At 42.9% G+C, this 525,853-nt stretch overlaps 2 protein-coding genes and 1 long non-coding RNA gene across 11 annotated transcripts; 2 read left to right on the top strand and 1 right to left on the bottom strand.

Moving 5' to 3' along the window:
- Nucleotides 1–188,329: 188,329 nt before the first annotated feature.
- On the top strand, nt 188,330–256,878 carry ADTRP (androgen dependent TFPI regulating protein). Of its 5 annotated transcripts, none has more exons than XM_055570587.1 (7): nt 188,330–188,507; nt 189,167–189,472; nt 202,424–202,558; nt 204,195–204,296; nt 231,507–231,622; nt 244,393–244,544; nt 255,789–256,878. In XM_055570587.1, exons 2-7 carry the CDS (start codon nt 189,320–189,322, stop codon nt 255,821–255,823), a joined length of 693 nt encoding a protein of 230 aa, XP_055426562.1. In that variant the 5' UTR covers nt 188,330–188,507; nt 189,167–189,319; the 3' UTR covers nt 255,824–256,878. The 5 variants fall into 5 exon arrangements, with proteins under 5 accessions (XP_055426562.1, XP_055426561.1, XP_055426564.1 ...); XM_055570586.1 differs by having other exon boundaries at nt 189,162–189,472; XM_055570589.1 differs by lacking the exon at nt 255,789–256,878 and adding an exon at nt 244,765–244,894 and having other exon boundaries at nt 189,162–189,472.
- TMEM170B (transmembrane protein 170B) lies at nt 204,025–412,334 on the bottom strand. 5 transcript variants are annotated; one of them, XR_008711315.1, is made up of 5 exons: nt 411,710–412,334; nt 393,736–393,906; nt 327,214–327,322; nt 284,319–284,427; nt 204,025–204,600 (listed from the first exon to the last, which is right to left on the bottom strand). XR_008711315.1 is itself a non-coding variant. In XM_055570594.1 (3 exons), the coding sequence occupies exons 1-3, from the start codon at nt 411,804–411,806 to the stop codon at nt 327,264–327,266; spliced, it is 327 nt and encodes a 108-aa protein (XP_055426569.1). In that variant the 5' UTR covers nt 411,807–412,334; the 3' UTR covers nt 327,160–327,263. The 5 variants fall into 5 exon arrangements, 3 of the variants coding, with proteins under 3 accessions (XP_055426569.1, XP_055426566.1, XP_055426568.1); XR_008711314.1 differs by lacking the exons at nt 204,025–204,600; nt 284,319–284,427; nt 327,214–327,322 and adding exons at nt 372,016–376,674; nt 378,395–380,213; XM_055570594.1 differs by lacking the exons at nt 204,025–204,600; nt 284,319–284,427 and having other exon boundaries at nt 327,160–327,322.
- A 347-nt stretch (nt 412,335–412,681) lies between these two features.
- Nucleotides 412,682–472,411, top strand: LOC129645427 (uncharacterized). Its single transcript, XR_008711316.1, has 5 exons — nt 412,682–412,795; nt 419,414–419,462; nt 437,350–437,410; nt 467,833–467,951; nt 472,177–472,411. It is a non-coding gene; the product is annotated as an uncharacterized LOC129645427 (long non-coding RNA).
- The last annotated feature ends 53,442 nt before the right edge of the window (nt 472,412–525,853 follow it).

Here is a 525,853-nt window from a genome sequence, read left to right as displayed (position 1 = left end):
AACTGAATGCATTTTTACATTAGGTTAGCAGTCTCAGGACCATCACAAACAGAGCACTGACAAAGGATGCTTTTTTTTTTTTTTTTAACAGATTAGCAATCGAATATTGCACAGTCTGCCACTCAGCTGACTATTCATCCACTTTATGCCAACACCGACCTTGTTCAGGCCTTGCCCTCTGGGAGTTTACAAATTAATGGAGACAGAATAAACACATGGAAAAAATACCTAGAGGGAAAAAAAGATACAAGAAGAAGCTTATAAACAGAGCCAATTAAAGCTATACAGTTACATGATTGCTGAGAGCTTTCTGGACTGCATGGAGAGCAGGATTATCAGAGAAAGTTTCATCTTGAGGGTGAGTTCTGAGTAGGATTTTGAAGGAGAGAAGGTTCATGCTTTGGCAATAGGATGAGAATAGCATTCCAGACAAGGGAAATAGCTTGAAGGTGAGAGCAAATGAACATGTGTGATGGATTTTCTAGCTAGAGCCGCAGGTCAAAGTAAATGTGGAAAAAAGAAGGGTGGCCATATAAATGCAGCCTCCCAACTAGGGTACTTTTGAGAGGGAGCAAGAGGCCATGAATGCCCCCAGTGAGAGGCATTCGCCTGTCACTCCCAGCCAAATGGGAAGAATGTGTTCTCTCCTAGTGAGATGTGAACTTTGAAGACTGAATGCCCTGGGGAAAGCCTTCTTGGGCATTCTTAGGAAGCAATTAAGTCATGATGCTACATGTTCTTTGGAGACATTTTGGACTCAGAATGATCTTTTAAAGGAAAATTATTATTACTGCTGGATTTAGAATCTTCATGGTAGTATTTTTAACGGCAGTAGTAATAGTAGTACTTCTGTAGCAACAGAGATAGTGGTAGCACAGATCTTCCTTGATTTACAGTGGTGTGGTGCCCAGTAAACCCATCGTAAATTGAAAATATCATAAGTCAAAAATGCATTTAATACACCCAATCTACTGAACATCAGTGCTTAGCTTTGTGTGGGTACTCAGTCGTGTCCAACTCTTTGCAACCCCATGGACTGTAGCCCACCAGGCTCCTCTGTCCATGGGATTTTCCCAGGCAAGAATACTGGAGTGGATATCCATTCCCTTCTTCAGAGGATCTTCCCAACCCAGGGATCAAACCCAGGTCTCCCACAATGCAGGCAGATTCTTCACAATCTGAGCCACCAGGCAAGCCCAAGAAAACTGGAGTGGGTACCCTATCCCTCCCCCAGGGGATCTTCCCAACCCAGGGATCAAATCTGAACCCACATCTCCTGCATTGCAGGCGAGTCTTTACTACTGAGACTCCAGGAAGCCTAGAGTGTAGCCTAGCCTACTTTATACGTGCTCAGAACGCTTACATCAGCCTACAGTTGGGCAAAATCATCTAACACAAAGCCTATTTGATAATAAAGTTTTGGATATCTCATGTAACTTATTGAATACTGTACTGAAAGTGAAAACCTGAGTGGCTGTATGTATTTGCTTTTTTACCCTCTTGATGATGTCGCTGACTGAGAACTGTGCCACTGCCCAGCACTATAGTAGTGTGAATTGCTAACCTGGGAAAAGATCAAACTGAAAAAGTATGATTCTGATTGAATCTTGCTTTTGCACTATTTTTTAGTTTAAAAAAAAGTAAGTCAAACCATCCTAAGTCCAGGACAGTCTGTGTATCTGTATCACCAAAAAATAGTGTTAGTAGCATTTGTATTAGAGAAGGCGATGGCACCCCACTCCAGTACGCTTGCCTGGAAAATCCCATGGGCGGAGGAGCCTGGTAGACTGCAGTCCATGGGGTCGCTAGGAGTCGGACATGACTGAGTGACTTCACTTTTACTTTTCACTTTCATGCACTGGAGAAGGAAATTGCAACCCACTCCAGTGTTCTTGCCTGGAGAATCCCAGGGATGGGGGAGCCTGGTGGGCTGCCGTCTCTGGGGTCACAAAGAGTCAGACACGACTGAAGCGACTTAGCATCAGCAACAGCAGCATTTGTATGGGCAGTAATAGTTAGAGTAGTATTTGTGTGGGCCATCACAGCAGATAGTGGGGTCTCCCAGATGGTGCTAGTGGTAAAGAACCTGCCAATGCAGGAGACATAAGAGATACAGGTTCAGTCCCTGGGTTGGGAAGATCCCCTGGAGGAGGGCATGGCAACCCACTCCAGTATTCTTGCCTGGAGATTCCCCACGGACTAGGAGCCTGGCAGGCTATGGTCTGTAGGGTCGCACAGAGTCCGAGAGGACTGAAACGACTGAGCACACGTGCACGTAGATAGTGTTCGTGTCCCAGAAGTTGTTACAGTTCTCTTTGTATCAGTAGCAGTAGAAAGAATAGCCGCAGTGGTGGTGGAGGTAATTGACAATTACTGAGAGTGTATAACTTACCAGGCTTTCCTGTACAAACTCACTTACTCTCCACCATAAACCCATACCACAAATGAAGAAACAGAGGCTTAGAAATGTTAAATAATACACCTGTAGCCACAGAGCTGGTAAGGGGGTGGATCTGTGATTGGAACCCAGAGGAAAACAAGATGTTAAAGTTCACAGATTACAGTTTCTGAAAAACATCACAGTAATTCTATAACATTGTACCTCCATGAAACAAAGAAGAAAAAGGAGTGTCAAAAAGGTCCATCATTTCAAGTTTTGAGAACTTGGTAGATTGTGTGATGAAAATGGCAAAGTTGGGATGGTGCAATGCTTAAGGAATAGAAGAGAAAATGATTTTAAATGTAACCATATTGAGGTTTTGGGGCTTCCTAGGTTGTACTAGTCGTAAAGAATCTGCCTGCCGATGCAGGAGACACAAAAGATGTGAGCTCACTCCCTGGGTGAAGAAGATACCCTGAAGTAGGAAATGGCACCCCATTGTAATATTCTTGCCTGGAAAATTCCATGGGCAGAGGAGCCTGGCAAGTCCATGGGGCTACAAAGAGTTGGACACGACTGAGCGACTGAGGAGATAACATGTCCAGGTTTAGGGTTTTCCCAGGTGGCACAGTGGTAAAGAATCCACCTGCCAATGCAAGAGACACAAGAGATGTGGGTTCAATCCCTGGGTTAGAGGGAAATCCCTTGGAGTAAGAAATGGCAACCCACTCCAGTATTCTTGCCTGGAAAATTCCATGGACAGAGAAACTTGACAGGCTACAGTCCATAGCGTTGTGAACAGTCAGACATGACTGAGTGCACGCACACACACATGTCCAGGTTTAAGAACAATGGCTTAATTCACACTTATGCCCATATTGATACCACTAACCTTTGTGTGTGTGCTAAGGCACAACAGTTGTGTCCAACTCTTTGCAATCCCACAGACAGAGGAGCCTGGCAGGCTACGTTCGTGGGATTCCCCAGGCAAGAATACCGGAGCGGGTTGCCATGCCCTCCTCCAGGGGGTCTTCCCAACCCAGGGATCAAACCCACATCTCTTATGTCTCCTGCATTGACAGACAGATTATTTACCACCTGGGAAGCCACGAATCTCAGTTTACTCATCTGTAAAGTGGATATAACTGGAGTCTTCACAGATATATTATGTGGATTGGATGAGTTGGTATTTCTAAAGTGTTTAAAATATCCTCTAAACTTATAGTTATAAATATATACTTTTATATATATATATGTCATATATATATGACAAATTCCTTATTGCTTGTCCAGCTCTCCACTAAGTGTGCTTTAACCTTAATTACCTTTTGAATATCGAGGAGAGTCTCTGGAGACTGAGGAGGCCTGATAACTAAATGGAACACGGTGCTCTGGACGGGATCCTGGCATAGAGAGGACATTAATGGAAAAACTTGGTCACATCCAAATAAAGGCTGGAGTTCAGTCAATAGTAATGTACTCATGGCATCTTCTTGTTTTTGATCAAATGTGATATAAAAATGTCAACAATGAAGGAACTGGATGAAGGTACGCAGGAGTTCTCTGTACGATCTTGATAAGTTTTCTGTAAATATAAAGTTGACTTTAAAAATAATGACTCATAGCTACAGAAAGTGTTGTTATCCAGGCCTTTCTGATGAAGGAACTCAGGCTGAGAGGTTAAGTAACATGTCCAGATTCAATCACATCTGGCCTTACAGAGACCCTCACCATCTGCAGTGGAGCCCAGCCACTGAACCCCTGGTCCTGCTGTCTCCTAGGGGGTCTGAGTTCTTCTTTTCACTCCCCTCATCCCTGGAGCCATCCAGGCTAGGAGAACAGGTGTGGCCTACACAGAGTTCTGTAGAAGATAATGTTTTTTATTTGAGTTCCCTTTCTCCTCTTTGAGATCAAATTCCCACCATGATGGCCTCTCTAGTAGAACCAGATTTCAGGTTTATGTATATATATATATATTTTTAGGTTTAAAAATATTTTATATGTTATATCTTAAGTTCAAAATACACCAGGTTATTAGGTTATCCCTGGCATATTTTCATTTTAGTGGGGGGTTATATCTATAATTGGGCTTCCCAGGTAGGGCAGAGGTAAGGAATTCACCCGCCAATGTGGGAGACTTAAGAGACACAGGTTTGATCCCTGGGTCTGGAAGATCTCCTAGAATAGGAAATGGCAACCCTCTCCAATATTCTTGCCTGAAAAGTCCCATGGACAGAAGGGCCTGGAAGGTACAGTCCACGGGGTCTCAAAGAGTTGGACATGACTGAGTGACTGAGCATGCATGCCTGTCTATAATTATGGGATTTCAGCCTCAGCCTAGGGGTCCACTAGGTGTATGGACCAGGCTATGGGATTCAACACAACATTAAAGCATTTCAAGTTTCCTGTTGATAACATGCTAATACTATGCTAAGTCACTTCATTCGTGTCCGACTCTGTGCGACCCCATAGACGGCAGCCCACTAGGCTCCCCTGTCCCTGGGATTCTCCAGGCAAGAACACTGGAGTGGGTTGCCATTTCCTTCTCCAATGCATGAAAGTGAAAAGTGAAAGTGAAGTCACTCAGTCGTGTCTGACTCTTAGCGACCCCATGGGTTGCAGCCTAACAGGCTCCTACGTCCATGGGATTTTCCAAGCAAGAGTACTGGAGTGGGGTGCCATTGCCTTCTCCGGTTGATCACATGGGTTATAAGTAAACTTTTCTTCCTGTAAATAAAATACCAGCCCCACGACTCCACTCCCACAAGCTCTAAGGTACCCTCTTTCTCCAAGCACACCCCATGTATGCCTACTTCCAACACGACCGTCTCTGCCACCCCAAACCTTACTGGCTCCCAAACTCATCAGCCTCTGGCTTTCTACATGTTTTGGGGGCTCTAAAAAGTTGTCTCTAGATGCCTGCTCACTGGATGAAATTTTGCAACTGAAATGCTTCTGGTAAATAACTCAAACTTATCCTTTTTTCCCCTTCCCCAAACTCGATGCTGCCCCACTCTGTGTTATTTCATTTCCTTTTGTTTGTATACACCCATGGTTTAGTCTATGATTTTGAGTTTATAGGTATCTTCTTTTCATAGTAGTTCCTATTGTGAAAAATATCTATGGTATCAATAAACAGCGGATCCCGGGCATGGAGAGTCCAAGTCCAAATTGGGAAAAGTTAGAGAAAGGGTGATAGACAGCATGGACTGTATAAAAGCAAAAATCATATCAATACACAAGTAAGTGCTCAGCAAGGAAATAAAAGACAAGAGTTAGCCACTAAGAAGAGGACAATAACAGCTTGTAGTAAGCTTTAACAGGCTTTGAGTACTTTTTACATTTCAGCTATTTTAATTCTGCAAGAGGAGTTGGAGCTTAATCTATAGTAGAAGGTAGGAAATGGAACAAGGATTATAGTAAGTCATCTATATAAGGGTGTGTGTGAGTGTGTGTGTGTGTGTGTGTGTGTGTACAGAGTGAATGTCTGCCAGTCAGGCGTCTACCTAAGGAAGGTGGGGTTATCATTTCTAAGATTTTTGGCTCCCGATGGATTATGCACACACGAGGTTCGGTAATTATAAAAAATGCTGATGCAAGCAGAAACTCCTGGCACAGTCATGGTATGTAGTCTCCGGGCCGGAGTAACAGGACACGCATTTGTCTTCTGCTTGCACCTCTTAGAACTCTCACTCCCAACTGTTGTGGAACCTTCTGGTTGCAAAATTCCACCCATCACATAGTAACAAGGGAGTCAAAACAGTTCCGCCCCCCTGAGCGCTGTGCACACAGCGGTTTCGTAAGCCTCTTCTCTCAGAAAGTTCCATAGTCCACCCCTGTGGGACAAAATAAAATGACTTATGGAAAGGTAAATCAGACATTTCCCTAACAGTAGCTCTTCTAAAACCACCCTAAAGTGTGTTTGGGAGAAAGAAGGTGGTAGCTTCTGAATTTTTTTCCAAAATATTTTTTTGCTTTTTACTTCTCCCATAATCATTCCGTACAAGTACCTGTCCTGAGTGCCTGACGATCTTATATCTGTTTTGGTTCCGTTAAAGCAAATTCACACATGTTTTTCCACTCAAATGTCTAATGAGATTAAGAAACTTTTCATTTCATTATTTAGAAAAAGGTCTTGTCCCAAGCAATTATTACTCAGAAAAGTTTCCAAACACAAGTTACTTTATGACAGTGGTCTGTGATTCATTTTCTCAAAAGGCCAAGCTGCCACCCTGCAACAAGTCACAAGAAAATATTTTATTGTGTTCGTTTTCACAAATTCAAAGAGAGCCAGAATAAATTTGGGCAGTATTTATGAAAGAAATTCGGGGATGCTGCAGAAATATTAGCAGATAATCATAAGAGCATGGATTTCTTGCTACTAAGATAACCTTGAAGCTTGCTTGATTTTTCTGCTAATCTAAAATATATGGCCGTATTGAGAGGTCATCATGAGACACTGACCAGTCATGTAGCAGATAAATCAAAAGAACCATTCTTCTAGGTTAAAAAGATCCCAGAAAAGAAAGAAATATTAATGTTTCTTATCATGGTCAAATTACAACTTAGACACATCAGTAATTAGCAACCTAAGATTAATGCACTAAAGTTCAGTTCAGTTCAGTCACTGAGTTGTGTCCAATTCTTGGCGACCCCATGGACTGCAGCACTCCAGGCTTCCCTGTCCTTCACCAAATCCCAAAGCTTGCTCAAACTCACGTCCATTGAGTCAGTGATGCCATCCAATCATCTCGTTCTCTATCGTCCCCTTCTCCTCCTGTCTTCAATCTTTCTCAGCATCAGGATCTTTTCTAATGAGTCAGCCTTTCGCATCAGGTGGCCAAAGGATTGGAACTTTAGCTTCAGCATCAGTCCTTCCAATGGAGATTCAGGATTGATTTCCTTTAGGATTGCAAGCTCTTAAGAGGCATTTTACAGTGTCCTCATCTTCCCTGGTGACTCAGATGGTAAACAGTCTGCCCAAAGTGTGGGAGACCTGGGCTTGATCTCTGGCTCAGGAAGATCCCCTGAAGAAGGAAATGGCAACCCACTCCAGCATTCTTGCCTGGAAAATCCCATGGATGGAGGAGCCTGGTGGGATACAGTCCATGGGGTTGCAAAGAGTCGGACACGACTGAGCGACTTCACTTTCTTCTCTTTCTTTCATCTGTAAAATGGGATGATAATCATAATTTATATCCCAGGGATGCTTTATGAAAGAGCAGTGAGTGCTTATTAAGTCATCTGGAAGTATCTGCTTCTAGAAAAGTATATAAATAAACATTATAGTTCCTCCTCTTTATCCTCCACTGTGTGTGATGTCTTTTATGTTCTCCCTGTATCTATTATATCCTCCTTTCTTTCTCCATTTACATAGTATTGATACATGATTGGATTCCTTTTTAAGTAAGCATTTATCTCTGTATCTTGTAAATACTTGCCGTTTTGCTGCTCTGTTTTCTTTCTTGTCTGTGCTTCTGAATTTGAAGTGAATAGCTTATTCTTAAACCTAGGACAATATTATTTTTTGGTTCTATAAAGTCTGTGAGTTGGACATTTGCCCTCTAAAATTAAATTAGAATTACTACTTCTAATAATATTTACAAGCAGATTGAATTCTTTAGATGGAGATTGTGCACAATCTCTGTTTTCCTTCTAATTTGTATTGGCCTGACATCTGACTTCTGGAATATAGATTCTCTGACTAATTAAAATCAGAATTATCTCTACAACCATTCATAACCCACAATTCTGACATTTCTAACCGAATTTTTAATTCCCTCAATTTTCTATTAACCAACACTCTCCTGCCTGTTTTCCCGACGCCAACTCCCTGCTTTTTTCCCCCATATTTAGAAGATTCGGGATTTAATTATTATCATCCTAAGACATAGAAGCCCACTGTGATACATTAAAATTTGTTTTTTCCTCACTCTTTTCTTGAAAAGATTGCTAAAGATGAAAAGCAAGTGCAGCCTACACTACATTTAATAAAAAGCTTCTCAATAGTAGATTTAATTCAGCAGTACTCAGAGTTGCCAATATGAACTTTGGAGGGTGTCTGGAGAGAGAACACAGTTGTCCATCGTGAAAACAACTTGGGAAAGATAGGGCTAGAGTCCAAACATTCCAAGCTTCCCTTAATCAGCCACTAATTATCTCCTAAAAATAACGCTCTGATCATGTAACTGAAGAAACCCAGTGGCTCCCAACTACGAGATGAAGCCCATATTCCCAGGCCGGCTTTCAAACCGCCGTGTGACCTGAACGTGTATTTCCAGTGTCATCATACAGTCTTCATTTCAGCTACGTGGTTCCACTTGCTGTTTCTGCAGTAAGTTTGAAGCGTCCTTTCCTCCGTATTTCTAATCACCGTCACCACAAGGAATGCCTGCCTTCCTCCTCTTTGGTTCATCGAAACCCTACCCATTCTCTAACATCCGGATCAACTGTCCCCTTCCCGTGACCACTCCGTGAGACGGTCCAACGGACTCATATAAAATTGACATACCCTCGACTAGGCAGGCAATCGTGTCTGCAATGCCAAGTGCCATTGGGTGACTTTTTCTGTCTTCTGGTCTCAATTGCTTAGAATAGACAGCTCTTATTATTTCATATACCCCCCCTTTAATCTTCCTTATTAATTAATTAATAACCAACTCTGGTTGGCTATTAAGGATGCAACCAAAGCATCCTTGCAGGGAAATAAGACCCATAAGCTGTTACTTTTTGCGTCTAATACTGTGTGTGTGTCTGTGTGTGTGTAAAACATAGATAAGTGGTAACTGTCATCGTTAAAACCACATAGTAGTTCAATACAGACAAGCTTTCAGCAATCTTCAGTTATAGCATTTAGACTTCACATTCTAGACTCTTTCCAATCCAAGATAACATGCTAGGCCTAATTTGCATTCACTGTAAAATATAGATTTAAAAACAAAATTCATCTGCACATTTTGCCCCTTTCTTTAGTACTCGCAAATCTTCCTAAACTCAGGGTGTTAAACACACCTTTGTTTCCTCCAATTTGACTGTGATTCAATTATGAGTAACTTAACACTAAGCACCACAGTTTTCAACATCTCCTGTCCTCAAGATGTGATTGACCATGGAAGCACTGCAATGTAGGAAAGATGACAGTAAGATTTCTGTGCAAGCATGACATCCTAAATATATTTAGTACCCGATGGGTCTTAGTATGGTCTCTTTCAAAACAATTGTTTTTTCTATCCAATTGTTAGAAGTTTGTGTTCATTCATTGCAAACACATACATTGTATAATACTAACCCCTCAAACATCTGGGGCAATCCTGACTTTATTTCAGCTTTGTGAAGCTTTCAACTTCTGTGCTAACCAAGAAACTATCCAAGTAAGAACACCTATTTAATAAATAGAATGATTTTTTTCTTACTAATGACCAAATATGATTGTTAAAATGCTTTGAATGTGATACAAACCTACTTGCATGTGTCATCTTGGGCAAGTTATGTTTTTTCCTCAGCTTCAATTTTCTTACTTTGTATATAGTGGTAGTATACGGAGGAGCCTAGTGAGATAATACAATTAAAAAAAAAATAAAACAACTGTTCAAAAAGCATAAGATGTTATATAAACTATAGCTGCAGTGCATGCATACTTCAGAGCTGAGAGTTGAGGTACAGACCACAGCAATTTGAATTTTTGGTTTCCCTGTGCATCAGAAAGCTATGTTTACTCTGTTACGTGCAGTAATAGCATTGTCTAAAGAGAAGTACGTACCTTCATTTTCAAATGTTTTATTGCTAAAAAGTGCCAAAGCAATTATAATAGTAACATCAAAGATCACTGATTGTGGATCACCATAACAAATAATGAAAATGAAAAAGGTTGAAATAAGGCGAGAATTAAGAAAATGTGACGCAGAGACACAAGTGAGAGAATACCGTTGGGAAAACAGCGCCGATGGATGTGATCCACGCAGGGCTGCCACAAACCTTCCATTTGTGAGAAACTCGGTGGGCTGCCGTCTATGGGGTCGCACAGAGTCGGACACGACTAAAGTGACTTAGCAGCAGCAGCAGCAGTGTCTGTGAAACACAGTGAAATGAGGGATGTGCCCATGTGCTAAGTTGCTCAGTCACGTCCCACTCTTTGAGACCCTGTGGACCAGAGCCCACCAGGCTCTTCGGTCCATGGGATTCTCTGGGCAAGAACACTGGAGTGGGTTGTCATGCCCTTCTTCAGGGGATTTTCCCCACCCAGGGATCAAACCTGCGTCTCTTAGGTTTCCTGCATTGGTAGGTGGCTTCTTTACACTAACGCCACCTGGGAAGCCCCACAACGAGGTATGCCTGAATATTAATATGTTTCTTTGGTCTCAGCCAGCCTGGTTAAATCATGCTTGACAGTGCTTCCCACAGCTGGCTCTACATCCTGCCTCTGAGGACTGGAAACTTGCCTGTTCTCTCCAACTCCTAACTCCTAATCTAACCCATCCATTTATCTTGCTTTTTACAGAAGCCCTTGACTAGCTCGGTGGAGAAAGTTAAGACCATTCAAGTGGGAAGTCCCTGAGCCCCTGATACACCACGGTTGTTTAGTGACCCACCTTTATCTCTGTCATCACCACTCCCTCCGTTACAATGCCCACCCGCCCTGGGCCCCACAGAGATGATCATTTTGCTTGGCCTGGCAATGTTTACAGATACATTATCACTGTAACCACGTGTGTTATTATGAACACTACTGACGGCTAAACCATACCACTGACTACAATGCTTTTTCTTTATTTCCCTGGTGAAAATAAGTGCCTAACCTGTGTATGTGCTATGTCATCCAATCTAAGATGGGCAAATGCCATCTTGATACATTCAAACTCACTCCATATAGTATTAATTTGGTCTTAGTGGCTAGTTCAGTCCTGGAGCTTCTTGACCTGGGAAGAGTAACCCTAGGCTGTCCATGCCACTGTTTCCATGGGCCATGCCCTCCAACCATCCTAGAGATTGTCTCTCCTGGTTTCTCAAGGAGGGCACATCTCCTGGATCCTGTGCCTTCCTCGTAGTTTGCTCCCTTATTTGGGTGGTGCCCATTCTCCAGGGGCTTCCTAAGAAAGGATTTATAGAAAACAAAACTTTTTGAGACTTGGAACATCTGAGAATGAATATTCTACCTTCACACTTTATTTCTAATTTGTCTGAATAAGAATTCTAGGATGGAAGCAATTTTTCCTCAGAATTTTGAAGGCATTAATTCATTGTCTTCTAGCTTTGAGCATTACTTAAATTGAGAAATATCCTGCCATTCTGAATCTCGATTCTTCTTAAGACATCACTTCTTTCTAGAAGCTCTCGGTATATCTGTTATCGCCAGGGCTTCTGCAATTCCACCATGGTGTATCTTAGTAAAAGTAAATGTTGCTCAGGCGTGTCTGACTCTCTGGGACCCCATGGACTATAGCCTACCAGATTCCTCCGTCCATGGGATTTTCCAGGCAAGAATACTGGAGTGGGTTGCCATTTCCTTCTCCAATGATGTATCTTAGTGAAGGTTTAATATTATCTCTGGTGCTGGGTTTATTTTGATCTAAAATCACATGTCCTTGTGTTTGGGGAACTGCCAAGTTATTTCACTGGGAATCATCTCATTTCTATTTGCTCAGTTGTCTCTGTGGAGCTCCTATCAGATAGGTGCTCAACCTCCTGGACACGCCCTCTAGTTTTAAACTTCTATCCTCTATTTCCCATGTTAGTTTAACTTCTGAAAGATCTCCTCTAATTTATCTTCCACCTCTTCTACTGAATTTTTTATTTCCACCTTTCCGTTTTTAATTTATACTGTCTCTTTACCACCACACACCCCTCCCCCAAGTATTCTTTTTCTAAAATAGAATCCTTGTCTTATACATTGCACAGCTTATCTCTGAATGTATTAACAATCATTTTTCAGTTTTATTTCTCCCCTCAGTCTCTGTTTTCTCCCATGGCTGATTATTCGTTTCTGTCTCTCTCATAGGAGAAGCAGATCCTGCTGATCCTTGCCTGGATGTTCTCTAGGAATGGAAACTAAAAGCTCATTGGATGAGTGGGTGACTAGCGGTTATTCACCAGGGACTTCACTGGTGAGCTGGCTTCGCTCTTCCTGGTAGAGCGCTCGGAGTCAGTATTTCTGTGTGGTTTCTCTTAGGCTGGTCTGGCGCTCTAGAGAAGACTTTAATCACCTGTGTGGATGTGTGTGCGTGTGAGTGCACATGTGTCCCCACCAGTGTTTCAGACCAGAAAAGGGCAAGAAATACTGGACGGCTTCTCTGGTGGCTCAGTAGTAAAGAATCTGCCTCCCAATGCAGAAGATAGGGGTTCGATCCCTGATATGGGAAGATCTCACATGCCCTGGAGCAAGCAACTAAGGCCGAGCGTCTCAACTACTGAGTCTGTGCTCCAGAGTCCAGGAACCACAGCTACTGAAGCCAGAGTGCCCTTGAGCCTGAGCGTCCCAGCAAGAGGACCCACTGCAGGAAGGCCTCGCACCGCAACTAGAGAGTAGCCCCCACTCACCACAACTAGAGAAAACCCTCGCAGCAAAGAAGACCCAGCACAGCCAAAAAAGTAATAATTTTTTTTAAAAAAGAACCTGTAAAAAAAAAGAAAAGAAAAGAAAAGCTGGGCATCCTAGCACTCAGTAGGTAAGCTCAATCCTCTTGTTTTTAAGACTGTCCCCACTGCCTGTCTGTCTCCAGGACATCATTTGCTCCAGTCATCTGCTGGGGTTGACAGTTGACCTGTGGCATGGAACAGGAGAGGGGTCTGGTGGTCTAGGTCCCTCTTAACTTCACTTCCAACAGAACTTCCGGAGTCCTAATGATACCCATTCCTGGATCTTTTTTTTTTTTTTTTTCAAAAAATTTCCCCTTGAATCAGGCTACTTCTCAACTTTTCCTGCAGCTGACTTAGAATTTAGCTTTCTCAGATCTGCTCCCAGCTTCCAAATTCTTGTTGCTGTTGTCTTCATTCTTGTTTATTTTGCCTTCATAGGTTTGTACCTTTCAAAAAAAAACAAAAGTCATTGTCATTTGAGTGAAGCAAATGAGCTAAGTGCTAATAATTAATCAGGGAGAGGGGTAAGCTAAAGGTATAGGATTATCTACAAGGCTTAAAATAAATGAACAATAAGGATGTACTGCATAGCATGGGGAAATATAGCAATTATTTTGTAATAACTTTAAATGGAGTATAATCTGTAAAAATATTGAATCTCTACATTGTACACTCAAAACTAAAGTAATATTATGAATCACCTATACTGCAATAAAAATAGATAAAATAAAATGCCATAGGGTATCTATTCACAATGCAAAAAAGATCCAGGTTATATTTTAATAATGAATTATTTTTAACACGAGCTTTCATACCAACAGAACTTAAAGAAACATTTTGTCGTTTTTGCTCAGTCGTTAAGTAATGTCAGACTCTTTGGGACCCCATAGACTGCAGCATGTGAGGCTCTTCTGTGCTCTACTGCTGCTACTGCTGCTGCTAAGTTGCTTCAGTCGTGTCCGACTCTGTGCGACCCCATAGACGGCAGCCCAGCAGGCTCCCCCGTCCCTGAGATTCTCCAGGCAAGAACACTGTTTCCTTCTCCAATGCATGAAAGTGAAAAGTGAAAGTGAAATCGCTCAGTCGTGTCCAATCCTCAGCGATCCCATGGACTGCAGCCCACCAGGCTCCTCCGTACATGGGATTTTCCAGGCAAGAGTACTGGAGTGGGGTGCCATTGCCTTCTCCATGTGCTCTACTATCTCCTGGAATTTGCTAAAATTCAAATCCATTGAGTCGGTGATGCTAACCATCCCATCCTCTGTCTCCTCCTGCCCTCAATCTTTCCCAGCATCAGGGCTTTTTCCAATGAGTGGGCTCTTCCAATCAGGTGGCCAAAGTATTGGAGCTTCAGTTTCAACAACAGTTTCATTCATTCTTCTGATGCATATCTGTAATTCCCTATGGTGATGTGCGGAGGGGAACTGCTATGCAGTTAGCATAAAGGAGTAAAACTTCAGGAAAAATAAACAAATTTAAACCCTTTTTTAAAACCAACAACATATTTTTTTAAAAAATCTTTAATTTTTGATAATGGTTTAAAAATATGTCCTGATTCTTGTTTTAGTTAATTTGTTCCTGGTTAAACTGGGCCTTCTGGGTCTGCGGCCTTTCAGCTGGCTGGCATTCCAATTCTAAAATATACCTGTGCCTACGAGCTTCCTGCAGGTTAGTTTCCACTGCTGCGGAAACTGCCATTACCCGCACTGCATTTCAATGACTTCCTGCAGGCGAACACCTGGAGGCAATCACCTGTGCTTGTCTGCCAGCAGACACAAATATGCTTTAGAACAGAAAAACTATACGTCTGACTTAAGAAAAAAAAGACCAGCTCCTTGTGTAATGTTTTACTTCTGTCTGAATGAAATGCTAGGTTATTCAGTCTAGGAATTTGATCCTCTAACCTAGTACTTGTTGATCCATTTGTTTTTTTCAGCACGGAATTGCCAAACAGAGATTTTTCTATTATCTTTACCCTCTGTCTGATGGATCAGTTCTTCTGCTCTTATAGGATATAGGTCAGAGACAATGAGTAAAGAAGGATGAAAAATTAAGAACCTACTTTTTAATGGGAGATGGCAAGAATTTTAACTTGAGATGCTTTAAGTAACAAATTTACAAGTCTATTCAAAGCAGGTCAGGGTTCAAGAAGGAGTTCAGGAACATGTAAACTTGAGTTCTACTTTATTTTAATACACATGTGGACTCAGTAACATTTTATATACCTGAGGATGGTCCCTAGAGACAATCTGGATGATGACGGCTACTTTAGCTAAGTCATTAACGTTTTGCACTTGAAGGTAAATGGAGATTTAAATGACACCTTTAGAGGTATCAAAATACCATCAAAATACTTTTTAAAAGATTTAAAATTAAAAGTACTGAAAATAAGGTTGTAATCTAGTTTTATAGTTTTATAGACTACTACTTAATGGTTTTGCTGCTGCTGCTGCTAAGTCACTTCAGTCGTGTCCGCCTCTGTGTGACCCCATAGACGGCAGCCCACCAGGCTCTCTTGTCCCTGGGATTCTCCAGGCAAAAACACTGGAGTGGGTTGCCATTTCCTTCTCCAATTCATGAAAGTGAAAAGTGAAAGTGAAGTCGCTCAGTCGTGTCCGACTCTTAGCCACCCCATGAACTGCAGCCTACCAGGCTCCTCTGTCCATGGGGTTTTCCAGGCAAGAGTACTGGAGTGGGGTGCCATTGCCCTCTCCAACTTAATGGTTTTACAGACCATTAAATCATTATGCATGCAAGTGTATTTTAGTTCTTAATCAGTGTTACTAAAGAGTTTCGCTTCTTTTTCCTTTTATTCTCATTCAGACAAAACTACAGATGATTAACAAGCTCTGAAGCTTCCTTTATAACACAATCAAATTTCAATAAAAATTTCATTTCCTTCTCTAATTCCTCTTTCTATAATCAGCCTTATTTTTAGACTTACAGTATCATTTTATTTATTTTTAATCTTTTTTTCTTCCTAGAGCCTTTAATCCTTATTTTATAGATATGTGCTCTGCTGTTCAGTCGTGTCTAACTCTTTGCGACCCCATGGACTGTAGCCCATCAGGCTCCTGTGCCCATGGGATTTTTCAGGCAAGAATACTGCGGTGGGTTGCCATTTCCTCCTTCAGGGGATCTTCCTGGCCTAGGGATCAAACCTGCATCTCCTGCATTGCAGGCAGATCCTTTTACCACTGAGCCATCAGGGAAGCCCCACTTTATAGATATATCTAACAATTCAGTTCCCCCTAGCACATTTTCCAATTTCTATGGTACATGTTACCAATGCACAAAGTTTGTGTTTTACCATAAGGCCTCACGTGTAAGGCCCACCATGAGTTTTTGATCACCAGGCACCACACAGTCTCATCAAAACGCCCATCTGCACAACTACCTCCTTACCGGACAGATTGCTAGACTTCTAAGCCTCCAAAGTAAAACATGAGAAAATCCAAACTTTTTTCCCTCTCCTTTCTTCTGAGTCTAAAACCTTTGAATAGGGATTTGTATCAGTTAGCTTTTGTTGCATAACAAACCACCCCCAAACTTAGTAACTTAAGATATTCATTTAGCCCATAGTTCTGCAGGCTGGAGCCTGGTGGGTATTTCTGTGTGGGTATCCTGGTCTTAGCTGGATTTGCTTGTGAGTGTGGTCAGCTGCTGGGCTGGTGGAGGCTGGCTTATGTAGGAAGGTCTCAGTTGTGATGACTCGTGGTCCTCTCATGGTCTCTCCTCTTCCAGCAGACTATCTGGATCTTTACTTAGTGGTTCTGCCACGTTCAAGAGAAAGAACCAAAATGCACAAAGCCTTTTGAAGCTTTGGCTTGGAGTTGGAATTGGTTCATGAGCGTGCCATATTCTGTTTATCAAAGCAAGTCAAAGGCTAGCCCAAACTAAGAAGTAGGGGAACAGACTCCAAATCTCAGTAGAAGTTGAAATGTCATATAGCAAAAGGGTGTGCATTCAGTGAAAGAAATGCTTCATTGCTCAGTGGTGTTTGACTCTTTGCAACCCAGTGGACGGTAGCCTGCCAGGCTCCTCTGTTCATGGGATTTTTTTAGGCAAGAATACTGGAGTGGATTGCCATTTCTTCTTCCAGGAGATCTTCCCACCCCAGGGATTGAACACAGGTCTCCTGTGTCTCCAGCATTGTAGGCAGATTCTTTATCCGCTGAGCCATTGGGGAAGTCCCCAGTGAAAAAAACAGTTGCTTTCAGTTATTATACAATCTACCAAAGCAACCGTCAGGGCTGCCAATAAAACCCATAGAGACTACCAATACAGGATGAATACTTCCCTCCATACGGAAAAGCTAAAAAGAAACAGCAACAAATCACCAGATATATGAAAAGAAAAGATTTGGAGGCTAAGAAAAAGGGAGGAATTTGAGAGAAGTAAAATCTCTTTTCCTCCTTACCAACTTTTAAAATTCACTGCAAGAAACAAAAGGCTATTTTGAAAATCTCTGATCTGTATTCTCCACATGATCTGAGAGTACATCACATCTATCAAAATAAGATCAAGTGTAATAAAAAAAGAAGAATCTGGGAACAGGACAAATAAAATGAAAGTGTTATTTTCTTGCATTTTCCTAAAAAAGAATAAAAGTTATAAATTGGTATTAGACTTTGAAAAGTCAAAAAAATGATTGCTCTAACCTCTAGGCTACTCCCTAAAAGAATAATCAATGAGTGTATTGCTTCCAAACTAATAGCAGGAAACCCTGAACCCTGTGAGCCCTGTTAGCAGCCCCCCAGAGGGTGGTTATCCAGGGCTGGTGGTATGCAGTCACTCAGTTATGTCTGACTCTGTGACCCCATGGGCTATAGCCCGCCAGGCTCCTCTGTGCATGGGATTCTCCAGGCAAGGATACTGGAGTGGGCTGCCATGTCCTTCTCCAGGGGATTTTTCCAACCCAGGGATTGAACCCACATCTCCGGTGTCTCCTGCATTGTAGGCAAATTCTTTATCCTCTGAGTCATTGGGGAAGCGTAGTATGGGAAAACCAAAAGATGAGTATAATTAGTCCAAAAGGTATTAAAAATGGAGAATGAAAAAGGAACATAAAGTAGATGGGACTACTAATAAAGCATTCAATAAGATGCCCTCCCCAAGCCTCTAGGAAGGGAGATGCACTCAAGAAATGAGCTCACACCAAAGAGGCCCCATGCCGGGTGGGCCCAGGGGAAGAAAGTGGAGGATACTCGGCAAGCAGCCTGCTGCATGACCCCTGGCTCCATGGGCCGCGCATGGTTCCCTCGAAGGGGTTCTTGAGCCTCCCTGTCCTTCCCTTGTCAACGCCACTCTTTCAATCCATCCCCAGAGCCTCTCCCCAGAATTTCCAGGATAACTGAATTTTTAAAATGTACTATTTATTCTTTAAAACACATACTAAAAAGAAGCTCCAGAAATCCAAAAGTTAGTTCTTTGAACAAGAATAATAGAAAGAAGACAGAAATAACAACTTCAAGAGTAAAATAAAAACAGATAATTTTTTTTTTAACCCTGAATAGTGATACTGATTCTGAAAACATTACAAAAACACATTATTCCGATACTTTTAAAGACATAGATGAAGTGGACAAATCCCTAAAGAAAATATAAAGTAGATAAGAAGAAATAGAACATTTTTGTAGTCCTTTTTCTATTAAGGATATTGAATCCATAATTAAAAGCCTTCCCAAAAAGAAACCTATCAGTTATTTAGGGGGAAAATGACATTCATTTTACCAAACTTTAAAAAAGAATAGACAAAGAATATTCTTCATTTCATAAGACCAAAACAACCTTGATCCAAAAATCTCCCTCAGATATAAACAAAACATTATAGGCTGATCTCACTCATGAACATAGAAAAATATAAATTCATCTTTAAGGAAACTACACATAAAGCAAGTTATATCTTTTCCAGATGTTTAGCATGGGGAAAAAGCAAAAATTTTTAAAAAGAAAAAATTTATTAAGAATAGTCTGGAAAAAGAAATATGGAAGATATCAAATGTAAAGCAGAAAACATAAAACAAGATGACAAAAGCAAGTGAAATTCTGTTAGTTTCAAAATTAAAATGTGAATGGATTCAACTATTTTGTTAAAAAGAAAAAAAATGAAGATTTTCAAATTTGATAAAAAGATAAAAATCTAATCTCTTACTGTTTACAAGACACCTAAAACTGAAGGATTTTACTGGGAGTGATTTTACTGGGGGTAAAAATAAAATGGTAAATGTATGCTAGGCAAAGATCAGTATAAGTACTACTATTTGACAATGAAAAAGGTATGAAGTACTGATAAAAACTACAATATGGATAACCTTTAAAAACATCACATTCAATCAAAAAAGCCATACAAATGGTATGATACTGTTCATATAAAATGTTCAAAAAAGGGCAAACAATTTGAGACAGAAACTGCATTAGTTGTTGCTCAAGGCTGGGGATGGGAAAGGGGAATGATGGCATGAGGTTACTTTTTAGGACGATGGCAATGTTTTAAATCAAATTTTAGTGATGGTTGTGCAACTTGGTAAATATACTAAAATTCATTAAATCACGTATTAAAATTGTATGAATTTTATGATATGTAATTATGTCAATAAAACGATTCAAAAATATCAGTTCAAGATAATAAGCATAAAGTGAGATCCAAATAAATTATGTTATACTTACATGGCAAAACTTTTCAAGTCATAAACTTTTTTACACTTCTTATTTTGTATTGGGGTATAGTAGATTAACAATGTTGTGATAGTTTCAGGAGAACAGTGAAGGGACTCAGCCATACACATACGTGACTCCATTCTCCTCCGCACGCCCCTCTCACCCACGCTGCCACATGACTTTGAGCAGAGTTCCATGTACAGTGTGTCCTTGTTGGTTATCCATTTTAAATATAGCCGTGTGTATGGCAACTATGAGTTTGTTCTCTAAGTCTGTGAATCTCTTTCTGTTTTGTAAATTCTTTCGTATTACTTCTTTTTAGATTCCACATATAAGGGATGCCATACAGTATTTCTCCTTCTCTGCCTGACTTACTTCTAAAGTCAAACTTTTATATACTAAATCGCATTGCATATTACATGTGCAAAGAATATTAGGAAAATTTAACTTTAAAGAAAATTGTGGAAATCAGATCTACAGCCTGATTCCACTTCAGAAAACTGAACATTTGTATGTATTTGTTAGAAGAGAAATGTAGAAACGCTCACCCCCAAATTTCTAACACAGAATTAATACTTAAAGAGGATAGGACTGGAGGGGGCTGGAGTAAAGATGTCACATTTTCTAAGATCGCTTCTTTAGCTTTTGCAATGAGCTTTCTAACTACGGTAATTAAAATTTTCAACCCAGGCTTTGAGTTGAGGAAAGCAATAATATCAAGTGGGCGATAATGTAAGAATTAGTATGAAGAACCTAGGAACATGATTAGTGTGTACCAAGTCACTTCAGTCGTGTCTGGCTCTTTGTGACCCCATGGACTGTATCCCGCCAGGCTCCTCTGTCCATGGGATTCTCCAGGCAAGAATACTGGGGCGGGTTGCCATGCCCTCCTCCAGGGACCTTCCTGAACCAGGGACGGAACCTGTGTCTCTTGGGTCTCTTGCAATGGCAAGCGGGTTCTTGACCGCTAGTGCCACCATCGGTAATGAAGGTTTAATGGATATAAATAAAACCCATCCCTCAGAAAGAGAGTGTCCCTGTTTTTCTGGTGCCCGCAGAATGGCAGGACTGTTCCATCAGTTATGGAGAATCAGGTCCCCGAAGTGATCTGATTGGAGAGAAACCTTGGATTTGCTGAGTCAATGCTTTTTCCTTCAGGTTGCTGCTGCTGCTGCTGCTGCTAAGTAGCTTCAGTCGTGTCCAACTCTGTGCGACCCCATAGACGGCAGCCCACCAGGCTCCCACTTCAGATTGGATGTTAATTAAACAAGGATGGCTCCTCTGTCCATGGATTTTCCAGGCAAGAGTACTGGAGTGGGGTGCCATTGCCTTCTCCAGAAAAATAAATAAATAAATAAATAAAGATTTCATTACCTCCTTATTGCTAGTACAAAACACCATTAAAAAAAATAAAGGTTTCTTTTGTAGCAAGTTCATAAAATTTTTGAGCAGGTGTTTTTGGAGAGTTTGCAATTTTGTTTCCTTTAGTGAAGCTGATTTGAGAATATTCATATCCTTTGTTCTTGCCTGGAGAATCCCAGGGACGGGGGAGCCTGGTGGGCTGCCGTCTATGGGGTCGCACAGAGTTGGACACGACTGAAGCGACTTAGCATAGCATGTCCTTTGTAGGCTGTACTGCCTCCCAGGCCAGGCCGCTCTGATGCCAGTCACAGCTAGGAAGGTGCTGTCCACAGGTGGTGAGAAGGCTGAACTGGTGCAGTCAGTTCTGTGGTACAGTCATCAATTCTTCACCCCATCCCTCCCGCCTTGGGCTCCAAGGGAAAACCAAACAGCCTGGCCGGCACAGGGAGGATGTCCATGCGGCTGCTTTTCTTGGCCAATTGCCAGAGTGATGATTCCAAGGAAATCAGGGGTTGTCCTGTCCTCTTCCAAGAAGCAGAAGAGCCCATTTACCATTGCTGATCGTGTTTTCTTTGGGAATGGAAGTTTTCTTTGAGGGTGATCGCAAGAAATTATAGTGAGGCTCATTGATATTGGTCAGGAATTTTTCTGGCTAAGAATTATGCCCTTGCTAGACCTAAGAATTATGCCCTTGCTAGACCTAGTGAGAAAGGACTAGAGATTAAATAAAAAATTCAGGACCTTTCTCATCAAACCTACCACAACCTAGTCCCCAAATTAATAACTGAAAACAGTAAAACTTCCCAAAGCAGAAGTGGTACAATTTTTTTTTTATCATAGTGCTATAAATGCAACCAAAGATTTAAAATGGAAAACAAAAAGCCAAAATCCTCCTTCTTCCTCTAAGTCGAACGAACTGAAAATGTTAAAACATCTATGTAAATAACATTTGAGTCAAAAAAGAAATTAAACGTGATTACAGATTTAAATATTATGAATATACATAGACAGTGACCTTAAGGAAAACATTTATTATACCAATACAATGAAAGCTGAACTCTGAGGGAAAATATACTCATCTTAAATATTTCCTCCTTGGATTTATTGGGGGTATAATTGACCAATAAAATTTTTATTTATTTAAGGGTTCCAATGTGGTGATGTGATATGCGCATACATTGTGAAATGATTACCCACTCAGGCTCGTTAACGCTGCCACCACCCAGCATAGTGTCCATGTTTCTTCATGTGGGTGGTGAGAACATGTAAGGGCTTCTCTCTCAGGAAATTTCAAGTGTAGAGAACAGTTAGAGTCTCAGAACTCATTCATCTTATTACTGAAGTCCCAAATACATTTTTATCACTAAACTAGGGGGAAAAAAAACCTAAAAAAGTATTTAACTCAAGAAGCTAATATCACAGCAAAATAAACTTAGGAAAAAGATAAGACATAAGTATTAAATAAATGCAAAAGTATAAAAATAAATCAAAAAAGAAAACTGATCAATACAAAAGACCACTTCCAAAATAGTCCAATAGAATTGATAAAACCTGAGCAAGTCAGGAGATACACATTTACATACATACATATATTTTAACTGATGATAAAATCATCATATTGAATCTACACAATTTTAATAGTGATCACTTTTAGTAAACTGTATTACAAAATGTGTTCTAAAACATAAATAACATTCCTTGAAATAAATTTTAATATATTGCTTTGAATTGAAAAACGCAGTGTTTTCCTGATGCAAGGTAACTCTGGTTTAGTTGATAGATTCGAAAATGAGAAATGGCTTAGCTAATTAGATTTCATAGCAGACATTTTCCATAAGTTGAATGTCCTAAATCCACAGCTCTACAGACATTAATAAAATACATATTTAAAGCTTGTGGTAAATTTTAAAAGATCCTTATAAAATCTTGCACTGAAAAAGATTTCAAAATGAAAAAGAATGTGTTTTTCTTAACTCCCTCTTTAAAAATAAGCTTTTATCTGAAGCACAACATACTTACAAAAAATGTCCACAGATCATGAATGTACAGTTCAGTGAATTATCACTAAGCAAAGTCACCTGTGTATCTACAACCTAAATTTAAAAAATAGAGCATTACCAACATCTCACACCTATCTTATTAATCTACCAGTGCTTTTTAATGTAGTGCTTCGAACAAGTTACCACGAAGCAAAAATTAAACCCGAAACAAAAACAAACAGCAATAAAGAAATAGCTAAGAGAGTATCTAAGGTAGATTGGATTATTGGTTAGCAAGCATTCACTCCTCTACCCCTCGCATCCATGATAATAATATTCTTGGGCACCTGACTTTATTTGGCCAATGGAATGTGGTCAAAAGCAGTGCTGCGCCAGATCTGAGCCTAGGGTTTAAGATGCTCCACACGCTTTTTACCGTGACCTGAGGAGAGACATGGGAAACGCTGGGCAAGCTGGAATCAAGATTGCTGGGAGAAGTATCAATAATCTCAGATATGCAGATGACACCACCCTTATGGCAGAAAGTGAAGAAGTAAAGAGCCTCTTGATGAAAATGAAAGAGGAGAATGAAAAAGTTGGCTTAAAACTCAACATTCAGAAAACTAAGATCATGGCATCCGGCCCCATCACTTCATGGCAAAATAGATGGGGAAACAGTGGAAACAGTGTCAGACTTTATTTTGGGGGGGGGCTCCAAAATCATTGCAGACGGTGACCGCAGCCATGAAATTAAAAGACGCTTACTCCTTGGAAGAAAATTTATGACCAACCTAGACAGCATATTAAAAAGCGGAGACATTACTTTGCCAACAAAGGTCCGTCTAGTCAAGGCTATGGTTTTCCCTGTGGTCATGTATGGATGTGAGAGTTGGACTGCGAAGAAGGCTGAGTGCCGAAGAATTGATGCTTTTGAACTGTGATGTTGGAGAAGACTCTTGAGAGTCCCTTGGACTGTTAGGAGATCCAACCAGTCCATCCTAAAGGAAATCAGTTCTAAATATTCATTGGAAGGACTGATGTTGAAGCTGAAACTCCAATCCTTTGGCCACCTGATGCGAAGAACTGACTCATTTGAAAAGACCCTGATGCTGGGAAAGATTGAAGGTGGGAGGAGAAGGGGATGACAGAGGATGAGATGGTTGGATGGCATCACCGACTCAATGGACATGAGTTTGAGTAAGCTCTGGGAGTTGGTGATGGACAGGGAGGCCCGGTGTGCTGCAGTCCATGGTGTCACAAAGACTCGGACACGACTGAGCGACTGAACTGAACTGAGGAGAGCATGCCCACTATGCCTTCATACTGGATTCCAGAAGGAGACACAGAAAATGGACCAGAATTGACCCACGGCTTAAACCTGAGTTGTCCCTACTCACCTACATACTTGCCAGGGAGAGAAATAACTGCTTTTCGCTATATATGCCTCTGAGATTTTGTTGGTTACACAGCAAAGGCCCACACTATAATCATTATTTGGTAGATCTCAGTAACGTTTAAGTGAATTAATTCTAATGACTGGGTAGCATATCCATTCTTTGCTTTCAAGAAAATTGAAGAATAAATTAGTTTCATCAAAAGATAGATTATTAAAAGTAATTTCATCGGTAGGTGATTTTTTGGCATATGATCCAGATGTGGTTAAATATATTGAGCAGCACTGCTGCTAACAAAACCTCCATTCCTGTCCATTTATATGAACAAAGTCTCTCAGGGATCACATCCAGATACATGAAATACATGAATAGAATTGATGTGAGCCCTGTCATTCAAGCCATGACCAATATTTATCCATGGATACACAAAAATAACCCAATCTTATTCATGTCATTAAGAGTTTTTTCCCAGTAATTAAAAAAAAATTGTCTAATGATTATGGAAATTCGTAATATAGGTAAGTTGTTTTGACCAATTATGTACTACTAACAATTCTAATGATAGCTCTATCCAAGAGGCAATTAACACTCAGAACCTTATGTTCACAGGTAATTGCAAAATTAAACATTCAATTTGTATGTATATTCTTTGTTGTAGAAAATAATGGTGATTAACAGAGTTTCAAAAATAAACATATATTAAAACAAATGCTCTGGGGGAGGAGGTAGTAGAAGGAAGATGCAAATATAGGGAGAAAAATATGAAGAACAATTTTTCATTGTTAAGATCTGATCCATATTTTTTTTAATTGAAGTATAGCTGATTTATGATACTGTGTTAGTTCTTAGGTGTACAGCAAAGTGATTCACGTGTCTGTGTGTATGTATATTTTCCATTATACATTGTTGCTGCTGCTGCTGCTAAGTCGCTTCAGTCGTGTCCAACTCTGTGTGATCCCAGAGGCAGCAGCCCAGCAGGTTCCCCCTTCCCTGGGATTCTCCAGGCAAGAACACTGGAGTGGGTTGCCATTGCCTTCTCCAATTCATGAAAGTGAAAAGGGAAAGTGAAGTCGCTCAGTCGTGTCCAACTCTTCGCGACCCCATGGACTACAGCCTACCAGGCTCTCCTGTCCATGAGATTTTCCAGGCAAGAGTACTGGAGTGGGTTGCCATTGCCTTCTCCAATTCATGAAAGTGAAAAGGGAAAGTGAAATCACTCAGTCATGTCTGACTTTTTGCAACCCCATGGACTGCAGCCTACCAGGCTCCTCCGCCCATGGGATCTTCCAGGCAAGAGTACTGGAGTGGGGTGCCATTGCCTTCTCCAATTATACATTGTTAGAAGATATTGAATATAGTTCCCTACTGCTAAACAGTGAACCCTTGTTGCTCATCTATTTTCTGTGTAGTAGTTTATATCTGTAAACCCTGTGCTCCTAATTTATCCCTCCCCCTTCCCTTTCCCCTTTGGTGACCTTTGTTTTCTATGTCTGTGAGCCAGTTTCTGTTTTGTGTATAGATTCATTTGTATTGTTTTTAGATTCCACATATAAGTGGTATCATATGTCCATTTTTCTTTGTCTGACTTCCTTCACTTAGTATGTTGATCTCTAGGTCCATCCACGTTGCCGTCATGTGGTACTATTTCTTTCTTTTTAATGGCTAAGTAATATTCCTGTAAACCAATCTTCTGTCGATGTGCACCTGGGCTGTTTCCATGTTTTGGCTGTTGTAAATACTGCTGCTATGAACACTGGGATGCATGTAACTTTTCAAATTAGGTATTCTTTTTTTATGACTCTATGTCCTGAATGGGATTGGGGATCATATGGTAGCCCTAATTTTAGTTTTTTAGGGACCTCTGTACTGTTTTCCATGATGGCTGCACCAATTTCCATTGCCATCAACAGTGTAGGAGGGTTCCCTTCTCTCCACACTCTCTCCAGCTTTTGTTATTTGTAGAGTTTTTGATGACACCTGTCCTGATCTGGAGAAGGCAATGGCACCCCACTCCAGTACTCTTGCCTGGAGAGTCCCATGGATGGAGGAGCCTGGTGGGCTGCAGTCCATGGGGTAGCGAAGAGTCAGACACAACTGAGCGACTTCACTTTCACTTTTCACTTTCATGTGTTGGAGAAGGAAATGGCAACCCACTCCAGTGTTCTTGCCTGGAGAATCCCAGGGATGGGGGAGCCTGGTGGGCTGCCATCTATGGGGTCCCACAGAGTCGGACACGACTGAAGCGACTTAGCAGTAGCAGCAGCAGTCCTGATCAGTGTAAGGTGATACTTCATTGTTGGTGTGATTTGCATTTCTCCAGTAATTAGCCATGTGGAGCACATTATGTAATTCTGTTGCTAAAAAGAGAATTTGTCACTTTTAATATTTCTTACATCTGCATAGTCTCAAAACCTGGACACAAAAAACAACCTAACCTGCTTTTAAAATATTCAAAATATATAGTTCCAGTGGTTTGTAAGTTCATTTGTTAAAAATATTAAAATTTAACAACTTCTGATTATTTTAAAAGAACGACTGATTAGAGAGGTAAACATTTCTTAATATTTTAGCTATTATCTATGTAATTGAGTATAATGAATTCAAAAAGATGAATTCAATGACTTAGTAAGCTTGGCAATGATGCACTTATATTTTCCAGTTTGGACCTATGTGTTTCTGAGAGGTATCTCATGGGTTTCTGCTAGGGCAACTTAAAAAAAATAAATATCAAAATAAATTGAATTCTGAATAAAGAAATTTTTAACAAAGCATTAAACCAAAATTTTTTTAAAAAGCTAATTTCATGACATAACTTGTACTAAAATATTAAGCCTATTTTTTTGCTGGGGGCTGGGGGTGGGAAAGGAAATGGGGAGATGCTGGTCTAAAAATACAGACTTCCAGTCATAAGATGAGTAAGTCCTAGGGATCTAATGTACAGCATTGTGGGTACAGCAAATAGTACTGCATCCCATACTTGAAAGTTGTTAAGTGAGAAAATCTTAAATATTCTCACCACAAACAAGAAATAGGTTTCTGTGATGGGATGGAGATGTCACGCAATCATTTTGCAATATATGTGTGTCAAATCAACACATTGTACACATTAAACTTACACAATATTACTTGTCAATTATATCTCAGCAAACCTGGGGGGAAAAACTACTTCAGAGGAGCAAAAAATTTTTTTTCTTTTAAAACTATATTACAGAGCTAATTTTCACCAAAAAGTGAAAATTAAAATAATTTATTTCACCTTTATCTTATCCTTTAAATTTTCTGTTATCAAGTTTGTTTTATAATGAATGCAATTCATGAGTAAAGTAGTCAATATATAAGATTCTTAAACAGGTGAATTGTGGTGCTTACTCAAACATTTTTAGAGCTCCTTGGTGGCGCAGTGGATAGGAATCCACCTGCCAACTCAGGGGACATGGGTTTGACCCCTGATCCAGGAAGATCCCACACAGAGCTCCCACATGCCGCTGAGCGCCTAAGCTGACTTGCCACAACTGCAGAAGCCCATGCACCCTCAGGCCTGTGCTCCGCAGCTAGAGAAGCCTCACAACGAGAGGTCGGCACTCTGCAACCAAGAGTAGCCCCCCTCTGCCTGCTGCAACTGGAGACAGCCCGAGCAAAGCAGCAAAGATCCAGCACAGCCAAAAAATAAATACATAAAATTAGTAAAAATTGTTCTAATTGATAGCATGCATGGACAAAACACTTCTCCATAAAACGATGCAAGTGCGTTAGAATAGCATGATGAAATAGATTGTCAGCGTGGAATGTATAAATAACCAAAATTGGCTCAATGTGTAGGAGATCCACCATGAATAAAATTGAAAAAGATGATAATTATCCCCCAAATTTGCCAAAACCAGATGATTTTATAGATGTTATTTTAGACTCTGAAATTATAGAGTTCTTTTGCAATTTAAAATATCCCAGAGAATAAAGAAAGATGGAAATCTTCCCAGTTTATTTTAACCTTATACCCAAACCTGATAAAATTATCACAATGAAAGAAAACTACAGCTAAATTTCACTTATGATTATAGAGGGGAAAAAATTCTAAATAAAATATCATCAATCCAGATGTATTAAAAGAACAACAAATTACTACCATAGTAGGGTTTATTTTTGGAATTAAGATGGTTTAGCAAGAAATCTATTAATGTAATAGGTATAAATGATAAAAACAATATTATTTCAAAAGATAGCAAGTGTTCAATTTAGTTCAACATCCATGTTTGATAAAGTATTTAAGGAAACTAGAAAAAACGTTCCTTGAACATATCATATATTTGTATCCTGCTGCTGCTACGTCACTTCAGTCATGTCCGACTCTGTGCGACCCCATAGACGGCAGCCCACCAGGCTCCCCCGTCCCTGGGATTCAGATAGAGAGATAATCTAAGAATCTGTGTATTTGTGTGTATGTTTGTATATGAGTATATACATACACACAAATACACAGATTCTAAACATACACACAAATACACAGATTCTTAGATTATCTCTCTATCTCTCTCAATCTCTATATTTCTTTGTTTCAGAGCATTCCTATAGATGTCATAAATACTTGATGAAAACAGTTAATTACTACTCTTTGATACTGGAATATTAGCCAGTATAATATAAAAGCTAAGTAAATTGTAACATATTCAGATAAAAAAGAGCATCATTGATACCAATGTTTGCAGCTAGAAAGTTCTTTAAATAAAAGAATTTTCAGTAAAATGGCCACCTGCAACACACACACACAGACATATTAATTACAAAACAGTTTTCCAATTATAACCAGCAATGACCAAGCAGAGAGCCCTTCTCTTCAGCAACAAATGACAGTAAATCATCTAGACATAAACTCAATTAGAAATACCTACGACCCATAGGAAAACACTTACAACATTTTCCAAGGGACATGGGCAACTACAAAAAATACAGCTCCCAGATAAGAAGACTCAATATTAAGATTTTTTTTGCCAAAATAATGGCAAATTTATCAGAATCCTAACGAATTTCTTTTATAACACATGACTGATTTAAAAACTCAACTAGAAAAATAAACTGTAACAACCAAGAAAGTTTTGAAAGCTAAGAAAGAGATGAGGTTTTCTCTTATATTTTCAAAACAAATTATCAAAATATAATAATTAAAACAGTGGTATTGGAATGAAAGGACAAAGAACAGAATAAGAATCCTAGTATCTCAAGCATACTTAAGAATTTAATGCATGCTAAAGTGACATTTGTTAGCAATAGGAAAGAAATACACACTATTTTAAAATGATGTAGAAACAATTGGCTAATCATTTCAAAAAAAGACAAATATCCCATACCATATTAAAAGTAAATTCCTGACAGATTAAAGATATTGAATATGTGAAACCATGTTTATAGTCAAGAGGAATTCTCCAAGCATGATACAGGGTACAGGGGTTGTATCCCAGTTTCGTGAGGCTTCAAGTTTAATCAATTTCAGAGTTTTCATTAAACAAAATAATGTAAAAATGTGAATGCAAAATTCATTTTTGAAACAAAACTGAATATCTGTTATGAACAAGAAAACAAAGTTGATAAATATCATAAACATGACAAAATCTGGAAAAAATAACTAATTTTATTAATTAACTGTTTAACTCACTATGTAACACTTGTCTTTCTACATTTTTTTTTTTTTTGGCCTGTATTCCCTCTTCATATGCCAGTAACTTTTTAAATATCATTTTCTAAAGAAAGAAGAAAAAGATGATCTAGTCTTTTCTATCGTGATCAATTTAAATGGATAGATTAGAAAAATTTCTTACAGCTTCACAACTCATAATGGATAATATCACGTAAATTTTAAGTATTGTTGAGTTTCGAAAAAACTTTCACATGTTTCTTTCATATATAAATTGAAAGACATTGGCATATCTCAAGTTATTTCTGTAGGGTATAAAACAATTTTGAAATGGTTGTGCTCATTTAAGCAGTTGTACTTAATGGCATTGTGGTGTTGTGTTATGTTATTTTCTTAATGTTAGTGTTTATTAACAGCAAAAAAAAAAAAAAAAAAAAAAAAAAAAAAAAAAACACCACCCAAAACCATCCTTTTTCCAATTTGTTAATATTATTCACTTCTCTTCCTTAGCTGGAAAATCAGATAATCCTAGGGGTTATTCACTACTTCTATTTCTTTTAGTGAATTATGTTTATAATATTAACTGAGCTTTCAAAATTTCAATTTGCTTCTTAATGTCAGAATAATTTCTGTTGATATCATATAGAAATACCATATAATTTTATTTTCTGGACACTTAAAATTATATTTACTCTGTTGTTGATCAGTCACTCAGTCGTGTCCAACTCTTTGTGACCCCATGGACGGCAGCATACCAGGCTTCCCTGCCCTTCACTACCTCCAGGAGTTTGCTCAAGCTCATCTCCATTGAGCTGATGATGCCATCCAACTATTTCATCCTCTTAATTATTTATACACCTTGTCAGGAGAAATTTTGTTATGACAGGCATTGCAGAAGACCAAACTCTGTGCTTATCATTTTACACGGAAGGATTCTCCATAGACTTGTTCCTGGCTCTGTACATTTCAAACATATTACACCTATTCCTGGAAGCCATTCCTACAGAGGTACAGCAGCAATAATGAAACTATATTCAGAAATGAGAGCTAACTGCATAAACACATCCAGCTGAACTCACTGTATCCTGAACTCAACGGTCCTTGGTTGGATTCCTAAATGCACCTCTTCTCTCAACTGCCTTTGACAAGAAGTTTAGTGTATGTAATGGAGAGGAAAGGATAATGAAAAGAGACAGAATATGATTAAAGCATTTGATTTTTGAAAAAATGTATGATCATGTCAACACATTATTAGGCGCCTTTCCAGAACTCTGAAAGGGACCCATATACCAGAGAGGAGCCGAAGCGTAAAGCTTCACAGCAAAGTTTTCTCTATGACATAAAGGCAAGCCAGTAAAGAATACTTTCATCAGTTAAATAGCACAAGCATTATAAATAAGTAAGCATGCCTCTCACACCCACTCCAGTATTCTTGGGCTTCCCTGGTGGCTCAGACAGTAAAGAATCCGCCTGCAATGCAGGAAACCTGGGTTCGATACCTGGGTTGGGAAGATCCCCTGGAGGAGGACATGGCAACCAACTCCAGTATTCTTGCCTGGAGAATCCCATGACAGAGGAGCTTAACAGGCTATACAGTTCATGGGGTTACAAAGATTTGGACATGACTGAGTGACTAAGCACAGCACAGCTTGCCTCTCATAGTGATAAGGTAAGTTTCAGACGGGGAAAATTTTTGCCACCTATATGACAAGTTATAATTCATAACATAATATTGACTATATAGATATATAGCATAATATTGACTATATAGATCATTTAATTCAGAAAAAACACATCAATTAAAAAAATGGACTATTTCATAGAGATTTTTCAAAGTATCATACTTGTCCTCTAGTTCGATCATTTGATCATATCTATATTCATCTATCTGTGTAACTAATGACAAACATAAAAAATTTTAAAGATCTTAATAGTGCGTTAAATCTATTTGCTGTATCATAATAGATTATGATTATTTCTTAAGCAAATAAAGAAGTGCTAAGGTATGAATTCATTAAAATTTTAAATTACTTGAGAAGTTAATTTATTAACTTAGATTATTTTTCCCCAGCTGATCGGCAAAATTGTATACAGAAGACGCTGAGTTGTCCAATTAGTCAATTTGCAATAAAGAAAGCCCATTAACATATGGAAAACAACACATCAAAATTAAAGAGGAAATGGACAAAGTCAGTGAGAGTGGATGACAGAAAGTGCAATTCAGGAACATGCAGAGAAAGACGATCAGAGACAGAGAATTGAAGCAGGAAGAACAGGTGTACACCAACCAGACTCGTTCCTGTGCTGTCCAGGCTCGACCAAGTGGGGTGGGTCTGATGAAGGGAGGGCCTGGCTTGACCAAGAGTTGCCCTGTGATGTGCATAAGAAAGGTCCTCAAACAAAAACTAAAGGGCAAACTTTGGAAAAAGACAGGACTGGAGTTGGGATAATGGTGTGTGTGTGTGTGTGTGTGTGTGTGTACGTTTAGTCACTCAGTTGTGTCTGACTCTTTGCGACCCTTTGGACTGTAACCCACCAGTCTCCGTCCATGGGATTCTCCAGGCAAGAATACTGGGCGGGTTGCCGTTTCCTCCTCCAGAGGATCTTCCTAACCCAGGGATCGAACCCTAGTCTCCTATGTCTTCAGCATTGCAGGCAGATGCTTCACCTGCTGAGCCATCAGGGAAGCCCCTCAGGGTAATAGTAGCATGCCAGTAATTAATTTCTTTTTCCTTTCACCTATGCTTATTTCTTTTCCTGATATATGCTTTGGGTAAATCACTGATTCCTGTCTTTCATTTTCCCTTTTTACTGTATATTCTTGGGTGTGTTGCAGGGAGTGCAACCAATGAAGTGTAGGGAGCTGGAGGATGCCTCTCGGATTCACTGGTCTGACCATGCTGGTGATAGCACTTTTCCCCACAGAGGGTTGATATGTTTGAAGAAAGAAAAATGCCAGTCAAGTTATCCTTACTTAATTCAATTAGTCCCATCCCTTTCCAAAATGATATTGAGTCTATGAAGCGTCAGAGCTAGTTTTGGGGGATACACAGAACAGGTCTCCCTGTCCGTGTGATGGACAATAACCACAATTACCACAAATAACACAATAACCACAATTCTGTATAGTAAGAACTGTAACCGAGACGTTTTGCTAATGATAGGACAGTTCAGATGAGGGAAGGGAGAATGCTTTCTAAAGGGCCATAGTTGAGCTGAGTGGCAAAAGAACAAAGTATCACAAGCCCACTAGGAGGGAGAAAGGCACACAGAAAGTGGAAAAGTGTAAGTGGGTGATCACAGTGCTCCCAGGGAATGTTCCAGTGTAGATGAAATCAGAAACGACATGAGCTAGTCTTGCAGTTACCTGGGGTGGTTGTCCTCTTGCCTCCTACAGAAACCAAAGGCACAGTGAAGCTACTTTCAGAGAGTCAGTGGAGACCAGAGAACAGCATTTCCTTTTCAGGGTGAAATTGTTTAAATCTGCTTCTTGAATATTAGGGTTTTCCAGGTGGTTCAGTGGTAAAGAGTCCACCTGCTGATGCAAGAGCCACAGGAGACACAGGTTTGATCTTCTGGAGAAAGGAATGGTAATCCGCTCCAGTATTTTTGCCTGGAGGATCCCATGGACAGGGGAGCCTGGCGGGCTATAGTCCATGAGGTCGCAAAGAGTCAGACACGACTGAGCAACTGAGCGCACACACACGTGTATCTTGGGGCCAGAGGAACAAGGGAAAGAGGAGGACTCTGTCGTTTTCTATCCAAAACCTCCCAGGCCTTTGCTTTCAGAGTACAATTCAGCCTCCTGAACATCGCTTGCAAGTCCTTTCGTAATGTGAAACTAAGGTAGTATCTATTTGCTATTTTTTCCAGATTTATTATGGCATGAAAATCCTCATTTCAAAGAACTTCTTGGCAGAAACAAAGGTAAAAAATAACTTTTCTATCTGAACATGCTTGCCTTTAGTTAAAAAAACATCAAATTCAGAAATAACATGTAACAAAAGTATGGTTTTCAGAAGTTGCGGCACTTGAAAACTTCAAACTTTGGAAGTGACTGAAATTGGGAGCTGTCAGGACAGAATCCCTGTCCCATTGTCCCTGGAGGCAAAAGCCAGTGATGGACTACTCATAGTCTGCAACTCACTGCGCAGAGGAGAGCCCCACTGCTGTGGGGGTAGCCTGGAGCACCGTGGTTGATGGTGATGTTGAGAAAAACCCATTTGTATTGGCTCATGCATTAGCTTGGAGGCCAAGAAACATTAAAGGTTTGGCAAGAAACAGGCCAAGAAAAAAATGACTCAGTAGAGAGCTGAAGAGATAAGTGGTTACTGTAGCGCGGGCAGCAACTTAAATGTGGTCGGAGGAGCAGATAGACTCTGACCATAGAGGAGATGACAACCGCTGATGAAGACACAGAAGCTAGAAGGGCTGCTTCATACTCAGGGGACAAAGAGCAACCTGCCCTGAACTACAGATATAATGTCTTTTGGACACGTGTGTGTGTGTGTGTGCGGTGTTTGAATGATTTCATCTTATAACAATAAAGCCAAATGCCAAAAATGCATGCTAACATCCGTGACTTTTTCAATTTTAGGGCCACTCTCAGGGCCGTATGTCCCCCATTATCTTCATTTTCATCAACCGCAATTCACAGATAAGCTCATTATCATCCCCTAAGTCCTTGTTCCTGGTGGGGTGTTTCCAGTCCCATCTCAGCAAATGGCTCCACAATCTACACAAAAAGACTAGAAACCCAGGAGTCATTCTGGATCTTTCTCTCCTTTGTACTGCTAACATCCAGACTATTTTTAACTTGTTTTCTATATACAGTTATCTACTATTTTCCATTTAAAAAAAAAACACAAAAAACAGATACTACATCTTCTCCATTGGCTTGTAGGATCACTGAAAAAAAAATGTCTAATACTCATTTTTGTAGGTCCAACGCTTCGTGCATTGCCTTAATCACAAAACAAAATATTTTATGAGCTGAAATAATATTTGCAGACCTTTAAAAGAGTTCATTATGTACTACATAATATATTTAAGCATGCAAACACTTTCACATTATGTTTTTTATAAAGGTCAAGGATTTAAAATGTAAACACTCAAAGATCAACAAAACTGGTCTCTGTGTACAGATCGTTCCCTAACAGCCGTGCAGAGTAAAGTTCTACAGGAGTTTTTGGGGCTCTGTGAGCCCTCCTCTGCTACACCATAGGTCAGATATCCATATTCACTGGCAGGTAACACCCTCTAATGTTATCCAAGCCTGCAGATGGTGTCCCCTCAAGTTGGGATCTGTTCAGACCATCAGCATTCCCAAACACATTTATTCCAATAACTACTCAGTGCTATGTATGAGGGCAAAAGTTAATCAATAACTCTAGTTTTAGTGCAAAGAGAATTGCTTCTAGATTTACACAACAAATTTCTCTGATAACATAAGTGCATTATAATCCTTGTGCTCAAGAATCTTCTAAAAATAGATCAGACAGACGCACCTAGAGACAGTTAAGAGCGTAGACAAACAAAATGAGTATTTCTGACTTTATTCCAGTGGAAACATTCCAAACTAAATTAAGAAACTCCTAACTCTCTTCTTTCTCAAAGTTTTGTTTTTATTGTTTATTTTCGTGGAAGGAAAGAGAATTATTTGTTTTTCTTTTTTCATTCATATCATTCTTCCTCTGTCATTCTCTTTCATAATTGTCATGGCAGGAAGAGATGAAATGAAATTTCTCAGTGCAAATGAGGCTGTGGTAATTTTCCATCTAATTTTGACTCTTTTTTTTTCCTTTGTAACTTTCATTGTCACTTGGAACCATCCCCTACTTTTAATTTTTATTGTCTTTGTTCCATTGCTCATATTTCCCCCTTGAAACAAACTTACTTTGAGAAAATGAAAGCACTAAATATCATTCTAGAATCACTTTATTGTATATGGTTTGAGTAGCTGAGTTGCTTGTGAGTTTCTTGAGCCAAACTTCATGTGTTTAGAGTGAATTATATACAGGATTCATGAAACAAGCAAGCATTGTCCCTCTCATCCTGTGTTACATTTTGGATACCACATTTCTGTCGGGTGAATTCCATATGACTGCTTGTTAAAGATAAATGTGGAACAGGGTATTTGCTTGATTGCTTATGATTAACTTCTAATTAATCATTTAGACTAGAACCAGCTTTTTAGGGCTGTGACAAAATAATGTTTTCATGATTTTCTGATGGGTTCATTGTGGCTTGATGAACCGAATGTTCCTTTAATGAAATCATTTTGAATATGCATTTACTGTTTGACTTCCCCTCGAGGGCTTGGTCTAGCTCAGTGTAGCACACTTGGGAAAGACACTGGAACCGCTTATGGTACTCTTAGTATCAGTGAACAGAAACCTACAGTGGCTTCCTCGGAAAGAGAAGAAATGAGTTGCCCTTTAGATTTGCTCAGCTTGCATTTCATTTATTCTGTAAAGAGCCAACAATGACACATTCGCTTTGGTTCCAATTTAATTATGCTGTTTGTGGTTTTAAATTTCATAGTGTCTGTTCTGTTTATTGTAGGAGGGCTTATTGTAGGAGGCTGGCCAGTTCCTTTTCGATTCCCGGACGTCCATACTCTGGTGAATTATCCCGGAGTCGCATTTGCCCAATGACCCATTGTCAAGGCTGTTCATCCCTCAGTACTCCAACAAACATCTGGTACGAGGATATGATTCGGTTAAAAACAAGAACAGCAGAAACCATAAACTAGGTAGCAGCTGGCTTGCAATTCCGCTTTCATGTTTGTTAAGTGTCTTGGTTTGATTTCCCCAGCACAGATGAGATAAAGACATTGGGGGTTATTTACTGAGTCATCCCAGAAGGTACAAATGAGGGCAAGGTGAGAGGGAGGGATGGTAGTAAGGAAGGGGGAGGAGTGATTTACCCCCTTACTCCCACCCCTGACTGCCTGGGCTTCCCCTGGGGGTGTTGCTGCTGCTGCTGCTAAGTCACTTCAGTCGTATCCAGCTCTGTGCGACCCCATAGACGGCAGCCCACCAGGCTCCCCCGTCCCTGGGTTTCTCCGGGCAAGAACACTGGAGTGGGTTGCCATTTCCTTCTCCAATGCATGAAAGTGAAAATGAAAGTCGCACAGTCGTGTCTGACTCTTTGCGACCCCGTGGACTGCAGCCCACCAGGCTCCTCCATCCATGGGATTTTCCAGGCAAGAGTACTGGAGTGGGGTGCCATTGCCTTCTCCGCCTGGGGGTGTTACATCCCCAATATTCCCAGCTGCCTTGCATGCTGGCTGGACAAGCTGGCATGGTTTGGGCAACTGAGAAAGTCTCAGGCAGAGCTGCTGAGAGAAGCGGTCAGGAGCCCATGAGCTCGGATACATGGAGGATTACCTTCCTTGTAAAAATCTTGGTGTTAATGATGACTGCTTGGAAGTCATTGCAAAATTGGACGTTAGTTTAACAAGGGTACTCATCTAAGAAATGTCCACCCTGTCTGGAAGGAAAAAGACAGAGACTGGCAGAGAAGACCACTATAACCTTGCAAGTTACAGACTTTAGGAAGAAGTGTGGTCCAGGGATGAAGCTCGGAGCTCTGATTGCTTGGCTGTGAATGCTGACTTGAACACTTGCTCCCTGTATGACACCGAGCCAGTTGCCTTGCCTCTCCAGTCTGTGTCTTCATCTATATAGTATATAATGTTAGTCACTCAATTGTTTCCAACTCTTTGGACTCCATGGACTGTAGCCCACCAGGCTCCTCTGCCCATGGAATTCTCCAGGCAAGAAGACTGGAATGAATTGTCATTTCCTTCTACAGAAGATCTTCCCAACCAGGGATCGAACCCTGGTCTTCCGCATTGCAGGCAGATTCTTTACCATCTGAGCTCCCAGGGAAGCCCCTTATCTAGAAACCATGTCCCTCAAAATGCCACTTCATTTTGGACACCCAAGGAGAGACCCCAGCCAGTAAGAGAGTTTCACTCCCTGACAAAGGCCAAAGTGCAATGGTTTCTAATATAAACACTGCCTCTAAACAGCAGGCTTCCAATATGCACACTAAGACAGAAGAAAAACATAATTCAGAGGCTTTGCCAATCAACACAGATAACTGATTTTGGCTCCATGGGGATAGATTCAATTTTCTGATTGCAAATTCAGGAATGGGGAAATCCAATTCTCCAAGAAAAAAGACCACTGTAAAAAAGATGTCAGATAAAATCAACCTGCATGAAGTCCAAGTTGTGTTCTTTGTAGTTTCCAAGCCGATACTACAGTGTCCTCATGATACTCTAGAACACTAAAGTGGCTAAGAGAGAAGTAAATTTCAGTCATGGCCTATTTACTAGCATGCCCACTCTCAAAGAATGTTCTCTTAGGGCTTTTTGCAATTGGCAAAGTCACAGTGATATTGGAGAGAGGGGCTGGACAATCTCTCAAAAGATGGTAACACTGGACATTGTCCCCTTTCCCCAGGTTCTGGTTCTTAGCTTCAAAATCTAATTTACCATTTCAGATCAAGCCCTGGGATATGACTATGCCTAGATTTTACCAACTTGTAGGATTTTTCCCAAGTTGGTCATTCAACTTCCTTGAAACTGACTTGTGTTACTCAAATTTACAAATGATAAAGATATAAAGGAGACTTCCAATTTAATCAATTGTCTAGAATCCAGACCGCAATTTCTGATACCAAAGTCAAAATATTAATCAAACACTGCTGAGGTGTATGGAATTAGAAATTTATAAAGTAGTATAATTTCAAGAGAGACTTCATATGGAACAGGAAAAAAATCATCTTTATCTCTCAGTGGTTGATCTCTCTTCAAATGACTTGAATCTCTGCTTCAGTTGGCTGTATTGGATTAGCATGAACAAATTGGTCTCTATTATAATATCCTGTTGTTAAGCTCTAGGCAGACCATCTTCTCTTTTAATGCCTTTGCCCAAACAGGATATATGGATACATTTCCAGCTTTCATAGTTACAATCATTTTCTTTCCCTGATTTCTTCATATGACTCTCACAGAGTTTTTTTTGAACTTGGATATTACCCAAGGGCTTCCCTAGTGGTCCAGATGGTAAAGAATCTGCCTGCAATGCAGGAGACCCAGGTTCAATCCCTGGGTTAGGATGATCCCCTGGAGAAGGGAATGGCCACCCACTCCAGTATTCTTGCCTGGAGGATTCCATGGACAGAGGAGCCTGGTATGCTACATTTCTTGAGGTCACAAAGAGTTAGACATGTCTAACACTTTCATCACCTTTTATTGCCCAAACTCTCTAGTTGTATTTACTGGAAACCACTTGGTTTATTTTCACTGATCCCATTCAGGCCACTTGGTCTACTTTCACATTTAAAGGGGAACAAGTCCTTAGGATGCCTCCCTTAAAGATTTTGAGACCATTTAAGACCGTGCTCAAGTTTGTAAAGGCTGGCCCTCAGAGCAAGACAGTTGAAACTTCAGCAAAGTCATAAACCAACAGGACTGTTCTGCTGCCTTTAGTATTTCTAGTATTTAGCACAGTGCCTGAAACACAGAGGGCTTTCAGCACACTGGATGTATCTTTATCACTGCTACCATCTTCACAGAACCCACAAAATTCCTTGCTCGCCATTAGTCCCTCCTCTATAGTGAGTGCCCACTAGACTCCAGAAGCTCTGGGTAGCGATCGGCTTCCAAGTTCATTCTTGGTGTTGACAGAATTCATTTCTTGTGGTTGTACCATCAAGGTCTCCATTTCCTTGCTGGCTGTCAGCTGTGGGGTCACAAACAGCTCCTAGTAGCCGCCTGCAGTTCTGAGACATGGACCCCTCCACCTTTGAGTCAGCAACAGCTTGTCCAAAAACCCTTCTTTGTGTTTTGATTCTCTGACTTTTCTGAGACCAACTGGGAAAAACCATCTGCTTTTAAAGGGTCAGTACTACCTTGATAGTCACCCTTTGTGAAGTCAACTGTGCCTCAGAGCATGACCTCATCATGGGAGTCAATTCCATCATCGTCACCATTTCAGGGGTTACCAGGGGATACCTACACTAGGAGGGAAAGAGCATCTTGGAATTCCACCTACCGCCACATCCTGTGTGATTTGTTTCAGCAATAAGATGCTTTCAGCTGTTATTGATTAATGAGCTGGGCTATATTATGCTATATTTCTGGATTTATCAGTGGTGGTAATGTACTTGGCTATCCTGAATTTGCATTTTACCACCAAATTCCAGCTATCACTGAATGTATCTGTTTCCTTCTGAGGGCAATGGAGGAGATTCAGGCCAGTACATCAGCCAATAAAGCCAGAGTCAGGGGCTGGGCCTGAAAGAGCTAGAAACAGCGCAGGTCATGCAACTCTCGGCAGCTAGTTGCCATGGAGAAGAGACCATGCAAAGTGAGTGGGGGGTACTGACATCCAACCAGGAAACCAGGATCCAAGTGCCAATTCTGCAGGGTCAAAAAAAAGACCAAAATTTGAGATGAAGACTACAGACAGGAGCTTGGTAGATGGAAATGAATGGAATAATGAAATGGATGAAATGGAATAGAAATAGGATAGAAACCAAACACAGAGAGGGTCCCAGATGATTGCTTCAAATAACCCCATGGTGTCTGTCCATCTGGGAGACTCGAGGTGAAAACACATGTGCCCTTTGCCTTCTCATGAGGGAAAAGGTCACCTATAGACCAGACCTCTGAACACATCAACAGAGGAGGACAAATTCCACAAAGACATTGACTTCTGCCCACTCTGGTCCTGTAAAGGCAGCCAGCTTTCTACAGCATCACATCGTGTCACAGACAGCACATTTCTGCATTATGTTACTGCCCTTCACCATAGGGGATCTGGCCAAACTCCTCTGTAGAGACTCCTGGTCTTCTCCTGCACTAAGCCCCATCCCCTTTGATTTTACTCCAGCAAGCCTCTGTTCTCGCTGCCATCATCATCCCCACCTTCTGCTGGGTTACTCTGCTGTAATGTCTCCTGCTTGACAAAAGTCCCCTCTTCACCTCCTCTCTTATCTACAGTCCTATCTGCTCCCTTTTGCAGCCAAACGCTGAGTTACTACTGCTTGCCGTCTTCCATTCCTCTCCTCCAGTTCCCTTCTTATCCATCCACTTAGGCTTTCACACCACAACCCCAGTAGAACTCCTCCTGTCAAGGTCAGCAGGGGCCTCCACGTTGCTAAATACAATGGTCAGTTCCCAGGTGTCTTTCGACTTGATGAATCAGCAGCATTTGATGTTGCAGATCATTCCATCCTGACAGGCTTTCCTCACTTGCTTTCCAGGACTTCACACTGTCCTGTTTATTCCTTCCATGCTCCTAATTGGTCTGTCTGTCTTCTCCTTTGCTGGTTCCTCCTCTTCTCCAGACCTCTTCCTGTTCGGGTGACCCAGGGCTTAGTCTTTGCCTCTGTTTCCTATTCACACTTTTGTTGATCTCATTGAGTGTTGTGGCTTCACTTTCCACATGCTGATGGCTCCCACAAGCATATTTCCAGAGATGTGATGCAACAATGGTTATTTGATGTCACTATTTGGATGTCTAATAAAGATTTTAAAATCAGCATATGCAAACATGAACTCCTGATTTTAACCACAAAACCAGTTCCCTCTCAGTCTTCCCATCCTATCAGATAATAGACTCCATTCTTCTTTCATTTCCTACAGCTGATTGTTTTTGAAAGTGAAAGTGAAAGTCACTCAGTCGTGTCCGACTCTTTGCGACCCCATAGACTATCCAGTCCATGGAATTCTCCAGGCCAGAATATTGGAGTGGGTAGCCTTTCCCTTCTCCAGGGGATCTTCCCAACCCACAGATAGAATCCCACATTGCAGGTGGATTCTTCACCAGCTGAGCCACAAAGGAAGCCCAATTGTTGGCAAATCTGATTGTTCCAGCAAATATTTTTGGCTCTTTGCAAAAGATATTCAGATTCTAAATACCTCTCACCACCTTCAAGTGTCTCCTGGGGCAAACTTGCCCCAGAGGAGAATCACTGATTTAGGTACAGACAAATGAATAAAAAGGGTGATTACAGACAGTGATCAAGGAGATAAGCAAGTGATACATTGTTGAAAGTGAAAGTGAAAGTCGCTCAGTCCTGTCCAACTCTTTGTGAGCCCATGGACTGTATAGTCCATTGAATTCTCCAGGCCAGAATACTGGAGTGGGTAGCCTTTCCTTTCTGCAGGGGATCTTCCCAACCCAGGGATCATACCCAGGTCTCCCACATTATGGGCAGATTCTTTACCAGCTGAGTCACAAGGGAAGCTCAAGAATACTGGAGTGGGTAGTCTATCCCTTCTCCAGGTTATTTTCCTGACCCAGGGATCAAATTGGGATTTCCTGCATTGCAGGTGGATTCTTTACCAAGTGAGCTATGAGGGAAGCCCAAATGATATGTAGGGTGGTCAAAGAAGGTTTCATTCAGAAGAGACCTGAATTCTAGAGTGAATGAGCCACAGAGGGGGCAGGTGAAGGAAGACTAGGACTCTGAGACAGGAGAAAGGCTGGTGTGACGGAGGTGCTGAAAGGACAGAGTGACTGTAGAATGCTGACAAATAGGGCTGCAGGAGACCAGGCCAGAGAGAGAGGCCCGAATCATACTCAGCTGGGGCTGTCCATCACGGTAGAGGACTGGGAATTTAAGCTGAGGGTGGAGCAAGCCTAGGGCAATTTTAAGTTGAGGAAATATATTATCTTATTTTAAAAATGAGGAGCTGAAGTTGAAACCTTGGTGTGCAGATCAATTTTGTGTCTGTGGCCAGGCTGTTGTGCCCAGTGGTCAGGCCAGTCACTGGTCTGGATGTTGCTGTGAAGATATTCTGTAGATGTGATTAACATGCACAAGGAGCCTGGTGGGCTACAGTCCACGGGGTCAGACATGACTGAGCATAGCACAGCAGCAGGCCTTCCTGCAGATTTATGACTCGCCAGTCCCCACATCTGCTGAAGTTACATCACTTTACATATACATCTTTGTATCTCTACGTCTCTGTCTCTACTCTTTCTGTCTGTGTCATCTCTACCTCTGTCCTCATCCCCACTCCAATCCTTGTCCCTATCCCCACCCTTATCTCTCCTGTTGGTTACTGTTTATCTGATGGTGGTGGTTTAGCTAAGTCATGTCTGACTCTTGCAACCTCATGGACTGTAGCCTGCCAGGCTCCTCTGTCCATAGAGTTCTCCAGGCAAGAATACTGGAGTGGTATGCCATTTCCTTCTCCAGGGGATCTTCCCAACCAGGGATCGAATCTTGGTCTCCTGAACTGCTGGCCGATTCTTTACTGACTGAGCTACCAGGGAAGCCAGTTTTCTGATAAATCCTCAATAGGTAGGACTACAGTGAAATTGTGGCTGATTATTCAATCTGATGACACCTTTGAGGACAAGCTGGTGGTTTGTTAAGTCATCAAATTCCACTTGTCCCAGCAACTTGACAAGATGCAGTTGACCCTGTGGGTTGGATTCTGGGAAGGCCTGGGGGACTGAATATTTGACAGCTAGAGGCAAGTAACTCAGATGTTCAGGGTTCATAGACTTTGTGAGACAGCCATGCCCCCTTGGGCCATATCCCTCCTTCAGCCACTGTGCTGAAGTAGGATATTCCATATCAAGGCAGGTCTAACAAAAACCAACTTCCAGCCCCCAAAATGGTCCATGAGACAGACTGGCAAACTTGCAGCATCACAGACTCATGTGATGTCTAATTATTTTAGAGGGTGGCTAGGCATAGTTTGGGGCTTCCCCCATCTGACCACAGCTTAGTGGTAAAGAATCTGCCTGCTAAGCAGGAAATGCAGTTCCATCCCTGGGTCAGGAAGACCTTCTGGAGGAGGAAATGACAACCCACTCCAGTATTCTTGTCTAGGAAATCCCATGGACAGAGGAGCCTGGTGGGCTATAGTCCCTGGGATCACGTCAGACATGTCTTAGTGACTAAACAGCGGCAGCAGCAGCATACACAGTTGTTTCTTACACTGGGTCTGCATTCACTTTAGGTGTGTGATCAGTTATTCACCCATGCAACATCTTCTTTAGTATCTGGTGTTTCAGGGATTTTATTCTAGGTCCTCAAGGAGCAGAAAAAACAGGAGAGAAAGAGCCTCTGTCTTCATAGAGCTTCATCCTTGTGAAGGTGACGGTAGAAAAGAAACTAAAAGGACAGGCAAAATGATAGCAAGTTGTGGTAAGTGCTGTAAGGGGATCAAAAGAGAGTCTGGGACAGGGGTGTGTATGAAGAGTGATTTGGGAGGGTGTCTTCAATACATAAGCAGAGATCTGGAAAATAGGAAGGGCCTGACTGTCCACGTGAAGGGTTGAGGAAGCATTCCAGGCAGAGGAAGCAGGTATTGGAAAGTGTCCGAGGGAGGAAGCAGCTTGTCACAGTGAAGGGTCTTGTGGAAATAAACAAAGACCAACCAAAAGACAATAAGCAAAGGCCATTTATTCAGAGCTGGCCCTGGCAAGGAAGTCAGCCATGGTCACTTACATTTTGGCAGAGGCACAAAGGCTATCAGTTATCCACGTGCCTTGGTTGCCTGGGTCTGACTACTGCTGGATTATTGTTTATTTTCCTGGATCAGTTGTAAGAGAGAGTGGTTTGACTTCCCACCAGTCTGACTTAGATAGCAGGCTGGCTTCTGGGGCTGGTTATTGCAGGCTGTGGGTCAGAGCTCTATTTTTATACACGGTCTGGCTGTGGACCATTTGTGTGTTAGGTCTCTCTGTCTGCAAGCATGAGTGCACTGGGACATCCAGGATGTAAGAGAGGGGCTGTGGATGAGACTGGAGAGGTGGCAGGACCCAGATCACACAGAACCTTGTAAACCCCCAGAAGGGGCTGGATTTCCTTCTAATGTGATGGAGAACCTCTGAAGGGTTTTGAAGAGAGCAGTGAGGTGACCAGATGGCTGTTTTTAATGGAACATTTTTGCTGCTATATGCTTAATAGATTTGAGAGGTGGGTGTACAGAGAATGGTTAGGAGGCTATTGTAGGAATTCAGGCCTAAGACTATGGTGATGGTACCTCTGCAGCACAAGTAATTTGTGGCCAGGAATCTTTTCTGAGCTTCGGTTATCATTTGGATATAATTTAGCTACCTGGCTCTCTCCTATGGAGAGTGATGGATGGAATTAAACAAAGATTGAGACTCAGGTTAGCTTGATGGCTAAACTTTTTATTGTAAATGAATGCGTTAGCTTTGTAATGTACACATAAATCTGACACGAGTTTATTCAGTCTGAGTCACTTGTGAATCACCGTGGATGCAATGACAAAATTATTTCTCAACCCAATGAGTGAGAAGCAGACATGGCGGCTGCACTGAATTCCTAACACACTTGTCTGGGCAGCCATTTGAATTCTCTAGAGGGTGCTGTGTCTATTCCTGTATCATTTCTAACTTTAAATCACAAGAATAATAGTTATTTCTACCAAGCTTCCCCCTGGAGGAGGGCACGGCAACCCACTCCACTATTCTTGCCTGGAGAATCCCATGGACAGAGGAGCCTGGAGGGCTGCAGTCCGTGGGGTCGCAAAGAGTCAGACACGACTAAAGTGACTGACCATGCACACACTACCAATCTTACGCTAACTTGTTTACCTATTCATTTATTGAATACCTACTGCATGCCAGGTACTAGATGAGGCACTGGGAATACAGAAGTGAATGAAGTACACATAGTTCCTGCCCTCTTTGGATCTATACGGTGGGGGAGATATACATTAAAGAGGCATATGTTTGAATGAACATATAATTACACACTTCTATAAGCACTGTGAAGAAAAAGATCAGAGGCCAAATGGTGGAGGTGAGGGTTATTTTAGATTGTGTAGTCAGGGAAACATCCGTTGGTAAATATCATCTAGGTTGAGACTTGACTGATGAGAAAGAGTCAATCAGGCAAAAATCGGGGGAAGAAGAGCATGATGGTCCTGTGGAGGGACACAAGGAGAGAAAGGAAGCAAGGCTGGCTTGGAGAATGAGGAGAGAGACTTGCAATGAAGATGGACAGGTAGGGGAGGGGAGCTTGGCAGGTATCTGCAGTCTTGAAGGTCATAGCAGGGCAGCCCTGGTAGGTAAGCAGTTTTAAGCAGAAGGGACAGGACTATTTAAGTTTTTAAAGGATTACCCTAGTTGCTATGTGTTGGGAGGACAGGAGGGCAGGCTAAGAGAAGGGTTAAAAGGTCATTGAGGTTGTCCTGGTAAGACTGAGCAGTGGTGATACCAGGGTGGTGGTACTGGAGGTAAGACACAGTGGGGAGATTTGAAAGCTATTTTGGTTGTTGAATTGATGGAATTATTTTCCTTGTAGTAATGAATTAGATTTGGCAGTGAGAGACGGGAAATATCAAAAATGACCTCTAGGTTCTGCTTTGAACAACTGGCTGATGGCTGGCAAGTTTTGTTTCTATATTTCCTCCAGAGGTTTACTTACACCATCAGAACTGAAACAATGCATTTAAAATGAAGTGACTCAATTCATCATTCGTCCATGACTTCTTATCTCTCCTAACTTTGTTTTGGTTTTATAGTCTTACTCTCTAATTTTCATATTACCCAACAGTTTCTTTTTAATACGTGGCTTTGCAGACCTTATATCTTTTTTTCTTGTTTTATTCATCCTAACTTTTATTTTCATTAGTACAAGACATGTATTTAAATGAGTAAGCTTGTTTTGCTGTTACCATTCTAATTTAGTGAAGTTTACAAGTGAGACTATTTTGGTCGCCAGAACACATGGTGTGAACAGCCAGGCTATTAACTAGAGCTGGGGAGATTCCTGACATCTCCCTCCCCAGCTCATCCTCTGAAATAATATTGCAAAAATATTCCCTCCAACAATCTACCTGAGCTATAGCCCAGTGAGTTGTCTGGAGGAGGAAATCATTCATGTTTCCAACATTTACGAAGAAAAACTATTGCTTAAGTTAATCTCAGGAATACACATTTTTGGTTGAATATTTTACTTTTGGCCCATTTTTTATCTTTTAAGTGTGACCTTAAAAGTTGGACAAAATAACTATATTTACATAGAGCTGCTCTAAATTATATGGGAGCTTATTTTTTTTACTGTATATTTTTAGCTACATATGTCATAAATGAATATATTCCCAATGTAGAAATTCAAATCGAGAATTATGTGAGACAGTTACCGGTAAAATATGTAAATTCTCTTTAATTTATCTACCTATCCATCCCCTATTATACTCATCGACTGCTATGCAACCTGCTTGTTACCCATAAAATGTTTTGAAGATCTTTTCATGTTTATACATCAACTCTACCTCATTCCTTTTTAATAATTGGAAAACATTTCGATGTCTGCATGTGCTCTAATTTTTAACCATTCTTCCTTTTAAAGGATATTAAGATCATGTCCAATATTCTGCTGTTATAAATAATTCATATGTTCTTTTCTATACATGTTTCTTGTGTACACATGTATTTTTGGTAAGATTCATAAAAATTAAATTGTTGAGTCAAAAGATATGGGCATTTCATTTCACTAACAGTCTATGTGAGTTCTCAACCTCACATTTATCTACCCGTCAACACTGGATATTAATAGTCTTCAAAAATACTTGCCTGTTTTGTGAAAGTAAATATCTCATTGGGAGACACTTGAAGGCTGTGTAAATATTCATCTTAGAGTCTCATTGTGCTTTTGTCTACTCATTTCAGCATTCTTCCATGGCTCTTAAACTTGCCTAAGTTGGTTGTTTTCTATCTACCTCATTTCTTTCATACTGATTAATTGGAATTGATGGTGCCGGTGGTAAAGAATCTGCCTGCCATTGCAGGAGATGTAGGTTCCATCCCTGGGTTGGGAAGATCCTCTGGAGTAGGAAATGGCAACCTACTCCAGTATTCTTGCCTGCAAAATTCCATGGACAGAAGAGCTTGGTGGGCTACAGTCCATGGGGTCGCAAAGAGTCAGACATGACTGAGTATATGCATGCCTCATGACTATAAAGAAGAGTAGACTCTTCTCCTTTACTGATTGATTGGTTGATAGAAGTATGGACTTGCGGATATTTCTTTGCAACTTTCTCTTATGGTACTTGTTGACTGTCAGTATCATGCTGGTATTCAGCCTTAGATGGAGTTTACCACCTGCTTTGGGCTGCGTTCCCAAGCAACCTGACTCTGGAAGACCCTGGCCTGGCACGCCGGGGGGCCACTACCAGCCTCACACCATCCACAGGCTGGGGGCCTCGATCAGAAGGACTGGGCCCCCCAAGGCGGCCAGATATGGGCCTGACCCTTCAGAGCTACCCATTTTCACCACTCGTTGATTTGACAGGTGAGTTGTTACACACTCTTTAGTGGATTCTAACTCCCATGGCTACCGTCCTGCAGTCAATATCAGCCATCCACCTGTGGATATTTATTTTAGTCTATAGGTTATAATTTGATACTATCGTTATTTATTTTGTTGCTCAAATTATTCCAGCTTTGGCCATTGGGGGCTCCTCCAGGTTGACTCCTGAGTTCCTTTGACATGGCCCCATCATTTCTTAAATGCATCTTTACTATCCTGGCACCACAAGATATTCTGGGCGTGTATTTTACGTTCCCTGCCACAGGCCTGGAATCAATACTTTCTCCAAAGCAACATGGTTCCTTTTAGAAAATGGAATTTAGAACCAATATCTGGGCTCTAGGTATGCTAATCGCTGCTGGGTTCTCATTGCTTCTAGGCCCTCTCAGCAGACAGAGCTGGGAAATATGTCTGGACACCAACTTGTCCATGTGAACATACCTGTATTTCTTTATCTAACCAGGAATCCACACTAAAACCTTTGGTTCAATCCAACACAACCGAGTTTATTCTATTCTTTATTTTCCTTATTTGAAACTTTTTCTCCAAAAGTGAAAAACCTGGCTCTCATTATCCACAATGTATTTATGTATTTTTTCAATCTTAGTATAAACACAAGTAGTATTATGGACTTATTCGGTTAGAAAAACTCTTGGATATTATTTGGTATAATTCCTCATTTTACAGATGAGAAAACCCAGGCCTCTGGTGATTAAGTTGCCAAAGGAAAGAAGCAAATTACTAGAAGGAAAGAATTATAAATGTTAGGATTTATAATTTTAATATTGTGTATATTTCACAGGAGAGTTTAGAAAGAACAGGAAACGTAATGTCAGGTAACTGCTAAGAAGAAGAATTAATTCACTTTTTCTCCCACTATTGATATACAAGTAAATCCATTCTGGCTAAAAAAGGGAGACATTTGGTCAGCATAGCTTGTGTATATAGAATGGCCAAAGGCCAGAAGAATAAGACACAATACTCATGTGGTGTTAGGACAGCCTCTAGAAAATGGAAAAACGGAGTGATCCATCATCATATCTAGTTTCTATAATTATGGATGCATTGATGTCCTCTGAGCTTATTGAAATTTATAGATCTTATTACATGAAGTTGATGTAAAGGAAGAATTTTGTTTCTCTCTGTCACAAATATCATCAACATCTTGTCTTTTGTGACTATATTTCAGTCACAGAGGCTGAAATTTCTAAAGTTGAGTTGAGCAGACTATTAAGCCTCCTGGAAAACCACTTATTTGTAAGCCTGAAAATTGACTGCTACATGCCATTTGTTGGAACCCGATCATCAAACCCCTTAAGTGTTCTGTCTCCTCTCTGTTATGCAGACTTAGGATCTCTGTGTTAACGATGCCTCAGGATCTTCATTTTTCTTTGAGCAGCTCAGTGCTAGACTGGAGAAGAGGAAGAGCTGGCCCTCGTTGTCAAGGGCAATGGGAAAGACGTGCCACCTTGGGAACGGAAGCTTGGGGCTTCTTTTTCTGTAAAACAATGTCACATGTGACAGTCAGGGTCTCAGATTTGTTAGTAGTACAACATATGTACTAAACTTAAATCCACATATGTTATTTCTGTAGGCAAATATTTCCAAGAAATTAACTTGGAACTCAACTCACAGGCTGGTGACACTCTGTTGAGTTCTTGTGTCCTTAGTAGGATATAATTGCTAAGAATTGTATTTGATAGTTCCTAAATCTTTATTCAGACTCTGGACACATTTTATCCTTGCCTTGACAAGAGCAAACCCTTGTTGTCATTGTTGTTGCTGTTTAGTCACTAAATCATATCCAACTCTTTGCGATCCCATGGACTATACTCTGCCAGGCTCCTCTGTCCATGGGATTTACAGGCAAGAATATTGGAGTGGGTTGTCATTTCCTTCTCCAGGGGGTCTTCCCAACTCAGGGATCGAACCCATGACTCCTGCATTGCAGGTAAATTCTTTACCACGGAGCCATCTGAGAAACAGAACAAGCTCTAGGAAATGGCACATTGAGCCACTGCCTTGGGCTTTGATGACCAAAGTGAAGCTGGTAAGTAGGATTCTTCATGGATGGGAAGAACATAGGAACCCAAGTGAAGTTAAAAAAATCTTCATGCATCTATCGTAAATCTCACAAATTATCTTCAAAGCAACCACTCTTATTTCAGACCTCTATATTTGCCCTTCTAAATTTTTTTCTCCTTCCATTTGTACTTTCTATATATTTTATCTTCATTTATAATCAAATATTTAAATAGAGATTAGTGTACAGAATGGTTGTAAGTAACACAGTCTGGGGACATGAATTAGTCACGTTCTTTTACCTTGACTCAAAGTATTTTATCGATATTAAATTAAGAGACTTGGGAAGTATGTGCTTGAGTGATTTAAGGGACTAGAAATTATTTCTGAATTGCTTGATTGAAAAAGAGATCTATAAAAATTGTCATTTCATAAAACATTGACAGGGTTATTACTTAAACAGTCATGAGACAAAATTTCTTACACGGAAGAAGTAGTGGCCTTCTCAAAGAGAATCTTCACATTGCAGAAGACATTACCATAAAATCTTTTAAGAAAATGTATGAATTTTTCATGTTTGAAATTTTGCTGAACTCTTTTTCTTAGTTATCAAGGGCAAAAATGTTTCTCAGAAGACATCTTTACTTTCAATCCAACAAAATCAAAATACTTATAACAAAATAAATAAGTTTAAGGCAAAATGCAGATACTTTATTTGTAGGAACTCACCAAGAAGAATTGTAGGGGGTGAAGAAGAGCTGCAATAATAATGGAATGAACTGAAAATGGTCCTGCAAATAGATTTTCTCTTTTCATATCTGTGAAAATGAGAATGTTTCTTTTTAAACTTACAAGTATTCAGACTGCTTAAATTGTCCCCATAACTAACATCAAATGGCCTCATGGTGAAAAGAGTGCCCAGAGTATGTCTAAATGACATGCTGAAATGACCCTATAAATTTTGCTGCATTACTAAACTTCTCATTTTTGATACACTTCACATTTGAAATGAGAAATTAAGTTAAATAAAAACATTTGTAAAAACAGTTTACCTGTGGATGGAGTATAGATCCTTAGAAGAGTCAGAGCTGATAGGCCAAAATTAATTGAAAATATTCAGGAAGAGAATTTTTTAAGACCTGAAAGGAGAGAAAATAAAAACAAAAACTTGACCTAAGAATTAAAATCCTGAGGATGAGAAATCATGTGACCATCCAATTTCTTTTTTTTAATCATATGAACTAGTTTAGAATGTTTCTTACAAATTTCCTTTTCAATAGACCTAAGTGAGTGAACCTTAATTTATATGAAAATGGGTTTGCCAAGATTCTAGGATTTTAAAATAAAATCTAATTCACTATTATAATTTTTCCATATTTTAAAATGGTATTCTCTGCGATTATGAATAAATGCGCAGTATTAAAGTGATCTACGAGAAATCACTCCCAAATCTGGACAATATTCTTGGTGGCTCAAGAGATTCTTTATGAATATTACATTTTTATATGTGTTTATTTTAATGATAGTCTAAAAAAGTGACTATTCAATAACATTTGGATGACTTTTTAATAACCAAACATCCTATGTTAACCTCATATTTCTATTTATGTTTAGGACCACATTAAAGCCAAGTAGTTCTGCTTTGATTGTTAAGAGCAACTGAACAGAGGTCATAGATGATGCATTCAGGGCAAAGGAAGTCCAAGTTGTACACAGAAAGGTTTCTTGAGAAGTGGGTTGAGTCAGAGTCGTCAAAAACCTACGCTGTAAAACTCAAAAGGAATCTAGCACCTTCTGGTTCAAGATGGTGATTAGAGCACACTTGAGAGCCTATTAAAATAGCAAGTATTGGAGTTTGGATAAACCACTGTTCTCAACCTTCAAAAATAGAAAGAATAAAGGGGCAACACTGAAGCTAAGTTATTTCAACAAAATTTTAAAAATTGTATGAAGAGTGTTGACTGATGATGGAAGGCAAAAGAAGCTACAACCCAAAACACAGGCAGCTTGAGGTATGAAGAAGGTAAGGGGCAGGGAAGGGATAAGGCTGAAAGTAGGGAGAACAACTGTCCCATTTGCTTGGGACTATCATTACTTTGCCAGCAAAGGTCCATCTAGTCAAGGCTATGGTTTTTCCATTGGTCATGTATGGATGTGAGAGTTGGACTGTGAAGAAGGCTGAGCGCTGAAGAATTGATGCTTTTGAAATGTGGTGATGGAGAAGACTCTTGAGAGTTCCTTGGACTGCAAGGAGATCCAACCAGTCCATTCTAGAAATCAGCCGTGGGTGTTCTTTGGAAGGAATGATGCTAAAGCTGAAACTCTAGTACTTTGGCCACCTCATTCGAAGAGTTGACTCATTGGAAAAGACTCTGATGCTGGGAGGAATTAGGGGCAGGAGGAGAAGGGGACGACAGAGGATGAGATGGCTGGATGGCGTCACCGACTAGATGGATGTGAGTTTGAGTGAACTCCAGGAGTTGGTGATGGACAGGGAGGCCTGGTGTGCCGCGATTCACGGGGTCACAAAGCGTTGGACACAACTAAGCGACTGAACTGAACTGAACTGACTGATCTTGATTCTAGAACTGAAAGTCCTATATCCCAGGAAACCCCTCAATTCCAGGCAAACTGGGACAGGTCACTCTAACTGAAAGCATAGGGAGTTACGTAAAATTCCCATATAGACTGACCTGCTTTCCTACTTCCTCTCTCCAGAATTGTGCATTGAAAGAGAAAAAAGAAATACACTAAACAGGGTTGGGGTTGGTCTCTGAGTTTTAGATGTTTGGATAATTTTAACTGGCTTTATATCCTGTGGTATTTTATTGTTTTTTAAAAAACTAGTTGTAAGATATAGATCTTATGATATAAATTGTACTTTAGTTTTTATAATATATAAATATGCATAATTTTATTATCTATGAAATACATATATTTATTATATAAATTCAATAAAAAATTTATAAATATGCAATTATAAAATATAAAGCCATCAAAACCTTCAAAATCAGGGAAAAAAACAATTTTGTGTTATAGCCATTAGTAATCATGTTAAAGCAGTGATTTAACAACAGCATGTGAAGCTTAGCAAAAGTATTTCAATTTTAATTTCATTTATGTATTTTTCATTTGTGCTTAATTACTACATTTTTCTAATTTTATAGATGGATTCAAAATATATCTTAGGGACTTATATGTACTTTTATGTACATTTTTGGTTGGTTGTTTAGTTGCTCAGTTGTGTCTGACTCTTTGCAACCCCACGGACTGTAGCCCGCCAGGCTCCTCTGTCCATGGGATTCTCCAGGCAAGAATACTGGAGTGGGTTGTCATTTCCTTCTCCAAGGGATCTTCCCAACCCAGGGAGTGAACCTGCGTCTCCTGCACTGAAGGCAGATTCTTTACCATCTGAGCCACCACATATGTATACGTAAATATATACTGTAAACATTTAAATAATGTTAGAAAAGAATTTAAGTATATACTGAAATGTGTGAGTTTTTTTTTAAGGGAGCTTGTATACTGCCTACTTTTTTCCTCTCTTTGTTTAGGTAGCCTGACAACTTGACTCCACTAAACTTGATCTCATCTAGTTTTCTAGCATTTTTGTCTCACGTTAAGCTGAACTTCAGCACCCACCTGTGTAACAGAATAGCAGTTTTCTTCTTGCACGGAACTGTACGGCAGGTCACATCACAAGTCCTTATTAAATAGGTCAGATTTGAAGTTTCTTAGTCCATACTATGCAATGTTAGGCCATTAATCACCAAATGTACCCAAGAGATAACACAAGAGTGAGACAAGCAGCATCTAATTTTATCACCTAATGAGGATGGACATCCCATAGTTTATGTTGGTTCAAAAACCTATTCAACCCTGGACCAGAGGTCACAAGCATGCACACGTCCTTAAATATGAGTTTTCCTAGAGTCTCAACAGACGCTCCAGGCCAGGAAACCAACCAAGCAGTCTGTGTGCTACATTTTATCCCACGTATTCAGGGCAAGGTTGATGGAACGAGGGCAGGAAAATCGCTCTCATCCCCCCTGGGGGTTTCTTGTGTCCCCGTAACGATACAACAGTGTGAAGCAAACGAAAAACGCAGTGTGATGTTTTCGAATCCATCAATCGTGGCAACGAAAACTTCATCAAAGAACATTTTTGAAGTTAAAAAAAAAAACAATAAAATCTATTGATATACTGCCTGTGATCTTGAGAATACAAGGCATATTTTTAGGTTCGGGATTTCAATGAATTAGGGTAAGTGGGTGGCTGCTCAGTAAAATCTGTGTGGCTGGGAGCTTATACCACTTGGTGTTATTTTGACTGCTAGGTACTATTTAAGTAGTCACACATTCGTTCTCCTGCAAAACAGAAGCTATTTTTAAAAAATTAAGAGTAATGTAGTTACAGAAACAAAATTATGGACAAGAATTATACAACCTGCCATGGACTGAATTTCTCCTAAAATTCTTATGTTGAAGATCTACTCCCAGTGTGACAGGATCTGGAGAGAGGGCTTTAAGGAGGTGCTTAATGCTAAATTAGAACATAATGTGGGGTCCTAATTCGATGTCACTGGTGGCCTTAAGGAAGAGGAACATCTCTCTTCTCTCTCCCTCAGCCGTGTGACGACTCACGGGGCCGGTGGCCACTTGCAAGCCAGGAAGGGAGTTCTCACCAGAAACCATGCTTCATCTTGGACTCCTAGCCTATAGAGCTGTGAGACATACATCTCTGCTGTTTAAGTCAGCTAGTCTATGGAGTTTTGGTATTGTAGGCTGAGCAGAGTAACACATTTGCAATAAGCGTCTAAGTACTAGATTTAAAATACTTCAGCCTCAGCTTCTGCACATCCATGTGCAATTCATAGATCCTTCCATTGTGTCTCATTCCCATGTCCCATGAAAACAAGCAGGGCTCTGCTACTAACAATTTCCACTTGAGTACAAGCAGCTTCCTAACACTGAGTTTTCTTTAAGTCTCTTAACTCCAAATTTATAATGAAAGGCTTGTCCAATATATAATAATATTAGGATAACAAAATGGTGGGTGCAAAAGATTTTTTTTTCCACAAGCTGGGTTGCTTTACTATTTGTTATCCTTGAAATATCACTCTTATTTACAGGGAGGACTTAGGATTAATCCATGGGCTGGATTTACAGTGATACTGGGGTGTTGGAAGAAACGGTGCTTATTTTCATAAGCAGCTCTGCCTTTGCTACCCCAAGGAGAGTAATCTTGGGTCTGGTCCACCTGGATTTACTGAAAACCTATTAACAGGGACGACTGGAATATAGAGGTGCCACTTGATGTTTCATCTATTTTCTAGTCCCAGCCTCAGGTTTCAGAGACTATGCTGATGGCAGTCACTTACACATCTACTAATCTCGAAGCACAGTATCATTAATGTAAGTTAGCAATTTTCTTTTAATTGATAGAACACTAGGTTAAATTCAGGGATATGTGATTTTTACTATGGATCACATAAGTAACATAGTTTTGTGCCATAAATTTAAAAATCTATATGAATAAAACTGTTGATAAATTTCACTTATCACAATGCCTGACATCTAATAACTCTAATTGCTTATTGTTAAAGTTGTAGGTAATTGTGCAGAAATCTTCAACAGAGGAATTTTAGTATCAATGAACTAATTACATGTTCTTTTACATCCCTAACAAAATCACTTTGGAAACATTTATATTAGAATAGATACATTTTGCAGTAAGATTTATATTTTTGTGTTCTTCCTGTTGATAATAAATCCATATGAGTATTTGTACATATACATTTTCAAAAGACAAAGCTTGATGATCAGCCTACAGCAGAAGTTTATTTTGATTATTGCCAACAGTGGTCTAAAAAGGGTGGAGATTTTAGAAATACTCAACTGCATATTTTTGCAGTGTGTGTGATATTTGTTGGTCTTTTCAATTTAAATCAGAAAGCAAATATTATCAAAAGCCTGTTAAATGAAAGGTGCATATATTCAGATAATTCCTGTGCTTATCTGGGTAAAGAGACTTAAATACATTAAAATAATAATATGTGAAGGGCTGGAGGTTCAGATTGGAGAGCTGGACCTAGGTCAAATCTGAATCACAGCAGTGGAAGGTCCACACTAAGCTTAGAAGAATAGAGAACAGCCGGCATGGATGGCCGGACCAGCGCTGAGAGCAGGAAGTGAAGCTTACAGGCACGGCACCGAATCACAGGACTTATATCCTTACCATCTGCCTCCTTTCTCTGAGCAGACGAGCTTCCTTGTACTCTGTGCCACAAAGAACAATTATTATATGGAAGTACCTTCACCATCTTGGTGGCTCTGGTAGTAAAGAATCTGCCTGCAATGTGGGAGACCTGGTTTCAATCCCTGGGTTGGGAAGATCCCCTGGAGAAGGGAACGGCTAGCCACTCCAGTATTCTTGCCTGGAGAATTTCATGGACAGAGGAACCTGATGGACATGACTTAGCAACTTTCACTTTCACCTTCTTTCCGTTAGGGTCACTTTGTGTTCCAAACAATGACTGAAGAAGACTCATACTGAGATGTATAATGATAACATTTTTTAAATTTCACAGAAAAAAAAATCAGACAGATGCTATCAGTATGGAAATACAAGAAAAAATTCCAGGTAACATATCATGTTAATTAGCAGTCTTCAGAGAAGCTGAACCAATAGAATGCATATATATATATATAGAGAGAGAGAGAGGGGGAGAGAGAGAGAGAGAGAGAGAGAAACTCACTAAGGAAGCTCACATGATTAGGGTGGTGGCGAGTCTCTGGGATGGCTGATGTTTCACTTTTAAGGCAGTCAGGCAGAAGAATCCTCTCTTACTCAGGAAAAAGTCTGCCTTTTTGTTCTATTCAGAACTGCATGAGAATGGGGTCCATATACATGAGGGTGCTTTATCCAGTCTACTGATTTAAATGTTAGTCTAACCCAAGAGTTGGAGAAGGCAATGGCACCCCACTCCAGTACTCTTGCCTGGAAAATCCCATGGACAGGGGAGCCTGGTGGGCTGCAGTCCATTTTCACTTTCATGCATTGGAGAAGGAAATGGCAGCCCACTCCAGTGTTCTTGCCTGGAAAATCCCAGGGACGGGGGAGCCTGGTGGGCTGCCGTCTATGGGGTCGCACAGAGTCGGACACGACTGAAGTGACTTAGCAGTAGCAGCAACCCAAGAGTATCCTCACAAAAACACCTGGAATGATGTTTGACAAGATATCTGGGTGCTCCACCACCAATTCAGTTGACATATAAAATTAACCATCATATACACAAAGGCCAACTTCGTGCTTTTTCTCCACTACACTACACACGAGAATACAATAACTAGATTTGTGAGGGAAAAAGTTGTGACCCAAGAATTCTATATCCTAATAAGATGTCACTCACATGTGATAGAAACAGAAAGGACATTTTAGTTATGCAAAGGCTCAGAAAGTAAGTGTCCTGATAAATCTACTCAAATCTACTCATTCCAGCCAAGAAAGTTACAAATAAAATCCCAGCCTCATCAATATGAAATACAGGGGAAAAAAAGAGAACTATATGAAAAGACACTGCAGATAAATGATTAATGTTCTTAAAAGTACAGGAAAAGACTTTGAACATCCATAAGAATGGCATCAAATCCTAAAAATAAGAAAAAAACATTTCCCATAAAGACTAAAATGATATTTAATGCTATAAATAATCAAAGAAAGCCAAATTAAAATAAAAAACGTCTTTACTTGTCAGATAGGGACAATTAAAATGTTGATAACCCTCAAATATTGTGAAGCAAGACCTCTCATTCATTAATGATGGGGATATCTTTTTTTGAAAGAAACTGCCAAATGAATTAAAAATCATTAAAAAATGTTCCAATCATTTTACTCAACATTTCCATTTTTAGCGACTGGTCTCAATAAAATAATTCAAGGTATGCACAGAGATGTACATATAAGGATACTATGGGGGGATGAAAGATTAGAACCGACCTAACATCCAATACAAGCATGATGATTTATAAGGGCCCATTCATATAAGGGAATATTATGCAGGTCTTGCAAGTCAAGCCTAATTAATGATCTTCTATACCACTTGCTTTACAGTATAAAATGAAAGAGACAAAATATTAAGTCCAAATAATGAAGATCTCAACTTTATTAAATATACTTAGAGGGAGAGAAAATTTAAGGAACTGGAAAGCTACATACCAAGATGTTACTGTCTTCAATTATAGGAAATCGAATTAAAATTATATACCATTTCTTCTTTGCATTTTTCTATACTTTCCAACATTTCTTCAGTGAACTTTCATTAAAAAAATCAAAGTTTAGTTATGAAAAATCATTTATAAACAGTCTATTAAAATTTTATTTTATTAAAAAATCTAGCAAATATTGTTTATAAAAGCAAATAACTTGTCCCACGGATAAACCTATAAAGAAGCAGAAATTATTTTACACCACTACTGAATAAGGGATGAGAGTATAAATTAGCAAAAATTTTGTGGAAATTAAACTAGAAATGTGTAAAAACATAGCTTCAAAAGAATTTATCTTTTTTGATCTAGCAGTTCAATGTACTGGAAACCATAAAAAAATGCACTGAAATATTTATATGCCTGGATGTTAATTGCGAATTATTTGAGACAACGCAACTGGTAACAGTAAAGGAATGGTGAGATAAATAACAATGGATTCATTTCTTGTTATATTGGTCACTCATTAGAGATCATGTTGTAATATTATTCAGTGATCCTGGAAGATAATCACGGTGTAATAGTAAGTAAAAACTATAGGCTATGAAATTAAAATAGGATTAAAATATTTAAATATGTATTAATAAATAAAAGAAGAAAACACTCCATAATATAGTTAGTAGTCCTTTCTGGATAATGAAATTATAGATCATTTTTAAAAAGTCTTATATAATACTGTCTATTTTTAAAAGCAATACTTCGGCCACCTAATTCAAAGAGCTGAATCATTGGAAAAGACCCCGATGCTGGGAAAGATTTAGAGCAAGAGGAGAAGGGGGTGACAGAGGATGAAATGGTTGGATGGCTTTGCCAACTCAATGGATATGACTTTGAGCAAACTCCAGGAGATAGTGAAGGACAGGGAAGCCTGGCGTGCTGCAGTCCATGGGATCGCAAAGGGTGGACACAACTTAGTGACTGTACAACAACAAATATAAACATAAGAGCAAGACCAAAATCTTTAAAGAAATTTTCAATGGCTTAAATGATATCTCCAAATTCCTTAACACATTACACAGGTTCCGAATAACCTCCACGTGAGGTACCCACCACTGTCCAATGGTACTTAGTTCTATAATTTTGCTGATAAATCTGCAGTTCTCTGAGCAAGTTGGGTTCTCCTGATTCATGCCTTTGTGTTAGGCTGTTTTGCCTCCAAGAATAACTTCCACTCTTTCAATCTTCTCGTTAATGGTTAAATAAACACATTAAACATCAGAATAAGTATCACCTTCTCGGAAAGCTTTCTGGATTCTTTCAGATAGACAAATGCCCTTAGTCTTGGCTGTAATATTACAGTCTTTCCTCTTCTTTTACAGCACTAATCATGTTGTCTGAAGATTACCTATTTCTCTGCTTTTTTCACTAGTATGTAAAAGATTTGAAGAAGTACGATGAGGGTCTTCCAAACGTCTACAGCAGCTTGAAGGTTCTGAAGGTGCTCTGTTATAGAAACTTAATTAAGCAGATCTGAATTAATGGATTACTGATCACACATGCTTTACATTTCTAAAAACATAATCTCCTGTCAAATGCATCATCAACAAAAACAATTCACAAAGATTAATTGTTTGACTAGAATTGCCTACAATATACCATGTAAATGTGTTGTCAGGTTCTTCTCATTTTCTTTTGGCCTCTGTCTCCTGGCAGCTGTTTGGGGCCCCTCCAAGGTCAGCACCAGGAGAGGATGGGGTGTAAAAGTCGTACTGGCTTAGCACTCTGATCATCTTCGTTAGTGACTTCTGGGTCTAACAGATCCTGAAGGGTGACTTTTTCACGTAAATGTTGTTCTTTGGGGTTTGCTGGAGACCTCTCCTTCCCTCCCTGCCAATCCCCACCTGTCTGAAGATCCCTCATCACGCTCTTAAAAATAGACAGCATGATCCTTCACCAGGTTGTCAGCCTGGAGATGGCTTTTCTAACTAACCACTTGCGCCCAGGCCCCCAAATATGATGACTTTTCTGTGGCAAGACATGTTCTTAGGCAGAGTCCTTTTAAAGATAACCCATGGCTTGACCCTCCGTAGGCTCCACTTCTGTCTACGAGAGTCACACAGACAGCTTTCTCTCAACAGCAACCCCTCCTGTGGCCGTTCTCTTTACCCTGAGAGCCCGGTGCTCTCCTCTTTAGCCACAGCCTCTTTTCTAGGGAATGAGCCAAGTCAGTTTCTGAAGAGTCAGATGTTAGTCTCTGACTCTACCAAACTCTGGGCTTACCTGGTAACTCAGATTGTAAAGATCCACCTGCCAATGAGGGAGACCCAGGTTCAATTCCTGGGTCAGGAAGATCCCCTGGGGAAGGAAATGGCAACCCACCCTAGTATTCTTGCCTGGGAAATCACATGGACAGAGAAACCTGACAGGCTATAGTCCATGGGGTCGCAAAGTCAGACACAACTGAGCAAAATGTGTCTTTTTTGTGTGTCAAAACACACACATACACCAAGACACACACACACAAACTACCAAACTCCAGGGTAACTGAGCTCTTCATGTGCTTCTCTTTCAAGAGTCGGGGAAGACAGCTAGCAGATATTAACATCCTGCTTTTGTCCATAAATCTGTAGTTCAGAATGATTGTGAAAGGAAAGTTCTTTGTTATGGTTTTGGTTGAGAACACATGAGATATCCTGGAGGTTAGCTAGTAGAAACACGTGGAAAGAAATAGATTCAATTTAGGCAAATCACCAAAGGCAAAATCAGAACAGAAACTCATAGACAACAATCTATTTTTGAAATAGAAGGAAAAATGGTAATATAGTAGAGATAGTGAAGTGAAGTGAAGTTGCTCAGTCGTGTCTAACTCTTTGCGACCTCGTGGACTATAGCCTACCAGGCTCCTTGGTTCATCGGACTTTCCAGCAAAAGTACTGGAGTGGGTTGCTATTTATTCTCTAGGGGATCTTCCCAACCCAGGGATCGAATCCGGGTCTCCCACATTGTAGGCTGATGCTTTACCCTCTGAGCTACCAGAGAAGCACAGAGATAGTAATACTTATCATACATTGGGCTTCCCTGGGCTTCTCTGCTGTTTCACTCTCTCTTGCAATTGTGCTGGGGCTGTGTGACTGGTTCCGGCAAATGGACTGAAGACAGTTAAGTGTGGTGGAAACTGTCTTGGTTCTTTCTCACTCATGCAGCTCCATGGTGAGACAGCAGCATCTCATTATTCTTCATCTGAATGAATCTGGGGGACAGAGTTCCCTTTCAGTTAGCCCTGGATGTGTAATATGAACAAGAAATGCGTCTACTGCACTAAGGAAGCTACTGAAGTATAAGGGTTTGTATATAACTGTGGATATCTTAGTCTATCTTGACTTATTTGAGTAGAACTAGTGAATTGGTCTTCATTCCGATAGTACTTAGCTAGAATTTGACCTGTTTTCCTTCCTTGTGTTTACATTAGCTGCCTGCTGGTTTTTTCTCTTCCTTCCTTCCTTTTGGGATTGCATTGACTCATCTTTGCTTCCTTCGTGCTTTTCTCTCAGAACTCTAGTCATCAAGGTCTTACGTACCACTCTTGGTGACCCTGCCACAGTGCTTACCATCTTTTTCATAATGCCTAGACGCTCCCAGTGGAGAAGGAAATGGCAACCCACTCCAGTACTCTTGCCTGGAAAATCCCATTGATGGAGCAGCCTGGAAGGCTGCAGTCCATGAGGTCGCTGAGGGTTGGACACGACTGAGCGACTTCACTTTCACTTTTCACTTTCATGCATTGGAGAAGGAAATGGCAACCCACTCCAGTGTTCTTGCCTGGAGAATCCCAGGGACGGGGAAGCCTGGTGGGCTGCCATCTATGGGGTCGCACAGAGTCAGGCACGACTGAAGCGACTTAGCAGCAGCAGCAGCAGCAGCAGATGCTCCCAGATAATGCCGAGCTAATTCCTCATCGACCCATGGCCTTGTTTGTCTTGTGGACCACACCACACAGCTTCGACTATTGGCTCAGAAAGCTGTTGTTCTCAGAGACCTGTTACTCATGAATGTAATCTGAACTCTCCTTAGGCTGACATTCAGGGTCTGTTATATCAGTATTGGTGACTCTTTGCACTTACAACTATTGTTATTTCCCCTATATGTCCCTGCTGCCTCATGTCAGGCTGAACCTCCCTCATAAGCTATGTAATTTTATGCCTTTGCTCATAGTAGATGCTCCCCATCCAGTCGATGCAAACCCCCATTCTCCAGAGGGCATCCCCTTACTAGGCCTTGAGGGTCCCTTGAACCCGTTCTAGGGACATCTAAAGCACTTACCTGATTATTAACTGTGTGCTGCTTTTTTTGCATTTTAGGGTTCCCAAACTTGCCAAGAAAATAGTGGTTTTTGTCTTTAATCATTCCCTATAGATGTCTGTATTCAGATTCTAAAGAATAATCATTTCATCAATCCTGTGCTTTAATAACAGTCTCAAGAAATAAGGTATGTAAATCAAATCTAATTTTCTCATCTTAAGCATCAGTCAGTGTTTTGGAGAAGGTAGGTGCCTATAAAAAAGTACTGAATTATAAATGTTCATTGCAACATTTTATTTATTATTTTAATTAGCAGCATGGTTTTTCTTTTAATTGTTCTGTTAGGTACCTAAAATTTCAAACTTATCAAAATAGTTCATGAATTGGTATCTCTGAGCAAAGTCAAGACGTATAAACTTATTTCAAACTCACTTGCATCACTGTCAAGTGATACACTTGATGCATTGTCAAGGGATGCTCTGTCAACTATGCACCAAATCCTGGCCCTTTTCTGTTTTTATAAATAAAGATTTATTGAAACACACAGCGATGCACATCACACTTGGTCATGGCTGCTTGTGTGCTCCAAAGGCAGAGCTGAGTAGCTGTGGAGAGACTTTCTCCCAAAGCTTAAAATATTTACTGCTTGGTCCTTTACAGAAAACATTTGCCAGTTCTTGCGTTTTCCTACTAAGTCTTCAATTAAAAGATTGCACACGTGTAAGAGTCTAGCTCTAGATTTTTATTTAACCCTCAAGACTGAAATCCATTCTTATTCTCTGTATTAGTCAGGGCATGCTCTGCTGCAGCAACAAGCGTCTCCCGAACCCCATCATTTTAACACGGTAAAGGTTCATCTTTCACTCAAATAATCTCCACTTGGGTCTTGGAGATGGCTCAGTGCAGCAATTCAGAGTGTGTGTGCTTTAGTTGCTAAGTCGTTGCCCGACTCTTTGTACTGTAAGCCCACCAGACTCCTCTGTCCATGGGATTCTCCAGGCAAGAATACTGGAGTGGGTTGCTATTCCCTTCTCCAGGGATCAAGCCCAGGTCTCCTGCATTGCAGGCGGTCTCCTTACCGACTGAGCCACCAGGGAAGCCCCAATTCACAGTGTTGGCCACTTCAGTGTCAAGTTTTCACCACCTGACACTCTTGCGTCAACCCTGCAGATTTAGGGAAGCTGGAGAATTGCTCAAGATCTTTTCATGCCTCTGGCTGGAAGCGACACATTCATTACATGGCCCTGTCTAACTAGAAATGTAGAACAAATAGAATATTTATACACACTACTGTCTCCATCATGCTAATACTTTGATAGTGTATTAATTGCATAATATTAGCACTCAGTGACTCCTGGAACCAAAAATATATTCTCTCCTTAACAGATGAGTTCTACTTATAATAAGGTAATTCCTTAGGAATCACTAGGTACCATTCATAAACTTGTGATCTTTCAAAATGGTAGGACTGAGAGTTTATCAAACATAAATAATGTCTTTTGTTTTTCTTTTGCTCTTGTCAGAGAAATACCTTGTGCAATTTCCAGTGCATTAAAATTAACAACTCAGTGAAGAAACAGACATCTGAATATATGCAGCCTGGACACCCGGCTCCACCTGTGTTTAGGTGCTTTTAGTCATCTCTGCCTTCTTCATTCATGTGAAAGGAACTTGCTCACACTTTGCTGTGTATCTAGAAAGAGAAACTATGCATGTAGTTATGTAGTTTTTTTCCCCATATGGGTGTGTAGGGTTTTCGTTGGACACCAGCAAGTAGATTAAAGAAAATAAAACATCACTAAAAGATAAATCTGTCTAATCCCAGCCGTTCCCCCCTCACTGGAGCAGCATCAGGGAGTGACGTGAGGGGTCAGGAGAGTGCTAATCCATCTACCCCTTGCCCTGTAGAAAGTCATCAAGAGAAGACGGCAGCAGGTGCTTGGAAGGGAAGTGTCTTGAACGGAGTTGACGCCCTTGGTGTTCCGACACCGAGACTGCTGAGCTTGTTGCCTTGTGGTGGCAGGGTCTATCCAGGGGTTCTGGGGACTAGGTGATTCCTTTGGTCCTCCCAGGCTGGTAACCAGCCCTTCATGCCCTGTCCCAGACTGTGCCTCTACCAGGCTGGGACTACGCTCTCGTTCTCCTCGAGGGCCAGCCTGCATGGCAGATCTGGAAAAGACACCGTGGTACCAACATCCCTTTGCTGTGTAGCCCAGGGGGATGGATGGACTGCCTTGTGATCTCTTCCTTCAAGTAAGAGGTTTGTTTTTGTTTATCCACTGGGGCCCGATTATTTTCTTCCAGTCACCTTGGTGACATCTTAGCCCTGAGGTTTATCTGAAATGTGATTGTTGCTGATTGATTACTTCTAGACAAGTCAATGGGGCTATTTAAAACGTTAGTAAGAGTCAGGGTTTTTGTTTCATCTTGTTTTGAAGATAGTCAAGTCAATTCACTTAAAAACTTCAGTTGATACTTCAATTTTTCTCATAAAGGCCTCGAAAACATGGTAGAACCACTTGAATTATTAAATGATGTAAATATGCTTATCATGGCAAAATGTAAATAAAGCCAAGAAAAAAATGTTCTAGAAAAAACAAGCAGAACTTCATCACATGTAGGATGATCCTGTATGATGATACCATATAAGTAAGTATTAAGTCTATAGCTACTTACTGTGTATTCATGATTTTCACATAAAGAGGGCTTTTAAAACATAAAATCAAATCCTGTAATCAGTACTGCAATATAGATTTGAACCACTGAACTCAACAGCTTTTTAAAAAAATTGCATACATTTATGGAGCAAAAAAAATAATAACTATTTTCAGCGGATAAAATTAGTTACACTTACAGGAATCTGACTAATCGCATTTGCACCATTATAAGAAATCAACCATTTCGCAACTCACAAATTAACTCATGTCAGTCTTGGACTCTATAGGACCAAAATTTCATTTCTACAATTTGTAGCTTCCCTGGTGGCTTAGTGGTAAAGAATCTGCCTGATAATGCAGGAGATGTGGGTTCGATCCCTGGGTTGGGAAGATCCCCTGGAGAAGGAAATGACAACCCACTCCAGTATTCTTGCCTGGGAAATCCCATGCACAGAAGAGCCTGGTGGGCTGCCGTCCATGGGGTCACAAAAGAGTCGGACACAGCAGCGACTAAACAACAACAACACGGTTTGCAGTCTGTTCACATACAGAATCTCATCTATTTGCACTGATTCCTACAATAGTCTCAGGAGGGAGGTATTACGATCTCCGTTTTGCAGGATAGGAAACTGAGGCTTCATAGAGTTAGTGGTCCCCTGGAAGCACAGGACAGTGCGTGATCCTGGCTCTGACTCTAAGTGCTCAAGAGACTCAAAGAATAGGAAGAACAATGGGACTGTCTGTTCTTATTTAGCAATCAGAGCTCTCAGTTCATCGAAATGTTTAGGTTATTTTCCCCATCAGAGCCTTCATAAATGGCTCTCTCTACTCAGGAATGACTCTACATGACTGCTTGCTGAAGACGCCGCCTACCTGATGCCCATTTTACTCTAGGCACTTGTCCACCTGACTGCTCCAAGTATCCTGATCTGGACTTAGGTTGGTTTCACTGGAACAGAATAGGGTAGGCTTTTGATTTACTTTGGGCACACTTTATGTGTAAACTTCTTCGTCTCAAAAATAGTGAAGCAACTCATCTGATCACTTCTAGTGAAAAAGGCTATGGAAGTTTCATTTTGTTTTCCATTTTTTCAAGTACCTTGTATGCTGCTGCTGCTAAGTTGCTTCAGTCGTGTCCGACCCTGTGCGACCCCATAGACGGCAGCCCACCAGGCTCCCCCATCCCTGGGATTCTCAAGGCAAGAACACTGGAGTGGGTTGCCATTTCCTTCTCCAATGCATGAAAATGAAAAGTGAAAGTGAAGTCACTTAGTCATGTCCAACTCTTAGCAACCCCACGGACTGTAGCCTACCAGACTCCTCCATCCGTGGGATTTTCCAGGTAAGAGTACTGGAGTGGGTTGCCATTTCCTTCTCTGAGTACCTTGTATATGTAAAAACAAAAAAAGTAATTTTTCTATGGAATCAATATTACTCAAGATAAATGTGTAATTATAATCGGAAATTTTCAGAAACGTAATAAAATAATAATAAAATGTTATTAGCATCTAAAATATATAAAAATCTAGAACTCAACATCTTTGAATCTATAATCCTTATTTTTGATGTATCTTGGGAAATTTTTCCTTAACCTTGGCTGTCAAGAGGCTTGCTTCCCTGGTGGCTCAGCAGTCAAGAATCTGCCTGTCAATGCAGGAGACATGGGTTCAATTCCTGGTCTGGGAAGATTCCCTAGAGGAGGAAATGGCAACCCACTCCAGTATTCTTGCCTGGAAAATCCCATGGACAGAGAAGCCTGGAGGGCTTCAGTCTGTGGGGTCGCAACAGAGTGAGACATGACTTAGCAACTAAACAACAACAAACACATCAGGAAGCTTAGAGTCTAATTTAAGGCCTAATTTGCATCAGCTATAGGTTAATACTCTTCTCCATTTCTTCTACAAGATTTTGCTGATATTTTGAGCTTTATGTTGATAAGATACATGCTTTAATTACAATTTGCCTCAAGTCCATTATGGAAGGTGATGTGATTTGTTTAACATGATTTTAATGTTTATTGAGCACTTACTGTCTATTGAGATCTGTGGGTACAAAGATAAGTAAAACATAGCTTCTACCCTCAAGTAAATTATGATCTCACAATCAGACAAGTAAGTAAATATGCACACAAATAGCACATGCATAGATACACACATAAGGTCCAGAATCCTGCGTGTGTCAAATACATACTGGTTGTAAAAAACAATTAACAGATTCCCCATCTCTTAACAGGGTATGTACTCAATAGATATTTATTTGCTGAGTGAGTGAATAAGTTAATGCCTGGCTAGAAAAATAATAAAATACAAATAAATTAAAATTTCAGAGAAGAGCTCTTAGACGTTTGAAATCTGGGAGATGTAGCTAACTGGAAGGGTGATCTCAAGAGACAGAACATAGAGTTCTCACATGCTCCTTGCCCTACCGTGTCTGTGTGAATGAACCCTTGGAGTGCAGATCAGTTCATGGTGCCCCAGGATCCCCCCCTACCTCCCTGCAGTAGACATGGCCCAGGGTCCCTGTGGACCTCACTCACCTTGTGCATGCAATGTGAAATCTGGAGAGAACTCTCTAAATAACCGCAAAGATCTCATTTTCAGGTCACATTCAACTAGGGCACAACACAGGGCATTGGTACACAATCGTTTATCTGCTATTCTATGAGGACCTACCCTACGAAAGATCCTTTGAGGTGGGGGGGCGGGGAAAGATAAGAACAGATAAAAAGCAATTCAGCCTCAAGTGGGTACTGATGGTTCTGACCACCTGGATCAGCAGTCTTGCATACGTTTACAAAAGTGGTGATGTCTTCCAGATACGTGAAGCCAAGCTAAGGATTGATTTGGAAAGAAAAAGATGAGTGTTTATGGATGCTCTGAACGCTTTCAGAGCATCGACTGCTGAAAGCACAGAGGAGGTTATTTATTAAACAGAACTGATGTCATAGAAAGCATTTCCTATCTTCTGGAAATGAGCAAGGGAGTTCTTTCTCAGCAGCAAGCCAATGAAGAAGGAATTGTGCATTTCATTAGGCATTCTATAAGCCTGCAGTCTGTCTTCTGAAAGGCCTGTATGAGGTTAAGTTTTTTCTTTCTTTGGCTATCTTATCTTGAGAATGGGGAAAGTTGAGGCAAATAAAGCAAAGAGCTTTGCAAAGGCACTACAGAGTGGGCTAAACTGAACTCCTCCTACCCCTGCTTGTTATCAATGCTGCCAGTGGTAGGAGTGCTCTTTGCCACACAGATTTCAACTTGCGAATGTGTTGCAAAACTTGGGTAGGACTTGGTAGAACAGTCCAATCTTGTTTGCACAATAAAAATAAGTGAAGGTTGAAAATATCTGGGCAACCAAAAATCATCCCAATAAACCCAACTTTACCCTATTCACCATCTCTCCCAAATTCTCTAGGCCTTTTGTTGTTGCTGTTCAATCATTAAGTCATGTCCAACTCTTTGCTACCCCATAGACAGTAGCACACCAGGCTTCCCTGTCCTTCACTATTGCCTGGAGTTTGCTCAAATTCATATCCATTAAGTTGGTGATGCTATCTAACCATCTCATCCTCTGTGGCCCCCTTCTCCTTTTGCCTTCCGTCTTTCCCAGCATCGGGGTCTTTTCCAATGAGTTAGCACTTCACATTAGGTGATTAAAGTATTCGAGCTTCAGCATCAGTCTTTCTAATGAATATTCAGGGTTGATTTCCTTTAGGACTAACTGGTTTGATCTCCTTGCTGTCCAAGGGACTCTCAACAGTCTTCTCCAGCTGCACTGCAGGCAGATTCTTTACCTTCTGAGTCACCAGGGAAGCCCCAGTAGGCCTTTGCTGAAATGCAATAGTTTCTTTTGAAAACTATCAATATGTGAATGGCCTAATGTGTTCATAGGGCACGGAGGTACAGACTGAACCAAGGAAAGAGGTGGCACGTTGAACACTTCTTTGAAAGGAACTCGAATTGGGGACAATAGAAAAGATCACAGAGGGTTAGGATTTAGCCCCTAGCTATACCTCAAACTACTGTGCACTGAAGCTTCACTGACTCTTATCTGAGGCACTAAAGAACAGCCCAGAAAAGATAAATAAAAGCCATAAATTCTCTTGGGTTGTTTCCGAATGGGTTTTTTACAATGTGCCCAGCAAAGGGGGATGGTAAACAGCCAGGCCGAGCCTCTTTCTCCTCTGCCTCCTGCTTCCTAAGCCCCGGGGCTGGAGGAAGATGCAGACACAGGCTTTCTGCCCTCAAACACCCTCTGTAGGTGAAAAAGCTCTCTCTTAGATCTGGGTGTTTTTCCATGCCCACTTTAGTGCATATTGGCCTGATTTTTTTAGGTTTTATTTATGTGATCATTCTTTCTGGCTTTTTGAAATTCTCTCTGTTTATATTTTCTGAGTCTTCATCAGAACCAGACATTGGGGAACTTATCAAGTCTGTATTGGCTCTTAACTACACCAACGCTCTAAGCAAAATTTTAGGTGGAAAAGGATAATTTGGCACTCTTGGGTCCTCATTTCTGGAACCTCCTTTTTCTTGCCATGATATTTCCCCTTCTTGATTTCCCTTTCTTTCTCTCTTCCATCAGTCACCATTCAGAACCCAAATACCCACCACAAGGCCCTGTGATACCCAGCTTTCCTCTCCTTGACGGCCTCCTGGTGCCTGGGTACCCTACCCTGGCCTGACTTCATGGAAGAAGTTAGGAGCTGCTCCCATTAGAGACTTCTTTGTATCTCAGTCCATCCTAAAGGAAATCAGCACCCTGAATATTCTTTGGAAGGACTCATGCTGAAGCTGAAACTCCAATACTTTGGCCATCTGATGTGAAGAACTGACTCATTAGAAAAGACCCTGATGCTGGGAAAGACTGAGGGCAGGAGGAGAAGGGGACGACAGAGGATGAGATGGCTGGATGGCATCACTGACTCAATGGACATGAGTCTGAGCAAACCCAGGGAGATGGTGAAGGACAGGGAAGCCTGGCATGCTGCGGTTCAAGGGGTTGTAAAGAGTTGGACACGAATGAGCAACTGAGCAGTAACAACAAGGCCCATGATGCCTGCTTTGCGCTCCTGTGTGGAGGGACATGCCCTCATCAGGGACTCTCCTTTCTTTCCTGGGTTACCTGCACCTCGACAGTGGCCTCCTGGAGACTGTAGACTAAGGGTCATGGAGAGAGATTATCAAAGAGAATGACACGTTCCTCTCAGCCCTAAGCTTTGGTTTCTTAGGTTCTGGATGGGAGGCTGGAACCTTTACAATGAAAATGCGTCCCAGTCATTCTTATGCAATCAGAAATCAAATATGTATTTCATATGGCTGCTTGTACTCGCAGGAGAGCTCAAGCAGGATGGGGTTTAGCCAGGCAGGCTGAGAAGGTGAAACCCCTCTGGTGGTATTTGCTTAAATAGCTAAAGCTTTCAGGAGGCCCAGGACCCGGAGCAAACAAATCTCTTCCAGGAATAACTTGTTGTGGGGCCTGAAGGCCCCCATTCCCCTTCTGCTTTGTTTACCTAAAGGGAGCTCTAGAGGATGGTAGAGATAAGGCCTGGTGGAAACTAGCCCAGGTGCAGCCTGCTGATAGCCAATCAAGAGGCCTCTACATGGAAAACTCCTCTCTGAGTCACTGAACACATCTTTTTGAAACATTGTTTTGAAAAACGTTTTTTTTTTTTAGGGGAAAAAGTGTTTCCAAGCTGACAGTAAGGTACCCACCTATTTGTGTAGTTCAGCCCTTCTCAAGCTTTTTGGTCTCAGAAAATCTATGCTCAGTGACCTGAAAATGACCAGTGACCTCAAAGAGCTTTATACAGGGCAGGTTGTATCTACCAATATTTCCTGTATTAAAAATTAAAATGGAGAAAATTTTTCAATATTTGTAAATTCATTTAAGACAATAATAAACCATTTCATCAACATAAGTAATATATTTTATGGAAAATAACTGTATTTTCCAAAACAAAACAACATGAGAGAAGAATAGCGATGTTTTATGTTTTCACAAATCTCTTTCGTGTCTGGCCTAAGAGCAGAGAGCTGGATGCTTATATCTGCTCTGCATTCAGTCAGATGAGATGACTGGGATATTGCAGGTCACATAGGCTTTGGGGAATATCACCACATACCATGGAACGGTGAAATTTAAAAGTAAATAACATCTTGTGGCCCCTTGAAAGGTTGCAAGGATGCTTGGCACACACTTTGAGAACCACTGGATAGTCAGTCCTTCTCTTTCCATCTTGATTCTTGAGTCTCCTATGGACAGGGTTTTATGTAGCGATACACTGGAATTTGGCCACCTGATGCAAAGCGCTGACTCATTGGAAAAGAACCAGATGCTGGGAAAGATGGAAGGCAAAAGAATGTGGGCAGCAGAGGATGAGATGGTTATATAGCATCACTGACTCAATGGACTTGAATCTGAACAAACTCTGAAAGATAGTGAAGGACAGAGGAGCCTGGCATGCTGCAGTCCATGGGCTCACAAAGGGTCTGACGTGACTTAGTGACTGAACAACAACAATGCTGGAATATTATTCTTTGTGAACAAAATGTACCAAAGTGGTTCTTAATACAGCTTTTGAGAATGTTTTGAAGGAAATGTGTTGTTGAAGCTGCATGTGAATAGTCTTCTTTTGCAAAAGTTCATGCGTTAATTTTCATCAACTGAATTTAGTCTCTTGTTTTTTCTTTCAAGGCAACATTTTATTTCAGAAAGCCTGCACCTTGTGGGGATAAGAAAAGGAATCTGGAAATTGGTAAGCGTGGTGGTAGCAGAATGTGTGACACGTTGACTACCTGGGGACATGATTCGATTTGGGAAATGAGCAGTTTTGATCAGTCATTCACTGGGGCTGGTGTGTTGTCGTGGAAGAGCAGCTGGATTTAGTTTGTCAAGTAAAGGTCAGATATTGATGAATGTCCCTTATGGAGTGTGCATTGAAGATGAAGTATATAAAGGTAAAGGAAGCCTGTCATTGACCTTGTGAGTAATACAAAGATTGTGTGGGAACACACGTGTGTGTGTGTGTGTGTGTGTGTTGAAGGGTGGTGATGCAGTGGTACACAGTACTATGAGATATTCACAGACAAGACCTTCCCGAGCGGGACATACAAGTCACATCTCCGTGTAGCCTTCCTTTCATACTTATGTCTGTCGCACTGTAGCCCATAAATGTCCAGAAAGGATTAAACAACCTAAGCTCCAGGTTCCCTTACTGAAAGTGGGGGAATATATTAATCAGATGATATCATCCTAAAGCAACATAAAGGGAGTCCAGTGGTCTTTGTCAAGCTGGGGAGGTTATTTTTTTAATTACAATAAACACTTTATACAGCAACCACTGCAGGATAACCAAGCTCCGTAAATCCCATCTTGCCATAGATTTGTATAGTGCAACTATACAAATTTCTAATCTGCAATCTAAAATTCTAATCTAATCTGCAACGATTAGAAATTGCACTACATGCAGCTCCAGAAAACCGAGCACAATGCTCAAAGTGTGCCCGATGAGTTAACTGTGTGAAAAGTCTCTGTGTCCACTGAGCTAACTGCCCAAGGAAATGACGGCTTCAGTGAAGAGGAGTGTGGAGGGTAGACCAAAGGAGGGAGAGTGGTTGGTGGGGAGAGAATCCCAGGAGATAAAATGACAACAGAAAGTGAGGATGAGGTGAGGACCCAGCTGGAGGCTTAAATCGTCCTTGTTTGCCAATGGCATAGGTCAATATACTTTTAGTTTAACGGTTTGTACTAAATGTGGGTTAGCAGTCGTGACTCGTTTCCTTTCAGCTTACCGCCTACACGCTACCTGGCTCCAGCAGTTCATTAGACATGGGGGATGAAGGTGCATCAGACGTCCCTCCTGCCCTCGGGATGTGCGGGTGCAGTAGAGAGGTGGGGCCCCAGGCAGCACAGGGCTGCAGTGGGAAGGGCTCAGGGGGCCCGAAGGTAAAGGAGGCCCCGGGTTCAACTTGGATTAGGCTGGCAGACCGATGAGGAGAACTGGAAGAAGGGTGGCCAGACCGAGGGACCATCGGTGCCGTCAACCAGGGTGTGCTGGGGCTTTTACTGCGGTAAGTGAGCGCTGATGGTGCCTAAGGTAGGAGGCAGTGGACGGAGTGGAGGGTGGGAGCAAGATGGGCAGGATAACTGTGCCAGGGGGCTGGAGGGCAGGTGGCAGGGGCTGGGGGGCTGGGGACTCTAGCTTGTGCACCCGGGTGAATCGTGATGATGTGACTGGATGAGGCAGGGAAAAGGGAAGAGAAACAGGGGAGTGTGATCATTATTTTTGGTGTATTTACTAAAATTTGTGATAAATCTTTTTATTCCTTACATAAGGGTTACCAAAAACGAGATCTGAAAATCAAATATGATAAAGTCAAACCAGAGGCTCCTCTGTTAATAAGGTAGCTTTATTCCCAGAGGATTAAATTTCTAAAAAATATTTAATACTACTTCCTTTTGAGATGCAGTGCTTGATAATATATTTCCAAGCTATCATTCTTATTCTATTTTTCTCTTTCACAGCAGAATGCAGTCAGTCAAGGTTAAAATCTAGGGAATAAAGAATCAGATTTTTAGCAAGTTTGGCAATCTTCATCCTCACCTCTATTGTATTAAGTATATGAGAGCTAGCTGTTATGTGTTGCTATCAATGCTATCTATTTTCATCTGATTTTATTTAAAATTTTATTTATTATTCTTTCATTTGCAGTAAGGTGACTACTTAATTTTTTTCTTTCTGAACATTGTCTTGCTTAGGTATTCTTTTAAAAAACCAAATTATGTATTGCATATTAATATGTATATTTATATACAAATAGGTAACATCCTCTATGTACCTAATCTCATTTCCCTCCTTTTTCTTCCTGAGATAACCACTAGCCTTAAGTTCATGTTTTTGTTTGTCTTATATATTTTACTTTAACAGCAAGTCCTTGTGTGCACAATTTTTTTTTTTTTTTTTTTTTTTGCTTTATATAACTCCTATGGCATTGGGCTCACCTTCAGCAAGTTGCTTTTCCTTCTCAAACGTATTTCTGATATTGGTCAGTGTTAACCCATGTAGCTCATTCATGTTTACTGCTGTATAATATTCCACAATGCCATTATGTGGCTATGCTAAAATGTCTTTAGACATCTAATTTCAGTACTCATTCCAGTTTTTACTATTTTAAATGTTACAAAATTGTAAATAGCTTTAATGAGCATTGTGCTACATTGCTTTGCACACGTGGGCTATTGTTTCTCTAGGGCATTATTATACCAGAAGCATTATTGCTGAGCTTAGGATACGAGCACCCTCAAGCTGATTCAGTATAATCACATTATCTCTAACATGGTTGCTCTAGTTATACTCCCACCAGAAATGTATGAGAGTCCTCTTACATTTAGGATGGTCATCTATGAACCTTTTACCAGTCTGATGGGCAGGAAAGCATACAGATTCTTCACCTATTCTTTCCTGCTCCTGTAAGCAGCTTTCATACTTTCCAAAAAAGATTTTTACATCTGGAAGGAAAAAAAAAACGCACATAACAAAAACTCTAGGCTAGTACGTTTTTAAGATTGATATTTTCTCTTACTGCTAAATACAGTGTTCATTTTAGTGTTCAAATTGCTATACAATCCATTCTTTTTATGACCAATTATGGAAAATAATATGTCTTTGTGGGTGCAAATAGCTACCTTCCAATGAGGCCTTTGCATACTTTCAAAAGATGGGAAAATGTAATCTGCAACTCCTGCCTTCAGCTAAATATGTGTATGAGTCTTTCTTGAGGCATCATTTACTGCAACTAACTAAAGCCAGGATATATTGTGCGAGGACTTCCCTGGTGGCTCAGCAGTAAAGAATCTATTTGCAGTGCAGGAGACTGGGATTTGATCCCTGGATTGGGAAGATCTCCTAGGAAATGGCAACCCACTCCAGTATTCTTGCCTGGGAAATCCCATGGACAGGGGAGCCTGTGGGTTAGTCCATGGGGTCACAAGAGTCGAACATGACTGAGCAACTAAACCACCACCACCACATTGTGCAAAGTTGGAAAACAATGAAATATTCAGGAATGTTTTATAGTAAGTTGAATGACTGTAATTAAGAAAAAATTTGAAAATATAATGACCTCAAAGCACAAAAAATGGCTAATGAACAATAACTTAAAAAACCTAAGGCAGCTATATTGAGAGTAAAAACAGATATAAGTATAAACAGCAGCGTAGAAGTAAATATTCCTGAAAGAAGAGGGGGCTATTTTTGGTAATTTTGAGCTGTAAAAAAATCTTTAAGTCAGACAATAAGGAAAAGGACCTTTGCTGAGGCAGTATTTGCTGTTCGCTTTCCCCAAACTAAAGTTGTGTATGTGAGTAACAATTTATCAGCAGTTACATGTTTAATTCCAGGGGGAAAAAAATCTCAAGCATTAAATGTACATGCAGAAGATACCTGCATAATTATCTGTCAGGAAATAAACTGATTTAAAGCAAAAAGAAAAAGTAAAAACCTTAAAGTAGTAAAAATACCTACTGGGCATTTAATTAATTGCCTTTTCAAAAAGACAGGCAGAATTTAAAGATTAAACAGTAAGGGAATTCTAGTCTTTGTTAAATATTTCAGTGAAAGAAAGCCTTAGTGATTCTTAACTATAATTATAATTTATAAAATAAAAAGCAAGAGGAACATACTGAAGTAGTCACAGCACTTATGCGTTATTCACCACCAGCCCTCTGCCATCATAATTCACACATATGCAAATACATAATCTAATAAACCAACAACATTGCTACACAAGCATGTGCGCATGCGCACACACACACACACACACACACACAGCAATGTGCTATAATATTTTGGAGGGAAAATGCAAGGAAATAGCTGCACAAATTCTGACATTACAAGACTGAAGCAGCTAGAATGGCAAGTAGTTTATTCACTTTCTATTGCGTATTCATGAATACATTACACAACTTTGTTCAGATGATTTTCCAAATATTGCTAATTAAGTTTCATTTCTTGATATTTCATCCACATTTCAATCTGCTTATCTTGCTCTCCACTCTTCATCCTCTCTCCTGCTTGTATCATCCATCTTAAATTATTTTTAAAAAAATAATCATTATACTTTTATAATACTATACTTTCAATTTTCTATCATACTACATTTAAGTCATTTCTAGCCCTATTAGGAAGAGATTTAGTATTTTGAAGGTCAAAAATATTGCCTGGTATGCTAATATGAAATCTATGCAATAATGCTCAAAAACACCTTCCTTCAATTGAAAACGTTGAAACTAGTTGTTTAAATTCAAAATGAAAAAGAAATGTCTTCCATGGACTGTTTACATATGATATTTTGAATATACATATATTTATCCACAGAGAATTTTTATATATGGTTATTTAACTTATATGCAGAGTACATCATGAGAAACGGTGGACTGGAAGAAACACAAGCTGGAATCAAGATTGCCAGGAGAAATATCAATAACATCAGATGTGCAGATGACACCACCCTTATGGCAAAAAGTGAAGAGGAACTAAAAAGCCTCTTGATGAAGGTGAAAGTGGAGAGTGAAAAAGTTGGCTTAAAGCTCAACATTCAGAAAACGAAGATCATGGCATCCGGTCCCATCCCTTCATGGGAAATAGATGCGGAAACAGTGGAAACAGTGTCAGACTTTATTTTTGGGGGCTCCAAAATCACTGCAGATGGTGACTGCAGCCATGAGATTAAAAGACGCTTACTCCTTGGAAGGAAAGTTATGACCAACCTAGATAGCATATTCAAAAGCAGAGACATTACTTTGCCAACAAAGGTTCGTCTAGTCAAGGCTATGGTTTTCCCTGTGGTCATGTATGGATGTGAGAGTTGGGCTGTGAAGAAGGCTGACTGCCGAAGAATTGATGCTTCTGAACTGTGGTGTTGGAGAAGACTCTTGAGAGTCCCTTGGACTGCAAGGAGATCCAACCAGTCCATTCTGAAGGAGATCAGTCCTGGGTGTTCTTTGGAAGGAATGATGCTAAAGCTGACACTCCAGTACTTTGGCCACCTCATGCGAAGAGTTGACTCATTGGAAAAGACTCTGATGCTGGGAGGGATTGGGGTCAGGAGGAGAAGGGGACGACAGAGGATGAGATGGCTGGATGGCATCACAACTCGATGGACGTGAGTTTGAATGAACTCCGGGAGTTGGTGATGGACAGGGAGGCCTGGTGTGCTGCGATTCATGGGGTCACAAAGAGTCGGACACAACTGAGCGACTGAACTGAACTGAACTGATGACAATTTTGTCTAATGTAACCAACATCCCACTGGTCAATCACATTGGCATAATTAGATGTGCTTTAGAATAATTCCGTGTGGCATCAGAAATATATTAAATATACACATATACAATTTATATATGTACATATTTTTATAAATTATCAGGCTACGGCCAAAATAAAATGTTACCTATAAGAGTTCCTTATGTAGAAGAAAATTATATTATTCCTTGTTTCTTTTTTAGACTTCATACAATATACAAAATAAAAAGGTATCAAAGTTTTGCATATCATTAAAATAATGATAATAATTCTAAAATAATTCTAATTTGAAAAACTTACACTGTTTTATAAACTCTAACATCTGTTCTTACATTAAATAGAGGAGCTAAAAAACTGACCCCTAGAAGAGGAAAAGAAAACTAAAAACTAAAGGGTAAAGAGACAGAGTTCCAAAAATACCCAACTGTGTAATTTGAGAGACTGCCATGAAAATCAAGTGAAACCAGGAAAATAAACAGAGAAAATTTTAAAAAGATGTAAACATCTCTGCAGATTTCAACTGACTGCAGTATTAATAAAGCTTAAGCTTGAGAGCCTCCACTTGCTGGGATCTCTGTGAGTTCCAGAGTTGCATGGTGTTTCCATTGCCTAAATGGGTCTCTGAAAGGGGGAGTCAAGTCTCCAAGTCTCTGGTAACTTGCTGTGATTTGTGATTCTAGTAAATCTCCACATTTTTCTTAATTCTGTACCCATAATTCTGTGTCCTTTTACTTAGTGGTGCTTGCCAAATGCAGTTGCTAGATGTATTAGACTGCTAGAGAACTGTGGACTGAAAAATAAAATCACACATCACAGAACCTGAAAATTGAGAGTTTCATTTCGGGACCATACTGAGGACTGCAGCTGGGGAGACAGCCTCTCAAACAGCTCTGAGGAACTGCTCCCAAGAGATAAAGGAGCAGCCAGGATACACAGGAGTTTTTTCTGGGGGAAAAAAATAAAAACAACACTTAGTCGAGCATAAAAAGATTACTGCTAATCACAAAAATCAGACATCTCAAGTTAATGACTTCAGTGCTTTCCTATGAATGGGAAGATGCAAGAGTCTGGGCTCACGGACATTATTCCTTTGATATGAATCTTAACTACCTGGGGCCAGTATCCTGGTTTTCTCCATCCTAAATTCCCCGCAGGCCGAAACGTAGCGGGTGGCTGCAGCAGCTGATGGCTTGATGGCGGGCAACACTGTTTACTGAAATGGCAGACAACATTCTTTGTCCACAGATGCCATAACAAACACCATAGACCTGGTGGCTTAAACAGCGAAGATTTGTTTCTCTATAGTTCTGGAGGCCGGAAGTCTGAGACCAACATATTGCAGCATTAGCTGTCCTCGGCTTGTACGTGGCCGTCTTCTCCCAGGTCTTCACACGGTCGGTCTTCCCTCTGTACTTGGCTGTGTTCACATGTCCTCTTCTTAAAAGGACCAGTCATTTGGATCAGGGCCCATCCCAATGACCTCATTGGAACTTAATTAGCTCTTCAAAGACCCTGCCTTCATTTTGAGGTCACATCTGAGGTACTAGGGGTTAAGACTTCAATATATGAATTTGCATGGAGGGGTACACAATTCAGCCCATAGCACTAGATTTAGCAAATAAGACTCTCATTTAAATGTGGATTTCAGGTGAATAGTGAATTTTTTTTTTTTTTTTTTTTTTTTTAGTATTTGTATGTCCCATGCAGTATTTGGGACATATAAAATAAAACTATTCATTATTTTTCTGAAATTCACATTTGGTTAGGAGTCCTGTGTTTTACTTTGGCAACTCTATCCAAACTACATAGGCTTCTGCAGGGAGAGAAATTCGTAGGTGGCTCAGTGGTAAAGAATCGGCCTTCCCAATACCGGAGATGCGAGTTAGGTCCCTGGGTCAGGAAGGTCCCCTGGAGAAGGGAACGGCTACCCACTCCAGTATTCTTGCCTAGGAAATTCCAGGGACAGAGGAGCCTGGAGGGCTAGAGTCCATGGGGTCACAAAGAATTGGACATGACTGAGCATTTATATACACACACACAGACACACACAGGGAAGAGTATTCCATGAAGAAGAAATACTTAATGAGGAAAATCTAAGGAATCATTAGAATGGTTTTATTTAAAAAGAAGGAAACTTAAAGGAATCTTGAGTGTAATCCCTTCATCTGGAACTCAGCATCCCTGAGGCCCAGGGTTCCAGCAAGGCTGGGAGTCCTTGAGGCTTCATTCTCACCCCGGGCCAAGCCCTTCCAAGGCTGAGAAGGTTACTGGAACCTGTATCTGTGTACTCCCTGCAAGGCAGCTTCCAGGAGCAGCCGAGGCAACAGGGGTGGGTTGGGTTCTCACCCTGTGCGCCCTCACACTGCTCATGGAGCACTCCCGGCCCTGTCTGATGATCCACCCTCTCCCTCCAGGATCTCTCCAGGCCCCTGCAAATCCACTAGACTTGAAAGAAGCTGTGGAGGGCTGGTTCCGGGCTGCTGTTTCCACTCCAGCAGTTCTTCAGTTATAGAGCCCTTGGAGAAGCCAGTGAAAGCTCTGGATCTTCCAGCCCCCAAACTCACAAATGCAGCAAGACAATTGTGCAGCTAACTTGGGTGAATCATAGCGCCTCTAAAGCCTGTTTTGGACACACAGGTTAAGCCCCTTTGCATTACGCTGTGCTGACGCACCTGTATCTACAGGGAAGTCACTGCCCTACCAATTCAGGGACATATTTGTGTCCCCAGGGTGGGGTACGCCTTGGCACACAACACATTCTCAGGGGTGGGGAAGCACGACAAGGCACTTCTGGAGTTGCCCGGTTACATTTTTAATAAAGGGCAATCCTTAAGAAACCAGAGAAGCTCTCTAATAAGGAATTGCAGGCATCAAGAAGGGCTGACCGGGAAGAATCTCTGCGTGTGGAGGAATTTCCCAGTATGGCTAAAAGCACACCACGTGCTTGTTAGTGGGGACAAGAAGCATTCAGTGCGCGCTCCACAGGCCATGCGCAACGTACTCCGACCTCACCTCTGCGAGGCAGGCGCCGCTGTCAGCCTCTTTATTCACGTGGGGCAGTGGAGGCTGAGAGTTTAAACAACTTGCTCAAAGTCCAGCAGGCTGTTTCTTGGGAGGGAATAGAAGTCGTCTCACTATGCGCCCACTTCCACGAGCCACTGCCTGTCATTCTCGGAGGTTTGGTTCCAGCTGACTGCGTTTTTGGACAGCAGGCTGCCATGTCCGCTCTGCCCACTCACGTCCTCTCTGCAAACATCCGACAGGGGGAAACTCCAGAGGCTGCTTTAGAGCTTAGCTCTCAGAGCATCCAGGGGGAGCTTTAGGGAGACGCCCCAAAGCCTGGTCACAGCAGAAGAGTTTGAGGCTACTTTTTAAAAGTTATGTGGAATTTACAGTGTCTTTTTCTCCATAACTTGCTTTAAATTAAAAAAGAGAGAGAGAGAGAGAGTTGTGGGTGACCGTCTCAGTGACAGATGTGAACAAACATGCCCTAACATTTCAGGACTTAAAAAAAAAATCACATATATCCCATCCTTTGAAGCAGTGACCTAAGGCAGCTGTTTAGCAGATAGAAAATTGTAAATAAACTGTGACTTGGCTTGATGATGTGGATGAGAATGTGATCCAGCAGTAAGGCCCTTCCAATCCAACCTCACCGAGCTAACCCAGTTCTCATCTTTCACCTCCCAAGCAACACCCTCACGTAATTTGCTCCTCCCCTACCAGGGTCCTCTGCAAGGATTCCTGCCTTGTGTAAGCAATAGAAAAACCCAACCTCTACATGGGGGAGCTCACATTTAAAAAAACAACAACAAAAAAAAACACATTTTAATCCTCCTCTGTCGTTTGGGGAATTCTCTGGTTAAAACCCTTTGCTTATAATCACTCCAGTGTACACTGTGTGAATTGAAACCTATTGTGAGTTTAATGTAGTCTAATGAGCTTTGCTTAGGAAAAAACGGTTCTTGGGTCACAGAACCACATTCTCTGCTGTCACCAGCCAGCTTTTAATTACATGCTTTTGATTACCAGGGCAACGAGGGGAGAGACTGGGTCCTCTGGGTGACCTCATCGCCACCAATGGAAAAACAAGGAAAATAACAGGCATTCCATCTTAGATGGAGTATTACTTTTATCCAGGAGGACAGCACATTTAGAGAATGGCTTTCTTAATACTGTTGCCGGATGGAGACTGTTTCCTAAATGGCTCCTGTCGCTTTTCAGACTTTGAACTACTTGAGAAAAGATGAAATTCTCCTCCCTGGAATTCTTTGCTCTGCTAACACGAACTCACACAACACACAAACACACATACACACACATGCACACACTCAGATTTCACATTACCTAATACACTGTGCTGAATAAGGATTTCTTCTTCCTTGAACCCACTGACATAGAAATTGCAAATGCTTCAGGAAAGAAACAGACAACTTAGAAGCTTCCATAGATCAGGTGTGGGTTTTAATCTCTAGGGAGGCAAGGATGTGGCTTGAAACGCTGAGATCACAGTTGGCCAGTTGAAGGGAAGGGCTAAGTTTTGACCACGAAAGCAGTAGAGAGCTCTGCCTTCAGAGGAAAGGGAAAAGCCTCTGTTGATCACACGGTCTCTGATGTCCGGTGAGTGGGAGTCCCCGGGGCAGGTTGCCCATGCCCCGCCCCCAGCCCCTGCCCTGGCCTCCACAGCTTTCACTGGCCCGACATCCACAGGCCCAAGGGAACTTGCCTCTCTTTTTGTGAAATGACCTCTAAGGAGGTGAAGCCTGCTTTGCCCACCCATGAGACAGGCCAGAAGTGCCAAGAAATGAACACCTCCGAGAGCCACTCTCAGCCAGCGGCTGAGCAGAGTTGGTGCATGTATCAGGTAGCCAAGTTTCCTTACAAATAGTCCCCAGACACTTTGTAGACCCACAGTGCTTATTATTATTTCTCATGACTCTGCGGGTGAGAAACCGGGGTGGAGCCCCTCTGGGCAGCCTTCACGTTTCAATGGCCTTAGGGCCCAGCCGGAGGGCTGCAGGCCAAGGCCTCCTTCATGGGTCTGGCACTTAGAGACTCCTTAAGTGGCTTCTTTCTCTCCACACACACCTCTCGTTATTTAGTAGATTTTTCACAGGATGGCAGCTGCCTTCCTCAGAGACCAGGAGAACCGAGGTTTCTGGGTCTCTTACTGGCGCAGAACTTGCCCAGCCTCACTTCCACCACCTTTCATTCATAAGAGTGAGTCATCAGCCAGCCCGTCTGGGGGGAGAAAAAAGAGACAGCACTTTTCCTTGTGAGGGAAGGGGAGGCCTGCAGGCCTGGGAGGCCATCTTCCCGGGTCTGAGTGTCTGAGCCTCAGGTCCCCAGGTTGGGTCGTCGGCAGGGGATTCCACAGGCTGAGCAGGAGTGCGGGAACTTACACCGCTTCCCTTGACCGTGTTTCCTGGGATCACCTCCCAAATAAACCGCTCAAAGGCAATGCCTTGTCTCAGGGTCTGCTTCTGGGGAAACTCAAACTAGGCACTGGGGATGGAAAAGCATAAACACCAAGGACTCCTATTTCGAGTTGGAAACTGAGCTGGAAGGGGAGGCAGATAAGAGAAACTTCGAACAATGTCCTCTTTCCCCCAGTTTTACAGCCCTCAGGATAAACCCAGCGGATAAGGGTGAGGAATTTAAGAGAAGAAACATTACCACTGTCTCCTTGCCTCCCTGTGACGGTGCCCTGGGCCCTGGAACGCTGGCAGCGTCCTGTCCACAACCAGCTTGGAAAACAGCTCCGTGAGTCACTCTAAGAGGCTGTGCAGATTCACTACAAGCCCTGCCCTGCTCCATCGTGGGGTTCAAAAATGTGTCTTCCGTCCAGAGCATGATGACTAACAACTTGGATGTGTGATGCTTATGACAGGGGCTTGGTTTTACTGTGGTTAATCTCTGAATTGGGAAATGTAAATAAAACCCGGTTGTACTATGCTTAAGAAGTTGGTGCATTTTTCCATACTTGAACAAACTTTTTTTACAAGACATGAACCTCAATGTTGAGAAAACTAGCTTTGAGTGAATTTGGATGTTAGCTCTCGGGGACTTTGTTCAGTCCCCAGCTGTGTTGTCTGCGCTACCAACCAGGTTCCAGTATGTAGAGGCACTCAGTGAGAACTTGTTAGGTGAAAGAATCCCTTTATTTCAGGGAGGAGTGACGCATGGCACAGATAACACTTCTGTAGTTCCTTATCACTCCCCTCATCATTTTCCAGATAATATAACAGGGAATACAGGTATGCTAAATAGGAATAATTGCTTTCTGGCATTGATGGATGACTTAAAGTATAGTAAAAACTGACATCTATGTTATTGAGATACAGAAAATAAACTATTAAATATTTAATGCAGAAATTTGAAGGTAAAAATTAGAAAAGACAGGATGAGGGATATTTTCAAAAATTATACATAGTTAACACATTGGAAAAGACTCTGATGCTGGGAAAGATTGAAGGCAAAAGGAGAAGAGGGCGGCAGAGGATGAGATGGTTGGATGGCATCCCCAAGTCAATGGACATGAGTTTGAGCAAACTCTTGGAGATGATGAAGGACAGGGGAGCCTGGTGTGCTGCAGTCTATGGGGTCGCAGAGTTGGACATGACTTAGCGACTGAACAACAACGACAAACACAAATCTAAAAGGAAAGTTAAGAACCACCGCTGTGGAACAGATTCATGCTTTCTTTGCCCTTGATAGCTTAGAATTCGACTCTGTAAGCTTCATTCTTTTTTTTTTTTTTTTTTTGGTAGGAGAAAGGTAATTATGCTGAAGTTGCATAACAGGAAAAACTAGAAGTAATACAGCAAGCAAAAGTGACAGTGATCTTTAAAAAATCACAATGATATATATTCCTCTCAAGAAGCTTGGGCTTCCCAGGTGGCGCAGTGATAAAGAATCTGCCTGTCAATGCAGGAGATACAAGAGACGTGAGTTCGATCCCTGGGTCAGGAAGAGCATCTGAAGTAGGAAATGGCAACCTGCTCCAATATTCTTACCTGGGAAATCCCAAGGACAGAGGGCTACAGGCCACGAGATCACAAAGAGTCAGACATGACTGAGTGACTGAGCACAGAAAAACAGTTCATGTAAAGTTTAAAAAATAAAATTAAATTAAAAAAAAAAAGAAAAACAGTTCAAACCCAAGACAGTTTGCAAAGTAGGTTATTCCAATTTGAGGCCTCTCTTTTCACCCAGTTCTTTCTGTTGACTCTTCTTACTCCTTGAGTATTTAGCCTTTGTCGAGGGTTCATTTATTCTATTCTGATTCATTAAATGCTACTGAACACTTGCTGTGCCAGGCAGTGGGCCAGGGGCTGCTGGGAGTATGAGGTGAGCCAAATAGAAGCAATCTAACCATCATGGAACTTACAAACAGGAAGGGAAGAATAATCACAACTATGCAAATAAATACTTATGAACAGCAATAAATATTGTGCCTAGTTAGGAGTTGCAAAAGTCATGTGCCTAGTTTCAAAATTTGAATAAGCTTGTATTATACATATATACCAGCAAATTTGGAAAACTCAGCAGTGGCCACAGGACTGGAAAAGGTCAGTTTTCATTCCAATCCCAAAGCAAGACAATGCCAAAGAATGCTCAAACTACCGCACAATTGCATTCATCTCACATGCTAGTAAAGTAATGCTCAAAATTCTCCAAGCCAGGCTTCAGCAATACGTGAACCGTGAACTTCCTGATGTTCAAGCTGGTTTTAGAAAAGGCAGAGGAACCAGAGATCAATTTGCCAACATCCGCTGGATCATCGAAAAAGCAAGAGAGTTCCAGAAAAACATCTACTTCTGCTTTATTGACTATGCCAAAGCCTTTGACTGTGTGGATCACAGTAAACTGTGGAAAATTCTGAAAGAGATGGGAATACCAGACCACCTGACCGGCCTCTTGAGAAACCTATATGCAGGTCAGGAAGCAACAGTTAGAACTAGACATGCAACAACAGACTGGTTCCGAATAGGCAAAGGAGTATGTCAAGGCTGTATATTGTCACCCTGCTTATTTAACTTCTATGCAGAGTACATCATGAGATACTTCCAGCCCAGCTGGAAGAAGCACAAGCCGGAATCAAGAATGCCGGGAGAAATATCAATAACCTCAGGTATGCAGATGACACCACTCTTATGGCAGAAAGTGAACAGGAACTAAAAAGCCTCTTGATGAAAGTGAAAGAGGAGAGTGGAAAATGTTGGCTTAAAGCTCAACATTTAGAAAACTAAGATCATGGCACCTGGTCCCATCACTTCATGGGAAATAGATGGGGAAACAGTGGAAACAGTGTCAGACTTTATTTTGGGGGGCTCCAAAATCACTGCAGATGGTGACTGCAGCCATGAAATTAAAAGGCGCTTACTCCTTGGAAGGAAAGTTATGACAAACCTAGACAGCATACTGAAAAGCAGAGACATTACTTTGCCAACAAAGGTCCGTTTAGTCAAGGTTATGGTTTTTCTAGTAGTTATGTATGGATGTGAGAGTTGGACTGTGAAGAAAGCTGAGTGCCGAAGAATTGATGCTTTTGAACTGTGGTGTTGGAGAAGACTCTTGAGGGTCCCTTGGACTGCAAGGAGATTCAACCAGTCCATTCTAAAGGAGATCAGTCCTGGGTGTTCATTGGAAGGAATGATGCTAAAGCTGAAACTCCAGTACTTTGGCCACCTCATGCGAAGAGTTGACTCATTGGAAAAGACTCTGATGCTGGGAGGGATTGGGGGCAAGAGGAGAAGGGAACGACAAAGAATGAGATGGCTGGATGGCATCACGACTTGATGGACGTGAGTTTGAGTGAACTCCAGGAGTTGGTGATGGACAGGGAGGCCTGGCGTGCTGTGATTCATGGGGTCGCAAAGAGTCGGATACGACTGAGCGACTGAACTGAACTGATATATATATATATATACAACCTAAATTAAAAACTATGCTTTATTATTAAAGCATTATATATATATATATATTTTAAGTCCTGGCTGTACCTCCCTATGTGCCATTATAGTTCCCAGACAGGCCTAGCCAGGTAGCACCCAAAAGATTGGATAGTCTCATTCAACTCCCTCAAAATATCTTTACTACATCCCAGTCCCTGGGTCTTCTATACTATGATGATGGAAACTATGATGTTACTACCAGCTGATGAAGAGCTATTTTGTGGACCCTTGTCCAGAAAAGCAATGACATCAACAAAAAGAAGTAAATATTTAAAGGAATTTCGGGCTCTAGCTGAGGACCAGCCAGAGGTTATTTTGGGAAGAAAAGAACTGTCTCACACCCTTGAAATAACATCCCCTGAGTTGACATGGACTCAAGCCTACCTGTAAGGCTTACATGGTAACAGAAAACATTTAGTGCTTCTGCTGTGCATTCAGTAATATCTTTGCGGTCTGAAAAGAGACAACACAGGCTTCCCAAAGGATTTGAGGACGTGATTTTTCTGAGGGTGAACTTGCTCCGCAGTAGTTTCTGTACAATGAACCTGCCAAGGCATCTTGAAGGAAGCATGCCTGCCTGACAGAGCTTGGCTGCAGACTTTGGCAGCATCCATGGGCTAGAGAGACATTTCACGTTTATTCTTTGGAAATCCCGAGGCAAAAATATTCCTCTCCCTTCCTTTAGGCTCTATGAAATATCCTATTTGACTTCCTCTCCTGCAAGCTGTCTAAGTCACACTTTTAAACTCACCTCTCAGATCCATTTCCTCCAGAAAGCTTTTCTGAGGCCAAGATAAACTCTCCTGAATTGTGTTAAACCATGCTCATTACTCTAAGAGTTCTCAGATGTCATGTGTTATTTTCCCCACAAAATGGCCTTCATCTCCCCACTACGATCTGCTCACAGGTGTTTTTGTGCTTGTATATTTAATTTCAGTTTCTAGTTCACTTATTACTATTGTTTCTTATGGCGCTGAATGCATATTGCTACTGTCAATAAATTGTAAATTAATGTTTTTGCTATCATAAATGATTATTATGCAACTCACCCATCATCATTATCATCATCTCTGAATGGAGGTGTAATCAGAAGAACCCTTTGAAATTCCTCAGCCTCATTTGTGCTCACTTACAGTATTTTTTCATATTCTTTGCTTTTTGAAAGGTTTATTGTTTTTGTAAAACTGCTGAACGTGCATTGTTAAAATGCAAGCAACATGGAAACATACAAGGAAAGTAAAAATCACCCTGGATTCCACCATTCAGAGGAAACTGTGATTAAGATTTTGATAAACATACTTTTAGACATTTCTCTATTTTACATACACCTGTCAATGTATGCATATCATTTTATATCAACAGAGCATAATAATTCACACTCTTTACAAATTGTATTTGCAGTCAGTATTGAACATCTTTCCCTGTCAATACATTTATATTCATCATTTCTAATGTCGTCATAGATCCTTATACACATGTCCTCTATATAACCTTTTGCTGTAATTTTGCTATTCTAAATTTCCATAATTTTGCAATTTTTTCTAATCTCAATGATGCTATAGTGAAGAATGCTGTGTGTGTAACTTTCTGCGCTTGTGCTATATCTCCTTGGGGTAAATTCCGAGACATGAAAGTTACTGGGGAGAAAGAGTGTGCACAGTAATCCAGTAATTACTGTATCTTGATAAGCCAGTAATCTTGATACATATTTTGATACTCATTGACAAATGGGTCTAATCAATTCATAGCCACAGCACGTGACTGCTTTCTACCTTGTCTTTTCTCGTAATATCATCACCGTGCCTGAGAATATTTTGGGAGAGCTGCTGATTGCTGAGCTTAGTGAACAAGAAATTAGCAGCAGCCTTTAGACATTGCCAGTCTAGTCAGCAGTGTGGAGGTGATCACCTTCACTTCTCTTGTCACTGTTCTGCTCTGTGTTTTCATCTTCTGAATGAGATGATTTCACTGAATTGTCACACACAAGGATTTTATGACAGTCAATTTATGTGAGCACCTGAACCCATTATACAGCATAATTCATACTTGATAGAAAGTGACAGATGCCAGCAGATTGCACCGGCATTCCTTTAGAGAAGACAATTGCTCAACAGAAGTCATTCTGAATCAATTAATCGAGTCACAGCTCAGCTGTTATGCCATGACATTCCATCACCAGGAAAAGGGATCTATTTGAATATTCTGTGCCACACCTTGGACCATGTGGTCTTACACTGCTGAGCTCATTAAGGCCAGTAGGGCCTGGACAGGAATCTTATTCACCTAACACCCTTGGCCTCTTGTGGTGGATTTGGGAAAAGCTGGCTCTTTCCTTTGATTTTTATCTGCTAGAGTGGGTGTTCAGTTCCGTCGCTCAGTTGTGTCTGACTCTTTGCAACCCCATGGACTGCCGCACACCAGGCTTCTCTGTTCATCACCAACTCCTGGAGTTTACCCAAACTTATGTCCATCATGTCAGTGATGCCATTCAACCGTCTCATCCTCTGTCATCCCCTTCTCCCGACTTCAATCTTTCCCAGCATCAGGGTCTTTTCAAATGAGTCATTTCTTCACATCTGGTGGCCAAAGTATTGGAATTTCAGCTTCAGCATCAGTCCCTCCAATGAATATTCAGGAGTGATTTCCTTTAGGATGGACTGGTTGGATCTCCTTGCAGTCCAAGGGACTCTCAAGAGTCTTCGCCAACACCACAGTTCAAAAGCATCAGTTCTTCAGCGCTCAGTTTTCTTTATGGTCCAACTCTCACATCCATACGTGACCACTGGCAAAACCATAGCTTTGAGTAGACAGATCTTTGTTGGCAAAGTAATGTTTCTGCTTTTTAATGTGCTGTCTAGGTTGGCAATAGCTTTTCTTCCAAAGAGCAAGCATCTTTTAATTTCATGGCTATAGTCACTATACACAGATACACATATAGGGGCTCCCCAGGTGGCCCAGCGGGTAAAGAATCTGCCTTTACCCACAGTGGGTAAGGAAACACAGGAGAGGTGAGTTTGATTCCTGGGTCAGGAAGATCCCCTGGAAGAGAGTATGGCAACCCACTCCAGTATTCTTGCCTGGAGAGTTTCATGGACAGAGGAGACTGGTGGGCTACAGTCCATGTGGTCACAAAGAGTTGAACACAACTGAAGTGACTGAGTACACAGACACACACACATATATATTTCTGTGATAAAAAGATAATTGAATGAGGGTAATAGTAATGCATGAAAAAAAAATCTCTTTCTGGTGTTAATTAATAATGACCTCAGAAAATTAGGTATGTTAATAAGCTATGAAATCTGCCATAGAAGTCTCAGATAAAATGAGTAAAGAGGTATGTTTTTAGAAATGATGGTAGGGATTACCGTAAAAGACATAGTCCAGGGTCTCACAATTCAATGGATTTTTCTTCCCTTTTTTTTGTCAGATCCAGTGTCCTCTTACATTGGCTTTGCCTACACAACCTTGAAACTAATCTTTATGATCTTAGTCTAGCCAACTTATGCCTATGGACCATTCCCAGTCCCAGTGCTTATACCTGGGTGCCTTCCTCAGAGACTCTAAATTCCCTGTTCTGGAGTGAGGCCTAGGCAGCAGCATTTTTAAAAGGTGACAACATTAAAATTAAGAAAAATTGATTTAGATGAAGAAAGACGCTCAATATGAATGATTAGATGAAAAGTATTTTTGAAATTCCTTCAGTTTTTTTCTGTATTTCATTCAGTCCAACCAGTTAAAAATCCTCCTATTACTCAAAGTACTTCCATACTTTTTATGTTTAAAAACAGCTGCATTACCCATAAATTAAGAGAACAGAACTCACAGTGATATGAAGCTATTCCATAGGTAATGTCAGCAATTCCTGTTACAACTGCTGACAGGATAAATCCAGGGTATGAGTTCTCAAATGTCATATGCATATGGATCACCTGGGGAGTTTGTTATCAATAAAACTGAGATTACCAAATCAAGTTCCTAAAAGTTAGGATTTGAGGCTGGGAGGGAGACTGGTAATCTGTTTTTGTAGTCTGTACCCCCAGCGATTCTGAATTCAAAGGATCCTGAACCACACTTTGCAAACACTAAAATGTAGGGTTTAGACCTGCTAGAGTGGGTGTGGTGAATTTAAATATATGTATATATGCACATGAGGGCTTCCCAGGTGGCTCGCCTGGGAAAGAATCTGCCTGCAATGCAGGAGACCTGGGTTCGATCCCTGGGTTGGGAAGATCCCCTGGAGAAGGGCATGGCAACCTACTCCAGTATTCTTGCCTGGAGAATCCCATAGGCAGAGGAGCTACAGCCCATAGGGTCACAAAGAGTCAGACACAACTGAAGCGAGTTTGCATGCACATATATACACATGAACATATAGGGGCTCTTCAGGTGGCTCAGTTGATGAAGAATGATGAGGTGAGGCACAGGGAAGCCTGGCATGCTGCAGTCCGTGGAGTTGCGAAGAGTCGGACGCGACTTGGCAACTGAACAACGACGACAAAGATCTGTCACAAACTGGATCATGGTTCCCCATTTTGCAGACTTCCTGTAGACTCAGGAGAGCAATATAAGGAATGTGGAAACGTGGAACGGACTTCAGTATGCTTCCTTTCGCTTCCAGCAAACAAGCTCCTATATACATTCTCACCTATTTTTAATAGCCTTCAGATAGCTGCTCAAGTTCACACAAAGACGGGGAAAAAAATCATAGGTAGCACAAAGTTTAAAAGGGTAGAAAATATGAGAACGAAGAAAATAGTGCAAATAAATATGGGGCATGTAAATTGATTAGAAGGGATACAGAAAAAAGAAAACAAATGTTTTTGTTCTATTTGCCAATGGCAGCCAGGAAGATAATATTAAATATAGTTCATGATGCTTCAGGGAGCACAAAATTGATGAAACTGGCTTATGCAAAACTAAGTATATTGACTCAATTTGAAAGGTTAATGGGCAAACGTCACCTCGGGCATTACCTGCTTCAGGCTTTAAGGATGCTACTTTGCTCCCTCCCATGGGCTTACCTGGTGGCTCAGCTGATAAAGAATCTAACTGTAATGTGGGAGACCTGGGTTCCATCCCTGGGTTGGGAAGATCCCCTGGAGAAGGGAATGGCTACGCACTCCAGTATTCTGGGCTGGAGAATTCCATGGACTGTGTAGTCCATAGGGTCCCGAAGAGTTGGACACGACTGAGCGACTTTCACTTTCACTTTCATGGTGCTCTCATCTTTGAATTAGTCCTAACTCAGGCAGTGTGTGCAGCTCTCAGCAGACCCAGGCTTTCTCCAGATGGTTGAAACAGCTACAAGCATTAAATCTTCATGTCATTAAACCTAGTGGAAAAGAGAGTTTGGCTTTCTGTCTTTCCCAGTAGACTCATCAAAATGTACTACTGGCTGTGATTATGAACCCATCAGTATGACCAGGTATGGGATTTACTTATCTGCCCTAAAGGCCAGTGAGATTCCATTGCTGGAGCTGGCAGAGGACTCAACTCCACTTGGAAGTACATGAATTTACAGGGAAGGAGAGTGATTTGTCTACATGACAGTTTGTTTAGCAAACAGAAGGCAAGGTATGTGGTCTACTCAGTGACCAAAAGCCTGGACCATCCATTGGACGTAATGTTCACTGGAGATCATTTCCCACAGGGCAGTTGGTGTACTTTAGAACACATTGAACCATCTCTGAGAATTTAAGGAACAGGAACCACCACAAGCTTTTTCCTGTGCAATAAGGGGTGAGTTCTGAAGTAAAGGACCATGGACTGACAGTCTACCACTGAGCAAATGTGGGACTAATTTAAATTCAACAAAAGATAGAACTTACAATAACTAAAAGTTTCCTGTTTCTCAAAACCCAGAAAATATAAATTGGCATTTGTGTTGACATTTTGAGGCATGACGTGTGCACAGAAGAGTGAGAAGTGATAATTGTCTCAGAGCAGTTTACAGAAGTCCCATACATTTCCTGCTCCCTCAACCTCCCAACTTCCAAAGTATTTCCAGAAGACAATTCAAAACAATGCATCTTCCTAATTTATTTTCAATGAATCACTTTACATAGCGGTTACAGCTCAAATCACATTTTTATGGATTTCTTCATCTACTCTGGCTGTCATTTCAGGTCCTTTATCTTCATCTTGTCTGAGTTACTTCTGGTTGGTTTTTAAATTTTCCTTTTGCTGACAACCTCTACAGTTAGCAACTATTTGTTGAATTCTATTATTACTGGTTCTAAAAATGATTTATAGAGACTTACAGAATATGTAATTATTTATATTCATTAATACATTAAGACACAACAAGATAAAAAATAAATGAGAGTGATCTAGTAAAATAGGAATAAGCAAGCATCAGGAAAGCAAAACAAATAAAGGAGAGGTCGGTCTACAGTAGGGGGCCACTCCCACTCCAGGATTCTTGGGCTTCCCTTGTGGCTCAGCTGGTAAAGAATTCACCTGCAATGTGGGAGACCTGGGTTCAATCCCTGGGTTGAGAAGATCCCCTGGAGAAGGGAAAGGCTACCTATTCCAGTATTCTGGCCTGGAGAATTCCATGGACTGTATGGTCCATGGGGTTGCAAAGAGTTAGACACGACTGGGTGACTTTCACTTTCCAGATTGGTAAAGTTTTTGGAAGACCATAGATACAACTGAACTTTCCAGTAGTCATCAGAAGGAGAGAAGGTGTGATTATATACCTGCTTCATAAAATACTTAAAATATCAAGACACAACTTTTCCTGCTAGTGTGTCCTGAAAGGATTTCCTCCCAAGGGTCTTCACTGAGATCTTGTGTGATGATTCAGTGACTGGAGCCCTCAGTAAGATCAAGAAAGCACATCCAACAGCAGATTTCACAGGTTTGTTTCTCACAATGCACATACGAGTGGGTTGATGCCATAATCCCCCAAAAACAATCTATTAAAAGAAGTTCTATGATGCTAAATAGGAAAAGTAACAAGAGTAGAGTTCAACCTTCTGATGATCCAGCTTAATCCTGGAGAAAGGTTAAGTTACTTATAGGACTGAACAAACTGCAGGCAAACCCCAGTAAATATTTCTCTTCTGGAACTTTTTAAATTCATTCTTTAAAAAAATTTATTGGAAGATATTTGCTGGTTTCTGCCATTTATCAACATGAATCAGCCACAGGTATACATATGGCACATGGAAACATATACATTACCACATGTAAAAAGGAGGGAAATCTAGGTTTTCAACTTAGCCCTTGCTGGTGTGGGTGGGATGTGGCTACAGATTTTTCTCTGCCTCGTGATGTTTGTCTCTATTCGTTTTTTGTTTTTTTCTTGCTAGATTGTCCCTTTTCTGGTCCTTTGGCTCAAGAGATTAGGCTTTTGTAAGGGCTTTAAAAAATCTGTGTTTGTTGACATCTCTGGGTTGTTAATTTCTATAGCACCCAGTTTGGGAACTATAGGGGAAGGTAGGGAATTTAATGCAACATCATCCTTGAGTGTGAGGTTCCTAGTTGGACTGCCCTTTTCTCTCACCTTTTAGACCTCTTAAGTTTGTTTCATATATAAGGTACAGGGATTTTAGTTGTACTTAGGGAGGAATAGGGAAATATATGTCTACTCCATCTTCCTGTGAGTAGAAGTGTCCATATCAAGTCCTTTTGATTCTACCACCTAATTAGAAGAAATCCTTGATTTTCATGAACATTGGACTCCCATGTAAGAAGTCTTTAATTCTTGAACACGTAATTAAAAAATAGTGTACTACAAAATATATCCAATGTTTTCAACATATTTTATATTATTATGTATTATATATACAAAATATGGGCTTCCCTCATAGCTCAGTTAGTAAAGAATCCGCCGGCAATGCAGGAGACCCTGGTTTAAGGATTCCTGGGTTCGGAAGATCTGCTGGAGAAGGGATAGGCTACCCACTCCAGTATTCTTGGGCTTCCCTGGTGGATCAGCTGGTAAAGAATCCACCTGCAATGTGAGAGACCTGAGTTTGATCCCTGGATTGGGAAGATCCCTTGGAGAAGAGAAAGGCTAGCCACTCCAGTATTCTAGCCTGGAGAATTCCATGGACTCTATAGTCCACAGGGTTGCAAAGAGTTGGACACGCCTGAGAGACTTAAAAAAAAAAAAAATATATATATATATATATACACACACACACACACACAAAATACTATAGAGTATATTTTACCACGCACACACACACACACACAGCAATACAAAACACACTACTGTGGCAGGCAGGGGGTGCTGCTGAGGTCTCTTGCCGTGGGGAGCAGAACGTGGGATGGCTCCAGCTGCCGCCCTCCGGATCCACCACCACAATTCACACCAAGTTCATGCTTCCTGTGGGTCACTCCCAGCCAATGACTGAGCACAAGGTGGATTTAATGCAGGCCCATCCCTGAGATCCTCGGGAACCCTTTGATTGGTGACATTGATTCAGACTCTTCAACAGTCCAAACTGAATCTTTCTTGGAAATTTGCTGCATCCCAAGACTCTTCCTTCTCCACCTGCCTTCCTGCCTTCGTCCTCTTAGAAGCACCAAACCTGCTCTGCGGCCTGAAGGCGTTGTCTGCCCACTCTGGTTCTGTCCTTTCTTCCTCAGAGGTAGTCTCCTCATGCACAGCTAGTCTCACCTTAACATATACTTTTTGGAGGGCCCATGCTAACACAATTATCAAGTGTTTTATATATCTAGATCTAAATCTATAATCTAGATCTAGATGCTCTATTGATATATAATCCATAATTCTGTATAATAGATAAAACTATGTATGTGAGTGCCTGTCTGTGTTATGCAGAACAATTTGATAACTACCAATTTCACTGATAGGGAAATTCTGGAGAAGACGGAGGGATAATGTAGCCGGTGTGCACGCGTGCTAAGTCACTCAGTCATGTCTGACTCTTTGCGACCCCATGGACTATAGTCCACCAGCCTCCTTTGTCCATGGGATTTTCCAGGCAAGAATACTGGAGTGGGTTGCCATGCCCTTCTCCAGGGGATCTTCCACACCCAGGGATCAAACCTGCATCTCTTATATTTACCACTAGGGTCACCTGGGAAGTCCCAAGGATTTAGGGCCATGTGTCAAGGTACTGAAAGAGTATTTTAGGAAGGCAATCTAAACAATTGTCTACTCCCAACTCCTCAACCTCCACTCCTAAATACACAATCTGTGTGAGACTTATTACATGCTGTTGCGTAGACCGTTTCCAAGCATCCTTCCCAGGGAATTACCGACACAGTGGTCAGGGGAAGAAATGCATTTCTGCATCTCTCTCAGAAATGACCCTTTGTGAAACATCACCATGGATAAATGCTAAGGAGATAAGATTCACAAGAAGGGAAAATCACATTTGCAAAACATTTGACACCATTTTTCAGCCCAGGTAATCATTTCACTAATAAAGCTTTTATTTCCCTTATTAAACATTCCCCCCTTCTTCACAAGGCAAAACATGATTCAAAGGAACATTGTCAGTAGCAACGCTTGTTTAATTTAAATGTGATCTTTGCCAAAAAACATAAAAAATATTTTGAGTATTAGCTGTATCTATATGTCTCAGGGACAAGTACATGTACAACCAGCCTTAACGTCTGAGTAGGGAAGGTCCTCAGATGAGCACATGGTTTTATCCTCTCCTCCACCCCTCCAACATCTTGCTGTTTTTCTCCTCCTCCCCTCCAGCATCTTCCTGTTTTCATTCCATCAGTGGGTCTTCCCACCAAACAACATCACCTCCCTCCAATCACAGTCTTCTCTATGGGGGATTTACTTGGTTCTCAGTTCAGTGAACTCTCCTGTTTCAGGGAGGAATATCTAATTGCAGGGTTTCACGTTTTCAAAGAAAATGTTTAGACTGGGAGGGATCAGCCATATTAGAGAAATGTGGCTTGCTCAAAAACCAGTGGCATAAATCCCCTGCCTTTCACTGGCAGGGATCTCAAGAAGAAACTCTTTGGCTGTTATTGAAATAATCCGTATTTGATTACTTTTTAAACAAGTGCATGATTTTCTTGGAAGGCTTGATGCATGGTCAAATAAGTCAGCAACTGTATATGTGGTTCACATGTGTGTGACTCGAGAATCCCATAACACTAGCTGTAAAGTCGGCTCCTAAGTATTTTTGCACATCAATAACATTTAATTATTTTGTAACTTGCAATTATGACTCTAACTATTCTAAATCCTTTGCCTCGCATTATCATTAGTGACAAAGTTGTACTGTTTTAATTCAGCTCAGGCATGAGCAATGATTTTATTGTTATTATTACTATTATTATCCTCTCCTTGACTGGAGGCTACGGAAGTCACTTGCCTAGTAAAGCGAACTACAAATGGCAGGAAGCAAAATATGACCTGCAGGGGCCTGTTTATTGGGAACACACCAAGGCAAAGCAGGAGGAAACAGTACTGTCTGCAAGTAGACATCAAGCTCTCATTTTCTATCCCGGCACATCAACATTCAACCAAGAAGTCCCACTTTCTTGTGCATTTCACCAGCTTTATGCTTCAGTTCAGAACTCAGAATTCCCCAACTTGACCTCCCACCCTCCTCCAACTTTTTGTTGTAGCTTCATAGCAAAGCTCGTATTATCCTCCTTCTTTAAAAAGGCCCAGTGGAAGTTCCTTTCCCCATCTGTTAGAAACCGGATGTGCTCACTGGCAGGCTAAAGCATATAACACAGCCATGTATACATTTATTTCCGACGTGAGTATTTTTACTTGACACATTTTGAGGAGAGCAAACTGTTGCACTGAGGCAGATTGATGATTTCCTTGTCAATGGGACGGCAGTGTAAAAGGCTGCAATGACATATTTGTAAAATCTCTGCATATTTGAAAAAAGCCAGATATAAAAGAATATATACTCTCTGTTTCCTGTTGTACAGAGTTGAAAACAAGCAAAAAACAAAACAAAACCCAACAACAATAACAACAACAACAAAAACCTACCAACCCCCTCCCCCCCAAACAAACCCAGTAGTAGAAGTCAGAGTAGTGGTTACTCCTAGGGTCTAGACTGGGAGAGGGCATGAGAGGGGCTTTTGGTGTTGAGAACGTCCTGTTTCTTGATCTGAATTTATGGTTACACGGGTGCGGTCACTCTGAAGATGCATTGAGCTGTACACTTAGATTATGTGCACTTTCTGTTTCTATGATACATTTCAACCAGAGGCTGACATTTACATTAAACCACACTGAAAATCTGCTAAAAATCTTCTTCATACAGGTCATCAGAACAGTAAGTGTTACTACTTGAGCGTTTGGATCTAAGAGGACTTACCTTTAGAACACAGATGGTTCTTGCTGTTTTTCCTCTTTACCGTGTCTCATGACTGTTAAACACCAAAACGAGACACTCAAAGTGACCAGCCACACTTGTTTTTCTGAAAACACAAGCCTCACGTGGTACATATACATGAATAAAACACAATGAATTTTCTATGGCTCAGAAAGCTCTGGGAATAAACACCAGGGCCTCGGCCCACCCCGAGAGCCATTTTAAAGATTACTGCCAGCCACCCCCAGCCCAACTGCTACCCAACGGTTGTGCTGAAGGGGAAAAACCCACGCACAGTGCAAAACCCGAGAGCAGGAAGTCAGAACGCATGGGTAATGATATTTACTCAGAGCTGGATTCATACCCTACTTAACTCCATGGGAATTCGCAACAGTTGGTCTTGACAACTCCAGGATTTCTGAGCTTCATTAACCTATTTGCAGGTGCTCTGCTTTCCGAGCTGCCTGTGCTCAGAAAAAAAAAAAAAACAACAACACTTTCAAAATTCTCTGACGCAGCCTGCCGCCTCAGTTCAGAGGTAATTATGACTTTTTTTTTTTTCAGGGCTTTTAGATAGGAAATGAAAGCTTTAGGTGATTCTGAAGTGGTGAGTTTTAAAATTAGTAATCCAATCAAACGTTTAATGTGAAAAGCGTTGTAACTGGAGAGAGACACAGTAGGTAGTCTTCTTGAACGGTTGGGCAAACCTGCCTAGGCTGCTATTTATGAAATTAAGCTATTGCTAAAACCCCCCAAATATCTAAACCATTGAAGACAGACGAGAGAACCAGAGCGTTTCCTCATGCCCTTCCTTTATTTCTTAGGATTTGTGTCTCTATGTTTTTCTGCTGAATCGCAAAGTGTAATTCCTGAGTTAAATTGTTCTGTCCAGTCCAGCTAAGCCCTAGGGAGCAGGGCAACTCTTGTTCAGTGAATTCTATTATGGGCTGCCTTAGAGAATCCCATTATTTCTAAAATGCAAGAACTGCAAAATATTTTGCTGGGCACACTCCTTTTTGAGGCATTTCAGGATTGGCAAATTTCTCAAAACTCCTTTCCTTGTAAAAGAAGCCTTGAATTCACCCTTCCTAGTGGGTCTGCTGTATCATAACTTTGTTGTAACAAGGTCTTTCTCAGGATTCATGGGAATGAGCTTCCTGGACACAAGCCAAGACCAGCCTGCCTTACGCTAACCTCTATGCTGCCCAGAGAGGGGTTGGAGAGTCTCTTGGCTATTAATCACCACTCTGCTCTAGTTTCCATATATGTCCTTACGAAGAAGCACCTTACAAATAACCTCTCCCTCAGGAATGTTTCAGAGCCAACTCTTGCCCTGGGAGTGCATGGTTAGAAGCTTAGATTGTGCTGTGCTGTGCTTTGCCACTCCGTTGTGTCTGACTCTTTGTGACCCCATGAACTGCAGCCCACCAGGCTCCTCTGTCCTTGGGGGGATTCTCCAGGCAAGAATACTGGAGTGGGTTGCCAGGCTCTCTTCCAGGGGATATTCCCAACCCAAGCATCAGACCCAGGTCTCCCACACTGCAGGCAGATTCTTTACCATCTGAGCCACCGGGGAAGCCCAATGATAATGGAGTGGGTAGCCTATCCTTTCTCCAGGGGGATCTTCCCTACCCAGGGGTCAAACCAGGGTCTCCTGAATTGCAGGCAGATTCTTTACCAGCTGAGCTACCAGGGAAGCCCAGAAGCTTAGACTATCCAGGGCAAATGACTGGACCATATTTTTGAGGACTTGGAGGGGGTGTGGTCAATCATACTCTCTTTCCTTGGAGGAAGATGGATTCTATTTCTTAGCAGAGTGGAGGTTGGGGCACAGGTCTGCAGATTCTTATTCCAGAGATGCTGCCACCAGATCATACCCCATCTTGTCATATATGTATTTATTGTTGCAAAACCAACCTATATTGATCTTCTGAAAGCTGGAGTAAGTGATCTCCAATCCTGAGCACTCACAGGATTACGGGTTACCTGTAGTGACAGGTATAAAGGTAAGATTGAATGGAGACTTGACATTTTTCAGCCAACACCCTGCAAAGATTCCTTGTTGGATTAAAAGAAGCATTGAAAAAGCTAGGAGGCTATTCTTTTCTGCTATGCCTTCATATTGCTTTCTTAGTACTATTTTATTAGTTTAACACTGACCCTACATCCTGTACAGACAAATTTTAATATATTTAGTACTGAGTAAAGTAAAACTAGATTGAGAAGTGTTTACCTCACCAAGAGAGACGGCTTTTGTTTTCTTCTAGAGGACAGTCTGAAATAGATTTCATCAGCTGTGCATCTGAAGGAGTATAATTTGACTCTGATGGTTTAGACACAGCTTCCATTAAGAAGAGTAAAGTTCAAGGTCCATGCTGAGGGGAAAATAACTGTGTCTATCTGGGGCAGCTTTGCCTAGAAAGATGAGAGAAATGAATTGTGCTTCCCAAGTGGTTCAGTGGTAAAGAAGCCGCCTGCCAATGCAGGAGACATGAGTTCAATCTCTGGATCGGTAGGAAGGCCTGACAACCCACTCCAGTATTCTGGCCTGGTGAATCCCATGGACAGAGGAGGCTAGCAAGCTACAGTCCATGGGGTCACATAGAGTTGGACACAATTGAGCAACTGAGCAAATGAGAACGTACCCATGCACGCACAAGGGAACTACGATCCCACATGTTGCCAAAAACTGGGCCTGTGAGCTGCAACTTCCGAGGCTGCACACTCGGGAGTCTGCATGCCATAGCTAGAGTCTAAGGGCTGCAATGAAGATCCCATATGCCATACCAAGACTGGATGTGGTCAAATAAATAAAGGAAAAAGTCAAAGTGGGGTCTCTGAGGATGTGAGATATCTAACTTATCTAAGGATAAGTGAGATTAGAGACTGATGTTTCTAGTAATAAACCATATTACTATTTGAGTGTGTATATATTGCGGTTTTTCAGTTGCTAGCTGTGTCTGACTCTTTGAGACCCCATGGACTGTAGCACACCTGGCATCCCTGTCCATCACCATCTCCCGGAGTTTGCTCAAACTCATGTCCACTGAGTCAGTGATACCATCAACCATCTTTACTCTGTTGCCCGCTTCTCCTCTTGCCCTCAGTCTTTCCCAGCATCAGGCTCTTGGCGTCAGGTGGCCAAAGTTTTGGAGCTTCAGCATCAGTCTTTCCAATGAATATTCAGGGTTTATTTCCTTTAGGATTGACTCATTTGATCTCTTTGCTGTCCAAGAGACTCTCAAGAATCTTCTCCAGCACCACAGTTCGAAAGCGTCAATTCTTCCAAGCTCAGCCTTCTATATGGTCCAACTCTCGCATCCATACATGACTACTAGAAAAACCATAGCTTTGACTGTATGGACATTTGTCAGCAAAGTCATATCTCTGCCTTTTAATATGCTGTCTAGGTTTGTCATAGCATTTCTTCCAGTATTCTTGGGCTTCCCTGGTGGCTTAGTTAGTAAAGAATCTGCCCACAATGCAGGAGACCTGGGTTCAATCCCCGGGTTGGGAAGATCTCCTGGAGGAGGGCATGGCAACCCACTCCAGTATTCTTGCCTGGAGAGTCCCATGGACAGAGGAGTGTGGCAGGCTATAGTCCATGGGGTTTACAAAGAGTCAATTCCAAGGAGCAAGTGTCTTTTAATTTCATGGCTGCAGTCATCGTCTGCAGATAAAAATAAAATATTATAAAAAAGAAGCATTTCACATAAGCACCTTTTCCAGAAAGTACTACATTTCTCTCTCTACATTTTTTTAAACCATTCTCTCTGAAGAATACTTTCAGGTAATTATTTATGCTTATTCTATGAACTATACAATTAGAAATCATGAAGTACTAAAATTACTAGATTATTAAAATCTTAAATTGTTTTAAGTACATTTCAGATAGAATGGCTAAATATTTTCAATGTTGACTGGACGTTCCAATATTTAAAATAATGTGTTTCAATTTTCTATTATTAGAGATGCAGCTTAACATCCCCAAAAGGGGGGAAGTACATTGAATAAAAACAAAAAAACAAGTTCAGAAAACATAAAGATTGTCTTTGGGCTGGGAGTTACAATGTGATTTAGGCCAATGACTCATTTGGGATATACCTTTATACCTCATGACTGAACATTATCTAAAATAAAAAAATAGCAGCAATAAAATAAAGCAGGGCTTCCCTGATGACTCAGATGGCAAAGAATCAGCCTGCCAATATAAGAGATGTGGGTTCGATCCCTGGGTCGGGAAGATCCACTGGAGGAGGAAATGGCAATCCACTCCAGAATCCTTGCCTGGAGGATTCCATGGACGGAGGAGCCTGGTGGGCTACAGTCCATGGCAAAAGAGTCGGACAGGACTGAGCAACTAACACTCTCACAATTCAAACAACACACGTATATAAAAATATAAATAAACTATATATGTATATACAATTTTTTCTGATTGATCACAAACACAGAAGACTTAAGACTCATATTTCATCATCCAGAATATTTCTCCATATATCATGAAAAGACTTTGAGAGAGTCATCTGGAGTGTGTGACCACTCGCAAGTGCACTGTGGGTGTGCTCATAGAATCGTGAGCCATTTACCATCAAATGAACCATTTAAATGATTTCTGAGGCCATGGTAATGGCCCTCAAAGAAATACGTTATATATTTACCTATTTATAATAATCTGTCTATACATGTATTGAGATAGTTTGATCCCTTTTGAAGTATTACAGTAAATACACACATGTGTACATAGATAATGTGGACGTGATTATATAAAATTAGGACACACATGTATATAGAGATCAGTGTACGTGAGTGTCTTACTTTTAGTTGTTACCTAGCAACACTTTGGCATGTGATACAACACTTTTAATTCAATCAGCCTATGAACATAATTCATAGAGGTACATAACACAGAATGTAAATTATTTAAGACAGTAAATTATTTATGGTGATTTCAATAGGTAGTTATACTTTATTGTGTTATAAAATTGACATATTTACTTTTTACCTTGAAAGGTATGATGGGGTCTTTGAAAATCTAGCTACATGCTGACTCCTAGCTCAGCAGTCATGGCCCAATATGACTGACAGCTTTCTCAGGGCCTGACTCATCGCTATCATTCAATTTGTTCAAAAAAGGAAGGGAGTGAAGAAGAGAGAGAGAAGGAAAGAAAGGAGAAAAGAAAGAAATGAGAGTCCCAGAGTGAGCAATTTGGGTGTCTTGTTTAACAAAAGATGAGTCATATGGCTAATACAAAACAGAAAGCCATTGCCTTGCTCTGCTTCTTTTGAGCAGCACACTTTCCAGGCTGCGTTGTTTGTCGAAAACCCACACTATGCTCTTCTGGAGATTCATTGACCTGTACATCAAGCAGAGGGTGCACAGAGAATCAAATTAGAATGAACCAAAGAAAGCCACGGAAACACTGTCTAAGAGGATGATATAAGAGTTCCGAAGAAACAGCCCAGAGCATGACTTCAGTTCAATGGGACAGCAAGCTGGTGAGCACCGTGGTGTCAGACAAACACATCTCGTACAAGACGGGCGTCGCCCGCTGAAAAGGGGTTGTGAGCCCCCCACAGGGTTTTCAGCTACACCTTTGCATGGCTGGTTCTTACTTGACATATTATTGACCGGGGGATTTTTGCAGAAGCGAATGCCTATGGCCAGCGATTTGCTATGTAAGTGAGTATTGAGATACTCCATCAATAATGTTTGGGTAACAAATGACGGATTCATAAGTCTCTGGGTCAATAAGTTGTTTACATTACTGTTTTGCGCCAAATGATTGGATGGGATAAAGCAGGAGTGACTCGGTCCGGCCCTTCACATACACAGGGTGGGTTCACTCGAAAGGAGATGAGTAAGTCCTCTGGACTCTCATGAGGTGTTGGGTTGATACAGGTAGCTTTCAGAGACCAAGGGAGCATACCCTGGGGCCCAAAGATCAGTATGGCAGAGATGGTGAACTCAAAGTCTGAGATACACGGAGTCAGGAACCTGGCAGGCGGTCTGTGTGAGGGTAGAGGGAAGCAACAAGACCCCACTGTGAGCCAGGACTGAAGGCTCCCGGTATCCCCAGGAATCTTCCCATGGTCTTGAGAGGGCGTGATGGACCCATGCTCTGAAGGCAAAGAGGCCCACGTGGCCAGTGAGCTGAGAGTGCCCGGAAGAAGCTCTTCTGAGGACTGTATTGCTGGGATCACCTTTCAGGGTAAAGGTGAGGGAGCTATGGAAACAAGGGGGAAATTAAGCTGCTTCTAAACTTGCAAACTTTTTTCAGTGTGATTTTAACCCAGAACTAGTCAGATGCAGATCTTTCCATAGTCACAGAGAAGCTGGACCAGATGTAGCTCCAGGCCTATAATACCGATGCGTATGTATTAGTCCCTCAGTCGTGGCTGACTCTTTGCTACCCTGTGGACTGCAGTCCTTCCAGCTCCTGTCCATGGAATTCTCCAGGCAAGAATACTAGAGTAGGTTGCCATTCCCTTCTCCAGGGGAATCTTCCCAACTCAGGGATCGAACCCAGGTCTCCTGCATTGTGGGCAGACGCTTTACCATCTGAGCCACCAGGGAAGCCCCGTAATACCAATTCTTCATGACAGTTTTCTTGCTTTACACTTAGTCCAGCAATCAGACTTGTGGAAAATAGGCCAGGTAGTTTTCCCTCCTAATAATAGCAGGTCCTCTCTTCTATTGCACACCTTCAACTCTTTAAGATCTTTAAGATGTATGGGGCACCCTGATAGAGTATAGCCCAAATCCCACTGCAGCAAATTCTCAGAGTCCTAAAATTTGGTTGCATCAAATATTGCTTGCAATAAGAGGGCTGAAGTTCAAGAATCCTCTTATGATGACCACAGTGCATCTATCTTAACATTATTTGAACTGTGTTAATATTGGTGATTAGGCAGAGAAAACCTTAAAGATGATTTTTTATGGCATCCTTTATTGAACCTGGCTAGATTTAGCTTTATTCTTTCTGCATTTGGGGCTGGCACTTTGACTTGGGATCCAATTTTCTTCCCAGTTATTCAAGTACGAACTCTTGCTATAGTGTTTGGGTTGCAAATATTGCAAGGAAGGCTAAACACAAACAAAATGTCTCACCAGCTAAATGTCAGAGTACGGTTTGCTTTTTGAAACTCAGCAAGAGGATCCAGAGACCAGGGCTCTGTGCCCAACTCCTTTGGTGACATTCAAGGTGACCTTGCAGGGAAATGATTTAACTGTTTCCTGCCCAGTGGGCTGTGATGCATGGAAGTGCTATAAACATATCCCTGAAGTTTGTGGGTTCCTTGCAGATTTTTGGTCGGTGCTTGAATGGAGTTCCATGGGATTCTTCTTCCTTTGCTCTGTCTACTTGTCTGTATGAGCACATGCAGTCCTCTGGGAAAATGGGTGCTAGATAAGAAGTGTGTATGTGCCTGCACAGTTGCTCAGTTGTGTCCAACTCTTTGTGACCCCATGGACTGCAGCCCGCCAGGCTCCTCTGTCCATGGGATTTCTCAGGCAAGAGTACTGGAGTGGGTTGCAATGCCTTCCTCCAGGGGATCTTCCTGACCCAAGGATCCAACCTGCATCTCTCCTGTGTCTCCTGCATTGGCAAGCAGATGCTTTACCTCTGAGCCACCTGGGAAGCTCCTAAGATTAGTAGTTCTGGTATTAATGGCATCAGTGAAAGCATCATCTCCAGAAGTAAAAGCAATGTGTGAACACACACAGTGCTTTATCTTGTATATATCATTTTCAACCAATTGGCAAGAATACCTATGTTTCCTGTGAAATAAGCCAAACATGCCCATGGCATATAAAAAGCACCATTTCTCCGTCTCCTGTAGTTTCACACAGCAAACTGGAGAAGAACTTGAACTAGAGTCAGACTGCCTGTGTGACCTACTTTGGCAGGTTGCTCAGCATCGCGGGCCTCCATTTCTTCTTTGGTAAATGTGTTGGAGAAAACGGTATCCATCTTGTAGCCTTGCTGTGAGGACAAATGCGTTCACGTGTTTCAAGTGCTCAGAAACACGCCTGACACTTAGTAAGCATTTGATAAATGCAGCCCTCATTGTGGCCACTAACATGACTAGTCCTAGAAGAGAGCACTTGCTGCTAAAATTAGAAAACAGAGAGGAATTGGTTGTCCAAGATGGAATGAGTAAGAAAGTCAGTTACAAAAAAAAGAAAAGTGTTGCTTTAAGCCAGAAAAAGGTCAGAAGAGGCAATGGATTCTTGGTCAGTCAATGGAACAGGATCCAATCTGCAGTTTGATGCCCTCCAAGAATCATATGGACAATACGGAGCACCTCATGATACGAACTACTTAACTCTGTGTTGAAGGCAGCAAGTGTCTTCTGCTTTGCTGAAAGCAGGAAGCTCAGCCTCAAGCAGGAGGAAAGGGTTAATTCAGCCCAGGGCTGGAGCCTAATCAGGCAGGCACCTTAGAGGCAGGGAGCCAGGTCCACCGCCATCAGATGTCCATGCAGCTGTGTTCAGACCTTGACTGAACGTATGCTCCAGGTGGAGTAGGGATACTGGTGGGGACTTGGCCCTGCAGGACAGCTGCTCTCCCCTTCGGATCTTCCACAGCTTGACGCAGAACCCTAAAACTCCCCTTTTCGTGACTGACATGGCTCGTGGCTCAGGGAAGTGCTTTCCAAAGCTCTGTCCCACGTCCTTGAAACAGGACGTGAGTGTAACTGAGTGGTACAGCGATGTGGGGGCTGTGTCCCTGCTGCCAGAGACACTGCTTCAAGTGTAGGGAGAGTTTAAGTGGTGGACTCATTTGGGGGAGAGAAAAGACAAATTAATGAACTTGTCAAATTCTGGATATTATGTTGGCAACTTAGATGGATTTGTTTTTAAACTATTTTTTTGAAATATGGGTTTCCCCGGTGGCTCAAATGGTAAACAGTCTGCCTGCAATGCAGGAGACCCAGGTTCAATCCCTGGGTTGGGAAAATCCCCTGGAGAAGGAATTGGCAACCCACTCCAGTAGTCTTGCCTGGAGAAGTCCATGGACAGAGGCTGTAACCCGTGGGATTGCAAAGAGTTGGAAGTACTCAATACATTTAAAAGGTCAGTTTTACTTAAATACTTTTTATTTAAAAAATGTATATCGATTGCTAATGATTTCTATTTAAATAATTTTTATTTTGCATGTTGGTTTTATAAATCATAACTTCTTTTAACTCTGACAGCTAATTTTAACTATTTTAGAAGAAAAATAACAAAATATATGAAAATAATTTAATTTTTCAGTTTAAATAATTATTTTAATTTGCTTTTAGATAAAATATATTGATAGTTTGCACATATTGCACATATTTAATTTTTGATACATTTAAATCAATTTTTAACCTTTTGGCTTATTCCTGACCATAGAACAAATTATATAAAAATTGTTGTTGTAACAACAATATTGGGCTTCCTTGAAATTAAGTTAAAGAATAGAATGCATATATAATACCTTAACTATATATGCTTTTATTGCTCATCCAAACATTACCAACCTATCTAAATAATACCAAGACATCCACAACAATATGAACTTCATTTTCTTTGATATTTCTTTTGATATTTTAGTTGATAATGTTCAGACGTCTAAACGGAGAAGGAAATGGCAACCCACTCCAGTATTCTTGCCTGGAGAATCCCAGGGACAGAGGAGCCTAGTGGGCTGCCATCCATGGGGTTGCACAGAGTCGGACACGACTGAAGTGACTTAGCAGTAGCAGACGTCTAAAAGCCATCGCTTTCCACATCTTCTACTTTGTCATTATTTGTTAGGGTGGAAGCCTAGACCTCTCCGTTCTCATTAGGTCCAGTGTGCCTTCAGAGGTGAGGATTATACAAGGCGTGAGGACAACTGGGAACCATTTTAACAACACCTACCACACCAGCTTTTTACACAGATGTGTTTTATTTGGGCTTACATTTCTATTTGATCACTAGAGGAGGAAAAAGATTTGTCAGAGATAAGCGGAGAAGCAGAAATGGAATCAAAGGTATGTCCGTGGAAATGGGCTATAGACCCAACGAATGTTGAGAAGGGAGAGCTTGTGGGATTCAAGAGTAACTGGAATTCTAGCCACTGAAAAAAGTGGTTCCAAGGAGAAAGCTTCCCAAGGCCTAGAGAAGAGACATGTTGTTGGAAAGGATGTATTAGTGGTTTTTAAATATCTCTAATGATATCATAAGGAAGAGAAATTAATGTTTTCTGATTCCTGGAAATAAAACCAGGACCAATGGATGGAAATTACTGAGGCGAATTTCCAGACTTCGTAAGGAAGTCCTTTCTGGTCAGCGGAGCTGTTGATAAGTGGAATGGGTACCCCCAAAATGGGGTGCCTGCCTACCACAGAATTGTTCAGGTGGGGGCTGGGTAGCTGCAGATAGAGTTGGGGGCAGAGGTGAAATTTGGAACCCTACGCCTACTGTGAGGCTCCGGCCCTCAGCTTCCCTGCAGGGGAGCTACCCACATAAGATAAAATAACCAGAAAAAAGGAGGGGTTAATTTGCTAATGGCTGAGCAAGGACCCCATCCTGCTACAGGCGAAGTTGCTTTGACAAGTGATCTTGGAGCATGAAGCAGACATAAAATGAAGCCGTCAGCTTTCCCTTCCTTTCTCCAGGTAGATGACTGAGACTGCAGAACAGGTGCAGAGCATTTAACTGACCGGAAAGACCAGAACTGAGAACACTTCTCTGGAGGCCAGAACCCGTGAGTCTATATACTGAAATGAGGATCTACCCTAGATCTGTATAGATCTACCATATTCTTAACCATTGCTGCTTAGTATTCTGGTGTGTGGACTTTTAATCAATCTACTATTAATGAAGGTGCTTTTATAATATTGAAACAGAATGAAGTAATATTTGCATATAGAAAGAAACCAAATTATGAAAGTGACCCAAGGGGAAATTCCCAGGTCTTTCATATGAATTTGTTTATTGGTCTTATTAGGTAATTCAATAATATATTTACATAGTTCAAAAGTAGTATTGCTCTTACCCCTGCAGTTTTTACCCTGGCTCCATAGATAGCTTTTTTTTTTTATTGTGATAAATACACATAGCATAAATTTATCATTTTTAAGTATGCAGGCCTGTGGAATTAAGTACATTCACATAGCTTTACATCTATCACCACCATCCATCTCTAGAACTCTTTCATCACCTCAAACTGAAAGCTATTCATTAAACAGCGAGTCTTCACTTTCCAGTCGCCCTCAGCTCCCAGCAACTTTGTGTATCAGTCCCTATTCCGCTTTCTGTCTCAATGAATTTCTGACTATTCTAAGAATCTCATCAAATTGGACATGGTATCACCTCCCTTTGTGTCTGGCTTATTTCACTTAGTATAAAACTCTCAAGGTTCATTCAGGCTGTAGCTGTGTCAGAATTTCGTTCCTGACCCAAAGACTGAATGATAGTCTACTGTGAGTATATACATCTTATTTACCCATGTATCTATCAGGGGACATTTGGCTTGTCTCCTCCCTTTGCCTCTTGTGAATAAGGTTGCTGTGAACATTGGTGTACAAATATCTTTTCAAATTCCTGCTTTTAATTTTTTAAGGTAGCACCCAGAAACTGAATTGCTAGATCATATGGTAATTTTATGTTTAATTTATACTTCTCACCAGCAATAGAAATGGTTCCTATTTCTTCACATAGTTATCATGGATTTCAGATTTTGCTAATCTGCTAGGTGAAACCTGATAGCTCACAACTGTTATAATCCGCATTTCTCTTATTACTAGTGAGGCTAAGCAATGTTTCACATTTAAAGACTTTTTTATTTTTCTGCAAACTTTCTACTGATAGATATCCTTTGGCCATTTTCCTATTAATCACTGGCTATTTCCTTACAATCATCTAGGAACTCCTTATGTACTTGAGATTAGCTCTTTGTCTGTGAAATGATTAAGAAATATTTGTCCCAGTTTGTCATGTGTCTTTCGACTTTGCTTACAATGTTTTACACTGAAAAATGCTGACTTTTTATAGTCCAAATGATTTATCTTTTTTATTGGTGCCTATATTTTGAGTCATAGTTAGAGAAGGCTTCTGAGTTCCAAGGTTATAAAGGATACTATCTATATTTTCTTTTAGTACTTTAATGGATGATTCTTCTTTTTAACATTTCATTTCCAGACCGTTTTGGAGTTCTCTGGAATACAGTGAAAGATACAGGTTCTCTATTTCATTTCAGATAGCTACTTGGTTGTCCCCAAAACATTCATGAAGAAGTTTCCCGTTCCTCACTCATCTGAAATCACATACTAATATCAGGATGCGTTTTGGACGATGTATGAATCTCTGTTCTTTGCATTTTGTCATTTCAGATTCACACCAGACCACCACACCATTTTAATTATTGAAGCTTTATACTGTATTTTAAAGCTTAGCATGAACAATGACAATTCTTCTCAGAATTTTTCTGGCTAGATAGTGTTTTTTTTGTATCATTTTATATCTGTAAATTAACTTTGGCAGAATTGACATATTCATGATATTGAGTCTCCTAACTCAATACCTTCAGTCTTTATTTTCACTTGTGTATCCATCAGGAATTATTTAAAAATTTCATTGTAAAGATTACACATATATCTAGTTGAGTTTCTTGGTAATTTGACTTCTGTTATTTTTTTTAAGTACTGTCATTTTTATACTTTATTAAGGCTATTGATTTCTGATATTTTCTACTAACTTACTGAGCTACTTTGTTCTTGGTGATTTTTTTTAGAAGATTCTCTAAGGTTTTGCAATGACATAAGCATGAAATCTACAAATAGTGATAGTTCTTTCACCTGCCTTCCAATTCACACCTCGCATATATTTGTCTTATGAAATTATATTGTTTGATACCTCTGGGAAGATAGTAACAATAAAAGTTAAAAGGGATCTATATCAAGTTCTTTAATTATGTATTTCTTGAATTACCTATTTTAGACAGTTTCCATTGATTTCTATTACGAAAAATTAAGACTTTTGCTTAAGCACACTATCTTGCTTAAATATGTTGTTTCCTGACTATCTTTTGATTAGTAATGTGTCTTTTATTGCCAAAGTTTATAACATTTCAATTCAATTAGTGATTAAGCCTTAAGCTTTTAATTAACTCTTATATGCTTTATTAGATATTCTAAAAGAGCAAATATTATGTTTATATAAATGCTATTCGTGAAGGGATCAGTAAAAGAGTAATATGATCCTGTGCCACTAATTTTTGCTGCTCCAAAGAGCATGTCCAGTTAACAACTATTTGATTTTTTTCTGAATTTGCTTCCAGTCTTGCTCAACCTCTTCTAGGTCACATTTCATTGTTATTCAGTCTGTGTATCATGTTATTTTCTTTTGAAAATTTCTCAATTTCTGAAGTAATCCCTCAGCTAATATTTCCATATGGGATGTATGAGTAGTGTATGTTTTGTTTCATTGCATAACAGGAAATGTTTTTATTTTATTCTTGTGCTTTACTGGTTATTTAGCCGTGTACAGAGCAATTTCTGTCAGACTTTGCTTCTGCCACCTTGCCTTTTAGAGTCTACTGCTGCTGATGGAAAGTCTGATACTGATTTGATTTTCATCCTTGGCCTGTAGTCAGTTTTTCGTCCTCTCTTGGGAAGTTTTTAGACTTTTCTATGAGTTCTTTGGAATTCTGACATTGTACATCAATTTGGATCCAGGGATGGGTTTGTTTTTTTTTTTTTTTTCCATCGTTGCTGTTCATCCACTTGCTTAACTCTCCAAAGATTGTTTTAATATGAAGACTTCTAACCTTTTTCAACTCAAAACAATTTTGTAAAGTATGATTATTATTCTCAATTTACAAATAAGATTTAGAAAGATAAACCAATCTGCTCTAGATCACTGCCTGATTTCTCCACTGTGTCAAACTTGTAGTGACTTAAAATATACCTGAAGGCCATACTTGAGATTACTTTTGGTGCAAAGGATAAAACACTTAGGTTTCAGATTTAGAAACTTGAATAGTTATTACCTTGAAATTTTGGTGTTCATGACAACAAATAATTAATAAATTGATAAGTTTATATTTGCAAGTTCTATTTACTATTTTTAAAAACAAGAAGTATTTGATTAGTTATATCCCTATGGGGCCCTTCCCTAATTATATATCAAGAAAATCACTTCTTTTGTAGGGACTTAAGGTTAAGAAGTAAGTAGAAATAGTGGAGGAGAAGGCAATGGCAGCCCACTCCAGTACTCTTGCCTGGAAAATCCCATGGACAGAGGAGCCTGGTAGGCTGCAGTCCATGGGGTCACGAAGAGTCACACACAACTGAGTGACTTCACTTTCATTTTTCATTTTCATGCATTGGAGAAGGAAATGGCAACCCACTCCAGTGTTCTTGCCTGGAGAATCCCAGGGATGGGGGAGCCTGGTGGGCTGCCGTCTTGGGGTCGCACAGACTCGGACACGACTGAAGCGACTTAGTAGCAGCAGCAGCAGCAGAAATAGTGGAAATAGATTTGCTGCGAAAAGCAACAGTAGAATTTGCTTTCTACTATACTTATATATATATATATATATAATATTATATATATATATAAATAATTCATACCAAATTTTTATAAAATGAGTTAGAAGAATAAAGTGATGGAGGCAGGACCATATGCTCTCAGCATGTGACAGACACCAAGAATTTATGAGTCACAATGGTTTTCAGCCAGGGAGTTCCCCAAGGTCATGTTGCAAACCAGTGGTAGAATAAATAATAAGTATTTTTTTAAATATCAAATTCCTTTCCCATCATATCAACTGAAGACATTTCCTTACCTCATTTCTCCATAGGCAGTCAGGAGAGTTGCCATGACTAACAGGGGAAGCACCAAATTCCCTTTCATCACACTGAGCTTTTTGAGCCATTTGTAAAAGAAGCTAGAGTCTCCCGCTCCAACTGGTGGTCAGCTCCCTGACTAGACACACGCAGAAAGGGGGGGTGTTGTGTCCTCAGCGTGAAAGGATCATAAATCCAAAGACCATTGGTAGTTGTGCTGGTTTATCATGGGTGGAATTCTCTACTGGACGGAATAAAACATGATATCATGACACACAGCCAAGATATTGTCTACCAGGGTTTCGTAGCCTTGGTACCATTGAAATTTGGGACCAGGTGACTCTGTTCTGTGGGAGGCTGTCCTGGCCATTGTAGAATGTTTTGCAACACCCCTGGTGTCTACTCACTACATGCCAGTTATGAGAATGACAAATGTCTTTTCAGTTCAGTTCAGTTCAGTTCAGTCGCTCAGTCGTGTCCGACTCTTTGCGGCCCCATGAATCACAGCACGTCAGGCCTCCCTGTCTATCACCAGCTCCCGGAGTTCACTCAAACTCATGTCCATCGAGTCCGTGATGCCATCCAGCTATCTCATCCTCTGTCGTCCCCTTCTCCTCCTGCCCCCAATCCCTCCCAGCATCAGGGTCTTTTCCAATGAGTCAACTCTTCACATGAGGTGGCCAAAGTATTGGAGTTTCAGCTTCAGCATCAGTCCTTCCAATAAATATTCAGGACTGATTTCCTTTAGAATGGACTGGTTGGATCTCCTTGCAGTCCAAGGGACTCTCAAGAGTCTTCTCCAACACCACAGTTCAAAAGCAGCAATTCTTCGGCGCTCAGCTTTCTTCACAGTCCAACTCTCACATCCATACATGACCACTGGAAAAACCATAGCCTTGACTAGAGGGACCTTTGTTGGCAAAGTAATGTCTCTGCTTTTCAATATGCTTTCTAGGTTGGTCATAACTTTCCTTCCAAGGAGTAAGTGTCTTTTAATTTCATGGCTGCAATCACCATCTGCAGTGATTTTGAGCCCCCAAAAATGAAGTCTGACACCGTTTCCACTGTTTCCCCATCTATCTTTCAGATGTTGCCAAATATCACCCAGGTGGAGAAAACTGCCTCTGATTGAGGACCACTCGTAAACAGAGATTCAAGGCAACATATTTTAGTAAATAACTCTGGAAAATACATAAAAAGTTTTCGAAAATACGTTCTACCTTTCACATGGAAGTCTTTGAAGAGTATGTGTTACAACCGAAACATTTCAGGCTCTGAAAAGAGGCAAAGACTCTATATATAAATATAATGAACCACTGGGACCATCAGATAGCCATACTGAAAGACACAAAATAGAATTCTGCGTGTGGCAGGAGAAATAATTTTCTAAGCAGATTATCAATCTCAGCCAGTGTTATTAATAACACAAACATGGCGGTTAATCTTTCTGTTGAAGCTTTTACGCTACATAATGTCTAAACATGATTTGAAAAAAACATATTCATACTTTGAAAATAGAACAACTATTTTGTAAAGATGATTCAGTCAGCAGGATGCTCTGACTGGCACTCCCTAAATTCTATTTTTGTTGAGCGGAATGATTGCCTTAAAAAAGAGACACTGAACTTTAGAAAGTGTTACACCACGTTTGCTGCACATTTTTGCTTGGATAAGTTTGCTAATGGTCATAACTTATGCCCTGTATGATAATCTTGTGCCAGATGTTTGGAAAGTGAATGAAAGAATTACTCAGTCTAACTAGGAGGCTAAAATAGATAATCTCCAGAGAAGAATTTGAATTTTTGAGTGTTCCCTAATAATATTGATATTTCTTACTTCTGTTTACTGTATTGACAATGGAATGTTGCCTACGATGCCTATAAAAAGAATTTTCTGTTATTTTAACATTGACCCAATCTATCTTTCTAGAAGGGAGTGTGGGGGTGGTGAGGAAGTAATAACACGTTAAAAGTTTCTAGTGAGAGAAAAGGAATCTTTAAGTGAAAATGTCTATTTGTAAGTTCAAAGTGTTATTCTACATTAAGCTTTCTAAGAGCATGAGGTCCTTACATATAATTAAGTGGATGCACATAAAAAGATACACATATTGAACATACATATGCACATGTGGATGTATGGGCTTCCCAGGTCATGCTAGCTGTAAAAACCCACCTGCCAATGCAGAAGGCATAAGAGACACGGGTTCAGTCCCTGGCTGGGGAAGATCCCCTGGAGGAGGGCTTGGCAACTCACTCCAGTATTCTTGCCTGGAGAATCCCAGGGACAGAAGAGCCTGGGGGGCTACAGTCCATCGAGTTGCAGAGTTGGAATGACTGAAGTGACTGAGCACATGCAGTGTATGTATGTATCTGATCACCTTCACAATAACTAGGCCTGAGAAACCACCCTTACAGAGCACCATGGACGATGGACATTGTTTGGTTTGTGGGGTGAAGGGATTGTGAGTAAAACTGCTTTATCTGTTAATTAATATTTCAGTAACACTTCCACAATGCTATCTGCTAAGGCAGTGAATCAAGAAATTCATCCATCAGTCACCCTCAAAGGGCCTGTGGGTCTGCAGAAGGATAAGCCTCCTGAACTTTCTGAAGGAATATGTGTCCAAAGCTTATTTGGAAAAAAACCCCACCAACCCAGGAATCAGGATTCAAAGTCTCTTCTTTGGTCAGCATTTATGAATATTTAGAGACTCATGTTAGAGGAGGGATAAGCAAAGAATGTGTGTGTTCCCCAAGAGAGTGGAGAAACACCGAAAGCATCTTTCTAAAGCAGGACAAAGAAGATGAGAAGCAAAGTTAGGAAAAAGCCAGTGCAAAAGAAAAGGGCCAGGGGTGCCTGGCAGAAGAAGCCCATGGCTTTGATAAACTCTGAAGAGCTCATTTTCAGGCCTCTGCCCTGCCTAACCTGTTAGAAAGGGAAAGGGCTTCTGGCTCAGAAGATAGAAAATTCAAAAGGAAACATGAAACGAAGAAGCAGCAAAGGTCATATTTCTTCTTTCATAGCACAGTAGCTTCAAATGAAGCTTTGTGAAGAAAATCTAGAAATGTTCCTAAAAATAAATAAATAACATTTCCTGGAGATGTTACCACACCAAGGAAAGCAGACAAAGGAAAGAGAGTGCTTGATATTGGTCTTTCAAGCCCGAGCTATGTGAGAAGCCTTCAAGCTGTCTTCTTCAAGCCACAAGGGGAGAGCACCTTACTTCCCACCCAGGGAGGCGGGGGAGCTGGGAGGGGGATTCACCTTCATCGTTTAACCCTGCTCCCTCTTGTCCTTCACACCCACTCCGCACTGCTGCAGTGAAAGAGCAGGACCTTGACTGTCCCTGGAAACCCCAGCTAAAATGCATCTGTTTTACACACCTCTCACATTCTAGCTGTGAAACACTAACTAGAAATATATAATGAATGCAAAGTGCTTTTTAAACTAGAATATGCTTTGCAAAGTGGAGTTATTAATAACAGGAATAACCCACCTAAAAACCTGATAAATGAGAGTTTAAATCTGCCTCTTATTGTTCATGGGCCATGCTTCTGAAAGACACCCAAAGACACAACACATTTTCTGTGTGTTTATGTCTTTGGTGATTGTTTTTAGTCATGCAGTCATTAGGATATTCAACCATATAATTGATTATTCATGTCTGTAAATAACTTAAAAAAGAATTTTTAGGTCAGCAGAATTCTTGCTGGTCTTCCCATATTTCCCACCGCTTCTACGCCAACTCAACCCATCCCTTTCTCCATACAACAGGTTATGAGTAGATTCCATCTTCGACTGAAAAAAGAACAATGTTCAGATTCCCTCTCGAAAAGACTTTGTGAACCAAACAAACATTTCAGGAAGAGTCATGTATAGCCTATCATCTCAGTTTCTTTAATGTGTAATAAATCCTCCCAAAACGTAGGGGTTTAAAACAGCAATAATTTATCAGCTGATGATGTTGATACAGCAACATGAACTGGGCTCAGCAAAGAGCAGTTCCACTGGTCTTATCTGGGCTCTTTTTCCTTTGGTCAGTGGGCAGGTGGTCAAGGGGCAGCTTGGTCTAGAATGGTCTACTCTCGTGTTGCTTATTGGTGAGAAGCTCACTGGGTCAAGTGTCTCCAAAAGATAGCCTGGGCTCGTGGCAATTTCAGGATTCCCAGGGCCACAACAGAGAAAGTCCTGACAGGCAAGTACTTTTCAAGCCTCTACTTTGATCAAAGGAAGTTCTGTAGCCAAGTCCAGGTTCAAGAGGTCAGGAAACAAACTCTTCATGGGAGATGATGCCAAGTCATATTGCAGAAGTATGTGCACAAAGGAATGGGAAAAGTTTTTTGGCCATTTTCTGCAATTTATTATATATGGCTACTGCGTATTTTTTTAAATGGAGGTTAGAAGGCACATTAGAAGTTCTTTCAGGCCAATCTCCCATCAAAAGATGGAATCAATAGCATATCCTATGTGGGTTTCCAATCATTGCTGTGATTATTATAAATCCCTTACTTAAAATGTGATTGCATCCATGTAATGTCCATCTATTTGTCTCAGCTCTACTATGAGACCAGACCACAGACCAAGCAAGGTCCTACGTTCATACGATATCCCTTCTGATGTGTAAGATGGCTGCCTTGGCCAGTGGGCCTTCCCTTTTACAGGCTGCTCATCTCAGATCCTTCCACTGTTTTCCTTTGGGTGTGGTTGCTGTTGTGTTGTGTACAGATGCTCAGTCATATCCGACTCTATGTGACCCCATGGACTACAGCCCACCAGGCTCCTCTGTCCATGGGATTTCCCAGGCACGAATACTGGAGTGGGGTGTCATTTCCTACTCCAGGATACCTTCCTGACCCAGAGATTGAAAGCTGGGTCTCTTGCGTCTCCTGCGTTGGCAGGTGGATTCTTTACCATTAACCTGGGTTGCAGCACCTTCAGCATTCTACTTGCTCCAGCTCAATGGCCAACCTAAGCCAGAAGCAAAGGCCAGGTGTGATGCACAAGCACACAGAAAAGGGGACTATCCTTTTCCTCAACCCACATTCTTTACTTCTAGGAAGCCTTGCATCACTCTGTTAACTCCGACTGTATGGGCAGCCGCAAGTCTCCCCAGCCTGTGCACAGGCACTGTTGTGGAAAAAGATACAGGTCCTTATATTCTTGTCAAATTTCATTTTACGGTATTGGACCCCCTGCCCTTTTTTGATTGCAGAGTCCTTTTGTTAGTTCAGTTCAGTCGCTCAGTCGTGTCTGACTCTTTGTGACCCCATGAATCGCAGCACTCCAGGCCTCCCTGTCCATCACCAACTCCCAGAGTTTACCCAAACTCATGACTATCGAGTCAGTAATGCCATCCAGCCATCTCATCCTCTGTTGTCCCCTTCTCCTCCTGCCCCCAAGTCCTTTTGAGATCTTTGCAAAATATTTGATGACACAGATGGAATCCATGAATTCAGTCAGTGCGATTTCCACATCTTAGTTCAAGAATTGGGATAAGCTACTGAACAGAACAGGAAGGAGGACATGCTGCCAGGGCAGGCCACTAGGAACTGTCTCCCTTTTATGTGTCTACCTCACTCCAGCGTGGTATAGTGGGAACTTTGTCAAATTCATCACTAAAATCTAGTTACATGGTATCTATTTCATTCTTCTCATTCACCAGACCAGTCAACTGGCCCCACAAGAGGTGAGGTTAGCGTGATTCCTGGAGAAAACAACTTTTCTCCAAATCTTCATAAGATATTCCTAATTATAATTATTTCTGAGAGTGATGTTAATTTTACCAGCCTATATTAAAAACCATGATACTTATCTGATTTCCTTGTACTTTTTCTGTGCTCCACAGTTTACTTCCCAAATAACACTGACAACAGGTTCAGATGGCTCTTCAGTAAGCTCTCTCTCCATCCCCTGGGAAATACATTACTTCCCTAGGCTAACACCCATTTTTGCTCATTAGGCAGAAATATGTGCCCTTTGCTTAGCTCAGATATTAAAATGCACATACAAATTCACTCCTCCATGCAAGTTGCATTATTAAACACCTACTCTCTCTGAGGCAATGGAGCCTTTATCCAGAGGGCCATTTGTGAATGATCATGCCTAGAAACATAGCCCCAAATTGCATTTTATGCTGTGCGTTGGCATTCAGAATTCTATACACAGTGGAGATCTGATGACTAGCTTCAAGTAGGAAAGCGATATAATCAGATCTGTAGGTTAAATAGATCTCTCTAAGATAAGTTTAGAGGATACTAAAAGGGTGCAAGCTAGGAGACTCTTGTAGTAAATTGAGACATACAGTGAAGGCTGGATTAAAACAGTGGCAGTGGAGACAAAAATGAGACATGAATTCATTTAAGAATGGAAAGACTTTGGCAACTGGATGAATGAGAGTGCGAAGCAAGGTCCTAGGGTAACTTTCCTTAGTTTCTGACTGAATTATTTGGATGGATAGTTGGACATTTACTAAGAAAGGGAAGAGGTTATTGATTCTATGTCACTATTCCAGGACTACACATATTTTATTAAATTTAAATTATTTTGAGAACTAAATTTCCTATGTCTCTTTTTTCTCATTGCTTAGCATCTCTTATGATTGTATAATCAGGTGAAAATATTCTAGACTATCCTAAAACTCCTGAATTCTTTTTCAGTATCTCATTTGGTTGATACAGCTTAACATTTTTCCTAGAAATTTTAAAGTATTTCTTTCACTTGACCATCTTCACCCTGGTTACCAAGAATTCACTTTCTCTTCAAGTTCCCACCACATTCACTTTACCAGCAAATTTCTCTGAATCTAAAGAAGATCTAGATTATCTTCCTCCTAACTCCCTAGGACATGAAGTGATCAGCAGCCCATCTGGAATTTCTCAGATGCTGTGCCTTTTGGCGGGAGAAGGCAATGACACCCCACTCCAGTACTTTTGCCTAGAAAATCCCATGGACGGAGGAGCCTGGTAGGCTGCAGTCTATGGGGTCGCTAGAGTTGGACACGACTGAGCGACTTCACTTTCACTTTTCACTTTCATGCATTGGAGAAGGAAATGGCAACCCACTCCAGTGTTCTTGCCTGGAGAATCCCAGGGATGGGGAAGCCTGGTGGGCTGCCGTCTATTGGGTCGTACAGAGTCGGACACGACTGAAGCGACTTAGCAGCAGCAGCAGCAGTGCCTTTTGGCTGAATGAGATTTAGACCCGCCTTGATGCTTAAAGTCCATTATCACTCACTTGTGTTTCTTGCTTTTAGGTCAGTTTTATGATTTATTTCAAAAGCACATTATCCATCCCCTACACCAGGCCCAAAAGCCTATGAGTTACGATTCTATCACTTTTATACCTGAAGGAGAGACGGGATCAGACTTGTAGAACTTTAGGCCTAGGAAGGACTGGAGATCCCACCTACTGCTCCCTTTATAGTTAAGTAAATCAAAGTCCTGGGAGATTGTGTGATTTGTGTAAGTCTGCACAACTGGTTAGCTAGGGGCATAGCCAGGGCTAGAACATATGTCTCCTGACGTTTAGCCAAAATATGTATTATGCTTTTCCCTTGGCACGAAGTCAGACACTAAGACTTAAGTAAAGAATTTAGGGTATTCTACATCCAGCACGGCAGGGGCCCAATGACACACTAAGAATATAACATAGGAGTATATGATTGTGCGATGCTGTGAAGATGTCCTTATATAGCAGTATGTAGATTCTTGGGTACTGATGTAGTCAGCTACATTTTCCAGCCGAAGGGGCCCACAGCTCTTTGACCCAACAACTTTCATACTCCTCAGGGGTTGCACTGACCGCTGGAGAGAACTCTGTGAAATCCCAGGGCAGAATCGAGGGCTGGGTCCACTCACCGCGTCATCGATCATGTATGTTTCCCTTGGCACTGCTTTATCTGGCTCAGTAGTAAACCAAAAGAAAGTGACACTTAATGGAGCCCCAGTTTTTATTCTTGTTCATATCTAAACCTGAACAAGTGCTTTGTGGTCAGGTCTGTTTCAAGGAAGTTCCGGAAAGTCCCAATGTTCAAATGCTCCCTGGAGGCAGGGTACCAACCATATCTAGCAAAAAGGAAAAAAAAAAAAAAAGAAAGAAAGAAAGAAAGAAAAATGTCTCCAACAAAGAGAGGGGTCACGCAGAGCCTGTGCCTGGCAAGGCTCAGCATAGAGGCCACTGAGACTACAGCAGGCGGGGGTGACCCAAAAGATGATCATGTGCCATGCTGTAGCCTTCCCTTTGGTGCACTATGGGTGTAAATGTGTGCACACTTGCTCAGTCGTGTCTGACTCTTTGGGACCCCACGGACTGTAGCCTACCAGGCTCCTCTGTCTGTGGAATTTTCCAGGCAAGAATATTGGAGTGGGTTGCCATTTCCTTCTCCACTATGAGTACTCCCAAATGAGTTCTCACACCCAACTAGACTCAAGGGTGGCTCCCAACCACTGTTTTGGAGGAGAAAGAGCCCCATCTAGAAGCTATAAGCCCACCTGTAACTGACTCTGAGGGGAGAGCTATGAGTTGGTCATGCCACTGGAGAACTTGGTCCCTAGAAGGCCAGGAAATAAGGCAAGGATCCAGCACCAGAAGGCAAGGCCAAGGGTCATACAGATCGCCCTCTGTAGGAACTCCTTCCCTCAGGGACATCAGAGTCTTCTTGCTAAACCAGGAAACACTCTGGCATTACCATATGCCCTCTGCGAAGCAGACGGTCACGTTTGATTCTTTGCAACCCCTTGGACTGTAGACAGCCAGGCTCCTCTGTCCATGGAATTCTCTAGGCAAGAATACTGGAGTGGGTTGCCACTCTCTTCTCCAGGGGATCTTCCCAACCCAGGGATCGAACCCAGTTCTCTTTCATTGCAGGCAGATTCTTTACCACCTGAGCCACCAAGGAAGCCCCATTGATAAAAGGTTGCAATACAATATGGGTCCTTTTTAAGGTGAGCACATCATTTTTTAATGTTGAAGAGGAGCCTGGTAGGCTGCAGTCCATGGGGTCGCTAAGAGTCAGACACGACTGAGCGACTTCACTTTCACTTTTCACTTTCACGCATTGGAGAAGGAAATGGCAACCCACTCCAGTGTTCTTGCCTGGAGAATCCCAGGGACGGGGGAGCCTGCTGGGCTGCCGTCTGTGGGGTTGCACACAGTCTGACACGACTGAAGTGACTTAGCAGCAGCAGTAGTAGAGGTAAATGTTTATGTTACTCATCCTTCTACCTCACCGTAGCATTTTAGTTCCTTTAAAAGACAAGATATGACAATACCATTCACACTGTAAATTTATCTCTTCAAGTTTGTTTTCATCTCTAAGGAGCTATTGCTCACCTCAGGTTTACCAGTAGGCTGCCCCAGGGTATGTCCATGTTATCTGAAGCTGTGAAAGTACTGTATTCTTTGATTTTTGCTCAATAGAGCTGGTCCTGCTAGTCAAGTTCTTTGAGGCTATAAGGACAATGCACCCTCCTGCAAAGAGTAATTGTAACTGTAAAGTGAAAATTGGTTTAGCACACCCATGGAAACAAGAAATAGAAGGATAATTTTCCATCCTTTGTCACCTTGGGTTTTCATTCTTCTCATCCTGGGGTCTGCAGTATATTTTAGATTCTTCTAAGATAATATCTCAGGGTTGCTAGGGAAATAAACTTGAGCTCAAGTAGCTGGACCTTTCTTTGTCCACCTTGCACTTGAGCTTTCCCCAGAAGTAATCAGATCAGATGATCTCAGTGTCAAATACTTCCAGAGACTTCCCTGGTGGCTCAGTGGTTAAGACTCTGCTGCCAACGTAGGGGATGTGGGTTTGATCCTTGGTCAGGGAAGTAAGATCCCACATGCCATGTGGCATGGACAAAAGATAAAAGCAAACAAACAGAAACTTCTATTGGCTAGTTGACGCCAACCACCTACCTATAAAGTGGCAGATATCTCTCAAGATTAGTGACTTTGGCAGGACACCAGTTCTCATCCAAGTCTAATCAACTATATCCAGGGAACACATGTAACTGATTTTATTTCCCAGACCAAGGATTCTGTGTTAAGTCAGAACCACTGAGACAGGACAAAGGATTTAGGGCCATTTTTTTTTTTTTTTTATGTGAACCATTTTGAAAGTCTTTACTGAATCTGTTACAATATTGCTTCTGTTTTATGTTTCAGTTTTTTGGCCACAAAGCTTGTGGGATGTTAGCCCCGCAACTAAGGATTGAATCCAAGCCTCCTGTGTTGGAAAGCAAAGTCCTAACCACTGGACTGCCAGGGAGGTCACTAGGGCAATTTGTTCTTCGAAGAGGGTTGTGTCATGCAGGCATACCCGGCTTCACGAGTTCTCCCACTGTGCGTCCACGCTCCCTGCGTCCCGGTGACCACCCGCGTCACTCAAGTCCAGCCGCTATTTAACACCCCCTAAGCCTAGACTACAGAAGTGGTTTCTATGATTGCAAAGTTTGCTCTTGCTATACATTTTGAAAAGAAGGTCATCAAAGTATCTACCGGTTAGAGAGCCCCTCTGAAGTCCAGCAGAGACCGTTTCAAACGGCCTTGTGATACACCAGATGAAAGAGACGACAGAAGTGCAAATTATTGGCATTAAATGGGAAAGAAGAACATCAGAAGACCAACTGTAGTTTGGGGAGAAATTAAAACAAAGAACAAAGGAAAGGGAGTTAAACTCAGGTCTATTCCTTAAAAGGATGGGATCTGATTTTGATCTTGAGAAAAAAAAAGTTTTTGAGGAAAAGCTGTCTCCAACACGATCCATCTCATAATTTTCTATAATGTCTTTCATCTATTAAGTGATTTGGAGGGAAGAGGGAGTTGATGGTAATGAAGCAATCATTAGACTTAATATTTAAAAATAACAAGCTTGTTTATATAAAATAATGGCAGTTCCACAAACCTGTCATAAATATCTAGGTCAGTGAAAAGAGCAAGAAATATAATTTGCAGAAGTATAACAAAACAGCTGAAACAAATTTATCATTATTATTCTAATATTACTCTTTTGCTTTTTATCTTTCTTGTAATGATATAATGTTTCATTGCAGGTAGAAAATATAAATTGTGTAGGCATCAGGAATACTGTTGTCATAATTGAATTCTTTCAAGAATTACTGTGTGGATCTCCCTGCTTTCCTCCTCTTTTCAGCCTCTCTGGGAAATTTCAGGAGGGACCTGGCAGCCAGATTGACAGTTACATATAGTGGAGCGACAGTTTAGGCTGCAAACTGGGTTTGCAAGGACCTTATAGTCAATGTCCTCATTAATAAAGCTTGAATCCATTTCCCCAAAAGCTTCTATGTCTTGGGACAGGCTGTTTGGGAGACTCTTGATGTGTAGGTTTGATGCCTGCTACCTAGGAGAGTGATGTCTTCATCTCTAAGTAGGTTCAGCTCTGTTCAGAAGAAACTAATTGAGAAAAGAGCATTGGGTTGAGAGTCAAAGGCCCTAAGTGGAGCCCCGTTTTACTTGACCAATTATGTGTCTCTGGAGAATTCACTCAACTTTTATGAACACCAGCTTCTTCCTCCACAAAAAAAAACAAGGATAGGTTAGGTGACTTTTGTGGTCTTTATCAGTTTCATATTTTTACAGCCAAGTATTGGGTTGGCCTTTTCATACTGCTCACGGGGTTCTCATGGCAAGAATACCAGGGTGGCTTGCCATTCCCTCCTCCAGATGGCAGTGGATGAGATGATTAGGTGGCATCACCACCTCAATGGACACAAATTTGAGCAAACTCCGGGAGATGGTGAAAGACAGGGGAGCCTGGCATGCTGCAGTCCATGGAGGTCGCAAAGAGCTACGACTTAGTGACTGAACAAAAACAACAATTGGGTTGGCCCAACACTTTGTTTGGGTTTTTCTGCATAACACCCTAACATATAGTAGGTGGGTGCATGCGTGCTAAGTCACTTCAGTTGTGTCCGACTCTTTGTAACTCTGTGAACTGTTGCCCACCAGGCTCCTCTGTCCATGGGATTCTCCAGGCAAGAATACTGGATTTTGTTGCTGTGACCTCCTCCAGGGGATCTTCCCAACCCAGGGATCAAACCTGCATCTCTTATGTTTCCTACATTGGCAGCCAAGTTCTTTACCACTATACCACCAAAAACCCAAACAAACTTTTTGGCCAAGCCAATATTTTTCCAATGCCCATGTGAACCCTTTCAAGTCTAAAGTCCAAAATGTAGTTTTCCTTGAGTATTTCTAAAGGGAAAAGTTCACTGGCTGCCTGGTTTTTCAGTGGATTTATTTCTCCATCACTGATCATTGCTGTACTTTTAACTTTCCTGCAGATCTGGTGTAAGGGCAGTGAATGATAACCCCGTGTTCTCTGCTGCAATCCCACAGGCACTGAAGAAGAGGCTGATAACCAACCTGGGAAGCTTAATCAAGCCAAGCTCTTCCTGCCAGGCATCTTAGCATGTGAGGATCAGAATGCCTGGGTCCATCACACGTGGCAAATCTAATGTTCACATTACCCTCCTTGCCAAGGAGGGTAAGGTGAAACATTAAAGGAAATAATAATCTGAAAACAGATAAGCATACCTTAGTCATGCAAACTATCCTTGTTATCCAGCTTAAAAAAAAAAAAACAAAACACAATCCTAGTAGAACCAAATCAAAATGACAGCTTCTCTCAGGCCAGCACTGTAAAAAATGAAAGGCACTTTAGATGTTACTCAATGCAATGCTTATACTTTGGAGACAAGGAAATGGAGGCTCAGATAGGATAAAATGTTGTGGCCAAGAGCCTGCAGCTGGTTGGAAGCACGCCAAGAGCCAATTTCAGATTCTCTGATTCCCAGGCTCTGGGGTTCTCTGTCCCCATCTCCGTGTTACTCACCCCAGATCGCACCATTTGCCTGTAAGCTGTACATATTCCCAAGTGACCTTAGTTCCTCTCGCTGTTTGTCCTGGTTCCTCACTTCCGGAGAGGAAGAAGGATTTCCTTCTTCATCTTCACGTTCACTACCACATCTTCAGGGCAGTCAGCCCTCACCCTGTGGGTGCCTCCCTCACCGGAGGACCTCTGTTCCTGCTCTCTGGAAATCCCATTTCTTTCACTGTCTTTTTTTTTTTTTTAAACCCCACCCTGTGGCTTAACAGCATCCCTGCTTTCAACCCAATGCATCCACGTTCAACATAAAACACGAGAGCTGAAGAGCCAGTTAGGGAGCTGTTTCCTCACCATACATTATTTTCTGTGTTCTCAGGCATCTCATGATTCGGATGCCATCCCAGAGGAACAAATGTCAGACCCATCAGCGGAGACCTGAAGGCCAGAGACAGTCCCCTGGGCCAAGGCAGTAAAGCCTTTGGTCAAGCTGGGGCCTGGCCCCACCCCGTAAATGTCTCCCTGCTCTGGAGAGGGCGTGCCGAGAGGCGGGCACGGAAGGAGACCAGTCTGCAGCCTGAGCTGCAGCACCAGCCTCCTCGCCTGACAGTTTACCCACAAGAGGAAAGTGAAGTCTGCTCCACCTTCCTTTTCCATGGACAAGGGCAGAGATTTTAATTATAATGAGTTCTGGAAAGTCACCCTCATTTTCTGAGAGAGAGGAAATGTGGCCCTGTTTTTTCTTTCTCTTAGAAAGATGAAGCAGCAGACACTTGGTACATACATTAGAGAAAAAGAAGTCAATAGACCACAACACAAAGAAGATAAATGGATGACCAATATCGATCCAAAAAGAACAAAGACTGTTTCAACGTCCGCCCCCAAAACGCAGTTTCAGGGGTTTCTAACGAATCAGTATGCAGACGTTTCTTAAATACCTATTGAATGGCACTGTTCTAGTGGTTTTTGTGCTAACTGAATTCCCTAATCGAGGTGGATTTATGAGTAGGAAAAAAAAAATGTGGTGCCGTCTAAGCAGGAAGAGAAAGCCAGCAGTCATGTATTCCATGCATGCTCTGACACAGTGTTTCCGAAGGCCAGGTCACCCACCTGTTGGCTATTTTAGGAAGGGGGATTCTGGAGGCAGCTGGGGCTCTGCCGTAAATAACTTGCACCCCGATGTTCTAGCACTGAGCCCTGCTCGTCACATCTTTCTAAGAGACCTGGATTTTGGAGATGCCTCAGGTGACCACTCCCTCTGGAGCCCCAGAAAATGACAGAGGCTGCCAAGTGGTCACCATCACTTTCTTCCCATCAGCCCTTGCCCCTTGCAAGCTGGCTCTTGGCTTCCAAGGACTTTCTGCTGTTTGAAGGCCGGCAGAACAGCAGCTGCCTGAGAATAATCACTGTGACCGTTGAGGCTATTGGTGACCATCAAGTTTTTTGTTTTTTTTTTTTAATTTTATTTTATTTTTAAACTTTACATAATTGTATTAGTTTTGCCAAATATCAAAATGAATCCGCCACAGGTATACACGTGTTCCCCATCCTGAACCCTTCTCCCTCCTCCCTCCCCATACCCTCCCTCTGGGTCGTCCCAGTGCACTAGCCCCAAGCATCCAGTATCGTGCATCGAACCTGGACTGGCAACTCGTTTCATACATGATATTTTACATGTTTCAATGCCATTCTCCCAAATCTTCCCACCCTCTCCCTCTCCCACAGAGTCCATAAGACTGTTCTATACATCAGTGTCTCTTTTGCTGTCTCGTACAGCCACTATGGAGAACAGTGTGGCGATTCCTTAAAAAACTGGAAATAGAACTGCCTTATGATCCAGCAATCCCACTGCTGGGCATACAGACTGAGGAAACCAGAAGGGAAAGAGACACGTGTACCCTAATGTTCATCGCAGCACTGTTTATAATAGCCAGGACATGGAAGCAACCTAGATGTTCATCAGCAGATGAATGGATAAGAAAGCTGTGGTACATATACACAATGGAGTATTATTCAGCCATTAAAAAGAATACATTTGAATCAATTCTAATGAGGTGGATGAAACTGGAGCCTATTATACAGAGTGAAGTAAGCCAGAAAGAAAGACCATCAAGTTTTATAGCACCTCCATTAAACGATTAAACACATCCACATTTCAAAAATCTTCCGACAGCTCCTCATGATCATTCATTTTAACCTCAAAAATCCTAATCTCGATATCTGAAGCTCCACCAAATTTCCCAGCCTCCCCCTGGGCCATGCTCTCCGCCTCCTGCTGCTGCGTTCGCTCCTCCTGATGGTATCAGTATCTGACTCTTGGTCCACCGACCAATGGCTTTCCTGCTACAGAGGCGAGCTCAGCAACACCTTCCTTCCCCAAAGGCCTCCCTCTCTTGCATACTTAACCTGGAGGGGCTTTACACACCCATATGTTAGGTGTGTGTATGTATGTGTGTGTTTTCTATGCCACGGCCATTTGTAGGTAGGCTCACCTGCCCAGAGCTAAAGAAAATTCATCCTTCAAAACCACGATATGAATGAATGGGCCCTGTCATTCAAACAGCAACACAAAGAAACACCCGTATCCAAGTGAGAGCTTCAGTTGCTGCCCTAAGGGTTCTTTCAAAAGTCAGCAAAGTGAGGTTTTTTCAGAAGAAGGCTCAGGTATCTTTTTTTTAATCTCTTTTTTTGAGATATAATCAACATATTACGTTAGTTTCAGGTATCTAACGTAATGATTTGATATTTGTATGTATTTAAAACTGAGGAGGGAAATGTATTCTAGAACTATCACCACGAGTCTAATTAGCATCCACCACTACACACAGTTTCGAATCTTTTTCTTGTGATGAGAACTTTGAAGATCCGCTATCTTAGCAACTTTCAAATATACAATAGAGTGTTAATAACCGACTCACCATGCTGTACACTGCATCCCTGCCACTGACTTATGTTATAACCAGAAGATTGCACCTTTGATCACAGTCAACCATTTTGTCCATCCCAATGCACACCCCTCTGCCTCTGTCAAGCACCCGTCTATTCTCTGTATCTGAGTTCATTTTTTTGTTTGTGTGATTTTTTTTTTTTTTTGATTCCACATATACGTGAGATCATACAGTATTTGTCTCTCTCAGGCTGATTTATTTCACTTAGTGTAATGCCCTCCATGTTGTTCACTCTCAGAGCTGGAAAATTTTGTTGCTAGAACCATTTTCAGAAAGAAAAAAAAGTGTGTCAGTGTACAACAATTTGGAGGCTTTGACTGGCATTGCTTTTCCCAACATGGACATCTGCAGATAAGAATACCAAACCACCAAGAGAATGCCTTTATATATAAGCTTAGGCACCACTTATACCCCACTTCTGTGAATAAGATTTAATCACCACATACCAAATCTTCAGTAAGATTCATATCATCTTTAAATTACCTGTAACTCTGGTACAGAGTCTTGTCCTTAAGAAGGTACTTCATAAATGTTTATTGAAGTGGTCATGGAGGATTTAGCTCACAGGAAATCTAAGTGGTTATCAACAAGCAGAGCAGACCTGACTGGGAACCCTTACTTGTTATTTGATTTCCCAATAGGAAAAACAAACTCAACCTCACCTTGGCTTTCTTCTTCCATAGATTTCAAGAAAATCTTCATGGGTTTGGAGTTTCAGGGTCAGTCTTTTTTGAAATTGTTCTTCTTTTACACTAAGCACGCATTTATAGCTTTAAGAGATACTAAGCATATTCATACAACCATTCTACTCGAATTTATAAGAAGAGAGTCATAATCATGGAAGGGTTTTTCCTATTAACAAAGTGCAAGGGAGAATTTTCTGATAACCATCTGGTTGACTGAGGATCAGGGAAACAGAGTAACTGTGCCATTGGCCCCTGACATGGTAGAAACGTGCGCACTTCTGAACTGAGATCCTACATCCTTTCTTTCTAGGAGTAACAGCCACTTTCCAAAGCTGGCTTTAAGTAGTATTTAACAGTGACAGCCATTACTTTTAGGCAGAATTTTTGATGTTGTTTGGCTTTCATTTAGTTCAAATTAAGTGTATCTGTTCTCCCTTCAAATAGAAGGAGAAATGGTGGAAGTCGTGACAGATTTCCTCTCCTTGGGCTCCACAATCACTGTGGATGCTGATTGCAGCCACGAAATCAGAAGACTATTGCTTCTTGGCAGGAAGCAATGGCAAGCCTAGTGTGCTATGGTCTTCCCAGCGACATTAGTCTTGCATACGGTCAAGGCTGTGGCCTTCCCAGTGGTCGCACACGGCTGTAAGAGCTAGACCGTAAGGAAGGTAGAATGCCAAAGAATTGATGCCTTTGGACTGTGGTGCTGGAGAAGGCTCCTGAAAGTCCCTTGGATGGCAAGGAGAAAAAACCGGTCAATCTTAAGGGAGATAAACCCTGAATATTTACTGGAAGGACTGATGCCGAAGCTAAAGCTCCAGTATTTTGGTCATCTGATGTGAACAGATGACTCAGAAAAGTCGAATGATTGAGGGCAGAAGGAGAAGAGGGCTTTGGAGGATGAGATGACTGGGCAGCACCACCAATGAAATGAACATGAACTTGGGCAAACTCCGGGAGGTGATGAGGGGCAGGGAGGCCTGGCGTGCTGCAGTCCATGATGTTGCAAAGAGCTGGACATGACTGGGTGACTGAATAACAACAACAAATTCCTTGAGTAGGGGCTTCTCAGGTAGCGCTAGTGGTAAAGAAGCCACCTGCCAATGCGGGAGACATAAGAGACATGGGTTTGATTCCTGGATAGGGAGGATCCCCTGGAGGGGGGCATGGCAACCCACTCCAGTGTTCTTGCCTGGAGAGTCCTATGGGCAGAGGAGCCTGGTGAGCTATAGTCCATAGGATCGCATAGTCAGACATGACTAAAATGACTCAGCACGCATGCACACACTTCTTGAGTGGAAGATGAAAACCTGTGGATGAGTAAGAGTGATTAGTGTCAATTCAATTTGAGCATTTATGAGGCAATCAGCTAAAAATCCCATGAAAATTTATGTCATTAGACTAGGAGTACCATATCCCCTGTTTTTTTGTTTTCCCAATATCTCTTCCAGACACAGACACTTATGTTAATGGGCTTCTTATTAATACACGCCACTGGTAGAATAGGCTGGTTCCCATGGAGTGTTGAGTTTTCAGCAATGAAAGGAGGTAGAATGCGAACTGCCAGTTTGCACCAATCAAGATCATGGCATCTGGTCCCATCACTTCATGGGAAATAGATGGGGAAACAATGGAAACAGTGTCAGACTTTATTTTGGGGGGCTCCAAAATCACTGCAGATGGTGACTGCAGCCATGAAATTAAAAGACGCTTACTCCTTGGAAGAAAAATTATGACAAACCTAGATAGCATATTGAAAAGCAGAGACATTACTTTGCCAACAAAGGTCCATCTAGTCAAGGCTATGGTTTTTCCAGTGGTCATGTATGGATGTGAGAGTTGGGCTGTGAAGAAAGCTGAGCGCCAAAGAATTGATGCTTTTGAACTGTGGTGTTGGAGAAGACTCTTGAGAGTTCCTTGGACTGCAAGGAGATCCAACCAGTCCATTCTAAAGGAGATCAGTCCTGGGATTTCTTTGGAAGGAATGATGCTAAAGCTGAAACTCCAGTACTCTGGCCACCTCATGCGAAGAGCTGACTCACTGGAAAAGACTCTGATGCTGGGAGGGATTGGGGGCAGGAGGAGAAGGGGACGACAGAGGATGAGATGGCTGGATGGCATCACTGACTCGATGGGCATGAGTCTGAGTGAACTCCGGGAGCTGGTGATGGACAGGGAGGCCTGGCTTGCTGAGATTCATGGGGTCGCAAAGAGTCGGACATGACTGAGTGACTGAACTGAACTGAGCAGTTCTGAATAGCCGCAATGAGAGTGGTACAGTCCAGACGCTCCGAGTACTGAGGCGGCACTCGTGACCCTCACCACAGCCCTCTGTGGTCTCCTGCCACGTGCAGAGACCTCCAAGGGGTTTTCCCCTTTGTGGCAGCTACCCATGAGCCCCCCCAGAGTAAAGGTCCTTGTGTTTCTGTGTACCTGGACAGCAGAGATCACCAGCAGGACCAGAGCAAGGGGGACTCAACACAGTGCAATGAAAACGTCAGTTTACAGAAATATCCAAATCACCAGCTCCCACTCCTACACCACCAACTCAACTGATCTGCACAAGGACAGTGTATTCTTGTCCAGGACTGTGCTTCAGCACCCAGTACAGCGTCTGCCCAGAGAGGCTTTCAGTAAACAGATTTCAACTGGATGACTTGCACGAGCTGTTGGGGTAGGAGTAAAGAAACTGCGGTATCTTATTTCCACAACTGCTAAAGTTCACAGCTGTCAGGCCCTTAAGCTCCAAGGTCAGCCCTGGAAGGGCAGCTGGTAGGGGCCCGCAGTCTTCACCCTAGCTTATACTTAATCTTTGGCCATTCCCCCTAAGCCCATCCCTGATTGGAGCGCCTTCTAAAATCTTCCACAGAATCCAGGGTGCTTAGAACTGCCCACTGCTTTCTGCTGAAGCTAGCGTTCCTTGGCTAACACTGCCGTGATTGGATTGGATTGATGTCTATGCCTAATGTGATAACATGGGTCAATGTTGGCTCATGATTTCTTTTCATCTTAACATTTTTCAGTAGCTTCTTGGGAGTTCACCATTTTACGACTTTGTAAAAGCCAGCTGACTTTCCTCTTTTACTAGTGGTGAATAGGGGAAGCTTTCTCATTCACATCACTCCACCCAGAGCTGTTGTTGTTCAGTCACTCAGTCGTGTCCGACTCTTTGAGACCCCATGGACTCAGGCAGCACATCAGGCTTCCCTGTAAATACTCCTTTTGAGTTGCATATTAAACTTATATTTGTGCAGATCCAGAAAAAAAATTTTTAAGTTAAAATGTCTTTAATATTACATAAAAGTATATACGAGGAATTTATATAAGAAACACTTGAATGTTACCAAATGATCTTTCTATATCTCTTGAGATGATTGCATAATTTTTCTTGCTTATTCTATAAATATAGTTAGTTATATTGATTGAATTTTAAACATTAAGTCAAACTTGCATAATCAAAACAAAAAAAAAATACTATGAAGCATCTAGTTAAGAGCATCTGGTTAAGCATCTGCTTAGGTCAAAGAACTATTCAGCATGTCTAGATACACTAGAATAGTTGGTGAGCTTTGGCCCATCAGTTTGCATCTCAGTAACTGTTCCTTGCAAAAGTGCACGTGTGTGTGCTTCAGTCGTTCAGTCGTGTCCGACTCTGTGCGACCCCACGGACTGTAGCCCGCCAAGCTCCTCTATCCATGGGATTCTCCAGGCAAGATTATTGGAGTGGGTTGCCATGCTCTCCTCCAGGGGATCTTCCTGACCCAGGAACTGAACCCGTGTCTCTCACGTCTCCTGCATCAGCAGGCAGGTTCTTTACCAACACCATTTGGTGACTGCTAAGCTGACTAACCATTTAAGCACTCTTTTGGTTAGTGTACTAAAACTATCCTGTAGCCGCCTGAGAGCTCTGCCCTGAAGAGAAGCCGCTGCTCTGCGTCCCAGTCCACTGGGGCTCTATGAAGTCAGAACACTTCTGACTTGATTAGTGGGAACACGGCTCGATGTTCAAGAAATATCTGCGGAATCAGTTAATGAACACTGGAGGTGCTCAAGATGCCTGACAAATCTTGCCTTATTCTACACAGAGTGTGTTCTACTCAACTAAGTTTGTTATGGATACTGCAGGAAGGAGAATAATGTCAGCTCCAAAAAGTTTTTTTCCTTCAGAATAAGGGGAAACAATTTTTTTTATAGGGTAAACAGGCAAATACAGACATCAAAAACAACTAAACAAAATTCAATTGTTTCTAATTGAGTTCAATCAAGTTGTTTCTCACTTTAAAAATTGGAGAACACTTCTTTCTCACTTGGCAGACACTTTCAACGCTTCAGAAGAACTGAGTGCATTGGCAGAACCTGGGAGAAACGCATATGGAAATGAAGCAAGTGAACACCGTCACATCAAACGGACTTAGAGCCTGCTCTTCCGCACACGGGGCTGATTTACTATTCTAGGGGCCGAGAGTGTGCGCTCAGCAAACATCAGACCTGCATGTGTCGCGGGCTTCATTTTTCCCCACGCTGACCTTGGATTAACCCTTCACCTTTCACTCTTTGGCTAATTAAATCCAGTGACATTTCGGTGAGACACTCTCTGCTGAAATATTTAGTGAGAGTCTTAAACTCCTTCATACTTGTCCCAGACCCATGCCTACCTCCCCATCATACATCTGCTTCAGGGTCACAAGATTTTGTCAAAAGAAACCTGTGGAACTACCATGGTAACCTCATAAACCCGTCCCTCACCCAGCTCTTCAAGGAGTTTATAAGAATCCAGCTGTAAAAGTTGGCCAGCTGCTCTGTGAGCTGGTTGTTTTATGTGTGGTAGTTAACCTTTTCTCCCCCTTTCTTTCTTCACCGCTCCCACTCCAAAACCACTCGTTTAAAAATATTTACAAAGTAATTTAACATTTATTTAGCCATCAAAGAGGAAATTGAAGTTGAGCTCAAGTTGACTTTTCTTACTACCATACTGCTTTCTAAGGTTGAAACTGTCACTTTTCCCCCCCTTTTTACCATCTAGGTAAACTCAGCTGAAATCAAGAGGTCTTTTTTCATCCTGCTCTCATTTCCTCTTCACTTCCCTGAGTTCCTTTAGAATTCGGCGAGAGCCCCATATATAGGAAAAACTCAGAGGCGTTGATGGGAAAGGGAGCGGGCCTGGGAAGAACAAATCATTCCAGCACACTTAATCTCCATTTTACTGAAACCCACTTAACTCCACTTGAAATGGGGTGAAGTCATTCCTTTTATTTTTTTCTTCAAAGTTAAGTTACCTAAGCAGCGGTCCCCAACTTTTTTGGCACCATGGACCAGTTTTGTGGAAGATAATTTTTTCCATGGACCAAGCAGATGGGGGGATGGTTTCAGGATGATTCAAGCGTATTACACACATTGTACACTTTATTTATATTTTGATTTCATCATCTTCACTTTAGATTATCAGGCATTAGATCCCAGAGGTTGAGGATCCCTAACCTAAGATATCTGTTTCTCCATTATTTCTAATGTGCCCCCGCCCCTGCCCCCACTGGTTTGGGCACTCGTGTGGAAATCCCATTCATCCTCAAGTTTTAGATAAGGTTGAATGAGGTTACGTCACTCACAGTGCACAGAATTGACACATGGAACTCTACATTTTCCAGACAGAGGAAGATTTTTAAGTGTGTAGGTTTTCTTAAATACAATCAAACTTGTTAGGCAAAGAGAGAAACCCCCAAATCCAAGAAACAGTCACTCAAAGTTTGCTGGAACTATCTTGTGTTAGAGTCTTTGAAAGAATATAAATATTTAAATATAGGAATGGTAATTATATGACATTTGACAAGTTATATGCCTTTGAGCAAAATTTAGTTGGAGGTTTTGATCAAATTATCACTTAGGCTAATTCAGCTCAGAACAAACACGGACTGTGTGTAATTAAATAGCTCCTCGTGAAAGAAGCTTGGATGGTTGGAAATGCATATTTTAGTTGAAAGTAGAGTTAGGCTGCCTTTGGGCAAACATACAGAGGGTCTGTGCAGAGGGTGGCCAGCTAAGATGTGTGTGTGTTAGTAGATTGAACAGATGATCCAATGTAGATGCTTCTGAGTAGAATGAACAGATACACATCACTAGTGAGGCCCATGAGCTTGTCTTGGGACCTTCCCATCTTGTCATCTCTTGCTTTCTCCCTCCCTTGGAAGCACAACACTCGATACCTAATACAGATGCTGAATGTATGCATTCTTTGCCAATGACTTGATTTTACCTCTTTCATTTATAGTTAATAATAATTAGTAACATATTATCTCAAGAACTGTGTAACTACATCTAAAATCTGGAGAGCTGTAGTATCTTGAAACTGGTCACCATACCCAGCAAAGTAACAACTCAGCTCAGACTAAAAAAATTCCCCTCTTTCACACTGGGGGTGTGTGGTAATAACATCAGAGTCCTTAACCATAAAATGACAGTCACAGAACGCTTGCAACGGAGATGGTTATCAGTCAACATGTAAAAGGTTTTTTCATGCACTCTGCAACTTGGAATTCCCCATGTTCCCACCACCTTGCTGTCAAGAGGAGCTACACTTGTGGGCCAGCTCTAAAGAGCCACACAAGTAAATCTGAGATTACCCTGGAAATTCCCTCCCATGGGTGTGGTGGTACAGTGGAATGACAGGTGATTTTAGGGGGTAAACGTCTTTCAATATAACAAACATTCTAAACAAGACCAAAAAATAACACTAAAAAAATAAAAAGCAAAAATAGCATTAACACTGTGTTTTTCTTAAGGCTTCTTATATTTCAAGCAGGTCAATGCTTCTCATTTACTGATTAAAAAAATGAAGAGTTTCCTGTGTATTAATGGGATCCCATGTGGGTAGTTGAGCTCGTGAAGAAAGAGAGGACAGAGTGAGAAAGGAAGAAATTAAGGTCCAGGAACTCCAACATTTAATTGTTGGAGCATGAAAGATAAAGTTGAAAATGGTCTCCCAGAAGCGGTCAGAGGAGTAGGAGAAAATTTAGGAGCACATGGGGGGTCTAGAAGCCTAGAGAATAAAGGGTTTCAAGAAAGTTAGAGTGGACAATACTCCTGAAATTCTATGTAAGGTCAAATAAAATAAGCAAAAGAAAAAAATTATTTAGTATATTATGGACTGAGTTCCAATCCCAGAGAAAGGCAATGCCAAAGAATGCTCAAACTACTGCACAATTGCACTCATCTCACATGCTAGTAAAGTAATGCTCAAAATTCTCCAAGTCAGGCTTCAGCAATACATGAACCATGAATTTCCAGTTGTTCAAGCTGGTTTTAGAAAAGACAGAGGAACTAGAGATCAAATTGCCAACATCTGCTGGCTCATCGAAAAAGCAAGGGAGTTCCAGGAAAACATCTATTTCTGCTTTATTGACTATGCCAAAGCCTTTGACTGTGTGGATCACAATAAACTGTGTAAAGTTCTGAAAGAGATGGGAATACCAGACCATGTGACCTGCCTCTTGAGAAATCTGTATGCAGGTCAGGAAGCAACAGTTAGAACTGGACATGGAACAACAGACTGGTTCCAAAGAAAGGACTATGTCAAGGCTGTATATTGTCACCCTGCTTATTTAACTTATATGCAGAGTACATCATGAGAAACGCTGGGCTGGAAGAAGCACAAGCTGGAATCAAGATTGCCAGGAGAAATATCAACAACCTCAGATATGCAGATGACACCACCCTTATGGCAGAAAGTGAAGAGGAACTAAAGAGCCTTTTGATGAAAGTGAAAGAGGAGAGTGAAAAAGTTGGCTTAAAGCTCAACATTCAGAAAACGAAGATCATGGCATCCGGTCCCATCACTTCATGGGAAATAGATGGGGAAACACTGGAAACATTGGCAGACTTTATTTTTTGGGGCTCCAAAATCACTGCAGATGGTGACTGCAGCCATGAAATTAAAAGATGCTTACTCCTTGGAAGGAAAGTTATGACTAATTAGATAGCATATTAAAAAGCAGAGACATTACTTTGCCAACAAAGGTCCATCTAGTCAAGGCTATGGTTTTTCCTGTGGTCAAGTATGGATGTGAGAGTTGGACTATAAAGAATACTGAGCACCAAAGAATTGCTGCTTTTGAACTGTGGTGTTGGAGAAGACTCTTGAGAGTCCCTTGGACTGCAAGGAGATCCAACCAGTCCATCCTAAAGGAGATCAGTCCTGGGTGTTCATTGGAAGGACTGATGTTGAAGCTGAAACTCCAATATTTTGGCCACCTGATGCAAAGAGCTGACTCATTTGAAAAGACCTTGATGCTGGGAAAGATTGAGGGCAGGAGAAGGGGATGACAGAGGATGAGATGGCTGGATGGCATCACTGACTCAATGGACGTGGGTTTGGGTGAACTCCGGGAGTTGGTGATGGACAGGGAGGCGTGGCGTGCTGCAGTTCTTGGGGGTCACAAAGACTCAGATACAACTGAGTGACTGAACTGAACTGAATTGAACTGGACTGAGTTCTACCTTTCCAAATTCAAATGTTGAAGCCCTACTGCCCCATTAACTGTTTTTGGGGACAGGGCCTTTAAAGAGTTAATTAGTGTTAAATGAGGTATTGAGGTTGGGACCTCATTCAGTACACCTGGTGTCCTTATAAGAAGAAAAGGAGAGTCCAGAGAGGCATGTACACAGAGGAAAATCTGTGTGGGGACATGGGGAGAAGGTGACCACCTGCAAGTCAAGGAGAGAGACCTTGTGAGAAAACAAAACTGCTGGCAGCTAGATCTTGGACTTCCATCCTTCAAAACTGTAAGAAAACAAGTTTCTGCTGTTTAAACTGCTTAGCTGTTTCATTATGGCAGTCCTAGCCAACTAATAAAAGCAACAAGGGTCTTAGATTACTGATGATAAAGTTGTTATGGGAAGAGATGGAGGTGAAAAAGTAGATTGGAGCATGTTGAGAAATAAGTGGGGGATGAGTAAAGAGAGACAGGGAGCAAAGTTAACTCTCTTAAGACATTTGAATATGAAGGATAAAACAAGAGACAGGATGATTAACTGCAGAAATGTGGGGTTTCAGGATTATTAGGATTAAACCTGAAAAGTAGCAAATAATGAATGAGATCATCTATGCAAAAGCCACATTAAAAAGACAAACCATCTCTCAGAGTAAAGAGCAGGATTAGAAAACAGTCATAACAGCAACAATAAATAATGCAACACTAAACAGCAACAATAAATAATAAAAAATAATGATAAGCCAATAATAGTATCACTTATCAAGCAACTCACATAAGCCAAGTTATGAGGGTCATGCTTTATAGATTTTACATAGTCTTATCTTCATAGCACAGTGCCCGCCACCTACCACATTCAATACACTTTTTCTGACTCAATAAAAAAGACTCTACAAAATAGATATTATTATTCCCAAGTTATCCCCCATTTATATATGAGGAAATTAAGACTCACATAGTTTCAATAACTTATTCAAGGTTTATGTGGCCCTAAAGTCTAATCAATAATGTAGACACAGCCAAAGGAAGAGGCCCTAAATGAAAACACAAAATGAGAGGTGAGAAAGGTAAAAACTGAGCTCACTTTTATCCTGCTGTCCAGAGGATAGGATACAGGTCAGTGGTGCTACTGGCTTGGAGAGAGCTACCAGATCTTGGGGAAAGGTGTGGGAGGCTTCAGGCTGCTGGTGATTAAGGTCATTCCACCATGCACCCCCTACCTGGGATCTGGGAACCAGACTGTGGACTGTGGGGCTTGTAGACAGACATCTGTAAGAATTCTCAGGAGGATGGGAAACAACTGGAGGATTTTAAGAAGAGGAATCTCATCATCTCATAAAAGCTTTCTAAGGCTGCCACAGCAAAATATCCCAAGGCTGGATGACATAAACAACAGAAATTTATTTTCTCATAGTTTTGGAGGCTGGACATTCAAAGTCAAGCTGCCAATGGGGTTGTCTATTCCTGAGACCTCTCTCCCTGGATGCGGCCTTCCTGCTGTTTCTTCACATGGTCATCCCTCAGTCTGGGTATCATCTGTGTCCTAATCGTGTCTTCTTAGAAGGACACCAATCATATTGGATTACGCCCAACTCTCGTGACTGCATTTTAACTAAATTACCTCTATAAGGACCTTGTATCCAAACACATGAATTTTCTGATGTACTGAGGATTAGGGCTTCAACATATGAATTTCGAGGGGACACACTTTAGTTCGTAACACTTCATTTGGAATTTTTAACATGAATTTTTAACATCATGGAATTATTAAAATGGAATTTTTAGCATGATCGCTGGGTGCTGTGCTGAGAATAGATTATAATGCTGCATGGATGCAAGAGTGCAAGAGTGCGTGCTCAGCTGCTCAGTTGTGTCTGACTCTTTGCAGTCCCATGGACTGTAGCCCACCAGGCTCCTCTGTCCACGGGGTTTTCCAGGCAAAAGTACTGGAGTGGGTTGCTATTTCCTACTCCAGGAGATCTTCTGGACCCAGGGATTGAACCTGAGTATTTTGTGCCTCCTACTTTGCAAGCAGATTCTTTACCACTGTGCCACCTGGGAAGCCCAAGAGTATAAGAGGGGAGAGCTATGGAGGTGGCTCAGTCCAAGGTGACAGGATCGTTGAGGTGGTAATATGAGTTTGCAGTTGGGAAATATTTTTAAAGCTGAGCTGAAAGAAGCTGCTCTTGAATTGAGTACAGGCTACATAAGAAAGAAGTTCAAGAATAACTCCGGGGCTTTTGGCCTGAGGAGCTGAAAGGAAGGAGTTGCCATTACCAGAGATGGGCAGATTATGGAAAAAGCAAATTAGGGAGAGAGGATAGGAATTCTTTTTAGGGCGTATTAAGTGTGAGATGTTAGTTAGACATCTAAATAGAGATGTCAAGTAGGCATTTGAACATGAGTATGGAATTTGCAGCAGAGGTGTGGACTAGAGACATAAATTCTGGAGTCACTATTACATAAACATATCTTATTATAAGATAGTATTTTTTTTTTAAAGAGGCTGTATGAAACTGCTGAGGGAAAGGATAAAAAAAAGTCCAAGGGTTGAGCTCCAGAGCACAACAATGATAAGAGGCCAAATGCATGAGGAAGAACAAGCAAAAGAGACAAAGACTGAATGACCAGGGAGGTAAGAGGAAACCCAGAAGCCTACAGTGCCTGGAAGCCAGGTGATGTCATAGTTTCCAGAGCAGAGACAGTGTCTGCCAAATGCTATGGATAGTCCAGTAAGATGAGGACTGAGATCTGAGCACTAGATTCAGCGGTATGGAGGTCAACGGTGACTGAATATTTGTCTGCTTGGTGCGAGTCAGTGCATAAGAGCTTAATTAAATCTGGAGCGCTGGAAAGTTGAGTTTGTGGATCAAACTGTAGAGAGGATAGTGCCAAGGAAAATGTAACCCTCATGGCCTGCCTGCGTGTCCAGCTGCTTCTTTAGTAATCTGCTGCCTCTTTCCAAAATCGAACCACAATTTTTCTACGTCTCGATGATGAGATTGGATACTGAGTCAACACTTGGTCTTTTGAGGTCTCTGAAATCTCTTCAGACCTCAGATTTTTGTTTCTGTTGTCATTAAATGCTACCACAGTGCTTGGCACATGTTAGACAGCCAATAAATACCAAATGAATTGTTTAAAAAATGAATGCTGTTGGTTACATAGGTATCAGTCAACAAATGACTAGTTTCCTTCCTTTACCTTGTTCTAATCTGAACCCCAATGAGAGACTCAAGATGAGATCTCCCAAAGGGACATGTCTCTGGCAGAAGGATAGGGGATGAAGCAGAAGAGGTTGGAAGAGCCAAGACCTTGGAGAAGAGGAAGAAGGGAGGATGATGGAGAAGAAGGATCTCAGACTGCAGTGCAGTTTTAAGGAAGCATTGGCAAACTTACTGGGGAGGCCTTGAGCCACAAGGGCTCCCTCAAGCCACAGAGAACCTGCTGCCAGACACAAGAGACTCGGGCTTCAATCCCTGGGTCAGGAAGACATGACTGAAATGACTTAGCATGCACGCATGCACGAGCCACAAGTGTCCATCTGAAGGGTCCCTGTCTTCCAGGAAAGGGTTCGAGTAATAATAACCCTGCCTCACACACTCACTGCCCTGGGAGCAGCCCATGGGAAGCAAGGTCTTGGTGCCAAAGTGGTGGTGATGCATTTCTGAGTGCAGTAGCTGGGGCTGTTGGTCAATTATGCCCCCTGTAGCTAAGACCTAATTGGAGAAGGAAATGGCAACCCACTCCAGTGTTCTTGCCTGGAGAATCCCAGGGATGGGGAAGCCTGGTGGGCTGCCGTCTATGGGGTTGCACAGAGTTGGACACGACTGAAGCGACTTAGCAGCAGCAGCAGCAGCTAAGACCTGAGAGGCAGTTTTCACAGCCACTTCATATATGTAATGTTTATTTTTAGCCTCCTACTTAATATTTTATAAAAATGAGTGAATACCAATAAAACTCCAAAGGAAATTGAAAAAAAAAAATTGTCTTTTTCAGAGTCTCTAGTCAACTACTACAATATTACTGTGTTAAAGATGTCAAGCAATGACAACAAACCACTATTTAGGCAACTCAGAATTGGTATACAATTAATCTTTGGTCATAAACGTCTAAAATATTATCACTATCTCATTAAGTACTGATTTTATATCTTTAATAGAAGACAAGGTAAATAGAAGCCAATGGGATTACTAGTGGCTCAGATGGTAAAGAATCTGCCCACAACATGAGAGATCCAGGTTCAGTCTCCGAGTTGGAAAGATCACTTGGAGAAGGAAATGACTTCCTACTCCAGCATTCTTGCCTGGAGAATTCTATGGACAGAGAAGCCTGGTGAGTTGCAGTCCATGGGGTCCCAAATAGTCGGACACGACTGAGCTGCTAGCACTAATCAACAAGGTAAATGAAAAAACGAAGAAAGAACATGCCCTCTCTTCTGCTTCCCACTTATCCTGCTCGTTACCAGCCTTGAATTAGCGCAGACCCCAGCTTGCCTCCTCTTGCTTTCAAGCCCTCTCCCCACTAAGAAGTCCCTGTCAAGGTTACCCCTTGGATGGCTGCTCAACATCTGTCCCAGAAAGTCAAACAAAGCCACTGTTCTAAATCCATGTTTTGAACGAAACCTTCCATCCACAAATGCACCTTTGTGCTATTATAAGGTAATTCAACAACTGTATGCTAAGAACTTATTCCTTGTAAGATTGGAATTGATGAATCAAAAGTTAATGATTTTTTTCAAATAAAGAGAAGTCTGAAAGAGAATATCTGACCTGCTTTCCTCAGCACTGTGTGCTAAGATTTTGTAATATAATGTAGTCATTTTCCAAAGAAGCAAACTGAGTCATGAGACAAAGAATGATTTTACTTTCACATTTTCTTGTCAGTCGATATCCAAGTCAGAAATCATACGTTAGGTTCTCTGCTCCTGCCCGACCTCCATCAGTGCCCTGAGATGGCACTGCGTCTCCAGGCTGAGTGCAATGCTGAGAATTGTAGGAGATGTAGGAGACGCAGGTTTGATCCCTGCATCAGAAAGATCCCCTGGAGGAGGAAATGACAACCCACTCGAGTATTTCTCAGTCCATAGGGTTGCAAAGAGTCAAACACGACTGAGCAAGCAAGCAAGCAATGACTTGAATGAGAACTTCCATTTTTAATTTCCTAGTAACCGTGTTAGACCCTGCTTTTGTCATTCTCCCTAGGACTATCTATGCATTTAGGATTTAAGGTGGGAGGGAAAAGGATTACAGATCGAGAAAAACTGGGTTTTTCTGGTTTTCAAGGGTGAAGGAATTTAGGAATTAATAATTATATAATGGAGTTTGTACTTATCATTTTTTATCTAAGAATTGAAAGCTCAACGGCCCCTATCCATGTAGTTCTGACACCAACATCTATTTCTCCAGATGAAACAAAGAAAAGCCTCACTTACCTTACTGAAAGTGTTTCTTTAGTTTTAATTATTCCATGTTTAGAAGTTGAACAATTCAGAGGAGTTAAAACAATTTTCTCAGGTCTTCAAAAGACCATCCCTATTTTGGAGCCTCAGGGTCCTCCGTGCTAGGAAGGTCCCTAAGATATATCACCTACGAGTTTGTTCAATACAGAAATCGTCAAAATACCACTTACTGATAGAAATCAGATCACTACGCACAACCTTCTGCAGCAAGTTTGAAAATGGCCACTCTGAATTGTGGTGATTAGATGTTAAACTATTTGGCAAAACTAATACAATTATGTAAAGTTTTAAAATAAAATTTAAAAAAATAAAAAATTAAAAAAAAAAAAGAAAACTACTACACAGAGATATATGAAAACTGAAAAGCAATCTGTCAGTTTTATTCACATAATATTGATAAATGACCAGATTTAAAGTGTAGTCTTTCGTCAGTGACACCAGCAAATTGGTTCACACCCTTATTTAGTTTGGCCACACTTACTGGAATCCTATGGGTAGAATTAAACCTGAACTTCCTGCACAGATGAATATCTGTACAATCTTTCATCTGGCTTACAAAGACCTCAGAAAGGGAGATTATACAAGTTTTGTTCCAGAAAGTTATTTCCCTATTTTTTTTCTTCTTTTCAGTGATTCTTATTTCCTTTAAAGTTTTTGTTTTTGTTTTTGCTTTCTAGATACATGAGTATCTTGATTAAGCAGCTTCTCCACCAACTTCCCAGGCTGCCATCACATCATCATTATTGAATTATGATTTACTCAAAGATCTTATATCCAAACATATAGAACCTGAAAGGCTTTCTTTTTATTAACTCATGCAGTAAATTATTCAAGTGTCTAGCTCGGGCGAGGCCCACCCTGGTGCCCTGGAGAAATCTCTGGGGATGGTCTCTGGGGTAGTGGCGCATGACCTGGAGCTATGCAGGCAGGACACCCCTGCTCAGCGCTTTCAGCTTGGAGTTCATCTCTCCTGTTTGCTTGATCTTCACATTGTGAGCAGAGAAAGAAAGGTCGTGGTGGGGGTGCTGGGGGGGGTGGGGTAGGTAGGAAGGGCTGCCTCTTTCTTCAGTACCTCTTAAAAAAAATTGGGGGAACAAGGAAACTTTTCCTAGAAATCCAGCAGAGCTTTCCCCTATTTTTCCACTAGCCAAGGTGCGATTCTAGGACCACTGCTAAAAGTAGCACTGATGAAAGAATGGGACCAAAATGTTTGGCTTAGACTAACCATTTCACGAGGAGCAGATATTGAGAACCCAACCAGAAGAGCTACAACAGGCATGTAAACAAATCGTAAAGTGCAAGATAGAAAGTGCTGAACCATTAAAGTGATGTAACTAAAGTGTTTTGGTGTTAAACCTGGAGAACTTATTTCCCATCTGGGGATTAAGAAAGAAAAGACTTCTGAATTGAAGATTGAAATCAGGAACAAGAGAATGAAAGACATCATTTTGACTTGCCAGTCAAGAAACTGGAGCCTATTATACAGAGTGAAGTAAGCCAGAAAGAAAAACACCAATACAGTATACTAACGCATATATATGGAATTTAGAAAGATGGTAACAATAACCCTGTGTACGAGACAGCAAAAGAGACACTGATGTATAGAACAGTCTTATGGACTCTGTGGGAGAGGGAGAGGGTGGGAAGATTTGGGAGAATGGCATTGAAACATGTAAAATATCATGTATGAAATGAGTTGCCAGTCCAGGTTCGATGCACGATACTGCATGCTTGGGGCTGGTGCACTGGGACGACCCAGAGGGATGGAATGGGGAGGGAGGAGGGAGGAGGGTTCAGGATGGGGAACACATGTATACCTGTGGTGGATTCATTTTGATATTTGGCAAATCTAATACAGTTATGTAAAGTTTAAAAATAAAATAAAATTTAAAAAAAAAAAAAAAAAGAAAAGACTTCTGAATTGAAGATTGAAATCAGGAACAAGAGAATGAAAGACATCATTTTGACTTGCCAGTCAAGAAAAGAGCAGTGGGAAAGAAAGGGGCCTGCAAGAGGTTACAAAATACATGTGGCTGGGATAAGAGAGGTACATCAGTTAGATTTTACTATGATAACAAATAAGCCCCACGTCTCAGAAGTGTGTAACCACAAGTTTTGTCTTGCTCACAGATCTTCTGCTTGTCTGTAGCTCTGTTTGGTGCTGCTTCAGGTATCTTCTTCTGGGAACTAGGCTAAAGGACCATCCCCTACCTGGGATATGCTCTTCTTTTGGCTGAGAGCAGAAACCCAAATCTATGGGGAAGTTTCTAGCGGCCTGGCAGCCTAGGGGATGTTGAGGTGCTCCGTGGAGATGCAACCGAAGTTGCATTGTCTTATGCCTTCTACCAAAGAGTCAAACACAACTGAGCAACTAACACACACACATGCACACACACACACACACACACCTCCTACCACTGAGGGGCACAAGGTCCGGTAGAAATAGCTAAAGACAGCAGGTCGCACATGTCACAGTTAAGTGTGCGGTTCTAATCGATTTAGTGAGTTTTATTAAGTCAGACAGTTTTGCCAGGGGTTGAAAACAAGAGAAGGGTCTGTTACACATCCAGACAACTATTAACGCATAAGCTGCTCTAGAACTTGGGTATTTTGATCTAGCAGATCAGGTGGTGAAAGAAGTCTGAGATGCTGGATTGGAAATCTAAAAGCCTGGATAGGAGACTCACTCTGCAGATCTATTAGATGAATAGCTAAGATGAATAGCTATGTCTTCTTCTGCAAACTAACTCCTGAGTTGGCCAAAAAGTTCATTTCAGTTTTTCCATAGTGAATGGAATGTTTTGGCCTATCCATACTATTCTTCTTGTGGAAAACAGCTCCTGGCTTGCTCCTGGTAAAGAATGAATATTTGATCATGAAAACCAATTCACCACCAGTCAGAATGTAATCACCTCCATAAAATAATAGCCTCTCCTGCTCCCTTCCAAATCTCATACAAATAACTCACGTTGGCAAATTCTAACCTGGAGCAATACAAAATAAAGGTCTCTTCAGTTCAGTTTAGTTCAGTCGCTCAGTCGTGTCTGACTCTTGGCTGTGTCCATGGACTGCAGCCCGCCAGGCCTCCCTGTCCATCACCAACTCCCGGAGTTTACTCAAACTCATGTCCATTGAGTCGGTGATGCCATCCAACCATCTCGTCCTCTATCATCCCCTTCTCCTCCCACCTTCAATCTTGCCCAGCATCAGGGTCTTTTCCACAGAGTCTGTTCTTCACATCAGGTGGCCAAAGGATTGGAGTTTCAGCTTCAACATCAGTCCTTCCAATGAACACCCAGGACTGATCTCCTTTAGGATGGACTGGTTGGATCTTCTTGCAGTCCAAGGGATTCTCAAGAGTCTTCTCCAACACCACAGTGCAAAAGCATCAATTCTTCAGTGCTCAGCTTTCTTTATAGTCCAACTCTCACATCCATACATGGCCACTGGAAAAACCATAGCTTTGGCAAAGTAATATACCTGCTTTTTAATATGCTGTCTAGGTTGGTCATAACATTTCTTCCAAGGAGTAAGCATCTTTTAATTTCATGGCTGCATTTACCATCTACAGTGATTTTGGAGCCCCAAAAATAAAGTCTGCCACTGTTTCCATTGTTTCCCCATCTATTTGCCATGAAGTGATGGGACTGGATGCCATGATTTTAGTTTTCTGAATGTTGAGTTTTAAGCCAACTTTTTCACTCTCCTCTTTCACTTTCATCAAGAGGCTCCTCAGTTCTTCTTTGCTTTTTGCCATAAGGATGGTGTCCTCTGCATATCTGAGGTTATTGATATTTCTCCCAGCAATCTTGATTCCAGTTTGTGCTTCATCTAGTCCAGCATTTCTCATGATGTACTCTGCATATACGTTAAATAAGCAGGGTGACAATATACAGCCTTGATGCACTCCTTTTCCTATTTGGAACCAGTCTGTTCCATGTCCAGTTCTAACTGTTGCTTCTTGAGCTGCATACAGATTTCTCAAGAGGCAGGTCAGGTGGTCTGGTATTCCCATCTCTTTCAGAATTTTACTGTTTGTGGTGATACACACAGTCAAAGGCTTTGGCATAGTCAGTAAAGCAGAAATAGATGTTTTTCTGGAACTCTCTTCCTTTTTCCATGATCCAGTGGATGTTGGCAATTGATCTCTGGTTCCTCTGCCTTTTCTAAAACCAGCTTGAACATCAGGAAGTTCATGGTTCACATACTGTTGAAGCTTGGCTTGGAGAATTTTGAGCATTACTTTACTAGCATGTGAGATGAGTGAAATTGTGCAGTAGTTTGAGCTTTCTTTGGCATTACCTTTCTTTGAGATTGGAATGAAAACTAACCTTTTCCAGTCCTGTGGCCACTGCTGAGTTTTCCAAATTTGCTGGCATATTGAGTGCAGCGCTTTCACAGCATCAGCTTTTAGAATTTGAAATAGCTCAACTAGAATTTCCATCACCTCCACTAGCTTTGTTCGTAGTGATGCTTCCTAAGGCCCGCTTGACTTCACATTCCAGGATGTCTGGCTCTAGGTGGGTGATCATATTATTGTGATTATCTGGGTCATGAAGATCTTTTTTGTATAATTCTTCTGTGTATTCTTGCCACCTCTTCTTGATATCTTCTGCTTCTGTTGGTCCCTACCATTTCTGTCCTTTATTGAGCCCATCTTTGCATGAAATGTTCCCTTGGTATCTCTAATTTTCTTGAAGAGATCTCTAGTCTTTCCCATTCTATTGTTTCCTCTATTTCTTTGCACTGATCACTGAGGAAGACTTTCTTATCTCTCCTTGATATTCTTTGGAACTGTGCATTCAAATGGGTATATCTTTCTTTTTCTCCTTTGCTTTTGGCTTCTCTTCTTTTCACAGCTATTTGTAACGCCTCCTCAGACAGCCATTTTGCTTTTTTGCATTTCTTTTTCTTGGGGATGGTCTTGATCCCTGTCTCCTGTACAATGTCACAAACCTCATTCCATAGTTCATCAGGCACTCTATCTATCAGATCTAGTCCCTTAAATCTATTTCTCACTTCCACTGTATTATCATGAGGGATTTGATTTAGGTCATACCTGAATGGTCTAGTGGTTTTTCCTACTTTCTTCAATTTAAATCTGAATTTGGCAATAAGGAGTTCATGATCTGAGCCACAGTCAGCTCCTGGTCTTGTTTTTGCTGACTGTATAGAGCTTCTCCTTCTTTGGCTGCAATGAATATAATCAATCTGATATCGGCATTGACCATCTGGTGATGTCCATGTGTAGAGTCTTCTTTTGTGTTGCTGGAAGAGGGTGTTTGCTATGACCTGTGTGTTCTCTTGGCAAAACTCTTTTAGCCTTTGCCCTGCTTCATTCCGTACTCCAAGGCCAAATTTGCCTGTTTCTCCAGGTATCTCTTGATTTCCTACTTTTGCATTCCAGTCCCCTGTAATGAAAAGGACGTCTTTTGCGGGTGTTAGTTCTAGAAGGTCTTGTAGGTCTTCATAGAACCGTTCAACTTCAGCTTCTTCAGCATTACTGGTTGGGGCATAGACTTAGATTACCGTGATATTGAATGATTTGCCTTGGAAATAAACAGAGATTATTCTGTCATTTTTGAGATTGTGTCCAAGTACTGCATTTCAGACTCTTTTGTTGACTATGATGGCTATTCCATATCTTCTAAGGGATTCTTGCCCACAGTAGTAGATATAATGGTCATCTGAGTTAACTTCACCCATTCCAGTCCATTTTAGTTCACTGATTCCTAAAATGTTGACATTCACTCTTGCCATCTCCTGTTTGGCCACTTCCAATTTGCCTTGATTCATGAACCTAACATTCCAGGTTCCTATGCAATATTGCTCTTTATAGCATCGGACCTTGCTTCTATCACCAGTCACATCCACAACTGGGCGTTGTTTTTGCTTTGGCTCCATCTCTTCATTCTTTCTAGAGTTATTTCTCCACTGATCTCCAGTGGCATATTGGGCACCTACCAACCTGGGGAGTTCATCTTTCCGTGCCCTATCTTTTTGCTTTTCATACTGTTTATGGGGTTCTCAAGGCAAGAATACTGAAATGGTTTGCCATTCCCTTCTCCAGTGGACCACATTCTGTCAGAACTCTCCACCATGACCCATCCATCTTGGGTGGCCCTACACGGCATGGCTCATAGTTTCATTGAGTTAGACAAGGCTGTGGTCCATGTGATTAGATTGGTTAGTTTCCTATGATCCCAGGGTTCTCTGCGATGCAGAGGCCCTAGCAGGGATGGTGGTAATGCCAGATCGGGAAAGGGAAATGACATTGGAGAGATAGGTCGTGATGCAATTAGAGACGGCCTTAAGTGCTGTACTGAGATAAAAAAAAAAAAAAAAAGAAAGCAACAGAGTCTTCTAAGGATTTAGGACGAAGAGTGGCATGAGCTGGGGTTACTCTGAAGCTCTTTCAAGTTCTCTGTATATAGAAAGGTCACAGGGGGACCCGAGAACCCTGACACTTCCTCCTTAACTGTGCTCTTCTGTGCCTGGCCCTAAAATATATCATTTTATTTAATCTTCAGACTTAAGTTCTTTTAATAGTTTATATATTATCCTGGCAAGGTAGACTTTCTCATCCCTATTCTCAAGATCAGAAAACTGAGACACAGACAGGTGAAGGGACTTGCTCCTCTTCCCCCAGCCTAGCAGATGTAGAACCGGGTACCTAAGTAGGTTTTCCTGATTTCAGTGTCTGAACACTCTGTAAGGCTGTCTCTACCTGTGGACTGACGTGTGGAGATGGGAGCCCACAGCCAGGAAAAGCCCAGGGGATAGGCAGCTCTGAGGGACTGACATCCCTTTGCATTCATTCATTTATTTATTCCTTCATTCAACACGTCATTAGAGGTTACCTGTTAGGCAATTCAGAGAAGATTTGAAGGGTACTATTTTAGCATGCCTTCAACTGTCAGTCTTCAGATGCTATATTTAACTTGGGTCCAGGTGAATCAAACTCAGTTACAAAAACTACTGATCTGATTGTCATTTGCTCTAATATTTAAACTCTAAGAGGGCAGGGTAGAACATGTCTACCATTTCCCCAAGTGTCTGTGTATGTTAGTCCCTCAATCGTGTCTGACTCCTTGTGATCCTGCCAGCCTCCTCTGTCCTTAGAATTCTCCAGGCAACAATACTGGATCAGGTTGCCATTCCCTTCTCCATGGGATCTTCCAACCCAGGGATTGAACCTGGGTCTCCTGCATTGCAGGCAGATTCTTTACCACACAAGCCACCAACCAGGGAGGCCCTCCAAGTGTCTAGCACATAGCAATTTCTCAATAAAGATCTAAGGAGTAAATGTGGGAGCACCCGAGGGACTGGCTGAATAAAGGAGGAGAACCACAGAGAACTCACTTCTGTGGTGGTAAGAACTGGCCGGCGGTCGACCTCCTGCCACTGAGACTCCTTCTGCAAACCCAGAGCAGGAACTCTCCCTCACACGCGATCAAAAGCCTAATAACTCTCTTGCAGCCTCAGTGTCACTTCCAGCTAATTCCCAGCCACAAGCAAAGTGAAATATCCAAAACAGACACCTAGTTACCATGTTATTCTCCCAATGATCAACTGCTAGAGATCTTCTGCTTGACTCCAAAGTTTGGCATAATAGTTAAGGACTTTGGGAAGATCGTGTACACACTGCTAGATTTATAGCTCAGTTGGCAAAGAATCTGCCTTCAATGCAGGAGACCTGGATTTGATTCCTGGGTCGGGAAGATCCCCTGGAGAAGGAAATGGCAACCCACTCCAGTATTCTTGCCTGGAAAATCCCATGGACAGAGGAGCCCAGCAGTCTACAGTCCACAGGGTCGCAAGAGTCAGATGCGATTTAGCAACTAAACCACCACCATGTACATACTGTTAGATTGAAAATGGATAGCCAACAAGGATCTACTGTGTAGCACAGCGGAACTCTGCTCAAGGTTACGTGGCAGCCTGGATGGGAGGGGGGCTTGGAGGAGAATGGAACTATGTGTATGTATGGCCAAGTCTCTTCACTGTTCACCTACAACTATCACCTGGGTTTCCCTCGTTGCAATCAGATTCTTTCCCGTCTGAGTCACCAGGGAAGCCCATTTTGAATTGGGGTATATAAACGTTTGTATATATATGCAAACAGTAAAGAATCTGACTGCAATGAGGGAGACCCAGGTCTGATCCCTAGGTTAGGAAGATCCCCTGGAGAAGGGAATGGCTACCCGCTCCAGTATTCTTGCCTGGAGAATTCCATAGGCAGAGGAGCCTGGTGGGCTACAGTCCATGGGGTCACAGTTGGACCCAACTGAGTGACTACAGTTTTCAATACAAAATGTTTTCGGTATTAAAAAAACAGTTTGGCAGGGGACCCATGGGACAGAAGACCCATCAAAGGCCTCTTTGGGAGTCTGTCTTCAGCCCATCCTTCCATCACTTACCACCAGCTCAGCAACCCGAACCTCCAGACCCTCCATCCATATGGGACAATTTGCAATTTCTTATACTGCAGGCCTTCCTCCCTTTTTCCACCAGAACTCCCACTTACCCTTCAAGTCACAGCAGCTCAGAAATTGTCCTGACCATCACCTCATTTAGAGCGAGTCATGCCTTCTACTGAAATAAAGGGCACCTTGTTTATAACTGTCTTCCCATACTGCATTTTGATTAGGTATTTCCATGTCTATGGCTCCCTAGGTGCAGAGAGAGCTCAGAAGTGAGACTTTATGTTCGCATAGCTGGCTCCTAGAGAGGCGGCCAGTACGTCACAGGTGTTCAGCAACTGGTGGTTGGATGAATGAGCTGATGGAGTGAATGGCTGGAGCTTTCTGCTTAGCCACCAGGCTTTGGTCCAAGCTTCTTTGCCTGGGTGTTCATGCTGGTTACAGATGGTTCCAGGGCCCTATATCTGCCTCTGCAAGCAAAGGAGAAACTGTTCCTGGATGTTCAGTGTATATGCTATATCTTTTCAGCCACAAAACTATACTTTGTTGGTGCTAGTAACCTGGGCTGGTTATGCTGGTGACCAGGAAATTATCCTCTGGGTTAAATCTGAGATGCTAGCCTTTGCATCAGCCTGACCCACTGTCACCCTGGCTTTGCTATTTTGATGTTGTGCAGGCTAATTTATGAAAACAGAAAACACACAGACTCTGAAACTGGTGACCGCATGCCATTCCATCAAGGTGCCGTCTAAAAAGGGGGCAGAAAAGATGTTGCTGTTTTTAACGTCCAGCAACATTGAGGATATGACTAGACACATTTCTCCCTTTCAGCTGAGAAATATTCCTCTGTCCTTTGTGGCAAGTGGAAGGATGACAGCAAACTTTCATCTTCCCTGACAAGATAACTCAGACATTTTCCTCGGGGAAAGGCAGCTGATCACTTGGCTCCACTCAACGAGAACGTGGAGTGTAATAAAAGCACTCCTGGGCCCCGCTCCTTACAGCTGCCGCCTTTGAACACATGCGAGAAGCACAGGATATTCTTCATTAGACAAGGAGCGCACTTATGATTTTTATTCCTAAAAGGCTCTTGAGTCCTGGGAGCTCCTACAAGAGGCCATTTCTGCTCTATAATGCAGACCAAAAGAGCTCTTCTCGGGCCCCCAGACGTGACCCTATCCCACCTACTCCGGTCGACATTCATGTCTCTCCTCTCTGAACTCTTAAAAGCTCTTCTTGCCTGAAGCGTACTGCAGAACATCATGGATTCTACTGAGTCATGTGCCCTCCTTTTATGATTCATATTGTTTCAGGTAGATTTAAAACTTCTGAAGGACAGAGGACCCACCTTATGCTTCTTTGGTAACCCCTAGAGTGCCTAGCACAATGCTGAATACATACCTCATGCTCAATAAATAATCTGATCAAAACAATTCCAAGCACCAGATATGTAAAGTTGTGTGGGAGAAGATTAATCATATTATGTCATCTTCTTTTTAGGCAACTTCATAAGAATCTATCACCAATCTATAACTTCACAGTGTCTCTTTAGGAGACCTAGATAACAAACACGGAGAAGGCAATGGCAACCCACTCCAGTACTCTTGCCTGGAAAATCCCATGGATGGAGGAGCCTGGTGGGCTGCAGTCCATGGGATCGCTAAGAGTCAGACACGACTGAGCAACTTCACTTTCACTTTTCACTTTCATGCATTGGAGAAGGCAATGGCAACCCACTCCAGTGTTCTTGCCTGGAGAATCCCAAGGATGAGGGAGCCTGGTGGGCTGCCGTCTATGGGGTCGCACAGAGTCAGACACAACTGGAGCAACTTAGCAGCAGCAGCAGATAACAAACAATGTTCCATGATCAATGACTCATACAATTTTCTGTCAGCCTGAAGCTGGTACCCTAGCTTGTGCTAACATGGCACTGTTTTTAACAAGAGGATTAAAGCAGCATCACATTCTTGAATCTAACCCGGACACATCTACCTGAGGAATTCTATGTGTCACTCTGTTGTTATAACTTAGAACAATAGTCAACAGTCATGGAGATCCATAAGAAGGCATTTTCAAACAGTAATGTAATTGGATGCATTGTTTTAAGAAAATCAGTTGACAAACTACAATTCTTTATTCAGACTACCAAAAGGACATTGCATATACAAACTTTCAGTTCAGTTCAGTCACTCAGTCACGTCTGATTCTTTGCATGGACTGCAGCATGCCAGGCTTCCCTGTCCATCACCAGCTCCCAGAGCTTGCTCAAACTCTTGTCCATTGAGTCAGAGATGTCATCCAACCATCTCATCTTCTGTCGTCCCCTTCTCCTCCTGCCTTCAATTTTGTCCAACATCAGGGTTTTTTCAAATGAGTCAGTTCTTTGCATCAGGTGGCCAAAGGATTGGAGTTTCAGCTTCAGCATCAGTCCTTCCAATGAATATTCAGGACTGATTTCCTTCAGAATTGACTGGTTTGATCTTCTTGCAGTCCAAGGGACTCTCAAGAGTCTTTTCCAACATCATAGTTCAAAAGCATCAATTCTTCAGCGCTCAGCTTTCTTTATAGTCCAACTCTTACATCCATACGTGACTACTGGAAAAACCATAGCTTTGACAAGATGGACATTTGTCAGCAAAGTAATGTCTCTGCTTTTTAATATGCTGTCTAGGTTGGTCATAACTTTCCTTCCAAGGAAAAAACATCTTTTAATTTCATGGCTGCAGTCACTATCTGCAGTAATTTGGAGCTCCCCAAAATAAAGTCTGTCACTGTTTCCATTGTTTCTCCATCTATTTGCCATGAAGTGATGGGACTGGATGCCATGATCTTTGTTTTTTGAGTGTTGAGTTTTAAGCCAACTTTTTCACTCTCCTCTTTCACTTTCATCAAGAGGTTTTTTAGTTCCTCTTCACTTTCTGCCATAAGGGTGGTATCATCTGCATATCTGAGGTTGTTGATTTCTCCCAGCAACCTTGATTCCAGCTTGTGCTTCTTCCAGCCCAGCGTTTCTCATGATGTTAAATAGATGTTAAATAAGCAGGGTGACAATATACAGCCTTGACGTACTCCTTTTCCTATTTGGAACCAGTCTGTTGTTCCATGTCCAGTTCTAACTGTTGCTTCCTGACCTGCATACAGGTTTCTCAAGAGGCAGGTCAGGTGGTCTGGTATTCCCATCTCTTTCAGAATTTTACACAGTTTATTGTGATCCACATAGTCAAAGGCTTTGGCATAGTCAATAAAGCAGAAGTAGATGTTTTTCTGGAACTCTCTTGATTTTTCAATGATCTTGGATGTTGGCAATTTGATCTCTAGTTCCTCTGCCTTTTCTAAAACCAGCTTGAACATCTGGAAGTTCTTGGTTCATGTACTGTTGAATCCTGGCTTGGAGAATTTTGAGCATTACTTTGCTAGTGTGGCTAGTTAACTTCCACATACAAAGTTTACAAAATCACAAAGATAAAAATGGAGTGATCACAGGATTACCTATCAAAAGCTATAATTTTATTAATACCATTGGAAGGACTGATGCTGAACTTGAAACTCCAATACTTTGGCCACCTGATGTGAAGAACTGACTCATTGGAAAAGACCCTGATGCTGGGAAAGATTGAAGGCAAAAGGAGAAGGGGATGGCAGAGGATGAGATGGTTGGATGGCATCATCAACTCAATGGGCATGAACTTGAGCATATTCTGGGAGAGAGTGGAAGTCAGAGGAGCCTGGCATGCTGCAGTCCACGGGGTTTTGAGGAGTCTGACATGACATAGCAACTGAGCAACAACAAAGACGCTTGACAAACAGCAGGCTTGGAGAATCCCTCAGTTAGTGATCATATGATTAAAAACATAAATAAACCTTAGAAGGATTGGAGTCAATTAATGTTGCACAGAACCACAACATATTATTTAAGGAAATCAGGAATACTTGAGGTTCTTGTGCTGAAGGCCAAATTACCATGTTTTCCCACAAAAGTCTTACTCCCTGGCCTTCTCAGACATATAATATTGAGGGGATGGAGGGTATTGTGTTTCCCTATTATTATATGTTTTATTCTTTATCTCCAATTTGAATTTTCTTTCCCTGGATTCCTACAGAATTTTATCTGTACCAACAATATAGTAAGTAATCCGTATACGCTGTGCCTTCTATAAATATATGCATGTCATTTGCTCTACAGAGGTCCTTAGTGACAGAACTAATGATGATAAGGATGATGATGATATAACATAAGATAGCATTTATTATACTGTTACTCTGTGCCATGCTTTAGTGGGTTTCAGATTCATTTAATCACCATGCACTCAGCTTTGCATGTCCATTAGGCCTAACAGTACTAAAATAAAATTATCTGTGAAATCAACAAATGATAAGTAAGTTAAATTGTTTATTTTCCCTTCGAGTATCCTGGGAACATGGGCAGATTTGTTTGAGATCCAAATACACGACCGGCTTTTCTCCTTTAAAATTTTCAGAAGCCTCTCCGATCATGGCCTAAGGGCCAGGTCTTCTGAAGGTACGTTTTCCTCCAAGTCCCTAGTGTCACAGGAGTTACCTAACAGGTTCTCAGAAAATGCCCTTAACTCACATATTCCACAGCAACAATTACGAAAAGTGACTTGGCGTAAGCAATAATGGTCTCCTGAGGACGCTGCTAAGGACTGTAGACAGTGAACATGCTACCCCTTCAAACCTATAAGCGCCAAGAAGATCGTGAGGGATATATGTATACATATATCGGGTTGGTGATGAACAGGGAGGCCTGGCGTGCTGCGATTCATGGGGTCACAAAGAGTTGGACATGACTGAGCGACTAAACTGAACTGAACTGAACTGAACTGAACTGAACTGATATTGGGTTGGCCATAACATTCATTTGGGTTTTCCCATAACATCTTACAAAAACCCCGAATGAACTTTTTGGCTTACATGTTTCAAGTAAGCCCTGTGATGAGTTTGAGAGGTCCCTGGATGTTTCTAACTAATTTGACTATATCTTTGTAACAAATTCCAGGAGATAATGAAGGACAGGGAAGCCTGGTATGGTGCAGTCCAAGGGGTTCAAAGAGTCGGACATGACTGAAGACAACAACAAATTCTAGTCCATCTAAAATGTTCTAAAATGCCTGGGTCTGAAACCTTTTAATACCATGAAAATACTAAAAGAGAAACTGTGTATGTTATTCTAACACTCCAAAAGGCTTAAAAATAAACTTCAAATATCTGAAAGAAACTCCCACTCTTGGGGAAATTACTAACTTGTGAGTAACGTGAAGACATTCTCAATAGCTTCCTAGTTGTATACCCCATTGCCTTCACCGTTTTCTCTTTAATTAAAGTGAGTCCATCCTTTATCTCTCATGAACTCCCAAAGACACACAATGGCTCGACAAAAATAATCACTCTTCCTACTCCCCTTTCTGCCCCACCCTCCTCCCCTCTAGCACATCTTCGTGAGGTTAGAGTCTCCTGAACCAATGGAGGTTGGGAGATAGAGGTGGGGGGAGAGGAAGCCAGGGAACCATGGCAACCATGAGCTCCCTCATTATCCTGGAAAATTCTGAAATGGCCTATCTTTGTAACAATCTATGGAATTTGCCTCAAAAAGAAAGCTGGAGAGTTTCCTCCTTTTCTGATGAGGGGAATCTTAGATCCTGGCTTCAGAGTTTATTTCTTCTTGGTGATGGGCGGGAAGTCAAGTGGCTCAATTCCCAAGCTTTCTGCATCTATGTGAAAGTTCTCAGCCTGTACCCAAGCCTTTTTCTCTGCCAAGCGGTGCAATGAAACTTGTGAGAACAGGTTTTTCTTGCGAGGTAGCTGATGCATCTACACCCATTTCTGGCAGAAAACCAAAGTAAAAAAAAGATTTGGAGAAAAACTTATAAATATCAAAAGGAACTTGATAGGAATTTGCTCTAGAAATTTAATGACTGCTCAAGGGAACGTGATTCTTGTTTGACCTTTATCTAAGCTGTTTCTCTCCAATCGTGGCACTTACGCGTAGCTGTAATTCAGCTTTACCAGCCAGGACTAAGGCAAACCACATTTATTTAGATGAATTATAAGACTTTTACTAGTTCAACATGATCAGCATGTGGTCAAGGAAGTCTTTTTCAACAATGACATTCTACAATAATAAAGCCTTAGAACTGTATAAGCACTTGAGATTTCAAAGGCCTTTGACATGAGTTATCACTTTTAATCCTAGGAGAGAATTACTCCAACTGTACAACAAATTCATCGATTCTAACACCTCAGTTAAATAAATATTTTCTGTTTCCCATCCTTTCTCTTTGATAAGAAAAAGAATCAAAAGGGAAATATGTATTCTTGTTTTTTATTCAGAAATGCATGGGGATGCAGCTAGCTGCTGCATCTCCTAAGCACTGGGGTCTCAACCAGCCCTTAGTGGTATCAACGGAATCAGCTTTAACTTCTGCTTCCCCTCCACTCAGACTCAAGGACGGTCAGTCACTGAGAAGCTGGGCAATCCCCGTCACCCTCTTCTTCATTCTGCTGTAAGAAGCCCACCATTATCCAACACACACTTGGCGGAGCATCCAAGTAAGGCTCAAGATCACCAACCAATAAGCTGATGAAGACTTATAAAGTGCTTAACTGGTTACCTCATTGAACTCTTAAAACAATGCTTTGGGACAGATACTATTACTTGTCACTTTACAGACAAAAAGTCAGAATTTTAATGAGATTAAAAGTAACATGCACAGAATCATATAGAACTTGGACTGAATCCATGTCTCATGGCTCTTTGACTTTTGGGGTAAATCCACCATGTCCTTCCTCTTCAGAGCACGTTCTGGGCACCAGCAGCAGTTGCATTACCTGGGAGTTTGTTAGCAATGCAGAGTCTTAGGCCTCTAGAACTGCTGAATCTGCATTCTATCTAGATCTCAGGTAGTCTGCATGCACATTAAAATGTAAGAAGCACCGCTCCACAACATGACTATCTCTAACCAGGAGAGAGTTCAGCTGAAGTTCAGGCGAAGTTCAGCTGAAGCTCCAAAAGCAGAATAACCAAACAAGAGGGGTGTGTCCTTAGGAGGAACATTATGGCCAGCTCACACTAATGCTGTATTACTCATTTGTAGCTAATTGCAAGATTTAAAGCTCTCCACCTTTCCTAAGTCTAGTGAAACAGAATCTCCCTTTCTGTGGGGCAGGCACATCTCTGCTCAATGCCTCTGCTCTGGGGTAGGGGTGGGAGCTGGGGGAGGATGGAAAGCATCATTCTCATGTGAATCTTTTCGAAGACCCCTAATGGAAAGAGGCTCTCCTATTAATGCTGGAATCCTAGCTGATGTCAATTTTTTAAAAACCTGCTTAGTTTGAATGCTATTGAAGATATTTATAGATAAACAATGTCGATTTCTGTTTGAATGAAAGTTAACTGGTAGTTTCAGGGAGTGGGAAAGGGTTGAGGGGAGAGGAACAGTCCCGGGGATCAAGGAGGAAAGCTGCCTCTGACTTCACTCCCTTGCCCACTGAGCATCTCCTACAAGACAGAGCTGAGTAGCCTCCTTAGGGCCCACCTTTGTATGAGTGTGTGTGTTTGTTGCTCAGTCATGTACAACTCTTTGTGACCCCATGGACTGTAGCCTGCCAAGCTCCTCTGTCCATGGAATTCTCCAGGCAAGGATACTGGAATGGGTTGCCATTCCCTTCTCCAGGGGATCTTCCTGACCCAGGGATCGAACCCATGTCTCCTGCATTGCAGGCAGATTCTTTACTGTCTGAACCACTGCGGAAGCCCAAGGGCCCAACTTTAAGGTGTTATAATCCAAACAAAAATATTTCCGGGGACCTCCCTGGTGGTCCAGTGGTTGGGAGTTCGCCTTCCAACCCAGGGGGTGCAGGTTCAATTCCCTGGGGAGTTGGGATCCCATACTTATTTTTTTTTTCCTCAAGGCCCAAGAGCCAAAGCAAGGAACAGAACCAATATCATAACAAATACAGTAAATCTCAAAGTTGTCCACATCAAAAAAAGAAGAAATCTTAATTTTACAAAAGTTTCAGTTTTCTTTTCACCTTCTATCCTTCCCACTTTTCCAAAGAAGCAGTCAGGAAATCAAACAGAGATTGGGAAAATTCCAGTTATCCAAAATGCGCCTCACGGCCCTGCCTCCAATTCCAGGAATTCTACTAATTAGCGTTTCTGCTCAAGGTTATTTTTTATTTCTCACAATTGGAATAGTCCTCCTTTTCTCGATGTTGGCTTGGGGACAGCTAGAAGATTCTAATTGGCCCGGTCATATGGATGCTAGTTGTGCCGGTGTCTACGTGGGGCTTCACTGGACTACTATCTGGGAGCCTCTGTTCTCTTCATGTGGGCTTGTCTATGTGTCTGCTTGGGCTTCTTCACAGCATGGTTGTTAGAGTCTAAGAAGGAGCCTTCCAGAAAGTAAAGGCAAATAAAAGTTAAGACCTTGCCTTGGAGGTACACAGTGTAATTATGAAATATTACACTAATCAAAAGAGTCACTTCCTAATCCAAAGAGGGTAGAGAGGGAAATAAGCTTCACCCCTTTACGAGAGGGTGGCAAGATTACAAAGCAAGAAGGCTGTAAAATGAGAGACATGGCGTAGACACCTCGGACACATAACCTCTCACAGGCCATTTTAAAAGTCTTCTTGTGTGACTTGAACTGTTTAACACAGCAGGAAAGACCGTTACAAGAACAATACATTTTGAAAGCAAATCAACTGCAGGAAAAACATCATGATGCCACTGTAAGAAAATAGAGGGTGGAAAGCCTGAGATTTGGAGAGCTCTCAAATGAGAGCTAGAAGTACATTCTTACTCAATAGATTCAACACATCCCCAGTCAGTGCATGGGAAAAAGAAAAGTCAGGGTTCATTTTCACTACTTGAGAAAAAGTCAGTTGGGACTGCCGACTAACGGAGCACTGTATGTGTATTACCCTATGGCAATACACGGTGCACGCTCCCTACTGCCAGTGCTTGCCCTCTAGCACCTGTATACTTAGATGTATGTTTGAAATGAGAATCCTATTAGAATGGAGCTCCCCAAAGTCTACCCAGTCACATACTCCTGAGTCCTGGGAAGTTGGCCTAAATCTATCAAGAGCTTAACAAACACTTAAATCGTTTAAGAAATCACGTTCGTCTTGCTACAATGCTTCAAAAAGGAATGGTTAGTAGAACCTGATCTAGGGTGAGGTACAGACCATTATTTTGGGGGAAAGAGTCATAGTAGCAAGATCAAATTAAAACCAGAGGCTGCACGGGTGCTCAGAGGAAGAAGGCAGAACCTTGAGGATGTTATCCAGGCATGTGACTCCTAATTACCTACCTCTAATCCTTACTACCTAGCATAGCATCAGAAGCTTTGTTGGATGATCTGAACCTGGACAAAAAGAATATTTTCAAGCATCTTATTACAATAAACTCTGGCAAGAGCAGAGCTGGCACTCTGTACAGTAATCTGAACATTTATCAGAGTACGAGACTATATAGGATTTGTCTGTTGACAAAATACAAAATCTATTCATTTTTTAAAATAAAAATGTACTTAATTATGTAATATCTTATGGTAAGCATTCTTCCAAGATAGGGAAATGCTTCATGTCTCCAGATTCGTGGATAGGGTTTGTGTGTGCATGCTCAGTTGCTCCGTTGTGTTTGATTCTTCGCAACCCCATGGACTGTAGCCCGCCAGGCTCCTCTGTCCATGGGATTCTCCAGACAAGAATACTGAAATGGGTTGCTCTTTCCTTCTCTAGGGGATCTTCCCGACCCAGGGATTGAACCCATCTCTCTTGCATTTCCTGCACTGGCAGGCAGAATCTTTCCCACTGAGCCATCAATAGGGTTTCCACCTTTCATAGATATATAATAACAATGAGATCTGATTCCTTGAACTTGTTGATATGGAGTGTGTAGTACAGCTTTCTACTTGGATTAAAAGGTCACCTTGGGTGTCCTAACTTGTGTGAGAGCAGCACACACATAACAAGCATTCAGCACCTGCTACTGAATGGATAATTTCATGACTGGAACAGACAGGACAGCTTCATTGGATTTTCCAGGTCTCACCACCTGCCCCTAGCTCCCATCTTATACACACAAACCGACCATTTGAGTTGCTTTCAAAGACCCAAGAGACTATAAGCTGCTTCAAATTCTGAGGCATTTCAATTCAAAAGTATAGTAAATATTCCTGAATCTGAACCACACAGACTGCGTTCATTCAGTCTACTACTTTGGAACAGTTGTTTTCTGTAGCAAGACACTCAGCAGTTATAAGTAAGAAATAGGGCTCAAGTGGAAAATATTTATAAAGGGAACAAAAGCAAATGGTGTTGTGTTTGCCAATGACATCTTGGAGAACCAGTGGGTATTAAAAGAGGGAAAACAAAGAGGCCTGATATTATAATATGCCTTTCTTTCAAGCACACAGATACACACAACCAAAATAAGGCAACCCCCTTTCAGGCTCTGAAAGGGGGAACACTTCTGGCAGAAATAATTGCTCTGTACTTATTGCTGCTGGAACTGTGGCCCAACAGGGGAATAAAAGGTACAAGGCAATGAAGTAGAGCTGCAAGGGGGACCAATGGGCACTGAACAGCTTACAAAAGGCTCAGTTTGTTCTACCTGGAAAGAGGAGTGTATGTTTTAAAATATCACATTTAATTAACACTTGAAGAGAGGAACCTAATGGCTCACACCAGTAATTCTAGGCAGCTTTTGTAGGAAACAGACGAAGGGGAAAAAACCTGATTAGGCACTGGCCGTAAGCACAGTTTCCTTGGATTTCCTTTTTCCTCCTTACCATATAATAACATGGCTGAAAATTAGTTCTGACAGCTAATCAGAGTGAGTGGCTCTTTCTTTTCCTGGAGTGGTTAACAAGTACCGTGCACTATGCCAACACACCACACTGCTGAATGGATGTAGGAAGGAAAGAACTGATTAGTTATTTCACTGCAGCTCTAAACCTCTGTTCAGTTGGATCAGAGGGATTCTGTGGTACTTGGGTCTGTTCTGTGTCTGAGGCCAACCTAGAAGTGTCAGAAACCAGCTCTGCTAATACAGCAGCCCCTCCTCCTACCTACTGGCCCAGGCCCCACACCACCCCTCTCGAATGCCTCCCACTCAAAGTTACTTCTGTTCCTGATGGCACATTGGAAAGCTGAACTATGAAGATGGAGTGCTGAACTAAATTTAGGCTGTTAAATGATAAAACGGGAATTAGCTGAAGACAAAAGAAGCAGATCAAATCCAACTCTCCCTTTAAGAGCCTGGAACCCAAGAGGCTGGCTCAGACCAGGCTCAGAATTTGCGTATAACAGGCAGATGTGAGCTAAAGCCATCCCAAGTGAATGGGCAGGAGTTTCCCTACCCAAGGAGTGTCCTTTAGTTGGCTGAAGGGAGTCTGCTTGCCTCACCAAGAATTTTGTTTTTATAGTTTGGAATGCAAAAAAAAAAAAAAAAAAGGTTGTTGCTAAAAAGGGCTGTGATGGAATGGAATGGTGTAAAGAGCTTTAAGATTCTCCAGATGAGAGCTGTGCAAAGGGGTACAGTGATTGCCCCACCAGTTAGAATAATGGCAACGGCAAAGGTGGCCCAAGGGGAGGTGTGTGGGCCAAACAGCCCACGGGATTCCAAATCCTGCCCCCGAGTTGGGTCTCATTTGAAATCCCAGGAAAGGTGCCTGAAACTATAACTCCTGACATGTCCCCTTCCTAGGGCAGGAGCCCAGGGTAAGTGTTATGAGCTTAGCAAGGCCATCTCATAAGCCAAGGCCTGAATGTGGCACCCTCCAACGAGGCTGAGGGTAGCTATGTCCAAGGAATCAAGCTGGAGTGCTCGGTCACAACCCAGTTAGGCTCTGGGCCTGGTTCCTGGAACATTTCCCTTTCAAGCTGTCCCTCGAGGGTGGAATGGGCACTCGTATTCTCCATGGGGGCTTCCCTGGTGGCTCAGACGATAACGCGTCTGCCTGCAAGGTGGGACACCCAGGTTCGATCCCTGGGTCAGGAAGATACCCTGGAGAAGGAAATGGAAATCCACTCCAGAACTCTTGCCTGGGAAATTCCATGGACGAAGGACCTTGGCAGGCTACAGTCCATGGGGTCGCAAAGAGAGACACGACTGAGTGACTTTTTCACTTTCATTTTCATTCTCCAGTTCAGTTGTCCTTGGCCCTCTGGAGGGAGGTGAGCCCCTGAAACAAGAACGAGTCTTCTTTAGCACCAATGTCCTGGCATTTTAGGGCTGTGTTTTGCTATGTGTATGCCAGAAGGTCAAAGAAAAAAAGAAAAACCAAAATCACTTTATAAATGCACGAGCTGTATCTTGGCTAGATAAACATTTGTCCTATTTTTTTTTAATTGTGATAAAATACACTTAACAGAAAACTTATATTTTAATCATTTTGAAGTGTACAATTCAGTGGTATCAAGTACATTCATAATGCTGCTCAACCATCAGCACCATCTGGTTTCAGAACTTCATCACCACAAAAGGAAACTGCTACCCACTGGCAGTAACTCCCTCGTCTCTACCTCCCCCAGTCCTTGGCAGTCACTCATCTGAATGCTATTGCTATAGATTTGCTCCTTCCTATGTTTCACATAAATAGAACCACACAATATCTGGCCTTTTGTATCTGGCTTCTTTCACTCTGTATAATGTTTTCAAGGTTCATCCATGTTTTGGCATGGACTTCATTCCCTTATGGATGAGTAATGTTCTGTGGTATGGATATAGCCCATTTGGCTTATCCACTCATCAGTGGATGAACATTTGTGTTGTTTACAGCTTTTGCATGTTGTGAATAATGCTGCTGCGAACATTTGTTTACAAGCTTTTGTTTGAACATTTGTTTTCAATTCCTTTGAGTATATACCTACAAGTGGAATTGTTAGGCCCATACGACAAGTCTATATTTAACTTTTTAAGGGACTATACCCTTTTATATATGCTGTACCATTTTACATTCGCATCTGCAATGTAGGAAGTTTTCGATTTCTCCACATCCTTACAAACACTGGTCATTTTCTGTGCCATTTACAATGGCCAACTCTGTGAATGTGAAGTGGTATCTCACTGTAGTTTTGATTCGCATTTCCCTAACGACTAAGGATGTTGAGCATGTTTTCAAGAGCTTGATGACCATTTGTATATCTTCTTTGGAGATGTACAAATAACTACTCAAGTCATTACCTATTTTGATATTATTTTGTTGCTGTTGAGTTATAGGAGTTTTTTATATGTTTTGAATATCAGACCCTTATCAGATATGTAATTTGCAAATAGATTTCTCCCATTTAATGTGTTGTCTATTTACTGTCCTCACTGTCCCATTTTCAAAGAGGGAATACCAAACAAAGCATTCAGATGCTTTTAAGAAAGGACTGCCAGATAAGATAGTAACAATCGTAACAGTTCTGAGCTGAGGAAAGTCTCCCTGCTGTCACTCTTTTACTCTCCTGGCCACAGCCCAACACTTCCCGAAATAACTAAACCAACAAGTCATGTAAAGAGCCCATGTGCCAGACCCGGTGCCGAGTGCCTTAACTGCATTTTCTGCCATCCTTGTAGCTACATAAGTGTTATGATTCCCATTTTATGGATGAGGAAACTGAGGTGCAGAGGTGTTAATGAGTGACCAAAGGTGTCAATGCTCACACACAGCAGAGTCAGAATCTAAACGCAGGTTTGCCAGACTCCTTCCTACTCATCCACGTGTTCGTTAAATTTTTTCTGGGGAGCTTTAGGGCCTCCATGTGGCTGCCTCTGGGGCTTTCCTGAACACAGAGAGGGGGATCAGTGAAGGGTTTGGGTCTCTGGGGCCAGCACCCACTCCAACCATAGCCCCTCTGCTTTGATCTCTTTTGTAGTTTGGGGCTCAGGTATAGGACTTTGGGGAAAAAAAAAAAAAGAGGCTTCCAGTGTTTTAAAAAGAAATGTTTGAAAACCACTGCTGAATCATGCTGCTTTATGGGAGAAGAACCCAAAGCGCTTGCAACTTCTTGTAAAATAGAGGTTTAGTTAAAGGAAAACCAGTTCTAAATGTGGAGCTGTTGTTCAATGGGTATAAAGTTTCAGTTATGCTAAATGAAGAAGTTTGAGAGATCTGCTGTATAACATATGCCTACAGTTAAGACAAGGTCCTGCACTTAACATTTTGTTAGGAGTGTAGATCTCATGTTAAGTGTTCTGATCACAAGAAACAAAAACAATTTAAAAAGCCTAAGGAATACCAGGAAAAGTTGGGAGGTTTCAGAAATGTCTGCTACCTTGATTATAGTGATGGTATCATGTCTTTGCATACATCTGAACTCACCAGTTTGTACACCTTAGATATGTGTGTGCATGCTAAGATGCTTCGGTCATGTCTGACTCTGTGTGACCCTATGGACTGTAGCCCACCAGGCTCCTCTGTCCATGGGATTTCCCAGGCAAGAATACTGGAGTGGATTGCCATGCCCTCCTCCAAAGGATCTTCCCAGTTCAGGGATCAAACTCGCGTCTCCCATGTCTCCTGCATTGGCAGGCAAGTTCTTTACCACTATCACCAATCTGGGAAGCCCTAGATATGTGCGGTTTTCTGTACATTGATACTTCAATAAAGCAACTTCAAAAACAGGGAATCCAGTTTTTGGCTTCATTGATAGAAACCTTTTGTGCTGCATTCACACACACACACACGCACGCACACCCTCTCCCTCCGTTGCCCTGTTTCTGTACATTCTTCCTTCGGGTGGACGACGCTAGCTTTGCAGGGAGTTGCCTCTGAACACCCACTCACCAAAAAACAAAAGTGGCTTTTGCCAGCGACTGTGCCCCCACTTCCTGGGAGCCACAGCTGTCCCCATACCTGTCATTAGTCAGGTATGCTGCCTGCTCACCTTTGAGAGCATTCTCACGAACAGCCAGCCCCAGGGACTCCCCAGACCAGAGTTGCCCTTCTCGTTCTTCTGTTTTGCAACTTAGCGTGTGATGATCGTGGTTGGGAACAGAGCCATCCCTGTGGAAACCAACAAGGTGAGGCTAAGTCTTAAGAAAAACAGTTTGCAGGTAAACATCCTACCAGACCGACAACTGGCTGGGACAGAGAGGTGGCTGCATCACCAGGTAAGGGGGCGAGGGCACTGCCCGGCCGACTCAGCGTTTCTGACCTTTGGGCAAGAGGCGGCCGGTGGCTGGTGGAGCTCTGGGTTGGAAGACCCCCTGCACGCAGGAAGCTGGCATGGTCTTGACTCCCTGCCTTTCACTCTTAGGAAACTCGGGCTGCCGGAGGTGAGCTCCATGCCTGGGAGTTGGCATTTGAGCTTTATCAGTGTGTGAAGATGAGCAGTTGTGGAGAGGGTGAGGGGCCCTCCAGTGGGTGGGCAGCGATGTGGATTTGTGTGGCTTCTTAGAACTCCAGCTGGGGTTTCTGAACATTTGTTTTTTGTGCCAGTGAAGTGTTGCCAGATGTCTGCTCAATTCCAGTTCTCATGTGAAATCGCATGGAGAGGTTTAATGCCTTTTAAACTGCTTTGGTCAAAGATGACGGAGGGGTGAGGGGGTGATGAGGAATCTCCCTGCCCAGTAGATACATTGAGATCTAAGAGCAGGATGCCCTTTCCTTCTCCACGTGTCCTTTTCTCCAACTTAAACACTACGCAGGGCATCTTGCTTCCTTGTGTTCTTAAAATACCCACTGAAAGTGAGTCTCCAGTATCAAACTCCTATAGGGCAAATGTCAGCAGGGTGTCATAGAGATGTGCTTTCCAAAACACTGAACGGCCTTCCTCACCTGCGCATCCTCCCCAATGATGTGCTCAAGTACTCCTCCTCTAATCTAGTGAAAACTTCCCTAAACTTTAAAGCACCAAGTCACCGTTATGTTAGCTTACCAATACAGCACTGTTGCTGCCGGGAGGCCCCTGGCAAGTACACCTGTCATTGCAGACTCTGTGCTGCTGAGTGGCCATCTCTGGAAGATCTAGACCATAAAAATCCAATGAGGCACAGATAAGAGCAAGCCAAGGTGTGTCTGCCACTTGCTGCTTTGGTTTTCACACCAATGCTAGGCCACACCAAACACACCTACCCAGCCAAGCTGTACTGGGAGGGCCTCAGGCACCCAGCATTTGAACACACCATGAATCATCTCTGGAACACTGAGTGCATACAAGTTGAGAAAAGGACCCTTTCCTTCGTCATTCTTCTTTTCAAAGCCTAGGGGTCGAGCTGTAATTTATTCTCTTCTTTACAGTCAGAAAAGGGCTTCCCTTGTAGCTCAGTCAGTAAAAAATCTGCCTGCAGTACAAGAAATCCGGGTTTGATCCCTTGCTCAGGAAGATCCCCTGAAAAAGTAAATGGCAACCCATTCCAGTATTCTTGCCTGGAGAATTCCATGGACAGAGGAGCCTGGCAGGCTATGGTCTACGGAGTCGCAAAGAGTCAGACACAACTGAGCAACTGACACTTTCACTAACACAATCAGAAAAAGTTTCCCCTATACCCTGAGAAAGAATAAAGCTAAGAGGAATTTAGCACCGTCTAGAAGGCAATGGCACCCCACTCCAGTACTCTTGCCTGGAAAATCCCATGGATGGAGGAGCCTGGTAGGCTGCAGTCCATGGGGTCGCTAAGAGTCGGACACGACTGAGCGACTTCACTTTCACTTTTCACTTTCATGCATTGGAGAAGGCAATGGCAACCCACTCCAGTGTTCTTGCCTGGAGAATCCCAGGGACGGGGGAGCCTGGTGGGCTGCCGGAAGTCTATGGGGTCGCACAGGGTCGGACATGACTGAAGTGACTTAGCAGCAGCAGCAGCAGCAGCAGCAGCCTTATTTCCCGATGTCCCAGGTATTGACAGGCACCGTGGTGCTAGTCTTTTGTTCTTTTATTTTTCAATCAGCAAGAGGAGTTACCACAAACAAGCCAGGGAAAACTTTTGGTGGCAAAGTTTCCAGCTGGGAGCAGCAGAGGGGAAGAAAAGGGCACCCACCACACACCCACTACTGGCCCCTAAGCGCCACTCATCAAGCCTGATGCAATCCGCTCCACCCTGTCACAGCTCTTCAGCCTCTTGGCTTAAAAGGGATGAAACTGATAAGTACTTGAGAAACGCTGAAAAACATCCTGAAGGCGTATGAGAGAGTGGGGAAGAAATCTGTTGGGGGACCACAGTGGCCCTGGAGGGAGGGGAATAGGATAAAGTGCTAAATTCACGTAAACCCTCTGTATCACAGTTTACCTTGCTGGTTAGGGTGAGTCGTGGTGCCTCTGCTGTTAGATCTTCCTGTTGAACTGAAGCAGCAAATCTCAGGGATTTGATCTAGAATGATCCCCAGAATACCTTTCTCTCAGGACTGACTTGCTTTCAATGAGCAGCAAATCATAGAATTCTGCTTGAGGATTTGACTTCTGTGAAATCAAGCAACAAGAAACCTTCCTCTCTCACATCATGAGGGTTTCCCTAAAGCCCTCTGGCAACCCTGAGCCCTCAAGATGTAACCTTAGGCAGCATTTGAAAGTAATTACAGGGCGCAATCTTACTCAGAGGGTTAGATACACAAAATATGGTTACTGCAAGCATTCTTGCTCAATTAATCGCAGCTTGCCAAATTAATTCCTATAAGCAAAGAAAGAAGTTAATTTTCTAATGACCCACAGTGACTTTTCGAGGTCAATGATGTCTCTAAACAAAGAAAAGAAAAGAAAGTGGTGAAAGTGAACATTGTATTGCAAGAAGACTTTACAAAGAGCCTGAATTTGAAATGGGGTTTTATTTATATTTCAACAATAGCTACCATTCTCTTAATCAGTGGGCATACGTTGAATCCTATCTTCAGAACCACGCCCTGTGTTCATGCTGGTACAGACAGGTCTGGATATGCTCAGGATCTGGGGATTAGGCTCATCTATTTAGGGTCTGTATGCTTACTGGGCTTAAGAGGTTCCTAGGAAGTGAATTATTCAACTGTCTCTGTCCTCCTGATTACATAACCCATCTGTGGCAAAAAGTAAAGCGTACAGTTGGATGTCATAAGCTGTTTGTGTTCTTTTAGTGTCTTTTAGTTCTTTTAGTGTGTTCTCCTAGTGTCCCAGCATCTACCTAAGTCTCACTACGAACCACAAATCAAGATATCTGATTTAAACAATTGTTTTTGGGGGACTGGCAGGGGTGTGTGTGGCACAGCTGTTCATGAGACATGAATTTGCAAATAACTCTTTGGAAGCTTAAGACTAAAAAGGTATAATGTCTAAAGGATTTAGCATATTGAAAATGGATACATTCAAAACAAGCTTCCTTCTTAAGAAAGAAAATCAATTCTAAGTGTTGCGTCATAGAAATGTGGGGCTGCATCTGCACACGTCTACACCCACAGCCACACATCTGCCCCTCCGTTTCCCCGTTTCTAGCAATTCTGTGACAGAGGTCATGCTTCTGAGCAATTGTCACTACTTTATAATGTCAAGACGGTTTTACTCGCTACTAAGGGTGCCTTGGTGATCACCCATTCCCTCAGTCTCCTCCAGTTTTCTGGAGATATAAGTACAGCCCCATTATGGACTGCCTGCATGGGAGGGGCGGGGAGGGGATCTTATTCCAAAGGCTGATTCTTCCCCAGACCCACTGAAACAGAATCTATTGGGTTGGAATCAGCGGTTAAAAAAGATCTCTAGCTAATTATTATGCACAATGAAGTTTAGTGACCGCTGACAGCAAGACCACAAGTAAATTGGTCCATAAAGGAGCCAGACCCAATGCCTTGATTTCATTCTCATATGTATCTCATTAACTATATCTCCAGTTCACCACCGTCCTCCAATGGTCCAATGATAAGAAAAAGAAATGTACAAGAAAGGTTTAAATGTGAAGGAGCAAAATAAGAGAAATAAAACCTAAGTAATTCATGCTAAAATGTGAAACAGGATAATTTTTAACTCTTTTTAATGACACCAAGACACCTAAGACATAATTACTTTTAAAGCCAGTGTGATTCAGGTAACCAAGATGACTGAAATTACAAACACATTTTAATACGGATGCCGATTTAGAGCAAATGAACTAGAGACGTGAGAACAGCAAAGCAAAGCAAAATAAAACAAAACAGAAAGAGGGGTTTTTCTTCAAAATATTTTTTAAAAATGCTTTATTAAAACATATGGATAGACAGTAAAAGTGTTAGTTGCTTAGTTGTGTCTAACTCTTGGCAACTTTATGGATTGTAGCCCACCACACTCCTCTGTTCATGGAATTATCCAGGCAAGAGTACTGGAGTGGGTAGCCATTCCTTTCTCCAGGAGATCTTCCAGATCCACGGACTGAACCCTGGTCTCCTGCTTTCCAAGCAGATTCTTTACTCTCTGAGCCACCAGGAAAGCCCTGGATAGATAGTTCAGTTCAGTTCAGTTGCTCAGTCGTGTCTGACTCTTTGCAACCCCATGAACCACGGTACGACAGGCTTCTCTGTCCATCACCAATTCCCAGAGCTTACTCAAACTCAAGTCCATTGAGTCGGTGATGCCATCCAGCCATCTCATCCTCTGTCGTCCCCTTCTACTCCTACCTTCAATCTTTCCCAGCATCAGGGTCTTTTCAAATGAGTCAGTTCTTTGCATCAGGTGGCCAAAGGACTAGAGTTTCAGCTTCAACATCAATCCTTCCAATGAATATTTAGGACTGATTTCCTTTAGGATGGACTGGTTGTATCTCCTTGCAGTCCCAGGGACTCTCAAGAGTCTTCTCCAACACCACAGTTCAAAAGCATCAATTCTTCAGTGTTCAGCCTTCTTTATGGTCCATTGCTCACATCCATACATGACTACTGGAAAAAACATAGCTTTGACTAGACAGACTTTTGTTGGCAAAGTAATGTCTCTGCTTTTTAATATGCTATTTAGGTTAGTCATAGCTTTTCTTCCAAGAAGAAAGCATCTTTTAATTTCACAACTGCAGTCACCATCCGCAGTGACTTTGGAGCCAAAAAAAAAATAAAGTCTCTCACTGTTTCCATTGTTTCCCCATCTATTTGTCATGAAGTGATGGGACTGGATGCCATGATCTTAGTTTCTTGAATGTTGAGTGTTAAGCCAGCTTTTTCACTCTCCTCTTTCACTTTCATCCAGAGGCTCTTTAGTTTTTCTTTGCTTTCTGCCATAAGGGTGGTGTCATCTGCATATCTGAGGTTATTGAGATTTCTCCTGGCAATCTTGATTCCCGCTTGTGCTTCATCCAGCCCAGCATTTCACATGATGTACTCTGCATATAAGTTAAATAAGCAGGGTGACAGTACACAGCCTTGATGTAGTCCTTTCCCCATTTGGAACCAGTCTGTTGTTCCATTTCCACTTCTAACTGTTTCTTCCTGACCTGCATATAGATTTCTCAGGAAGCAGGTCAGGTGGTCTGGTATTCCCATCTTTTTAAGAATTTTCCACAGTTTGTGGTGATCCACACAGTCAAAGGCTTTGGCATAGTCAATAAAGCAGAAGTAGATGTTTTTCTGGAACTCTCTTGCTTTTTTGATGATCCAGCAGATGTTGGCAATGTGATTTCTGGTTCCTCTGTCTTTTCTAAATCCAGCTTGAATATCTGGAAGTTCACAGTTCACGTACTGTTGAAACCTGGCTTGGAGAATTTTGAGCATTACTTTGCTAGTGTGTGAGATGACTGCAATTGTGCAGTAGTTTGAACATTTTTTGGCATTGCCTTTCTTTGGGATTGGAATGAAAACTGACCTTTTCCAGTCCTGTGGCCACTGCAGAGTTTTCCAAATTTGCTGGCATATTGAGTGCAACACTTTCACAGCATCATCTTTTAGAATTTGAAATAGCTCAACTGGAATTCCATCACCTCCACTAGCTTTGTTCGTAGTGATGCTCCCTAAGGCCCACTTGACTTTGCATTCCAGGATGTCTGGCTCTAGGTGAGTGATCATACCATTGTGGTTATCTGGGTCATGAAGATCTTTTTCGTACAGTTCTTCTATGTATTCTTGGATAGACAGTAGTTACCAATAAATATACATATACTGGGGACAGAGTTCAAAAGTTTTCTTGATAAGAATACATAATCAAAGGTGTTGAGAGACTACTGCTTTATTTCATTCCTTCACAATCTTGGTAGTTCAGATCAATCTAATAAATTTTTGAATTACAAAATGATACAAATATATGGTCCTCTGCGACCCCTCTTAGAAGATATCTGTATTTTAACAGAGGACAATGCTTACTCCAGAGGAAGCCACTCAAGGTGAGTTTCAGGCTTGCTGGCTGGCAGGTAGATGAGACTTTGGGGTAGAGAAGACTTTCCCACAAAAAGCATATCCAAGAAGAAAATTCTAAGGGTTCTTAACCCTTCCCTTGGCTGGGAGGAGGAAATCAAGACAGGCATGGTTTTTCAGTGAATTCACCAATTACCTTCTATTTTCCTACCTGAGGGGGCTTCAAAATATGCTCAAGTAGGTTACTGATGGTGTCCTCAGGTAGTCTGAGGACAAGTATCTTATTGGTGTTTCCTATATTCGTATTTTTATTGCAGTTTTACATAGGCTATTTCAGTTTGAAGAATCAACTCCATGAGCACATTAATCCTTTCATTTGAAAGAATATTTTTTGTGTGTTTTGCTTGGGAAGGAAAACTCAGTTCCTTATCTTGCCTCTGTGTTTCTCTCCCTTTCACTCTACCTATAGCCAGCACATGTCTAATTCATGCTTCCCAAAATGCCAAACATATTTTGCAAAGGAATCTGCTTTAGAGTGATCGAGTATCCTAGTTTGCCTGGGATTGTCTTGTTTTAGTGTTGAGTGTCCTGCATTCCCAGTCTTGCTCACCCAGAGCTGCACTACCCAATACGATCGTTACTTTGTTGCTGTTTAGGCGCTCAGCCGGTTGGACTCTTTGTGACCCTATGGACTGTATTCAGCCAGGCTCCTCGGTCCATGGGATTTCCCAGGCAAGAATACTGGAGTGGGTTGCCATTTCCTTCTCCAGGGGAGATTTCTGACCCAGGGATCAAACCCACACCTCCTGCACTGTGGGCGGATTCTTTACCACTAAGCCTCCTGGACTTCCCCACTAGCCACATAAAGCAAGTTAAGTCTCAGTAAGTTAAAACAGATAAAACAGCTCCTCACTTGCACTAGCTATAGTTGAAGTGTTTAATAACTACATGTGGCTTGTAGTTACCTTATTGGCCAAGGTAGACGTAAAAATCTCTAGCGTTGCAACAAGTTCTGTTGGGTAGCGCTGAGCTAGAGGGTTTTTCCAGCAATTACCTAGAACTAACATCTCTGAAAGCCGTACCCTGGTCAGGCATCACCAGTTGGTTGAGAAAACTCATGTGATGGGGCCTGCTGTCTCAGTGAACACACACACAGTGTGCTAGCTCAGCAAAGCCTCAGTGAAAACTTTTGTTTTTCAGAGTTCACATTTCCTGATGCATCAGGCTTCTGGAACCATGCCCCTAATCTTCCCGGCTCCTGGGGATTCATAAACAGTTGTTAGCATTTAGTGAAAATGGGGACATGGCATATGAAGCGAACATGACAGCAAGAAAAGACAATCTGCCTCCTCTTAAATTGTGTCCATGAGGGATGAGGGAGCACACCAATTGCGTTCCCGTTTATGGGTTTTCCCCTGATGCACAGCACAGCAAAGAGGGAGCTGGACTTGACTGAGTTAGAGCCAAAGGAGGACATGCAAGAGGAAAACTGTCTTAGGAATGGGGGCTTTTAAGTCAGTTGCATCCCGACCCCAAGCCATCAGCTGGCTGGAGCAAGGATGCTTCTCTTACAAAGTGGCCAAGAGTCACGGAGGACACAGCACTTTGACAACACCCCTGCTCCTCCAGGTCTAAGGAGAATTAGAAACAGAAGCAGGAACAAACCGCCCATTGGTCAGAAGAGTCTTTGCTGCGAGATCTAATTGTGAGCACAGGGATTTATTTGTTTCAATAATAGGTTAAGCACCTACTATGGGCCCTACTCTTGAGTCTTTCACTGTCTAGGAGGGGGGATTAATATGTTTGCTGGCTTTTAAAATATAAAGTAACCAATGGTTGTTTGTGAAGACAGTGATGATGATAACGATGACGGTGATGACTAACATTTATTAAGAGCTTTCCACGTGGCAGGCTCTACTCTGAGTGTTTTACGTGAAGAAATAAAAGAACACTTAGGAATATAGACGCCGGAAGGACCCCCAGGTGACGATGTAACACACTTTCAAAATTTCCATGAAATTTAGCAAATAAACAAAGCAAAAGTCTCACAAGTTGCTTGAAAAAATACCCTAGTAAATCGATTTAGACAATGAATGTTATTTTTTAAATAACCTTCTTTATTTTGGAATGACTTTAGATTCACGGAGTAGTTTCAAAGAAAGCACACAGTCCCCATATGATAATTGGTTTCTGAGTCAGAGAGAAATGCCTTCAAGTCCCAGTTCTGCTATTTACTGTTATGCCCTTGGATAAGTTATTTAACCACTCAGATCCTCAGATGTGGCTTCCTCAATTGTAAAACGGCACAATAGAAGCTACTTTGGAGGGCCGTGGGAAGGAAAACAATGAGAGAATTTGTGTAAAGTGCTTTGTACATGCTTGGGCCACTGATGTGCTTACTAAACAGTGCATTATTATTTATGTGGATCAGATCTTTGTTTTAATGAATTAATGAAAATAATATGTCATAATAATTTTAAATGGCCAATATTTAATAGCTATGGTTTCAGCTGGGAAAGATTGAGAGCAGAAGGAGAAGGGGGCAACAGAGGATGAGATGGTTGCATAGCATCACCAACTCAGTGGATGTGAGTTTAAGCAAACTCTGGGAGATAGTGAAGGACAGGGAAGCCTGGTGTGCTGCAGGCCCTGGAGTTGCAAAGGGTTGGGCACGACTGAGCGACTGCACAACAATAACTGCGTAGTTTCCGCACTTCAGAGGACATCTTCTATTTCCTCATCTTGTTCCTTTTCTCAGGCAGTTGAAGAGGCGCTCAGTCTACCCTTCAACCAGGCTCAGTCTGCACCAGGCCAAATGGATGCACCATCGCTTTGTCTCACATTGTGAACATGTCTCTGCCCACCCAAAGAGATGGAAGGGTGGTGGAGTGTATGTACCCACTGTCTTAGATAGCTCAGGCGGATATAACCAAAACACCGCAGACTGGGTGACTTAAGCACAGAAATTTATGCCACTTGGTTCTGGAGGCAAAACCTCCGAGACCAAGGTGCCTGCAGACCCAGTGTCTGGTGTGAGACCACTCTGTGGCTTGTAGAGCATCGTCTTCTCGTTGTATCTTCACAAGGCAGAGAGCAGAGACAGGAAGCAAACTGTCCCGTGTATTCTCATAAGGGCACTAATCCCGTCTTGAGGGCTCCAGCCTCATGACCTAATTACCCCTCAAAGCGTCTCCAAACACCGGCCAATTGGGAACTAGAGTTTCAACACGTGAGTTCTGAGAGGACACACTCCGTCCATGGAATCCATGCAGGATGCGAGGCTGAAATACCCTCCTCTGGTCTGCCCAGTGGGGGCTCCCTGAGAGGGCTCACACTGCACCTCCTCGGGAGCTCTAGACATGGGCCCAGGGGCTCCTTCTTCTGTGCGCTTGGGGAAAGTTCCATAGCTCAGGGTCCCGCTGTCCCCCTGCTGGGCTTGGGCTGGAAGCAGCAGGGCAGAGAGATGGGAGGACCCTTTTCAACTTCTTCCCTTTTCTTCCCCATCTATGATCTCTGTGGTCCTGAGAGCTGTTTCTCTGTTTTTCAAACTCAGAGAACTCCCAGGATCCTTGGGCCCCTGTGTGGTCCATCAGAGCCACACACGTGTGTCCCCATCTGAGTGGAGGAAGAGTCACTCCTGCTCTCTGATTCCTTCAGAAGAAAATACTAACTAGATAATATTTGGGCTATGAATTCAAAATCAGTTTTTGGAGGCTTCAGAATTTGGTCAACAGTTGAACACACTTGAATTTTTCCATATGTCACTCTGTTAGCAGAAGACTTCTGATTATATCTTACAATCCCCCTTGATTAAAGCAAAGACTCCAGGTCAACACTTAGCATTTACTTTTCTTCTTACCTACCCTTGCCCACATGAACTCGCCCCCATTATACACACACACACACACACACACACACACACAAAGAAAGAGGTGTGATAATCCACAAACCTTGGACTTCAAGTCTATTTCAGTTGCTCTTTTCAATTCCTAAGAAGCTACTCAGGGTGCACTGGGAAATTCTGAGTTACAGACTTAATGGAAAGCCCCAGGTCAAGAGTAACAGCTCTTCTTTAGTTTAAAAGTTAATGTTGACCTTAAGAGAATTCTAAAATATGCTTGGAAATTGTTCCCATCAAATGTTTTCTGCAAAGAGTTCAGCCTTCTTGCAACGAAGAACCTATTGACAGATTTAGCATCTCAACATGCCCTTCACCAAAGATACACTATGAAAGTTGGCCCTGCCACTTTCCGTTCCTGTACTTTCTAGCAGTGAGGTAGGTACCTGTCGGTTAGACGGGCATTCTGACCAGGTGCCAGCTGTGAGGACAGATGGGCTGGGGGTAATTCCCATCATGAAACCTAACACTGACCGAGTACTTACTTAGCACTTCACATGTACTGTCTCATTCAACCTCTGATGAGTTGGGCACTCTTATTATCCCATTTTACAGTCGAAGAAACTGAGATTCAGAGATTCATTCACTTGCTTGCTGTCACACGGGTGAGGAGAAGTGAAACTAGGATTTGAAGAAGGACCCACTGACTTTGGAGCCCACACTCTTGGCCATTAAGTGACCAGGCTTTGCCTCACTTCACTCCAGAGTCCACGCTTCTTTGGAAGTCAACATTTAGCTGCAGACCAGCAGGCACACCAAACAGAAAGCAATCTGAGGACCACCCAAATCATCCAGCATCTTGCAAACCTTTCCTCAGTCATCCCCTCTCTCTCAGTAGCCCTGTAACGATGTCACTGATGGGAGAAGAGCGGCTGTGCTGGGACTGAGCCCTGGGTTTTTCTGTGTGGCACTTTGCCCAGTGGCTTCTAGGCCCAGTGTTTTCTCTTTTAGCTCCTGAGACGGTCCTCACTTTGAAAGCTACAACTAGACTCATAGGACCAGGGATGCTCACTTTAACACCATCAAAGACCCAAAAACTTTGTAAAAGCTGTTCTGTGTTATTACAACAGTTGGGAGTCAATAGACCTGCCGTGAAACAATCACTGTTTCCGAGAACAGAAAAAAAGTCACCTCCTCAGCACTTCAAGTAGCTCATTGGCAAAGAGGGCTTGTGGTTTGAGGTCAGCCTTGAAGACAAGTGGCTAGGCTTCATCTACTCCCTATGTAGACCTTTTCCATATCATTTTAACATTACTCCCTCTGAATCCTGGAAGGTGGACAGGGAAGGGGAAAAGGCAGAATATCATGGTAAAAGTTTTGATATCTTTGAAGACAAGTATACAAAGGGTTGATACTGGAGTAGAGGGTCAGGAAGAGACCTTACCTCTGACCAGCTGAGAAGCAGCTGTGCTTCTGTCAACAGGAGCTCACAAGCCATAAAACATTCTCATCCTGAGCAGGCCAGGTTTCAAAGAAATCTACTGTTCTTGAAGGTAAGAGAGAGCTGCTGAGTTTATTCTGCATTGGCATGTGATTTATTTTTGGCACCACTAAAAACTGGAATCCCTTTGAGTAGCCCCAAAATGCCATGATTCTGGAGGAGAATGATGGAAAATGTACCTCCACCAACCAGACAATGTGAAACATTCTAGATGAATAATTGATACATAATGATTCAGACAGGGTTGGCAGACAGAAAATGCCAAAGCGGCCTACAGATTTGACCTTAAACTTCAGCCATTTTGTAAACAAGTGTTCCGGGAGGTTTCACTTCATTTTCATACAGGTCAAGTGTGGCATTTCTATTCAGGGGTCAGTCGAGTAAATTATTAACCAAAACAACTCATTTTGACCAAATGAGTCAACTCTGCAATAAACAATTTGGCAGTTTGTGTGTGTTTTTGGATCTTTTTGTTTACTTTTTTGTTAAGGGGATTTTAAAAAAAAAAAAACAACAACACAGCAACCTTTTCCTTGCTTTTATGAAACACTGCCCTATGTTTCCAGGCAGAAAAGCAAAAAAACTTTCAAAAGGTCGCCTGATCTCATTTCAGCAATGTAGAAATAAGAAGAAAACCAACTAACATGAAAAAAAAAAAGATGTATCAGATAACAATCTTTGGCAGATGTCTTAAAGCAGAATATATAAATATGCCTGCCATAGACGTAATACTAAGAGGATTTCACCTTGAAACTCGATAGCTGTAATTCCTTAATAAAGACCACTTGTTTGTCAAGGGCTAGATTAATCTCTGAGCTGGGTTCTACAGGAAATCAAATTCTGGTCCATTATAGGAGTCATTATCAATATCCTCCCTGAGGATAAATTTGAGATGGAACAAGAGGCAAATAAAGCCTTTTTTCATCCCAAGCCAGTGCATGTAAACACAAACTGAGATCCTGAGGTGCTTCTCCAAAGCTTCAGGGGAGAGCATGCTCCCATCTCCCCACAGGATCATGGCCTGTTCCGTATGAAGGACATTGAATTCTTTTGGTTTCTATAGAGTAATGGTCTTCACTTTAGGGGTGATTTTCTCCCCATGGACTTTTGGTAATGTCCGGAGATACTTTTGGTTGTAATATTGGGTCCCCTGGTGGCACCAAATACACAAAGTAAATCAAGGTAGCATCACAAAGGCTCAGGAAATTAGGTTGTCATTGGAACGATGGTCTACGAAAGTGAGGCCAGGACCTGTGTGCTAACCTTAACAGGGTGACTGATCGCTCAAATAAAAGATTTAAATAGGATTCAGAGAGTCTTAAGATAATAATCAAAATTTCTAGGATACAACTGAAAACCCTGGCCATACCAAGAACCAGAAAAAGCACAGATTGAATTCAAAGAAACAATCAACTTCTACCAACACAGAAATGAATAGGATGTTGGAATTATCTGACAAAGAGTGTAAAGCAGCTTTACATTAATTTAATATGAAGCATTAAAAAATGCTTTAATGGGCAATTGAAAATTCTCTTGAAACAGATAAAAAATAGAAAATATCCACAAAGAAGTAGAAGCTATAAAAAAGAACCCAATTAAAATTATAGAATTGAAAGATACAGTAATAGAAGAAAAACAAAAAACCTCACTGAATGGGCTCGGTACCAAAGTAGAGATAACAGAGGATACAACCAATTAACCTTTTTTTTTTTAAAGGAAGCTCCATTTATTTATTTATTTATTGAAGGATAATTTTTTTACAGAATTGTGCTAGTTTCTGCCAAACATCATTTCTGGACCAATTTACTCAAGTCAAAAACCAGAGAGAAAATAGACCAGAAAAAACAAAATCTAATTAGAAGAGCCTTTGGGAACTGTGGGACAACAACTAAAGATCCAAAATTCATACCATTGGAGATCCAGAAGGAAAATAGAAAAAGAGTTAGATTGAAAGAGCATTTTTTTTTTAAATGGCTGAAAATTTCTCAAATTTGGTAAAAGATATAAATCTACAGACTTAAACTACACAATCTCCAAATATGGGAAGTCCAATGAAATTCAAGCCACAACACATTGTAAATACACTTCAGAAAACTAAAGATAGTTTTCAAAACAACCAGAGACAAATGAAGCATTAACCGTAGCGGAACATAGCTTCAAATAAAAGCATATTTCTTACCTAAAACAGTGGAGGCCAGAAGGAAGTTGCACAGTATTTTCAAGTGCTGAAAGAAAAGAACTGTTAGCAGTGAATTCTGTATCTTAGAAAACTATTTTTTAGGAATGAAAGGGAAATGAAAACATTCTCAGATGAAGGAAAACTTAAAAGAATTTTGTTACTAGCAGACTTGCCCTTAAACCATGGCTAAAGGAATTACAGTCAGCCCTCCCTATCTATAAAGACCCTGGTGGCTCAGCTGGCAAAGAACCTGCCTGCATGCCGGAGACCTGGATTCGATCCCTGGGTCGGGAAGATCCCCTAGAGAAGGAAATAGCCACCCATTTCAGTATTCTTGCCTAGAAAATTCCATGGACAGAGAAGCCTGGCGGGCTACAGTCCATGGGGTTGCAAAGAGTCAGACATGACTGAACATGTCCATATTTATGAGTTCCACATCTACAGATTCAACCAACTGTGGGTCAAAGATATTCCCCACCTCCCAAAATTCCAGAAAGTTCCAAAAAGCAAAAGTTGAATTTGCCAGACAGAAATTATTAACATAAAATTTTTATTGTATTTGTAACTATTCATAGACACACCTCTTTTATTGCACTCTGCTTCATTGTATTTCACAGATAATTGCTTTTTTTTTTTTTTTTTTACAAATTGAAGGTCTGTGGCAACCCTGCATCAAGTAAGTCTATCAGCACCAACTTCCCAACAGATCTGTCACTGCGTGTCTCTATGTCGCATTTTGATAACTCTCACAATATTTCGCATTTTGATAACTCTCACAATATTTCAAACCTTTTCATTATTATTATATCTGTTTCGTGTTCTGTGATCAGTGAGTTTTGATGTTTCTACAATGTTTCTACACTGACTCAGATGATGGTTAGCATTTTTTACTAATAAAGTATTTTTTTAATTAAGATATGTACATTCTTTCAGAAATAATGCTACTGCACACTAAATAAACTATCAGATCAGATCAGTCGCTCAGTCATGTCCGACTCTTTGCGACCCCATGAATCGCAGCACGCCAGGCCTCCCTGTCCATCACCAACCCTCGGAGTTCACTGAGACTCATGTCCATCGAGTCAGTGATGCCATCCAGCCATCTCAGCCTCTGTCGTCCCCTTCTCCTCCTGCCCCCAATCCTTCCCAGCATCAGGGTCTTTTCCAATGAATCAACTCTTCGCATGAGGTGGCCAAAGTACTGGAGTTTCAGCTTTAGCATCATTCCATCCAAAGAAATCCCAGGACTGATCTCCAACTATAGAAGGCTGTAAATACAACTTTTATATGCCCTGGGAAACCAAAAAATTGCAAGTGACTCACTTTATGATGTTATTTGCTTTATTGTGGTGGCCTGGACCTGAACCTGTAATATCCCCAAGATCTGCCTGTACATAGCATTTATTCTACAGTAGGGACTATAAGTAATTTAGAGATTTAACATGTACAGGAGGATGTACGTAGGTTATAGGCAAATGCTACACCATTTTATATAAGGGACTTGAGCATGTTTGGATTTTGGATCTGCAGGAGGTCTTAAAATTAATCACGCAAGGATCTTGAGGGATGTCTATAATTCTAACTGGATGACGATGACAAAAGGATGAAGCTTGAAGCATCAGAAAGGATGAAAGAACAATGTCGAGAGCAGATACGTGGCCTAAACAATAGACTAACTCTTCTCGTGAGTTTTAAAAATTACTTAATGAGGAGAACAAAAACTGTAACACAATCTGATTTCTAAGAGTATGATATTTAAAAGTGGGGAAAGTGAAGGGACTAAAATGGAAGTAAGGAATCCAAGAGGCAAACTGTAATGCCAGCAGGCTGTAATAAGTCACATATGTATATTGTCATACCCAGAGCAATCATTTAGAAAACGACACAAACAGATACACTCAAAAATACTATAATTAAACCAAGACAGAATCTTAAGAAGTGTTTAATGAACACACAGCAGGCATGAAAGGAGAAGCAGTGGTAAAAAAAACAAACAAAAAACAGAGGAAACAAGGAGAAAACAAGTAACTAAGTGGAAAACTTAAGTCCTAATAAACTAAAAACTACCTTAACTGTAATTGCCTAAATATATCTATTGAAAGGCAGAGACTGGCACAGTGGGTTAAGAAAAACCTCACAACTCGTCTATGATACTTACATGAAACTTGCTTTAATGTCAACAAAATAGATAGGCTGACGGTAAAAAGATTAAAAATATGTACCATGTAAGCATTAATTTCAAAAAGAAAGAATAATATTAATATCAGATAAAGTAGGCTTTATCTGAGCAAAGAAACTTACTAGAGACAAAGTGATACATTACAAATGTTAAAAGGATTAATCACCAGGAAGGTAAGTGATTCTGAAGTTGTATATACCAAATAATAGAGTCTTATACACATAAAGGAAAAACTGAGAGGCTGGAAAGTAGAGATAGCCTAATTTATAATTATTGTTAGGGCCTTCAATACTGCTCTTCAACAAATGACATAATTATTAGATAAAAAATCAGCAAATCAGAGTGCAGTTTCTATATACAAATATACATGACTCAAACATCATACTGTACAGGCTGCTAAAATAAGGTAGCCAGAGCTTAACTGCTAACCTTCTTGTGGTGAATTTCCCAGGAAAATAGGCATTCACATGAGTTTTAAAAGGTTGAAACTGGAATTGCTGATTGGTCAGTATTGAATGCATTTCTTAACTTTGCTGATTAGTTCAACATGTAGAAGTCTACCTGAAAAATCTGAGTTCTTTCATGAGAAAACTCACACATTTCTGATTAACACAGTTTTGCAAAACATGAAATCTGACATGGCATTAAAAAAGTCATTTGTAGGTACACAGCTTCTCTTTAATAACTTCATCAGACCTCACATAATCAAGTGATGCACTAATTCAAGCAAGAGAAATACACTTGAAAATTTTAGAACTTGGGTACAAAACAAAGTAATTCAAGAAATAGTGAAAACTCACTGGCCTGATTGTTAAGACACTTGTGTTCTGGTCGTTGGTCCCCCCATTAATAGCTGTGTGATTTGGGGCAAGTCCCTTAACCTCTCTGAGCTTTAATTTCTCATCTGACCTCATACGGTTCTTTCCTGCTCTAAACCTTCAAGACAATGTGAGTCAATTTCATGCTTGTGAACAGGAAGAGTTCTTTGGCCTTGCAACTGAAAATGCACCATTAAAATTATCAAGAGAACTCAGCTCCTTTGAGTGGGTCCAAGAAGGTTAATACAGACACTGCATTCTACTGTGAAAGCAGAGCTGGATTAGAGAGTAAGGTAGATCTGGATCGGGTTTCCCAGTGCAACAGCCAACATGAAGGCTAGGAAAGTTCTCATAGATTGGAAAAGGGGAAAAAAAAAAAAAAAGGCTCTGATGCCTTTCAGAGTTGGCTTGGTTTGGTGGCTAGAAACCCACACGTGGTTTCACCAAACGGACTTCAGATGGGACCCTTTAATAAATGTTCTAGTTTGAAAAAGCAGGGCAGTAACAATGACATCTAAGAGAAACAAGTGCTGTTAGATGGGACATAAATAACCCAAAGGGTGAAACACTTCCTTCTAACTCAGTCCTCAGCCGCTTGTAGAGCAAATGGATGAGGGGCCCTAGGGATGCAAAGTCCACTGGAAGGAAGATGCTAATCTCCCTGAACTTGGCTTCAACTGGGCATGACACATATTTAATTATTTCCAGAAACATCTACTTTTTCTTGGGGAAAAGAGCCATTGGAAGACTGTGGGGGTGATATTGGTTCAGAGGCAGCAGGGCTTCTAGATAAATACAAACAGCTCTGGGTGATGAGAGCAGTAATGATCAGGAAATCCAAGGGTAAGAGAAACTTCCCCTGCCCCAGGCAGATATTAAGAAAACCACAATACCAGAACTGATCCATGCAAACAAAGTTTATTAGCATCTAGAATTTACCTGCTATCTTAAACAGTGCTGGCTTCCCAGGTGGCTCAGTGGTAAAGAATCCACCTACCAATGCAGGAGATGCAAGTTTGATCCCTGAGTCGGGAAGATCCCCCAGAGAAGGAAATGGCAACTCCAGTATTCTTGCCTGGGAAATCCCCTGGACAGAAGAGCCTAGTGGGCTACAGTCCACAAGGTCACAAAAAAGTCAGACACGACTTAGTGACTAAACATCAACAGCAAATAAAAAGTGCTGAGGACCCAGAGGTGTATCAGATACCCCGGGAGGCACTCATAATTTGATTGGCTCCCCTGAATTGCAGCAGAAAGAGGTAGCCCCCACTCAGCTGGGAATTTAATAATGGGACTGTTCACTAAAGGGTGGACGAAGTGAAGAGAGTGTGCAAGGGCTGTGGAGGTATAGATCAACTTTGAAAGGAATGAGCCAAATTGAAATGGCTCTTTATAGGTTAACAGGGTAAGTGGAATACAGATAAGTTCCACCAACTTGTCTTGACGCTTAAAGGGACTAAGATTTACCAGTTAGTTTGCTTAGCATCGTCAGCTGGAGGGGTCCCTCCCTTGCGCCAGAATGAAACCATAATCCTTCAGCCTTTTCACCATAACCTCAAGCCCTTAATTCCCTCTCAGCATTGTGCTTCCTGCAGCCATCACTGTGAAGGGTCTTCCACTGACCCTTCCACCGTGGTTGGTGCTACGGCATGCCTGGGAGTGGGTGTGCGTCCGTGAGGGCATGGGGCTTCCCTCCAGTCTCTTTAGAGGCAATCCCCCTCCAACTACTCCTTTAGCCCAGTAGGCATCCTGGCTTTAGGAAGCGAGACAATCACCATCTCTTACTTGAGGGAACTAACTAACACCCCAATGGAAGCCAACGTCTGACCAGCTCAAGGTCACACAGTAGATGGAAGCCCACATTTGAGCCCCTGCCCTTTTGCACTTCATCATTCTGTGGCTGGCCTAGGAATGGGTTATCGTTTCTGTCAGACAAAACTGTTCCCTGTGTTGGTGGCCATAACAACTTTGTTCAGGGAGATGACATTAATTCTGACTTTCTCCTGCACAACCTCCAGAGTCTCCCCTGCTCTAGTCAATGCATTCATACTTAACTCTGTCTTCTGTATATTTAGAATGACAGAATAAATTTGCAGGCTAATTTAGGCTCCATTAGTACGCTCTGCCTGCCTCTATTGCAGTACTTATCACATCGAGCTATAATTTTTTGTTTACATATCTGTCTCTGCCATTTGACTGCGAGTTCCTACAGGGATTAGCCTATGTCTTGCTCATTGTAGTATTGTACCTCCTCCCCAGAAGCCAGCAGCTGAACATTTTGAGTATAGTAGGTATTTAATGAATGAAATAGCTTTATAGTAAGGTTCAATAGACAAGGGGCTTTCCTTGTGGCTCAGCTGGTCAAGAATCCACCTGCAATGTGGGAGACCTGGGTTCGATCCCTGGATTGGGATGATCCCCTGGAGAAGGGAAAGGCTACCCACTCCAGTGTTCTGGCCTGGAGAATTCATTAGACAAGTACACCCACTATGCACATATTCATTTATTCAACAGATATTTATTAAGTTCTTATTGTGTGCTTAACATTATGCTAAGCTCTAGGAATCAAAACACACCACCTGTATGTGTTTGAGAGATAATGGGACACACAAAAAGATAAATTCCTAATTGTTATAGACTGTGTTTCTCCAAAATTCATGAGTTGAAATCTTACCCCCAAAGTGATGGCATGGGGAGATGTCACCTTATGAAGGTGATTACGTCATGAGGCTGGAGCACTGGTGATGGGGCTAGAGTCACTACAAACAGTACCCCAGAGAGATGCTGGCCCCTTCCCACACAGGCAGCAGTGTGACTGTCTGGGAAGCAAGCTCTCACCAGACAGGATCTACCGGCATCTTAGCCTTGGACTTCCCAGCCTCCAAAACTGAGATAAACAAGTTTCTGTTGTTGAAAAGCCACTCCATCTGTGGTATTTTTGTTATAGCACTAAAACACTAATCATCACGCAATTTGCAGAGATGCGCAGGGTATTAAGGGAGACTAGAAGTGGCTATTCAACATGGCCTGGTTGAGGAGAGGTTCAGGTAAGGGTTCTAAGAGAAGGAAACTGCTGAGCTGTATTAGTACATGGTTATGGGATACCAAGTCAAAGACATGTTGGGAGGAGGCCTCCAGGGAGAAGAAACAGTAAGGGTAAGGGTACAGGATGTGACATAGCCGGTGTGATTGGAAACTCTGCCAATTTGGATTGTAGGAGGAGCATTAAGTATGAGACAAGAGTGCGACAGGAAAGAGCATCAAAGCTAGGTGAGAGGGGCCACTTCATCAAGTTATGGGACTTGGATATTATTCTATTAATGATACCGACACAGTAAAGGGACCTGAGTTGAGGAGAGACAGAGATGTTGTAAGGTTGGCATTTTAGGTTGAATCACTCCCTGACCCGTGTGAAGAACACAGTTGGGGGATGAGACGAGAATTAGGAAAACCAGGTAGAACAGAGTTACTGTAGTACTGGAAAGAGATGAAGACTTGCACTAGGCAGCTGTAGAAGAAATGGAAAGAAGAGGACTGGCTCGGGCTGGATTGGGAGATAAACTTGGCACCTTGAGAGAGAGGAAACAAGGAGGACTCCCAGGAAGAGACTGGGTCCGTACTCAGAGAAGGGAGGGAGCAGTCAGGTGTGGGGCAAGGTAGTGAGTTCATCTTATACATCGTGAGTTTGGGGCGCATCTAACTAATTGAGGGAATGTCCAACAAGTAGCTGAAGATATGCTTGAAGCTTGATGGGGATGGGGAGAGGGTTAGGACTAGAAGTATGAAATTTTGATCATAAGCTAGAAAGCAGTGGTAGAGACCAAGATGGTGGCAAAATCACTGCGGTAATACATAGTGTAGATGGACAAAGGGCTGGACCAGCTCCCAGGGAAACTCCAGGGAGATTGAGGCCTTTGTCTCCTTTCCCAATATTTCTTCAAATCCTTACCCATCTGCAGACCTGTGCTTGAGATTTTGTATAAAGAGATAAAAGTCCCTCAGTCTATGATGATGCTTACTAGGAATCCATTCTGGGGGACATAGCACAGGGACTCACATGAGCATCAAGTTTTAAGATGTATCTGATCCTTTCCTGAGAGAATTTTCTGATGGAAGAAGTAGAGGAAGTGGAGAAATATTGCAAAGGGAGTCTGAGGGTGTACAGAGCACATATGGTTCCTTTGTGGTCAGGCATGATGGCTCAGATGGTGAAGAATCCACCTGCCATGTGGGAGGCCTGGGTTCGATACCTGGATTGGGAAGATTCCCGAAAGAAGGGAACAGCTACTCATTCCAGTATTCTGGCCTGGAGAATCCCCACGGACAGAGGAGCCTGGTGGGCTACTGTCCATTGGGTCACAGACTTGGACACATCTGAGCGATTTTCACTTCACTCTGGTTAGGGTTCAGACTGCAACTCAACCTGCCTCTTAGTTTCTGTTGAATGCATTCAGCTTGGGCTTCAATTTCCTCATCTGAAAATGAGGATTACACTAGAACGTGCTTCATAGTGGTGTTTAGAGTGCTGCACAAAGCACTTGGAACAATACCTCCCGCATGGTAAGTACTATATTAGGCAATATTGTTACATTCGGTGTTAACTGAGGCTGTGGACCTGTGTATGGGATTTTATATTTCTCATTTCCCAGACTGCCCTTTCCTTTGAGAATGGTTCCAATGCAGACCTTATATTGTTGGCTCAGGCTTGCTCTTCCCTCGTGTTTAGCACCCGATGTCTGGGATCCAGTGATTCCTAGGAGGTAGTTTGCTTGTGTTTTGTGCTCCAGGTACAGCCTGCTGTTCTTTCCCCCAGATCCTGCAAGCTCTGATTAAATCACTGAGGACCGCCCACTCCAGACTTACTAACTGCACCAGGAGCACTTTCCTTAGGGATCTGCTCAGAACCCTCCTAGCCAGTTGCCCGGGGGAAACGAGCTGGTGATGTCACAAGGTAGACACTTCCAGACCTCTCTGAGGCCCCCTCTGTAGGGCCTGTGGCAGAGCCCAGTTCTGAAAACTTTGCCCAGCCTGAGCATATTCTTGTCCACTCCAAGACAATGCAGAGACCCTCATTCCCTTCCAGCGGTGTCCGAACTCAGGTATGTTGGGGTCATGGCCACACGTCTCTTCCTGGTTCTGTGGCTGCAGACCTCTTGCTGTACTTCTTCCCTCCTAGGGAATAGAAATGCCTATGCAAATGGAGTGTGTGGGACAGCTCTCTGTAACTCTTGGTTCTCTAGATTACAGGTAAAAATCTGGGGGTGGGGTGGGGGGAGGCAGCTAAAACCCTGGGGCTGATCGATAGAGGATCAAAGGTTATTTCAGATTTCAGAGGGCCTCAGAGACCTTCGGAGCAAGATTACAACACCCTTCCCATTTCTAGTTACTCCTGTCTGCGTGCTAAAGTTACCCACAATCTCTTCCACCAATCTCTTCCACCAGGTTTGTCAACCTCATTCTCATTCTCTCATGATATATTATGGCAACTTCCTCACACTTTCCTTTCCCCAAAGGACAGGGTAGAAAAGAGAATATTTGGCCGTGAGGGTATTTCACTAGACTTGACTTAACGATCAGGTCATTTAATCATGCCCCACCCTAGCCAAATAGTGCAAAGGGCATTTCTTGCATTGCTCCCTGCCCTCTTCAAAGCCTGAATACTGAAATGCACAAGCAAAGCTGCACATTCCCTGCTATTTTCTAAATGAAGGCATCTGAGACTCAGCAATAATCCTGTCCCCCACGTTTATCAGGACAGGAGCCTACGAGGGAAGCAAAACCCAGCTGCGTTGGAGTTGTCAGTCCCAGAGGGGTGTGTTTTACGGTGCTCGTCTCTGGCCTGCCCTAGGGCTTCAGCTGTTACAAGGACTCTGGAAGGAAGCTGCTCACTGCTCTCTGCTTAGACCTAGCCATGACAAGGACGTCTACGTGCGTATACCACTTGTTTGTCTTGAGCTGGTATATCTTCCTCAACTTTTATATCTCACGAGAAGGAGAGGATCCGCGGAACTCCCAAATCTTTCTAAATGGGGGACAATGGAAGTACCTAACATTCCTTAATCTGGTAAGTACGCATCCGGAAGCAAGCTGTTTGTCTCTAATATCAGTGCCTTAAACGTTAACACCCTTTGATTTTATCCAGTACAAAATTCCATGATCTTTCTTCTTCATAGTTTGTGAGTTTGGGCATTCTCTTTTATTTGGCAATTTGCTCTGAGAAACCCACTTTGGGAGTTATCCATAGCTACCTCTTGTGTTGACTAATTGTGAAACACTTTTTAAAATTCTCTTTTAAAGAATCTTATCTCTTTTTTAAAAATTATTAAAAATTGTTATTTTTTTAAAAAGTTTAACCAGAAGATAATTGCTTTACAATGTTGTGTTGGGTTCTGCCATACAACAGCTGGAATCAGATATTAGTCAGTGAGGCAGTTCAGTCGCTCAGTCATGTCCGACTCTTTGTGACCCCATGGACTGCAGCACGCCAGGCCTCCCTGTCCATCACCAACTCCCGGAGTTTACTCAGATTCATGCCCATTGAGTCAGTGATGCCATCCAGCCATCTCATCCTCTGTCGTCCCCTTCTCCTCCTGCCCTCAATCTTTCCCAGTATCAGGGTCTTTTCCTGTGAGTCAGCTCATCACATCAGGTGGCCAGAGTATTGGAGTTTCAGCTTCAACATCAGTCCTTCCAATGAACATTCAGGACTGATTTCCTTTAGGATGGACTGATTGGATCTCCTTACAGTCCAAGGGAACTCTCAAGAATCTTCTCTAACACCGCAGTTCAAAAGCATCAATTCTTCAGCGCTCAGCTTTCTTTATAGTCCAACTCTCACATCCATACATGACTCCTGGAAAAACCATAGCCTTGACTACACAGACCTTTGTTGGCAAAGTAATGTCTCTGCTTTTTAATATGCTATCTAGGTTGGTCATAACTTTTCTTCCAAGGAGTAAGCGTCTTTTTATTTCATGGCTGCAGTCACCATCGGCAGTGATTTTGGAGCCGCCAAAAATAGTCTGCCACTGTTTCCACTGTTTCTCCATCTATTTGCCATGAAGTGATGGGACCGGATGCCATGTGTCTGGAATCAGATATGTGTATACATATATCCCCTCCCTCTTGAACCTGCCTCCTGCTCCCCCGTATCACGCCTCTAGGCCATCACAGAGCTCTGGGCTGAGCTCCCTGTGTCTCACTAGCTATTTTTTTGTCAGCTGGTAATGTACGTGTTTCAATGCTACTCTCTCAATTCGTCCCACCCACTCCTTCCCCTGCTGTGTCCACAACTCCTTGCTCCCCTTGGATGTTTATTTCTCCTCTGCTCAAGCCCCCTCATGAATATGCATGTTCTCTTAGCTTGAAACCTCCCCAATTTTGCTATCAGTGTTCTCCTTACCTGCTGCAGGTAATAAATCCTTCCTTCTCAGGGAAAAAAAAAAAGAATCTTACCTTGAAGTGCTTCTCAGATGAGCCTAAACGAGGAACTAAAGTCATGGTCTCATGGTTTCCTTATGACATTGACAACATATGCAGAAGAGATTTTGAACTTTGCTTGGGGAAGTCTGTGAGGGAAGGCAGAGTGGCGTATGTTGCGTAGGAAGTGCAATTTCCAGTGGAGGAATAATGCCATTTTACAGCACACCCAGACTAACAGATTTATCTAAGAAAAGCAAATACATTTTGCCACATTCGGATCCCACTTCAATTTTTTTATAGGCTCAGGCTCCATCTTAAAGGACAAATCACCCAACCAAATGGCAAATGCACATTTTCAACCATCCACAAACCAATCACATCGCTTGCTCCTTTCTTCTCTTCCTAGCCCAGCTGACCACAATGGGATGAATGAAATGATGAAGTATAAGTGAACGGGAGAAAAATAGATTTCTAAAAAACATTTGGGGAATATGTAACATTATTTTTGGAGTTAAAAGCTAAGAATGCTGTATCCTTTGGAGGTGCTAATTTAAGCTTTGAAATTTTTAACCTAAATGTAGGGTGCAACATAAGTATCTGATTCCAATTCTTTGGCATCATGATCCAGGCAGACGTAATGCATGGTAAGAAAAAAAAAAATGACTCTCTGTAATGCTAAGGAGAGGAAATTCAGAAAGCTCAGTTCACAGAGGCCTGGAATTTCAGCTTCCTCTTCACTGGTAATCTGACTTTGGTGCCTGAAGTTTGAGATTTGAGCTCTGTGTACGTGCTAAGTCTATTCAGCCATGTCCAACTCGGCAAACCTATGGACTGTAGCCCACCAGGCTCCTCTGTCCATGGGAGTCTCCAGGCAAGAATACTGAGTGGGTTGCCATGCCCCCATCCAGGGGCTCTTCCCGACCCAGGATCAAACCCTTATCTACTGCATTGCAGGCAGGTTCTTTACCACTAGTGCCAGCTGGGAAGCCTGAATACAGCTCTACCATGCTTGAAAAATATCAAAGTGACTGCCTGTTTCAATCATAGAATTTTATGAAAACAAGTAAACAGAAAACAATAACAAAAAATGGTTTTGTAGAATTAGAATAATACAGCAAAAGTCTCAGCTTTCTGTATCTATTTGCTTTATATTAAGAATGGTCAATGTAAAGGGAGCAGTGTCAGCCAGGACTCATGATCTAATCAAATCTAAATTCTAGTATGGCTGTCCCATCTCACTCTCAGGTCAGTTCAGTCACTCCGTCGTGACCAACTCTTTGCGACCCCATGGACTGCAGCACTCCAGGCCTCCCATTCCATCACCAACTCCCGGAGCTTACTCAAACTCATGTCCATTGAGTCGGTGAGGCCATCCAACCATCTCGTTCTCTGTCGTACCCTTCTCCTCCTACCTTCACTCTTTCCCAGCATCAGGGGCTTTTCAAATGAGTCAGTTCTTTGCATCAGGTGGGCAAAGTATTGGAGTTTCAGCTTCAACATCAGTCCTTCCAATGAACATTCAGGACTGGTTTCCTTTAGGATGGACTGGCTGGATCTCCTTGCAGTCCAAGGGACTCTCAAGAATCTTCTCCAACACTACAGTTCAAAAGCATCAATTCTTCAGCACTCAGCTTTCACTCTAAGTGTGGCTAAGAGTGGATTCATCACCTATTCCCTCAAACCAGCTTAGTGACTTCTGGCTCAGTTACATGTCCCAGAGCCACCACATTTCCAGGAACGGAGAAAGACACTCATCTGTCAAAGACACATTTCCTAGTGCTAATTCCCTGAGTAACAAAAGGAAGACTTTTCTGCATTCTTGAGCAGTATAGTCTCTTTGGACATCTTTGGGCCCTTTGAAATGGGCTGAAAGGGGCTTACCTGTGGCTGTTTCCTTTTTGTTAGGTGTCATCTTGAAAGTGTGACTTAATGAAGCATTTTCCAATTGATAAAGATGGGTTAAAAATATTTTTAGAGGATTAATTTAAGGTCAGATTTCAAATACGTGACTTCATGTATGAGCCACATATGAGTAGTGAGCCACCAAGTCCTGTTTCCCCTCTTGCTGGGCTCTCCCCTTCTCCCCTAGTCGTAGCGCCCCTCTCATTATAGGCACTTATTAATTGGTACCTAGATGACCAGATCATCTCTTCACTGTCCTCTCACTATCAGTCCAACCATCCATCACTCAGATTTCAGATTAATCTTCCCGACAAATGGTTTTGGTTTTATTTTGTTTCAAACATCATGAGCCTGATTGGGAAGTGTGGTCAGCTATTCAAGAAACTAGAGTGGCTCCCTCCTACCTCACAGGATCAATTGAAAGTCCTGCTCTAGGAGCTCACCTGACTACTTCGCTCTCTTTCTGGCGCTCCCCTCCCCAGTAAGGCTGGTCCGTTCTCCAGGAAGCCCTGTGTCTTCTCCGGTGTTGGTCCCCAGGCTTTCTGCAGGCACTGCTCTATCCACAGTCACACCATCCTTGAACAAAAGTCTCCCCTGCTTCTCCACCACGTTGCTGCTTTCCCAGACCGCCTGAAATCTCAGATCTTCCTTAAAAATCTCTGCTGAGCCACTTTGTTTTTTCCAGATTTGTTTTTCCCTTTCCCTGAGTTTTTCCAGCATCTGTTAGTCTCTGCTTATTTATGTATTGTTTGCACCTCTCCACCCACATGTGATTCTTAACATTTCAATCAATTTGTCAATAGCTCTAGAACAGTAATTTGATCTCCACTCTTCACCAGCCCTAACATTCTACGAGTCTACATTGTATTATAGTGATGGGCACAGATTATCCCCGTAATAAAAACCTGGTGCCTTTGTATATTGACTGGACTTGACCTCAGACTTTTCTGCATTCCTGAGCAGTACAGTCTCTTCGGACAGCTTCAGGCCCTTCAAATGGGCAGAGAGGGGCTTACCTGTGGCTGTTTCCTTTTTGTTAGGTATCATCTTGAAAGTGTGACTTAACGAAACATTTTCCAATTGATAAAGATGGGTTGAATATGTTTTAGAGGATAAATTTAAGGTCAGACTTCAAATATGTGACTTCACGTGAAATACTGGGCCTTAAAATTTGTAGCTCTTGAGGTCTTAAAGGATTGTGTTTCCTAACGATTAGTGTTAGCAAATGACTAATTAACTAATGGTTGCATTTATAAAGTCACAGAGGTCTCATAACTTACTATAACACTCTTGGATTTATTTTACGTAAATTTACTGAAGTCAGTACCCCATCCTGCTTCCAGGAAATTTACACCCCTCCCCTTTAAATGGGGCTTCCTAGGTGGCTTCTTAGTGGTAAAGAACTGCCTGCCAATTCAGGAGACATGAGAGATGCAGGTTATCCTAGAGCCAATGATAACCGCTAGGCTATGCTGCCTTCCCTCTCCACAGAGAATTGGCTGCCTCTTCCCTGGGTCAGTGTACCCCCTCGGAGACTCACATCTCTCCTCTCCTTCCTCTACTCTCCTTAGGCACCAGGCAGGAATCGGTCATGGTGACCAGTTCTCCGTGAAATTCCCACAAATCACCTCACGCCCCAGGCGTCAATCCTTTGAATCCCCTGAGGTGGCCTCAGAAAGAAATGGGACACTCTTAGAATGCTGACTTGTATTAAGTCAGACTTTGTTCTCAGGGTCCATAATGGATATTCAGCCCACTAGAAATTAAGGCTGTCTAAAGAAGTGCAGGCATGCTAAGTCACTTTAGTCATGTCTGACTGACCCTTTGCGACCCCATGGACTGTAGCCCATCAGGATACTCTGTCCATAGGATTCTCCAGGCAAGAATACTGAAGTAGGTTGCCATGCCTTCCTCCAGAGGATCTTTCTGAGCCAGGGATCGAACCTGTGGGCGGCTCCTCAGTTCTACCACTCCTGACCCCGGGCTGGATATTTCTTTGTCTCTTACTTCCAAATCTGTCAGACAGAAATAAAAATAGTGCTTAACCACAGACTGACTGTGAGGGACAAAGGACCTGACATGAGGGAAGCACCCAGAATGGTGTTAAGCAGTAAACAGTGGAATGAGAAGATGGGAGAATGCTGGTGAGTTTCTAGTCATCTCAGCTAGAGCAGGGGTGGGGCAGAGGGGAGGGGATTTTGTGGGACATCAGTCCCCTCCCTGAGCACCATGGGTGGTGGGTCGTGGATTCAGGCAAGGATCACCCACCTGCCTCACTGCTCAAGTAGCTGCCTCTATGGGCTTTGTGCTCCAACTCCCCAGCTGGCAGAGGCCCACAGCGGAGTCACTGCTTTATCTACGTAGCAGAGGCCCAGTGGATGCTCAAGGGGGTCGGGGGGGCACCCTAGGGGAGAGTCTGCAGGCTCAAGTAGAGGGCAGTGAATCCCGCTGAATGTGAAAGCTCCCAGAAGCTGGGCATGGAAATCAGGCAGTGCTGCCGGACACCCGCCGGGTGCTCATGTTGGCTAGGCTTCCAGAGCCTTGATCTTCCACAAACATTACGTTCCCTCCACTCTGTCCGCTCCACTTCCATCCAGGGGTGGTCCTGGATTCCCCAGGGAATGCAAGCTGGGGAGAGGAGATAGAGGGAATTTTCAGCTACAATTTAAATTGGCTTGCGGAATTCATAGAGTTTGCTGGATTTTCCTCTTTTGAAAAATAAACTTCCTTCTGAAACGTGGTTGGAGGTGGTGCCTCATAACTGGGATCTCCAGGGGAGATTCTGGGCAAGCTCCTCCCTGTTTCCCGCGCCCCACTTCATCGACAGAGGCACTGACATTTCCCTCCGCTCTTCAATGCATAGGTCCTCAGGGATGGCAGAGCAGTGCCAGGGGGAGAGAGACGCCTGGGGACAGCTCATCGTCCAAAGTCCAAGGTAGCCCATGAACAGTGAGAAGACAGGGATTCATTTACAGTATATAGAGCCCACTTCCATACTTGGGACCAACCTCTGATTTCCATCATCAGTCTAATATGTTCACTCTCAAGCTCAACAGAGTCAGAAATAAATACACTTAACTGCCTAGTCCACAGAAACGCTTGAGATCACTGCTTTTACCTCTCAGAGAGTGGAAAGAATGTGGGCTGACAGGAGGGGAGAGTCCCCACCAGCACCCAAATAAAAGAACTGCAATTTATTGAGTAACCACGACAACCTTTTGGGAGGTTCACTCTGCACAGTATAAAGACTAGTGGCTGAAGGAAGGCCTAGCTTCCTGGGTGCCCCTCACTTGCCGTGTTCTCCTGAGTGAGTTACCTACCTTCTCTGTGCCTCGTGCATAGTGGCTGTGTGGTGTAGCCACGGACTCCTGCCCTTCCCAGCCTCAAGGTACTCAATCCCCAGCTCCCGGGAGGAGGGTTGACTGCTGATTCCTCACACGCGAGCGCCTGTCCCGCAGCTGTCCTCGGCAGAAGGGAGCAGCCAGGACCAGGGCTTAAGGCCAGTGACCGGCGGACCTGGGCTCCAGAGGCTGGCCTCCAGGACAACTCTGAAGGCAGAGCAAGCTCCAGAGCTCCTTCCCGGAGTGCGAGAGCAGCTGATGGCCCTCAGCTGCGCTGCCCTTCCAGTTTTCCTGGCTCCCTTCCTCTTGAGCCCTCCTCTTTGAACACTCGGCAGGTAGCTCTCAGCATCTCAGATGCTGTTTCTCGAGGAACCTGACCCACAAAATGTGAGTCAATGTATAGAAACGGTTCCTCTGCCGCCGCCTCTTTCTTCTTCTTCCTAATAAAGACATATTAACATAGAGCCTGCCCTGGTCTGTATCATGTCTAATTTCTGGCACCTAACAGACATTCTGTGAATGTTGGCTGCACAAATAAATGATTAAAACATGACTCCCACTGGTAAGAGTGACTTTCTAGAGAAGCCCATCCCGCTGATAAGACAGTCTACCCCATGGCCATCCTTCCCCTACACAGAAGCCAGCTGTGATCAGCTGCACAACACAGGCCAAGTACTCTGACAAATATATCTTCCTTCCAACCTGTCCCTCAATGTTCTTAATTCACCACTAGATCTCCAGGGAAGCCCCAATTCAGATCCATTTGGCAAAGACTTCCTCTACTTGCCCCAAGCGCCACCACCCTGACCACCGCAGTTATATATTAATAAAACTCCTCAGGACTAATCCCCATTTGCTGCTTTATTCTGGATTAATCCCCAGTGCAAGTGTTGCATCATTCTGAAGGCGAGACCTGAGAAAGTCTTGGCCTGTCTGAGTCAGGCACGGAGAGCTGAGCTGGGCGTTGTATTACTTGACTCATTCAATCAGAGCTGTAATGTCTTGCTCAGGAAATTTGTGGAATCTCCCTCTGTGGAATTATTTTTAAATGAAGCAATTCTCATTTCCTGGGATAGGTTAATAGGGTTCTGGCTTAAAGCAAGGAAAATAAACTTGATGGCTTAGAAAGGTTAATAAGCTTCTGTGTTCTCAAGATTTTTGTGAATCTTGTGAAGACGCACAAATGTAAAAACTGAATATCCTTTACCTGTGGTTTCTTAAATTGCACTAGTTATAAAAAAATGTAAATTAAGCTCTCCCAGGTGGTAAGTTTGTCAGCTAGCAATAAAAATGGAAGACCGTGAACAAACTTAGATCAGCAGCATTTCAGGAGAAGGCATCAAAGAGCCAATGGAATTACGCAAGAAAAGATAAATTAGAGGACAGCAACCCTGAAGTAAACCCTGACTGAGAAGATACCATCAGCTCTGCTTTTCTGAGCAGCCAAAGTAGCTGAGGAATGTAAACAACAGCAGTTTTGTTGTAAGAGCCATAAAAGGTGGCCAGTGGTCCTATCTTCTTTGAATACTACTGTATTAATTTTCTGCTATAACAGCACACCACAGGCTAGGGGACTTGAACAGCAGAAATTTCCTCCGAGTTCTGGAGGCCAGAGGTCCACGACCAAGGGGTAGCGGGGTTGCTTCCACAAGCCTCTCTCCTTGGCTTGCAGATGGCTGCGTCTCCCTGTCTTCACGTGGTCTACCCTCCGTGTGGTTCTGTGTCCTTATCTCCTCTTCTTATAAGGACGCCGGTCCTAGTGGGCTAGGGTCCACCCTACCGTCTTCATTTTAACTTCATCAGCTCTTTAAAGGCCCTGCGTCCAAACACAGCCCCTTTCTGAGGTACTGAGGGTTATAACTTCAACATGTGAATTTGGGTGGGGGAGTGGGTACCATTCAGTCCATAACAGCCGCCATGTTCCCCCTTGACTATTCTTTCTGCGAGTGTCTTCTCAACATTCTAGTGTATCATCCTTAGAGAATGAGCAGACGAGTGTCCGTTTTGTGAGCTGATTCAAACCTGGCCTCAAGGCCCTCCCTGAAGCCTCCCTCTCCTTGCTCCCAGCTCTGCTGTGAGCATCCTCTAGGCCCTGTGTGCCTGCTCAGTCGCTTCAGTCCGGTCCAACTCTGTGGCCCCATGGACTGTAGCCCACCAGCTCCTCTGTCCATGGGGTTCCCCTGGCTAGAATACTGGAGTGGGTAGCTATGCACTCCTCCAGGGGATCTTCACGACTCAGGGATCAAACCTGCATCTCTCATGCCTCCTGCATTAGCAGGTGGGTTCTTTACCTTTGAGGGCTTCCCTGATAGCTCAGTTGGTAAAGAATCCGCCTGCAATGTGGGAGACCTGGGTCCGATTCCTGGGTCGGGAAGACCCCCAAGAGAAGGGAAAGGCTACCCACTCCAGGATCTGGCCTGGAGAACTCCATGGACTGTATAGTCCACGGGGTCTCAAAGAGTCAGACATGACTGAGCACCTTTCATTTTCTTTACCTTTAGGGCTACCTGGGAAACCCTCAAGCCCTCGTTCTCCCTTATTTATTTCTCTTGGCAACCCCCCATCCCCTGCCTCCTGGGCTCCTCCACAAGGGCCCCACAGAGACTCCTTGTTGATGCCGACGGTGGCGCGGCACTGCAGGTGGAGATCACTGCCTCACGTCCACAGTGGGCATCTCTCCAAGGCAGCGTCCGCCTGTGAGCTGAGGGGAGAGGGGAGATGGGGTTGATGGGTTTGTGGACTCAAGTTGTGTCGGAGAAGGAGAAGCCCCGGAGGCTGTGAGTAAGGGCCGGTGAGAGCCCACTTTCTATGTTCCGCAACTGGGAAAAGGCAAGAGAAAGTCAGGATGCGCTTGACGTGGGATGACACGAGGAAGGTCCCGCTGCAGAAAGCGGTCACATGGACTTCACATGCTGGGCGGAGGCCGCTCTCCCCGAGGAGGGAAAACCTGGCAGACGCTCAGTGCTCAGCGCATGATGAATGGCCGTGTTGACAGAACGGTGCAGGCCTCCTCACCGGGGCCCAGGCCCCCGCCGGCCCTCTCTGACTCCAGCAGCTGCCTGCGCTGTCCTCGGGGGGCGAGCTGAAGGCCGCTGGGGAGGAAGGAGGGAGAGGCCTCTGCAGCCAGCTTCCACGGGCAGAGGCTGCCCCCCGGTTCTGCAGCTCTGAAGGGGCAGAAGAGCAGGAGTGAATGACAAGGCCAGGGGTGGTGGCAGCCTCTTCCTGGCCTTTAAAACTGTTGCCCACAGTGGTGCTAGTGGTAAAGAATGCGCTTGCCCATGCAGGAGACTTAAAGAGGCATGCGTTCCATCCCTGGGTGGGGAAGATCCCCTGGAGGAGGGCATGGAAACCCACTCCAGTATTCTTGCCTGGAGAATCCCATGGACAGAGGAGCCTGGTGGGCTAGGATCCCATAGCGTTGCAGAGTCCGACACGACTGAAGTGACTTCCCACGCTTTGTTGCACACCCACCCTCGCTGGAAGGCCCCCTTCTGGCTTGAAGCTTCCTCCTCAGGGTCAGATAGGCGTTCTTGCATGTTCCTGCTTTTCTACCATCTGGTCATTCTTGGCTACTTTGCGGCCCCTCCTGCCCCTTAGAGGAGGGTGTTTCCTCAGCCTTGGCTGCCCGCTTCTCTCCTCTTTCCTCTGTCATCTCTTCAGAAACCTCATTCCACCGTGGAGCTTCACTTTCTGCATCTGGGCAGCCCCGCCTCCCTGGAAACTGCCAGGTCTGCGTTTGCAAAAGCAAGTTCCTCTAGACAAGTGATTCTCAACCTTGGCTGCTCTGATGGAATCACCCGAGAGAATGTTTTAACATCCTGAAGCTAGGTTGCACCCCAAGACTCATCACATTAGAATCTTTGGGGGCTGAGAATCAGACTTCGGCATTTTTTGGAGTCATTTTTAATTCTCCCACCTGCAGACAGTGGTCTCTGGTCTGAGCTCCCACAGTGGTTTCATCTTTGATCTTAGACAACTGACACATGGTTTGTATGTTTGTGGGTTGTAAAGTCTGGCTTGAAAAACAAACTGGGTTTCCTGGCCTTGATATTGATCAACCATGAGACTTCAGGCAAGTTTGTTCAGCCTCAGTTTTCTCGTCTGTAAATGGGATGTGGAGAGGAATAATACTACTTACCTCAGGGGGTTGCTACAAGAAACTGAAAGCTTAGATCAGTGCCTGGCATACAACAGGAAATCAATAAAAGTCAACTGTTACCCCCAAATCAGCTGTCATAGTTTTGAGTAGTCAGTAAGATTTGTAAATGATAAATTTGTGTCTAATCCAGTGGTTCTAGAACCTAAGCCTTTACAAAGATCACCTTAAGAGTTTATTAGAAAATTAGAGTTTATTAGGGAACACATGTATACCTGTGGCGGATTCATTTTGATATTTGGCAAATCTAATACAGTTATGTTAAGTTTAAAAATAAAATAAAATTAAAAAAAAAAAAAAAAAAGAGTTTATTAGAAAACAAATTCCTGGGCCCTATCCCCAGAGTCTCTGATTCTGCAGGCTGGGGATGGGGTGGGGAGGGGCTGAGCACCCTCATTTCTAACAGACTGGGGGGCGTTGCAGGTCTGAGGACCCAGGTGGGAGCGTCCCTGCCCTCTTCCCCCAGCGTTCTCTCCTGCTCACCCCTGCTGCTCCAGGAGCGGCAGGAGGCCAGCTCGGCTAGAGGTCTTCTAGGGTCCCGGACACCGAGGTTGTTTTCCAGCCTCCAACGTGGTTGATCATTAATTAGTCCAACTGCCCAAGTACCAGAACTTGCCTGACTCAGACTCAGAGCAGAGTCCAGGCTGTTCTTTCCGTACCAATCAGAGCTCTCAAGGAACAGGATGGATTCTGAGGCAATAACTCAAAACCAGCTCCTAGTCTGTACTGGCATGACACTTTTTAGAAGCTGTGGGTTTGTGGCAACTGTGAGAATGGACAGAGTCTGCTCTGATTGTGATCTATGCCCTCGAAAACGACCCTGCTTCTTTTTTTAAAAAGAAAAACGTATTTATTTTTAATTGAAGGATAATTGCTTTACAATATTGGTTTCATTTCTGTCATACATCAGGGGGGGCTTCCCTGGTGGCTCAAACGGTAAAGAATCTGCTTTCAATGCAGGAGACTCAGGTTTGATCCCTGGGTCGGGAAGGTCCCTGAAGAAGGGAATGGCAACCCACTCACATATTCTTGCTGGGATGGTTCCACAGGCAGAGGATCCTGGTGGGCTACAGTCCCTAGGGTCGCAAGGAGTCAGACGCGACTGAGTGACTAACACTTTCACTTTCACTGCAGATATCAGCTGGAATTAGCCATAGCCAATGTACGTATGTACATAGCCATTGTACATATGTCCCCTCCCTCTTGAACCTCCCTCCCACCTCCCACCTTTCCCCTCTCAGGCGAGGAGAACAGACTTACAGAGACGGGCAGAGGGGAGGAAGGAGAGGGTGTGACGGACAGAGAGAGAAGCAGGGAAGCACATACACCGCCATATGGGACACAGACAGCCAGTGGGAATTTTCAGGATGACGCAGGGCACTCAAACTGGTGCTCTGTAACAACCTGCTTCTGTTTTACCCTCAAGGTACTCAGATGTACCCGAGCCCACCAAGTGCTCTATCCCCGTGGATTGAAATCGCTCCCTCAGACAGATAGTCTCTGCAAAGCCTTCAGATTGACTGTCTTTTTTTTTAGTTTTTTTTTTTTTTTTAGTTTATTTGTTTTAATTGGAGGCTAATTACTTTACAATATTGTAGTGGTTTTGCCATACATTCGCATGAATCAGTCCCCTCTTAATGAGGCGAGAAGGGGGCACTGGCTTCTTCCTCAGACAAGCAAGATGCTGTTGTGTGGGTCTCCCCTGGGGGAGCACAGAGGTCCTTCATGGTGCTCTTGACCCTGATTCTGGCTTCTCTAATGAGATTGCGGCACCAGGCTTTTAAAGCTATTTTCTTCCGAGGAAGGAGCCAGAATACATCCACCATTGAGTCTGGTGCTGTGCCCTGGTGCTGTTTACTTGGTTTTCCCCTCCTCTGTGCAGCCAGGGCATCTATCTCATTACATTCTCCTGTTAAGCGGACTCTATTCTGTTTCCATTTTCGCTCAAGTCCATTACACTAACTACTGTACACATCATTATCCCCTAAACAACTTTACACAATCCGTTTTAGTGAGCAAGGTCAGGGCCCAGTGAGCTGAAAGACCAGCCTTCCAGTTGGCTCCCAACCAGAACAGCCAGCAGCCCCCTGCTTCTCAAATCAACCCTGCTCCCAGAGGGATGGCGCTTCACGTCAGTGAAGAATGTATTAATTAAAGGAAATGAAAATGTGCTCATTTGTTGTAATGAATTTAGCTCTTGCAGGCCATTTTCTTCGGGGTGGCCTGCCTGGAAGATGTGCTGAAAAGAACCAAAGGGAAAAAAGACATTAAGTTTGTAACAGCCTTCAGGGACCTGCTTTTCACCACACTGGCTTTTCCGATATCCACAGTAAGTTACAAAGATATACAGGTGATATAATGCACGTGTCATATGGACCAACGGTTCTCCTAGGCAGCAAGAGCCCATTACTGTAATCCATGGCAACTGCGTTTGCATAAATAGCCCGAGGACTGCATTGCACCGCCCAGTTCTTGGGGAAATGAGACACATCGCTGCCAAGATTTATCATTAGCTTTTGTATCTTTGTGAATGTTTGGTACGAGATCCTTATTACTGTCTGGCAGGGAAGTCTAAAGGACCTTTCTTAACCAAAATACATCCAAGATAACCTTGGTTCCAGCAAGATGATGGGAATGGAGGGTGCTAAAGATGAACAGGGAGGCCTGGCGTGCTGCGATTCATGGGGTCGCAAAGAGTCGGACACGACTGAGCGACTGAACTGAACTGAAAGAGGGAGATGAATAATTTGCCTTTCATACATCTGGTTTCACTTGAACAATAAGCATTTGTTACTTTTGCAAGTGGAAACCATTTTTTAAAAAAAGGTATGAAACCTTCCAAAGTTGACATTTTGAGAGGAGAGAGACAGTCTGTCTGAAATACCTGGGGTGGGGCCCACAGTGGGTGGTGCCTCATGCATTTTGTTGAATGAGTGGACATCGAGAAAAAGCAAGGCATATGCCAGGGGCAGTTGTAGCTGGTACTGTCCACATTTCTACAACATCACTCATGATTTCATTCATTAGTTAGAATGAAAACAAACTGAAGCCAGGCACACCAGCGGCCCAGCAGGGCCTGTAATGAAAAATGACTATCTCCTTCCACCTGTCATTGTCCTGCTTCCTACAGTATTGAGACTTTAAACTTAAATCCAGCATGAAACTCTCTAAGCACTAATGAGTTCTCAGATGGCAGAGCAAGTACTGGCATTCCAATCTTACTTTGCAGGACACCTTCTCCTCCACCCCAAAAAATCTTCTAAAGCCCAAGTTGCTTAACAAAGGAGTTTATTCATTTTTTCTAAGAGTTAGAAATTGAGCCTTTGGAATTTAAGAAGATAGGACAATCAGAAGATTAATGTGTTTTTTGTTTTTTTATCTCTGCATTGATTTTGTAGCATGGAAGGCAGAGACTTTGAAAAGATAGCCAAGGGGTACAAGAGGATGGAGATCAATCCAGAGTTCTGAGCAAGAAAGAGATCCAACTGTCAGTTAACTAGCTTGGTGGATTATCCTGGGGGCTTGTCACTTATTCTCCCCCCAAACCCCACCCCCAACCCCGACCCCAGTCTTCCTGCTTCCCCTGGCCACACCTACCTAGAGAGTGGGCAAGCCACGTGTAAGGCTTAGCCACTCCATTTGGCTGCTTTCAACCCTCCTGGGGAAGCTTAGGGAAGAGAAAAGTCATTGGTTAAAATGAAATGACTTAATGATCTGCAAATTCTGTTTCTCTACATCCTCTTTGCCTGCCACAATGACAACTGATTCCTAACTCTCTGAAGTCCCCAGAGACTGAGCATTGTAATTCTGTGATAAATGATTTTTTCCTTCATTTAATAATTCTATATAAGAATGTATCTTTAAAACTGGTATCTATTTTTATTTTGCTATGTTTTCTCGACTATCTTAGGAAGCACTGATTGAAAATAAACCTAATGGTGTCATTTTTCTGTTCTATTTTGCAGTTTGTATTTTTGTCATTCTGGATTCTCTTTCTCTACGATAGAGAACTCGTTTACCCTAAGGCCCTAGATAACATCTTTCCAGTGTGGTTGAATCATGGAATGGTGAGTAAAAGGAAAATTTAGTGAATCCTGAAAAGCAATAGACTCTGTTCTGAGAACTCCAAGTGCCTTATTTATGTTTCCAAGCTTCTCCTCAAGCCCTGGCATCCCGCTCACTCCTCCCGCTTCACCCTGTCACTGTTTATTTAAAGAGCGCACAGAACGTGAGATGAACAAAAAGTGGTGCTGTGGTCAGAGTCACTGAGAGCAGATGGGATGTCCAGGCAAAACTCTTGCCAAGTTGCTTATGAAGTCATCGAAAAGACATGAAACCAAATGGACAGGCAACTTCTTGGAGGTTCCGGTCCTGAAAGAGAAGCGCCTTCAGCAAATATTAATAACGTGTAATGCCATTCCTACCTGGGAATTGAATCAAGCAAGCTTTAAAATTAATCCATCCTGAATGTTAACTAGACTTACCGTGGTAAACATTTTTCCATACATACGAACATCAGATCATTATGTTGTACTCCTGAAAGTAATATGTAATTCCTGTCGATTATACTTAAACACCTCCCCCACCAAACCACCCAAGTGTTCAAAGTATATGTCACAGCTCAGAAGTCATTTCTTAGTCGATACCTGATCAGGAACATTTATCACAAAGTGTTCTGCATAATTCTGTTTCCCATTTGATTTTTTTATTCATGCATTTATTTTTTGAGGAACTGAAGAGTAAACAGGACCTGTTCTGAGTTATTCAGGTCACGGTATCTGGAGGCCACTGACAGTGGCCTGGACAAGCAGAGCTGGAGCAGGACTGCCCAGGTCTGGGATGAAGGAGGAGGTCTGAGTCATGGGCACAAAGCAATCGTTCAGAGTGTTTGCTCCATTTCTCAATATTTACAAAATGTATTTCCACGTTAGTCAAGTGTTCAGAAGGAGGTCCGAGAGTCTGTGAAGCAAATGACGTTTAAACACCTCCGGGAAATCACAAGGGAGTTGCATGTCCAGGCAAAAGGAGAAGGGGTCAGCAGAGGAGGAGATGGTTAGATAGCATTACTGACTCTATGGCCACGAACTTGAGCAAACTCTGGAAGACAGTGGAGGACAAAGGCAGCCGGCATGCTGAGTCCACGGGGCCACAAGGAGCCAGACTTGACTGAGCAACTGAACAACAGAGTGTGTCAAGGCTCCTTGGGTTCACGGACTTTCTTGCACCCTCAACTTTTCCACTGTCCAAAACGTACACGATTAGCAGTTTGGAAAAGCGGCTCAGTCCACTAATTCTGCTCTACCACATGGCCCGCCCCTTAGGAAAAAAACATACTTTCACTTTAAATATGTTCTCAGTGAGATACTAATTATTAACTAAGGTATACAATTCCAATCTCATTTAGAGTTCAGGACCAAATGTATTAAATAAATCCCAGCTTTCAGAGACCCCTCCTACAACCTTCTCTGTGTCAGATCACCTCCTCACCTTCCCAGCTTCCCATGAGCATTAATCTGCAACCCTTACAAAGGGAATATACTGAATATTTGATGGCACTCACACTATATTAAATGGGCTTCCCGGGTGACTCAGTGGTGAAGAGTCAGCCTGCCAATCTGGGAGACACAGGAGATGTGGGTTCAGCCCCTGGGTCTCCTGGAGGAGAAAATGGCAACCCACTCCTGTACCTGGAAAAATCCCATGGACAGAGGAGCCTGGGGGGCTACAATCCATAGGGTCGAAAAGAGTAGGACATGACCGAGACTGCACACACAGACACACACACACACTGTGTTAAGCCTTTTCCTCAAATAGGAGCCCATTTAATTCACACAACTTTCTTTAAATAACAACTATAATCCAGACTTTTTTCCCAAATTTAAAAAAATACTCAGAAAATTTAAGTGATTTACCTGGGGCCACTGAACTCATAAGTGGGACAGTATTTAAATCCAAGGCTGATTCACTCTTCATCCCCTTATATTACAGTAAGTGCAGAACTTTTGGTTTGATCTGGTTTCATAATTCACCAGGCAATCAAAAAATATGTCACTTTGCTGATTAACATAGCAAAGTGAGAATTCTCACTTAAAAAAATCCAAAACCCCCATCTGCCTGCTAATAAGCCAAAGCACTACTTAAGAAAATGAAGCTATTTGAGACAACTGACTGAGCTAGACGTTACTGAAATAAAAAGGCAGAGTATTGAAAGCGTCTTTTATCTGCAGCCAAATACATATATCAAATAAATACCTTTTCGAGGTTTTGTTAGCCCAGCTAGTAGTTTTCTTACATCTATGTCAAGCTTCCTACCTCTTTGGGGTACCATTTTCCCACATGGAAGTAAAGTTAGGTTTCTTCCAAATAGTTGTGATGGTGATGCCCAGCACTTGTGAGCTTCTAAACAGCCATATGGATTTTTGGTACTTTTGGAAGCAGACAGCTTGATAACGTACATCCTATCCATCAGTTAATTAGCAAGGCAGATACTGTACAACAGAGAGCACAAAATAGTTGCGTACCTTCACAATTGGGGGTTTCTTTTCACCCTGCTTCTTGACTTTCGGCCAATCAGGTAACCTGAATCCTTTAACGTGAAAAGTCAAAAAAGGTGGGATGAGAGTGAAAAAGAGAGCAAAAAAGGCAACCTGCCCTGGGTCAGACACAGACTCTTCTGTGATTTTGTTAATTTAATTGGAGAATCTCTCAAGAGAGCCATTTCTGTGAAAATGTTGGTGTCAGCAAAACCAGCATTGGGTGCACCCAGTGGGGTCATCCCCAAACTTCCAGGCTCCTTTTCGTGTCTGACCCATATCCAGTGTGCTCACGACTGCCTCTCATCCCTCTCCCCCAACCTGCCACCCTTACTCTGGACATTTTCTGGCCTCAGTATTAAAGTCTCCTGGTCTGTGGCCTCAAGGAATGCTCTCTGTTAATTTTCTAAATACTGGTACAAAAGAATACAGAAATGACTGTTACTGGGTTAATTTGTTAACACTTCCTACATTGTAACAGTGTCCTTGTGTGACAACTCAAATGAGTAAATAAAAATATCCAGAAACCACCACTGTGGCGGCCAAAGTGATGATGGGTAGTCAAACCGGACATTGGTCTACTTGCCTCCACGTGGGGCTGGGCCTGGCCTTAAAAGGAACCAGTATTGTTCCTTTTTTTTCTTTCCACACTATAAGAATTTCTTCTGTACAAAACCAGTGTTATGCTTTCCTGAAAGGGTCTTTCATTTCACAACGGCATTTACGTTTGCTATTCCTTAGCTTTGGAATATGCTTCCCGTTGCCATTTGCATTGCTGCCCTGGGTTTATTGATATTTGTGCAGTCCTTCATAGTTTATAAGGTGCTTATATACACATGCTCAATAATCGGGTGGTATTTTCAAATGCAGAGGGCCTCTGAGGGGGTGGGGGGGTGGTTCTCTGATATTATCACCTTTCATTTGGAGAAACCTGAATGATGTAGGTTGATTTCCAGAGAAATAAGTTCCCCAGACACCCCAGGTTAGGATCTAACTGTTTCGTCAGTTACTGAGTCCTCCTCCTGCTGTTTATATCTGTCTTTTCTGGTTCTGTCTTTAGTAGTCATTTAGATAATGCCTGAGGAGTTAATGTTTTCCTGGCAAAACGTGGTGGAATACTTTGTCGTTTCTTTCCCTTCTTTCATGAAGACTGGAGAATGCTTAGCAATAAAACAGTCAGGTTGATCTACTTGAAATAAGGCAGCCTGACCGTGGTGGATGTAGGCATTTCACTGATGTTACTGTTTGGTTTGAATATACAGCAAGGATAGAAAAATGTCAATTAAAGGTGATGATCAGCTTTGAACGGTCTTACTGCAATGGCAAGTCTAGAATGAACTAGAGGGGTTAGACTGGAAGGAGACCAAAGACTTGAAACATAAAGGTTTTAGAACTACACTGTGTCAAAGGCGAGAGTGGTATTTCTTAATTTGACAAATATTACGTCACTGTAAGATGATCACTGGATTTGTAGTAGTGACCTCTGGTGACTTGCAGGAGAGAAGTTTGATCAAGGGGGCCAAGGAGAGCCTTGGTAGTGCTGTATGTCTTCGTTTCCTGCTGCTGCTGTAACAAACTAACACAAACTTAATGACTTAAAACAGTACAAATTATTATTTTGCAGTTCTAGAGGTCAGAAGTTCAAGGGGTTTCCCTCATAGCTCAGTTGGTAAAGAATCTGCCTACAATGCAGGAAACCTGGGTTTGATTTCTGAGTGGAAAAGATCCCCTGGAGAAGGAAATGGCAACCCATTCCAGTACTTTTGCCTGGAGAATCCCATGGACAGGGGAGCCTGGCAGGCTACAGTCCATGGGGTCACAAGAGTTGGATATGACTTAGCGACTAAACCACATGTTCAAAATGGGTCTTAAATGGGACAAACTCAAGGTGTCAGCAGCACCGCTCCTCCTGGCAGCTCTAGAGCAGAGTCTCTTTCCATGCCTTGCCCATCTACAGTCTGTCTGCATTCCTTGGTCCATGGTCTCCTCCTCCTTCACATCTGTTGCACCATTAAATTCTTAAATCTTCTCTGAACATTTTGTACTCTAGACCAAGTCCACATTAGAAAAAGAAGCTGTGACTGCCAACAATGACCAGAGAAGGGTGCTGGGAAATAACTTGTCATGTGACTCTGCAGAGGGAAGAGCAGCTCTAGCTAAGCCAGTGACTGGATATGTCAACGCTGTTACCACAGGAAAGACCCTTTTTCACAGCCCTGCCCTAAAGCTCCTGGGCAAGAATGAAACTAGAATCATTCATCACACCTTGATATTTACTTCGGTATTTTTTTCAGGTTTAATCACTACAGTGTTATTTATAAGTTGTCCTCTTGCTTTAAAATACCTTATTCTTTCAATTCACCTCCTAATCTAAAGTAGATTAGGCTCTCCAATGGGACTAGAGAAACACTGAGAAGTTAAATGAATGCTTAAAGCTCAGCAGTGAAATCAGAAGCTAAGCTGAGATTAGAAGGCAGAGTGAGTTGAGTAAGGACAATAAAGCCATCTTGCCCCTCAGGAAGTCTTAAGGTAAACAGAGGAGATTCTGATAATGAACTTCCAAAGGATTACCAGTCCACTTAGAGTTTTATATAACTAGAACCAAGCAATCACAGTGCCTGCTTTCTTCATCACTAGAGAGCAGGAACCAGAATGGTGAAAGTAAATCTTTTTTTTTTTAATCCTAATTCAGAGAATTTCCGATGTGTGCTAAAGAGTAGCTTTCTTTAATAATTCTATTATCCAGTGATACTCTATCAAGGGGCTGCCTTTTAAACAGAAGAACATCAGTAGAAAATACATCCCAATTTCAAAATCAAGGTCAAAGATTTTTAATGATCAAAAATTATACATGTCTTCTAAGAAGTTACTGGGAATATGAATAACTGAAATCATTTGGTGCCCTTGAGGGTTTGCTAGCAGTTCTCCCCTCCTGTGTGATGTAATTAATCCCCACTTCCATGGGAACCATGTGCAATACCACCAAGAGGATGCTAGAGAATAACCAGGATGGAGAAACTCACAACAGAAGACCCTAAACCTCCCTGAAATTCCAAGACAGATAAATAGAATCTAAGTAGGTTCAGTTCAGTTCAGTTCAGTCACTCAGTCATTTTCGACTCTTTGTGACCCCATGGACTGCAGCATGCTAGGCTTCCCTGCCCATCACCAACTCCCAGAGCTTACTCAAACTCATGTCCATCAAGTTGGTGATGCCATTCAACCATCTCATCCTCTGTCATCCCCTTTTCCTCCTGCCTTCAATCTTTCCAAGCATCAGGGTCTTTTCAAATGAGTCAGTTCTTTGCATCAGGTGGCCAAAGTATTGGAGTTTCAGCTTCAGCATCAGTCCTTCCAGTGGATATTCAGGAGTGATTTCCTTTAGGATGGACTGGTTGGATCTCCTTGCAGTCTAAGGGACTCTCAAGAGTCTTCTCCAAAACCACAGTTCAAAAGCATCAATTCTTCAGCACTCAGCTTTCTTTATAGTCCAACTCTCACATCCATACATGACTACTAGCAAAACTAAAGCTTTGACTAGACAGACCTAAGTAGGTAGGGGAGCGTTAAAGTCCCATGATCTCAGAACAGAAGTGAAAATGCCCACAAGCAGCCTGGTGGAAAGTGGAAAAGCCTTCTCTGATAGATCTGAATGGACATCCCCTTCCTAATTAGGGAGCCAGCACAGAAAAGCCCCTTCATGCTTCTAGCTGCTTTGTAACCCGACAACAGACACTGAAAGCTGCAGAGTCCTGCCCTTGAACAGGGAGCTGCTGACAGGCTCTCAACGAGCACCCACCTCTCTTTCCCTGGTCTCTCTATCTTCTCTGCCTACAGAGCAATCACTCATGCCTAACTGGGAATTGAGCCTCTCCAAGTCCTCTAATCTTACTCTCACCTCCAGGTCTTTGGATTACCAACCAGGAGACGATTTCTATGAGCTTCCTTGGTGACTTGGTGGTAAAGAACTAAACTGCCAGTGCAGGAGATGCTGATTCCATCCCTGGGTCAGGAAGGTCCCCTGGAGGAGGAAATGGCAACCCACTGCAGTATTCTCGCCTGGGAAATCCCATGAACAGAGAAGCCTGGTGGGCTACAGTCCATGGAGTTGCAAAATGTCACACAGGACTTAGCAACTAAACCACCACAACAAGAAGATTCCTATAGAGAATTATCTAGTCTATTTGATGGTGATTCCACTTGCCCACATATTATACACCCATCGCATGGTTTCCTAGCTCTCACATGCTTATATTCAAAGTTTTGAATTCCCAGCTCTGCCCTCTGTCCCTCCCAACCCAATGGGCACATTCATTTATATATAGGTACTTGCTTGCCAGCTGCTTCCTAAATCTCAACAGCTCTTGCAACCCACCATAACTTACCAGCTTCAGCCCTTTTCTATCACCTTCATGTACTCACTAGACTCATTTATTTTCTCTAAAAGTTTCTACTTAGAGCAAAGCTGAGGAGGAGTGAGAACATGGAGACGAGAATGAACTCTTTCTCTAAGGACCTAAGGAGTTTATGAGTGTTGAGCCACGTGAGACAGGCGTGCTCAAAGAGAAGATCCTGCTTTTAAGCTCAGTGATTCTACACTGAGTGCTGAATGTATATGCACCGTCTTTTAATGCTGGTCTGACAGCCAAAATGGCCCAGATGCTGTTAAAGAGCATCTCCATTATTACAAAAATCTGTAGGCCGGTCGTGCCCACTCCCCCTAGTCACTCAACGAATCAGCTATCTAATTATGAATGTTTAATAACAGAATAAAAACCTGACATTAGAAACAAGGCTGCTGATCAGGAGCAAGAGGGCATGGCCATTGATTATTTGAAAATACCATTTTTGCTATTGTTTTAGGACATGTGACTAACAGACAATAATGTAGTGATATTTCCCTTTTTACCCAATTCATGCTTGACATTCTTTAGTAGCAGTGATTGGCAGAGATACTAAAATACTTAACCTATCAAACAGTATTTAATAAAAGTCTTTTGTCTCCAATCAACCTAGGGAGTTTAGTTTAAGGCTTATATGTGGGAACATTTTTAATTAATATGCATACTTTTTCTGACATATTTTAAAATACTTGGCAAACCTAATCATGTCAGAGTTAGTGGCATTAAAATATCACGGTGATCACAGAAACTGTAAGCTTAGCAAAAAAGGTGCTTAAGAAATATTTGTTGAATGATATTTGACAACTGGAATATTAAGCTGCCTATCCAATGGGGATGACACTTAATATCTGTTGAGACAGTGACTTTTAGAGCATGGTATATATAGTCTAAGACAACTCCAGGTGCAGATGAGCAGGAAATGTGCCATCTGGTGAACCAAACTCTATCTTCACAAAAGCCCTTTCACATCTGTTAAGGTTCTTCTTGAGCTAAAAAGTTGGAATGGATAAATATTAGGAAGAAAGGTGCTGGCCCTTGATCCCTAAACCTCAGTTGGGGATGAGTGGAAGCAAAATGTCTTGGCTCTGGGTCTCAGTTGCAGAAATGGTTGATCTCAGATCAACAAGTTTTCTACAAGTTAAAGTTTGATTTAATGTAAAGATTTTACTTAGGTACCAGAAAATCTCAGTTCTAGCCCCATTTCTGGGATTGTCTTGCTGTGTGGTGTTTGGGAAAGCTAATAGACTTACATTGGGTATTAATTCCTTAAAATAGGTGTGTTTACTCTTCTTAATTCTCCCTGATGCTATTGTTGTTCAGTTGCTAAGTTGTGTCCAGCTCTTTGTGACCCCATGGGCTGCAGCACACCAGGTTTCCCTGTCCTTTACTATCTCCCAGAGTTTGCTCAAACTCATGTTCATTGAGTTGGTGATGCCATCCAACCATCTCAACCTCTGTCATCCCCTTCTGCTCTTGCCCTCAATCTTTTCCAGCATCAGGGTCTTTTCCAATGTGTCAGCTCTTCAAATCAAGTGGCCAAAATATTGGAGTTTCAGCTTCAGCATCAGTCCTTCCAAGGAATATTCAGGGTTCATTTCCTTTAGGATGGACTGGTTTGATCTCCTTGCTGTCCAAGGGACTCTCAAGAGTCTTCTCCAGCATCACAGTTTGAAAGCATCAATTCTTCGGCACGCAGTTTTCTTTATGGTCCTACTCTCACATCCGTACATGATTATTGGAAAAACCATAGCTTTGTTGACAAAGGTGATGCTATTAGGAGCAAATAAAATAATATGTGTGCAACATAAAATGCTATCAGGGATATGTAGCAACCTACGCCAAACTGTTGTGAACTTGGAATCATCGTCACCCCTTATCCATCCTCCGCTGTGTAGCAAGGGGTAAGCTTGGAACCACATGCCAGCTCCTAGAATCTCTTTCTCCATATGGTTCCAGGTAAGAGTCAGCCAATGAGAGGCACACCCGTGAGATGTAAAAGTGGAGATGTAAAGTAAGGAAACCATTTTTATCTAATGTTCGTTGAGAACAAATGTGCAGACGTGAGATTAGCATCAGCTCCTGGACAGGCACCCAGGAATCACCGGCTTTTATCCTCAGCGGCCAAGTTCAAGGCAGGCAGTGCCCAGAGACTGCTGAGATTTGCTGCAGCTTCTTGGCCAGCTCCCTTGATCGTTCTCAAGTAGTGGAAGTCTCTGTGACTTTTACTGCTTTACCCTTTCCAATAACTGCCAATGCCTCTAAAAACTTCATGCTTGGAAACCCTCAATGGGCTCCCCTGTTCTTGGGGGATCCTGACTGATAATGAGAGTGAATTCCTGCATCTTTCCAAATCATGCCCTCAACCCTTAACAAGAGGAGAGAGTCATTCATCCAAAGGAAACCAGGTCCTGAGTGACAGCAGTTTCTGGCTACAGAGAGCAAGAGTAGCTTGAAGCAAATACACACACACACACACACACACACTTTACAAGACACCTCAAATGTCAAACAAAATATTTTAAAAATATTAGTAAACATTTGACTTACAAGAAAATAATGGAAATTCTCCTAAGCTAAAATAAAATAGAAGAGGAGCTAAGGAAGAGTGATGCGCAGGCAATATTTGAAGAGAGAATCACTCATTATTTCTTGGAATTTATGAGAAACTAATCCTCAGATTCAAAAAGTGCAATTAAATATAAGACATACACAGGACACAGAGCATCCATCTCTTGTATGACATCACAGACACCTTAGACAAAAAGATCCTAGAACTAGCCAGACTAATAAAATGCATCTTCCCAAAAGAAAACATTGCTACACTGATAGCTGATTTATCAATATCAACAAAGAAGCCAGAATCATAGCTTCAAAATATCGAAGAAAAACATGGCCAACCTATTTCCTCACTGAAAGTATCTTCTGAAACAGGGACAAAGTAAAGACGTGTTTAGACACATCAAAACAGACCTTATCACCTGCAGACCTACATTAATGGAAAATGCTAAAGGTTATGCTGCAGGAAGATGGAAAATGGCCTCCAAAGGGAAGTATGAGATACCAAAAGTGATGACAAGTAACATCTTCAGTTTATGGTGATTTTAAAAAGAATGAACTAAAATACTGGATGAAAATAGGGTAAGTTGAGAGAGAGCTGATTAGAATTAAGTTATGCCCCTCCTCGATTGCTGGTGGGGAAGGCTAGAAATAATGATTTATATTAGCCATTACCACATTAAATAAGCATGTTTTAATGTCTAGAATGGGCTTACCTGGAGGTTCAGAAGGTAAAACAATCTGCCTGCAATGCAGGAGACCCAGGTTTGATCCCTGAGTCTGGAAGGTCCCTTGAAGAAGGGAGTGTCTACCCACTCCAGTATTCTTGCCCGGAGAATCCCAGGGACAGAGGAGCCAGGTGGGCTATAGTCCATGGGGTCGCAAAGAGTCGGACACAATTGAGTGCCTAACACTTTCACTACACTAATGTCTAGATTCAGTTCAGTTCAGTTCAATCCCTCAGTTGTGTCCGACTCTTTGCGAACCCATGAATCGCAGCACACCAGGCCTCCCTGTCCGCCAACTCCCGGAGTTCACTCGGACTCACATCTATCAAGTCAGTGGTGCCATCCAGCCATCTCATCCTCTGTCGTCCCCTTCTCCTCCTGCCCCCAATCCCCCCCAGCATCAGGGTCTTTTCCAATGAGTTGGTTCTTCGCATGAGGTGGCCAAAGTACTGGAGTTTCAGCTTCAGCATCAGTCCTTCCAAAGAAATCCCAGGGCTGATCTCCTTTAGGATGGACTGGTTGGATCTCGTTGAAGTCCAAGGGACTCTCAAGAGTCTTCTCCAACACCACGGTTCAAAAGCATCAATTCTTTGGCTCTCAGCTTTCTTCACAGTCCAACTCTCACATCTATACATGACCACTGGAAAAACCATAGCCTTGACTAGACAGACCTTTGTTGGCAAAGTAATGTCTCTGCTTTTGAATATGCTATCTAGGTTGGTCATAACTTTCTTTCCAAGGAGTAAGCATCTTTTAGCCACATAGAAATGAAGTGTATGAATTCTACATCAGTAGAAAGGGAAAAAATGAATAGGAAAAAAAAACTGATGAAAATTCAAATCCATAGTGAGAGGCTACTCTAAGATGTGGAGACAAGTATGGGAACAGGACCCAGTGTTAAGTAGATTCAAAGAAAGACCTGTTCTGCAGGATTAAATTCCCATAACTGAGCTATTTCAGTTAATAATGGAGTCAAGTATGCTGGGGGGTGGGGATGGGTACAGTGGCATTATGGGAAGGTCAGAATATATTTGAAAGGGAAACACAAAGTTTCTGCAGTACTCATTTTAAAGGGGTCGACAAAAGCAAAGAAAGAATTAACGATTAAATCACCCTCTTTGTTCATCCATTTATTAGGGACAAGAGCCCCATTCCCTCAGGCTTATTCCACAGGCTGCTATTTAATAATACTAAATTGTGATTATAGATGAATTTGGTGGTATGTTCTCCTTTCTACTTCTGGCGACTGTCCCTGGAGAGGAGGTCCTGAGAGTTTCCTGGCAATTAAGAAAAGGCTCTTGATCCTAAAGTGATCTCTGGAGGTGATCAAATTGCTTGCCTTTCATACTAGGCAATGTAACAATTAAGCACAAGTTTGTTATTATTATTATTTTTTTTTTACTATTCTGGTACATGCTGTGTATTTGTTCGTATATAATTAAAGTTTCAGGATTGGGTTTTAAAGTCCCAAGATTGCCTGATTTACCTTCCTGTTAATGTCAACAGAAGAGTTCTGCACACACATCTGCAGAATAATCTGGACCTACTAGTGAGTGGAGGGGTGAGATGCATGTCCTACTTGTTAATTGAGATTTCTCCCACTGAGAGAGCTAACTGGAAACCAAGCTCTCAGCTCTCCCCTGAAGCTGCCCAGTGCCCCCACATGGAGACTTTACCAACAGAGGCATGCGTGCGTGCTAAGTCCCGTCAGTCATGTCCAACTCTGCACGGCCTATGGACTATAGCCCACCAGGCTCCTCTGTCTGTGGGATTCTCCAAGCAAGAATACTGGAGTGGGCTGCAGTGCCCTCCTCCAGGGGAATCTTCCCAACCCAGGGATGGAACTCACGTCCCTTGTGTGTCCTGCATCGGCAGGTGGGTTCTTTACCACTAGTACCACCTGGGAAGCCCTCGGGGGCTATGAAAGAAAGAAAGTGAAAATGAAGTCGCTTAGTCATGTCCGACTCTTTGCAACCCCATGGACTGTAGCCTACCAGGCTCCTCCATCCATGGAATTTTCCAGGCAAGAATACTGGAGTGGGTTGCCATTGCCTTCTTCAGGGGATCTTCCCCACCCGGGAATCGAACCCGGGTCTCCCGTATTGCAGGCAGACTTACTGGGGTCTGTGTGGTTGGCTAATTAGGAGTCTCTTGCAGGGCAGATGCTTCTATTCCAGCCACACATACTAGAAGCAGGCGTGCCTTTCCGAACAGAGCAGCACCCAAGAGCACTGCCCCAGACCCACACGTGTTCCCTGTACATTCTGCTCATCCCTCTTACTCTGCTCGCCAAGTGTCCCCACGCTGCCAAACCCAGGGCTCCTGCATCCACCTCTTCTCACTTGCCTCTCAGCAGCATTAGGCCCACTCCACTTCTCCTTCCCTGAAACTCTGCTTTTTTTGGCTCTACTGATAGCAGACCGACTAGTTTTCCTCCTACCTCAGTCTCTGATGTACCCTCTGCCTGCCCTAAACAATGGTGTTCTTTAAGGCCAACACACTGGTGTCCACCTTCATTCCTCATGTAGACCTCCAAACCAATCTTCCTGCTTCCGTCCTCAACCTTCTCCGTAGAGCAACGCAATAAACAGGAAATCCAGTCTCTCTCCTAGTGCCTGCAATGGCTTTCCATTATACTTGGAATAAAGCTCGAACTTCTCCTGGGCCCGGCTGAATGTTCTAGACTCTGGTGGAGCCTGTCTCCCCTGACCCTGTGTTACAGGGGCTTCAGCTCTGCTTTGTCCGTGCATCTGTCAGAGCTCTTTCCCACACGAGGACCTCTGCATATGCTGTCCCCCGTCCCTGGAATGTTCTCTGTCCACTCTTCCATGCCTTGCACTTATCATATACATCCCAGCTTAAAAACAACCTCTCCAGAATGACCTTCCTGGATTGTGTTATGGAAAAGTAAGCGCCTCCCTCCACTTTCCTTCCGATGCGTAGATTCCTGTTTGTTTCTTAGCGCACTTATCATGACTGGAATCTGTGTGGTTGTTTAGTTGTTTATGGAAAATCTTGCTGGTTAAACTGTAAGGTCTACAAGGCAGGGCTCATATTTGTCTACATTTAATCCCAGCACCTCGTACAGCGCATGGCCTGGGGTAGACATGCCATGAATTCGGCTGCGCCAAAGAATGAACCAAGTTTTCCCCTGTTGCCCTGGCAGCTCCTCTGTGCCCTTGACTGACCCAGAGTTCCTCTTCAGGTACAAAGCGAGGTGCGTGGGGCCAAAGGGCATTGAAGGCAGAGAAAAAGCCTTTAGCAGCCCTGCCTTCAGAGTCTGTGGCTGATATTATATGCTTGAAACTTTGAGGTGTTCTTTTGGACAGAAAGTTAGAAGTGACGAAAATTCTAGAGAGATTATTGGTACCTTGAAGTATCTCTGGTGTTTTAGTTGTTTTATCTGAGATATAGGACTAATTTATGCTCAAAGAGTTGACAGAGTCATAGTAATGACATATCTTTTATTAAAACAGTTGATATTTGTTCTAATTTGGACTGAACTGTGGCTCAAAAACGGTTCTGGAGAAACCATTTCCAGGCTTACACTTTCCTCTGCTATCACCATTCTCAGCTGTTATTTAGGTAACTGAGTATTCATGTAGCCAAAGAGAGTTCAAAAAAACCCATTAAATCAAGAAGGAGGGGTGGCAAAGGCTGAACTTAAGAAGAGGGTTGAAGAAATGACCGTGGTGGTAACCAGATGAAAGAAAAGCGGTCAAAGGGAAGAGGAGAAGAATCAGTTGCAAAAATAGCCTCTTTATTTATTTATTTATTTGTTTTTTTAACTCTATGAAAGTGTGTGAAAGGTCAGTTTCCCCTTCCTGTTTCTGGCTGGGCTAGCCCTGGCTCTGAGACAGATTCTTGATAAGATCCAACCGAGGGTTCTTGTTAATGGGCAGAAGCTAGTAAGAATGGGGTGCATTAGTATATGTGAAAAGTAAGCCCAGTAATGTGGAATTCCACCAATAGAAAAAGAACAGCAACTTAGGTGGCTGCATGGATCCTAATGTTTTAAGAATGCCATCATAGTGAAGAACCTTATGTTGAGGGCAGAACAGAAAGTGAAAAAAAAAAAAAAGGAAGGCCTCATAAAGGCAAGGGAGATTTTAGCATTTCACTTCCCTTACTGAGAATAGAGTTTACCAGTGAAAATTCAGATCTGAAAGCTATAAAAACTAAACAGAAACAAAACAAAAACCTTTGTGCTATTTTCCCCGTGAGTTTGGAAACCAGAAAATGCAAAATCATTTCAGAGGGGCATCCTGGAGAGCTCAGCTAGCACAAACTGGTTGGGAATTAAAACTCATGTGTTTTGAGCATCTCTCTCCAAACACATCTAGGAACTCATAAAAGCCGCATTTTACTATTCCGTGGTAAGAGGGAGTTTTGTGACCTTTTGAGAAACTTTGTTTTGTTTTTCCTAAGAAGACCACAATAAGGAAGTCAGCCACATTTCTTGGCAATGGGACACTATTTCAGTCCCCCAGGCTTGCATTCCTGGGAGTGGAGAGGGCTCTGAACAAGAGACTTGTCATCAGCTTGTCCCACACGTAGGCTCCCCAAATTTACACTTACAAACATGTCTAGATTTCCACCCACTGCTGGGGGTTTGTAGAACAGAAGGCCATGGTAGCCATGGAAGCATCTTTATGTTAACCTTCTCCCAGACCCAGGGGCTCCAAGGTCCAAGTCTAACAATACTATGAAGAGGAGGTTGAAACCCAAAGATGCAGGAAACTGGACCAGAAACATGGGAGTCAGCCTAGGAAGAAGAAGGGCAACCGGGACATGGTGGCAAGCTCCTTTCTGCTCACCACATGTTCTCAGCCCTAAAACCAGAGGCGCTATACCTTTCTTTGGCATTGGACCACATCTTTTTCTCAAAATACTCTCTGCCTTTACCTTACCGCCAGACTGTCTGACACTCCGTTTCAACTACCTTTGCAAGATGGACTTCTTTTGTCCATCACTTAAATCAGGGATTTTCAACTGGGATTGCTTTTGCTCTCCAGGGACACATGGCAATATGCGGAGACAGTTGTGGTTGTCACAACCAGGGCTGGGCGCGGGGGGCGGCGCGGGGCGCTCCTGGCTTCTAGTGAGTTGAAGCAAGGGCCGTGTCACACCTCCTACAAGGCAGAGTCAGCCCTCCATGACCAGGTATTATCTCTTCAACATCAACGGTTCAGAGATTGAGAAACCCTGGCTTTCACAGCGTTTATTTCTAGATTCCTTATCATTATTCTCACTCTCATGTATTCTTTGGGTTATCTCATCAACTACCACTAAAAAATCATCCTCACTCTGATGGCTCACACAGCTCTATCTCCAGCTAGCTTTCTCTTTTGAGCACCAAACTGTGTATCTACTATCCTATCAGGCTTCTTCCATTTACTATCCTATAAAGGTCCCTTTTGTTTTCACTGTTGGGCTTTTTGAGGCTCAAGAAAAATAATTGTTCATAACAGAAAAAGTAGTCTGTGATTATAGTTATCTGCTTTTAATAAAAGAGAATGAAGATTGAGTGTTATTTTGAGAGAACAAAACGCAGCTTAGTGACTGTCTATGAGACGTTAAGATACAGACTGTCTTGACACTCCTTTTCTGGGATGCCTCGAAAGCTGTTTGGGAGAAACCCTTGAGTCTCTTAGGTGTGAAGAATTCTTACCTAGTGTGTCTTTGTGGTGAACGACAACTTGTTCTCTTTGGTTGTGGACTACAAGGGCTCAACCCAGTGCCGCCTGCTGCTACTTAATGCTGTCAAAGCCTCCACGACAGAGAACCTGCCCGGGTCTGTGTGGAAGCTGTAGTGGTAGAGTCAGTGTAAGTTGAAATTCATCAGTATCTTTGTGAGTTCCAAGACCATATCTTCTGGACCTTTTAATGGCCTGGAATGCTGAAACATCTCTGCTGCTCATGAGGTGGTTGATGGATATCAGATGAGGGCACTTCCCAAGCAAACTTTTCTCTTGCTTCCAGACCCCATTCCGACCCATCTCTTTCCTTTACGGGGGAGACATAGTGAACTCATGTACCCCCCTCATACAGACTAACTTACAGGCTAACCCTCAATCAACCACTTACATACATCTGGGAAAACCCTCAGTGAGCAAGCTCCATTCTTGCCAAACAGCAGGTTAGTCCCTTTAGAGACAGTGTGCAAATGGTCCACCGCGGGATCCATCACCTGGAAACTTTGGAACTTTGCCCCCAGTGCCTGTGCTTACCCGGGGAGGAGAGAGTCGTCGAGAGAACAGGACAGCGTCCTGAGAGACGGGGGCTCTAAAGCAAGGGCGGATTCTTGCGCTTCCCAAATTCTCTCTTTCTTGAAAAGAACAGTCTCCTTCCTCCAACTTGGAGCAGCTTTCTAGAGAGCTGCCCATCTGTCTATGTCTTAAAAACAAGTCTCCATGTGTGCTCTGTGGAGCCAGGCACAGCGGCATGGAGGAAGCATGGATTACAGATGGACAGAGAGGAGGGGTTACAAGGAGGACAGCAGACAAAGCCTGGCGAGTTTCCATCTGGCCCAGTCTCAGAATGGAGGGCCCCAGCCAGCAGGCCCCAGAAAAAAAGAGTCTGCTGGCTCAGCACCTCCTGACTTCCTGCAGGGCTGCAGGGAGGGTGACCCGTCTTTATTGAGTCTATAGTTTATTTGCCATCATGTGGGCACCCAGAGGTTGTTCCCAGGAGTCACATTTTCTTACAGGTGCTCCTGTGACCCACAACATACCCGTTTTCAGGATTTGGAGTGCCATCTATAGCTTCCCTGGTGGCTCAGTGGTAAAGAATCTGCCTGGAATGCAGTGAGTACAGGAGACGCATGTGCAATCCCTGGGTGGGGCAGATCCCTTGGATGAAGGCATGGCAACCCACTCCAGTGTTCTTGCCTGGAGAATCCCATGGACAGAGGAGCCTGGCGGAATACAGTCCATAGGGTCGCAAAGAATCGGATGTGACTAAAGCAACTTAGCACACGTGCACGCACTATAGCCATGACAGAGGGTAAAGGTGGCCAACCTGAAGTGGGGTTGACTCTGTGGCCCTGCTAACCACGGGCATAGCCTAATCTGCTGCTGCCAAGGCCAGCTGAGTCTAGCCTGTGGCTGTTGTCCTCTTGCTCCGGAACACTGACTGTCTTCCCAGGCTATGCAGAAGAACCCTTCTTTCTCTTCTGTCCCACTCTGCTGTTTCACTGATTCAAGCATTAATGCCACAGGTATTCAGTGGCCAGAGAGGTTAAGCCCCATGTTAGACACCGGAGGTCACCTGGAGACAGCCCTCAGCCTCGAGTTGTTTCCATCTCTGGAAGGTCTGGCTAGAATTGGGTGAATGAGATAGTGTGATGCTGTGGTGCAGGTGAGCAGAGGGGTGATCCAGCCCTGCCAAGGAAGGGCGCCTGCTAGAGGTTCCGTTCTGCCCTGGAGGCCGTGATACCTACCCTGAGCCCTACAAGGGGAGAAGGTGGAGGGGGCTGAAGAAGGAGAGACATAAGTGTGTGTAACGTGCCAGGGGTGAGAACGGGGACCGTGGGTGGAGAGCAGTGTAGTTGGGGGGTAAGGGCCGGGTGAAGGTCATAGGACAGGGGCGGCATAGGGCAAGGAAGTCAGATGGGGCAGGCAACCAGATCACGGCGAGCTTTGCAGGCCATGCTGCTGCTAAGTCATGTCAGTCGTGTCCGACTCTGTGCGACCCCATAGACGGCAGCCTACCAGGGTCCACCGTCCCTAGGATTCTCCAGGCAAGAACACTGGAGTGGGTTGCCATTTCCTTCTCCAATGCATGAAAGTGAAAAGTGAAATTGAAGTCACTCAGTCATGTCCAACTCAGCGACCCCATGGACTGAAGCCTACTGGGCTCCTCCATCCATGGGATTTTCTAGGCAAGAGTACTGGAGTGGGGTGCTATTGCCTTCTCCATTGCAGGCCAGATTAGGGGTTTAATTCTTTGTAACACACAGGTTCCAATGAAGAAAATCAGTCAAAAAGTATGTATTGATCAGAGGGTGAAAGGGAGTCCTGAAAAAAAAATAGGAAGTGAGAGCTTTGACCTTAAATTGTTTATAATCTAATTGAGAATAGAAGAAAAATACATGAAATCAACAGTGTAAAAAATGAAAACTGAATATAATTAAGCACAAAAGAGCCTGATGTAAACCGAAAGAGCTGCAGGAGGGGCAGCGAGAGTCCGCATCTCAGGCAGAAGCAGGATGCGTCAGGGGTGGAACACGCCTGTGACTTGGGCCCCAGAGGTGGCAGAAAGGGCTGGCCGCTCAGCTCTGAGAGGCAGGATGGTTTCTGTGGTGAGGCTGCTTACTTGCAATAAAAGAATGTCAGCACCGCCACTGACTCTGAATTCCTGCAAGCCTTTAGATCTCTGCGTCATCAACAGTGTATAATACCTACACTCTAGGGTCTAAGCAGAGAAGGAAACACTGGCTGTTGTCTGACTCACAGAGTGGAAGCCCACAAAGGCACTCGTGGCAGAGATGTTTTTTCTGGAGTCCCTCTATCACTCAGAAGCCTAGGTAATCGTACAGTGTTATCCCCTTACTGGCAGAATCCCCTTCAAAGTATGTTTGATTATTTTGCCTCCAGATTGTATCAGATTGTATCATTTTAGGGTGCTGAGGTCTCTGAAATGTTCTGCTATGGGGACACTGGGGAGACCAGTGCACTATTACTTCAGTCAGTCATTTCAGTCACTCAGTCGTGTCCAACTCTTTGCGACCCCATGGACTGCAGCACACCAGGCTTCCCTGTCCATCACCAACTCCCAGAGCTTGCCCAAATTCATGTCCTTCGAGTCACTGATGCCATCCAACCATCTCATCCTTGGTCGTCCCCTTCTCCTCCTGCCTTCAATCTTTCCCAGCATCAGGGTCTTTTCAAATGAGTCAGTTCTTCACATCAGCTTCAACATCAGTCCTTCTAATCTATATTCAGGACTGATTTCCTTTAGGATTGACTGATTTGATTTCCTTGCTGTTCAAGGGACTCTCAAGAATCTTTAACACCACAATTCAAAGACATCAATTCTTTGGCGCTCAGCTTTCATTATGGTCCAATTCTCACATCCATACATGACTTCTGGAAAACCATAGCTTTGACTAGACAGACCTTTATTGGCAAAGTAATGTCTCTGATTTTCAATATGTTGTCTAGGTTTTTCAGAGTTTTTCTTCCAAGGAGTAAGCGTCTTATAATTGCATGTCTGCAGTCACCATCTGCAGTGATTTTGGAGCCCCAAAAAATGAAGTTCTGTCACTGTTTCCATTGTTTCCCCACCTATTTGCCATGAAGTGATGACATGAAGATGCCATGATCTTAGTTTTCTGAATGTTGAGCTTTAAGCCAGCTTTTTCACTCTCCTCTTTCACCTTCATCAAGAGGCTCTTTAGTTCCTCTTCACAATAAAATGCAACAGAAAAAAGTTCTTTGAGGCCTAATTACTAATGGAAAAGCTTAATTTCCCCTAGAAAAGGAGCTGTACCCATTCTCTCTCTTTTCATTCTGGCTCTTGAATGGAACTGCTAAGTTTGAATCTCGACCACAGCAGTCCAGCAAACCTCTGGCAGGCGCATTCCTGTTTCAGTCTTCTTCTGGGTCCTCGTGACCTTTCACATCTTCTCGTGTTAATGTGTGTGCTTTTGGTTGGGAGGCATCTCAAAGGTGTGTGGGTCTGATTGAGAGGGAAGAATTGAGAAAAGAGTTAGGTAGATGAGAAGAGGGAGGAGTTCTAGAGAAGGAAACAGAATGGAACACAATAATGAGGAGCTGGGGTTGAGTGGAAGCCTGTGGAGATACTGTGGGAAATTAGAGAGACAGACGAGGTCAGAGGAGTGGACAGTGGACTGAGGCAACAGGGAGCCACAGAAGTAACATGAAACTTGCCTTAAGAGGTTTGGTCTAATTGCAATGTTGAGTATGTACCAAAATAGGAGAAAGTGAGCGAGGTGAAACTGGGGAATAGGAGGCCATGGGAAGCATCTGAGGGGGAAAGTGAATCGAGTTTGGATTGAGAAGGAAAAGAAATGAGTCACTGATTACAGCTGGTGTCTGGGGTGTTATTATTGCTGGAAAGAGTCAGCTTAGAAGAAGGGGTTTGGGTGCTTTGGAGAGGCAGGGACAGAGAGGAGGAGAACAGGAAGAGGCAGGTATATTCCTGACTGCAGCGTCCTAAGAGTCCAGAATCTTTCTTTTGTCTCATCCTTAACTGGATAGAATCTAAATGGGCACTTCTTCACCAGGCTGGACACCATCAGAGCCAACTAGCTTCCTATTTATAGAAGAACGCTGCTTTGAAATGTTGGCTAAACTACTTATTAACCCAAAGGACAATAGCATAGTAAGTAAAAAATCACTTAGAAAGTTCAGAAGATTCAGAAAGTTATCTTTTAACCACCTGCTCAAATCACATACAAGTTCATAAATAATGGCATGCTTTTCTTCCTCAGCCCCATGGAGCATTCATTTCACTTTCCAGGTCAGTAAGACTATTCACATTGCTCCCAACATTTTATTAGGAATATTTTTAAACGTAAAGCACAGCTGAAAGAATTTTATAGAGAACACCTGTAACCTGCCTGATAGGTCCTACTATTAATAGTTTACTGTATTTGCTTTGTCATAAACCTATGTATCTATCTATCCACCAACTCATCTTATTTTTGGTGCAGTTCAGTTCAGTTCAGTCGGTCAGTCGTGTCCAGCTCTTTGCAACCCCATGAACTGCAGCACACCAGGCTTCCCTGTCCATCAGCAACTACCAGAGTCCACCCAAACCCATGTCCATTGTGTCAGTGATGCCATCCAACCATCTCATCCTCCTTTGTCCCCAGAGTAAACTGCAAACATTACTACTCTTCTGCAATAAATAAAACTATTGTTTTTTAACTTCTGTTCTCTGAATTTTTACCCAACTGGGCTGTGTCAGCCCACCTAGGTAGACTCTGAAGATCAAAGAGAAGCATTTAGCTCTTTCCGTGGGTGGCTTATCTTCCCAGTCCCTCATACCCAAGCACTGACTCTTTAATTACAGTTCAGTTCAGTTCAGTTCAGTCGCTCAGTTGTGTCCGACTCTGCGACCCCATGAATCGCAGCACACCAGGCCTCCCTGTCCATCACCAACTCCTGGAGTTCACTCAGACTCACGTCCATCGAGTCAGTGATGCCACCCAACCATCTCATCCTCTGTCGTCCCCTTCTCCTCCTGCCCCCAATCCCTCCCAGCATCAGAGTCTTTTCCAATGAGTCAACTCTTCGTATAAGGTGGCCAAAGTATTGAAGTTTCAGCTTTAGCATCATTCCTTCCAAAGAAATCCCAGGGCTGATCTCCTTCAGAATGGACCAGTTGGATCTCCTTGCAGTCCAAAGGACTCTCAAGAGTCTTCTCCAACACCACAGTTCAAAAGCAGCAATTCTTCGATGCTCAGCTTTCTTCACAGTCCAACTCTCACATCCATGCATGACCACCAGAAAAACCATAGCCTTGACTAGACGGACCTTTGTTGGCAAAGTAATGTCTCTGCTTTTGAATATGCTATCTAGGTTGGTCATAACTTTCCTTCCAAGGAGTAAGCGTCTTTTAATCTCATGGCTGCAGTCACCATCTGCAGTGATTTTGGAGCCCAGAAAAATAAAGTCTGACACTGTTTCCCCATCTATTTCCCTTGAAGTGATGGGACCAGATGCCATGATCTTCATTTTCTGAATGTTGAGCTTTAAGCCAACTTTTTCACCCTCCACTTTCACTTTCATCAAGAGGCTTTTTAGTTCCTCTTCACTTTCTGCCATAAGGGTGGTGTCATCTGCATATCTGAGGTTATTGATATTTCTCCTGGCAATCTTGATTCCTGCTTGTGTTTCTTCCAGCCCAGCGTTTCTCATGATGTACTCTGCATATAAGTTAAATAAGCAGGGTGACAATATACAGCCTTGACATACTCCTTTTCCTATTTGGAACCAGTCTGTTGTTCCATGTCCAGGTCTAACTGTTGCTTCCTGACCTGCATATAGGTTTCTCAAGAGGCAGGTCAGGTGGTCTGGTATTCCCATCTCTTTAGAATTTTCAAGTTTGTGCTGATTCACACAGTCAAAGGCTTTGGCATAGTCGATAAAGCAGAAGTAGATGTTTTTCTGGAACTGTCTTGCTTTTTCCATGATCCTGTGGATGTTGGCAATTTGATCTCTGCTTCCTCTGCCTTTTCTAAAACCAGCTTGAACATCTGGAAGTTCACGGTTCATGTATTGCTGAAGCCTGGCTTGGAGAATTTTGAGCATTACTTTACTAGCATGTGAGATGAGTGCAATTGTGTGGTAGTTTGAGCTTTCTTTGGCATTGCCTTTCTTTGGGATTGGAATGAAAACTGACCTTTTCCAGTCCTGTGGCCACTGCAGAGTTTTCCAAATTTGCTGGCATATTGAGTGCAGCACTTTCATAGCATCACCTTTCAGGATTTGAAATAGCTCAACTGGAATTCCATCACCTCCACTAGCTTTGTTCGTAGTGATGTTTTCTAAGGCCCACTTGACTTCACATTCCATGATGTCTGGCTCTAGGTGAGTGATCACACCATCGTGATTATCTGGGTTGTGAAGATCTTTTTTGTACAGTTCTTCTGTGTATTCTTGCCTCCTCTTGTTAATATCTTCTGCTTCTGTTAGGTCCATACCATTTAGTAGTGCCTAATCTGTGCCCTTGGAGAAGGCAATGGCAACCCACTCCAGTACTCTTGCCTGGAAAATCCCATGGACGGAGGAGCCTGGAAGGCTTCAGTCCATGGGGTCACGAAGAGTCAGACATGACTGAATGACTTCACTTTTACTTTTCACTTTCATGCACTGGAGAAGGAAATGGCAACCCACTCCAGTGTTCTTGCCTGGAGAATCCCAGGGACGGCAGAGCCTGGTGGTCTGCCATCTATGGGTCGCGCAGAGTCGGACAGGACTGAAGTGACTTAGCAGTAGCAGTAGCAGTAATCTGTGCCTTTGAGTTCCTACAAAGTAGAAAAAGGAATTTTTACAAATCCAGTCATCTTCCATAAACTCTTGTATTTAATATGGAAAAGAGTCCTGGTGGAAGAATGAAAAAAAGTCCCTAAGATAAATAAGTAATATAACCTATGTCTACATACCTAGATTGGCATCTATGCAGCAAAACTGCACCTTTAGTAACATAAGGGCCACAGAGAATACAGATGGTTTCTGCTTTTGGATACAAAATATTCCCAGAAAGACCATCACCCCTGTCCCAAACTGTGGGATTTAGAGGCAGAAACTACAGTGAGAGAAGCTGGTGAGGAGTGTGGTCAAGTTTTTTAGCTGGCAAATGGATATTATCAAAACCAGAGATTGCCTTACTAAGATTTACAAAACAGCCATTTATGCGTGTTTTTCACTGTGCGAAGTTTTCAAGCTTAAGGAACATGATCTGCCATTGTAATAACAAGCCCGGGTACAATGGTTCTATTAAGATTTATTTTGCCTCCATTTTCATGTCTATTGTTTTATTTATGTTTACGTTTTAATTGATGTTTTGACCATGTGTTCGCCCTGAGGAGATTTTGTGAAGGCTTCCATTTTGAAACACATTTTAAAAATAATGTATTTAATATACAGTAAGCAAAAATATTGTTGTGTATGTACCCAGAAGTAAAATCTTACTGGTGCACTAAAACTTCATCTTAAATGTCTATCCATTAGTATGATAAACAAACCAAAGATGTGATCTTAGAGACTCGAGAGAAAGAACCTCAGTTTGGGGAGAGCCAATAGAAGGAACTAATTCTCAGATCCAAGTGTTGCCGAACAGAGAGGAAGGAGGGAGAAGACTGAAGCAAATGTGAACTGGGCAATGTTACATCAGCTCAGGACTAGGAACAGCACATGGAGGAAGAAGCCTCTCGATGACCAGTCTGAGAAGGTGGAGGCTTCTCAGACTGGTCAACTCAGTCTGGTTGACTGAGTTGGTCAACTCAACCTAAGTTGGTCAACTCAACCTAAGGGCTGGTGTCATAAGGAAATGAAATAGACGAAAGAGGCAGAGAACTGACTTTAAAATGTTATTGTCTGATTTTTAAAATGTCTCGGCTCTCTGAGTTTCTTTCGCTGAAAACAATTAAGTGCTCTTGGACCCCCAAGAATCTTGGAGATAAGTGTGTGGCTATCCTAGCCTTCCAAAGGAGGGAGATTGTCGCCTCTGTGGGTAATCTGAGTGTTCAAGACTTGGGTCTTTCTAAATAGTCAGGCAAATGCATCCTGTTTTAATTTGAGCCTCAGACACAGGGAAGCTATTTATAGCAGCTACTTGTCTACTATGAAGTTAGTAAAACTAAGTGCTCGTTACTTTCCGTGCTGCCATTTCTATAACCTTACAGGAATTCTCCATAGGCTGGTAAATTTTAGTACTTATCTGCAAGGCTACTTTGCAACCACGGAATCTGAAGTGCAATTATTATATGAAACTTAAATCAGTCTTTCATGCTTATATTTCTGTCTCCAAGATGTTCAGATGGAAGTAGGTATCACACGAAGGATAGAAGGAAAGGTGTAACTTAGTAGGAAAAGATGAAAAAAAAGAACAACACTTGCCTTTTAACCAATGCTCTTGGAATGAGGTATTTAAATAAAAATCGACCGAAATGATGGCTCAGTTGACGAGGAAAGATAGCTTCCTCCCATCCCCTCTGTTTACGCGTACTATTGTTGCAGCCCATGATGTTTTGTTTACTTTGGAAGGAAATATTTTACCCCCTCTGAGATAATTAATTTTTGTCAGCTTCACTGTTTATGAGGGAAACCGAGAAACTGTTAATTGAAATACAGAATGAGTCACTGTTTTCAGTATTTTTTGGCAGCATTCTAATTTGTGTCAATCCCAGCCTAATTATTAGATTTTTTGGAAGCAGAAAGCATATTTGATTTTTCTCTTACTAAATTTTTCTCCTGTTTTTTTTCAAAAATATGTGCTGCCTGCCAAAGGTTCTGTAATTTATGTCAACGTGAGGTGAAATGCCAGTACCTGTGGAACACCAGGTTTATGGCGTCACACCTGGCTCTTCACAGTAGCTCAGTATTTAGAAAGCTCACAGAATACAATCTTCCTCTTTTCCACACTCCTGCCCCTCAGCCCTGACCAAACAATGTGATTCTTTTAAAGACCTTTTAGCTGGTATTAAGCCACAGTATATGGCCCATCACTAATGACATCACTGAAGTAAACTTCCCAGAAGCCATCAGGGAGAACTCATTTGGAAATCCAATTGAATGTCACTTGCAAAGGGCAGGCTCCTAGAAGAGGCGACCAGTCATGCATTCCTGAGTTATTTGTCGTAAAAGCATTAATCACTGTGAACTCATTTGCTCCCGAAGCAAACGCGCCACACTGTAGCACAGGAATTCTGTTCCAAGCGATCATTAACGTAGAGAACAGAAGCTGCTGACTGTGGGCAGGGATAATAAACTCTGTCAGATCAGTGGCCAGTATAATGGGACTGTTAATGGTTCCTAATAGAAGTCGGACCTTCCTGACGGAGTGAAGGTGGAGCAGAGAGGCAGACAGCTCCACTGGGCAGACAGCCCCATCTCTGGCCTGCTGGAGGATGAAAGGGGCATCAGTGTCGGTCACAGAGTATTGCTAGGGCTCTGAGGTGGCCATCGCTGGGAGCGTGGGCAGCAGCTATGGGTTGGGGAGGGACCCGTGGAGACGCAACCACACTCCAGAGGGTCGCCGGCAAGGTTGCCGTCGGACATCTGGCGCTGTGGACATCCCAGAACCTTGAACTCACCCCACTCCACACTGGGTCACCATTGACAGGGAGGATGGCAATCACAGGGACAAGAGCACAGCCCGGCACAGGAGCATGTGACGCGGCTCTGTGACATTCCTTAGCCCCGGCCACTGCTGTGATTGAGGTGCTGACATGGCTGTCCCGGGGCTCAGCAGTGGGGCTTGGATAGAGCTGGCGGATGCATCTATGGATGCAAGAGGCTTCCAAGAGCTGAGGGAACTGGGGAGCAGCAATGGAAGAGGGATGCTCGCTCTAAACATAAAAAGTGTAAAATACTAACACTGCGAGATGTTTGCCAATAAGCACAGAGTACCACAGAGGAACTGAATAAACGCGTTTAATAAATGAAAGGACATTGCCAATAGACTCCAGTCATCTCTCCCAGATGAGTTCCCAGAAACCAGAGCAGAGTGGGACACGGCAGTCTGTGCCAGAAAACACCACTCATCCTCGATTATGTCGTTTAGTAAAACCTAGTGTTCAAGAGTTTGAAAGATGTGAGAAAACAGATAATTATAAAGAAGGAGGTGAAGCAGGGAAAGCGCGGGGAGAGTTTTCAGAGGAGCCTCTCCCCACCCCCTGCCCAGCACCCGGCACCGTCAGCAGGACCGTCCCACGGAGCCAGGTGCCCCGCAGCGGGCAGAGACGGGCTGATGGCTTCTCGGCCTCTCCCCCACAGAGCCGACGAACACGCGCCGAGAGTGCTGGACTCCACGGCACGGGGTATAAATGCAGCGGCACTGGGGGAGCGAAACCGGCAAGAGGGAAATTCAGAGACAGCGGCGTGGAAGACTGCGCTGGCTGTGAACAGCGTGGACGAGATGAACCCGGGGGTGGGGGTGGGGTTCACACAGACTGTCGAGGCATGAACAGGAGTGTGAAGGGGGAGCAGGCATGCTGAGTGCAAAGAGGGAAGGAAACAGCCTGGTTCGGTGACGGAGTGTTGCATATGCGTGCGTGCGTGTGTGTGTGTGTGTGTGTGTGTGTGTGTGTGTGAAGATAGTGGAGCAGCAGGCAATACGCAAGACCAGAAGGGTGGTCACGTGTTACAAACAGCCTTGGTAGCCAGAGGAGTCCGGATCAATGTGGTGGGCAGTAGAGACCCACTGTAAGCCCTTGGCCTCTGGGGAGCACAGCCAAGCCAAGTTCTGGAAAGTTTCATCTGGTGTCTGTGTAGGAGGGCAGACTGGAGGGGAAGAGAGAAGTGGGGGCACTGGGGGCAGCTGGGGCGCCCTGACTTGACGAGCTCTCACCCTTCCTCCTGCAGCACACGTTCATCCTGCCCTTCTCGCTAGTCGAGGTCATCCTCAGACCACACCACTACCCACTGAGGAAGAAAGGACTCACTCTGTTGGCCGCTGCTTGCCTCGCCTATGTCAGCAGGTAAGACGGGCAGAGAGAAAGATCAACTTGGACTGGTCATTCCAGACTCTGAGGAATATTCCAGAAGCAGCACACTGTTCTATAAGCGTGCCTTTATCTTGGGACAGCAGGGATTTCACCATCTTCTAATTTGCAAGAAAAAATGAATCTTATTGCTTGCTTTTGCTGCTCGTGGAAACGTCACTTGCCCGAGAATACGCAGGTATGCGTGCACACACAGCAGGTCACGAGCTCTCCCACCCCCTCATGAAGAACTCATCTTTGTAAAGCTATGCATGTTACTTTCCCTAGGAAAACATTGATCTTTGGTTCCATCTGTAATTAAAATGTTTGAATGCTTGAATGACCTAGGGCACCTAAACATATTCCATCTGAAAAGTCATTTGACAGATTGAGCGGCTGAGGTTTGGTCCATCCCTTTTGCCTGGATCACCGTGGGCTTATTTGCATCAACATCTGGCACTCAAGCACCGAGAGGGCATTTGGGCAACTGCCCAGGGGCTTGCAGAACAGCCTAGCTAGAGGCCTGGGAGATAATTTAAGGAGCTGGCCTAGATTTCATCATTCAGCCACCTGGCGACACTAATTCTCAGAAATTTTGCCCAATGTCTGTAATCAAGGGAAAGTGCTTGGCCACGCACCGGTAACTGGAAACCCCCCTTTCCATTCCACAGCCTTCTCATCCACGGCCAAGCTCTGGCTCTACTGGGAGGGGCTTACCAAGGAAAATACCTGCAGATTGCGTGTAAATCATGGTGTTCCTACTCTAGCCTCGACTCACCTGAGCTTCTCACATCTGCCAATCTGGCTAACTCCCCAACCCCCACTGGGGGAAAGTTTCACCCAGGGCAGTGCTCTGGTAGAGACAAAAGCCTGGGAGAGAACACAGTCCACAGGATTTGGTCTCCAGCAGCTCCTGCTTCCCCAGCCTTTGTCTTAGAGCCGTAACCTTTATGCCCAGAACTCAGGTGCTGGTTTCTCACTAGCCTTCCCTTCCCTTTTGCAAGATATGCTCCTCCTGCACTTCTGCAGCCTTCTTTCCCTGAGGGCAAAGTCCGTTCAGGTTTCTCCTTTCCCTAAGAAATCACTCGCTCAGTAAATCCACCCCAGCTCTCCATTGACCTACACTGTTCACTAGCCTGGGCCTCTGCCTTTTAACAAAGGACGGTTTGAGAGAATAAAGCATAAATTGGGGACCTGCTGGTAGCTGAGGTCTGGAGCATGGTGTCGAGGAGGATTCTGGGACCCTAAAAGAGTTGTGCTATCATCTAGCAATATCTGCCAATAGCATGTGATTGGAGAGTGGTGTTGGAGAATACTCTTGAGAGTCCCTTGGACTGCAAGGAGATCCAACCAGTCCATTCTAAGGGAGATTAGTCCTGAGTGTTCATTGGAAGGACTGATGCTAAAGCTGAAATGCCAATACTTTGGCTATATCATGCAAAGAGTTGACTCATTGGAAAAGACTCTGATGCTGGGAGGGATTGGGGGCAGGAGGAGAAGGGGATGACAGAGGATGAGATGGCTGGATGGCATCACCGAGTCGATGGACATGAGTTTGGGTGAACTCCGGGAGTTGGTGATGGACAGGGAGGCCTTGCGTGCTGCGATTCATGGGGTCGCAAAGAGTCGGACACGACTGAGCGACTGAACTGAACTGAACTGGAGAGTGGTGGGACATGTGCTGTGTATTTTCCAAGCCTGGCTTAACCAAAGAAATAAATCCCTAACTACAGAATATCTAGGACCTGGGGTGGGGTAAGCATATGCATAAAAGATACATTTTTTCCCCTTGTGTGTGTTGATTAGAAGCAGGATGGTAGCTGGTTGATTACGCACATGCATTTCCATACTGGCTTTTTTTCTTTTTTTTGGTGGACTTTCAGCTGATTTTATTCTTTCTTGCCAAGGGTAACTTTTAGACTTTGTATATAAGATAGCATTTTTGGTTTATTAATTTTTTTCTGCCTAAGGACTTGGGGGTTGATCATCAATCCTCATATCTACCCTCACTCTTTCTCCTCAGAAACCAAGGAGGTCAAAGAGCACCTGAGGCCACTGGTATTTGGAGAAAACTGTGATGCCCATAAAGATGAAATGCAATGGTCAAGAGGGTTTGGCTCATAGCTGCCTGGGCATGTACTCTGACATGCAGGGAACGTGGGTGTTGGAGAAAGGAGGTATAACAAGAAGGCACTTATTTCTCAATGCCAGGCATTGAGCAAAAGGTATGAGGACGCAGAGATGTACAAGATACCAGGTTGCCTTCAAGAACTGCCCGAGACAGAGGAAGGAAAAGAGACAATGGTGAAACAGGGTGATGAGACTCTCAGAGGGATAAGCACAGGGTGCTGGGGAATGTCGAGGACTGGCTTCTCAAGGGAGGCGGTGTCTAAGCTGAGACTCGAAGAATAAGTAGAAGTTAAGTCAACAGTGATGTGGAAAAGAGCGTCAGGCAGAGGGAAGGGCATACCCGAAAGGCTGGAGGAGCTGAGGGCATGGCTGAACTGGAAGACAGGGAGGAATTAGATCAAGAATTCACATCAGTGGGTTCAGACTTCTAAACGCAGGGGGTTTTCTCTGTGAAAGTTTTCACAGACAGGTAAAATAATGTGGCTTGTAGAAGAAAGATGACTAGAAAGATGATTCTGGCTGAAAAGTGTGTACATTAAAGAGGAACAAGACAGGGAAGCCAGTTTGTGGCATTTGCAGTAACTCCCGAGAGTTGATGTTGACTTACAGATGACGATATCAATCAATCTGCAAACAGAATCAGAGAGGGTGGGTGGTGGAAGGCTCAGCGGGTTAAATGACATGGCCAAGGTCACATGGTGAGGGAAAATCAAAGCTGAGACTTAAATCAAGGACTTTCAAATCCAGTTCTCTTTTCAGTGTATTCAGATGGCCAAGTATTTTGTTCACTCCCTGTTTGGGGCTTCCCTGGCGGTTCAGATGGTAAAGAATTTGCCTGCAATGTGGGACACCCAGGTTCGACCCCTGAGTCTGGAAGATCCCCTGGAGAATGGCAACCCACTCCAGTATTCTTGCCTGGAGAATCCCATGGACAGAGAAGCCTGGACTAACACTGTATAAAGCATACGCTACTAAATGCTGGAGGGGTGAGAATGCAAACAATCTTACCATCATCTCTAGAGTCTAAAAGCTTGTATGAAGTCATTCTCAGGTCTGTGCTCAAACTGTACGTTACAGCGAAATAATGGAGCAAATGAAGGGAAGGGGCGGAGCCTTATCACCAGCAGGAATGTAGGTGGGTGGACCCTGACAGGGAGTTGAAGTGTTTTGGGATTTGGGTTTTCTTATCATTAATGAGGGGCTTCCCAGGTGGCTCACTGGTAAGCAAGCTGCCTGCCAATGCAAGAGATGAGAGTTCGACCCCTGGGTCGGGAAGATCCCCTGGAGAAGGAAATAGCAATCTGCTCCAGTATTCTTGCTGGGGAAATCCCACGGACAGAGGAGCCTGGTGGGTTACAGTCCATGAGGTCATGAAAGAGTGGACAGGATTTAGTGATGAAACAACAACAACAAATCGTTAAGGAAGTACAAAATCAGCACTCTGGCCAGTAGGCCTCATTTTTGCTGGAGTGGACCAAAGGCACCTGTACACCGGCTTTCTACACTGCCCTCCTTCTTGACAGCTCCCCACTCTGGCTGTTCCCTCACCAGAGGAGCTCAGACTCATTGCTGCCAGCTGCCTCCACCCTTACATAACACTCTGGGAGCTACATGGGCCTTCTTGGCCACAGATGACCATCAACAAGTCCCACAGACTGTGGATATCCATGGAGATATTTTAGGGTCATTTGTCAGGCGTGTCCATTTGGATGCTCAAATAGGGAAACCGCATAGCAGGAATGAGGTAAAGAATATGGTCCCGAGCCAGAGAGAGCGTGGGAAACCAACATGAGTCAAAAAAATGGAAACAACCCTGACCCGGGGAAGCATTTCTCTGCTGAAACCACGTTACAATGACTTAAAAATAGTCCCCAAGACCATGGGGACGGCCTCCTATGTGGCACTTGCTTTTTTGTTATTTTTCAGATTGCAAAATTGGAGGGTTGGCCCCAAAGAGGGAAAATAAAGCTTCGCAATGTAGTAATAACTGTAAATCTTTCATTTCCTTTGGAAAGCATTAGTCATCTATAAATATGGTAGCTCACTCACTCCACCCTTCTCTCTCACCCCGGAACACATCACCTAGCTCTCTCTGAGGCCGTGCTGAAGAGCAGGAAAACAGAAATGTTCCTACTGCTGGCTTTTATTCACTCTTTTATTGAACAAATATTTCCCCTAACACAGGACTGATCCTGCTGGGAAAAGCAAAGTTATATAAGGCCAAGCCCCAGCCGGGAGGGGGTTTGTTTTTAATAAGTGGAGATGAGCCATGCATGCAAATTATAAGAATACAAGATGGGAAGTGATAAACTGTCATAACAAGTACAAGGAGGCAACAGGAACACACGGAGGAAGCGGTTACGTCTGGCTGGGCCGTGTGGGAAGGACTTCATCAAAGGTGTCGCTGGATCTGGGCCCTCAAGGACTGGCTGGGTTGGAGCAGCAAAAAAAAAAAAAAAAAAAACAATAGGAGAAACTGAACAACACAGCACAATCTCGAAGCCAAGAGGACACAGATCCCATTAAAGCAATGGTTTCACTTTAGCCGGACCTACAAGTGAAAGAAACTAACAGGAAATGACCCTGAAACTGCCCGCTCACAGTCTTGCAGATGGCAGGCTGGAGGGGGTTGGACACGGTATAGACTATGTGAGATGTGCCCGTTGCTGCTGTTTGTTTGCCATGGCGTTAGGAGTGAGAATTACAACTTGGCCAGAGAGTCAGGCTTTAAAAAAACTATGCTGACAACAGTACCTATAATGGATAGAAGCGGCAAGACGTGGAAAGCAAGAATCAAGCAATATTCAAATAAAAAGTCATCCAGAATGCTCTGAAGTCATCTAGTTCAGTCGCAATGGTTTATTCTACATCCATGGATATTTCACAATTGCAGCGTCTGGACGCTTGGAACATCCTTCTGCAAGGGGTCTAGTCCTCCAAGACCTCCATCTCCGAGGGATCTTAATAACTCAGTGAGTGTTCACACATGGCCCTGTGTACACTGTCCTGAGCATTCCTCTCCCTCACAGACTGTAAAGTCACAGTACCCAACCTCCGGGATTCAACACCCCCACTGGGACCTGCCTTAAGGTCAGCTTACTGCCCCACCACTGTCCCGGCCCACACTGCCGCTGCCCATCAGTCTCCGCTCTTGGCAGAAGCAGGATGCTGCTGCTGCTACTGCAGCCCCAGCTGGCCTGCACTGCAGCACCTTGCTCTTGATAGACCAGACATCTGCTGATGCGGTAGGTGTCTGTGCCAGGGTATGCCACGCCGGGCGCAACTGTCACACAGACGTGCAGCCATAACCCAGCCTGGGGAGAGAGGTCTGTAAAGTCGCTGCTCAGCTGCACTTCTTACGGGGAAAGAAATGATTCCTATCTTCTGTTCTGTGCTCACTTGGGTGAGGGCCCAGAGCAAAGCTGTCTGGTCACTCCTAGGGTAATAACCCTCTAAGTTTCTGCACCCATTTACACATGCACAGTTACACACATAGACATCTTCCCAGAGAAGACGTTAGAAACTGCCAGAAGGGCGAACTGAGCTGAGTTCCAGGACCAGCCTCCATGTTATACAGGCACCAACAATCCTCTCCTACCCCCTCTAGTGCACGGTGCAAATTCCCTCCCAGAGCCGCTGTGACCCTTTCCTGAGATGTGACCTTAGTCCAGGACCATCTAGATGGCACCATTGTTTTACAGCCTACAAAGTTGGGGTCGGAATCCTAGCCTCATTTTCCAGAGAAGAACTCCTTAGCCCTCATGTAAATTAATATAGGAAAATAAATATAAAGATGCCACACAGCTTCCCCTGTTACCAACATCTGGGGTCCAGGTCAGCCTGCATGCAAATTGAAGAGGAATGGAAATGGAGGGCTAGGCGTGGAAATGAGTGTCTACACTTTTCATGCTTCCTGTGCAAATCTCAGTTCCTGCTTACCCAAAATGCCTGTTACAAAAGCGACAGATAAGAAGAGGTTGAAAAGGGATATAGCTGTACAATTAGGAATGAGGGACATACCTGAGACATATTGTTGGTAGAACAGAATGGGGTTTTATGGATTGATTGGTGTGTAGTAGGCTAATGAAAAGGAAAAATCAAGGAGAATACTCAGGATTTTCAGCTGGTGAACTGGGAAGATGGTGATTCCATTAAAAGATATGGAGACGTTAGAAATCAAATAGTTTTGGGGTACCACTCCAGTACTCTTGCCTGGAAAATCCCTTGGATGGAGGAGCCTGGAAGGCTGCAGTCCATGGGGTCACTGAGGGTCGGACACAACTGAGCGATTTCACTTTCACTTTTCACTTTCATGCATTGGAGAAGGAAATGGCAACCCACTCCAGTGTTCTTGCCTGGAGAATCCCAGGGATGGGGGAGCCTGGTGGGCTGCCGTCTATGGGGTCGCACAGAGTCAGACACGACTGAAGTGACTTAGCAGCATAATGTTAAAAAGCCAATTTAAAAGCCCATATCTGGGTCCCATTCCAGAAGATTCTGGTTTAATTGGTTCAGGATATGTCCTGGGCATCAGAATTTTTAGAATGCCCAAGGCAACTCTGGACTCAGCCTGGTGGCTCAGACGGTAAAGAATCTACCTGCAATGCAGAAGACCTAGGTTCAATCACTGTGTCGGGAAGAGCCCCTGGAGAAAGGAATGGCTACCCACTCTAGTATTCTTGCCTGGAGAATTCCATGGACAGAGGAGACTGGTGGACTACATTTAGTCTGTGGGGTCACAAAGAGTCAGACATGGCCGAGTGACTAATGCCCTAAAGACAACTCTAAATCTTCGATCAAAGATGAGCCACTTGTCTAGAGGAACTTGCAATTGGAAATGCAGACCTGGCAGTCTCCAAGGAGGTGGGACTGTGGAGATGCAGGAAGTGGAGCCCCGTGGTGGGATGAGGTTTCTCAAGAGACGACAGAGGGAAGAGGAGGAAGTGGGCAGCAAAGGCTAAGGAAACACCCTCCTCTAAGGGGCAGAAGGGGCCACAAAGTACCAAGAATGACCAGATGGTAGAAAACCAGGAACATGAAAGAACCCCATGGCCCTGAGGGAAGAAGAATCTTTGAGGCAGAAGGGAGCCTTACAGCGAGGGTGGACAACAGTTTTAAATGCTATGAAGAGGCTGCCACCCCCAACAACTCACATTAATGCTGGTATTTTAAACACCCACCCAGGTAAACTCTTTATCTAACACTCTAGCTTCACAGTTTCTTTTCACTCCTTTAAAAAAAATGTATTTATTTATTTATGTTTTTTGCTTCCCACCTAAGATTTATTTGAAAGTAAATCATGCAGGAAATTTATTTTTAGGGCACTAGTAGAACTTCACAACTTTATAGTAAAAAAAATTTAACTCTTGTAGTTATTAAAGCTAGGAAAGTGAAAATGTTAGTAGCTCAGTCATGTCTGACTCTTTGTGACCCCATGGACTGTAGCCCGCCAGGCTCCTCTGTCCATGGAATTCTCTAGGCAAGAATACTAGAGTGGGTTGCCATTTTCTTCTCCAGAGGATATTCCTGATGCAGGGATCAAACCCGGGTCTCCTGCATAGCAGACGGATTCTTTACTGACTGAACCACCCGGGAAGCGATCATCCTTCATATTTCGTCAGGAACAGAAACCCTGGACAGATAGGTGAACTGACGCAGGAGTTTCGAAGTCAGTACCAGCTCCACCCCCATGCTAAGGAGTCACCAGGGAACACGTTCTCAGGGGCATTTTCAGTGCAGGAAGTCCTCTGCTAACTTGTCGAATTTATTCACAAAATGTAAATGCAGACTGTGCTTGCTTTCTGGCATCAGATGTAACTGTGACCCTCTCACAGGGTTACTTATGAAGTCTATGAAAACATGGAACCAGAGGATCCTACCATTCTGTTTATTCTGCTGATCTCGAAAGATATGACGTGAGAATTAAAACGTTGAGAATTATGTGCCTGCAGCCAACCAAACCCCTAGTTATCTACTAACCTCTAACCCAACAGACTTCCACTATTGATAAGACACAGAAAATACAAATTTCATGATCATCATTTGATGCTACAAGATTTAGGATGAGGAAATTATAAAAGATTAATGTTTGGCTACCACTTTATGCCCTCCTAGCCTGACTCACATAGATTCACATGGCAGACAGCTCCACATACAATATTCATTGCCAAACTGAGGGTCAGAAGCACTGGCCTCTTCAAAGTATTAATAAAGTGAGCGGCCAATTAACTACTATTTGGAAGACTACTGTTTACACTTCTGCGGTGCTCTTGGTGCGTCAGCAGCCAAGACCTGCCTGTAGAAGCCACAGCGAACAGTTGTTAAAAGGAAACACTGGTGCTCGTGGTGCTCCCTCAACAGCCATTTATTTAAAAATAAGGAACTTGGGAAACAGATAGCACATATCAGATAAAATCCCCATCCTCATAGAGCTCCCAGAAGCCCTGAAGGAAGACAGACAAATATGAGGGCAGGGTAAATTCATGGTCGGGGAAGCACACGGCATGGCAACCTAATCGGATGTGCATTGTGGGAACTATGGGAAGAATGGGCAGGAAACTTTTTCTGGAGAAATGAACTTTTAAGTTAAAATTCAAATGTGAGGAAGATTCAGCTAGGGACAGAGTAAGAACTGTGTCCTTGGAAGGGTGAAGGTCAGAGTTGTTCCAGAGACCATAGCCGGGTGCGGAAGCTGCAGAGCTTGGTCCATTCAAGAAACAGAAATGGGTCCGTAATGGTCGGGCTGCGGATCTGAGGATGGCTGGGTGGACGGGTGGACAGGTCAGGGCCAGGTAGGCTCGGGGAGGAGTGTGGGTTTTTTCCTAAATCAATGTGGATCCCCTGGGAGGAGGGGGAGCGCTGGGAATAGGTATTTTTCTTTTAGAGACATTATTGAGTTGCTGTGATGTGGAAAGTAGATGGAATGGAGGATCCTGGATTGAAATCATGAAATGAGTGCCCTGCAGAAATACCTAAATAGGATTCTGTAGGATCAGATTGGCAGCTAGGGAGGACCTGGGACTTCCCTCATAGCTCAGTCGGTAAAGAATCTGCCTGCAAAGCAGGAGACCTGGGTTTGATTCCTGGGTCGGCCCTGGAGAAGGAAATGGCAATCCACTGGAGTATTCTTTTGCCTGGAAAATCCCACGGACAGAGGAGCCTGATGGGCTACAGCCCATGGGGTCGCAAGAGTCGGACACGACTGAGCAACTAAACCATCACCACCACCACCACCAGGGAGGACCTAACACTGACGGGGGAGGACCAGGACGTTTCAGCTGCACACAGGCTGAGGGCCTTTCCCTCCCTCCCCCACGCCTCCCAACTTCTGCCCTCTCCTTCCGTCTCTCCCTCCCTCTCTCTCTTCCCTTTTTACATATATTCTGGCAAGCCATAAAGAGGTAATAGCACCTAAGCATGACTATCTCTGCACTCAAGCCTCTATGCGGACCGCCCTGCATTAAATTGACTGCCGTCTCCCCTGACACTCTATTTGTATTTACATTACTTTCCCCGCCGTCAGTTATCACACTTATAGCTTTCTCTGCACCTTCTCTGGGAAAGCACAGACTTCATTAACTTACCTCAGGAAATTTCCTTTACAAACCTTACTCTGGAGGAAACAAAAAGTAAATAAACAGAAACTTTCCAGGCCTCTAGGAAAACGTCCTTATTTTTAGACTATCTTATATAAATGTGCATTGAAACTAGGAAGCCCTAACTTCAACTCTAGGAAATAAAGCAAACGAACTAATGCAACCCGTCTGGAGTCTGTTTGGAGCTCCTCACCGACCCCAAACGCCTGGCCCTAGGTACTTGAGGGTATTTGCTTTCTGTCCCTAAAATGTTCCTTTCTGTCCCTTCCTCTGTCCTGTCATGCAGCCAGGCAGGAAAGAAGTGTCATGGGTGTCCTTCTAGAATGCACCCACGGGACACACGTGTCACAGAATTCCAGCATTAGTCATAACGCTAATAACTGCCATTGTTATTGTTATTGTCCTGTTTTGAGGACATGAAAGCAGCATCTAGACAAGTCCAGGGCAGCAGAGCAACACCAGCAGGGCCAGAACGACACACACACAGCATGAAATTTACCATTTCAAGGACACAGTTTAGTGGCACTAAAGACATTCTCACTGCTGTGCACCCATCACCACTATCCTTTTCCAGAATGCTTTTCTTCCCAAACTGAAGTTTTGTACTCCTTACACAGAAACTCCCCGTTCCCTCCTCCCCTCAGCCCCATTCTGCTTGGTCTATCCATTTGATGACCCTAAGTACTTCATGTAAGTGGAAGCATACAGTATTTGTCCCTTTGTGACTGGCTTATCTTACCTAGTATCCTCAAGTTCCATTCATGTTGTAGCACATGTCAGGATTTCCTCCCTTTTGAGGGTTGCATAGGGCTTCCCCGGTGGCTCAGCAGTAAAGAATCTGCCTGCAGTGCAGGAGACTTAAGAGATGTGGGTTTGATCCCTAGGTTGGGAAGACCCCCTGGAGGAGGGCATGGCGACCCACTCCAGTATTCTTGCCTGGACAATCCCATGGACAGAGGAGCCTGGCAGGCTACAGTCCATAGGGTTGCAAAGAGTCGGACACGACTGAAATGACTTAGCACACATACATGCAAGGGTTGCATAATATTTCATTGTGTGTGTACACCTGTACCACACTTTATCTGTTCATCCTTAAATGGACACTTGGGTTGCTGTCATATTTTAATTATTGTGAGTAATGCTTGTATGAACATAGGAGTACAAATATCTCTGAGTCCTTGCTTTCAATTCTTTTGAGTCTGTGCCCAGAAGTTGGAATTGCTGGATCATATGGTAATTCTAGGTTTAATTTTTTTCAGGAACTGCTGTACGGATAGCAGTTACACCATTTTACATTCCCGTCAACAACAGTGCCCAGGAGTTCCAATTTCTGCACATTCTCTTCAACACTTGATGTTTTTTCTTTCTTTTTTTTTAATAGAAGATAGTCTAATAAGTGTGAAGGTAGTATCTGACTGCAGTTTTAATTCACATTTCCCTAATGATTAGTGACACTGAGCACCTTTTCCTGTATTTGTTGGCCATGTGTGTATCTTCTTTATAGAAAGATCTATTCAAGTCCTTTTCCATTTTTCATTGGATTTTTTATTTCCTGTTGAGTTCTAAGAGTTCTTTATATATTTGCATATTCTGGATAATAATCTTGTATCAGATGCATGATTTGTAAGTATTTTCCCCATTCTGTAAGTTGCCTTTTATATTCTGTTGGTTGTGTCCTTTGATACATAGAGATGAACTTCTGTTCACCTCCCTCACCTCACCCTAGTCCTGGCCCTGATATTAGCCCTTCTCTCTTCCAACAAAGCATTTGACGAAGTATTTGAAACAACCAAGAATGCTTGGGTTCTAAAAGTTGAATTAAGTGCATAATTTTCATTCCTCCATCTGAACTCCTATGACACGCTGGGATATCCAAATCTGAACATCGTTTCTGAAGCATAAGCTAGGCTGTGCTAAGTTTTACAAGGGATGAATAGCCATAAAGAAATTGCTGAGGCATGCCCACTGTGCCATCCCTCAGAGAAGAGAAGCTTTTAAACTCTTATAGGATGATTATGATATGCCAGATGCTGTTGTGTGTAATTTGCATGTGTTAAATTAACACCCTTAATCTTTACAATAGCTTATAAGGTGTATGCCCTGTGCATCCCCACTTTACACAGAGCTTAGGGGGAAAGGAAAGCTTAATAAATTAGTGAAGGCAGCATGGCTAGGAGGAAGCAGAGCTAGGATCTGAATCACAGAAGCCTGGTGCCACATTCTGTACTCTTAACCAACTATCAACTGTAGCTGCTACACCATCTTCCTCATATTTAAGGAGTTATTTCAGACTCTGGCATCTTCTGGTGCAGTTTGTTTCCAGCAAACTGCATTTTTAGGCTTCAATTAGACATCACGGCTCCTCTCCCAGCATTTCTTTTCCTTCTCTTGGCTAACAGAAATGACTTATATTCTATCCTCACAAAAGCAAAATCTGAGCCTCCTGGAGATCCATCCATTCCTACTTAATACTCTACCCATGGCTATTTCCCCGAGCTGAAATCGAGGCCAACAATTACACCCCAGGCCTATTGTATTAAAGTAATAGTGCTCATTCTCTGCCCCTCCTACCCCAACGGGCTTGGGGGAGCTAATGGAAAGCCCCATTTAACTCTTAGGTACAGAAAAGCAAACCCCACTTGTCTGGCTGAGAGTGAGCATATTGGGCACCATCTCAGCAAGTTCAATGTCTCAGCAGGTCATATCTCTCAGGGGAAGAAATAATCCACGTTCTTATACATTTTGTTTAGCTAATGATGTGTACAATGTTTTCCCATATTCTTTTACAATCGTTGAATTTTAATGGATTGGGTAAAATAGCCCAGCCCAGCGCATAAAACAGAAAGTCTCAATGAAACAGTCTAGTTATCCAGGAAATACTCACTTCTGTAGCTTCAGCAAACACCACAGCTGTTAAAAAAAAAAAATGTTCCCTGGGGCTTCTTTCCCTCTGCCTGGATTCCAGGATCTCATTGGTCTTGAAGGGACTACGGCTTTCTCCCCGCTGCTGTCCTAACCATTGTGATTTGTCATTTTTTGCAGGGTCCTATGGATCTACTCTGAGACGGGTACATGGGTATATCCTGTGTTTGCCAAACTCAGCCCAGGGGGTCTAGCAGCCTTCTTCTCTCTCAGCTACATCTTTACCATCGGCATCTACCTATTTGGAGAGAAGCTCAACCACTGGAAGTGGGGTCAGTTCATTTCTCTTTTACCTACAGAAACATGTCTTTGTTATGTGTCTTTACTCCTCCTGAAAACAGAAGGATACCCTAGTAAAGCAGAAGGCAGTAATGTTTGATGCCTTTGTCCAAAGTAGGAAAAAGCCTGGGGGAAGTTCCCACTTTGTCGAAAGACCCCATCAAATTATCTCCCCCACTGCTCCTCCAAACACCACCGCATTTAACTTCACAGCTAAACGCCACCTTGTTTAGAGAGCTTCGGACCCAAAGAGCACAGCGTCACCATCCCCTCCGTGCAAAAATGGACTCAGAACCTCCCTCCCTTGAGTGGGGACTTGAGATTCACAAGCTCTTCAAAGTCAAGATTTCTTCTTCGACTGAAATGGGTCCAGATGACCTTCTGAGCTCCTCCCACCCTCAGCTGTGCCTTCCCGAAGAGTTACCACCCCTCTCCCACTAGGTTGCTTCTCAGACTTCAGTAAAGTGTTCATCAGGTAAAATCACCACCTGTACTTGAGATCAGAATTCTCAATGGAGGTTTTAGGCAATGTGAGTATGTCAGAGAGCTGAGCTTTCTAATTATAGGTAGGCAGAACCATGTTGCTTCTTCATAGCAAAAAATTAATCCTAACTTAGTTGGTTTTAAAGTGGAAGATTTCATTCTCCTCCCTGATTCCCCCACTGCTCCCACCCCCAGAATATTTTCTTTTGGAAAAGTAACCACAGAAAAGTCAGGTTGCGAAATATCCATGATTTGTTACCTACCCCAGGAGAAGTGCGGGAACTCCACTCTGATTTTGTACATAGGGAAGGCAAGAGTCACACACAGGCCCCCACCACATACCCACAAGCCATTCGGTTCCATTAAAATAGAAGTGGCATCTTCCGCCCAATCTATGAACTGGTGTGAAAACATAAGCCTGTGTATGCAAAAAAATTAAAAAGAAAAACCAACAATTTCAGAAGGTTCAGTACAAGAGTGTATATTTCTGAGAGGAGACTGAGACCCTGGAGAAATAAGCATACAACTTGGCTTTCTCACGTATTTTTGACTCTTGGAGAATTTAAGTGGTTAAGAAAGCCTCAAAGGCAATATTCTCCTTGAAAGCAAACACTTTAAAAGAAAAAAGTGACATACTAAAAATTACTCAAAAAATCAGGATTTCAAATCACAGGAAATTATCGAGAAAAAAAAAAAAAGAGTGTTGACATTTCAGATGTGCTGACTTCTGATTCTAACTAGTTTTGGCTTCCTGAAGTTCTGGGTAGATTTTTGATGCCTTCCCAAAATCTATATTAAAAAAAAAAAAAAAAGAAAGGAAGGAAGAAAACTAATCCATTTAAAACTTGGCAGAAAATGTGCAGAGAAAAAAGTGATTACTCAGAGCTTAGAGAACAATAACTTTTTAAATCAATTGTATTGAGTTCAATAGGATTAATTTTAAAATTGACAGTCTACAGTGACTTTTAAACATTGTATTGAATTAAAAAAAAAAACAAAATTTTCACTGTATTCATATTATTGAAATTGCTGTTTTCAACACAAAGCCCTTTTAATAAGCCTCATTGTTTAAGTACTATATCCAGTTTTCCACGAAACCCCAGTGAGCAAACGAGTTAGTGTCAACATGTGGCCACTCATTTGCATCATGCATGTGTGAGTACTCATGTTAGCGACAGACACTCCCATCAGGGGCTGTGTTTCTCTCTTCTCTCTAGATTTTTAACTCCTTAAGAGCAGAATGGGTATTCTATATGAATTCTATGTAGCATTGGAATAGGATGTGTTATATTCTGAACTGATCTTAATTATAAATGGTTAAATAAGAAATTAAAAGAGAAATTAGATCACATAAAATTCCAGTGGCAGTGAACACTGGCTTGCATGTTCGTTCACTCTGTCATGTCTGATTGTTTGGGACGCTATGGACTGTGGCCCACCAGACTCCTCTGTCCATGGGATTTTCCAGGCAAGAATACTGGAGTGGGTTGCCATTTCCTACTCTAAGGAATCTTCCCGACCCAGGGGTCAAAACTGAGTCTCCTGAGTCTCCTGCATTAGTAGGCCGATTCTTTACCACCGAGCCACCTGGGAAGCTAGCCATGTCCCCAGTGAACACTTAAATCATCTACAACTAAACAGAGTTAAATATGTGAAAATATTTCTCACTTCCTATTCTGCTGAAAGCCCTGTAAAGAAAGTAAAAGTGAAAGTCACTGGTCATGCCTGACTCTTTGCAACCCCATGGACTACACAGTCCATGGAATTCTCCAGGCCAGGATACTGGAATGGGTAGGCTTTCCCTTCTCCAGGGGATCTTCCCAACCCAGGGACCAAACCCAGGTCTCCCACATCATAGGTAGATTCTTTACCAGCTGAGCCACCAGGGAAGCCCAAGAATACTGGAGTGGGTAGCCTATTCTTTCTGCAGCAGATCTTCCTGACCCCGGAATGGAACTGGGGTGTCCTGCATCACAGGCAGGTTCTTTACAAAAAGAGCTATCAGGGAAGCCTGAAAGCTCTGTAAGTCCTCCTCAATTGACAGATGAAAATCCTAGTCTTCAGAAGGCTCACAAGGGTCTCTGAGCCAGGCCCTGCCTTGACTCTTGCTCACCTGTCTGCATTAATGCATTCAGGTCCTCAGTGATAAGATGACCTGTATGAAGGGCAATTGCTCATCTCCGTTTGCCCAGGACCGTCCTGGTTAATGCCTGCTGTGCACATGTGAACAGAGTTTTACCCTGGCCAGGCTTGAACAACACATCCTTCTATCTCTGAGTCCCTCTCCAAACCCTCTGTTCTGAATGTATGGAAACATGTAAATAGCCACCTACTCCGTCCGAATTGAGGGCTAACTCTGCTTTCCGGCCTTTCCCACAGCCTGAGCTTCTTTGGATGAGAACAGAAATTCAGAGAAGTGCTTTGATGATGCGGTGGGAGGCAGTGGTTAGGAGAAAACTTCTGTGCCTGATTGCCTGGGCTCCTCCCTCAGCCTCACCACTTACAGACCTGTGACACTGGGCAAGGCACTCCATGTCCTTGCATTCTGGTTTTCGCTTATGCATCATGGAGACAATTTTAGTACCCTCCTCATGGGATTCTGGAGGATCAGAAGTGACTTGGGGAGTGTCAACTGCCAAGAACAGGGTCTGGCACACAGGGTTAGTCACTACTGCCCTAATAATTACATTATTACTATTGCTGTAATAATTTCATTCTCACCAAGGAAAAATCAGTAACCTTCTTTTCTGTGTGGATATTCCAATCATCTCCTGCAATGGCATGCACATGTTATCAGTTTTCCCCAGCTGAAGGTGATTAAAAGTAGCAACCACCTGCTGCTGCTGCTAAGTCCCTTCAGTCGTGTCTGACTCTGTGCCACCCCATAGATGGCAGCCCACCAGGCTCCTCTGTCCCTGGGATTCTCCAGGCAAGAATGCTGGAGTGGGAGCAACCACCTAAGAATGCAAATTGACAGAGGTAGTGTAGTTCCTAAAGAACTTGCAGAGTGAAATGGGAGGCAGGCTAATGGAGGCTAAAATTAATTGGAATCTCTGCTACTGAAATCCTGAGCTACCCTGGCTGGAGGTCACCAGCCAGCCACCAGGTAATCAAGAAGTATCAGTTAGGACCCAGGTCATATGCAGGTGTCTGTCTAGTAATCGTGCTCAAATGTGACTATAGATTTACAAAATCACTAGGGGAATTTTAAGAATACTAAGTCCCAAGCCCACCCCAGACCAATTAAATCTATTCATGGAGATAGGGACTTAGCAAGGGTATTTTTCAAAACTTCTGTTATTTTAATTTATATTCAGAGTCAAGAACCACTGTCACAGAACAGTGCCTCTCAAACTTGTATGCACCTGAAAATCTTATTAAAATTAGGATCTTGTTAAGATGTAGACTCTCATTCAGTAGATCTTAAGAAAAGCTTGGAATTCTGTCCTTCCAGCGTGTGCCCCAGAGAGACGGACACTGCTGGTCTGAGAACAAGGCCCAGTGTGCCACAGGACACTGGACTCCTCCCAGCTGAGATAATTGTATCTACCAGCTTCCTTGTGCAATATGGTGTTTCCCCAGGTCAGCTGCTTGGACGAGAAGGCTGTTGGTAATGATGGTCATGTCTATGTACTTTCTGCCTCCTCGTGTGTCATGTCAGTAGGTGAAAATGAGAAGTTTTAGAAGGGCAATAACCATGAGTGACACCAGGAATCAAATATAAACTTGGAAGTGTGTGACATTCTCCAGGGGTATATAAATGCAGAGAGCAAGCCCTGGGCACCAAGGAGACAACCCTGTCAGACACACAGGGAGGTGCCACTGGCCTTCAAAAAGACGCTGTGGCTCAGAAAGCTCTCAAGAGGTTCCAGAGGACCAACCTGCTTGAGTTGTTACCATCTTATTCCCAGACCTGTACTAGCTTTTCTGTGTCATGGAACAGAGGGGTGGACAAGCACTGAGCCAGTTATTGAGACCAGAAAACCACTGGGTAAGAGCCATTTTCTACGTTGCAGGCAGAGTGAGGTGGAACACGGATTTCCATCCCTGACGAGAGCCAACGGGGGGAGCAGTCTTTGGTAGATCACTGAAAGCTTGGCTCACCATGTCTGAGCACCTAGAGTTGCTCTAGACAGATTGCTTCCACTCTGAATGCTTGGAGAGAGGGGTTTTCATGGGGTCCCAACACAGGACCCCTTCTCTGCCACTTAATATTTAACTTTGCTTTTTGTTTTTCCCCCTTCTTGATAAGACATAAAAATTTTGACGCCAGGACACAAGTCCATCAGGAAGAAAAACCCAACAACCCACAAGATATATCAGGCGTGAAAGGGGCCATGTGCCTCCAGGTCAAAATGGAGAGCCTCTTATATGTAGGTGTGGCTGGAGAGGTGGTCAGCTTACCTGTGGCCCATGTTCCCTGTCCTTACATTCACATGAGGGCTATGTGCCAGGCGTATCCTTTGTCAAGGCCCAAGACCACAGATTCTTTCCCCTCCAGGATAGTTTATAAGCTGAAAATTCCTATCTGGCCAAGTAACCTTGTGATGGTGCCTTGGACAGAATGATATTAAAGTCTTCCTATAATATAATTTCCTATAGATCAGATTTATTTAAAGGAGATTTTATTGTTGAAAGCTGCTTAGAGGCCATCTAGTATATCCCCTCGGTTTTATCCACAAAGAGATTTGTTATAAGGTCTGTCTATCTTGCATATTGTCCCTGATCATTTCATAAAAAAGAATCCTACCATGAGCTGACTCCATATGTATGTATAAAGCATAACCCCACTGGGCACCATTTAGTCAAAAAGAAGAATACAGCTCCTTTTTGCATTTCTTGTCCTAACTTCATCTCTCTAAGCTCTAAGAGAGTCCACTCAGGATTATTACTTCTCCCTCTTCATCAGCCTCTTTTCCCTCGAGGATTTCTCCAGCCAGCTCTCAATTCCATCTCCCCCCTCTACTTTCTACACTGTGACTTGTACTCATCTATGTTTGAATCTCATTCTTCTAACACCTCATATCCCCCCAACAATCTGCCTTCTCACCCTTTTCCAAGCCAAGCCTCTGAAACTCAACAAATGTTCTTCAGATTTTCAGCTCTAAGTCTGTCAGTAGCTTTTATGATTGTGGATACATAGGTGTCAATTTTTTGAAAGAGTTTGATTTTACTTATCCCGTGTTCCAACTGTACGAAGAATAGAGTGTATAATTACGTATATGTCCATAGTGATGTTGGCTACAGGAGTGGTTTCCCTTACCGTGCCCGCAGCAAAGGTTTGAATCTTGCATGAGATGAACGTTAAATGTTTGGCCTAAAATATCTCTACTCCTTGGTACTAACAGAGGATAAAGAGAGGACTGAAATAATTCAGGATGGGAGGAGATCAAAACGGGGTAGTAGGAGGATGCCGGGCTCACCTTCCCTCATGAACACATCAGAACCACAACTACATATAGAGTGACTCCCACTGAAATCAACCTGGGGACCAGCAGAGCAGTGACTCTCCAACCCAGGCTGTAAAGAAAGATCCATGCAGAGCTGAGGACGAGGGAGGAGAAGCAATCTGCTCAGGACCTGCACTCACCGGTGGGGGACACAGGGGAGGGGGAGATATCACGGGCGAAGGGATCCTCCCTGCGGAACAAGGACTTTGAACCGTGTATCAGGCACCTCAGCCCTTGGGCCTGACATGGGGAAGATGAGCCCGCTTGGCTGGCTTGAAAACCAGTGGGGTTTACTGAGGGCTGTAAGGGACTGAGACTCCACTCTTAAGGAGGTCATGCATAGGTCTGCTTCCTCCCAATGACAGCACAGAGGCAACTGGTTGCAAAATGCTTGGGGACTGCCTCGGGGTGCCCCCCAGCCCACACCAGGCTCCGGCTCCAGCCCCTCTTGCTCTGGTGGTGCTGGTCGCCTCTAAGGCACAGGCCACCATTGCCAGCGAGAGTATGCACACTCGAGGGCATGGAGCCAGCCTGGCCCCTGGCCCTGCTCTGACCGGGGTGGAGGCAACCGTTACCAGCTCATGAATCCCTGCCCGCACTCCGGGGGTGAGTATCATTGCAGCAGGACAGATCCCCTCTGGGGGGCGGAGGGGCAGGGCTGGGGTCAGCTCAGTGGCATGGCATCAGCCTCTAACGGAGGGCACACACGGGGGAGAAAGCAAGACCAGCACCGAAGTGGGGCCCCAAGGCCTTAGGCCCTGCCTTTGTCCCAAACCAAGATGGGACTGCCGTCACACCCGAGAGAAACCAGCTCCCTCAGGGGTCCTTGCTCCAGCCCCTCTGCCCCCAGCCACTGCCCCGCTCCAGCAGAGCAGTGACAGTCACTGAGCATAGAAGCAGCTCTGCTTGCACCTGGTTCCGGCTCTCGCCCCTCCAACCCCAGTCCTTCCGCCCACCAAGGCCATGACCACCAGCACACCCTGGATGAAGACATGCTCACTTCAAAGCCGGCTCTCCCACCAGAGCTGATGGGCTCACGCAGACTCCAAGGGAATCTAACACAAGGACTTGACTTCAAGACAGAGATGAGCATCTGTTTCACCTGACTTCACACAGACAAAGAACGTTAAACAAAATGAGAAGACAAGAGGACTATGTTTTAAATGAAACAACAAACAACAAAAAGTGCTAATGAAACAGATAAATAATTTACCTGACAAAGAATTCAAAGAAATAGTAATAAGAATGCTAAGCTGGAGAAAAGAATAGATGAACACAAGAAGAATTTCAACAAAGAACTAGAAAATACAGGAAAGAATCAGTCAGAATTGAAAAACGCAATGACTGAAATGAAAAATACTCTAGAGCGCATGAGCAGGAGATTACGTGACATAGAGCAATGCATAAGCAGTCCAGAAGATAGAATAATGGAAATTGCCCAAGCAGAAGAGCAAAAAGGAAAACTTAAAAAAAAAAAAAATGAGAATAGTATAAGAGACCTCTGGGACATTATCAATTGTACTAACATTTGCGTCTTAGGGTTTCCCAGAAGAAGAGAGAGAAAAAAAGCGTATAAAATGTATTTGATAAAATCATGGTTGAAAACTTCCCAAACCTGAAGAAGGAAACAGATGCCCAGGTACAGAAGCACAGAGAATTCCAAACAAGTTGAACTCAAAGGGACTTACACCAAGACATATCATGATTAAAATGGACAAGGTTAAAGACAAAAAGAGAAGTCTAAGGACAGCAAGAGAAAAAGAGCTTCACATACAAGGGAACCCGCCTAAGGCTATCAACTGATCTGTAGCAGAACGTTTGCAGTTCAGAAGGGAGTGGCATGATAGAGGTTAAGTGCTTAGAGGAGAAAATTACAACCTAGGATACTCCTCCCTGGAAGGTTATCATTCAAAATTAAGGGGAAGATAAAAAGCTTTTCAGACAAGAAAAAATCAAGAGATCGTCAGTACTAAACCAATCTTACTTCTCAGGTGGTTCACTGGTAAAGAATCTACCTGCCAATGTAGAAGATGCAGGAGACGTGGATTTGATCCCTTGGTAGGGAAAATCCCCTGGAGGAGATCATGGCAACCCACTCGTGTTCTTGCCTGGAAAATCCCATGGACAGAGGAGCCTGGCAGGCTGCAGCCCATGGCGTCACAGAGTCGGACACAACGGAGTGCATGGAGAGAGAGAGAGAGAGAAACCAATCTTACAAGAAGTGTCACAGGGTGGTCTTTAAATAAAAATGAAAAGGCTATAAAAAAAGATAAAATTATAGGAAGGGGAAAATCCTACTAGTGCAGGCAAATATATAATAAAGGCTGTGGATCAACCACTGACATAAGATAGCATGAAGCTTAAAAGATAAAAAGGTAAAATAAGCTATAACTACAATAAACAGGGAAGGGATAGACATGAAGATATAAAATGTGACATCAAAAACAAAACATGGGGATGAGGGGGGAAAATGTAGACCCTTTAGAATGTGAATATTCATTGGAAAGACTGATGCTGAAGCTGAAGTTCCAATACTTTGGCCACCTGATTCGAAGAACTGACTCATTAGAAAAGACTCTGATGCTGGGAAAGATTGAGGGCAGGAGGAGAAGGGGATGACCGAGGATGAGATGGTTGAATGACATCACCGACTCGATGGACATGAGTTTTAGTGGGCTCCAGGAGTTGGTGATGGACAGGGAGGCCTGGTGCGCTGCAGTCCATGAGGTCGCAAAGAGTCGGACACGACTGAGTGACTGAACTGAGCTGAACTTTAGGACGTGTTTGAACTTAAATGACTACCAGTTTAAAATAAATGGATATAGTTACAGATCAGCATATATGAAGTCCACAGTAACCACAAGTCAAAAAACTACAATGTATATACAAAAACCAGCTATGCATTGTGAAAACATCAGTTCAGTTCAGTCGCTCAGTCGTGTCCCACTCTTTGCGACCCCATGAATCGCAGCACGCCAGGCCTCCCTATCCATCACCAACTCCTGGAGTTCACTCAAACCATGTCCATCGAGTCGGTGATGCCATCCAGCCGTCTCATCCTCTGTCGTCCCCTTCTCCTCCTGCCCCCAATCCCTCCCAGCATCAGAGTCTTTTCCAATGAGTCAACTCTTCGCATGAGGTGGCCAAAGTACTGGAGTTTCAACTTTAGCATCATTCAGAGATAAATTCGGAGAAAGAAATGGCAACCCACTCCAGTGTTCTTGCCTGGAGAATCCCAGGGATGGGGGAGCCTGGTGGGCTGCCATCTATGGGGTCGCACAGAGTCGGACACGACTGAAGCGACTTAGCAGCAGCAGCAGAGATAAATTCTGAAGACTCAAAGAAATCTACAGACTGTTGAGCGCCATGAGAATTCAGAACTAAGAACCCATCCCTACCTTCTAGAACCCAACAGAAAAATATGATTCCAGTGATATTCACAGGATGTGAGTCCCCTCAGAGCTTTGTGGTTGGACATGGAGACTCTGATCCAGTGGAAGGAGCCACCTGCCTTCCTTCCCCTGAGGAACTTCCCACCATCACCTCCACTCCTGCTTCTGCTGTTTCTCTCCAAGACGTCGTGTTCTGTTGTGTCTCTTGACTCAAGAAGGAATCTCCAATCCTTGGCACCCAGGGTTGAAGCAATGAGCTTTTGATTACAGTTAGACTTGAAGTGCTGAGGGTTGGTAACAATGTGGATAAACAAAGTTTTAGGTTGCTTCAGAGAGTTCCTGGAAGGAACAACTTTGAGAAGTTTACAATGAGCAAGCTCTTGAATACAAGAGAACTAACTTGTTGTTTCAGAGAAGGCAATGGCACCCCACTGCAGTACTCTTGCCTGGAAAATCCCATGGACGGAGGAGCCTGGTAGGCTGCGGTCCATGGGGTGGATAAGAGTCGAACACAACTGAGCGACTTCACTTTCACTTTTCAGTTTCATGCATTGAAGAAATGCATTCGTGAAATGGCCACCCACTCCAGTGTTCTCACCTGGAGAATCCCGGGGAGCCTGCTGGGCTGCCGTCTATGGGATCGCACAGAGTCGGACTGAAGCAACTTAGCAGCAACGTGTTGTTTACCTGAAAACAGATTCATTAAAGGCCCTAAATGTATACTTCAGAAAAAAGAAGATATTGTGCTTATGTCTACAGACCTAATGTAGAGAAGACCTAACTGGGGCAAAGAGAATTCACATCAAAAATGTAAAACAAGTGGAAGCATCAATGAAAAGAACGTGAAACATGTAAAGCTAGATAAATCAGCAAGGCTTCACTTAAATTATTGGGTGTAGTATGGATTGATGAGGAATTGAAGAAAGGAGACTGTGCTTAAAGATGTTGAGAGACATGAATTCAAAGGTGGGCTGTTGGGGCTGGGTGATTAGGAGCTAGCCACCCTAGAAATCAGTGTGATGAGGGGGCTACAGGAGGACCTCATGTCATCAGTCTCTAACACCTCTAAGAAGGGGAGTTCCAGCAAAATGCAATGATAAGCTATTTAAAGTTTACTGTTAAGGATATAACTGATGAAGGGGGCAGGGTTTAAAGAATAAAGCCTGGAATTGCAAGCTGAGACTATTGTGGTAATATGAGCCAGGAGTAATGGAGCTCTAGAAGGGCTGAGAAGAGGCTGAGCTGAAAAAAGACTGTTTGGCAACAGACAGGAAGGACAATGAGTTAATGAAGTTTCTGAAGTTTCAAAGTTTATGTGAAGATTTGTGATCATTAAAGATGGAGGTACCAATTGTTGGCTAAATGGAAGTCACTCTAGAAATCTAATGCTACAATTTCAGTAGAATAAACCCCTCTAATAAGCTTACTAAACACTAATCAATATTCCAGGACTTTTCTACCCATGCCAATAAACTGATTTGGTGAAAGGTCACAGAACGGCACCTAGTTAGGTGAATAGCCACGCTTCTGTTTCCTCTCTCATTTGATTGATGTGGTCTCTTCATCTGCAGTCTTAAAATTTGTTGACAGACTGTGTGCAGCCTTCAAACACATGCCGAAAGCAACAGCCATCAGGGGTTCACAGGAAATGTTCAGAGCCACAGGATGCCAACTGCGCCTTGGGCCAGCTGGCCAGCTGTGAGTCCCGCCCCAAGCAGGACAGCAGAAACGTCCCCTCCTGTCCTTGCAGCAGTGCCAGTGGATTTCAGAGCTCTTCAAGTGCATCATCTCGCCCGTGCAAAAGTTTCCTCACCTCTCCACTGTCCCAAGTCAGGGTGGACGTCTACCCACAGGAGAACGCCCGTCAGGGAAGCCCAAAGACTAAGGTCTCTTTCTGTTCTTGTTTGTGCAGGTGATACAATGCAACCGAGGAAGAAGAGGAAGTGATCAGACACTGTTTTGCAAGAACTAAGAAGGAAGAAAACATGAGAATTTTTTCCCATCTTTTTTTTTTTTTTTTCCTGGTAGGGGAAGGTGGTAGAGCAACATAGGAAAGTAGAAAGGACAGGGAATAATACATAAATTTTAAAAAGAGGGCTATGAAGGTAGGGGATTAATTTGAGGACTTTGGGCTTTTGGAAACATTTGCCCCCAAAACAATTCCTGCTCTCTCAGAATGTGTTACCTGTGTCTGACCTCTGGGGAGGATGGTCTGTGGTCAAGGTCTCCCGGAAGGCCAAAGACACTTGTGTAAATGCGGTGTCAGAGAATGTTTAAAGAGAAAGGAACTTAGGGTCATCCACACTCTTCACAGAGAAGGAGCCTGAGGACCTAGACGGGAAGTTAACTCATGCAGCCAAAGCTTTAGTGTTAGAACCAAGACAACAACTTTTATCTCCCAGACCTGCCAACTCCCAGTCCTGGCCCATGTCTGAATAATCCCAATTTTCCTCAAAAGAAGCGCTTTAATAAGCTAGTTATTTTCATGGATTTCTCATCTATTTTTTTTTTTTCCTGTAAGTGGAAATGTAGGAAGATGGCTGCTGCTAGCAAATTAACTGGGGCAATGAGAAAATAAGTTATAAAAATATCGGGAAATCTATCCCTTTGTAAGCAAGCATTTGGGGCAAGTAAACACGGAACACAGGGACATTGTTAGAATCTCTTACATGGGAATACTGATTGATTCGTTAAATAAATGATCATTTTACTTCAATCTGGACAATCTGGATGGGAAGTGACATGATTATGACTGCTGAGACTGCTTTGGTACGAAGCACTTTGCTGAGTTGCTGTTGTTGTTCAGCTGCTCAGTCGTGTCCGACTCTTTGTGACCCCATGGACTGCAGCACGCCAGGCTTCCCTGTTCTTCACCATCTCCAGAAATTTGCTTAGACTTATCTCCATTGATTCAGTGATGCCATCCAACTCATCTCGTGGCTTAGGTTATGGTTTAAAAAAGCTGATTGTCAGCTGATTAACGAACATGTTCATAAACCTGCTTTAATTTTCCTAGAGAATTTTTCTGGGTCTTTATTTTCAGACACATTTTATAAAGAACACAAATGATTAGTGGTAGGTAAACATGTTTGAGTCCATCGATACGCCAACAGACCCATATGGGTTGGGTGAATTGTACTTGGGCTTTCCAATCTAACATGATACAGGAGAAATATGGTTAAAATGGACACCAAGGGCAGTTTGATAGACTTAGGGAAGAGAGCAGCGTATTCCAATAGGGCAGGGAGTCCAGGGGAAGACCAGGACAGGCACCAAGGGACCCGCGGGATCTCCATTCCTCCTCAGTTATGCAAATATGAGCCTTGAGTCTTTTGTTCTGAATCTGGAAACACCACCTCCTTTCCCACACCAGCTGCTTCTTGACTGCTCCACACACCTGGTCTCAGCGGGAGCCCAGAAGCAGTTGTCACAGTGGAGATTCTCCAGAGGTGAAGCCCACAGGGGATCACCCAAATTTTCCACACCCCCCGAATGACTCGGGGCTGCATCTTTCTCAGAGTCATAGTAAGCTCCTGCCTGGGATGAGCCTGCAAATTTCTATTTGTGACTTCACTGTCCCCGGGACCAAATTAAACTCTGCTAGCTGCATGACTGGCCACCGTGCAGTAGCTAATCCAGCTCTAGAAATACCTCAGAAGCATTCCCCAGTGAGCACAGATGTGATCACACAGTGCTTCCTTGGTGCTGCTGTAGCTTAAGAAAGGAGAGCAATAGAACACCAGTCGTGAACACTGATGAAGCGTTCATTAGAAGGGAGATAGTGTCAGCCGCCTACATAAAGCTGTGTTAGACCCTTAGTGGTTAGAGAACAATACAAACCAAATGATAACGATGAGAAAACTGGCAATAATATTTGTACAGTGCCATGAATTTAGAGCCACTCTCACTTCCAAGACCTCATTTTATCTAGGTGGTTGTTCAGTCGTTCGGTCATGGCCGACTCTTTGTCACCATGGACTGCAGCACGCCAGGCTTCCCTGTCCTTCACTATCTCCCAGAGCTGGCTCAAACTCATGGACTGGTCCATACCTGTGCTTATATTCTGAAGTTGCTCTTTCCCATGTGACACCAATTTTGAGTTTGGGGAGAAGACTTGCCTTGTTTGCCTAAACAATACATTAGCTCCATCCTCCCTGTGAATGGGTCATTTGTTTCTCAAGCTATTTTTGGCTCCTCTGCACCTACTTGCTTGCAATACTTGTCATTACAGGAAGTCAGTTTCATACACTGTAATCCCCAAACGCCTGGTGCCGGCATGTGGAGAGTGTGGGGTGTGGGGGAGGGGGGTTGAGGAAAGAGTGAGGAGGCCAGTCTCCCAGAAGGCTGCCTGGCTGAGCGCTGAGCCCACCCCAAGTCTGGGTACCCCCATCCCAAGGGCACAAGTGTCAGAAACCTGAATCCATATCCAGACTTTATTTTCCATTCTCATGTAGCTGATGGTTCTTTTTTTTTTAAATAAGAGCATTTGAGTAGGCAGCAAAGCCAGTCAGAACTGTTTATTTATAGCAGTGGATTTTCAATGCTGTATAAATTAGAAATCATTGCTGAATGAGGCCCGCGCCCACTCACACAGGCAGGGCCGCTATCTGAGAGTCCTTTCACACAGTTTGACTGTACACAGTCTAAAACGGGAGAAAATGACATGCTCCGAGTCAAATGACGGAGTCACAGCTAAACTGCAAAGCAGAAACCCAGCAATTATTTTTCTCCAGCACAATATGGGGAGTACGACAGGTGCAATTATCCAATATTATTTAACAGCACCGGTTTGTGGTGTAGGGAGAAAATAAAGGTTTCTGTGTCGTGGAGAGAAAAAAAGGAAAAGGGAAAGAACTTGCCTCCAGCTCCTGTTTCTGTGGATTAAGCTGTGTTATGTAAATTGAAACTGGCCTGGATTCCAAAAAAGGAAGGAAGAAGCACCTGGCTTCCTCAGCTTGGCTCCCCGGAAGCTCCCCACTTGCGTCACCAGGAAAAAGACCCTTTCCTGGGGATCATGAGCCTCCTTCTCAGAAGCAGTGGTTCCAGGTAAGACTGCATGGAAGGCTAAGCTTCCTGAACTCCTGTGCCTTAGAGGGAAAGCGTCTCCGGCAATGATTCCTCCACCCTCAACTGAATTAAGGTGCAGTAAAAGCGAAGGCAGACCACAGGAATAATTTTCACTCCCTTAATCAGATCTCCAAGATTTTGGCCTTCAGCACACTTTTATTTCCACTCCCAAGCCTTTCCTTTCTTGACCATCCAACTTGGATAAGTTAGATGGCATCGTCAACTCAATGGACATGCGTTTGAGCAAATTCTGGGAAATGGTGAAGGACAAGGAAGCCTGGTGTGCTGCAGTCCATGGGGTCGCAAAGAATCGGGCACGACTGAGTGGAATAACAACAAACCTGGAAAGACCTCTCTTCTTCCAGCTATTATCAAATAAGTTGTCCTTTGTGGCTTCCAACTCTGAGTGTCACTTAGTTCTAGAAAGTTCTCTCTTGCCAGTCCAGGGCAGCAGGCTCTTCCTCTCAACTCCCACCGCAGGCCCCATCCCACCTTCTACGGCTCTCCTTTTCACCTCTCCCTCTGGGATTCTGTTTCCATAACAATACGGAATGCTGAAAAGAACATAATCATCAGAACCCCGTCAGACCTGAATCCTGACTCCACCACTCAGTATTTATATAGAACCTGGGGAAAGTTTACTTTTCTGAGTCTTGGTTCCTTAAAATCATGTGATAATCCTGATCAAGTAAGATGATTTAAAGTGATGCATGCAAGTGTTTGGCATCCAAGGTTCCCTCCCCATTCCACCTCACTTAGCTGCAAACTCCTGGAGCCCAGGTAGTTGTCTATATCCCCCATAATGCCTAACTCCATGCCATGAGAAAGTACTGAAAATACATGCAGACTCACTTGAGGATTATTTACAACTTCCAAATTTTACAGGCCTAATCACCAAAGAGGGACGAAAAAGCCTCTTGATGAAAGTGAAAGAGGAGAGTGAAAAAGTTGGCTTAAAGCTCAACATTCAGAAAACGAAGATCATGGCATCTGGTCCCATCACTTCATGGGAAATAGATGGAGAAACAGTGGAAACAGTGTCAGACTTTATTTTGGGGGGCTCCAAAATCACTGCAGATGGTGACTGCAGCCATGAAATTAAAAGACGCTTACTCCTTGGAAGGAAAGTTATGACCAACCTAGATAGCATATTCAAAAGCAGAGACATTACTCTGCCAACAAAGGTCCGTCTAGTCAAGGCTATGGTTTTTCCAGTGGTCATGTATGGATGTGAGAGTTGGACTATGAAGAAGGCTGAGCGCCAAAGAATTGCTGCTTTTGAAATGTGGTGCTGAAGAAGACTCTTGTGAGTCCCTTGGACTGCAAGGAGATCCAACCAGTCCGTCCTAAAAGAGACCAGTCCTGGGTGTTCTTTGGAAGGACTGATGCTGAGGCTGAAACTCCAATACTTTGGCCACCTCATGCGAAGAGCTGATTGGGAGGGATTGGGGGCAGGAGGAGAAGGGGACGACAGAGGATGTGATGGCTGGATGGCATCACCAACGCGATGCACATGAGTTTGGGTGAACTCTGGGAGTTGGTGATGGACAGGGAGGCCTGGTGTCCTCCCAGGGAGGACAGAGAGAGTCGGACACGACTGAGTGACTGAACTGAACTGAACTGAATCACCAAATCTCTTCCTTCTTTTCCAGAAACTGAGAATCCCAGCATGAGATTCACTGTTTCATTTAAGATACTTTCTCCATCTTAAGTCCCAGAATCTTACTGACAATGGTGATCAAATTTTCACATGATACAGCAGTGGAAAGCATATGGATAGAATGGGACTCAGGACAAGTAAATTTTTATAAAGAAATAAAAAGAAAGATGAGGGAAGGCCTGAAGAATAAACATTGCATACAGGTGACTCTCCAGATTGGACTGTCTGAATGACACTGATTAACCCAAGGAGAGCCCACAGGATGCTAGGATTCAAGTCAGGGAGATTGACCTTTAAAAGGTCGGGGGGAGGGCATCAAAAATAAATCATGTTTAGCTCTGAATTTATTTTCCTTTAGGTGCCTGCCCACCTCTTCCTCACAGATGATACCTGCTGTCATTGAGGCTTGGTCTAGTTTAACTCTTACTTCATCATAACTAAGACTTCTTCAGTCACTCTGTGGTATGAGTCTTCAGGCACGTTGGAAAGGGGACTCTGCCACCCAAGTATCTTGCCAATGTACAAAAAATCTCCTTCACTAGAAATTAAAACCTTTCATTTTACATGGAGAGACATATTGAACATAAACACTTCTGAGGCCTTCCCTGGTGGCTCAGATGGTAAGGAATCTGCCTGCAATGCAGAAGACCCATGTTTGATCCCTGGGTCAAGAAGATCCCCTGGAGAAGGAAGTGGCAACCCACTCTAGTATTCTTGCCTGGAAAATTCCATGGAAAGAAGAGCCTGGCAGGCTACAGGCCATGGGGTCACAAAGAGTCAGATGCAACTGAGCAACTAACACTTTCACTTCTTATGAGAGAAGTAACCTATTGACTTACACTCATCCATGTCCAATTATCAATGAAGGATATTTGATGATTTAAAAGTACGGTTTAATATGGCAAGAGACATGCTTGGAAGAATAAAAATGGGGATATTGTAAGAAAAGGAGCAGTACAGAAAGAGTCAGCTACAGACTCAGAGGACAAACCTTACTAGTCCACAATGTTTTACCACATGGCTGCCCAGAAAGGACTGGCTGTGTGTCCTGTGATACTCACCCCTCCTTCCGAGAGCTAATCTATGGCTGGAGTACCCCCAAATAGAGTAGGCAGTGATCTTAGCCACTGATGGGTCAGAAAAACTTTGCATCCCTTTGAGGAAGCACGGCTGTGACCCACCACACTTGATGATTCCAGTCTTGACCACCTGGCTGCACTACAAGAATTTAAACTTGCTTTATGACTGGGGAGAGAAGTCACCACAGGGCTGTCACCATTCTTAAGAAGAGAGGAGACAGCAAAGGCAAAAAGGGATCCCACTGGCTCCTGAAGCAATTCTGATGCCTTCAGAAATGCATTTTACATCATGATCCAGTAGAAACACACACACACAAAACATACTTTTAATATGTATGATAGACCAATTTATTTTCTATCCTATTATTTTCTACTATTTGAAAGATTTTGTGATAATTAAATTGATTTCTTAATACAATAGCAATAGGGTTGCACCCAATGAGTTGAACAACACTGTACTCCACCATATTGTGGGACTGATTCATTCACTCATTGAACGAGTAATTATAAAGTGCCTACTATGTGTATGAAAGTGAAAGTGTTAGTCACTCAGTCATGTTTGACTCTTTGCAACTCTATGGACTGTAGCCTTCCGGGCTCCTCCGTCCATGGGATTCTCCAGGCACGATTACTGGAGTGGGGAGCCATTCCCTTCTCCAGGAGATCTTCCCGACCCAGGGATTGAACCCAGGTCATCCACATTGCAGGGAGATTCTTTACCATCTGAGCCACCAGGGATACTTTGTGTATGGCCCTGGCCATGTGCACGCCGTGGCCTGACGACAGGAACGTGGTGGCCGTCATTGCATTAGGGCCTGGGGTGTGCGGCCTTTTATCTTGCTGCACCCCCGGGAATACAGAACCAAGCCTAGTTTTTCCAGCTCAGTCTGTTAACAGCTGCTCTGCCAGGCTCAGCTCCTCTGAGATGCTGACAGGAAGAAGAGAAAAAACACTTCCACTGCAAGAGCTTACAAAACCTTCCGCTGAGGCTTAAGTCTGGCCTGAGCCAATATATTTGGTTACACTTTGGGGATTTGTTTTCACTCAACACTTAATTTTATTAAGATTCAAATGATGAAGTTAGATGACGCAGAGTTAGGAAAACATACTATACGACTTCTACCTTGCCAGGAATCTGGTACAGGATTCTGAGAACTCTCGATCTAGGCATGTTTTATTCCATTTGAAAAGTTTTCTAACTAAATCCTAAAATGCACTCATGTTGGACATTTTATGTACATGCATTAACGCAACTTGGCCAATTTTTAAAATCATGGAGTTAAATAAAATTCTTTTTACTGTGAAATAAGTTGCATTGGCACTGCCTGAATTTTCCCCTGTAGACTTCCTGTCATCGTGAACTTCCAGTGCCCTTATACCACCAAACCAAAAGGAAGAGGCCAAGAGATCTATCTGCACCCAATTCAGTCACAGCCGCCTTGCTCGGCAGTGTGGGTAAGCCTCACATTAAGGGAAAGAAAAAATGGGTTGAAAAATATTCTTCCCAATTACAGATGAACCTCTCCCGGGCCCACCTGGGGGCCATATTAGACCGTAGGCATGGAATGAATATAGGGGTTACTTGTGTGACTGTATCAACAATGATGAAGGGAGACTTTGCTGTCATTCTGGTGGGTTTAATGAAAAGGCTATGTGCTCGTTCTGTGGCTGCTCATTAGGACAGAGATTGAGACCACAACTCTAGAAGCGGATGTCCAAGGATGAAAGCCAGCAAAGTCTAAGCTGTTTGTGTGTGCATGTGTTTATGTGTGCATTACAGGAGTTGTGCTTGTACACCTGAGATTCCAGGGCAGCAAGCCCCTTTCCCCTGGTTGGTGGGTGGAGGTGCCAGGGCAGGCGGCAATGCGACACATCCTTATTGCCTTCCTGCCTCTCCCCTTTCCCCTTTACACACATCACGCATTAGTTCACGCATCTCTCACACAGTCACCCTTGAACACCCTCCCCATGCTAGTGGTCTCAGCCCCTAACATAGAATGTCATCAGATAAGTTGTTTATCCAGTATCTAAATAATCTTAATTAACATTTAGCTAAAACAAGAAGGGGATGACAGAGGATGAGATGGTTGGATGGCATCACCAACACGATGGACATGAGTTTGAGTAAGCTCCGGGAGTTGGTGATGGACAGGGAGGCCTGGAGTGCTGCAGTCCATGGGGTCGCAAAGAGTTGGACACAACTGAGCGACTGAACTGAACTATCATTTCTAATTTTAATTATATTTACAATATAGATTCATTTATAGTTGCAATAATCCAGAAGTACTACATTACCTACTGAATTAGTTTCCTCGGGCTACCATAACAAAGGACCACAAAGCAGGCTGACTAAAAATGGCAGAAGTTTATCCGCTCACAGTCCCAGAGGCTGACAGTCTGAAATCAAGGTGTTAGGAGCGCCACGCAACCTTAGAAGGCTCCAGGGAAGAATTCTCCCTTCTGAGGGCTTTTGATGATCCTTGGCTTGTGGCCACAACACTCCAATCTCTTCTTCCAGCCTCAAATGGCATTCTACTTTGTGTGTCTTTGTGCCTCTTACCTTAGAGAAAATCTGGAATCTGTGTTAAAATTCCCCTCTCCTTTCTTGTGTAAAGACAGCAGTCATTGGTTTTAGGGCCCACCCTAAGTCCAGGATGATTTCATTTTGAGACACTTCACTGATCACATCTACAAAGATCCCATTTCCTAATAAGGTCACATTGTGAAGTTCCAAGTGCACATTAATACTGGAGAGATGCTATTCAACCCAACACATTATCCCGGTTTTACAAATGAGAGAACTGAGGGGCACAAGTCATTGGACATCAGATTTTAGCTTTTAATTTCTCTCTTTTGTTTCTCTTAAGCCAAGCAGTCACCAATAGTTTAAACATCTTTGAGTGCTTACTATAAAAATGGCCATTTAGTATGCATTGACCATGTGTTATGCCATTTACTATGCATTATCATCTAGTCTATTGATGCCTTTGAACTGTGGTGTTGGAGAAGACTCTTGAAGAGTCCCTTGGACTGCAAGGAGATTCAACCAGTCCATCCTAAAGGAAATCAAACCTGAATATTCATTGGAAGGACTGATGCTGAAGCTGAAACTCCGATACTTTGGCTACCTGATATGAAGAATCTACTCATTGGAAAAGATCCTGATTCCAGGAAAGATTGAAGGTGGGAGGAGAAGGGGATGACAGAGGATGAGATGGTTGGATGGCATCACCGATTCTATGGACATGAGTTTGAGTAAGCTCTGGGAGTTGGTGATGGATAGGGAGGCCTGGCACGCTGCAGTCCATGGGGTCGCAAAGAGTCAAACATGACTGAGTGACTGAACTAAACTGATCTCTCTAGTCCTTCCCTGTCTGAAGGGCAGACATTATTACCCCAATGTTAAGGATAAAGAAACAGGCTCAATGAGGTTGACGAATATGACCAAAAAAGAAAGTTACCCCTGAAAAATGGAGCCCAAGTCCAGTCTGGTCAGTTCAGGTGGCTCCTTTTCTTTACACCATGTAACTTCTACCAAATCTTGCTTCTGTTTCCTTTGTGATGTCTTTCCCTCATGATAAGTCCTTCCTGCTAACTCCTTGAGATCACTTTATACCCTCTGATATGACATGGGAAGGTACAGGCCCCAGGAAAATCACATTATGGTGGAAAACTCTCTTTTCAGAGCCGGAGCAGCTCAAATGGCCATGAAAATGGGTTACATGGACATTGCGGGGAGCCTCATACAATGTTCAGCTCAAATGGCCATGGAAATGGCTCACATGGACATTGTAGGGAGACTCATACAATGTGGGGAGATGGGGAAGGAAATACAGCTGACCCTTGAACTATGCAGGGGTTAAGAGTGACGACCCCGCCCACAGTGGAGAATCTGTGTATCTTGTATAGTCAGACTTCTGTATCCGAGGTTCCTCTGTACTCATGATTCCACACCCATAGATTTAACCAACAGCAGATCATGCAATACTGTAGCATTCACTACAGAAAAAAAATCCATGTAAAAGTGGACCTGTGCAGTTCAGATTTGTGTTTCTCAAGGTCAACCATAGTGCAAAGGGCTGCTGGAGCTGTATACAGAAGAGCTATTCAGTCTTGCCTGCATATTTGGAGTCATCTGGGAAGCTTATAAAACTACTTTTGCCCAGATCTCTCCTCCAGAAATTCCAAATTGTTCTAGGCTTTGGATTAGGCATTAGGAGTTTTAAAAGCACTTCTAGGTCATCAATGGGCAGCCAAAGTTGGAAGCACTGATATATGGGAATTCCGTTTGAATATTATTTGGAAGTGGCAGCAGCTGAGGCCTAGATGAATATAGTAAGTTTTGATTGCTTTAAACATGACCTGGGAGAGCCCCTGCCTTCTGTCCTCACTGCCTTCTGAGGCCCTGCCATCCTAGCACCCGGCAGATCGGGAGGTTTCATTGACGGTCTGCTCTGTTCGGATGCAGTATCAGAGGTGACTCGGGCAGAGTGCGGGACCAGCCTCTGAGGGTGGTTCACAGTCCTCTCCAGAGCTTTCTGGTGGGGTCTTCTCACAGCTGCCTGTAGATCTCATTGCGGCTCCCTAGCACAGACAAAGCCCGCCGGCTAGAACCCAGAGGAGGCTCCTGTCGGGAACTCTGCTGGCAATCAGCCTTTGGATCTGAACTGCTGTACTGGCCTGCCTGGATCTCCAGCCTGCAGGCCCACCCTGCAGATTTCGCACCTGCCAACCTCCAGCTGAGCCAATCTCCGTGAAACCTCTCTCTCTTTCTCTCTCCACCTACCCACCCACCCAGACACACACCCACACACCCAGAGACACACCCACACACCCACCCAGACACACACCCACACACCAAGACACACCCACACCCACACCCACACACACCCCCACCCATTGGCTCTGCATCTCTGGAGAACCCTGGCTAACACACCCCTCTCCCTTCCCCTTCCCAGCCTCACTTCTTCACTCCTTGTCTGCGCCCCCCTTCCCGCTCCACGCCTGCCCCCCATTCACTCACCCCCCTCTGATGACGCCTGCAGCCCCTGTGACTCACAGGCCTATAATAAGCCCTCAGCTTCCGTTTGACAAATTCTCCCTCCTCTTTTCATTCAAGAGTCTCCCCAGATCCCACATCATCCAATCAAGGAAACAACAGTCTGTCCTTCCTCGGATGAGTTCATTCAGTGGAACAGATTTCAGAAAAAAATCTAATGCATGAATGTTGCTTTGAAAATTGAATTCTGAGACTGTTCCACACACAACTGTAACAGGCCTCCATGTTTCAAAGTTCTCTGCTTTAGGGGCCGGGTGCAAGGGGCTGGGTGTGGACCACAGAGATTCATCCTTGGCACAATCTCACATGTGCTAATGATGCTCACGAGGCCATGGCCTTGGGTGTGACTTCCCGACTGAGGTGCTAAAGGCCACTGCCCTCCATGGCTACAGATTTTACAACCAACCTCACACTACCTCTGTCCATATGACACTGCTTACCAGGCGCACTGGGTCAGAAGGAGTAAAGGGGTCAGGACAAATCCGTAAGCATATGTTCTCCCACCTTCTTTCTGGGGGCAAAGCCCATTCTTACACAGTTCAGTTTAGTTCATGTCTGACTCCTTGCGACCCCATGGACTGCAGCACGCCAGGCCTCCCTGTCCGTCGCCAACTCCCGGAGTTCATTCAAACTCATGTCCATTGAGTAAAGGAGTCAGGAGTAAAGGAGTTAAGGGGTCAGGACAAATCCATAAGCATATGTTCTCCTGCCTTCCTTCTGGGGGCAAAGCTCATTTTTACAAAAGTTCAACACAAATGATCATTATGTTACAATTACTCTGGAGCCTTGTCAACCCCACTTGTGCTTTACCTGCAGACCATTCCATAGTCAGAGGCCACTAGTATCTGGGATGAGAAGAATGAAGGGAAAGTGAAAGTTGCTCAGTCCTGTCTGACTCTTTGCGACCCCATGGACTATACAGTCTATGGAATTCTCCAGGCCAGAACACTGGAGTGGGTAGCCTTTCCCTTCTCCAGGGGATCTTCCCAACCCAGGGATCGAACCCAGGTCTTCCGCATTGCAGGCAGATTCTTTACCAGCTGAGCCACAAGGGAAGCCCGAGATGAGAAAAATAGCCATGGCCAAACCATGGCAGTTATTGCCGAAGCTCTGCAAGGGTCATCACGGCCCCCTGCACAGTGGATGATGGAGGGCTGGGGGGCAGCAGCCCTCCCTTTCCTACTGCACGTGCAGAGGGGCCTTGTGGTGCTGCCGCACCTGCCATCACACCACACTCTCAGCAGGCATTGCAGGGCCTCATTGCAGGGGCTACTGAACACACTGCTCCACCAACGAGCTGCACTTTCAAAGGCTCCTACGTGGTCTGGGGAGAGGAATCCTTGGGTAGCCAGGGGATAAATAAAACACAAGTTAAGGGCATGGCAACCACTCCAGTATTTTTGCCTGGAGAACCTTCTAGATGGGGGAGCCTGGTGAGCTCTATAGTCCATAGGACTGCAGAGTTGGACACAAACTGAAGCAACTTAGTGCACACACACACGCATGCAAGCTCATATTATTGAGGCTGGTCTGAAAGACCATGAACTCCACAGGTAAGCAAAATTCAGTGAGTCCACAACATTTACCATCTTGGGTGACTCGTTCAACCTTTTGGATCTGGGTTTCCTCCTATATAAATTGAGAGAGCGATACTTACTTTGTGTTAGAGTTACTTTAGGGACGGACTTTAATAATGAAACCACAACACATTATTGTAGTTATGTGTGGCCCCCAGTAAACTTCCATTTCCTTCTCTGTTCTCTTAACTCAAAGGCTCTATTAATCCAATGAGGGGTTAATAATGGGGGCACCAGGGGTCAGAAAATTTTAATGAGAGGGACACTAACCTATCGCTTGCACAGCTTCACAAAATCAACAAAAGGGTCCCAATCATTCCCTGACTGAAAAATACAAATAAGAGACCATTACAAATGACCCAACAATATAAAAGTCAGAGAAGGCAATGAAAACTTGTAAATGCCAACCCAGCAATCCTAGTTTTAGACTCTTCTAAGTCTTGGCAGAGCACTGAAATTTTAGCGAGCATCACCACTTCAAGCCCCATTGTAACTCTCCTCTTCCTTCCACGCAACACATGGGAATACCTCCCAAGTGTCCTTGCATTATCATAGGGCATTAGAGACAAATTCATTTTTCAATTAACAAAAGACAAAGAGGCCCTCCTGGACATTCAGAGACAGACTGTTTAAAGCACACTGGCTAGTTTCAATTCTCTCATCTTGTAGTAAGACGACTCGGCAGGATGTCCTTGCAATGGTCGTGTCCAGCTAACAGTGTGGGAAACCATCATACGTACATCATCGTACATCCTCTGCTGGTCTGCAGACGCTGTTTTGTCCATCTCATGAACAGTTCTGGGCTTACAATTACATGGAATGATGAGAGCCCTCTGGTGGCTAAATTCACTCTTCCGTTTTTCTTAGATTAAATTCCCTTATGTTGTGAAAGTCCTATGAGTTATTCTCATTAGCAACTTGCTGCATGAACATCATTGTTTCTCCACCTGTGTCCCTTCCCCCTCCGATAAAGAGATGATGAGGTATTTTATTTTCAATCTATTTGATGCTCTCACTCAGCAAATATCTGGGCAGATATTTAATCCTTCTGAAAACATAAAACACATTTTAAAAAATTAATTTTCAGACATTTGTCTAACATATCTATTGAGCATCTATAGCAAGTCAGGCACTACATGATATGCTATAAGAGATAAAAGGAAATTTAAAATATAATCTCTAACTGCAAGAAGCTTACTGAACAGTACAGAAAATAATAACATCCAAGACTCTGGCTTAGTTGGTCCATGGCATGTGGGATCTTATTTCCTGGACCAGGAAATCAAACCCATGTCCTCTGCATTACAAGGTGGATTCTTAACCACTGGACCACCAGGGAAGCTCCTGAACATTTTTATCTTCTTAGGCCTAATGGAGAAGAGGACAACAGAGGATAAGATAGTTGGATAGCATCACCAACTCAATGGACATGTGTGTGAGCACCAGAGATGGTGAAGGACTGGGAAGTCTGGCTTGCTGCAGTCCATGGGGTCACAAAGTATCAGATTTGATTGAGCCACTGAACAACAACAAAGTTAAGTTTGGCCTCAGGTCAAAAAACAGGGAGGGAACACAGCCCTGCCCATCAACAGAAAATCCAATTAAAGATTTACTGAGCATGGCCCCATCCATCAGAATAAGACCCAGTTTACCCCTGGTCTCTCTCAACAGGAAGTTTCCATAAGCTCTTATCCTTATCCATCAGAGGACAGAGAGAATGAAAACCACAATCATAGAAAACTAATTGAACTGATCACGTGGACTACAACCTTGTCTAACTCAATGAAACTATGAGCCATTCCATGTAAGGCCACCCAAGACCAACGGTCAAGGTAAAGAGTTCTGACAAAATGTAGTCCACTGGAGAAGGGAATGGCAAACCACTTCAGTATTCTTGCCTTAAGAAGCCCATGAACAGTGTGAAAAGGCAAAAAGATGGGACAGTGAAAGATGAACTTCCCAGGTCGGTAGGTACCCAATATGCTACTGGATATCAGTGGAGAAATAATTCCAGAAAGAATGAAGAGATGGAGCCAAAGCAAAAACAACACCCAGTTGCGAATGTGATTGGTGATGGAAGTACAGTCAGATGCTGTAAAGAATAATATTGCATCAGTTCAGTTCAGTCGCTCAGTCGTGTCCAACTCTGCGACCCCATGAATCGCAGCACGCCAGGCCTCCCTGTCCATCACCAACTCCCGGAGTTCACCCAGACTCACATCCATCGAGTCAGTGATGCCATCCAGCCATCTCATCCTCTGTTGTCCCCTTCTCCTCCTGCCCCCAATCCCTCCCAGCATCAGAGTCCTTTCCAATGAGTCAACTCTTCACATGAGGTGGCCAAAGTACTGGAGTTTCAGCTTTAGCATCATTCCTTCCAAAGAAATCCCAGGGCTGATCTCCTTCAGAATGGACAATATTGCATAGGAACATGGAATGTTAGGTCCATGAATCAAGGTAAATTGGAAGTGGTCAAACAGGAGATGGCAAGAGTGAAGATCAACATCTTTGCAATCAGTGAACTAATATGGACCGGAATGGATGAATTTAACTCAGATTACCATTATATCTACTACTGTGGGCAAGAAACCCTTAGAAGAAATGGAGTTGCCATCATGGTCAACAAAAGAGTCCGAAATGCAGTACTTGGGTGCAATCTCAAAGATGACAGAATGATCTCTGTTTGTTTCCAAGTCAAACCATTCAACATTACGGTAATCCAAGTCTATGCCCCGACCAGTAATGCTGAAGAAGCTGAAGTTGAACAATTCTATGAAGACCTACAAGACCTTCTAGAACTAACACCCAAAAAAGATGTCCTTTTCATTATAGGGGACTGGAATGCAAAAGTGAGAAGTCAAGAGATACCTGGAATAACAGGCAAATTTCGCCTTGGAGTGAAGAATGAAGCAGGGCAAAGGCTAACAGAGTTTTGCCAAGAGAATGCACTAGTCATAGCAAACACCCTCTTCCAACACAAGAGAAGACTCTACACATGGACATCACCAGATGGTCAACACTGAAATCAGATTGATTATATTCGTTGCAGCCAAAGATGGAGAAACTCTATACAGTCAGCAAAAACAAGACCAGGAGCTGACAGTGGCTCAGATAATGAACTCCTTATTGCCAAATTCAGACTTAAATTGAAGAAAGTAGGGAAAACCACTAGACCATTCAAGTATGACCTAAATCAAATCCCTTACAATTATACAGTGGAAGTGACAAGCAGATTCAAGGGATTAGATCTGATAGACAGAGTGCCTGAAGAACTATGGATGGAGGTTTGTGATATTGTACAGGAGGCAGTGATCAAGACCATCCCCAAGAAAAAGAAAGGCAAAATGGCTGTCTGAGGAGGCCTTACAAATAGCTGAGAAAAGAGAAGTGAAAGGCAAAGGAAAAAAGGAAAGATATACCCATTTGAATGCAGAGTTCCAAAGAAGAGCAAGGAGAGATAAGAAAGCTTTCCTCAGTGAACAGTGCAAAGAAATAGAGGAAAACAATAGAATAGGAAAGACTAGAGATCTCTTCAAGAAAATTAGAGATACCAAGGGAACATTTCATGCAAAGATGGGCTTGATAAAGGACAGAGACTGCATGGACCGAACAGAAGCAGAAGATATTAAGAAGAGGTGGCAAGAATACACAGAAGAGCTATACAAAAAAGATCTTCATGACCCAGATAACCATGATGATGTGATCACTCACCTAGAGCCAGACATTCTGGAATGTGAAGTCAAGTGGGCCTTAGGAAGCATCACTACGAACAAAGCTAGTGGAGGTGATGGAATTCCAGTTGAGCTATTTCAAATCCTAAAAGCTGATGCTGTGAAAGTGATGCACTCAATATGCCAGAAAATTTGGAAAACTCAGCAGTGGCCACAGGACTGGAAAAGGTCAGTTTTCATTCCAATCCCAAAGAAAGGCAATGCCAAAGAATGTTCAAACTACTGCACAATTGCACCCATCTCACACGCTAGCTAAGTAATGCTCAAAATTCTCCAAGTCAGGCTTCAACAGTATGTGAACTGTGAACTTCCAGATGTTAAAGCTGGATTTAGAAAAGGCAGAGAAACTAGAGGTCAAATTGCCAACATCCATTGACCCATTGAAAAAGCAAGAGAGTTCCAGAAAAACATCTATTTCAGCTTTATTGAGTATGCCAAAGCCTTTGACTGTGTGGATCACAACAAACTGTGGAAAATCCTTCAAGAGATGGAATTATGAGACCATGTGACCTGTCTCCTGAGAAATCTGTATGCAGATTTAGTTAGAACTGGACATGGAACAACAGACTGATTCCAAATAGGGAAAGGAGTATGTCAAGGCTGTATATTGTCACCCTGCTTATTTAACTTATATGCAGAGTACATCATGTGAAATGCCAACTGGATAAAGCACAAACTGGAATCAAGCTTGCTGGGAGAAATATCAATAACCTCAGATACGTAAATGACACCACCCTTTTGGCAGAAAGTGAAGAGGAACTAAAAAGCCTCTTGATGAAAGTGAAAAAGGAGAGTGAAAAAGTTGGCTTAAAACTCAACATTCAGAAAACAAAGATCATGGCATCTGGTCCCATCACTTCATGGCAAACAGATGGGGAAACAATGGAAACAGTGACAGACTTTATTTTGGGGGCTCCAAAATCACTGCAGATGGTGACTGAAGCCATGAAATTAAAAGACGCTTACTCCTTGGAAGAAAAGTTATGACCTACCTAGACAGCATATTGAAAAGCAGAGATATTACATTGTCAACAAAGGTCTGCCTAGTCAAGGCTATGGTTTTTCCAGTAGTCGTGTATGGATGTGAGAGTTGGACTATAAGGAATGCTAGTGCCGAAGAATTGATGCTTTTGAGTTGTGGTGTTGGAGGAGACTCTTGAGAGTCCCTTGGACTGCAAGGAGAAACAACCAGTCCATCCTAAAGGAGATCAGTCCTGGGTGTTCATTGGAAGGACTGATGCTGAAACTGAAGCTCCAGTCCTTTGGTGAAGAACTGCCTCATTAGAAAAGACCTTGATGCTGGGAAAGATTTGAAAACAGGAAGAGAAGGGGACAACAGAGGATGAGATGGTTGGATGGCATCACCGTCTCAATGGGCATGAGTTTGAATAAGCTGCAGGAGTTGGTGATGGACAGGGAGGCCTGGCATGCTGCAGTCCATGGGGTCACAAAGAGTCAAACACAACTGAGTAACTAAACTGAACTAACAGAAAATTATACCCTTTAGTTTTTTAAATTGTGATTTTTCCATAAAACGTAATCATCTTATCAAATACACATATTTTCCTCTATGAGATATACTTTTCGGTGCTCTTTTTCTGCTCACTTGGGTACTGCAGCAGGAATCTGAGTGCCATCCTGGACCCTTCCTTCTTCCACTCGCCTTTCCAATTACTCACCATGTCCTGTCAATTCTACTTCTCTTTGTTTCTGTTGACACCAGCCTAGCTCAGGGCACCATGATTTCAGGTTATTCTAATATATATTTTTTAATATTTTAATTACTTTCGAGTGATTAAATCATGCACATATTATAAAGTTCAAAAGGTACAATGAGAATACATAAAAAGTAGGTCTCTTTCATACCCTTAGTTCCCTAACTACCCAGTTTCCCTCTATGAAAGCAAGCTACAATCCCAATCTCTTCCATGTGCTTCTAGAGGTACTATATTCATGTATGAGCATATATATATATTTTTTTGCATATACATATTTTTTCACAAGTAGTGACATTGTGTTCTGCACTTTGCTTTCACATCTTCCACACATTTTGGAGAAAATCTTAACTATGTGTAAAGAGGGCTGCCTCGTTCTTTTTTAAGAGATTAATAGAATTCTCCTATATGTGTACTACCATAATTTATGTAATCAGTTCCCTATTGATGGAAATTCAGATGGTTTCCAATCTTTTGCTATTATAAGTTGATGCAGCAGTAAAGATCTTCATACAGACATCATTTTGCATGTGTGCCAGAATATATTTAGGCAAAATTCCTAGAAGTGGAAGTGTTGAATTGAATGAAATGTTTTTTTTTTTTTAAACTACTGAGTTATTGCCAAATTACTCTTCAAAGACATTTTACCAGTGTCTACACTCACTGACAAGACATAAAACCCTGTTTCCCCAAATTCTCAACAATATAGTGGGTTATACAATCTTATGGGTAGAAACAGCATCTCAATATAGTTTTAATTTACATTATCCCTATTTTGAGTGAGGTTGAGAGTCTTTTTATGTTTGAGATGTATTTTAGTTTGTGTAATATATATGTATTTCTATGAACAGACTTTTGTATCTTTTCTCCATTTTTCTGTTTTGAGAGTTTTTGCCTTACTGGAGTGTAGGCACTTACAGCAGGCAGCTTCAAGCGTGACCCCAGATGACCCCCAACTCCTGATATTCACATCCTTGTGTAATCTTCTCTCATGTCTTACCAGGGTTGGTCTCAGGGAACCAATACAATACGGCAGGAGTGATGGTATGTCATTTCAAGATCAGCTTGTAAAACATGTTGTAATTCTCTCTTGGTGGTCCACTCTTTCAAGTCCCTTACTCTGGCAGAAACCAGCTGCCCTCTCAGCCAACTGCTGATGGAGAAGGCCAGTGTTGAGGAACCCAGGCCTCCAGCAGGCAGCCAATGCGGAACCGGGGTTTCCTGACAAGAGTCACATGAATGACCTTAGAGGTGGGTCCTCTAGGCCCAGCTGAACTTTTAGATGAGGCTGTGGTCCCCACCAACAGCTTGCCTGCAATCTCATCATGAGAAACACTGATCCAGACACCCAGCCTAGCTGCTCTTAGATTCTAGATCCTTAGGAACTGAGAGATAATAAATGTTTGTTCTAAGCTGTTAAGTTTTGAAGTAATTTATTACATATCAATCAATAACAATATAGAATTCCAATTTTAAGAAATCAGTCTTTTCCTTTGAGTCTAACTCTTTGTATGAGTTTCAAGTACTTCTCTCCATTTGTTGAGTGTCTACTGGCCTTCTTTGTGTTTTTTCTTTCTTTTCTTTCTTTCCATGCAGAATTTTAAAAATTCACTATGTAAACATAGTGAAATTTACCAATTTAGGGGAATGCTTCTATACTCAGAAAACAGTGAAAATGAGACTATTAAAAACATTCCAAATTTAATTTCCCTCCTTTTCTAAGAATAAAGGGATGGGCCACTTGCATCAACCCCCTGATAAAAATTTATAAAATAATTTTCCTAAAAGTTTGTAAAAATTTCCAGTCTCCTTAACAGCATCAAAGGAATGATAAGATAATGATGAATTACCCGATCAAGTTCTAAGAGAATCTAAAAACCCAGAAAGGCAAGAAAAACAACCAAAGCCTTTTGCCCTGAGGACATATATGGGGGACTTGTGTTACTGTTTTGAAGACTTGACAAAGTAAAAGAGACAAGTCAAAGCTCAGGGTCCACCCAGGTTGAAAGACCAATGTTAGATACCACCTCTGTTAACCTAGAATCCCAAAGGGAGAACCCACCACAGGATAAAGGTAAACCAGAAGTAAAACTACCTACTTCTCACTCCCAACTTCAAAAAAAAAACAAAAAAAAAACCACCAATAACTGAGAGTCCAAAGACAGAGATGTCTTAATAGAGCAAAGAAAGAACACACACACACACACACACATAATCTCTCCTCCAATAGTTCTACCCAGAGACCACCCCCCTGAGAATTTATAGTGTGAATTCAAATCCTAGAAGTAGTTCAGAAAACTTCAAGGCATTACATTAGTTTGAACTGGTTACAGATAAGTGCTGTTGTTGTTCAGTCGCTAAGTCATGTCCAACTTTGTGACCCCATGAACTGCAGCATGCCAAGCTCCTCTGTCCTCACTATTTCCCAGAATTTAGTAGCAGTGCCGTAAATGTCTGGGGAGGTAAAGACAAGACTGTCTGGAGAAGGGCTCCTTTACTCAACTCACAGGAATCACCAAAAACTATGTCTAATGGACAAGGATCACTGAGAAGTCAATGACAATCAAGTCACAAGAAAAGTTACAATGAGAAAGAAACAGCAGCAAAAGAAAAGTACTAAACTGTATAAACAGACCCTGAAAGACTTCAGATCCTGGAATAATCAGAGGCAAGTTATGAAATACCTATGTTTAAAAAAAATAAAGATAAAATCTACAGTATATAGAAACTTGAAAAAATGACCTAGCAGATTTGAAAAAGAACCAGGTGGGACATCTAGAAATGAAAACTACAAAAACATAAATGAAAAACTCAATTGATGAGGACTTCCCTCATGGTCCAATGGTTGGGAATCCACCTTCCAGTGCAGGGGACACGGGTTTGATCCCTGGTCCGGGAAACGAAGACCCTACATGCCCTTGGGGCAAGTAGATTCATTTGCTGCTACTGAGCCTGGACACCTCACCTAGACAGCCCGTGTGCTGCAAACTACACAGAGCCCAGGCCCCACGGAGCTTGCATGCCACAATCGGAGAGAGCCACATGCCACAAGTAGGACCCAAGGCAGTCAAAATGCTTGTTAAAAATTAAAAAACAGAAAAGCACTACCACGCCCCCGATCGCCCTTTGCCTCCCCCCATGCTGGGCTGCACCACTAAAGGCAAATCAACATAAGGGGCCTCGGGGTAACAGGTTCCTCGGGGACAAACATGGCCAGGCCTGGGGCAGTCGCCACACTGATCCTCTAAGCCTGTCACCCACCTCCGTCCGAGTCTGCTGACATGGAGGTCAGAGGGCAGGCTTCCTGTTTTTGCTCTGCTTTTCCTGCACCTGCTGCTTTTACCACCTGTGCACTCTGTCCCCACCCCTACCCACCCCCTACCACTGATTATCACTTGGCTGCTGGCTTTCTGGTACAATCAGCATTTCTGTTCCAAGGGTTACAGGTAAACTGCTACCAAAGGTTGCTGTGTTTACTCACTTTTACCGCTTTCTCTATGAGGTCGTGTTGATGGCTTTTTCCCTATTCAGGAACTTAAATGAAGTCCTCTGGTTGTTTTGCGGGGGAAGCTATTCAGCAAGGCACCATGCAACAGCCCAACTCCTCTTCTTCCTACCATATTCTCTATACTCTAAAGAGAACTCATTTTCTCTAACGGCCTCCAGCCCCTAGTAGGACTAATAGTTCACCAGAGATCTCTGGCCATGAGTCAGAGGCAAAATCCTCATTTCCCCTTGCTGGTAACTAGATGCTAATGTCATGAGTGGAGAAAGTCAGGGTTATAGTCTTTTCCCTTTAAATGCAGGGGACTTTCTGCATAAAAGGTTCCCGGAGCCCCAGTGGCCATATGTAAACTAACCCAATGGTCCTGGGTTTAGACAGTCAAAAGAAATAGATCAGCCATCAAGTTCTCTCAAACTTTTATAGCCTCAAAATCCTAACATGTTAATCTAAGAGCATAGCTGTAAGAACTCTGTGATTAGCTGCCCAAACTCCTACCCCCTGAGGTGGCGTTGATAAATGCAGTGGGTTGTTTTTTTTTTTAAACCATGCTTTTCAATCATTTCTTTTCAAAGATGATATTTTCCATTGCATTTATTCCTTAGTCTGTACCTTTCAGTGGCAGGGATACAGGAATCTGTGAGGATATGTACAGATTTGTGGTTCATTGCAAGGGAAGATGTGATTTTGAATCAACTGGAACACATGCTCACTAGACTCAAATCCATTCAGAAAAATGGTCAAGGAAGCATCTTCCCTGGAGAGCCTCACAGTAGCGGACACTTGTTTTCTAAACAGTTCCAGGCAGGCAGAGATTGCTGTTTGATCTTTGAGTGTGACTGAAAGCATGTCCTTAAACCTAAGTTTAAGCCCTACAAATTCCCAGGAAACCCTCTTTATGACTTCCTAAATGTTCTGACTCAGTTGTTTTTTTGCTAATAATCTCATCTTCACACAGACTTACACATTACTTCTATTTTTTAAGAATAGAGGTAACTTTGTTCATTGGAATGGCAGCATGAAGATAGACACCGAGAATTATAATAGCTTTTGGAGAGAGACCAAGGTCAAACATATGAGCCTGAAGGAAAGTGAAACCAGAGAATTATACAATTTGCCAAAGTTTACAAAGCACTTTTACATATATGATCTATAATAATCTACAGTCAACTTGGAGGCAAATAACAGACAGGATTCCTGACTAATCACAGTGGAAATTAGTCAGACTCTTCACCAGACTATGGCAACAATGGGATTCTGCCACCATCACAGCCATTCTCTGGAGCTGACCTCTAAAAGCACCCGAGTCTTTGTATCCCTCCCTCCAGACTCAGAGTTCCAGGTGGGCCCATCTGATCAGCTAACCCGGTGCCCCAGCTGCTAGAGAGATAAGTAAGGCAGTCGTGACTTCCTTTACTTTCACGTCTTGGTGTTCAGTACTGAGTGTATCAGTTCCTACTGCTGCGTTATAAATTATCACAGACTTAGCAGAGTGAAATGACACAAACCGATTATCTCACAGTTTCTGTGGTCTGGGGATTCTGGCATCACCTTAGCTGGACTTTCCATTCAGTGTCTCATAAGGCTATAATCAAGGTGGCAGCCAGCTGCATTCTTATCTGGAGAGTCATCTGGGGAAGAATCTGTTTCCAAGCCCCCACAGATAGCACACTTCAGTGTGTGTGTCTGAGGCACACACTAGCACAATTGCAGCTGTATGTCTGGGGCCCCTGATTTCTTGCTAGCTGTCTGCTGGGAGCCATTCTCAGCTGTTAGAGGCAGCACTCAAGTTCTTGTCGTGTCCACAGGTCCATCCATCATGGGAAGTTCACAGTCAGACTGCTTGCTTCTTCAGGACCATCAGGGTATCTCACATATTTTCCTTCAGGGAGGCCTCAGCTCTCTTTTAAGGCTTAGGTTAAGTCCACCCAGGAAAATCTCCCTTTGCATTAACAACTCTACTTAAAGCACTGTGGTGACCTGAATGGGAAGCAAGTTCGAAAGGGAGGTAATATATGCATGTGTATGGCTGATTCATTTCGCTCTATGGTTGAAACTAACACAACATCGTGAAGCATCTATGTGTGCTAAGTCACTGCAGTCATGTCCGACTCTTTGCAAGCTCATGGTCTGTAGCCCTCCAGGCTCCTCTGTCCATGGGATTCTCTGGGCAAGAATACTAGAGTGGGTTGCCATGCCCTTCTCCAAGGGATCTTCCCCACCCAGGGACTGAACCCCAGTCTCCTCTATTTCCTGCATTGCAGGCGAATTCTTTATAGCTGAGCTACTAGGAAAGCCAAAGCAACTACACTACAACAAAAATTAATTTAAAAAATAAAAATATTTTTTAAAGGAAGATAAAAAGAAACAACTTGGGGACAGGAAGAGAGATCTTCCACACTGGTTAGTATGAGAGCTAAAGTCTACATTCTTACTGTAGCTATTAAAAAGTCTGTACTCATCACAAAGAGTGATTATTTTCTAATTGGAAAAAATAAAGCTGAAATAGAACTAAAAAAAAAAAACCTCACAGGAGTAAAACCTCATCATATTCACAGATGTCACCCACACTCAAGGAGAGAGGGTTACACAGGGTATGTATATCAGGGGTGGGAATCTCTGGGTCCATCTTTGCATTCTGCTTATCATACTTAGCAAAAAATTACAAGAACCCTCCCACCTCACCTTATTGGAGAAGCAGGTCAGGAATAACATTTCTAATTTTATAGAGGGAAAAATAAGACTCTGAGAAGTCAGGGGACTTGGCTATAGCCACAGAGTTAATACACAGGAGGTGCAGTTTCAACCCCTGGGTTGGGAAGATCCCCTGGAGGAGGAAATGGCAACCCACTCTGGTATTCTTTGCCCAAAAAATCCCATGGACCGAGTAGCCTGGTGGGCTAGGGTCCAAAGTGTGGCAAAGAGTCGGACACGACTGAATGACTTAAGCATAAGCACCAAGTTCAGAAGCAGCTAAACAGGAACATGACATCCAAACTTTTGACAGTGCTTTTTTCAAAGACAAACTGAAAAATCTGTAAACATTATGTAAACAAACTAAACATTCATGAAAATAAATGATTTGACCATTGATGCTACAAGTTCTGATGGAAATAAGAAATGAAAAGTAAAGATGGAGACTTATGACTAATGAGCCCACGCCTGCTAAGGGAGGCTGTTCTTCAGCCTCGGGAAACAATGCCAACAAGGAACATGAGCTGTCCGTTTGATGTTAGAGAGAATGACATGCATCTGTGACATTAACTACTATTTTTATAAGCAGCAATTGAGAGCAGGTTTCAAAGGTGAGTATTCAAGGAGACAAAGGTCTCCAGAAAAGACCACGCAGGCACTAGAGGGATCACTGCCAAAGCCCTGCAGTTTCGCCAGCTCTCCTCCTCTGTGTGTTTTTTGCTTCCTGTTCACCTCTTGACAGTTCAGAGACCACCCTGTGTTCCAAGCAACCCTCCTTGGGCAGGATTCTCAAAGAGAAATTGGGCTTATGTCAAGCTAACCAGGTTGTTCCCTTCATTACCATAGTGAAAGTTTACCAAAGAAGCTTTTGAAAGGCAGGATTTAGAAAGATAAAAGAGTTAAGGTCCTCAAAACTTTAGTGTGATACTCTACAAATAACAAAATTTTGTTGTCTAAGGATATATAAGTAGAAGTTTAATAGGTCTTTGAATTAATGTCTGTGAATGAAAAAAACACCTAAATGTATAGAAGAGAGCAGTTTTTAAAAATATATTCAAATGTGTCTGAACACATAATAACATATTTAAGGAGATCAAACCAGCCAACCCTAAAGGAAATGAACCCTGAATATTCATTGGAAGGACTGCTGCTGAAGCTGAAGCTCTAGTACTTTGGCCACCTGATGTGAAGAACTGACTAATTGGAAAAGACCCTGATGCTGGGAAAGACTGAAGGCAGGAGGAGAAGGGGATGACAAAGGATGAGATGGTTGGATGGCATCACCGACTCAATGGACATGAGTTTGAGTAAACTCTGGGAGTTGGTGATGGACAGGGAGGCCTGGTGTGCTGCAGTCCATAGGGTCACAAAAGAGTCCAACACGACTTAGCAGCTAAACAACAACAAAACAATAATTCACATGTATACCACAGGCAATGAGTAACAATAAAGTTACCAGAAAACCTCTGTGCTAATTTAGAGCCTGCCACCATCCTGTTGGTGATTTAATTTATTGGATACATCCAATTTTGGATATCACCAATCCAATATTGAATATCACCATCCTATTGGAGATATGATTTAACTTATAGAGGCCTCAATTTTCTACTGTGTAAAAATAAGTGAGAAAATGTGATTTCTGAAAGCCCTTCCACCTTAAAGTCTCAGTAATTCTTCAATTGACTAGATAGTGAGCAATAGTCAGTATTTGGGGAAGACCATCTTTAGATGGAAGGATGTTACTTCACTTTGATCACAGGTGACCATGAATTTAGTTACATTTTGAATTACATTCAACTAAGAACATTATCCAGCCCCTGTTTATCATTTGGGGATATTTGCCTACTGTAGAACAACTTATCATAGCTATATATCTAGCCATCTAGAATCCCCCTACCAAAACCCACACCATAAATATAAAGACAACATAGTGACCAGGTTTCACAGAGCAGAAGAAAGGAGTAGCTGAGTTAGCAGAGATCTGCAGAAGGAGGAAAAAAATAGAAATAGCACACAGCTTTCACAAATTGACATTATCCATATGGATCACCATTAATTATAATAATCGTCTCCTTTTACAACAAGTATACTGTTTGACCCTACGCCCATGTTTTCTTTCTTTCTGTTTTTAGCATTTCTTTTCTCCTTTATTTTCTCCCTTAGGCTGTTAATTAACTGCAGCGAAAGATTAAAGGTCTCCATCACATGATCTTTTCGACCTGTCGCTGCTCTCTACTATCTTTAAAGACTCCCAGCACTTTTACAGGAGAAGGAAATGGCAACCCACTCCAGTGTTCTTGCCTGGAGAATCCCAGGGGCGGGGGAGCCTGGTGGGCTGCCGTCTATGGGGTTGCACAGAGTCGGACACGACTGAAGCAACTTAGCAGCAGCACTTTTACAAACAGCAGTCTGTTTCAGCAAAACCAACAAGATAGCCAAATCTCTTCTCTTAACCCCTCGTGTTCAATTTTAATTGCAGAACAAAGCACAGGAATGCTAGACCAGAGTCCAGACTCTGAAACATAAGTGGAATATCTGGGACTTGTGCCCATTGTGTTTTTCCAATCTATGCAAGAGGAACGCATATTCTTGCTAGGACCTTCTTAAAAGTCAACTGTATTCTCTTTAAAAGAGATATGGAAACATTTTTTAGGAAAAAAAAATTCCATTTTGTTGCCACTTCTGCTTGACATATTCCATCAACCAACACAGACTGAACAGTCTTTTTCATTGAGGTAACTTCCTCACTTAACAAATGGTATTTCAACTTTACCTATAATTCAAATTTCAATGATTCCCTACTTGTCTACTGTCTTATCCTACTCTCTTTACAGCCAAAAGAAAAGGAAAAGGAAAAGGAAAGTGAAGTCATTCAGTCATGTCTGGCTCTTTGTGACCCCATGGACTGTAGCCTACCAGGCTTCTCTATCCATGGGATTCTCCAGGCAAGAATACTGGAGTGGGTTGCCATTTGCTTCTCCAGGGGATCTTCCCGACCCAGGGGTCAAACCCAGGTCTCCTGCATTGCAGGCAGATGCTTTACCCTCTGAGCCACCAGGGAAGCCTTTACAGCCAAAAATTACCTATGAATTGCTTTGCTCAGTGGGCACGGTGCTTTTACTACCCAACCTGTGGTCAAGTCACAGCTAAGCCCTCTCCCGTCTTGGTGAAATTCCCTGTTCCTTGGTTCCTGAGCCCTCTCCTTCTCGTCTGTCCCTTCTACCACTCCAACTACTCCTCTTCTGTCTTTTGGAGGCTTTCTTCCTCTGCCTGACCCCAAAATGTAGGCACTCTTCACAGCTCCATTCCATGGCCCTTTGCTCCTCTCATTCTTTATACTTTGCAGGATTACATTCAAACTCACCACCCACTCAGTGACTGCCTCTATATCTATATCTCCAACAAAGACCTGAAATATCTACTAGAAAGCATGAGTAAGATGTTCCTCAGATACCTCATACTCATCTGGGCTTTCTTGGTGTGCTCAGGCTGCCATAACAAAACACCACGGAATGGGTGGCATAAGCAACAGGAATTTGTTTCTCACAGTTCTGCAGGCTGGAAAGTCTAAGATCCAAGTGCCACCTGCCTGAGTTCCTAGTAAGGGCCCTCTTCCTGGCTGGTTCAATTCAGTTCAGTTCAGTTCAGTTGCTCAGTCGAATCCGACTCTTTGCGACCCCATGGACTGCAGCACGCCAGGCCTCCCTATCCATCACCAACTGCTGGAGCTTACTCAAACTCATGTCCATCGAGTCGGGGATGCCATCCAACCATCTCATCCTCTGTCATCCACTTCTCCTCCCACCTTCAATCTTTCCCAGCATCAGGGTCTTGTCCAATGAGTCAGTTCTTTGCATCAGGTGGCCAAATTATTGGAGCTTCAGCATCAGTCCTTCCAATGAGTATTCAGGGTTCATTTCCTTTAGGATTGACTGGTTTGATCTCCTTGCAGTCCAAGGGACTCTCAAGAGTCTTCTCCAACACCACAGTTCAAAAGCATCAATTCTTTGGTGCTCAGCTTTCTTTATGGTCCAACTCTCACATCCATATATGGTGCCATACTTTTTGCTGTGAGCTCACATGGCCTTAACTTGGTGCCTGTGTGTGTGTGTGTGCGTGTGTGTGTGTCTGTGTGTGTAGAGAAAGAGAGAGAGAGATTTCCTTGTCTCCCTTTTCTTTTAAGAGCACTGATCTCATCACAGCCTCTTGACCTCATGTAACCCTAATCACATCCCAGAGGCCACATCTCTAAATGCCGTCACTTTGGGGATGATAGCGTCAACATGTGAATTTGGAGGGGACACAGACCTTCTGTTTGTAACAGCAGCCAAAACCAAACGCCTCACCCTCGCACTTACATAGCTGCACCTCTGAGGTCCTCAGCTCATTGAGAACAGCACCACCCAGTCAGCTGTCTAACCGGGTAACCAGAAAGCCACCTTCTAGGTTCCCCACATGTTTTCTCATCTGCAAAATAAGGATACGAACAGTATCTATGAGATTAAGTAAGTTAATACATGTAAAATGCTAATATAATGTAGGAGTAAGCTATTGGTAATATCACCTATCACATTTTTCCTGCAATTTCTTCTTTTTATTAAACCCACAAAAATGCTTTAGATCTTACCTTCTGTAATATCCTTGGACTTGCAAACTTTCCCCAGCTCTATCTCTAGCACCTTGACTTTGGGCAGTTAACTGCACACATGGTAAGCTGGAATTGCCTCCTAACTTGTTTTTCTGCGTTCTCTCAGCTATCTAATCTTTTCAGTACACAGTTATGTGAGTAATCTTTTCAAATTGTAGTTATCATCATCACAGTTCTCTGGTCAAGTCTTCAGTGGCTCCTCATGCTTTCAAAGTTCAAATTCCTTAGTGTTGCCTAAGGTTCCCTTACTGGTGTAGCCCCTGCTTAACTCTCTAGCCGCTGTTGGGAGACTCTCCACCAGGGGCAATAAGTGTCTCTCCCCTCTTGCTGGGGGTGCCAGACTGCAAGAGCCTCCCATCTCCTGACCCGGAGCAGTCCCTGGAGCTGGTCACATAAGGTACCCACAGCATGACTACTGGGTCACTGCTCACTCCCTTGATGGTTGACTGCTTCCATAAACAGTGCTGTGTCCTTGGCTTTGACTTTCTCAGCCGCTATGCAAACCCACTGAATGGGTAGCATCCATCTAGGTTATCATATCAGCCGAGTGGGACACGGAGGGGAAGGAAAACCAGTGTAAATAGGCTGATGGGAGAAGGCAATGGCACCCCACTCCAGTACTGTTGCCTGGAAAATCCCATGGATGGAGAAGCCTGGTGGGCTGCAGTCCGTGGGGTCGCTAAGAGTCAGACATGACTGAGCGACTTCACTTTCACTTTCCACTTTCATGCATTGGAGAAGGAAATGGCAACCCACTCCAGTGTTCTTGCCTGGAGAATCCCATGGACGGAGAAGCCTGGTGGGCTGCAGTCCATGGGGGCGCACAGAGTCGGACACGACTGAAGCGACTTAGCAGCCGCAGCAGCCCGTGATGTTTGCTAAACCATTGAGAGCGAAGTCCTTTGCCTCTGACCTAGGAGTTTTGTGTCACCTGCCAGCATCCATGAAATGGTACCTAGTCAACTTAGTAGCCTGCAAATAGGGGGAAATTCCATATCCTTCACTTTTTGACAGCCCCACCTTGTTCTGTCTCTTCTCCTATGCCCCAGGGTACTGAATTAGTTTCTCCCCCTATGATTTAAAAGATGCTTGTCTCTCTACCCCAAATCTTCTTTCCTTTGTTTTCAACCAGCTAATGGCACCACTTCCTCCAGGAAGCCTTCCAGACTTCTAGTGAGGTTTTGAACCCTTTCTCTCTTCTCCCACAGTGCCCTGTGCACGTCTCTACAGAGCTCTTGACGTATTGCACTGTGGCTTATTTCACTCGCACAGCTTCTCTACTGGGCAGAAAGCTTCTTGAGGGTAAGGGTCATGTTTTGTCTTTATATGCCTTGTTGTCTTGAGACTTTGTATCCTGCAATACCTGGCCTATAAATGTTCAGTAAATGGTAAATGCCTGAATGCATGACTGGACCTTAGTAGGTTGGACTCATTCTGAAAAGTGAGCTTAGAAACAAATTACTCTCTATCTCCCTCTTTGTCCTCCACATATTTTTTCCTCTTTTTAACTTCCCATCTCCTTTTCTCTATTCTAAGCTACACCCTATTCTGTGTGCTTAGCGAGACACAAATAGACTTAAGCGGGGCAGAAAAGTATGACTGGAAAGCCATGAGGTGGATTCCATGCACCAGAAGGGAAAACTAACCTCACCTTATATAATCAGGGCCTAAAGAGAGACTCAGACTTCCTTCCCTCTCTCCAATTTCCCAAGAGATTGCAAAAATGGATTAAGTAGCAGGGATGAGGTAGAGTTTCTGTTTTTTAATATTTTTAAATCAATCTCCCCCCAGCCCCCTCCACACACACACACACATACCCCTTCTGATAACAGGGAATGGGCCACGGTGAAAACAAAACAACACTGCCAGGCTTCAGACAAATTTGCTGCTACCACGTGGAAAACTCAACTTTAAATGAGTCCCCTTTTCTGCAGACAGTCCCCAGGCAGCACAGCATAAACCTAGATGGTACATCCTGATGTGTACTACATAAATGCATGAGCCGATGAATAATGTTCATGGCATAAATGACCAACCCCATGGACACAACTGTAGAAATAAACATTTTCATAGAGAAACGAATAATATTTTCCTTCCAAGGAAAAGTCTATGTCCTCCCCTACTTGCCTTAATTACAATCCTGATTCTGACTATGCTTATAAGTGTATTCATAATAAATGGCTAGGACTTCATCCTAGCGCGCTCCATCACTGAGTCAGTTATTAAGCTACTCTCTCTCCGTGAAATACACCCTTCCCTCCTTGGCCCTGTGATTCTGGCCCTGCTCTGCAAACTCCGTCTCTGCTTTGCCATTCCTTCCATGTTTGCCTCTTCCGTGAGGGCTTAATAGAGAAAAGAGGGATTTGCTCCTTGTTTGTTTACCATTGTGGTCAATGTCCCCCAGCCTCACTTCTTGTGATTCAAAAGAACCTAGCTCTCCCATAAACGGTAAAGAGCCCGTCCCCACCCCTGGGGCAGCATCTTCACCGTCTGCTCTCCTGTTGGCTTCCACTGGCTGCCAGCACTCACGGCTCCGCGCTCCTCCCGGTCATGTCATCATGCTCGCCTCTTCCCTTTCTCCTCTCCCTTTTCCAGCCCTCTGTGAGATCACAGCACTGTCCATTTATAGGGCAATTGCTAAAATAGCAACTGAGGTGAGACCAAAAATGAGCAGCCAAGAAATAAATATTTGTGCTTGTGTGCTTAAAAATAACCGATCTGGAATGACACAATAGGAAGAATCCAGATAAAACAACGCTTGCCCTGCTATGAAATCTCAAGTGGCTTTACTGCTTGATGCATTTTTTTTTTCTGATGGTAGCACAAATATTTAAAAACAAAAATAATCTCATGCATTCCTGAATCTTTCTTCTCTCCAAAACACATTAAGGAATTTAAAAGACTTCATTTAGTGTCCAGCATTACTTTTTCTATTTAAAAGAGGGATAAACTGAGGGGCTGGCAGTTTTAGTGTAAATCTTGTCATTTTCAGCTCAGCCAAAAACTTAAAGCTCCATTATATTTCTTAAAGGGATGACACCGAATTGGTGGGGTATGTAAAAAAATAAAGGAAAGAGAAAAGCAGAAGCAGTGACCACCACTGATGCCACCCCCACGACTGCTGCCCCAGTTGCTTGTCAGGTGGGTCACCACCTTGCTCTGTCCCCCCACCCCACCCCTACAACCCTCTGTGTTCTAGAAGGACATGGAACACTGGTGACCTGTCTTCTCAGTGCTGAGCAGTGGCCTGGTTGCTGTCCCCCGAGTTGTCTGAGAAACCTATCCTAGCGCTCTTGTCAATGTTTCATGGGTAAATGACTTGAATAAGGATGTCAATAACATACTGCTGCTGCTGCTGCTGCGTCGCTTCAGTCATGTCCAACTCTGTGCGACCCCATAGACGGCAGCCCACCAGGCTCCCCCGTCCCTGGGATTCTCCAGGCAAGAACACTGGAGTGGGTTGCCATTTCCTTCTCCAACGCATGAAAGTGAAAAGTGAAAGTGAAGTCCCTCAGTCCTGTCCGACTCTTAGCGACCACATGGACTGTAGCCTACCAGGCTCCTCCGCCCATGGGGTTTTCCAGGCAAGAGTACTGGAGTGGGGTGCCATCACCTTCTCCGCAATAACATAGTAAGCAACTGTAAATGGCAACTGATGGAAACACGAGCTAAAACTTTCCATGGGCGAAGGAGAGTCCAAAAAGATCTCAACAAGCAGATAAACAAGCTTAATTAGAACATTTAGGTCCCAACTAATATGTAAGATAAGGGAAGTTTGGCACACATGATAGAGATGAGGCAGTTTTATTGACTAAAGATTCCATATGAATCATTCATGTGTGTGTACTAAGTCACTTCAGTGGTGTCCGACTCTTTGCAATGTTATGGACTATAGCCCGCCAGGCTCCTCTGTCCATGGGATTCTCCAGGCAAGAATACTTGGAGTGACTTGCCATTTCCTTCTCCAGGAAATCCTCCTGATCCAGGGATCGAACCCATGTCTCTTGCATTTCCTGCATTGGCAGGTGGATTCTTTACTGTTGAGCTACCAGGGAAGCCCCGGATCATTCATACAAGTGGTTATTTACATGATCACACATGATTGCGTGTTAGGGACCCCTGCTATGAGTTCTCTCTGTGCTTTTGGCTGAATCCTATTACGATGCTCATCACGCAGTACTGCAATTGTCTATCTTCCACACCACTATAAACTCTCAGAGAGTAGGACACTGTCTTTTTTCTTTCTTTACTTAATTCACAAGTCTAGCATAGTATGTAACCCATTGTGGGAACTTCGTGTCAATTTTCAAAATGAAGTGGACAGCAGTTTTTAACTACAACACTCAATACCACTTATACTATAACAAAATGAAGCTACTTGAAGATTGCAGTACTATTTATATTGTATTTGAGGTGAAGTCATATGAGACAGTACAGTGATTAAGCATGAGTGCTCGGAGAGAGACGGCCTTGGTGCTGATTCTGTCTCTGCCACTTACTGGCTGAACAACCTTGGTCAATTTCCTTAGGCCTTTCTATAGCTCAGTTTTTGTGTATAAAGTGGGGTATATAACAACCATCAATTTCAGAGGGCTGTTGTGAGAATTAAATTAGGCAACACCCCTACAGTACCTAAGTAGACCTGGCACAAGGGGGGTGTGTGTGTGTGTGTGTTAGCCACTCAGTTGTGTCCAGCTCTTTGCGACCCCATGGACTGTAGCCTGCCAGCTTCCTCTGTCCATGGGATTCTCCAGGCAAGAATACTGGAGTGGGTTGCCATGCCTTCCTCCAAGGTAAGCACTCAATATACTTTAACTATATGGTTATTATTAACTGTATTAAAAAGATGATAATGATGATGACAAGGACTATAACTGAAGTTATAAGACAGTGACATACTAGAATACAATACTTGAAACATATGAAAAAGGAGTAGCATATAGAATAGATATACATATAAGGAACTGCAAAATTACATTTAAAAATATAATATCAAAGAATGAGGAAAAATGGGATTTCCCTGGAAGTCCAGTGGTTAAGTGTTTCCAATGCAGGGGGCGCAGGTTCGATCCCTGGTTGGGGAACTAAGATCCCATATGCCACTCAGTGTGACCAAAAGGAAAAAAATGAAGAAAGGTAATAAAAGACAATTGGTTGAAGTAGAAACACAAATAGCCAACAAATATTTAAACCCAAGCTTATCAAAAATTTGTAAAATGTGAAGCAAAATCCATGAAATAACATTTCTCAGCTATTAAGTGGGCAAAAATTTCAAAGTCTGATGATATCAAATGTTGACAAGCAGATAGGGTGATGGGAATGCCTATACACAGCGGGTGGAAGTAGAAATTAGCCAAAAATACCTTGCAGGGAAATTTGGCAGTATATATTAAATTTGAACATATCCAAGAATTTGGTGGTCTTCACACCAGGGTTATTCAAGGAGTTCACACAGAGTTTTACTGAACTGGCCTAAGGACCTGCCTGTGTTCACAAAAGCCCTTTCCACATTCATCCCAAATCTTACTTCAGTGTGTTGTTCCTGAGTTTAAAAACCTTTAGGTAAATAAATAAAACAGAAGGTTCCTTTTGTGATTACTTAGAGTACCATAAAGCCCTTGGCCTTCTAGTCTTTCCTATATTACACACATTTCTGTTAAGAGTGAAGTTGGGGTTAAAATGGAATATTCAGTTATACCGTAGAGAGGGGTAGAAGAGATAACCTCTGCATTTTTACCCCTATTATTTTGCCTCTACTATTCCTAGACTAATGTCAAAAATTGCAACTCTATTGGCAGTGGTGGGGTAGGGGAAGTTTATGAGAACAAATCACAGGTAAAATATTTTTAATACTCTATAACTTTTTCACATGTAGGCAATTTCAGGTGTAGGCCTTTCTTTTAGGCTGTCCTCAATATTTATGTACAATAGATATCATCAGCCAGAAAGAAAAGTAGCTTTGAATAACCAGAGGAATACATGTTAGTGACTTGGATTTGTTTTAAATGCACTTGAAATGTTTTCCTGGAACTACCAAACTGTGCAGAGTAAACTGGATAAAATTCACCAATGAACTATAATTCCTTTCTGACTTGGTGTGTGCGCTTCAATAAAGCAGCTAAAATGCACGTGATAAAAGCTTATCATTAAATATGTATTACAGCTAAAGAAAATTCTCATATAATTTTATTTATAAAGCACTTAATCCTTTCCACTCCTCTAACAAAAAAATAATAAAATTATATGTTTGCTTCTAGATCAATGAGTTTCAGCGTAAGTTCTTTTTCCTTCCTTTAAATACTAGGAACGTATCTTAAGGTCTAAAAATTAATAGTGCTATTTATGTGTGATATATATACTTGCTTCTAATTTAACTATTCCTCATGGCAGAATACCAACAATCAATATGTACACACAAACACGTTTGCCAAAGAAACAGCATGCTTTTTTTCACATACCTACTTCAAAATAATTTATGATTTTTGCTAAATATAGTTTGTTACATTATTATAAATTAAATAATGAGAAACAAATCTCAATTCATTATCTTGTTTGTATAACTTCTTATAAAGTAAATAAATTATATTACATCTGCATTTCTTAAAATCTCTTCTTACTATGCATTCTGAAATTTATTTCTTAGTTGTAGTAGTATTTAATATTTACTCAATATTAAATTCAAGGAATACATAATGAGATTTTTTTAAATCCAGTATTAACATTTGAATTAGAAATGAAGTTAAAACATTTCTGTCAGAAAATAAGTCTTATCTTCCTGATAGGTTTAACAAAGGGTACTGGTTTTATTTATACTGGGAGGACTTTTTTTTTAATAAATTAAATGAGATAAATCTGCCACTTAAGTTTGATGAAAATATATTTTAACACACGATAAGATAAATATTTTGATTAGTAACAAAATTAATGTTTTTATTTTTCAGCTATTACAGAAATTAATCACACAGAGTATCCTACTGGCCTGGTGTCTTTTTTTTTTTTTTTTTTTTTTTTTTTTTTTTTTTAAACAATTTAAATAATTTATTGAGCATAGTATTCTTGATTATGTACATTTCTTAAAAGCAAAGTTCTCGTTTTACTGTCTTCTGTAAAAATATATTACAGAACATAGTAATAGCTATATAATACAACATTTCATAGTGTCTTTTGTGTCTCATTTCTTATTCTGCATTTCCATATTTTCTCTCTATATTCTTCAATAATTTTGCTCAATAAATCTGATTTAGTTGTGTATAATCTATAGTTTTTAATTTCAGATTTTGTATTTTCCATTTTTAGAATTTCTATTTGGTTGCTTTCCAAATTGGTATTTTATTTTTAATAGTTTCTTGGCCTGGTGTCTTTAATTGGTAAAGAATCCACCTGCAATGCAGGAGAGCCTGGTTTCATCCCTGGATTGGGAAGATAACCCACAGAAAGCAGTGGCAACCCACTCCAGTATTCTTGCCTGGAGAATCCCATGGAGAGAGGAGCCTGACAGGCTAGAGTCCATGGGGTCTCGAGAGTCAGACATGACTTATCAGCTAAGCCGCCACCACCATCCTAAGGCCCCGCTCTGAGCTCACTTCACCTTCTAGTGCAAGCGCCCAAGTCTTTCTGCTTCTCATTCTTACTGCTATAAAAATGAGGTTGGGGCAAAAATAAAATCAATGCAGAAATCTGTATTGTTCTAGCATTATGCCACTCATCAATGGATTTAAGAATTAACTAGAGAGACAAGCATTATTTCAGAGAAACATTTTCCATGATACGTCATTTTTTCTGTTTAACAAATTACAATAGAAAAAGTATTTTATAAAAAAAAATCTTCATCAATTGTATTAACAATAATAATTGCAACAACTCAATCTACAAGAAAGTTTGAATACAGCCTTATGATCCCAGGAAATAAAACATATTTTAAAACTTCAATTTCCATTCACTATTTTGTTAGGAGAAGTATGATAGGGTGGTTCAAAAAGAGACTTTCTGGCATGAAAATATATTACATGAAGATAAAATTCTGTGGGAGAATCGGAATGGAAAGAGAAAATGGAAAGAAATAAACTTTCCACAGGAAATTATGCATGCATTTTTCATAATGGATTATGGTTATTGAGTCAAATTGTTATGGTATTTAGACTCCTTTGGATACACTTAAAAGGGTAACCATTTTATTTTCAAGTGTTAATATTTACAAAATGTCAGAAATTCTATTCTCTGGAACAATTTAAACCTATGATCTAAATCCTTAAATGCCAATGTTAAACTGTGTGAGGGACACAGAGTTTTTCCAAATTCTTTAAGGGTTATGCAAAAAATAAACTTGAAGACTTACAGGTTGAATTGTGTCCCTCCACCAAATTCACGCATTTGAGTCCCAACCCCAGTACTTCAGAATGTGACCTTATCTGAAGATAAGGCCTTCACGTCTGCATGCTCAGTCATTTCAGTTATGCCTGACTCTTTGGGATCCTATGGACTGAAGCCTGTCAGATTTCTCTGTCCATAGGACTCTCCAGGCAAAAATACTGGAATGAGTTGCCATTCCCTCCTCCAGGGGATCTTTCCAACCCAGGGATTGAACCTGTGTCTCCTGCATTACTGGCAGATTCTTTACTGCTGAGCCACCGGGGAAGCCCAAGGCCTTCATAGAGGCAATCAAGTTAAAATGAAGTCATCAAGCATGGGCCCTAATTCAGTATGATTGGTGTCCTTATAAAAAGGGAAATTTGAACACAAATAGACAGAAAAGATAATGTGAAGAGACAAGGGATAAGATAGCCATCTACAAGCCAAGGAGAAAGTCCTAGAACAGGTTTTTCCTGACCACCCTCAGAAGAAACCACCCCTGTTAACATTCTGATTTTGACTTCTACCCTCCAAAGCTGTGAGAAATACATTTCTGTTGTGTAAGCCTTCTAGCCTGTACTCCTTTCTGACAGTAGCCCCAGCAAATTGTACAAAGACCACTCTCCTGGAGAAACTCAAGTGCAGTCAAGGGGAGATAGACATTACTCATTCCTTGCATTAGGGGGGTGGATAACTAAAATGGTATCCCAGCATGCCCTGCGGAGTGCTGGGGATGGGTTCCCGGAAATGGGAATGCAAAGTCTGGTCTCTCCGGATTATCCCTTTGGATGGACAGGGAAGCCTGGCGTGCTGCAGTCCATGGGGTTGGCAAAGAGTCAAACATGACTGAGCGACTGAACTGAACTGATCCCTTCGAAATCATGCTCCTGAGTATCTAAAACTGGCAAATGCTCTTCCATTCTTTTCAAATGTCCTAAAGGCATGCAGGCTTTGAACCAGTTTCATGTAGCTTCTTTCCATGCAAATGTCTGGCAATCTTTCGGGTTTCAGTGAGCATCCTGACTCACTTCATCATGCCAAAGGACTTCTGCAGTTCTTAACTTGCAGGCTAATTTTTATCCTTCACATTCTTCTAAATGTGCCCCTTCCCTCACATCTATAGAATTTCTATCTTAAAATCCAGCACGGTTCTCTCCCTTGGTCTCTTTGCACCAAGGCTGGCTCTATTTTCTATTACATTAAAGGGCAAAACTGGCAGTATTTAAAATAAATGACCGGACTTCCCTGGTGGTGCAGTGGTTAAGAATCCGCCTGCCAACGCTGGGGACATGGGTTCGCTCCCTTGTCTGGGAAGATCCCCCATGCTGAGGGGCAGCTAAGCCCGATGACGCCCCTACGGAAGCCTGCGCACTCTACAGTATGTGCTCTGCAACCAGAAAAGCCGCCACGATGGAAAGCCCAAGCACCGCGAGGAAGAGCAGTTCTCACTTCCCGCAATAATAGAAAGCCCGGCATGGCAACAAAGACTCAGCGCAGCTAGACATAAATACAAATGTTAAAATAAATGACAGAATTTTTTTAAAAGGTGGGTTGATGTGGAAAATGATAAAATGGATAGACAGGCAAGTATATGATAAAGTGTGTGTAGTAAATGTGATAAAATGAGTGTGATAAAAGACCAACGGTATCATGGAATGTGTTAAAAAAAAAAAAAACTATTATAAAACCTTAAACCTTCAACTTTTCTGTGTGTTTTCAAATTCTCAAAATATTGGAAAACAAAAAAATAAGTGGCAGGCTGGCTACAGCACAGAGTAAACAGCACAAAGTACAGTACACGTTTATTAATAACTCAGGTGACCGAGGTTTTTATCAACTGTTAATGAAGTGTCCCTGACGTGATGGGATGAAAATGATTCTTTACCTCTGTGATTTTCTTACCACAGAGAATCCCAGTGTAAACATGAGAAAAACATCAGACAAATCTCAATTCAGAGACCATCTGCAAAATACCTGAGCCGTAAAACCTAAAACCTTAAGTTCATCAAAACCAAGGAAAATCTGAGACACTGTTGCAGCTCAGAGGAGCCTAAGGAGGTCTGAGGACAAAGCCTAACCTGGCATCGTGGATGGGACCTTGGAACAGAAGCAGACATGGGGTGAAACCTATGGAAACCTGAATGAAGCATGAATCTTAGTTAATAATAATGTATCAATACTGGCTAGTCCTTTGATCAAACCCAGCACAGTAATGGGAGATGTCAACCCCAGGAGAGGCTCAGTATGGAGTAAACAGAAACTTCTGTTCTATCTTCACAATCTTTCTGTAATTCTAAAACTGTTCTAAAAGTTTACTTGAAAAAAACACATAAGAAGGACTTTCCTGGTGGCTCAGTGGTAAAGAATCCACCTGCCAGTGCAGGAGACATGGGTTCAATCCCTGATCCAGGAAGATCCCACATGTCACAGAGTGACAAAGCCCGCGTGCCACGGCTACTGAGCCTGTGCTCTAGAGCCTGGGAACTTCAAGTAATGATCACGTGTGGCAACTAATGAAGTCCAAACACCCCAAAGTCCACCTGTGCTCCACAATGAGAGCAGCCATCGCAATGGGAAGCCTGCACTCTGCAACTAGAGAGCAGCCTGCTACAACCAGAGAAAAACCCAAGGAGCAGCAAAGACCCAGCACAGGGAAAAAATAAGGAAATAAATAAAAAATTATATTCAAAAAACAAAACAAATAATTACCTAAAGTACTTAATGTTGCTTTGCAATTGTATTACAGGTGCTGTTAGATATATAACTCTCTAAATGCAATTGTAAGATCTTTATTTGTGAGTCCCTATAGAATAAATGCTTTTATTTCCAATGCTGACCATTGTAGTACAAGGCAAAAGCAAGATCAACACAGGAGTGACATGTGGAGTTAAAGCATCTAGTCAGTTCAACTGTTATCATCAACTTTGTGTGTGTGTGTGTGTGTGTGTGTGTTTGTTTTTAGGATGATGAGATAGGGAGATGATATTAAACAAACAATTAAATTAAAATGGAAGTGATGGCATTTTCCCAGATTTGAAATGATAATATGTGTTATACAAATTCAAACACATTAATAGAAAAAGTATCTTATGAGAATGCCAAGAGTATTCTTTAACTTATTTATAGTAGCATGTACGAGATTTCAAAGTGCATAAATGCTTCTGTAATGCTTCTAAGACACCCATCTTTATTGCATTTTAAATCTACAGAAAAAAACAGCTTCAGAAGTAATGTCCTTCAGGGAGTCAGCTTTCCCATCGCCGCCCTCCTTTGGGCCCTCTGCTGGCTGCTTCAGAGCCTGCCATCTAGACACTGTTCTGCCTCCTGGAGTCTCCAGCTCTCTGGTCACTGGGCTTTCTCCCTCAGCCACTTAACTCTTGCTTACTCTTTTTTTAAGTCTTGAATCAAAAGGCTCAGTTCTAAATTTGTATGGGTTTTTAAAAAACTAACATTTCACATTATACTGAAAACTGCAAAGCATTTCCACATATACAGTTTTATAAATGTTATTTATAAATTGCAAAATGTTATTAAAAAAAAAATCCATAAAACTTTGGAACTGAACCTTTTGAGTTGGGAAGATTCCCTGGAGAAGGGAATGGCTACACGCTCCAGTATTCTTGCCTGGAGAATTCCATAAACAGAGGAGCCTGGCAGTCTACAGTCCATGGGGTCAAAAAGACTCAGACATGACTTAGGAACTAACACTTTCACTTTTACTTTTCACATAAATGACCTTGTTTGATTGTCACAGAAATCTTAAGAAATACTCCTGCATTGGCTGAGGAAACTGGGACACCGAGGGAAAGCTGAAGGGCATCCCTGACTCTCACCATAGACTGTTCTTCCTCTCATCTATGCAGCATCCAATTATCCTTACAGCCAGTGGTGAATCCTCCATCTTATAAGGTAAGCATGTATGTTCTGAGCCTCTGTTTCAAAGTGTATGCTTTTGTCTGTTTTTTTTTCACCCAGCATAATTATTTTGAGATTCAGTTAATCAATAATTACCTCCTTTTTATTGTTAAGTAGTATTTCACTGTACTGGCTTTCTAAGTGGTACCAGTGTTAAAGAACCTGCCTGCCGAGGCAAGAGACATAAGAGGTTCAGATTTGATCCCTAGGTCAGGAAAATACCTTGGAGGAGGGCATGGCAACTCACTCCAGTATTCTTGCCTGGAGAATCCCAAGGACAGAGGAGACTATGGGCTACGGTCCGTAGAGTCACAAAGAGTCGAACATGACCGAAGCAAATTAGCATGCAGGCAGGCATTCCACTGTATAGAGAGACCATAAATCATATATTCATCTACTGATAGGCACTGAGGTGTTTTTGTTTTGTTTTGTTTGGCTTGTTAGCTTGTTTTTCTATTTGTCTGTCTGCGTCCAGTCTCGGTTGCAGCACGAGAGTCTTTGTTGTGGGGCATGGGCTCTGTAGTTGTGCCCCGCAGGCTCATCAGTGGCACTGCTTGGGCATAGTTTCTCTGCAGCATGTGAGACCTTAGTTTCCTGACTAGGGATTGAACCTGTGCCCCCGGCACTGCGAGGCAGATGCTTAACCACTGGGCCACCAAGGAAGTCCCTGGTCGATTCTTTATCTGTTTTGACTCAACATACAACACCCAGCACCTGGTACAGCACTGAGCACACACAATTCCCTCTTTTCCAAAAATGGATGAATGAATGAAGTAGGTTAGGTTCCTCGACTAATGCGACGCAGTGATACGTTGGGAAGCAGGAACTGGGTTTCTGATTCCTGGCTCAGTTATCAGCTTCATGTGGCAACTAAATTAAAAATTTGAAAGAACTTCTGAACTGCTGTCAGACTCCCATATCTGTTCTGGAGATGTTGATAATGATACCCAGCCTGTAAATCTCTTAATGGGTCAGTCCCTCCATGCCCCGTGATCAGTTGTTGGTGCATTTGGCCTAAAGAACTGTGATGCTCTGAGGTTATTTATGGGTGACTCCAGTCTTCAGGAACTTCAGTTGATCCAGTAATTGGCCTAAGAATTCGTTTTTGATGATTTAGCCTTGTGCCTAGTGAATTAATGATGACTAATGATAGGGATTTCTAACTGACACTCCCAGGTAGTTAGCTGTTTTAAATAGTACATTAAGTAATGTAACACTTAAAGTTCATGTGCCTTAAAAATATTTTATGAAAACCCAGGAGGTGAGCTATAAGTGTTGGATTAGTTGCACTAAGAACTGATTTTATAGCTCAGAGGTAGAGCCAGAAGCAGTTCTTTTTCCTCTAAATGAACGTGCCCTTCACTAAGAATACAGGCTCATAATGACTGAATAGCCAAATACGCATTCCAGCTCCCAAGCTTCCAAGATCCAGGGCCTAAAAGGGAGAAGCATGCAAAACTGAATTCAACCACAAGTAAAATTCAGATCAACTCAAATCAAGAGACAGGTCTCAAAAGTATCAAGGTCATGAAAGAGAAAAAGACACCGATGAACTGTCCTACACTGAAGCCAGATGACAACTAAATGCAATTGTTGATGCTGTCTTAGATTCTAGATCCTAGAAAGAACTTTAGCGTGACAACTGGTAAAGTCTGCAGAAGGTCTGTCAACTAATTAAAGGCATTGTGTGTACTGTTTTAACTGGTTTTGGCCACTGTACTATGGTTACATTTGTGGAAGCTAGAAGAAGAGCATATGAAAACTTTTGGGACCGTTTTTACACCTTGGTTACAAGACTAAAATTATTTCATGGTTCGGTGTTTAAAACATCCCTAAAATGAATGAATAAGCCAATAAGATGAATACATCCAAAGAGAGAGACCCAATGTCTATGCAAAGAATGTTGTAAATATTTAAAATTTCAGGCAGGTTTCAAAGCACAAAAAACAAGATGAAGGGAAAATCAGAACCTATCCTCTTGAGCCTACAGCTCCTCAAGAAAACTCAGTTTTATTCATGTGATAGAAGAAAAACAGAACCGCCGCCACTGTCTCAGCAGATGCAATAGAAGTAGCACCGAGCAGACACCCGACCTGTTGCCCCGGGCAGCCCTGCAGACAGCGGCCTGCTGCTGCTGCTGCTAAGTCGCTTCAGTCGTGTCCGACTCTGCGACCCCATAGACGGCAGCCCACCAGGCTCCACCGTCCCTGGGATTCTCCAAGCAAGAACACTGGAGTGGGGTGCCATTTCCTTCTCCAATGCATGAAGCCCTAATTCTCACAGAGCCTGTTGGGTACAAGCTTCCTTTTTTCTCTTTAGAGTTGTCTTACACGTTCTAGCTCCTTTGCCTTTCCATGAACATTTTAGAATAATATTGTCTCTAACCACAAAATAATCTTGCTGTCATTTTGATAAGAACTAAATTAAGTCTGTATATCAACTTTGGGAGAACTGACTTCTTAACTGCATTGAATCTTTCAGTTCATTAACTTGGAATATCTCTCCATTTGTTTAGATTTCCTTTGATTTCTTTCATCGCTGTCTGGTGGTTTTGAGCATATGAATCCTGCATATGTCTTGCTAGATTTACATCAAAATATTTTAATTTTTTTAACAATTGTAAACAGTATTGTATTTTAAATTTCAAGCTCCACATGTTAATTGCTAGTGTATAGAAATACAACAGATTTTTTTATGTTGACCTTGTATCCATACTGAAGTCACTAAACAGTTGTAGGAGTTATTTTGCAATATTGGGTTGACCAAAAAGTTCATTCAGATTTTTCTGCAAATTCAGATGATCTTAAATGGAAAAATCTGAATGAATTATTGGACCAACCCAATACATTCCTTGTGATTCTTTTGTGAAACAACATGTAATCTGAAAACAGGCACATTTTTATTTCTTCCTTTCCAATGTAGACACCATTTAGTTCCTTTTCTTCCTTACTGCACTGGCTAGAACTTCCAGTTCTGTGTTGAATAGTTGTGAGAGTGGGTATCCTGGCTTGTTCCCCATCCTAAAAGGAAAGTATCCACTTTTCATCATTACGACTGGTGCAGCTATAGGACTTTTTTATGAACATTCTTTTACTAGATTGTAGTTTTCCCTCTACCCTTATTTTTCTGATTGTTTTATGATGAATGGCTTTTGGATTTTGTCAAGTATTCATCCTCAATTGATGGATATGATCATGTGACTTTTCTCCTTTAACCTATTAACATGGTAGATTATGCTGACAAAATTTCACCTTGAACCAGGTTTTCATCACAGAATAAACCCGTGTTGGTCATGATACATAATTCTTTTCTTCTCAGTTCAGTCACTCAGTCGTGTCCCACTCTTTGCGACCCCATGAACCACAGCACACCAGGCCTCCCTGTCCAACACCAACTCCTGGAGTCCACCCAAACCCATGTCTATTGAGTCGGTGATGCCATCCAACGATCTCATCCTCTGTCGTCCCCTTCTCCTCCTGCCCTCAATCTTTCTCAGCATTGGGGTCTTTTCAAATGAGTCAGCTCTTTGCATCAGGTGGCCAAAGTATTGGAGTTTTAACTTCAACATCAGTCCTTCCAATGAACACCCAGGACTGATCTCCTCTAGAATGGACTGATTGGATCTTCTTGAAGTCCAAGGGACTCTCAAGAGTCTTCTCCAACACCACAGTTCAAAAGCATCAATTCTTCGGCACTCAGCTTTCTTCACAGTCCAACTCTCACATTCATACATGACCACTGGAAAAACCACAGCCTTGACCAGATGGACCCTTGTTGACAACGTAATGTCTCTGCTTTTTAATATGCTATCTAGGTTGGTCATAACTTTCCTTCCAAGGAGTAAGTGTCTTTTAATTTCATGGCTGCAATCACCATCTGCAGTAATTCTGGAGCCCCCCAAAATAAAGTCTGACACTGTTCCCACTGTTTTCCCATCTATTTCCCATGAAGTGACAGGACCACATGCCATGATCTTCGTTTTCTGAATATTGAGCTTTAAGCCAACTTTTTCACTCTCCTCTTTCACTTTCATCAAGAAGCTCTTTAGTTCTTCTTCACTTTCTGCCATAAGGGTGGTGTCATCTGCATATCTGAGGTTATTGATATTTTTCCCAGAAATCTTGATTCCAGCTTGTGCTTCCTCTAGCCCAGGGTTTCTCATGATGTACTCTGCATAGAAGTTAAATAAGCAGGGTGACAATATACAGCCTTGACATATTCCTTTTCCTATTTGGAACCAGTCTGTTGTTCCATGTCCAGTTCTAACTGTTGCTTCCTGACTTTTATACAGGTTTCTCAAGAGGCAGGTCAGGTGGTCTGGTATTCCCATCTCTTGAAGAATTTTCCACAGTTTATTGTGCTCCACACAGTCAAAGGCTTTGGCATAGTCAATAAAGCAGAAGTAGATGTTTTTCTGGAATTCTCTTGCTTTTTCGATGATCCAGTGGATGTTGGCAATTTGATCTCTGGTTCCTCTGCCTTTTCTAAAACCAGCTTGAACATCTGAAAGTTCACAGTTCACGTATTGCTGAGGCCTGGCTTGGAGAATTTTGAGCATTACTTTGCTAGCGTGTGAGATGAGTGCAATTGTGGGGTAGTTTGAGCATTCTTTGGCATTGCCTTTCTTTTGTTCTAATTCTGTGAAAAATGCCATTGGTAGTTTGATAGCAATTGCATTGAATCTGTAGCTTGCCTTGGGTAGTATAGTCATTTTGAAAATATTGATTCTTCCAGTCCACAACCATGGTATATCTTTCCATCTACTTATGTCTTCTTTGATTTCTTTCATTGGCATCTTATAGTTTTCAGAGTACAAGTCTTTTGTTTCAGAGTACAAGTTTATTCCTAGATATTTTATTCTTTTTGATGCAATAGTAAATGGAATTGCTTCTAAAATGTCTCTTTCTGATTTTTCGTTGTTAGTGTATAGAAATGCAACAGATTTCTGTGTACTAATTTTGTTACCTAAAACTTCACCAAATTGACTGATGAGCTTTAGTAGTTTTCCGGTACTCTCTTTAGGATTGTCTATGTATAGTATCATGTCATCTGCAAACAGCAATAGTTAAACTTCTTTTCCAAGTTCAATTCCTTTTACTTGCTGTAAAAGGATTGCTATAGCTAGGACTTCCAAAACTATGTTGAATTAAAGTGACAAGAGTGAACATCTTTGTCTTGTTGCTGATCTTAAAGGGAATGCCTTCGGCTTTTCACCATTGCGTACGATGCTCACTATAGGTGTGCCGTATCTGGGCTTTATTTTGCTGAGGTACGTACCCTTTGGCACACTTTCTGGAGAGTTTTTATCATAAACGGGTGCGGAATTTTGTCAAAAGCTTTTTCTACATCTATTGAGATGATCATATGGTTTTTATTCCTCAATTTGTTGATGTGGTGTATCACATTGATTGGTTTGCAGACGCTGGAAAATTCTTGCATCCCTGGAATGAATCCCACCTAATCATGGTGTATGATCTTTTTAATGTATTGTTGGATACAGGTTGCTATTATTTTGTTGAGGATTTTTGCATCTATGCTCATCAGTGATCCTGGCCTGTAATTTTCTTTCTTTTTTTTTTTTTTTTTTTCAAGGTATCTTTGTCTGGTTTTGATATCAGGGTGATGGTGATGGCCTCTTTTAAATTTCACTTACTGTTGTCATTATACAAAAATAATCTTTTTCATGCATATTGCCCCAGAATGATCTTTTAAAGCATAAAAATGACCGTGTGATTACTCTGCTTCTATCTTTCAGTTACTTCCAGTCACCTGTTGGGAAAAGATCCAAGCCTCATTCTGACCCAGGTCATGGCATACCCTGGCCCCTGCCTTCCTCCCAACTCCATCCTAGGCTGTTTTCTGCTCATCTTCTTCACCTTGTTCTCTCTACCTCCAACACTTTCCCCACCTTTTACCCAATTAATTACTACATACTCTTCAGATCTTGGCATAAGTTTCCACTCTACACCAAATTGAGTCCAGCTCTTTTTATTTAGCCATTATAGTTGTATATTAATTTCCTCTGCACACAACTTACATGTGATATTTAATGTCTTCCTCTCCCACAAGATGTCAGGCTTCACGTGACCAGGGACCATGGCCACCATTGTTTCCACAGTCATCCCCTTACCTGGTAAACAGAAGGAGTCTAAATACTTGTGGGAAAAAATGCAGCAAAGAAAGTCTAAGTGGAGGGGTAAGCAAAGGTACACAGGTGGGTTCAGGGGTCATTGTACTGGGCGGCAAAGGGCAGAGTTTTGATTTTCAGACCGAATAAGGAATGCTCTGGCTTGTAGACAAAGGGAGCCACTGGGTTCTTTACGGAGAAGGCTCCTGAACTTCCTTTTATCAATTGTTATAAACTTACATATGCATTAATATTTAACGTCTTTTCTCCCGTGTTTTTCTCTGTAAGATGATCTTTAAGTAGTAAATATGCTTATTACTCACTTATATGTATGTATACAAATTGATTTGATCTTCAGGGTCAGCTTTCAGAAACAAAAAAGGCAGCTAATGGGGCTTCCTTGGTGGCTCAGTGGTAAAGAATCCACCTGCCAGTGCAGGAGACACGGGTTCAATCCCTGGTCCAGGGAAATCCCACATGCCATGGAGCAACTAAGCCCCTGCACCACAACTACTGAGCCTGTGCTCTAGAGCCCAGGAACCGCAACCACATGCTGCAACTACTGAAGCCAGAGAACTCGAGAGCCGTGCTCCACAACAAGAGCAGCCATGGCAAGGAGGAGCCCGTGCACACAATTAGGGAGATGCCCTTGCTCCCCACAGCTGGGGAAAAGCCACGCAGGATTGAAGACCCAGCTCAGCCAAATAATAAATAAATAAAATTATTATTTTTTTAAAGGCAGCTAACAAAACATCTTGGTGATCTCAGAAAGTTAAGATCAGAAATTATATTCCAAAATTTTGCTGATGACTTTGCAAAGCCGAATCTCAGATCTTTTTAAATCTATTGTGTTATCTCGTGTAGCTGTGTTTGATTCTAATGAAATCTCTCTTCCTCATCTTCTATGAGTCGACACTTTCCTGAAACTGCTCTCGTCTTCTGTTCCACTCCATCCTTTTGTCTTTCCCACACCCTACTCACAGGCCTTCTCCAGGGTCCCGCCCCCCGACCTTTGCCCCTCCACACTCTTCCTGTCCCAGGCTGACCATCTCTTCATCCAGCATCCCCAGGGGGGTAACTCCCTCTCTGGTGACTCTCAATGATCCTGACCTCCGGGATCCCTGGCCAGGGGCCAAGTTCTGCAGCTGCCTTCAGGCCCCCAGGATCTCCCAAGTCCTTTTATTCAGAACCCTCTGCACTCCGCTCCGTTGTAATAGAGGATGGATAGAGAAATCCCTGGGTATGTCATATGTAGATGGTCAGATTTCATTGCTATTAATTCCCCATAAAATCTTTTCCTGAAGAAAAGATGAGTCCCAGTACACTGAGCACCATTCAGCTCTACCTCTGGGAAGGGGCTATTTTCTTCTACTCCAAGAGCGAGAGTCCTGAGAAAATGATTTACATTTCCCTAAGAAAATAAATCTCAGTTCAAGCTCAGAAGCATTTAACCACAGGTTCATCATAAGCATTTAAAAGGTATTGATTACCCGGGGAACATGGACATCCATTTCTCCCCAGTTACTGAGTACTCCACTGATTCCAGGGAATGTGCACATAGGAATAATAACTAGCCTGTGACCGCAAAGTAACATAACATTTCTCATTTCTCCTTGTTGCAAGATTAGCTAAAATAGGTGTGTGTGTAGTGTAAGATTCAGAAGTTTTTTTAAAAAGGTTCCAGCTGCTCTCATTTGCTCTCTTAAATCTCTCCATTGTTTGTCTTTCTAGATGTGTGGGTTCCCTGTGCGCATGTCAGCAACTCCAGATTTACATTTCGAGCCTTGACTTCTCTCCAGAATTCTACCCCCCAAGTTCTGTCTGCTTGACAGAGCTTCCTGCTTGAAAATTAACTGAATTCCTTGAAAGCAAGAGCAATATCAGATTCCATTTTATATCCTCCATAGTTAGTACAAGGCCTACTACAGAGCAGACACTCACAGATGTTAAGAAAATGAATAGATGTTTTGTAAAATTGCAAGATTGTGGAATAACACCGGTGGAAAGCACTAATAGTCAAACAAGTTGGCACAGGTAACTATTACTTTTTTAAGTAACAAAAGCAACAGCCGACACTTGCATCACACTTGAAGATATGTTAAAACTGAAATAATGGATCGATATCTTAAACTTAATTTATCACTGTCTTACTCAGTCTGGCTGCAAACTTAGCTGCTACTCCTACAAACTAATAAATTTACTCTAGTCCCTGTCTCTGGGACACACGATCTTTGTTTATTTGCTTCTTTGTAATCCTTTTCTTCTAAAATTGTATTCCTATTTACTCTTACTTAAATTTTCTTCAAAGTGATCCATCTACACTCCCATTTTCTATACAAAGCATTCCCTTAGCCTTCAGGCCAACATATCCCTCTTTATCTTCTCAATTCATAAAACCAGTGGTCTAACCTCCTAATGGAGAATCAAGATATAGTTGTATGTCTAAGTTCAAGCTCTAGAACATTCTCTGCAAACCTTTCAGTTACTTACGTTTCCTGAACTTTGTTTCCTAATCTGTGGAGAAGAGATTCTAATATCTACCTCAAAAGATTCTCAAAGGTTACATGAAATAATGTTTATAAAGAACTTAGCTAGCATGTCTTAAGTACTTAATGAAGAGTGGCTACACCGTTACTGTATGGCACATAATATTTGTCACCTTATTTTGATGTGGACTTTCAATATATATGTCATAACTCCCTAGATTGGAGGTATTTCTTTGTCATCCTTTTATCATCAAGAGTTGTGCCTTACTGATAGATGTTCTTGCTGATTGATTTAATCATGAGAGTTATTGTTGCTGTTATTGTTATTTTAACAGGCTTTTATAATATTTTACAGTGTATAAAGCACACTTTGATGAACATTATCCCAATTTATCTTTATAATCATCTAGTGAAATAGGCCAGGCAGATATTGTTAGAACCTATAATTTACTGGATAAAAAATATTTCAGAGGACTCTCACTTGCATTCAGATTGAATTATCTAGTACTACACTTGTTCTTCCACTGTAAACGTGTATAAACCTAGACAAAATGTATGAAACAAGAGTTTTTAGTTACTGGAAAATAGGCATACAAAACTGTAATCACCGAAAAAACAAGAGCACGTAACATGAGCATGACCACTTGACCAGCTTTCTTCCTGTAGGCAATTTCTGGAGCTTGACACAGGACAAGGGAACCTAGGCAGAGCATGGCAGTCTCAATGAACTGAGAATACAGACATCTGAACCCAGGGAGGCTAAAGTGATATAAAAAATATATCGGACAAAGTACAGGAGAAGACAGAGCTGCACAGAGAAAATGTTTCAGAGATTTGAACAGGGCTACCCTTGAATTTTTGCTGAATATTAAGTGTCCATAATAATATGGACATTGCTAGCATAATAGGTAGGGAAGGAACTGGCAACCCACTCCAGTGTTCTTGCCTGGAGAATCCTGTGGACAGAGGGGCCTGATGGGCTGCTGTCCATGGGGTCACACAGGGTCGGACAGGACTGAAGTGACTTAGCATGCATGCATTGGAGAAGGAACTGGCAATCCACTCCAGTATTCTTGCCTAGAGAATCCCAGGGACAAAGAAGCCTGGTGGGCTGCCATCTATGGGGTTGCATAGAGTCGGGCATGACTGAAGCGACTTAGCAGCAGCAGCATAATAGGAAAATATTATGAATGATTTTATGCCAATAAATTTAATGGCAGAGGTGACATAGACAAATTTCTTGAAAAACAAAAATTATCAAAACTCAAGAATTAAATCATCTTTATAGCTTTATATCTAATAAAGAAGTTGAGGCTGATGGAGAAGTCATATATCTTGATTACTGCAAACATATCCATTCATTATGCCTCATGGGCTTCCCAGGTGGCGCAGTGGTAAAGACTCTGCCTGCCAATGCAGGAGATGTGGGTTCGATCCCTGGGTTGGGAAGATCCCCTGGAGGAGGAAATGGCAACCCACTCCAGTATTCTTGCCTGGGAAACCCTATGGATCGGGGAGGCTGGTGGGCTACAGTCCATGGGGTCATAAAAGACATGACTGAGCGAGCATAGCACAGCACACCAGGTGAGTCGGACACGACTTAGCAACTAAACAGCAAGCAACGTGGACTGTACACTGAAAATGGGGACCTTTACTGTATTGTAAATTATAATTCAGTCAAGTTGATTTAAAAGAGGGGAAGGGAGGGACGGAAGCGTAGAGGATTTACTTAATTTACTGAACACCAGGCCCAAAGCAAGATGCTCTGATTCCCAGTAGACTGCTTTCCGCACCAGACCCCCGTGCCTTGGTGTTACCATGGGGGAAATGTAGTCCTTACACTCTTTGAGATGAGAAAAAGCAGTCACATCTGTTCAGAAATTGCCACTGGTCATCTGTTTCTAACCTAATTTCCCAAACTTTAATTCAATCTGCATTCTGATCTCTGCTCAGGGCAACACACACATAAACCCGGGGAAAGCGCCTAGGCTGGGGTAGACCTGATGGCTGCCCGTGGGAGGGCAGGTACTCGGAACCTCTCCTTCGTCTCTCATCGCTCTGCACCCCACTCCTCCATGTCCCCCCCGAGTCGGAGCTAGGACTCTGCTCTCCCAATTCATGGTCCTGAGCTCTTGCTGCTACACTAGAACCAACATCAGCTGTGAATTAGTGGTGTTCAGACCTAAACTGGAGAAGGCAATGGCACCCCACTCCAGTACTCTTGCCTGGAAAATCCCATGGATGGAGGAGCCTGGTGGGCTGCAGTCCATGGGGTCGCTAAGAGTCGGACACGACTGAGCAACTTCACTTTCACTTTTCACTTCCATGCATTGGAGAAGGAAATGGCAACCCACTCCAGTGTTCTTGCCTGGAGAATCCCAGGGACGGGGGAGCCTGCTGGGCTTCCCAGGGGTCACACAGAGTCGGACACGACTGAAGCGACTTAGCAGCAGCAGCAGCAGCAGCCCTAAACTCACAGTTTATATGGATGTATGCTTTAGAGATACTGGACTGAAATGGACGTCTAATTCATTCCACAGCTTCAAGGCAGAAAGCCCTGCCTCTGCTTTATCCTTCTCCCATTAACATATATATTAACCAGATTAGCAAGCTATCAGCGGCACTCAGTCCTGGCAGCCTGGTATAGTTCATTCGGGGCATTTCACAGTCTCCTGACTGTGCATTTCAGTGAGAGAGAGGGAAGCTGACAAGAGAGAAGGCAAGAGGGTTAACGTAGGGCACGGGCAAGGACTCACACGCCAGGACGGGGTAGCACAGGGTCTGAGGAGCGTGGGGACCCGAGGCATCTAAGAGAGAGCACCCAAAACTGGGGGAAGGAAGAACGCCTCAAGCAAGCAGCTGCTGACTCTCATGTTTCCCTTAGAGCAGGAGACAGGGCGGTTTGGCGGAAAGTACAGGACTTTCAAAACCAGACAACTCTTGTTCCAGTGCTCTGAGTTTCTGAGTAGACTTGAGCAGGTGACTTAACCTCTCTGAACTTGCATTTCCTCACTCTGCCATGAAAATAAAGTCTTCCTCGTGTTGTTAGAAGACCTAAAGGGCCATGAAAAAGCCACACGAAAAAGCCACAATGCCTGTTTTGTTCTTCCCTTTCTTCTTTTTTCCTCCATCCCCTCTTCCTAACTCCCTCGATATATGAAAAGTAGAGATCAAAAACACCCTAAAATCCTCTCTGACAACACCCTGCTTTTACAGGTGAGAGAAGCAAAAGACTGCCTGTGATCCCACCGCTGGCCATTGGCAGTGCTGTGAGCCCCTGAATATAGTGTGATGTTTCCACAAGAGGGGTTGGAGGGTGGGGTGGGGGAGCATGTAATGGACTTAGAAATTCTAAGTCCCAGTTTCCAAAATGCATATGTGCATGAGGAGGAGAAGGGGGCAACAGAGGATGAGATGGTTGGACAGCATCATTGACTCCATGGACATGAAATGGAGAAAACTCTGGGAGATGGTGAAGGACAAGGAAGCCCGACGTACTGCAGTCCCTGGGGCTGCAAAGAGTTGGATACGACTGAGCTACTGAACAACAAAGGACTCTGATTGGGAGACAACTGGAATGGGGATGCATGGGGGAGGATTCAGAGGCCTCCAGTTTTCCCAGCCCCCAGTTCACTCTTGGCCCTTCTTGCCTCCTTTGCCAGCCTCTTCTTCCTTGTCTGATTACGTGCTTCGTGTCCGGTCTGAGAACACTGCTGTCTTCTCCCAGAGGCCATTAGTAATCTTGGGAGAGGGGACCAGACTCTCAGCATGCTCTGTCCCCACCCCATACTGCTTCTTGATATCCTGAGCCCTATACCTGAAGTCGGAGTGCAGCACATTCCAGGAGAGGAGAGATATTTACAAGGTCAAATCCAGTAAGAGATTTCCCCACCAGAAGATTAGCAGGACTGTACTCAGTTATATTGCAAAGGCCTGAATATGTGTGAAGAAAGGGATCATAAGGGCTTACTGGTCATGGAGGAAGGAGCATCATTTTGATCAAGGTAAATTTGGATGCACCAAGCAGTGACTCGGGATGCAGTGATGCTAGCTTGAGCAACTGAGAGTGGTTCCATTAGCTCGCTTTGCTGGCTAAAGAAGACTTGAGATCAATTAGGACTGTAGCCTAGGGAAAGCTGAGATGCCGGAAATGGTGAGGTTCAATTACAGAAAAGAATTCAAAGATGTCAAGAGAGAGGAATGTGGCTGTAGATTTAGGCCTATGGATGATCTCATCATCAAGGCCTGTGACAGACGCTGGTAAGGGAAATGCCAGCATCTTTGAGAAGCAGTGCAGTGGCTATTTTGTGAGGGTTTGGGATAGTGGTAGAAATAGGACCCCCTGATTACAATGAAAAGTCCCAAGGTGCCAAAGGGCAAGTAGTTGGGATAGTGGTAGAAACAGGACCCCCTGATTACAATGAAAAGTCCCAAGGTGCCAAAGGGCAAGTAGTTACACTAGAACAGTCAGAGACAAATGAATGTGGTTACTTTAACAGACATTAGGGCTCATGAGAATAGATGGACCTGGCGAGATTTTAGGGTGTGCTAGATTGGTTGTGGAGATTCCGGGCCAGCTTGATGTATACAACTGAAAACAATTTCAAGTCTTTGAATCAAGACTACCACATCTAAAAGTTTGACTCATTTCTTTTTTAAAATTTTTATTGGCGTATAGTTGATTTTCAATGTTGTGTTAGTTTCAGGTGTACATCAAAGTGAATCTCTTATGCACATACATATATCCATTCTTTTTTCAACTTTTTCCCATAAAGGTCATTACAGATTATTGAGCAGAGTTCCCTGGGCTCTACAGTAGGTCCTGGGTTCTAGGTCCATAACGACATTATTTCATTTTTTTTAATGGCTGAGTAATATTCCATTGTCTATATGTATCACATCTTCTTTATCCATTCCCCCACCAATGGACATTTGGGTTGCTTCCATGTCCTGGTATTGTAAATAGTGTTGCAATCAACATTGGGGTGCATGTATCTTTATGAATTATGGTTCTCTCTTGATATATGCCCAGGAGTGGGGTTGCTGGGTCGTATGGTAGCTCTAAACCCTAATCAATTCATTGAATCGTATCCTCTGTTGACAGGAAAAGGAAAGTGCCTAAGGAGTCAAGTTCTACCAATGCTGCAAGTGTGTTCTGTAAATTTTCCTCCTTGCCTTCCCCAAAGGTTCTTGTGTCTGTTTATATGTCACTGTACTGGGGAGGGGTTTCCCTGGTGGCTCAGATGGTAAAGAATCTGCCTGCAACATGGGAGACCTGGGTTGGGAAGATCCCCTGGAGGAGGGCATGGCAACCCACTCTACTATTCTTGCCTGGAGAATCCCCATGGGTAGAGGAGCCTGGCGGGCTACAGTCCATAGGGTTGCAAAGAGTCGGACACAACTGAGTGACTAAGCACAGCACAGCACACCAGGGAAAGGAAAATGCCCAAACTTTTCAGAAATACCTGGACACTGACTTCAATAATACTACGAAAGCAGGGGGACTAGTGGGGATCAGGTGGTAACTGAATTTTGGAGAGTGTGTTTTGACCTTTTTGGTTTTTTTGATGGAGGGAAAATATAATAGAAATGGAAAAGAGTGCAAAGATCATAATGAGTTTTCACTCATGTAACAGCATCCACTCTCCCTTCCCATCGCTGAGTCCCTCCCTCACCTGCAGCTCTGCGTCTCAGTCTCCCTTCTCCCTCCCATCCCAGAGTCTTTGAAGTCACTACTCTCGGGTCTGAACATTCCTCTCAGCTCCTCCCACCCCTTCATCTAACTAATCCCACCTCATTTTTCAGAACTCAGCTCCAGGCAGGGTCCCTTCCCTAAGAAACTGTGACTGCCCCTGAATCTGGGTCAGCCTCCTTGCTTCAACGGTATCATGCAATCATGTTCCTTTCCTTCAGAGCACTCTCCCCAGCTGGCCTCTATACATTCACGAAGGTGACCTGGTTACTACCCGGTTCTTCCACCAGACGATCAGCACCACAAGAACAAACTTTTAGCCAGACTATAAAAGCTGCCTTAGGAGTCTGGAAAAAAAAAGGTTGTGATGAAAAGGGAAAATTAAAGCATCTCACTGCTCTTTGTTTTGGCATCCTGTGTACTCACAGGCCTAAAAGGGGCCGATGGAAGGGTTTTTAGGCTGAGAGAGACTGGACTTCAACTGGTCGGCAGAACTCTAATAAACCTTTGTTTCAAGTCTTTTATTTTGCCATACTTCCCTTTTAACAAACTTTAAGGAAATAACTCACCCTGAACTACAACAGTGTGCTGCCAAGGAGCTATCAAATAAGAAAGGCACGTGTTTCCTGAATTTGGGTGAATGAACCGCAGCACTCACTTAAAAGCCTTTTTTTTTTTTTTACTAGCAGGGAGGATGCAAAGGAGGTTTTCCTTCACAATGTTATTTTCCTTGTGAAAACATTTGGTGCCACCTGCTGGCAAAATCCGCACTGACTTCTGAGCGTTCACAGAATGTATTAATAAATATGTCTCTTAAATGAACTAGATATGAAAAACCTTGATACGGCTTATTTGGTACATTTCTAAGAATACAAGGAATTTACATTTCTTACTGAAAAAATTCCCACCTGACATACCCCCACCACTTGGGGCAATTTGTGTTCCTGCAGAAGTGTCTTCCTTTAAGTGAAAACTTTCTTTAAAATAATAAATGTTATGCATCTCATGTTTGACCTAAAAGAAGGACAAACGAGAGAAAGAAAAGGAATTGCCCAGAAATTCTTCAGGTCCCTTCCAAACTCTAGCATCCTAGGATTCCGAGAAGGTTTGCTAAGGTTTCTGATAAGAACACCTGGCCCAAGCATTCTCAGCCTATCGGTCAGTCCTCACTTGGAGCAAAGGTTTATGTTCCTCACCCTCGGATAAAACATAAATAGACCCAATGAATCCCTGTGATGTTTCATGAACTGGAAATGTACTTCTTAACCTTTCATGCCTGAATATAAGAAAAACAAGAAGAGTGATATTTAATGTCTTAACAAACTCATGCCAGGTTACCGGTTTTAACTAGCTGACATAATTAATGCAAATTATGTTTCATAACGCAAATTATGTTTCAGGGAAATTCACCCCTTTATAAATCGACCGTGTTTTAAAATCTCCACATGCACAAGCCATGTGTGTGAATTACAGGGGGGAAACATAATTTTCCTGGAAATGTGTAGGTTGATAAGCAGAAACATGCCCTGTCTGCCTGATACTCCAGAGGAACATTCATGGCAAAAGAGTTAGTGTGCCAGCCATAGGAAACACAATCCTAAGTGTCAGCCAGGAGAGAAAAATGTCTATAGGAACTGAAGTCAATCCTTGAGAGAGAACAGCCCCCAGAAACAGCCCAGCAGGAGCCTGAATTCACTGATCTTTTAGTTCAAGTCTCTGGCTTCCCTCGTGGCTCAGGTGGTAAAGAATCTGCCTGCAATTCAGGAGACCGGGGTTTGATCCCCGGGTCAGTCAGGAAGATCGCCTGGTAAAGGAAACAGCAACCACTCCAGTATCCATGCCTAGAGAATTCCATGGATGGAGGAACCCGGCGGGCTACGGTCCATGGAGTCCCAAAGAGTTGGACACGACTGAGCGACTGACACTTTCTCTTTTTATAGACAAACAGAGGTCCCAAGAGTTTAGGTGACCTTTTTACAGGCCTTTATCAAGACAGGGAAGAGCCAAAGGTGGGTGCCTGACCTTCTGTGCTTGCTGTTTCTCCCTCTCCATCACCCTGGCTCTAACCAGTATCCTCTTTTTGGTGATGCAAAATGCAGAGGTGGTGGGAGAGGTGGCAAAAGCCCCTCTGGAGTATATATAATATACATCACTTAGACTGAATATCTTTCTCCTTCAAATAAATAAACAAAGCTCTTAATGTAAAATAAAGGAGGAAGGAAGAAAACCCGGTCCCAGTTAGGCAGAGGGTACTGACGTCCATGTCATCAGGCATCAACTGCGGTCTAGGCACCTTTCACACTTTGTTGTCAAGTCTCATAAACACTCTTCAGTATAGCGTGACTACATTGCAAAAAGTCCTGCTTAGAGAACCTAAGGAGATGCTGTTTCTAATAAGTCAAATTAATACAGAGAGTTGCCCCAGGCAGCGTAATCCCAGTAGCTGTTGAGCTCAACATTTGCCTTTAAAAAGAGAATTATTGACTCGGGGTGTAGACTCCAGTTCAAGCATGAGTCAGGCAGCCTAGCAGACCTGGTTTGTTTTTAGCCAAGTGTCGGGCAGGGGGTGTGCTCACCAGCAAAGCATGTCACAGAGGATGTAGACACACACACGCACGCACACACACACTCATCTGCCTAGTACAGCTGGCCCAGGCATCTCTCGCCTAACAGAGTAGGGGCTGTTTTCGACCCCTACACATCCTTAAGGAATGCGATCCTTGTAGAGTTCATAGACAGGAAATGACCTTGAGGAAAGCCACTCGATGCCATTCTTTGAATGTTCTGCTGTCAGCTCCCAAAACTGTCAGGAATGAGGTAGTGAGTGTCTACTTCAGCTGTACAAACTGGGGCCTCCAAAGAATTTCAGGAAAGAAAAAAGCTGGGAATCATCGTAGTTCACACTTGGACCAAATATGGCAGCTCCAGTAGGCAGCTGATGGGCGTTCTGAACTAGGCAACCTCAGGCTCAAACTCGAGAGCTGCCATTTTTCAGTGTAGGTTATATATGGTTGAAGATCATATATAACATCTCAGTTTCCCCATCTGCTTGTGCGGGAGGAGCGGGGTGGGGGCAGTCCTCAGAGCGTGCTAAAACTAGTCAGTCTTTGATAAATGCTGTTTCTCACTCTATCTTTCCAACCCCCTTGATGACCTGGTGAGAATTCACTGGTTTCTATCCGAACCAAAGACTAAGGCCCATACAAAGGGGTTGCCAGCCCAGCTTCCCTGTCACTGAGGTCACATTGATGTTAAAAGGAGCAAATGAGCAAGTTTGACGTTTAATACAAAAGTGCTTACATCAGATTCTCAAAAGGCTTCATTTCCCCCCAAACATTTAAGAATCACTGCTCTAATTTCTTCCTCACAGCTCCCAGCACTTTTCCCTCTTCTCCTTGGGTTAGCCGTCATCACTTCTCCCCAATTACCTGAGAACCTCCTCTTCGTCTCCCTGCCTTCAGCTGCCCCCACCCCACTCTCCCCTCTGCTGCCAGAGTGGGCTTCCTGACACATCAGTCCTTGCAAACAAAGCCTGGATTTTATTCGGGGGTCTGCAACTCCCCTTACTGCCTTGTGTGGTGGAAAGATGTCCTTCCTTCCATCTCCTGAAGTGTGACTGATTGGTCTAAGAGTCAGACTATCTGCCTTAACAGTGACTGGTTTAGTACTGATCTGCATCCCAATTCTGAGCATTGAATTGTGAGAGAAGGTTTTTGGCTTTTTCTCAAAGCATTCTTCATTGCTCTTATCTTTAGGCCACGAAATATTCATAACTATCATGGTACAACCCCCCTGCCTTATTCATGGATGTTTGATCCCCGCAAGACTGTAAGTTTATGGAGCAGAACTTTCCTTATGCTACTTTTCAATTCGTTCCTATTATATTGTATAATAATAGATAAAGAGACAAAGATTCTAGTTCACAATAAAAATAAAATTCACTTGATGATTATGTCTGGCTCCGAACTCTCATCTGTTGTTTTCCAGAATATGGTGTCAGGCTAGATTTCAGCCTTCTTCGCTAATTAGGAGATGGTTCCTAAATGATACACACAAGGAGACCTCTCTACAGGATGTTATGGTCACACCCAATCAAGGTTTTAGGACACCAAAGACAGAGAGACTTTCAACACCCTGTCTTCCCAGCAGAGACAAGGTCACATACTGGCCTGAGTCATCAAAGTCAACAAGACAGGTAGTCAGAAGGGATCTTGGCAACACCCACAAGAAGATGAAGTGGACATAAGATACAAGGTCTTCTCCCCTAATCACCCAAGTCATTAAATTAAAAATCCCTCCTGTCCCTACACAGTCCAGAGAACAAATTAGCCGCCTTGTGTACAGACCATCTGCAATTAGGGGCAGTAGCATAGCTTCTGTTCCTGTAATTACAACTTCTCCTGTGTGGACAGACAGATCCCTCATTGTGTCTGGAACAATCACAGCATTCCAAACACTAAGCAAGCCAAAGTAGCATACCCCAGGGCCAGCGCTTTCAACAATCTGTCGCTCAGCAGCTCCTCCCGAAGCCAGCTCAAGGACCCGGTTTCCTGCCATTGTTAGCGAGTTGAGCCTGGAATTCCATCCAAATGGATTTTACCCCTTCACTACACAGCAGTGCATGTTTCCCTGATTAGTATATTCCTGTGTTTAGACGGGAAGTGGAAGGATTGGGGAAGTGGAGGGAGAAAGACAAGAAAGATAACAAGGGGAAGAAAAATACTTCATTCTATTCATGCTATAGTGATAACAACTTGGAACTCTGGCTTCATCCACTGGTGTAATAAAAGTTCTCACCCATGCATAAATACACATGGGTCTATCAAAAAGCCCATTTTATACAGTAAAGTAACTGGACTGAGCATGAGCAAGCGTACCTGGCTTCATTAATAAACAGTTATTGCTCACCAGGCTCTGAGCATTCTAAGCAGGAGAATGCAGAAAATTATAAACTACAGTCTCTTGTGAGTGTCCTTTTCTACGTGAGTTCTGTTCCCTAAGGATATTATTTCTTCTCACGATGATGGTAATTAGGGGACCTTTGATACCAGGTAAGTGGAATGATTCCTAGTTGTACAAGATTGCAAGGGCCCTTCTCCACGACATGCGTTCAGGCACTGCACTCTACTTTTTTTTTTTTTCTATAATATGAAAGCATTTATCAATTTTATTGTCTTTTAGGGGATTCCCTGGTGGTCCAGTGGTTTGGACTCCTTGCTTCCACTGCCAAGGCTCTGGTTGATCCCTGGTCAGAGAACTAAGATTTTACAAGCTGCTCAATGCAGCCAAATTAAAAAAAAAAAAATTATTGTCCTTTATATCTAGTTGAACCTGCCTTATATAGATCAATACACTATATGTTCTTTGGCAAATATTTAATTATCACATGTATAATAAGGTCTTGGGCTTTGCAGGTGGCTCAGTGGGAAAGAAACCACTTGCCAATGCAAGAGCCAAGGGTTCAATCCCTGGGTCTAGAGGATCCTCCTGGAGGTGGAAATGGCAACCCACTCCAATATTCTTGCCAGGGAAATCCCAGGGACAGAGGAGCCTGGCCACAGTCTATGGGGCTGCAAAGAGTTGGATACAACTGACAGACTTGAACAAACAAACACACACACACATTTAATAAGGTCTATATGTCAAAATGACCCAAAGATATAGAAAATGTAATTCACATTTAAAAGCCTATGAAGTTATAACATTTTAAAACTTAATGTTCCTTAAAGACACCATCAAGAGAGTGAAAAGACAACCCACAGAATGGGAGAAAAATTTTGTACATCATATATCTGATAAGGAATTTGGATCTAGAATATTTAAAGAACTGTTATGACTAGAGACAAATCACATAGTTAAAAGTGGGAAAGAATTTGAATAGACATTTCTCCAAAGAAGATACACAAATGGCCACTGCACACATAAAAGATGCTTAATATTGCTAGTTATCAGAGAAACACAAATCAAAACCACTGCATATCTGCTCAGAAGTGTGTGTTTGTTGCTCAGTCATGTCTGACTTTTCATGTTCCCATGGACTGTAGTCCGCCAGGCTCCCCTGTCCATGGAATATTCTACACAAGAGTACTGGAATTCCCTTCTCTAGGGGATCTTCCCAACTCAGAGATCAAACCTGGGTCTCTTGCATTGCAGACAGATTTTTCACCATCTGAGCTACTAGGGAAGCCCAATAAAACTGAAGCTAGTTGCCATTTCCTCCTCCAGAGGATTTTCCCAATCCAGGGATCAAACTTGCTCTCCCTCAAGTCTCCTGCATTGTAGGCAGATTTTCTTTACCGCTGAGCCACCAGGAAGCGCATTTGCTAAGACACGTCTAATAAAGGTGACAGATAATCGTCATTGGTGAGAATGTGGAGAACCTGGAAGCTTCAGACATTGCTAATGGGGATGTAAAATGGTGAGACTTTGGAAGACAATCTTATAGTTCCATACTCAGTTAAACATGCAGTTACCATATGATTCAGCAGTTCCACTCACTTGCAGGTATCCTTCCAAGAGGAATGAAAAAATAGCCACACAAAAACTTGTATATTCATGTGTGCTGTGCTGTTCTGTGCTGTGCTCAGTCATGTCTGACTCTTTGTGACCCCATGGCCTGTAGCCCGCCAGGCTCCTCTGTCCATGGGATTCTCCAGCAAGAATACTGGAGAGGGTTGCCATTTCCTCCTCCAAGGATCTTCCCATAGCATCATTATTCATAATAGCCCAAAAGTGGAAAACAACCCAATGTCCAACAACTGTTGGATGGATAAATAAAATGAGATATAGCTGTACAACAGAATAGTATCCAGCAGTAAAAGAAACGAAGCACTGGTGTATGCTACAACATAGGTGAATCTTGAAAACATACTAAACAAAAGAAGCCAGGTGCAAACACCACATACATTATGATTTCACTTTATGAGATGCCCAGAGCTGACAGAGACAACAGAATTGACAAAACAGAGACAGACAGTAGACTAGTAGTTGCCCAGGGCTAAGCAGGGGCCTCCCAGGTGGTGCTAGGAGTGAGAACCAGAGATCCCAGCGTCAGGAAGACACCCTGGAGGAGGGCACGGCAACCCACTCCAGTATTCTAGCCTGGACAATCCCACAGGCAGGGAAGCCTGGTGGGCTACAGTCCATAGGCTCACAAAGAGTCAGACACTGAGCGACTGAGCACACACAAAAACATTTAATTGGTTTTGCTAAACATAGAACCCAGGGAATCCCTACAGAGATGTGGCCCAAGCTGATGTCGTGAGACAAGTAAAGTGCTCCCAGTTTACAGAGTTCCGAAAACAGAAGTAGAAAGCTTTCAAAGATATTATGGTCCTGCTCTACTCATTATGCAGTTAGAACCTTTCTCCAGGCACATTTAAGAATTTCTAGAAACACCAAAGTCTTCATTGTCTTCTAGCTATTGTGCCTGGGGCAGGGAGAGAGGTGGAGCTTCTGCTCTTGTTTCCATTCATTCCATCCAGAAGTGAGGTCTCCCTTCCCCAGTGTGCTCTAGAGCAGATCTTGGCCTAGACTCTGAAGACCTCCGCTATACTATCTTCCTGTGCTTACCTTTTTACCCCTTTTTCCTCATCTCACCGAATCCTCTTCAACAGTAGCCTTTTTCCCTCACACTATTTTGGAGTAATAAAAATGTTCTAAATCCATGTAAGTAAATTCTACATTTTATCTACATTTTGCAACCTTCCAATAAATAGAATCTATTCCTGGAATAAATCCAGTCCATGGAATTCTCCAGGCCACAATACTGGAGTGGGTAGCCTTTCCCTTCTCCAGGGGATCTTCCCAACCCAGGGATCAAACCCAGGTCTTCCGCATTGAAGGAGGATTCCTTACCAGCTGAGCCACAAGGGAAGCCTGACAGAATCATTGAAAGTAATTTAATTCACCTTGGTCATGGACAACTTTTGCAGTTTGGTTTGGTTTTGGTTTGGTTTGGTAAATCTTAGTAGCTTTCAAAAACATTCAAATGGAAAATACTTAACTTTCCTCTGCAACCTCATTAGCAAGCCATAATGAGAGCAAGTCTCAGGCCAAATTTTCACACACAGACACCTATCTGATAAACATTCATTAACAAAACAGGCTTAGAACAATTCATCAACTGGGTTTCTAAACTTGACCAAGCCCCAGCTGCCTGTTCTTTAGGTGTGCCAAACATGTCCTGTAACACATTTGCTCACCGCAGATACAACAAAATTCCTAGATAAGAGTCAAAACATTGTAATTGACAACATTTCATCCCTTAAACCAATGACGGGATGTAGGACCAAATAGGGACCAAGCTAAGATGTGAAATGGGTCCATCGTTGAGTTGAATCTTAGGTCCTGTTCAATTCACAGAGAAGGAGCACCTCTGAGCTCTAGTTTATGCATCTTGAATCCCTTTAAATTCACAATGAGAAGTAATTAACAAGACTGTAGTTTCATCAATAAAAATCCATTGCTGATAATTATATGAATTAGCAAAGCAATGTAACTTAACGAGGAGACCTTATAAAAGACGTGAATGACCTTTCTGTTATAATCCTGGCCGGCCACCTCCTAACTGCTGCTGCTGCTGCTAAGTTGCTTTAGTTGTGTCTGACTCTGTGCGACCCCATAGATGGCAGCCCACCAGGCTCTGCTGTCCCTGGGATTCTCCAGGCAAGAACACTGGAGTGGGTTGCCATTTCCTTCTCCAATGCATGAAAGTGAAAAGTGAAAGTGAAGTCGCTCAGTCGTGTCTGACTCTTCGAAACCCCATGGACTGCAGCCTACCAGGCTCCTCCGTCCAAACTAGGCCTTCTTAACCTGAGATTGACCTAAAGTAACACACTTAGAGCGTCACTCTGATTATACCCAAGTATTTCTAAACAGGGGCTTCCCTGGTGACTCAGCAGTGAAGAATCCACCTGCCAAATACAGGAGACTGGAATTCAATCTCTGGGTCAGGAAGATCCCTTGGAGGAGGAAATGGCAACCCACTCCAGTATTCGTGCCTGGAAAATCCCATGGACAGAGGAGCCTGGCGGGCTACAGTCCATGAGGTCACAGAGAGTCGGTCATGACTTTGTGACTAAACCACCATCATCATTTCAAAGAAACTTATAGGCATCATAACGAGCCCATAAATTAACATTTTGTAGATTGAACCTCTGTTACATATGAACAAATGCTCTAGGATCCGTACCAGTGTGCTTTTGGATGGTCTTCTGAGTAAGTAATGAAGATGGATGTCTTCCTAGCCACACTGTCTGCTGCCCAGGGAAGGGTCATTTAAGCAATGTTGGAAGCAGAGGGACAACCACTCCCAGCCTGGACTCCCCACTTCACTTATGGACCCCTAATCTCTTCCGGAAAGGGTTGTGTTTGGTGGGTTGTTTTTTTTTTCCATACCACTCCAGTGACACATTGAAAAGCCTACAGGTCTTAATTTGTGGTTCAAGGACTACTTTGAGAATGTAGTAAAAATCTCTTCAATAAAGGTGCACATACGCACTTGCAAAAAATATTTTTTAAGAAAAATCTAAAAAATTATTTATCTATCTTTGGCTGTGCTAGGTCTCTGTTGCTGCGCTGGGCTTTCTCACTTGTGGCGAACAGGGGCTTCTCTTGTCATGGAGCGTGGGCTTGAAGCTCTTGGGCTCAGTAGTTGTGGCGTATGGGCTTAGCTGCCCCCACGGCATTTGAGATCTTTCTGGACCAGGGAAGTGGCAATCCACTCCAGAATTCTTGCCTGGAGAATCCCATGGACAGAGGAAGCTGGCGGGCCGCAGGCCATTGGGTCACAAAGAGTCAGACACGACTGAGCGACCAACACCACTCTGACTACGGACCAGGGATCCAACTCATGTCCCCTGCACTGGCAAGCAGATCCTTAACCACTAGACCCTGGGGACGTTCTGCAAAAATTAAACTTTCAATTCCTTTTCAGATTGTTTACAAACCCTAGCCTTACCCCCACTCACCACCGTCATCACCAGCTTCTTCCTCTAATTTTCCAGGAATCCACTGAGGCTTTTCAATAGATCACCTCTGACATTATGACATCAAGAAAACCAGTTTACCTCCCTGAGCCCCTAAGTTTCATGTTCCCTATAGTCTGCTCTCACAGTGCTTCCTCCTACTCCATCATGGTACTCTGAAGAGGAAGTGAAATATCAGTTATGGACACACTCCAGAAGTGCAGATCACTGTGTAAATGCATCGCGATTCTGTTAAGGAAAGTACAATCCACAGTGAGGAGAGGCTTTAGTCTTCTCTGCCTTTCCCTGGACACGTAGGACATTATTAATACGTGGCACCAAGTCTGCTCACACTTTCTGTGTTTTTTCAGAAGCAGACAAGCAACAGTGTTTTCCAGGACAGCCCTCTGCAATGTTGTTGTTGTTTAGCCGCTCAGTTGTGCCCGACTCTTTGTGACCCCATGGGCTGTAGCCCACCAGGTTCCTCTGTCCATGGGATTTCCCAGGCAAGAATACTGGAGTGGGTTGCCATTCCCTTCTCCAGGGGATCTTGCCACCAGGGAATGGAACTTATACCTCCTGCATTGGCAGGATTCTTTACCACTGAGCCACCCGGGAAGCTTTCTGCAGTAAGCAGAGCTCACCTTGGGTTTCTTCTCCCCTCTCGACACACGGCCCTTGCTTTTACCTCTCAGCTTTCCTTCGCCACCCATCCTCACTCAGAGCTGACACAGGACCCTAAACTGCTGAGTTAATTCACACTGAAGCTACATGTTCCAGGAAACAAACTCACTCAGAAGGACAATGCAGGCAGCGGAGTGCAGTTTATTACACCGGTGGGCCCAAGGCAGAGTCTCCTCTTAGCCAAGGACCCCAGCCAGTTTTTGTGAAAACTTTATACACCTAAGCGTACATGCCCAAACCCACCTACCCAAATTCCCTGAAACTAGTCTGAACAAAGGAAAAGAAAGATACAAAGTTAACCCGTGATTCATATGCCTTAAGCCTAGGTAGTTGACAGTGGACAATTATCAATAGGCCTGTGGTCATACCCCAATGAGCATAACAGAATGTATGATTCTATTCGGTTACACAGATAATTAGGATATTCTTTAGGCTAAGGAGAGTCTGGGGACGAGCCCTGGGGCTCTTCCTTCCAGGGGCCTGGTTTTCCAGTTGGTATGTCGTTTCCATAGATACTGGGCATAGAGCTCAAAGTCCACAGTCCAGCCCAGGATGGAGTCCTGCTTTCAAGATGGAGCCTGTTCTGTCTGTTTCCTCCTTCGTTTACCCCAGCAGTATTTCACATTTTAAAGGCAAGCTGCACTGTCAGCTTTACAGTCTACGCTAAAGAAAGGATCTCTAATGTTGAAATTCCAGTAACTGTAGCCCTGGCCTGAGGAAGCTAGTTTTTCAGGAGGATCCTCAAGTCAGTCCTATAGGCAATCACGTATTCCTGGTCAGCAGGGGTTGGGGGGGTGGTGCGTTAAGAGTATCATTTGCTTTAGGGAGAGAAGATCCTCCTATATCTAGGCAGGAGAATTTCAAAAGAGATAGTGAAGAATTGCACCCCTTTTTCTATAAGAGCATAGCTTTTCCCTAACAAGAAGGGGAGAATCAGCTCTGTGTCAATATTTATGGTTGTTGGTGGTGTTTAGTCGCTAAGTTGTGTCCCACTCTTTGCGACCCCCATGAACTGCAGGATGCCAGGCTTCCCTCCAATTTGGATACCATTAGTTATCCCAAGGGCTTCCATTTCCTAGCACTCCTGGCCTACCTTGAACTCATGGGTAAGTGTAGGAGGAGCATCAAGGAACACACCTCCAGGAGGAATTGGCTATCATCAAAAGCGGGTTAAAAAAAAGCTGGGTTAGGGCGTGTGTTCACCTTGAAAATGTTCTATTTAACAATTGGGTCATGTGTATCTGATGTAGGAACTTTTTTCTACCATAAGTGACACCAATAAATGTTTGTTATTTAAAAAAAAAAAAAAAAAAAGGAACACACTTCCTTGCTCCACCCTTTACCTCAAAAGCACTTGAAAACACATACTGTTTGGTTTCACTTATACAAGATATCTGGGCTTCCCGAGTGGTGCTAGTGGTAAAGAAACTGCCTGCCAATGCAGGGGACATAAGAGATGCAGGTTTGATTGCTGGGTTGGGAAGATCCCCCAGAGGAGGGCATGGCAGCCCATTCCAGTAATCTTGCCTAGAGAATCCCAAGGACAGAGGAGCCTGGCGGCCTACGGTCCATGGGGTCGCAAAGAGTGGCGCACGAGTGAAGCAACTTAGCACACACGCAAACGAGACATCTAGAATAGTCGAATTCTTAGAGTCAGAAAGTGCACTGGTAGACGCCAGGGGCCAGAGGTGGGGGGTGGAGATGGAGTGCTTAGTGGGAACAGAGTCTCAGGATGTTGTTGTTTAGTCTCTAAGTCAAGTCTGACTCTTTGCAGACTGATGGACTGTAGCCCATGAGGCTCCTCTGTCCCCGGGATTTCCCAGCACAAATACTGGATCGGGTTCCCATTTCCTTCCCTCGGGGATCTTCCCAACCCAGGGATGGAACCTGCGTCTCCTGCATTGGCAGGCAGATTCTTTACCACTGAGCCACCTGGGAAGCCCGAGTTTCAGTATTCAGTTCAGTTCAGTTCAGTCTCTCAGTCATGTCTGAGATTCTTTGCGACCCCATGGACTGCAGCACGTTGGGCCTCCCTGTCCATCACCAACTCCCAGAACTTGCTCAAACTCATGCCCATCGAGTCGGTGATACCATCCAACAATCTCATCCTCTGTTGTCCCCTTCTCCTCCCGCCTTCAATCTTTCCCAGCATCATGGTTTTTTCCAATGAGTCAGTTCTTCACATCAGGTGGCCAAAGGATTGGAGTTTCAGCTTCAGCATCAGCCCTTCCAATGAATATTCAGGACTGATTTCCTTTAGGATGGACTTGTTCTATCTCCTTGCAGTCCAAGGGAGTCTCAAGAGTCTTCTTCAACACCACAGTTCAAAAACATCGATTCTTCCACCCTCAGCTTTCTTTATAATCCAACTCTCACATCCATACATGACTACTGGAAAAACCATAGCTTTGACTATACAGACCTTTGTTGGCAAACTAGTGTCTCTGCTTTTAAATATGCTGTCTAGGTTGGTCATAGCTCTTCTTCCAAAGAGCAAGTATCTTTGAGTTTCAGTTTAGGAAGATGAAAAATTCAGGAGATGGATGATGGTGAGAGTTCACTAACAATATGAATGTACTTAGGGCCACCAACCGTATAGTGAAGTGTGGTTAAAATAACATGTTTGACATTATGCGACTTTTATCACAATACAAATAGGTAAGTAAATATACATTTTTTTTTTAAAAAAAAGAACTTGAAGGTTCAAAGTCAAGACCCCCCATTTACCTGTTCCCACGTGGCCTTCCCCTACCAGGAGCAAATCTCGGCCTGGATGCCTCCTTCCATGACAGCTCCCACCTCACCCAATGACTTTGTCTTACTTCAGTCCAGTAGTCTGGCCCTTGCTCTTGGTCCTCCCATACTGCATTTTCCCCATCCATGCCCTCTCCCTGCCCTGGTGCTGCTTGCCTAATCAAATCCTGGCTTGACTCTATTGGAGAGGCTCTACGTCCAACTCACAGCCCTGACAATTCTAAGCCACCCCAGTCCTGCAGGGCAGAAACAAGGCTCTCCCTGGCTCAGGTTGCCCAATCCTCTAAGCATACAGCCAGCCCTGCCAAGTTTTAACCAGAGACTTACATTCCAAAGGAGAAACTTATAAATTCAAATGCTTTCCTAGAAACCAATGATGAGTCTTTTAATGCAGTCATATCATTTAAAGAAAACTCAAGCCTGCATTAATTTCATTTTTCATATAATTCGTACAAGGAGCCTGGACTCTGTATTTCCTATCCACCTTCTATTTGCATTCTCTGTTGCTCCCCTGTCCAAGTTTTAATGGCTCAGCTGGAATTGAGACCATATTTGCTCCTCATGTTTGTTTGAACACTTAGGTTCTGTAAAAATATTCGCCTCCCAAATTCCCCATGACAGACAGATGTCCTAGCTCATTGCTGTTGTTAAGTATCTTGGCAGGGAGAGAACTGGCTTCATATTTCAAAGAATCCCCTTTTCTACTAAAAAGTTTTGGTATCACTACACAAAGGCAGTTACAACATGCACTCAGAGTGGAGGCACCAGGACCCTCTTAAAAAGAAAAGGCAAAGCTTCATTTTCTCTCAAGGCCCGCTAATTAGCTCGGTGACCTCAAGCTTAACCTCTCCAGGCCTTGGTTTCCTCATTTGTAAATGGGGGATTGGTTTGATTTAAAAGGTTTCATCCAGCCACAACCTTCTCCTATTCTCTCAAGATAGATCATAGCAAAGGAAACCATAATTTGACTCTGGGCACAGGGATTTTTAGGAGAATATTACAAATCTACAAATAGAGTTTAAGATGGCATCAGTCTCCCTGTGCTAACAGAGTGCATGTCCATTTTCTCCTGCTGTACTCTTTCGCTGAGTAATTGGAAAGAGCCTTGAGGGGTAAAGACTTGATGAGCCTCCAGGACAGCGGGGTTCATTCACATTTAGATTCCGAAAGTCAAAAACCACTGAAGCCAAGTCCTCTCACCAGGCAGGACCAGCAGCCGCCACCTCAGTTGAATCCATCTCAGTGTCGCATGAAATGAATACAAACACAAGTTTTCATAAATGGACAAATGTGAGAAGGACCCCAGCTCTGCTCTTTCGTTCCTTGCTTTTTTCACTGGTAAGATGAACTTTCCCCTTCTGTTGTAGCTACATTTGACATGCGTGCTCAGTTACTCAGTCCTGACTCTTTGTGACCCCCTGGACTGCAGGCTTCTCTGTCCATGGGATTTCCCAGGCAAGAATACTGGAGTGGGTTGCCATTTCCTGGTCCAACCTGCATCTCCCTTGTCTTCTGCATTGGTGGGGGGATTCTTTACCACTGAGCCATCAGGAAAGCACCGACCCCTTTACTGTTACTACTAAAGTTCTGGGCATAGCAAACACAAGCCCTTACAGAGTTCTCTGAGTCATACCAGCGAGCTTTCACTCATGGAATCTTACAAAGTAGGAGCTATTATTAACCCCTTGAACAGACTGCGAATGGAGGAGAAAATGGCAACTCACTCCAAGATTCTTGCCCGGGGAAATCCCACGGACAGAGGAGCCTGGCTGGTGGGCTACAGTCCATGGGGTCCCAAAGAATCAGACATGGCTGAGTGAGCACACACGCAGAGATTGAGATACAGATTCCAACAGCATTTTTCTGCCTTACAACAATCATAAAACATTACTATGCAATTGGGGAAGAGATAATCCAACTCCCCTGATATATTCATGCCACTTTATAATTATTCAACAGTCTTGAGGATTTAACAGATATTTATTTTAAAAGTTTTATAAATGCCTTAAACTCTGTGAAATCATAGTATGAGTAGAATATTTGCATGTATAGATAAGTTTGATGAAGAACTATCTGCTTCAGCCCTTTAACATGTACCGTTACCTTCGCATTAACGTGCTTTCTACCTTTGACAGGCAGCCACCCAATCACTTGTTTCTTGAGTCAGGGCTGCACCCGGAACCTTAGTCCTGGAGGAGAGGGTGTGGCCAAGTGGCGGAGACAGAGTTGCCAGTCGTCTGATGACTCTTCCTGAGCCAGGCTGGGAGCTGATTATCAGAGCTACAACTTGCTTACTCTGTTCTTCTAGCCCTTGACTTCCCTGCACAGCTCTGAAACATCTCTGCCTTTAGGAAGGGGCAACTCCATGAAAAGGTCCCGGATCACTGTAACTACATCATGAGTCTAATAAAAGCCAAGGGGTGAGCTATAAAGCAGTTTGCTGCAGGAGCTTGGCCTGTTTCCTGGAGGTCTTTTGGCCTCTTCCCTCCCCTAATTCCCTGGATGCTGTATCTGTCACTCCATTGCTCCTATGGGCTCTTATTCAAACCCACAGGCTGTTTTTCTATGAACAAGCACTAATTGAGATCCAGGATGTCAGTTTCAGGCACCGATCAAAGGAAACTGCTCACCTTAGCCCTGTCCTGTTACAGAGTTCCAGTCACATAGGAAGATTTTGGGCTCACAATTCAGTCTTCAACCTCCACTCCTCCACATTCCTCTCTTCTAATGAAAAACAGTCTGGGGAGGGAAAAAAAACACATACATGACCAGCTGTATCTTCATTTTGTCTACTGTCCTCTGTGAGCAAAAATACAGGTTTTCATTTCTTTCCATTAAATACATAGTTGTGTGCAAGGAGAATGGGTTGAAAGAAGCCTTATTATGTCCAAGAGTTCCTATTTCTTTAAAAATATTTGCTGTTAGGACTTAGAATCCTTTCTACCAACCAAAGATTCAGAGAGGTCAGGAAAAACATTCACTGCCAGTGATCCTGTTCATAAAGGGGTAGGGAAACTTTCCATATGGGGAAAAATGAGGCCAAGCAAAGAGGGAAAAAGGAAGCTTCCCCAACCAAAATAGAGAAAGGGCCCTACAAGAAACCAGGCAACAATATCTCAAAGAAAAGGCACTCCATGGACTGTAGCCCACCAGGCTTCCCTGTCCATGGAATTCTCCAGGCAAAAATACTGAAGTGGGTAACCAGTTCCTTCTCCAGGGGATCTTCCCAACCCAGGGATCGAACCTGGGTCTCCTGAACTGCAGGCAGATTCTTTACCATCTGAGCCACCAAGGAAGCCAAGATGGTCACATAAATAGATAATTAGAATAAAAATGTTTGGGGCTTCCCTGGTGGTTCAGTGCTGAAGTATCCACCTGCCAATGCAGGAGACATGGGTTCGATCCCTGGTCCGGAAAGATCCTATGTGCCCCAGAGCAACTAAGCCATGTACCACAACTACTGAGACTGTGCTCTACAGCCCAGGAGCCAAAAGTACCGAAGCCCGAGCAGGCTACAGCCCATGGTCCACAACATAAGAAGCTATTGCAATGAGAAGCCTGTGCACCACAAGGAGAGAAAAAGCCCACACACAGCAATGAAGACAGCACAGCCAAAAATAAATCAAAATTAAAAAAAAATAGAAATGTTTGGTATGAAGGAGGGTGTACATCATATGTGGAAACATAGATAAAGGAATGACTAACTCTGCTTAAAGAAACATTTCTGCTGAGTGTTCATTGCTGTGTGTGGGTGTCACTGACCACCATGCTCAGAGATCTTAGCTTCATAGTACAAGCAGTCTGGCACCATCAAGGGATCCTCTTTCCCTCTCTTTCTGTCTGTCCTCCTCTCTCTCTCACCATCTCTCTCTTCCACCGCTGACAACTATCACTGCTAATTTAGGGCTTTTTTGAGAATTTCGGCACTGCTGAGTAACTTCGGCCATAGTGAGAGGGAAGGACAGGAGGAGGCTACTGCAGTCCTCCTTGTAAGAGCTGATGAAGGGAGCCTGGACCCCGGAAGTGAGAAGAGAGATGCAGGCCAGGAACGAGCCGGACCACCCTGTGCTCCTGGTCTCCTAGATTCCTCTCTCCTGGGGGCACCTGGCCCCTCGGCCCCGGGACCACAGTGGGCTCCTGGCTCCGCTGGGAACAGCCGCCAAGCCCCACTGCAGAGTGGCAGAAGCACCTAGCTCTTTCTTTCACTCTGGCCCCGTGCAGAACCAGAACTCTCGCTAGGTCGGGATGTGGGGGACACCAGCATCCTTCTTGCAAACAACCTTCCATATGGCACATTATGAGGATGGAGCTAGAGGTCTGACTGACCTTTGAAATCGGTTTTAAGAATAAACAGTCCATCTCCTGGGCTCTCAGAAGCAACTTAAGTGTTGAGGACGCAGGAGTGCTGAGCACGAGAGCACTTTGTGTTGCAGCTCTGTAGGCACACTCCAGGCGCTCCCTTGCCTCGAACGCTAAGTAACTGGTCAGAGTTTCCAACAAGGCGGTGCAGTTATGCACAGATGAGAAGACACTCAGGCAGGCTGTCCCACAATTAGGAGTGGGTTGGCAATGGGGATGAGGGAGTGGGGCTTCTGCGAGAATGAGCGTGAGGGAGGGCTCAGATTTCTCGTACTCCGGAAGACAGATTCACCAAGGAAGGTGGGTGGTGAAAACCACGTGTCCCCACTTCACCCAGGAGGGTCCCCACCATCCCCAGCAACCTCCAAATAGGGAAGTACAGTTAAGTCAAGAAGGATGGCTGACCTCCCATATTCACTTCTTTTAAGCCTAAAACCTAGCACATTGCTGTTCGGTCGCTACATCATGTAGCGACCCTTTGTGACCCCATGAACTACAGCACGCCAGGCCTCCCTGTCCTCCACTATCTCCCGGAGCTCGCTCAAACTCATGTCCATTGAATCAGTGATGCCATCCAACCATCTCATCCTCTGTCAGCCCCTTCTGCTCTTGTCCTCAATCTTTCCCTCTTTTCCACTGAGTCAGCTCTTTGCACCAGGTGGCCAAAGTTTTGGAGCTTTAGCTTCAGCATCAGTCCTTCCAGTGAATATTCAGGACTGATAGATTTCCTTTAGGATGGACTAGCTGGATCTCCTTGCAGTCCAAGGGACTTTCAAGAGTCTTCTCCAGCACCACAGTTCAAAAGCATCAAAAGCTTCTTGGTGCTCAATAAATGCCTCTGAGTGAATAAGAATAAGTGAATAAGAAGGTTCAACTACACAAGTGGTTTTCAAACTGGGCTTTCTCGAGGCACCAGGTTTTCCCAGAGAAGTTATAGGACCTGCTGTAAGGGAATGTGTGATGGGGCCTGGCAGGGCCACTCCATCTGTACTCCTGTGACTGTCTGTATCTCCTCTGAATTCAAGCAAAGTCTTCTGCGGCCACCAGAGCTCAGCGAACTGACAGCCAGTGCACGCCAGCAAGTCGTGGTCACTGTGCTTTTAATTCAGTGATGACAAATAAAAACCAGCTCTCTTTCCTTACATTTGGGGAGAAAGGATTTCTAGAAATAGACCAGTTTAGGAGGGATGAGGCTGCCATGATGGGCTTTGCCCAGCTAGCTTTATAAATATTATTCTACCCCGGTCTCCAGTTCTTCAGACACTTGGGGATATAACTGTGGTTTAAGATGACCAGCTCTTGCCCACCCTCTGGCCCTAACGCTCCCTCCTCCCACAACCTCTCTAGGGGAGCTAGGCTTCCAACCCAGAATGATTTCATCACCACCAGGCAATCGGACCTGGATTTTTCTCCTCTTAGGATATCTCGCTAACTCGTCATTTCCATAATTAGCTTTAACGACCCTCTTCTTCTGTTTCTTTCCAAACAACACACATTCTCACTCTTTGTGGGGGTGGCAGACCTCCAAGCTTTTGGCAACTCTCCTGTTGACCGAGATCCCAGAGAAGAATTTCAGACGGTCAGCTGAGGGCATCTAAGACAGCTGTGTGAAGAATGAGGCTGGGATGAGGAGGAGGGGTTGGGGGAGGAGTAGAGGGGGAAGAGAACTGTAGAGTGGAAGAAGGACTCGGAGAACATTTACTCCAAGCCCCATTTCACAGATGGAAAAGCTGAGACCTAGACAGGTGAAGCAGCTCACAAGGTTGCCATGGGGAAGTCTTAGGGACATCAGATGATCAGAGCTGGTGCCGGGTTGAAACACAGACTATGCTTTGTTGGCTTAAGTGGTGAGCTGAGCCCTTTGTACTTTTCCAAGTGAAATGTGGCAGCAGCAAGGTCCAGATTTTTCTGGAAACTCCAGCTCATGTTTCAGCATCTAAGTCACTTAGCTGATCAGGCCTCTTCCGTAGATCTCCTAGCCACATCTTGCGGCTGGCTGCTTCTCAGCTCTCTCTGCCATGGTGCTCAAGGTCTCCATGACCCCGGGCCCATGGCAGAAGGAGCTGGGAACCCCGCAGTGTAGAGAAGGGCATTCTCCAGCACCCCAGACAGCTCCCCATGTTTCTCCAAGGGTCTCCTCTCTCCCACGTGCCTGAGCCTATCCTGCTTCGCACGTGTGATTTTGAACCTAACCTCTCATATGAATCTTAAATTACTGGGACATACAAGGACCATCCCCTGTGCACTGCCCAGGGGTTCTGAATCCTGACAGCCTCCAGCCTGGGATGAGTGCCCGGCCTAGGCTCGCTGAGGGACTCCAGGGGTACACTCCCTCAGGATACAAGGACCGAAACTACAGTAGCCGGAGGCCCCCAAGAGGAAAAGATGGAGAGAGGCAGGGCAGTGGGCGGAGAGGGTCCCAGGGAGGAAAAAGGAGAGCTTGTCAAGTGCTTGACACAGTTGCTAAGTTCATAACTGAGCATTAAAGAGACACAAGCAATGAGAGCCTTAAGATTTTCCTGGAGAATAGAAAGGTGACTTGAGGTCTGTAAACTTAGAAAGAAGAATTTAGAAACCATGACTCCAATAAACTAAAGAGGTGGGGAGAGCAGGAATGAAGTAATTGGTCTGCTGGGAGCAAACAGCTTTGACAAGGGACAGTGGGGCGCCCGTTGTCCAGGGAGCCAAGGAGTTCAGCACCAAGATGATGCCTCCAGTGCGGATGACTGCCCAGGGCAGCCCAGACTTGGAAAGAGGTGCTCTTAATACCCTTTTCAGCAAAGGTGGCCATCCTTTCCCCAGATCACACACCTGACTGCATATGACATAGAAGAAAGAACACCAAGGAGAGTTCACAGTACATCGGGCTTTGCATTCATCACAAAGTAATAATATAATAGTAACAAGGTGTTATAAAGTGGTGAGTGCAGTGCAAGCCCATTTTGCTAAATGCAAACACACAGACACATACACAGCACCCACATTTCCCTAAACCACCTGGACCTCTAGGAAGAAATAGATAATTCCAGTTCTCAGTCTATCACTTATCAAGGAAAGAAAGATACATTGAAGACACCAGTGAGATAAATTGCATAAACCCAATTCTGACGTTAAAATATGATTACAGAAGATTTCTTAGCATCAGTTAATGATCAGAGTGGAACATTAGCACCCCAAAGAACTTTCCAGCCCAACCAAAGAATCCCCCAGGGTCCAAAGATAGTGGGGTTTACCTGTGTGACTGTTTAGGTAAGGAGGTTCAGCTCTTGCTTGCTCAGCGACACACCAGAACTGCCATCTCCAAATAAATGGCATCCTTCAAAGTAATCCCCATGGAAAATTACACTCATTCTAACCGTGCTGTCCTTGCTCAGATTATTTTGGGGGCTGTTCTTTTGCATCCCTCTTTATAACCAGTTTATCAGCCACAGGGGAAAAGCGGTTCCTTTTTCTGTGGTCTTCTTTAGAATTCATATTAAAAGAAAGAGGGATCAGGACACACAAGATGCCAGATGTGATGGAGAAAACACCCCAGACAGTGAGGTCTCTGAGGGCAACTGTAGGGCTTCCCCTGCTGCCTCGCAGAGTGCCCAGCAGACAGCTGGAAATTCATAGATAAAGCTGGAAAGAAAAAAAAAATACAATGAAGGTGGGAAAAAGTGAGGCAGCATTATGACAACATTATTGGCTCAAACGGTAAAGAATCTGCCTGAGATGCAGGAGCCTTGGGTTTGATCCCTGGGTCAGGAAGGAAATAGCAACCCACTCCAGTACTCTTGCCTGGAGAATCCCATGGACAGAGGAGCCTGGCAGGCTACAGTCCACAGGGTCGCAAAGAGTCAGACACGACTGAGCAGCTAAGCACACACATACGTGGTCAAATGGGTAATCGCAATACACCGTGCTCACCAGCTGCCTGGACCATCCAGGGTGCCTCCCTGTAGAGATCAGCCACCCCTATCGAAATTCAAAGGAAAATGCTCCTCTTTTCCTCCTCATTTCTAATGAAACCACAGAGTCAGGCCTTAACTAAAAATATTCTCAGTCTCAACGTCCATAACCACGTTTGGCACAAAGGCTGAGGGATGTGAGAACGGCCTTAATAGCCAAAGGCAGGCAGGTTCAAAACCACACGTTGCACACACAGGCCAAAGCCCATAGTCCGGACAGGCTCTCCCAGAGGCTGGAGCACGTGGTGGCCTGTCTGTCACTCCTGTGCCCTGCTCACGTCCAGGGCTTTGGGGCAGCATCAGGCAGGGACAGCCGGGTCAGCACGCACTGGCCCAATCTCCTGGCAAAGCATACACAGGTCTGCAGAGGCGCCCCACTCTGCTCCTCCCTGACAGTCCATGCATTCAGCTCTCCAGGCTCGGGGCTACCAGCCTGGCCCAGCAGGAGCCAACAGCGCTCCCTGACTTTTTCTCTCAAAGAAAAGATGTTTCAGAAATGAGCCCCTTCCTGGGGTGGACTCACGAGTGTTGGGGATGGAGAAGAGGCTGATCTTTGTCCAGACAATCAAGCCCCACTGCTATCCTTCAGTGCCCCAGAACATGAAAGGAAAAAAAAAAAACCACTTTCTTCCTCCTCCATTCAAACACCTTAAATAAAACAATGACCTGCAGTGTGCCCGCCAGAAAAGCCAACATGGTGCACGTGGGCCCGTGAGCTGACCTCTGCAGGCTTTTCCCACCCCTCAGGCATGCAGGACTGAAAGAATTTTTTTGGCCAGGGCTGGAAGCTTTTGGGATATGAGCCTGCCACCCAGCCCCCCAAAGCTGAGAAGCCACTCAGGACTCGTCCTGGCCATTTACAGAGCAAGCATTTGCTGCTGCCTGCCTTCTATTCGGTTCCTAATCTTCTTGGTGTCCAGTGTCCCTTTCCTCGAAATATCCCACTAAAGCACTCACTGATAACTAAGGTAGAAGATTCCCATTTGAAAAGTAGACTCATACTGGACTTCCCAGGTGGCGCTAGTGGTAAAGAATCACCTGCCAATGCAGGAGATGTGGGTTCAATCCCTGGGTCGGGAGGATCCCTTGGAGGAGGGCATGGCAGCCTGCTCCAGTATTCTTGCCTGGAGAGTCCCATGGACAGAGGAGCCTGGCGGGCTACAGTCCATGGGGTCGCACGGAGTCGGACATGACTAAGTGCACGGGCACACACACACACACACACACACATGTATTGGAAAACTCTCATACTTAAAGGAAGACAGCTCTGATGAGGAGGCGATCAGTGTGGAAGGGGTAGGTGAAGGCAGGACTCCTTCTGCCTGATTTCCCTAAGAATCACACGGTGGTAGTTGTCACTTAGAAGAGCCACTCGAAAGGCTGGTGCTGTCTACACTCTACAAGGGTCTGTGTACAAAGATTATACATAATAACAGCCTCACCTGAGAGATCCTGGGGTACATCAGCATCCTTTTTTATAAAGCACCTGAGGAGAACAGAGAGGGAGGAGAAGAAAGAGAGAGAGAGGGAGAATGAGAAAGAGAGAAGTGTTTAGCAAATAGTTTCAAGACCTTCTGTTTCCCAGCCACTCTGCTGAGCCCTGATCCTAGGCGCAGAGAAGATAAAGGACGGATGCTGGCAAGAACTCATGAAACAGAAGCAGATACTGATCAGCAACATGTCCCAGCTCTTACGAAACCAATCGGATCAGGGACACATGGACAGAAAACCCGCCCCTAACCTGGGATTTCAAAGAAGTTTCCCCACGGGGACTTTTCTCACATTAAAAGTACACACTTGGCTTGGCTTCCAATAATTTAGTGCTGGAGATTTCTCCCACCTGGCCGGCCTCCATTGGCGCTCTTCACAGAGCAGTGGTCTGTGCATCACGCCCCTCTAGGTGGAAAGCACCCCCGTTCACCTGTGGAGGACTGACTATCTTGCCTGGCCTGCAAGCTTCCAGCCCATGAAGGAGCCTAATCCCTGTGTCAGGGGCCAAAGCCATTTGGGGTAGAGAAAGCAAAATTTTGCTGAATCTCACAAACCACTTCTCAACAATGTCATCCTAGAGGCAAGGGTAGAAACCCAGGTTTTGTGGACCCTGAAGCTCAGACAATCTGGGGAACCTCTTTAAGAAAATGCATATGAAAAGATTCTTTCCATAAATTGTCAAAGGCTTATTATTTATGAACATATTGTCTGGGTCCTTTGTAGAAACGAGTGCCTTTGCACATGGCGGAGGGGGTGGGGCGGGATGCCCAGAGCTCAAGCTTCATGGACTTCGTGGTAAACCCACCTTTGCTCAGGGGCCAAGAAATGGTCTTTCTCTGGAGGAAAGAATTAGGATCCATCCCACCTCCTGCAACTTAGCCATCTTTGAACTGCAAAGGCAGAGCGGCAGGTTGCCTCAGACAGAGAGAAGCCTCCTCTGCCTGTTCCCTTAGGCCTCCAGAAAGATTCCAAGCTATTTTTGGAGCACAAGCTTTCTTCAGCCTTTCAGTTTGGCCTCTTGAAATTTTCACATCCAAGCAAATTACAGTACTGGGTGGAAACAAAGTAGCTATCCTATTGGTTTTTGTTGTTGCTATTCTAATGAGCCAAGGTCAGAAGATATTAATTTTTAAGCAACATATCAAAAATATTTGCCCTTATTGCTTTTCTTTCTTTCTTTTTGGAGATTAAAAAGGTCAGAGGTTCAAACATCTTGCATTAATGGGCAGCACTGCACTAACTTGTTTTCCTCTAACAGACAGTATTATTTAAGATTCAGAAAAAGGAGTCTCTCAAGCAGTTGGACATTGATAACTGTTGTCTTCATCCTTATTATAGTTCTTGTGCCTATTACTAATACATATTAACAATAGTAATAACCACTCTTTCCCTAAGATTTCACAAGTGAACAGTGAATTGTTGTTTTTGTTGTTAAGTCGTTCAGTCGTGTCTGACTCTAGCGACCCCGTGGACTGTAGCCCGCCAGGGTCCTCTCTGTCCATGGGACTTCCCACACAAGAATACTGGAGTGGGTTGCTGTTTTCTTTGCCAGTATAATGAATGAATTCATCAAATAACAGTCTAGGCAGTATTTAGGAAACCAATTGTACTGGTGATGCCAGCCTAGCTGAGTTTTTCACTCCAAATCCCCACCCATGTGACCTCCCCTGGTTTTCCAGGCCATGAGGCACTTTCTCCTTTAAAATTCAGCCTGGGCCTTCCCAGGTGGTGCAGTGATTAAAAAAAAAAAAAAAAATTTCTGCCTGTCAATGCAGGAGACCTGGGTTCCATCCTTAGGTGGCGAAGATCCCCAGGAGGAAGAAATGGCAACCCACTCTAGTATTCCTGCCTAGAGAATCCCATGGACAGAGGACCCTGGCCCGCTACAGTCCGTGAAGTTGCAAAAGAGTCTGACACAACTGAAGCAACCAAACAACAGGAAGAAGGAAAAATCTCAGGCTGCACTTAGCAGTCTAAAGTGCTCCATTAAGACTTTCTCATTTTTACAAAAAAATGACTTCTTTCCCCTTTTAAACAATCAAGTTACAAAATACTTTTGTAAAAATAGCATTAACATCAAACCAGGTCTTATGAAGCAACCCGTACTGGCTTAGCAAAGGCCTAAAGTAACTTCTTAGCCTACCATGGCTCTTTTAACTTTTCAACACTTGGCTTAAACGTTAATGACCTATTGTCTGATTTTTATGGACTTTTAAATACTATTGCCAACTCTTCTGGAAGAGATCAGATTTTGTCAGCAATTCAGGCATGAAAATTAGAATTTGAAAACAAATAAAAAAGACCCAGTAAGCTCATGAGACTTCTACTCAAAATAGTTCCCACTCTCCTACAAAGCCGAGCGTGCTCTTCTACAACCATATGTACATTCACGACCAGATGCATTTTCTTTAGGACTGGAGTAATCATGTATAATTTAGATAAGATGACTTCGTGCAAATAATATCTGAGTCACAGGGCCATGAATTTGAACTCCATGCCACCCAGGTGGGATGGGAATTCTGAGTAGTCATAGGAAAGAATTGTAGAGATAATTAAGAATTTTAAAAAGAGCCATAGCTTGGAAAAAAATGAGAAAACTTTTCAGGCTTCCCTTGTGGCTCAGCTGGTAAAGAATCTGCCTGCAATGCAGGAGAACGGGGTTTGATCCCTTGGTTGGGAAGTTGCCTTGGAGAAGGGAAAGGCTACCCACTCCAGTATTCTGGCCTGGAGAATGCCATGGACTGTATATGTATGGTCCATATACAGAGAGTCAGACACGACTGAGGGACTTTCACTTTCTATAGTGAGTTCAGTACAAAGGACTTGTTTAGTCACTCAGTCGTGTCCTACTCTTTGTGACCCCATGGCCTGTAGCCCACCAGCCTCCTCTGTCCATGGGATTCTCCAAGCAAGAATCCTGGAGTGGGTTGCCATTTCCTCCCCCAGGGGTGTGAGGTAAAATGAGGTCATAGGATGAGCCAGGCTTCAATATGACTGTTATCCTCACAAGAAGAGGAGATGAATACACAGACAGCTGCAAGATGGTGTGCGGACGTGGGGAGGACAGCCATCTGCAGAACACGGGGAGAGGCCCAAGGAGAAGCCGGTGATGCCGACACCTTGATCTTGGACTTTCAGCCTCCAGCACGGAGAAGAAATACACTTCTACTGTTTAAGCCACCCCGTCTGTGGAACTTTGCTCTGGAGCCCTAGGAGACTAATACACCTTCCATCAAGACCAACGTCTTAAGACACACCTGAGGATGCTCACGGCGGTGGGACAATGCCTCTCTGGTTTACTCTGCATCAAGGTTCCGGCGGCCTCGGGTAAGCTCTCACTGGCCCCTTGAAAATCCAGGAGAGAGGGTGTAAATCTGCCCTTGGAGCCGTACCCATGTCCATATCTGCAGCAGGTCTCCAAGGTGAGCAGCCTCCGGCATGGTGGAACAATATGGGTAAAGGAAGGGCTTCCCAGGTGGCACTGGTGCTAAAGAACCTGCCTGCCAGTGCTGGAGACTCAAGGGGGTGGGAAGATCCCCTGGAGAAGCAAATGGCAACCCACTCCAGTATTCTTGCCTGGAGAATCCCCCGGACAGAGGAGCCTGATGGGCCCCACTCCATGGGGTTGCAAAGAGTCGGACACGACTAAGCCCAAACACACACACTCAGGGCCAAACCCAGTGCCTGCCCTACAGGACACTCAGTCAGGGTTTCTGGAATGAGTAAATGGCTCAGGATCAACTCTTCTGGAATTGAAACGTTCCAGGTGGTCTCACTTGGAGAGCGACTCTTGTCTGAGTGGCTGCCAGCAATCTTGCTCTGTCTCAAGAGGCTATAAATGCATAACAGCAGGAGTAATCCGTCCAGGGGAACAGCCCTCTGGGGAGAGGAGGGGGCTGACCCGTCTCAGTTTGCTCTCTTCTACCCTCAGCGCAGCTGCCTTAGGCCAGTCAGTGCTTAATTAGTGTTAATATCTCTTTTGATAGTATTATCCTATGAGCCGGTACCACAGAATCCGTGTTTAGTAATAACACCAATGCGGTCCAAGAATTTTTCCCTTAGGTATTCACCGCTCCAGGACTGATTCCTTTTAATTCTTCCCCATGTCTGTTAATGGTCTCCGCCTTCTCCCAAAGCTCAGACTCAAGTCCTTGGAGTTAGAGATGATTCTTCCTAATCCTGGAATCCCTAAATTCCATCAGGAACAAGATCTTTTCCATCTGACCCTTCCCTGCATCTCCTATTTCTCCCTCTCCAGGCTCAGCACCATCATAACCCAGCCCACACCTCGTGGCAGAGGAATCCTCACTGAGCCACCCGCCTCTAACCTCTCCACGCCATTGTATGACATCATATGACACCTGTGTCAAGCCTCGGAAACTCTTTCAAGGAGCCCTGGCTAGGCAATTAAGAAGGTTAGTCCTAGTTATTTTATGCCTGGTTGCAATAACTAAGAAGTTTGCAAGAGCAGAGGCATTCTAGGCTAGTAAAATTTCTGGAAAGAGCTGCTGCGTTAACCTATAGTCATTGCTGTGGGGTCTTCTGGAATCATAAACTCCATTTCCAGATGCTACTATGCAAAACAGGCTTCCTCGGTGACTCAGGGGTAAAGAATCTGCCTGCCAGTGCAGGAGACCCAGCTTTGATCCCTAGGTCAGGAAGATTCGCTGGAGAAGGGAATGGCAACTCGCTCCAGGATTATTGCCTGGGAAATCCCATGGACAGAGGAGCCTGGCGGGCTACAGTCCACGGCGTCGCAAGCGAGTTGGACACGACTTAGCTACTAAACAATAGCACTATATAAAATACACATGACCGGGTTCACCTTAGGTGGTGGAACACAAGAACTCAGCTTTTACAACACAGCAGAGTTCGTATGTAAACTGTTAATTATACGATCTTTCCTGTTTGTTTAGTTTTACAAGGATGCTTATATGATGAGGTGGGGTTAGTGGGTGGGAGGCGACATGTGGAGGCCAGAGGATCATGGGGAGAGAGGACGGCTCCCAGAAACCCAGAGCAAGCGCCAAGAACTACAGCGCTAACCTTCGCCCTACATGGTTCAGTGGCTTGTGGGCTGGAAGCAGGAGGGTGACATCTGTGATTGAGTCCATGTGAGCTGCTTGACCTCCCCAGTTTCATGCTCCAACGGGCGCGATGTGGGGCTGAGTCCAGCCAACAGAACAGGGAGTGCAGAGCAGGGAACATTGACGGAATAAACATCCGTATGTTCTTCTCCGGATGCTAATTACAGAAAGCCTATGTTCCTACGGGCTGTATCATGGTAAACTTTCTCCTTATGGAAATTTTTTTATAACAAATCAATCTGTTTGGTTTGGTTAACTTTGGAAGGACGACTTCCTGAACATTGACACAGGAAAGACACCTGCTTCTGGCCTGAATTCTCCCTGAGCCCACGTACCTGCCTGTGTCATGGAAGTTTCTGCATCTGAGAGTCCCGTAACAGCCTGTGGCTGACCCTGAATCAGGCCCTAGGATCTCCAGGCTAGACATGTAGCCGGGGGTTGGAATTAATAAAGGACTTGAGAAAAACAGGAATTGTTTATCTTGTTAATTGTTGCAAGTTTAGGCAGACGCAAACCATCCCTGACGGGTCCACTCGGATCTCTGAATCCTGAGTTTATTCCCTCTCTCTGCCTCTCCCCAACCCTAGCAAAGCTTTGACTAACATGTCCCTGTGGACACCTGTAACCTAAGAATCCTAATAGCTGAAACTTGGGGGAAACACACAGAAAGGCATTTCCAAGTGCATCTGGCTTACATCATCCAGAAAGAAGGATCAGAGCTCTTCTTACTGAGTCAAATCTGCCTCCTCCCCTGGCAAATGGAAAAATATTCGGACTGACGGAGAACGTCTTTCAGCACATAGATCTATGATTTTAAAATATTGCTCTTTTAAACATTGTTCAACTGCTACTGCTAACATGTATTAACATGTCTTCATATAATTAATTGACTGATTACCTATTTTAATTGACTCTGGTAAATACACAAAATGCATGGGCTGGTGACAGTGGTATGCTGGCAAACTAGGTCTTCAGGGGAAAAAAAAAAGGAGAGCTCTGATTTGTAGTTTTTGGAGATTTTCATGGTATAAATAGCTCTGCCATAGGCAGTTTCAAGCTGTATGCCTAACATTACTGAACCACCAAGCCATGGACTGGGGAAGACACAGGCTCAGGCCAGCCCCAGCACTCCACCTGTAGTGTACCCTAAGAAATGCCAAGATTGGCTTAAACCAGTTTAAATTCCTCTATTATGGCTTTGTTTTCCATTTTTCTCCTTTTTTTGCACTTAGTCATGTCCAACTCTTTGCGACCCCATGGACTGTAGACCAGCAGGATCCTCTGTCCATGGGGATTCTCCAGGCAAGAATACTGGAGTGGGTTGCCATGCCCTCCTCCAGGGGATCTTCCCAACCCAGGAATCGAACCCAGATCTCCCGCATTGCAGGTGGATTGTTTACCATCTGAGCCACCAGGGAAGCCCATTTTTCCCCTTAGGATACAAAAAAACTCGTGGCAGTTGCTATTAGAAAATAGGCAGACACATATTTTGAAACAGAGCTTCCATGAGAGTGGAGAATAAGGGGTAAAAATACTGAAGCCAGGTTGGGGTCCAGGCACCTGGCTCTTGCCCAGCAGGTCAGAGAGTAATGGAAGTAGTGAGACCATGGCATCCTCCTCATCACTTCAAGCCACTTAATCTCTTACCTACTGGCGTAGAACATGCTGGCGGCAGCTCCATTTCCATCAAATTCTTACTGAGCTTTGTGCCAGGAACTCAGCTCAACTCACGGCCCACGACAGACATTCAATAAAAGTAAGCCAAATATGAATGTATTCTATATAACAAGGTCTTGAATTACAGCCATCAGAACACTCAAATAGTTTCTGTTTTGAACAAAGTTAAGCAGACACAACAGGCTGTTGGCCAATTAAGTGGGGGATGGAAGTAATCAGAGATATACCAGAAAGCAAGACGAACACTGACCTCCCTAATGGTGCCTGGATTCATGCTGCTGATGTGTTGAAGCCCTGGGTTAGACCAAGTTTACCAACAGCAGAGAGTTTCTGGGAAATCTATAAATATACTTTCTTCAGGGAATGTAACTCTAGTTATTAAAAACCACTTGCGGGAACAGCATCTCTACTAAGAAGTAGAGGTTCCTGAACACCAACATAAAATGGAAGCTGTGCTAATAGACCATAACACTTGTACAATTAACCTTCCCTGGAGGCTCAGTGATAAAGAAAGCCCCTGCAAGGCAGGAGATGCGGGTTCAATCCCGGGGTGGGGATGATCTCCTGGAGGAGGAAATGGCAACCCACTCCAGTATTCTTGCCTGGAGAAGCCCATGGACAGAGGAGCCTGGTGGGCTACAGTCCCTCATGGGGTCGCAAAGAGTTGGACATGACTTAGCAACTGAACAACCACAACGAAGGTCTGTCAAAAGTGTGGTTCTGCCTCTCCATCTCTGAGACATCTGGGGGAATTGTTAAGGGAGTTGATTCCAAGCAGCTCAAACCACAGGCAATACGTAAAATCCCACCTCAGCTGGTCGAGCACACTGAAAGGTCACGATCTCAGTAGTTTTGTCTTTCAGGCTGTGGCAGACAGAATAAAGTCCCCTAAAGATGTCCACGTCTTAATCCCCAGAGCTATGTGCGACCTTACCCAAGGCAACAGGGTTCTGCAGATGTGATTAAGTTAAGGCTGTAATCACCAGGGCTCTTACGAGGGAGACACAGGAGGGTCAGAATCAGAGGAGATGTGATGATGGAAACGAAGGTCAGAGAGATTCAGCTGTGAGCCACGGAGTGCTGGCAACTTCGAGAAGCTGAAAGGGGCAAAGGAAGGACGCTCCCTGGGACGTCCAGGAGGAACCGGCCCTGCTAACACTTGGGCATCAGTCTAAATGAGACAGGTTTGGACTTCTGATCTCCAGAACCATTAGATGACAAACTGCTGCTCTATATCACTACATTTGTGTTAATTTGTTATACAGGCAACAAGAAACCAATATACACAAAGAGACATGGATCATGAGTCCTAGAAGGGCAGCAGCCCTTTCTCTCCTAACCTCCACACGTAAGAAGAAAAGATGCGATCTCCTTGGCATACGACTGTGTCCCTTCCTCAGATGAAGTTTCTTCAGAGCAGGAAAATGAAAGTGCAAGTGTTAGTCACTCAGCTGTGTCTGACTCTTTGTGATCCCATGAACTGTAAGCCTGCCACGCCAGCAGCCTGCCAAGCCTGCTCCTCTGTCCATGGGATTTTCCGGGCAAGAATACTGGAGTGGGTAATTATTGCCTTGTGCAAGGGATCTTCCTGACCCAGGGATCAAACCCAGTCTCCTGAATTGCAGGCAGATTCCTCACTCTCTGAGCCACAAGAGAAGCCCTGTGCAGGAAAGCTCTGGTCACTAATGGGCCCTGAACCTTTCAAGAACACAAATAAAACTTAAATCAGGGAATATAAAGGGACAAAGGCAAGCAGGTGGAGGGTCAGTGTGTAAAAATGCTATAAACTATCAGGACTGTTCAACTCAGGTGGTGTATGCATATATGTACTTCTTTTAATTTTAAAAAGGTTCAGGGCAATGATATTTTAAGTGGATCAAGGAAGCTAAGTGAAGGATTTTCCAAACAAATGTTAGAGAAGAATTGGAAATTGATGACCTCAACTGGATTTTGGCCTAGTCCTCCAAGAAGGAATGAAAGCTCCAGCTTAGAACATGTTACGGATGTTGTAAAGCAATTGGAAACTCTTTGTTAGGAAACAATCCCCTTCTCGCAGGAGTCCTAGAGCTCTTTCACGACCTCATGGGGAGTGTTCCTTGGGTCTCCTGGCCCCACCCACGGACTGCGAGCCACATTTGTAAACTCCAGAAGAACACGGGTCATTGGAGAGTGTCTTACGTATTCTATGGGGTTGGCAGGGAGACCTGAAGAAATCCGAAAGGAAAGCAGAGTGTGGCCGACACCCTGGACTCCCATTTGGTTTGGGTTGTCTGTCCTATTTCTCGGAAGGCCCCCTGCTGTCTTCTCTTTGAGCAACATGCTTTTCACACAGAGCTGCTACTTTAAATGGAAGGCCTTTCCGTGGGCTCCCTCTAACATGTTTTCATTGTGCTAACTCAGAAAGCATATGGAAAAGTAATCATTAACAATGATTTTCATTTGATATCTATGTAAACCTATATGCCTCCTTGGGGCTCAGACGGTAAAGAGTCTGCCTGCAGTGCAGGAGACCGGGGTTCGATCCCTGGGTCGGGAAGATCCCCTGGAGAAGACAATGGCAACCCACTCCAGTAATCTTGCCTGGAAAATCCCATGGATGGAGGAGCCTGGGAGGTACAGTCTATGGGGTCACAAAGAGCCGGACACGACTGAGCGACTTCACTTTCACATTTTTTTTCAAACCTATACGCAAAAGGATCAAATGCTATTCATTTTATTTCTTTACAAGCATATTTGACCCAGGGATCGAATTCCCACCCCCTGCACATCTTCTGCATTGCAAGCGGATTCTTCCCACCAGGGAAGCCCATTGCGTCTCCACCGCTGCTGCTGCTGCTAAGTCACTTCAGTCGTGTCCAACTCTGTGCAACCCCAAAGATGGCAGCCCACCAGGCTCCCCCGTCCCTGGGATTCTCCAGGCAAGAACACTGGAGTGGGTTGCCATTGCCTTCTCCAATGCATGAAAGTGAAAAGTGAAAGTGAAGTTGCTCAGTTGCGTCCGACTCAGCGACCCCGTGGACTGCAGCCTACCAGGCTCCTCCACCCATGGGATTTTCTAGGCAAGAGGACTGGAGTGGGGTGCTGTCTCCACAATTCCAGCCAAAGAAAGGCACTTGCCCATCATGGGGGTTTCCCTCCTTGCTGAGCTGACGGGGCAAACCGCAAACATATACGCACAGGAGTATCTTGGGTAGGATATAAGTAGAATTGGTTACCAGTGTGTACTTTCATGGGTGGGATTAGAAAAGCCATAGGGAAACTCCCAATTATTTGTTCATGGTAAGTGGGGTGATATGAAGGGTGCGTTCCCTTTTTTTGTTTGTTTCATTTGGGCTTTTTTCCCCAAATACATTTCTTTCAACAGAAAATAACATTTCCCTTTTGATTGAAAAGGTGGTAACATCACAGAGCAGAAAATGGGTCAAGTTCTGATAGTGCTCCCTGAGTTTCCTGAATTGGGTCTACTCTTCTTAGAACAGAACTGTCCTGGACTCTTGCAGTGAATGGCGGGTCTATCTCCTGGACGTATAGGACAGGGTGGCTCTCTTTCAGGAATTCTAGCACAGAGCTTCTCAACCTGGAATGTGCTAATGAATCACCCCGGGGTCTTATTAAAGGGCAGGTCTCATTCGGTCATTCCAGGGTGGGGTTGAGATTCAGCGTTTCAAACCAGCCCCCAAAGGATGCTGCTGCTGCTGCTTGCTGGTCCATGGACCAGCTGTGGGTAGCCAGGGCCCAGACCGCTGCCAGACAAGGTAGCAAGCCAGGCGATCTGATTTAGGGATGAGAACACAGAGCAAACTAGCAAGTCAGAAGCTTCCCAAAGTTAGGACCAAGGAACGCCCAAGATCCTTGGGCCAAGAGTGGATTCCAGAACAGGATCAATCAGGAGTGGTCGAGGGCCAGGGCCCCTGAGGCTGGAGGGAGTTGACTGATGCCCACTGATGTCATCGCTGGAACACCCAGGAAGTGCTACCACCAGTAGAGCTAAGTTTAAACATCGGCCCCCCATTTCTTTACTGGCTTTTACCATAAATGGAAAGGCTTTCCCTGGGAAGTCCCCAGGGATCTTACACTGCAGTGTGGTTACTGCTGTTATCGCTGATATTACAGTAAGTAACAGCCAGTGATGCCAGTAAGCTGGAATGTTTGTTCCAAACACCGGAATGTCCAGTTCTTTGTGATGATTCTTTAAGGAGAGCCTCTGGTATTTTGAAATCGACACACTTATGAAAAAACGTAAATACTAGGTGGCCAGCCAGAATCCGAGGGAATTTCCCACCCTGAACTGCACATGCCAAAGCTGGCCAGAACACTTGGTGGCGTTTTCCTTTTTATTGCTGGCACCGAAACAATACAAGCATCATAGTGTACGCAGGAGATAGGGTACACCCGCTAACCAAACAAAAGACCCAAACGGGCTTTGTGCTAGGACTCTCCGTTCTGCGGCCGAGGAGCTCCTGAAGGATTTCTACCTGCAAGTCCTTGGAGTGCAAACTGGATTCCTTCAAGCCCCCAGTGGGCTTTTCCCTATAACCAGGACTTCAGTGAGGACATGACTCCTGGCATTGCCTGCGTCGTTGTTGTTTTAGTTGTTTAGTTGCTAAGTCCTGCCCAACTCTTCTGCAACCCCATGGACTATAGCCCACCAGGCTCCTCTGTCTACAGGATTCTCCAGGCAAGAATACTGGAGAGGGTTGCCATTCCCTTCTCCAGGGGATTTTCCCGACCCAGAGATTGAGTCTGTGTCTCCTGTACTGCAGGTGGATTCTCTAGTGCTGAGTCACCAGGGAAGCCCATTGTGTGAGTGTGTGAGTGTGTGTGCATGCTAAGGCTTCAATTGTGTCTGACTCTGCGACCCTACAGACTGTAGTCCACCAGACTCCTCTGTCCATGGGATTCTCCAGGCAAGAATATGGAGTGGGTTGCCATGGCCTCCTCCAGGGGATCTTCTTAACCTAGGGAGTGAACCCAAGACTCTTAAGGTCTCCTGCCTTGGCAGATGGGCTCTTTACTAAGAACACCACCTGGGACCTTACGAGGGTCTTATTTCTGAAATGGTATCATCCTACCAGACTGAGGAAGCTCCTTAAATTTCTTTATCAAGTGCTAGCAGGTCTCACTGAAGGCCTAGAAAGAATTTAAAGGACATCCCCCTTTCTTTGGGGTTCCCCTGCTCCGACTGGTACCACTTAAAAAGTGAAAAAAGCCCCAGAGCTTTAGAAAATATTTGGCAAGAACAAAATTCCTTCTAGACATTAAGATAAATTCCATGCTTATTTTTCTCTTAAATGCTGAAGGTTTCACAGGCTTTCTATAGACTGAGTCTGCAGCCTGAGGGCAGATACGAATGGGGCTTTCCCAGGGGGCTGCCAAAGCAGGAGACATAAGAAACTCAAGTTCAATCCCTGGGTGGGAAAGTTCCCTGGAGGAGGAAATGGCAACCCACTCCAGTATTCTTGCTGGGAAATCCCATGGACAGAGGAGCCTGGAGGGCTACGGTCCATAGGATTGCACAGTCGGACACAATTGAAGTGACTTAGCACACGGTACACGTGCAGAAGCGGACGAACACGCCTTCGGCTGCGTCTCAGCGCCCACGTCCGCACGGTGTGGTCAGTAAGGCCGCTGCGCCCCAGTTGCGTTCGCGGGCTTCCAGCTGTGTTCCCTGGGCCTGCCTTGCCCTCTGCTCCGCACGTTCCTGGCACATCTGCTGGTTTTTCCGTCTCAGGCCCGTGGAAGAACATAAACATTTCTCCTTTTCTGAACGAGACTTGCAGGGAGTGTGTGAGTATCTAACTTCCTAGAAACCAGGGCTGTTTTCTCTTGCCAGGCGCCACCGCCGGGCCTTCCTGTGCAGGAGGTCATTTCAATGAGGACTCGGAGCTTCGTCAACGGAGAAAAGGTCACTCTCAGACAGGATGTAGGGAAGACGCCCTGAGTGAGCCTTGCTGGGCAAGAGACGCCGAGGGGACCAAGAATGTGGGCCAGTCCCCCAGGAAGTTATTCATGAGCCTGCACTGCATGATAAACAGCCAACCAAAGTCTTTTCCAAACAGCGAAAATCACAATGCTCCGAATTCCAGAAAATCCTCAAACAATGGCTGCACATTCCTTTTCCTCTATTTGCTTATTTGTGCACCGAATGCTTTCAGATAGACCAGCATCTGGGGTCCTGCCTTGGGCTTCGGGGCAGGAATGAAGTGGGAGAGAAACGGGCAGGGTGGTGGCTGAGCTCGCCAGTGCTGCCCCTCCTCTCGGAGCGTGTGGGTCTCGCTCCCCACGCCAGCCCCGGAGCTCAGAACCACTCTGCTCCCACGAGCCGCCTCGAAGCCTCTTTAAGCCTCATCAGCAGGACGGGGGGCAAAGGCAGGGACACGCTTCTGTGGTTCATGTCACCACAAGATGTAAATGGGTCAGTTTAGAAAGTTCTTCCTGAGGAAACCAAAAGACTATTTGGGGAACTAGAAATTTCCTGTATATCCACCTGACTTGAAAGAGTTAGCAAAACTCCTCTGATATATATATTTTCAATTAAATTATAACATACACTTGATTACATATGTACACATACATAGATGTATATAATTATAAAATAATATCCTGAATATTATTTATTGCCATTGTTCAGTCACTAAGTCATGTCTGACTCTGTGACCCCATGGACTGCAGCACGCCAGGCTTCTCTGGCCTTCACTATCTCCCTGAGTTTGCTCAAACTCATGTCCATTGAGTCAATGATGCCATCCAACCATCTCATTCTGTGTTGTCCCCTTCTCCTCTTGCCCTCAATTTTTCCCAGCATCAGGGTCTTTTCTAATGAGTCAAATCTTTGCAGCAGGTAACCAAGGTATTGGAGCTTCAGCTTCAGCAACAGTCCTTCCATTGAATATTCAGGGTTGATTTTCTTTAGGATGGACTGGTTTGATCTCTTTGCTGTCCAAGGGACTCTCAAGAGTCTTCTCCAGCAACACAGTTTGAAAGCATCAATTCTTTGGCTCTCAGCCTTCTTTTTGGTCCAGCTTTCACATCCGTACATGACTACTGGAAAAACCGTTGACTAGATGGATCTTTGTTGGCAAAGTGATGTCTCTGCTTTTTAATTCGCTATCTAGGTTGGTCATAGCTATTCTTCCAAGGAGCAAGTGACTTTTACTTTCATGGCTGCAGTCAGACGTTCACATTGATTTTGAAGCCCAAGAAAATGAAATCCAACACTGTTTCCGCATTTTCCCCATGTATTATTTTATAGATAAATAAAAATATTTGTAGAAAATAAACTGTGATGCTTCAGACAATGATACGTCATTATCCCAATATTTGTTTATTGGCAAGTATTTATTCTTCACAGGAAGGAATAGACACACTCGTTTGTCATTTTCCTTATTCAGTAAAGTTCACTTGGAAATTTTGTTAGCGTCGTCCCTTCCCTGCTCCACCTGCACACCAGATGTCCCTTCACCTGCTCTATTTTTTCTACAGTATTTATAACTTCTAATGCACCATGTGATTTATTGTTTATTGCTTACCATATGTCTTCTGCATTCCCCTTCCACCTTTATAATGTAAATTTTCAAGACAACAATGTTTGTTGTTGTTCCTTTATGTATCCCAATCACAGAATAGCGATTGGCATAACTAAGACCCTCAAAATTAATTTTCGAATGAATTAATAACTACTTCTGCCTCATCTCCCCTGATTCAAAAGCATCAACCAACACTTCTGGTCACTGTGAATCTAAATGGAAGGCTGGGGAGGTATTGGGGTGGGAGGTACTTTCTGAAGGATGGATGACCAACTCAGTTCAGTTCAGTTCAGTCACTCAGTCGTGTCCAACTCTTTGCGACCCCATGAATTGCAGCACGCCAGGCCTCCCTGTCCATCACCAACTCCTGGAGTTCACTCAGACTCACGTCCATCGAGTCAGTGATGCCATCCAGCCATCTCATCCTCTGTCGTCCCCTTTTCCTCCTGCCCCCAATCCCTTCCAGCATCAGAGTCTTTTCCAATGAGTCAACTCTTCACATGAGGTGGCCAAAGTACTGGAGTTTCCACTTTAGCATCAGTCCTTCCAAAGAACACCCAGGGCTGATCTTCAGAATGGACTGGTTGGATCTCCTTGCAGTCCAAGGGACTTTCAAGAGTCTTCTCCAACACCACAGTTCAAAAGCATCAATTCTTTGGCGCTCAGCTTTCTTCACAGCCCAACTCTCACATCCATACATGACCACTGGAAAAACCATAGCCTTGACTAGACGGACCTTTGTTGGCAAAGTAATGTCTCTGTTTTTTAATATACTGTCTAGGTTGTTCCAAGGAGTAAGCGTCTTTTAATTTCATGGCTGCAATCACCATCTGCAGTGACAACTCACAGGCACACAATTAAGATTCAACAAAAGAGGCGTTGGGGTGGGCATGGAACAAATGGGTTAGATTTTAATAGGCCCAAGGGAAGAAGCTGGGACCCCCCCGGAACGAAACGCAGAAATAAGCCCCCAGAAAGCCTGTGGGGCCCCCACTCAGGTAGCTTTGAAGCCAGTCATCTGAGGGGCCGGTTCCCAGACCGCCTACTTGTGCTTGCAGGGCTCAGGCTTCGCAGAAAGACCCTTATAAGCCTCCCCTGCTCTCTTTTTCTGAGATTCTGTGAATTTCTCAGTCCATCCCAGTGGCAGGAATTCACACCACATCAAACCTCCTGATGATGCTGGTAACACGACTGGTGTGAAAAGGACTCCAGACGTGGATCCAAGAGAGACGGAAGAGGGTGAGGCTGAGCACTCTGGGGAAAGAGCCAGGGGCGGCTGGCTTTGCTCTGCTCACTTGCTCTGGTTTCTACCAGACACACATCAATCCTGCAGAGCTTTCAGCAAGCCTTTTCCTGGCAGCATTCAGATTATTCCTGAAATCAACACGATGCATTTTTCAGCTCCTTCCGGAGACTGTGATATGGGGGTGGAGGTCTTAAAGGAGACAAGGGGCTCAGTGCTTGAACTCAGTCACAAGACTGGGTCCATGAGGAGTAAAACAGAGTGTCTTTGGGGCTGAGACCTTAATTCCATCCATGCCACCCACCTGCCCAGCCCATAACTGATGCAATTGCATTATCTAGTCTCTGCATTCCCTAGGTTCGCCGTCTGGTGGCGCTAGTGGTATAGAACCCCGCCTGCCAATGTAGGAGACATAAGAGATGCAGATTTGATCCCTGGGTCAGGAAGACCCCCTGGAGAAGGAATTGGCAACCCACTCCAGTATTCTTGCCTGGGAAATCCCATGGACAGAGGAGCCTGGAGGGCTACAGTCCATAGGGTCACAGAGTCGGACATGACTGAAGCAACTGAGCACACACAATGAGATCCTTAAACCACCCTTGGGTTCTCTAGATAAGAGGCACCTCTGTGATGTTGAAGATGGGGATTCATTCAGTGTCACAAAGAGGCATGTAAGGGCCTCTTTCGGCATTTCTGGGCAGAGTGGAGCATGCTATATATTTCATGTCTTTAAGACAGCAATCTCATAAAGAATGAGGATCATTCTTAATTAAATCATAGATCACCATCCCAACAATGAAAGTCAATACAAATTTATTTATAGGCAGAGATAGCTTGGAATCCCTGATAGTTGGTAAAGAATTCTCCTGCAATGCAGGAATCCTGGGTTCAATTCCTGGGTTGGGAAGATCCCCTGGAGAAGGGAATGGCTACCCAGTGCAGTATTGTGGCCTGGAGAATCCCATGGACTCTATGGTCCATGGAGTCGCAAAGAGTCGGACACGACTGAGCGACTTTCCCTTTGAATTTGGAAGGGTCACTCATGGCTTTCAAGGCAAACGCAGAATGAGGCAGTCCCATTTCCTGTTGGGGGCACTTTCCACCTTGAAAGCCATCATTAAGTGGACTCAGGTAGACCACCGATGTTTACAACTTAAACCGTTTTGATCTTGTCATTCAACCCCGGCCACTGAGGCTCTGAGCTTGGGACTCCGATTTAGGGGGAGCTAAATGTTTTTAAATGTTAGCTGCTGCACAAAGACCCTCCTGCAGACCTACTTACCTAAAGTAAGACCGTAATTCTTACTTTAACCAGAAGACCGGAGTTTCTTAAAAGGCCACTTCCTTCCCCTCTTTTTTTTTTTTTGACCCAGCTGGCTGCACTTACAGCGGATGGTTCTCAGTGCAGTTCAGGGGCTGCCTCTGTCTTGACAGGGCAAGTGGCCAACTGGATCTTGAACCAGCCAGTAAACAAGATGTACTGGAATTGAAGGAGGGTTGGTGGAAGTGCCTGCCACGGGGAGGAAGCTGACCACGGGTGCAGAGTCGTTAACTCCAGGGTTAACTGCACATTGAAATGCTGTCTAAACTGAGCCCTGCCCTTTCTTCAGCAGGTTCTCATAGCTACTGCTTGATCTGCACAGGAATGGAGATGCTGCACAAGATAAGAGTTGGGGACAGCCTGCTTTGGTTCATGGGGTTATAGCAAGCTTGCCAAACAGCTGAAGGGGGTGGGGGAGAGCATCTGCTTTTTACAAAGAGTCATAAATGTAAAATTAACACACCATATCCTGTTTTGGATGGCCTTTCCTCACGGCTCAGTGGTAAAGAATCTGGCTGCTAACACAGGAGATGCAGGTTCCATTCCTAGGGTGGGCAAGATCCCCGGAGAAGGAAATGGCAACCCACTCCAGTATCCTTGCCTGGGAGATCCCATGGACAGAGGAGCCTGGTGGGCTACAGGTGGACACGACTTAGCGACTAAACCACAACAACAATCTTGTTTTAGAAACAGCCATGCTGCAGCAGCTCTGCCATCTTTCTGTTTGAACTGTGAGCGGGGCTCGGGTCAAAGGTCTATCCCACCCTCCCACTGGCCCAGATACACCGCGCAATCAGGGCAACGTCCCAATAAGCCCTTTGCCTGAGGCCAGGATGTCTTGCTCAGAGCAAAACCTCCAAAGTGGTGGCTTTTAGCCCCTCTAGCTGTTGGCATCACGCACACAGATTCTTAAGTTTCACTTTCACACTGATTCCACCCAGTTTGTTTTCCAGGGAGGCTCAGGATCTCTTTGCAAATGATGCCCCAGGAGGCCTCTGCTGTTTCCCCCAGTCCCAGTAGCTTTACGTTCTATTTTCAGCCCCTGCACACAGTAGCCCTTTTGTTTTCTCTGGAGCCGTCATGCTGACACGGCTTCCCTTCCCCTGTTATAATCCGTCTGTCTTTCTGTGTATTTATCTCTGCAGGGATGTAGTTCCGAAGAAAGAAGAGGCAGCTATGCATTGATGGCTCACAGCCTGCTGGGGTGTTTATGTCTTTACAAAGCACTCGCCCCAGAAAGGAACACGGATGGCGCTAGACATCCCAGAAAACAAATCATCCCAACATCAGGTAACCAAGCAGGCACACAGGGAGCTCACAACACACCTATTTTTTCCTTTGTATGAGAACAAACGGTGCCTGGGAGTGCCCACACTCGAGTTTAGGGGAAACAGGCTCGTGATGCCTCAATCAGGATTTCTTCCTTTCCCCGGCCTCCTGTACCCACCCATGGGCAGCCAAGGCAAGAATGGGAGTGGATTCTTCAGTGGAAGGCTCCAAATGAGACTCGGGAAGGTCCTGGCCCACGGGGATCTTGGAGGTGGTGGCTGATGGGGATCTGAAAGTCCTGCCTGGCTTCCGATGATTCCTTTGTATTGATGGTTACACTACCCATTCCAAGTTCTTGAAATATAGGTGCTTAGCAGATGATTTTTAAAAGGAAACTTCTGGAAGCTGGTAAAAATTGCTTTGGGCTTTGAGGAAGAATGTTATTTTGTGCTGCTGTATTCCTGCACAGAGGGCTTCCCTGGTGGCTCAGTGGTAAAGAGTCCACCTGCCAATGCAGGAGATGCAGAAGACGTGGGTTCGATCCCTGGGAAGGGAAGATCCCCTGGAGAAGGAAATGGCAACCCACTCCAGTATTCTTGCCTGGAGAATCCCATGGACAGAGGAGCCTGGCGGGCTGCAGTCCACAGGGTCGCGAAGAGTCAGCCACAACTTAGCGACTAAAGCAACGTTCTTTCACCGAGCCTTTGACTTAGATACATGATGATATTTCAAAAGTCAAGGCACAGCCCAGGCAGCATAGTTGTGAAAGACGCCAGGGCTCTCCTGCCTTGAACCCTTCTAATCACAACAGAAACCGAGTGAAGCACCGAAGCCCCGGAGCTCGGCCCACCGTCCTCTCCCCTCCCACCTTCAGCCCTTCTCTTCCCCACGTTCCCAGGGACCGGAAGTCACCCTGGCGTCATTGCTGTCTCCAGGGGTTACAGTTTCTCCCGCTCAAGGCTGCTGTTTGGGGTTGGTCTCAGCCTGTCCGCCAGGAACGTCTGGGGGTGCTCCCCTGGGGCCCTGCTCCTGCAGGGAGCCCCCAGGACAGTCCCCCTCACTGAAGCTACCTGGAGACTGGACCAGTCCTCGTGGTTCTCATCATGATCACAGATTGTCCCCACCTCTGCAACAACCATCTGGGAACTCAGAGAAACCAAGATACATAACTCACAAGTCCTGGGGGCCAAAGCGAGGGAGGGAGAGAAAACACAGACCCAGGCTTCTGCCTTTACTGGGGTCCAGGGTGGGGTTCCTAGGACAAAGCATTTGTCTTGGACAGGAAGAGGAAGGCAGGAAGGAGGGAAGGGCAGGAGAGGGCAGCTGGCACGGGAGTGAAGTGGAAGTCCCCCTCGGATGAGCCACGGTGGCTCCCTGAGCCAGGGGGTCACGTGGGAGGCTCAGAGTGGGTGGTGGCAGGAGTGAAAATGGTCTGGAATTCCGTCTGGTTAACTGTGGTGCTGGAGAAGACTCTTGAGAGCCCCTTGGACTGCAAGGAGATCCAACCAGTCCATCCTAAAGATCAGTCCTGGGTGTTCATTGGAAGGACTGATGTTGAAGCTGAAACTCCAATACTTTGGCCACCTGATGCGAAGAACCGACTCATTTGAAAAGAGCTGATGCTGGGAAAGATTGAAGGCAAGAGGAGAAGGGGACGACAGAGGATGAGATGGTTGGATGGCATCACCGACTCAATGGACATGAGTTTGAATAAACTCTGGGAGTTGGTGATGGACAGGGAGGCCTGGCGTGCTGCGATTCATGGGGTCGCAAAGAGTCGGACATGACTGAGCGACTGAACTGAACTGAACTGAAAATAGGAGAAACTGTTGATCAGCAGGAGGACGAGGCTCCACAGAGCCCTTACGATAGCCGCTCCCAAGCCCGGGAGGCACGCTCCTCTCCAGTAGCCCGCAAGTGTCCAAGCGAGAGTAAGCTCAATGAGATTTTCTGAGAAAAGTAGAAGACTTTGCATCCATTCCAAGAATGGTGCCATGCGGTGAGGTCGGGCCAGGAGGATACCCATGAAGGTGAGATCGCTGCCTGCAAGGGTGGTTGGCCGCTCTGCCCCCTCTGCAGGGATCTGTCTAGCATCCACCCATGCAGCCTGTTCTCTCAATCCAGCCGTGAGCATCCTGGGAGATGAGATCCTGGTCATACTGGGAGCCAGCCTTACAGAAGAAAGAGCAGGGAACTCCCTGCAGGAAAGCACAACTGGGGGTGCCTTGGAAAGTCCTTACTGCTTGGGAACTGCTGCCTCTTTCACTGCTGGAAATGAGCCTTTGAAATCACAGTGAGCGGAGAAGCACAGTAAGAGGAAGACCATTCATGATGGCATCTGGGACTGCCTTAGGCTGACTCCTGAAAATTAGCCAATATCAGCTGTTTGTGGCTCAGCTGGTAAAGAATCTGCCTGCAATGCAGGAGACCTGAGCTCAATCCCTGGGTTGGGAAGATCCCCTGGAGAAGGGAAAGGCTACCCACTCCAGTATTCGGGCCTGGAGAATTCCACGCACTGTGTAGTCCATGGGGTCGCAAAGAGTCGGACACGACTGAGCGATTTTCACTTTCACGTCACTTTCAGCTGTCCAAGGAGATACGCGTGATGCAAGGTCACCGAGACAGGCTGTTTTGGAAAACAAGGAAGAGGGTGGAAGTGGACAGGCAGTGCAGTGAAGACTTTAGACAGCAAGACCCCTTGGGATTCTAGGGTGACGGGGAGGAGATGGAGATGAGAAGCCTACAGACAGGAGGCAGAGCGCAGCAAGACCAAAACAGTACCACAACAGAGCCCTGGGCGCGCTGTGATTTTACTCAGAGGTGACGTTATTTGGGGAACAGTGGAGTATTTTGAGGGAAAAGAAACCCTAGTATCAGTGAATTTTGCAGAACATAGCGTGGGATTAGCTCAGTTTCTTCTATCAAAACAATCCACCCAGGTTCAACGGAATAAAGTCAGGATGCACTAGAGTGGAAACAGAAAGTAGGAAAATCAGAGGTCTGGACGGGACATCCTCACCTTCTGGCTTATCCTGCACTCGTAGCCCCTAGGCAGACAGTCTTACTACAAGTGCCTCCCTTTCTCCTGAGAACTTACTTCTATTGAGCACGGTACATGTGCTTTGAGGCTTGAGTCTAGCAAGAGGGGGAGGCCCAATACCCCTTGCCGTCCCAGTTCAGCAGGAAGTAGCCAGAAAAACCTCAATGCCCCTATTCCCAAAGAATTGGGCCTCCCATCTCTTGAGGGGGGAATGTTAGGTAGCTAGAATAGAAAACAGGAGTCCAAAATGGCGGTGACTAAAAGAAAAGAAGGGAAAAATCCGCGAAAATACAACACAGGAAGGTCAAAGGAAGGTCTGAGGATCGGAGTAAGGACTTCAGAACAGCACTCCTGACTAAGCCCAATTTGCATAGGGCAGGCCCCGGGGGAAGAAAAAGACCTGTAAAAAGAGGAGCCAAAGGGCTCGCTCTCTCTCCTGCGTGCTGGGGCGCTCTTCTCTTAGCGTCTTTGAGTCAACGCTTCCTCACGTCTCAAAGATGGATTTTCCTACTATTATCTAAATAAAATAGAGCTGGAACACAGAGCTGGAACACTGATTTGTCTAAGAGCTATAACATGGTCTGTTCGAGACCTGAGAGCCATAACATGGTCTGTCCAAGACCCGAAAGCTGTGACATGCCGAGGAGGCTTTAATGTCCGTCTCTCCAAGTCTTTGTTGTGACGAGACAGAACCGAGGAGCGTACACTCGCCTGACAATCCCAACCAACCTGAGAAACGGGTACTATTATTCTTCCCATTACACAGATGGGGAAACTGAGGCCCAGAGAAATTAAGCAACTTGTCCAAGGTCACGCATACAGTAAGTGGCAGAGTCCAGACCCAGATTCAGGCCAGTAGGACTGAAGTCTGTGCTCTTAACCGGAAGCTTCATTACCTCCCAGGTGCTGTATTTTCCTGGCTGCAGTAAGGAAAATGAGAAGGAAGAAAGGAGCAAGGAAGGAAGAAGAAGAAGAAGGGAGAGGGGGAAGAGGGGAAGGAGGGGGGTTGTATGGGAACATTCTGAGAAATGGTTCTGCAGATACATTCCAACAGGCGAGGGATGCAGTTATACCAGATGCAGGAACAAAGCTCCAGTACCAACCAGTCCGGAAAGATGAGCCAGTGGGCACCCAAGCTCCCAAAGCATATACCGCAAACTTGGATATTTTTACCCCTGGCTTATCCCCTCAGCCTCCCACCTCCCTTCCAAGTATTAGTAACACAACATTCTTCTGATAATTCTTCCTTTTAAAGGAGATACTACTCTTACTAAAAGGTCAACCAGCTAAAAATATTTTGCTCCGATTTTCCATGAGCTTTTCAGCATGATTTCGTTGCCTCAAGCTTTGCCTGGGAGAAACAACTGGAATATTTTCCACCCACGGAGAGCCCTTTTCCAGGCCCTGGCGCCAAAGTTTCTCTTCTCCTTGTTCCTTCCCTGTTTAACCCCCTTTGGTCTTATCAGTAACGTTCAGAACCAAAAGAAAGGTTTTGTTTTTAAAGAGTGAAACATTGCTTTGACATTTAAAGACAAAGGGCCCACATTCCTTTTAGCAAATCCCTGTACAAAAGCAAGGACTTCCCTGGTAGCTCAGCTGGTAAACAATCCTGCTGGAGAAGGGATAGGCTACCCACTCCAGTATCCTTTGGGCTTCACTGGTGGCTCAGATGGTAAAAAATCTGCCCTCAATGTGGGAGACCTGGGTTCGATCCCCGGGTCAGGAAGATCCCCTGGAGAAGGAAATGGCAACTCTCTCCAGTAGTCTGGCCTGGAGAACTCCATGGCCAGAGGAGCCTGGCAAGCTACAATCTGTGGGGTCACAACCAGTGAAACAAGACTAAGCAACTTTCACTTCACTTAAAAAAGCAAAGGCAGGGTGCAGTTGCATGTGAATAATTGAAATGAGAGTTTTCCTTGAGGCAGGGCCTCCGGGTGCCACGGAGCACCTAGCTGTGGACAGCTCACCAGCCGTGCCCCAGGTAGAAAGCTTGGAGAGGTGCGGGTTTCCCCCACAATTTGCAGGCAGAGCATTCTCATGAAAACTTTCATAAGTTGAAATGGAGCAAAGGAGCAAGACCTAGAGACACAGCTTGTAAATGGATGAACAAAATAAATCAATGCTATTTTTGCCTTTTGCCTTTATTCTTAAAAGCAAAAATCCTCTTCAGATTTCTTTCAGTTTGTGAAAACAGGTACGGGCATATCTCAGGGACACTGTGGGTTTGGTATCAGACCATCACGACAAAGCAAGTCCCATGGTATTTTTCGTTTCCCAGCGCATATAAAAGTAACAATTAAAAAAAATAATAAAAACGTTTACTGTAGTCTATGAAGTATACAATAGCATTATGTTTAAAAACAACATACGAACCTTAATTTAAAAATACTTTCTTGACAAAAAATATTAACCATCATCTTATCCTTCAGTGAATCGCAGTAGTGACCATAAAGATCACTGATCACAGATCACTATGACGAAGGCAATAATGATGAAAAAGTTTGGAATAGTGTGAGAAGTAGCAAAATGTGACACAGAGACACAAAGTGAGCAGATGCTGTTGGAAAAGTGCTGACGATGGACTTGAGTCCCCACTGTGGTCCTCCCTGCTGAGGTCCCAAAGGGTCAGACGTGACTGAGCAACTAAGCACGCACACATGCACACACACACACACACACACACACACACACATAACCTCCATAGCAATGCTTTCCTATGAACAGAGTCAGCCGAAGGGTCTTTGCCAAGCATTATGAATAATTTGTCATTCACACGTTCTTTCACAAACCGAGGGCATTGACAAGGGCTTGCAGGTAGGGGGACCTGGCTGGGATGCTCTCACCAGGCAACCTGCAGCCACGGCCACCTGGGAAGCCCAACCCTTGCACTCGAGATGTCAGCTTCTCCTCATATCTAGTTACACTTTCAACCTGCTACTACTTCCTAAGCAAGGAGGGTTTTTGCTTTTGGTGGGTTTTTTTTTTTTTTCCCCAATTAAAAAATTTTCAGTTTAAACATGAAAAGTAGTCTGCCTTTTTTTGTTTCAACTTTCTTGATGCTTTGAGAGTATCTTTCAGTCCCAAAGCAGGCCTCATGGGAAATTCTTAGAAGACTCAGAAACTTAGGAGACGAGGAGCAAAGAGTAGAAAGCAGAGATGCCCAGGGAAGGGTGAAAGTAAAAGATGAGTTCTGTTGATTTTTCGACTATTTCTCTCCATATCATGTCCTCCCATTAGGAGCTTTCTCTAACCATGATACTCTCCTCAGGGCTTTTAGAATTGGGTGGAGTTCATCCCAGACATACCAATGCTTTACAAGCAAAAAGAAAAAAAGGCCACAGAGGCTGAGATAGAGGGGAAGGTGTTTGCTGGAAGTTCCAGCCCTTTCCAGGAACAGAATCAGCACAGGAACCTCCACGCCTTAACTCTCAGCTCCCAGCAGAGCTCAGCAGAACAGAGCACTCTGACTTAGAACTAGCTGTTAACTTGTCCAAGGACCTTTTTTTGGAGTTCTTTATTCTATTTGTTTTGGTTTAACTTAAAAAAAATGTTATTGCAGTATAATTGATTTACCAAAGTTGCGTTAGTTTCTGCTGTATAGCCAAGTGAATCAGTTATACATATACGTACATCCCCCACCTTTTCAGATTCATTTCCTGTGTAGGCCATTATAGAGCACTGAAGAGTTCCCTGTAGTATATAGCAGGTCCATGTTAGTTATTGCCTTTGTATATGGTAGTATGTATGCATCAATCCCAATCTCTCAATTTATCATTCTCCTCCCCTTTCCTCCTTGGTAACTATAAGTTTGTTTTCTCCATCTGTGACTCTATTTATGCTTTGTATTAAGGTTATAGTTTTTTGGGTTTTTTTATTTTAGGTTCTACATATCAAAAATATCATATGGTATTTGTCTTTCTCTGACTTACTTCTCTTAGTATGATAATCTCTATCCATGGTCTATCCATGTTGCTAAAAATGGCATTATTTCATTCTTTTTTACAGCTAATATTCCACTATATATATGTACCATACCTTCTTTATCCATTCCTCTGTGGATGGACGTTTGGGCTGTTTCCATGTCTTGGCTGTTGTAAATCGTGCTGCAATGAGCACGGGGGTGCATGTATCTTTTCAAATTATGGCTTTTTCCAGACATAGGCCCAGGAGTAGGACCACTGGGTCATATGGCAGTTCTATGTTTGGCTTTTTAAGGAACCTCCATACCATCCTTCACAATGGCTGTACCAATTTACATTCCCACCCAAAGTGTAGAACGGCTCTCTTTTCTCCACACCCTCTCCAGCATTTACTGTTTGTAGATGTTTTGATGATGGCCATTCTGAGCGGTATGAAGTGACACTTCTCTGCAGTTTTGATTTGCATTTCTCTAGTGAACTCCGGGAGTTGGTGATGGACAGGGAGGCCTGGCGTGCTGAGATTCACGGGGTCGCAAAGAGTCGGACACAACTGAGCAACTGAACTGAACTGAATTGAATGATTAATTATGTTGAGCATCTTTTCACATGCTTTTGGTCATCTGGATGCCAAGAACTTTTTAAAAAATTGCAGTGTAGTTGATTTATAATACTGTGTTAGTTTCAGATGTATAACATAGTGATTCAGCTATTTTTTTCAGATAATATTCCTGTAATTGTGTAAGAATAATGTATAATAATGTAATATTATACATTATTACAAGATGTTGAACACAGTGCCCTATGCTAAACAGTAAATCTATTTTATGTACAGTAGTTTTATTTGTCAATCCCAGGATTTTTTCATAGGTTCATGTCATTTGAATCCTGAGGTCCTGGAGACTTGTTTACACAGGGATTTTTGTGTAGAAATAACCTCGTGGTTGTATTTGGCAATTTGCAAATAAGCCACTTAGCTGGCGTTTTACGGCTGCTGGGAAAGAGCTCCTGCTTCTTCTCTTTCTGTGATAATGAGGGAACACAGTGAGCCAGGGAAAGCGAATGTCAGCTCACAACAGGAAACTCAGGGAACTCTCAGGGTTCCTGCACTTACGGGCACGCCTGGTGGGGAGGCAGCCTCCCAACGCAGCGTGAAGATGGCAAATACACCCTATACCCGAATCAGCTGACTCAGCTTGTTTCATGATAATATCAGCTGGAGCCTTCTCAGTCTAAAGGTTAAATTCAAAACATGAACAGATTATACATCCAGATACATACAGTTGGCCCTCTATGTCCTCAGGCTCTGCATCCTGGATCCAACCAACAGTGGATCAAACAAATTCCAGAAAGTTCCAGAAACCAAAATTTGAATTTGCTGCACATGGACAACTATATACAACTACTTACATAGCATTTTCATTGTATTAGGTATTGTAAGCAATCTGGAGATGATGTAAAATATACAGAAGGATGTGCATAGGTTACATGCAAACACTGTGCTGTTTCACGGGCTTCCCTGGAAGCTCAGTGGTAAAGAACACGCCTGACAATGCAGGAGAACCGAGTTCAATCCCTGGTTCAGGAAGACCCCCTGGAGAAGGAAATGGCAACCCACCCCAGTATTCTTGCCTGGAAAATCCCATGGACTGTAGCCCTCCAGGCTACAGTCCATGGGGTTGCAGAGTCTGACACAGCTGAAGGACTGAACACAAACATGCCATTTTATGTGAGGGCCTTCTTTCTCAGATTTTGGTATCCATGGGAGTTCTGGAGCCAGACCCCAAGGGTCCAGGGGACAACTGTATCTAATACATGACCATATATATATATATATGTTTTAAACTTTTTATTTGAAATAATTTCAAAGTTACAGAAGAGTTGTTAAAATAATACAAAGAGCCCTCATACTGTCTTTATCCAGATAAACCAGATTTTAACATTGATCCACATGTGCTTTATCATTCACTCTCCCTTTATATATAATTATTAATATAATGTATAAATATTAATATAATACATAATGTTGGTATTGCTGTGCTTAGTTGCTCAGTCATGTCCAACTCTTTGCAACCCCATGGGCTGTAGCCCGCCAGGCTCCTTTGTCCTTGGGATTCTTCAGGCAAGAATTACTGAAGAAATTCTTCAGGAGCCTGTTGCCATGCCCTCCTCCAGGGCATCTTCTCAACCCAGGGATCAAACCCAGGTCTTCCTCATTGCAGGTGGATTCTTTACTGTCTGAGCCACCAGGGAAGCCCGACATTAATACTAATATGAGTCAGTTACAAACATTGTTCCTTTTTACCCCTGAACATACCAGTGTTTGCCTGAGAACAAAGATATCTTCTCACATGAACACAGTTTAGTTCTCACATTCAAGAAATGTAACACTGATGTGACACTGTGATCTAATCTGCAGTTCATAAATTACAGCTATAAGGCATTCCAAAAGTCTTAGTGCAGCTATTTAATGTTTTAATAAAACAAAGGAAAATGTTTTACTCACTGCAGGTATCATTCGTGACAAATGTTTTACTTTAAAAACAAATTATTAGCTCCATAAAATATTTACTGATATCTATTTTCAGCTTGTTTATCACCTAGCACTGAAAGCATCTGAATACCTCTTTATAAATCCAGGAAGACCTTCTGACAATCCTGCTGGTATCAGGTTGATTTGAAAGATGTGATATGTTATTACAAATGCAATTAATGGTAGGAAATTTTAAATGGTAAAATATAAGCTTCAACGTTTAGCAAGATTTGGGCTTCTGAGGCATACAAAAACGCAAACATGGACAAGGAATATTCTTTATGAAAATTACCCCTGTCCCTATAAGATGAGGAAATGCATAGTTAAGCGCCACACAAGAAGCCAACAGCAAGAGCCACTAACTCAAAGACCGCCCTGTTCCAGTGTTCCTCCTTCTTAAGGGGAGAGGGATGTTTTCTACTGGAAATGCGTGTGTGTGTGTGTGTGTGTGTGTAATCATTTCATAATAACATAACATGGAATTGTATCAATACCACCTACTTACCCTTAGACCCACAATCTTACCTCCCTTTCTTCTATGTCATTGCAAGGATGTCTTACCAGGTCAAGACTCCCCCAGGAATCCATCAAGCTCTCTCTTTCCTGCCCTTCCTCCCCCAGCTTGCCCTCCTTCTCCTCTGGCTATTTCCCCGAGGCCTGGAGCCTACTCAACTCTTGTCCAGAGAGCCAAGTCCAAGTACCCCTTGCCTGGAGCAGGTTGAGCTGGTGGGTGTTGTGCCTGGGGGGAGGCCGAACTGGGAGGTGCGGGGTCAGAAACAAGGAACCAAATGGACACGTGAGTAAAGAGCTACCATGTGAGTAGAAAGTAAGGCCTTCAGTCCAGAAGGAGAGAGCCTGGGTTGATGGGAAGAAGTTAAAATTAACTTGATAAAATCCCAATGTGCAGAGATAGGGTAAGGAGCGAAATAATACATCAAAGGACTAAATACATCTCTGGCATGTACTAACTATTCACTAAGTATCTTATGGTATAAAATAAACTCTCATGCATACGAGTTGGCTTGAACTAATTTGCAGTGCCTTGAATCCAGGTCGTGTTCTGATAAGAGATATTACAGAGAATTCCCATCAGGCGTTCCTTCCCTCCATTAACCAGCTTTAAAAGAAGAAAGGGAGAGGCCACGAAGGGAATTTGAGTTTTCCAGCTCTAGGCAAACCTGCCGGGTTGGGGTCAACGGGTTTCACCTCCCTCTGACCGTCTTCTTTGCTTGGGAGGCAGCTGGGCAGATTGGGTTTCAAGAAGTCTCGCTCCCAGAGCCAGTCCAGGTGGCTGCTTCTGTCTGTTGACAGCAGACACGAGTGCTAATGGGGAGAACGAGAGATAAGGGCCTCAACAGCAACCAAAATAATGCAACAACTCAGGTTAGGAAAGAAAAATACTGGTAGCAGCAAGATTCTCTCTGTCACGGGCAGTTAGGGCAGTGCAGACTCGCATCCTTTGAGACGCAAGCAGCTGACGGGGGAGCACGCCCGTCGTGTTGCTGGAAAATGCAGGTCAGAATGATCTCCATGTGCATGACTTCATGAAGCTGTCTGCAAGCCGGGATTTATTCCAACAGCACTATCCCAGGTGGGGCTAGTGGTAAAGAACTCACCTGCCAATGCAGGAGATGTAAGAGACATGGGTTCAATCCCTGGGTGAGGAAGATCCCCTGGAGGCAGGCACGGCAGCCCACTCCAGTATTCCAGCCTGGAGAATGCCATGGACAGAGGAGCTTGGCGGGCTACAGTCCATGGGGTCGCAAAGCGCCGGACACTGCTGAAGTGACTCAGTCCGCAGTATGTAGTACATACACACTGTTGAAGTCTCACAACACCCTGAGGTCGCTTCTTAAATCATTTCATACACGAGGAAACTGAGGCTCTGAGAGATGAAGAAACTTTCTCAAGCTTATACATGGCCATAATAGGTGGGAACCGGTCAAGGATTCTGACTCAGAAGCCCCTGTTCTTTCCCACGAACACCGAGGAAGCGGACACACGGATGATGTAAAAGCGCTGACGGGGCTCCCCACTCGCCTTCCGAAGCTCGTTTCGCGAGGAGAGCACGTTTCCTTCTGACACAGTTTCAGTGGTTCTCCTCTGCCTGTGGGAGAAAATTCAAGCTCACGTGCCTGGCTCGGAGCGCTGATGCCTGGCATGTGCTTCCCTTTTCGTGTTGCCTTCCACGGTCTCCCCCTCGAGCCTCACCTGTCCGTGACTCACCTGACACGTCCCCGTCCCCGCCTGGCTTTCCCTCGTTGTCCCGCCTGAACTGGCTGTGTCCGCCATTTTCCTCTTCACTTTCCACTCCACTTTCCACTCCACTTCTGTCTTTAGAAACAGCCTTCAGGGTCCGACCTATCGCTATGTATTCTGTGAAGCTGCCTTGACTTTCCCAGCCCCCAGGGTCTCTTCCTTGGGGGAAATGCTGAGATAGTTAGCCTGCACCTCTCACTGGACACTTTTCAGACGCAACCTTGGATTTCCTATGAGGGTCCCACTTAGTATGACCAACATTAAGCCGGGCCCGTATGTAGCAAGGAGAAGGCAATGGCACCCCACTCCAGCACTCCTGCCTGGACAATCCCATTGATGGAGGAGCCTGGTGCGCTGCAGTCCATGGGATCGCTAAGAGTCGGAGACAACTGAGCGACCTCACTTTCACTTTTCACGTTCATGCATTGGAGAAGGAAATGGCAACCCACTCCGGTGTTCTTGCCTGGAGAATCCCAGAGACGGGGGAGCCTGGTGGGCTGCTGTCTACAGGGTCGCACAGAGTCGGACACGACTGAAGAGACTTAGGAGCAGCAGTAGCAGTATACGCAGCAAACATTATCCAGGAAACTTGGGCCCAGGAAACGCCTAAAGGACATGTAAGTGAGGAGGAACCTGGCAGAGACCTGCCGCATATGAAAACACAGGGCTGAGAAGGTTCCAGAGTCCCAGGGCCAAGCGAAGGATGGGGACCTAACATCAACAGACACTGGAGGCGAGAGGAACAACACTGGAGATTAACACTCAGATATGAAAACCCTGCTTCAGACTGAGTGTGACTGAGCCAGAGATCTGCCTGGGGACACCAGGTAGAACTTTAAAAATGCTTGGGAAAGCTTTCTAGAAGTCCACAGAATCAGCAAGCGAGATTTCTCTTACTGCGATAGACGTTTTTCAGAGAATTCATGGCAATGAAACAAAGACAAATAGGGTTTCCTGACTCAAAATGTTTCAGTCTTTAAATATATGTGTGAATTGTGAATCTCTAAGACAGGGGCATAGGAAGTAAGTCTGATCAGACTTGCTTGTCCAACTGATTCTTTTCCTCAAAAGCCCCTCCAGGTGAGGGCTCTTCAGCACATAGTTAACACAGGCTGTTTACATTTAGTCTGACTCCAGTATCATTGTGGCTTAAAAAAGAGAGAAGCTGGGGAAGTTGTAAAGAGAATGGGCCTTATTTTACCAAATTTATCAGCGTATAAAAAGCCAGCATATTTATTTATCAGCTTTGGACAAAAGGATGAGCCCAGACTGGATTAATAACAGCCAAGATAACCATCAAATTTTTCAAGGTGTACATCATAAAACTGGAACCTCACCAAATGATTTGATGTATTTCTCAGGTTGATATTTGATATGTTCCAATATTAAAGACACTGTAGTCATATTTAAGAGAAACAAATTTATCTTTAGCTAGATTGTCCTCATTTCAGTTTATGGAAAAAGCCCAGCTGTAGTGACTGAATCTTGAAGGGCTTATTTTGTTAACTTTGGGGACCTTTCGGAAAAAATCTTATCTACTTGATCCATCTTAATTCTCCATCTACTCTGCGTGGAAAGAAACCCTCTGACTCTTGACCATGTCTGCCCCCTTCTGGAGATGGTGAGTGAAGACGAGGTTTATATTGGAGAAAGAAACACTTTAAAATATAGAGATATTTGCAAAGTGCGGCTTCCCTGGCAGCTCAGTGGCAAATAATCTGACTGTAAGGCAGGATACGTGGGTTCGATCCCTGGGTCGGGAAGATCCCCTGGAGAAGGAAATGGCAACCCACTCCAGTATTCTTGCCTGGGAGATTCCATGGACGGAGGAGTCTGTTGGGCTACAGTCCATGGGGTCGCAAAGAGTCAGACACAACTGAGCAACTAACAACAGCAAAACCCTAAGGCTCATCAACAACCAATTCTTTCAGGGTTACTTGGCGGTTTCTTCTCTCTGCCTCTTGTCCTTCCATAATGTTGAGCTGGTCTTTTATTTATGGGCACTGTTGTCATCTAAGTTTCTGTTCAAGCTTTTCACGGTTTCCCCAGTGCATTTTCAAATACCACAAACAGATCTCCGAGGTCTCGGGTGGATGCATTTTTTCACTTGATCCTGATTCTGAGGTTAATCGGCACACTGTTCATTTCTTCCATCTCAGCCAACGAACCCGCTGCTGACACCCTGCCGGCCCCCGCCTGCGGACATCAGACCCTGCCTCCCGTTCCTGGGATACCGAAACTACCCTTTCTTCTTTTGGTCCGTTTTGGTTTCAGAATATTCAGGAAGACGTACATGTTTTGCCTCGACGTGGCAACTTTCCCTGTCCAGATCACGGGCGGTGGGCATAAATCAGTTGAGGTGACACAGGGTCTCTGAAGATCAAGAGGTTTGAACAATGAAAGGGATAATCTGCTTAGTTAAATGAAAACTTGGGAAACGATGAAATGTGGGGGCACCTCTGCTGATAACGAGCGTCTGTCGACATTGTGGTGTATACGCTGACGACTGAAGATGTCTGATATAAGTAGGATACTTCTGATAGAAGAAAACAGGTTAATGCCCCAGGAAGAACTTGTGTGAACACACTGGGGTCTTTCTGCATCCCTTCTCAAAACGTCTGAAGCCAAAGCCTTGTGGCAGGAGAGTGAGCCAGTCCTGGGTTACCCAGAAAGTGGTCAGTTTCCACCGGGATCCCTTCAGGCTCCCGAGTTGCTATGGCTACTTCAAGTCTGCTCTTGTATTGGCATTTGTCCAAATAGCTGCCCAGGTCTCATGAGAGACCTGTGCTTAATCAGGTAAATGGCTTTGATTTTTTTTTAAAAGCACTTTTCCCTTTCCCCCAAATAAAACAAATTGTGAGAGTAAAATGAGAGATGTGAAAATGATTTGGAAGCTGAATGCCAACATAGGGGTACCTTATCAATAAAATGGGCCTGTATAGCTCCTCCAAATACTTGTTAAAAAGTACAACAGAAGCTGTGCTTTCGATGTGAAATGCTCATCTCTTCTCACTCACCTGGCAAAAAGTCTCCAGCTTAGGCAAGCTCCAAATACATCTACAGATGCACTAAAGCTTAAAGCTGTAGCAGGTATGGCAAATGTCAAGTTCAAGGTGTCAAACTGGTCCAGGTTTTAAAATGTCCAAGAATAACAGACCTAAACTGATGGTGTCCCATTGAAAGTTTCAACCTGCATTTAAGGGAAGACAAGAGAAGCTAACTGATATTTTCATGTTTACTGCAGAAGATGTGGTCATAGACTAAGTCTAACATGAGGCTTCCTGTGCGCAAGAAGTCAGAACTAGGGAGAAGTCCCAGGTCTGATACCCTCCCACTCTGTCAACACACATAGGGCCTTCAACAGTCTGAAGTCTCCCAAAATTGGTGTTTTCTCAGCCCTACAATGTCTCTGACCCATCTCTCTATCTTCCCTTATTTCCCACATCAAAGACAACACACGTGGGACTTCCCTGGCAGTCCAGAGGTTAAGACTTTGCCTTCCAATGCAGGGGAATACGGGTTTGATCCCTGGCCTCAAGGTCAAAAAACCAAAGCAAAGACATAAAACAGAAGCACTTTGTAACAAACTCAATGAGGACTTAAAAAATGGCTCATATTTAAAAAAAAAAAAATCTTAAAACAACAACAAAGACAATACAGGTGTCTTCTTGTAAGACATCCTAGAGTCCTACCCATTGATACTAATTCCCACCAAAAAAAAAAAAAGCAAAAGGGACAGGAGCTCTGCCATTTTATGAAAATCTGTTTGGTCCTTTCTCTGGTCTCTTAAGTGCTGTCCTGATTTCCTTAATGACCTGGAGCGCACGTGTGTCTCCGAGGCCACTACAGACCACGCTGTGTACTGAGACTTGTGCTTTTCAGGTTGGACTCTCTGGAGCTGAAGAGACCAACACCATCTCTGCAGAACAAGCAAAGCCGAGAAGCCCGCTTGCAGCAGGATCACGGTGATTGATGACTGCAGGCAGCCGGCAGGCAAGTCAAGAGCATCTTTCAGGGGTTTTGTGCTGACTGCCTTGGCTTCCTTATCTTGTACATATTTGGTTTTGAGAATGCAAGGAATTTGCTAGCTGAGCAAGTTTATCCACTGTTTTCTAAGCAGGCTGTTTCCCACTGAGGTCTGTTTCTGAAAAATTCTCTCAGCAAACTTTGCTGCCAAAGCAGCACACGGTTCAATGGGACGGTTTAAACCTGAGACAAGTCCTCTGTAAAATCCCAACGTGCACGGTATGGAAACGACTCTGAAATAGAGGTACCTGGACTTACTATCAAAACTCACGGCAAAGTCTAGGAGGACATCAACCTTCCTCCTGCACAGGATTCAAGAGAGGAGGAAGCCCATGGGACAGGGTGTTTGCTGAGCGCCCCCTGCAACAGGAGATATTACCTCATTCACTGGTGAGGTAACTGAAGATCACAGAAGTGAACCAACCTGGCCAAGTTAAAATCCTAAATAGCAGAACAGGAATTCAAAACCAAGTTTCACAGTAGAAGACTGGTTGTGATACACAGGTATATTCCTTTTATCCCAACAGGTTGACCAACTCTGCAATTAAAAATCACCAAAGTATAGACTTTTAAAGACCATTATGCAATGAGCTGGAGCATGAATTTACGAAAAATAGAAAAATCAAGGTCCAGATTAATGACCTGCCAAAATCATAAAGTTAATGTGGTTTTCCAATTTGTAAGTGACCCCTGAACACTGTATCTTAACCTTCTTTGGAAAATTAGTGACAACCTGGAAACTCTTGGTTTTTCTTGTATTTCATTTCCTCACATGTATCTTTATCAGAAAAACATACATTAATATATCTTATAGAGATGAGTCCAGAAGTATAGGCTGATTTAATTAGGGTTGGTTCACAGATAAGAATGGCCAAAAGCCAGGATAAAATGAAATAGAACTGTTACACCATCTAGTGATAAAACTCTCTCTTTGCAGGAAAACCAACTAATGTATTTCCATTTTACAATTCAATCCCTAGAACTCTGAGCCTGAAGAATATTCATAAAATTGGCCAAAAGAAAAATGATAACTATGAATTGTTGTTTAGTTACTAAGTCGTGTCCGACTCTTTTGCAGCCTCATGGTCTGTATCCTGCCAGGCTCCTCTGTCCATGGGATTCTTCAGGCAAGAATAGTGGAGTGGGTTGCCATTTCCCTCTCCAGGGGATCTTCTGAACCCAGGGATCAAGCCAGCATCTCCTGCATTGACAGGTGGATTATTTACCACTTGAGCCATCAGGGAAGCCCCAAGAACAAAGAATATAGAAAATTAAAAGTAGACAAACAGGAATAGTAAAATGGGACAGATTATTCTGTTAAGATTCTGATAGAAGCTGGATATAAACCTCAGTTCTACTCCTCAAATCTGCCATAGGTCCTGTTTACCTTCTTCTTTATACCCTAAAACCTTAGGTACTATTTTATGAATTAACAAATGTTCAACTTCAAAGGTGGCTCCAGTGGTAAAGACTGTCTGCCAATGCAGGAGATGCAAGAAGCGCAGGCTCAGTCCCTGGCCGGGACGATCCCCTGGAGGAAGAAATGGCAACCCACTCCAGTTATTTTTGCCTTGAAAAACCCATGGACAGAGGAGACTGGCGGGCTACAGTCCATGGGGTTTCAGAGAGTCAGGCACGACTGAGTAACTGAGCATATACACAACTTTAAAACATCTAAGTGTCCACTTGATAAGTCTGAGATATTCCTCCTCCCCAAGAACTCATTCTCCATCAGAAAACACGCTCAGGACTTCCCTGGTGGTCCAGTGGCTAAGATCCTGCCTGCCAATGAGGGGAACACGCGTTGACCCCTGGTCCGGGAAGGTGCCACAAGCCACAGGGCGACTGAGCCCATGTGCCACTACCACTGAGCAGGTCTGACGCCACTGCTGCTCGCGCTCCGTCTGCACAAGAGAAGTCGCCGCAGTGAGAGGCCCGCGTGCCGCAATGAAGAGTGGCCCCGACTCATCGCAACTAGAGAAAGCAAAGCCTGCGTGCAGCACCGAAGACCTGGCACAGCCAAAAATATAAACTTTTTTTAAAAAGGAAGAAAGAAAACAAGTTACGTCTAAGAACTGAGGATCTTTCTTCTAGATTAATTGCCCCCCCCCCCCACCCCTGGTCTTGTTCTAAATGGGTGGCAACAGATATGAAATCCAATGCTTTCTTTCGATGCTCAGTGAATTATCAAGATACCCAAAGACAGATTTCCTTTTACAAAAATACTATAAAAATATTACTTCAAGAGCCCAAAAGAACAAAATCAAAAAGGGAAATTTTAATCTCAAGATTTTTATTTTAAGGACTTTTTAAGACTCATGGTCAGGAAGGAAAATTTATTTAATAATTTTATAAATCTTATGGTTGAATGAAGAAGTTACCTAGAAAAAAGAAAATACATTTTAATGAAGCGATACATGAAATAAGTCAGTATACGTGGGGGAAAAAAAAAGTTTACTTATACTTTCTTTGCACAATTTTTAAAGTTAATCAAGTTTTCATACCAGCAGGGTTTGTTAACAATTACAGTGACTGGCTTTGTTGGCCCCAATCTCTTCTTAGGCTGGAGATTAGTGGACCCTAACTGGGTAACTCGGAGAAGACAATGGCACCCCACTCCAGTACTCTTGCCTGGAAAATCCATGGACGGAGGAGCCTGGTGGGCTACAGTCCATGGGGTCGCAAAGAGTCGGACATGACTGAGCGACTTCACTTTCACTTTTCACTTTCATGCATTGAAGGAAATGGCAACCCACTCCAGTGTTCTTGCCTGGAGAATCCTAGGGACGGGGGAGCCTGGTGGGCTGCCGTCTATGGGGTCGCACAGAGTCGGACACGACTGAAGTGACTTAGCAGCAGCAGCAGCAACTGGGTAACTAGTACCATGCCTTAGGAATCCCCAACAAAAATTCAAAATATGCTTAGATTTGGCAATACAAATCCTGAGGATGATTTTTCAAATCCCCGTAATGCCAGCTGGTCTTTGTCTTATCTCATTACAGGGCTTCCCTGGTAGCTCAGTTGGTAAAGAATCTGCCTGCAATGCAGGAGACCCTGGTTCGATCCCTGCATTGGGAAGATCCCCTGGAGCAGGGAATGGCTACTCACTCATGTTCTGGCCTGGAGAATTCCATGGGCTGTATAGTCCAAGGGGCTGCAGAGAGTCGGACACGACTGAGTGACTGACCAATCTCATTACAGGCTCCCTGATACTTCGCAGAAACCAGCACTGCACAGTGGGGGAAAATATAGGTAATAAAATAAGAAAAGCCCACTTCAGCATTATTAGCTGTGTGACCTTGAGAAGCTGCTCACCCTCTCTGAACCTCAAATGTGTCACTCATAAAGTGAAGGATTACCTTCAGAATTCTTAGTAATCCACTTAGCCTGAAAGGCTACGTAAGTGTTAAAGAATGCCTATGAGGTGTCTAACAGACTAAGTACTCAGTAAAGGGTAGTCATTTATTAATAAAAGTGACAATGGGCTCTTTAAAACAGTGATTCTTAGAAGTAGATGCTTATGTGGCCTGGCACTGTCCTCCGTAAAACTGTGAAGTAGGCCGGGTTTGTCTCTTACATGTGATCAACTTCTCAGTGCTGTCTTCCAAATCCAGTGTAAAACTGGCCCAGAAAAGCCGACCAAAGGATAAGAGGAGACACTTAGCTTTGTGTCAGGTTTGAGTCCGCAAGGAATGAGTTGAAAATGTATGTCATAAAGAAATGCACACCCTATAAAGCTTTTAAAGACAGGTTTATTTATATATAAGTGCATGAAGTTGAATACAGAAACTTTATTAAAATACTGTATATTACAAATTTTAACCCAATAAATTCTGTGTAATGACATTTAAGTGCTGGATTCGCTTTTAACAGTTGTTCTGTGTGTATCAGTAAAGAGTTCACCCTGTACATTACAAAGCGGAGAGACACATACGGACCTCAGAAATGGTCCTGAGATTAGACGGTGTGTGAAGTTAATTGTGCATCTTTTCTGTAAAGCAATGAATTGGAACCTAGACCTTGTCTTTGCAGACCAACGTTCTGTAAATCAAAAATAACTTGCATATATTTATTGCTGCCCTTTGAAGAAAATGAGTGGTGGAAAATAATTTAAAAATAAAGATCAACACTTCTATGCTTACCACAATCAAACCCGATGCTTACTACAATTAAAATTCACTGCAAAGTTTGTGTTCTCCGGGAAAGTACACTATATACACCATGGGATTTGTACATGAGTTGGAAATAAAAAATTGCTTATATAAAATTAAAAATCAATAGTATACAATATTTACAGCTTGTTAGGTATTATAAATAAACATACTTTTTAAATAACCCTTCAAAATTAAACTGTATTATGTAAACATGCAGTACACATACTCATACAGTGTAGATTACAGTCTTAACAGAAGGGGGAACATTGTGTTCACATAATGCAGGTTACTTCATCACATAAACCTTTGTTTTGTGCACACCCCTCCAAGGTTTCTTCTTCCTGTCTTTAAGTTTCACAGTACATTAAGTGTTTCTAGAGTAAAAAACAAAAAGTCCCTGATGGTAAACATATTCCTAAAAGTGACATGAAGCGTCTGCCCTTGAACTACAATACGAAGCTGACACTGTTCATGCTAGCGTCTCTAGTTCACAACAAAACCAAGTTTTAACATTCCACATTTAACTGTCTTGACTACATTTTCTCCCATTTCAAACTTACTTGGAAAGAGGGAAAAAAAAGAACAAACACCACACATCATGATAATGTAATGAAAGCAGTTGTCATCTGTCAAGGATGAAATAACTGTTTACTAAACCACAAGGAGTTAATTCAATTACATCCTTCCTCAGCTCTGAATTCCCAGCAACAGGCATACCAATCCTGAATTCTGCTAAATTCACTTTGCGAAAGTATCTTAACTTCCAAGGCACTAAGGCATCATTTAGCTTTTAAAAACTGCACTGTGGTTTACTAAATGATCCATCAGTGGTCTGAGCATTAACACAGTTTGCAAGTGAGTTTGTAATACCTATCAGGCAAACTATATTTTTGCTATGTAAATAAGAACATTTTAGCTGATTGAGATACAGTTGATCCCCTTGTTCTAGAATGACTAGAGTCAGGAGTTAATACTTCATGGTAGAATCCTATGAATTTTAACCTAGTTAATTAAATGACTAAAATGAAAAATACTGTGGAATTGTATACTGTTCATCTAAATATGCAGAGCTCGTGTGTGTGTATGTGTGTGTTTGGGAGACAGCCAGAACTTTAAAATTTCCTCCAGTGTAAATGCATGTGATATCACAAATACTAAGAAAGCATCAACAATCAGACTATCAACTCCTCCAGTATTGAAAGTAAATCATTTTTAATTCAAACAGGTGCCTCTCTTTTGCCTTCTATGGAGAAAACTTAAAAATGTCCCTACCCAAAGATACTTAGTGATGACGTATAAATATGTTAAAGACAAAGGAAACTTCTCACCACCAACAGTACTATCAAGTTACCATTCATTTATACAGGGCTATAAAAAAGGGATGATCTTTAGAAATTACCAATATGCAATATGTTCAGAAGAAAGAGTGTTACAGTTATGGTGATTATACATGATAGCTCCTCTTCCTATGTATTTATGTTACACTGCTTCCCAGTTTCAGTTACATACTTAAACGCAGTCCCCAGAAGAGGACAGTCAAGTCACCTCTGAGCGGAGATATATATTGGTACAGGACACAATCCTAAAAAAAAAAAAACAAAAAAAAAACACATAGGAGGTCCATGCTGTCTTGATTTGCTTACAGTATTTAATTTTCAGCAAGATTACAGCTGCATAACTGTAAGGTGTTGAGAACATTCTCTTCTAAACCAGCACTTCTGATTCTATCAACAAACTGTACATATGTTTAAACTACCCCATATGATACCTGTATGGAAGAGGGAGGAATATTTAAAAAAAAAAAACTGCTAAATTAGTTCTCAAAAATCAAGACAGGGTTATTATGAAACCTCAGCATACATGCAATGAACGTAAAGAACGTGAAAACGAGGCCCCTGTACTCAGGGGAGGAGATGGTTACAGCTCAGCACACTGAGAAATTTGGGTGTTTCCACTAATCTAATAATGTATTAACCGGTTTATCTCCACATTTACAGAAAATACTGTATATATTAAGCGTTACTTTCTCTAAACAAATTCATAAATAAATTTTTAGACAACAGCTTCAGCCACCTCCTCAAAAACACTGTGTTGCCGACACTGAACAGAGATCTCTGAGTGAGTGAGGCAAACCGGCCACCACACGCACGAAACCGCAGGACGATTTCAAATGCTCTGTGGTGCGTTTAGTCTCACATATAAAGAAACACGTTTTGCAAACATGCAGTAAACATACTCACGCGGTGTCATCTGTAGTCTTAACAGAAGGGGAACCTGTGTTCACATAATGCAGCGTGTTTCGTCAAATGTGTCTGTTTTTGTGCGTTACCCTTCCAACCTTTCTTCCCATCTTTAAACTTCCCCCTGCTATAAATACTACTACATGTTTGAAAATTTTTATCATTTTTTAATCAAATACTGTCCTTTTTATGCTGCCGTCTTCCTCCACAATGTTATAAAAAGGACAGGAAAAGGGAAATTGCTAGTCAATTTCAACCACAGAGATTCTCAGTCTTGAAACCATTTACCCAGTTACCCAAGTGTTGCCAAACTTCTCTGCAATCTAGGTCACTAGAATGTTTTCAGTAACCTTCCACATTCTTCACATCTTAAAAACAAATAGCGACTCTTTGAAGAATTCTAAGACTTTCAGAGAGATACGTTTGTTACAAGAGTCAAGTGGCTTGAGAATATTTCAGAAAGTCCTCAACATCTTATTATCTCTTGAATTATAAAATGGACATAAATTTAAAACAAAAGTATTACCTTTTAAGTTAAAAACAAACAAACAACAAGTAGGGCTGAAGCACGTTTGCTCCAGGGGAGGAGGGACGTGGCAGACAGCACTGCCGAGGTATGTTCTCCTGCAGGCTGGGGTGGCAGGAGAGAGGTGGATGCAGGGGCGAGGGGTAACCTCCCCACCCCTAGAACGAGCAGAGTAAGCTGCATGCAGTAGAGATTCAATGGATATTACGCAAGCCAGAGAAAATAAGGGGTAAGTCCCGGCCACTTCTCACCTTTCCTGTTTTAACTAGTAATACGCACAGCCTGATACTGATTTCTGCCTGCCCTGACCATTTCTATCACCACCAGCCCCCAGAAGCACTCTTGGAAAAATATCTGCTGATTTAAAAAAAAAAAAAAAAGAGGTTGAAAGTAGGTAAAGAAAGCAACATAAGAGAATTTTTTTTTTAAGTTTCTTTCTTAAAATACATGTAGGGGAAATATGGAAATGAAAGACAATAGATGAATCTTACAAAACAATGTATTTACTTGGTCTTGCAAAGTTTAATTTAAAAAATTAAAATGACTATCTATTGATCATTTCCTATTAAATACTGAGTATTTTCTTAGTATCTACAGGGGACTGATTCCAGGACCCCCGTGGGTACCAAACTTTGAGGATGCTCAAGGTCCTTATGGAAAATGGTGCAGCCCTTGCATTTAACCCACACACACCCTCCCATATACTTTAAGTCACCTCTTGATTACTTATAGTACCTCACACAATGTAAATGCTGTGTAAACACTATGAAAATGTTCTGTGTGGGGGCATTTTGCTTTTTGGAGCTTTCTGGATCTTCTTTCCAAATATTTCCATCCAAGGTTGGCTGAATCCCTGAATGTGGAACCACAGAAACGGAGGGCAAACTACGCACTTCCACCGTAAACAAACGGTCAGCAAGTGAGAGGTCCTGGGTTCAAGCCTGCGTCGCTGGCGTGGTTCCAGTGTTCTCGTCGCTGTGCCACAGCAGTGGGGTCTCAGTTTCTAAAATTCCACTTGGTGAAAAGTCAGAACTGGGGGAGGGCGCGGGCTGGGGGAGAAGGACTTAAACTCTCAACGAGAAGCAGGATGTTCTCCCAACTGTTTTAGGATTTAAACCGTCTCAGAAGCTCTTGGTGGACTCAAGCGCAGGGATCCCATCTGGAGGCGTCCTTGTGCTTACGACAGAAAATACTAGGCTCAGCACTTTGTATATATTAGATCCACCAAAAATGCTTACAAAATTGAATTAGTTGGTATGTAAGTGCCAGCCTGGGCACATTGACTTGGCAGCTCCATTCTCCCGATCTTTATTACAGGTGAGAATCTCTAAAGACGTTTTCCAAGAACATTTTTTTAAACTTGTTCTTGTTCCTTATACCACAAATAGGATATACAGGGTAGCTCATTTCTTTATTTCTCACTTAAAGTACAAACAAAATCTTCACATTTTGGGAGGATGGTGGAAACACATTCTGCAAATACCAAGAAACCACACTGGGTTACAAACTGTAAACCTGCTCGGTAAACACACAGATCTAAAGTAAGAGTAATTAACTTGTGTGAACACGGAATATGGCCCAAATTTAGAACTCACGTTATTCTAGACAACCAGTGGAATTGTCCAGGGGGGACTGCTGGCACCTTCTTCATTTAAAGCATTTTAAATTTTAAGCATCACTTGTAGCTCAGATGAGTCCCCCTAACTCTGATCTATGGACATTTCTAACCAGTGTGTTAAGTAATTAATGATTAGTTTGGGCAGACAGGAGTCTCTTTCTCGAGGAACTGATTTCACTGTCAGCCATATTTTATTAGCATTTCTTAAGATAAAGATCTATAAACTGCCGAGGCTCTCAGCCCCCCTTCCCTCTTGCATTTACCACACACACACAAAAGTTTACTGCTAAATCACATACAAATTTTAAGAATAACCCAAATATATCAATATGGGCTTTTGTTATATCACAAACAAGGATATCTAGCACTAAGAAACCAAGAAAAATTTCCCCCAATTCAAAAATCTCAAACTCCCTCAAATCTGTTTAAAAGATCATTCAACTGAGCAAATACAGTAAATTCTCCATTACATCAAAGTGTTCACTGAACAAAAGCTTTCCAATTAGACTCTATTCATATACAGCAGCTTTACATATATATGTGTGTGTGTAATGACATATATGTGTGTAGATATATATTATTAAATGTTTTCTTTGCCTCTATAAGAAAACCATTGACCTTTTAAAAAAAATCTCATAGAAACAGCTATTAAAACATTTCATCCATTCACACTATCAGCTGCATTTCACATCAGAAGAGTAACAGTTGCACAAAATCCCAATGAAAGTAACTAAAAACAATGGAAGAAACCAAAACTTCCCCCCAAAGTTAAGAGCACAGGTGCAGGCACACACACACGCACAGCTCATAATATAAAGCAACTAGATAATGAGATGACTGCAGGACACTCTACAAACTGATGCACCTTTTTATACTTCTATCCCAGAGCAAAAACAGGAGTTTAAATCTCTTTGGTCCATGCAGCCATACATTTAACGTGTCCGAGTTATTTTCTGGCTAATTTCAGATTCTGAACCATGTGCCCCAGTTACCTTACCATGATAACTTTCTGAAAACATAAACTAATCACGTGTTAAAATAAATACTCATTTCTGTAGAATCTCAATTTCAATACATTATTGATAATTTCTCCCCAGGAATATGAACACTTTAAATTACTGACAGAATAACCAAAGTAAAGGAAGAAAGTGATTCAAATCTAACAGAAAAGGAAAAGTCAAGTTGACTTGGGAGATTTAGACCTAAATTTAAGAAAACATCAGGAATATAAAGAACATGTGAAACTAATTTCAGGCTAAACATAATAAAAATAATCCACTTTAAGATTTAAAGATCTCTAAGAATGCATAGTTGCTTCTTGGCTTCTATTAAAACAGATTTCCAAACCACAGTGTTATTAAAATTACCCTGCCCCAAACTGGCTTCCATACTGGAAAAATACCCCCAACACATCATCGAGTTGTTGATATATTCTGCTTTTTGGTAGAGAAAAGGTGTCATGGGTAACAAAGGTCTTAAATTTGAATGGGACCTAGTAGAAACTTACTTGTTACCAAGTTAGATTATAAAAGAGTGAGGCTAGTGTATGGAGATTATCTTTTGGATTGTCCATACCTTCATATTTTCTGCAATTGGCTCTTCTTTTGAATTAACATATATACAATCATGGGCTTCTCTGGTGGCTCAGTGGTAAAGAATCCGCTTGCCAATGTAGGAGATGCGTGTTCAATCCCTGGGTCAGGAAGATCCCCTGGAGAAGGAAGTGGCTACCCACTCCAGTATTCTTGCCTGGAGAATCCCATGGATAGAGGAGCCTGAGAGGGGCTACAGTCTGTGGGGTCGCGAAGAATCAGACATAAATAGCAACTAAACAACAATGTATAATTGCATCTAGTATTCGAAAAAGTCTCAGTAGGAGACGAATTCAACCAGTTTCTATGCTTCCCTTACTTCTTATACTCTTAAATACAATTACATATGGCCAAAACCTCTTAAAATGTTTTATACTAATAACTTTTCATTCTAATAAATGTCATTGTAGATGCTAGTAAATTTAAATAACAGAATGAAACAAGAGTTGAAAAACTGAAATGAATCACTTAAATATATGTTCAACACTGTACTGATATGCTGAGAGTAACTGCCAAATTTTAAAATTATTTACTATATTCCCCAATTTTTACTTAGAGAAATTATGATGCTACCACACAGCCAAAATAAGATTGTTCATTATTCTTCCTATATGACTTGTTTCTTAACTACAAGTCAGGCTTCTTGTTTTCACAGCCTAATTTAGGCCACTCTTTATATACATTTGATACTCCAGGATGAAAGACTGCTTACATTTTGTCAAAAATCAAGATATATGCAACAAGTAATATAATCCCACTGAGATACCAGTTGTAAAGATGTTTTCTCCATGAGATACATGGCAGAAACTTTCTTCAGAAGGATCAAGAATAGGATGTGCATTTCAGATTTTTCTTAAAAAATTTATAAGAAATTTTTCAAATTAAATTTTCATGACACACAAACTACAATCAATATGTGTGACCCAAAAAGTTTTTAAATTCATAGCAACAGAATGTTTATGTATGAGGGAAACTATTAAAGAGTGTTTTTTGAGTGAGTGAAAAGGATGCACCCTATAGATCTACTTTGAATCCTTGAAAGAGTCTAGCAGTTTTCCATTCAATATTATTTTCCACATAAAGTAAATAACAATAAATACCTAGTTTATATGAAAGCCCTAAATCCCAGAAACGTTCAACATTAAAAATCAGGTAATTTGTCTCATAATAAATGATTTGATATTCAGCACTCATACAGGATTTAGCATTACAAAACAAAATTTCTCACTACATCACCTGAATTCATGTCAAATATGTTCACAGCACTCATCTACAACTACACTTGCAAATTTCACATGATCAATGTTAAAAAAAAAAAAAAGTTTGGCACATGTATCAATTCTTCAAAACGTCCCTGTAACTTAACACAACACTGTTAAGAATGATGATTCAACACCAGTGTTAACCTGATTGGCAGCTAAACAAGGTGCTTTTTCTTGTAGCTTCACGCAGCAGTGCGCCTTGCCCGGGACGGAGGCACGTAAGGTGCGGTGCGGTAGTGCAATCATTGAACACCAGAGGGCGATCTTCCCACACGGCCCAAGGCCTTGTGTTTCGACCCGCTCCTTCCACGTCCTTGTACCATCTCACGCCCACTCGCTAACGATGCCGTTTTCAGAGAATCTGTACGTCTGTTTCCTTATGTGAAGTAAAGACATTCCCACAGAAACCTCAGAGTGTGGCGAGGATCCTTGAGAAGGAGATGATGAGAGTCAGTACTGTCTGCCCAACGCCCCACACCAGGGCTTCCAAGGGGGCCATGTTCTTCCCGGCCACGCGGTAAATGCCGGCCACGGCTGCACCTGGCGAGAGAGGAGAGCACGTTCACTCCCGAGGCTCGCTGCAGGGCCGCCGCCCGGGCTCGCCTTCCCGGGAGCCCAGCAGCAAGCCACCAGGCAGTCTCATTTTACAGTGCTCTACGAAAGAGCTTCCATGTGACGGGTTACAAGTTACACTCTACCATACCACATTCACCCACAAAACCGAATAACAGGCTTTTCAATTCGACTGCAAAATACGTATTTATGGTATACGCTGCTTGCTTGACACAAGGTATGTTCATAAAAAAATGAATCATTCATGAATCTCTCAGCTGGGTGTTGACTCAGCCAGATCCCATCAGCACTTTTAAAAACATATGACACAATATATTGATGATTATAAATAATAATATAGAAAAACCACACAATTTAATATAATTTCTAAATTATTCAAGAAAAAGTTAATATTAAATTTTTATTTCTTTCGGTAAAATGAATTCTTAAACGTCATAAATAATATCAGAATTTTGAATAATGTACTTTACAATCTACCGTATAAAATGGTTTAAGTATTTGAATAAAACTGTAAAATTATCTGGAGACTAGTATTTTGACATCTAATAAAAGTGGGAGATGAACCTGACATCTGTTCTAGGAAAATGTTTTAGATATCAGGCACTTCTGAGAATGAGACAATCTCAGGCACCTTAGCGCCCTGAGGCTCTGGCTCAACACTTTTATCTTACTGCGATAGTATATATAACAGGATCTAAGAGTCTGACTTTAAAAGTACACTCAGAAATCATAAAAGGAGGAAACGTTTAAACTACGGTTATGGCATTTAACAGGTTGAAAAGGCCTTAAAACTTTTGTCTAGAAAAAACTGTCTATATATTCCTAGAATGGTCAAACAAAAGGAAAAAAGGACAGAAATGTTATTTGAAGACACTTGAATTAAATCATTTGAAATAGAAATCTACTCACAAAAATTAGCTAAGAATTAATTCCATAGTTCATCTGAATTTTCCAAATAAAAATTATTATAGTCCTCTATAGAAGACACAAATAGGAAAAGCAAATTATTAATTTAAGCCAAGGGCTTTCATATACATATTTTAAAGAAAAATTAAAATGCATAGTATATTTATAGTATATATGTAACTTGTCAGAAAATTTACAAATATCATCTTAAATATCATACCACTCCTGAGTATTATCACTTAATTTAAAGATGAAAAAAAGAGAGGTTCAGAGAGTTTCAGTTACTAGTCCAAGAAAATACAGTTAAGTACAGAGCTGGAATTTCAATCCAGATTAGTCTGGCTATAAATCTCCAAATCATTCTATTTTACATTTACACCAAGTGAAAAAATAGAATAAGATATTCAGTAACTGATAATTACATCAATATTAAATAAAATTCCTAGGAGCACCAACATTTATTCAATCAAGTAGAAAACTTTACTAGTGTAATTGGTCATATCCTTGAATTTTAATTTTTTTTTGGCTACACAATGCAGCATGCAGGAATTCAGTTCCCCAACCAGGGATCAAACTCAAACCCCCTGCAATTGAAGTGGGGAGTCTTAACCACCAGACCACCAGGGAAGCCCTATCCTCAAATTTTAGAATTGGATAACAACCTGAAAAAAATTTAAATATCTTAGGCTTCTTTGTTATCAGAAAATATGTTAAAATAAACCTGAGAAATACTGTTTTCACTTTGGATTTTCCCTAGATTTCCATGACTATCTTCAATTTTAAAAACCGCAATTTGGCCTCCATTTCTCCAGCACTAAATTCCCCTGGTGGCTCAGATGGTAAAGAATCCGCCTGCAACGCAGGAGACATGGGTTCGATCCTTGGGTTGGGAAGATCCCCTGGAGGAGGGAATGGTAACCCATTCCAGTATTCTTGCCTGGAGAAGCCCCACAGACAGAGGAGCCTGGCGGGTGACAGTCCATGGGGTCACAAAGAGACTGAGCAACTAAAAAGAAAAAAAATTTCAAAAATGATCCAAGAGGTGAAAAACATAAGCTCAGGCTGCCTGCTGCTGCTGCTGCTGCTGCTGCTAAGTCGCTTCAGTCGTGTCCGACTCTGTGCGACCCCATAGACGGCAGCCCACCAGGCTCCTCTGTCCCTGGGATTCTCCAGGCAAGAATACTGGAGTGGGTTGCCATTTCCTTCTCCAATGCATGAAAGTGAAAAGTGAAAGTGAAGTCGCTCATTCGTGCCCGACTCTTCGTGACCCCATGGACTGCAGCCTATCAGGCTCCTCCAACCATGGGATTTTCCAGGCAAGAGTACTGGAGTGGGGTGCCATTGCCTTCTCAGGCTGCTGGGAAGTACCAAATATTTAATTCCAACAACTCATGCTTATATAAGGTTAGGAACATGGATTTTGGAGTTAGACTTGTGGGTTAAAATCCGAGCTCACTTATTAGTAGCTGTGTGACAATGAGCAATCACCTAACCTCTCTGTGCCTCATTCCCTCAAATGTAAAATGGGTGGGTTTGAAGAGTAAGAGATAATATTTGGAAAGTATTTAGAACAGTGTCTGGCCCTACTATGTACTCCAACTTTTGATTAGTACTTGTCTAAGTAGTACATGATAAATGAATTTCCAATCAGTGATTCATCATTCAATAAGTTCAGTTCAGTCGCTCAGTCATGCTCGACTCTTTGTGACCCCATGAACCGCAGCACGCCAGGCCTCCATGTCCATCAGCAACTCCCGGAGCTTACCCAAACTCATGTCCATCAAATCAGTGATGCCATCCAACCATCTTATCCTCTGTCGTCCCCTTCTCCTCCCGCCTTCAATCTTTCCCAGCATCAGGGTCTTTTCCAATGAGTCAGTTCTTCACATCAGGTAGCCAAAGGATTGGAGTTTCAGCTTCAGCATCAGTCCTTCCAATGAATATTCAGGACTGATCTCCTCTAGGATGGACTGGTTGGATCTCCTTGCAGTCCAAGGGACTCTCAAGAGTTCTTCTCCAACACCACAGCTCAAAAGCATCAATTCTTCGGTGCTCAGCTTTATAGCCAACTCTCACATCCTTACATGACCACTGGAAAAACCACAGCTTTGACTAGACGGACCTCTGTTGGTAAAGTAATGTCTCTCCTTTTTAATATGCTGTCTAGATTTGGTCATAGCTTTTCTTCCAAGGAGCAAGCATCATTTAACTTCATGGCTGCGGTCACCATCTGCAATGATTTTGGAGCCCAAAATACAGTCTCTCACTGTTTCACTGTTTCCCCAACTATTTGCCATGAAGTGATGGGACCAGATGCCATGATCTTAGTTTTCTGAATGTTGAGTTTTAAGCCAACATTTTCACTCTCCTCTTTCATTTTCATCAAGAGGCTCTTTAGTTCTTCTTTGCTTTCTGCCATAAGGGTGGTGTCATCTGCATATCTGAGGTTACTGATATTTCTTCCAGCAATCTTGATCCCAGCTGGTGCTTCATCCAGCCCAGCGTTTCTCATGATGTACTCTGCATATCAGTTAAATAAGCAGGGTGATAATATACAGCCTGACATACTCCTTTCCCTATTTGGAACCACTTCCACATCCAGTTCTAACTGTTGCTTTCTGACCTGCATCCAGATTTCTCAAGAGGCAGGTCAGGTGGTCTGACATTCCCATCTCTTTAAGAATTTTCCACAGTTTGTTGTGATCCACACAGTCAAAGGCTTTGGCGTAGTCAATAAAGCAAAAGTAGATGTTTTTCTGGAACTCTCTTGCTTTTCTGATGATCCAGCAGATGTTGGCAATTTGATCTCTGGTTCCTCTGCCATTTCCAAATCCAGCTTGAACATCTGGAAGTTCATGGTTCACGTACTATTGAAGTCTGGCTTGCAGAATTTTGAGCATTTCTTTGCTAGCAAGTAAGATGAATGTTGTATGGAACAACTGATAGCCATTTGGAAGAAATAAATTTAGGTCCCTATTTCACACCACTCCCCAAAGTAAATTTCAGATGGATTAAAAAACTAGTTGTTAAAAACAAATAAATAAAATGAATTTCCCTTGGAAGGTTGTACTGTTCAAGGAAAAGCTTACACAACCATAAATAATCCACTTTTCTTTATACTTTCAAGAAACAGAGGGTAAGATCTTCAAGCCTATGATGTTAAGGGTAGAAAACCCAGTGTAAAACTCCAGTTTCCAAAATCAAGGGAGACATTGTAGCATTATACAGAAAATAAAATGAAGAACCATCTTCCTCCCTGTGGATGATCAGGAACCAGTGTGTAAGTCACAGCTTCTCCTGAAAGCAGCACTGCACAGCAGTTCCACCGCACTGTATCACTGCACGACCCGAAGCACTAGCCAGAGAAGACCGCTCCAGTGGAACTCTTCAGCAGAAAGATCAGAAAGAAGACAATTTTGTGTGCCTGTTAAATGATCTTGGAAACACTGCTATTAAATACTGAGCAGACGGGAAGCAGTATTCATAAAATATATGTAATTATAAAATTAAAACCAACAGCTGCCCAAGTACCATCATCCAACTGTACACAGGAACGTTACTGTTTTATGTGAGGCTCCCACGGACTCCCCTGTCACACCCCAATTCCTCCCAAGTTTGGTTTTCATCATTCCTTTGCTTTTCTTCAGTATTACCACCTGCCTATATCCTCAGATATTACTTAATTTTTTAAATAAGCAAATTTTATATAAATTGATACTGTAAGTATTTTAGAATTTTTGGCTGTTTGTGGCTCAGATGGTAAAGAATCCACCTGCAATGTGGGAGACCTAGGTTCAGTCCCTGGGTTGGGAAGATCCCCTGGAGGAGGACATGGCAACTCACTCCAGTATTCTTGCCTGGAGAATCCCATGGACAGAGCCTGTAGCCTGGTGGGCTACAGTCCATAGGGTTGCAAAGAGTTGGACACGACTGAGTGACTAAGCACAGCATTATGTCAGGAAATTATCCAGGCTGTTGTGTAACATGGAGCTGTAATTCATACATCTCCACTGTTGTGCAGAATTCTAAGTATGGATATACCACAACCTGTTTTCCCATTTGAATGTGGATGACACTGTTTCTAATCCTTAACAATGACAAACCCTGCTTCTGTGAACATCCTTATAACGTGACCCCCAGCACACATACTAAATCGCATTTCCCTACAACATGTGGGTATGCCTGTTATGGCATTTTCAACTTCACTAGGTAATGCCAACTTGTTCCAAAGTATTTGAACCAATTTATATTCCCTTTACTCCATATCCTCAGGAGCAGCTGATATCTTTAAAAACACTTTTTTTTTTTTTTTTTGGTCAATCTGGGTTAAGAGATGTTATCTCTGCAATTAATTTGTGTTCCCCTGTTATTTCATGTCACAGAGCTTTTCCTCATATATCATTCAAATTTGACCATTAGGGTTTCTACTTTCACGAAATGCTTGGCATATCTTTTGTGCATTTTTCTACTGGACTGTCACTTTCTTATTTGATTCATAGGGTTTTTAAAAACATAGTTTGGATATTAATCTATTGACATTTATATAAGCTAACAAATGTCTTACCCCAACTTGTGCTTTAGTTTTCACTCTTGTTAAGGTATATTTTGCTGAACAATAGCCAGCTGAAAAAGTACAAATATTGTGATCCTTATTTTCTTGGTGAAATATATGCAAGAATAAAGAGGGTAGAAGTGTAATAGGGTGCATGAAATAAATGAAACATGTTTGGAATGGCCACTGTGAAAAATGGCAGAAGGTATCAGCTGCTGCTGCTGCTGCTGCTGCTAAGTCGCTTCAGTCATGTCTGACTCTGTGCGACCCCATAGACGGCAGCCTACCAGGCTCTCCCATCCCTGGGATTCTCCAGGCAAGAACACTGGAGTGGGTTGCCATTTCCTTCTCCAATGCATGGAAGTGAAAAGTGAAAGTGAAGTCGCTCAGTCGTGTCTGACTCAGTGACCCCATGGACTACAGCCTATCAGGCTCCTCCGCCCATGGGATTTTCCAGGCAAGAGTACTGGAGTGGGGTGCCATTGCGTTCTCTGGAAGGTATCAGCTAGAAATAAGTAAAGATTCCCCAAAGCATTAAGGAGCTAGAGAAGACTGGTATAGCAAAGATGAAGTGGAGAAAACAATTCTGCTGAATTTTTTAAATGGTTTAAAAAAATCAAAAGAAGAGTATTATTTCATGATACATGAAAATTATATGAAATTCAAATTTTAATGTCCATAAACAAAGTTTCATTGGCATATACCCACAGTCATTTCTGATACTGAACTATCTTTGCATTTCCAGGATAACATTTTTTTTTTCAAACTTTAAACTTCTTGTTTTGAATTGGAGCAGAGGGATTAGCAATGTTGTGGTCGTTTCAGGTGAACAGTGAAGGTACTGAGCAGTACATATACAAGCATCCATTCTTCCCCAAACTCCCCTCCCACCCAGGCTGGCACCTAACACTGAGTAGAGACCCACATGCTGTACAGTAGGTCCTGGTTGGTAGGATAATATTCTTGAAGCAAATGAACCTATATTTTTCCATTTTTCTGTAGTCTTCATCTTGTTTAGCAAAAAGATTACAATGATTCAGCAAACATGCTGTGCACAGCTTTTAACCTTTCCATTTTCTGCAATAATCTGGATAAATAGGAACTGTTCCCGGAAAATCTGGTAGAACTCATCTGTAAACCTCATTTGAGACTGGACTTCTTTCAGGGAGGAGGGATCTTCAATATTTCAACTGTTTAACAATATTTATTGTATTACTCATATTTTCTATTTCTTCTTATGCCAATTTTAACCATTTATATTTAGGAATATATAGCTGTGTATAAAACTGCTATTTTTATAATTCTTTATTCTACCTTTATTGTCAAGCCTGTAGTTATTTCTTCTATTTTATCCCACATTTTATTTCTCTGTCTTAACTATTTTAGAGCTAAGGCAGCAATATATTCGGCTTATTATCTCTCTAGAAAATTAGTTTTTTGCTTTGTTATTAATCTTTCATAAACTTTACTTAAAAAACAGCAATTCTTTATACTAATAAAACTAAACAACATAATTTAAAAAGATACCATGTACAACAACATTAATGTAATAAGGGTTTAGGAATTAACTTAATCAAAATGTATAACTCTCCTATTGGGAGAAGAAAAAGCTTTTAAACTCTTAACAAAAGAACCAGAAAATGATCTGAACAAATGGGGATATATTACATGTTCTTGGGTGGAATAATTTAATATGTCAATTCTTCCCAAATTAACCTCTACCTTGTATTAAATCCCCACAAAAATCACAGTTATACTTTTTGAGGAATTCAGTAGACATATTCTAAAATTTATATGAAAGAATAAAGGTCCACAAATAGTTATGTGAACTTTGATAAAGAAAAAAATGAGGGACCAGCTCTACCAGATATTAAGAAACAGTACAAAACAGGTGAGATAAAAAATGAGACCTTGCTGAAACAACAGCTAAAAGGACTAAAAAAATCAGAAGAGAGTTCAGAGACAGATCCATGTACCTTGAGAACATAGTGTACAACAAAAGATGGATCAATGGATGGATTTTTTTTAGGATGTGGTAAAAATTGACTTACTGTGGAAGGAAAAAAAAACAAACACCTGAAATCCTACCTAATTCCAAAAATGAAGACAGACTCTAGACCAGAAGGCAGATTATGACCTGAATGTTCAACATCTGCCTTTGCAAATAAAGTTTTATTGGAAGAAACCACACCCATTCATCTACTGGTAACTATGACAATTGCACCCATCTCACACAATAGCAAAGTAACGCTCAAAATTCTCCAAGCCAGGCTTCAGCAATACGTGAACCGTGAACTTCCAGGTGTTCAAGCTGGTTTTAGAAAAGGCAGAGGAACCAGAGATCAAATTGCCAAGTTCCGCTGGATGCATCGAAAAAGCAAGAGAGTTCCAGAAAAACATCTATTTCTGCTTTATTGACTATGCCAAAGCCTTTGACTGTGTGGATCACAATAAACTGTGGAAAATTCTGAAAGAGATGGGAATACCAGACCACCTGACCTGCCTCTTGAGACACCTATAGGCAGGTCAGGAAGCAACAATTATAACTGGACATGGAACAACAGACTGGTTCCAAATAGGAAAAGGAGTTCGTCAAGGCTGTATATTGTCACCCTGCTTATTTAACTTGTGCAGCGTACATCATGACAAACACCGGGCTGGAAGAAGCACAAGCTGGAATCAAGACTGCCGGGAGAAATATCAATAACCTCAGATATGCAGATGACACCACCCTTATGGCAGAAAGTGAAGAGGAACTCAAAAGCCTCTTGATGAAAGTGAAAGAGGAGAGTGAAAAAGTTGGCTTAAAGCTCAACATTCAGAAAACGAACATCATGGCATCTGGTCCCATCACTTTATGGGAAATAGATGGGGAAACAGTGGAAACAGTGTCAGACTTTATTTTTTGGGCTCCAAAATCACTGCAGATGGTGACTGCAGCCATGAAATTAAAAGACGCTTACTCCTTGGAAGGGAAGTTATGACCAACCTAGACAGCATATTCAAAAGCAGAGACATTACTCTGCCAACAAAAGTCCGTCTCGTCAAGGCTATGGTTTTTCCAGTGGTCGTGTATGGATGTGAAAGTTGGACTGTGAAGAAAGCTGAGCATGGAAGAATTGATGCATTTGAACTGTGGCGCTGGAGAAGACTCTTGAGAGTCCCTTGGACTGCAAGGAGTTCCAACCAGTCCATTCTAAAGGAGATCAGCCCTGGGTGTTCTTTGGAAAGAATGATGCTAAAGCTGAAACTCCAGTACTTTGGCCACCTCATGCGAAGAGTTGACTCATTGGAAAAGACTCTTATGCTGGGAGGGATTAGGGGCAGGAGGAAAAGGGGACAACAGAGGATGAGATGGCTGGATGGCATCACAGACTCGATGGACGTGAGTTTGAGTGAAGTCCGGGAGTTGGCAATGGACAGGGAGGCCTGGCGTGCTGCAATTCATGAGGTCGCTAAGAGTCGGACATGACTGAGCGACTGAACTGAACTGAACTGATGGCTGTTTTTAAGTCCTAATGGCAGAGCTGGAGAGTTGTGACAGAGACCATCTAGCCTGCAACATTTAAAACAGTTATTATCTGGCCTTTCAAGAAAATTTTTGCTCAGTCCTGCTCTAGATAAAGACTTTACTACCAAGGTAAAACTATAAAATTAACAAAACACAATATATCAGAATATCTTCTGACCTTAGTGTGGGGGAGAACGTAAACAAAACTATGAATTATAAACCACAAGCAAAAAACTCTTTAAGCTGGTTACACAGAATAAGAATTTCTGCTCAATGAACAGTATCATGGATGAAGGCACTGCTAAAAGACAAAGAAGTTATTTGAGAAGTACAAAACCAACAAGACACCAATGTATCTAAGAAACATCTATCATTTAATAAGAACAAGGACCCCAAAAGAAAAGCACAGAATTAAAAGTAGCAATTTGCAGGGAAAAAAAACCTAAATATATAATAAGAATACAAAGAGATGTTCAAATACAATAGGAATCAGAGAAATGCAAATCAAACCAACAAAGAGATGTCACTAATTTAGCCCTCAGACTTGCTAAAATTAGACGGCAACACAATGCCAAGCAATGGCATTATATAGAAACCCATTTCCTCCCAATTCTGGTATTAACTATCAGTACTAACTAAAATGAAAATTCACCCTATCCTGGAAGTAAAAATCTAAGAGGTAGTAAAATATAATAGTTTTATGTACATTCAGTCAGTCACCGTTGTGCTGAATGGAATACACCGCTGTGACTGCGCTAGCGCTCACAAAGCGCATTCAAGAAAATAAAGCAGGTAAACACTCGCATTGGAGAGTTTTCTTAACTCAAGTGTTTGCAGGTCAGAAAGTTAGCCAGAAGACATTTGTATGTTTTATTGTTAACCTGGATACAAGTTTTTACTCGAAATTGTGTCACACATATTTGTGATAGTCACTCAGTCATGTCCGACTCTTTGTGACCCCGTGGACTGTGTGGCCCATGGGCTCTTCTATCCATGGAATTCTCCAGGCAAATACTGGAGTGGGCTGCCATTCCCTTCTCCAGGGGCTCTTCCCAACCCAGGGATCAAACCCTGGTCTCCTGCATTGCAGGCAAATTCTTTATAGTTTGAACCACCAAGGGAGCCCAGACATATTTGTAAGGAATTTTAAATATAACAGTTTCTAAAATCATTAGTTTGTTTTATTCTTGACTGAGTTGAAAGTAATACATACACCCATCATTAGAGATAAACAGAAGTACAATAATGTTCTCCTTAAACTTTATTTATACCAATAAACACACGTGTAATACACACACAATTTTCAGCTTCTGAACAAGCCGTTCCTGCGTCCTTCCGCCTCTGCTCACGGTTCCAGTTAGAGCAGTGGCCACGTCCAGGCACGAGCCGTCCCTTTCCAGGCCGCCTTGTACGTCTCCACAGTGAGCAACGACGAATCTGGCCTCTCCGCTTTGTCACAGTCCTTATAGCAACGCTTCCATCTCACTGCCACAGCCTACTTCAGATCCAGCCTCAAATTCAGACCAAAAATTACAGCCTCAGCTCTTGTTTTCTCCCTCTCCCCCCGCCCCCTCTTCCCTCCTCCACTTTCTTCTTCCTGTCCTCTGTGCTTCCTCCCTCACTATGTCCATCTAGCCAAGCAGTATTTCCTGAGTATCTGTTACATTCCGGGTGCTGTTTCATTGCTGGAGATTCAGCAGTGATGAAGACAGGCAAGGTCCCTGCTCTCTCAGAGTTTCCTTTTGGTTCTTCCTTCACATATATTTATTCTACATTCAGCCACAAAACAAATTTCCTAGTGAACTGCTCTGCCCCTTTCCAATTCCTTTCTAAAATATCTACTTGCTTTCCATGGCCTGCAGAATAAAGTCCAAATTCTGGCTGACCTTCCAGGATCTTTGAGGATCTGGCTTGTCCCAGCTGAATTTCCCATTACTCCACTCTGTACACTTGGTGCTTCAGCTAAACCTGATTGCTTGTTTTTTGTTTTTTTCCTCTTTTTTTTTTTTTAATTTTATTTTATTTTTAAATTTTACATAATTGTATTAGTTTTGCCAAATATCAAAATGAATCCGCCACAGGTATACATGTGTTCTAAACCCTATGGCAAAGGGAATGAAGTAGTATATGAGAAAGTTACAGGTGAATACAGCAACAACAACAACAAAAAAACCTAACACAAGATGACACACAAGAATAGTAAATGAAGAAAGGAAGAGAAAATAGACTGCTCACAGCTTCCCACAGCTGTGCCCAGGGCAGACCCAGAGCCCCGGGGACAGGGCTATGTTCGCAGGCAAGGCACGCTGATCACTCCGGGGAAAGGTGACTGTGCCACAAGAGGAGGGAGGCCATAGAGCTATGGTAGGAACAGATTTCCTCTCACCTCTGAGCTAAGGAGGGTCTTGCACACATCCAGTGGTGGCAGGCAGCTGCCCTGGCCTCACGGAAGCAGGCCAGGTGACCAGCAACAGAAGTGCTACTGTTTGCAGGTGGTGATGAGACCACGGCAGCAGATAGCAGCACCCAGTGTCGAGCAGAACCATGCGAAGGAAGCAGCTGAGGCCCTCCAGGCTCAACAGGACACATCAAAGTCCTGGCTTAACTAGCACAGCAGAACCTAAGGCTGGAGCTGGGGCCTCAATGCTGTGGTAAGAGGTGAAGGTCAGAGGGCATGAACCTGGGGCCTGCAGGACACACACGAGGCAGGGAAGTAGAAAACCTCCAGACAACTGGAGGACACTGTAAAGTGGCTAATAGTTTCTAGTAGCCCAGGGGAGATTTATGTCGTAACAACCTGTGTTTAAGAAGGAAGTGCACGATTATAGTCAGTTAATCTATGACAAAGGAGGCAAGAATATAAAATGGCAAAGAGACAGTCTCTTCAATAAGTGGTTCTGGGAAAATCGAGAAGCTACATATAAAAGAATGAAATTAGAACCTTCTCTAAAATCACAAACAAAAATAAAAAATGGACTGAAAACCTAAATGTAACACTGGATACTATAAAATGCCTAGAGGAAAACATAGGCAGGACATTCTTTGAAATAAATTGCAGCAATCTTTTTTCGATCCATCTCCCAGAGAAATAGAAGCAAAAGCAAAAATAAACAAATGGCACCTAATTAAACTTAAAAGCTTTTTGCATAGCAAAGGAAACACAAACAAAATGAAAAATACAACCTATGGACCAGGAAAAAATATTTGCTAATGATGGGACCAATATTTGCTAACAATTTCCAAAATATACAAGCTGCTCATAAAGCTCAATATTAAAAAAAAAAACAAACCAACAACCCTATCAATAAATGGGCAAAAGACCTAAATGGATATTTTTCCAAAGACGACATACAGATGGCCAACAGGCACATGAAAAGATGCTCAACATCACTAATTATTAGAGAAATGCAAATCAAAACTACAATAAGATATCACTTCACACCAGTCAGAATGGTCATTATTACAAAGTCTATAAATAATAAACGCTCGAGAGAGTGTGGAGAAAAGGGAACCCTCCTACACTGTTGGGAATATAAACTGGGACAGCCACTATGGAGAACAGCATAGGTTCTTTAAAAAACTAAAAATACATCTAGTGTGTGTGTGTGTGTGTGTGTGAATTGCTCAGCTGTGTCTGACTCTACAACCCCATGGACTGTAGCCTGCCAGGTTCCTCTGTCCATGGAATTCTCCAGAATTCTGGATTCTGGGGAATAATGGAATACAGGAGGGGATTCCCTTCCCCAGGGGATCTTCCTGACCCAGGAATCGAACCCAGGTCTCCCACATTGCAGACAGATTCTTAACCATCTGAGCCACCAGGGAAGCCCCACATGATTCAGCAATTCTACTCCTGGTTATATAAGTGGAGAAAACTCTAATTAAAAAAGGATGCATGTACCCCAATGTTCATCACAGCACTATTTAAAATAGCCAAGACATGGAAGCAATCTAAATGTTCATTGATAGACGAATGGATAAAGATATGGTAGACATACACAGTGGAATATTATTCAGCAATTAAAAAAGAATGAAATAATGCCTTTTGCAGCAACATGGATGGACCTAGGGATCAATGTAGTAAGTGAAGTCAGACAGAAGACAAATATCACATATTATCACTTGGATGTGGAATCTAAAATATGGTACAAATAAACTTTATTTACAAAACAGAAACATACTCACAGACACAGAAAGCAAAGTGATATTTACCAAATCGGAGAGCAGAGGGAAAGATAAACCTGGAATTAACAGATACAAACTACTATAGAAAAAACAGGTAACAAGGACCTACTGTGTAGCACTAGGAACTATATTTAATATCTTGTAACAACCTATAAAAAAAAATCCCACGGACAAAGGAGCCTGGCAGGCTACAGCCCATAGGGTCACCAAGAGTTGGACATGACTGAGTGACTAAGCACGCACATGCACACACACACACACAGAATAACCTATAATGAAAAAGCCCCAAACTTACGTGCATATAAAATGACATTCTTAAAACAGCATCCACTTACTAGTGATCATCGCTCCAGTCACGGAAGCCAGAAATCCGATGCTGACGGCGATAACGGAGATGACTCTCCCTTGCCGATGCCTCTGCAGCATCACGAACATCAGCACTCCGGCAGCACCATGGACGAACAGAGAGGAGAAGAGGGCCCAGAGGAAGATCCAGTACCACATCTCTGAAAGGGAAAGCAAGGTGTTGAAAACTGTGCTGGAAAACCTCTTGGAAAAATCCAGCGTGAGCACCCATAGTCTGGATGATCATGGTCTGGTTAGAGATTGTAGATACAAACATGCCCAGTACAATACTTGATACATAGTAGTACGAAATTTTAACAATTATCATCATTACTACTACTTGATGGGGAAATCAACCTCCATGACTTCACCAGGTCAAAGCCACACTCCAATTTCCTCTAAATGTCCCCATGACACAGCTATGCTCTATTATTTTCTCTGATACACCCTCTTGTTTGCAAATCTCCTGGAATAAATTATATAAGTTAATTAATTGCTGTCTGATATATAACTGTCTACACTAAGTGTCCAAACCTTAAAAAAAAAAAAACTACCCCTTAATTCAAATAATTCCAGAAGTGAGTCAATGATTTTTGTTTTTTACAATTTTAAGAAGTTCAGGTCCTTTCCCTCTTGGCTCTCGACTTTGTATACTGAAGAACCGTCCGTCAGAATCTTTTAAGTTCTTTGTCTCAGGTCATATACTAGCCCTTACCCAGAACTCATCAATGTGGTCTCAACTGCTTTCACTGAAGTCGGCTACAGACACCCAACGGGCATGCCCTCCAGTCTCTCTCTAGCACCCACTCCCTTTCTTTCTGGCCACCTGCCCCTCCATCAGTGCACACGGTTCCTGCAGAGACTGCCTGTCCTCGCCCTGACTCCATCCCCCTGACTGTGCCTGCTCGGAGGAACATCTGGACAGGCCACGGATCCAAACTGGGTCCATCAGCCCCTTCCCCTGGGAACTCTGAACTGGGACCAAAACCGAGCACCTCAGTCTTTATCCTTCAGGCTGAACCTGAAGGGCTCAGGCTTTGTGAACAGTCATCTCATCATCACGTGATCAAACCCATGATAACAGGATAAAAGAAAAACAGAAGCATCAAAGGCAGGGGACAACCAAATCCCTTATTCCAGTGCTACATACAGCCCTGCCATGTTAATACCCTTAGATTCAACGTGATAAAATCTCCTTGTAATGCAATCCTTTTAAATTGGCCCATGTACGGTTTCTGTTATTTATAGCTGAAAGAACTGACTCCAAAATATTTAGATGTCACCTTCAGGATCAGCCTTGGTATGCAAACATTCTGTAGTGCAAAGTATCTCATCTGCTATTTGAGCTATCTGTTCACTCTCTATCAAGTGAAAAAGAAGGGCAATAAAATAGTCATGGATAAAGAGAACAAAAATGGATTAATTGAAACTTATTTACTCAAACATCACTGGAGTACAGATATACACTGCTGGTGGGAATGTAAAACAGGGCATCAGCTATGGAAAACAGTGTGGTAGCTCCTCCAAAACTAAAAAAAAAAATGACCACTTGATCCAGCAATTCCATCTCTGGGTATATATCCAAAAGAATTAAAGTAAGATCCTGAAGAGACAGTTGCACAACTATGTTTACAGTAACGTTATTCACCATTGCCAAGAGGTGGAAGCAACTCAAGTGTTCATCGATGGATGAATTAATAAACAACAAGGTTTATATATACAATGGAATATTATTCATTGGGAGAAAATTCTGTCACATGCTACAGCATGTATGAATCTTCTGGACATTATGCTAAGTAAAATAAACCAGGCACAAGAGGACAAATACTGGTAAATTCCACTTCTATGAGGTATCTAAAGTAGTCAAGTGAACAGAAACAGAAAATAGGGTGGTGGGTGCCAGGGACTTGGGGCAGAGGAAATGGGGGACTTCTTGTCTTAAAATGGGTACAAACACCGAGGATCTTTGCAGCAGTGGAGTTGTTCTGTATTTTGATTTTGGTGGTATACACATATACAAATGGTAAAACTGTAAAGAAATAAATATAAACACACCCATGAGTACAGGTGTACAAGTAACACCTGTGAAATCTGAAAAAGGTTGGTGGATTGTATCAAGGTCAACATCCTTGTTTTGGTATTATACACTGGTTTTTCCAAGATGTTCCCATTGGGTAACTGGGGTATAGCTCAGTTGGTAAGGAATCCATCTGCAATGCACAAGATCCCAGTTCAATTTCTGGGTCAGAAAGATCTGCTGGAGAAAGGACAGGCTACCCACCCCAGTATTCTTGTGCTTCCCCTGTGGCTCAGCTGGTGAAGACTCCGCCTGCAATTCAGGAGACCCCAGTTCAATTTCTGGGTTGGGAAGATCCACTGGAGAAGGGACAAACTACCCACTCCAGTATTCTTGGGCTTCCCCTGTGGCTCAGCTGGTGAAGAATCTGCCTGCAATACGGGAGACCTGGGCTTGATCCCTGGGTTGGGAAGATCCCCTGGAGAAGGGAATGGCTACCCACTCCAGTATTCTGGCTTGGAGAATTCCATGGACTATATATAGTCCATGGGGTTGCAAACAGTCAAGACTCGACTGAGCAACTTTCACTTTCACTTTTCAACTGGGGTAAAGGCCACTTGGGTTCTCTCTGTATTATTTCTCACAACTGCATGGGAATCTACAATTATCTCCAAATTAAAGGTTGAATTTTTAAAAGGGAGGATATATAGCAAACAGATTTTATTTAAAAAAAAAAAAATCAGTTTCACCCTGCCAAATTCGTAAGAATTGACACTTAAAATGGACTGATAATTTCAAGGAAGAGAAATCTGATAAATCTCTGTGTTAAAGAATGCTTCTCTATGGCAGAAGAGCGAGACGCTCGTGATTAAGGAAAACAGACAAAGCTTGCCTTTCAGAGGCTTCTCTCTCTTAGCTTTCAGGGAAACAATGCTTTCATGCTGTCGCTCCCAAATAGCTTCAATTTATAATAAATGCATTAAAGACAAAAGCGCTTAACTTGCCCAGATATTTGTATTTTAAAAGATCTAACTTTTCAGAGTGAATCTAACAAAGTGAGAATATAAGAGAACAAAAATAGCGGGTGGGGAGATTTTCTTCAAGGGAGCTTTGAGATGAGAAAAGGCTCTGTAGCAGGCGCCCGCTCTTAATAAGAGGAGTCAGGCATCAGTCATTTGCCTTGAGCCCCAAGCCTGCTTCTTACCAGAGTGAGCCCCCAAAGCACTTTTCTTTGTTCTCCTTGTCATGCAGGTGGGGTGAAAAATTTTGTGACCGTACGTAACGCTATGAACAGGAATTATTGGACGTTATTAAGTCATGTTGTCTGCCTACTGACTATACAGCTATTGACCTCAACAATAAATTTGCCTAGTAATTAGGAAAAGTCAATTAAGTCTAATGTCTTATAAAATCCCTAGATATCAAAGAATGATATAACAAAAGGCAGAATCTCAAACAGTCCTGTAAGGATCAGTCCAGGATTATCCCTCAAGCAGACTGAGCACAAACTACCCAAACTCAAATTTATTTTTATGTTTCTTTTTTTTTTAATCACACTATTTATCACAGAAAAAAAACCTGAATGCTGCTCAGAATATCTAGAATTTAGGTTGCATGTTGTTACTACTATTTTAAATTACCTGATAGATCAATACCAACCACCCCATCAGTGAACAGGGAGGGCCTCTGAAGACCTGGATAAACAAGTCTGTCTAAGGCCTGACTCACTTCTGCAAATGCAGGACACCTGGAGAACTAACTGCAGGCCCCTAAGAGTAGAGCAAAGACAGACGCCCCAGAGAAGGAAGGGGTGCTGAGATCAGGAGAGGAGGGGGACCACCTGTTCTCAACTGGTGTGCACGGCACGGCTCACACGAACAACCCAGAGGCCCAGGCTGCTCTCCCGACTCATACCCCGCCTAACCTGCGCTTCCAGCAACTGAGCAACAAGGAAAGGAGGGAGCCAGAGGGAGGCTTCTCTGGTGCTAAACAAAATACAAAACAAAAAATCAAAAAACACACTCTACAAAACAGAAGTACACTACCCCTTCAATCCCTGCCTCGATAAAGGGAATGATAGCAGAGTCGGTAGGTCTGTCATCTAGAGAGAGTTTTAGCTGCTCTGGGGGTAATTCTTGTGAGCAGCCTGGGTTGAGAAGCACTGGCCTCACAGAGCATCTTCTCCTTTGATGAATTCTAGAATGAAAAACTATTTTTAAAAGACAGTGTATCTGCAGTAAAACAGTGTGCGTGTGTGTGTTTACCTTCAGTGGCATCAGAGGCAGGGGAGCTGTGATCTGTTCAGTGTGTGTGTGTGTGTCTGTGTCTGTGTGTGTTTACCTTCAGTGGGATCAGAGGCAGGGGAGCTGTGATCTGCTCCAGCGTGTATGTGTGTGTGTGTTCCTTTTTGTCGTGTGTGTGTTCATTCTTGTGTGTGTGTACCATGTGTGTGTGTGTGGGATCAGAAGCAGGGGAGCTGTGATCTGTTCCAGTGTATATGTGTGTGTTTGTTCTTGTCATGTGTGTGTGTTCACTCTTGTATGTGTGTTCGTTCTTGCCGTGTGTGTGTGTGTGTGTGTGTGTGTGTTTACCTTCAGCGGGATCAGAAGCAGGGGAGCTGTGATCTGTTTCAGCCTTCAAGCAATACTAGAAATAGCCTCGCTCCCAGTCTGGATCTCTCATCAGCCCTGGTTGCCAAGTCACTAGAAATTATCTTCTGTGCTTTTGTTTTTAATCCTTGGACAAAATTATTTCTGGGAAATGAATTTCTCTAGAGTATATTTAACCAAGTAAAAACAATTCAAAGAATGGTACATATTGTATGACCCCGTATTTGTTAAAAATAATAGGTACAGAGAAATACAGAAAATAATGGCTATCTTCTAAGAATAAGAGAGGATATGCGTGATATTATTTTACTCTTCACTGGTTATGTTTTAGCAACCAGCCTGAAGTTCTGTTTTACTGCAGATATACTGTCTTTTAAAAATAGTTTTTCATTCTAAAATTCATCAAAGAAGATGCTCTGTGAGGCCAGTGCTTTTCAATCCAGGTTGCTCACAAGAATTACCCACAGATAGCTAAAACTATCTCTAGACGGGGACCTGAACAGCTCTGTTTTCATTGCCTTTATCAATCATGACATGCAATAAAGACAGAAATTACTGCTCTAGGCTAAGGTTACACATGAGGTACCTATAAAAAAAAATCCCAAAGCCATAAAAACAACAAAACGTATCTTACTAGACAAACACTAAATATAATCTTTAATCCTCTACAGTGGATCTAACCCTTCTAACAAAAATCATACTGAACACTTACATGTACTCAACATACTCTAAGCCTCGAGGTGACGATAATACACCAGTAAGACTAAACTTGGGGGCTGCTCATAGTTTCTCTCTTAACAGAAATGGTCCTCACTGTACGTTTAACTGATCTGTGTTCAAACTGAGTTATCTCAAGCTTCCATCAAATCTAAGGTGTGGCAACTGTCCCCCTTAGTTTCTGACATGAGACCTCTCTGTCATGGGGGTGTGTCCCACACTGGCGGCTCATTAAATTTCAGGGAGATGATGCCTTTATAATCTGAGAAAATCACCTACAGCAGGGATTGGCAGAGTATGATCCACGAGTCCTAGCAACCACCTGACTATGGGGCACATATTACCACAGGGACAAAGAACCAGAGGAAGAAATATCAATCAAGAAAGATCCCAAGAGAATCTGTTACCACCTGAATTGTTAATAAACAGGACTGAACCACTGAACTGAATGATAAAACATACTGGAGACAGACGAGGGTAGGGGGTGGAAAACGGCTCATGGTTCTCAGGCCTGGCTGGTTCTCAGGCCCGGCAACCTCTGGGTTGGCTACTGCCAAGAAATACTGAGAGAAGATGCTCCGGATTACAACGTGGGCTGGGGCCAGAATGGCTTTTGTGGGGGAGGGGAGGCTGCTTATAGACCCTAAAGATATAGACTTCATTTCAAAGGCTGAAGGTAATAAGGAGCCAATGAAAGACTTTAAACAAGGAAGTGATACAATCACATTTATCTTTTAAAACAAATTAATTATCCTGGCAGATATGGGAAAGGGGGACTAGATGGAGATGAGAGAATATCAGAACGTTTCAAGAATCCAAAGAGAAACTGAGGCCTGGACTTAGGCAATGGCCAGAGGGTTGAAAAGAATGTGAAGTATCTGGACTGGCTGACAGCCTGGATGATGGAGGAGAGGAGATGCAATGTCTGGCTTCCCTGATTCCTGCTACAGACACAGCTGAATAGAGCACAGGCTGTCAGGTATGGAAACACGGGAAATATATTCGGTACATCTGCCGTATACTCAAATGTTGGTGAGCAGCGAACAGTAAAGAAGCTAAAGGCAATAAAATGTCAAGTAGGAAAATGTGAAGATCTAACCCTATACATTTATACTATGGGACGTGTTTTTAAAAAAGAGTAAATCCCAAATTTTTAGTATCTCTAATCTTCCTGTGTGACTTGTCAAATTTTAAATCTATGATTACTAAAACAATTCTGTTATTAGATACAAGTTTGAATCAAATTTACTATAAGGAATGTCATTGTTACCCTAACAATGAGAAGAAGATAAACTACAAACTCACAGTTTTTAAGCCTACCAGTCAGGTGACCCTGCAAGATAAGGCAGTAACATGAATTCCAGAGGGACCCTCCCAGGAAAGGGTCTCCTGTGGCAAAGCACAGGAGCAACAAACGGGTGCCATGTGCGTGGGAAAGAAGATCAGCTGAAACTGGAACTGCAAGCTGGAGTCCAGGTGTGCGGTTAACCTGTCAGCCTGGAGCACGTGACACAGGAAAGCTCAGGGTCGCCTGCAAGCTCTTTCCACGGGTCGCTACCGAGCATTCCCTGGAAATACAGGGTCTCAGGCAGGAGACTGAAGAGAGCTTGGCACCAAGTAACGAGCAACAAGGCTGTGACTGGGGGCAGGCAAGTGTGTGGGGAAGTCTCTTCCAGGCAGGCTGCTGGCCCGCAGAGATGGCTAAACGCTGACAACACAGCCCTAACGCTGTAATGAGCCTGCAGCACTGGCCGCACCCCGAGACCATGCGCAACATCACCTTCTAGAGAATCTGAAGCCTAACCAGGAGCGAGAAAGCTCAAACACGGATCATGCCTGAGTAAATTAAATGAACCTGAACCCTATCCGTCTAGCAGAGGCGGCCCATTTCCAGGCACAAATACTATTTACCTCAGTCACTACTGTTAAACATGTGAAGGCCTGAATTCAATAAAAAGTATAAGATACTCTCAAAAATAAGAAAAACAATTCATCATCAAAAAATAAAGTGATCAGACTCAGACGAGCCAGATTTTAAAACAAGCAGACAGGGACTTGAACTATAACCAACATGTCAAAGTCAGTCATGGAAAAGGTCAGCAACTCACATGAACAGATGGGGATGGTTCAGCAGAGAGACAGAAAGTCCAAGAAAAAGTCAAATGAATATCCTCAAGAAAAAAAAAATCCTCAACAAAACAAAAAACAAACAAAAACACGTGATACCAAAGATGAAGACTTCCTTCAGTGGGCTCACCAGTAAACTCGACACTGAAGAATAGGTGAACTTTCACATCAGCACTATTTACAAGAGTCAAGACATGGAAGCAACCTAAGTTTCAATTCACGGATGAATGGATAAAAAAGATGAAGTATATATACACAATGGAATATTACTCACCCATAAAAAGAATGAAATAATGTTAGGGATCATCATATTAAGGGAACGAAGTCAGACAGAGAAAGACAAATATCATATGATATTGCTTATATATGGAATCTAAAAAAAAATGATACCAATGAGCTTATTTACAAAACAGAAATAGACTCATAGATACAGAAAGCAAACTTACGGTTATCAAAAGGAAAGAGAGGGAGGGATAAATTAGGAGTCTGGGATTAAAATATATACACTACTATATACAAAACTGATAACCAACAAGGACCTACTATATAACACAGGGATGTACTCATTATCTTATAATACCTAATAATGGAAAAGAGTCTAAAAAAACAATGTATCTATATATGTATAACGGAATCCTTTTGCTGTAAACCTGAAACTAACACAACACTGTAAATCAACTATATTTCAATAAAAAATGTAAAAAATAAATTATCAGTGAACATAAAGGTTGGCCAACAGAAATTACTCAAATTGAAATACAATGAGGAAAAGGTAGGAGGAGGAGGGAAAAGAGGAACCATACAAGAGCTATGCAACAATTCAAATGGTTTAATGTACATGTAACTGGAGACCCAGATAGAGAAGGAAGAGATCATGCAGAAGAAAAATATTTAAATAAATACTGGCTGAAAAGCCTAAAAATGATAAAAGATATCAAACCACAAATCTAACACTCCCAGAGAATCCCAAGCAAGATAAAGACCACCCAAAAGAAGTAAAAAACAATAAAGCAAAAATAAACCACACAAGCATCATACCGAGATATACCACCGTAACACGACCTAAAACCAAAGATAAAGGGAAATACTGAAGAAGAAATAAGGGAAAAAAGAAAGAGAGGAAACAGACGTATTATCGAGGGACAAAGGTTAAAAAGTACCACAAGCTTCTCATCAGAAACCATCAACTCAGAAGACAAACTAGAGTAACACTTTAAAAGACTAAAAGGGAAAAAAAAAAAAGCTACAAAGCCAGGACCTATATTCAAGAGAAATAATTTTCAAAACTGAAGGTGAAATGAAGTTTTTTTCCAGAAAAAACAAAACAAAACTGCGAGAATTAACTGCCAGCAGATTTGTGCTACATGGCATATTAAAGGAAGCTCTTCAGACAGCAGGGCAACATGAAATGAGAACCCAAGTCTCCACAAAGCAATGAGCAACAAAGTTAAAATATATTGTTTCTAATTTTTAATCACTCTAATATTTTAACTGGATTTATAAATAAGCTGCTGCATTTGTTCACTTGAAGCCTCATTTAACGCAGGAGAAGTTAAAGCTATGATAGATATTTAATAGCTGTCTGCTTCTACTTCTTAAAAAGGGGCAAACACATTAGCTTAAAATTTTAATTGTGACACCTTCACGAGCTACTTTAGTATACTGCCTCTCTCAGAGCTTATCACAATCCTGTTTATTACCTACTTAAACTAAATTACCCTTTTATCGACTTAATTACATAATTTTAAACTGTAAATTACAGTACTCATCATTGAACAGAAAAAAGAAAATTCTTAGAAAAACAAATTATAAATTTAAAACAGAATATAATTTTCTATTTTAAAAAATCAGTTTAAGGCTATTTAAAATAGTTCCAAAATAGCACTATCTTCCTAAAAAATGCCATTCAATTTGCCCTTTTCATAACTGATTAGTTACATAGTTATAAATGTATAGGATTAAATGTCAAAATCTGAGTCTATTATGAAATTAGAACAATATACAATAGTTTGCATTGTTATTATTTATACACCTTTAAGCATCTTAAATTATACATCCTACCAAAAAAAATGTTCAGGAACACGTATTTGTTTGAATCAGTCACTGAACTAAAAAAAACATCTTTTCAGGGATTGATAAAATGTTTTACAACTTCATGATACAGTATTTCCAAGGGATATTTGCACTGAAGACTGAAATAGGAACTCTTCACATCAATGAGCATATCTTATAATGAAACTCCCAATGTAACAAATTTCTAAAGTTAAATCTAAATAGGAGTCCAAATGAAGGACAGATCAGAAGATATTAATGAAAGCACAATGGGGAAAACAAATAATGCACAGGCTGGTAAGAACAGTCATACCTTTGATAGGATGACAGTAATCCTGAGGAAGCAGTTATTGCCCCACTGAGGTTAAAAAACAAACAAAAACAGATAATCTCAGAACTGGAAGGGATCTTCAGATACTGAATCCAGAGTTTCCTAAATCAAGTTTTAAGAAAGCCCAATTCTAAAAACTAATTATTAAATGGTGTTAAGAGCACAAAGATTTTTCTAGGTCTTAAACTCCAGTACTCTTGCCTGGAAAATCTCATGGGCGGAGGAGCCTGGTGGGCTGCAGTCCATGGGGTCGCTAAGAGTCGGACACGACTGAGAGACTTCACTTTCACTTTTCACTTTCATGCATTGGAGGAGGAAACGGCAACCCACTCCAGTGTTCTTGCCTGGAGAATCCCAGGGGCGGTGGGGTCTGGTGGGCTGCCGTCTATGGGGTCGCACAGAGTCAGACACGACTGAAGTGACTTAGCAGTAAACCTCACAGGTAAAGAATGTGCCTGCAATGAAAGAGATATGGGTCTGATCCCTAGGTCGGGAAGATCCCCTGGAGAAGGAAATGAGAGCCCACTCCAGTATCTTGCCTGAGCAATCCAAGGCATCGAGGACTGAGCAACTAAAACAAAAACAAAAGCAAACCTCACTCTACAAATTAGCAATATCAAAGGTCTGAAGCCCCACTTCAAAAAGAAAGCTTAAAGATAAAAAGACAAATTTATATGCAAACGGGTAAATGTTTTCCTTAACTCAAAATAAAATCTCTCAACTTTTTTCTAAACTCATTAATATTTTTAGATCATTTTTCCTTTAACATCAACATGAAAAGTGTTGTCATTGGATTGTCTTATAAATGAGAAAACAGAGGCCTGGTTAAATATGTGGTTTTTCAAGTGTAAGAGCAAATTAATAGCATTCAAGGATAAAACTCAGTTTATTGACTCATAAACTCAAGGATCCTATCACTTCTTTAAACTCTTCATTTGGATACAAAAGTCTAGCAGGATCCAATTTATCCCAGTAGGGGGCAAGTTCTGATACCTGCACATCATGTAAGTATTTACATAAACATTGTTAATGTTTAGTTCTCCCATATATATAAACTTCAGATTAAATATAACTAAAGTGCTTAGGATTTCTTTTAAAATACCATTTAATAAGAATTTTTCTCTGTTGCCAGTAACTCATATAAATAAAACATTTTTTTAAAGATAAATTCTAATATTATCCTCTGGGTTTTCCTGGTGGCTCAGATGGTAAAGAATCCACCTGCAATGCGGGAGACCTGAGTTCAACCCCTGGGTTGGGAAGATCCCCTGGAGGAGGGCATGGCAACCCACTCCAGTATTCTTGCCTGGAGAATCCCCTTGGAAAGAGGAGCCCGGCAGGCTACAGTCCATGGTGTCGCAAAATGTCAGATACAACTGAGTGACTAAACACACAATATTATCCTCTAATGTTAAAAGGCAGTCACTTTTAAAAAAACTGGGTTATAGCATCCTCCTGGAAATGAGTCACTTATGTTGAAATTTTAATCAATCTTTAGCTATACTACACACTCCATATTTAGATTGCATTATATATCACAAGACAGTTACAAATATCACAAAAAAGCTTAATTTTTAAAAAGTTGGTGTTCCCAATAAAATCACCTTAGAAAGTGGAGTCACTCAATTGTGTCCGACTCTTTGCGACCCCATGGATTGTAGCCTACCAGGCTCCCCCGTCCATGGGATTCTCCAGGCAAGACTACTTGAATGGGCTGCCATTTCCTTCTCCAGGGGATCTTCCCAACCCAGGGATCAAACCCGGGTCTCCCGCATTGCAGACAGGTGCTTTACCATCTGAACCACCAGGGAAGCCCCCAAACAATCACCTTAAGAGCTAGTTAAAAATGTACCTTCCTAGACTATGTTCTCAAGGGTCCTAATTCCACAGCTGTGGACTGGGGCTGTGGTCTGTACCCTTAACCAGCCCGAAGTTATTATGACATGTAGCAAGATTTAGAAACCATGCTGGATTACAGCCATCCATGGAAGGGGACGGGACAGGGAGAGAATTTTAAAATGAAAACTGACTAGCTACACATAATACCCAAGAGTAGTATTATATTTTTAAATTTAATCAAAACCGAGTAGTATCCTGAACCATCCTAAAAGCAGGCAACATCCTCTCCTCCATCTCCATCATCCCTTAAACATGTTCTTTCTCTGCTCTCTACCTCTTCTGTTGTCTCCCAAGTCCCATTATTTGGTTCTCCCTGAACTCTACAAACCACCGGAGTACTATTAACCCGAAGGTTAGTTAGCATTTCTACACTATGAACCCCTTATGGATGACTGACATTTTCATTTTTGTTTATCAGTGTTTACCACAGACTGGCAAATCACTCAAGATCAAGAAATACCCAACAAGATTGACCCTTGAAAATGCTAGATGCTGCTTTTTCGTATAAATCCTCTATATACATTTAATGAAACATTATATGGCCACTTTGATTATAGGAGGTGAAATGCATGCACAATGTTTTGCACAGGACCTGACATGTAGTCGGTGTTCAGTAAACAGAGCCCCATTAGAATTATTCGTCTGATTCTAAGTTCAGTGTTCTGTGTTCTCTGGGCTTTCCTCTTACCTCTGACCATTCTGAATACCAGTTTCCTACCCTGATTCCAATTCCTCTTCCCCATCTCTGCCTCATCCTTCCTCTTCTGTTTAGGATTCCTTTCTACAGGAAAAATATCTCCAGCTATTCCAAGTCCTCTTTGTGAATTATCTTACCTTTCTGGTCATTCCTTCCAATCACTAAGCAAGAAAACAGAAATGTATTTATATTCTGATAGTTAACTATTCAAGAATCAAACTTACAGCCTACACAGTCTCAAGACTTATCTGGAAATTGCTTTAGGTTTAAGAAATATCATCTGGACCTTGGACGTGGTATTGCCAGAAGATACAGATGCATGATTCAAAGATAATGAGGTGGGAATTAAGAAAGTAAGAACCTGAAGATGACAATTCTAAGTTTTGAAAAATGATAGTGGCTTCACTCTTGATCAAGATACACAGCTAGGTCTTCCAAATGACAAAACCCTATAAAGTAAAAGTCACTTATTAATTGGCTCAGCACCACAAAAGAGTAACGGACTGTTCATGTTTTCAGAAAAAGTGAATTTGGGGATTTGGCACAAATACTGACAAGCAGCACACTGTCGCTGAGACCACAGGTACACTGAGACGTGTGTCACCGTCCGCGAGACAGATCAGCAGTGCAAGCGCAGTGCATGAGACGGCGCTCAGGGCTGGTGCACTGCGACTACCCTGAGGGAGGGGACGGGGAGGAGGAGGGAGGCGGTTCAGGATCAGGGACACATGTACACCCGTGGCTGACTCATGCCTTTCATGTATGGCAAAACCCACTCCAATACTGTCAAGTAATTAGCCTCCAATTAAAATAATTTAAAAAAAAGACTACAGTTTCAAAACATATCTGTAAGTGGACATCTGAAATAATTTTACCTACATAAACTCACCGCCTGTAATAGATCATTTGGGAATGGGACATTAGAATACAGGGTAACACTGGGAGAAGCAAACCTGTTTGGGAGTACCACCAAAGAAAGGTTCTGGCTACACGAGCCTGAGGTGGTGTTGCTGTTTAGTCATCGAGTCCTGTCCAATTCTTTGTGACCCCCTCGAACTGTAGTGCCCACCAGGCTCCTCTGTTTATTGGATCTCCTAGGCAACAATACTGGAGTGGGTTGCCATTTCCTGCTCCAGGGGATCTTCTCGACTCAGGGATCGAAGCCCCAGTCTCCTGCTTGGCAGGCAGATTGCCACTGAGCCACCTGGGAAGCCCAGTATGAGATGTGAACAATTACAAATATGCACAGCACATACCAAGTTGTTTTCCCTCTTTTTTTCTGATAATCCGATTAACAATAAGTGGCTTAACAACTATAAAGCCTAAAGGGGGACTATAATAGTGTGTATGTATACAGTGAACATAAGCACACATATATTTTACAAACACACATACAGACCTCTGACCTTCATTCCAGTTTGAATTCCCAGTCTCTCGGTGTTTGTATCAATAGAGGAGAGAGCACCAGCTCCCACATTTGCTGCTGACACTGAGAGAGGGGTGCAGCCTACCTTCGCTTTTTTTCCTGGAGACCAATTATTCCTTTCCCAACACCAGCTGGGCTATGTTTATCCAGGAGTCTAAGGATCCTGCCTCCTTTTAAGTAACAAAATTCTTCTCTAAACTCTTAGCAACCAAGCTTCGGTGGGAACACAAGGTTGGGAGCCAGTGTAAGCTGAAGAAAATAAACATAAAGCAAAAGAATACATTTCACTGTAGACCATTTTTTAAAAGTCAGGTTAACCACAAAACTGAAAGAATATATACATACTGACTCTAATTTTAAGTTGTGGCAAGGAGGAGGGCTTTAGGACATATTCAGAGAAAGAAAAAATGCTCGAGAAGGAAGGAAACCACGTCTCTCTCTACTTGAGTGAGCTGAATAAGCATATAACCTACATACAGTTAACAAACAATTTGGGAATCCTGAGAATCACACACACTGGGAAGTGACAAACACAGAAGAGAACCCTGGCAACAGTTGCTAAGTGACAAAGATGGGGTCTCCAGGGGTTAATCTCTATACGGAATCCCCATACTACTGTCTTCCTACAAGGAGAAAAACACAGACAGAAACTGGTATAATTTCCCAAAGTAGATATATAATACATATGGGTCACTAACTTTCACAGAGACTATGGCAACTTAACATTTTAGAAAGATTATTACTATTATTATCACTAGTCAATATCTTACAATGTCCAGTATCTTTTATTTCTGGAAAAAATTAGTTCCATTCACCCATTCTTGGGCTCATTTGGGGTGAACACTTACACAGCAACTTTTACTTGCCTTAAGATTTATCATCTGCCTGAGTTAAGAACTGATGTGGAATAAAAGCAAAAGGTACAGAACTGAGAGTCAGTGAACATCAGTTCTAGTCCTGTCCCTGTCATTAAATGACCGTTTGATCCCAGCAGTGTGTATTTCAGTAATTCTAAAATGAAGTAACCAAACTTTATAACTTCTATCTCTAAAATGTTAAGCTAGTTCTAATTTCTAGTTCCTATCACTTTTTAAACATGTATTTCTATCAAAGCAATACATTCACAAGACTAGTTTCTAAAAGCTGGTCTTTAGATCTAAAATCTACATCAGCCTGGTTCTACACTATGCTCCTTTCTAGTTTCATTTCCAAGTTTATGATGATGACAAAAGTGCCTTCTGAATTAATCTGAGTCATCACAATCTGAAAAAGTAGCAGTTTTCACTTATGAGCTACCTGATCCAAGCAAGGCACTCTACGCTTCAATGTCTGAATCGATAAAAGAAGGACAAACACTAACCTCTCTCAAAATGGTTGAAAAGATGAAATAAAACATATGAAAGAATAGCAACTAGCACCAAAAATAGCATTTGTATGTATTAAAGGTATGACAATTATCTCTATAAATTGCTTAAACAACTTATGTCCTCCTTAAAAGCACATTCACTCCAACAGATGTAGCTGAAAAATAAGGCAACCAGAATGTTTTAATCATGCCTCTGTGAAGTATTGTTTTAAAAGCTCAAAACACATGCATTGGGCATATACTATGTGCCAGATATAACATGCTAGGATTCCAGAATTCCATAATTACAACAAGGACCCAACCTTCAGAAAGCTCACAGTCTCAAAGACACGAATAAAACAGCAAATGTAACTGAAAACCATAACAATAAAAGCATGTACAAGGAGCAGAAGTAGCAGGATGAAGCGAGTAATTCATCTTGTTTGAGGAGGACAGAGAAGTAGCTAAAGCAGCTTGGAAAGGGAGAAGGAGTGGTTCTGCAGGCAGAGGCCGGGGCTTCAGATCCACTTAACCATTTCGAGCTATATGACGTGGGTCAACTTAATTTCCCTCCCTGAACTTCTTTGTAAATATACTGTATTCTGATGATTAGAAGTAATTATTTGTAAAGTGCCTGATACATAGCAGGCATTCAAGAAACAGGAGTTATCTTGTTTCACAAGTCGGGTTTGACTACTTCTTTTTAATAGACTGAGTTCTAAATGGCACTGCAGGTAACATCTCTTAACTAATGATCAAGCTGCATGTGGAATCAGGAAGGTCACCAGCATGGAGAAGGCCATAAGGAACCACGTCAGAATGTCACCACCTGCAGAGTCCGTTTTTTAGCAGTGATGCCCTTCCTAACATGTGCTACATTCACCTGGTGGTGAAGCCTATTTCTAATCTGTTTTCTCCATTTTCACAGAATTTTGCATACTCGAGATTGTATTTATCTCCTAGAAGAAGTTCCCATGCTCCTCAGTCCCACCTGAGTCCTGGTTTTGGATATTCAGCATATCCCATATCCTTTATAAAATGGCAAAGTCCAATGAGAAACTGATGATTATTAAGATTACATAAGGAGATAATTAGAGCTAACCCTGGGTTAAGACTACTATTGTTAACCTAATGGTTGACCTATGGGAACTGTAAGCTACTATAATGATTCAGAATCTTAAAAGTAAGTATTTCAAAATATTGTTAACTCTGGCCAGGAGGTTAAGTTACATTTACTCTATGGTTCCCGAAGTTACTTTTCTCTAAATATCCACTGATGAGCTAAGACAGTCATTAACAGATATAAATACATATACTCAAATCCTTGTTTTTCATTTTACAATATTTGAAATATTAACAGTGGATAAATACAAGGAATGCCCTAAGTAAGATAAAGCAGTCTATCTCAAAATTCAACTGAATTATAAAATGGTTTTTATATCAATTTAGGTTTTTCAGAACTAAAAACATGTTCCTGACCTGCGACCATCATGTAACATGGGTATGCTTCGAGTTAAATAACCACAGATTAAAAGTAAGTGAATAAATCCAGAATTGATATTCATTTTATAGTTTTCACATGCAAGACACCCAATGCCTTTAAAGTCAGCCCTCAATTTTTCTCTATGAATATCTTAATTCCATATATGCCAGATTTTATAATATCATGTATCCTATCAAGACAGGTTATATTTATAAAATAGTTGTCATCCTCTTAACCAGTTTAACATAATGCATTTTGAAATACTAATGCTCTATCAAAATTAGCTGTCTTATACAAGAATTAAATCCTGAGTATGTCTGTAAGATTTTTCACTGAGAAGCAGGCACTGAGGGGTCATCAAACAGCAACTGAAATCACTTTCTTGTAAACACTTGTCTTTAGAGGGTATGTTTTAAATTCAGGGTATAAGACAAGCATTTCTATAGTAACCAGGCCAGAAGTTTCTTCACAAAGCAGACCTACAAATTCGATTTTTAAAGTCTGAGTATTATGGCTCACTTTTACAACCAGAAATTGATGTTAATTATTATAACATTTTAAGTCCAATTCCCTCCTGATAGCCTTGACTTGTGAAGGGAAATACACAAAATTATCAAATGTCACAGGGGCAGCAGCTTATGGGCAGAGGGAAAAAGACAAAAGGAGATAGAAGAGGGAGAAGATATACGATAAAAGCAAAAAGTGCTTAGAACGCGCTAGACCTTGGTCCAGCCCGTGACCTAATATAATCTACTCAAGGAGTCATTTATATCGCCAAAAAAAAATTAACTGAAGCAAACTGATCAATCCGAGCAGGCAATTTAAGTCCTGCATTCGACTTGAGATTTGCTAGAAAGCGCTAAATCAGAAAAAGATCTCAAGAGCAAGAAGCGCGTGTGTGTATGCAGGTGGGGAAGTGTGTGTGTGCGCGCGTGTGTATGTATGCAGGTGAGGGGGGGCATAAATAAAGGCTAACTGTTCTAAGACTCGGCGCTAAAGCAGTGCTGCGCGTACTACGGAGGCAGGGCGGGAGGGAGCGAGGCGGGGGTCGTGGACTCTCCGCAGCCACTCTGGAGCCCGGGGGCGCGGGGCGCTGGGGGGGGGGGCGGAGTCGGCACCCCCAGAACGGGCACAGACCGGGTCCCATTCCCATCCTCCACGCCGGGACCGGGGGCTGCGAGCTCCGGAGCCAGGGCGGCGCGGAGATCCTGGAGGCGAGGGGCGGCGCCGCGTCCCGCTCCCCACCGGGCGCATCAATTACCCGTGAGGTTCCTCAGCACCGTCCCGTGGGCCCAGAGGCTCAGGACCTGCTGCACCGACAGGTTGATCATGGAGGCGTCGCCCCCCTCCGCCTTCATCTTCCCCGGGGGGCGCCCGCCGCCCTCTCCTTGGGCTCCGGGGGCGGCGGCGGGTGCGCGGCTCCTCCAGGCCGCCGCCAACGCCGCCGCCGCCAGGGGAGGCTTCGGGGCGCTGGGCTGGTCGCTGCTGCCGCCGCCGGGCCTCCGCCGGGGAGCCGATCAGCGCGTCTCCCAGGCAGCCCCCTCCCCGCCGAGGAGACATTGAGGACGGCCGGCCGGCGAGGGGCGGGGGCCGGGCGCTTTCCCCGCGCGGCCCGCGAGCGAGGAGGACTCGGGGCGCTATGGAGGCCGCGGCCTGTCAGGGGCCGCGCGGCGAGCTTGAGGAGGCCGAGGTCACGCCGCGAGGGCCGGGGTGACGGGCAGCCGGCAGGTGCAGCCCCAGACGGGGCCCAGGCATCACCGCGCGAGGACGACGAGAGCCGAGACGCGGACGAGCCGGCGGCGGCGGCGGCGGCGGCCGCGGCCCCTCCTGCCGCCCGCCTGCCCACCCTCCTGCCGCCGACACTCGAGGACCCGCCCCCTCCACCCGCGGCCGCCAGCGGGCCGCTCGTGCGCGCGCACACGAGCCCCCTCGCCACCCGCCCGCCCCGCCCTAGCCGCAGCCAACGCGCATGCTCACTCCCGCGACCCGCCGCCCTCCGACAGCCGGCCGGCCCCGAAGCCCTCCTCCTCCTCCCCCTCCCCCCGCCCCCTTCAACTTCTCGCGCGCGCGAGCTCGGGTGGCTCGCGGGGCCGCGCGTCGGCCCCGCAGTGGGGCAGGGGGAAGCGCGGTCTACGTCACTAGCGCCACCGCCGGCACTCGCTGCTGATTGGACGCTCCGAGGGAACCGCCTCCACACCCTCCCTCCCTCTCTCCGCCTCCCGCCCCGCCCTCCAGCCGCGGGCGCGCGCCCTGGGAGAATCCCCCGCCCCGCGGTACCCGGAGCGCTAGGCCTGGGGCTGCGGCTCGGACCCAACGCGGCGGGGAGCTCAGTGTCCAGCTCCCACAGGTGGGTTCAGTGACTGTTCACATCTTTGGTTTCGAATGAAATGCTTTGAATAAAAAGGTTTGAGTACAACTTTTTTTTTTAAGTGTAAATACCTCAGAAGATTTGAAATATATGTCAGTTTGCGAGTTTGGTTTTTTTTTTTTTTTGAGAACATCAGATGACCTGCAAGGAGTGCAGAATATATTTGAAGGCCATTGAAACAGACCCACTTAACGATTCATCCAGTGGATTCTTCATACAGGAAGACCCTGGGCCTCGCGTGGTTCTCCCCATCTGAAATCGCCGGACAGTGCCCGGGGCTGGGCAGGTGTCCCAAGCAGGGGGCTAGCTGTTTTTTCCGTGACAATACTCTTTGTATGTAAATTGTAAACGTCTCTATTATTTCCACCCCCTTCCCCATCCAGGACTTAAACTAGATCTCGCTTCCTATGATTAGCTGCCTATCTTCATGTCCATGGGAGGCCAAGGAACTGTCTAAAGTTCAGCTACAACAAACTAAACTCCTCCATCAAGTTTGAAACCTCTTATCTTGAAAACTATTAAGTTTGGGTAATAAAAACATATGCACTAGGCAGCTGCCCCTCCACATCCTTTTGCGAAAGAAAATCTGCCAAGGACACCAAAGTTCTTGCTGTAGTTAAATCATGAAGTATGTTGAGCAAAACGCATAAAGGGTGAATCACCTGTAAAAGGGTGTTCTTTGGTGACTGCTTTAAAATATATATATGTATAGTTATGTACAGATGTATTTGTGTGTATGTGGAAAAAAAAAAATGTACAGCCCAAAAATGGTGAGTTAAGTTTCATCTGGGGCAAAATGAAGACTATAGCCCGGGAGACAGCCTCTCAGATAACTGTGAGGAACTGCTCTGAAGAGGTGGGGAGAGGTCAGGGTATGTGACTCCATGAAGAGGGTGCTTGCCCTTAAGCACACATTTTGGCAGACAGTTCTGCTAGTCACAAGGAGCAGATACCTCCATTAACGATTTTAGTGCTTTTCTAGATAGGAGAAGATGCAAGAAACTGGGCTCGTAAAGTCTTCTGAAGGGCTCTAACTATCTGAAGACCTGTTCTGCTAGTTTCTCCTGGAGATTAGAATGCTTCGTTCCTGATCTGCTCCCTTATCTCCTTTCAGGGCACCCTGAATGTTAGTAACTGCACTGGCTGAAGACTTCATGTGTATAAAACCTCAAGTCAAGAGACATTTTTTAGTTGGCCTGTGTTTTGTCTGTTTGATGTCACAACACAGGAGTAAAGGGAAAATTTTGTATCACACATGGACATCACCAGATGGTCAACACCGAAATCAGATTGATTATATTCTTTGCAGCCAAACATGGAGAAGCTCTATACAGTCAGCAAAAACAAGACCGGGAGCTGACTGTGGCTCAGATCATGCACTCCTTATTGCCAAATTCAGACTTAAATTGAAGAAAGTAGGGAAAACCACTAGACCATTCAGGTATGACCTAAATCAAATCCCTTATGATTATACAGTGGAAGTGAGAAATAGATTTAAGGGACTAGATCTGCTAGAGTGCCTGATGAACTATGGAATGAGGTTCGTGACATTGTACAAGAGACAGGGATCAAGACCACCCCCATGGAAAAGAAATGCAAAAAAGCAAAATGGCTGTCTGAGGAGGCCTTACAAATAGCTGTGCAAAGAAGAGAAGCGAAAAGCAAAGGAGAAAAGGAAAGATTATAAGCATCTGAATGCAGAGTTCCAAAGAATAGCAAGGAGAGATAAAAAAGCCTTCCTCAGAGATCAATGCAAAGAAATAGAGGAAAACAACAGAATGGGAAAGTCTAGAGATCTCTTTAAGAAAATTAGAGATACCAAGGGAACATTTCATGCAAAGATGGGCTCAATAAACGACAGAAATGGTATGGACCTAACAGAAGCAGAAGATACTAAGAAGAGGTGGCAAGAATACACAGAAGAACTATACAAAAAAGAGCTTCACAACCAAGATAATCACGATGGTGTGATCACTCACCTAGAGCCAGACATCCCGGAATGTGAGTTCAAGTGGGCCTTAGAAAGCATCACTACGAACAAAGCTAGTGGAGGTGATGGAATTCCAGTTGAGCTATTCCAAATCCTGAAAGATGATGCTGTGAAAGTGCTGCACTCAATATGCCAGCAAATTTGGAAAACTCAGCAGTGGCCACAGGACTGGAAAAGGTCAGTTTTCATTCCAATCCCAAAGAAAGGCAATGCCAAAGAATGCTCAAACTACCGCACAATTGCACTCATCTCACATGCTAGTAAAGTAATGCTCAAAATTCTCCAAGGCAGGCTTCAGCAATATGTGAACCGTGAACTTCCAAATATTCAAGCTGGTTTTAGAAAAGGCAGAGGAACCAGAGATCAAGTTGCCAACATCTGCTGGATCATGGAAAAAGCAAGAGAGTTCCAGAAAAACATCTATTTCTCCTTTATTAACTATGCCAAAGCCTTTAACATTGTGGACCACAGTAAACTGTGGAAAATTCTGAAAGAGATGGGAATACCAGACCACCTGACCTGCCTCTTGAGAAACCTACATGCAGGTCAGGAAGCAACAGTTAGAACTGGACATGGGGGACTTCCCTGGCGGTCCAGTGGTTAAGACTTCGCCTTCCAATGCAGGGGGTGAGGGTTAGATCCCTGGCAGGGAGTTAAGATCCCACATGCCTCAGGGCCAAAAAACTAAAACACAAAACAGAAGCAATCTTGTAACAGATTCAATAAAGACTTTAAAAATGGTCTACATCAAAAAAAAAAAAAAGAACTGGACATGGAACAACAGACTGGTTCCAAATAGGAAAAGGAGTACATCAAGCCTATATACTGTCACCCTGCTTATTTAACTTATATGCAGAGTACATCATGAGAAACACTGGACTGGAAGAAGTACAAGCTGGAATCAAGATTGCCGGGAGAAACATCAATAACCTCAGATATGCAAATGACACCACCCTTATGGCAGAAAGTGAAGAGGAACTCAAAAGCCTCTTGATGAAAGTGAAAGAGGAGAGTGAAAAAGTTGGCTTAAAGCTCAACATTCAGAAAATGAAGATCATGGCATCCCGTCCCACCACTTCATGGGCAATAGATGGGGAAACAGTGGAAACAGTGTCAGACTTTATTTTTCGGGGCTCCAAAATCACTGCGGATGGTGATTGCAGCCATGAAATTAAAAGACGCTTGCTCCTTGGAAGGAAAGTTATGACCAACCTAGATAGCATATTCAAAAGCAGAGACATTACTTTGCCGACAAAGGTCCGTCTAGTCAAGGCTATGGTTTTTCCAATAGTCATGTATAGATGTGAGAGTTGGACTGTGAAGAAAGCTGAGCATGGAAGACTTGCTGCTTTTGAACTGTGGTGTTGGAGAAGACTCTTGAGAGTCCCTTGGACTGCAAGGAGATCCAACCAGTCCATTCTAAAGGAGATCAATCCTGGGTGTTCTTTGGAAGGAATGATGCTAAAGCTGAAACTCCAATACTTTGGCCACCTCATGCAAAGAGTTGACTCATTGGAAAAGACCCTGATTCTGGGAGGGATTGGGGGCAAGAGGAGAAGGGGACGACAGAGGATGAGATGGCTGGATGGCATCACCAACTCGATGAACATGAGTCTGAGTGAACTCCGGGAGTTGGTGATGGACAGGGAGGCCTGGCGTACTGGGATTCATGGGGTCGCAAAGAGTCGAACATGACTGAGCGACTGAACTGAACTGAACTGAATAGGAACTGATCCAAAACTCATAATGTGGAGTGATTTTCTTCTGAGGACTTAGAATTAATTAGATCTTAGTTTAAGATTTTAAAATATCAGACAAAAGAGGCTTTACCATTTTTGTTAATTCACTTTATTTTGCAGATAGGAAAAACTTATTCTGCAGAGTTGAGTTGACAGAGGTGACACCACTTTGCAATCCAGTTTCTGAATTTCTTAAGTCACTGTCAACTGCATTCTGTTAAGGTTCTGGGTGGGAAGATGCAAGTTACTAATGGTTACCAATAAGAGAGTTGACATTATATAATTAGTGATATTGGAGAATGTGACTACCTTCAATGTCAGGTTAATGGTAAACTTTCTAAACTCATCAAATTCACATCAGGAATGTTTAGTTTTCATGGAATCATTGAGGTTCTTATCATTACACACTATTGTTTAAAACATGGTAGCATGCATTTAAAATATTCAGAACCTGGGACAGTGTCTAGCAAAAGGTATTCATCAAATATTTGTTGAATGAATAGCTGGATAAGCTTCATAGAAAAGTTAGCATTTTTCTTGTTTCTTGTAATTTTTTAAAGTGGAACCTAAGTGTTGATTTCTGGAAATGAGAAAGTAAGACACAGCAAGGAAGCCCCAAGACGTTAATGTACTTTGATAACCAGACAACTTTTCCCCTGCTTTTCAGTTCAATTCAATAAGCATTTATTTGGCATCTCTTATCTGAAATAACATTCTGTGCTAAAAGTTATCTGTAAGATTTGAAGATCATAAGGTCACAGTTCTGTAGGTTAATACCTTGCATTTAACTTGTGTTTGCCTTGATAAAGCTAATGATACTCACTATGTTGAAAGCCTATATTCTTAAGTGAATTGACTGTTTTCCAATGGCTAGGGTTATGACACCCAAACTGAATTAATGCAGGTGGAAGTTGTATGATTTCTTGCAGATTTTTGATATTGAATTAATGTACCAGTCACGGAATGGTTCAGTTACATTCCTGCCAGAAATCAGGGAACACCTCCAAGTAAGTCCTTTAGCCCTGTGGCCTTGAATGTGAAATAGACAGCAATTCACAAAGAGTTCCTGGTTTGTTTCTTACCCACCAGTAAGGGAACACCCATAAGTCTTAGCATGTTATTAATTGTCTGGAGAGGGCCCAGAAGAAAGCTTTTAAAATCAATTAGAATATAAAATGATATTGATCCTTTGAGAAAAACAGTAACTACTGAGGACATCTTTTTCTCCCCTTTATTATCTTTCTTTCCTGTTGTAAGGTACTACCTCATAGAGTCACATTACAGAGGCAACCTAATTTCATCTTGCTACTCGTTTCACACCTTGAGTAGGATATGTGATATGTATTGTATGAATCTGTTTCCATTTGTCAGTAACCTTTTAGCTTTAACTCTTTGGTCTTGTAGAACTTTCTGATATACTATGTTGTCAGCTTTTTCTTTTATGGTCTCTGAGTTTTCTGCTTTAAAATGTCTTTTCCCTGTCTCAGATTTTATTTTAATTTTTTAAGTCTCATATCTTTTCTAAAAACTTTATGGGTGTCTTTGTTTACACCTTTGGCTCACTTGGAATTGTGTTAGTACAGATCTAATTTTGTTTTTCCAGATGGCAACTGAGCTGTCCCAAAACATTTATTGAAAAACCCATCCTTTTCCCACTGACCTAAAATACTAGCTTTATCATGTGCAAAATTTCTATATATACTTGGATTTATTTCTAGACTTTCATTTTTGTTCCATCTATCTGTTCATGTGTCGGCACCACACTATTTTTATTTTCTTTAACGCTACAGTTTGCTTCAGGTTCTGCTGAGATAGGTCTTTGTTTTTTACTCATTTTCAGTTTTTTTTTCCTGATTAATCCTGAATGTGTGTTATTCCAGAAGAACTTTAAAATCAGCTTCCTAATTCTAAAAGTATCACTGGTTCTATTTTCATTGAAATAATGTTACATTTATAAACAAATTTAGGGGATATCGAGAGATCTTAATGTTTTCTTTTACTAAGAAATGTGATTTTGAAAAGATGTGTAATATGTCTTTTTTAGCATCTGTGGATCTGCATGTGATTCCTTTGATTCTAAAAAATACATGAGGATTATATTCAAATATTTCCTAACACCTTTTCTTTGACTTTCTGCAGTTAATGGCACTTAGTTATGATCTCTCATTTTTTTAATATCTTACTTAATTCCATGTCTTAATCTTTTATTAGAATTATGTCATCAATATTGTGAGTGAAATTGATCTGTGCTTTTCCCTTTAGAGCTGTGTTTAACTTAGTGTTGTGGGTTTTATTTATTTTTTTGCTAATTAACATTGTGTTGGCTTTATACCAGATATTTAGAAGCTGTCTTATTTGGATTTTTCTTTTCCTTCAGCTTTTGGTGAAATTCAACTGTAAAACTGCTGTCAGTGCTTTAGGGAAGCAGCTTTTTGTCCATTTTCTTCTATGCACTGTGTTTTTTTCTATGGCAGTTGGTCCATTTAGACATTTTTTTCTCTTCCTGATTTCTTTCTGTAATTCTTTTATTTGGCTTGTTTTTATCTGATACAATTAAAAAAAATAATTTGCCGTGTTAATCAATACCTCTTTTGTAAATCTTTTAACTTCTCCAACACATTGCTTATTTTGTGAATTCACTTGTCTTATCTTAATTATATTTGCTAATCATTCTTTATTTTTCCCAATTAACAAGCTCTTCGATGTATTTATCAGTCCTCTGTGTTTCTTTATATTAATTCGCTTTTTTCTTTTATCATTATCAGTTATTCTGCTTTTCTTTGAGTTGTTTTGTTATTTTCTATAAATTTTACGCTAGCTCCTTGATTCATTCATTTGTATTTCTTCCTGCTTCTTCTGCATTGGCAGGCGGCTTCTTTACCACTGAGGCACCTGGGAAACCTTCTTGTTTCTTCATGTAAGTATGTAACTTTGAATTTGCCGTCAGCACTGCTTAGGTTGTACCCTGTAGCTTTTGATGCATAATATTCTGTTAACATTTTCTTTTGTTATCTTCTAGAAATTCTGCCAGTTTACTTTTGATTTCTACTTTGAAGTCATGTAAAAGAGAGATTCTTCTTATAACTTTCAACTTTCAAAGGGAGGCAGTTCTATATTTGTTAGCATTTCATAGTTTAATTACAGTGTAGTCAAAGACTGTTATCTATACCATTTCCACTTTGAAGGATATACTCATGTTTTCTTTGTAGCCTAGCATATGGTTAATTTTGGGAAGTTAGTACGCAGTAAAAGAAGGTGTATTCTCTGTTTGGGGGCTTCCCTGGTGGCTCAGGCAGTAAAGAATCTGCAATGCAGAAGAACTGGATTTGATCCCTGGATGGGGAAGATTCCCCTGAAGAAGGGATTGGCTATCCACTCCAGTATTCTTACCCTGAGAATTCTGTGGACAGAGGAGCCTGGCAGGTTGCAGTCCATGGAATCACAAAGAGTCAGACACAACTGAAGGACTAACACTTTTACTTTTTTCACTTTTCTCTGTTTTTAGGGAATAGTGTGGTCTGCATGAGTAAGATCTAACATATTTATTACATTACTAAAGGTCATCTGTAATGACCTTTTTTGTCCACTAGATCAGTTCAGTTCAGTCCAGTCACTCAGTCATGTCTGACTATTTGCGACTCCATGGACTGCAGCATGCCAGGCTTCCCTGTCCATCACCAACTCTTGAAGCGTACTCAAACTCACGTCCATTAAGTCAGTGATGCCATCCAACCATATCATCCTCTGTCATCCCCTTCTCCTCCTGCCTTCAATCGTTCCCAGCATCAGGGTCTTTTCAAACAAGTCAGTTCTTCACATCAGGTAGCCAAAGTATTGGAGTTTCAGCTTCAGCATGAGTCCTTCCAATGAATATTCAGGACTTATTTCCTTTAGGATGGACTGGTTGGATCTCCTTGCAGTACAAGGGACTTGCAAGAGTTTTCTCCAACACCACAGTTCAAAAGCATCAATTCTTCAGCCCTCAGCTTTCTTTATAGTCCAACTCTCACATCCATACATGACTACTGGAAAAACCATAGCTTTGACTAGACAGACCTTTGTTGGCGAAATAATGTCTCTGCTTTCTAGTATGCTGTCTAGGTTGGTCATAGTTTTTCTTCCAAGTAGCAAGTGTCTTTTAATTTCATGGCCGCAGTCACCATCTGCAGTGATTTTTGGAGCCCAAGAAAATAAAGTCTCTCACTGTTTCATTCTTTCCCCATCGATTTGCCATAAAGTGATGGGACCAGATGCCATGATCTTAGATTTCTGAATGTTGAGTTTTAAGCCAAGTTTTTAACTCTCCTCTTTCATTTTCATTAAGAGGCTCTTTAGTTCTTCACTTTCTGCCATAAGGGTGGTGTCATCTGCATATCCAAGATTATTGATGTTTCTCCCGGCAATCTTGATCCCAGCCTGTGCTTCATTCAGCCTGGCATTTCGAATGATGTACTCTGCATATAAGTTAAATAAGCAGGGTGACAATACAAAGCCTTTACGTACTCCTTTTCCAATTTGGAACCAGTCTGTTGTTCCATGTCCAGTTTTAACTATTGCTTCCTGACCTGCATACAGATTTCTCAAGAGACAGGTCAGGTGGTCTAGTAGTCCCATCTCTTGAAGAATTTTTCACAGTTTGTTGTGATCCACACAGTCAAAAGCTTTGGCATAGTCAATAAAGCAAAAGCAGATATTTTTCTGAAACATTGGAGAAGGAAATGGCAACCCACTCCAGTATTCTTGCCTGGAGAATCCCAGGAACAGGGGAGCCTGGTGGGCTGCCGTCTCTGAGGTCCCACAGAGTTGGACACGACTGAGGCGACTTAGCAGCGGTAGCAGCAGCTTGCTTTTTCGATGATCCAGCGGATGTTGGCAATTTGATCTTTGGTTCCTCTGCCTTTTCTAAATCCAGCTTGGACATCTGGAAGTTCATGGTTCACATACTGCTGAAGCCTGCCTTGGAGAATTTTGAGCATTACTTTGCTAACATGTGAGATGAATGCAATTCTGCGGTAGTTTGTGCATTCTTTGGCATTGCCTTTCTTTGGGATTGGAATGAAAGCTGACTTTTTCCAGTCCTGTGGAACTCGATCAGCCATAGGCTATACATTAGGTTTCACTAGACCATGCTGCATGACAAAGAAACTTCAAATCTCAGTAGTTTAAAAAACAAATCTTATTTCTTGCTGGTATTGCATGAGTGCTGCAGCCCCACTGTGGTTCCCCTGCGATCCACCTCGTTCAGCCCAGCCCAGCTCCACAGTCTTCTCACTCCAGATACAGGGCTGAACGAGTACCTACTCTCTGGGTTCATACTATCATCATGGTTCAGGGCAGGAAGTAGGGCCACCAGCAGGAAACTTGCCTTGTGTACAAAATTTAAGAGGACTTAAAAAAAAAACAAAAAACTCAGTGATCAGGATAAATGAATTTTCTAATGCAATATTTTTAAAAATTAAAATTAATACAAAAATCCATGATGAACAAATATCAAAATTTTTAAATAAAAACAGAATATGACTCTGCACTTGCATGATCCTGCTTCACCCACTCCACCCTCCCCCTGGTCCTGGTAGAACAAGAGTTGCAGGGTCAAACCGTGCAAGCGCATTTAAAGTTTATGCTTAGATGGTCCATGTCACGGGGGTGTGTGCGTGTGTTAGTTGCTCAGTTGTGTCTGACTCTTTGCAACCCCATGGACTGTAGCTTGCCAGGCTCCTCTGTCCATGGCATTCTCCAGGCAAGAATACTGGAGTGGGTTGCCACTCTCCAGGGGATCTTCCCAACCCAGGGATCAAACCTGGGTCTACCGCATTGCAGGTAGATTCTTTACCGTCTGAGCGACAAGGGAAGTCCATGTCACATATACTCACATTCTTTTGGACAGAGGAGGTTGTGTGGTCAAAACAAAAGTGAACAGGATAAGAGGTATTCTGCCTAAAGAAAAGAATGACAAAGGAGAGGTGGGTGGAGGCAACAGGTGATTTGAACACATAACACAGTTTAGCACAAGTGAGGTGACATCTGCCCCCTACTAGTGGTATATTTGTGCCTATTTCTCTCTCTCCTTTTTTTTTTTTTTCAGTTTAGGCTTTATGAACTTTGATTCTATATTTTAGATGAATAGATATTGAAGTGTGTTGGATTTTAATTATGATTCTACTTTTTAATTTAAAATGTCTTAATATGTATTATTAAGTGATGGACAGGGAAGCCTGGCATCCTGCAGTCCATGGGGTTGCAAAGAGTCAGTGCATGGGGTTGCACTGAGTGACTGAACTGAACTGAGCTGAATGTAAAGGTCATGACGTTAGTGGAAATGTTAACTTTTTTGTTGTTTGTATTTGCCAAGTATATCTTGCGTGCATGCTGAGTCGTGTCCTACTTTGTGACCCCATGGGCTATATAGCCCACCAGGCTCCTCTGTCCATGGGATTTTCCAGGCAAGAATACTAGACTGGGTTGCCATTTCCTCCTCCAGGGAATCTTCCCGACCCCGGGATCAAACCCACGTCTCTCGTGTCTCCCGTCTTGGCAGGTGGATTCTTTACCATTGTGTCACCTGGGAAGCCCCTTTAAGTATATCTTGGTTCTTTCTTTTCAAACTTTATGAATCATTTTGTTTTAGGGATTCTCTTGCTGAATTTAACTATTTGATCCAATTTGAGATTCTTATTTTAATAGGAGAATTTAGACAATTTCTGTTTGTTGATTTAATAGGTATGTGGTAGCAGTTGTATCCAAGTTGTATTATTATTTATATTTTTGTTGCTTCTTTTAAAATAGTAATTGGCATGGTTTGTTTCCTTTGCTTTTTTTATGTGTCCCATATGATTTGAAACAGTTGGTTCTGTTTTTATTTTTCATGGTAATCTCTATGACCAACATTGCTAAACACTTCATCTGTTTACAATGTATCTATTGACCCACTCTAAGCAACCCTAATATTATATAGCTTTACTTTCTCCCATCTCCTCTTTTCCATCAAATTCTTCCTCCTCTTCTCCGTCAGGTTATAGTACATGATATGTTTTCTACTCTTTACCCTCCAAACCCCAATGGGATGATATCTAGAGATTGGGCCTTTGGGAGGTAATTAGGTTGTGAGGGTGGAGACCTCATGAATGGAATTAGTGTCCTTATAAGAGGAGGCACAAGGCAAATGATCTCCTCCAGCCGTGTGAGGATACGACTGGAAGGTGGCCATCTACAAACCATGAAGGGGCCCTTCAGCAAATGTGGAATCTTGCTGCCACCTTGAACTTGGACTTCATAGTCTCCAAAACACTAAGAAACATTGTTGTTTGCGATACCCAGTCTATGACACTTAACATAGCAGCTCTCGGTAACTAAAGTTGACCGCCATCCAGATGCCAGAGTGACACCTGGGTGGTGTGTGTGTTGGGAAGCTCCAAGAACCACTATAAAGGATTTGAACTACAACCCCCAGAAGAATGATCTGAACCTTGTGCCCTGAAGTAGACCACAGGGATTGCTCACTTTAAAATTTAAATAAGTCATTATTATCCATAAAATTTTAAACAAAGTGCAGTTTTACAATATTTTAAATGCCCAGGAAATAATTCAATATTACTGGACATATGAAAAGCCAGCAAAATTTCGGTTTTCATGGGAAAAAAAGATAATCAACAGCTGTCAACTCCAAGATGACACATATGTTGTAATTATCTGACAAAGGTTTTAAAGCAACTCTTATAAAAATGCTTAAGTAAGGAATTAAAGACAATCTCAACAAAGAAATGGAAACTATAAAAAAGAGTTAAGTGGAAATTTCTAAACTGAAAAACACAATAAGATTCATTGGTTGCAACAAAGATTCCACTCTGGTATGAGATGTTGATAGTGGGGAATTCTATGGTGTTGGAGGGAAGAAACATATAGGCTCGGTGCTTAATTTTGCCGTGAACTTAAAACTGCTCTAAAAAGATAAAATCTATTGAGAATACATATCCTCAGAAAAACATGATCTGAAAGGATACACACACCCCAGTGTTCATGGCAGCACTGCTTACAGCAGCCAAAGCTGCTGCCAAGTCGCTCAGTCGTGTCCCACTCTGTGCGACCCCACAGACGGCAGCCCACCAGGCTCCCCCGTCCCTGGGATTCTCCAGTCAAGAACACTGGAGTGGGTTGCCATTTCCTTCTCCAGTGCATGAAAGTGAAAAGAGAAAGTGAAGTCGCTCAGTCGTGTCCGACTCCCAGTGACCCCATGGACTGCAGCCCACCAGGCTCCTCCATCCATGGGATTTTCCAGGCAAGTGTACTGGAGTGGGGTGCCATTGCCTTCTCCAGCCAAAGCATAGAAGCAACCTAAATGTCCATCGACAGAGTACTGGATAAAGAAGATGTGGTACATATATATATATATACAATGCAATATTACTCAGCCATTAAAAAGAATGAAATAATTCCATCTGGAGCAATGTGGATGGACCTATTGTCATACTGAGTGAAGTCAGAGAAGGAGAAGTATCATATGACATCCCTTATATGTGGAATCTAAAAAGAAATGATACAAATGACCTTACTTACAAAATAGAAAGATACTCACAGACTTAGAGAACTGAACTTATTGTTGCCAGGGGAAGGATGGGGGAAAAAAGATAGGGAGTTTGGGATGGACATGTACACACTGCTATATTTAAAATGGATAACCAACACAGACCTATTGTATAGCACATAGAATTCTGTTCAATGTTATGTAGCAGACTGGAAGGGAGGGGTATTTGGAGGAGAATGAATACATGTAAATGTGTAGTTGAGTCCCTTTGCTGTTCACTGGAAACTAACACAGCATTATTTATTAATAGGCTATACTCCAATACAAAATAAAAAGTTAAAAAAATACATATCCAAAAAATATAATAACCAAAATTAAGAGCTTATCGGATGGGTTCAATAGCAGGAAGTTTACAGCATATCTATCCATAAGCACACAAGATTGCCAGGAGAAATATCAACAACCTCATACAAATGTCCTTCAATAGGTGAATGGATGAATGAGTTGTACCGCAAAATATGTGCAAACTATACAATCAAATACTATTCAGTAATACAAAGTAATAACTAAACTACTGGTACACTCAAACAACTTGAATGAAGCTTAAAGGCATTATGTGAGTGGGGGGAAAAAAACCACTCTCAAAAGGTTGCGTATTGTATGGTAACAGAGCTCCATGTTTTGGTCAGAAGCCCAAAAAGGGGAGCCCCAGGAAACTGAAGACAAAGCTATCGTGACTGAAAACTGATTTGTTCTCAGCAATTGGGGTGAAGGGTAGCTTTGACTAAAAGGGGATAACACAGGGAATTTGGGGAGGTGATAGAATTATTCTGTATTTTCATTGTGGTGGTGCTCACATGAATTAATATGCATAAAATGCATTAAATGCATAAAAATGTGCATCAAAAAGTTCAATTTGAGTGCATCTTAAAATACAATTTTTTGACAAAATCAGTGAGCCACATTTTCTTCACTGAGGAGTTTCAGTTTTTTCTCTATTGTCCTGGAATGGACTGTGGCTAAGAGAAGCTAACTTTCTTGTTTTCATAGGTACTTGATATTTTTGCTTCGGTGCCCACAGAATTATTTTTCTGTGAAGTCCAGTAATTTTACCAGGAAGCATCCCAGACATCTAAGACAAGAAGCAACAGTTAGAACCAGGCTTGGAACAACAGACTGGTTCAAAATTGGGAAAGGAGTATATCAGTTGTCAAAGGAGTACATATATTGTCACCCTGCTTATTTAATTTATATGCAGAGTGCATCATGCAAAACGCTGGGCTGGATAACTCACAAGCTGGAATCAAGATTGCAAGGAGAAATTTCAAGAACCTCAGAGACACAGATGATACCACTTTAATGGCAGAAAGTGAAGAGCAACTAAAAAGTCTCTTGATCAGGGTGAAAGAGGAGAGTGAAAAGGCTGGCTTAAAACTCAACATTCAAAAAACTAAGATCATGGCATCTGGCCCCATTACTTCATGGCAAATAGATGGGGAAAAAGTGGAAACAGTAACACATTTTATTTTCTTGGGCTCCAGAATCACTTTGAATAGTTACCTCAGCCATGACATTAAGACACTTGCTCCTTGGAAGAAAAGCTATGACAAACTTAGCATATTCAAAAGCAGAGACATCACTTTGCCGACAAAGGTCTATACAGTCAAAGCTATGGTTTTCCAGTAGTCATGTACAGATGTGAGAGTTGGACCATAAAGAAGGCTGAGCACTGAAGAACTGATGCTTTTGAATTGTGGTGCTGGGGAAGACTCTTGAGAGGCCCTTGGACTGCAAGGAGATCCAACCAGTCCATTCTGAAGGAGATCAGCCCTAAATATTCATTGGAAGGGCTGATGTTGAAACAAGTTCCAATACATTGGCCACTTGCTGAGAAGCTGACTCATTGGAAAAGACCCTGATGGTGGGAAAGATTGAAGGCAGGAGGAGAGGGGGTGACAGAGGGTGAGATGGCTGGATGGCATTACTGACTCATGCACGTGAGTTTGAGCGAGCTCCGGGAGATGGTGAGGGGAGCCTGGGCTGCTGCAGTTTGTGGGGTCACAGAGTCAGACCCCACTTAGTGACTGAGCAACAGCGACCTCAGGGTTAATCATTTTGAATCAGTGTTTTCCTAAGACATATTATAGGTTTAAGTCTTTGCTTATTCCTCTGAAGTGCAGTTTCAAATTATCTTTTTTGAGTATTTCTCCTCTTCCATTTGTTTTGGTCCCTTCTTAGAAGATAGTAAGTAATATATTGGATCTTATTGTCTGTCTTCCTTAGCTGTCATTTCTTTTTTGGTCCTTTTGAACTGTTCATTTCACTCTCATTGTGCTCACTAATTAATTACAGGACATTATTCTGCCCTTCACTGTGTCTGCAGAAGGATTCATTATGTTTCAAGCCACTTCCGTTATGCCTTCACTCTGGATTTCTCTTCTTCTTTCCAAGGTCTGCCAGTTCTTATGTCCTCTCATTCTGCTGTCTTGACAGATATTCTCCAAGCTCTTATTTCTCAACTTCAAGCTCTATGTTTCATCAGCTTTTTAGAGTCCAGTTCAGTATTATTAAGGCCTGGAAGACCATATGTCAGCTGGTCACCCTTTCTCTCTCTCTCTGAACTCTTTGCCTTCCACTCTTTGTCTGCTGCATTTTAGCAACCCTGACCTTCTTGCTCTTCCTTCCACTCTCCAACACACTCCATCTCAAGGTCCTTGTAGTCACTGACCTCTCTGCCTGGAACACCCCACCCCAGAGGTCTGCACAGCTTGCTCCTCACTAAACTGCCCTTAAAGAAATCTACCCAATGCCAACCCACAGTATAGATCTTCCATCATATCTCAATACTGTTCCTACCATTGAAGACTTCAGCACTGGTTTAAGAAAATAAAATGTACATTAGAAAGAGTAAGAAGGCAGCTAACAACCTGTGACTGAGTATACACTAGCGTTATATAGTTATGTATACATATATATGAGAAATCTGTATGCAGGTCAAGAAGCAACAGTTAGAACCCGACTCGGAACAACAGACTGGTTTCAAATCAGGAAAGGAGTACGTCAAGGCTGTATATTGTCATCCTGCTTATTTAAGTTATATGCAGAGTACATCTTGTGAAATGCCAGGCTGGATGAAACACAAACTGGGATCAAGATTGCCAGGAGAAATATCAATAACCTCAGATATGCAGATGACACCACCCTTATGGCAGAAAGCGAAGAAGAACTAAAGAGCCTCTTGATGAAAGTGAAAGAGGAGAGTGAAAAAGTTGGCATAAAGGCAACATTCAGAAAACTAAGATCATGGCATCTGGTCCCATCATTTCATGGCAAATTGATGGGGAAACAATGGAAACAGTAAGAGACTTTATTTTGGGGGGCTCCAAAATCACTGTAGACGGTGACTGCAGCCATGAAATTAAAAGATGCTTGCTTCTTGGAAGAAAAGTTATGATCAATCTAGACAACATACTAAAAAGCAGAGACATTACTGTGCCAACAAAGGTCTGTCTAGTCAAAGCTATGGTTTTTACAGTAGTCATGTATGGATGTAAGAGTTGGACTGTGAAGAAAGCTGAGCACTGAAGAATTTATGCTTTTGAACTGTGGTGTTGAAGAGGACTCTTGAGAATCCCTTGGACTGCAAGGAGATCCAACCAGTCCATCCTAAAGATCAGTCCTGGGTGTTCATTGGAAGGACTGACACTGAAGCTGAAACTCCAGTACTTTGGCCACTTGATGTGAAGAACTGACTCATTGGAAAAGACCCTGATGCTGGGAAAGATTGAAGGCAGGAGGAGAGGGGACGACAGAGGATGAGATGGTTTGGTGACATCACTGATGCGATGGATGTGAGTTTGAGTAAGCTCTGGGAGTTGGTGATGGATAGGGGGCCTGGCGTGCTGCAGTCCACGGGGTTGCAAATAGTCAGACATGACTGAATGAATGAACTGAATGGATATATGTAAATGTATTATGTACACATATATAATATATATATAGCTGTTATATATATATAATGTACAATAGTATTTTAGTATGTATTCTATGTAATGTATATAATATATATGTATTATGTATTATAAGAATAGCATATTATATATATTTTATATGTTGCATAATATTTGAATATACTTAGGAAATATATTACATATAGGTATGCCATTTTATATATACATACAATGCAAGTGTGTACTTAGTTACAGACATATATATATACACACATATATATATATATACACACCATACATATATATATTCCATAAATGCTGATGGTTTTATAAGAATAGCACAGGATGAATCAGAGCTTTTTTCAGAACCAAAGCCATGTGACCCAGTTGCAAGTTTGAGAGAAGGTCGTATTTCGTAGGGCACTCCACTTCCTCTCTCAGTTCCCCCATCTCTCCTGATGATCAAAGGAATGGAAGACTGTGTCTTAAAATCAAGCTAACAAATTCTGATTGAGAAAGGAGTGAGTTGGGCAATGGTTGACCAGATGTCATCTCTCAGAATCAGGCCAAGAGTTCTGTGTAACCAATGAGTTGCACAACCAAATGCAACTTCCTCTCTGCAACTGGGCAGGGCACATTTTTTGCTTCTCAGAGTCTGGGCTCTGGGGGAGCCTCCTCTTTTATTGCAACCTTCTTATATTTGTCCTGGATTTCCAAGCTCAAATAAAGTGCAGGTTAGTGTTTCACTGTGAAATATGGTGCACAGAATGCAATAGAAGGATGAATAAAGAATTTAATTTACTCCACAGTGAAGGTTAAAGAGCAAAAAATTCGTGGTTCTTATACTAAAAGGCCCATTTTAAAAGATCTCATTTTAAGCAAAGTGACTTTTTTGTTAATGATCTTTTTTTTGTTTGGATGGAAACTCCGGGCAAGTTAAAATGGGAACAAATTGAAGATGGCCCTTTCCCCCTTTGCTTGTCCTTCCTCTCTGAAAATCTGAACACGATGTGAATAGTTTATTAAGCATTTTAAAATCATTGTTTATTCCTTTCTGTTCTTTGTAAGCATTTGGAAAACAAGGCCATTTCTTTCTTGTGTATCCTGAGGTATAAGATATAAGGAGGAAAAAAATAAAGCCATGTACTTAAATGGCTTACTTAGAAATAGCTGAGTGGATTTCAGTTGGAAATTCACCAGTAAAAATTCCATCATTGCTTCAGTGAGTAGCCAGTTAGGCCTTAAGTGTTAACATATCTGGGAAAAAATTGATATATATTTGTTTTAAAAAACTTGTGTCAAAACACGTGTCTAGTTTGAAGTCATCAGGGTTTTATGCCAACAAGTTTGATATTCTATTTGAAATCAGAATGTTTTCTTTCACATTGGTATTTAAGACTACTTTGATAAATATTTGGTACACCTTTTAAAAATGCCCTCAATGGTGCTAATATTTATAATTTCAGGGTGGACTTGGCATTTGGAAATAGAAGTTGCTTGGTGTCATGTCAGTTGAGTGAACAGCCTGGGAAGATATGTATTTTGATAAAGAATGAGGTGTGTCATAATTAATGAAAACTTTGTCTGTGTAGTTTGGAACTACATGGTTTGGAAGAAAATTAAAAAGTATTTGTGGTGATGGCAATGCCATTAGAATAGCAGTCTACCCTCCAGAACATCTTCTCTGAAGGATAATACCGTCTTGGGACTATAAGTGGTAGTAAGTCATTAAAGTATGTTGTCTATTACTTTATAGTCCCATCTCTTGAAATCTCTCATTTGCACTGGATTTGGTCTTTGACAAAGATTTTATTATCGCCAGATTCTTTAGTCTCTCCCTCTCTCTGGAGACTTTATTTATTTTCTGTGTTTTAATATGCATGCATAAGTGCTGTTTAAAAAGAAACAATAACAACATTTACTTTACCACATCTATGACTTATCTAGGACCACTTTTTCCTTTCTTCCACACCAAATTGTTCAAAAAAAAATATATGACGACATGTAACTGAGCTCTTGCAAGGGGAAAGACACTGAGCTAAGCATTTTTAATATTATATTTCCAACCTTCCCTATAGGAGAGTGCTAGGTATCCTCACTTAAGGATAAGGTTACCAAGAATATTGGTTTACTGAAGCTGCCGTAGCTAAGTGCCACAAAATGGGTGGCTTAAAGCAATAGAAATGTATTTTTTCACAGTTCAGGAGGCTAGAAGTCCAAAATCAAGGAGTCAGCAGGGCTGAGTCCTCTCAGGTTCTTGGGAGAGAATCTGCCCTGGGCCTTTCTCCTAACTTCCAGGGTTGCCAGCCGTCCTCGGCTTTCCTTGGCTTGCAGCTGCAGGTTAACTCCAGTCTCTGCCTTCATCCTCACGTGGTCGTCTTCCCTGTGTCTGCTCTCTCTGTGTCCTTTCCTCTTCTTATGAGGCCAGCAGTCATATTGGATTAAGGGCCCACCTGCTGTAGAATAACCTCATCTTTACTAGTTTATATCTGCAAGAACCCTGTCTGTAAATAAGGTCACATTCTGAGGTTCTGGGAGGGATGTGAGTTTGGCGGGATGCCGTTCAATCCCGTGCATGGAGACTTAGGGCAGCGTCTGTGTGTTAAGGTGCCTGGTCTGGGTAGAGCCAGGATTCAGGTGGAGTTGCTCGCAGAGCCTGTCCTCCCAGCTGCTTTATAATTCCGCCCGTGTCCTCTGGCTCACTGTCTCAGCTCCTTCTCTCCCTTGTCTATGTGATCTGGTCTCCAGTTCCAGATGGTTATTGGTTATTAACTTTTCTCCTAAGGTCCTCATCTTCTGGCTGCTTCACCCTCTTCCAGCTCTGGTAACAGAGTCCTCCTCCTTAAGCACCCTGCTGCTTCAGTTCTCTGATAACACTGTCTTTTAGTCTCACCTCCATCTCAGATCACGTGTTTCCTCTTCATTGGCTCATTTACTTGTCCTGCGCCCTCCGTGTGGGTGCCTGCCAACTTTCGTTTCTCTGCTCTCTTCTTCACATTCCTTCTTTGATGAAGCCTCCCTCATTCTCGGCGTCAGCTGTCTCCTCTGTATCACTGACTGCTAAATCTGTGTCAGTCTACTTCTCCATGCTGTCTGCTTCCCTAAGCTCCAGCCTCATATCTCCCAACTCCTTTGGACAAGAATTTCTACTATCATCTCTGACTAAGGTTCCTCAAGATCAAATAGTTTTCTTTCTTGGAAAGCGCTTATTGGTCCTCCTTAACACTGCCATCATCGCCTCGTGGAAGGATCACTATGGCAATGCCCTAGTTACCGTGACAGACTCCAGTCTTCACCCTTCCCAAGCACCTTTCATGACCTTGCTCAGCTGCTGCTGCTAAGTCACTTCAGTCATGTGCGACCCCATAGACAGCAGCCCACCAGGCTCCCCTGTCCCTGGGATTCTCCAGGCAAGAACACTGGAGTGGGTTGCCATTTCCTTCTCCAATGCATGAAGTGAAAAGTGAAAGTGAAGATGCTCAGTCATGTCCAACTCTTAGCAACCCCATGGACCGCAACCTACCAGGCTCCTCCGTCCATGCGATTGTCCAGGCAAGAGTACTGGAGTGGGTTGCCATTACCTTCTCCGTGCTCAGCTAATCCCCCCTAACCAATTTTTATCCTGTTATCCCTCTTCTCAGCATTTTCCTATGTTCTTCATGTTTCAAATTCTTCTCTTTTTTTCCACCTTGCTCTCCCAGTTCTCTTTCCTATGACTTCCAACGCTAGTAAGGTTAACTGCTCCTCCTCAAAACTAAATGTATTCTCATCTCCATACTTTGGCTTATGTTGTCTACTTGACCATTTATTCTTTCAAATCCTGTCTCTTCAAGTCCCAAATCTAATCCAACTCTCTGGGAAGTTCTCTCTGACTATTTCAACTTCAGTTCATTTCAATGGAGCCCCAAGAAGCGAATGACAAAAAAGTTGTCAGAAATGCAAGATGTATGCTCTTTCTTTGTATCCTCTGTTCTTACCTTCTTTGTTTACTTTTTTTTTTTTTTTCCATTTCTTACCCCTGCATCTCAGGACTTCTAAAAATCAGCATGAACATCCTTGCACAGTGTCTTGGTTTATTACTATTGTTCTGTGTCTCTTCCTAACTACTTTACCAGGTAAAGAAGGGCATCTTTTGTTTCTATAACATCTATATCACCTAGCCAATGTTGACTATTTATTGAATATGTTTTGTTTGATTCACTTAATTTAATAAAGTTTCACAATAGTTTGAGAATGTGAAGAAGCCAAGTTTCTAAAACTTAATATGTTCTACAAATTGGTTTTATAAACTAAAAATATTTCACCCGAGATAGAACAGAGTCTGCAATATGAATAGTAAAGATAGTTTCTAAGTCATGTGATAAAAAATTAATATTAGGACATTTTAGGGTTGTGTTACTTCTCTATATTTGGTTTTTTAGACATATCCTTCGAACTACACTAACCAATACAAATTACATTGGTAATACTGGAATTGTTTTAATTTAGCAATGTGAGTGAATTTTGCCTTTAGTCACTAAAAATATGTTGTGTAAATTTATGACTCACCCAAGACAAATTTTTAAAAACAGGACTCATCGACATTCAGAGGCCAAAAAAACTGAAGTGCTTTATTCTCACAGTATTAAAATTAGTGACTACCTTGGGAATAATAGTAAGACAAATAAAACTTGATTTCCTTTCTAAGAACAACACAAAGGGATTAGAGTTAAAAACTCATCTGAAGGAGTCACTGAATATCAAATCCTAAACATTTTCTGACAATGTGCTCTCTCAGATCAAGAAAGCATACATAAAAGTTTGACATTGATATTTCAAAAGAGCAGAAATGATCTAGGTAACAATACAGAGAACACCCTAGTGAGTGAGCGGGGACACTGCAAGTTTACAGCTAACATGGACCTCAGACGGAGGGAACAGATGAGAGAAGGACTTCCGTCCATGGGCAAAGCCAAAGGACACTCGGAACAGGAGTAGGGTTTATGAGCAGGGTTGGTTGTTTTGGGGATAAAACTTCCCATAGTCCATATTCGTTTCTGTGTTATTTGGGCTTCTTTTAACAAAAACTTGATTTGACAAGAAAAAAGTGAGAAGCTGGGTATGACAATGATTGAGGGGTTTCACAGAACCCAGAGGCAGGAATGCACCTGGAGTTGTGAAAGGAAGTAAAATCAGCAATTAGCAGCTGGCAGAATCCAGGAAGAGCTCTTGGTTCATATCTGCTTCTCCTTTTTCTGCATTTCCTTCCATCTTCTCTCTCTTGGAAGACTCCATTTCTCCGTCTTCAGTCCACAATGTGGGCTCTGGTTGTAGGCAAACTTTCCTCCGGACTTAATTTTGGAATTCCTGAGTGAGAGCGTTATCGGCCCATTTTGTTCAGGTTGTCAGAACTTGAACAATCACTCGTGGCCTTGGAACAGATTTTCTACTGTAAATTTGGCTGCCCAGAGATGGCTTCTGTAGTTTTCCTTGTAACAGGATATTTAAAAATAATTTTGAAATGCTCAGTTTTGTGACCTGCCCTGAATTTCATCAGGGGCAAGAGAACAACTAAACACACAAAATAAATTTAAAGTAAGAGTTTAAAATAAAATGTTCCATGATTGCTTCTCTGAGTCATGCTTGTTCAGTAGTACAGTTAACATTTTAGATAGGGGAGGTTGGCAGATACTCCAGAAATAGATGTCTGTTGGAAGCGCAATCTGAATGTAGCTTACAATTAAAATTTATGTCTTTAGGAAATGCAATTACAACTGTCATAAAAATATGTTGAAAGCTAATATTGTCATATTATAGGCAAACAATAATAATAATAAAATCTCAGAGTCTTAAAAAAATAAAATTACATGCAAAATAATATTAGGTTAAAAATACATCATACAGTTTTTATGACACTAAATACAAAAGATTAGAAAAACCAACCCCAAACAAAGGTCAGTTTGGATAATTTCTGGGTTGTGTTATCGTGAGTAATTTTTGTTGACTTTATGCTTTAACCTATGAGTTGTTATAAATGAAAAACTAGCTTTTGTAACTTAAAAAAGTCATTTTTTAAAAGGAAAAATTTGCAGTGGGAATATTATTTTAATAGTGGAAATGGTGCTTTGATTCTTTAGCAGCTGAGCCACAAGGGAAGCCCGATACTACATTACTGATGTGTAAATAGAAAAGGAAAACATCAGATTCATGTATTGAACAAGGGCAAAGCTGAAGAACATCCAGGTTCCTTTTGAATAAGCACTTCCCAGTTGAATATCTGTTTATTCCAGTACCTTTCACTCTAATATTCCTGCCGGGATAATCCCATGGACAGAGGAGCCTGGTGGGCTATGGTTCATGGGTTCGCAAAGAGTTGGACAAGACTGAGCATTCATTGAAAAGATTTTGCTTGCCCAAATGTATTACTTTGGTACCTTTGTTGAAAACTAATTGATTTTATCAATGTGAGTCCATTTCTGGGCTCACTGCTCTGTTCCATTGATATTTCTCAGTGCTCATGCCAGTATCACACTGTCCTGATTTTATGTAGTCTTGTGTGTGTTAGTCACTCAGTCAAGGTCAGCTTTTAGCTACCTCATGTACTATATAGCCCGCCAGGCTTCTCTGTTCATAGGATTCTCCAGGCAAGAATACTGGAGTAGGTTGCCATTTCCTTCTCCAGGGGATCTTGTTGAAATACTGTAAATCCTCCAACTCATTCTTCTTTTTCAGGTTCACTTAAGTCTTCTAATCCATGAACATGGTATTGATACACATAGCCATTTATTTGGGTTTTCCTTAATTTCCATCAGTAATGTTTTGCATATTTCAGCAGAGAGATCTTGCATGTTTTAATTTATTTCTAAATATTTTACGTTGTAGTTGCTTTTCTAAATGAAAATTTTTGTTTTTATTACCATCAAACCAGTAAAATATAAAAGAACAATTGATTTTAGAATATTGACAGTGTACCTTGAAACATTTAAAAATTTGCTAATTCTAGTAATCGCTTATAGTTCAGTTCAGTCGCTCAGAAGTGTCCGACTCTTTGCGACCCCATGGACTGCAGCATGCCAGGCTTCCCTGTCCATCACCAACTCCCAGAGCTTACTCAAACTCATGTCCATTGAGTCGGTGATGCCATCCAACCGTCTCATCTTCTGTCATCCCCTTCTCCTCACTCCTTCAATCTTTCCCAGCATCAGGGTCTTTTCAAATGAGTCAGTTCTTTGCATCAGGTGGCCAAAGTATTGGAGTTTCAGCTTCAGCACCAGTCCTTCCAATAAATATTCAGGACTGATTTTATTTAGGATGGACTGGTTGGATCTCCTTGCCATCCAAGGGACTCTCAAGAGTCTTCTCCAACACTATCATTCAAAAGCATCGCTTCTTCGGTGCTCAGCTTTCTTTATAGTCCAACTCTCACATCCATACGTGACTACTGGAAAAACCATAGCTTTGACTAGATGGACCTTTGTTGGCAAAGTAATGTCTCTGCTTTTTAATATGCTGTCTAGGTTAGTCATAGTTTTTCTTCTAAGGTGCAGGCATCTTTTAATTTCATGGCTGCAGTCACTGTCTGCAATGATTTTGGAGCCCCAAAAAATAGTCTCTTACTGTTTCCATTGTTTTCCCATCTATTTGTCATGAAGTGATGGGACCAGATGCCATGATATTAGTTTTCTAAATGTTGAGTTTTAAGCCAAGTTAAGTTGCTTTTAAGTTCCTTAGAATTCTCATGCAAACACATTATGCTCTTTATTTCATTTTCTTGCCCTAGTCCACTGGCTGGGGCCTCCATTACAACATTAAAAGGAGACATCTTTACCCTATGTCCAGTCTGAGAGGAAAAACACTTATTCTCTCACCAGTGAGCATTATATCAACTGCAAGATTTTCATAAATATCCTTCATCAGGTGGAGGAAGTTCCCTTCTATTTCTGGTTTACTTAGAATTTGTTTTAATCCTATGAGAGTTTTTTTAATCTGTCAAGTGCTTTTTACACATCTATTGGGGAGATCCTATGGTTTTGTTCCTTTAGTCTGTCACTATAATGAGTAATACTGATTGACTTTTGAATATGAAACCAACCTTGCATTCCTGGGATAAACTCTACTTTGTCATGGTATATCATTCTTTTAATATATTGCTGGATTCTACTTGTGAATATCTCATTAAGGAGTTTGCATCTATGGTTATAGAGGGGGTTTTTTGTAATTTGCTTTAAGAAAATGACATTTACATTTTATTTAGAAAGATTAAAACACATTGTACAAAATTTTTCTCATCAAAATAGCAGCAACAATTTCTGTATTATTCCTCTAAAAGAAAAAAAGACCTCTATTTTTCCCAGGTAACTTTTATAAATCAAGACAATGCAGTATATATGGACATGGAAAGAAAACTAGTAGATGGTAAGTAACTTTGGCTACTGATTCTATCTTGACCATGAAACAAAAGTGTTCAATGTACACTTGCTAGAAAGACTATGACTCAGTTAACGAATAAATTAAATGAATGATTGTGTTAATAAATAACATCCAGAAGTAGAACCACAGTAGATTGTTTTCTATTTGAACTTCAGTTTGTTGTTGTTTTTTTCTTTACACTCACTTAGTGGAGACAAAATCGACACTTCAGTCTGTCCTTGTTTTGTGAGCTCAAAGTTTCTTCTTATTGGTAATTTTCTTAACTGCCCGTTACAGATTTTTAATCACATACTGAAACACCTACCAGTCAGTGATCAGTCCTGAGCTTTATTGCAGTATTTTATGAAATATATTCCTTCTCCCCATGCCTCTCCAACATTTACTTCCTCAAAGAATTGGAAACTAATACCTCATCATTTGATTTGTGGCAGTAGTAATGTTCTATTTTAAATGACTCAACTAAAATGTCCCCAGAGTATCACCAAGAGAAGTCACAGAGAAATGAAATGGTCTTTCAGTGCTGTCTTCTGAAATGAGAGGTCTTTGGAGAATACAAGTTCAAAAAGTGGCCACTTATCAGGTAGTTTATCATTTAATGCATTCAGTGGAAGGTCCAGAAGCAAATATTCAGTGATTAAATGCCCTATATGCACCTTAGAGCTTTTCTTCCAAATATCAACTGCAAGGATAAAACCAATTTTTAAAGCTTCTAGATATCTTCAGTGGTTTTTGAAAAATACTTGGAGGAAACTCTGGCTTAACTATATCATTTGATATGTGTTTCTACCATTAAATTAAGATCATATTTTATATCAAGGATTATGTTAAAGTTATTTGACCTCTGGTCTGTTGAAATGTTTCTTAATTATGCTTAAGATGCTGTCATCTAATTTCACTGCTCTCATTCTCAGACTTCATCAAGGAAGAATATATGGGATCTTCAGCCATGCATGTGTGTGTGTGTGAGTTGCTCAGTTGTGTCTGACTCTTTGTGACCCCATGAACTGTAGCCTGCCAGGCTTCTCTGTCCATGGAATTCTCCAGGCAAGAATATTGGAGTGGGTTGCCATTCCTTTCTCCAGAGGATCTTCCTGACCCAGGAATTGAACTCTGGTCTCCTGCATTGCAGGCAGATTCTTTACGATTTGAGCTGCAGGGAAGTCCTTCAGCCATATATAAATAATAAAAAAAATCTGAGACAGATAGGGGGCTTTGTACATGGTTAATGGATGCCCTATGTCTTTCCTCTGTGTTTTGTTTGATCCCGCTTCCCAGGTGGCGCTAGTGGTAAAGACCCCGACTGCAATTGCAGGAGACCTAAGAGGCTTGGGTTCGATCCAGGGAAGAGCCCCTGGAGGAGGGCATGGCAGCCCACTCCAGTATTTTTGCCTAGAGAATCCCATGGACAGAGGAGCCTGGTGGGCTACAATCCATAGTGTTGCAAAGAGTCAGACACGACTGAAGTGACTTAGTACACAGCACCAACAGTGAAGGTTGGCAGAGAGTGTGTTGAGAGTGGATTAGTCACTTTGGTACATGTTGGCATGGTGTTGAGTGTGAGCTGTTCTGTGACTGAGGCTGTAAGAGATAAGCATTTAAGAACGGTGAGGTGCTATTCTAAGAAAATATCTTTAAGGTCCTGAGTAATGTGCCTCACTGTTGGGACGGCAAGTATTTGTTTACAATAACTCTCAACGGTTAGTTGAGATTATCTTGCTGAGCCCCAAGGAAGTTCTAGGAAATTCCACTTAAAATCAAGTCTGGTGCTGCATCATGGCTTTCTCAAATCAAAATTTACAATAAACATAGATATTTTCCATCCCTTCATATAATGCAATTCAGCAGTCAAGGTGCTGGCAGCAAAGAAATATTGGAAGTGTGGCCCTGGAAATTTTCCCAAAGGCTATTTTAAAAAATAGGACATTTTGATGAACAACAATGATAATTAAAATGAAAAATCTGTCAATGCACTACAGAGAACAAAAGCTCAACCAGCTATAACGTCATTCTAGCTAACATTTGTATCATTATTTATACCATCTAAACATAAAGCAAGTATTTGCAGGAGTTCTACAAAAATTCCAAAAGCATTATACCTGCTATTCATGGAGAATGGCAAATTTGCTTTGGTTCATTTGCCTTTTATCCCTCACTGTTCTAAAAGAGAACAGATATTACATTGTTGAGCTCTAAAGCAGCTGTGATCAACAGAAAAAAGAACAAACATCTTTAATTGTTCACAAGGCAACAGATAACTCCCACAACAGACACTGCTTCTGACAACTACATATTTAAGGTAGAGGAAAAATAGATTGTGTACATACCATGGGGTTATTCCCTAAAAGTCTAGTCACCATGACTTGCATTTGGGAGAAAGTCCACTAGACATAATCTAAGCCAGACCGCATCAGTGCTCCGTATTTGTCCCCCGCTCTTCCATTGTCACGGTGTGAAATTTCACAGCTAGAATGTCTGCATCAGCTTCTGAAGGAAGAGAGCCCATATTCCTCACTGTGACCTTGATTCCCCGATGAACCTCACCAATACTGTGACTGCTCTTCCCCTGCTCTGTCCATCTTACTATCAGTGAGAACAGAAGAGGTGAGTCTCTCACTTTCCTATTTCTCTCCAGTGGCACTCTCACCATCTCCAGCACCTATTTTTGCTGTGTTTTCAAAAAGATGGATGTGTCAACTTCCATTGTCTCAAAGCACTTTCTCAGAACTGCCTCACCAGAAAATCCTCTGCACGCCAGCAGGAGAAAAGAGACCTTTTGAGATTTTTGTCAGCTTCATCTTAATCCAGACATGTGCTTTATAAAAATTGAACTTCCAATAAAGATTTTAGGTACTCTTTGACTTTATTTTCTGCATAATTTAAGGATAAAAAAATCTTATTCTTTACCTTCTTCTTCATCCGCGTTCCAAGGATTGCTGTGGGTTTCCTTCCTTTGTGTTTGTTCCAGTTCAGAATTTTACCATTTCTTTTTTGTGTTTGTATTTCTGATTTCATGATCACTCCATTATTTTATTCATCTTCAGTGTCTCCTTGTGGGTTGTTCATATGACTGGTGACATTAATGACTGCTGGTATAGCATAATCTCAAAGAACTCTTATATTAATAAGTAGTCTTCTACAAGCCATCAGTTACTTAAGGCATTTGGCAATAATGTTTGCTTAGCAGATCAAGTGGTTTATCTTCTAAGTCATGTATCTTACATTTCTTTGCCGAATTCTGGCTTCTGTCTAGATCTTGCAGGAACCTGAAGAAAGTCACATGGGGCTGCATCAACTTCCTTGTTCAGTTGGGGACTGTGCACAGTCTGATGATGTCACCCACCAGCCAACCTGTTCTTCCCTTCCCTACCCCCAGTGCAGAGGAGTGTGTCTCCCTGTTGAGGGAGGGGAAAGGAAACCAGATGGGGTAGCCAGTTGGAAACGACTGGTGTTTTAATTTTTTTTTTTCTAATGACTTTGTCAGATTTAGTACCAGGATCTAGCTAACCTCATAGAACACATTGCAAAGTGTTTCCTCATCTTCTGTTTTGGAAAACATTTATGTAAGTTTGATACCTTTTCTTATCTTAGTGTTTAAAAGAGTTCACCAGTGACACCATCTGACCCTGATGTATTTGAGGAAAGATTTCAATCACAAATTCAGTTTACTTAATAAATATATTTTCAGCAATATTTCCTATTTCTTGTTGTGTCTGTTTTGGTAAGTTGCATTGTTTAGGAATTTCATCTAGCTGTTGAATTTATTAACATCAAATTGTTAATAATATATGTAGCATTTGTAGTATACTCACATATTTATTCCTGGTATTGGTGATTTTTCTTATTTTTCTCTTTATTAGCCTATGTAGGGCTTAAGTGTTAGTTGTTCAGTCGTGTCTAACTCCTTGTGACCCCATGAACCGTAGCCTCCAGGCTCCTCTTTCCATGGGATTTCCCAGGCAAGAATACTGTTGCCATTTTCTTCTCCAGGGGATCTTCCTGACCCAGGAATCAAACCTGGGTCTCCCGCACTGCAGGCAGATTCTTTACCGTCTGAGCCATTAGGGAAACCCATGTAGGGGTTATCAAATTTGTTATTCTTTCAAAAAGAAAAAAAAAATTTGTTTGTGTTAATTTTCTCTGTCATTTATGTTTTCTATTTCATTGGTTTCTTTTCTTTACTATTTCCTTCGTTCTATACACTTTGGATTTGCATACCTTTCTCCACTTACAATGAGGTTATGTCCCGATAAACCCATCGTGAGTTGAATATATCATAGAACTGTTCTGTGGTAATTTCTCACAGGAACTAAAAACAGTTACTTATTTAGTTATATTCAAAAGAGTATATATTTTCTTTTGATTTTTTTAATTAAGAAAAAGAAGAGCAACTCCCGACATGACTCAGAAGCAACCGCGTAATCAGATTTCAATTCATGTAACCTATCCCTTGGTCAAAATAGTTAGTGATACCAAAGAAATATCTGTGTGTCAACACATTTGATTAACCACAGCTTTTAGACAGTTGAAAATAGAAAATCTCAGGTGTCAGAATATCAAACAGGAACTACAAAAATGTTCTCCATTAGGTTTTGGACAGGTAACATTCATTTGCTTTTAAACATGTTATAAAAGCTGAAGGTTTTACTATATAAATATTGTGGTAGCAATTTGTACCACCCACAAGTTTTAAAGGCTGCATGAATGATTAAAAAGAGTTTCTTGTCTTTGTAAGGAGTTTTAGGAACCTAATGATTTATTTGTGTTCCAACTGCTGTCTTTTCTCCCTTTCATGTCTTGACAATTCTTATCATACATTCCTTACTGGTGATTTAGTAGACACAGTGAGCAGATCTTAACTTTAAAATTATACAGCTCCCTTATTTAAAGCTGCAGGCTATCTGTTCCAATGTCATTTTGCTTCTCTAGCAAACTTTTATTGATACCTTGTTATACACCAGATACTGTTTGGAACCGGGGGCCCCCAAATGAAGAAGCATTGTCCCCCTTTTTTTTTTTCATGAGTTTATAGTCTAGTGGACATCAAAGAAATAATTGCAGTAAGTTTTATAATAGAGAAATGTTCAATCTGCAAGTGGAGGCAACCGAGGCAGTCTTCAAAGGAAGAGATGACATTTCAGTGTAATATTGCTGCTGCTGCTAAGTCGCTTCAGTCGTGTCTGACTCTGTGTGACCCCATAGATGGCAGCCCACCAGGCCCCACCATCCCTGGGATTCTCCAGGCAAGAACACTGGAGTGGGTTGCCATTTCCTCCTCCAATGCATGAAAGTGAAAAGTGAAAGTGAAGTTGCTCAGTCGTGTCCAACTCTTAGCGACCCCATGGACTGCAGCCTACCAGGCTCCTCCGTCCATGGGATTCTCCAGGCAAGAGTACTGGAGTGGGTGCCATTGCCTTCTCCAGTGTAATATTAGGAGCATGTAAAATGTTATAGCTCAGTAAATTGAACCCTTATGATTTTTGCATTTAAATGTATGTAAATTTTATCTGAAAAAACTAGCAAGTCATTCAGCTGTAGTTAATAGGAGTGTTTTTTACAGGGATATGGGTTGGCAATTCTGAAAAGTCCATCTGTGTATTATAGGCTTTATTTATATATATGAAATAAATATAGAAATATGTGTTTACTGATAAGCATATTGATTGTGATAAATATACTGTTGTTTATAAGAAAATTTTCTCACAAAGATAATCCATTAAAGTATTTAGGAGAAAAGGTATGACAACTTCAACCAGTTCTCAAATAATTCATAAAATATGAATACACAGATATAGATAGAGAAATACAAAGAGAAAGGCAGAGAGAGAAAATGATAAAGCAAATGAGGCACATATAAATAATTGATGAATCTGAATAAAGGTTATTTAGGAATTTCTTTTACTATTCTTACAACATTTGTTTAAATGTTAAGTTATAGAAAAATTAAAAATTATGGTTTCTCTTAAAGATATAAAAAACTATATTTTAAAAAGAAAACATCACTTCCACCATGAAAACAAGAAAATGCAAGATAAACTGTAAAAGTATAGCTCTCTTTGAACCCATCAGAGAGCTAAGTTTTCAAGATTGCCAAGAAGTCTGAAATTTAAAGAAGACAGGCCCTTCTGAGGACGTAGGCGCTGTCACACGTGGGTCAAAGCACAAGAGTAAGAGAAGTTAGATGCCATATAAGCGAAATAAAAGAGAAAGAATGGGACCGATAATATTTGAAGAGCTAACAAAACTAACACAAGGGAAGACTTCAAAATGCATACCCAGGAAGAACAGGAAATGTGAGGAAAAAGACATCCACCTAGACAAATAAGAGTTAAACTGCTGGAAACCACAGACAAAGAGAAAATCTTGAAGACAGTCTAAATAAAATGACAGCAGATTTCTCATCCCAGAAGATAACGGAGTGACATCTTTAAAATACTGAGAGAAAAAAGAAAAACCTACCAGCTCAGGATTCCACACCTTTCAGAAATTAAGTCAAATATTGATTTGTACAAACAAAAGCTGAGAGAATTCGTTACCCAACAGCTAAAAAGAAAATTTAAAGTACTTTAGTGGAAGGACCACACTACTAGAAACTTACCTGTACACAAGAAATGAAGATCATAGAAATGCTAAAGAGTAAGGTGTGATGGCTAATTGTTTGTGTTAACTAGACTGAGCCAAATGGGGTTAGATTGTTTCTTGTATGCCTGTGCGGGTGCTTCTGGGTGACATTAGGATTTGAGTGGGTGGACTCAGTGATACCTGACATTGCCCTTCTCGGTGTGTCTGATCATCATTAAATCACTGAGGGCCTGAAATAAAAATCTGAGGAAGAGAGAGTTTGCCCCTTTTGCTTTCTGCCTGCATGCTTGAGCTGGCGCGTCAGTCTTCTGCCCTTGAGCTGGGATTCATACCACTGACTCCCCCAGTTCTCTGGCCTTCAGACTCAAACTGGAATTACACTAGTGCCTTCACCATCGGCTTGCAGACAGCAGATTGTGGAAGTTTTCAGCCTCTATAATCAAGTGACACAGTTCCTCAGAATCTCTCTCTCTAGGTATAGAGACATCTGTCAGTTCAATCACTCAGTCAAGTCTGACTCTTTGTGAACCCATGGACTGCAGCACGCCAGGCTTCCCTGTCCATCACCAACTCCCAGAGCTTACTCAAACTCATGTCCATCGCGTCGGTGATGCCATCCAACCATCTCATGCTCTGTCGTCCCCTTCTCCTCATGCCTTCAATCTTCCCCAGCATCAGGGTCTTTTCTAATGAGTCAGTTCTTCACATCAGGTGGCTAAAGTACTGGAGTTTCACCTTCAGCCATCAGTCCTTCAAAAGAATATTCAGGACTGATTTCTGGAGTTTCACCTTCAGCATCAGTCCTTCAAAAGAATATTCAAGACTGATTTCCTTTAGGATGGACTGGTTGGATCTCCTTGCAGTCCAAGGGACTCTCAAGAGGCTTCTCCAACACTACAGTTCAAAAGCATCAATTCTTTGGCACTCAGCTTTCTTTATAGAGACAGATGGACACAGATATGGAGATGTATAGATATAGATATCTAATGGTTCTGTTTCCTATGGAGATATATAAATGTAGATGTTCTAATGGTTCTGTTTCCCTAGAGGAAATACAGAAAGTAAATATATAAAAGACATTATTTAATCAATAATTGCTATAAAAATAAAATACTAATCTTTTAGTGCATGTTTATAGACTATATAAATTAAAATTTATGAAAACTATAGTACACAAGATGGGAAGGAGAACTTGGGAGTGTGTCGATGTAGGTTGTGAGACCCTTAAACTACATGTGGAGTGCTCTATTATCTGACGCAGACTGTGAATAATTAAAGATATATACATATGCGTGCATGAGTGCTTGCTGAGTCGCTTCAGTCACATCCCACTCTGCAACTCTATGGACTGTAGCCCGCCAGGCTCCTCTGTCCATGGGATTCTCCAGGCAAGAGTACAGGACTGAGCTGCTGCCCCTTCCTCCAGGAGATCTTTACGACCCATGGACTGAAGCCATGACTCCTGAGCCTCGTGCATTGCAGACGATTCTTTACCACTGAGCTACCAGGGAAGCCTAAAGATATCTATCTATATATATATATAATATATAATAATCAGATCAGATCCGTCGCTCAGTCGTGTCCAACTCTTTGCAACCCCATGAATCGCAGCACGCCAGGCCTCCCTGTCCATCACCAACTCCCGGAGTTCACTCAGACTCACGTCCATTGAGTCAGTGATGCCATCCAGCCATCTCATCCTCTGTCGTCCCCTTCTCCTCCTGCCCCCAATCCCTCCCAGCATCAGAGTCTTTTCCAATGAGTCAACTCTTCACAGGAGGTGGCCAAAGTATTGGAGTTTCAGCTTCAGCATCATTCCTTCCAAAGAAATCCCAGGGCTGATCTCCTTCAGAATGGACTGGTTGGATCTCCTTGCAGTCCAAGGGACTCTCAAGAGTCTTCTCCAACACCACAGTTCAAAAGCATCAATTCTTCCGCACTCAGCTTTCTTCACAGTCCAACTTTCACATTCATACATGACTACTGGAAAAACCATAGACTTAACTAGATGGACCTTTGCTGGCAAAGTAATGTCTCTGCTTTTCAATATGCTATATAGGTTGGTCATAACTTTCCTTCCAAGGAGTAAGCGTCTTTTAATTTCATGGCTGCAGTCACCATCTGTAGTGATTTTGGAGCCCAGAAAAATAAAGTCTGACACTGTTTCCACTGTTTCCCCATCTATTTCCCATGAAGTGCTGAGACGGGATGCCATGATCTTCATTTTCTGAATGTTGAGCTTTAAGCCAAGTTTTTCACTCTCCTCTTTCACTTTCATCAAGAGGCTTTTGAGTTCCTCTTCACTTTCTGCCATAAGGGTGGTGTCATCTGCATATCTGAGGTTATTGATATTTCTCCCAGCAATCTTGATTCCAGCATGTGTTTCTTCTAGTCCAGCATTTCTCATGATGTACTCTGCATATAAGTTAAATAAACAGGGTGACAATATACAGCCTTGACGAACTCCTTTTCCTATTTGGAACCAGTCTGTTGTTCCATGTCCAGTTCTCACTGTTGCTTCCTGACCTGCATACACATTTCTCAAGAGGCAGATCAGGTGGTCTGGTATTCCCATCTCTTTCAGAATTGTCCACAGTTTATTGTGATCCACACAGTCAAAGGCTTTGGCATAGTCAATAAAGCAGAAATAGATGTTTTTCTGGAACTCTCTTGCTTTTTCTATGATCCAGCGGATGTTGGCAATTTGATCTCTGGTTCCTCTGCCTTTTCTAAAACCAGCTTGAACATCAGGAAGTTCACGGTTCACATATTGCTGAAGCCTGGCTTGGAGAATTTTAAGCATTACTTTACTAGCATGTGAGATGAGTGCAATTGTGCAGTAGTTTGAGCATTCTTTGGCATTGCCTTTCTTTGGGATTGGAATGAAAACTGACCTTTTCCAGTCCTGTGGCCATATATATTAATTATATATTTATAATTATATTATATATTTATGTATTTTACTATAATTATATACAATTATAGTAATAATATAATATAGTGTGTACTATATATTATATATAATACAATCTATAATATACAATATAGATTATATAATAATATTTATAATATATACTATAATACATTAATAAATATATATAAACATAACATATTTATATATTACTATATTATGTAATATAACATAATTACATAATATAGAAATATAAATTATATTATATTAAATATATAATATAATTCAATATATTTTAATATGTAATATTAAATATATCTTTAATTTTAAATATATTTAAATATATTATAATTTAATAATATATATTTAATATAATATATAATTTAATAAATTATATTATATAATATGTTATATTATATAATGTGGTAATATATAAATATAATATATTTATTTTTTTAAAGAATTTTAAAGAAAGTGTGTTCAGTCATGTCCAACTCTTTGTGACCCCATGGGCTGTAGCTTACCAGGCTCCTCTGTCCATGGGATTTTCCAGGCTATAGTACTGAGTGGATTGCCATTTCCTTCTCCAATTCATAAATTATTATGTTATTATATATAATATATATTATATAAACCACAGAAAATTATAGAAGAGATATAAAAAATAAGAAACAGAGGATTTAAACTGAAATCATAAAATCACAAAAATACTCTATTAACACAAAAACTTATATGCAGAATACATCATGAGAAATGCTGGGCTGGAAAAAGCACAAGCTGGAATCAAGATTGCCGGGAGAGATATCAATAACCTCAGATATGCAGATGACACCACCCTTATGGCAGAGAGTGAAGAGGAACTAAAATGCCTCTTGATGAAAGTGAAAGAGGAAAGTGAAAAAGTTGGCTTAAAGCTCAACATTCAGAAAACTAAGATCATGGCATCTGGTCCCATCACTTCATGGGAAATAGATGGGGAAACAGTGGAAACAGTGTCAGACTTTATTTTTTTGGGCTCCAAAATCACTGCAGATGGTGATTGCAGCCATGAAATTAAAAAACGCTTACTCCTTGGAAGGAAAGTTATGACCAACCTATATAGCATATTGAAAAGCAGAGACATTACTTTGCCAGCAAAGGTCCATCTAGTTAAGTCTATGGTTTTTCCAGTAGTCATGTATGAATGTGAAAGTTGGACTGTGAAGAAAGCTGAGCGCGGAAGAATTGATGCTTTTGAACTGTGGTGTTGGAGAAGACTCTTGAGAGTCCCTTGGACTGCAAGGAGATCCAACCAGTCCATTCTAAAGGACATCAGTCCTGGGTGTTCTTTGGAAGGACCGATGCTGAAGCTGAAACTCCAATACTTCGGCCACCTCATTCGAAGAGTTGACTCATTGGAAAAGACTCTGATGCTAGGAGGAGGAGAAGGGGATGACAGAGGATGAGATGGCTGGATGGCATCACCGACTCGATGGACGTGAGTTTGAGTGAACTCCAGGAGCTGGTGATGGACAGGGAGGCCTGGCTGCGATTCATGGGGTCACAAAGAGTCGGACACGACTGAGCGACTGAACTGAACTGAACTGAACATAAAAACAGAAAGAAAAAGAGGGGAAAGAGAATCAAGACAGACCAAACAGAATAGATATAACACAGTAGCAAGATTGTAGCTTTAAATCCAACAATATGAATAATAACATTCAGTATTACCTCCACTGGGTTTATTCACTGGCTCCAGACTGCCTAGAAAAAGCATGACCTCAGCTCAGTCACGGTGATGGATCCCAGCAGAGGCACGTCAGTCAAGGCTGTAGGCCAGCTGTTCCTCTCGCTGCTCATCTGCTAGTCCTTTCTTGAAGGGAGACCCAAGTAGCACCTCTCCATGATGGCCATACCCTGCCCTTTGGAAAGAACTCTGTGCTTTCTTCCAAGATGCTGATGTGTGTGTCTGTGTGTGTGCACACACAACTGGCAAAGATTTATTTAACACATTAAAGTAGGAACTGGCATGATGACAATGAGAGTATAAAGAAGGAGAGGAAGATCTATTATATCTAGTCAGTAGGTGAAAAGAATGCTGAAATGAGATTACACATTACATTGAAACTGATCAATGCCCTGTAAAGTCAATCTGTAGGATTTCTTTTTTTCTACTGGACAGGAATAAATTGCAATATATAGACCTTCTATGAGTGGATGTTAACTTTACAGAGCCCTGTCTCTCTGTAGACCTTCTGTTGACTCCCTGGAATAGCCAGACTTCTTTCAGGTTGGGTCCCAACAAAGAGCCAGGAGGAAGCTGTATTGCTGTTTATGACCTCATTGAGAGACAGGGAGCAATGCTGCATGTTCTAGCTCCAGCTCTTCCAGTCTTACAGCTCAGCCTCCTGATAGGTGAGCAAACAAATCTGAGAGATGCCCCAGTCACCATCTGACTGCAGTCTCATGAGGGACCTTCAGCCAGAACCAGCCAGCAGAGCTGCTCGGGAATTCCTGGCTCACAGAAACCATGCAAGATAATAAATAATTGATGTTTTAAATTACTGCATTAGGAGATGATTTTTCCCCCTGCAATGCTCAACCAAGGTGGCGCAGTGGTCAAGAATCCTCCTGACAATGCAGGAGATTCAAGACATTCGGGTTTGATCCCTGAGTCGGGAGGATCCCCTGGAGTAGGAAGTGGTAACCCGCTCCAGTATTCTTGCCTGGAGAATCCCATGGACAGAGGAGCCTGGTGGGCTACAGTCTAGGGGGGGTCTCAAAGTCAGGCAGGGCTGAGCGACTAAGCGCACACAATGCACAGCCAAATCACCAATACTCACCTGGTCCTTAGCACAGTGCTTGCCTCATAGAGCATAATTGGTCACTTTTCCTGTGTAATGTTAGTATTTTGTAGTTTTAATATTTTTCAGGAGTATTTAATTAGTAATTAGAATAAAGAAGACTGAGCACCAAACAATTTATGCTTTCAAACTACGGTGCTAGAGAAGACTCTTGAGAATTCCTTGGACTGCAAGAAGATCAAACCGGTCAAATCCTAAAGGAAATCAACCCTGAATATTCATTGGAAGGACTGACGCTGAAACTGAAGCTGCAATACTTTGGCCACTTAATGCCAAGAGCCAACTTATTGAAAAAGACCCTGGTGCTGGGAAAGACTGAGGGCAAGAGGAGAGAGGACAGCAGAGGATGAGATGGTTAGATGGCATCACTGACTCCAATGGACATGTTTGTTGTTCAGTCACTCAGTCGTGTCCGACTCTGCGACTCTGCAGCATGCCAGGCTTCCCTGTCTTTCACCATCTCCTGGAGTTTGTTCAAACTCATGTCCGTTGAGTGGAGAAGGAAATGGCAACCCACTCCAGTACTCTTGCCTGGAGAATCCCATGGACAGAGGAGCCTGGTAGGCTACAGTCCCTGGGGTCGCTAAGAGTTGGACACGACTAAGCGACTTCAGTTTATGCATTTGTACCACCACTTTCATGCATTGGAGAAGGAAATGGCAACCCACTCCAGTGTTCTTGCCTGGAGAATCCCAGGGACAGGGGAGCCTGGTGGGCTGCCGTCTATGGGGTCTTACAGAGTCGGTGCGACTGAAGTGACTTAGCAGCAGCAGCAGCATGTCCATTGAGTCAGTGATGCCAGCCAACCATCTCATCCTCTGTCGTCACCTTCTCCTCCTGCCATCAATCTTTCCCAGCATCAGGGTTTTTTCCAGCGAGTGGGCTGGACATGAGTTTGCGCAAAGTCCAGGGGATAGTGAAGGCCAGGGAACCCTGGCGTGCTGCAGGCCGTGGGGTCGCAAAAGTCGATCAGGACTTAGCAAGTGAACAATTAGCATTTAATTTGTAGCTTAACTCTGTTTCTGGGCACTAGAGGGCACGCTTATCCGTTGATACGAAGGTCTCAGACATGCAGGTGCAGTTCTCCAGCTGAGGCACCAGGGGGAGCCCGCCTCCAATTTTTCACTATCCCTTTCAAAAGGTGGACTTGACAGACCCGAACAAGAATTCAAAACCAGTAAATTAGCATACACAAGGAAGACGTTTTAGAAAACTGTAGTAAGCACATTCTCAAAAAAAAAAAAAACAAACAAACAAACAAGAAAACATGACTAACACTACCTCCGTACTGGATGTGCAGACAAAGAACAAGAAAATACCCCACCCACACTTTTTTTTTTTTTCCCCCATTTTAAATGTGGTAGAGCAGGTTGTATTTTCTTTAATCCCTGAAAAGGAGAAGGGCTCCGCAAACCTGTTATTTCTAAACAACATTGTACTTAGTCTTTACCATAAACGACAGTGGACCTAGCCTTTACCGTATCTAGAAACAGCAACAGCAGTCTCTCTGTCACAGCTTCTGATGGCGAGAGGGTAATTCTGAGTACTGGTTCCCAGTGGCCCGAGGAATGTTTGTACCACCACTTTCACAGATTTTAAAGGTCTTATTTTTTCCTAGTTCTTATTTACACAGGATTGATAGTCTAGTGGCTGTGAAAATGGGCCATGATTATGATTGCAGGAAATTTGGGAAACGAGAACCTTGAAATGAATTGCCTGAACCAAACACATTGTAATTCACCCCTCTTTCCAACTAATTCAAAGCAGACTTTACCCATAATCATTCATAGTAACCTGAGGAGGTTGGCAGCCTGAGCGATGATGACAATCTGCCTGTCTCGAAGTAAGTCTTGAAAGCTGGCCCTACCCCAGGGTGGCTCAAGTACTCCTGGGGCTTGAATGGGGCAGGGTCTTAAGAATAAAAAAGGGTGGGTTGTGGGGGGTTTATCTGATGAGAGCCTTGTGCTATGAGGCCAGGACTCTGCAAACCCAGAAGACTGTAAGTCAAAGGGGGCTGGGGTGGGAGAGAACTGTACTCTGAAGAGCTGATTCTTTGAGGGCATCCAGAAATGGCAGCCCAAACTCTAGCTGACCCACCAGGTTGATGATCAAGCACAAGATTTGATCAGCTCAGATCCTGTTGTCTTGTTTTAATCACCATCATACGGGGATTAAAAAGCAGAGACATTACTTTGCCAACAAAGGTCCGTCTAGTCAAGGCTATGGTTTTTCCAGTAGTCATGTATGGATGTGAGAGTTGGACTATAAGGAATGCTAGTGCCGAAGAATTGATGCTTTTGAACTGTGGTGCTGGAGAAGACTCTAGAGAGTCCCTTGGACTGCAAGGAGATCCAACCAGCCCATCCTAAAGGAAATCAGTCCTGAATATTCATTGGAAGGACTGATGGCTGAAGCCAAAACTCCAATTCTTTGGCCACCTGGTATGAAGAACTGACTCATTGGAAAAGACCCTGAGGCTGGGAAAGATTGAAGGCAGGAGGAGAAGGGGGCAACAGAGGATGAGATGCTTGGATGGCATCACTGACTCGATGGACATGAGTTTGAGCAAGCTCTGGGAGTTGGTGATAGACAGGGAAGCCTGGCGTGCTGCAGTCCATGGGGTTCCAAAGAGTCAGACACGACTGAGAGACTGAACTTAACGGGTTAAAACAAGGCCAGTACAAACACAAATATATAGTGAAGGTAGTAGAATGATGTTTCTACCTAACACATGTCTGTAAATAGTGATATTGCTTTTCAGGTACTACTTAAGGCAAAGTCTTATCATTTGATGTGCAGTGCTTGCTTTAATACATGTAACATACTTTCCTATAACACTCTGGTAATAGCAAACGCTGCCCTCTTTAACTTAACCACAAATTGTGGACTATGGGAACCTCATAGTATCTCCAGTCCCTCCCAGCTAGTAATGGAAATTTCCAGAGAGTTTCATACACATGCTGCTAAGAAGCCCTAAGTGAAAGAAAGTGAAAGTGAAGTCGCTCAATCGTGTCCGACTCTTTGAGACCTCATGGACTGTAGCCCACCAGGTTCCTCCGTCCATAGGATTTTCCAGGCAAGAGTACTGGAGTGGGTTGCCATTTCCTTCTCCAGGAGATCTTCCCGACACAGGGATTGAACTGGGGTCTCCCTCATTGTAGGCAGACGCTTTGCCGTCTGAGCCACCAGGGAAGTCCAAGAAACCCTAAGGCTCCCTCAAACTACTTTGTAGACTTGAAGTAGCAGGTATGCCATGCCCACTGCATTCATTAGAGGCTACCTGGCTGGGTCCCCAGGTCACTGATTCTGTGAAAAAATGGTGGTAGATGACGTTAGGGCGCTTCATGTGAAACCCTATGACAATTCACAAGACAAGGAAATGACCTTGAGTTGTGAACTCTAAAGGGCTTCGTGGAGGACAGCCCCCCAGTGGGGAGTAGGGTTGGGTATCCAGGCATGGAGTAATGGACGTTCTGGGCAGGGCTGGGTACACTGAGGCATGGAGGCAGAAAGTGAATACGTCTATTTGGGAACACTTCAGTCCGATTGGATCCTTACGTGAAGGAAAACAGCAACAGAGGGGCCTAGAGAGGGTTGATTCAAGTCCTAAGTCAAAGTCAGAAATTTTTATCTAGTGATCTAGGCCAGTTCTAGCCAACAGAAATGTGTGCAATGATAAAAATGTTCCAAATATGAGTTGTGCAATATGGTGGCCAGTAGATACATGTCACTATCAAGCACTTGAAATACGCTAAGGCAACTAATGAACTGGATTTTAAATTTGGTTTCATTTATTGCTTAATGTTTTTTACGTTAGGGTTTGTTCTCTTTTAAAACACTTTTTTATTGAAATGTAGTTGATTTACCATGCCGTGTTAGTTTCTGCTGTACAGCAAAATGAATCAGTTATGCATATACCCACTCACTTTTGGATTCACATGTGCTTCGCAGGCGGCGCTAGTGGTAAAAAACCTGCCTGTCAGAGCAGAAGACGTGAGTCACAGGTTCTATTTCTGGGGTGGGAAGATCCCCTGGAGGAGAGCATGGCAATCCACTCCAGTATTCTTGCCTGGAAAATCCCATGGACAGAGGAGCTTGGTGGGCTACAGTCCATAGGGTCGCACAGAGGTGGACACAACTGAAGCAACTCAGCACTCATGCGTGCGTATAGCTAATGGCCACCGTATCTAGCAGTGCGTTTCCAGACAATGGAAAAACGACATGATCAAAAGTGTGCTTCCTTTTGAATAATCTGAAAGCCGACTATAAAGTCGATTTTAGGGTCGATACTCTGAAGACAGGGTCTCATGGTGTGACGTGTGACAGAATCAACATGTGGGTTCCTCTTTTTTTAAGTAAAATACAAAATGTTTTCTCCAAAAACAAAACACACAACTGATTCTGTTTCAATGAGGACACAGAAATGGACTCTGTGAGGGGCACACCACTTTCTTGCCTTATCACCTACAGAATGTCCTTGAGGAATCTCCCTATGATATCCAGAAACTTCTCAGAACTCAGTTTGTTAACTGCTAAGCCAGGTCAAAGGTAGTGGGGAATGTTACCAGTGAAAGTGAAAGTCGCTCAGTCATGTCTGACTCTTTGCAACCCTATGGACTATATAGTCCATGGAATTCTCCAGGCCAGAATACTGGAGTGGGTAGCCATTCCCTTCTCCAGGGGATCTTCCCAACCCAGGGATCAAACCCAGGTCTCCTGCAATGCAAGCAGATTCTTTACCAGCTGAGCCATCAGGGAAGCTCAGTGCAACCAGGATAATGGTGATAAAGAAGAGGAATAAATGATAAAAAAGAGCAATAACCCAGGTGGCTCAGATCGTAGAGTCCACCTGCAGTGCAGGAGAGCTAGGTTCAATCCCTGGTTTGGGAAGATCCCCTGGAGGAGGAAATGGCAACCCATTCCAGTATTCTTGCCTGGGAAGTCCCTATAGTCCATGCAGTCACAAAGAGTCGGACACTACTGAGTGACTAACACACAACGCTTTGGAGGTGGAATCAATAGATCTTAGTGTCCACTTGGGTACAAGAAGTAAGGTTTAAGTGTCTGCACATCTATTACTTCATTTATCTAAGTCCAGGCTCTGGTTTTATCTATCTGGAATTTCTCCCCATTACTCAGTCATCACAAATATAATAGGTGCTCAAAAAGAAGTGTGTTAAATAGAATAGAATCAACACACACAAGCTGCATGGATGTTGAGTAGTGGAAAGAACCTGGATTCATGTCTAGGTGCATTGACTCCAATGCTGGCCCTGCAGCTTACGGTCCACCTTCCACCCCCTGAATAATGCAGTCACAGAAGCCAAGGCAAGAGGCTTTGCAAGTAGGGGCAGTCAATCAGTGGTTTTAAGAGCAGCAGCAAGTTTGAGGAGAAAATGACAAATGTATATTAAAATTGAAAGGTAATATCTTCTAGAGTTAAGGAAAGTCGGCTCAGAAGTCAGCGTGCAAGAATATCAAGGGTTAGGGTAGTAGAGGATGAAGGTGAGGGAGTAAAGACAATGGATATAAACTACTCCTTAGCTTCTTGGTAAATGGAAGGAAAGAGGTGAGATATACTGGAAATAGTGAGTTGACTGCTGGCTCTGTGCTCTACTTTTCTGAAGTCTTGGAGCACCTGGAACAACTGATGTCTTCTCAGAGGGAATCCCCAGCCACTGGTCACCTTAGAGCCACGTGGCCTCATGATGAGGTTGGTTGAACCAGATGTAGACAGCTGACAGGAGCCAGCATTCCCTAAGCTAACCAATGGCGAACAGGGTGGTTTGGTAGAAGAGCTCTGTCCAGCAGAGGCAGAGTGTACTGACTGCCAACTGGTCAACCCACTCATCCTCTGTGTCAAGAAGGTGCAACTCAGAGACATCGGGGAGACTCAGGGAGCAGTAGAGGAGGAGACAGAAGGAGCGCTTTGTTACCAGTATCACTTGAGGTAAAGATCCATGGATATCTTCCCTGAAGAAACAAGGCGGCTAGAACCTCAGAACTTCACAGTATTTTGAACAATGTCTCCTTCTCCGCAGAGCCTCCTGAGAGTCTGTCTACCTTACTTGTCATTGTATCCTTATGGGAAAATAAATGATTTCAAAGAACCCAAGCACAATTCTGTCTCTGACCATCTGAAAGGATGTAATGAGCACGTGCTAAGTCTGAAAGGCGGAGTAAGGTGCAAGTGTTGGCATCCTTGAAAAAAGAAATTCTAGAAAATTCTCACAGTGCCAGATCCTTTAACAAAGAATCTCCAGTGGGCATAGGCTCAATGGTCCCATCTTGAGAAAAAGTGCAGAAAATCTGCACCTGGTCACCTACTTTCTGGAATGGTACCCTCGCCCTGTGGAGTAGCTTAAGACTGAAGGCAGCCTAAAGATGCAACCTCAGTTCCTTGCAGTCTATAAAGATAACACGATGTATCTCTCCACATTACAAAAGGGAAGATAAGCTAATGAAAATATTTGAGGGAGAAAAGAAATCAGAGAACTCTGGAATTGAAAGGTACCCGGGGGACAGTTAGGAGCTCAATTGCCTTCCCCCAAAATTCAGATGTTCTAACTCCTGGTACCTCAGAACAGGACCGTATTTGGAGACAGGACTTTTAAAGAGGTGATTATGAAGTCATATGCGTGGGCCCTAGTCCAGTGTGTCTGGTGTCCTTATGAGAAGAGATTAGGACACAGACATGCACACAGAGGGGGGACCATGTGAAGACCCGGGGAGAAGACAAGCTAAGCAGAGAGACTCCAGAAGAAACCAAACCAGCCCACGCCTAGATCTTGAGCTTCCAGCCTCTAAAACGAGGAGAGCACACATGCTGTTGTTTAAGCCACCCCTGGCTAACCACCAGATCCAACTCTCTTTCCTCCTGAAGAATCTGAGGCCTGGTGTCACACAGCTTGGATCGGTGGTAGGTCCAGGCCCCAGGGGTCCTCTTTCTTGTCCCAGAGGACCTAAACCAGCCACACCCCTGAATCTGACTTGGATGCATTTCCAGAAAGGAGACAGGAAGATGATGAAAACAGCAATGAGTAGAGTTGGCATCTACTCCGTTGTGTGAAAGGAATGGGCGGAGAGATGATTCGGTGGTTTGATAGCTTCTTATAAAATCCCGTGACTCTTGAGCTATCTTGCTGATGACTTGTTCCGAATTCTTACTCCCATTCTTTGTTGCTAACTGGGGGAAATGTAGGCCTTCCAAAGTGACTTCAGCATGATTTTTAAATACCTGGAATCATGTTGGACTAATGGGTCCAAACGTAACCAAGGAGATCTTACTCTTTCATTTAATGTTTGCATCTCTGATTTGTCAACTGTCATCCAGAACATCCTTTGATGAAAAAAAAAAAAAAAAAGCCTGGAACAGCTGGGGGATTCGTGGTGGGAGAGTTTGATTTGTAATTCAATTTTGTTTTAGTTTTAGTATCTGTGTTTTTTTTTTTTTTTTTTTTAAGCACGGATACATTTTTAGTTGTTTTTTTTTTTTTAACATGAGGGCCTCAGAATGCTGACTGATTGTCTCTCTCCACCCCGTGTTGGTTTCAGATGACAAGCTTTTCAAAGCACAGCTCTGTGACTTTTAGGAAGCTCAAGACTCATTGTCTTGTCGCCTTCCTGTCCCCAGCAACTCTTGTTGTTGCCACATCCCGGAGTGCTCTAAATCTCTGATTTCCCTCTTTGAGTGGCTGTCTCCCGTGTATTTTATTTACAGATAAGGCAAAGAAAGCTTTTGAATCTGAATTGAAGCATGGCTAACTGAGCTTAAGTTGTTGGAATCCCTGGATAATCCCGATGTTAAATGAGGGGGGAAATGCCTACAGGCTGTTCCTCAGAAAGCCCATCATTTTCCCCACACTTCTGTAGGTGAAATTCAAGCTTCTGCACCTGCTTCCACTGATTGGTGCGACTGACACGGTGCCAAGCATTGTGCCATGAGCCTGGTGGCTGGTGGCCTGGCCTACCTGTCACTGACACCTACTTGGGAAGCCGAGACTGCCAATCAAGTCTGCCCCGACCGTCCGCGATTCTTCTTCTGCTCGTGAATATGCCCAGATCAGGCGCTGGGTCGGGGCTGTGGGGGGCATGGAAACTGTGCTTTACATTCATTTTCATCACTTGGAGAAGAAATAAAAACAGGCCTGATGCATAAGGACCAGTATAGGACACAAACTATAGTGCTCCCTTAAAAACAGGATCCAAACAAACATTCTGATCAAGGATTTGACGTTGGCATAAGACAGTTCAACTGCCGAAAAACGTGTATTAGGAAACAGAGTTCTGTTTTTAATCGGTGTTTCGTTTGTTCATTTGTTTTTAACAGACCTTAAGAGTAACTTTTAGGGTCTTGCCCCTGAAAACTTTTTTTAGTTGGGTGCTGTGTTCTGTGCTGTATGAAGTCACTTCAGTCATGTCCAACTCTTTGAGACCCCATGGACTGTAGCCCACCAGGCTCCTCTGTCCATGGGATTCTGCAGGCAAGAATTCTGGAGTGGGTTCCCATTTCCTTCTCTAGGGGGTCTTCCCAACCCAGGGATCAAACCCCTGTCTCTTAGGTCTCCTACACTGGCAGGCAGATTCTTTGCTGCTAGTGCTGCCTGTGTGGTTACCAGCAAATGACATGTGAATTAATTAATAATAAGCCTTTCAAATTAGCTTTTTAAAGTGATAAACAAAATGCATTTTGTTCTAAATGAAAATAAAAACTCTTCACACTGAAATTTCTTTTAGAGTAACTAGATCAGATGCAAAACCAATGTCTTCCACTTAATCCCTCCTTCACCTACTGCTTTCCCCAAAAGAAAGTGAAGTTATAAAGAAAGAAACTGTCTTCCCTGGATTTTGTTCACCATGAGCCTTTCAAGGAAGACGAGAAAAGTCCTGGTTGCTTCTATCTGCAATCACTTAAACCTCCTTGGAGCTGTTTCATCATTGTGCGGCTCAACTATTTGGAACTCTGGAGAACTTTCAGGGGAAGAGAGCATAAGTGATAAATAGTTTGGAAATGAAGATCAAAAAGAAAGCATTGGGGGAACTGGGGATGTTTAGTCTAGAGAAGAGAAGGAGGAGGAGAAGTCGTGCTTTTCCTGACTGGTGAAAAGGACGAGGACCGTTCTTTCACCCCAGAGTTAGAAAGAGCAAGTGGATATAGGCAGATGCAAAGGATTTAACTTAACATAGTCTCTTTTATTTTTATTTTTTAAATAATAATGGAATGTTTAGGGACTCCTGAAATTATCATATAATGGTTTCAGGATGCTATTCCACAGAGCAATCTGAAGATTAAGAATGTTGCAATATCCACCAAGGGGAGTAGAGAATTAATCTTATTCACATAACAGAGTCAAAAATACTTCCCATTGATAATTGCAATAGAAGTGATGTTTACTTCCATCAGGAATTTAACATTCATCACACATTTGAATGGATTTTCCCTGGTGGCTCAGACAGTAAAGAATCTCCCTACAATACGGGAGACCTGGATTCAATTCCTGGGTGGGGAAGATCCCCTGGAGAAGGGAATGGCAACCCAGTCCAGTCTTCTTGCCTGGAGAAATCGATGGACAGAGGAGCCTGACGGGCTATAGTTCATAGGGTCACAAAGAGTCGGACACCACTGAAGCAACTTAGCACACACACGCACACATTTGAAGCTGTCTTTAAAATTTGTATCTGTCTAGCCCACCACCCTAAAGACCTAAGCACTGGTCGGAGAAGGCAATGGCACCCCACTCCAGTACTCTTGCCTGGAAAATCCCATGGACAGAGGAGCCTGGTGGGCTGTAGTGCATGGGGTCGCTAGGAGTCGGACACGACTGAGCGACTTCACTTTCACTTTTCACTTTCCTGCATTGGAGAAGGAAATGGCAAGCCCCTCCAGTGTTCTTGCCTGGAGAATCCCAGGGACAGGGGAGCCTGGTGGGCTGCCGTCTATGGGGTCGCACAGAGTCGGACACGACTGAAGTGACTTAGCAGCAGCAGCATAGCCCCTGAGATCAAACCTTCCTGACGACTCTGTTCAAAGGATGTGCTCTCTCATCAGCACACGCAGTTCATTCCCAGCAAAGCCCTGACTGCAGGCTGTAATTACAGGCTCATCTGTCTCTCATTTGCTGTCACTCGTCTCCCACAAGAACGTGAGCTCTCTAAGAGTAAGGTCTTCCTCTGTCTTACTCATTCCTGCGCCGCTGCCGTCTAGAAAAATGCCTAGCCACAGTAAATGTTCAATAAGTATTTGTTGAGTGAATGAATCCGTTTTTAAGATTATTCAAGCCATTTGTTTTTCCTTGATTGTCTGCCAGTCTACTCCTTGGTAAGGTATCTGACCATTGGAGGAAGAAACGTGTGTCATTTGCAGCTTCTGTTCAAAGAAGATGTGGAACTTTAATAATTAGAGGGAGGTCCTGGCTTTTAAGTCTTAGCTTTGCAGCTGTGTATCCCTTAATCAAAGATTCAGTTAGGAAAGCCAGCAGGGTTTCATGAGCAAATTTTAATTTTTCTATTTTCTGTCTGCTTTGTGAGTTTTATTTTATCTGAATTTGGAATGCGAAGTGCTATGGAAGAGTTAGGGCTGCCCATATGTGATTTTCAATTATCAAGATTCTAAAAATGCTACAAAATTAACATTTTTGTTTATTTCAAGTACAGTGGTCTCAGGATTACATAACACTGACTCTTCTTAAGAATTACAAAATAAAGATGCTGATGTGAAACTCACTGCAACCTATGAACTTATGTCTACAAAACACTGATGTAATGCCATGAGCTCATAATATAAATGGATGCTGAACCATCTGTGTTTTGTGACACACTGCATCATAAAAAAATTTGTGTATAATTCTAAAGTGAAAAATGAAACAAATTTTCAACTAACAGGTGCGTTGCTTCAAACATACAACTCAGCAATTCTAAATCCCGACTTGAAACAATGCCTGCAAAAGCAAAGAGTCAGGGGAAGACATTACATCTGATACTCTTGAAAAATATCAAAGAAGTACCTCTAAAATGTAGTAGAGAAATGATAAATATAAGATGTTGCAAAGCGGGATAAAAGAGTCAATATAAAATACTTCTTTACTGGAAGGAAAGAAAAAGAAAGAAGGAAAGACAAGGAGAGGAAGGCAGAGTTTGTGGAGGAGGGTCCATTCCTGAGCTGGTTGAAGCTCTTGAGCTCAGGCTCTTGGGCTGTGTAGTCAAGAAAACGATGGTCAGAATTCACCTATAGCGCATCTTTATCCATTTATCTGTTGATGGACATTTAGGCTGTTTCCATGACCACCTATTATAGATAGTGCTGCTATGAACACAGGGGTGCATGTACCTTTTTCAAATTAGAGTTCTGTCTATATGCCCAGGAGTGGGATTGCCAGATGGTATGGCTATTTTAAAAGAGATACAGGAGTAATCCCAAGAGGCAGTTTGAAGGGAACAGAAATAGACATTTATCAAGGTGTTCCATACTTAATGCTTCCCTGGTGGCTCAAATGGTAAAGCGTCTGCCTGCAATGTGGGACACTCGGCTTTGAGCCCTGGGTTGGGAAGATTCCCTGGAGAAGGCAATGGCAACCCACTCTAGTACCCTTGCCTGGAAAATCCCATGGACAGAGGAGCCTGGTAGGCTACAGTCCATGGGGTCACAAAGAGTCGGACACGCCTGAGCGACTTCATTTTCACTTTTCACTTTCCATACTTTATATGCGTTACTTAATTCTCATAACCCTTCCAAAGAGGTGTTACTAATACAATTTAGAGATAATTGATCAAGAGGGAGGGGTCATATATATATACCTATGGGTGATTCATGTTGATACTTGGCAGAAACCAACAAAATTCTATAAAGCAATTATCCTTCAATTAAAAAATAGAGTTAATTAGTCTCAGTGACTTATTAAACATCTTACTCAAGGTCAGACAATGGAACTAGATCTGAGAACCAGCAGATTGGCTAGGTGGTGGACTAGGATGAGTCAAAGCATTTTCACTTGGCTTGTTTTATAAAGCTGTATTTGTATTTTTATTAATTTTTTTTTCTCGTAAATCTGGGAACCTAACATTCATTTGTGTTTGATTGCATATCAAAGACACGGGCTGAATAGGTTAATGCCCAAAGCAGACAGTGATGGCCAGATTTGTCTTAGTTTTGTTTCTTCATCCTTAAGGCTAGCATTTGGTTTTAGCTGAGGGAAAGATGAGTTCCTGACAATAAACAGCAGTTTAATCAAGACTTATAATGAGGGCTCATCAGCCGGTTAAGGCAAGCAGCCTTCACTAGATTTGCCTGCTCTCAGTGAGTCCCTCTGGGTAGCTGTGACTCTGGGCTGGAGGGGAGTCACAGAGCTGAGGTCCCTGCAAAGGGAAGCCAGCCTGCATGCATTTCCAGGAGTGTCCTGGTGCTGACTGGCACCGCGGTCACCCACTTGAGGCATTTTGAAGCAGCCTCAAATAAGCTTGCAACATCAGGGTTAGAGAAGAAGGTGGGCTGAGTCAAGGACACAGCACAAGTTTTAGATTTAGGTTTTAAAACCTGGGAAACTCTTATTTGTCTTTTTTATAAAGAAAAACAGAAGTTCGCAGTCTCCCTTCATTACCCACCGGTGCTTCTGAGCCATGAACTTTCCCCCACTTCGGAAACTTCTCTGGAAAATGCATTTCATGCTTGTCTACTTCAGTAAAAACCCTTGACTGAATTGTTACAAAACAGGAGACTTGGCCCAGGGAGTGTGAGAAATCTCCCGATGCGGCAAAGCCAGTTGGCATCCTTGAAGCCCTGTGTGCTCCGACCCCTGGTTTACCTGTCTTCTTGGACTGTGACCTTCTCCCAGCAGAGGGAGGGGTTCTGACTGTTCCCGTGCCAGGGGACCGGGAGGAGGCAGTCACAGCACATACATCACTTTCTCAGACACACTGAAGGATGTCTCTTAGGATGAGGGGGGCTGACCTGACTTCAGGGCTCCGAGCTCACCAATATGTGAGACACAATCTTCAGAGAATTCGCAGAGCAAATCTCTCTGAAAGCCTCAACTTGGATTTTTGCTCTTATAAGGCTATGCCTGCATTATTGGCAACCCACTCCAGTGTTCCTGCCTGGAGAATCCCACGGACAGAGGAGCCTGGTGGGCTACCATCCAGAGAGTCAGGAATCGCAGAGTCAGACACGACTGAAGCGACTTAGCTCACAAAGCACACACAAGGCGGTGCCTGCATCATTATTAGCTTCTCGCTGCTCTTACACAAACGGGATAAGCCTCCTCTTTCTCCGCTGGTACAGACTTTTACCCAACAGTCCTTATATAGATCCTTAGCCAGGCAGTTTCCTGTTCTCCAGCACTGGGGTTTCTGAACTTAACCTCTTTTCTCAAGCTCTCACCCTGTTCTTTACTCCTTCACTCTCAGAAGATGATCCAAATTCTTCTTTCCTTAAGAAAAGGGAGTATTTTCAATAAGAATTCATTGGGCACCTGCTATAAAGCAGGAATTATGCTGTTTGGGGAACATAAAGACAAATAAGTCATGAACTCCACCCTTGAGGGGCTTATAGCTGGATAAGGGTAAGTCACTCAGTCAAGTCACTCAAGTCACTTGACTGAGCGACTGAACTGAACTGATGTGACATGTGGGATCTTAGTTTCCTGACCAGGGATCAAACCCAAGCCTCTTGCATTGGAAGCTTGGAATCTTAGCCACTGAACCACCAGGGAAGTGCCTCACTGCCATTTTTTAAAATCAGATCGGATCAGTTCAGTCGCTCAGTCGTGTCCGACTCTTTGCAACCCCATGAATCGCAGCACGCCAGGCCTCCCTGTCCATCACCAACTCCCGGAGTTCACTCAGACTCACGTCCATCAAGTCAGTGATGCCATCCAGCCATCTCATCCTCTGTCGTCCCCTTCTCCTCCTGCCCCCAATCCCTCCCAGCATCAGAGTCTTTTCCAATGAGTCAACTCTTCGCATGAGGTGGACAAAGTACTGGAGTTTCAGCTTTAGCATCATTCCTTCCAAAGAAATCCCAGGGCTGATCTCCTTCAGAATGGACTGGTTGGATCTCCTTGCAGTCCAAGGGACTCTCAAGAGTCTTCTCCAACACCACAGTTCAAAAGCATCAATTCTTCAGCGCTAAGCCTTCTTCACAGTCCAACTCTCACATCCATACATGACCACAGGAAAAACCATAGCCTTGACTAGACAGTCCTTTGTTGGCAAAGTAATGTCTCTGCTTTTGAATATGCTATCTAGGTTGGTCATAACCTTCCTTCCAAGGAGTAAGCGTCTTTTAATTTCATGGCTGCGGTCACCATCTGTAGTGATTTTGGAGCCCAGAAAAATAAAGTCTGACACTGTTTCCACTGTTTCCCCATCTATTTCCCATGAAGTGGTGGGACCAGATGCCATGATCTTCTTTTTCTGAATGTTGAGCTTTAAGCCAACTTTTTCACTCTCCTCTTTCACTTTCATCAAGAGGCTTTTGAGTTCCTCTTCACTTTCTGCCATAAGGGTGGTGTCATCTGCATATCTAAGGTTATTGATATTTCTCCCAGCAATCTTGATTCCAGCTTGTCTTTCTTCCAGTCCAGCGTTTCTCATGATGTACTCTGCATATAAGTTAAATAAACAGGGTGACAATATACAGCCTTGACGAACTCCTTTTCCTATTTGGAACCAGTCTGTTGTTCCATGTCCAGTTCTCACTGTTGCTTCCTGACCTGCATACAAATTTCTCAAGAGGCAGATCAGGTGGTCTGGTATTCCCATCTCTTTCAGAATTGTCCACAGTTTATTGTGATCCACACAGTCAAAGGCTTTGGCATAGTCAATAAAGCAGAAATAGATGTTTTTCTGGAGCTCTCTTGCTTTTTCTATGATCCAGCGGATGTTGGCAATTTGATCTCTGGCTCCTCTGCCTTTTCTAAAACCAGCTTGAACATCAGGAAGTTCACGGTTCACATATTGCTGAAGCCTGGCTTGGAGAATTTTTAGCATTACTTTACTAGCATGTGAGATGAGTGAAATTGTGCAGTAGTTTGAACATTCTTTGGCAATGCCTTTCTTTGGGATTGAAATGAAAACTGACCTTTTCCAGTCCTGTGGCCACTGCTGAGTTTTCCAAATTTGCTGTCATATTGAGTGCAGCACTTTCACAGCATCATCTTTCAGGGATTTGGAATAGTTCAACTGGAATTCCATCACCTCCACTAGCTTTGTTTGTAGTGATGCTTTCTAAGGCCCACTTGACTTCGCATTCCAGGATGTCTGGCTCTAGGTCAGTGATCACACCATTGTGATTATCTTGGTTGTGAAGCTCTTTTTTGTACAGTTCTTCTGTGTATTCTTGCCATCTCTTCTTAATATCTTCTGCTTCTGTTAGGTCCATACCATTTCTGTCCTTTATCGAGCTCATCTTTGCATGAAATGTTCCTTTGGTATCTCTGATTTTCTTGAAGAGATCCCTAGTCTTTCCCATTCTGTTGTTTTCCTCTATTTCTTTGCATTGATCACTGAAGAAGGCTTTCTTATCTCTTCTTGCTATTCTTTGGAACTCTGCATTCAGATATTTATATCTTTCCTTTTCTCCTTTGCTTTTCACTTCTCTTCTTTTCACAGCTATTTGTAAGGCCTCCTCAGACAGCCATTTTGCTTTTTTGCATTTCTTTTCCACAGGGATGGTCTTGATCCCTGTCTCCTGTACAATGTCACGAACCTCATTCCATAGTTCATCAGGCACTCTATCTATCAGATCTAGGCCCTTAAATCTATTTCTTACTTCCACTGTATAATCATAAGGGATTTGATTTAGGTCATACCTGAATGGTCTAGTGGTTTTCCCTACTTTCTTCAATTTAAGTCTGAATTTGGCAATAAGGAGTTCATGGTCTGAGCCACAGTCAGCTCCTGGTCTTGTTTTTGCTGACTGTATAGAACTTCTCCATCTTTGGCTGCAAAGAATATAATCAATCTGATTTCAGTGTTGACCATCTGGTAATGTCCATGTATAGAGTCTTCTCTTGTGTTGTTGAAAGAGGGGTTTGTTATGACCAGTGCATTTTCTTGGCAAAACTCTATTAGTCTTTGCCCTGCTTCATTCCATATTCCAAGGCCAAATTTGCCTGTTACTCCAGGTGTTTCTTGACTTCCTGCTTTTGCATTGCAGTCCCCTATAATGAAAAGGACATCTTTTTTGGGTGTTAGTTCTAAAAGGTCCTGTAGGTCTTCATAGAACCATTCAACTTCAGCTTCTTCAGTGTTACTGGTTGGGGCATAGACTTGGATTACTGTGATATTGAATGGTTTGCCTTGGAAACAAACAGAGATCATTCTGTCGTTTTTGAGATTGCATCCAAGTACTGCATTTCGGACTCTTTTGTTGACCATGATGGCCACTCCATTTCTTCTGAGGGATTCCTGCCCGCAGTAGTAGATAAAATGGTCATCTGAGTTAAATTCACCCATTCCAGTCCATTTCAGTTCACTGATTCCTAGAATGTCGACATTCACTCTTGCCATCTCTTGTTTGACCACTTCCAATTTGCCTTGATTCATGGACCTGACATTCCAGGTTCCTGTGCAATATTGCTCTTTACAGCATCGGACCTTGCTTCTATCACCAGTCACATCCACAGCTGGGTATTCTTTTTGCTTTGGCTCCATCCCTTCATTCTATCTGGAGTTATATCTCCACTGATCTCCAGTAGCATATTGGGCACCTACTGACCTGGGGAGTTTCTCTTTCAGTATCCTATCATTTTGCCTTTTCATACTGTTCATGGGGTTCTCAAGGCAAGAATACTGAAGTAGTTTGCCATTCCCTTCTCCAGTGGACCACATTCTGTCAAATACCCTGACTATTTCTTTTCTGGTCTGTTGGATAGCCCCAATAATGAAGACTCTGCTTTCCGTCTCTTTTTATTTCACTTTATCTTTCATGACATTTCACAAATTACATTTCTAGAATATAGATTCTTTTTTGGAAAAAAATAATTCCTTAAAATAAAAATTGTTGATGATTTTCCACTGCCTGCACTAAAATTCAAATTTCTGACGTAGCACTCAGGACAGTGTGTCCTTGGCCGCCAGTTTTCTTTTTGAAACTCCCTTCTTTCCTTCTCATTCCCCATACATCATCTGATGTAGCCCCGTGTGATCACAGTGTGCTGCCCTGCCTCCCCAAACTTGCCTTGAATTCTTACACTTCCCAGGACCTACTGTGGTTTCTTCTCTACCTAGAAATGGCTTGTGCACTTGTTGAAATCGTATTCATGCTTCTGAGCCCAGCTCAAGTGTTACCTTCTCTGTGAAGTCTTCCCAGACCTCGTTTTCTCCTGGAAGATCAGTGGGTCTCCCCTCTGTGTTTTCATACCAGAAAAGTGAAAGTGAAGTCACTCAGTCGTGTCCAACTCCTTACGACACCATGGACTGCAGCCCACCAGGCTCCTCTGTCCATGGGATTTTCCAGGCAAGGGCACTGGAGTGGGTTGCCATTTCCTTCTCCAGGGGAATCTTCCCAACCCAGGGATCGAACCCAGGTCTCCCACATTGCAGGCAGATGCTTTACATCTGAGCCACCGGGGAAGCCTCTCTCTCTCTTTCTCTCTCTCATACCAGGGTGGTTCCCAGACCTGGCTGAGCACTAGAATCAATTGAGAAGCTTTAAAAAGATCCCGAAGCCTCAGCCTTACCTCATACCTTACACCAGAATATATGAGAGAAAGCTCTGTGCATTTGTAGTTTTTGAAATCTGATCTCAGGTGCTCAGAATTTGATAAGTTCAGATATTTATTCAAGATTCAATAATGCACAGGTTACTAATGGTCATCAAGGAGAACAAGATTCACTTTATTCTGGGTTAGCCTGATTCTCGGACAAGGAATTACTTTCTTCATCAGTTAAATTGTCTCCAGGGTCTCTGTCTTTATCTCCGAAACACACGTTCTTTGAAAGACCAAAGAAGACAATGGATGAAGTGGCCTGCTGTGATATTCTCATCTTGGGAAAATTACAGAGGTACTTCAGAATAAAGTTGGGATGTCCCATTCTCTGTTCTGTGGTTGTAACATTTTAAATCTCCTCTCTCCCAGGCACACGTGTGTGTCAGAATCTCTCCAGTTCTGCCAAGTCCAACTGCCATCGTGCCCATAGACAAGACTAAATAAACTGATATGAAGTGTTCCTTGCACCACTAAACTGGAGTCTGAAGGTAAGTCTGCTGTATAAATTGTAAAAGGTAGTATAATGTTTGTAAGTGAAATATTGTCAATACTCACAGTGAATTTTTTATAGTTCAGACAGGAAGTATCGCAACAACTTACAGCGTGTCTGAGAACACCAAAAAGTTCTCATTTGAGAACCAGAGCAATAAGTTTGCTGTTACAGATTGGACTGGAAAGCATCAAAGTAATAGAATTGTTTTCTTGGAGGTTTAAATTCATTGAATAACATTTAACTATGATCTGTAGGAGTTTAAAATTCTAGAACTCTTCCCTGTGTCACCAAGCCCAGCTATCGTTCTGATCCTGGAGATGTGAAATGCTAACCTATCTGTATGTTCCGTGATTGGGTAGACCAGAGCTCTGCACTCCTCCTCACACACACCTGCCCTTTGCAAGGATGTGCACACACCACACACGTGTGTACAGATACGTATGCCCACACTGCCACCGCTGGTCTGTCCACAGCCTGGGTCTAGAAGAAACTCTGACTTTTAAGGTTGCTGTTTTCTTTGGCTTTTAAATCATGATCTTACTGTGGAATCCAAAACTCAGACAAACATGATGTCAGCGGAAGTCACAGCAGGATCGTTTGTGGAGGTTAGATATCTTTAAATTAAAGAAAACAAAAAACAGTGAGAGTGGGTCCTTAAAAACCAACATTTTATAACCTGAGTCATGCTCATGTTTTTGCTCCTTTGCTTAGAAAAAAAAAATAGTATCTCAGAGCTGACCTAACACCTGGCTAGTGGTGCACGGCACGGTAGGAGACGGGCTGTGCACACCAAGGGGCATGAAGGAGGGTCCTCCTGCCCTTGGGGTCCAGGCGGAGGCTGAAGTCCTGAGGTTCTGGAGGACGATCCTTCTCACTCATACAGAAAACATGTCCATAAGAACAGTGTATCTAAAATATTTTTATTTAAAACTTTTTTAAGGTTCACTGTTCTGAACTCTGAAAATGAGCTAAAGTGACTACCCCTGCTGCCAGTCCCCTACTGGCAAAGCTGTGTCTTAACTATCAAGGTTCAGTTGAATTCAGTGGTTCTCAGATGTGGTCCCCAGGCCAGCAGCAGCATCACTCCAGAACTTGTTAGAAAAACATATTCTCCAGCCCTTCCTCAGGCTTGGTGGCTCAGATGGTAAAGAATCCACCTGCAATGCAGCAGACCTGGGTTTGATCCCTGGGTCGGGAAGATCCCCTGGACAGGGAATGGCAGCCCACTCCAGTATTCTTGCCTGGAGAATCCCATGGACAGGGGAACCTGGGGGCTACAGTGCATGGGGTTGCAGAGTCAGACATGACTGAGGGAGTAACTCTTTCACTATCACCCCAGATTTGCCCCATCAGAAACTCTGGGAGTAGGACCCAGAAATGGGTGCTTTGACTGGGTTTCTAGGTGATGCTGAGGCAGGCTCAAGTTGAGGACCACTGGCTTCAAACAATTCACTCTATGAAGAACCAGCAGGTTGAATATAAGCCAACCATTCGGCATTGCTTACTGATAACATAGAAAAACCAATAGGGTCTCTAGAGTATTTGAGCCTTTTCCTAACATTTTTGTCATGTCAAAGAAAAGCGGGTAATGCAGGTATGGAGAAAAACATGTTTTTCAGCCAAGTCCCATCGATGTAAAAAGTGAAAAGTTGAATGTCACATAAAGGCACAAAAAATAAACCCACTTAGATTTTCCTTTTGTTCCTTCCAATAAGAGATAGAACATGTTCAATTTGCTTTTTTTCTCGACTAACTATGAAGAACAAAAGATAAAGCCAGGGAAAATAACTGTTTTCTGTTGTGGTTAATTAAAGGAGAGATAGCAGACTCTACAGAAGAGCTCATTTTCTTAAGGGCAGAGACTTTCTCTATACTTCTTTATGTACCTAGTGCACTAGAAGATAGTTGGGTGGCATCACCGACTCAATGGACACGAGTCTGAGCAAACTCCAGGAGATAGTGAAGGACGGGGAAGCCTGGCGTGCTGTAGTCCATGGGGTCACAAAGAGCTGGACATGATTTAGTGACTGAACAAAGCACATTCCTTAATCTGAAATAGGTGTCTAATAAATATTCATTAAAATTGAGGGGAAAAGCAAATAGGAGAAAAGAAAAAGAAGTAAAAATAGAAAAATAGAAAAGCATCACAGGTAGAAATATAAACTTGAGAGACAAAGAAACATCTACAAGAGAAGGAAGATGCCAGGGGGAAATCAAAGAAAGTGATGGAGGTAAAAAGCGAAGTGACGGTTCCCTGAGAAAGAGAGAACTCACCTGACTTATCAGTTATATGAATAAGGCTCATGAACTTCAGAGGCAATGATCTGGCTGCTCAGGCATGCAACATTTTCCCCTTTAAAAACTCCTTCTAAAACTCTTTGTCCCAAGATGCTGGCCAAGTTTCAAGGACCAAGGAGCAGACTCTTAGGGACCCAGCGTGTGTGGAGTCACTTCAGTCTTGTCTGACTCTGTGCGACCCCATGGACCGTAGCCCGCTAGGCTCCTCTATCCATGGGATTCTCCAGGCAAGAATACTGGAGTGGGGTTGCCATGCCCTGTTCCAGAACCCTCCGACCCAGGGATCAAAAATGCAACTCCTGAGGCTTGTGCATTGGCAGGCGGGTTCTTTAGGTAGAATCCAGCACCACCTGGGATTTTTACCTAAAAAAGGAACACCTTCCATCAAGAAGAGATACTTGGATCTGAGATGAGTGGCTTATGAGGTAGTGATCTCCCCGTCACAAGGTATTCAAGCCAAGGAGTCCAGGTAGCTGCAAGGAGTATGACAGATGCTATATCAGAAGAAGGGGGGACTTCCCTGGTGGTCCAGTAGCTAAGACTCTGAGTTCCCCATGCAGGGGGCCCAGGTTCAATCCCTGATCAGGGAACTAGATCCCACATGTCGAAACTAAGAGTTTCACAGACTGCGACAAAGGCTGGAGATCCCACGTGCTGCACCTCAGGCCCTGTGCAGCCAAATGGAAAAAAAAGAAAAAAAAAAATTTTTTTTTAAAGAAGAAGAAGGGGAAGGGAGAGGTTGATTCTTTTAAAATCTTGAACTTTATTGAGCATATTTCTCAGAGTTCCACCTCACAGCTGCTATTTCACAGATAGTAAGTGTGGGAAATATGGCTCAGTGGACCAAGGCCTGTGAATTCTCAACTTGAACCAAAATTCACCTTCACCTCTTCACCAATCGCTACCCTATTTCACACTTGGTTTCATCTCCACAATGAGAATATGCCCTCACAGCAGATAGTGCAGATAACTGAGAAAAGCAGTTCTGAGAACTTTAAAAAAATGCAAATGTTCAGTAATTACCCTTTAAAATGTGAGAACAGTGCTTTAGAGCAGTAACTGAATAGTTCAGTCATAAGCAGAGTTGGCCTCAGGGGAAAACATAATCTGACTTAAGACTTGGCAGGAGACGTTGTACCCACTCCCAAGGAGGGACCTACTTATTCGAGAAAAGACGTCAGAAATCCTGAGCTACCACATGAAAGCAGGAGCTGGGGGCCACTTCTTCCAAGTCAGAGATGGTGATCCAGCCCTGGAAAATGGTAGTTTCTGAGTTAGTTTTCCCCTTTGGGAAACACCAGCGCCTCCACACTGCTGATCTGGATACTGGCCTTTGACTTCCCGTCACGGGCAATAAACAAGAGAACCACGAGGAAAAGCAACCTGTGCGTCCACTGTCCTTAGACATCGCAGGCTTATGTCACTATGGTGGCGGTGCTTCAGTCGCTCAGTTGTGTCCTGCTCCTTGCGACCCTATGACTGTGGCCCACCAGCCTCCTCTGTCCATGAGATTTTCAGGCAAGAGTACTGGAGTGTGTTGCCATTTCCTTCTCCAGGGGATCCTCCCTATCCAGGGATCGAACCAGCTACTCCTGCATTGGCAGACGGATTCTTTACCAACAGAGCCATTTTACAGTTGCTCAAACCCATAGAATGTACAACAGCAAAGGTGAGCCCTAACTCGAACCTTGGCCATTGGGTGATGATGATGAGTCCATGTAGGTTCATCAACCATAACGGATGTAGCACTCAGGTGAGGAGTTTGACTGGGCGAGTCTGTGCATGTGTAGCTTGTATGAGATGCATCTGTATCTTCCTCTCGGTTTTGCTCTGAACCTTAAACTCGTCTAAAATAATACAGTGAGAAACCCTGTGAGGCATTTATTTGTTTCATATACATGTGCAACGATGATGTCCACAAGGAGACCTACCCTGTCTTTCCATCTCTATGAAGAAGCTCCTTCTCTGCTGTCTGGAGTCTTCTCTTGAGGCTGGCAGGCCTGGCTATGTGTGCCTCTCACTGGCCCTCTTGGTGCCTCCCTGAGTGTCTTCAAAGCAGAGAGTCTGGGGGCAATTTGAAGAAATCTTTCTGGGTGCAGGACTAGCCTACCAAGTATGACCATTCTTGAATCAACTGAGCTCACTGAAGAAACAGTATCTTAGCTACCATGTGAGTCTTGTTTTATCAGTAAAGTAGTGGATTTATAAACATTTTCAACTCATCAAATCGTTGCCCCATTAAAATTCAAATCAAGGGAACAGACAAGACTCGGACAATAAGGCTGTCAAGACAGGATTAAAGAGTGATGGCCTGGGGTCAAGGCTTAGAGGCATCACTTTCTGTATCGATGGTGCAGGTTGACTTAGGATGAGTGCACAAAGTCATGGTGTTCTGGAACAAAGGGGATGGGAGTACAGAGGCAGCCCATTAACATGCCCGTGAGCCTGGCATTTGGAGCCCCTTTCCCACTTGAAGAAATATGGGGTTTATAGACATTATTTCCTTAAAGGTTGACAACTAAGTCAAGTAGATATTATACTGCTCCATTTCCAGGTAGGAAAACTAAAGTCAAGAGGATAAAACACTTGGTCAGTGTTACCAGGGGATTTCCAGGTGGCTCAATGGTAAAGAATTTGCCTGTCAATGCAGGAGACAAGGGTTCGATCCCTGGGTCAGGAAGATCCCCTGGAAAGGGAAATGGCAACCCACTCCAGTATTCTTGCCTGGGAAACCCCATGGACAGAGGAGCATGGTGGGCTACAGTTATGAGGTCGCAGAGTCAGACATGACTTAGTGACTAAACAATAACATCAACATTACCAGACAGTTGATGGGAGAGCTAGGATTCAAAGTTGTGTTCAGTTATAAAACCAGAGCATTTTCTATCTTAAGTTGTTGCATCATTTTTTAGAAATATCAGTTTGGAGTTCTAACGTGCCTTAATTCATTGTGTGTGTGCTAAGTTGCTTCAGTTCAGTTCAGTTCAGTCACTCAGTCGTGTCCGACTCTTTCTGACCCCATAGACTGCAGCAGACCAGGCTTCCCTGTCCATCACCAACTCCCAGAGCTTGCTCAAACTCATGTCCATCAGGTCGGTGATGCCATACAATCATCTCATCTTCTGTCATCCCCTTCTCCTCACGCCTTCATTCTTTCCTAGCATCAGGGTCTTTTCCAGTGAGTCAGTTCTTCACATCAGGTGGCCAAAGGATTGGAGTTTCAGCTTCAGCCATCAGTCCTTCCAGTGAATACTCGGGACTGATTTCCTTTAGGATGGACTGGTTGGATCTCCTTGCAGTCCAAGGGACTCTCAAGAGGCTTCTCCAGCACCACAGTTCAAAAGCATCAATTCTTTGACACTCAACTTTCATTATAGTCCAACTCTCACATCCATACATGACTGCTAGAAAAACCACAGCTTTGGCTAGACAGGCCTTTGTTGGCAAAGTAATGTCTCTGCTTTTTAATATGATGTCAAGGTTGGTCATAGCTTTTCTTCCAAGGAGCAAGCATCTTTTAATTTCATGGCTGCAGTCACCATCTGCAGTGATTTGGGAGCCCCTCAAAATAAAGTCTCTCGCTGTTTCCATTGTTTCCCCATCTATTTGCCATGAAGTGATGGGACAGGATGTCATGATCTTCGTTTTCTGAATGTTGTTTTAAGCCACTTTTTTCATTCTCCTCTTTCACTTTCATCAAGAGACTCTTTAGTTTTTCTTCACTTTCTGCCATAAGGGTGGTGTCATCTGCATATCTGAGGTTATGGATGTTTCTCCCAGCAATCTTGATTCCAGCTTGTGCTTCATCCAGCCCAGCATTTTGCATGATGTATTCTGCATGTAAGTTAAATAAGCAGAGTTATTTAATTTGCTTCAGTCATGTCCAATTCTTTGTGACCCAATGGACTGTAGCCAGTCAGACTCCTCTGTCCATGGAATTCTCCAGGCAAGAATATTACAGGGGATTGCCATGCCCTTCCCAACCCAGGGATCAAACCCATGTCTCTTATTTCCTCTGCATTGGCAGGGTGGCTCTTTACCATTAGTGCCACCTGGGAAGCCCTCCTTCTTTCATTGCTGAAGGTCAAAAAATATTTATTATAGGCATACACCTACACACACCTATTCATATATTGAAAAGAATGAGATACATGTCGTGTGATGGTAAAATGCATGAATTCTAGAGTAAAACTGCTGGTGTTCCAATACCCCGACCAGCTGTGTAGTCTGAGCCAGGTGCTTTGCCACTTTCTGACTCATTTCCTGCTTGTACAACAGGTATACTCACAGTGTCATAGTTAAGAATGTTGTTTGGAACGTTTTAGGCACTTTGCAAGAATTAGCCAATACTGGTGTACCAGTAAAGGTAGATCTCTTGAGTAATATTTCCCATCCGGTGCCTGTTGGCTGGAACAATGAACATTTAGTGGTAAGGAGACAGAGATTAAAACTGAGATAGATTTATAGACCAATTAGCTTCTCTTCTGCTCCATGCCCATAGATTTCCCAATCCCCCCTCAGCCGTATCAGTGAGGATAGTGGGCCAAAAGAGCTTCCTGAAATGAACCAGTTTTACACTCTCCATAAAACACCACTTCTTGAGGATCAGACATAACCCTCCATTTCATAAGCTCGTCATGAAAGGGAATCTGAGCCTTTCCTGTTCTAATTAGAAGTGCTGATTCCATACACCCATGTTTATAGCAGCATTATTCACAAAAGCCAAAAGAAGCAATCCAAGTCTTCATAGCAGATCAGTGGATGATCAAAATGTGGTATATGCATAAATGGAACACTATTCAGCCTTTAAAAGGAAATTCTAACACATGCTATATAATATAGACAGACCTTGAGGGCGCGATGCTAAGTGAAATAAGTCATTCACAAAAGGACAAATGCTTAAAACGTGTATAATATCATATAAGAAATGAATTGCCAGTCCAAGTTCGATGCAGGATACAGGAAGCTTGGGACTGGTGCACCGGGATGACCCAGAGGGATAGTATGGGGAGGGAGGTGGGAGGGGGGTCCAGGATGGGGAACACGTGTACACCCGTGGCGGATGCATGTTGATGTATGGCAAAACCAATACAATATTGTAAAGTAAAAAATAATACTAATAAAATTTAAAAAAAAAGGACAAATGCTGTATGATTCCACTTATGTTAGATACCTAGGGGAGTGACCTTCAGAGACAGAACACAGAATAGGGGTTTCCACCGCTGGGGGAGACAGGAAATGGGAGTTATTGTTTAATGGGTACAGAGTTTCAGTTTTGCAAAATAAAGAGAGTTCTGGAGACTGCTTGCACAGCATCGTGAGTGTACTTAAAACGACTGAACTTAAAAGTGATTTAAAAGTGTACTTACAAGTGATTAAGATGGTGAATTTTATGTTACCCATATTTTGCCACTTTTAAAACATTTTTTAAAATACTGACTTCAATCAAACCACTACAGCTACGTGGTGGCCGCCAGTTGGGGAAGGATGCGCTGTTGTTCCTGATCTATAAGACCCGATGAAATTGCTAATGCTTTTCCTGTCAGCAGCCAATCTCACTGACAGGCTGCAGCTGCTGTCTGTGCGCTCCGGTCCAAACAAGAGTCCGGGCCACCCCCTTCTGGCCTGTGATTCTTTCCTAGGGGAGCTACAAATGTGACTCTTAAGTTAAAAGGTATGCATGGGGAACATGCATGCCTGTATCCCTAGGTGGGCACCCTGTTGAACCCCTACACATATGGGAGAGAAGGCCAGTACTAAAAGAGTCCATCCAGGTCAGCCGTGTTGGATCACACGATTGTCAGATGTAATGTCTGTGTTTCTGATGCCATCGTTGGCGCTCTAGATAACGTCCCACAGTCTCTGGGATTGCACTCTGGGCTTCCCTGGTGGCTCAGTTAGTAAAGAATTTGCCTGCAGTGCCAGAGACCCGGGGGGTTCGACCCCTGAGTTGGGAAGATCCCCTGGAGAAGGGAATGGCAACCCACTCCAGTATTCTTGCCTGGAGAATCCCATGGACCGAGGAGCCTGGTGGGCTACAGTCCATGGCTATAGTCCTGGTAGGTGAGAGTCCGCAAAGAGCTGGACATGACTGAGCGACTCACACTTTTTGCACTCTGCATGAATGTCAGCTCTGCATGGGGGCTGTTTCCCTGCAAGCAGGGAATGCTTGAGTCTCTTCGTGAATTAAGACCACTTAGATTTCTGTGACAAGTGGTTTCCATATGAGTCTTTTAGATTAGACCTTCTGCCTATCGATTCTTTTAAAATGTATTAGCATTTCACAAGTACGTGTGAATTACGTATCTTTTATTTTTCCTGGTTGGAAAGGAGATGGGCAAAGGACAAACATTTCATGTTTCATCATGAACAAGAATTACTTTCAGGTCCAGCATGCTGATTAACTCATATGATTATCCTTCATAACAGCAGCATGATATAAAGAAGATTTCATTTATTTTATTCATAATTATAATAAATTCTCTGTGCTTCCTTTTCTGATTGCTTACACACTTCCTCATGTATGTTAGCGTGTATGAGACAAAGTGTGTGTGTGGTATATTTTGTGACCTTCTGAAATTTGAAACAAGGGCAGCTCACATGACTGAAAGAGCAGAGACTTTGCTTCTGAGACCTCTGACACCTACTCCTGCAAGCTTCTATCAAAAAGTCAGCTGTCAAATAGCTTATAGAAAATAGGCTTTACAGAACATAAAAAGCAACGTGACCACATTTTACCCTGAATGTCTCTTGATTCAAGCTCTCTTGAGAAATAGAGGCCAAGGGCCACCTGTTACTGGAAAGAGACCAGCTGACCTCTGACCAGACTGCTGCTGGGGAGGTCTAACCACATCTGTGAGTTCCATCAATGTCTCCCTTCCTTGGCCCATTAAGAGACTGGGGCAGAACTCAGGAGGAGAAGCTGCTTTCACAAATCTGAGATGAAAGAGCCGCTGGGATCCAATGGTGATAACAAGGACTGACTCTCTTCCGTGCAGTCCTAAGAGCTGACATGTCCTTGGCCTTCCAAAATGTTGCTTCCAGAATACCAACCCGTCAGGACCCTGGAGAGAAACCACCACAAACGGTGAGACCACTGGCTGTGATCTGTGGGTCTTGGTGATAAAAGCAAAGTGACTCCTCTCTCAGCCCCCAGACCCTCAGGTACGGTAGGACACTGTCAAGATTGAGCCTGTGTGCTAAGAGAACTTGGATGGCCTGACTCTGAATCCCAAGCTGACCTCTGCAGGAACTGTCTTTGCAGAGAACACAGACTCCTGAAAGAAGGGGGAACAAGAGCTTTAAACCAAGTTTGCCTTTTGCATTCCATCAGAAACAGGTGTTTGCTTCGGTGGAAGAGAGAGTTCACAGAGGGATTTCATGCATAGCTAAGAGCAATGGTGGAATTTTTCAGCTGTCATAGCTGGGATCGACTTATATCATCAGGGCATTGTCACTCCAATGGCTTTCTACATGCAAGATATTAAACACGTGTGTGTGCGCCTGTGTGTACACAATACTTGAATCTGGTCAAATCAGCACCCACCATTTCTCCAGCATTCTTGGGTATATTTCCAATATAAAGGCACTTCTCTTATCCTCTGGTTATAGTAACCCAAGTTACTTTATTCACAACATCTCCTTTGATTTTCATCACAATGCTATGAGATAGGCATTGTCTCCATTATATAGATGGGAAAACTGATGCTTAGAAAGTTTGTGGAACATGCTGAGGGGACATAACCAGGAAGTGCCAGAGATGGGATTTGATTTTGATTTTGCCCTCGATCCTGCTCCCACAGATCCCACAAGATAAATAGCACATGTTGCACATTGTATTAGCTGCAGAGTCAGTAAAAATTCCCAGGTGACCATCTGCAAAGCCCGTTCACTCATCTTCCTCTCCTCGGCTGAGCTGACCCACAAGTACAAAGTGTGGCAGGGCCTCCCTTGCCTCCTCGCTGAGCGTCCCTCTGCCTCTGCTGCTTTCAGTCTTTTCCAAGATTAACATCTGACCTACCTTCTTTCCGTGACCTGGATGGTCAACCCTCCCAACAACGTGTCCTGAGTGATAGAATCGGGTGAAATGACCTCATCATCTTTCCTAGTAGAATGGCTATCCTTCTGCGGACTTCTGAAGAGGCACCATTTATGCAGCCATAGCTAACTGCCCAGTCTTCTGTTTAACCAGAGTTCCGAGACATCGCATCCTCTTGACAGCTGCATAGAAGTAGGAAAAAGTCAGTTTAGCTGTTGATCATCAACTCACTCTTTCTATTCTCTCCCAGATTTCTTTATTCTTTATCTTCTAGCTCTTCAGCTGTCTGCCTTCTTTAAGAAACTGCACTGGGTTGCTCTGTTCGAGATGATAGGTAGACAGACAGATGGGTGAGTAGATGGGAAGATAGGTAGATATATGGTTGATAGATAGATAGACAGAATATAGATAGGATCTAGATCGGTAGACTATAGTATGGGTATGTACTGTATGTGTACATATATTATTGATTTGGGTTCCCCAGAAGCAGATTCTGAGATAAGTGTCCACATGCAGGAAGGAAACACTAGGGTGAGGATGAAGCCATGCAAAACAGGAAAGAGAAGAAAACGAAAGGAGACTAATCAGGCAACTTCTTATTGAAGGCAAGTGGCACTTGATTTCTCTGGGGACCTTGGGAGACTCTAAGACTTCCTACTCAAAGTGGATTGTCACCAGTCTCTCAAGCTCCACCCCAAATCCCCTGAATCAGAACATGAATTTTTAACAATATCCCCTAGTGGAGAGTTTATAGAGCACTGGAGCAGAATATGCCTCAAAATTAAACTAACGACAGGGCAGGGAAGTTGTGAGATTTATCCCTCCACTCTCCTATTTGACATGGGTTGTGGGCAATTTCTGAGAGTTTTGGTTCTCTGGCATTTCTGGCTTAGCCTTTGTATTGTTGGAATGATCAGACTCCAGTGGCTAGAAAAAGTCCTCAGACAGAGAATTAAATGTATTAGCAGTAAGCAGTCCTTGGCACATATAGTTATTACTGGCTCAGCTATGATTCAGATGTATATAAATGTGATATTAAAGTTGAGATTGAATTGCAATAATAACAACTTCCATGACTGTAATACCGATCCAATGTTAACGATGCATTAGGTAGATTGAAGTCAGCAAGATTACATCTGGGCTTTTATTTGAAATAAAGCAGTTAATTTACCTAGCAGAGAAATACCATTATCACAATTAACTTTAGAAGCACTAAAATAAATCCGTATTATTTTTTTCTCAGAGTTATTTGAGGCTTTTTCAAGTAGGCCTCGAGAGAGGTCAGGAAATGGGCTCCATCTTTCATTTACTTATTATAATTCCTAATATTAACCCCCAAGAGGGGTTGGGGGGGGAAGGCAATCAGTGTTCTTCACTGCAGTATCAAACAGTGCACCCCACATATCCTGGAATATGTTCAGGAGCTGAAATTATGGTGGAAAAAAAAAGACTTGACTCCTATTATAACATTAAACACGGTAAAGACATTTGGATGACATCCAGAAAAATCCATCACTGCTCCCAGACACAATAAAGTAACTACAATAAAGTGATTTCAAGGAAAATGTTAGTTCTTTTGCCCATCACTTGCATTTTAAGGGGATATTAGGGTATTTCATGTCACACAAGGAAAAACTAAAAAAAAATCAGGATGCATCGAAAGTTTCTAAATCAGCTTGGAAAAAATTATAATAATAACCTCTTATTAATTCAAACTGTGATGTTGGAGAAGACTCTTGAGAGTCTCTTGGACTGCAAGGAGATCCAACCAGTCCATCCTACAGGAAATCAATCCTGAATATTCATTAGAAGGACTGACACTGAAGCTGAAACTCCAACACTTAGGCCACCTGATGCGAAGACACGACTCATTGAAAAAGACTCTGATGCTGGGAAAGGGTGAAGGCATGAGGAGAAGGGGACCACAGAGGATGAGATGGTTGGATGGCATCACCGAGTCAGTGGACATGAGTTTGAGCAAACTCCAGGAGATGGTGAAGGACAGGGAAGCCTGGCATGCTTCTGTCCGTGGGATCGCAAAGAGTCAGACACGACTGAGCAACTGAACAACAGTAATTACTAGAAACAACAGACTTAAACAAAAATCCTAAATAAGGATTTTGTGTTTAAATAATAGCTATAAAAATGTGTGAATCCAAAATTTTGTATTTCATAGGATGTATTCATTATGAGCTCCAATTACAAGCTCAACATGAACTTAAATAAAATTTACAACAAAAATGAATGAGCAGCATATCCTGTTCTACATTTTTTTGCTCAATATGACACCAAATGAATTTTAGTATACGATAAAATTAAACTCATTATTTATTAACCAAGTACCAAAATAGAAAAAAACCTTTCATTTAGAAAATTAAAAGTTGATGTACAGAGTATATTCTTAAGTAATGAAACCCTACAGAATATATTCTTATACCTGCTTCTCTCTTTTCCGTCTCCCTTCTGTCTGCCCTTTAGCATTAACAGCAAAACCAATTTTGTATCTAATAAATCTCTCTTGAATCCACCGAGGACATAACTTTCTGTACACTTCCTCGCACTACAAAAAAAACTGCCTTTTTTAGAATAAAGTCTAGTGAAATTCTGCTTCTGCTGACATCTTCTCTTTCTCTTTATGAGCAGTTCCTGCTCTGTCCAGCCAAGACACCGAAGAAGACATCAGTGGCTTTAAATCGTATATTTATTTATAGTGTGGTTGACAGACTCATTGGTGTTAGAAAGAAATGTTCTGCCAAATTTGACAATTCACTCCTTACTCTAATCCAAATTTCAGTTTAAAAAAAAACCCACAGTGTGGAATGTCCATTTGGATTGAGGAAGAGGGTATTTTCTTCAAAGAAATAAAATGATTTCCCTTTTCCCCAAAGTCTGTGTAGGAAACAGCTTGTAGAGGGGTTGAGATGAGTCTGCTGGGGGCAGACTGGGCTCGATCACCAGCAAAGGACTCACTCCTGTGACTAAAGTTAAGAAGAGTGCACACTGGGATGGGTCTTTGGGGAGTGAGAACAGATGTGTGAACACCAAAGGTCCAAAGCTAAATGGTATGTATCAAAAACTAACTGGATTCTGAATCAGTCTTGTCTAACAGAGATGTAATGAGAGCTACAAAAGTGATTGTAAATGGTCTGTAGCCTCATTAAAATAGTAGAAAGAGGGACTTCCCTCATGGTCCAGTGGTTAAGACTCCATGCTCCCAATGCAGGGAGCCCGGGTTTGATCCCTGGTCGAGCTTCCCTGGTGGCTCAGACAGTAAAGAATCTGCCAGCAATGCTGGAGTCTTGGGTTCAGTGCCTGGGCTGGGAAAACCCCTGGAGGAGGGCATGGCAACCCACTCCAGTATTCTTACCTGGAGAATCCCCAAGGACAGTGGAGGCTGGTGGGCTACAGTCCATGGGGTTGCCGAGTCAGACATGACTGAGTGACTAAGTACCTAGGGAACTAGGTCGCACATGCCAAAACTAAGAGTTGGCTAAAGATACTACAGGCCACAAACTAAGACATAACAAATATTAAAAAAAAAAAAAATAGAAACCAAGTTTATTTAAATAGTATATTTTAAACCCAATATGTTCAAAATGATATCATTCCTAAAAATGGATGAGATGTGTTTTTTGCATACTAACTTCTCAAAATGAAGAGCAAGTGTTATCCTCACAGCACATTTCAAGGGTCCCAAAGTCACTTGTCACTAGTTGCCACTGTGCTGGCCAGCCCAAGTCCAAACAATTCTAAAATACAGAATCTCTGAGAGCCAGATCAGAAGGACTAGCTGAAATCATAAAGCCAGACTACATTCTTATTATCATGCGGTCTGACCTCGTTCATTTATACTTAGAACTCCAGCAACCTAAGAGGCTTTTCCTGCAGTGCAGGCAGCTTCTTTACCATCTGAGCCACCAGGGAAGCCCGTTATTTTGTCATCCAACTCGATTTCACATCAACACACGTTATGAGCTGCATACCCTCCCCTACACATATAACCCGGCAGTATCTTATCCTGCAACCCCTGGGAATCTCTTTAAATTAGGAAAGTACTTTAATTCTGACTGGCTTTTCAGAACAAAAAGCAGTGTTGGTACATTTTGGTTAAAAGTGTGATCTGCCTAAGGTACAGAAAAACCCTTATGTCAAAGCTTCATCTAGGTTTTTGTGTGGCCAGAGCAAGGACTTCAAAAAGCGAATAGTTCTGTTGCTTGAAAGAGTGATATATGTTAGGGCTCATGTTTAATGTGCCGTGGGCCTCTGGTCAAGTTGTGGAATAAAGAAGGAGACAGAGGCCAGCCTGCCACTTCAGTGCATCGTAATGTATGTCGCTCAGCAGTCTGAGCACACTTTGCTGTAATTAGAAAAACGTTTCTCATCCTTAACATGGATCTTGATTGCAGTATTTCTGACACTTAATGTCTCTCCTGAGACAGGAGTTACTTCTGAGATGACTCAGAAATAATAAGGCATGTTTGCACATAATACTACCGGGGAAATCTCAAAGAGTGCTGAACTTGGAGAGCCAAGATTTATCCTGGACTGTCTTCAGGAAACCCCCCACCTCCCAGCGAGAGTCTGGGAGAGACTTAAGTTGAGAAATGTCTTGCTGCAAGGGTTGTCCGAGGAATCGTACTGCTTGAGTGTAGACATGAGTAGGGAGAGAATTCTAGGACATAATTGCTACCAGTGAGGAGGGACGGGTTTCTCCAAGGGTCAGTGAAGAGTCACACCCTACTGGTTTGAAGAAGGAAGCCCACCTCACAGAGAGGTAAAAGCCAAGGATCAGGAGCCAACGCTGAGCACACTGTGTGTCTGGGAAAGGTTTAACTTTCTGCGTGATTTTCTCATGAACTATTGGGAGAGCTTTGTGAAGGAAACACTGTTAATTTCCCTTCCTCTATTTCTTTATAGTTTTTCTTTGTCTTTATTTTTTTTACTTTATTTTTTGCCTGCACTGGGTCTTCGTTGCTTTGCACAGGCTTTTCTCTAGTTGCAGCGAGCGGGGGCTACTCTAGTTATGGTGTGTGGGCTTTTCATTGCAGTGACTTCTCCTGTTGTGGAGCATGGGTTCTAGGGCACTCGGGCTTAAGTCGCTGGGGCACACAGGCTCAGTAGTTGTGGCTCGAAGGCTCTAGAGAACCGGCTCAGTAGTTGTGACACACAGGCTTAGTTGCTCTGTGGCACGTGGAATCTTCCTGGACCAGGCATTGACCCCTGCTTTGGCAGATGGATTCTTATCCACTGAGCCACCTGGGAAGTCCCTCTATTTCAGCTTTGCAATAAAAGTTTTGTGTGATAGAATAAAAACAGAACTAGCTATATAATTGCAGGACAAGTGCAAAATGAAAATGCAGGAACCCTTGTTAAAAATTAACAAGAACTCCAACAGAATGTGGTATACACTTATAATCAAATATCATTCAGTCTTAAAAATGAAGGAAATTCTGACACATGGTCAGTAGCTAGCAGCAGAATACTAAAGACCAAAGACAAATTTTAAAGCAGTCAGAGTTAAAAAGTAAATTACTTACAAAGGACCAATAATTAGACTAGCGAAACTCTTATTAGCATTAGTAAAGCCCCCAAAACAATAGCACAATGACTTTATGTATTGGGAGAATATAGTCCTCAACCTGGAAGGTTCTATCTAGCTAAATTATTATCAAGACTAAAGGTGAAGTAAAGACAAGTTCAAACAAACTGAGCCTGAGAAAGCTTATAACTCAGGATCTTTCCATCACTGAAAAAACTACAAAAGGATGCGCCTCAGTAGGAAGAAAACAAAGGCAGGAAGGAGGACTGACACACAGGTATTTTGTAGTTTCTCATTCTATCCCCATAACTTTTCATATTGTCTATTTCCCCTTTTCTCTGTGCTGCATACTGAATAACTTCTTCAAACTTTTCTAGTTTTCAAGACACTGATCCTAATGAGAAAAAAATAAGTCCTCTAATTGCTCAAGCTTGCTGCTTTTCATTTGCAGCCTATGACTGCAAACACAGTCATAGGAAACACACATGGAGACTGGAAACACATGTGGAGCCTGCTGGTCTCCCTGAGTTGAGAAGATGGAGCTGAGAGTCTCAGAAGAGCAAGACAAATGGCATTCACAGGACAGAATCCTGAAGAGAACAGGGCTGCACAGAAAGAAAACCCCAGGGATCTGCAGAAGGGTCCCCATCAGGAATCAGCTGAGTCATCATCAGTGTGTGTGTGTGAGGGAACTATCTGAAATGAGAGAAAAAACCACCCTAAGTGATTAGAGGGAACAGTACCTGAGCTTACACAGGAACAGCACCCACTCATTTGTTGCTGGACGTGTAGGTGGTTTCCGTATCTTATCTATTATAAACATTGCTACAATGAACATTCAGAAAACTAAAATTATGGCATCCAGTCCCATCACTTCATGGCAAATAGATGTGGAAACAATGGAAACAGTGACAGACTTTATTTTGGGGGGCTCCAAAGTCACTGAAGATAGTGACTGCAGCCATGAAATTCAAAGACACTTGCTCTTTGGAAGAAAAGTTATGACCAACCTAGACAGCATATTAAAAAGCAGAGACATTCCTTTCCAACAAAGGTCCATCCAGTCAAAGCTTTGGTTTTTTCAGTAATCATGTATGGAAGTGAGAGTTGGACTATAAAGAAGGCTGAGAGCCAAAGAATTGATGCTTTTGAACTGTGGTATTGGAGAAGACTCTTGAGAGTTCCTTAGACTGCAAGGAGCTCCAACAAGTCCATCCTAAAGGAAATCAGTCCTGAATATTCACTGGAAGGACTGATAGCTGAAGCTGAAACTCCAATCCTTTGGCCACCTGATGGGAAGAACTGACTCAATGGAAAAGATCCTGATGCTAGGAAAGATTGAAGGCAGGAGGAGAAGGGGATGACAGAGGATGAGATGGTTGGATGGCATCACCGAGTCTCTGGACATGAGTTTGAGTAAGTTCCAGGAGTTGGTGAGGGCCAGGGAGGCCTGGCATGCTGCAGTCCATGGGGTCACAAACAGTTGGACACAATTGAATGACTGAACTGAACTGAACAATGAAAATGGGGGTATATATGGGCTTCCCTGGTGGCTCAGATGGTAAAGAATCTGCCTGCAATGTGGGAGACCTGGCTTCGATCCCTGGGTTGGGAAGATCCGCTGAAGGAGGAAATGGCAACCCACTCTAGTTTTCTTGCTTGGAGAATCCCATGGACAGAGGAGCCTGGAGGGCTACAGTCCATGGGGTTGCAAAGAGTCAGATATGACTGAGCGACTAAGCACGGCACACACATACCTTCTCAAATCAGTATTTTCATTTTCTGTGGATAAAGCCCCAGAAGTGGAATTGCTGGATCATAGGTTCGTTCCATTCTTAATTTTTTGAGGAACCCTCATATTGTTGTCTTTAGTGGCTGCACCGAGTTCTGTCCCACCAACAGTGCACGAGGGTTCCCTTTCCCCTGCACCCTCACCAACCCGTTATTTCTTGTCTTTTTGATAATAGCCATTCTGTTAAGTATGAGATAATATCTCACTGTGGTTCTGATTTGCTTTTACATAATGATTAGTGATATTGATCACCTTTTCATGTACCTATTGGCCATCTGTATGCCTTCATTGGGAAAATGTCTATTCAGATCCTCTGCCCATTTAAAAAAATAAATTTATTTCTTTGTTTGGCTGCACTGGGTCTTAGCTGTGGTATGTGTGTTCCCGAGCTCACAGGCTCAGTAGGTGCAGTGCATGGGCTTAGTTGCCCCATGGCATGTGGGATCTTCCTTCCCCAACCAGGGACTGAAACTCATCCCCTGCTTTGGAATGCTGATTCTTAACCACTGGACCACCAGGAAGTCCCTGCCCAGTTTTTAATTGGTTTTTTGTTTGTTTGTTTGGAGTTTCTTTGCTACTGAATTGTATGAGTTCTTTATACATTTTGGATATTAGCTCCTTAGTAGATACATGATTTGCAAATATTTTCTCTCATTTAGCAGGTTGTCTTTTCACTTTGTTGGTTTCCTTTTCTGTGCAGAAGCTTTTTAGTTTGATGTAGTCTCATTTGCTTATTTCTACTTTTATTTCCTTTGCTTTTCATGCCAAATCCAAAAAGCCATCGCCAGGACTAATGCCGAAGAGCTTATCACCTATGTTTTCTTCTAGGAATTTTAGTTTCAGGTCTTACATTCATGTCTTTAATCCATTTTTAGTTAACTTCTGAGTATGGTGTAAGATAGGGGCCCACTTTCATTCTTTAGCTGTCCAGTTTTCCAGCACCATTTATTGAATATCCAACTGCTTCTTCAAAAGACTTGAAGCAGCTAGGAATAACCTAGAAATATAGCCGAAGATTTATTACCTGACATATGTATTTTATACCCTTGTGTACGTTCCTAATTTTCCTTCAATCAGAGGGAGATTATTGAGTGACTTACGCACTACAGGACTAAATAATGAGGAAAGAAACCGTAGATCTTGTATATGGTTTCCACTGTCTAGACTTGCTTATTTTAGATCCATCTAACGCTTGAAGGATAATGGGACATTTTCCAAGACTGGGAAGAGCAACACGTAAGTGGAGCTGACGTCATAGTCCTTCTTGTGTTAGGAAATTTCCCATCATTGTTCCAAGAAAGCAAACACTTGGGAACCACACTGCAGGAAATGAATGGTTTCACATAAATGTTCATTTGCCCTGCCGTCTGCAGTGTCATAAAGTGTTTTATAATGATGGCATCTCCTGCTCAGTCTCATCCCTTCTTGAGGAAAGTTTGATTCTTTTTAGAGAATGAATTGGTGACTAGGGATTTACATTTTCTCTTGGAGAGAAATTTTTCTCCATGTTTGTGAAAAGTTATACTAACAATAGCTGATGCTGAATGTTAGGCATTAGGTTGATGTTTCCAGCGCACTTAACTGCTTTTGGTAGGAATCAAGGAGGTCTTATATGTTCTTTCCATCCAATGAGGTGGTTGGTTCTGTTATCACCCAAAAGTATCCAAATAACCTACCAGGAGCAGCAACATGTAGATCACTGACTCTGCATAGAACTGGATGCCCTGTTATAACACATGTTTGAATTTCACAGCCTCTCGGCTGACCACCTGGATGCCTAAAAACAGCCAGGAATTCCTAACTGACCTGGGGTTTAGTGTCCTGGCCATGCCTGAGGATCAAGAATTCAGGATATGGGGTTCCAACACAGTGCATTGCACCACAGAGAACACGGTTGAGCAATCCAGTGGATGGCCTTAAGCCATCCATTGATTTATGGCCAAGAATGCATTTCTGTTTCTGGTGACAGAAAAGCAGCTCTAAGATCCATTCTGGTTGACCACAGTAGCTGTTCTGATCAGAGCAGGCACCGTGAATTGAGTTGGTTTGGTTAATTCCCTGCTATACCCTACATATGGGGCTCCCCTGGTGGCGCAGTACTAAAGAATCTGCCTGCAGTGCAGGAAACGCATGTTCAATCCTGGGTCAGGCAGATCCCCTGGAGAAGGAAATGGCAACCCACTCCGGTACTCTTGCCTGGAAAATTCCATGGACAGGGAAGCCTGGCGAGCAACAGGCTATGGGCTCGCAAAAAGTTAGATATGACTGAGCATGCCTGCAAGCAGTATATTACATATACAAGCTCTGTCTACTAAGACAACACAGAATCTGTAATTTCTTCAAAGTTTACAGTAAGTTATAAGAAAATAAAAGACTAGAATCAAGTGCCTAGGCTCTGTATCAAGTTACTCAAAGATTACAAGGAATTCCTCAGAATTGAAGGGAAGCAGCAAAGTCTATTCCAATAGGCAGCTACAGATTTGATTTTGATCAAGAGTTTACTCATTTAGTTTGATTCAGTTTGACCTTTGAAGCCTTATTGTGAGCTAGACATTAAGCTACAGAGCAGAAATAAATGGTTCCACATCCTGAGTTTCACTAGCTCACTATACCTAGTGATTATAGAAAAGAAGTTAACATATTTCAACAGATTGCTTTGTCATTTGCTACTCTTTGGTGGATCAGAATAGAATTGCTCATAGCGTATGCATGCTGGTTTTCTGTTCTCGAAGTCAGAATATACGGTAATTATAACAGATGATAACTTGTGTATAAGTTATGGTGCCAATAAGTGGCATCTAGATCCTTCAGTTTTAATATACTTCACATGACCACTTTCTCCTACACTGGGGGGAACAAAGCAGAGCTTTTCTCTACCAATCCTACTTTTTAGAATATGATTAAGAAACTGGATTTTACCCTCAAACCTGCTTAGCTGAGCAATATTTATCTGCAGGATGGAAAACTCCAGACTTCCCAGTGGTGATGGTTACATTAACTCCAGAAGGAAAAAGGGGGGAAAGTTAGAGCAAGTGAGAAAGAAAGAAACCAAAGAAAACAAAACTTTAGCTCCAGAAGAAGAGACAAAGAAAGTTTGGAAATTTAGAAAGAGGAAAGAAGGCAAAAGAAATGATGGACCAAACACTGTTAGGAAAAATATTTTTTAGTCTGAATAGCAGGCTGATTTACTATAATCCTTCATTTCTTTGCTTATATACCCAAAATAGGATTCAACTTAGCTTCAAGTAAATGACATCAAACACCAAAAGCACCAAATGACTCATAAGTTAGAAAATCAGTTGAATGAGCTATAAAAAATAGATCCAAGTTTATTTTTAGAATTTAATAGAGCAGTTTCATTTTCCTCTAATAACATGTCAGAATATACAATGGCATTCTCTAAGGTCTAAAAATATATACTTAAATATATTTTATATGTAAAAATGATTTAGCATGGTGCTCTCCTCTTGTGATTTTTTTTTTTTTAGTTAAGTGCCTAGAACATTACAAAACCACTCACAAAGCCATCTAACCATGATTCTTGAGAAAGACGAATAAGGAATGATTATACATCATATTAGGATGAATTACAGAACTGGAGTAGGAAAAATGGTATTAGAGATGGTGTTTCTCACCTTAGTATTCTCCCGGTCTTTGAAAGTTCATTGACAACATCCCCAGTTGTGGTCCATTGTAATGGTGGTCACATTTTTTAATGGGCCCTATTTTATTGAGTCTGTGATTTATTTCTCCACCAGTGCCTTTCTCACTTGACTTTTAGCTTGTAGTCATTCACCACATAAAAATGCCAGAGCTAATAAGATGATTGGATGAAAATGCAGAATAATAACCATGTAATATGAAATATGCCATAAATGTGGTGTACACATATTATATATTATGGCAAAACCTTGGTAATTGCCTGTCTGGTTTAATTTTCAGCTGAGTAAAGGGAAAAAAATCTGAGGTTGTGCTATCTTTTGCTCTATTATTCTTATTACAAATATCTGAATTGGTCAGGGAACCACAGAAATCCATCACTCCAGTTTTATAGCTTTCAAAGTTTTTGGAATTGGAGGCTAACCTAAGGTAAAACATTTGCTCAAGCACAGCTCTCCAGAGTTCTGTGACTTTTCTCATCAGAAATGAATTTCAAGTTAACCTTTAAATAATAAGAAACAAGAGTTTCCTATGCAATTGTGGGGTAGCCAAACTCCAGGGTAGGAATGGGGGCAGGACCCAGGGCAAGGACATGGTGTTCTCACTCACCCTTGTTTGTGATCGCTGTAAACACAAATGGACTTCTTGGATCTTGGAATCTTGCTGGGGGGTCTCTGTACAGAGAAAGAAGTGTCATGATTTGGGAGTGGAGGGTGGGCGGTGATGGTAAAAGCTTGGGCAGAATTACAATGTCTACCAATTCCAGCTTCTCTGTTCTCTGGCCTTTGTAGCCTCTGTCTTCCAGCTTAAAGCCTGAGCAAAGCTTGCCTTAGAAGGCACTTCAAGCCTCTGAACTAGGGAATTGATCCTCAGATTTCTGCAAACATCCAGTGAGGTTGCCAGGTGCTAGGGATCCCGGGATTAATAACTCCAAGTCCCTGTCTGCAGGTAATTCAAAGTCTGACGGAGAAGTTTGTACTAGCTTCCCAAGGCTGTGGTTAACCAAGTACCACAAACAGGGTGACTTCGACAACAGAAATTTCCTTCCTCCCAGTTCTTCAGGCTGGAACACTGAGATGGAGGTGCCCACGGGGTTAGTTCTTCCTGAGGGCTGGGAGCGCTTCACAGGTGGCGCTAGTGGTAAGGAACCCCCCCTGCCAATGCAGGAGACCCAAGAGACTCAGGTTCAGTCCCTGGGTCGGGAAGATCCCCTGGAGGATGGCACAGCAAGTCACTCCAGTATTGTCTGGAGAATCCCATGGACAGAGGAGCCTGGAGGGCTTCAGTCCACGGGGTCGCAAGGAGTCAGACACGACTAAGTAACTAACACACACACACACAGGCTGGGAGGGAGAATCTGTTCCGTTATTTTCTCCTGCTTCCAGCAGCCTCAGGCATTCCTTGTCTTGTTGGTAGTGTTCTCCCGTGTCTCCACATTACCTCCCTTCATGTGTAACTGTCTCTGTGGCCAAGTTTCCCCTTTTTATAAGGACATCAGTCATATTGGATTAGGGCCCAACTTAATGACCTCATCTTTTTTTTCTTTTTTCTTCTATCTTTTGGCTGCCCTGCAGGGCACGTGGGATCTTAGTTCCCCAACCAGGGATCGAACCCGCACCCCCTACATTGGCAGCATGGAGTCTTTCGTCTCAATGATTCCAGCCACATTTGAGGCCCCAGTCTGACTTGGAGGTTCATGCTAAACACCGAGTGGGTCCCTAGTCTTTGCCCAGCAAACTACCCCCCCGACCCCCCACCCCATGTCCTTCCCTCCTTCCCTGCACCCTGGCCCTACTTTGTGTCAACAACTTAACTCCCTGTTCCAAGGATTTCACTGAAAAACATCTTTCACTTAGCAAGCATTTTCTATGCCTGTTGCTCTAGGCTCTACTCCTGGAGCTCAGCATATACCCTTGCCTTCAATGAGAAGCTCAGCCTAGTGAAGGACAGTAAAGAGTAAAACTCAGAGGAATAGAGCTTTTGGTAGAAGCCACCATGGGGTGATATTGGTTGGGAGGTGGGGGGCGGTGTAGAATCAGCCCTGAATTCAGCTTCAGGTGAAGAAGAGAGCAGGGAAGGCTTCATGTAGGAGGGGACACCTGAACTGAGTCTTGACATACATGCAGTAGGGTTTATCCAGGTGATTATGTAGAAGCAGAAAAGACACACAGTGAGGTGGAAAAGGCTATTGGGACAGACAAAAAAGGACAAAAGGAGAGTACATAAAAAGATGCTCAGTAAATGCTACAATTATTAGGTGAATAAAGAGAAAAGAGGGACTTTGCTATAGCACAAACACTAAAGAATCTGCATGCAGTGCAGGACACCAGGGTTCAATCCCTGGATCAGGAAGATCCTCTGGAGAAGGGAATGGTAGTCCACCCAAGTATTCTTGCCTGGAGAATTCCATGGACAGAAAAGCCTGGCGGGCTACGGTTCGTGGAGTTGCAAAGAGTCGGATACGACTGAGCGACTAACACACAAAGAGAAAAGGAGAGTAGTGTGCTTGAAAGAGGTGGGTTTGAGCCATTTTCTTTTCAAGAATAGACAGCTCGTCTTGGTCAGCTTGGGCTACTATAAGAAAATACCATAGCTTGGGCACCTTAAACAGCAGACGTTTATTTCTCATAGCTCTGGAGACTGGGAAGTTCAAGATCAAGTTGCTGGAGTGTTTGGTATCTAGTAGGTCTCTCTTCGGAGAAGGCAATGGCAACCCACTCCAGTACTCTTGCCTGGAAAATCCCATGGATGTAGGAGCCTGGTAGGCTGCAGTCCATGAGATCGCACAGAGTCGGAGACGACTGTGCGACTTCACTTTCACTTTTCACTTTCATGCCTTGGGGAAGGAAATGGCAACCCACTCCAGTATTCTTGCCTGGAGAATCCCAGGACGGGGGAACCTGGTGGGCTGCTGTCTATGGGGTCGCACAGAGTCGGACACGACTGAGGCAACTTAGCAGCAGCAGCAGCAGCAGCTGGGCTGTCTTCCTGGCTTGCAGAGGGCTGCCTTCTTGCTGTGTCCTCAGATGATGGAGAAGTAGTCTCTTCTCATAAGGGCACTAATCCCATCATAGGGGTTCCACCTTCAGGATGTCAGCTAAACCAAACCACCTCTTTAGGTCCCACCTCCACATACTGGGTAGGCCAACACAATACCATCACCTTGGGGATTAGGGAGTCAACATATCAATTCAGAGACACACAAACATCTAGTCCATAGCCCAGCTCTTGCTGATATTGGGAGGAGAAGGAATATGTGGTGCAGAAGAAACTGACTGACACCTTCCTCCAGCCAAGCCCCAATGCCAGTGGACGTGAGCACAGAAAACCATAAGATTCCTGTGGTTTGGCTCAGTCAGACCTATGATCAGCTAGCAGGGCTCTCGTGGTGGCTCATCACTCAGTGTAAGTGTAGACCTGTCTAAGAGAGTCTTTTATTATTAATATTTAGCCCTACAAACTGGGGCTTCTCAGAAACCCACAGATTTGCCCAGCTCAGGACTACAGAAAGGGGACGCAGTTCTTCCCCAGCCGGGGCGTTAACACTCTCAGCTAGACAGGAGCATTGCTGGGCTTCCTCCCCAGCCATCACGGGCTTGTGACCGCTATTGCTCCAGCACTGTGGTCACCTGACGTCAAGGGGTCCCCCAGAAGCCTATGTCTAATGTTAATTTAAGACAGGAAGCCTATTCCATGTGACTTCCTTCACCTCAGCACAGAACTCCTTATGCCCTGACACCTTAAAATGCACACCCAACCCTCAGGTAAGTGTGAAGTTTCGCCAGGTTGTCCAATAAACCACAAAGCTTAAGGAAGATTACAACTAGGGCTGAAATTTTTGAGTCTGTAAGAAAGTATGGTGAGAATATAGGTCTCATCAGTTACCTAATCATCTGTGTGTTTTTATAAACAAAACTTCGGTGTTCCTTTAAAGTCATGTGGATATCAGGAAGGAAGCAGCTGATGTCATTTGTTTTCCTAAAAGGCATCAAGAGTGTTGACGAGGTCTTAAGCTGTAGAAAAACACTGGTATACGTGCCATTTGCCATCCTCTAGTATGAGCTATGCTGGTAGGAAGGAGGAACTGGTTAGAAAAAGACGCGGTGTACACAGGAGAATCTATGTGTCAAAGAACAAGGTCAGTAATGAAGCAATGTGTCTAACCATAACTAGGATCCTGGGTCACTGAGCAATTGTGTTCCCTCTCCTCTGAGTCCCATCTGTCTTTTCCCAACCTCCCTGCTCCTGGTTTGTGGGCTGAGCTAAGTCCCTGTCCTGCACCAGTCATCATCACCCAGAGAGTCTAAAGACGAATACCCTGAGGGCTTGGTTTCCATCCTGGGGTGGGGGAAGAGAGCTGGCATTTCACAGCTCAGGCTCTGAGATTCCACAGCCTCTGAGCGGGAAGGGGAGATGTTTACAACTGCTGTCTGGCTTGAGGGCTGGGGTGTTTCTCTGAGATGTGTTTGATAAAACCAGGATTCTGCGTTTGAGACAAAAAACAATCACATGTTGTTTTTCATAAGAAGGAAATGTATTCCTCTTCTTTCCACATTCAGCTTTGGTTATCGAAAAGGGTCATTTATAGTGTTGACTCAAATTCTGTATGGCATTGCATGAAAGAAATAATGACTTCATTGGTTAATCAGTTCAGTAGATTGGACTGAATTCTTAGTACCTTCTGTGGGGTGGAAATAATGGTTAGACCCAGTCTTCCCGTACAAAGAACCTCTGAGCATCTGGGGACCAACAGCAGGGCAGAAAGCTCTGTGCTTCATCCATCACTGTATCTCCCACACAGAGTGTAGTGCTTATTCAGAGCATATTAGCTGTTCAACAAATATTTGTCAAATAAATGAATGAGGTCAGCCCCGCTTGAGGACAGAGTGTCCTCCCCAAGCTGAGAGGTGAGCCATTCAGGCACAGGTGACTAGGGCAGGCTTCATGAAGAAGGTGGAATTCGAACGATGCTTTCAGGAAGGGGTTGGATTCCAGGCAGCAGGTGGAGGGGGTGACCAGAAAGGGGTTACTTTTTCAGGTCAGGGGGCAAAAGTGAGTCAAGCCAGGAGGGCGTTTTCAGGAGGTTAAAGGATAGAGTGCAAGAGGCCGGGCAGGGGGAGAACAGCCTAAGAAAGGTGGGCTCAGAGCGCAGGCAAGGAAACCACCTCCAAGCTGACTCCCCACGTAGCTGAGGAAGGGGAGCGACGGAGAGACTGGGAAAGGTACACGGGCAACCCAGCCCAGTCCATGGGACTGATGGTCAGCTCCTTCCTGCCGTGATCTTAACCCTTTAGGAAAAGTGAAAAAAAAACAAAAACAAAAACAAAAACTGACATCCTATGTACTTTCCAAGTGAATCTTAAGGATCATTAAGTTCCTAGTCAACTTTGAATAAAGGTATGAAGAGGAATAAGAGTGGATCCCAGAAACCCCAGGGGCTGCTCTCAACTACAAACCGTCCCAGGGGAGAAGCAGCGGCCCATGTCCCCTGTCCCTGCGATCACGGGCTGGAGGACTGCAGGCGCCCGGGGAGCCCAGGTCACTGCCCTGCAGTGGTGTGGGGTGTGGGGTGCCCATGTGTGCAGGGTGAGGTGTGTGTGTGTGTGTGTGTGTGCATGTGATGTGGTATTTGGGGTGTGGGTGTGTGGTATAGCATGGGACGTGTGTGTGTGTGTGTGTGGTGTAGTATTTGGGGAGTTTATGTGGTGTGGTGTGTTTATATCATATGTGTAGAGATGTGTGTCGGTCTGTGGTGTGTGTGTGTGGGTGTGGTATTTGGGGATGTGTGGGGTGTGGTGTGTGTGTATGAAATGTGTTGGGATGTGTGTGTGTATGTGTGTGTTGGGATGTGTGTGTGTATGTCTCTGTGTGGTGGGAAGTGTGTAGGGCTGTGGGGTGTGTGTGTGGTGTGGTATTTGGGGGTGTGTGGGGTGTGGTGTGTGTGTGTGGAATGTGTCGGGATGTGTGTGCGTGTGGTGGGATGTGTGTAGGGCTGTGTGTGTGTGGTGTGGTGTGGCGTTTGAAGTGTGTGGTATAGTGTGTGTGTGTAGGGGTGTGGGGGCACCGAGAGGGTTTAGGGAAGGGTAGACATGACCTGGGGCTCAGGTCAGGCTCTGCCACGTTTCCCCTGAGCGGGCCCTGTGCATATGGCAACCTCAGTGACAGTTACACACACACACACACACACACACACACACACGCACACGCCAAACCCAGAAAAACAAACTAGTCAGGAAAAGGACAAAGAAAAACACTCATGAGATTAGATTTCTCAATAAAATAGTTACAGGAAATCGTTTATACTCCAGGAGAGAGGAATTTTTTCTAGAATTAGCTTTTGCATCCATGTTGCAATCATGTTATTCATCTAAGTTGGAGCCATCAGCCCCGCCTGCGGCACCCCTTCCCTGGGCACCTCTGCCTTTGTCTCCCCTGCCTTCCTGGCAGCCTGTGACCTCCAGCGGGTGCGGACTGATTCATTTACATAGAGCGTGGCTTGTACTAGGAGCTCAGTGAATTTTCTGACTGCCTGGGGTCTGGGAGAGGCTTTGAAGTACAGTCTCCTTGGGAGTCTCGAACGTGGGCCGGAGAAGGGGGGCTTGCTGATTGCACACACACCGCGCACACTCACAACTTCCAGAAATGACTGTTGCTTTTTAAACTCATGTGATGTACTATCACATCCAGGAACAAACGTGCTTTCTGAGAATAGCATAAGCATTCAGCACGAACACAGGGGAATTCTATCCTGTGGAATTCGTGCATCAATGCTGCGGACGGTGTCAAAGGGCCACTCATCCTCCCCATGCCCAGCCCCACTCACCCTCAGGCTTCCCGGGACCCCTGGTCCAGAAACCCTGGATCTGTCAGGACCAGCTAATCCGAGCTGGCTGCAGGAAGCCCTGTGGAAGCTCTGAAATGCTGCTTTTCTAACCCTTGGGTCCTGTCCCTGTCCTCGGGAGGCCTCTCAGAGACCTTCCATCAGAGGAAGAAGGAGCATGAGGATTTACGACCCTCTGGGAAAGGACCACACGACACAGCTCCTACCTTGCTGGGGTTGGTGAGCGGGGTGGGGAGTAGAGTGAAGGGACTGGTTTATCCCACTCTTCTAGTTACAGAAACAAATTTCCAATGATAGAAACCGGATAGCTCGAACTGTCACAGACATTTAGAGGCAGTAGAATGTGGATCACCGAGCAGCGCCTGGGGAAGAATTCTCCAGGCCCTGGGATTGGAGCCCGTGATGTGGGTAGATGGGAGGGCATTCCTAGCATTCCTGCGCAGGGGTCAGCTGAGGGGAGCTGGGAGTGGGCAGAGTCTGTAGGGTCAGTGTTCCCTAAAGCCACTTTCTGTGCAGGAGTCAGAGAGGATGAGAGCCTTGCAAAGGCAGGGTATGTGCCTGTGTGTGCGTGCACATGCGTGCGTGTATGGGTACACGCACACCCATGCATGCACATACGTGTTTTAATAGAAATCTTTATTTGCACACCCTGCCTCTGAAATCCTTTTACCTCCCTTTTCTTAATCTGAAAAACAAAGCCTGAGCATCAGTCATGATAACAATAGCTCACATGCGGAACTGCATACAGCTCCGAAGTGGGCTTGTCACATCTTTGTCTCGTTTATTACATTATACTGTTAGCTGGTTTTGAAGTGATCCCACATCTGCCCACTCCTGGAGCTTTCTGGAATGCTTATCGGCTTAATATTGCATTCTTGCAATGCAACTTATTTTAAATGAACCTTAGAATGTTCTCTCTGTGCTTGGAGAAGCAGATAAGAGTATGCACTTAACACTCACTTGCTTTTCAGAGGTACGCCTCCTCCAGGAGGATCCGGGAGGAGTAGCAGCAGGAGTGCCCGGGTATGTCTCTTTCTGAAGATGAGGGGCTGGGCTGTGAGTCGCTGTTGCCACTCTGACTCTACTATTTCAGCACTAGCTACCAGCTATGGGAGTGTAGGAAGGACCCCATCCCAGACTTTCTCTCTGCTGCCCACCCACCCACTTCTCACCCTGTTCAAATAAGGGCAAAGCACCTTTTAGCAAAGCCAGCCAGGGTGAGCTGAATCAAATTTTTACCCTTCTGTCTATTGAAAGCCACGTGCTGTTGGTTATCACATGCTCCCACCCCTTCTCAGCAGCTGTCCCCACTGGGCAAGGTACAACCCGGCCTATGGCCCCTGTTATGTGGAACAAGGTTATTCTTGAAGACTGTGTCAATACGGGAAAATCCCTAAGCGTGTTCTGCTGCCCTAGAGACCGTGGGACCCGTGACAGGCCCAGGCCTTTGCCCTGATCCATGAAGGAGTGTGACTTAGCCCTGAGGCTTAAACTCTGTGGTTGAAGGGAGGGTTCTGAGTTCTAACAAATTTCCAGGTCAGGACTCACTGGAATAGTAATGCGTTTTTTTCCATATAGCCATGCTTTATTGAGTGCTTACTGCAGGCCAGGTTCTGGGCTTGGTTGAGCATTTGACATCATCAAATCCTCAGTCAGCCTATAAGGTACATGTTGCTGCTCCGTTTCATACACAAGACGCCTTAAAGCCAGGGAGCTTGCTCAGGATCACACAGCTCACAGACCACAGGGCTGTGACTTCAATCTGGCCTCCTCTAACCCCACAACACTATTTGAAAGGAGATCGCATTCCAGCATGTCAATGCATCCTTTCATTCAATAAAGGTTTACTGAGCTCCTACTAAGTGCCTGGGCAGGAAGCACACCTGTGAACAAAACAGACAAAGCTCAGGATCTCATGGAGGTTACATGCTCGTGCACAGAGGCAGAAAATGAACACGTGTGTAACACGCTTCAGTCAGTTCTGTGGCTCAGTCATATCCTACTCTTTGCGACCCCATGGACTGCAGCACGCCAGGCTTCCCTGTCCATCACCAACTCCCGGGGCTTACTCAGACTCATGTACATAGAGTCGGTGATTCCATCCAACCATCTCATCCTCTGCCATCCCCTCTCCTCCTGCCTTCAATCTTTCTCAGCATCAGGGTCTCTTTCAACGAGTCAGTTCTACGCATCAGGTGGCCAAAGTATTGGAGTTTCAGCTTCAGCATCAGTCTTTTCCACAAATATTCAGGACTGATTTCCTTTAGGTTGGACTGCCATATGGCATTTGGTATTCCTTTGAGGTGAAGTGAAGTGAAGTTGCTCAGTCATGTCCGACTCTTTGCAACCCCATGGACAGTAGCCCACCAGGCTCTGCCATCCATGGGATTTTCCAGGCAAGAATACTGGAGTGGGCTGCCATTTTCTTCTCCGGGGGATCTTCCCAACCCAAGGATCGAACCCCGGTCTCCTGCATTGCAGACAGATGCTTTTACCGTCTGAGCCATAAGATATGTTAAATGCTGCAGGGAGCAGTAGATCCTGGCAACTGAGAAGAGCTGGGGGTGGGGCAGTACTGCTTCCTCCTAATGTGGGAGGTAACACATTCCTGATGCTTGGACATACAAATGCTTCCCATCGTGTTGAGCACAGATTCTGGATTCCTGGAACCTGTCATGTCCGGCTGTGATGATAGCACGATGGCTCCCCAGCAGAAGAGGAATCTTCTCCAAATAGGTGCATTTCAGCTCAGTGGAACCTCCAGTCAGGACGGAAATGTTACAGCACAGATGGACTGGGAGACTCAGGGAGCAATTCAATCCTGTCCGGAGCCTCACTCCCTAACCATCTCGACTGGGAACTAATTCCTTCCCCTTCTTTCTCCACAAGGAGCTTTTGAAAACCAACCCCACCCCCCACCCCCCGCACCAATCTGGAAACTATTTAGAGATTCCAGAGAGAAAAGAGCTGAGTACCAATGTAATTACTGGTATTGTGCTCATTAAATATGACATGCTTGGGAATTCCTGGGGAAAACTGCTCCCCGTCAAGGAAGGAGTTTCAAAAGATGTGTCAAATGAGTGTGTCTAAAAATCGGCCATAAAATCAGGAAGTTGATGAACTATCGATGTTTCTAAGCTGTAAAAACAAACAATTCTATAAAGTGTGATTTCGAGATCTTAAGAGAAGGTAGTGCCATGGTTTGGAAACCAAGTAATCTAACAACATAACCAAGTACTTTGAAAGGATTACTTTCCCGGAGAAATAGCAAGGTTTGTTAATGTCCCCACTGGGGGAAGGAGGTCAGACCTGCCTCGCTGCCTGGAATACCTGGGATGTCAGACTGTAAACAGCCTATCAAAAGCAGTGTGTGTGAGTGCTTAGTCACTCAGTTCAGTTCAGTAGCTCAGTCGTGTCCGACTCTTTGCGACCCCATGAATCGCAGCACGCCAGGCCTCCCTGTCCATCACCAACTCCCAGAGTTCACTCAGACTCACGTCCATCAAGTCAGTGATGCCATCCAGCCATCTCATCCTCTGTTGTCCCCTTCTCCTCCTGCCCCCAATCCCTCCCAGCATCAGGGTCTTTTCCAATGAGTCAACTCTTCTCATGAGGTGGCCAAAGTACTGGAGTTTCAGCTTTAGCATCATTCCTTCCAAAGAACATCCAGGACTGATCTCCTTTAGAATAGACTGGTTGGATCTCCTTGATGTCCAAGGGACTCTCAAGAGTCTTCTCCAACACCACAGTTCAAAAGCATCAATTCTTCAGCACTCAGCTTTCTTCACAGTCCAACTCTCACATCCATACATGACCACTGGAAAAACCATAGCCTTGACTAGACGGACCTTTGTTGGCAAAGTAATGTCTCTGCTTTTCCATATGCTATCTAGGTTAGTCACTCAGTCATGTCCAACTCTTTGCGACCCCATGGACTGTAGCCCGCCAGGCTCCTCTGTCCATGGGATTCTCCAGGCAAGAATGCTAGAGTGGGTTGCCATGCCCTTCTCCAGGGGATCTTCCCAACCCAGAGATAGAACCGAGGTCTGTTATGTCTCCTGCATTGGCCAGGTGGGTTCTTTACCACTAGAGACACCTCTCAGAAAAGCCAAATATCCTTTGCTGGGGGGAATTAAAAATTAATCTTAACCAAAAAAAATCCATATAAACTCATAAAACTCCATCATACTTTACTCTTCTAACTCTTCCTAGCATCTTCAAGTGCTTTGGGGGAGTAAATGGAGTTTATCTTCTTAATTCATTAGGTAATTAATGTAACGACCATTTCAAAACACTATATATTCTCATTTCCTGTCTCAGAAAAAAACAAAACTTCAATTTTTCATAAGCCAGTTTTTCAAGGTGGAAAGATGGTCTTATTTCCGTTGTGAATTTGTCCACACAAGACTTTTCACTGTCTTCCCTCGATTCAGAAAAAGCAAATAAGAACAGGTTTCCAAATATACCAGCACTGTGATGGCAAGTGTACTGTAGAGGACCAGACAGCTTTTGAGGGCATCTAAATCTTGCTGTGTTCTTAATTACTCGATGAAATTCTTGGAACAAAAAAAAAGTTTAAAAAGTCCAAAGTGGTAGTGGTGATATTAGAATTATTGTTATCTTATAAATACCATAAATTTGCACCATCCATTGTGGCAGCCACTAGCCATATGTGGCTGTTGAGCATTTGAAACACGGCTCCTCTGAACTGAGAGGTGCTGTTGAGTATAAAATACACACTAGATTCCAAAGAATTGGTGTGAAAAGAATAAAGATCCTGTATTAATAATTTTATGTTGATTTTATTTTAAAATGATAATATTGGGCTAAGTAAAATATATTATGAGATTTCATTTTACCCATTTTTTTAAAACATATTTTTAGTGTAGCTGCTAGAAAATGTAAAAGCATATATTTTATTGGATTTTATTGCATTGTATTGTTGTTGGACAAAACTGCTCCAGAGTTTAAGAAAGCATTAAGAAAGTGTTTAAGGACTTACCTGGTGGCACAGTGGTTAAGAATCTGCCTGCCAATGCAGGGGATATGGGTTCAATCCCTGGTCCAGGAAGGTTCCACATGCCATGGAGCAGCTAAGCCCCTGCGCCGCGACTACTGAGCCTTTGCTTTAGAGCCTGTGAGATGCAGCTACTGAAGCCCACCCACCCTAGAACTACACATCACGGTTAATAGTATAATAGTAAGTGCATGCTTTGTATACTCAATCCCTTCCCGTTCAAATAAGCACAATGATAGGCAAAGTATAATTTAAAAAGTCAAATCGATGTAAGCAGGTCCAAAACACAATAGACACCTACATGGACCAGATATGCAGACCAGAAAAGCAAGGTCAGCGGTAGCATGTGGCACAAAGATCTGGACCTGCTTCTGGGGCAGGAAATGAGCAAACATATCTGGGAATTTTGCTCATCTGCAATTATGGTAATTAAAATTACTCTATACAAAGTGGCAACAGGACTAAAGCTGGAGACTGGGGGGAACTTCCCTTTATTAAAAAAAATTATAGTAATAATAATAGTAAAGGCTGAGAAAAGCTCTGCTAATTGTTGCCTGGGAATATTGCCTCTTTGAATTGATAGAGCATAAAAACATTCTCATCTCCAGGAACTGGCCATAAACCTTAATACTTGAAGCCATAATCCTTGAGGTATATGAGCCCTGAACCTGTATTATAAGACTTCTTTGGTCAGCAAGCCCCAAGAAGCCAAATGGAGGCAATTATAAAAACTAGAGAGAGAAGGATAAGCAGAGAAGGGAAAAAACAAAAAGAAAAAATTCCTTCCCAAAATGAGCCCAGAAACCATGATACCAAAACCAAAGAATAGAAGGCTAAGACAGAGAGCCAATATAAATCAATATAAAGGATATACATTTAGCCAAACAAAATTAAAGTACAAGAGCAGCCAGACAGAGACTTTCAGGATGATAAAGGACACAGTGAAAGAATAACATCTTTAATAATAACTAAAAATAGAACATAGAATTGGCAAGCAAAATCAGAAAGAAGTGAGACAAAACTGATGGATCTAAAAGAGACTGTAAAAAATTTAGACGTGAAGATGTTTTGTTTAACAACTAGACTGTACAGAACCAGGGAACTGGAAGATAACCCTGAGGATTTTACTAGACTGCATCACATAAAGGCAAAGGGAAATATGACAAAACAGTTAAATATCTTAGAGGGTAAATGGAAATGTCTAATTTATTTAGTAGAATTTCCCAGAAAGGTAAGAAAGCAATATTTAGGAGAGATTTGCTAATGTTTTTCCAAAACTGAAGAAAGACATGAGTCCTCAGAATAAAAATTAAGTGTAAGGACCCAGAGAGATAAATAAATATTAATTACTACAAAGTAACAAATGTAGTGAGACTACAAATCACTGAGAACAAAGGGAGGGGGAAAAATCTTACAATGACTAGTGTGAAAAGGTAGATTACTTACAAAGGACTGACAAATTGACAGAGACAGTAGATACGAGGAGATAAAAGAATAATATCCTTAAAATGCTAAGTGAAATTATCTCAGTCTAAACTTTCATACCAGACAAGCTATCATTAAAAAAAAAAAGAAGAGAAATAAAGGTGGCTTTAGATTCATAAAGAAAGAACAAGAGAGTTTACCATCAATTGATGCTTATGAATACAAATATTAAAGAACGTATTTAAGGTCTAAAAAATGGACCCAGAGGGAGGGCATGGGATTCAAGAAATAATGGTAGACAAAATATTAACAAAATGGGTTGATTAATTTAATCAACTATCTTAAAAGCTATTTTAGAAATTCTGGGGCAAAGTTTAAAATCTCCAGGAAGTGGTTGTTTAATGAGTAGTTAAATATGCCCAGGAAGTTTGTAAGATTCCAAAATTTCTTGACTAAATGTAGACTTCAGTAAAAATATTATAGTCAAAGATTGGAGATGGTAGTAAAATAATAGAAGTAATAAAGTTAAAGTAATATAAATAGTTCCAAACCAACATACTAGAGAAAAAAGATGCATGGATAGTATTTAAGAGAACAATGACAACAATAACAATAACAAAACCACAACTTTGTCCAAAAAGAACATGGAAGAATGAAGATATATATACATATATTTAAATCCAATAAAAATAGTAAAAAAAAAAAAAAAAGTGGTAGAAATCAGTTCAAATGTACCAGTGATTATAGCAATGAAAATGGAATAAATTTGTCTAATAAATGACAGAGATTAACAGACTGATTTTTTGTAACCCAACTACTTGCTGTTTGAAGAAACCCTAAGCAAAATCGAAAACACAATCACTCAGAAGATCAAAAATTATGGGGAAAGTGGTATCAGTCAATTGATAACCAAGGAAATTTTGAATAACAATATCAATATAAGGCAAAACAGAATTTCAGGCACAACAACGCTGCTGCTGCTGCTGCTAAGTTGCTTCAGTCGTGTCCGACTCTGTGCGACCCCATAGACGGCAGCCCGTCAAGCTCCGCCGTCTCTGGGATTCTCCAGGCAAGAACACTGGAGTGGGTTGCCATTTCCTTCTCCAATGCATGAAAGTGAAAAGTCAAAGTGAAGTCACTCAGTCGTGTCCGACTCTTAGCGACCAGATAAAAATAAATTTGATTGCCACTTCCTTCTCCAGAGGATCTTCCCAACCCAGGGGTTGAACCTGTGTCTCCCACATTATAGACAGACGCTTTACAGTCTGAGCCACCAGGGAAGTCCTGTTGAGTACTACATAATAGTAAAAATAAAAATCCATCAAAATATAATAAATACAAACACTTTTAAAAACACTTTAAAAAACTTTTACATGTGCTCCTAAATGACTCATGGGGAGAACCAGAAATCATAATAGACTTTGCAACATATTCATATAGTTTATGTATTTGGAAGTTGTAATTTTAGAGGCATAGAAATATATGACAATTATAAAATATTTGTGACAGAATAGAAGTATTACTTTAAAAAATTGTTAAATGTAGCTAGAATGTTGTCGAAGGTTAATATATACCTTTAAGTAAACCAATTAAAAATGAGTGAATTAAATTTACATCTTACGCTAGGAAAGAAGGACAAACCTAATGAAATTTAAAAGAAAGAAAAAAAGCAGAAACTAATAATATACTGAAAACAGAAGCAGTAGAAATGATGAACAGAATCAATACTTGTTTTTTAAAATAGCTTTGCTAAAATATAATTCACATACCATAGAGTTCACTGACTCGAAGGGAGCAGGTCAGTGTTTTTCGTGTATTCTGTCAGTTGTGCAACGATTGCCACAAGCTGATTTTAGCATATTTTTGTCCCCCTCAGCCCCTTAGCAGTTACTAGGCAATCAGCCACAAGCTGATGGCTATCAAACAACCACTAATCTACTTCCTTTTTCTCTACAATGTAGTTATCAGAAAACATTCCAGAAGGAGAAGCCCAGGTCCAGTGGTGTCACCGGTACATTCTACCAAATGTTTAAAAAAGAAGACTTATCCTTCATAAAGTTTCCCGAAAAAGAAAACCTAAGGGGACGCTTTCCAACTTACTGTACTAAAGCCAGCATTACCCTGATAGCAAAGCCAGACAGAGACATCACAAGAAACGCAAACTCTACGACTTGACAGGAAGTTTTTGCATCACTCCTTCTCGAGAGTTAAATCTACAACCAAAAGCAAGAAAGTTAGCAATGAAGAATAAGTGATGGATGCAAAGACCTAAGATTTCTGAAAAGAAGTCATTTCAATTTGCCCACACTAACATAAACTGGTGATGCCCACAGATGGGGCCTCCAGAAATGGGCGCTGGTCTTAGATTCTCATCCTAGCTATGGCACAGTTTGGAAGCTCCTCCTTTTGAAGGAATTGCACTAGATTCATGACTGAGAGCAAGGCTATCCCATGCTCGACTTGAATTAAGCAAAGTCAGGATTGATTCAATGGACGTGAGTTTGGGCAAACTCCAGCAGAGAGCGAAAGACAGAGAAGCCTGGCGTGCTGCAGTCCATGGGGTTGTGAAGAGTCTGACACAACTTAGCGACTGAGCAGCGACTGAGCATTGATTCATTTCCACCCTCAGCGAATCTTTCCTCATTATTACCCCATAGCAACCCAGTAACCCCAGTTCACCTCTTTTCTCTAGGTCACAATCTCTCAGAATCTTTATTTGGGTTCAAGTTGAAACGAGTGATAGAAATATAAAGAATGTTTCAGTCAGACAATGTGCATTTTATCAGAGATTTGAGCTTACACCTCAAGACTGGAAACTGATTGTTCCTGTCATCAGACAATTAATTGTATAGGGAATAATTCAAAAGGCAGGATCATGTCAGTACCGAGGGCCTCTGGATTTTAATGCAGTCTGTATACTGAGAATCTACTTTAACTCTGATGTCAAATTCTAAGTTTCCAAAAACATAAAGAAGGAAACACTCTTACTCTATGCCTATCTGCATAGAGTCCCTGAAATTTGTCTAGGATGGACACAGTAGAAGGACTTCCCTGGTGGCTTAGTGGTAAAGAACTTGCCTGTCAATGCAGGAGACACAGGTTCGATTCCTGAATCAGGAAGATGCCCTGGAGAAGGAAATGGCATCCCACTCCCGTAGTCTTGCCTGGAAAATCCCATGGACAGAGGAGCCTGGAGGGCTACAGTCTGTGGGGTCAAAAAAGAGTCTGGCATGACTTAGCAACTAAACAACAATAACAATACACATTAGAGTTTCTGTAAGCAAAATAAACAGGACATGCTGTGTATATATGTATATATATACATACATACATATATATATATATATATATATATACACACACACACATGCTGTGCTTTCTAAAAGAAGTAAATTTGTCTTTCCTTTCAGTGATATATATGACCAAGATTGTTGAAAACTTCTATAGATACAACCTCAGAAATATAAATGACTTTAAAACTCACTAGTTTCAATCCATGGGACCATCAGGCTGACTTTAAATCTTTTAATGATTTTTAGACGATGTTTCTAGTATCTGATAACCAGTCACTTTGAATCATGAGTATTTGGTACTATAATCACCACGGAATGTGTGGCCAGGCCTCAGAAAGCCCTATGTCCTTCATTTACCTCTGAGATTAAGAGCATCCATAAGACAGCCATTGTGTTTGCTCCAGGACCATGCAGCCCTTAATTCCCATTGGCACCATCTGGACTAATTCCACTTTAAGACCAAGTAGGTGAAGTCTTCTAATCACTGACCAGCCTCTTATCACAAAGTCAGATCTCTGTAACTACCAGTGACTTTAATCCTACCCTTGCAATGCCATATAAAGTGTTGGTTCTAACTTTTTCATTAGAAAAAGAGCAGAGGGCTGAAATGTTGGCAGTCTGCTGAGTCATAAGGTTGAGCTCATGGGTTAAAAACGGGGACAACTGAAATACTACGTGAATGGTGGTATAAACAATTAAATTGCTATTAATGTCTTTAGGTTACAAAAGTAGGGCATACCCCAAAAGAAAAACAAGAAGGAAGGGAGCTAATGTGAAGGTAATCATAAAGATGGAAGCAGAAAAAAGGCATCTCAGCTGAGGATTGTCTCCAAGAGACGGCACTGGGAGACGGCTTTTTTATTTTATTATGTAATAAAAAGGAAAAAAGGAGATTTTTTTTTTTAATAAGGATCAGGCCAAAGGAATTTTTAGCATGTGTTATGAACTCATTCACAGAGACATCAACATATTTTAGGACAAAACTGTCTAAAAATAACTTGCTCCATCGGCCTGGGACATTTTTCAGTCTTTTGCCAAGAATCCAATTAATGCATATTTTTCCAGGCAATTTTCTGTGGCTTTTATATCTCATACTCTTCTGTAAAGAAGATTCATATGCCCAAGTGGGTGTGAGCCCTGTTACATTGTGAGTCACTAAGATGCTAAGGCTCATTATGGGATTACTTGTTTCCCTCTGGCCCAGGACACTTAGAAAGATCAATTAACTCAGTTAAGCTACTCTTCAAGCTCCCTTCCTCTCTGTCCCCAAGTTCCACCATATTTCACTTATGCAGAGAGCTGGCGCTCAGACTGCGTCTGTGAAGCAGGTGGTGAGTGAACGAGTTAAGGAAAGACTAGAAAATAGTGGGAAAGTGGAGAGTTCCAGCCAGGGACTCTTAGCCTTGCTCAGAGGTTATACAAGTAAGTATGTGGAAATATTTAAATCTAAGGGGTGAAGCTGGCCCGTCTTCCTTAGGCATTAATGAATAATAACACACATTAATGGTAGTCATGTCAGAGACTTCTCTGGTGGTCCAGTGGCTGAGACTCCATGTTCCCAAAGCAGGGGCCCCAGGTTTGATCCCTGGTCAGGGAACTAGAGATCCCACCTGCTGCCTCTGAGTTCTCACACCCCAGCTAAAGATCCTGCGTGCTGCAACTAAGACCCGACACAGCCAAATAAATAAAACAAATATGTAAATAAAACATAAAATAAATGACAAGACAGTACTCATCAACAGTACTCACCTTGCACTTCACATTATTTATCACAAGTCTAATACTTAGGGTGCAAACTTTTAACTGTAAGACTCAAAAGGCCAAGGGCTGCGTCTGTCTTCTTTGTCATATTAGGAGATATTCAGCACTTAGGAGATAGTCAATCAACATTTATGGAATAAATGATCATCCCACTTTATTACCGTCCTTTATATATATCTGTCTTTTCAGCCAAAATACGAACTCATTGTTTTAGTCACAAGCATTTATTGAGTTCCCACCTTGTGCTAAGGAGTTAAATACTAGGGACAGAGTCATGAAGAAGATAGATGGGGTCCTTGCCTTTGGACATTTATATATATATATAATATTTAACTCTGCAGAAACTGTGTTTTTGTTTTTCATATCTCAATTCCTGGCAGATACCAACTATGCAATGCTTGCTACATGAATAAGTGAATTAACTAATGGACACTCTGAACCTGATTATCAGCTGGTCTCTGTTCTTGACACTTTTCCTAATCCTGTGTGTTTGGAATGACCAAAAGGCTAATGGCAGAGGAAAAATAGGCCACGAGCCATGGGATTTCTGGCTGGCAGTGAGCTGGACCCACTAGGCAGAAGTGAGATAGGAAAGTCCAAGATGGGATACTGGCAAAAGGGTGGAAGGATGGTTCTAGATACATGGTATCTGGTAGCCTTGAAGCAAAAGGATGGGAGAAAAATTACAATGTCAGTAGAGGAAGGAAGGAAGGAAGGAAAAGGACCAATGAGAGATGAGATCTACCCACTTTTCACTGAAGTTTTTTATTTAATGTCTGTCTCCCATTTTGCACTGTGATCACCAAGACAGAACAATGTCTGTCTTGGTGATCAGAGCATCCCTGGTGCCAATCGAGGTAGCCATGCTTTCTTGGTGAATAAATGAAATCTCAGGCAGAGTAGGCTCAGAGTCTCAGAATCACAGCTCCTGGAGCTAATGAGGCCAGGACACCTGTTCTATAACTCACATCACCCAGAGAACACACTTCCTGGATTGGTTCTGGAGCACACCTTCTCCAGATAAGCAGGAAACCTTGAGAGGAGGTTCTTAACCTAGATATTCCAACCAGTTACCAGCCTTGCTGCTGCTGCTAAGTTGCTTCAGTCGTGTCCGACTCTGTGCGACCCCATAGATGGCAGCCCACCAGGCTCCCCCATCCCTGGGATTCTCCAGGCAAGAACACTGGAGTGGGTTGCCATTTCCTTCTCCAGTGCATGAAAGTGAAAAGTGAAAGTGAAGTCACTCAGTTGTGTCCCACTCTTCTCGACCCCCTGGACTGCAGCCTACCAGGCTGCTCCGTCCATGGGATTTTCCAGGCAGGAGTACTGGAGTGGGTTGCCATTGCCTTCTCTGAGTTACCAGCCCAAGATATCCCAAAACCATAAAAAACAAACAACACAGGGAGCTCAGCTTGGTGCTCTGTGATGACCTAGAGAGGTGGGATGGAGGCTCAAGAGGAAAGGAATATATGTAGTGCAGGGAGGTGTAGAATACAGGAGGGCTGCGTGCATGCTTGCTCGCTCAGCCATTCAGTCATGTCCATCTCTTTTGCGACACTATGGTCTGCAGCCTGCCAGGCTCCTCTGTCCATGGGATTCTCCAGGCAAGAATATGGAGTGGGTTGCCTGCCCTCCTCCAGGGGATCTTCCCAACCCAGGGATCAAACCCGTGTCTCTTACGTCTCCCGCATTGGCAGGCAGTTTCTTTACCACTAGTGCCACCTGGGAAGCCCCCCAAAAAGGGCTATAGGTACCTTAAGTGAAGAGAGAATGCCTTTAGGGAGAAAAAGGAAGCAAAAATTAAGGGCCTTGAAGACATCAAACATAAATATAGGGGCAAGTTCTACTGAGAGCAGGTGTAATGTTATACCTTTCCTGTCTCAGTAAAAGGTGATATCCCATAACAACTATTAATAAATGTATGATCTCAGGAACCTGACTTTGAATCACAGCACCGTTGATTCTGGACAAGTCAGCATCTCGAGGGTTCAGTTATTTTGTCTGGATGTGAGCATATGGATGAGAAGCCTCTCCTAAGGTGTTGAGAGTACTAAATGAAGGAATCCCTGTGAAGCACCTGATACCAAGCACGCATTATGTGCTTGGTAAATATTAGTTGTTACTAATACTCATGTCAATGACTTGGCAGGAGGTGTATTCACCATCTGGGCTCATCTTTGATACCAGAGATTTGGAGAACCAAGGAAATGAGGAGCCCCCGAGAGAACCTCCCTGAGACATGTCCACGCAGACCTGGGCACCGAGGTGGCACTCCGTAAGTGATGACTTTCCTTCCTTCCACGTTGGTCATCTCCCTGTTTCTGTGAAGTTGAGACTCAAATGCACAATTCTCCCTGCCCTACCCTATAGCTTCCCTGTGCCCATGAAACCTTTTCTGGTTTGCAGATGGCTGAACCCAGCCCATCAATGACACCAAAGGAAAGTGGTCAAAATGTAAATACAAGTTTTCTTTTTAAAGAAATGCATACTTTAAGGTAACCATCCAGATGCCCAGTTCGCATGAGAATCTAATCAAGCACAGATCATGCAAAGTTGTAAAGCCAGATTATTTATTTATTTTTCTTCTTCATTGAACATTTCGAGAGCCCTGGGGCTCAGGAAGGCGAGGGGCGGTTGCCTCCTGGCTCTGCACACAGATCCCGGAAGGAAGTGAAGTTGAGCGCCCTTGGGCTGCCTCCTTCCCCTTTCCCTTCCCCATTCTACTCCCCAAGCCTCTGCCCCCAGCTCCGAGCACAGAACTGTCCGCAGTTTCCCAGCCAAAATCTTCTCTCAAGAAGGACCTGAAACTCATTTTACATTAAAACACAAATAAGGACCACAACTGAGTAGCCCAGTATGTATCAGCTGAACTACTCACCACTCCCAGATTGCTCACAGACAATGTTCAGACTGAACTGATAATGGTCCTTCCAAAACGTGATTCTCTTCCAGTGTTCTCAACCTCAGGAAATAAGAGAGATTGTCCTATGCTGGTTCATGAACTACTCAAAGACTTGATTATTCTGCTTTGGAGACTGGGGCTGTGCAGAGGAGCCCCTGAACTGGGGAGGACAGGAGGACTGGCTGGAGGTGGGCAGAGAGAGAATGGCTTTAATCTTCCCATGAGAAAGCCAGGGAATAGTGATCAGTATGTAGCTGGATTTATGAGTTTGGAGTTCATGGCAGATGCATGCTAAATTGCTTCAGTCGTGTCCAAGGCGACCCAATGGACTGTAGCCCGCCAGGCTCCTTTGTCCATGGGGATTCTCCAGGCAAGATCACTGGAGTGGGTTGCCATTTCCTTCTCCTTTCAGGAGAGATCCCAGGGCTCAAAAATGGATATAGCAGTCAACATGCGGTAACCAGTGAGGATTCAATTTCCCTAACCCATTCACTCTTCAAGTTGACTATCTCACATCCTGTCCTGTCTCCTTAAACCTCCATCACCTCCTCCCCAGACTTCAGTCTTGGCTGATGACCTTATTTTCTATTTCACAGAAAAAATACAAGGGTCAGCAGAGGTCATGCACCCACTCACACCCCCATACCTGTCACCTGCCCTTCCTTCTTCATGAGAAGCTGTTACCAACTTTGTTAACATTTGTTAAGGGAAGCGCAGAGTGCAGGATGGTGACTGAGGTTCAACAAAAGACCACAGGAAACAGTGAAGCTGGTTCATTACTATGGATCCTGGAGGAAGCACAGGGCATGGCGCCAGGGGCCACAAGGGGAGGTCATGGTGGGGTACGGCCGAGAGAGTGACGGGGCCTTGGGGTTCCCAGGTGAAAGCCAGATTGGTCAACTCAAACCAAAATGAGTGTGGTTTTGGTGAGCACCATGGGGTCTTATCTACGGGGCGTGCAAGGGGAAGGCCCTGGGACACAGGGGAACCTGCTGATCACAGGGTCGCTGGGGAAGTCAGATCAGGAACTCAGATTTTGCTTGTGACTCTGCAGGCTGCTCTTTGGGGCATGGGCTTGTATGTGTCCGTTTAAGGCCCCCGTAGGCTACTTGGCTAAACAACATGAAGGCCGAGGCAGCGATGCCACAGAAAAGTTTAACACACTCTTGACAAAAGCCGCAGAGAAGTTTAACACACTCTTGACAGAAGCCAGCACCCCCAACTACTTCTTCAATCCCATCCCTTCACCTTCTTCAAGACCTTCCTCCAACAAGTCACTCCTCTCCCCTCATGTCATAAAATCTCCCTGTTAGCTTGTCAACTATTGAAGCACATTAGATCTCCTGTCTTAACAACAACCAAAAAAAGTCTCCCTCGTCTCTCTACCCTCTTTGCACTCTCACCCCGTTCTTCTGATTCACAGTCAAGCTCTTGAAGAAGTCATCTGCCCTGAAGCCTCCAACTTCTCTTCCCCTTCCCTCCCACTCATGGCTGAAACTGCTTTGTCAAGGCCACTGTGGGCCCCACATCCCTGACTCCAGAGGGCAGTTCCTGGCCCCTGTTGGACTTCCCTTTCAGCAGATGACCCACTTTACACCACCTTGGGTGCTCCTGGGTGGTCTTTCAGGACACCACGCACTAACAGAGGTCTCTTGCCTTTCAGGTCAGTCCTCCTGAGTCTCCCCTGCTGGGAACCGGCCTCTCCCAGCCTCTCCACTTCACACACCCAACGCTCATGTGTCAGTTCGCTTCCCTTTTTGAGCACATGCCCTTGGTGATCTCACTAGTGTTCAAATGTCACCCTCCATGCTTGTGACACCCAAAGGTCTATCTCCAGACCTCTCCCCGGCCTCCGCCTTCCTATATCCTACTTGCTTCTCAGCGGCTACACTCAGGGTCTAAGAACCTTGTAGAACTTAACCTGGGCTTCTCTCGTGGCTCAGTCAGTAGAGAATCCACCAGCAATGCAGGACATGGGTTCAATCTCTGGGTCGGGAAGATCTTCTGGAGAAGAAAATGGCCACCCACTCCAGTATTCTTGCCTGGAAATCCCATGCACAGAGGAGCCTGATGGGCTACCCCCGCTCCACCCCAATGGGATCTCAAAAGAGTCAGATATGACTTAGCAACTAAACCACCAGAACTTAACCTGCCCTAGATCTAACTCTCTGTCCCACCCCACCATGTCCCCCATAGCCTTCCTCATCTTTTAAAATGACCACTTGCCAGAGCCCAAACCTTTGGGCTTAACCCTGGTTCCTTTCATTCACTCCCCACATCCAACAGATGGATGATAGTAGCAATGTTGTAGAAAGATAGAGTAATAGGGAGACAAGATGGAAAGGACCCACTGGATGTATCAAAAGCATTTTGGGGAAAGCTGAGCAATGAAGAATTAATGCTTTTGAACTGTGGTGTTGGAGAAGATTCTTGAGAGTCCCTTGGACTACAAGGAGATCCAGCCAGTCCATCCTAAAGGAGATCAGTCCTGAATATTCATTGGAAAGACTGATGCTGAAGCTGAAACTCCAATACTTTGGCCACCTGATGCAAAGAACTGACTCACTGGAAGAGACCCTAATGCTGGGAAAGATTGAGGGCAGGAGGAGAAGGGGACAACAGAGGATGAGATGGTTGGATGGCATCACTGAGACAATGGACATGGGTTTGGGTGGACTCCGGGAGTTGGTGATGGACAGGGAGGCCTGGCGTGCTGTATGGGGTGACAAAGAGCTGGACACGACTGAGCGACTGAACTGAACTGAACTGAAAGATTCCTAGTAAGTGTGATAGTGACACCTCCGTCTGGAAGCCTCTGTAAATCCATATCCCAGTGCTTATCAATCAGAATACAAGCTGACTGACTTGCCAGTTACCCAGCCATTTAGATTTGAGCAACCTGAGGACTTTGGGGAAAGAAATGACGTTCACTGGGCAATCCCTATGGGCCTGGCAGAGTGCTAGGTATTTTGCAAATGCTAATGTATTTGATCCCAGAGCAACCCAATGAGATAGGTACGATTTCCCATTTTACATCTGCAGAAACTGAGGTTCCAAGAGATTAATCCAAGATCTTGTAATTGCTCAGTAGCAAGGTGGATATTGGAACCTCTGTCTTTTGGACTCCCTACAAAAAATGTGTATGTTGAGGAATGTTTCTCCTGTCCCTCATGTGTCATCTAGAAGTTCCACACTAAGGCTGGCTTTTTGGTTTCTTGTCCAATAGTTAATCCTTTCTTGCTGCTAACAGAACTGAATTTTCTTTGTGTATGGGGCAACCCTGTGCTTCAGCAAAGACTGAGCCCTCTCCTAATCCCCAGAGGCAATATTTGACTAGTCTAAGCAAATGATACCCATCTCATTTGTCATGCTGCCTGATCAGCTGAGGAACAGGCTTGAGATGCAGTTCTGCCCCCCAAGGCTTGAGGGCACATCTGCTGGGGAGTGGGACCCAAAACAGGGGTCATTTCATTTTGGCTTTATTTATTTATATACTTATTTGCATTTGGATGTGGTTGACAAGGTACTACCTAGAGCTATTGCAGCCACTTTGCAATTATGAGGGAACCAACCACCTGAGAATAAAACTGACATGAAGATATTTCTTGATCTACCCCCAGACTTCTTGCTTGGGGAGGTAACAAGTATTTATTATTATTCAAGCCAATTTAAGTTCTATCTTTACATTATTTGTAGACAAAGCATTCAATATACACAATATATTGAGTATATATTTACTCACTGGTTTATCCCCAGATCCTAACACAGTGGTAATTGCTCAAAAAAAAAAAAAAAAAAAAAAAAAGTTTTGATTGCCTGTGTGAAGAATGTTGTGTGCTTCAGAGTAAAGATGAATGAATTCAATGAATTATTATGGGGTACAGAAAATCGAGGTGACAACATGCCACTGGCCTTCTCTCTAAAAGCACAAGAGGAGAGAAAAAAGAGCAAATCACGTAGAAGTAGCCCTGCTCATGTGTAACATGGTGACATCCCAAGGCCTGTCACCAGGGGAAAATATTTATGCTAAGGCCCCTATCAGATGGCCATTTCCTCAGGTGTGATTCATTGACGTTTGAAATCAGTTTCTGTCCCGGGTTACCAAGGTCCAGACTAAAGGGCAGCCTAGACTGTGTTCTCCGTCAGAAGGTGGCTGTGTTTGAGATTTGTGTTGGCATCTCTGAGCTGTGACCACAGCACACATTTTTGTGGAAACTATCCGTTGAGAATTCCACGGCAGCATTCTTCCATGGGGAAGGGGGGTGGTGGAGGCAGGCTTCAGCATGCCCAAGAGAAGTTTTCTCCTTCTGAAACTTGTTTCAACTCATTCTTTCCAAATTAATGAGGTCACTTTCCCCTTTCAGAGCAAATGCAGATGGAGAAACAAAAGGGCGAAAATTTAGAAACTTCAGGGTCCCCTTTCCAAAGCCTTATTTCACAAGGCCCTGTGTGGTTTGTGGGAGCAACTTGAGGTCCCGGTGACTGATAAATATGATATAATTTTAGAACTTTCATAAGTCTGTGTGGCCTCTTTGTTGAAGATCAGCAATTAGGACCTTAAAGAACTGAAAGCAGTTACCCAAATCGTTTTTGAAATGTCCATATTCAGTATTAGTTCTGGGCACTGTTCTCTTCCCCTTGTTCAGCCCTTGCTTACTCGCTTTCATTCAGCGAGATTCATTCCATGTACCCAGCATCCATTCAGTGTACCCAGGGGTCCATAGGGAAGACATTCCAGCCTTGGTTTGGAGAAAAGTCTCTCGGTGACCATTTGTTCCAGCCTTCTTCTGAAAGAAGAGACCCGAGGTGATTCCTTACATACATGCAAATCATCACGTTTGACCCTGTCATCCTGGCTGATGGAAATAGGAGGGGGCGGTTTTGAAGGTGGCCATCCATAAGCTGACCAGCAGCCATAGGGAGCCCTCTATGGGACAGGGCTGTCCAGGGCCCTGTAGTGACCACGGACTCCATCAGAGACTTTCTCTTAGGAAGCAGGAAGGTGACAGAATTACAAGTGACAGAAGGGTTCAAAAACCAAGAGACTCATGGAGAGGAGGCAGTGGGCTAAAGCCATGAATCAGTAGAATTTAAGATTAAGAAGCTGAGCAGGGCATCGGGGGAAGTCAACAGGGCGTGAGAAGTGTCAAGAGAGGCCCAGAAACAGGCAGTGGCCTCCTGCGGTGCTGTGGGCAGCTGTGTCTGGGTGTCCGTGAGATCCTGGCGTCTGTAGGCTGAGGACGAAGTGCCAGTTCCTGGGAGGCTCGTTCCACGTGTATGCAGGCTCTTTGCTGTTCTGCCTTACGTGCCTTTATCACACATCTTCATTCACTGAAAATCTGATTGTGTCAAACTCTTGCCATCTGAAAAAATTTAAGTACTAGGTTTAATATTTACAAACTTTGTGATCTTGGGTAACCTCCTTGAACATTAGATGTTCATTCTCTGTGTGTGAATGGCCCCCAACATGTCCCTGTCCTAATTCTAGGAACCTAAGAAAATGTTCCTTTGTTGTTATTGTTGTTTAGTCACCAAGTCATGTCCAATTCTCTGCAACCATGGACTGTAGCCCACCAGGCTCCTCTGTCCGTGGCATTGCCCAGGCAAGAATATTGGAGTGGGTTGCCATTTCCTCCTCCAAGGGATCTTCCTGACCCAGGGGTCAAACTCATGTCTCCTGCTTTGGCAGGCAGATTCTTTACCACTGAGCCATCCAGGAAGCCCTATATTACTTTACATGGCAAAAGGGATTTTGTGAGTCTGATAAAGTTAAGGACCTTGAATCGGACTCCTGTATTATCCACAAGAGTCTAAGCTAGTCACATGAGTCCTTAAAAACAAATAGGAGAACTTTTCCCAGCTGAAATCAGGGGAGAGGTAACTACAGAACTGTTACAGAGAGTCAACGTTACTGGCTTTGAAGATGGAAGAAGGGGCCAGGAGCCAAGGAATATGCGCAACATCTAGAAGCAGAAAAAGGCAAGGAAACAGGTTCTCCCCTAAACCTTCCAAAAGAATGCGGCCCTGCCAACATGATAGCTAGCCCGGGAGACCTATGTTGAACTTCTAACCTCCAGAACTACAAGATAATAAATGTGTTTTTGTCTTAAGCAATTAATTTTGTGGCAATTTGTTACAACAATAGTAATAAACTAATCCACTCTAATATTGCTCTACATATACATGGGAAAACATTTAAAAGAAATATACATTCCAATGTAACACTGGTTACGTTGCCTTTTTGAATTATTTACTTCTGTGTTCAAAAAAATGAGTATATGTTCCCTGTGTTATAAAGAAATTATTTTGTATACTTTTAGTAAGATTTAAACATTTGTTGAGGGTGCTTTGTGTACTCCTCATTTAGATAATGTATATATTTTAGTCTTCTTTAGGCCTGGTATAGAGAGTGCATTGTGGCAGAGCTCAAGGTCATGTTGAGAGAGCTCAAAATCTACTGAAGAAATTTAAAAGAAGACTATGATTTCACAATCCTTCAGCCTCACCTAAAGTCTAAAAACTCTCAGGCTCATTTACAACCAACGTCTACAAGGGAGGACTATGAACTGGTATTAGAGTTACCAGGGCTGGTGATAAGTACAGCAAATGAGACAGTGAGACTCCTTGGAAGGTTCTTGTGACCCACTTAAGCAAAGGAACTTGGCTTTGGTGAGTTAAAAATGCAGAACACACCCGCAATACCAGTTCTCACTTGAGCAAGAATTTCTCGATCCTTATCAGGACCAACCATCTTCAGGGCTTTGAATGGCCCTAAACCTAATTTGGCATTTGGACAGGACAATAGGTGCTTTGCATGACCTGATTAGAAAATAATGCAAAGCTGTTCCCATTAGGTCATTTTGATCCGTGGCTGAGCCAAATTCCCTGGACTTGCCTCCAGCCAAAATACACCCCAGGGGAATGAAGGAAATAGAGCAGATTTCAGGAGTAGACATCTTAGCTCTTTTCATCACGTCTTTATTCATCAGATATTTGTTGGATGTTGTAACCCTGTCCCCAAATGCCCATGTGAATAAGAATTACCTCCAGATAATTCTTATGCACTCCACTCTCCAGAGAAACTGATTCAGCAATTCCAGGATGGGGCCCAGGGATCTATATTTAACCACCTGGTGGGTGATTTTGATGCAGGACCGCTACAGACCACTTTGCAAAATGTTTGGTTTGGTCTCCAAAATGAATAAGCCACAGTTCCTCACCATCGGGAGCCTGGAAGTCCAAGGAGACAGGCGCACTATGGTGATCCTATGTTATGAGCATAATAATAGCAGTTTTAGGGGCAGTGAATGGGGGAAAGATTCTCTGTCCAGGGGGGCAGCAGTCCTGAAGGACGTTGACGAAAAGAGAAGGAGGAAGAGCATTCTGGGTGGGGGGCAGGCTTTACAAGCCCCAAGTCATGAGGAGATGTGATCTAGAGGGAAGAGGGAGCAGTGAGTGCGACTCTGGGTGCAGATAACAGGAGAGAATCTGAGAAGAGCGTGTGGGTCTTGACTCACCAACCAAATCATTTCATTTTATTTTGTAAGCAACAGGGAGTTGGTGGAGGTATTTTTTCTTGTTTTTTGTTCTTGTTGTTGTTTGTTGTGTTTTGGGTTTTTTGGCTGCACAGGGTTTTCATTGCAGCACATAGGCTTAGTTGCCCCACCACATTCATGGAGAGTCAGGAGGAGAAGGCTTGCCCCAGATCCACATGGGAGTAGAGGAACCCATCCAGAGAGAAGTAGAGTGGAAACGTGTGAGGTCCAGGGGTGAGACATCGGCAGCAATAAGCAGAGGAGGTGTGCTGATCAGTGAAGGAGGTGAACCGAGATGGACAGGGTCCCCCATCTAGAGGGTCTGAGAGGAGAGAAGCGATGGCCATTGGGAATGCAGCAGAGGCAAGTCATCGTGATGGCTTTTGGCTTCACCCTCTAGGATGCCATGGGCGACGATCGCAGGGACTTATTGCATGCAGAGGGCAGGATGGCAGGAAGGCAGTGAGAAAGAAGGGCTTGGACCATGTGGGAGTGAAGGCACGCAGGGTAGACGACTTTCAGGAAAGCTGAGCATCAAAGGCAGGAGGCTCCATAAGAAGGATAGTATTAGGAAGGCAGTAAGTATTAGGGTCCCTACGAGACTGCGGGCACAAGGCTTTTGCTGATAAGATAGGAAAAGTGGTGGTAAAGATAGAAGAGGGACGAGTTGGATTTCTTCTCAGAATTTCTATTGTCTTAGAGTAAAATAATTATGTGAAAACTACAGGGGGAAACAAACAGACATGCTAGTGTTTTAAACACCAGGAGTAAGTAAAAAATATTTCTAAGTCTTCAGAGTAGGGTTGTCTCGGTATGGGATGGTGACATAGAGGCTGCTCTAGAGTCAGAAGAAGGAAATGTTCAAGGAAAAGGAAAGAAAAAGAACCAGCCATTGTAGAGAAAAAAGTGTCCATAAATGATCTTAACACACAGCAGTCCCTCTCTGGGACTGGGTCATGATCAGGGTGGCAGACCTGCCTCGGGAGTCGCATGATTGGACTTGATTTTTTGGTTAAGTGATTGTGTAGGCAGAAAGGAAAATCCAGAAAAATCACTTTATCAAATGACTGATCAATGTTTGGTATCTGATCTGGGAATCTCTACTCAGGGGCACACCAGTTGGACGTAAACCCAGCTTTCTGTGTACTTAGAAAACAAATGATCCAAAGTCGGATAGACAGAGCAGTCTAATCTCTTCAGGCATCGAAGACAGCAGTGTAATTTTATCCCGTATATTCTCATGAATAAGATGTTGTTTTCAAAGTCCTATTTCATGTGAAACCAGAACAGCAGTTTGTACAGTTCCTTCAGAAACCAAGCTTAATATGACGGTTTCAGTCTTGTGTTCTGTTTGTGCAGAAGAGCACGCTCAAGGGTGAGGTTGCACATGTGCACGTTGCAATCTGAGAGAGGTTACGTCTATTCACACAAACGCCTGGCACACAAATGTCTTGGAAGAACACATACTGAACAGATAGCAAGGGTTTCCTGTGGGCAAAGCCGAGGAGGAAACTGAAATGAGGGCTGATGGTCAGAAAGCATTTGAGTTTTACCTGCAATGTTAGTTTTTTTATAATATCAATGTATTAGTTGCATATTTTACATTGATTTGTAAAAATAAGCTAACATTGCAGGAAAAACTAAAATGTTTTCAGCCATCAGCCCTAATTTCAGTCATTTTTAGTTTTGTTTTTTTTTTAATTTTAGCTGCACTGTGTTTTCATGGCTGTGTGGGCTTTCTCTAGTTGCGGAGAACAGGGGCCACTCTTTGTTGCGGTCATGGGCTTCTCTTTGCATTGTGCTGCCTTCTCATTGCGATGGCTTCTCTTGTTGTGGAGCACAGGCTCTAAGCACATGGGCTTCAGTAGTTGTGGTGCATTGGGCTTAGTTGCTCCTCAGCATGTGGAATCCTCCCAGACCAGCAACTAAGCCCTGCATTGGCAGGTGGATTCCTTCCCCCAGGCTCCTCTGTCCATGGGATTCTCCAGGCAAGAATACTAGAGTGGGTTGCCATGCCCTCCTCCAGGCGATCTTCCCAACCTGATATAGAACCCAGGTCTCCTGCACTGCAGGCGGATTCCTTACCATCTGAGCCATCAGGGAAGCCTCTTATGCACTGCACCACCAGGGAAGTCCTAGTTGTATGCTTTTAAAATTAATTTAAAAATTATGGCAAAATCAGCACTATCAAGATTTTCCTAAATTTTGGGGGGGGAAAGTCCAAGGTGGTTATCATCTAGTAGAGGAGTAGGTGACTAAGTTGTCGGTCGTAGAGAAAAGTTGGTGTTTGCCGGATGCTTAAACACAATGAATGCCTCCAATAAATCAGAATCTTCTATGTTTGTCATCAGTTCTCTCTTAAAAAGAATTCAGTCTTCCTTCCTTTTGTTCTTCGTGGGACCTATGTTTCTTCAAACAACTGTTCTGTGAGCCGGAAGAATGGTTTCATCTCTGAAAATATCATTTTCCTCCTAATGATAAACATTTTTATTAATCCAATGGGAATGCTTGAAAGCAGAATCCAAAGGATGGAAGAATGAGCAGAGGATGAGAAGCTGGATGGGTGAAGGAGTGAGGTTCTGCAGATATCATGAGGGATAATGAGAGAGCTCACAGTGGCATCTCACCCCCACAAGGCATGAGCTGAGGGCAGGGCTCAGAGCTCTGGAGAGTAAGAAAAGCTTGGGAAGAAGATGTGACAGATAGTCAGGAGGAGATGAGTAGGAAGGTTCATGAGCTATAGAAGGGCCTCGGTTGAGGTTATTGGGGGAGAATTTGCCATAAACAATGTGGTCTTTGTTAACTTGCCCCAGTGAGTTTGGGTAGCTCTGAAGCATGAGAGCAAGTAAGTAGACGGAACTTTCACCTGGGGCTGGAAGTGGATGAACACCCAGAAGAACAAAAACAAGGAAATCAACATTAACAGATTGCTGAAATAGCTTTATGTGGGGTTCTGGTCATGTAAGAGTGCCACACACCAGGACTCGGCTGATGGACCAGCAGAGTAGAAGAGATGGAAGACAAAAATGTCCTGTTACAGGAGAGAGAAAAGGAGAGTTGTAAGCACCAAGATGGGGAAACAGTGGAAACAGTGTCAGACTTTATTTTTTGGGGCTCCAAAATCACTGCAGATGGTGACTGCAGCCATGAAATTAAAAGACGCTTACTCCTTGGAAGGAAAGTTATGACCAACCTAGATAGCATATTCAAAAGCAGAGACATTACTTTGCCAGCAAAGGTCCGTCTAGTCAAAGCTATGGTTTTTCCAGTGGTCATGTATGGATGTGAGAGTTGGACTGTGAAGAAGGCTGAGTGCTGAAGAATTGATGCTTTTGAACTGTGATGTAGGAGAAGACTCTTGAGAGTCCCTTGGATAGCAAGAAGATCCAACCAGTCCATTCTGAAGGAGATCAGCCCTGGGATTTCTTTGGAAGGAATGATGCTAAAGCTGAAACTCCAGTACTTTGGCCACCTCATGAGAAGAGTTGACTCATTGGAAAAGACTCTGATGCTGGGAGGGATTGGGGGCAGGAGGAGAAGGGGACGACAGAGGATGAGATGGCTGGATGGCATCACTGACTCGATGGACGTGAGTCTGAGTGAACTCTGGGAGTTGGTGATAGACAGGGAGGCCTGGTGTGCTGCGATTCATGGGGTCGCAAAGAGTTGGACACGACTGAGTGACTGAACTGAACTGAAGCACCAAGAGAACAAAAGAGGAAGGTGAATAAGGTTCATTTTGTCATACCTAAAAGTGAAGGAAGGTGTCTGACTCTTCGTGACCGCATAGACTATAGCCCACCAGGCTGCTCTGTCCATGGGCTCTTCCAAGCAAGAATACTGGAGTGAGTACATTGTACCTACTAAATTGAAATTTCTCTTAGGGAAGGAGTGGATTTTCATTCATTTTTTGTTTATCATAGCACTTGTTCCATAAATGCTTTTAATATTCTGAGTGAACCAATTAATGGGAATAGTGATCTCACTAATATCCCCACTCGGCTATGAGTTTCCTGAGGACAGGCCCTATGTCTTGTGAACCGATGCATCAACCAGGTGCAGGGGCACTCGGGGGAGTTTGCAGGTCCAGCACAGTAACTGCATGGACAAATGAGCTGGATCCTTCTGAGGTCTGATTTCTTCATCTGAAAATTAAAACCACAAGACCAGCCCCCAGTCCCAAGAAGGGAGGAGGCATACATTCTAATACTAGACAACTCTGCTCATAAAACCTGCCAAATCGACTCCTGAGCATGTTCATTTAAATTCCTCGGTGGGCAGCTGACTCCCTATGGCTAATACTGTGTTCAGTCGTGGAGGGAAATGAGTCAAGCCAATGGAATCATAAATACACACACACACACACACACACACACACACACACAGGCACATCTTGACCATAGATTTTTTAAAACTTTTCATCCTCCTTGGACCAGACATCCATGACAGATTCAAAACAGTTGCCGGGAGGTTGGCTACTGCCTAACAGATAGTTATAAACCATTCTATGGTGCTGAGATTTCAGCCAGGATGGCACGAAGAAGCTAATGAAAGCAGCCAAGAGGACTGTTTACATAAAGAGGAAAATGTAAACACAGTCTTCACTGGATACAATGATTAGAAATAACACTTGTTTGTTTTTTTTCACAGCCATCTGTGGTTTGTCAAAATTTTGACATGTGGCATAATCTGCCACTAATCAGAACAGAGGAAAACAAATGAAAAAAAGAAGAAGACAGTCTAAGACTGTAAGTAGGAAAACAGACATAGAAAACTTCTATCTTTCCAAGTAGGAAAAGTATTTAGCATGTTTTTCTAAAACAAAGCTGATCTGTCTTTGGACAAAGTTGGAGCTCCCAGGTTTGCCGTGACAGATGTGACTTCTCTGTGTCCTGCAGAGCTCAGCAGTGGGGGTTCAGGCAGCTCAGAGTGGGAAAAGAAACCATGTGGATACAGATGAAATAACAGAGTTAAGGATAGTCAAATCACCAAATTTAAGGACTTCATTTAAAAGACGCGCAAGCTTAGTTTTGTTTTAGTATAGCTAAGGTGTCATTGACTTACAGAAACAACTCAATGGCATTAATCTTCGGGTTATATATTATATAACTGTAAAGCATTTTCCTAAAATTTAGCATTTGAATTTATATGGTATGGACATCTACTACAGAAAATACTATTTATTGATAAGGTACTTTAATGATATGGGAAATGCATGGAGAAGCATTTTGAAAAAATTATTTGCTGTCTCTGCTTCTCCTCTTCCTCTATTGATTTGTTATGAAAACTCTACACTTACAATAATAAGTGTAGAATAATTCTACCTCAGATCTGGAGCAGGTCCCGATATATAGCACATACTCAAGAATATTTTTTTAAGGAGAGAGAGAGGGAAAAAAATGGAGTAGCTTAATGATATTTATACCATGAATGCCGCTAAAATGGGTAAAAATTAATGCTGATATGTAGACTTATAAAGATTAATAGAGACTTTCTTGTTGTTGCTGTATTTCTAAGTCCCAGTTGGATAAGGCGTTGAGCTGAGTATTTCTCTGTTTAAACATAGCATCTGCTTATGGGCAGAGGATTCCTTAGCCTGATTCAGGCCAGCTCTACGTTTAAAAATAAATGACATGGATCTGAGTTTCAGAGAAGTAGTACAGGAAAAGTGAGACAAAACAACAACAAAACAGAAGTCACAAGAGTGTACCAGACAACAGGAGCAGAGTGTGAAGATGAGGGGAAGGTCAGGGACAACCCTGTCCTTACCTCGGAGACGGAGCTGAAACAACAGACACCATAATCATTTCAGGGTATCGATTATTCAAACCATCTCCCTCTCTGCTCTCAATCCTCTATGCCACCAAGTCATCTGTTAGGCACCGGCAAGGGGTGGGAAGTGGGGCAAAAAAGGAAAAAAGTAAAGGACTGAACTTACATATAATTTGCCACTAATTAATAATGGTAAGCACATACCACATAACGCTGCTTACTTATTTATTATGCCGGGTGCTCCTGGAGTACTCTGTGTATACTAACTCCTTCAATTCTCACAGCAGTCCTTTGATTATTTCCATTTTACAGATGAAGGGGTCAAGGCACAGAAAGATCAAAAGTGTTTGAAGAGTAAAGTCAAGATTCAAACCCAGGTGGTCAGTCTCAGAGCACGTCCCCTTGTCTATTACTCAGATGCCCAGGTGGAAGAAGACCCGGATTTGGGATGAAATACTTTCAGATTCCCTCTCACATCATCAGGTAGTCTAGATTCCTGTGTGCTCAGTCACTCAATTGTGTCAGACTCTTGCCATTCCATGGACTGTAGCTTGCCAGGCTCCTCTGTTTATGGGATCTTCCAGGCAAGAATACTGCACTGGGTTGTCATTTCCTTCTCCAGGGGAATCTTTCCAACCCAGGGACTGAACCCGCGTCTCCTGCCAAAGATTCTTCTGCAGGCAGATTCTTTACCGCTGAGCCACCTGGGGGCTTCTGTATCACATTGTAAATAGGAGTGGTCTGTTTGGGTACCTAGCCAAATACAGAGTACAGGTTCAATAAAATACTTGTCCAGTCAAAGGATGTTTCAGGTCAATTTATAGTAGAACTCTTCAGAACATATTGATGAATTGATGCTTTCAAACTGTGGTGTTGGAGAAGACTCTTGAGAGTCCCTTGGACTGCAGGGAAATTAAACCAGTCAATCCTAAAGGTAATCAACCCTGAATATTCATTGGAAGGACTGATGCTGAAGCGAAGCTCCAATACTTTGGCCACGTGATGCGGAAAGTCAACTCATTGGAAAAGACCCAGATGATGGGAAAGATTGAAGGCAGAAGGAGAAGGGGGAAACAGAGGATAAATGGTTGGATAGCATCACTGACCCAATGGACGTGAGTTTGAGCAAACTCCAGAAGATAGTGAAGGACAGGGAAGCCTGGTGTGCTGCACTCCACAGGGTCACAAATAGTTGGACATGACTTAGCAACTGAACAACAGAACATATTGAGCTGATAAAACTGAAAAATCCTAAATTAATAGGTCTTAAATAGCCTAATTCTTGCCTCAGTGCAGCCTAAAAAGGTCTTTGTGCCACTTAGAAAGGATATTCCACAGAATTTCATGGCACCAATAACCTAAAGATCACCTCTCTTTCTCAAAACAGTGAACAGTGTAGATCAGAACTAGATGGCTCACCTGTCGCTATACAACCAACTCAGTGTATCAGGAGGTCTGACAGAGAAGAGAGAGAGAAAAAAAAAAAAAAGGCGCACAGAAAGGAAATGAACTGAGACAACATCACTTCTCAGCAACCGGAAGGAAAAACACACAGAGGCTCGCCACTGGCTGTCTAGCGTGGGGTCGCTCTGTGGGGCCGTGCTCACAGCTGCCATCAAAAGCCGGTCTGGTGGCCGCAGCTAGAAAGAAGCACAGCCATGAGGCAAGATTGAGCTGCCACCTCCAGCCCGCCCGTCCAAAGGGAGGGCGAGGACGCCAGGGAGCCCCGAGGGCCCCACCACCGCAGTTCCGCCCTGGGTGAGTTCCCCCACTCTTGCTGTGGCCTAAGGGGAGGGGCAGGCGGCAGGCTCGCTCAGACTCTGACTTCCTGAGCTGATGTCAGACAGCTGGTGGGGCTCCCCACCGTGGGCACCCCCCTCTGCAGCTGCTGGGAGGGACACCACATGCCGCCGAGGGGCAATGAGTGGCTCCTGGTCTCCTGCAGGTTGACCTGGAGACGCTGGCTTACGGGCAGCTTCAAATCGATGTGGTTCTGCATTTCAAACCTTCCTGGGTGGGTGCTT

This window comes from Bubalus kerabau, chromosome 3 (genome assembly GCF_029407905.1).
Source record: "Bubalus kerabau isolate K-KA32 ecotype Philippines breed swamp buffalo chromosome 3, PCC_UOA_SB_1v2, whole genome shotgun sequence".
NCBI classification, from domain to species: domain Eukaryota; kingdom Metazoa; phylum Chordata; class Mammalia; order Artiodactyla; family Bovidae; genus Bubalus; species Bubalus kerabau.
This window is presented reverse-complemented; position numbering and strand designations above follow the sequence as displayed.

Bases quoted from the DNA above. Each gene is read 5' to 3' on its own strand.
- ADTRP (XM_055570587.1), top strand. From the start codon at position 189,320: ATGACAAGGACGTCTACGTGCGTATACCACTTGTTTGTCTTGAGCTGG. The intron at 189,473-202,423 runs GTAAGTACGCAT...TAATGAATTTAG, and splicing joins ACCTAACATTCCTTAATCTG to CTCTTGCAGGCCATTTTCTT. The intron at 202,559-204,194 runs GTAAGTTACAAA...TCTATTTTGCAG, and splicing joins TGGCTTTTCCGATATCCACA to TTTGTATTTTTGTCATTCTG.
- TMEM170B (XM_055570591.1), bottom strand. From the start codon at position 411,806: ATGAAGGCGGAGGGGGGCGACGCCTCCATGATCAACCTGTCGGTGCAG. The intron at 393,907-411,709 runs GTAATTGATGCG...TTTCCCTTTCAG, and splicing joins GGTGCTGAGGAACCTCACGG to AGATGTGGTACTGGATCTTC. The intron at 380,214-393,735 runs GTAAGTGGATGC...CTCTCTCGCCAG, and splicing joins GACTGGAGCGATGATCACTA to GTGCAGCCGTGGCCGGCATT.